This window comes from Ochotona curzoniae, unplaced genomic scaffold (genome assembly GCF_017591425.1).
Source record: "Ochotona curzoniae isolate NIBS_2020 unplaced genomic scaffold, NIBS_Ocur_1.0 contig_1071, whole genome shotgun sequence".
Taxonomy (NCBI): Eukaryota; Metazoa; Chordata; class Mammalia; order Lagomorpha; family Ochotonidae; genus Ochotona; species Ochotona curzoniae.
This window is the reverse complement of record NW_024464939.1, coordinates 6,121,812-6,624,216: the sequence shown is the minus strand read 5'-3', so window position 1 is coordinate 6,624,216 and position 502,405 is coordinate 6,121,812. Positions and strand designations below refer to the sequence as shown.

Below are 502,405 nucleotides of genomic sequence, written 5' to 3'. Positions count from 1 at the left end.
GCTTGACCCATATATATTTTTTCTATTTAGATGTCCATATCTTTTTCCAGATTGAGAAACTTTTATTATTTCGCTAATAGATTTTTTAAATCATTTTTTTTCAATACCTTCAAGATTTAACTATTTGGTCATTTGATGGTTTCTCATGGAGTCTGACCATTGTTTTTAGGCTTCCTAATATTTTGGTCTTTCTTTTTTTTTTTTTTTTGTCTGACTAAAATATTTCAAAAAATCCATCTTTTGGACTGAATGTTCTTTCTTATGTCTATTGTTGAGACTTTCTGCTGTATTTTTTGTTTGACTTACTGAATCTCTGTTGTATTTTTGTGGATTTTTTCATCCATATGTTGTACGGATTTCCTTACTTTTTCTGTGGTTTTTTGAGACAGTGAACAATCATTTTTTCAAATTTTCATGAATTTATCTACCTCCCTTTTTCCCAGGCCAATATAAACATATCACCGTGTTCTTCTTGGGGAGACGTATTTTCTTCCTTGTTCATGTGTTTTGTTTCTACGCTGATAGTGGCTTACCAAGGAGATCTCTTGTTATTGTCTCCTCTGAGTTTTGTTTTTTCTTTTTTTGATGGAAGGCTTTGTTTCTTGGAATGTGCCTTGGGCTTCATGGAGTACCAAAGGCTTACGCCAAGTTCAGAGTGTTTGCTCTGTTGGACGAGGGACTCTGGCCAACATTTGTGGGTGAGCCAAGAATGCAGAGTGATACTCACTTTGGATTTGGCGGAGTCAGTGTGATGGAGGGGATGTTGGAGCTGGCTGGTGTGTTCACAACCTCTCTAGCTAACTACTCGATGTACCCTACTCCCATTGGCATACAAACTGTGTAGAGCACTGGACCACAGCACAGGGTGCTCCCTGACCCCTCTGTCAGCTCCACGCTCACCATGCAGGGAGTAGTCAAACTGTTGGTTTCTCGGGGACCATCTGCAACCCACAACCCTTTCTCCTCTGTGTTTTAAGCATAGAGCTCCCACCAATACTCAGTCACAGCCTCCGTGTCCTCTGATAGCTGTAGTATTGCCCACTGATCCCGAAAGGACAGGGTTCAGCTGCCTTTGCATCTCAGCAGATTCAGTCTGGTGCTTTGATATGCGGAAGGGAGGGAGGCAAAATCTCTCTCTTCATGGAGCACAGTACTTACTCTGACTGCTGCTAGCTCCGGAGGCCAAACTTGGCACTAGTAAGGACTGTGGAATTTTCCCTCAATCAAAACCACAACCCACAGGGAAGAAGGAGGCCTCTTGGGCTGGAAGAACATGCTTCCCAGAGGGATGCAGACCTATGGACCAGGAGTTGCCAGCAGCTGCTTGTCTTTGCTCTCTCCTGGCTGTTTCTGTTGTGTCCAGTCTCCACTGGCAGTTTCTTTCCATCGGTCCATTGAGAGCATGTTTCTGCCTTCATCTGTACTGCCGTCTGTCTGTGGCAGAGATCCGTGTGCCTTCATTCATCTTGGCTATTGCTATTATCATTTTCATCTATTGATTTGAGAAAAAAATTTTAAAGCATCACATTGGGGAAAACCATCAGGAAAGCCTGAGAATCAGAAAGCCAACACTGAAATGGGTTAATAAAACTAATCAGTAGACCTGTGGACAACACAGGTTAAAATTCAGCCAAGGAGAGCTCACTAATTAGAGTTGAAATGTTTAAGAGCAAAAGAAGAGGCATAGGCAGAATGAATAAGGTTACTGCTGCCTACCGTGCAAAGGAACTACAATTTATGTCAAACTCAGAGTTAACTGAGGAAGACATGGAGGAACTGCTGGATAAAGGTGTTTTTGTTTTTTGTTTTTTTTTTAAGACTTTATCTGAACCAGTCCTAATACCATTCTCTCTGGAAAAGGAAATGGACCAGGAAATGGGTTTATTTATTTTTATTGGAAAGTAGATATATAGAGAGAGGAGGAGAGACAAAGCGGAAGATCTTCCTTCGATGATTCACTCCACAAGTGCAAGAAATGGCCAGAGCTGCACCAATCTGAAGCCAGAAGCCAGTTGCTCTTCAGGGTATCTCATGCGGGTGCAGGATCCCAAGGCTTTGTGCTATCTTCGACTGCTTTCCCAAGTCCCAAGTAGGGAGCTGGATGGGAAGCAGGACCACCTGGATTAGAACTGGTGCCCATATGGGATCATGGCACGTTCAAGGCTGGAACTTTAGCCGCTAGGACATTTTGCCAGGCCCTGGATAAAGATTTTTTTAAAAAATGTTTTAAAGCTTCTTAAAAACTAGAAGCACAAATGATAGAAGAATTTATCTGGAAACACAAGAGACCATGGATAGCCAAAGCTATCTTGAAGAATAAAAATCAAGCTGGAGGAATCACAATTCCAGACTTCAAGACATACCACTGAGTAGTGGTCATCAAAAAATTCATGTGCTTAGAACAACATTCTGTATGCATATATTAATTCAAATTTGTTTATCATATGATTCAAATGTTCTTTCTTTGCTGTATTTTCAAATATTGAAATTCTTCCTACTGATTACTGACTTATTCCTATGTCTGTTAACTTTTCTATATTTTAACCTAACATGGGTATTATAAAGCATAGTCGTGGTAAATCATTCTGCAAAGTAAAAACATTTTTTACATTTTATTTTTTTATCTTTTAGATATTACTTAAACTTTAAATTGTATTTTTTCCTCTTTATTGAAATTCATGTGGAATCGTCTTCCACTCACTTATGCCATTACATGTTAGATGTATGTGTTGTAAATTGTGTGTCCACTGGTTGAATATTATTTTTATGCCAGTGTTGCCATCTTTATCGTAACCATGTCACCTATTTTTGTTTAATGCAAATTAAAAATGTGTTTGATTTAATAGTACTCATGTATATTATACCTTGTGTTTATTCTGTCTGTACTTCCTATCTATCTATTTTCTATCTATCTTTTATCAGTCTATTTTTCCACAGGTAAGTAGTGATGTGGGGGTAGTGATAAGGGATTTTTTCCCTACAAATATTATTTAGAATTTCCAGTATATGCTAAAAATAATAAGAAAAACATACTTTAGTCTCCCTTATTATTGTTCTTAAATTATCTAATGACAGTGTATTTCCTATGCCTAAAAGGGCAGACCAGTCCCATCAATTCTTTGCCTCACCTTTAAAAGATTTATTGATTTGAAACTCAGAATTATAACAAGAGAGGGAGGGAAGGAGAGATAGCTTTCTGCTAATTTGTAATTAGATGGATGGCCCAATGAAAGTCTGAACCCAGGATCAGAAGCTTCTTCCAGGACTTCTATTAGGATAGCAGGATCCCATGTGTCATTTTCCACTGCTTTTCTTTGACCATTAGCAGGGAGCTGAAGCAGAAATGGATCAGTGGGGACACGACCAGTGTATCACAAACTAGTACACATATGGGAATCGGTCCTTTGAGGTGGTAGTTAAACTCACAATACCACAACATCAGGTACAGTGTCCTTGATAACAATCATGTGTCTTATCTTTGTAAGTGCTATTTTTTTGTTATTTTAATTTTCACTGACATTTGGATGTTACCCATCATATTATCCTTTGTTTTGGAATTGTTCCCTAAATTCTACATTGAGCTTCAACCTTCCAACATGAAAAGACAAAGGTCACCAAATATTTACCTCCAATCCTCTGATAACAGTTTCAATGCTGTTCCCTAAGCTATTATATTTTATAGCATGAGTCATTATTATCAGTGCTTTTGCATTATATAGTCAAAATTCTTTTTGATTTCCATGCACTGTTTATCCTATTTGGCATTTTGTTTCTTCATCTAACATCATTTTCTCTTTGCCTAAAGTACATTCGTTGATGTTTCTTTGTAAATCTGAAAGTACACTTATTTTATCTGCTTTCTGATGAATCTTCTCTTTATGCCAGATATTGCAGTAGTTTTGTTCTTTCAGTGCAGTAACAGCTGTAGTCCGTTGGCTTCCACTATTTCTGTTGCCAAGTCAGCTCTCAGTCTCATGGCTGCCTCTCTTAAGAGAGTGTTTTTCTTTGCTTTAAGTATCCTTTATGTCGTTGGCATTCTGCAGTTTCACAATGGCATATTTGCATGTTTCTTTTTTATTCATCCTGCCTAAGTTCTCCTTGCTTTCTTGAATCTGGGTTTGTGGAGTGATACACATCCTTTTAGGTGGTCGCTGGGGATCCCTGCCTCTTGTTATTCATGTGCTTAGGTAGTACTGCCACACATTTGCCAGGGCTGGTCTGTGCAGCCCATAGAATACGATAAAAATAGGGGTTGGTCCCTCGTTATATCAGATCTCTTATTAGCTCTTGTCTTGGATTATCTTTTGCAGGGCAGTCAGCTACTGCAAGGTGAATAGCCTTCTTGAGCGACTCTCATGACATGCTGAAGAACTGGAACCTCCTGCCAATAGCACAGTTGAGCATGAGTTAAGGTAACGGTAGCCCTAAGCTAACATGCTGATTGTAGCTAAAAAATATATAAAAACTAAATATTAGTAATATTGCAGAAAATATATTAAATCGTATCTTAATGTAGTATTTTTTATTTAATAGACTGCTAACAGAGATCGATAAAAATTAAGATCAGTAAGATGTTTAAAATAATTTTTGCAATTCATTCTTTTAATTGGACAGCTTAAAACACCATCTTTACACTTACTTTACAAATTTTGTTTCTTTCTCACCCAGTTTACTGTGGATCTTGCCGAAGTAATGACACTATTGATACTTGCTGAACTAATTTACTATCAGATCTGTTTACTGACCTTAGCCCTCTGGGAAAATCATCCAAGTGAAATTCAAGTTTTCTTGTGTAGATAATTGCCTCCAAGCAAAGATAGCTTCCAATCTTCTTGTTTATATTTCTGAATTCCCATTTTCTCCTCAGTGTTATTCTGATGATTTCCCATAATTTGTCAGTTATTTTTCACTATACCCAAGAAGGTTTTTTTTAATATTATAATCAGTATTTCTATGCAAATTCATTGGGTTGGATTTGCATATTCACTCTCATCCTTTTTCCTTACAAAAATCGGAAATAGTAGTTTTAGTATGTTGTAATGATTATTACACAGTGTGTAAAAAAATATTCTCAAGCTCTTGGATAACTCTTCCTAGTGTAAATATCATGCCAATACTTCAGTTGTAATCCCTGCTATTTGTTGAGTTGGCTTTGTTCGGTTGCACAAGAAGGTGTATGACCATTTTTCAGTTATTTATTTATTTAAAAGGCACAGTGATACAGAGTGTATGAGACAGTGAGAGAGAGAGAGAGAGAGATCTTTGATCATCTGCTTCACTTTGTCTATCCATAATAGCCAAGCCTGGGGCTGGGCTAAACCCTGGAGCTTCTTCTGGATCTCTCACAAGGCTTGCAGGTATCCAAGTCCCGTGACACAATCTGCTACTTCCAAGGTGCGTTAGTAGGAATGCGCAGCGAAAGCAGAAGCAGGACTTGAACCTAGGCATTCTGATATGGGATGCATCCCAAATGGGATGTTAACAAGCTGAGCCACGACTTTTGACCAGAGGTTCTATCATATTTTTCAAATGAATAAGGAGAGAAGAGATTTTGGTTATGGGAAACGTTTCCCTTATCCGTGACAAAAGGGAAAGTAAAATGCAGGGAATATGTGGCAATGTCTTCTGGTGGGTGTGCAGTGTGGAAGTGATCATCTGAGACTGTTAGGAGGATGGCATCTGTTCTACACAGGAGTTTCTCCCGGACTCTAGTCTGGCAAGACCAGGACAAGTTGTAACTGGGGCACAAGGACCAACAATCCCACATGTGATTTCTCCACCTTGTGAATCTGAGTGCTTTCTGAGCATGGACATGGACATGTCCAGCACTGCAAGGACGGACATTAGGCTTCTTTGACCTCTTTTTGTGGGCAGAACATATGGACAGGGGACACCAGGACAGAAGATAAGAGGGGTAAATGACTCCTGAAGATGGCCTTGTTGATGTGGTAGTAGGGAACAGCTGGAGTTGAAGGGAATGCACACAGAGAAGTGCTAGGATGCTGATGTGACCCACAAGGGTCTCTTGAGTGTTACACAGTTGCAATGATATTAATAGTAAACATTGGGCATTTTCTATTTGTCAAGATTGTCTTCCAACTGGATAGTGCCGATTTGAGTTCCAGCTATTAATTCAGTTCCCAAATCCAGCTCCCTGCAAATGTGCCTGGGAAAGCAGTGAAAGTATATTGGTCCCGGCTGTCCATGTGGGAGACTTGGCTGGGATTTCAAATTTCTGACCTGACTCAGCCCTAAACATTGTCAATATGTGGGGAGTCAACCAGCAGACATCACTCAAATGAATAAAATAAATTCTTTCCTTTCTTTTTAAAGCAATGAGGTTCATACATTCATGTGGGAAGCTCAGTACGTGCAAGTCATTTACTGATATTCAGCAGTGGATTAAATACAAGCATTGAACATAGCCCAACTTACATAAACTTTACCAGCTGAGTTTTATTTTTAAAATGTTACAAAACACATGGACATCACTCCTCAGAAATCCCCGATCCAAAAGGTCTGGGGGTCTATTTCCAAAAATGCGATTTTAAGAGTTCCCTAATGTGGTGAGAGTTGACAAAGGCTGTCTAGGACTCCCCTCGCCCCCGCCCCACTTTAGATGTATCTTGAGTGATGGAAAAAGTATGTCTCCTCTTCCTCCATCCCCATCAGCAGCATCCAGACATTTTTTGGCCATATGAGTCTCTGCACCCATCCCAGGTTTACTAAATTTGGAACTTTGGGATGGAATTCAGCAATATGTGTTTTATCAGCTCCTCTGGTAATCTAGATGCATGTCAGAATTTGATACATCTTGATTTTTTTTAATTGCTGCTACTCACTTACTTGCATAAATTTTAGTTTGAAGCCATTGATATTAGTTATTAGATAATCAACTGGTTACATTTTATTCCTCTGATAGCTGTGACTAAAGTGTTTTGTGTTTGTTTTTATCTCTTTGTTTCACCAATCTGCTACGTGCTTAGCCAAGTTCTCACTTTCTCCTTCGTGTGCCCACACAGAGGAGCATGGATCAGATGGCACTGCATATACTAAAGCTCTTTGCTGCATTTTTTTTTTTCTGCATGAGACTTAACTGAGAATTTTGAGTAATTTATCATCACCAATGACATGATGCTATTTTGGTTAATAAACATGGATTTATAAGACAGTGTAGCTTTTAAATAAAAAATTATAACTCTGGGGAATGAGTCAAAACTCAAAGGGTAATAGAAAGAATCCAGTCTGTTAGTTTTTGACATTTTTCTTTTTGTTATATGAATTGAAGTAATTGCAACAGTTAAGAAAGTGCACACCTGGGGAAACCAGCTGGTGCCTTAGACAATGTCAAAATCATTATGTGATAAGGTCATCATGTTACTGGGTCCACTTGTCAGCTCCATGGGCCCGAAATTAATTTTTCAAGCTTGCCCTGAGGTGACATCTGTTAGGCAATTCTTACCAAACCAAATCCCCAAGAGACTGGCATCGCATCCAGAGTTCTAACACATTAGCTCATCATTTTAAAATATCTAACTTTCAGATGGAGTTGAATATTTTATCTTGGTAGGAGTAAATTTTTTTTCCTATGAGCAAAACTACAAAATAGATAACTTATAATCGAAAAGTGACTGAGTGAACATAGAACCACCCAAAGGGAATGATTTGAATGATGGAATGTTAGCTGTCTGTCTTCGCCTGGGTGTATTTTCCAAGAAGGATTGGATGCTTTTCTGGCATCCGAACATGTCCTCCCCAGGATTGTGCATTGTTTCAGTGCTCCCTTTCTAGCTTTCCTCCCAATCAACCTGATTAATGCCTGGTTTCTTTGTTTTCTTGCCCATTTTCAAAATGAAGGATATGGAACTTATTTGATTGTTTCTGAAGCTTGTCTACTGAAGCTGTTTCTTAATTTCAGTGAACATAATGGAAGATATTTTATACTTTAATCAAATGTTTATTTTATTTGAAGTGAGAGAGAGGGAGTTCATCCATCTTCTGATTCACTCAATAAAAAGATGCTATGGCTGGGTTGGTGCAGGCCAAGCCAGATGCCAGGAGCTTCATTTAGGTCTTCTATGTGGGTTAGGAGGCCCAGGGACTTGAACTTTATTCTGTTGTTTTTCGAAGTCCATTACCAGGGAGCTGGATGTGAGGTGGAGCAGCAGTCCTAGGTGGTGGACTGGCCTAATACTTAGTGCGAGCCCCTGGAGACTCCGTAGTAATGATTATACCCCTACGCCAAGAGTGCACATACTTCATTTGAAGCTCTATATAACTACTAACCCTGGCCAATCACGATTGGAAAATGGCATATTTTAATTTTAGAGATATTAAATATTAACAAAATGTGTATGCTCTGAGTTAATGGAATATGTGACAATCATGTTGTGAAATACTAGACTTTCTCCCACTTTTTGCTGCTTCACTTACTCTGTGCTGAAAGAAAGGTTTAAGGACAAAGGCTGCTGTTTTACTGAACAGAGTCAGAAGAGGACTGAAGGTTGAAGATCAGAGGTGTACTTTCACAGCCAGTAATTCTGTTATGTGAAAATATTATTGTAGTTACTTTTTTAGTATTCATTCTTAACACAGTAGTAGCATCTTCTACTGTAGTAACAATAGTTCTCACTTGCCTAGCATCCATGTGGCTTTCTGGGGCACTTTTTCATATTGGACATAAATTCAATTGTGTTTTAGTCAGTTTCTAATTTCAAATAGTGGCTCAGGTGGAAAGGCCAGTTTAAGATCTGTTCAATTTTAACTTGACTGGTGTAAAATGATGTATGTGGGCCTGGCGCGATGGCGCAGTGGTTAAGGTTTATTTTATTTTTATTGGAAAGGCAGACATACAGAGAGGAGAGACAGAGAGGAAGATCTTCCGTCCGATGATTCACTCCCTAAGTGAGCACAACAGCCGATGCTATGCCGATCCGAAGCCAGGAGCCTCTTCTGGGTCGCCCACATGGGCGCAGTGTCCCAAGGCCTTGGTCCATCCTGTACTGCTTTCCCGGGCCACAGGCAGGGAGCTGGATGGGAAGCGGGGCTGCTGGGATTAGAAACGGCGCCCATATGAGATACTGGGCGTGCAAGGCAAGGACCTTAACCATTGCGCCATCGCGCCGGGCCCAATAAATAAATCTTTAAAAAAAAATGATGTATGCATTCAGTATCCAGAATTTCTGGATTGCTCATTATGGATTTTATTTATTTATTTGTAAATTTTCAAGTGAGTTGGGACTGAAGTATATGCAAAGTATTAAAAGGTTGAAATATTAAGCATAGGAAATCTAAGTTCATTCACATGAAAGCTTCCAGATCTTAAATGCTTCCATATTTAATTTTCATGCAGTTATTTTTTTTTCTGTGTTAGCAAATGCTTTTCTCCTTGAAATTTTGCAGTATTTCTAAGGAAGAGTTGACCTTTAGGTCAGTCATTCATGGTGGAAAATATATTCTACTGAACTTAACCATGTCTTTCAAAATATTTCAGACAATATTCATCCTGAACGAGAAATCATGGCCTATTAATTGGATTTGATTTTTTTTAAGTTGAATATAGAATGCTCAATAAATTATTTTTTTTGTTTGTATTTTTGCATTTCAAGTAATCAATTTCTGAGGCATCTGATAGGGAAAAAATTTCCATTTGCTAAATAACATCCTTAGCTAACAAGCTATTTTATATATCAAAGAAAGAAAAAGAATGTTTATTTTTTTCCCCAGTACAGAATAAAAATAAAGGGACTAGTTGCTGCATTTACCTTTGGTAAGCTGTAATTCCTTGGGATGCTGATGTGTGCCATGAGTCAGAGATGTGTTCCTTCAAGTCCTCCTGTCCTATGCACTGCTTCGACAGTTCTTTATTCTTCGTTGACTTGAGACTCCATGAATATTTAAGGCTTCCTCTATAAGAATCACATTAGCTATGTTCAAGAAGGATGTGAATATCAAATACTGAAGAGGACAGAAGTTAATAGTTAAAAATGAAAACAAATATTTTTAATCACCTGAACCATTATGAATTCTAAATATGAATGTAGAGTAAATTTATTGCGATTATCTTCATTAAGGAGTTACGTAGTTTTATGTTATTCCAAATCATTATTCTTTCATTTGAATATTGTTACTGTTTATCCTTGAGCCTATGTTGGATGTCTAATGCAAGTGTATTCACCTGGCTTTCTTTTTTTTTTGTTATTAAAGATTTTATTTTTATTGCAAAGTCATATATTTATAGAGAGAGCGAGCGAGAGAGAGAGAGAGAGACAGAAAGAGAGAGAGAGAGAGAGAGGAGGAGGAGAGACAGAGAGGAAGATCTTCCGTACAGTGATTCACTCCCCAAGTGAATGGCAGGAGCTGCGCCGATCCAAGGCCAGGAGGCAGGAACTTGCTCTAGGTCTCCCACACGGATGCAGGGACCCAAGGCTTTGGGCTGTTCTCAACTGCTTTTCCAGGTCATAGGCAGGGAGCTGGATGGGAAGCAGGGCTGTCAGGATTAGAACCGGCACACCTATGGGATCCCAGGTGCGTTCAAGGCGAAGTCTTTAGCTGTCCACACTGGGCCCCTCACCTGGTTTTCTCAAAAAATGTCTATAAAGTATGCTGGTTGTACAGTTACAAAGGGACAGGACTGTAAGTAATTCTGAGTTCTCAGAATAGAGTCTGGAATTTACTTTTACTTTGTTTTCCATGCTTGAAATAAATTAAAAGTTTTAAAATGATACTTATGTATAAAATATAAAACAATATGGTCTTTTGAATAAATTCGACATAAACTGAATTTAAACTATTGCTTGGTGCAGAAATTTATGAGATGTATTTTTATAACTAAATCAGTTTTCTACTCTTCGTAGATATATATATAGAGAGATACATATAATATCTGGGCTCACACTGCACATGGTCTACTGCATCTTTAATAATAACATGTAATGAACATTACTTCAGGTTAGTGAATATTACCCTATACCTTTATTTAAAAAGGCATAATCATCATACTGTTTAAAATCATAAATAAAGTAAATTCTTCACTGCTGCACAAGATAATGCAAAAAAAAAAAATTACTGAAATAGGTCCCGGCCACCTGAAAGTTTGTTAGGCTGTCTTTACACAAATAAGTAATGAGAAATGTGGAGAAAACAAGTGTTTAGAGGTTAATTATATGGTTACCTATGTGCAAAATATGCTAGAAGATAACTTTCATTCAAGTGTCACATGAATGATGAGAGTATTTCTATAAAATCAGATATAGTTTTCTTAATTGCATATTCCAAGTTGAGAAAAATGGTCCTATCCACTTTGCCACAGTTTCACTCGGTTCTGTGTTTGGAAAACACTCTGAAACATACCCATTAAGTATTTTCTTGCCTTTTGTGAATATGTAGTTATTAACTACATCTAAATAAGTTCAGAGTTGAGAAGATTTTCTGTAAGACTAAGGAAGAAAAATAAGATTTTTTTAAAAAAGATTTATTTATTTTTATTGGAAAGGCAGATATACAGAGAGGAGGAGAGAGAGAAGATCTTCCATCTGATGGTTCACTCCCCAAGCATCTGCAATGGCTGGAGCTGAGTCAGTCTTAAGCGAGGAGCTAGGAGCTCTTCCAGGTCTCCCATGCGGGTGCAGGGACCCAAGGCTTCGGGCTGTCCTAGACTGCTTTCCCAGGCTTCCATGCAGGAAGCTGGATGGGAAGTGGGGCTGCTGGGATTAGAACTGGCGAGCATATGGGTTCCCAGCGCATTCATGGCAAGGTCTTTAACCACTATATCGTGCCAGGCCTGAAAAATGATTTTAAAAGTTGCTCAATGTTAAAATTATGTAATTGTATGAAATTCCTAACAAATTCCTAATTCATACCATAGCAAAATGGGATGGCATAAGTCATTACCAGAGTGCCTTATGTGTTTGCTGGTATCATAATGAACTTTTTTCTTTATTGAAAGGTAATTTTTTCCTCCAGTAATTTTACTCTGTAAGCATTCTATTTGCTATTAAAAATTAAAATGGTTAATTTTAAGTAACCTATGAAATATTTTCCAACCTAAACATATGTGAATATTTCTTGCATGCCATTCATACTACATAGATTTTGTGTGTGTGTGTGTGTGTGTGTGTGTGTGTAATTATGCAAGCGTTCTCATTTAGGAAGTTATTATTATCTTCAATCCAATTAACCCTTCTCCTCTATGCAGCCCTCAGTATGCATACATTCAGAATCTTGTTAACTTTTTGCATTAATAAAAGTAAACAGAGCACTGTTGTTTTCTTGCATGGTCTTTTATTGTCTACACTTGGGTTACTATTTAGACATAACATGTCAATAAAAGAGTAACTTATGGTGGAGAAAAATAATAAAGTGCTCTGGGATTATTCATGCTTAAGATGCATTTAGTTTTGATTATGCAAAATTCTATGAGGAAAACAAAATTCTGGCTGCTTTTTGAAGGAAGGCAAAAACTTCAAAAGGCAGATAATAGGAGGAGTCATCCGAAGGGAAGTTGTGTAGCATAGGTTTCTATGGACTGTATTTTGCTGTGCTGCCTTCTCTTGTCCAGCCTGTTCCAGAGGCTTCACTGGAAGTTCTGTGCGATCAATGGAAGGAGTACAGACTGAGATCTGATTTTTGGATCACCCTGTATAAAAAAAGAAATACCACCTGAGAGTGGACAGCTGCATCTTTTCAGTCTCTCTTTAAGACTGATACTGGTGAAGAAATGAGAACCAAGGGCAACAAAACTAGTTGTACAGTTTGCTTAGGAGAAATGACTACACATGTGATTAAGACTTTTTCATGGGTTATAGCCAATGATTTGTCTGGATTGAGAAGGAATGTGATTAGAAAACTGATGACAACTTTGTTGAACAGATATGTCGATGGATGTCTTTGAACTGATAGAAAGCAAGAAGTTATTTGTGCCCCATGTTCACCCTCAACAAAGGGCAATCTTGGCAGAGGAAAACTTGAGTAACCAACACGGATAGCATGACCCGATTTACAGATAACACTCAACCTCTCTCCTCAGCCATCCCTGCCATTATCCAATGAGTTTAACAACAGTGAGTGTGGTGGTGAGGTAGATTCAGCAGCATATACTTCCACTCAGCCTGGCAACCGTGGCTGTGGCCACAGTTGAGTGCATATTCTGCCAGGAACAGCAAGATCAATGCTGAGTGTCTATGTGCAGCCATTCCCTAGGTGGTCAGCCAGTCACATGATTGTAGTTTGATTACACTGAACTACTTCTATCACAGAAGGGACAGTGTTCTGTTCTTGCTGGAATAAATGCTTAGCATACACTTCTCTTTGCTATATCCTATACGTCTGTCAATATTACTGTCCATACACATATGGATTATAGTTTTAGCCAGAGGCACAATCATCCACACAGTATTGCTTCTGATTAAAAACCCAATATCTAAGCTGATGCTAACAGAGTTTTATCCTCATCTTTAATGGGTGCCATGTGAGGCACTAAAAAAATTAGCACTCTGAACCTGGACTAGGACCCTCACCAGCACCTGACCATGCTAGCACTCAGACCTTGCACTTGGCATCTGCCAGATCTGTACTTGTGCTTCTGTTGTTTGCAATCCATCAATTCTGTGGTTTTGTTGCAGCAGCCCAAACTGACGAGGGAATTAATGTTCATACATACTTTTAATGTTCTTTTATAAAGAGTAAAATGCTGGAGAAGTAATTGATCTTGCTCCATTTTGGTCTAGAGATTTTGAAACAAATTGAGAAAAGGGATACATTTCAATGTTTAATTTGTGGAGATAGTCTCTTGCCAGTAGAAACTGTTAGGGGAAAATATCTATGTATTTATCTATGTATGTAGATCTATGTATGTATATCTACGTATTTATACCTATGTACAAATGAAGAGGCAAATACAGAGACTAAGTGGAGAGGATTCAAAAAATTAGGTAATTATAAGCTCCCCTAGATCAGAGAATTTATTTTGCTTGCTGGCATAATCCTAATTCTAGCATAGCAGTAAGCATATAATAGGCTCATAGTGAGTATTTACAATAAAGACAAATAATTAGAAGAGGATTGTAGTTGAGAAATCAAAATCAAAATCAGTTTCCTGAGATTTACATCTATAGATTGGGAGATTAAATAGGATGTTGGTGATGCTTTAGATATCTATTTTGCTCGACTTAAGGTCTAGAATAGCATGGGAAGAAGTCTAGCACAGAAAATATGTACTAAGTAGTTTACATAGCACAATTGTTTAAAAGAGATAGAGCCAATAGGTTTAGGGAATGCTGCTGTTACTGGGGCTGTGTCTTCTCAGTTACGCACCATTCTTGTATGATATTCTCTAATACCACACCTCTAATTGGGCATCTATTGTAATATGACTGTTGAACTCATTTTCCAACCTAAATCTCTTTATATGTAGATCAATATAATCAATAACATACTATTGTGTATCTCCATGCAAATATCATAAAGAAAAAGGTTCCTGAATATAAGCCTGAACTATTATTTTTTCTTCCTTATGTATTTTCCAAACAAATGACTAGCAAGTTCATCTACTTACTTTTTTTTTTAAGAATTATTATTATTTTTTTATTGGAAAGGCGGATATACAGAGAGGAGAGACAGAGAGGAAGATCTTCTGTCCAATGATTCCCTCCCCAAGTGAGCACAATGGCCGATCCGAAGCCAGGAGCCTCCTCCGGGTCTCCCACGCGGGTGCAGGGTCTCAAAGCCCTGGGCCGTCCTCCACTGCTTTCCCGGGCCACAGGCAGGGAGCTGGATGGGAAGCGGGGCTGCAGGGATTAGAACCGGTGCCCATATGAGATATTGGGCGTGCAAGGCGAGGACCTTAATCACTGCACCATCGCGCCGGGCCCCATCTACTTACTTTTGAAGTCATAAAATTGGCAATTCTCACCTCCTGTCCCAGTTGCACCTACTCAAATAACCACTTACTTTGGTTAGGAGCAATCAAATCCCATTCAAGGTGATTGTATAACAGTAGGGGGTTTATTGTAAAGACATATAATCCCTTTTCTTGAATATGACAAAAATCAGCAATGATTAAATTTTCTTACAGATAAGATGCTCTCACAAAGGTTGTTATCATAGGGAAGGACATAGGCATTGTAGGTTAATCCTAGGGTTCAGATAACTGTCTTTCATGTCCGAATACCAGTTTGAGTCCCAGCTATTTGACCTCTGATGCTAAGGCAGCTGGGAAAGCAATAGATGTTGGCTTAAGCCCTTGAGTTCCAGCCCTTCACTTGGGACACCGTGATAGATTTCCTGGTTGGGTTTAGTCTGGCCCGCCTCTGGCTTTTGTGGGTATTTGGGAGAATGAGCTGGAGAATGGGCGATCCTTGCCTTTCTCTGACTTCTCTGAAACTTTTCTTCTTCTTCTTTTTTTTTAATAAATTAATATAAAAATCTTTAAAAAACATGATATTTGATGCTCTAGATGAACTGTCAAAATTTTACATTTTGAAAACTGGGACTCTGTTTATGTTTGACATTATTTTCCCAAGGTTTAGTACAGTGGGTGGTATGCAGTACCAGGTTCAATGAACCTGATTGGGACCCAGAAGATGCCTGCCAACCATGAATAGATTAAGAAGAAAACAGATAGGCCCTGAAGCATTTTTACTGAGTCTGTAATAACAGAAAAACTATCCCTAAAGAGTGACTGACCCTGTTGTCTAAAATCTAATATCTAGAAGACAAATACTATCCTTCTGTACTGCAGCTTGCCTCTTTTCCTTCTTATTACTGTTAAACATGTTTCCTTCTCTAAGCTTATTATATTGAAAATGAAATTCTCAAATTCATATGTTAATTGTATTTGGAGGTGGAACATTAGATTCAGTTAGGCCATGAGAGTGGGCATCCCATTTTTGCATTACTGGGTTTGTAAGATAATAGGAGACTTAAACTAGCACATTTTCCCCTGGCTTAACATGTGATGTCCTCCACCATCTTATGTAAGAGAAAAGCCCTCACCAGTTACCACACAGGTCTTAGTAATATGGTGTGGAACTTCCAAGCTACCAGATTTGAAAAAATAATTTTTTCCTTCATAAATTACCTTGCCTAAGGTGTTCATAACAACAGAACAATGGGCTAGGATTTGTACTAACTAGAAAGCACAGAATCAGTCATTTCCTGCTTTCCCATTCTCTGCTTCACATCCTTCCCCCACCCTACCCCTTCTACTTTACATTACTAATATTTGGTTGTTAATGATAAGGTAGAACATTACATTACTTTTTCCCGTTAAGATACAGCAATAGTAATGCTGGAAAGGGTGTAGTTATTGTGACTTATAGCTTTAAAAATTTTATCACAAAAAGAGAAGGATTAAAAAAACAAGCCAACTAAGTGTTCAACTTTTGAAGTTGGAAATGAAGCAAAAATCAAATAAGTAACAAATCATAAAGGTCAGTGATTCATGAAATATAGTACAAAGATAAAATCAGCAAAACAGAGGACAGATTAACTATCCTTGATGAATCTGTGAAATGATTAATGGGATATGGGAGCATGAGGAAAAACTGATAAAGGATAAGAAAAAATCAAGTGATATACAGATAGGGAAACTATGAAATGGTAAATGAAAAAATTATGATCACAAGAGATGATAAAAGATCATTCAGGACATTGCTTCAATCAATGTATAACCCAACACAAAATGTATACAAATTTCAGAAAGCCACAAAACTGTAAGGGAATGAAAAGTTGGATAATGTAGTAAACATAAGTTAGTTGAATCATATTCAAAGGCTGTCATTTCTAAAACTTAAATTTGGGCCAAACTCTTAACAAATTTGAAGAATTTTTATTGCAAATTTACAAAAATCCTGGAGCTGGCAAATCCTCTGCTTTACAGTGCTGGCATGCCATATGGGAGCAGTTCATGTCCTGGCTGCTCCACTTCCAATCTAGCTCCTGCTTGTGGCCTGGGAAAGCAGTGGAGGATGGCTTCAAGCCTTGACACTGCACACCCAAGTATGAGACTCAGAGGAAGCTCCCGGCTTCTAGCTTCAGATCGTTGCAGCTCTGACTGTTGCAACCATTTGGGGAGTGAACCAGCGGCTTGAAGCTCTTTGTCTCTGTTTCCCCTTCTCTCTGTAAATCTGTCTAATAAAAAAAATACTCACCCCAAAACCCAAATTTACAATAATTCTTCCAGGAAATGAGATGTTGGCAAAATTTGCCAAGGTTATTGCAATTAATTAAGCTTGATTTTAAACTGGGTAAAGAAGATATGGGAAATATGCCTACTCACCAATGTAAGTGTGATACTTCTTAATAAGTTATTAGCCAACTGAATTTGAAAGTATATGGGCCCGGCGTGGTGGCATAGTGGCTAAAGTGCCCTCCTTGAATGCTCCGGAATCCAATATGGATGCTGTTCTAATCTCAGTAGCTCCACTTCCCATCCAGCTCCCTGATTGTGGCCTGGGAAAGCAGTCGAGGACAGCCCAAAGCTTTGGGACCCTGCACCCGCGTGGGAGACTTGAAGGAAGAGGTTCCTGGTTCCGAGTCCTAGTTCCAGGCTCCGGATCAGCGCAGCACCGACTGTTGTGGTCACTTGGGGAGTGAATCACTGGACGAAAAATCTTCCTCTCTGTCTCTCCTCCTCTCTACATATCTGACTTTGTAATAAAAATAAATAAATGTACGTAAAAAAATAGAAAGTATATGGAAAATGATACATCAGGAAAAATATTTTATGTAAGAATGCTATGATGTTTTGTGTAATGGTTTTTAGAACTTAAAAATTATGTATATTTTGGAACAAAATTTTTGATGGATATTTGAAAGTTTAGGAAAATATATATTATAAGAAAACTGCATCTATTAAAATTTTTACATCACAATAAAATTACATTTAAAATTTTTTTTTTATTGGAAAGTCAGATATACAGAAAGGAGGAGAGATAGAGAGGGAAGATTGTCTGCCTGATGATTCACTCCCCAAGTGACCGCAATGGCTGCAGCTGAACTGGTCTGAAGCCAGGAGCCTCCTGTGGGTCTCTCACAAGGGTGCAGGGTCCCAAGGCTTTGGGCTGCCCTGGAATGCTTTCCCAGGCCACAAGCAGGGAGCTGGATGGGAAGTGGACCACTGGGATATGAACTTACACCTATATCGGATGTCAGCACGTGCAAGGTGAGGGCTTTAGCGCTAGGCTCCCACGTGGGGTCCAAAATTACCTTTCGATTCTAATTTTTGTACAAAGCTTGTGAAATGCCACATAAAGGAATGCTTCTAAGGACTGAATTTGTTAAGTAAAAAGAAAATTCATAATAATCTTCCTTATTTGCAAAAATACATTTGATTAATTTCATGTTATTTTTATCTGAACACAGAAGAGAGAGATTGAATGACTGATTTAGAGAGATGAGACCTACTGTTTCATTCCCAGGGCTGGACCAGATCAGTCAATAGCTCAGAATTCATGCAGTTCTCCCATGGTGGGTCAGGGACTTAAATACTTCAAATTTCTGCCTCAGAGGATGCCTTAGCAGGAAGGAGTAGCTTGAACTTGAACCAGCAGGCCCATGTGGCTTAAAGTTCTCCAGTGCAATGCCTGATTGATTTCCTGATTTGTTCTGTTTACTATAATGCCCTTAAGAGATGAAGAGCATAGGGAAATTTATTTATTTTGAGATGTTTTATATTAAAGTTAGTGTCAGACACAATTGGTGTAAAACTAGGCATAATCTTTTCAGGATCAGAAACAAAACAAGAATTTCCACCTGTATTGTCACTGTGTTATGCAGTACTGGACGGTTTAAGGGAGAAAAGGAAATGGAACAACAAGTGGTTTAAGCATTAGTAGTAGGACAGAAATGTATTTGTCATGATTTTCAGTTGCTATCATCTACCATATTAGTTTTTTAGAGATGGCATAACAAAATTGCTGTCTTGAAGTGCAGCACGTTTCTCTCACAGTTCATGAGACCAGAGCTCCTCAATCCAGGGGTCAGCAGGACTGATTCTTTAGGACACCTTGTTCCATGCAGTTTTCCTGGCTGGCTTTTATTGGAAATCCTAGATCATATTATTTTTTAGATGCATCACTGGAAGCTGTGTTCCTCTTGCTTTATGTCCTGTGTTTTTCAATGAGTAACTTTACATGGCCTTTTTACAAGGACACAGAATGTTCGGTGTAATTCTCTATGGCTTCATTTGCACTGATTTTATCATCCAAGATTAATTCCAAAAGGATAAGATTCTGAGATTCAGATGGGGTGTGAATTTTTGGGGATACTGTTCAACTCAGTGTATATATATATATACATATATATATCCACTTTTTTTTTTACACAGAATTGGCAAAATTAGAATGCACACATATCTATATGATTTATACATATTAAAATATATATGAACACATATATTAACATATATATGAAATTTCAGTAAGAGTGCCATATACAAATTCACACTTATCAGTCACATTTCCTTATACTATAACCATCTATAAACAGTCACATTTCCTTATACTATAATTATCTAGAAAATAAGACTAGAAAGGAAATATTCATAATACATTTAAGATCTATAGCGTTTACAGGGATAAACATAAAAATGTATAAAATTTAACAGCTCTATTAGTGTTAAAGCATTTAAAGAGACCTGAGTGAAAAGAATGGAAATTAATGAAAACAACTCAGATACTTGTAAAAAAGAGGAATGGGTACAGAAACTGTGGTATATATACTTTGTGAAATACTACTCAGCCGTTAAAAAGAAACTTTACTATTGGCAAGAAGATGGTCCCAACTAGAGACCGTTATTCTCAGTAAAATAAGCCAAAGCCAAAAGGGCAAATATCCTATGTCTCACTCCTTGGTAGTCTCGGGGCCTGCTGGACGGAAGACCCCTGAGAGTAAAAGGAACAGCAGAGCCTTCAGCTTTATTTTTCTTCATTAAAACTGTTTTTATTTTTGGAGGATTGTTAGAGTTCACATGAATTTCATAATTTTTTTTCAATTTCTGTTATAATTGCAATTGGAATATTAATTTGGACTGTGTTGAATTTGTAGATGATTTAGGATTATGTGGCTATTTTAGCAATATTAAGATTTCCAATCCATGAATATGGATATGTTTCTATTTAGTTATGTCTTCTTTAATTTCTTTCAATGATGTCTTACAGTTTCTAGTTATTTTTAGTTATTTACAATTTCTAGATTATTTAACATTTTTTTGTTAAGCATAGTATTCTTTTTGATGCTATTTCAATAACATCACTTTTCTTAATTTCCTTTTCAAACTGTTCATTGCTAGTGTCCAGACATACAAATGTTTTTCATGCGTTTTTTTATCCTGAAATCTTGCTGAGTTAATGAACTTATCTTAATTATGTGTGTGTCTACCTTATGTCTCAATACACAAGATCATGTCATTTAAATGAACATATTATTTAGTTTTTGACTATGATTTAAGAAAATATTATCTCAGAAATCGTGGAAAACATTTAAAAGCCAGCTCTGTCTTCCATTGTTTGTGGACTGGCTTAATATAGGGGCAGGACTTCACCATTAAGCATGGATAAGACATTTGGGGTTTCTCAAACCATTTCTGGAGATACATCTTGTCAAGGCTTATGGATGCAATTACTCAGATTTGCCAGCTTTTTTTTTTTTTTTTCAGCATCTTGTGATCCCTTCCTCTTTCTGTCATCTGTATGTGGTATTGCAACAAGCTGTTGAGATCTTTTTTGTCATTGTTCTGATGAGGAATCTAAGCCCTGTTGGTTCATTGATCACTGCAAATTGGGCAAGACAGAAACTGGTCCTTTGAACTGTTTTCCAGGAAGCTATGGTTGGATACTTGTTCCACTTGTCTCCTTCCTTCTTCCCAAGGGAGAAGCTACTTAGTGTGTGCTTTCTTAAATTATGCCTGTGGTGTTGCACATTTTATGGTGTAGGCAGACTTCCCTTTTGTTTTCAGTAGCCCCTGGCATCCCAAGAAAATGACATTTTTGTCAGTGTTTAGAGTCAGGTGATATAGACTCTAGTGCTTGAGGCAGCTTATGAAAATTAATTCCCAGGCTCCTGTTTCCATTCCAGAGGAGAAGTTTCAACTGCAAATTTTACTTTCTATTGTAACCTCTACTTGCTTGGGGAAAGAGTTGGCATGGCTGAAATGAAATTACTTTCTTACTCATCTCAGTGCAGTTATTTTTGATGTTTAATTTGCCTGTAATCATGTGATTTCCTTGCTGATTTCTGGACTTTGAATAAAAGCGTTCTGAACTATTTGCTATTGTTAACTCAGTGTCTGTTACGGAGAAATGAGATCTGGGTCTTCCTATTCTTTTATCTTCATATTTTATCCATGTATTCTTCATACTCAAATCTTAGTGGAAATGCTTGGCTCACTTTCTCTTTTTAAAAAAGATTCTTTGATTATTGCTTTAAAAAGGATTAGTTTTAACTGTTTGAAATAGTGTGGGTCCATTGCTGTGGTGCAGTAGGCTAAACTAGTTCTAGTCCCAGATATTCCATTTTTGACTCAGCTCTCTGCTTATGGGTTTTGGAAACCAGTGGAGGATCACTCAAGTCCATGGGCCTGTGGACCTATGTGAAAGACTTGGAGGAAGCTCCTGATTCCTGTCTTCAATCTGACCTAGTCCTGGCTGTTGCAGCCACTTGTGGAGTGAGCCAGCAGATGGAAGATCTCTCTCTCTGTATTTCAAATAAAAATAAAATCTAAAAAGAAAAAGAGTGTTGAGGGGTGGTGGGGTAGGGAGACAGAGTGAGAGATAGATCTTCTAAATGTTGAGTAACTCACCGAATATCTTAGGAATGTCTTAGGGAGCTGGGAGCCTGGAACTCTATCCATTGACACTATCCATTGGGTGACTATCCGTTGGGTGGCTGGAGCCCAAGTCTGAGGGCTATTTCCTGTTTCCTCCTCTGGTGTTTTAACAGGGACCTGGATTGGAAGCAGTGTAACCAGGACTTGACTTGGCATTCCATTTGGGAATACTGGTATCACAATGACTTCACCCACTACTCTACCACACTCTAAGTTTAACACCATAAACTTAGTTCTTTTCAGACATCTCAAAGAGAAATAGAAAGAGGGTATGTGCACATGTCTGTCTGTTGTTTCAATCCTCAAATGCCTACAATGGTCATAGCTGGGTCAGGCAGAAACCCCAAGCAAGAACTCAATTCAAGAACATTTGGGTGGCAGGAAAGCAATTACATATGCCATTATCACTGCTTCCCAGGGTCTGTATTAGTAAGAAACTGGAACTGGGAGGCAGTGTCCAGTATTAAACCTACACATTCTGAATCAGGATGGGTAATCCTAACTACTGATCTAATACCTTCTCTCAATTATATTTTGTATGTAGTATGTTTCCCAATTTATATATTAAGTTATTGGTCTGAATTTCAAAGGGTGACAGTTTTCTAATCTCTGACCAAAAAGCCGAGGTTACATATTACCCAAAGCCTTTCATCATCCATCAGTTGAATAGATTAGCAAAGCATTATGGTTATGTTAAGTTACTCTCAGGTCTGGCTATAGTCAATTTTCTCTTTTTTTTTTCCCCTCTCAATACTTAAGCAGATATTTTTGTATTTGTAAGTGACAGAGAGAAGCCAGGCACTGTGAATATCATAGGGAATAAAACAGATCAGACATAATCATTTAAAAGTTAAGGTTAGGGTTTGGAGGAGAGTGAGCAATAAATTTAAAACAGGATATTGTATCAGATGGTGGTACCTATTATGGAGAAAATGGAGCAGAGAGGAGAAATAATGAATAAGATTGGGAACAGGTGGCAGTTAATTTAAAGTAGAGGGCCTAAAAGCGGCTCTGAAGGTAACATTTGAACAATGACTTGAGTGAAGTAAACTCCATATCTCTTCATGCATGAAGAATAGGGAAAGCAATTATGTAAGTGCTTGGCATGTCTAAGATCTGTAAGAAAATGCAGCCCAGGTGCTCAGAATGGGATGGGTAACACAGAATGGGAGACAATAAATTTTTAGTAATCCAGAGGCCAGAAGATGCAGTATATAATAGGCCTGATAAATGCTTTGGATCTCTCAAGCATATCAGTTTTTCCTTGCTAGTGGATGATGGCTATTACATACTACTTAACAATGGGAATACATTCTGAGAATTTTTTGTGATTTTTTTTCATTATGTGAACAACATAGAGTGTATTTATACGAATGTGGATGGTCTATGACCATCACTTGATGTGACTCCTTGTCCAATCAAGAAATGAGATTAATGTGAAGTAATGAGGCTGTTGCTATGCAAAAGGGCATACCATGTTCCATAAACCTTTTCAAAAATAAAAAAAGGAAAACACTTAAAATAATGATAAAACATCATAAATACATAAACAGGACTCATTAGCAAGTATTATGTACTATATATAATTGCATTGTTATATTTTTAAATGACTGCAGAGAAGTATAATTTCTTTTTTTTTAAAAAACTTGCTTAGGGACTTATTGAAAAATCTCCAAACTACTATTAATATGTGTAGATTTATTTTATTTATTTACTTGAAAGGTAGGGTTATAGAGAAGGAGAGAGATGGAGAGATTTTTCACTCCCCAAATGGCTTCAGTGGCTGGAGTTATGCTACACTGAATACAGGAGCTTCTTTTGAGTCTCCTACGTGGGTGCAGTAGCCCAAACATAGGCCATCTTCCATCATTTCCCAGGTGCATAAGCGGTGAGTTGGATGGGAAGTGGAGTAAACAAGTCCCAAACCTGCTTTGCAAGTGGCAGCTTAACCCCATTATGCCACAATACCCAAAGTAGGAAGTAGATTTTGCACCAGCATCACTACAAACAAATGGGAAGTGGTGTGTTCTATTACAGTGTTACCGTGGCTCTGGCTTTACAAGGTAATAGAGAGTCATCAACTGTTTCAATTTAAGGGTACTGCTGTCATATATTCAGTCAATCAGCAACTAAAACATTATGTAGTATGTGACTGTGTCTTCCATTTGCATGAACAGATATTTTCTCACCTCACATTCCCTTTTAGCCTCCTTCTAGATCTTCAGCTCTCATTCAGCAACACATTTATCTAATGCACTTTTCACCATATCCATAAAAGTACCTGGCATTAAGCCATGGCATGTCTGACCAGAGCAGCCTATTGCTATAGTCTCCATAGCTGATCTTCCTGCTTTCATTCTGGCTAACACACTGACCTGAACCACCTGCCCAGTCTTTTCTCCATAAAGCAGTCAGATGAATGGTATGAGCTCCTGTTCCTGTTGTTACCAATCACCACAAATTTAGTAGCTTATTGTCTCACAATCGACACAGGTATCTTCTCTTACAGTGTGATAGCTCAGAAATCTAACATGGATTTCACTGCCTCGCAAAAACAAACAAACAAACAAACAAACAAACCAAAACCAGAAAAATGACATTGCTGTGTTCCTCATGGTGGTGAATTTTCTTGAAGTTTCCAGCTTCTACAGTCTGGTTGAATTCCTTGGACCATAGTCTCTTTGAAAATCCTGGAAATCTTAGATGGAATCATTCTGATCTCTTCTACCCCTTCTGCTAAGTTTTAAGAATCCTGTTCTTGGTACACCTGGGTAATCAGGGTATTCTTCCTGTTTTAAATTCAACTGATTATCAACTTTCACTTCTCTCTTACTCAGAAGAGAACGCATTCACAGTTTATAGGGTGTATGATGTGGGTTACCTTTGCAGAGCATATGACACCCATCACCTTAATGGTTTAATAAGTGAATCATATTGCTTTCCTGGTCAAACTCTGCTAGATTTCTTATAAACCTGGATAGTCTTAAAATGGTTTAGATGAATATGCATAACCTGGCCTCCTTGGATGCTAAACAGAGACTAGAGTCAGGTGATAGAATAATTTAGGGCTCAAAATCCAGGAGACTCTCAGGTGTGTGCTTCTGGATACCCTATTGTCTGGCCAGTTTCCCATCTCTTGCATCTTCCATTGTGTTCATTCTGCTCCATGCTTGGAAATCAGCAGACTGCTGCTTGAGTATTCCAAGCACACTCCTCCTTCAATGCCTTCATGTTTGCTAGTTCTTTGGATCTCTTACATTCTTCACCTAGTTAATGGTGCAACTTAACTCTTCCCTTAATTCATATAATTTACCAAACACCACTGCATCTGAAAAGCTTTTTGATAATTCTATTTGAAGTAGAAGACATCATCACTTTTAGCCCTTTACCCTGTTTTATTTTTTTCTGTTGGTACCTATAGTTTCTGATATAATAGTACTTTTTAAAAATTATTTTCTGCTTTTTTTTTTTTTTTTGCTACTGTAATGGAAACTCCATGAAGGTAGTCTTTTACTTTAATATCGTCTTATATCCAGTGTGTGGGATATAGACCTGATTACCAAATATTGGTTGGACAAAGGAGAAATATAGCAGATTTACTTATATGAATGTCAGTGCAAACATTTATCAAGTGCTCTCTATTATTAGCCCAACGTTACTGCAAAATCTCTAAGTGTAGTAGCTTACTTTTCCTGTTAATATTTACAGGTGAAAAAATTCAGGCATGGAAGACCAAGTAACTTGCTAATAAGGTTAGGACTTTATTCTCAATTTAAGTAATGTGACTATTGACACCCAAGTACGTCCATGTGTAATCTCAGAATATATTTTTCTTACTCATGGTTACTGTAGGATGTTGAAAACAAATATACCTTAGTACAATATCAATCCTAAAATTTTGATGACTTGTCTAAACACGGTAGAAAACTACTTACTTGATGAACTTTTAAGATTATTGAATTTTTGGTTAGGAGTTCCTGGGAAAAATCTTGGGAGGAGGTAAACTTACTGAGTATTTATTTAATCATTTGTCTAGATATGGATGTTAAAGCAGATTGAATATTATCTTTTAATGTGCTCATTTGAAATACATTTTTACCTTGAATTTTTCTTCAATAAATCCAAAATGAGAGAAAAATACAGAGCAACTAATGCGAATTATTCACAGGATGGCACAGGATAAGGCCCAGAGCCAAGGGCTAATTATATACATCCCTAAAACATGAAATAGAATTATTCTTAATAAGTGAGAATGCTGAAGTTGAAGAGATGTGTGCCAGATGGTTTGATGGCAGCACAACACCACTTTCCTCTCCTATGATTTCTCCTCAGTTCTTGGTAATGGCATTTATTTATATTTGAGCCAGCAGGGTTCTGGATTAGATTCTACCCATGAGAGGCTCTCTTGTAAGATTTGGAAGGCAGAAAAGCAGCAGCAGCTATTATTGCTCCTGCAGGCAGGTCCATGGGCTCAAACAGATGGGCATATGTGAAACCCTGCCAGGAATTTCCAAGCATCCACTAGTGGATTAACTATTTCCTGTCTGCAGGCTGCCGAGCTCACTGATGGAGCATACTTCTGAGCCTATATACCCACATATCTTGAAAAATCACTGGATGCCTCCTTAGCTGCTCCACTTCTATTCCAGCGGCTGAGGGTGGCACAAGTGCCTGGGACCCTGCACACATGTGGAAAACCCAGAAACCTAGTCTAGGCCATTGTGGTGATTTGAGGAGTGAACCTTTGGATGGAAGATTCTCTCTGTGTCTTCCTCTCTTCATAATTCTATCTTTGGAAAAAAAATAAATCTTTAAAAATGGGAAGAAAGAGGGGGAGAGAGAGCATGAGTGAGAGCTAATAAAGAGAGAAAGAGAGAATTTCTATCTGCTTGTTACTCCTTCAGCCACTGAAACAGCCACGGTTTGGTCAGCTCAAAATGGGAGTCTATGGACTGCATGTCTCCCACCAGAGTGTCAGGGGCTCAGCTGCTGGAGGCCTCATCTGCTGCCTACAGGGGTGGGCTTTATTGGGAAGTGAGTTTCAAAAGTGAAGTTGGGACTTGAATGCAAGCTCTCTGACATGGGTGCACATCTTATCCATTAGGTAAAATACTTCTTCATAAACATGCACTGTGTGTCTCTTTTACTACTTCTCAATTTCGAACTTTTTGAGTGCAGAAATCATACTGTGCTGATCACCTGTCTGCTGATTCTCCCAGGACTACGCTCCTACCAGATATGCAGAAACAATGTATTAAATGGATGGCTGAAATATCCTGACATTGGGCTTCTCTGAGGCGTTTTAAATCTGAACCTTATGATTTGTTTATGTTGTCATTCAAAATATGTGACACAAAAGAATGGGTACAATAATTTACGAAACCAGCTAACCAACCAGCAAACCCCACAACATATTTTAAGCAAACTATTTGGCATAATCAATCAAAGGAGAGACTCTGATATCATTGTTATCATTGTCTTTAACTTGTATTAATATCATTGTAAAATTTCAAACTCATTTTTCTTAATTTCTCCACATCAATGTTCTATGCCTTCCAAAAACTGTTAATATGGAAATGATTCAAGAAAATCATGTTCTGTGCCTAGGGAACTTGAAAAACACTGCATTTAAAATGGTGTGTGTGAGAAATTCAGAGAAAAAATGAAAAATCAGTGGTGTAAAACAGTATTTTGAACCAAATTTTAGCAGTCTTTGTGTAGAATACAAAAAATTATTCATTCTTGAAAACTACTATGGGGTAAAAGAGTAGGCAAACAAGTATTTGGCTGTAGTTTCTGTTCTCAAGGAATGTATTACTTTATGTAGTTGTGAAAATTTTCATATGTACAAGGATATTCTGTAAATGTTGAATAGCAGTGTGAGTAGTAGAATTTGATGCATAAGGATCCTCTTCTTATCTGGACTGCACTGTTAAAAAAAATCTCCTTGGGCCGGGCATGATGGCCCAGTGGCTAAATCTTCACCTAGTGTGCGCCGGGATCCCATATGGGTGCTGATTTGTGTCCCAACTGCTCCACTTCCCTTCCAGCTCCCTGCTTGTGGCCTGGGAAAGCAGTCCAGGACGGCCCAAAGCCTTGGGACCCTGCACCCATGTGGGATACCCGAAAGAAGCTCCTGTCTCCTGCCTGTGGCCTGGCCCAGCTCTAGCAGTTGTGCCTATTTGGAGAGTGAACCAGAGAATGCAATATCTCTCTCTTTCACTCTCTTTTGTCTATTTAACTTTGTCTTGCAATGGAATAAACAAACAAACAAATAAATAATCTTAAAAAGTAGCTTACAGAGGTGGTATCTCAATGAGAGAGTAGAAAATGTGCTTAAAGGAAGGTGGACTTGGATGCAGGAATAGAATCTATCAAGGTTGCAAGGCTATTGCATATTTCTAGTTTAAACCTGATGCATTTATGCAGCTGGATATGCTAATATATATATTGGCTTGCATTTCTGTTGTATGGGAATCTGAAAGAACTGAACATCATTTTAATTTTGTCTAATTTAATCCACTAGATTTTTTTAAAAGCAGAGTGACTTTTTGTTTTGATAAATGTTTCTTACCAGATAAGTCACGCATTCATCAATGATTGCTGTGATTGCCTCACAGAGGAGAAAAAAACTCTTCAAAGAATTAAAAATAAGATCTATCTACTTTAATTATAAAATGGAAATGATTACTACTACCTACTGATTACTTAAATATTCATGAATGTCTCTGAATTTCGATGCCTGTGTATTTAAAGATAAAGATATGTTTATGTTTCTTACAAGGAGATAGAGTTAATTTTTGTTCTTGTGGTAGAGCTCCTGGAGCACTTTGGAAGTTGTGTTGATATCTACACATTTGAAAAGTAGTATCACGGATGGAGTTTCCATCCTGCAAAAGTGAAGCGGATCAGTATGACTTTACCTTGGATGCACAAAATGGTTTATTCTTATCCTGGCCATACATAACACTTCAAATATTTAGCATGTGAATTATAAAAATTAACTCATCTGTTTGGCCTTTAAAAAACCTTTAGTTAGAGAATAAAGAATCATTGCCAAAACTCTAGGGGAATTCTGAGATTACTTGGAAAATATTCAAAGGAAGGATCTCTGACCCCCTTTTCTCCCCACCTTCCTGCTCTGGATGGATTGAAGTTCTGTTAATTGATGGTTAGCACTAGAGTAGACAGACACTAGAAATGACCAGAACCAAGTTATAATTTTACTAATAATGTGGTGAAGCAATAAGCAAAAGGTTGTTTTTTTTTTTTTTCTCAGACATGGCATTTCCATTTCCTTATCATTACTTTATGCTGGGGGGAGGGTCTGAGCTCCTCTCCTTTTTAATTATTAATTAAATGCATAATAGATTACAGCACACCACTGTTTGTAAAGTTCTAGAACTAATCTCTTTTGTTTATTTTTGTACCCTTAGTCAATTAGTATACAGTGTTTTCATATGCTAAAATGCAACATCAAATCCCGGAAATATGTACAATCATATTTGTATATTATCAAAAGATTATGACAGTTTAAAAACTGGAAATGCTAACTGGTTTCATCATTACATGCTATATGCATGGCCTGAAGTATACATTATGCTTCATTAAAAAGTCCAATTAAAAAAGCAGCAAAAATTAGATAAAAATCTAACCTTCCAGATTCCCAACTTAATTTCCAATATATTGCAACCTTTGGCTCTTAGATTTTAGGCCTAATTTTTTGAGCATCCACATGTGATTTTTCACCCGTCAGGATTATCACTGAGGACATGTGTCTCTTATTTGCAGGAGGCCTTTCTGGGACCTCTCTCGTAAGTGACTTTCTTATTGGGTTGGCTTATTCTTTTTTCCCTTGAATAAAATCTGCTACTCCCCTCTGAAAACTTTCTGAGACATTGCTAACAAGTTTATTTTCCAGGACGACAGGATGAGACAAGATGGGATGGAATGGAAAGTGAAAAGGAAGGGTGGTGATACAAATTTTCACTCGTGTAGGGGATTCTGTCTTTTCGCTCATTTGTTTTAAATTATGCTATAGTTACTCTCCTGCTAAGATTTGTGCATATGGATGGCAAGAATGGTAAAGGCTGTGGCATTTTGTCTTCTTTTCTGTCCACTTGGCAGCAAAGAAGAACACTACGAATATAGTAAATGTCAATCTCTTTAGAATGGCGCCATGGAGCAGCAGGCAGGGGATATCACTGCGGAAAGAAGCTGCTGTGGTCCCGCTGTCTGCCAAAGTCACAAAGCAAAATATACCTCTCTGGAACTGTGCCTTCCAGCTAAATGTGTGTTTCCAACCCCGATATGTCTGAAGTACAGTACATCTTATGCAAAGGTTGATTAGGAACACAACCTCTTTAGCACCTACCAAACAGAAAACTTTTAGATACAGGTACCTAGATGGTAACAAAACCACAGGTAGGGCTGGAGGTGTGACAGAGCTTATCACAATTTCTCTCAGGTATTGCAGCTTTCAGGAAGTCTCAGAAATCACAAGAAATGACTGGTTATGTTCACAGGTACCTCAAAACTTGGCTAAGGTGATTCCCAGGGTACTAGCCAGGAGCTGACATGTCTGTGGCTTTGTCTTCCTTGAGGGGTGCAGTTTCTACTTCCCTCTCACTGTCAGATCCACAAACACCTCAGGCTGGCACATCCTTGCCCACAACGATACCGAGGAGAGTGGAGGAGAATGCTGCTTCCAGACTTCACACCCCTATAGCACTCAGAGAGAGTCCAGGGAAAGGTGTATAGAAATGATGTCAGGTTTCTGAAGAGAATTTAATGCCAAACAACTTCCTGAGCATATAATTCCTTTTTCTTCATAAAAAAAAAATTCTAGCACTAAAAAACTTGTGCTGTTTTATTTATTTATCCATCGGATTTTTTTTTCTTAGCATGTAATTCTTATAGACATAATGTAGTTCTGATTTTTCTGAGATGCCTAATTTGATGAATTATTCATTAGAATATCCTAGAGGAGGGTACATGATATTTAGGCCACTGGAATCATTCAAATAAAAAAGTAGTATGAATTTCACAAAAACTCACCTTGGGGAGATATTTTGGCCTGAGAGAGTTTTATTTTTCAGAGTGTGAGAAATGCAAGTCATTTAAAAAAAAAAAAACTATTTCTTTTGCTTTTGGGAGAGACTGTAACTTTTGGACCACAGCTTTGAAATAAGTTATTAATATAGCTTACAGGTATATGGCTTTCTTCCACTTGTACCAAAGATAGCTATCTAAATACAACATACATCTCAGAAATCTTTATGCTAACAAAGAAAGAACTGCTGGCACTTGAGGAAAAACAAAAATTCCTTTTTGTAGAAATAATAGTTTGCCTGTCACTAATGATTACTTCTCTTTCCAAACATTTACAAATGTACTTTTTTCAATACTATCAGCCTATGAATGCTAAACATGTTTTATTTCCCAGAGAAAAATATAATTTCCTAATGGATTTAGGAAGAATCACAAGAAGATGACAGAGTAACCTTTATGAAGAACAGTTATTAATAGGAGGAGTGGAAACAAAAATGATATAATTCCACCATTGTTATTATAGATAAATGAAGTTCAGTGTGCTGTAGCGATTTCAGTGTATCACCTTGGTTTGCCTGTAATTTCACCAACAAGGTTGAGAGGAAGTGCTTACAAACACTGTCTAGGGGGTTTCTGTAGAAGACAGAAGCGAAGGTGTTTATAGACGGAAATGGGACTGGAAAATGAGAGCATCAGGGAAAGTTAGGGATGGTAAAAAAGAATGGAAAGTGCTGCTAAGGGATGTGCCCCATGTGGGTTCTAGCACCTTTGAGAAAGATGGGTAAAACCTGAGAATTGGCTATACTAACTACTAATACTAAATGTTATTTGCTTATTTGGACCATTCTTCTTTAAATGTCCTATTATTCCTGAATTGAGCTACTTAAGTGATGGCTCATACAGGTCTCATGGAACACATGATTGGTAGACCAACTGTGGATAGGAGTGATCCCTGGAGCAGGAAAAGTTCTGTTCATTATCTCCTGTTCCACTAATATATCCTGACATGGGAATTTCATTTTGGAGAATAGGTCACGCAGTGAATAAATATTTTTTTGTGGCATGACACAGAGGAGTTCTTCACCTTATGTCTACATGGCGAACTTTGTAGGTAATTTTGCAAAACTCTATAGTTATTTTTAACTAATAAATCGGAATAATTAATTGCCAGTAATTTTAGTCTGATTTTCTCTATTCTAAGTAACTGACTTGCCAAGTTAAGTTAGGAGGCTAGATAGCTAAAAAAAATGTAGCTTTTCTGTTCAGTCATCCTATTCATTATGTATGTGGGATTTCTTGTGTGAGCAACTCAAGTTTGATGTCCTTAAGGGAAAGCTTTCATTGTTTTTGCCTTAAGGAATATGTACTATTAGTTACTTTTTGTAGCCTCAAAATCTGTTATTCACTTAATAAATATTTACTGAGCATTCATTTTGTATGAAGAAGGATGCTCAGTACCAGAAATTCAATATTTCCATGGAGCTTTCATTTAAGATGGAGAAAGAAACTGGCAAAGTCACCAAATAAGATAATAATAGACACTTATAAATACAGATGCTGCTTTGCTTGTGCTAATTTGCCTACCTCACCCACCATTGTAGTTTAGCGAAACAACACATTCCATAGCATTGACTGCTTTGTGATGAGGGGCCCAGCTGGGTGGCTTCAGCTGGTTAATATTTACATCTGCCATCCAGCACTTTAGGAGCATAGCATATGGTACTTTTCCAGTTCAGGGAAAAGACTACCACTCAAGATTTGAAATAGAGTTTCTGCAGAATGCACACCAGTTTGCAACACTATAAATTGCAAATCTTGTTTCTGTGAACCATCATAAATTGGGGACCATATGCAAACTGCAGGCAATGGACAAGATGATTAAAGAAAACAAAATAGCTACAAATAGATCAAGGAAGATCTTTTTCTAGAAGAAGACATTCATCAACAATGAGAAAGTCTGATTTATGGCAGAAGCTGGTAGGGAAGCACTTTAGGAAGAAAGAAGAGCCTATACAGAATTCCAGATGCCGGAGCGTCTGGGTCTGAACTTGTCAATATGGCTCCCAGATTGGGAAGATCTTTTTGGCTGACTCTGCCTTCTCATTCTCATCATAACTTTGGAAAAGTTTACTTCATCCTGATGGGCCTCAGTTTCCCATCTTCATTGGAGAATAATATACAGTTTTCAAGATTGAAAAGTTAAGTAAATGATAACAATGAAGCAGATATTTCATAAATGAGTACTTTTACTATCAACATTGTACGAATATAAACTAGAGGTGACAGACTTTCCAGAGTTTTATTTACACCCCTGTATTTTTTGACTCCACTGTTAGAATGGCTTACTGCAATGGAATTAATGTTACAGCTGTGAAGCTGGGAAAACATCTGTGCAGAAGCATGGAGTACTTCTATGAATATCTCTCTACTCAATTATGTTACTACAGTCACTGAGCCAGTTTTAAAAATGACTTCATGAGGAGATACTTTTGTTCTAAACATTCTGTTATCTAATTGTTGTGCCAGAAAAGAACAAATTGGCTCTTTACCAATGAGCTGGGAAGCCAAACTCAAGATTTATAATAAAAACAATAACAAATAATAAAACATCCTATACATTTGTTATGAATTAACCTAAGCATTTCTTTGCTGATATTTGTGCTCTGATTCTTCAGAGTCCAGTGACTAAATTTTAGCACACTTTTGTACTTGAAAAAGAACCCATCCAAATCAGCTTTTTATTCCCCTGTGTCCATTTATTTCACTTAACAGCATACGTCTAGTTGCATCCATTTTATGCAAATAGTAGAATTTTATTCTTTTCTTATAGAGAATAATATTCCATTGTGTATATGTATACCACATTCTCTATCAGATCCTCTTGTGCTGGACACCTTGGTTCTTTCTTTATTTTGGATATTGTGAACATTGTGGCTGTGAGTATGCTCTGTTTGATACATTATGTCCATGTCTTTTTGGTGTGTACCTAGGGTAGCCTTGTTGGATCACATGGTCATTCACCCTGTTTTTCACAGTGGCCGATGTGCATTTCCATCACCAGTATGTTTCCCTTGCCGGTATTTGTTCACCTCTGTATTTTGTACAAAACCTATCTGACAGATGAGGAGATACAGCATTGTGATTTTGATTTACATTCCTTTGATGGCTAGTAATGTTGAGCATTTTTTGACATATATGTTGGCTATTTTTATTTCTCCTTCTGTCTACTGAGGTCCGTTGTCCATTTCTCTATTTTCTTCTTCTTCTTCTTTTTATTTATTTATTTTTTATTTAAAAGACTGGTTCACACTCAAAATGATGGTAAATGCCAAAGCTGAGCTAAACTAAGATGAGGAACCAGGAGCCTCTTTTTTGTCTCCCATATGGGTTCAGGGGCCCAGGGATTTGAGCCATCCTCCATTTCTTTCCCAGGCTACAAGCAGAGAGCTGGATGGGAAGTAGAACAGCACTAGAACTGGTACCTCCATGGGATGCTGACTTTCCAAGGTACAGGATTAGTTTGTTGAGTCAGAGCGACACCAGCCCTCCCACCCCTGCTCTGCCTTTTGGTCCATTTTTTTTTGTTAAGATTTATTTATTTATTTTTTATTGGAAAGGCAGATCAGATTTACAGAAAGGAGTGACACAGTGGATCTTCCATCCGCTGCAAGTGGCTACAACAGCTAGAGCTGAGCCAATCCAAAGCCAGGAGCCAAGAGCTTTTCCTAGCTCTCCCACACCAATGCAAGGTCCCAGGGCTTTGCGTGATCCTCTATCACTTTCCTAGGCCACAAGCAGGGAGCTGAATGGGAAGCAAGGGGCCGGGACAGGAATCAGAGCCCATATGGGACACTGACATCTCAGGCAGTAGCTTACTTGACCTACTTCAATTCCAAGAGAAATAGAGTTATAGAATAAGAGAAAGATAGGAAATGGGGGCGGGGAGGAGAGAGAGAGAGAGAAAGAGAGAATCTTCTATCTACCGTTTCACTTTCTAGAAGACCATAAAACCTGGGATTGAGCTATGATGAAGCCAGGAGCCAGAAATTTCTTTTCTCATGTGTGCCACAGGGCCCCAGCACTTGGGCCATCTTCTGCTTTTTGCAGACCACTAGCATGGAACTGTATCCAAAATTCACTAGTCAGAACATGGAAATAGCATTTATGTGTGATTCTGATGATGCAGTGTTGCTATATCACATTGTTAGTTGTTGAAAGTTTTTCTGTTAAAATCTTTTAAGATCTTGAATATATAAAAGGATAGAAGATGGCAAAAATTCTAGGTCATTGTCAGAGTTTTCCCACAAAAAAGTTACTGTTGTTATGGAGATTTTTTAGTAGTAAACAGAATGTGGTTAATGAAAGATTTAAGCTTTTCCATGATTTCCAATCTTTCCATCATTGAAGAATTATAAATTAAAGTTTGTTATATTTAGTAATATAATTTTTAAAAATAGCATGAAAAATCTGGATATGGCCCTTCAGGTTAAAATTGATGCTACTTTAATTTTTTTTTAATATATGAACTCAAAAAGCTGAGTTTAATCAAATTTTTAAGATTTACTTAGTTTGGAAAGGCAGATATACAGAGAGGAGGTGAGAAAAAGAGGAAGATCTTTCATGCGCTGATTCACTCCTGAAGTGGCTGCAATTGTCTGAGTTGTACCGATCCAAAGCCAGGAGCCAGGAGCCTCTTCCAGGTCTCCCACATGGGTACACTGTCTCAAGGCCTTCGGCCATCCTCAACTGCTTTCCAAGGCCACAAGCAGGGAGCTGGATGGGAAGTGGAGCAGTCAGGGTTGGAACTAGTGCCTATATGGGATCCTGGTGCGTTCAAGGTGAGGACTTTAAGCACTAGGTTACTGTGCAGGGCCTTTAATTTTTTTTTTTTTTAAGGTAGTAGCGTCTCCATTTATAATGAGAAAAAGAAATAGAAATTACTTTTGTACATTGAATCTGTATTTTATAGCCAGATCCTGATTAGTAAATCTAAATATGGAAATACAAATGAAGAAATGAGCATCACAGCAGCTTAGCTTAACTATCACCTGCAGTGGGGAAAATTTTATGTTCTATATTAGATTGCTCTTCTTGGAAAAACAGATTCTAGGAGAATTTTTGCAATCAGTCAGATTTCTGTTTAGCACAGTATATAAGAGGAATGATCTACATGAAATATTTTTAGCACAAGATAAAAGATATTTTAGAATACACTTAAAATATTTTGTACATGCTGTGAGGAAATTACTTCACTTTAAGTCTAGATGTTTTGAACAGGGAAATGCGATGACAAGTTCGTTGGCAAGATATTTTACATTGAAATTTCAGTTGTTTCTCTGTACCATGTAAATGGTTTCTATCCTTTAGATGACTCTGTTAGAAACATCTACCTTAACTTATGACTTCCAAATTATGAGCCTTACTTAGTCTTTCACAAAGTTATTCAGTGACCTATGATAAATTTTGATTTCATCTTTGATTAAGGATTATCTAGAGAAGTAGAAAATACACTACCAGTAGAAGAGAGATGTTCTCTACAAAAGACATTTTGCCTTAGAGGATTTTATATTGTCAGTGTCCTACCAACAGATAAAGTTCCAATTCTATACACTTCTTGCTTTCCTTAATAATTTACAAATATTAACCATCAAATTCTTGCTGGTGGAATTTTAACTTGCACCAAATTTTGGCGGTAATAGATTCTTCAATATGACACTTAAGATTAAGTATTTTTCCCCAGAGCTTATACAGTTAGTCTTGGGGTGATGAGGGGAGAAAAGGGGAGGAGAGAGTTCGATAGAATTGGAGTGATCAGAATTTGGTGAGAAAGTTAGCCATTCTATTTATCCCACATATGGGTTTCATCATATTCTTTTTACTTTCATTGGCTCAGCTTAACGATATTCTTTTCTCAGTAGTGTCAGTTTTATAGAGTAATTTCTATCATTTACTTGGAGATTTCAATTGGTTTCTTTTTCTCCTACTTATTTGCTTCTGAGTTACGTTGTTGGGCTCTCCTACCCACGGAGCCTATGACACCTGCACTCTGCACCCTGCAGGACACCTGCTCCTCTCAACTGAATGACTATTTCCAATGGGCTAACCACCTCAATGACAAGGTACCTGGCCACCCCTCTGCCCTTAGCCAAATAGCCAGGATGAAAAGCTGCCTTTCTCCACTCCCTCAAATCTAAAAACAGAAATTCTGAAAAGCCAAACCCCCCAAATCCCACGTATATCCACTCTGCTTGTAGTCAGCCTGCGTGGACTGCCTGTTCTTACAGTACACCGGACTCCACTCAGCTTCGCCAATGAACCCAGGTCCAGCCTCTTGATGTCTCTGTCATTTCCCCTAACACACATAATGCTATAGGGTGTTAATACTTATTTTTCTGTTGTTACAGTTTTTGAAAATATAAATACTGCTTAGTTGGTTTATACTTCTGATTAGAAGATCATTTAAATGTGAAAGAGTTTCCATCATGTATCACTTGAACCTTTCTATATGTGCTTTTTTATTTTTAATATATTGAAAACTTTGGTGATATATATTTCATATTATAACCTCCCAAAAGAATGGAAAATTTCAGCTCCAAATAAATCATCTGTATAGGAAAACATTTTAATTACTTGCTTACTAGAATCCATGATGGTTTGTGGATGTACAAGTCAATTCTATTACTGAAAGGAACATATTTGAAGAATTTTTCTGAAAATTTCAGTTTAAATTTCTAGTGAGATTACTTAAATTCACTTGGGCTCGGCACTGAAGCCTAGTGGTTAAAATCTCTGCCTGGTATGCACTGGGATCCCGTGTGGGCACCAGTTCATGTCCTGGTGGCCCAGCTTCCCTTCTAACTACCTGCCTGTGGCCTGGGAAAGCGGTAGAGTATGGCCCAAAGCCTTGGGGCCCTGCACTGGGAGACTGGGAAGAAACTCTTGGCTCCTGGCTTCGGATTGTCTCATCACCAATTGTTGCAACCACTTGGGAAGTGAATCAGAAGATCTCTGTCTCTCCTTCTCTCTGTAAATCTGCCTTTCCAATAAAACAAAAAAATCTCTTGCCTGTTTTTTTTTTTCAGGTTTGTGTCTATAAATCTAAAGAGTTTTGCTTTTACATTTTCTAAGATTTTTCCATAACTTACATAAAAACATCAAATAACTTTCAACAATATTTTTCCCTGTGTGCCTAGTGATAAAAGATAGAAATAATCATGGGTCTGATTTTCAGTGCCTCTGTTGAAAAGTATTCCTTGTTATTTAGAAATAAATCAGGCTTTGCATAAAAATCTTCTGAACCTCTATTTCATTATTGGTTTTGCCTTTGGAAGCTTTTTCTTTTCAGTTTTAGCTATTAAAGCCCAGTTATCAAACAACTTCAGCATGTCTTAGCTTTATGGTTCTTACAAAGTCCACATCTTGAAGATATTGGAAAACAATTTTATAGACACTTTAAAAAATAACTAGTTTTACTACATCTGGTAATGGATGTAGTAAACCTTCAGTTTCTCAAAATATTGTTTGAGAGTAATACACAACTGCTTGAATCAATCCAGTTTACTCTAATTATGTTTTTTTTTTTTGTGAAAGGCTATTTAAATTGTTGTTTAGTTGACAATCTCTTTCTAGTCAATTGATTTTTAAACAAATCCCATAGGACTAAGTTTATTTATTTTACAACAAAATTTTCAATAAATATAATGTACATCAATTACAGAAAAGTGAGTAATAAAGGATATTAGGGAAATTAAGTGTATTTGAAAGTGATTATAGTTAAGCATTTAATTTTTTTTACCTTTACTGTGGTTTCATTTGTTTTTCACTAATATAAGGACAGCAGATTCCATGCACTCCACAGCATATTCCAAAGAAGCGTTTACTTTCCCCTCATACTCCTGCTCCCTTCCCACTTCCCCTCCCCTGCTTCTCTTCAATAGTATGTGACTGTCATGGTTTGAATCCACTCTGTTCACTAGCTTAATTTCCTACCACTAATCATAGTAATAAGGAAGTGAAAGTAAAAAGACCACAAGGGACATTTCCACTGGTGTTTAAAGATGGCCTGAATGATAATCTGATTCCAAAGTGATTATTTCATTTTTACTCTTTTTATTAGCTTTCACATATGATGTTTGCCTCTTTGAGACTGGTCTATTTTATTCAGCCTAATTATGTCCAATTGTATCCATTTTGTCACAAAAGATATGTCATTTTAATTTATGAGTAAGTATTATTTCATTGTGTTTTTATACCACATTTTCTTTATTGGGTTATCTGTTGCTGGAAATCTGAATTGATTCCATATCTTGGATATGAAACTAAGCTAAAATTTTAATTCTGCCATTATAGGCCATTACGCAATGAAAGTTTTTGCTAAGTTCTTGTAGACTATATATGGACAAATGTTAAGCAAGATTTTGTTTTGAGTATAGAAAGCTATGCATTACCAAAGTCTAAAGAAATAAGAAGGTGTTTTTTTACAAGCTTTTTTTGAGGGGGGACTGGCATGATGGCCTAGTGGCTAAAAACTTGCCTTGTATGCAACAGGATCCCATATGGGCGCTGGTTCATGACCTGCCTAGCTCTCTGCTTGTGAGCTGAGAAGGAGGTCGAGGACGGCCCAAAGCCTTGGGAACCTACACCCATGTGGGAGACCTAGCAGAAGCTCCTGGCTTTGGATCGGCTCAGCTCTGGCATTGTGACCCAGCAGATGGAAGATCTTTCTCTGTGTCTCTCCTTCTCTCTGTAGACCTGCCTTTCCAATAAAGGTAGATAAATCTTGAAAACAAACAAACAAAAACAAAGCTATATTTTGTATAAATATTTGAGGGATATATAGAGAGTTATACACACACACACACACATAGCAGGGAGGGGCTGGGAGGATGAAATCTCTTGCACTCATTCCCTAAATTTCTTCAGCACGTTAGGCTCAGGGCCAGCCTTGAGTTGAATGTTCAGTCCAGTTCTCCCATGTGGTTGAGAGGTAGTACTATTATTCCCAAGAATTTGCATCAAGAGGAAATTAGTCAGGAGCTGACTGCAAGTATTGGGCACAAGTGCTTTGATGTAGGACCTGAGTGCCTTACTACTAGGCTGAGCACCTGCCCCAAGGCATTGATAATTTGTCATTGTGCTCAAGATTATTTTTTGTTTGTTTCAAGGGATTTTATTTCCTGAATATTAAAGTGCTTAGGTTTCATACCATCTGCTACAGTACAAGTGAAGATGCAGTGGTTAAATTTTTTTCTTTGGGAGCTAGCACTGTGGTAGAACAAGGTAAGCTGTTGCTTGTAGAACCTCCTACTGGAGTGAGACCATCCAAGCCTGCTAAAGTCCTCTGCCATTTCCAGAGGACATGGCTTGTGAGGCCATTGTCCCGGGCCACTGTCTCACTAGCATATTTACATGCGCCATGAGTATTGCAAACAGGATATTGTTTAAATCCCAACAAGCTAGACACCTCAGTGAGAAGGGAATTTTGCTGTTTGCCAGGAAACTCACCATTTGTCAGTCACCTCATCATTTGTCCTTCACAAGGTGGCCAGGTGGGCAGCACAGGGCTTGCTCAGCCAGTTCCTATTTTGCTTAGAGGCCACTGATGGGGAAAGCCTTCAGCAAGTCTGCCTAGGGGGCATCCACAGAGGGACTCCTGCCCAGCTGAGTGACACAAGGAGCAACCAGGGGAGCTTAAAACCCAACACACTTCCTGACACCTTGGTGTCTCTTCCTCTGTCCTTTTTAAAATTTTATATGATACAATTTCTTATGCCCTTGGATTTCTCTTATCCCCTCTCTAACTCCCTCCCCGCTCACTGAGTTCCCCTATATCATTACTATAATATAATTCTTAATACACAGTCATATGTCCATTATTGTGGGCATGGATGATGGCAGAGAGCCCAGTATCTTATTGTCAAGATATAGTAAGAAGTTTCAATGGGAATCCAACTTTGTCTGGAAGTAGAGATACATACTGAATTGTATCCTCACATCTGGATATGATAATCTCCATTACAGGGTTATTATACATCCCCTTAAATGAAAAGCCACAAAACATAATCAACAACAGGAAGAAAATAAAAAGAAATTCACAACAGCATGAAGTTAAATAAATGGTGCTGAATGATCAATGTGTCACTGAAGAAATGTAAAAGAAAATCAAGAACCTTCTTGAAGAAAATGATGCTATTTTATGATCTATGAGTCATTGAAGAATTTAATCAGAAGAAAGTGTTTTGAAGAGATAAAACTAACAAAAAAATCAAAATCTGTGAGATAGAGTTTCCACTGATCCTTGTTGGTGAAATGTGTCTCCTGTAGGCAACAAATAGATGGGTTTTGTTTTTTAATCCAGTCTACTAATCTGATGTTTGATTAATGAGTTTAGGCCAATCACATTCAGGATTAATACAAATAGATGGTAATTTGGTTCTGTCGTTTTAGCAATGAGTTGTTCCTTGATTTAGTCTTCAGTTGTTATTTTACTGGAATGTTCTTCACATTTGCCTTTGATTTTGGTGGGCGCCATTCCTTTTCTCTGTCAAGAAAACATCTTTAAGTATCACTTGTAGGGCAGGTTTGAAAGAGGCATGTTCTTTTAAATTTTTTTTACTATGGAAGAATTTTATTTCATTTTCAAAGATGAAGGAAAGTTTTGCTGGGTATGTTATTCTTGGCTGACCATTTCTTTCTTTTAGAATCTGGTATATGTCACTCCATTCTCTTTTGGCCTGTAGGGTTTCCTGTGAGAGATCTGCTGTGACTTTAATTGGCACTCTTTTATATGTCAGTTGATTTTTTTCATGTGCACATTTCAGGATCTTTTCCTTATGTTCAACTGAAGAGAGCTTGGTTATCATGTGTCTTGGTGAAGATTGCTTTTGGTCAGGCCTGTTGGGAGTTCTGTGCCCCTCCAGGATGTTGTTTCCCAATTCTTTCTCTAGATTAGGAAAATTTTCCCTTATTTCATTGAATACACCTTTAATTCCAGCTTTTCTTTCTGCACCTTCTGCGACTCCCATAACTCTTATATTTGGCTTTTTAATAGTGTCTTTCAATTCTTGAATACTTTTTTTGGCCTGATCTAGCTCCATTTCCAGCTTTTGTGTTTCCCCCTGGTGATAGGAAATATCTTCTAATTTTGAGATTCTTTCTTCTGCCTCCTTCATTCTATTTTGGAGACTCTCCCCTGTACTTTTTGTTTGCTCCACTGTATTCTTCATTTCTGATACATCAGCTTTCATTTGATTCATTTCCAGAGTGACGTATTTCTTAAATTCATTGAATGCCTGCTTTACATGCTTCTCATTGTTTATAAGAAGCTTTATAACAAGTGGTTTGAATTCTGTATCCCCCATTTTTCGGTGTCCTCAGTGAACTCTGAGGTTGGGAAAGGCTCTTGCCCCTTTTCAGGGGAGTTTTCAGTAATATTAATTGTGCCTTTGTCTCTTCTTTTGCTCTTTTGCTCTTGGTCATTGTACTTCTGGTTATCAGATTCTCCTTAGGGCAGGTTTCTAAGCTCTGTCACCCACAGGTCTACAGTTTGATTTTGCTTATTGCAGTTGGTACATGCCTCTTTGTTTGCAGTCAGTGGCTTGTGCCACTGTCTCCAGAGAGTTTCAGGTCTGGGTTCTTATGTTAGATTTCCACCGTGGTCTCTGTAGTCCCCGCTCTTCCCATTCTCCACCTCCTGTGATACCACTTTTTCCCACTTCCAGTTGGAATAGTTCCTAGTATTAGGGAGACACCAGGTGTCCTGTTTAGCTATGTTGTTGCTGGTGCTGATCTTGCCAGAACCTGTTTGCCATTAGGTCTGGGGGCCACATAGACCTATTTTGACCTGCATGATGCTGTTGTCGTTATCATCTTCCTGTAGGATCAGTGCAGTGCACAGAACTCCGGAAGTTCTCACTGAGCTCAGTGCATGTGCAGCTCAGCACTATCTCCACAGTCTCAAAGCCCTTGCCACACTGTAAGAAATGGTGCCTGGTACAACACTACTAGAGTTCTTAATCTGCTTGCTGTCAGTTCTGAGGGCTATCTGGACCTGTCTTGGGTGGAACCTGTAGGATGCCACGTTGTTGCAGTTCAGTGAGCCAGAAATGAGTTCACTTCTACTCGGTGCATGTGCAGGCCTTCTCCCTAGCCCTTAGCTCCTTAAATAAAATGGCACCCGATTTGGTTCTAGGAGGTGGAATGGGCTGTGAAACCCACCCTGTTCCCGAATTGCCTATCTGAAACCTGCTGCTGTTTCTGCTCCTGGGCAAATAAAACAAACCAGCAGGATGAGCAGTTCTTTGTCTGAGTTCACGTCCTGAGCTCCTGGTAAATGGCCCTTCCCATCTGGTTGCTGGTGCAGTCCTGGCTGAAGGTGGAATTCAGATCACTACTCACTGAATGCTGCTGGGGTATCGGTTACTGCAACACCACACTGTTGTTTTTGCTGCTTTGTTGTGTCTGTTAGTCTCCAGGTACCCCTCTACTGTTGTTCTGTCCTCTCCTTTTTCTGAAATGTGCCCTGTCTGCTTCACACTGGCTAATGTTTCTCTGTTTAAATGTATCCTTATCCTGTTGCACCATCTTAATTCTCCCTCCTCTGTCTTTTTAAGAGACACTCCATCTCCCAAGATTATTTTTAATAAAGTTCTAAATCAGTCCTGATGAGTTGTAGAAAAATCTAATTCACAATGAAATTATCTTCTTATTTTAAAAACTTTTTTATACATGGGAACACATTTTATGTGTGTACTATATACAGTAAGAAGAACATAATAATACTCCCACACTATATTCCCTCCCTCACTGTCTTGTTCCCTCTCTCCTCCCTTGCTGCTTTCTAAGGTTCCTCTTCATCTTTGCAATGACATACTTCCCATTTGCTTTATAAGCCAAGCTTAACTCTATATGAAGTATAGATCAATGCGAAGTAAGTGCAAAAAATACTCCTCAGGAGTATGGACAAGAGCTAAAAACGATATCAAATCTTAAGACCTAAATTGCGCTCACATATATTACCTTTTGTGCTCTATATGCTAGTTACCACAAATCAATGGAATCATATGCTATTTGTCTTTTTGGGATTGGCTAATTTCACTAAGTAGGATATTCTGCAGTTGTATTCATTTTGTTGTGGAAGATGGGATTTCATTCTTTTCAATGGATGAATAGTAATCTGTCATGTATATTTATCACAATTTCTTTATCCAGTCTTCAGTTTATTTTGTATCTTAGGTATTGTGTCTACCAGAATTGTATCATGAAGAGACAGACTCATTGTTTTATCATTTGTTTGAGGAGTTTCAAATTTGTGATTTCTTCTTTTATTCCAGGTTCTTCATATGCATCATGCTTTTGCAATTTCTTGACAGTTCTCTTAACATTGTTTTTGCTATCCCATCTATTTTGATATGTTATATTGCAATCTTTATTCATTCCAGTAATGTTTTAATTTCTCTTTAGGTTTCTTTTATGACCCACAGTTAATTCAGAAGCATATTATTCAGTCTCTATGTGTTTACATATTTTCTAGAGTTTGTTAAGCTTTTGTCTTTCAGTTTTATTTCATTGAAAATATGGTTTCAATTTTTTTTTATTTTTTGAGATTTGCCTTATGGCTTAGCATATTTTCCAACCTAGAGAAATTTCCTTATACTAATGGAAAGAATGTGTAATCTGAAGCTGTGGGGTGAAATGTTCTGAAGACATCAACTGGGGATCTTTGGTGTAGAGTAGATCTGATGTTTCTTTATTGATTTTGTGTGTAGTTGACTTATTCCTATTGAAACTTGGGTGTTGAAGTTCCCCAATGCTATTATATTTGAGCTTAGAGCTTATGTCTTCCTTTGATGTTAGTTATAAACTTAGCACTGAGTGCATAAATCTTTACTACAGGTACATATTCCTATTTTTTTTTCAGATTTTTTTTTTTTTATTGGAGGAGGAGAGACAGAGAGGAAGGTCTTCTGTCTGATGATTCACTCCCCAAGTGACTGCCACAACTGGATTTGAGCCAATCCGAAGCCAGGAGCCTCTACCTGGTCTCCCATGTGGGTTCAGGGTTCGAATCTTTTGGCTGTCTTCGACTGCTTTCCCAGGCCACAAGCATGGAGCTGGATGGAAAGTGGAGCTGCTGAGATTAGAACTGGCGCCCATATGGGATTCCAGGCATTCAGGGTGAGGACTTTAGGCACTACGCTATCACCCTGGGCCCACTACAGGTACATATTCCTGATGAATAACCTTTGCATATTACATAATGCCCTTTGTATATTAGCAATTTTTGTTTTACAACTTATTTTGCTTGATTTTAGGAGTTTTTTTTTTTCTTAAGTTATTTTCACTCAAAAGACAGAAAGATTTTACATCTACTGGCTCACTTCCCAAATGGTCACAGTGTGTAGAACTCAGCCGATCTGAAGCCAGGAGCTTCTTCTGGGTACCCTATGTGGATGCAGGGTCCCAAGGACTTGAACAGTCCTGCACTGATTTCCCAGGTCACAAACAAGATCTGGGTCAGAAGTGAAGCACCTGGTGCCCATATTGGATACAGGGACTTGGAGGTGGAGGATTAGCTATTTGAAGTGGTGCCCATATTGGATACAGGGACTTGGAGGTGGAGGATTAGCTATTTGAAGTGGTCCTCAATTTTAGGATGTTTTGCTTTCTATTAGCATGAAATATCTTTTTCCATCCTTTCAATTTCAGTCTGTGTGTATCCATGTTAGTGAAGTGTGTTTCTTGTAGGCAGAAAGTACATGGACCCTATTTATTAATGAACTCAATTTGCTTCTTTTAATTGGAAAACTTACGGCTATTCACATCCAAGATTATTATTAATAAGCAATGATCTGGTCCTGGCATTTTTCCATATTCATTTCTACTATTTGCTTTGCAATTCTTTTTTACTTGTACTGGGGGATTCTTTGCCTTTATATTATTTTGTGATGATGATTATCATTTTCTCTTTCCATTTGCAGTAAATTCTTAAGTGTCGTCTATTAGGATGTGCAATGTAAGTGGTGACAAATTTAATTTCTGCTCATGTTTGGAATTGTTTTCTTTCACCTTCATTATTAAATGCAAGTTTTGATTGGTACAGAATTCTGAGTTGGCAGTTCTTTTCTTGTTTCTTAGGAGCTGATTTATGTCTCTCTGTCCTAATCTGAGGGTTCTGATACAAAGTCACCTGCCAATCTAATTGGGCAGCTTTTTGGAGGTATTCCAATATTTCTTTCACCAAGATTTTAGATTCTCTTATTTGTATTTTTAAAAAAATTCTGACAACAATAAATCATGGTGAAGATCTTTCCAGATCATGTTTGTCAGAAATTCTATATGTTTCCTCTCTTTGGTTGTCCATCTTTCCCCAAATTAGAAAATTTTCTCAAGCCCAGCAGAATAGCCTAGTGGATAAAGTCCTCAACTTGAATGCACAGGGATCCAATATGGGCACTGGTTCTAATCCCGGCAGCTCTGCTGCCCATCCAGCTCCCTGATTGTGGCCTGTGAAAGCAGCTGAGGACTGCCCAAGGCCTTGGGACCCTGCACCTACGTGGGAGACCCAGAAGAGGCTTCTAGCTGCTGGCTTTGGATTGGCTCAGCTCTGGCCATTGTGGTCACTTGGGGAATGAATCGGTGGATAGAAGATCTTCCTCTCTGTCTCTCCTCCTTTCTGTATATTTGAGTTTCTAATTAAAATAAATCTTTTTTTTTTTAAAGAAAATTTTCTCTACAATCACTATATTGAATAACTTTTCTAATACCTTCTGTCTCTCTGCATCTTCTGGAACTCTAAATCACATGTATTAGGTTGTTTGTATTCTATAAATCTCAAACAATATTTTCAGTTCTTATTTTTGTCTTCTTGTTCTTTTACTTCTTCTTTTCCTTAATTTTCTTTATTTCCATAAGACATTGCCAAATCTCTGTGTTCTAGATTCACTATTTTTCTTTTGTTTTGGTGAGCCTGTTGTTAAGGTGTTCTATCATATTTTTTATTGGACGCTTTTAATTTTCCATTTCTTATAATTTAATGTGGCTTTCCAATTGTAGATCCATTTCCTGGCTTGATGTCTCCTCTGTGCCATGTATTGAGTTGGTTAATTCTTGTATTTATTTCTCTGTGCTTTTGAGGCATCCTATGACCAATCTTTTGAATTAATTTTCAGGCATTTTCAATTGATCAGTCTCATAATCTTCACATTCTAATATTGAAGTGCTGTGTGTGCTTCTTGGAGTCATATTGTCTTCTGTCCCATGTTTCTTGCGTTTCCACATTTATTGTTATGCAGCTGTGGAAATACTTTTGATTTTTCTCTTCTAAGGTCTTTTATCTTTGAATCATGCATCCATGGTTATTATTCTACAAATAACCAGAGAGGAGTGCTAGGTGGGTCCAGACAGCTCTTGCTTGTGTGTGAGGGTGGGGCAATAACTCAAGAGTTTTTTTTTTTAAAGATTTATTTTTATTATTTTTTTATTGGAAAGGCGGATATACAGAGAGGAGAGACAGAGAGGAAGATCTTGCTTCCGGTGATTCACTCCCCAAGTGAGCACAACGGGCCGATACTATGCCGATCCAAAGCCAGGAGCCTCTTCTGGGTCTCCCACGCTGGTGCAGGTTCCCAAAGCTTTGGGCCGTCCTCGGCTACTTTCTCGGGCCACAGGCAGGGAGCTGGAAGGGAAGCGGGGCTCGCCGGGATAGAACCGGCGCCCATATGGGATCCTGGGCGTGCAAGGCGAGGACCTTAACCATTGCGCCACCTCGCCGGGCCCAGTAACTCAGAGTTTTAGGCAACTTGGGTATATCATGTTTCTTCTGCTTCGAACTGGGGTGAAGGCATGGTGCCATTGGCTGGCAAAATTGAGCCAGTTTCCCAGGGACAGCCCGTAGTGCCTGCCTACCACACCCACTCATGTACATGAGCAACACAAAGTATGTGGGTCCTTCTCAGTGTAAATGTAGGGTCTTTCTTGATGACACACTGTAGTGCTCCTGTATCTCTCAGCCCCTATATCCAGTTATTTCCCAGAGACTCAGATACACCTCCATGCTCTATCATCCACTCACAGGATTGAGCATGTCACAGGGCACAGAAATCCCACTAATCACAACAAACAGGATATCCACAGTCAGCTCAATGAGCCTCCCCATCTACTGAGGGAGGTGCACTGTATCCAGAGCCTGCTGCAGTGGCAAGTTGATTTTGTTGCTTTGTGCATTGAGGGCAGCAATGTATCTTTGCTTCTCAGAGTGCAGTGGGTGACTGAATCTCACCGACACTCCAGACTAGATTCAAAATCAGAAAGGACCACAGATTTATCACTCTTTATGAAATCCTCCAGTTATGTATAGGCCATGGTAGCCTTTACTTACTTGATGCAATGGCACCTCCTCATTGCTGGTTGTTGGACAAAATGATGGGTGTAGAGGAGAAAAGTAATGAGTATTTATTTTTCATTGAATTAGGTGGGCACCATGCCCTCTGCATGTACTTCAGGCCAGATTGAAAGTCAGTTGGGGTCATAAAGTTCTCCTTTAGGTAATTGCACCACCAGCCAGAGCTGCTGCAGGTTCCTCTCTCCTTGCTCTGAAAGTGTCCTATGCAACCACCGGCTTCAGGAGTCACAGTTGTGTCCCATTCATTGCTGCATGGTGGTGCTGTCTCTTTGGTTCCAGAGTCTCTCTTCCTTCCATAGATTTTCTACCATAAACTTCTTTGCTATTGTATGCTGGGAGTACAGTTTTCTGGCATTATCACATTATCACAACCAGAATGTTTGTCCCATTCAGTCATCTTGGATTCCCCACAACTGAGCTGAATATGGAAGATGGCTAACTAGATTTATCTATTAATATTTTTAAAGTAAACTATAAATTCTTTCTTTGAAATGTATGTATTATAAGGATGATGATTAATAACTACATTCAGGTTGTGTATGAATGTTCAAGTCAAATATGAACTCAAAAAATATTCCTTTGGTAGTAAATACAGTGAAACAAAGAATGAAATTACGGTCATGAATATATAATTTTTAATGGTCGCAGATGTCAAATATGACACTGAAGAAATAATACGAATATATTTCATTCTTAAAAGCTCAATTAATGTTATTCAGGAAAAGAACATTTCAGAGTTACAGATAGATGTTCATTCCCTTTACTAGAAGTGAAAACATATTTTCATGTGGAAAAATGAAAAATTTAAAAGAATATAAGGTCACCAATAGGTGCGACTGTTTATAATAAATGAATGATAAGTGTCTATGTAAATAAACTTAAATCTTTGATCGTTTGTGAATCAGCTTAATTGGAGCTTTGATTATATTGGGATAACATGAATGTTCAAGTCATTGTGTGAAAATTTTCAGTAATTTCCTATGGGAGCTAGGAAATCCTTTTTTTTTTTTTTTTTGTTTTGTTTTGTTTTGTTAAGTTGGAAAGTCAGATTAACAGAGAGAAAGAGAGACTGAGAGGAAGATCTTCCAGCCACTGGTTCACTCCCCAAGTGGCCACAGTGACCAGAGCCGAGCTGATCTAAAGCAAGGAGCCAAGAGCTGCTTCCAGGTCTCCCATGTTGGTGCAGGGTCCCAAGGCCTTGGGCTTTTAATTAATTTATTATTATTATTTTTAAAAAATTTTGATGATCTTTACATAGTTGATTCGGGCTCAAACGTTCAAGGGCTACAGGAAAGTGAATAAGACCATTATTTCCACATTCTCTTTTTTTCTTCTTGTATCTGGGGGAAAGGGAGAAACAAGAGGAGAAGCAACACCAATCCTCCCAACCATCCCAGGGTCCCCAGTATGGGGCATGCTCCGGGGGCACTGCTCAAGTGGTTTTAATAGTTCAACTGTTCTGAATTGCTGTTGATCTTGCCATTCCAAGCACGTTGAAATCTTTTCAGAATCCACTGGCTGACATAGTACACCTTACCATCTCCACTTGCCCAGATTTTTACTGCCAACACTTGTCTGGGGTCGTTGATCATTTTTTTCTGTCCTCTGTTGTGGTATCAGGTGTTCTATGCAGGCTCCAATGTACTACCATATTTTCCATGTGCACCTGAATTTGCTGTCCACTGCTCCATCTGAGCTCCTGAGGAGGCTCATCTTTGACACATGCTCTCCATGGTCAAATCATGAAACCTGCCATTCTTTTAGTGATTGTGGTTCTGAGCTCGGCAGTTTAACTGGGGGGATCCTCATAGAAACTCCACTGCTTTCCCAGGCCACAAGCAGGGAGATGGAAGGGAAGTGGAGCAGATGGAATATAAACCGGTGCCTACATGGGATCCTGGTGAGTGCAAGGTGAAGACTTTAGCCACTAGGTCATCGTGCCGGGCCCAAGAAATTCTTGTAATTGCTTTTACCTGACCTCTTTGAATAGTTTTGAGTTCAGGGAGGAATTCAGCATCACTGTTTTTCACATCACTTTTTGCTATAATAATATTTCTTTTAGTAGTTTTCACGTTTGCTCACTTGGTATATTTAAGGATACATTCTGATTCGATCAGTTATCAATGGCTGTTCCTTTATTACTGGCTATAAATTGTGTCAGAATGAAAAGCATAACTCAGAAATGCCTTGATTTTGGTTTGTATGTCTTTCCACCCACCCACAACATGTTCTTTGTTTTGTGATGCCTTAGATTTTTAAAATAAACTGGGTAATTTTCTTAAACAATTTTTCCTCCCTCCCTCCCTTCTTCCTTCCTTCCTTTGTTTGTTTGTTTCTTTCTTTTCTCTTTCTTTCTCTCTTTCTTTTTTTTCTTTTCTTTTTCCTTCCTTCCTTCCTTCCTTCCTTCCTTCCTTCCTTCCTTCCTTCCTTCCTTCCTTCCTTCCTTCCTTCCTTCTTATTTATTTATTTGGAAGTCACGATTATGGAGAGATTGGGGAGAGAAAAAAGGGACAATGATCTTATAACCACTGCCTCTTGCTCCAAATACACTCAAGACAGAGTTGGGCTGGACAGAAACCAGAAGGCAGGATATACCTCCAGATTTGCCATGTGCATAGCAGGGGCTCAAATGATTGGGCTATCTTTCTGTTGCTTTTTCCACATGACTAACAGGTAACTGAATTTGAAATAAAACAACTGGGAAATTGGTGCCAATAAGGGGTGCCTGTATTGCAGATGGTATCTTTACCTGCAATTGCACAATACTGATCCTAGGATATTTTTTTTATTTAACTCATTTTTCCTATGTTGTATTTTATTTTCATCAATTTCGGTTTTTGTGTTTTTATGCAGTTTATATTGTATGCACTAAGAGCTCATTTCTACATAAATACAATTTTGTTTCTAATCATTTTAAGTTGTTTCATTTTCATCCTTTTTGATTTTTCTCAGTTCTGCCTTCCATGTCCTTTACTGTGTTTGTCATAGGATTCACTTTTTGCTTTCTTCATATGTGGGCCTGCCAAATTCTCTTATGAGTTCCAATAATCTCTTGATTGAGTCTTTTGATTCTCCTATGTAGAGATTCACATCATCTGCAAACAGGGATAATTTCAATTTCTCATTTCCAATTTGAATTTCTTTAATTTATTGTTTCTTGCCTGATAGCTTTAGTAAGGGTTTCCAATATTATACAGAACAGCAATGGTGGAAGTGTATACCCTTGTCTACTTCCAGATCCTAGTGAAAGAGCATCCAGTCTTTTCCCATTTAGTATAATGCTGGCATTTTTTAAATATTGATTTGATTGTCTTACAAAATGTTCTTTCTATGCCTATCCTGCTTAAGCATAAAGTAGTGTTGATTTTTTTTACCAAATATTTTTTCTGCATCTATTGAGATGGTAATAGGGTTTTTATTTTTCAAAATGTTGTGGATATTTATTGATTTGCAAGGGATACCCTCCTTGTATGCCAGGGATAAATCTCAGCTGGTCTGAGTGAATGATCTGCCTGATGTATTATTGGATCCCATTGGCTAGTATTTTGTTGAGGATCCTTGCATCTATGTTCTTTAGGAATATTGATATGTGGTTATCTTTCTCCTTTGTGTCTCTATCTGGCTTTGGTATTAAGGCAATATTGGCTTCATAGGAAGAGATTGGAAGGATTCTCTGCCTTTCTATTGTTTGGAACAGACTGTGGAGGATTGGTGTAAGTTCTTCTTGAAACATTTGGTCCAGGGCACTCTTGATTGGGAGGGATTACCTCACCTGAAGAATAAAAATCAAAGCCTGGGCCCGGCGAGGTGGCGCAAGTGGTTAAAGGTCCTCGCCTTGCACGCCCGGGATCCCATATGGGCGCCGGTTCTAATCCCGGCAGCCCTGCTTCCCTTCCAGCTCCCTGCTTGTGGCCTGGGAAAGCAGTCGAGGACGGCCCAAAGCTTTGGGAACCTGCACCCGCGTGGGGGACCCGGAAGAGGCTCCTGGCTTCGGATCGGCATAGTATCGGCCCGTTGCGCTCACTTGGGGAGTGAATCATCGGACGGAAGATCTTCCTCTCTGTCTCTCCTCTCTGTATATCCGCCTTTCCAATGAAAAAAATAATAAAAAATAAATCTTTAAAAAAAAAAAATAAAAATCAAGGCCTACTGCAGGGTAGTGGGCTTCAAAACAGTCTGGTAGTGGTACAGAAACAGAGAAGATTAATGGAACAGAACAGAAACCCCAGAATGGAGCTCACACATGTACAGCTAAATGATCTTCAGCAGCAGTACTGAGAATAATACAGGGGGAAAACCTGGTCTGTTCAACAAGTGTGATTGGGACAGTTGGATAGCAGAAGAAAGAAGCAAAACCCCCACCTGTCACCTTGTATAAAAAACAGCTCTAAATGAATCAAGGACCTACATCTGTACCCCAAACCATCAAAGTATTAGAGGAGAACAAAGCATTCTGCAATATTTGGATGGGAAAGGCTTCTTAGAAAAGTCATAAAAAGGGAGGTAATCAAAGCAAAATAAACAATTTGGACTATACCAAGCTGCGAAACTTTTGCACAGGAGAGGAGGCAACAATGTGAAGAAAAAACGAGTGGAATGGGAAAAATCTTTGTAAACTACTCAACAGATAGGGAGCTGATATCCAGGAGTCACAAAAAGCTTCAGAAACTTAGTAGTAAAAAAACAAACAACCCTGTGGAAAAATGGGCAAAGGAAGTGAACAGACATTTTTCAGAAGAGCAAATTCATATGGCTAATAGATATATGATGAAATGCTCAGGCTCCTTAGAGAAGTACAAAAGAAAACCATGTTGAGTTTCCACCTACCTCCGGTGAGATGGGGCTACATTCAGAATTCTACTAACAACACCTGCTGGCATAGATATGAGGAGAAAGTACCATTATTCACTGTTGGTGAGAGTGTAGCCTAGCACAATCACGATAGAAGTCAGTATGGAGAGAGCTAAGAAAATGAAACTTGATTTGCTATAGGATTTAGCTATCCCACTTCTGGGAATATAGCCAAAGAAAATAGAATTTATATATGAATAAGATATGTGTAAGCCTGTATTCCAGGCTGCACAGTCTACAAGAGCAAAGACATGGAAACAAAACAGATGCCCATAAAAGGAGGAATGAGTGAAGAAACTGTGGTACAATTACTTCACGGGATACTACTCAGCCATTAAAAATAATGAAATTCTACAATTTTCAACCAAATGGTCCCAATTTGAGATTACTATGCTCAGTGAGACAAGTCAATCCCAAAAGGAAAAATGTATGTTCTCTCTGATATAAGGCAAACTTCATGCAAAATACAAGATCAATAGATATATATGTAAGTATGCATGTATAGATAGTCATCTAGAGGAACTATATAGTAGAGACAATCATATCGACATGTGAAGTTACAATGCAGTATGCATCTCTACTTCCAGATCAAAGATGGACTTGCAATGAAACTGTTTAATATACAATAGGATGCTGAACTGTTTACCATTCTCCATACTTACAGTGTCAGGATACATTTAAATAGCAGAATGATGACCTTATAATATAGCCTTTTGAAAGACTATATTATTGTAATAAAATAGGGAAAATTGGAGGAATCAAGATGGTAGTAGGGTTAGGATGCATTAAGTAGAAGGAGAATCATTAGCTTGGGTGAAGCAGTAAGGGCAGATTCCAGAAAATAGGAGAGGGCAGGATGACAGCAGAGGGTCACCTGGAGACTGACAGGCACAAGGAAGCAGCAGAGACAACTGAGTGGTACTGCTGTGACCAGATACTGTAGCAGCAGTTAGCGAGTGCTAATCTGAGCTATACCTCCAGCCACGGCTCCACCAGCAGCTGGGTTAGAAGGGGAATTCACTGGTAGCTCAGGGAATGAATTCAGGCGAAGAACAGCGCATCCTGCTTATTTCTTGATCTGACCAGGAGCAGAGTCAGAGAAGCAGACTGAAGCCCAGACCCCCCACCATTGCCACATTGAACACAGTTTCGTATAGTGAGGCAAAAGCTGTGGGACTGGAAGGACAAGTCAAGCTGCACGTGTGCTAAGCCAGGAGCAAACTCATTTCTGCCTCAATGTTTTGCACTGGTCCCACAGAGGAAACAGTACTGACATGGCTTCTTACAGATTCCACCCTGATAGATCCAGGTGGCTTCCAGACTGAATGGTTATCAGATAATGAACTCTAATGCCACATCAGGCACCATTTTGTATAGTGTGGCAAAGGCTGTAAGATGGGAGGCACAAAAGTGAATTGAACATGTGCAAAGATGAGAGTGAACCCAACTACCAGCTCAGTGGTTTGTACTAGTCCAAGTGGGAAAATAATAGCAACATTGCCATCCAAAGGTCCCAACCAAAATAGAGCTGGGTGATCCTCAGACCAAACAGCCAGCAACAACTCAGTTATTTAGGATGCCCGGTATTTCCCTATCCTGGAAACTGCTCGAACAGGAAGAGAGAGAAAGGTACAGGTAACAGGGCAGCCACAACGTGGGGTCACAGAAGGTGGATAGTGTTGAGCCGGGAGCTGGGATTATAGAGACTGTGGTGGAAGTCTACCACAATAGCCCAGGCCTGAAACTTGTTGGAGGGAGCAGCACTAGTGACTACAAAAGGAGAACTGGGTACTAAATAGAATCAGTAAAATTGAACTGTAGATCTGTGGATAACACAGCTTAGAAACCTGCCCTAGGGCTCAGCGGCCTGGCCTAGCGGCTAAAGTCCTCGCCGGGCCCAGGATCCCATATGGACACCGGTTCTAATCCCAGCAGCTCCACTTCCCATCCAACTCCCTGCTTGTGGCCTGAGAAAGCAGTTGAGGATGGGCCAAAGCTTTGGGATGCTGCACATGTGTGGGATACCCAGAAGAAGTTCCTGGATCCTGGCTTTGGATTGGCATGGCATCGACCGTTGCGCTCACTTGGGGAGTGAATCATTGGAGGGAAGATCTTCATCTCTGTCTCTCCTCCTCTCTGTATATCTGACTTTGCAATAAATAAATAAATCTTAAAAAAGGCTCCTGCCCTAATGAGAACAATCTGCTAATCCCAAGTACAATGACCAAGAACAAAAGTAGAGATAAGGGTACAGTGATTATTATTAAGACTCCTCTGCAAAGAAACAAAAGCTTTTGCCAATCTCAGAGTTAACTGAGGAATAAATTCAGGTAATGGGAAATGAATAACTTAAAAAATTTGTTATAAACTTCTTGTCAACAATGGAGGAATTTAAGGAATATGTCCACAGGAAATAGTAACACTAAAACAAAATCAAGCTGAATCTTTAGAAATGACAGACTAGAGCAAATTTAAAAATCAGTGGAAAGCGTTAGCAATAGAATGATTGAGGCAGAAGAAAGAATTTCAGAATTAGAAAATATTTCTTGCCACAACAGGGAAGCAAAAAGCTGGAATGGAGCTGGGTCATGCTAAAAATGGTATTCAAGAATTAAGAGACATTATAAAAAGGCCAAATATAAAAATTATGAGGGGTTTCAGGAAGTGCAGACAGAAGCTGGGTTTAAAGAGGTATTCAATGAAATAATAATAAAAAATAATTTAAAAAATCCCTAATATTAAAAAAGAATTGGGAAACAAAGTGCAAGAGGGACACAGAACTCTCACTAGGATTGGCCAAAAGTGATCTTCACCGCTACACACGATAATCAATATTTTCAGTTGAACATAAGGAAAATATTCTTAAATATGCACATGAATGTAATCAATTTGCATATAGAGAAAACTCAATCAGATTCACAGCTGACCTTTCACAGGAAACCCTACAGGCCAGAAGAGAATGGAATGACATATTCCAAATTCTAAAAGGTGAAAATTGTTGGTCCAGAATAACATACCCTATGGAACTGTATCATAAAATTTAAAAAAATGAAATAAAACTTAATGGAAAAATTAAAAATATAACGGCAAGGAATGAAAGAGGAAGCAAAGAGTGTATGATTATATACTGACAGTTATATTTATGAACTATATTTTTTCATGTTAATAAACATTCTTAAAATTGATGATGCAAATTATTGGCTTTCAACTGGGAAAAAAGTAGGGAAAATCAATTGCAGGAGAGGAGATGGAAATCCCAGAGCCTTTAGAGCTGTGTTATATAATAAATTAATGAATTGGGGCCCAGCGTGGTTGTGCAAGTGGTTGAGGTCCTTGCCTTGCACGCCTGGGATCCCATATGGGCGCCGGTTCTATCCTGGCAGTCCCGCCTCCCTTCCAGCTCCCTGCCTGTGGCCCAGGAAAGCGGTCGAGGACGGCCAAAGGCTTTGGGACCCTGCACCTGCGTGGGAGACCCGGAAGAGGCTCCTGGCTTCGGACCGGCATAGCATCGCCCGTTGTGCTCTCTTGGGGAGTGAATCATCGGACGGAAGATCTTCCTCTCTGTTTCTCCTCTCTGTGTATCCGCCTTTCCAATAAAAAAGTAATAAAAATAAATCTTTTAAAAAATTAATGAATTGAAAAAAATCTATTTATTCAGGCCCTGAATAAATAGTGGCTAAATTCTTGCCTTGTATGCACTGGGTTCCTATATAGGCGCACGTTCATTTCCCGGCTGCTGAACTTCCTATTGAGCTCCCTGCTTATGGTCTGGGAAAGCAGTAGAGGATGGCCCAACACCTTGGGACCCTGCACCCATGTGGGAAACCTGAAGAAGTTTCTGATTTCTAGCTTTGGACTGGCTTAGTTCTGGCATTGCAGCCACTTGCAGAGTGAACCAACAGCCAGATCTTTCTCTGTTTCTCCTCCTCTCTGTATATCTGCCTTTCCAATGAAAGTCAATAATTCTTTAAAAAAAAAGACTACTTATTCATTACATTAAAAATCATAAAGCCATTATAATTGTGCTTCTCATTTATCTTATAATATTATGGATGAGTTCTTAATTTTGTTACCTTTTCCCTCCCAAGACCCCTGCTTTTTTGATTTCTGTGTGTTTGTCAAGACCTTGCATTTATTACTCATTTTTCTTTAGAGTTGAGTCCTATTTGGATGACATGTTTTCCATGGGTTTGTGTGAGCAAGAGCCATGGGTTTTCCATGGGTTTGTGTGAGCAAGAGCAAGAGCCTTTTAGGCGGATAGAGGCTCTGATAATAACAGTGCATGTTTGTGTGTGAGGTATTTTATAGTCTTTAGTTCCTCCAACATCTCTAAGATGACAACCTCAGGACAACTAATGATTCATTTATGCTTTTGTATCAGTGCCAGTAGCAGAACAGTCTCCAAAGATTGTAGTATGATGTGATTTCTTATTAATTTCTGCCCCTAACTTCTCTTTAAAAACAAACCCTGCCACTTCTCATCCAGCTTTCTGCTTGTGGCCTGGGAAGGCAGGAGAGGATTGCTCAAAGCATCCTGTAACCACATGGAGACCTAGAAGAAGCTCCTGGCTCCTGGCTCCTGGCTTTGGATCAGTTCAGTTCCAGCCATTGCGGCCACTTAGGGAGTGGCAGACAGAAGATCTTTCTCTCAGTTGCTCGTTCTCTCTGTATATCTGACTTTCCAATAAAAAGAAATGAATCTAAAAAAAAAAAAATCTTTGCTGGAGATTCTCCCTTAGCCATCCAACATGCTCTGTTCTCGTTGACCCCCAGTTACTGCTCACCTATGTTCAGCAAGCTTTCTGGTTATCTTGCAGATTCTTTCCCTCTCTGGTTCTGAGTGCGCTCTGAGAAGCAGTCTGCACCATTTTAAAATTCTATCTGAGGCTTGCAATATTTCATGGGGACTAAGCTGTTTATAATGGTACCACCCAAAATAGGTTCTGATTTGAGTAGCAGTGACTCCACTTCTGGTTTAACTCCCTGCAAATGGTCTGAGAAAACAGCTGAATTTGCCCTAGGCTCTTGGGCCCCTCCACCAGTGTGGCAGCTTTGCATGAATCTCCTAACTCCTGGCCTCCACCTGGCCCAGCCCTTGCCCTTTCAGCCGGTTGGGAAATGAACCAGTAGACCAAAGATCTCTTTCTGTACTCTTCCTCCCTTCTCTCTCTAACACTTTCAATTCAGTAAAAGTGTTAACTACTGCTACCTGTAAAAACGAGAAACCACATGTCCTTTGTTCACTATGGATGTTGCTCCTCTGAATTTACTTTTTCACCTTAGGCAAATAATATTCTAGGATAAATTGTTCTTGTTGATTAATTTATTAATGTACAGACATTGTATAGCAGATTATTTTTAATTCAGAGTGGGAGTATTAAAGGGAGAGAGTTATATGTATATTTCTAAGGTAGCGCATTTTAGCAACAGCAAAAGAGCAAACAAATGGGTTTGGGGTTCCTGCAACAGTCAGAATTCTAAACTACACTCTTAGTATCCATGGACCCTATTTCTCAGTAATCTTTGTGCCTCCTCTGTTTAGTCATCTTTATAATAGCAAAAAAGTCCCTTCTCATTGAATTATTAGTACTAATTAAGCAATGTATGAGTGTAGCATGGCAGATATATACTATTTTAAGGTCTTATCACCACCATCATTAATATCATTTTCAGCTCTGTTATATTTTCTTGCCTAATCCAGAACAAATTTAAGCACCAACAGGATCTTGTGCACTGAAAGATTTTGATGGCAATAACTGGGGGTAATGAAATTATAAATCCATCAAACATTGACTGGTTAACACGAGTCATTTTCAAACTCTTTAGCGATGACAAATGAGAAGTAAATAATCAAGAAAGAAAACAAATTATAGAAAGCCGATTTGGCAGAACTCTTTCATCAATGCGGCAGAAGTGAGGTCTAAAGTTGTCAATGCAATCTCAAATCTAATTCTTTATAGCAACTTTCTTTAAAATAGTGTAGTAATAGGAGTGGTGCAGGATGTAACTGAGAGGTAATTAAAATCAAGTCTTAATTTAAGGTTTTGAGGAAATGATGTTGAATACTAATTTGGTATAAAACATGTTGAGCATTTAAAAGATGCTTAAGAAAACTAAATGTTTTAATTTTCCCTTTGATTTGATAATATCAAAGAAGAGTAAGTAAATCAACAAAGTATTTTCAGATAGAGCCTGGTACAACAACTTTAGAAATATGAATGTATACAGTGATGGTAATGAATTCCCAAGAATTTTTTAAAGCAAAAATAAAAATTCTTAACATTAGTTTTTTTTTTTTGAAATTTTATTTATTTATTTTGAAAGAGAGAGAGAGAGAAGGAGGGAGGGAGAGAAAGATCTAGAGAATCCACTGATTCACTTTCCAGATGGTTGAAATAACCCTCACTGGGCCAGGATGACGTTGGAAGCCGGATGCCTCATTCGGGTCTATTATGTGGGTAGCAGGCACCAAAGTATTTAAGTGATTTTCTGCTGTTTTCCTCTGACATTAACAGGGAGCCACAAAGGAAGTTAAGCAGCCTGGACACCAAATGGTACCCATATGGAAGGCTAGATTTGCAGGGGTGGTGGTTTTATCCATTATGTTACAACACTGGCCCCAACGTTTATTATTTTTAAAAGATTTTATTGTATGTGTCTTTGTGGAGGGATCAGCAATGTTAAATGTTAGTTCATGGGCTGTGCCATGGCTCAATATGGTAATCCTCCAGCTGCAAGCATCTCATGTGGGCACCTGTTCCAGTCCCAGGTAAAATCCATTTCCAATCCAGCTCCCTGCTTACGTCCTGGGTAAACAATGGAGGATGGCTCAAATCCTTGGAACCCTGCACATACTTGGAAGAGCCAGAAGAGGCTCCTGGGTTCAAATCAGCTTAGTTCTGTTGCTGCTGCCATTTAGGGAGTGAACCAGTAGATGGAAGATCATTTTTAATGTTTGTTCGGTCATGACGTTGCATATGGAAGAAAATCATTGACTAATTCTGAAAATGGCAGGTGACTTTGGAGGTCATTCAGTGAAGCAATTCTCCTTAGAATCCTCTAGGCAGACAGTAATTCAGTCATTTAGAATTTCCATTTGAAAAACAGGCCAGCCTAATTGGGGACATTTGTAATTGTCATAGAGATTCATTGAACTAAAATTTATGTCCCTATTACTTAAACCCCTGGAACCAATCTTTCCCTTCTTCCTCACATTAAATACAGACACTTTTTTTTTTTATTGCCACGAGAGACAATACTGTGTAATGAACATGAGCTTTGTGCCACCCACAGCTGAATTAATATTCTCTTTTCTGTTCACAGTGGTGTGACAGGTTATTAATGTTTCTAAGTCTCATATGAATCTCTGTATCTTTGATTAAAGTCCTCTGCCCTCTTCTGCCAGTGATGGAAACATAGTTACTATTGCTTATGATTGTACTTCTAGTGCTTAACATAACAGTTAACAAAAGTTGGGTACTCACATATGGGATCTTTGAAAACTTCATGTAAAGTGTGTTTTAGGAAAAGACCATGCATGTATTTCCAATTCATCTTGGGCTCAGCACTGTAGCCTAGTGGCTAAAGTCCTCATCTTAACACATGCCGGGATCCCATATGGCCACTGGCTCGTGTCCCGGTGAATCCTGCTTCCCATTCAGCTCGCTGCTTGTGCCCTGGGAAAGCAGTACAGGACGGCCCAACGCCTTAGGACCCCGTACCCACATGGGAGACCTGGAAGAAGCTCCTGGCTCCTGACTTCAGATCGGCACAGTTCTGGTCATTGCGGCCACTTGGGGAATGAATCATCAGACAGAAGATCCTCCTCTCTGTCTCTCCTCCTCCTTGTATCTCACTTTCCAATCAAAATAAATAAATCTTTGAAAAAATGAATTCATGTTCAATTCCATTTTCTAGAAAACTTTTTGAAGTACACTCATGTGATGTTTGCATAGTCAATGATTAGTGAATTCACTACTGTTAGGACGGCTCTTTGTAGTTGTCCATCATATAACTTGATTCTTTATTTAGACATATGTTTGCATGGTGCAAAATTCAGATTCACGTTTAGACAAGTGTATTCTTGCCTTTTTCCTAACTTGCAACCAATTTTTCTTTTTCCCTGCCTTCTGGTTGTTGCTAATCAAACTTCATTACCTTTAGCCTGTCTTGAGTCCAGGCATCCATCTAGCTCTAGAACTTTGAAGACATAATTTCTAGATTGATTACTTAGCTCCTAATCACCTCACTCCCATTTTTAATGTTCTCGTGTATGTGTTTCCATGTTCAAGGGAGAAATTTTTTATTCTGCAGCATCTTCTTTGGCGCTGCAATGAAATTACATGATTAAACGTATTTGTGGAAATTTTGATTAATGTCTGACCCAGAAGCAGGCTCAAATTCTGTCCATTTAACTCAGAAATGTTTAACAGGCATTTTTGTTTTGTTTGTACTCACGCTTCAAGGAAGTAATACCAACCATATTTCAACATAGAGACAGAGCTTGAAGGTATGGGTAGTACGTGTTTTTGAATGTGAAAATTTCAAACAGGAACCAGGGAATGGAATGAGCAACCGAAAATATTGTGGCTTATTTCTTGGTCCATTACTTAGACCTTCCTTTGGTAGTAATGCTTTTCCTTTTGGGGAATGTTTTCTAGAAGGACTATGGTTTACAGGGTTCTGTTTGGTAAACCCAATACTTACTTTCTCCTTTCAGAATCTAGTCCCTACATCTTTTTGCAATTGTTATTGCTGTTGCTGCTTAAAGATTTATTTACATTTTGAAAGTTAGAGTTCCAGAGAAAGACAAAGACATCTTCTATCCAGTTGGTTACAATGGCCAGGGTTGGGTCAAACTTAAGCCAGGAGCCAAGAGCTTCTATGTTTCCCACTTGAGTGGCAGGGGACTGAAAACTTGGGCCATTTACTGCTGTGTTTCCATGTATTTTGCAGAGGGCTCTGTACCGGCCAGCAAAGCCAGCTACATGGACACAGCGAAGGTCTGGGGATGAGGCACAGACAGGAGACCAGTGATGGTGGAAGTCTCTCCAAAGTCTCTCCTTTATTTGCCCTTTCACCTCTACTTGTTCACTCTTTCCCCCACACCCTCATTAGCGCATATTGGATACAGCTGAGTCCAATTTGACCAGATGCTTCTCGCCCCAAGCCCACTGCCTGAAGTGTTCTGCTTAAGGAGTGATAGTCAACTCCTTAGCCCACAACAGGGCTCCACTGTAAATGGGATAACTGCGACAGGCACTGATACCTATATGGGATGCTGGGACCACAGGCAGTCTGGCCTTATGTCTTCTTGCTCATTCTGTTTCCACAGTTACGTGTCACTACAGTCCTTCTATGGTTGGTTTTTTTTTTTTTTTTTTAATTTTTCTCCTAGAGGTTACTGAAGACCTATTAGGTTTTAATTACTACTAGCAAATGGAAACTAAAAATCAAAGAACAAGATCACTCAACTGTATCAGGAGGTAAGGTAAATAATTGTATCCTATTATTCAAATGTGGTAAACAGAATATCAAAATGAAAATGGGCCCAGTGCAGTAGCCCAGTGATTAAAGTCCTTGACTTGTGGGCACTGGTTCATATCCTGGTGGCCCTGCTTCCCATCCAGTTTCCTGCCTGTGGCCTAGGAAAACGGATGAGGACAGCCAGAAGCTTTGGGATCATGCACCCACATGTAGATCCAGAAGAATCTCCTGGCTCCTGGTTTCAGATTGGCTCAGCTCCGGTTGTTGCGGATCATCGGATGGAAAATCTTCCTCTGTCTCTTCTCCTCTCTGCAGATCTGACTTTGTAATAAAAAAATAAATTTTTTAAAAAGTAAAAATGATTAAAGTCCCCTGTTAAACTGAATATTAACATTCAGCATATGATTTTAATGTTATATATTAAAAAGTTAGTAGTTTTTATGCTTATCTTCTATCTACTTACCTAAATAAATTGCTATTTTTTGGTCATATGACCCAAAGAAGTCTTTGCTTGTGTTCTGTATTTTGAGCACATCTTCAACTCCTAAATATTGCCTAATGAAGATAACGCCAGTCCTGTTTGCCCTTGTTGATGTGGTCGGCTCTGAGTCAGTGATGTTCCCACCAAGAATTGCCTTTTTTCCCTCCACGTGATCTGAAGCAGTGAGGATCAGTTCCTAAGTAGATAATGATTCCAGAATCATATCTGAAGAAACAACAAATAGAGATCACCTTATGATCAAGCCACAGGTTTCAAGCTTCCTTTGATTTCAACTAAAATATATTTTCATGCAGTTCCATACATAGAAGTAAGCTCTTTATATGTATATGTGTATGTGTATATATAGTTAAATAAGGCCTTGTCAGTTTTGTAGAATTTTGATTTTATAGTTTCTTTTACTTTTTAATTTTCTTTTGTCACTCATCAGTGAATTAAAAATAATGAAGTTTTGTGATTTGATTGAAGCAAAGATCCTAAATTACATTTTAAAAAGTTCTAAATTATTAAAAAAGATTTATTTATTTTGGAAAGGCAGATTTTACAGAGAGAAGGAGATACAGAGAGTAAGATCTTTTTTTAATTTCATTTTATGGCACAGTTTCACAGGCTCTGGGATTCCACCATCCCCTCCCCATATCCTCCCTCCATGGTGGAATCCTCCACCTATGGTGGAATCCTCCACCTTGTTGCAGTGTTACAGTTCTAATCAAGTCATGATTCTTCCATTGCAAGCATGTGCCATGCATAGAGTCCAGCCTCTTATTGTCCAGATAGATTCAACATATTTTTGGGGTGACTATCTCTGATCTGAAAGGAGCTGGCAGAGTATTATCCTGTCCAATGAAAAGCCACAACATAACATTAACAACAATTTACCTCATTATGGGTTAATTGACATGGTTTTGAGTGACCAATATGTTAGAAAATGCAAGTTCTTAACCATAACCTGTGACTGCTTCATTGACTTTTCAATTTTAGTTTATACACATCTGGCTGCTATACACTTTAAAATGGTTATAGAGTACTGTTTCAGCTGTCTCTGGTCTATTTTCATTTTTATATTTAACAACTTGTAGTATTGAAGCATGATTTAACTGAACTTGGGGAGTTTGAGTATAGTCCAAACAGGCTTATAACTCTAACAAGGCATTTGTTAACAATTGAGGTGCGGAACAGTTTTAGGTGGGGTGTGCAGAGAAATGTTCAATACTTTAGTGAGGAGTAACTACTCTTGTGACCTGCCTAGTTAGGTATAGGTGAGCCCAAGCTGACCTTTTCTTGTCTGCTCTAAGCTTTCCTTGTTAGTCTCTGTCAGTCTAATCTGATTTTTTTTTTGGGCGGGGGGGCTAGAGAGGGGGCCTCCAGAGCAACCCTGATGGTCATTGCAAGAAAGGGTAGGGATCCAAAGTTGGAACTAAGGAAGGACCAGAGAAGGTTCCCCTCCTGGGATCCGAAGGTTTCTTCTGTTTCTTAGGATTGCTCAGGACTCCCAGCTGTTATTCTGATGTCACGAGATCCTGTGAGGAAGGATCTGGGCTTCTTCCATCCCTTGTGGGAGATCTGATAGGGAATGGATGACCTCAGAGTTCTCGGCCTCTGAAGGCACTCCAGTTCCCTGTGGTCTCCTTGGCAGTTGGGATGTAGTCCTTGGTGGCCGTACTGATAGTCCTTGGTGAGGATCCGGGAGTCTCCAAGGTTCAGATACAAGCTTCCTCCTGTCCCCCTGCTCCACTCTGGGGGTTCCTTCCTGCTTTGTGTGTTTGACCTCCTGTTAAGAGGTTGTCAGGATCACTCTTGATTCCCTTATATGTCTTTATAGTTTTGCTAATGTCTAGTGCTGATTTGAGTCTGTTATCTATAAGTTACCTGTTATATTCTTGATAGGTTATATGTGCTGTTTTACTCCCCAAAGTGCCTACCTTGACTGGAGCTGAGTTGATCCAAAGCCAGGAGCCAAGAGCTTCATCTGGGTCTCCCACATGGATGTAGAATTCCATGACTTTGGAATATCCTCTATTGCTTTCCCAGGTCACAAGCAGCAGCTGGCCGGGAAGTGAAGCAGCCAGGACTCAAACCTGGGCCCATATGGGATCCTGGCACTTTCAAGGAGAGGGTTTAACCGTTGAGCTGTTATGTCAGGCCCCCAAAAGTCTTGAATTTCAAACTTGAATTCCAAGCCTAGTTTTTATTTTCGCACAAAAAGTTTTCATGAGAATATTCAGCACAATATGACTAAGAAAAAGCAAATCCTGTGCTATCTTTGTGAGATTAAAGAATGATTTCCTTCTTTGCTTTTACAAAAATAGGTATAGGTGTTATTGTATTAGTTTGGTGGGTTTGGAGCACAAAACTAACAATGATCTTTTATTTGGGTAAATAATAGTAGACAATGTTATTTCTGAAGCAGCAGACACCGGGAGAGGCTTACAATGCCTTGCTTCTAAGATTCGTTCTCCTGGGATTTGTACTTGGGTGCTTTGTTGTGTGTCAATTATCAAACACTAAGTCTTAATGCCTACTGACAGGTCGATTCCCACAGTTCAAACGTATATATCCTATGTTGTGAATGACACCTTGTTTTAAAACTTGATCTCAGCCTAAAAGTGGAGAAGGGTAAAAACCTTGTTTTTATTATGCTCCAAAAACTGTGTTCATGTTGTGTTACAGCTCACAATGACTTATGTAAAGTGATTGCAAATTTTCTTGTAAAGTATATTCTCTTAAGTCTCCAATATTTGTATTCCATGTTAGCTTTTATACTTTAAAATGGTCTTAGAATATGGGCTAAACGCATTTCCCAAATACATATATTCAAGAAAAATTATAGTGATTTTTGAATTTGTATAGCTTAGAATTTGAAGATAAGACATTTTACTATTTTCTCTTATATTTTAATCTCTTAGAATTATCATTAGATAAGTCTAAACATTAAAAAAACTAAAATGTATTTAACATGTAGTCATGAAAAGACAGATACGTAACCAAAATTCGTGCCACCATTGTCTTATTAATTAACCATGGATAAATAAACCTACATGTTTAATTTCTCTAAACAGAGCGAACCCATCATTCCTCATTCTAATGTTGAATGCTTGGTTTCCTTGATTTCATTTGCATCTATGCTGTGTTCTCATGCCTTTGTACCTACAAATGTTTCCTGGCATTGTTTGCTTGGGAGGTGCTGCAGTGGTTAGCAGTGCAGTCAAAATTGTGTTCTCACATGACAAAATCTGTTCTATCATTGTTTTTCTGCATTAAAATTCCTCCCTTATATATATGGGGTAAGGAACAAAAAGGTAGCATGAGGAAACCTGAAGGAGAAGGAAAATTTTGTTTTGGAAAATAAAATGTACAAGGAAGAGAAAGAACCAGTTGTTGGTATTTGCCAAGTGTGATAATGGCCATATGCTACAAGTGATCTCTACTTGGAAAAGGGGACTTAATAGGGAAAACGTGCCCTGAAGGAATTTTTATTTATAATAAACTCAAAAGTGAGTCTGATGATAGCAGTGCTATTAAAACATTGAGCTCTCATGATATTAATTTTAAAAAAGTCTTTAAAGCAAGACATTTTAATAATCATTAACATGTCTTCAAGTTTAAAATTCTGTGTTCCTGCTATTGTTTTACTTACCTTGACAGCTTTTAATTAGGGACTTAAAGCAAATGTATTAAAAATTCCTAATATGAAAGTAATAAACAGATTTACATCTTTCTCCGTTTGTAAGAGAGAAATATAGTAATCTCATCTCCATAATGTCTTGAGTTATTTTCACAAAATGATTTCATGTACTCATTGCTGTTATTAAGTGGGGCTTTGAATTTTAAGTGACTTGAATAAGCCTGCTCCATAAAAAGCAGCTGGGCTTTTCTATCCAATGAGGCTGGTATGATAGAAACTAAATTTAAGGGACACTGTAATTTCTCCCTCGCTGTGATTGAAAGCTTCAATTTTTCTGTCTCTCTCTCTCTCTTTTTAAATGCTAAAGTTAACATATTGTGAATTTGTAGGTCCCATACTGATATCTAAAAGCACTGTTGCACTGATGTGCCTGAATTTACACATGGGATAGAAGGTTATCAAAGACTGATATAACCCTTTCTAGAAAAAGAGGAGAAATATTTATATGCTTCAGGAGATTTCTTTAAGATGGTCTATCTTCAGATAGGAAATTAGATCATTGGTGGAGACAGATTTTGGCCAGACAGTCTGTTGGGAAGATGGACGCGAACAATACTATGAAAGATTATAAGCCAGTTTTCCTCAAAGAATTTTATGTTCTAACAGATTGCTGGAGCAGATGGTGTTCACTACCATAATTTACATTAACATGCTCTATGACAGATTTGCCTAGATTTTCCCCCCAAAGTCCAGACTCCTTCAAACATTCAGAAAGAGCTTCTCATCATTTCAGTTCATTTACTCGATACTTCATTTGCTTTAATCAATTTGGGGTAAAAATCCCAATAAATTTACTGCAGGTACAAAGATAATACTGGAGTAAACTCCTTTGAAATGTTTTATCTTCAAAAGACTTAATTGCTAAAATTGATGGTCTCTTGTTTGCAATGCACCTGTTTATTTCATTATAATGTGCCCTCTTGCTAAAATAGAACAGTGAACGAAGTGTTGCATCTGCTTGAAGTGGCAGAGCAGCATTTAAACATCTGCCCAGTAATGTCACATATGTTTACACCTGTACTGAAGCTTCCTTGAATCATGTAGCCTCACGTTGATGGAGTCGAATTTTTGTTTTAGCTTTTCCTTTTCGATTTAACCCAGAATTTTAACTTAACATTGATCTTGTATTTCTTACTTTTGACAACTCAATTTAATGCAAGTTATGCTCATTGGATCACCATGGAGTTCTGTTCTAATAAATCTAGTGTGAATTCAAATCAATTTTAAGAATCTAACCTGCTGAATATTATAGCTTAACAACTCAGCACACTCATGGGAATCAGGGATCTACCTTTCACTAGTGTGCTTTACTGTGAGCTGTAGCTGCCTGCTATCGCCTATCACAATAAATGAGATCATACCACTTATCCTTAGTTTGAGAAAGGAAGAACATTCAGCATTTGAAGTATGGTTGCTACTGAATATTTGTGACTTTTGCATCATTGTGGAGTGGAAAACATAGTGTCGAAATCATTACAAGTCATAGATCGTCTATATTTCCTTTATTGAGAGTATTGTTGACATAGGCAGTTTCTAGCTTGAAACAGGTGGCGTAAAGGTGACCAGAGTGGGATAATGATTGTTCAGGTGATCAAAATTATCTGGCAGTCTGTTCAGACAATAATGATGTATTGTATGTAAGCGTTCTTTTCATAGTACATACTCAATATATATTAGTGGATGGTTTACTTATTGATTGGATATGTTACCTGTAGCTTAGTTAAATGCCATTTCTCCCTGGCTTCAATCTGAACATAGGATATTATTATCCTTCTGAATTCTAACTTAGAATGTGTGCAATGTTTGGTGACAGGGCATTTGAGGCTATTTCACAGTGCAGGTTTAATTGCTATTTCACATGGACTTTTCTTTAATTTTCACATTAATGAGATGCTGGAATATATTAAGTTGAAGCATGAAAGTCAATTTATGTTAGTTTGTTACTACCAAAAAGAAGTGTACACCAAAATCACTGGAACTACTTTCTTTTCTCTACTATATTGCATTTAAACCTATTTTTTCTATTCAGTCAGTTGAATCTGGATATGGATTATCTTTTCCAAAAATAAAGCAAGATTTTCAGACTTTAACAGAGAAAAATATGGTGTATGAAGAATCAAAACAAGATGGAGTCTAATAATTAGTAGGTACAAGTGAGTTTTACATGTGATTGGAGTTCATGAATCTGTTACTACCTTCAAAATAATGTGCAGAAGCTTATGTAAGAAAACTGTTATTTATCACCAACTACAGGAAAAATATTTTTATGAGTCAAAGAATTTATACTTTATAGAATAACAAAGCTTAAAACTCTTTAAAGAACTTGGATTGGAAATGAAGTATGCTCTGGTTTATCGTCAAGAGAGAAAGAAGTCACTTTTTTCTGCCTAAAGTCAAAGAATATTTTTGCTTAAAAAGTCATATTTTAAATAAATGAAAGGGAAAAATCCCTGCAGTATCAATTAGAGTAGGAATATTCGCCTTATAGTGCATGCTAATCACTGTTTTAAGAGCATTTTACAAAATTATAACCAAAGTTTCAAAGTTTGGAGTAAAATAATAATAATCTGTTTTTCTGAGCAGTAGAACTTAGAATATAATCAAAGAAAAATGAAAAGGACGCAATTTGAGCTTTACAAGGCAATGCGTACTGGTGTTGGTAAGACTGGAAATTGGAAGAGAGAATCACTTAAGAAAATCCTGCTTAAGAAAGCAAAGTCTAAGAGATGACAGACTTTTTTTAAGGGCTACAGAAAGAGGCAGAGTCAGTGAGGCCACCTTGTCTATGTGTCAGTGAACCCTCATTTATGGCCTCTGTTGAACACAGCATAAGTTGTAGCCATTACTATTTTTACATAGAAGGAAGACTTCATTCATGGATCATATACATAGTTGTGGATGAATGGGCAATATTCCTGCACCAAATGACCCGTTTGGCTCCAGAACTATTTGGGATGTGTTTGGGAAATAAATGGAGTAGAAGGATAAAATGATGGAGGAAATAGTAAAGAGGATGAAGGCTAGTATTTTTTCCCTCCCCTTCCCGCTGCTGTGCCATGTGGCGTGAATGAGAGCGATGGAAGATGATGTCTCATGATTTCTTTCTTCACAATGCACAACTCCTTTGCCTGTGTAGAACTGCAGCCTGGATTTGTGTTTATATTGTTGCCTCTGTATTGGCATCTGTGCAGTTTTCCCATTTTTATGTCAACTCTGATGATGGGTGTGACAAAAGTTTTTTGTGAAATGCTTGCTGTTTCTTCTTCTATAACCACTTCACTATCTGGCTAATTGTAGTTATTTTGTCCTCTCTGGAAGACAAATGGTTAATTCAAAACTGGGCATATGTCACTTAGCCAGGAACTGTTTTCAACTTCCAACTTAATTCAGATCAGTTTAGATACACTGCTTCCTTGAAATGTTAGTCTCAATACTTAGACTGTCTCAGTTGCTATTTATCTTGTCTCATTAGTAAACTTTCTGAACATTCAGTCTTTGATTTGAAATATTTAAGCAGCAGTTTAATTCTCAAAAGCAGCAAATAGCATTACATTAGTAGGCTACCAAAGTGATGAAATCTATTATCTCTATCTATCTATCTATCTATCTATCTATCTTTCTTTCTTTCTATCTATCTATTTATCTTTTATCTTATTATCTATGTTTGAGTATGAATAACTATTTAAAGATGTTACTGCAAATTACGTCTTATGCTGTAGTAGTTGATAAATTGTTTCTTTAGGAAAATCACCTACCCTTTGCAGCTTTAGCTTGAAAAAAGTGAGATAGTAAGGTCACACTAGTGAGGAAATAGAAAAAATTGGCTTTAGGGAAGAAGAAGGGCTTATTTATAGACTTGGAAGTGGAATGGTTCACGGGAGATGAACATTTCTTTGTTTGCATGTGAATGGCTATAGTGATGATTTGAGGGCTTAAAGACCTTTAGGTTTTTGAAAAACCAGTATCTGAATGAGTGATCAGACTTTTCAGCATGATCAGACAAGATAGTGAGGTTTCTCATAAGTGGAATTAGTAGAGAAATAGCTAGTTTTTGAAGCTTGTGATCAATATAAAGAAAAGATGAGAGGATTAAACTTGTGCTAGGATAGAATGGTGAAACGTAAATTGGGTAACTACTTAATTCATTAATGACATAGCTGTCAGCATGAAGTTCCATAAGGAGATCTCACCTTGACACAAACACTACTTCTTCCTAGTTAAATTTTTTTTGGACAAATTCTTTAATGACTCTAAACTTTCCTTGAACTCTGTAGTATGGTGGACAGCTTATAGTAACTACAAGAATTTTGGTGATGGCTTAAAAAGACAATAACCTTCAATTCTTAGCATAGTAAATGTCCAATATCATTTTATATTTAGGAAGGAGTGACTTAAACATTAAATGGAATGTTTGTATGTCTTAGAGACATTTTTGAGAAGTAAAATAGAAAGCAGAAGCCTGTGAAAGGCTCCCGTGTATATAAAAAACATTAATTGGTGCTCATGTTAAATAACAATAGGTATAGGTACAGAATGGGTACCTGGTGCCACGATGTAGTAGGCTGAGCCTCCACCTGCAAAACTGGCATCCCACATGGGTTCTGTTTCTGGTTCTAACTGTTCCACTTCTGATATAGCTCTCTACTTATGGCATGGGAAAGCAGAGAAGATGGCTGAAGTCTTTGTGTTATTGAACCCAAATGGAAAATCTGGGAATAAGCTTCTGGTGTCTGGCTTTGATTGGCTAAGCTCCTGCTGTTCAGGCCATTTGGGGAATTAACCAGCAGATGGATGATCTCTCTCAGCCTCCTTTCTGTAACTCTGCCTTTCAAATAAAAATAAAATAAATCTTTTTTTTAAGATTTATTTATTTATTGGAAAGTCAGATATACAGAGAGGAGAAGAGACAGAGAGGAAGATCTTCCGCCCGATGATTCACTCCCCAAGTGAGTGCAACAGCTGATGCTATGCCGATCCAAAGCCAGGGTCCAGGAACTTCTTCTGGGTATCCCACATGGGTGCAGGGTCCCAAAGCTTTGGGCCATCCTCGACCACTTTCCCAGGCCACAAGCAGGGAGCTGGATGGGAAGTGGAGCTGCTGGGATTAGAACCGGTGTCCATATGGGATCCTGGGCGCGTTCAAGGCAAGGACCTTAGCCACTAGGCCACGTCGCCGGGCCCAATAAAACAAATCTTTAAAGAAAAGATTTTGGTTTCATTAAAAAAAAAAAAGGAAAAGATACAGACAAGACAGAAAATATTTTCTCTTCCTCACTTCTTGTAACTCTGTTGCCATAGATCTGAATCTCTTGAGAAAATGTTAAGGCTTTGTATAGAAAGTTTAGAATTTTGTTTTGAATGCTTTCAGTTGCAAATAATAGAAAGCCCAGTGAAAAATGACTTAAATAGTAAAAGAGACATACCATTATGCACAACTAAAATATACAGAAACAAGATTCAAATAAAGTTTAAAACTTTAAAGCATTGTGGTCAGCAGAATGGCCCAGTTGTTAAAGCCCCAGCTCATGACACTAGTGTCCATAAGAGCTGCTCCCTATATTATCTTTATGAAATTTTAAAAAATATTTCTTAAAGATTTATTTATCTTTATTGAAAAGGCAGATTTACAGAGAGAAAGGGATACAGAGAGAAAGATCTTTCATCCACAGTTTTACTCCCCAAATGACCATAATAGCTGGAGCTGAGATGTGGAACAGCAGGGACATGAATGGTGCCCACATTAGATAATGCGGTTGGAACTTAGCCAGTTGAGTCATTGCACCAGTCCTGTGATTGCTTGCTTGCTTGCTTGCTTTTTTAAATCTTAATTCAAGGTTTTATAAAGTAAGAAATTGTCATTTGGTCTGTTTCGTATTTTCATTTATTTTGCTTCTCATTTAAGGCATTTACAATATAATATTTTCAATTTTCTATATTTAAGTGATTAATTTCATGTGCTTGTTTATGGAATATGCCTTATCCTTCAATATTTTTTCCTCATAGAATTATAAATAATTCTGCTCAAATTACTTTTCTAGATTTTTAATGTAATATTTTGCTTAAGTCTTTGATGAATCCATTGTTTCCTACTACTAATTCACTGATGAAGAAAAGATGATAAGGTAATTGACTACCTTTGGTTGCACAGCTGGTGAGTGACAGATCCAGAATAAGAAACACAGCATTTAGATGTCTGGACATATTTTTGCCAGCTTATGTCCCAAAGGATTTTCTGCTTGAAACTCATGGGCTCTCTGGATGGGTCTTCAGGAATCATGAGTGTGTGGTCATCACCATTGCACAATTACACCTGGAGGTTTCTGTTAGAGAGACACCATTGCCACTTCTCACTGAAGGAGACAGCTGGCACTGGACACTGCAGCTCTGCTATGTTCCTGAGCACCAAATTCTTTGCCACCTCCTTGCCAGATCAGTTCTTCAGAGCATAAGCTCTGATGTTACTGAATTGCAAATCCAACTACATATGGTGGATTTATCTGAAAACAAAAACAAAATGGGTCAGTTATTCCTTAATTGTATGGGGGGTTCTGACAATGCAGACTCTTGGACTTGAAATATAGGAGAATGATAAAATATTATTTTTTTTATTTTGCTAATTTTTCTTTTTTTTATTAATAAAATTTATTTTGATATTCTTTAGTTAGTTAGTTAGAGTAAGAAGGTTCAAGGGCTACAGGAAAGTGGATAATACTAGTATGTTTTCCATATTGTTACCTTCATGTTTAAAAGGGGGGTAAGGGAGAAGGCCCACCCAATTTCCCACCCTCCCCAGGTCCCGGGTGTAGGGCATGCTCTGAGGTTCTTGCTCGAGTGGTTTTGATATTGCAACAGTTATGAATCGCTGTCAATCTTGCCACTCCAAGCATTATGAGGTCTTTGAAAAATCCACTGATTGACATAGTCCATCATAGCTGAGATGGTTGGTTGACCTGTTCTGTCTTCTCTCTTTTCTTCGTTAGGGTTCTGAGTCCAGCATTTAGATTAGGAAGATCTCCAAAGAAACTTCTTGTATGTGCTAACAAGTACAGGGCCAGGCACTGTCCATTGCTCCAATCAGCTGGTGGTTGCAATTGCTGGGTTGGTTCTGTTTTCACTCCCGACTTCCACTGGAACCAATGGGTGTTGCAATCCAGCCTGGTTCTGCCCAGCACATATTTGGCCCTCACCTAAACCAGTGGGAGCTGCAGCCTAGTTGGAGCGACCCACAATAACCCCCACCAGGACCGCCCCTACCCTGGTTTGCCAGTAAGTGTAGCAGTAATCCAGTCTGTCCCACACCCCATTCCACCCCAGCCACTGTTTAGTTTTATGTCCTCCCGTGGAAGTGGTAACCCAAGAGGGATGAGCCCACTATTACCCTCCCAGGCCTCCCAGATTCCAGTTACTGCTGCCCAAACAAACCTCGCCCACTTTAATTCTGTTTGCACCAGTAGGAATAATCCGCCGAGCACGGCTTTTCCCTGATCTAGTCCACATGAGGCGCACAGGTGTGGTAGCTCTGCCTAGTCTGGTCTGCCCCCACCCCAGCCCATGCTCTCCTGCGGAAGTAGCCATCCTGCAAAGGAACCCTCCTCTTATTCCCCTGCTGGCTCTGCCTACTGCCTTTCTTTTTCTCAGGCTGGTTGGACGCTGCGGTCCCCTCCGGTACAGGCAACCTCACCTCGGCATTCCATATTGTGCACTAGTCTTTGTTGCGACCGAACCTGGGTCGACCCACACTGGTGCCTGGATTTGCCAGTGGATGACGTGGACAGATTCAGCCTGGTCTTGCCCCCATGTCAGCCCAGTGTATGCCAGTGGGTAGCTTTCCATGGCCTTTTCTGGGCTGTTTCCTATCATGTTTCTTGCGCTTACCTGCCGGGTCTGTGTCCTGCCAGAGGAGTTGCCCAGGCTCCTCCATCAGAACCTCTCCCAATGCCAGGTTACACGCTTACCAGTGGGTCCATGAGCCAACCCTACTCAGTCCAACTCCTGTCATAGCAGGAACTGTGGCTTTTCCTGACTGGCCTTCCACCCAATCTGGTTGTTGCTGTTGGATGTTCCAGCCCAGCCATGGTTTGTCCATACCTACATATGGCTCACACATGGCTCAGTAGGGGTTTGAGACCTTGCCTAGTCTATCACACATCTGCCCTGGTCCTCCAGAACACCAGGGGGAGTCGGGGTCCAGCCCGGTTTGGTGCATCCAATCCCAGTCCACACTTGTGCCAAGGGAGACTACAACTGTATCCAGATCAGAACACAGCCCCCCTTCCAGGCCACGCGCCTCTTTGTGGGAACCTCAGTCCCGCTAGGGTTGTCCCCTTTGCTCCCCAACCGGGTCTGTTCCCAGCCATAGATCACTCGCATGCTGGTGGTTGCTCTGACTCAGCTTGGCACAGCTCCTCCCCTGTCCCGACCTCTGCCTTAGACACTGTGGCTTCGTGTCCCTGGCTCCTGCAGACCAGTAGGGTACAAGAGCCTAGCTTGGCATGACCTTTACTCCCTCCTGGTTTCTAGTTTTACTTGTGGGCTAAGGTTTGCTCATTCGTACCAGACCTACTCTGTTTCCTACCAGTTGACACATTAGCCAGCCGTTGGAGCTACTTTAGCAGGACAAGCCCCAAGCCCAGGCTTCGCATGGACTGGTATTTGGTGCCCAGCATTATTAGTGATTACAAGTGTTACAAAGGAAGAGTTACTGCCTGTTTCAGGTCCAAGAATCCCAATGGGTTCAACCTGGAGCTAATTAAGCAGCAACTGAAAGAACCAAATCCCCAGAACTCCCCAGCCGGGCGGCCAGCAGGTGGAGCCTGGCACCAATGGCGCACTGGCCGCCCGGGAACGGCTCACCATGTGCCCATGGCGGCCATCTGGGATCCAGGCATGAGACGGCCCATCCTGAGACCCACCAGCTGCCAGGAGGCTGCTGGAGGTTTAAATTCCCAGGCCTAAGGTTGCGCCCCTCCCAAATCCCCTTCACTGCCCAATGAGGGCGGTGGCTGGGTGCCGGACCTGCCCGGTCCCAGAGGCCTCCCCCCTCGGTCTACTCACCCCAAAGGAAGCAGCCTCTGGAACCCAGCAGGCCCGGGAACGGCTCACTATGTGCCCATGGTGGCCATCTGGGATCCAGGCATGAGACGGCCCGTCCTGAGACCCACCAGCTGCCAGGAGGCTGCTGGAGGTTTAAATTCCCAGGCCTAAGGTCGCGCCCCTCCCAAATCCCCTTCACCGCCCAATGAGGGCGGTGGCTGGGTGCCGGACCTGCCCGGTCCCAGAGGCCTCCCCCCTCGGGTCTACTCACCCCAAAGGAAGCAGCCTCTGGAACCCAGCAGGCCCGGGAACGGCTCACCATGTGCCCATGGTGGCCATCTGGGATCCAGGCATGAGACGGCCCGTCCTGAGACCCACCAGCTGCCAGGAGGCTGCTGGAGGTTTAAATTCCCAGGCCTAAGGTTGCGCCCCTCCCAAATCCCCTTCACCGCCCAATGAGGGCGGTGGCTTGGTGCCGGACCTGCCTGGTCCCAGAGGCCTCCCCCCTCGGGTCTACTCACCCCAAAGGAAGCAGCCTCTGGAACCCAGCAGGCCCGGGAACGGCTCACCATGTGCCCATAAAATATCATTCAAAAAATATTTGGCTACCCACAAAATCCATTCAGCCTTTGCATTATTCTCTTCTGATTTGTTGTGAAAAGCACAAAACAGAGCTACTCACACAGCTGCTATGTAAGTAGACTTCTGGGAAAACCACTGAAGTCACACAGTTCTTTCTTGGCTTTTTGAATGAATAGGAAATGTTCCTGCTAGTTTTGCCTGTGGCAAGCAAATGAGACAAATGGCACATACCAGTGTTTGTTTTTAATGTTTAAAAAGTGTGTGGGAATTGTGTTTCATTTTATTTGTTTATTTGTTTTTAATGATGAACATGTCACAAAACTTTAGTGAAGAGAAATAATGAGGGTACACCTCACAGACCAGATGGGAGTCTCAGCAAAGAATAGAGCGCTGACATTGTATTTTTAGAAATTGTCATAAGTAGAGTTAATTCACATATGATTTAATATTTTCCCCAAACTACATATTGTAAAGTTTAGTTCCAATTTAGTATAATACACATGCTCTTTGCATTCACTGAAGTTGAATTCTTAATGCAGGATATAAAAGCAGTCTCATTATATGGTTTATTATTCAGTCATAGATAGAGAAAATACGGTTGTTCATAGTAAAAGCATCTGATTTGACAACTTCTTCATGGTTTTTTGAATAAAATATAGTTACGTGCTGCCATAAAATAATTGAACGCAGTAATAGAGAAATTACACATATAAAACAAAATGGAAATGTTTAATCTCAAAGTATTAAATGAAAAATACATTGATAATATACATGTCATCTTTATATTATACGTTCTTTAGAACTCTTTAGAGCTACTAAACATGAAATATTTTAGAAAATTTTGAGACTTCCTAACTCATAGTTTATGTACTTAGTTAGCATATAAAAGACTTTTAACCTTGTATTTATTACTTTGGCTACTTTCTTATAAACTAATTTAAAGAGTATTATAAGCTAGACACAAAGAATGAAAAGTCTTAGTGCAATAAAAAGTTCAAATCACCACTTGGCCTTCCTTAATTTTCATGAAAAACCATTTATAACTGAATACCTTTTGATGAAAAATTCTGATAAGCTCTATGTAATGTATGGATGTTTCAATGTGGGTGAACTATAATCAAAGGCAAATGTACTTCTTAATTTTCAGGTATTCTTATTCTGTTGTGAGGAGAATAGGAGGTGGTTCACTCATGAGCTCATAGACAGCTGTATGTAGAGGGAGGGTGAGGAGACAACAGGGAAAACTACAATGTGAACTTAAAAAGATCTCCTTCTGTTTTCACCACAGAATTGCTAATGTTCTAAAGCTTTCAGAGTGTCTTATGTAGAAGCTGACTCAGCCAAATCACAGCAGAGCTATACATCTCTCACATGAGGCATGTGACAGCTAAGGTTCTAGGGTTCCTACACATTTAGCCAAACTTGCTGCAACAATAGCCTGTCCTTAGCATGGGTGCTGAGGCTGTGTTTTTGGAAGCCTCTCTCTATGTTTTGGACACTGAAGGCACCTATTTGAAAATAACTAAGGCTGAAGAAAAGGGAGGCATCCACTTGTTCAAGTGCAATCACTCCACCAGCACGGGCTGGAACTGCACTTTTCCAATTGTGATTCCTTGCACCACAGTAGTGGTGTTGCATAGTTGCAGTTAAAACTGATGAGCACTTTCTCTTTTCAAGATGCTGTGATCCGCTCTCATGTTCATTCTCACATTCAAACCTAACAGCAAACAGAAACCCTGTGGGCATGCTGCTTTTATTTTTCCCACTCAAGAGGTGGGAAAACAAGTTGTTCAAGAGTTTGAGAAAATACCATCATAGTTTATGCCTGCTGCTATAACAAAAATGTCAAAAATGGCATCTTTGATAAATAATAGAAACTTAATTGTAGAAGCTGGAAAGCTGAAGATTGGGATTCAGTCAGGTGTGGTATCTGCTTCAAGGTAGCAGCAGCATGCATTGCAAGCACCGTGTCTTCTCTTGGCAAAGAGCCATCAGGAGTAGGTGTGCTCCTTTCAACTTCTTATGCAAGACCATTAATCTGTTTTAGAAGGGCTGTGATCTCATGGTTTAGTTATTTGCTGACATCCCTAAATTTTAACACTACACATTGGTGATTCTGCTTTAACATATATGTTTTGTGGGACACATCTAGACTACAGCACAGAGAAAGAATAAAAAAAATGACTGACCTGAAACTCAAGAGTTTTAAAATCCTACAAAATTCCAGCACGAAATTACTGAATTTTAGTGCTCTTTCAATAGGATCCTTTTATGTAATAAATGTATCACTAAAGCACATGAAGGGGACAAAAACCAACCAATTCTACTCTGAAAGCTAAAATGTTAGTTCCTATAAAGATTAGACTGTTGTAAGTAATGCAGGGTTAGCTCTGAGTATTTTTTTTTTCATTTAATTAGCATTTCCTGAACATACACAGTATGCAGACTCTCTGCATAACATTTTCTCAAAGAAGTAATAGTGTAATGCAGAGGTATAGACATGAACAAGCATGATTGAATGCTAAAGATTCTATAAAACGAACTGAATCAGAAAGCAGAACAAACATGAAAGGTGACCACATGTGTTAGAATGTAAGTGAAAATTGTTAGAGAGGAGGCTGGCATTTCATACCAAGAAAATTTTCAACTGGTTAGAAGTTTGAAATGAGTCTAGAAAGGAAAATAGGACCTTGTTAAGCCGACTGAAAGTGGAGGCTGGATGGAACGAGAGCCATCAGGTAATGCTGTCAAGGACATGGAGGGGACCAGCGAAAAGACTGTGGAAGCTGTGTCAGGAAATGTGCATTGCGAAAATGTGCATTGCTGTGGAAAGCACCAAATGGCATAGGAACTAAAACTCTGAAAACTGATTGTTTTGAAAGGGGAAAAAAAAAAGATGCTATAAGAAGACATAAGCCTGCAAGAAACATCAGTAATTTGTCTCTTAGTTATATGAGAAAAGTAAACTGATGAGACTTAACATTAAAAATAGTATCAGATCCATTGGGAAGGTCACTGGTATATGAAGGTTTAATTTGTGTTGAAGGTGGAGTCGTGTAAAAAATCAGCTTAGAAAGGAGAGGTTAGATAAAACCAGTATCTACCAAGTAGATATTTGCTTCTTGCCACTTCCTATCCCCAAAATAAAACCCAGGCGGTCATTCTTCAGCTACAGGACTGAACTGAAGATAGGACAGTGTCAGGCAAATAATATATGCTGATTTGGTTTAGAATTATAATCTGAAAATAATTTTTGTTGTAATAAATTTTAACATTTTATGGTATAGTGAAATGCTTAGTACCATCTCATGTTTAATATTTATTGCTTATTCCTGAGGCGTACACCATCAAAGCAAACAAGAACCAAATAATAAACATATATAATTGCAGTTGCTTTCCAAAAGTCACTCTAGGTCTTCAACAGGGAGGAATGGGAAAAAACAAAATAAATAACCAATTTATGACTTTTATTTGCCAAAAAAATTTATCCTTGAAAATGGCTTTTCAGCAAATTGCTTTTTATGGCTAACCATTTTGGGAAATATTGTTTTCCATCATAAAATCACTTTGGGACCTGAGAGAGTGAAAAGATTTAATATATATTTGAATCATAATCACAAATATTCAGGTGACACTAGTAATATACTGAAAACGCATTTTCCAGCAATGTCAAGTAATTTATTAGTTTTAGAATTGAAGAAATTTTCCTGGTTTACAAGGCAAATTCCATCTTCCTTGTCATTGTAAATGTCTGCATATCCGTTATTATGCTGGTGTTGTTTATCAGTGAGAATGATTGTGAGAAATTTTCACTAAATACTAGTGAGTAAGTAACAAACAATTTGCTGTTACCAAGTTTCATATTCTGCTAGCAAATAATTAGTGTTTGGAGGGAATATATAATTCCCTGTGGATTTAAATAGTAAAGATGCTCAGTCAGAATGTGGAAAAGCTCTCAATCCTGCACAAAAATAATGTCTAACAGTCAGTAAAAGCAGCAGTACTCCTGTCTTAGTCCTCCCCCTAATCATGCAAAAATTCTAAGAATTCAGAATTTTAATATGATGGCAGGTTGGTTGAGACCATAACCTTATTTTAGAATTACAAACAGATTTTTAAAAACCATTCTAAGAAACCAGACACACTTTGATAACAAAATAATGAAAGAACATAATTATCTGACTAGGGTAGAAAATAATCCTTCGCTGCTACTCAAGACCACAGGTTTGCTGTGGTTTTCCTTAGGTCCTTATGTTAAAATGCCGCCATCTTGAATCTCTTCCTCTTCCTTCTCTTTTCTTCTGAATATTGAAGTAAAGCATAATGCAAAGGAATAATGAAGAGAGCACACTGACTGGCTGGAGGGCATGACTGAGTGCTTAGGCTGCACTCTGATACAGCCCACTCCTACCTTCTCTGCCTGGGATGTCTTTTTGGGTGGATGCCTACTTCGGCATGGAATTACTAAAATTCTTCCCAAAATGTCACAATGGTCTCCTTAGTGCAATGTATGTGAGATTCCTCTAATCACCTCTAAACTGCCACCAAAGACAAGGTCAGGGACTCACTCAACCAGTTTGATAGAGTATGGTAAGACTTCATTTCTTCCCTCACTCAACCACAGAAAACACTCACTCACCAAGGTTGTTCAACAAGGGTAATATTTTTGAGCTGTCGCTGCTGATTGGTTTGTATATTTTCTCTTAATCCACTGTAAAGAAAGTCCTTTCTACATAGATGCCTTAATAGCTCATTCTCAAGAGAATGAACCCATAATCTTTTTCTTTGCGGGGGGGGGTGGAGGGTAATATGGATGAGGGTTCATCTTCTTCATCTTCTGTACGTGGGCATAGAACTGCTTAAGGCTATTCTCTTGATGTTAGTTCTATGGACCTGAGAGGTGGCTTGGGAAAAGGTGGTCTTGCATAGTCCAGAGGGCTGGCCACTTTGTCCAACAAGATAGGCTAAAAGCCCTGTCTCACAGCTCTATAGAGCTGGATGGAATTTATTCTGTTAGTGATAAAGTGAATGAGGGCACTAAAGATGCTTCTATATAGAGAAGCAACCAGAGTATCAAAGCAGGAGACAAGCCTATGGAAGAGGAGGCAACTTTAAGAATATATGTCCGATCCAAAGTTGGGCCCAAATTCCAAGCATGTTTCGCCCTGGTCCTGGGGTTGGTTGTATTGTCTCATTCAAGAAATGACAATACGGTCTTGTTTGTTTATTTTGACCCAAAAACATTCTTGGGGATGGCATAGATTTTCCAGCCCCACCCCCGGGGAAGCAGTTAGCATATTTAACTGCCTGTCTTTCTTGAGGGAATAGATTTTGAATCCCTAGCACAAGAATTCCAAACTCCTTGGATAACCTCATTCTGTTCAGAACCAAAGTTTGTTAGCTAAGTGCCCAGGACCAGAATTTTAGGTGGGAAAACAGATGAGCAAATCAGGGAAACAAATTGTTTTTATACTGCAGTATTTTCCCATCCCTCTCAAGATAAAGGTTGTTGAAGTTCCATGAGATTCTGCACTGTTGCCACATTGTCCAGGTTACTGGTTGTTTTAGGCTCTTTGCTAGTTCATTTAAAAGCAAATAGAAGCTGCTATGAGGTACTTGAAGCTTAGTAACGATTAAGTAGGCTTTAAGGCCTGGCTAGACAGATTGGCCTGTAAGGTCCAGACCTATCTGTGTGTTCATGGGGGATATCAGACATCACACGATGGAGATGTGGACTTCTTTGGGGAAGACATTCCACTGGTTCTTGTTTCCTTCTGGCCAGAATAGGACTTAGTACAGAGTAGATGACATCTCTGAAAGTCATACCTATAGTGTCACTGCCTGTAGACTGGCCCCTCGATAGAGGTGATTTGGTTGGAAGCTGGTCACAGTGAAGGGTTTCTGAGCTTGGAGCCGAGATGTTCTCTGGTTCTGACCTGTGAGTCCTTTGAGCTTAGGAGAATTCTATTTTCAGTGAGCAAGCTTTTGTCAGAGCTAACAGGGCTCTTCAGGCCATCATGAATATTCATTTTTATTATTCTCTCTACATATATATTCATGTTTTATATAGGTCAAAATTTTATTTATTTATTTTTTTAGAGTTTATTTATTTTTATTGGAAAGGTAGATCAGACTTAGGGAGAGAAGGAGAGACAGAGAGAAGAAGCTTTTATCCACTGGTTTACTCCCCAAGTGGCCATAATGACCAAAATTGAGCTGATCTGAAGCCAAGAGTCAGGAGTTTCTTCTGGGTCTCCCAAGTGGGAGAATGGATTCCTTTTAGAAATCTTCCCACTTACTCCTTTCCGGACAGAAATGCAAGATTAATTCTCTGATAGCACAGCTTTGAATATGAAGTCTCTATGTTGATAATAGCATTGAAGAAATTCAATTGCTTCTCATTTTTTGCTTCAGTTTTTAGCTTACATTCAAAGCCCCACAAATTCTGACCCCAAATTTGTCTCGTTGATATATGTCTGCTGCTTTCTATCTCCATGATTCTGTGTTCAATCTTCCTCAGTTTCCTCACTTTTCCACCAACTTGGGTGTTTCCATTTCTGTTCTGTGTTCTATTTATCAAGCATCCTGTCGCTCCAAATCTTTGCCAGCAGAACGCTTATCTGCTATTTAGGGCTCTTCCTAAACCCCTAATTCTCTATAATGCCTTCCCTGATTCCTTGATAAGTTATCTCTTTCCTATAAACTCAGTTTTAATAGTGTTTTTCTTTGGAAAGAGCAGCTATCTAGGCAAAAATGTGATTCTGATTCAGCTATTTTCTTCTAGATAAATACATTGCCACCAAAAATTTGTCAAGAAAGGATTGATTTTATTTGGCGAGACTAAGAAAAGAATTTAGTTTAAATTTTTAGACATAAGGTCCTCTCTTACTCATTTATTTCCATTCATCCACATTCCTTTTTGCACTGCCCTCTTATCTTGTAACAAATACATTTTATATTTGTCTGTGTGTCCTTAAAATGTGTATTAACTGTTTAAAAGATTTCTGTTATCTTTGGTTTTTAGGGTGCTGATTTCATTCATATTGTGGGGTTCCATTTATCCAATCAGTGCCCGATGCTCTGTATAAGGCTATTTTACCATTGACATGCATGTATATGGTACATAGAAACCATATGTGTTACTGGTGGGAATGGGATCTGGAAGTTCATTTTGCACTTCTAACAGTGTCAGTGGCCAAGAAAGTTAGACAGATCTTTTCCCCAAGACTCCCCAGAAACACATTTTTTTGTTTCACTTCAGTACTCATCTCAAACTAGGGTGATTCTGAATTTCAGCCTAATGGTTGAGGTTGAGTTTCTGAACCATCTTCATTCATACCATAAAGAGGCAATGAGGCCTGGGGAAATGAATTCCCCTGTAAGTGGTACTTAGTCTCCTCGGCACAGTTAACTGCAAGGAGGGATAGAAAATGTGATCTCTACTTATCTTACCAGTTAAAACTATTACTACATTCAAAGAGATGAGTTTTGTAAGACAATAATCTTCCTGCCAATTTTTCTATGGAGATTACTACTGATTCATTGATTTTCAGAAGTTTAGTATGTTAAGTGAATTTTCTTTTTTTTAAGAGGCAAAACAGAGAATGAGCCTTAATTGAGAAAATCATATTCTTTTAAGGAAATGAGAAATAAAGACAGACACTGTATAGAAAAGGGTTAACTTAGCAGGCAGGTCAAAATGCAAAGGAACTCTTGTGTAATGTTGTGGGAAGGCTTCTGTTGAAGACTGATTTTCAGTTAGCTTTTGGGAAATCTGAGTCTTTGAAATATTCTGCTTGGAATGAATAATTTTGTGTGCCTGAGGCCTAGATCCATAAGATACCATTTTGATTAAGTAATTTATGCAAATCATATAAATTTGCCCTTAAGGACAGTAGAGAGTGAGAGGTAATGTCAGTCCTACATGTACCACAACCACACCTTTGTATTACTGGCCCTATATAGACATCTTGAGCACCAAGACCTGCGTGAGCTTCCATGATGGGCAACATGAGCAGAAATTGTCATAATTGTTGCTGGAAGAATGAATGAATCTGTACAACTTCACTGAACGAGGATACTTGTGAGCTTCCTTGCTTTTCTGCCACAAGGCTTTCCTTCTTGGTTGTAACAAACATACAAACGAGTGTAACAACCTTTTTGAGCTTTGAGACTTTTCTATGGAATCATGAAACCTGGATGTTGTCTTTGGGACCACCAGTTATTTTTCCTTAGGATATTGGAAAGAAGAAATCTGATACTTTAAAACATTTATAAATGTATAACATTTCAAAAATGTTTGTTCTATCTCCCCTTGTTTTACAGTTTCTGAGAATGGAATGCCTGAAATAGTTGAATTAACTCTTCATGTCACAAGGATGCTCTAACTCAGTGAATTTGGCATTGGGTAGCATTAGAGTATTTGAGAACATCTGATTTGTGTGTTAAACTCAAACTCAAGCATTTCAGTCTAAGCAGTTGAAACTGGAAGGGGCATTGCTACTGTGTTTGAATGTGTCCTCCAAAAAGGTATATGATGGAAACTTACCTATGTGGCAATGTTGGAAGTTGGGATGTAATGAAAAGCAATTAGGCCATCAGAGTGGAGTAAGTGGATTAATGCTGTTGAGAGCAGAATAAGTTCCTTTTCTTTTTTTGTTAAGACTTATTTATGTTTATTGCAAAGTCAGATATACAGAGAGAAGGGCAAGACAGAGAGGAAAATCTCTCCGATGATTCACTCCCCAAGTGGTGGCAACGGCTGGACATGAGCCAATCCAAAGCCAGGAGCCAGGAGTTTCTTCCGGGTCTCCACACGGGTAAAAGGTCCCAAAACTTTGGGCTATCCTGGATTGCTTTCCCAGGCCAAAAGCAGGGAGCTGGATGGGAAGCAGGGCCACTGGGATTAGAACCGGCGCCCATGTGGGATCCTGGGTGTGCAAGGTGAGGACCTTAACCACTACACTATTGTGCTGGGCCTAGGTTCCTTTTCAAAACAGCAGATAAGGCTGCCCTCCCTTTGTCTCCCACTGTGCGATGATGTACCAGGAAGGTCTTCCATTACCAGTCCCACAATCTTGGATTTTCAACCTCTAGTACAGTGAACCTATACATTTATATTTATTATAAATTACCCAGCCTATGATATTGTTTCAGTAGCACAGAAAGAACTAAAACATTGCACTTTGCCACACTTGGTAAGAACCACAGTGAACTGTTTGAATTACCTTAAGGAGAGAATAGGAAAAATAGTGTCCCTTACTTCCTGCAGTTAGAGTTGAAATAAAAGTGTTCTTTCTTTTTTTTTTTTTATTTTTTTTAAAGATTTATTTTTATTATTTTTTTTCATTGGAAAGGCGGATATACAGAGAGGAGAGACAGAGAGGAAGGTCTTCCGTCCGATGATTCACTCCCCAAGTGAGCGCAACGGGCCGATACTATGCCGATCCGAAGCCAGGAGCCTCTTCCGGGTCTCCCACGCGGGTGCAGGGTCCCAAAGCTTTGGGCCGTCCTCGACTGTTTTCCCGGGCCACAGGCAGGGAGCTGGAAGGGAAGCAGGGCTGCCGGGATTAGAACCGGCGCCCATATGGGATCCCGGGCGTGCAAGGCGAGGACTTAACCACTTGCGCCACCGCGCCGGGCCCTAAAAGTGTTCTTTCAATAAGCTTGCATGGTAATCACATTTTCCATGTATCTTGGTTCACTTCTGGATTAAACCTTTAGAAGAGATTTAATGTTATGCTGTGTGTATATATACAAAGTATTCTTACTTTCTTTGAAAACTTTTATTTCAGAATAGCTTTAATTTTTAAAAATTTATCTATTTATTTCTAATTTTATGTTACAATTCTATAGGCTTCTGGGATTTTCTTTGTCCCCTTTCCCAAATCTCATTCCTGCATTGATTTCCCCTATATAATTGCATAGTATAGTTCTTCAAAAACATTCATAAGTCCATCATTCTGAGAATAACTTGAAATTTGCAAAACATTTTCAGGTAGTAATAGAAAGAGTTCCGCACACCTCTCACTGCATTTCCTCCATTAACATCACATATTGCTACATTTGTAGTTAGTGAACCTGCTGAATCTATTTTGTTTTATCCAGATATTGTCCTCTATGATGTGTGAGCATTATATACTTTGAAAAAAATCACTTAAGAATGCTGATCATAAAGCAAAATAAACAAGGGGAAGAAAAAATAGAACATTTACAATCATATGAAGTTAAATAACATGCTACTGAATGATCAATGTGTTGTTGAAGAAATGGAAAATAAAAAGAAAACCTTCTTAAAGTAGATGTTGATATTGTGTGACCCATGAGCCAAAAATCAATAAGAAAAAACTTTATTATTTTAATTCAAAAATTACTAACTTGTGAGACAGGTGGGAGTGCTTCATGCCCCAAATGCATATTATGGTTGAATATGAATCTGGATGAGGGAAGCCAATTTAATTCTGCCCTGTGTGTGGTAAAGACCCAGTTACTTAAGCTATTGCTTTCCTTCCAGGGTCTGCAGGATGAAGGAGTTAGGAGCTAGAGGCAGCAAGCTCAAGCACTTGGCTATGAGACACAAGCTCAAGTACGTCCTAAATGCTAGGGCAAATGTCCACCTCAGTCCACGTATTAAAAGTGATGTGTGCAGGGCCTGGCACAATGCATCAGTGACTAAAATCTTTGCTTTGTATGTGCCAGGATCTCATATGGACCCTGGTTCTTGTTATGGCTGCTGCACTTCCCATACAGCTCTCTTGTTATGGCTTGGGAAAACAGTTGAGGATGGACCGAAGTTTTGTGACCCTGCAATCCACTTGAGAGCCCTGGAAGAAGGTCCTGGAACCTCACTTCAGGTCAGCTCAGCTCTGGCTATTGTGGTCACTTGGGGATGGAGTGGACCAGCAGATAGAAGGGATCTTTCTCTCTGTCTCTCCTTCTCTCTGTAAATCTGCCCCCCCCAAATAACTAAATTTAAAAATGCAATGGGTACAAATAACACTCAGAGGTAATTAAAGCTATAATTCTCTGATGTATTTTAATGTCTTCCCACAGTAATAAAATATAGCATTATAAAGGATGAAGAATCAAAAATCATGTCACTGTACGAACATGCCTTAGTTGAGATGGTATGTAGGTGTTTAGCCTAGTTATGACTAAGTTATAATAAGTCCTGTTACTGCTGGTCCCATTGCTGCTTAATAATTCATCTTTGGTTACTTTGATTTGTTATTGTAAAGGCCTATTCTCTGATTCCTATTTTCTTGTGAACCCCATTACATGTTCCTTGGTTCCTGGTATATCTCATTCAATGAGAGGGAGTTCCAGTAAAACTTTTGCCTTTTCAAATTTTTACTTCTTCGTTTTTAATTGAGAAGCAGAGAGGTCTTCCATTTGTCAATTCACTCTCCAGATACTGTCAATAGCTGTGGCTGGGCCAGTTCAAGCTGGAAGCTGGCTGCATGAATAGATGCTAGAAATCTATCCACATGAGCCATCCAGCAGCTGACGCTCAGGTTGCACAGGCTGCCAGAATGAAGAGAGGAACTGAAACTCACCTACTGGTATTCCCATACCTAATGCGGGTGTCTCAGGTGCCACCTTCTCCACTGTGCCAAACACCCAACCACTTCACACTGAATATTCTCCTCATTTTAGGACTCCCAGGCATCAGTGCTCCCTGGATTTGGCTGAAGAATGGAAAAAAATGACTTGTTTTAGCAATTTTTCTCTCTAGACAGTTTCTGTTTGCTGTTAAGTTTTTGCTAGATATTTCTTTATTCTTAAAATATTAGAATTCTGAAGAGCATTACAATTTCTATTTAAATGAGATGGCCCATAAGTAGTAATTCTAACACCATTAAGTTTTATGAAATAATATCTTTTAACTTTAAATTGTATATTAGTTGGAATCTAAGCTGCTTCAAATATCTGTTCTGACATTTTAAACACGCTCTAAAATTTGCTGTTATTGTACTGAATGTACTTCAGGCATCTCACTAAAAGGGAAATGCTCTTAAGAAGGAAAAAAATAACATCCAATGACTTCTCTTTGATGAGAACTCAAATTCAAACGGCTAAGTTTGTTGGCAGTTTTTGTTTTTTCAAGTTTTCACAAATAGACAGATATTTGATATAAACTTAACAGCAACTCCAGGCGGGCTTGACAGTTTACCAGGAGACCACAAAATGACTTTGATGCCTTTGAAAACAGAGTAAGAAAAGACATCCCCGCACGGGTCATCATCAGTCAACTGTTCAGCCTGACGGTTTTCAATGTTTAGTCAAGGCAAGACTGCAGCTTTTTTTTTTTCTTAAGAATTTTTATATTTCTCCAATGGCACTTGCTTTTAAAACTTAAAAAAATATATGTGACTTTCCACATTTGGGTCTTAAAACATATGTTTAATTTTTTAATTTTCATGTTATTTTTTTATGTAATGTGAGCAAATGTCATATATTTCAAAATAAAGGTTTAGGGGCGTAGCAATACTTTTCATTCCACCCTCCCTGCAGCCTCCATTCCCATATTTGTTCCTCTCCCATATATATATTTTAAAGTTTTACAATTTTAACTAGGACATACTTTCCTTTCCCTTCACAATCACAGGATCAATACTCCATCAGGTAAATAATTCAACAAATAACAAGTAAAAAACTTCACAGTTCCTTAAGCATATAGACAAAGCCTATTACAAATCTCACTCACATAAAGTGTTTTTAAAAATATATATATACATTCTGTATATTACCACAGGTCAAGGAAAATATGTGATGTTTGTATTTTTGAGATTGGCTTTTTAAAAAGATTTATTTATTTTTGTTTGACAGGCAAATTTTCAGAGAGAAAGTGAGACAAAGTGATCTTTCATTTGCTGGTTACTCACCCTATGGCTGCAACAGCCAGAGAGAGCTGAGCTGTTCTGAAGCAGGGAGCCCGGAGTGTCTTCCAGGCCTCTCATGGATATAGGTGCCCTAGTGCTGTTAGCAGGCAGCTGGAAAGGAAGTGGACCAGCCTGGATAGGAGCCAGTGCCGCTACAGGATGCCAGCACCACAGGTGGAAAATACCTTTTTTTTCCCCCAATAATCTTGCTAAGTAGTTTTCCATAGTGTATACATAGCACCTTTTTTAAGCCAGTCACAATACTGTCTTTCATAATGATTGTACTAGTTTACATTCCCACAAAAATGAGTTAGGGTACCTTCCCTACCACATCTTTTCCAGGATTCCTTGTTTCCTGATCTCTCTGTGATAGACATTCTGACTAGAGTGAGATGGACCTCATGGTAGTTTTCTTTGCATTTCCCAATTGATCCTGAGCCTTTTCTCATATGTTAGTTGGCCATTTGAATTTTATCCTTTGAAAAATGCCTGTTCATGTCCTTTTCAAATTTATTAATTGGATAGTTCTGTTTTTGTTGAGTTTCTAGAATTCTTCATAGCTTCCAGATATTAACCCTTTTTCAGTTGTATATTTTGCAGATGTTTCCTCCCATTCTTCAGGGAACATTTTTGAGATATTACTTGAAGAATTTTAGAAAAATAAATGAACTATTTAGATACAATATTAATGCTTTGAAAAGACAGTTTCTATTAAATAGAATGAAATATATTAGAATTCTGTTTTTTGAGATATAGGCAATTTCAGTGATCAAAAAGTCAATCAGCATTCTGAGTAAATGATTATCATGCACACATATATGAATAAATATAAATAAATATTTATACACACATACTTACTTATACATTGTATACAACAAAATTGCTAAAATCAGAAACAATGCTACCAAATTACAGAATTCATTCATTTAATGAAATTTAACCTTATTACACAACCAATATCTTCCTAATGTATTGTTGTTGTGGTACTGTAGAAGAACTGATATTGTTAAGGATAATCCTGAATCTACATTCCCCTAAAATTCTATGAGTAACTCCAAGGGGTATTTCATTAAGGTTTCCATTTAAGATAGTGAATGGGATAAGTGTGTGGTGCAGTGCTCAAAATGCCTTTTTAGACTCTTGCATCCGCTATGGGAGTGCCACATTTTGAGTCTTGGTTCTATTTTTGGTAGAGCTATGCTAAGCCACCCTTAGGGCTGTGGAATGAGATCTCAGGCAGTTGGGTTTTTGCAGCCTTTGGAGACTAGGACTGAGGGGCCAACTCCTAGTTTTGACTTGATCCAGCTTTAGCAATTACAGGCATTTGAGGAATGAACCAGTACACTGAACATTTTTTTTGTGTGTCTCTTGTCTCAAAATTTTCAATTAAATAAAAAAATTAATACAAAAATAAAAATGAGATGATAAGAAACTAGAAAAAGTTATGATATTTCAAATTTAAGTTTAAATATTTAGAACAAAACTTGTGTTGGGGTCTTCCTGTTTCATTACAATACTGCTTTCTGCTCTATAGGTGAGGTAGGTGCGGGCCAGCAGGAAGCAGTGGTGCTCAGAATTAGTAGATAAACCCACTGTAGCAGGTTGTTAAGGGGAGGAACAAAGAGAGCTCAGGAAAGGGATAGATCAGTATTGAGCTACATATGAAAGGGTCCGAATAGAGGATGGAGTCAATTAGGAAAAACCACCACACACACACACACACACACACACACACAGGGCAAGAGCAAGAGAGAGAGAAAAGGAGAAGGGGGAAGAGATGGAGAGGGAGAGGGAGACAGACAAAGAAGGAAAAGAAAGAAGAGGAGAGGACAGGAAAAAGTAAATAGAAGGTAAGATTGGAAGGTGTTTGTCTCATACACCTAAGTCCAACCAGAGGAATTTACAAGATAACGGATGGGTAACCATTACATTTCCAGTGTAATATTAAAGTTAACCAGGCATAGGACATAGAATACATTAAAAATAACTAAAATAAGGCAATGGTATTAAGTAAGCTGCAAAGTGATGCATGAGTATGTGGTTTCTTAGGGCAGCTGTAGCAATGTAAGCAACAAAACGAAACTTTGCTTCACAAGGTTGGCTACTCCAAGTGGAATCAGTTTCAGCAGGGCGGGCTCTCTCCCAGGACCCGCCGAGGATGCCTCGTCTGTATTCTACTTTACAGGTTTACTGTAAATCCTTGGTATACATCACTTCAGTGGCATATTTCTCCCTGTTTGTCTTTACACGCTCCTCCCTCTGTTAATATCTTTGTGTTCAAATTCACCCTTCATAAGAAATTAAGTTTGATCAAGTTATGATTAGCTTCATAAAGGTTCTGTTTACAAACTCTGAAGTACTAGCAGGTGAGGACTAAACGAATCTCTCTTGGAGAACAGAGTCCAATCTGTAACAGGTTGTTTTTTTTTTATCAATATTCCATGTGCTTTAAGATATGCACAAAATTCTATCACATTTGATTATATTGCCTATCTTCTTAATTTCTGATGGCTTAATCCTTTTAAAATACTTTTTTTGCGACTCTTTTACAGAGAATATGGAACATGATAATGGGCCTTGTGTACAAATACTACTGCAAACTGTATTATTGCTAGGTTGTCTTGAATGTATCTGGGATTGCAATTTTGTAATTTCTTTTAGTATGTCTAGAGAGTTTGTTTAGAGGCAGAGTTGAAACTGGATAAGTTGGAAGGTCAGTAATGAGTTGATGAAGTAGATTTGTGCTGTGCCACTTGGGTAAGCTCAAATCCCAACAATAAATCCCTTATTCCATATATCTCTTGTGCTCTGATCAAACCCTGGCTGATGCAGTTGATAGAGGAAGTAGCAGTTTACATCTGAAAAACAGGTAGGACTTTTTTCTTTTTTTAAGAAATATACCCAATTTTGATGAACGATTTGACATTTAACAGAAAGTAGATAAAGCATCAGAATTATTGTGACCCAAAGTTGTATTTTAGCCAGATTTTTTTTTTCTGCTTGGTTGTTCCTTTCTTATATTTGACCTAAGAAAGTTAGAGCTTTGCTTTGACAAGGTCAGTTATCTGCCTCTGAATCAGTTTTGCTGCAGGTTTTACACAAGAAAATAATGATTAATAAAACTCCTCAGGTAGAAATCTCTGGCCACCAGTATGCAATCCATTGTGTGCAAATGCAGAAACACGTGCATATTTTTGCTTAAAGACTGTCTAACATGTACTATAGTTTTAAATGTAGAAGCAGAAGAACTCACCATGAAAAGTATGACTAGTAAAAGGCTCTTTCTGAACAAACAAGACTAGCAGTTTTCTGGAAAAATAAAATATGCAACAATGGGTAGTTACCTAACTAACATCTTCTACCAAAGTAGTACAGAGACTTATAATATTACTGGACATTTCAGAAGTTGCTACTCGACACCCCTGTAGCTAGTGTACACTGTGTTACAAATTAGTGATTTGTAGAATGATTGTGTGATGACTACAATAATAGAATAAATGAAGAATAATGTTTTACCTTGAACCATGTAGAAAAACAAAACAAAATAAACAGAACTAAGCACAACCTTGCCTGTACAGTGCATTGAAGTTCGGGTCTCTAAAATGTCAAATCTAAATGACAGTGGCCTTACATTGGAGGAAAAAATCAAGAAGTTAAGTGGCTCGTTTATGTCCTGAGTCGTGTCTTCATAAATGTCACTTACATTGTAAACTGACAAGAAGTGGAAGTGACTGGGTGAAAGGGGAAATACTACTGCACAGAACAAGTAAGGCGGAGCCACCAATCAGGAGACAGCCTGGCCAGAAATAGGAATTGTGATGTGAGCTATCATCACTACTCCTGACTAATTCATTGTATGACTTTCAGACAGTGAGTCCAAGTCTGGCTGCTGCACAGGTAGAAAACTGAGTTGTTATATTAAGTAAACACGGTCTCAGGAGTTTTTCCTAAACAAAAAGTAAAGGATTCTTTCTATTCCTAGACGAGGTAAATGTTTCTCCAACTGTATATTATTTCGCTGGCCACTTACTTTCACAAGGTACAAACCAAATATGTCCAAGGAATAGCTGGGACTGAGGAAGAAATCAGTTCCATGCACAACAGTGAGATCCTTCCACGATGCTTCTCCAAGCAGTTCTGATTACAGTCCAGTGAATATTTGAAGGCATGTAAGTGGAATTGAACAAAATACATGAGAGGAAGAAATGACATGAAAAGATATACAAATGTCTTTTTCCTCTTAGGTCAGGAAAACATGTCTCATGTACATCTGGGTATAAAGTAGATATTATATTTTTAAATTTAAATGTAATTTGCGCACCTGCAGAGCAAAATGTTATGAATTCAATGTTACATGTCTGGAGAAATGTTAAGAGAGAAAACAGATTGTGAATCTGAGGCATGCAAGCCTTCATGACATAAAAGAACAATCAGGTTAGCCTTTTTGCAAGAAAACTTACATGATAAACACGGACTTAGCTTATTGTAGACATTAATATTAAAATAGTCTGATAATATGATTGTTATATATGTTTTCCTTTGCATGCAACAGGTTGAAGAGTCCATTCAAGTGTGATTTTTTTTTACATTTTATTATTATTATTATCATTTTATGATACAGTTCCATACAGCTACATTTAACTGGTTGGAGAAGTTGGGAACTGTTTTTACATTATAAAGACTTTGTTTATATTATTCTTGTATCATTAAGATTTTGTTTATGAAATAGGAATAATGTCAGATTTTGCCTTACAGACTTTTATGAGGATGCAATTTGGTAAGCGATGTTTCATGGGAGTACTTTGGTTTGGCATTTGGAATACAGTACACAGATGTTAGTTGGTCATTTGTGTATTACTCGTGAGAACAGAAATTGAAACTGAAATGCTATCAATTAACTTTTTCTCATGGTGATGTTGAGGCTACTTTGGTAGACTCTAGGATCTTAGTTCTAAGTAGGTCATATGTAGGTCATATGACTTATTGCAAACATTTTTTAGCTCGTTTTTTCATGTGGAAAAGCAGCAGTCTCAATGAGGAGACACCATCTGTGCGTGCTTACAAAGGGAAAGATTTTAAAAGTCAGTAAGGGAAGATACTTTACAATTTTGTGATATGTCTAATGTATTTCACTTAATTTTATCTGAAAGCCAGCATGGGAATTGCTAATGCTGTCAATCCTGACAAGGGTTTCTGATCTCAGTAGCTTTGCAGAGTACATAGTTGTTATAATGTTTAATTATTCCCCTGAACAGTTGAGTTCATTTGAGATGTTTTTCATTTACAATCATCTACAGGTCATCTTGATCATTTTAAACAGCCGACCTCTGGTATTAATACACTCTGCCTCTCCTGTTGAATATTTATAATTGTTGTAAAAAGGGTAGCATAAAGGATTATTTTGACCTTCTTGGTTGAGAATACTAAGAACCATTTAAAAAAGAGACATTTAAGAAAAATATTTTATGAGTTTTGCTGATATTATCACTTCTGAGAAATATAATATTTTCTGTTTTCATGTTTATGGTGATTTTTATATTAAAATGACGGTCATAATTATAAATGAGAAACTGAAATTTATAAATACTTTCTAAAAAAGAGGTAAAATAGCTGTTGAGATTCAATATGATTTTTTTGATAAAAGAGAGATAAGCAGATATGATTGCTTTGCAATTTCCTAATTCACTCATTGTTTCATGGGTTCCCAGGAATCTCTTTTCAGGGCATGCCATCTTCTGGTCTTTTTGCAATAGGTAATGTAAAACTTCCTCTGACCTTTATTGTCTTCTCATGTTAGTTGTGTCTCTATGTCTCAATTTTCTCACCTATGAAATAGGGCTAATAAGTTTTACCTGCTTCATAGGGTTGTGAGCGGTTAATATGTATATAGTATTTAAATCAATATTTTGCAAAAAGGATACTCAATGTATGGTGATGCATTATCACTGCTATGATCATTGTATATTTGTGTCTATGTTGATTAGTGCAGGTGCATCTACCCTCACATGCAATGCAGAATCTGTCTAATCCTGTAACACAGTTCTCTGCAGCCTCCATCACACATTAGCCATTCCCTTTTCTCCTTCCCTGTTTCCCTGCCCTCGGACTTTCGCCATCACTACCCTAAATGATTTTTTAAGGCATGCTACTATGATTTATTGCAGGGAAAGGATACTGGCTAAAATCACCCAAGGGACTCAGGTCCAAGTCCAGGAAGGATCCACACCATTAGCTTCTGATGTCCTCTGCTCCTGGAGTAGGAATGACATCCTGCTTGGTTCCAATGGGTGACAGAGTGCAGGGAGTATTACCATTCAGAGAAATGGGTCTGAGCCTGAGCCTTTGAAGATTTTGCTGGGGCTCCAAGAAGCAGGGGTGGAGGACTGTCTTTTAGATCTCAGTTGGTAGGTGGACTAATACCTTCTAACCCCAACCCTAAATCTCATGGCTGGCCCCATCCTCAGATATTCTCAGGTTAGTTCCATGCATAAATATAGGTGCTCTTACCAGGTATGACAGATGTCAGTTCCCAGAGGCCAATGCAAAGGTCAGGTCCCTTATGGGTACCATGAACCTGTTACATATCCACGCTCTTTCTGTTCATCAGTACTGTATGATTTCACAGGACCCAAAGCTACCACCTCTTCATGGGTTCTCAGATGATCTCCTCTTATCTTACACTGCTTTTTAAAAAAATTTCATTGTACTTAAAAAAATTTTTATATCAAGGGGAAAAATTTCTCATATATTGCCATACCAATGTGGAGGCTTAGTGGTACTTCCCACTGTGCCCTCTCTCGTGCCTGCTTTCTCCAACTACCCTTCTCCTCCTTTTTTCTTTCCTTTTTTTCAGTTTTAACACGAGAATGCTTTCATTTCCCTTCACAATCACAGGTTTAACTATCCATTAGATAAAACTATCAAGAAGCAGAAAATAATTCTCCCTTCTTCAGTCCTGTTTCTATATCTGAGTTTTCCTTAACCCTGCACGTGTATCTAAATGTACTGATGTATTTTCTTAAAGTATGTGCTCAACATGTTCAGAACATCAGTTGTGCCTAGGTATGTGGTGTGATAATTAAGATATGTCTTGGGATGCTCACATCTCTTATTGAAGGACTTGGCCAACTCTCCTTTCTCCTGCTTCCTGCTCCCTAACAATTCTCTTCTGGGAGATGGCATTGATGGCTCAGTACTTGGTACCCTACCAACCACATGGGAGACCCAGGGTCCTGATTTTGGTCTGGCTCAGTCCCTGGCATGACAGACATTTGGGGAGTAAATCAACAAATCAAAGAAATACCCATTCCTGTATGTCCCTCTATCATAAATAAAAGAACAGAAATTACTTTATACTTTTCATTCACTAGTTACCTCCAAAGGAAAGCAATGTAACTATCTTCCTCCTTTATGTATTCAGGGTCATGTTGTTTTCCTTTATGATTTATTGTCTCACTAGTCCCCAATCATGGCTTCATTGGATATTAAGGCTCTAGGCAGTTGTTTCAAAATTCCTTTTGGTTTTCACTCATATTCTCTAATCTAGGTAAGGCCAGTCTTTTAGACAAATTAACTCTTAATAATTTAGTTATTTTTATTTATTTGAAAGGGAGGATCAGAAAGAGATCAATAGACAAAGCTCCTTCATGAATTGATCCACTTCCTAGACACCTACAAAATAGCCAATACTGAGACAGACCAAAATCCAGAGTCAGAACTCCATTAACGTCTCCCAAATGGGAGGCAGAGGCCAAGCCCATGAGCCATCCTCTGCTGTAGGGAGCAAATCCTAAGCAGAGCAACTGGTCCTCTAAAGCTCCCATGTGGGATGCAGGTATCCCAAGCAGTAACCCAACTCACTGCACCACAAACCGAGCCCGGTTTGATTTAAATCGAGTGCCATCTAATAATATTGGAAGTGGTAAGAAGTGACTTACTGAAAAGAATGCTGAATTAATACCTAAATGAATTGGGGGGTCCTTCTACATGTCTTGAGTCATGTTGGCTCTGAGAACACAGAGTGATAAATCCAGGTTATCTTTACATTAACTTTTCTTTTTTTTTTTCTTAAAGTAACTCTTTTTATTTTAAATTTTATGATACTTTTATGTCTGGGATCCTCTCCCCACAAAATTTCCACCCCCAGACCGATTTTCCCCATCTTATTTAAAATAGTATAGTATAGTCCTACATAACAAGTTATAATTCCATCAGTCTGTTATTTACCTTCAAACTATGGCACAGCAAGTTGAGCCCAGATAGTGAAGTAAGCTGTTACAGAGTTTAGTCAACCTAAAACACTGAAAGTGGTGGAATAGAATCACTAACGTTTAGTTTAGAAAAGTACTTTTGGGGACCTCTTTCTAATTGGAATGTGTGACTGTGCAAGTGGAAAGGACAAATGGCAGTCCCATGGACATTATTGACCTTCAAGTCAGAGAGCTGCATTCTGGGTCTTGCTCTCCAAGGAACTCAACCCACAAATCAAAAGCAACCACCAAATGCCAACTTGTGGGGAAAAAAATGTGACAACCACATAGATACATGCTGAGGCCAGGGTAGGGTGCAGCCGGCCAAGCACTGTAGAACCAGAAGAAACCAACAAGATGTAATTGTTAGTTAAATGCTTCAGTGTATAAAAAGAAAACCTTGAAATAGTCATTGCTATTGTGCATTAGAAAGAATCTGATGCAAAGCAATGGCTTTCTAACATCTTCAATTCTATATTAAATTTGTTGTTGATTACCTATGTCATAACATTAACAAATGAAGCAGATTCTTCTATTTCACAATTCATGTCAAGTTTAATAGTCTCCAAATGGAGTCTTCGTACTGCGAGTCTGCACTGTTGCCCTTGCTCTTCACACTGAAAACAGACTCCCTGTCATCTTCCAAACCCTCAGTAACCAGGAGCTCGTTTACCCTGACACCTGTGTTTTTGTCATTAGCTCTTGCTGGCAGAAGCATTTCCAGGGTGTTTTCTGAGAGCTATTTTTCCATGCATACTCTTCCATATCTACCCTAGTTATACATTTTTGTCATTATTCAGTTTTCCAGGATGCATGGTATGAAACTGTTAGTAGATCCATCACATAATCATAATTCCATCTCTTTAAAGGACACATGCCTATTCTGGTCATTAGTGTATTGGTAGTTTTACAGTATTGCTCCCTCACAAATTTAATTAATTTCTTCTTTAAATAATCACCTAAATTCACACTTGGAAGTTTAAACCTTATAGTTACTACATGTAACATGGTGTTGCTGATGTATGGTCCTGATGAAACAGACAATTGTGAAAATTTCAGTTGGAAGATGCTTTTTACATCTGTCGTCAATGTGTAGTGCATCTGGCTACTCAGTGCAGAGATCTTTAATAGCTAACAGTGCTTTGATCGCTACAGGAGTCAAATTCAGAACACTGGGGGCCTTCACAAGTTCAAAGTTTCTCTCATCTGCTAAGAACACACCCTTTTTCACTGGGCTACGCATTCGAACAGGGAGAAGATTGCAGATGGTTTAAATGGCACTGTAACATGACAAACACAGGGCCAGTTGCAGCTGACAGTCATTTTCTCTGGACACTGCATGACACATACTTTGTATCAAAACATCACATGTTTTGTATCAAAATAACCTTAAATATGTGAAATTTGATATGTCTGCCACATTAAAAAAATTAAACATAAAAACTTTCTGTTTCATATAGCCTTTTATAGAAGTCATAATTATGTTTTCTTTTTAAAATTTCATGAGCTTAGGTTATCAAGTCATTTCTCCTTGGATGGTTGTACCATGAAAATGTTTGTACCATGAAAATACTTTCTTGAAATATATGAAGGTGTAGCTTCTCTGTGTAATCTGAAAGCAACCAAGTTGTTCTTGCACTCTCCCCGAAACTTCAATATAGTTAAAATGTAACATTTTACAATGACGAATACATCTTTATGCTTCCTAAAGTTCCTAAAATGATTTCTATTCTTTCATCCAAACTCCTATCCTCATAAATCTTCACTTTTTAAAAAATATCATTCCTTTTACTTGGCTATACCAAACTCTTCATGATGACATGTCTCCTAGACTATTTCTCAGTATTGTATCATCCTGCCTACTCCCTTTTCTAAGTTCTTGACTTTCAATTCTACTAAAAGATTATACCCTTACAACAGAATTTACTTTTGAAACACTTGTAAAATCATCACCACACAAAATGTTTAGAAACTGAGACAACTATAAAAAGTAAATGTGCATATGCTGCTTTTATTATTAGTGCAAAGTTGTTAGTTGAATGAAAAGACTTGATAGGTTAGAGTCTCTATTTGTCTTAAAAATGTATTTGGATAAGTTATAACACCATTTTCATATGCTCATTCAACAGAAGCGTATCAGTTTTTCACCAATTGAAAACTCAAAAATTTATAGTGCAATGAGGGAATTGGGGACTTAAGAGGGCTTTAAATAAATTTGTTATCTAAAAATTTGGACAAAGGAATTAAAATATGGAAATAAACAGCATATACATCAGGACAACAGAATCTTTTTAAACGACTTATAATTTTAACTCTTAAAGCAGTCAGGTTCTTTTTGTGGATTACATATCAAATACTCTTTGGCTACAAGGTGTTTAGTTATGAAGCCATTAATGAATTCTGTGTCTGAGCCAGTCAATTAATTATTTGAGTTCGTGGTTCTCTGGAACTTGATAATTCTACCCATCTGTCTATTTTAGCAAAGATGGCCTTGCTAACAGATTTGAGAGAAAGCCTACTGATTCATCAATAGGCAGATCAGAAGTTGTGCCATCCTTTTCATTGTTATCAGGATAGAGTACTCAGACAGCATTCTGTACTCTGTTCCCAAAGTCATTCCACCATGTTCCCCCTTCCTCTGTGGAATAAGACATGGTGCAAGACTCTTCAGGGACACTTACCTTAATTTCATTCCACAGTCCTCAAAAACTCCATTAATTACCTCCCTCATAGTAAAACACAAACAGACAAACAGACAAAAACCTTTAGAGACCATCTTGTGCTTGGGAATTTCTTTTATCTTCTTGTTACCGGTTATTTAGTAAATCATATTTTATAATTCATTGCCAAAAGAGACCAGGATAGAAAAGAGAACATCATCTTTCAGGGCCTGTTGCCACTTTTCACTTTCTATTTGTATATTGTGTGCATGATCGGTGGCTCTTTAAGTCATACAAGTAGACAAGTATGGGCTCTTGTTTTGATCCAGATAATCATTAAGTCATATTATTTCAATTCTATTTTCTCTGTATTGATAAATTGGGTGCTAATTGTTTGATTTGTATCTGAATAGAACCCTTTACAGCTAGACAAAGGCTTAATTGCTCAAAATAAATTCTACTCACCACTTCATTTCTTTTGACCCACAAGTTTTCACCTGTAATTCCTGCGAAATGGAAGATGCATCTTTCCCATCACAATTTTTATTTTATTTGTTTTTTCTGGGTTTCAGTCAATCAAGCATATTCAGTATCAACATAAGACTTTTCTTTCTGTCATCATTTTGAGAGTATTAATTAATTGAAATTGGAGTGTGTGTGTGGAGGGGGGTCTGTTATTCCCTCAATGTGAGCACAGCACTGTTGAGCAATTTTTGCACCAATCTTTTAAACTGACTCTTCCTGTTTGACAACAGCATGGTCTTTTAATTAAGTAAATTTCATTCTTCAGCTTCGTAGTGCATCTTCACTGGTGTAATTGTGTTGCATCCATTGAACTGAAACGGTCTGTCTGTCCAGAGAAGAGTTTCAGTGACTTCTTTTGGAGTCTTCCTCGACCAGCTTCTCACACTTGGGCAGGTGCTGATCCACCCTGGCACTGTAGCCCTCCTCCATTTTACAATGTACTCATCCATCTCCTTGTACCGTCATCTACCATGGTCCCTGCCTGTCTGTCCCCAGGTGTCTCCCTGCTTCAGCCACCACTCTGTGCTCCATTTTTCAAACCCACACTTCTGTGTTGAGTACTTCGGTAAACTAAAAGCCCCAAATTTCCCATGTGTGTGTCTGCTCCTGCAGTCCCCCCTGTGGCATCAGTTTACCTTACATCATGCTTTTGATTCTGCTAGGAGATAGTTTTATAGAATTATATCACTCTAGGATTCCAAGATACCTTCTGTGACATGTTTCTTTAAAGCCTATTTTTAGTGTTTACAAGCTATTCTGTAAACAATTATTGGTGCTCTCAATTGTTCTTGCCCTCTTCTTTGTTACTGAAGAGAAATAGGAAACATTGGAAATTTGGTTAGGATGCATCCATCAACTGCTAGAATAGAGCATAGGTTGTGCTTGTGATTCTCTGAACCAGCAGGGGAATTGATCTGGTACAGCTTTTGATATTCCCAATGAAATCATGGAAATTTACTTTAATTTGACTAATAAGAAGTGTTAAAAATATATTATGCCAGAATGGAACACTCAAAATAGGGCTTAATTCACAGGTGCAGCAATTAGTGAAGCTGTGGAAGAACTGTCTTAACTCTAGAGCCATGATATACAAATGTGAGTAGGTACATTTGTTGAGAAACTTGATGCCCTCCTTCAGCTGAATAAACAACTAATTCAAATAGAAGACCATTTTGAGGGAACTAAAGTTCAGTGTAAATATTTCAAGTGTATATACATACATATTGCAAATGTGAATGTTACACATGAATATAGTTTAACACAGGTATACCTATGTTAAAAGGCTAACATAAGGACCCTGCGTGATAGCTTAGTGACTAAATCCTTGCCTTGCCACCTCCAGGATTCCATGTAGCCACTGGTTCATGTCCTAGCTGTTCTACTTCCCATACAGTTCCCTGCTTATGGTGTTGGAAGACAGTAGAGGATGTCCCAAAGCCTTGGGACCCTTCACCCATGTGGTAGACCCAGAAAAGACTCCTGACTCATGGCTAAAGATTGACTCAATTCCAGTTGTTGCGGCCACCTGGGGAATGAACCAGTGGATGGAAAGGCTCATTCTCTATCTCTCCTTCTCTCTGTAGATCTGACTTAAAAATAAAATAAATCTTAAAAGACTAACAATAAGTCAAAAATAAAGATTCTTAAACCTTAGGTAATTACCATTTATATAGGAAGATAGGTGTATATTCAAATATGTGGAAAAACAGTTGTCAACTGGGTATGGAAAATAAAGCTTATCTCTTTAAAGAACATAAAACCTATTCTTCATAGTAGTTTATAATAAGCAAAGCAAGGCATTTGTTAAAGGCAGAAGAATAATGACAGTATTGGTGCACTGTTTTCATTTTGTTTTAGCAGACTTGAAGTAACTTGAAATAAACAAACTTAATTTCATTTCCATTTATTTTCATTTGTTTATAAATAAACTAGTAAATAAGTAAATATTGTACTTGATTTATCAGTAAAAGAATATATGCAGATTATATAAGCTTTGATTAATTTAGATATTATTTTAAACTATACCTTTATAGATATGTGCACATAGAATTTATGCATTATTCTTTCAAAGGACTGATTGGCAATTGGTAAATGTAACTATACACAATAATTTTTATATCTGATAACTTTTTATTTATATAGAATTGAACTTAGGACTTTGAAGTGGGAGGCAGGGTATACTCCTGCCCTAACAATTTATGAAAAACTGTATATAATGTATTCATTTTAATTAAAACAATGTTTAATTCTAAATGCTAATATTATATAGAACATTAATATGATAAGTTTTATTATTATTACTGTTTCTTGGCACACAAAGTAAATCCCTAAATTATGTCAAGAACAGTGAACTTCTGTGAATATTATTACTGACTCTGTGGCCGGAATGGACAGAACTCATGTCAATGTTTTAAAAAGAGATCAATTTGAATTTTCCCAGGGCTGCTTCATTATTAAAAACAGCATTAATATTACTAATAAAAATGTTGATTGAATGATTATAGTACCTAGGCACTATGCAAGGATCATGATTTACATTATCTTCCTTAATTTTCAAAAGGTGTATGTGAGGCGTTGCTATTGCACCAGTTGTACACAGAAGAGTATGGACACCAAGACAGATATTATGTGACTTACCCAAGATAATTTTGTAAGTTAAGTGGCTAAGAGGTGATCACATTGTGAGGAATGTCTAGGTGTTGACTATCAACTTAATATTCCTACTTAATGGAAGACAAATCATGTAATAGTGCTAGTGTTGTTGGATTTAAAAAATGATTATGAATACGTTGTAAAAGACATTTGGAGAGAGGTGAGTGCCATGACTCTGTTTTATCTGCCTTGTGGGTTACAATATCCTTCTTTATTCCGACTATTTCCTACAATTCACACCACATCCCATCTTAAGTTACACTGGACTAGGATAAATTTTTGGTCTGTGTCTAGCTCATGGAAATGCTGCATCAACATGGTATCAGAATTCTGAGGAAGGCCATTCCGTGGGCATTGACCTATCAGAAAGAACCCTGAGGGTTCTGCTTTATGATGCTTCAAGAAGTAGAGGGATCATTTCCCGCTGAGCAGCCTCTGATCAGCCTCCTTTAAACCATCAAGATGCCGATGTCTACTCTTCCGGCATCTATTTTGTCTCACATGATAGCTATTAACAATGTACCTCCTCCACCGCTTCGCAGTATACCAAGTAAGTAGGCCCTGCTAGGATTCATTCTTCGATTGTTCTTTTCAGGGATGAGAGGTGCTTGAAGCTGGTTGGGTCATTGAGACAGGAACTTTAATGAGGATATAGTAGCGAGGGAAGACTAGACATGTAAATCCTAGGTTGCCAATTTGAAGCTATTTCAGTTCTCTAGACCTCAAAGATTTCTTTGTAAAATGAGTTTTTAGGAACTCTTAGAGATTCAAAAAGTTTGTAAACAATTATTACTATTTATTTCTTTTACTCATTTGAATGTCAGAGGAACAAAACGGGAAAGAAAGAGGGGCAGAGATCATCCATATTAAGATTCATCCTCTGGGCCAGGCCAGAGTCAGGAATCAATCATGTAATTTTAGTTTTCCATGTGGGTGACTGGGCTGTGAATACTTGAGTTCACCTATAGACTCCTGTATATGATTAGCAAGAATCTGGAATCTGAAATAGAGGTGGGACTCAAACCTGGATATTATCCTATGGGATGTGGATTTTCTGATTGAAATCTTTACCACTATGCGAAATATCCATCCCAAAGTATATTGACTTATATCCAATTTCGAGTAATTTCTTATTTTATGTAAACAGGCTTAATTAAAGCTATTTCTTTGATTATTATAGCCATAAATATACAGATCTATTCTTAATGATTAATGATATGTAATGGTCACAATGTTAGAGAAGATTTAAAAATTTAGATTTTACAGGTAATATTTATGACTATTTTAAACTTCAATGAAGCGATTCTATTATTTTATTGAGTTGATCTTGGTATAATTTGAGGGGGCTAACCTGTACATTCTTTTAGCTTATAGGGAGCATTATATTTTCAGATTGCTTTTTCAAAGTTGATGATTATAGTTTTTGAGGAAAATGATACCTTAGCAGAAGTTGACAGCCTTTGAACGGGAAAAGTTGTGCTTTGAATCACATTAGACAAAGTTACTATGTTAAAATAAATTAATTCTTATATATGTTACTTTTATGCTGTTACTATTTAAAAAGTATCTTATAAGTGATCAAAATTTTATATTTCTATTTAATGGATATATGTATTAAATGCACTTTTGCCAAAACTCAGGGTCTACTGTCAGATTTTATTTATGAAAAAGAAAAAAGTGACTCAGGATGACATTTTTCTTTAGCTGCTCAGGAAGCTCAGTAACTGGAAGCTAAAAGATCAAATTAATTTAGAATCAATGGGATGAGCTATGTGCTGCCCTCTGTAGTGTCTCCCCGGGACACTTAACTTCTGTGAAGTGATTAAAAGATAAAAAAAAATCAGCAGCAATTTAGATCTCAGAACTGAATAGAGCATAATGGAAAGCAGTAGAGCTCCCAGTTTTCTCTTTAGAGGCTCCTGCTTGATGTTCTATGTGACTTCTCTTTGGAGACGTGTGCTGCTTGCTTAATAATTATGTCTTTGTGCTAACTCCAGCAAGTTAACTATTTTTCCCAGCGCTGATGAAACAATGGCCTCCAGAAGGCCAATGGGGGTAGATCTTTCAATCTGCCAAGTCATTGAGCTTGAATTGTAAAGGAGGTATTAAAGAATGGGGGTGATTCAAATGCAAAAGTGTTTTTAAAACATTCAGCCACTATATATATTCCTGTTTGCTTTGATTTTGACTGGTTAGATTTAGTGGTTATATAGGTATTTACATATGAATGATACTCTGTGGTTATTTTCTATAGGCAGTGTGTAAATATTTTTCATGTTTTTTACTTGACACAAATAATAAAAGCTGTTCATGGGATAGAATATGAGAATTTAATACAAGTGTATAATGTAAAATGATCAAATTAGGGTATTATTTAGCATTTTCTTTTTCTTAACATTAATAATTTCTTTGTTAGGAACATTTAAATTCCTCTCTTCTAGTTGTTTCTTTGGGTTTTAGTGGGGACTTATGAGGTTGGCCCCAGTCAGAATAATGGTTCCTGGTAATGCCCACATCTTAATCCCTGGAAACCATGGGTGTGCTAAGCTCTCTGGTCAGAATTAAGGCAATTTAATCAGCTTATCTTGTTCCTGGGTTATCCCAGACCAGCTGTAATCTTGAATGTCCTTATTAGTGAAAGCAGGAAGCAGGAACATGAGAGTCAGTGAGGAAATGTGGGGAAGGCTATTCTGGCCATTTGCTAGCTTTGATGATAGAAAGGCCATGTAAAGGTCAGAGCCTTGAGCAGGCTGAAAACAACAGCAAAAAAACCCAAAAACCAAAACCAAACCAAACCAAACAAACAAACAAATTAAAAAAAAAAACCAAAACAGGCCCTTCTGAAGAAATGCAGTTCTGTTGAAAACTAGATTTTAGCCCACTTAAACACTTTTCAAAATTCTGATTTTTCAGAACTGTGAAATAATACTAGAAGACTTTAAAGTCTTCATGGAAAAAAAGTTTATTTTGATATAAAGCTAAACAAGATTTGTCAGAGATCTTCTGTCACGTTAGTCACCAGAGAGCTCCAAGAGAGAAAGACTCATTGGTCTAAGAAGAGCCTTTTTGGAAAAAAATAAATAAATAAATAAACTTAACAATCAGAGGAGAGGAATACAAATTCAAAGTGGCAAATTTCATTGAAAATTTGACCAGAATTACCTGGTCTGCTTTCTCAAAACAAAAGCTCTCAGAAGAGTATAATTATGTTGCCAAAATCCAACCAAATTGGTTGGAGCCATTGCTATAGAACCTGCCATTCAAGTTACAGAAAGTCAATCACCAGTCAGTGTCTGGGGAGAAAGTAGGTGTTTATTTCAAAGCACATAGCAAGCAGCCAGGCAGCTATTGTTCAATTCCAGGGCTCCCTGAAGAGTTAAGGGGTGAAGGTTGCTGTAGGTTGAAATTTGGGTAAGAGTTGTGTGATTAGCATATGTCTAAGTTCATGATTGGTCGATGGAGCTCATGACTTTGTTTTGATTGCCATGCTCATCAGAAAATTTATGATGGCCAGGTAGATTTCAGTTTATCTGAAGGTTACATGAAGGTCACAGTTACACGCTCCCAGCCTAGAATTACCATTTTCCTCAGACCTAGAACTGCCTGACACAAACTCCAAGACAACCTGGCCATCAAGCTTGTTATTTATTGGAGAAGCAGATTTACTTGAGTCAGGTGATCTGTGTTTTATAAGGCTTGTTGGGACACTCCCTTAAGTCAGTGAATTCCTTTTGATAAAGGCATATAAGAAAACCTTCAACTAACAAGAGGCTGGGTCCTGCTTTTATGTTATGGGGTTTTGAATTCAGTTCACCCTATTTTTTTGTTACTACCCAATCCTGAGAGAACAGAGAAGACAGATTGCTTCACACTGTTTATAGGGTGAAGTGACGATATTTTCAAGATCAGAGAACAAAACTTAGCTGTGGCGATCCTCCAGGTTATCATAGTGTTTAACCCAGCCAGTTTCTGCAAAGCTTTATCTTGTTGATGTACCATAATTCTATAGCAGCAATAAAGGCAACTTTATTCTAGCATTTCTGTACCTTGGCATTATCGTGTATAAGGTTCCATGCATAGTTTTCCTATATGAGTTTTCTGTAAGTATATAAAGACTTACCCACACATTTGAATTGCTTGAAGCTTTTGGGATTATAGTGATTTGATACAGAAGTAGTTGAAAAGGAACATAAGTTTTCTCCTTGAAAGATTTATTTATTTAGTTATTATTGGAAAGATTTTACAGAAAGAGAAAGGGAGACAGATAGGGGTTTTTGATCTCTGGTTCACTTCCCAGATAGCCACAACAGCTGGAGGTGAGCCGATCTGAGGCCAGGAACCAGGAGCTGGAAACTTCTTCCAGGTCTCCAATGTGGGTGCAAGGGCCCTAGGACATGTGTCATCCTCTGCTATTTTCCCAGGGTATTATCAGAGAGCTGGACCAGAAGTGGAATAACAGAGTCAGAAAGCTGCACGCACATGGGAGAACCAGACAAAGGTCCTGGTTCCTGGCTTCAGATCTGCCCGGCTGCAGCCTTTGTAGCCATCTGGGGAGTGATTCCAGTACTGCAGGTGGGGGATTGACCTGATATTCCACCATATTGGCCCTCTAGGGTTAATTTTATGCCTCAGAATGAAGAGACATAGAAATGATACAGTTGTAAAATAATAGAGGATCCTCATATTATTATTCATGCAAGTAAACATGCTGTACACATGGAAGCAACAACAATAAACGCATTGGCTCATCATTTTCTCCTACCTAGTCCTCTGAAACCTTTTGCCTATTTTACCAGTTTAATGATGTATAACATTAATTGTATTTTGTCATTTTGGCTACTTACACATTTTTGATGTAATGGAAATCACAGGTCACACATATTTTACATTTATTTACTTTTATTTGAGAAGTAGATTTACAGAAAGTGAGACCAACACAGGAGAGAGAGATCCTCTATCTACTGGTTCATTCCACAAATGTCCACATAGGAACAAGCTGAACTTAGGAACAAACTTCCACATAGGAACTTAGGAACACAAACTTCCACATAGGAACAAGCCAGAAGCTTCTAGGTCACCCACATGGCTGCAGGAATCCAAAGCCTTTTTTATTGCTTTTCTATTCACAAGCAGGTAGCTGGAACATAAGTGAAGCAGCTGGGACTAGAACCAGAGACCATATTGGGATGCCAGTGATGTTAGGTGGCAGATTAGTCCTTCGAGCCACTACAGAAGTCCTACATTTCAAACGTCTTAAAAGACCATTTTACTGTTATCTTTTTTTTTTAGGGCTCATCCATTTTTTTGATTCCTTTTTTTATATTATTATTATTTTATGGTGCAGTTTCTTAGGCCGTGGGATTTTCCTTATCCCATCCTCAAGTTCCCTGCCCACCACCACTGAGTTCCCCTGTATTATTGCTATAGTATAGTTATTCATAAAAAGTCATATATCCATCAATATGTGTACGGATAACGGCAAAGAGTCCAGTATCCTATTGTCAAGATATATTTAACAGTTTCATTAGAAATCCATGTTTTAACTTGAAGTAGAGATGCATACTGCATTGTATCTCACTGAAGAAAATCAAGAACCTTCTTGAAGAAAATGTTTCTGTATGATCTATGAGTCTTTGAAGAATTTAACGAGAAAGTGTTTTGAAGAGATGAGACTAAATTAAAAAAATCAAAATCCATGAGATATAGTTTCCACTGATCTTTATTGGTGAGATATGTGTTCTGTAGGCAACAAAGAGATGAGTTTAGTTTTTATTAATCCAAGCTACTTATCTATGATGTTTGATTGATGAGTTTAAGCTGTTAACATTCAAAGTTTATATCAATGGGTGGTAATTTGGTCCTGTAATTTTAACAATGAGTTGTTAATTGATTTAGCCTTTTGTTGTTTTATTGGGATGTTGTTCGTATTTGCCTTGTTTTTGGTGGGTGCTATTCCTCTTGTCTGTCAAGAGAACATCTTTAAGTATCATTTATAGGATAGGTTTGGAAGAGATGCATATTCTTTTAACTTTAGTGTGGAAGAAATTTATTTCATTTTCAAAGAAAAAGGAGAACTTTGCTGGATACATTATCCTGGGCTGATGATTTTTTGCTTCTAGACTCTGGAATATGTCACTGCATTCTCTTCTGACCTGTAGAGTTTCCTGTGAGAGGTCTCCTGTGAGTTTAATTGGCATTCCTTTATGTTAGTTGACTCTTTTCACATGCACATTTAAGGATCTTCTTATATTCGTCAGAAGGGAGTATGTTGTGTTAAAGATCACTTTTGGTCAACCTTGTTGGGGGGGTTCTGTGTCCCTCCTGGATGTTGTTTCTCAATTCTTTCTCCAGATTAAGGGAAAATTCCCTTATTATTTCATTGAATACACCTTTAATTCCAGCTTCGCTTTCAGCTCCTTTTGAGATACTGAAACACTTATATTTGGCCTTTTAATAGTGTCTTTCAATCCTTGAATACTTTTTTTAGCTTGACCCAGCTCTGCTTCCAGCTTTTTGTTTGTCTTCCCCCTGATGACAGGAAATATCTTCCAATTCTAAGATTCTTTTCTCTGCTTCATTCATTCTATTTTGGAAACTCTTTATTGTACTTTTAATTTGCTCCACTGTATTCTTTATTTCTGATATATCAGCTTTCATTAGATTCATTTCCTGTGTGACATATTCCTTAAATTCCTTGAACTGCTTTATGTGCTTTTCATTATTGGTAAGAAGCTTTATAACAAGTGTTTTGAATTATGTATCCCCCACTTTCTCAATGTCTTCCTCAGTTAACTCTCAGTCTGGGAAAAGCTTTTGCTCCTTTGCAGGGCAGTCTTCAGTAGCATTCATTGTGCCTTTGTCTTTTCTTTTGCTCTTGGTCATTGTACTTCTGGTTATCAGATTCTTCTCCTTGGGGCAGGTTTCTATGCTCTGTCACCCACAGCTCTACAATGTGATTTTGTTTATTGCAGTTGCTACATGACTCTGTTTGCAGTCTCTTGTGCCACTCGCTCAAATGAGTTCCAGGTTTGGGTTTTTATGTTAAATTTCCACCATGGTCTCTGTAGCCCCAGCTCCTGGCTCGCTGGTCTCTGCCTTCTGTGATACCATGCTGAGGCTGCATTATCATCTCTACAACCTTTCTTCCACTTCCTGTTAGACAATTCCCAGGATTAGGGAAATAACAGGTGTCCCATATAGGTAGGTTGTTGGTTGTGCTGATTTTGCTGGAACCTGTTGATCGTTAGATCTGAGGGCCAACTGGACGTATTTTGACCCATACAATGCTAAAGTTAGTATTATTTTCTTTGTGGGACCAGTGCAATACACAGAGCCTTTGCCACACTGTTCAAGTGCTGCCTGATGTGCCACTACTAGAATTTTTGATCTGCTGGTCATCAGATCTGAGGAATACCCAGACCTATCTTGGGTGGAACCTGTTGGATGCCATGTTGTTGTAGTTCATTGAGCTAGAAATGAATTCAGTCCCAATTCAGTGCATGCACAGTATTGTCCCATAGCCTTTGCCTCCCCATACAAAACGGTGCCTGATTTGGCTATAGGGGGCAACTGGGTGGTAAAATCTACCTTGTTCCCTCTACTGTCCATCTGAGACCTGCCTCTCTGCCTCTGTTTCTAGTCAAATCAAGCAGTCCAACAGGGTGGGCAGTTCTTTGTCTCGGTTCAACTCTTGAGCTCTTGGTGTATGCCCCTTCCCACCTTGTTGCTAGTAGAGTTCTGGCTGCTGGTACAGTTCGGAGTACTGTTTGCTGAATGCCGCTGGGGTATCACAGCATTGTGTCCGCTGCTTTCCTGTGTGTCACTCTCCATGTACCCTCCTGGTGTTGTTCTGTCCTCTCCTATTTCCTGGAATGCGCCCTCTCTGTTTCACACTGGCTAATGTTGCTCTGTCTGTTTAAACATGTTTTTATACTATTCTGCCATCTTGATTCCCCCTACTATTGTCTTTAAGCTTCTTGAGCCCATTGGTTATATTTTTTGTTTTAAACTTTCAAATATTATCATCTATAGTCTCTTTGGTTTGGATCTCAGATGTGTTCACAGCTTTCTATTACAGGGAAAGGAATTTATTCACAAGTGTCATTTCAGTTAGAAAAGGCACAGTGATTTCGTGACCAGAGTGAAATAACATCTAAGTACGTCAACAATTGATAGCTTGATTGATTTGAATTCTTCAAGAGACAGAAAAAATAAAAGGATCTTAAAAAATAAAAGTGTTAATGAAAGACCTGAAGCTGGAGGTGTGTATGTATGTGGGGATGTATGGTGCAACTTAAGCTCATGCACTGCACTTCTACTTTCTTCATCCTTATCAGGTTTAACCTTCTGGAAGTGGATGAATTTAAAAATGTGCTTTATATCTTGACTGCTGATGGCCTGGAAGGAGCAAAAAGTTTTTTTTTTTCCCCAGTAATAAAAGTGTTTTAAGTTCACTAGAAATTTGTAGCTACCTTTTCGTTACTCTACCATATGAGAATGTAGAAGGAATAAAAGCATTCAGCAGAAGGCTGGAGATACTTCAAGGAGTTTTGAAATAAGATAGTACTCTTAAGTGAATATTCTTCTTTGCTTCTACCCCCATTTTATGGTGTACATTTACTAAAAGCTTGAAAGATTGTTCTGTAATGCATGAGACTTCAAGGGTATTTTCTGTAATTTGAAAGCTTTTTAGTAGCTATAGATTAAAGAATATGTATTTTTAAAATATGTAGTTATTTGGAAGAGTGAATATTGCAGCATTTTGAAGTTTCAACCATCAAAACCCTAGAGGTACAGATAATAAAAAGTAGGCTAGTAGGAAAAAAAATATGGATGCAGAATGTATAACACTTAAAAAGCAAATTTATTAAAACTAAAGAAATAAAATCGAAATTTCAAGAAAGTATAGGAAAGAGGTTTGAACATTTGTATGGCTTTGTATAAATAATAATGGTTGCTATGAAAATGTCATAAATATTTAGGAAAAGAACTATATTTTGGTGAAGATAAGAAGTATTCAGTTCATTTCAATAAGTAAGTAGCATGGCATTTTAATTGTGCTGAATTTAAGGATAAATTTAGAGAAAATGAATGTATTTATGATTTAATCTCCCTAGTCAGGAACTAATATTTACAATAGCCAATGTTTCTACTTTAATACAAGAATCCTTTTCTGCCATTAAAGAATTGTCCTTGGATAATTTCTCTTTTAATTTCCATTTTTAGTGATATATATAAAGTACATTTTCTATCTACAGAATTTATTATTTGAAAACATACCAGATTTTTAAGAGTGTTTGAGGCAAATACTTTTTAACATTTATATATTTATTTATTAGTTTTTTTAATAATCTTACTTAGATGATTAGGGTACAAAGGGTCAAGGGCTACAGGATTGTAAGGGGTAATACCATTGTTTCCAGACTAATATCATCATTTTTTCCCTGTATCTGGGGTCAGTGGAGAAACAAAGTGAAAAGTCCCACCCAGCCTCCCATCCATCCCAGGTCCCCGATGTGAGGCACTCTCCAAGGGTCTTGCTCAAGCAGTTTTAATAGTTCCACAGCTCTGAATTGTGCCAATCTTGCTGTTCCAATCGCGATGAAACCTATTTAGAATCCACTGGCTGACATAGTCTCTTCATTGTTGGGGTTCTGAGGTCAGCAGTTCAGTTGGAAGGATCTCCAAAGAAACTTCATCTGAGATGATCCCAAACCTGATTCTTGTATGAGTTTGCCAGAACAGGGTCTGGCAGCGTCTGTCGCTCCAGTCAGCTTATGCACATGCTGGTCATTGCAATTGCTGGGTCAGTTCTGTTTCCAGCCAACACTAAGCACTGAAATGGACTGAAGGCCAGCAATGAGGGCTGGCCCATGGAACCACCAGTGTGCACAAGACCTGGCATAGGGAGAGGTTCTGAAGGAGGAGCTTGGGAAACTCCTCTGTCAGAACACAGTCCCTACAGGCGAGCACAAGAACCATGATAAGGAGCAACCTAGACCAGGCCAGAGGAAGATATCCACCATCATACATATGGCATAGGTTGTGGGGCAGACCAGGCTGAACCCGTTCACATCAACCGCTGACAAATCAGAGTGCCAGCAGAGTGTGTGGGTCAGGCCAGCTTAGGTCGCAACCCATACCAGTGCACATTAAGGAATGCCAAGGTGAGGTGAGCCGTACCAGATGTGGTTGCAGTGCCCAAACAGCATACGTGAGAACAGGGGGGAGAAGTCAAAGCCGGCAGGGGAATGTGGGCTCCCCAGCTGGATAACCACTCCCACTGGAGAGCATGAGTTGGGATGGGGTCAGACCAGACCAATCAGGACTACAACACCTGTGGGTCTCATGTGGGCTAGATTAGGGAAGGGCCTAATCTAGATTGGGCTGAGTGTTCCGACTGGTGCAAGCAAAAGTGAGAGTGGGTGAGGGTTGGTTTGGCTTTGCTGCAGATTCAGATGGCAGAGGCTGGCACTGTGGCTAACTCTGTTAGATTAAATGTCATAACCATCTAGAGAGTGCATAATCTAGAAATTGGAGTGGCCTAGGAGGGAGATAGTGGGCACCTCCCTCATGGGTTACCACTCCCACTGGAGAGCACAAAACCTAGGACAGGGGCAGAGGTGGCTAGACAGAAACACACCTGCCAGTATGTGTGTGGGCTGGATAGTAGGTTGGTTGGGTTGAACTAGGCTTCAATGCCCATTGACATGTATGAGAGCTAAATGGGATGTGGGACAGACTGAACAAGTCTGCGGCACATACTGGCATGCGTGAGAACCAGGGTAGGGAGTAGGCCTGGTGGGGTTATGGGGAGTCACCCCACCTAGGCTACAGCCCCCACGGTTTCCGTGAGGACCAATACGAAGTGAGTAGGATTGATTTGGACTACAACATTTATTTGTTTTTATTGGAATGTCAGATATACAGAGAGGAAGAGAGACAGGGAGGAAGATCTTCCAATGATTCACTCCTCAAGCGGCTGCAATGGCCAGAACTCTATTGACCCAAAGCCAAGAGCCTGGAGCTTCCTCTTGGTCTTTCATGTGGGTGCAGGTTCCCAAGGCTTTAGGCCATCCTCAACTGCTTTACCAGGCCACAAGCACAAAGGCTACTCTGCACTGGGCCTGCCTTTGGCAGATTTAACATCTCTTTTTTAGCCCATCTACAGCTGGCATAGATGCCTACCCTCTTTTAATACCTAATGTTATTAGGATGCAAACTATCAAATATATAGTTATTATTTTATTAATATGGATTTATTTACTTGCAAGACAGTATTATTGTCTGCTGGTTCATTTTCCAAATGGATGTCAGAACCATGGCTGGATCAGGTCTGAGTCAGGAGCTAGAAACTCTAGGTTTCCCTCATGGGTGGCAAGGATCCAAGTATTTTGACCAATATTAGCTGCTTTTCCAGATTTATTTGCAGGAAGTCAAGTGGTTGGGACTCCAACCAGTGGTTACATGGGATGCTGGGATCACAGGCAGTGGGTTAGCTTGCTGCACCACAGTGTTGGCACTTTCGTAATCACAACCACTCAATTGAATTTTGTGTGTAATTGTAAAAGTTCAGTAATAGTCTGTGATTTAATAAATTATTTGTATCTCAGGCCTAGCACAGTGGCCTAGTGGCTAAAGTTCTCGCCTTGAATGCACCGGGATCCCATGTGGGTACTGCTTCTAATCCTCGTGGTCCTGTCTCCCATTCAGCTCCCTGCTTGTGGCCTGGAAACGCAGTCCAGGATGGCCCAAAACCTTGGGACACTGCACCCATATGGGGGACCTGGAAGAGGCTCCTGGCTCCTGGCTTCAGATAGGCGCAGCTCCAGCTGTTGTGGCCACTTAGGGAATAAATTGGCGGTAGGAAGATCTTCATCTCTGTCTCTCCTCCTTTCTGTATATCTGACTTTCTAACAAAAATAAATCATAATAATTATTTACATCTTGACAATAAGATGCTGAATATTGTCTATACTTACAATGTCACCATACATTATGGATTTGTTACTCTTTCTAAAGGACTATACTGTTGCAGTAATATAGGGGGAAGCAGTGGTAGGGAGAGGGAATGGGGTAGAGTGATGGGGAAAGTATCAATGGCACTGTATCATACAAAATAAAAATTGAATATGTATATATTTTCTCTTATATATATTCTCTCTCTTTCTCTGCCTTTCAAATATATATATAAAATATATAATATATTATATATCATATTTTATAAATACAAATATAATCTATATTTTTGTAATATATGATATATATAAATATACAAATATAAATAAATAAATATATATATATGTAAAAGGCAGAGAAAGAGAGAGAGAGTTATTCCATCTGCTGGCTCACTCCTCAAATTGCCACAGTGACCAAGGGTAGATCAGGCAAAAGTCATGAGTCAGGAGCCACTGCTGGGTCTCCCATGTATGTGCAGGGGTCGTAACACGAAGGTTATCTTCTGCTGCCTTTTTAGCCACATTAACAGGTAGCTACATATGAAGTAGAGCAGTTGGGTCTCAAACTAGCACTCATATGGAATGCTGGTGTGGCAGGCAACAGCCTTACACACTGTAACACAATGCAGCACCCAATGCATATTATCTTGCATGTCTTTTATAGCTCATTGATATTTCTGTGATTGGCCAATGCTTTTTTGGTTTGTAGCTATGAAACATGTTTACTTTCAGCTTTGCTGAATATCAAGGGTTTTTCTTGCCCTCTTTTACCTTTTGTTATTTAACCAGCCTTTTTTCTTTTTCTTTTTTTTTTTTTTGTGACTAGGCTTTTAATGAAAAAATGATATTGACAATTTTAATCTTATGTAGGAATGAGATTAAATAATAAAGTTTGATAATTTTAAGAGGCAGGATATTTCAAAGTATAACATATATTTCTTTAACAATTTCATCTTTACTAGTATAATTTTTTAAATTTACAACTTGCTTTTTGATCAGTTTAATTAATCATTATTTGACAAATCAAAACATTTCCCATTTTTTATTCATTATAGTTAAGATAGCATTGGTATATATGAATATTATAGTAATTTCTAATCTTTACTAAGTAAGTAGGCCTTGTTCTCAGAGGGTTATAATAAATAAAAAAAGCCACACAGGTACAAGTGAAATAGTTATGAAGAAAGATGATTCTTGCTTTAGCGCAGTTATTTTTTATGATGCCATAAGAATGCAATGGAAAATCCAATAACCCTTTTAAAGGAAAGTGGGGTTTTAAACAGTGACCCAGACAGGTAAATTTCTAGATGAATCTAAAAGCATTGATGAATTTTTTATGATGACAAACTGGTGAAAAAAATGTAACACTGAAAATGCAAAGTGTGTTTATGTAGGAGCCAGAATATGTGTTTTTGGAACCAAAAAATATAAGGTTGGGAAAGAGATGGCGATATCCAATGAGGCTGTAGAAGTTAATATGGCTATAAACATAAAAGACATGATATTCATACTTAGGATTTACGTTTTAACTGTAAAGGATGAGAAAAAAATTAAAGTTAAAAAGGCATGTATCACACTGGAATTTTAAACCTTTTTTAGGATAGTCTCACAATGAGGATAGATTGTAGAGGAAGACATTGGAGCCCCAGAGACCAGTTAGGCTGTTGGAATAGTACAGGTGAGTCTCAGTGATGATGCCAAAGGGATATGCATGGTGATCCTTCACAGGTGCACACTGCATGGCCCTAGTCAATAAACCCTGATTATCCTGGGAATTGCCAAGCACATGTGTAGAACACGCTTAGGGTGCTTTTTCAAAGAAGTAGCATTGCTGGTTTTCGTAACACATTTGTACGCAAACACCTCAGGGCACACTAAGACTCCAAGATTGACGACAGAATTATTTCTCATCTGAAATAGAGAAATAAAAGGCTCAGGGTTTTGTGGGGAAAAATAGTGGGAGGAATTTTAAAAGATTGATTAATGTACTTCTATTTATTTTAGACAGAGAGTCAGAAATGCAGCTTTGCTGCCCAAACCTCTCCTTAAGGCTCCTGCTAATCCTGCTGGTCCATGATAATGGTAGATTTCTCCATCTGTTAATGAATTCTTCAATTTAAAATTTTTTTTTTATTTTCATCGTAAATGTCTTTCACATCTTTGGTTATGTTAATTTCAATTTATTTAAATATCCTCACTATTTTAAAAGGGATTGCACTTAACATTTTTATACTTATACCATCAAGTTGTGTTCATTAATTTTTCTTTTTTATGATTTTTAATAATGAATTCATTTTATTTTTAATTATGTTTACATAGTTGAGAGGGATGTATGCCCATGTTGACCACCAATTAGGTTGGGAAGGGTCGAGGAATGGGGGAAAGTAGATGAAACAACTACCTCCAATCTCCTTTTTTCTTCTCGTATCTGGGTAAAGTGGAGAGAGAAATGGATAGGGCCACTCCAACAGCCCAACTGCATCAGTACCCGGGAATGGGATACAACCACCCAATGTCATCTTTGGGTCCCTGATGTGGAACATGTTCTGAGGATTTTGATTAAGTGGTTTTGATAGTTTTGAGATGCAGTTTGATTTCATTGCTCCAAGGTTGAGGAAATTATTTTAAGGTCCATTGGCTGACATAGTCCACTTTAAAGTCTTGATTCACCTAGATACTTTTTCCAGGAGAGCTGCCCAATCTGTTCTGCTCTCTATGGTACTAGATGTCCTCTGCAAGCCTTCATGAACTGGTTGTGATGAGCATCTGGGAATGACATCCACTACACAATCGTCAGCAATGGTGGAGACCCTGTTCTGTCACATGCATTCCATGGTCATACCACAGAGCCTGTTATTTTCACTGTGGTTGGAGTTCCGAGTCAAGTGATCCAGTTGAGTGGGGAGATTCCTCCAAAGAAACCTTTCCAGAGGTAACCCCAATCTAACTCTTGTTTGTGTCAGACAGAGTGGAGTAGAGCTCAGTCTATCATACACATCACACATCTATCATATACACTTGTGGTTGCAATCAACTGGTTAGTTCTGTCCCCAGCCCCATCTCATACATAAACCAATGGATGCTGCAACACAGCCTAACCCTGCTCATCACCCACTCTACCCTCACATATACCAGCAGAAATAACTATCTCAGAACTGGCCCAGCCTTGGCTCCTGTGCATGCCAATGTGTGCAACAGACTGGTCCATTGCCACATCCCCTTCAGTTCTCATACGCATCTACGGGCGTTGGAGTCTAGCTTGACCCCACTATTCAGGTCATATTCATGCTGGTGACTGCCACTGCCTATCTAGTCTCGCCCTCCCACTGCCCTGGTTCTCATGCTTTTCAGTTGGAGTTGCAGCTTCTAAGACAGGTTCCCACAATTTTCCTATGGAGGCCACTCCCTGCTCTGGATCTTTAACTTTCCAGGTGGTTCTATAATTTTGCTCAGTTTTAGTATGAAGTGTTGGATTTTATCAAATACCTTCCCTATATCTATTGAAATGATCATACGGTTTTTATTCTTCAATTTGTTGATGTAGTGAATCATGTTTATTGATTTCTGTATGTTAAACCAACCTTGAATGCCTGGGCTAAATCCCACCTGGTCTGAGTGAATGATCTGCTTGATGTACTGTTGGATCCTGTCCTGGTATTTTGTTCAGGATTTTTGCATCTAGCCTCATTATGGATATCAGTTGATAGTTCTCTTTTTCTATTGCGTCTCCAGCTGGCTTTGGTATTAAGGTGATATTGGGTTCAGAATTTGGAAGAATTACCTTCCTTTTCATTGTTTTGAAAAGCTTGTGGAATATTGGTGTAAATTCTTAAAATGTTGGTAGAATTCATCAGTGAAGCCATCTGGTCCAAAATTTAGTTTTTGGGGGGAGGGATTTAATTTGGTATCCAATCTCTGTCCCTGTACGTCTGTTTAGATTATTACTTGGCTCATGATTTAATTTGGTTGGTTGTGTGTGTCCAAAAATCAATCCTTTTCTTCTAGTTCTTCTAATTTGTTGGCATATAGTTGCATGTAGTAGTTTCTGATTATACTATGTATGTCTGAGGTGTCTGTTGCTATATTGTCTTATCTTATTGATTATTTACTCTTGATCCTTCTTTTTTATTAGTTGGGCTAATGAGAAACCTATTTTGTTAATTTTCTGAAAGAACCAACTCTTTGAGTCATAGACCTAATGTATTATTATTTTGGTCTCCATTTGGTATATTTCCCCATTTATTTTGGTTATTTTTTTTTTTTTTTGATATTGTTGGGATTGCAATGCTGTTGTTTTTTCAACTACTTGAAACATGTCAGCAGTGATTCTGATTGGTTTTCCCCTGTTTGTGATCTTTTCTCTGCTTCGTACTTGTCTCAGGATTCTTTCTTTGTCTTTGTTGGAGTAGAACTTGAGCACCATGTGTCTGGGTGAAGATCTCTTTGGATTGTATCTGTTGGGAGTTCTCTGTCCGTCCTGTATGTGGGCTGGATTCATGTTCCAAGTGTTTGGGAAGTTTTCCTGTATAATTTTGTCGAGCACCATTTGCATTCCTGATTCTCTTGCTACTCCTTCGGGAAGGCCCATAATCCGAATATTTGATTTTCTAAGGTGATCTTTCATTTCTTGTATCATTTTATTAGCTGCTGAGGCTTGTCTCCAGCTGTTTAACTAGCTGCGTATCTTCATTATGTGTGTCTTCCGTTTCAGAGATCCTTTCCTCTGCCGTATTTATTCTGTTGGTCAAACTTTCAATTTTGGATTCCAGGTCAGCCATTTTGGTTTTGACTTCTTGTATTTTGGTGACTATGTGGTTCTAGAAGTCTTCCCACTTCTTCTCATCATCTCTGACAAATTTTAGCATTACTTTTTTAAATTCCTTGTCTGGTAAATCTTCCATGTCTTCATTTCACATCTCCGATATTGATAATGGCTTTTGACCCTTATTTGGTGGGGTGCTGGCTCTTTCATTTGGAGCATAACTTTTTCTGATAGTTCTTCCCATTGCATTGATGTATTTTTGGAGAGACCAAGGCCCCGTGTGTTGAGGGGTCTTCAAGCGCTTTCCTGTAGAGATTGTAGCGTGCAGTTGTGGAGTTGCGGGCCATGGTAATTTTCAAGGCACTTTTGGTGTGTCCTCGGTGCACGGGACTGTAGGGCACCACCTTGGGGGCCCTGTGGATTCCAGGCACACTCTGGGCACCTCCTCTGCAGGTGTGGCGCCCCCGGGCGTGAAGGGATGAAGGTGCTCTCTGGGTGCAACCCCTGCACACAAATCCAAAGGATGTGGAAGATTTTATGTGCTTTCTCGGTGCGTCCTCAGTGCCAGGGACGGCAGGTTTTTTCAGAGCCCACCAGGTGTGTCACCCACACACGGGACTGTGGGCGAGGGGTGATCCAGGCACTTTCTGGGCGTGGCTCCTGTGCAGTGGTTCCACCACGTGTGGCGTGGGGGTGTTCAGAGCCCTCCTGGTGTGACTCCCTGGCATAAGACTGCAGCAGAGGAGTGACCCAGGTGCACTATTAACGTGACTTCTGCGCGGCGGGTTCGCACAGTGCCAGTGCGGCGCGGGAGTTTTCAGTGCCCTCTTGGTGCGTTGCCCACGCTCAGAACTGCGGGGTGGGAGGTGAGGAGTGGGCAGGTCACTCTATGGGAGTGGTTCCTGCACGGTAGGGTCACACAGCACTGCATGGGGGTGTTCATAGCCCTCCTGGTGTGCCCCCTGTGCAACAAACTGCATGGCAAGGGGTTAGCCAGGTGCTCTTTGTAGGAGGCTTCTGCACGGCGGGACCGCACAGCCTGGTGTGGTGTTCAGAGCCTTCTCGGTGTGCCGCCCTCCCACAGGATATCAGGGTGTGTGGGGGTTTCCAAACACTTTGGTAGCTTCTGCACACTGAGATGCACTGGCCTGCACAGCGCGGGAATATTCGGGGCGCTTTCTTTGTTCCTCCTCAGCACACAGGACCACTGTGCACCTCCTCCAAGGCACAGATTCGGCAGTTACAAGGCACCTGCCCTGTGTCCTCAGAAGCTGGAACCTCTGCGGGAAGGTGTGGTGAGAGGAGCACCCAAGAGGCTCGGGCTTTGTGCCTGCCCCTGGAGGGTGGGCTCCAGAAGCTGTTAACCCTTCCCCGGCTCACCCGAACCTCAAGCTGTTGCAGTCTGCCTCTGCTGCTATTGAAGACCTTTGCCAGTGACGATCCCTCCAGGCTTCCTTGTCTCTGGGTCGGCTGCGTCTCCTGTAGGCTGCCCTTAAAGGTGACTCAGCAGGTCTGGAGTGGGACGCCGTCTCTCCTGCCTTTTGTTTTATTCTGTTCTCGTTGTTCTGAGTTGTGTGGATCTTTTTGGCTCCACACTGTCCAGAGAACTTCACGCACCTCTTCCTGCGGCTCTTTACTGTTCCTCTTTGCTGCTGCTGTAGCGTTCTATCCCTCTCTCACTGCGCTCTCCCTCACAGCCTTCCTCCTATGTCGACCATCTTCAAATCAGTCCCTATGGTTAGATTCTTAACCAATGTCACTCAAGATTATCTTCCAGTACAGTCAAAATCGTTTCATTGGATACACTGGGGATCTTGTACGGTGCCTGAATTTTCTAAGTAATATTTCCTATGTAAATGTCATTGACTATAGCCCTATGAGAAGTGCATAGAGTCATGATACTCGACAACTGTTTTGGGAGGCCCATAATGATTCCCTTCAAATTAGAATATATATCCCAGATTCTATCACCTGGTATGCAGCAGGCTGGTCTCCTCCAACTCCTGAATTTTCTCAGCATCCTAAACAAATTCTTCTGTAAAAGAATGGCACTCAAACCACTTGCAATTTGCCAAAGACAGGTTGCTATAACAAAGCAGTTTCTTTTCATTTACCATCAAGAAAAATTAGACAGTTCCTATAGAAGACTTGTGTTCATCTGCCTTTTGCTCTTCTAGTCGACACCACCGCATGGAATCTATTATCAGGTTTGGATTCCTGTGCTAAGTGTTCCTTCTATACTTGCTTAAATTCTAATATTAACATTAATTTTCCACCCTTTCTATATATGTTTTAAGAGCATATGTAGGTATTTGGCTGCCAGTCTGATTATCCAAGCCTTGGGCAGAAAACTCAAATACCATCCTCCTTTGTATGAATCTTCATGAAGTAAAGAAAGATTTAAGAGATTTATAGGACTATTACTGCTGTCCTTGGCATCACTGGCATTACTACAACTGCCACAGTTGCAGGGACTGCATTACAGTGGTTGGCACAAACAGCTCATTTCATCCAGCAGTGGCATCAACATTCAGAAACTTTTGAAAATCATGAAAAATTCATGGACAATTGTATGCAGAATTCATCAATTTGGAATCAGCTGTGGTGCTCTTAGGAGATCAACTACAATCTGTTAATCAACAACTTTCATTAACGTGCAACCAAAATTATACCTCCTTTTGTGTTTACCATATTGCTTGGAATCAATCTTTGTTCCCTTGGGGTAATGTAAAACATCATTTGTTGTGCCATGGAAATGTTTCTGTTCAATTGTTTGAATTAGAATGAGAAATTAGATCTGCATTTTCAGAAAAGTTATGTGAAGTTTCAGAGTTAAATCTTTTACCTAATTTTTACTGAACATATGTCCTCTGTTAGTTTTTATCATAGGTACTTTATGAGAAAGTAGAAATTATTATTTTGATTATACTATGATAATGCCTTTTTGCATTATGCCTCTGTTTAGTACAAAAGCGGATCCAAGAATACCAAACGATAATGCAATGCTGCCATAGTGTCAATATGCTCATGTCTCAAATTTCTCAAAAAAGGGGGGAAATCAAAGGGTTAATTGTAAAGGTGACTGTGCTTGTGGAAATCTGGAATGTCCTGCATCCTGTTACCAGTAAAAGCTCCTGCTTCCTGAAACACCAGGAGGCAGACAGGAGATGGGAAGGATCTTTAAGTTTTAGGATTCAGGGGTAAGACAACTGTTTGAGGCATGCTATTTTACTACTATCTGCATTGAAGTGATAGGATCAAAATCGCAAGTCTATGCATTGCACATTTTAAAAATGATTTATTTATTTTTATTGCAAAGTCAGATGTACAGAGAGGAGGAGAGACAGAGAGGAAGATCTTCCATCCCCTAACTCACTCCCCAAGTGGCTGCAATGGCTAAAGCTGAGCCGATCCGAAGCCAGGAGCCTGGGGCTTCTTCTGGGTCTCCTATGCAGGTGCAGCGTTCCAAGGCTTTAGGCCATCCTTGACTGCTTTCAAGAGGCCACAAGCAAGGGCTGGATGGGAAGTGGGGTTGCTGGGATATGGAGCGGTGCTCCTATGGGATCCTGGCGCAAGCAAGCAGAGGACTTTAGCTGCAGGGTCACTGTGCTAAGCCCTGCATTGTGAATTTCTGTTGGCCGCTTTCTGCTTTGCATCAAGAAAAAGCCCCCTATTCATGCATTTGCTCACTGTCACATAGCTTTTGATTTTCCAGTAGATACTTGCTATAAAGATCCTACTCTTATTTTGTCAATGTGCTTCTTGTTCATGGCAAAAGGTGGTCGCCTAGCGGGATGTAAAATGAAAATCATTTCTCTTGCCTTGGAGTCTCGTAGGATTTTCTTGAATTCTTACATTTATGCAGTCTCTTTTTTTTTTTTTGACATTGTACTTTGGTGACTTTTTCTTCTAGGCTTTTTTTTTTACTACGAAAATATTATATTTCATTTTCAAACACAAATGAAAACTTTGCTGCATATATTATTTTGGGTTGATTTTCTGTTTCCGGATGTGGAAAATGTCACTCCATTCTCTTCTTGCTTGAAGGGTCTCTTAGAAGTTGATAATCTAATTTGTTTTTCTTTATATGTTATCTGATTGTTTTTGAGTAATTGTTTCAGTATATTCTCTTTATGTTCAGTTGAGAGAAGCTTGACGATGATGTGTCTGGGTGAGATTCTTTCTGGATAGAGTCTACCTGGGGTTCTCTGCCCTTCCTGCATTTGTCCTCTCGTATGTTCCCCATGTATGTTTGTGAAATTCTCTTTTATAAATTCATTGAATATTCCTGAAATCTTGCCTCTCTTTTCATTCTGTCATCAATTCCTATAATTCTGATATTCAATTTTCTACTGGTGTCATTTAGTTCTTGGATTATTTTCTTAGCTTTTTTCAGAAGCTCTTCCACATGTCTGATTAATTGCGTGTCCTCCAACAGGTTATCTTCCAGTTCTGATATCCTTTCTTCTGCCTCATTCTATTGGTGATGTTTTCTGTCACTTTTTTTTATTTTGCTTCATTTTATTGTTTAGTTCAAGTACTTCAGGTTTGATCTGTTTGTATCTCTGTTGGGTAGTTTGTATCCCTGTTATGAAATATTCCTAAAAGTCCTTGAGTTCTTGTCTTTTTTTCTCACTATATCTGCAGATTTTTATCATGGAGCTGTGGCTCTCACATTGAGATGGTCTTTTGCTCATTTTTGAGGGAAACATTGTTTTCCTAGTTTTTATTGCTTGTTTTTCTATTTCCTTTTCCCATGGCCTTTTAGAACTGTAGGCTTTCTCTTTAAGCCAATTTTTGTTTTTACATTGTGTTTGTGGCTTCCAAATGTGTGGGTATGGAGGCTTCAGCCTCAGTCTCTGCAGCCAGTGCTGCCCTGCCCTGTCTGTTTTCACAGCTGGTTGACAATGTTCCTCTCAGTTTGTGGATTTATTTCTGTTGTCTCTGCTAAGACTTTTGTTCTGTTCTGAATGTTATCTCTTCTAGTAGTTTCCCAGCTACTGAGTTACCATGGCTGCTCAAGCTCACCACTAGGTGGTTTCTGCTGCAGGTGTGCATGTCTTCATGCTCCAAGTATTGGATCCTGTCTGCTGGGTCTTAATGCTCGCTAAGGCAAATGAGGCTGCGTTTTCTTTGTATTTGATTCTGGGATTCATGATGTTGATTCCGACCCAGTCTCTGCTCCCCTCTTCCCCCACCCTAGGGATCCAGCATCTCCCTCTCAGTTGGATGAGCATCTCTCTGGGAGGTTTGGGTCACAAGCCCTCTGCATGTGGTGTGGGTACTGTCTTGCTTCCCTAAGTCCTCCCTTGGATAGATCACCCTTCAGCAGCTCACTCCCCCGTGAGCTCCTCAGTAGTGTGTCTGCCCCAATCTGGAATGTTATCTACCGGGTAGTCCTATGAGCTTTTATCAGCCTTGCTTCCTCACACTATAGGTTTTTCCTACGGCTTTTTGCCAATACTGTCTCTTTGGAGGGGCTCCCCCTGGGTGTTCCCATTGTGGTTGCTCCAAATTCACCTCTCCGTCTTTTGTGGGTTGGGGTGCCCTCCTGTAGCTCCCCTGAGCTTACCTTCCTCTTAGGCTTCTGGTTGAAATCTCATGCATTTTCAGCAGCTGTTCTTTGTCTTCACAGCTCTTCTTTCCAGCGGCCTCAAGGGAGCTTTGGTCACCCAATCTGATGATTTTCTTTTTCCAGCTCTGTGTTCCACCTGACCTTGTCTCTTGGCTCTCTCTGCACTCTTTGCCATGGCTTCCTATCCTGATTGGCCATATTTACTCTCTCCTCCTGAATTTTGGTGACTTTTTAAAGAAGTCTGCACCAATGCCTGTTTCTTCTAGAGTGCTTCATATGTTTTCTTCTAATGTTTCAGTAATTTCTGGTAGCATACCAATTGTCACTCTATTGAATCTTTTGGTTCACCTATGAATAGAATCATGTCATCCACAAACAAGACATTTAAAATTATTTTTTCTTGCCTTATAGCTCTAGCAAGGATTTCCAATAACCCATTGAATAACCGTGGTGCAAGTGGACAGCCTTGTCTAGTTACAGATCTTAGTGAAAAAGCTTCCAGTCCATCCCCATTCAGGATGATGCTGGCATTGGGTTGTTTCATATATTACTTTGATTGTGTTGTAGAATGTTTCTTCTTTTTCTATCTTGCTCAGAGTTTAATCATGAAATGGTGTTTGATTTTATCAAATGCCTTCTCTTCATATATTGATTTGATCCTATGGCTTTATTCTTCAGTTTGTTGATGTGGTAAATCACACTTATTGATTTGCATATGCTGAACTACCCCTGCATGCCTGGGATAAATTCCACTTGGTCTGTGTGAATAATCTGTGTGATGTACTGTTGGATTCTGCTGAGTAGTATTTTTTTGAGGATTTTTGTGTCTAAGTTGAAAAGGGATATTGGTCTGTAATTTTCCTTTTTGTATCTATCTGGGCTTTGCTGTTAAGATGATGTTGGTTTCATATGATCTGGAAAAATTGCCTCCCTTTGTATTGTTAGCAATATCTTGTGGAGATTTGGCGTAAATTCTCTTTTGAATGTTTGGTAGAATTTAGTAGTGAAGGTATCTGGTGCAGGATTTATTTGTTGTGGAGGGATTTAATTATTGATTCAATTTCTGCTCTGGTTGTTTGTTTATATGATTGTTTACTTCATGGTTCAATTTTGCTATATTTTGATTGACCAGAAGTCTTTCAATTTCTTCTAGGTCTTCTTCCTTCTTTCCTTTCTTCCTTCCGTTTGTCCGTCCGTCCGTCTGTCCCCTTTCCTGTCTTGTAATAGTTGGTCTACTGGAGAATCTGTTTTGTTGATTTAGTAGAGAAGCAACTCTTTGATTTACTGACCTTACGTACTGTTCTTTCAGTCTTTCTTTCATTTATTTCCTCCCTTTTTTTAAGAATTCCTTCTTTCTGCTAATCTTGGGATTATTATACTGTTGTTTTTCTAGCTCCTTCACATGTAGAGTTAGCTCTTTCACCTGGTGCCTTTCTAGTTTCTTTGTGTAGGCACTGATTGAAATAAACATTCCTCTTAATAGTACCTTGATTGTGTCCTGCAAGTTTTGATGTTTTGTTGATGTCTTCTCTGGTTTCAAAGAATTTGAAAATTGAAACATGATGTTCAGTTTTCAGTTATTTGCTTATCTTCTTGAATATTTTGATTTGTTGTTAGTTCTACTTGATAATGTGCTGAGAAGAAATATGGAATGAATCAGATTTTTAAAAATTTGCTGAGGTTTGTTTTGTGGCCTATAAATATAATTAATCCTGGGGAATGTTCTATTTACTGATGAAAAATTTCATCCTGTTTTTGTGGGATCGAAGTTCTATAGATACCAACTACGTTTATGTGTTGTATTTTCTGATTGAGCTATTTTTTTCTGCATGATGCATGTCTTCATATGGTTCTGTCCATTGAAGTTTGAGGGCGGTGTTGAGGTACCCCACGGATATTGTATTGGTGTCTGCATCTCCCTTTATTATGTCCATCAATATTTGCTTCATGTCCTAGGTTGTATTAATTTATTATTGTGATTTTCTCTTGCTGAATGGATTCCTTAAACATTATATTTTTTCTCTTTCATCTCTTTAAAATTGAGGTGTGTGTTCTTTGATATTAGATTGGCTACATCAGTTCACTTTCTTTCCATTAGTATGGAATATTCTTTTCCACCCTTTCACTTCACCTTTGTTTCTTTTTGGTGAGATATATTTCTTTTTGGTATCAGATAGATGGTTCTTCATTTTTTTTAAAATTCAGTGTGCTAATTTTTATCTTTTAATTATTATGAATTTAAGCTATTTGCATTTAGAGTTAGAATTGTCATTTTAGCGTTGGATTTTTCAGTGTTTGGTTTGAGTTTATTTTATTCATTTATTATTATTATTATTATTATTATTGAAATGTTCTGCAGTTTTGTCTTATTTGGCTGTGGTACGTTTTCTTCCTTTTTTCTGTCTTTAATGCATATTTCAATAGCATTTGTAGGACTGGCATAATAGCGATAAAGTTTTTTTTTTTGCTTTGGGAATTATTTATTTCAATTTCAAATTGTAATAAACACCTTTTTGGGTAAGTTGTTTGGGCTGACAGTTGTGATTTTTTTTTTTCTTTTATGATCTTAATTATGTCACTCCATTCTCTTTTGCCCAATAGGTTTCAGCTGTGAGTTTGGTGTTCCTCTATAATTTATATGACCTTTCTCATGTGCCTTTTCTTTATATTCAACCAAAGAAAGCTTGATTATAATGTACTATCTTGAGGATCTCTTATGGTGGGCTCTTTTTGGGGTTCTTGGTCCTTTCTGTATTTGTTCTTTTCTTTCTTATTTTATCTTGGGGAAATTTTGGATTGTTATTTTATTGAATATATCTCTGAATCCAGTTTTGCATTCCATGCCTTTAGGAATTCCTGTGGCACTTGTATTTGGCCTTTTGATGGTTTCACTTAGTTCTGGGATGACTTCCTTAGTTTTACTCAACATCTCTTCCAATTCTCTGACTCTTTCAACATTTTGGATGTGGTGTCTTGTAGCTCTGAAATGTTTCCTCCTGCCTAACTCTTTCTATTACTGAATCTTTGCATTGATCTTTATTTTGTGAAAGTGAATTATTCATTTCCTTAAGATTTATTTGCTTTTATTGGAATGACAGATCCGATTTACAGAGAGAATGAGAATTAGAGAGAATGATCTTCATCCATTTGTTCATTTTCCAAACTGCTGTTATGGCCAGAGCTGAGCTGATCCAAAGACAGAAGCCTGTAACCTCTTCTGGGTCTCCCACGTAGGTTCAGGGTACCGGGCTACTAGCAGGGAGCTGGATGGGAAGTGAAGTAGCTGGTACGTGAACTGGCACCCATATACTTTACATGGTGAAGATTTAGACAAGGAGCCATCGCACCAGGCCCAAACTTTTCATCTAATATTTCAGTTTGACTCTGTTTCAATGTTGCTATTTTCTGTTTAATGTATTTTTTAAGTTCCTTGAACTCTGGTTTCTGCTTCTTACTGTCTTTGAAGAGATTTATAAGGATTATTATTATTATTTAAATTTCTTTCTCTGGCAGTTCCTAGTTGTCTTCATCAGCTAATTCTCAGGTGACATAGTTTTGATGCTTTGTTGGGGAGGTCTTGTTAACATCATTCATGATGCTTTGTCTTTGGCAATTGCAACTTAATTCAGATTAGTAAATTTTTCTCAGGGCTGATTTTTAATCTGTTTCATTCACTTATCTGCTCATCCTGTTCAGCACCTGATTTTCCATTCGTGTCACTTGTACCAGTCCCTCCAGCGAGTTTCTGTTCTGGGCTTCCATGCTGTACTTCAGGTGTAGCCTCTGCAGGCAGGGCACCTGGATGGCCAGTCTCCAACCCTCTGTGATCCCATCTTATGGCTACTCCATGGTCTGCTGAGACTTTTTCCCAGCTCACAATTGCTGCAGTTCCCATTGACTTTAGTTGGGATCTCAGGACTGTCAGTGGTGCCTTGCACTGTTTGTGGTGCATAGATATTTTTTCCTCTCTCACCAGAACCTGCTAACAACTAATTCTTGGACAATCTTATTCTTTTTTGGATGGAACCTTTTGGATTCCAAGTTGGTATTATTTTCCTGATGGGATCAGCAAAATGCATTTAGCTAGCATTGGGGGTCTCCCTGGGCTTAGCACATGCACAACTCACTGTTATCCCCAGGGTTTTGTTGCAGTACTGAAACTGGTGCCTGATGTGCCACCTGATGTGCCACCTGATGTGCTACCTGATACTGTTGGGAGCCTGGGCTGTGAAATCCACCTTGTTTCCACACCTTTCTGCAAGAGCTGTGCCTCCCTGCTTCTGCTCATGTTGGAGTAAAAAATTTAGCAGGACCCATAATTCTATAGCTGCCTTCCTGGTGATCTCCCCTTTCTGCTTGATCACCAGTGGAGCTCAGGTCCCTGCAAGGCTGTTCACTGCAGCATTGCTCTGCTGTGTCTGCTATTTGCCCTTGTCCATGAGTAGCCAGCTATGTTTCTGTTGTTGGCATGCCCGCACCTATTTCTCAGGGTCACACCCTCTCTGCTTTCTTCCACTCATTCTGTCCATTTTATCATGTCCTCCCTCTATTCTGCCATCTTACTGTCCTCTCATCTTCACATTCTAATACTGGATAGCTATTTCGTTTCTTTAGGGGAGTTATCATGTCCTCCAGGTTTTTGTTTTTCTGTGTTTCTACGTTTACTGTTAGGCATTTGTGGAGAGGTCCATTGGCTTTGTTTTCTGATGATTTTTATCCATAAACTATGCTTTTGTGACTTGTTGGAGTGATTCTTCCTACAGACATCCAGAGTTACATTCAGGGTGAAGCTAGGGAACTCTGGCCAGTGCTCAGTGTGGAATGAGAGTTCAGGTTGACATACACATTGAACATGGTAGGACTTGTTTGTCAGTGGGTCAGGGGTGGGGTGATCGAAACTCATATTGGAACCACCACCTGATCTTATCTGTCTCATGGTGTTCAATGCACAGGGTTAGCCTACTTATAGCTACAACCTTCAGCTGCACCATCACATGAACTATACAGAGGACCTTGTGCTATTAGCGTGAGCACAGAATCCTGCTGTACCACTCAGACAGTATGACCACTTAGTCTCTGATGTCAGAATTGTTGAAGGTCCTGAGACCCAGCTACACATCATATCCTGCTGTACAGTCCAGAATTCCCACAGGATGTGTTCTCAAGACTCCCACATTCACCAGCAACTGAAGATGCAGTGCACATTGTCTTCCTCATGGGAGCACAGAGGTGTTACTGGGACCACCTGCTTCTGAGTGCTCCATCTTCGGAATTTGCGGCTCTGTGCCTGTACAAGGGTGAGGGGTATGTTTGGCTGCTTTGCAATGGGTGTGCAGCTCCCTGTAAAATTGCTAGTACAGACTCAAAATCAGTGGGTAGTGAGTATTTGTCCCTTTGTAAATTTAAGATTTTATTTTATTTTTATTGGAAAGTCAGATATTACAGAGTGAAGGAGTTGCAGAGAGAAAGATCTGTTCGCTGATTTACTCCCTAAGCGGCCACAATGGCTGGAGTTGAGCTGATCCAAAGTTAGGAGCCAGGAACTTCTTCTGGGTCTCCCATGTGGGTTGCAGGTCACAGGCATTGGGCCATCATCTACTGCTTTCCCAGCCCACATGCAGGGAGCTGGATGGGAAGTGGAGCAGCTGGTATGTGAACTAGCACCCATATGGGATCCCAGTGCATGCAAAGCAAGGACTTTAGCCAATAGGCTACCGCACTGCCCATTTTTGTCCACTTAAAAACTTTCTAATTCACACATGCAGATGCTGACATGTAGTACAGCCAGAGCCTATTTTCACTGACTTTTGGTTGGCATTATTCCCTGGTTGGTCTGGTCCTTCCTGTGAGGGTGGTGGAGAAGGTAAGGATATTTTCCCTCTTGATGATTTGTGCACATTTCACCTCCTGCTGTGTCTCCACTCAGTCTGAACTGATCCATGAATTCTGTGTCAGGCAATGTTTCATGTGGCACTGATTTTTTCCCTTGGTGCATAAAAGGCCACTGGATCTCCCCTGACTACAAAATGTTTCTGATTTTTTCCTAACCAGGATGCTTAGGTGGGACATAGCAGAAATGCGACTTTCCCCTAGGGTGATGTGGTGCTGGGATACCCCGTCTCCCACTCTAGTATCATTTCAAGCCATAAGTCAGTGTTGGTCACAAGCTTCTATGTCATAAAATATTGTCATTGAGCCTCGCGGTGATGGTCTTCCCCTACTTCACAAGTTGTATTCTGCTCTGTCCCACCTCACTCTGCACTTTGCAGTCTCCTTTAGCACTTGGTTGAGGAGCCTTCAGTGCTACTCCTGCTCCCCACCCTGTAATTGCTGTCCGTCCTTATCCAAGGCATCTCTTCCCTATCCCCATTGCTTCCTCTGCAGGCTCTCTGAAACCAAACCCTGGGAATCCAGTTCCTCCATTCCTCCTCCACCAGCTCTGCCTGGTTAAATATGCAAGACTTTTTCTTGTCCAGCCATCTTGGTATCCCTCCTAATTAGCTTTTTAATTACATAATGGATCTCTAGTTGACTATTAAGTTTGAAACTATTCTACCATAGCAGTTTCTAATCCCCCTTCACAGTTACCCATATTAAACCCTTGATTTTACGCTCTCCGAGGATTAATCCCCTTCCTCTGTCAGAAGCCTGGCAAGGGGATAAACATGAGGGGAAAATAAGACTGGAAAACACATATAAATCTTATACTCCTTTGAAGCTCTTTTGGGTTTATCCTTGTATTAAATTTGATCACTAGGAAAGCTCAATATCCAGTCTTTATGATGTTACAATTGGCATTTTCTTTTTTAGTAAATCTACTTTGAAAGTCAAGATTCACTGTATTGTTGAACATTCTGCCTAACCAGTATTGCTCAGAACTGAGAGTGAAGAAATGTTTTGATGAACTAAACTGATGTAGTAGCCAGTGAGGGCTAGCTGGTCTCCTTTTTTGGAGGGGAGGTGGTGCTTACCTGCTTCTTCCAAGCCTTAGAGTTGTTCTTGACCTCAATACCTATAGTTTTTGTCAGGTAAGCTGATTCTTAGACAAAAAGGCAAAGTAGTATTTTAATTTTTAAGAATATGTATATATTTTTAAAAGATTTATTTATTTTTATTGGGAAGGCAGATATACAGATAGGAGGAATAAGAGAGAGGAATATCTGTCTGATGAATCACTCCCCAAGTGGCCACAATGGCCAAAGCTGTGCTGATCCAAAGTCAGGAGCCTGGATCCTCTTCTGGGTCTCCTACGCAGGTGCAGGGTCCCAAGGCTTTGGGCCATCCTCAGCTGCTTTCTCAGGCCACACGGCAGGGAGCTGGATGGGAAGCAGGGCCACTAGGATTAGAACCGGTGCCCATATGGAGTCTTGGCGCTTTCAAAGCGAGGATTTTAGCCACTAGGCCACTGCACCAGGCCCTGATTTTTTATATTTTTTTAGTAGCAATTTGCTAGTCTTTGATCTATTTTATAATTCATTTGCAAGCTTCTTTAACTGAAAGATGAAAGACATTTACTTTGTAAAAGTGCCCTTTTTATTTTTGATTAACATGTAATAATTGTTTATGTTTACGAAGTACAAATTAATAATTCAAGACCAGAATACAACATACATGGATCGAATCAGGGTAATTAGTATTCCCATCTAATTGTGTATTGATCAGAATCTTCAAGCTCCTCTACTCTTGTTGTCCTTTCAATATGTAATAGGTTCCTGTGAACTGCAGTCACTATCTGAATATTTTGTTGTACTGTAGCAATGACACTGTATGTGACCTCTACTTCCTAGTGTCTAATAATTGTTCTGTCAGTGTAAGCGAGAACTTGCTATAGCTTTCTTTGTCCGATTAATTTTAATGTCCTATCTGATGTCTTCCATTTTCATCCATTTTGCTGCGAATCATGCAATTTTGTCTTCTTAATGGCTGAATATTCTGTTGTATCCACACACCACATTTTCTTTATTCATTACCACGTAGATGTGTATGGAGGTGCCTTCAGTAAGAATTCCTACAATGTTCATTGCTTTTCAAATCTCTGTGTCCCCCCTCCCTTTTTGTATCCAAAATGTGCACCAGAGCTGCTTTTAACTCTGTTCTTGAAATACATTAGCTGAACGAAGCGTTCACAACATAGAGGACCCTTCCTGCTCTATATGTGTTTAGAAATGTGCCATCTTAATATTTCACAAGATTTTTGAGCATTATTATAGTGAACTATTTTAAGTATCCAAGCAATAATTGGGTTCATTTCAAATAAATTATTTCCTATGACTATAAAAAATTTTGTTTTTCCAGTCTTAATCCAATTATTGGTGGAAATGTCTAAGTCATGTAATCATTGGTTGTTTATTAAAGATAAAGATTATGTATACAGTAATCCATTTGCTGCTTAAATTTTCCTTATTCCTATTTAAATTCCACATTTAGAGAGTGAAGTTATTGCTGATTGTAGTTCACAAAAAATTTATGATAGGGAAAATTTTAATTGAAGAATCTGAATTTAAAGTGGATGCATTTGAACCTGTCAAATTATTCCAATACTTTATAACTAGAATATGGTCAATGAATCTGCTTTGAAAATTTGATAAGTAAAATAAGCCACTTATTTTTCTCAATAACTTTTCACTAGGGAATGGGAGAATAGGCATAAGTTAGCACTTAATGTTGCTTTTGGCTCACAACCTTTCTAATCACACTATTTTTTCTTAAATTAACTTGAGGGTCTGCGATGTGAGTGCCCATCATTGCAAAGATGGTCACATGCAGCTCTCGGCCTGACTTTCTGTCACATTTCAAGGGTATCAGCTCATTATTTCACTGACGGAGAAGCAAAATTAGTTTGCCTCTTGGCGATGATCACTGTATTTTTTTTTTTTTTTTTTGCTGTTTTGGTGCCTTTTTTGATTTTTTTAAATTTTGGGGAGAGAGGAAAAAAAACTGACTGTAGCTATTTGGAAGGGTTTTGAAAGTGGTTATGAAAGGTAGGACTATGTGGGGTTAAATCAGAGAAAGAATTTGGAGGTAGAGGAGAAAGAAAAAGTGAAAGGAGAGGGAATACAATCAAATATCAGCCATACTTTTTGAATTCTGGTGCTCATGAGACAAGTTTAACAGACAAAATGGATTGGATGTAAATTTTGTCTTACTTTCATAATCATACCACAAGACACCTGAAAACCTATGCATTTGCTGATGTAAAAGAAAAAAAAGAGCAAATTTGGAATCAGCAAAAAACATCAGATTCTTTTCTCATTTTAACCACTCTATTCAGTTATGCCTGTGTGTAAAACAAAGACTGCTGATACCTTGCCTCTGTATTCCCTGAATTCTCTATGATGAATGTTTGCAATTAAATTCTATTTACACACTTGGTTAATAAGATTACAGAAAATCACGCACATTTTTAATTGATTTTTTCCGCAGGTTTGAAAGTGTCTAAACACATTAATTATGGTCAGTTGAATGCGCTATGCCACATTAGAGGACTACACCACAGGTAGGGCGGTCCTGCATTTCTTTTTGTTTTCAGATGAATGTGAATACATTTGTTTTATAGATAAAGTTATCAAGCATTGCTGAGTCTCATAGCTACCTGATTTTCCACACGTTGAAACATTTGAAAACCTGAGGATAATTTCTCTAGAGTGAAGGGGCAGACTATATATGTCAATTTTAAGGAAACAGTTTTGCATGAAACAATATTAATTTATCTCTAGCTGGGCCTTTTCTAGTACTTAAAAAGCAGTCATCTGGTGAAAGAGGCTTAACTAGTTGAAAACACAAATACATGTCAGGGAAGTACACAGGGAACGTCTACTTGAAATATACTATAGCTAGAGAACTAGGAAATGTCACTGGTGAAAGCTCACTTTCCCCCGGATGGCTATTTTGGTAAAGAGTTCGGTGTCTACGTTCATCAGGGATATTGATCTAACACTCCCTTCTGTCCTAGTAACAGTTGCAAGCTGTGTGTGGGCTGCAGTAGGTTTTCTTCAGCTTAGGACCATAGCATTTCATCCCTGCTGGTTGCTAACTGCCTTTCTCCAAGACATTGTTGTCCCCTCCATTGACCAGTGTTTTATCCACTCAGCCCAACATTCATTCGTATCCTGGGATTTTGATCAAAGCTGAAAGAAATACATTGAAAAACAAAGCAGAAGTAATAGAACTTTGTATATCTATATCCTTGGATGTAAGGCTTTCTTTTTCTGTATTAAAATATATTTAATTATAAATGAAAAATTTTAGGTATTTCATGTGTGTAGCTTTAAAAACATATCTCGTGCCTTCCCCTCTTTCACTCCTTTTCTTGATGTTTTTCCCTAATTTTCAAAATGACATACTTTCATTTTTTTTTATAACCTGAAGCTTACTCTACACTGAATAAAAAATTCAACAAGTAGTAAGTAGAAAAAAAAAAAGTAGGTTTTTTTTAGTAGATTAAAAGTTTCATGAGGCAAATTTGGTTTAATTTTTCTGCTGCTTCCTATTCCCTAAATTCAGCACAGACTTTGGTCTTTCTAATGATATTTCATATTGCAATCTGTAGAAACAAAGAGTTCTCCTTTTTCCTCAATCATTTTCTTCCCCTACCTGTTCCTACCCCTTCTTTTCTTTTTCTTTTTTCAAAAAGAAACAATGAAATAAAAAAGCTCTCATCTGTCAATTCAGTGTAAATATTTACAGCAAGCAAGTGTAAGCTAGGTTTAAATCTGGAGCAATGAATACAGTACAGGTCTCCCAAAAGAGTGGCAGAAATTGAATTATTTAAACTATTACTGCTAGTGTCTGAAATGACAAAAACCAGAATCAGGAATGGAACTGTGATATCAGGTGTAGTTGTTTTTTTAACTGAGAGACTAGCTCCCTAAATATCTACTTTATACTTTAAAAATATGTATGAATTTTCTACCTAGAACAGTTTGAGTCTGTGCATGTGCATACATGTGATTTTTGATATGATGTATAGAGTGAATAATTTTCTAAAACTTATAGTTATAACCTATAAGTGCATGAGGTATGAAATATGATTTAATCAAACGTATTACAATGCAAAATTTTTGGCATTTTATGTGGCAAAACATTTGGAAATTTTATCGTAGCTAGTTTGAAATATACAATATGCCATTATTTGCTGTCATCCCCATTTTTTGCAATGAAAATTAAAATGATATCAGGGAAAAAGTATTCACTAGTTATAAAAGCTTGCACATCAGTTGATTTTTAAATTCCATTTTCCATGAACATTTTAAAACAGATTTATTTATTTATTTATTTGAAAATCAAAGTCTCAGAATTAGAGGGAGAGGCCCAAAAAGATAAAAGGATCCATCTTCTATCTACTGGTTTTTCTCCCCAAAATATCTGTGATTGCCAGGACTGGGCCCTACTCAATCTAGGAACCAGGAACTTCCTCTGGGTCTCCCACAAGTGTACATGGATGCAACTACTTGGGAGATCTTACACTGATTCCCAGGGTACATTGGGAAAGAGCTAGATTGGAAGTGGAACAACTAGGATTTGAACTGGAGCTCTTTTTAGATGCTAGGGCTGCAGACAATGGTTTAATTCACTGTTCCACATCATAAGGACAATTTTTGAACATATTGAAATGACATTTCATGTACCCAAACCTATTCTAACTGAATCTTTGTGCCCTTTGCTCAGTATCTCCCTGTTACTTTCTTACCATACCCCCATACCCCAATCCTTTGGTATATGCCAATTGTTGTTAATAAACTCCAAATGTTTCTTAAAAAGTACAGCAATTAAAATTTTGAAAAGATAGTAAATATTAGTGAAAGAATGGGAAAAGGGAACCTTGTATACTGTTGATGAGCATCTATATTGATAGACACTCTGAAAAACAGTACGAAGGTTTCCAAAGAAATTAAAAATAGAGTTACCAAATGATATAGAAGTTTATTTTCTGGGGATAGATTTAAATGCAAAATGAAATCAGCATCCCCTAAAGATACCTGTATTCCCACTTCAGTCATAGCATTTACAATAGTCAAGGTATGCAAATGATTAAAATATCCATCAGCAGATGCATGGATAAAGAAAACTTGATATATGTAACAAGATCCTGCTATATTTCAATACGCATAAACCTGAAAAATATTCTGCAAAGTATAATAAATACAATACAAAAATATATTAAATGATCTCACACATGAAATCTAAAAAACCTGATGATTGCACTATATTGCAGTATAGAACAAAACAGCACTTACTCGAGTTGGGGTGGGGAAAGAGGGTGTATGTTGATCAGATCATATTAACTAGTATACATACAGGGAAAGAACACAGAAGATACCACACACAAATCATTTTTAATGTTTTGGGAGTTAAGCTAAATGATTCAATTTTCAGCTGTTTGTCCCACAAAAACAAACAGAAGGTTGCTTCACTACAGTAACCTTCTAATTATAGTATCTACAGTGTCACACTGTACATTCTAAAGATGCTTAATAAAAATAACATATTCTAAAATAATAAGCCATCCTTTTAAACTTGTTTTTATAGATTTTTTTGATTATTCCTGATATCTTTTTATTAATCATCATTGTGATTCCATCCTTCACTTCCATAAAAATCACCTATATACAAATTCTGCAGTCTATTTCTAATATGGATTGATAGACTTTGAGAATGTAAATCTGGTGTGGGTTATTACTTTTTGTTGGCTTCTATTCATATTTCTTGCTTCTATAGATGATCTTTCAGTGAAAAAATTGTTAATTCTTGTCATGTTTTAGTATGTGGTCTAAATTGTGTATGATTTCCCCCCAAAAGAATTTCTGTACATCTCTTCTTTCTAGAGTCACAACACACTGGGGTTGCTATCACTTCCTCCAAGAGTTTTTCTCCAAGCCATCTTCACTCCCCACCTTATTTCCAGGTCAAAGCTCATGTTCTTTCCAGCAACAATCCTTTTCATCTGTGACTGTTCTCAGAATGCCCTCCCTTCGTCTAATGCTCATTTCTTAAGTGTCCACTCACTGATCCCTCTTTTATGCAATGTAGTGGTCCTTGGAGACTTTGTTTGCCTCTTGTAAGACTAGAAAAGAACTGGAAAGTTTTTCTGTAGTATATGTATAGTAACAGGATTTTTCAAAGAATGAAGAGTTGTTCTGTAGTGTCTTTGAAAAATTTGCTTTTTCTTTCTTCCTCCCTCCCTTCCTCCTTCCCTTCCTCCCTCCCTTCCTCCCTCCCTTCCTCCTTCCTTTCTTTCTTTCTTTCTTTCTTTCTTTCTTTCTTTCTTTCTTTCTTTCTTTCTTTCTTTCTTTCTTTCTTTCTTTCTTTCTTTCTTTCTTTCTTTCTTTCTTTCTTTCTTTCTTTCTTTCTTTTTCTTTCTGTCTTTTCCTTGTTTTCTTTCTTTCTTTTTCTGTCTTTTCATTTCTTTCTTTCTTTCTTTCTTTCTTTCTTTCTTTCTTTCTTTCTTTCTCTTTCTTTCTTTCTTTCTTTCTTTCTTTCTTTTCCTTCTTTCTTTTTCTTTCTGTCTTTTCCTTGTTTTCTTTCTGTCTTTTCTTTCTTTTCTTTCTTTTCTTTCTTTCTTTCTTTCTTTCTTTCTTTCTTTCTTTCTTTCTTTCTTTCTTTCTTTCTTTCTTTCTTTCTTTCTACAAGAGCTCTACAACTATGCTGAGTGAAACTACAGAGTTTGGATATCTCTTGAACTCATCTGTTGTGGAAATTGAAATTCAGTGTTTGAAAATTATTTGCTTCGAAGTTAAACTATAGTAAAATGGAGGAGTCCTTGCCTATAGGAGGCCCCTGGACCTAACTGTTAGCAGATTCCAGCAAGAAGAGGAATGAAAATAATAATAATGATAGTAACACTCTGTGCAATGTGTGCCACTGACAGTCCTGTAATGTAGCTTAAAGTCACACCTCATGTCTCACTAATCATGGGCCCTGCTGAAACTATGAGTGGGAGAAAGGCAGAGTAGACAATGGTGTGACCATATATAGAACCACAAAGAGCAGAGGTTGGTGACAGGCAGTCCTGGCTGTGGAGGCCAAGGCAGAAGCATTGCATGGGAGTCTACAATTCAAACTCAAACTGGAGGGAGCAGAAAGATGCAAATGTAGAGCTGGGCACTGAACAGGATCAGTAAAGTTGAACTATAGATTTTTGAATGGCACAGCTTAAAAGCTTCCGCCAAGGAGAACAATCCACTAATCAGCATGCAATGGGCAAGAGCAGAATAAGAGAGAAAGGCACAATGCTTTCCTCACAAAGGAGTAAAAATCTGTGGCAACCTTAGAGTTTTTGAAAGAAGACATTAAGCAACTGTGGGATAAACAAATTTAAAAAGTTAAAAAGTTCATATAAAATAAGTTGCACATATAGGAGTTCAAGGAATTCAAGGAAAATGAAGGAAATAATAGGAAAGGAAATAGCAACATTCAAACAAACCAAGCTTAATCAATAAAAATGGAGAATACAATACAGTAAATTTAAAATTCAACAAAAAGCAAGACTTTCACGGTGGGAAGACTCTCCACATACAAAAATGCTATAACAGTCAAAAACCTGGAATTCAGTGATATCATCAAAAGTCCAAATGTAAGGATTATGGGCGTTCCTGAAGGTGTAGAAAGAGAAGCTAGGTTAAAAGAGAATCTTGTATTAGGTGGAATAATAAATGAGAACTTCTATAACATGGAGAAAGAAAGGGAAAGCCAAATATAGTAAGGGCAAACAACCTCAAATTGCCTTAACTAGAAACAATTCTTGATGTGACAAGATAATCAAAGCTCTCTTTGGTGGAATATAAAAAATATACACTCAATGAGAAAGGTCAGTGGACATAGAAGAAACCCAGTCAGACTCACAAGTGAAATCAAATAGGAAATAAAAGAATTGTTTCAGATGAATTAAGCCATCAACACAATATGTGAAACTTGTGGGACACGATCAAGGCAGGGGCGTTAGTGCCTGTAACAAGAAACTAGAAAGATACCAAGTAAATAAGATAACTGCATATCTGAAGGAGCTAGAAAAACAAAGGAAGAATAATCCCTAAGTTAACAGAAAAAAGGAATAACCAAAATAAGGATGTAATAAACAGGAAGCCAGAAGCTCAACATATAAGACCAACAAATCAAAGAGCCTGGACTTTCAAATTCAACAAAACAGATTCTTCAGTAGGCTAACTAATAAAAAAAATAGTGTGGGGGAAAAGATATGAATCAAGAAACGAATCATGAAATCAGGGAAGAAAATAAAACATAACAACATAAACTGGATATAAATAGAATAATCAGGAAATGGAACAAGCAACTATATGCCAACAAATCAGATGTTGTAGAAGAAATGGGGAGATTTCTGGATGCATGCAATCTGGAATCATGAGGTAATTAATAATCTAAATAGAAAAATAACCAGGACAGAGATTACATCAGTAACTAAATTCCTGCCAGTCAGTCAACCAACCAAACATAAACAAAATCCTGGAACAGAAGGCCTCACTACTAAATTTTACAGTACTAAATTCTTCCAAGTTCATCTTGGAAATTCATTCTCCAATCCCCCACAGGGTATTCCAATTAGTAGAAAAGGAGGCAATCCTTCCAAATTCTATGAAGACAACATCACCTTAAAATAAAGCCGGATAGTGACACAACAGAGAAAGAGAACTACAGACTGATATCCATAATGAACATAGTTGTAAAAATTCTCAATATACAAGCCAAGAGAACAGTACATCAGACAGATCCCTCTACTAGTGTGTGTGAGATTTATCTCTGTATCTCTGCAGGGATTGTTTAACATATGCACATCAATAAATGTGATACATCACATCAATAAACTGAAGAATTAAAACCATATGATCATCTCAATAGATACAGGAAGACATTTGATGAAATCTAACACCATGTCATGCTAAAAATCTTAAACAGGATAGGAATATTCTACTACACAAAATAATATGCAAAAACCTAACCCAGGCAGCATATTAAATTAGACTGAAAGCCTTTCACTAAGATCTGGAACTAGACATAGTTGTCGACTTTCACCATTGCCACTCAACTTATCTATTGGAAGTCCACAGTAGAGTTATTAGGCAAGAAACATAAATGAAAGTAATTAAAATTGCAACTGATGAATTTAAGTTATCACTATTCACAGACAACATGATTCTCTACGTAGGAGAACCAAAAGATTCCGTCAAGAGACCATTGACCTCCTAAGGAGAGTTTGGAAGGGTAGCAGGATACAGAATCAATGAATACAAAATTGATGGTCATATTAAGAAAAAGAACTTGTAATTTCAGTTCCCTTCAAAACAGTGGAGAAGAATTTTAAACATCTTGGAATAGACTAAACCAACAATGTGGAAGACCATTATGATGAAAATGATAAGACATTAGTAAAATTATAATGATGTTTTCTATAAAAACATTAATGAACAGTGTTAAAAATGAAATAGAGGAAAATATTTCAAGACGGAGAAACTTTCAATTTTCCTGGAGCAGGATCAACATCATCATCCAATTATCCACAATACAGGAACTAACATACAGATTCAATGCAATGCCAGTCAAAATCCCAACAACATTTTTCTCAGAGATGATATAAAAGTTCACCTGGAAGCACAAGAGAAAATGAATATCCAAAGCTATCCTGAAGAATAAAAATCAAGCTGGACGAATCACAAATCCAGACCTCAAGATATGCTACATGGCAGTGGTGAGACAGTCTGGTACTGGTACAGAAACAGAGAAGAAAATCAATGGAAAAGAGTAGAAATCCCCTAACTGAGCCCACACGTGTACAGCCAATTAATCTTCAACAAAATAACTGAAAATAATCCAGGAAATGGTTGGTCTTTTAAACTAGTGTTGCTGGGATAATTGGATAGCAGCCTGCAAAAAAGTAAAAAGTGAGTCCCCCAAATATCACCTTATATAAAAATCACCTCTAAATGAATAAAGAACTTAAATCTCCACCCAAAACCATAAAGCTGTTAAAAGAAAACATAGGAAGCATTCTCCAAGGTATAGGAATTTGGAAAGACTTGTTAGAAGAGCCAGCCAAAGGATAGACAGTTAAAGCCAAAATAACAAATGAGACGACATTAAACAAAGAAACTTCAGTATAGCAAAGGCAATGGCCAACAAAGTGAAGAAGCAACCAACACAATGAGAAAAAAAATCTTTTCACACTACACAACCAACAGGAGACTGACAGGATTTACAAAGTGTTTCAGAAACTCAAGGACAGCAGAACAAATGAAGTTGTGAAGAAATGGGTGAAGAAAATGTGCAGGCATTTTCCCAAAGAACAAATTCAGATGGATAATAAGCATGAAACAATACTGAGGCTCCCAGCTGTCAAGGAAATACAAATATGAGGTTTCAACTAACTCCAATGAGATTGCCCTATATTCAGAACTGTACTATCAACACCTGCTGGCATGGATGTGTGGAGAAAGGTACCCTACTTCGCCACTCGTACCATTGGTGGGCGTGTAGGCTAGTACATCCGCTATTTGAGGTAGTATTGAGAGTGGCAAGTGAACTGAAACTTGATCTGCTGTATGACCCAGCTATCCCACTTCAGGGAATATATCCAAAAGAAATGAAATCTACATACGAGAGAATGATTTGTGCTCCTATATTTATAGCAGTGGAATCTACAATAGCAAAGGTATGGAAACAGCCCAGATGCCCATCCAAAGAGAAGTGGATAATGAAGCTGTGGTACATCTACTGTATGGAATACTATTCAGCAATTAAGAAGAATGAAATTCTGCCATTTTCAACAAAATTATTCAAGCTGGAAATCATCATGCTCAGTGAAATAAACTAATCCCCAAAGAAAAAAATATCATACACTCTCTTTGATATAAGCCAACCCTGATCAAAATACAAGATCAACTGAAAGATAGATAAACATGTGTATGTGTATATATAAATATATATGTATATATTCACCTAGATTAACTGTTTAATCAAGGCAAGTATAACAAGAAATGAAGATACATTGCAGTGTGCATCTCTACTTCTGAAGAAAAGATGCCCTCCTCCCAATGAAACTTAAATATATATTGACAGTAGGATGCTAGGATTTCTGCCATTTCTATGCCTCCAATGTCATATACAGCAATACAAATACAAATAAATACAAATACAAATAGAATGTTGGACTTGTGACTTTGCTCAAAAATTGTGCTGCTGTAATTATGTGGGAGAAAACTGTGGGGTAAAGGGGAGAGTAGAGAGGAAATCCCTGAGCCTGTGGAACTGTATAATGAAAGAGAAAAATTAAAAATATCATCTGTCGTAGTTTTAATGATCTGTGGTTACTGTACAATTAGTGAATACCAAAAAAAATTAATGATGCAGACTTCCCTCCCAAATGGTGACTAATGTTTAACAGCAAGCGGCTACATTTCCACAGGCCTTGTTTATTGGTATTTTTATTGGATAAAATATGATTGCATAGAACCCAACACAACAGCCTAGTGGCTATACCCTTGTTTAGCATTCACCAGGATCCCATAGGGGCCCTGACTTGTATCCAGGCTGTTCCACTTTCCATTCCACTTTCCATTTAGGTGCCTGCTTATAGCCTGGGAAAACAGTAGAGGATGGTCCAAAATCTTAGCAGCCTAAATCCACGTGGGAGATCTGGAAGAAGCTCCTGGCTGCTGGTTTCAGATGTTCCCAGCTCTGGCTGTTGTGGCTACATTTGGGCAGTGAACCAGAAGATGAAAAAATCTTTCTGTTTGTTCTTCTCTTTGTATTTCTGCCTTTTCAATAAAAATTAAAATCTTCAAAACCTCTGAGTACATAGAAGCATCATTTATATATATAAATATATATACATATACTTTTTTTTGCATAGTAAGATACAATCTTGTATCTGCTGATGCACTCCCCAAATGACTGCAATGGCCAGAGGTGGGCTGGTTTGAATCTGGGAGTCAGGAGCTTCTTTTAGGTATCTCCCCTCTTGGGTGAGAGGCCCAAGGACTTGAGCTATTTTCTGGTGCTTTCTCAGTTTGTAAGCAGGGAGCTGGATCAGAGTTGGAGCACTTTGGAGCACGAACCAACACTCATGGATGTTGGCACCATCAGGCGGAAGATGAAAGGATAAGATATTTAAAAAGAGAAACAAATCCAGATCCTTTTTACGGAGTTTATGAAATACCTTTACTTAAATCATCCCAGATGACTGATTTGAGAAAATGCTGATATCTTCATCTAGTACACTTTTATTCCAAGCCTAAGAAATAGTGCATGATACTTCTGTAAATCATTGCAAAGATTCCAATAAATATGCTTTCTCATAGTGCATGCATACACTATATTTAAATCATTTCAAAAGGATTTTAATTATGAAGCATACCACAAAACAGTTTTATTCAATTATAAAAATGAAAGTTTTAAGGTTCTGCTTAAAAACCTAGCTACAGAATCAGTGTTCATATATTAAGTTTAAAATGTACCCTTTGGAAGCTTAATTATTCAACAAGACATATTTTGTTTTTTCTTTTTCTTAAAGCCACAGTTCTTGCAATATTGTATCTGCTCACAACACATTTATGAAGCAATATCCTGAAATATTTCTGCACAAAAAGCCCATATTGCCTAAAATTTCAAAGCAGATCAGACAAAGGTAAAAATATTTTTTTTTTCTGAAAACAAGGTTGATTGTGTGTGTGTGTGTGTGTGTGTGTGTGTGTGTGTGTGTGTGTGTGTCTGTGTACCTGCACACAAATATTCTTGGCACAGTGGAACCCAAAACATTTAAGTTTTCATTGAATTAGGAGCACTTTCTACTAAGGAATCACCAAGGAAATTGATATTGGTCAGTAAGAATAAATTTTTATCTTACTGAACAAAAATGTCTGCACATTGCTGGAGCCTATGTATTTAAATTTTATCAAGGAATTGTTGCCTTTTACCAATGAACACATTAATGAAAAGGTTTCATGAAAGTCTTCTACAGGAGCATTATTGGCGTACTTGTCAGTGGAGGTATTTGGAGATAAGTAATGCATCAAAGAGTAAATGACAATCACAGGGCAACTGATAGGCACTTGCTAAGTTCCTTTGACTGGATGTTGCTTCTGTGAGGGTATGTACTAACTATCTCATGCATTATTGAGTTGAGGAATGAGGCTATTTCAGTGTATCGCAGAATATGTCTGTCCTTCCTGTGTGGGATGAGGATGGCTTGCTGGATTGTGTTGTGATGCAGTTTTTTTTTTGAAATTGTCCCTGGATCCAATGGAATTTTAAGGTTCTTATATCAGCACAATGTCACATACAAAAAGATACTTTCTTCCTGAACAGCATTTTTGTAATTGTTCCCTACTAGCTTATGTGAATATTCAAATTATTTACTGCATTTTACATCATGGAATTTATCTAACTTACCCTGGCCACCCTACTGCCCTAGGCCCTGGCTGTATAAATTCTACTGCCATCCACACAATTGTACTGTCTGAATCTTTATTACTCTGTACTGATTTTCTGACACTCAGCAGAAAAACCGATGCATATTTTGGATTATTAAGTGAGTATTACTTCATTGGCAAATTATTTACTATTTCTATGAGGAATTTGATAACAATTACTTTATTTCAACATTACAAAGATAAAACAATTACAAAGTTACTCCAATAAATATGTTTCTACAGATTGGAGAATATTGGCATGAGATCTATCAATCTATGTCATTATCCTAAGCTTTCCTTTTCTTTATAGTCAACGGGCAGTATTATGTGGAATGTATTATATAGTAACCGGGGAAAAATCTCTGGGAGATGGGATTGCTTTGTCCTTTCAAGAACAATTCTATTAAATTAGTAAAGAAGCTAGTGAAAAGAAGAGATTTAAGTATAACATTTTATAAGACTGATTCTACAACTAGATCAAAATACGTCAGCAGAGAGTACGGTTGCCTGGGAAGATCACACAAGGCTTATACTGTGATTTATCAAACTAACATCAATACATAGGAACATTTAGCAAAATATTTTATACTATTTGATTCCAAGTATGCTCAGTTTCTTTCCTAATCTTATGAATTAGGGTGAGACATAAAAACCTAATTCTACCTATAAGAAAATAGAGGTTCTTAAGATTAGACAGAAAGTCCACCCTACATTTATGTCTGCTCATTATTCTATCACACAGATGTAGCGATACATTGTTTTGAGAGAACTACAGGAAAGCACATTAATAACTGTTAATAACATTAGTAATGAAATTCCATTCCTATAGCTTTAAGAAACTTAGATGAGACCCAGAAACCTTTGTTAACAGGTAAATTGCAATTTAAGCATTAAAGGGGGACTATCAAATATATGAGGATTATGTCATTGAAGAGTGATTTAAGTGTCCAAATACCCAATAAACTTAATCAGGGTAAATTGTAAGATATATTTCTGAAATATTTGGGTATAGAACTAGTTTCTGGCTTATTGATTACCTCAGAACTCCATTTCCCTGCATATGTTTGCTCAGGATTACCTGGTTGATTTTTTTCTTTATGGTCATTGAGGACAAGATCTATTTACTTTCAGGTTTAAGTAAGAGGCAGTGGGAACTTGAACAACACGGGTAAAGGACTAATTGAACTCTCAAAAAATTGTTACTTCTGTTGATTGTGTGTCTGGTCTAAAAATTTTGAATCACATGATCATTTATTGAATAGGTACTACTATTGGCACTACACGAAGGCATTGGGACTAAAAATAATGGAGGAAGTGGAATCTCAGGAAAAAAATGAGGGTACAGTGACTTGGCATCCTACAGGCTCCAACAAAAATAAATCCAGGCCTAATGGCTAACAGACCCAGAACGCATCAGTGCCGCATCAGGTGCTGTTTCGTGCACTGTGGCAAAGCTGAAAGACTGGAGTGACAAGCATGCTGTGCATGTCCTAAGCCAGGAGAAAACTCAGTTCTAGGTCAGGGCATTACACTGTTTCCACAGGAAAATAGTACTAACTTTATAACCTATGGGTTCCAACCAAATTTGTTCTGGAGGTCCTCAGATCTAATGGCCAGCAGACCCACTAGTGCCATGTCAGGTTCCATTTTGTACACTGTGGCAAAGGCTGTGGCACTGCAGGGACAACAGCAAGCTGCATATTCACTAAGTTGGAAGGCAACTAAATGGAAGGCTGCCACGTGGAAACAGTGCCAACTTGGCCTCCTATAGGTTTGGGGATTTCCTGAGTGGCAGGGTCCTGCAACCATCAGAGGGTAATGCAATGGTATTCAGCAGCCGCAAGAGCCACTGGAGATAGTATGATTGGGCATGTCTGTCTGTTGTAAGGCAAGCACACTCTTATATAGCCTAAGAAAGGAGAAGGCAGATAGGCATTACCCAACAGTCTTCCCATGCAACAATGACACTGTAATTGGCTAGAAGGCACATCTATAGCTCTGGACCCTCCATTCATGTCACAGGTGATCTACAACACTCACAACTGGCAAGTAGCATGTATGTCACATATACCAGGTGGGCTGGCAGGTAATGCGAACTACATCTGACTTTTCAGAGTTACTTATCAAGGAAGTCCCAGCACAGCTCATCCAAGGACACAGAAGAGAGACTGAGGTGCATCCCACTGCTCACACATGTAAGGACAGTGATTAGACCAGATTCAGGTCTTGCTTCTCCAAAACCATTGTCATGGGGTTCCCCAGGGACATGGTGTGTTAATAGCCTAGGCTCTCCCACATAATCCAAAGTAGGCAGGAATCTGTGGGAGAGATCCATCTCCCCTTCTGCTCTTGGAACAAATTCTGCCACCAAGGCTTCCACCAAAAGGGTGACTTTTTATTTTGTCACCCTAAGATGTTGGAACAGACATTGAAGGACAAAATTTAACACATGAACACCATCTGTTCTTGCATCACACTGCAGGCAGAATGCCTGTCACAACAATGCTGACTGCCATTGACTGAAGTCCAATTTCTGTTGGAGAGCTACGGATGGTGGTCTATAAGTAAATTGGCCTAATTTGAGTTCCAAAGGCAAAGATGGTTAGCATGATTTTACTATTTATGTTTTTTGCAGTCCAGATAGTCTGAGTCAGGGACAGCATAGGCAGTGGCAGCCACCGTGGCCATGATGGAAGCAGCAGTAGTGAAAATGAGGCCAAGTGCGTGTTGGGTGCAGTGTAGTATGAAAGAGAGGATTTTGTATGCTTGCTCCCAGGGTTCCTCTCCACTCATCATTTGGCTGGACTGGAATCCACAGCACTGCTATCACTCTTCCAACTTAATGAATATGCAGCTTGCTGTTGTCCCTGCAGTGCCACAGCCTTTGCCACAGTGTACAAAATGGAACCTGACATGGCACTAGTGGGTCTGCTGGCCATTAGATCTGAGGACCTCCAGAACAAATTTGGTTGGCACCCATAGGTTATAAAGTTAGTACTATTTTCCTGTGGAAACAGTGTAAGATTTGAAAAGACATATTAAGCCATATGTAATTAAATAGCAAATACCACTAACCTTAATAAAGGCTGCATGATTCAAAATGTACAGGTGGTTTCTTTGAACCATGTATGGGGCCAAGGAAGCCACACATTGTGACTCTCTACTGTACTTTTAATTTCTCCACTGTTTTTTTAATTTCTAATACATCAGCCTTTATTCGATTCATTACTGCTATTTCCAGTGTAATGTATTCCTTAAATTCTTTGAACTCTTGTATGCACTTCTCATTGTTGATCAGAAGCTTTATAACGAGTTTTCTAAATTCTGTGTCCCCTATTTTCTCGATGTCTTCCTCAGTTAACTCTGAAGGTGGTCAAGGCTTTTGCTCCTTTGCTGGAGAGTCTTCAGTAACATTCACAGTGCCTCTGTCTTTTACCTGTTGTCATTGCCATACTGTTTGGCAGATTCTTCTTAGTGCAGATTTCTAAGGTGTATTACCTGCAGGTCTATGAGTTGATTTCTGTGTTCAATCCGTGCCCTGGATTTGGAAAACACCAGTTATCCTGAATAATTGCTTTTTCAGTGGCACTGATCTTGTTGGCAGCACTGACCTTGTTGACACCTGCTGACCAGTATGTCTGTGTGCCTGGAGTTATTTTGGGTGGAGTTGGTAGTGTGCCATGATGGGGCTGTTTTGTTATTTATTTATTTATTTATTTATATATATATGTATTTATTTATTTGTGGAGCCTGTGCAATGCTCTAAGGTGGAAGTAATTTTGTTAGCAGCTTAGCGCTTGGGCAGCTCAGTTGTTGTCCCTTCTGTCTAACAGTGCCTAGTCCTGTGACACTGACATCTGAGAGCTACTGATTTAGTGTATGCGTAGTTTACCACTGCTCCTCCTGCAGTTTATTAATACTCTGAGCCCTTGCCTGTCTGCGCAAGATGGCATTGTTAGGAGCACCAGCAGAGATCTGGGACTGTCAGCTCCAGGGACCACACAGACCCTGCACGATGCAAGGCTGGTGCTGCTTTCTCTGTGGGCTCAGCTCAATGCAGTTATCTAGAAACAAGCCCACTCTGGACCTTCACTTGAAATCCATACTCGCTGCCTTGTTACACAAGATGGCATCCAGTGGGGCATTGCTGGAGAATTGGGGTCGCTGGCTTTTAGCTCCTAGGACCACACAGACCCTGAAGGGAGCAAAGCTGGTGCTAACCTCCCTACTGGATCCGTTCCTGTGATCAGCTAGAAACGAGCCCTATCTGGGCAGTTCCGTCAACTCTGTACTCTGCTTTTCCACACAAGATGGCGCCCAAAGTCCTTTACTTTTTCTCCACTTGTGGCTGGCCCAAGCTATTCAGCAAGATTGGCAGGTCTCAGGCAGCATTCACCTTGCAAGCTCCCGAGCTCCCAGAGACCCCAAGCTCCCACCTGACTGCTACAGGAGCCAAGCGGAGGCCGCTGCTGAATCCCAGATTCAGGAGTCTGGATTGCTGCTCACTAATCACTAATGGGTTTTTCTGTCCACTGCAACACTGCTCTGCCACCACAGCCACTTCGCTGTGTCCAGGGATCCGGGTACCCCCCCACCCCCACCCCATGCCTTCTTCCTGACCGCTATTTTTTCCCTATAATCTGCTTCTTGTGCTTCACCTTGTCTAAAGACTCTCCATCACACCAAACATGTCTCTACCCTAAGCTGCCATGACATATTTCCTCGAAGCCACACATTGTGAGGAGAATAAAGTAACATTTCACAGTTCAGGTGTGGCAAGGGTACCCAGGGACAGCAAGACGAGAAAGAATTTTTACACAGTACCTAGTGTCTAGATTTGTTAAGGTGTGTTACATCCAGAAGGGAAAGCTGAATGTCTAAGAGTTTAAAAAACTATCAGTATTAGCAATAAGACACACTTGCACACAAGGGATAATTAAAGAGGAACTCTGTAAGCTTTGAAAGTAAATGGGAACTTTGGCTATTGACTCAAAAGCATTTGAGTTATTAGTAAAAGGCATGGCCTGGCTCCTAAAAATGAAGCTCCAGCCACAAGAGGGGGACCGTGAACAGAGGGCTGATATACTTGTGAATTTGCTTTTTGATTATTGGTCATTAATGCTGCACACAGCAGTGCTACCAAAAGGGGTCCAATTCGGGATTGGGCACAGTCGCTGAACCTGATCCACTAACCCCTTAAGATCTCCCCATGTCACCCACTGTTGGGTGGGGCTGGCTTCCTCCTCTTCTATTGTCTCCTTGATGGTAGATCTTTCAGGGACAGGTTTTAGAGTTGTCTTGCTAGAGGGACATTGTCTGATACGGGGTTCAGGTCTTGATATTGTGGGCCAGTACCTGCACAGGTTGTGGCTCAGTTTCTGTAAAAACACAAGCAAACCCTCTTCTCACAGTTAGTAATGGGTCAGTACCCTTCCACTTTTGAATGGCTGGGTCCCTCCATGGAACTAGAGGCACTTGTGTTGGGCTAGTAAGAGGCTTCCAGTGGCCAGAAGAAGAAATCTGAAGAAAATTGAGTGGATAAAGTAAAATTAATGCATTCATGGGAATAGTATCTACCCCCTTCTGATTTTCTTTTTTTTTTAAAGATTTATTTTTATTATTTTTTTATTGGAAAGGCGGATATACAGAGAGGAGAGACAGAGAGGAAGATCTTCCCTCCGATGATTCACTCCCCAAGTGAGCGCAACGGGCCGATACTATGCCAATCCGAAGCCAGGAGCCTCTTCCTGGTCTCCCACGTGGGTGCAGGGTCCCAAAGCTTTGGGCCGTCCTCGACTGCCTTCCCGGGCCACAGGCAGGGAGCTGGAAGGGAAGCGGGGCTGCCGGGATTAGAACCGGCGCCCATATGGGATCCTGGGCGTGCAAGGCGAGGACCTTTAACCACTTGCGCCATTGCGCCGGGGCCCCCCCTTCTGATTTTCAAACATATTTTTAAGGTCTTGCTGTGTTTTTTTTCAACTATGCCCTGGCCTTTAGGATTAAAGGGGAAGCCTCTGACATGATAAATAGCATACTTTAAGCAAAACATGACCACAGTATAGGTGGGGCTGTTGCCAGTTTTAAGAGAACGAGGCAGGCCCACTATAAGAAAACACAACAAAGGTAGGCCCCAATGTTGGGGATACTCTCACCTGTTAGATGATGGCTGAAGAGACTATTACTTAGGCCCCCAGCTATCAATGGCTGAAATGAACTTTCCATTTGATTTGATTGTCCAATGGAAGAGGCTGAGGGTCACCCCTTTGCCTGTTTAAGGGATGACCATCCTCAGTGTAGTGAGGTAGTGAGACTGGCAGTCCTTAAACCAGTGAAACTCTCTTTGGTGGCAAGGTCACACCAGTCAGGGAGCAGAGGGCAGGGGCCCAGGACCAGGCACAGCAGTGCTGGAATGAGAAGCCATGTTAGGATAGCTGTGTCTCATGTACATTTGACCTCCACAATCCCAGCACAGAGTGACTCATCTGAGTCTGTGGGACTTTGAACATGGACCACAGCTGCAAAGGCTTGGGAAAATTCCTGTCTGAGAAGAATAGGAACCAATATCTCTGCAGGCCAATATCCACTCATTTAGGGGCTTAAGCTGCACAGAAGTGACAGCACCATGGTGTTCCTTATTTAGCCTTTTCCATTCCAACTCATGAGTCAGGACCTCTTTAGCATCCTCATGTGCAAATGTATCCTGGACAGCTTAGGTCACTCTGGAAAGAAAATCAATAATAATCTTGGTAGCCTTCTGGCGCAACCCCTGAAGACTCATTTATCTACCTCCCATAGGCTGTTTACACCAAGCATTACCTGACCAAAAACCTGAGAGGGGGCCTACAGACTATATGAGTGGATTTACCCACTTACCCTCACCCTGCAGGCTTGCCAGGGAAGTGCAGGTGGTGGTGGCCACCTTATTGTGCATGGTTTGCTCTTCACACTCATCATTTTAAAAAAAAATCCTTGTAGTTTAGAAAATCTGCAAGCACCCAGGACATCCTCACCACATACTTCCAGCCTTGGGGGGAGTTGATACTAATGGTGACATTTTCAAGCAACTGCTCAGTAAAGTTTGAGTGTCTGCCATTTTTGTGAATACTCTCATGCAATTACCTCAAGGTCCAAGGGCTGTGGGGGTACCACTAGCAGGGGCCCTGAGAAGAGATAACTGTATTGATTTGGGACTGTCTCAAAATGCAATCCAGGTATCCTTGGAGACAGGGAAGAGATTGGCTTTTCTGCAGCTAGAACAGAAACTTCAGCAGAGCTCCAAGGATGTGGTTCTGACAGAGCCTCCTTGTCCAGATAGATCCACAAGGGCAAGAGCCAGGGGAACTAGAAGCAGCTTGTATTGCAGAGTGAGGGTAGGGCAGCATGGTAGATTATACTGGGGGCTCAAAGTCAATGCATGCTACAGTGATGGCGGTCAACTGCTGCCAGTGGGTTGTGCCCCTAGATTCCCCAGCCCTAGGTTGTAAGTTTAATGAAAGTGGTAGCAGAGGACAGCTATTGAAGTGGTATACATTTTGCTATGGTGTTCCCCTGCTGGGTCACATTGCTTAGAAGGCAGGGTAGAGCACTGAGGAGGAGAATTGAGATTCCCTTTCACTTTCACTCTCACTTCCCTCTGATTCAGAGGAGGAATCTATCTGTCAGATGTTTTGGTTTTTGATTTTGAAATTATTGAATCCATTTGACCCATGAGCAGAGTGAAACAACTTAATTACCAAGGGAAAATCACATAACTGTTGCCACGGGGGGATCCTGATAGAGTTCCTTGAGGGGCCCTGACAAAAGGGGAGGATTTTCTCTCTTATTAGGCAGAAAGAGGCCTCATTTATGCCTACGTGATGACTTCAGGTTCTTGTTCAGGCACCGATTCTCAGCTCTCCCACACTGTAGGTTCCACCAGATAGATCTGGGCTGCCCTCAGACCTAAAGGCCAGCAGATTCTAGTAAGACCAACACCCACCAATTTAGGACAGCTAGAGTCTCCCCAATCCCAGGATTGCTCAAGCCAGGAATTGGTGGAGGCTCTGCAGGCAATAGTGGGGCCACAATATGGGACCACATGGGATGGAGAGTGGTGAGCCAGGAGCTGGGAATATGCATACCAGGGTAGAAGATTAGGACTAGAGCCTAGGAATGAAACTTGATGGAGGGAGTGTCACAAGATGATTGCAAATGAAGAACTGGGTACCAAATTCAATCAATAAAAACTTGTAGAGTGGGTGACAAAGCTTAGAAACTGGTGCTAAGGAGAGGAACTGCTAACCAGAAGTGCAGTGACCAAAGGCAAAAGGAAAGACAGAAACACAATGAGACACCTCCATTCACAGGAGCAAAAGCCTTTGTCAACCACAGAGTTAACTGAAAAAGACATTAAGAGGATGGGGAGAAATAATTTAACAATCTTGTTATAAAGGTTCTTATAAAAAATGAAAAGTACATACAGGGGTTCAAGGATTTTAAGAATTATGTCACACAGGAAATGGAAACACTGAAACAAAATCAAGCTGCATTATTAGAAATGAAAGACACAATGCAGAAAATTAAAAATTCAGTAGAAAGCCTCAATAAGAGAATGAGGCTTAAGAAGGAATCTCAGAATTGAAAGTTATTCTTGTCACCATAGGGGAAGCAATCACAAAGCTGGAAAAAGAACAGTCAAGCTAAAAAATTTTTCAAGAATTAACACTACATATTTTTTAAACATTTATTCATTTTTATTGGAAAGTGAGGTACACAAAGAGTAGGACAGAGAGGAAAATCTTCTACTTGTGGACCCTCTTCTGGGCCTCTCATGCAGATGCAGGGTCCCAAGGCTTTGGACCATCCTATACTGCTTTCCCAGGCCACAAGCAGGGAGCTGGATGGGAAGCGTGGCCATCAGGATGCAAACATGCACTCATATGAGATCCTAGCACTTGCAAGATGATGACTTTACCTACTAGGCTACTGTGTTGGGCTCTTAAGAACACTATTAAAAGGCCAAGTATAAGATTCATGGGAATGGGCCTGGAAGTTATGTGGGACACCTGGAAGAAGCTCCTAGCTCCTGGTTCTAACAGCCCTTGGGGAGTGAAACAGTGCATGGAACATCTTTCTTTCTAGCTCTCCCTCTCTCTGTAAATCTGAATTTCCAATAAAAAGAAACAATGTTTATGAGTTATGGGAGTTGCAAAAAGAAAAACTGGGTTTAAAGTTACATTCAATGAATAAATAAGGGAAAACTTCCCTAATTTGGAGAAGGAATGAGCAAAAATCATGCAGGAAGGGCACAGATATCCCAATGGGATTGACCAAAAGTGGTCTTCAACATGACACATGATAATCAAGCTCTCTTCTATTGAACATAGGGAAAAGATCTTTAAATGTACACATGGAAGAAAAAATGGTTAACATTTAGAAGAGCACCAATTAGCTCCAGATTCCAAAAGAAAAAAAATTGTCATCCCACAGTAATGTACCCAGCAAAGCTTTCCTTTGTCTTTGAAAATGAAATAAAATTCTTCAACAGTAAAAAAAAACTCAAAGAATTTGCCTTTTTTAGACATGCCTTACAAAAGATGTTTAAAGATGTTCATTTGGGAACACAAGAGACCGTAAACAGCTCAACTCTCCTGAAGAATAAAAATAAAGCAGGAAGAATCACAATTCCAGACCGCAAGACTACTGCAGGGCAGTAGCCATTAAAGCAGTCTGGCACTGGTATAGAAAAGATCATTGGAACAGAAGAGAAATTCAAGAAGGAAGCCCAAACATGTACACCAACTAATTTTTGATAAGAGAACATAAAACAGAGGGAAAACTGGTCTTTTCAACAAATGCTGTTAGGACAACTGGGTATCAGCCTGCAAAAGTAAGAAGCAAGTTCCCCAACTATTACCTTATACAAAAATAAGCTCTAAGCGGATTAAGGACTTAACTCTGCACCCAGAAACCATCAAACTATTAGCGGGAAAACATACAAAGCACTCTCCAAGATATAGGAGTTGGGAAAGACTTATTAGAAAAAATCAGTAAACACACAGGCAGTGAAAGTCAAACAAGTGGAATTACATCAAGAAACTTCAGTACAGCAAAGCAAATGATCAAAAAAGTGAAGAAGCAACCAACAGATTGGAAGAGAATATTTGTACACTACACAACAAATAAGAGACTAATATCCAGGATTTATAAAGCGCTTCATAAACTCAGTGACAGCAAAACAACCTTGTGAAGAAATGGCAAAGGAATGAACAGACATTTTTCAAAAGAATGAATTCAAATGGTTAATAGTCATATAAAAATATTCTCAGCCTCCCTACCTATCAGGGAAATACAAATGAAAACCACACTGAAGTTTTACTTAATTCCAGTGAGACTAGCCTAAAATCAGAACTCTACTCATAACACCTGCTGGTGTGAATGTGGGAGAGCGGTATTCTCTCACTGATGGTGAGAGTATGGGCTAGTCAGTATGGAGAGTGGTAAGTGAACTGAAAATTGGTCTGCAGTATGACCCAGCTATCCCGCTTCTGGTAATATATCCAACGGAAATGAAATCTGCATATGTCAAAGGGATTTTGAGTTTAATATTCACAACAGCACAGGGAAACAACCCAGATGCTCATCCAAAGAGGAGTGGCTGATAAAGCTGGGTACATCTGCTCCATGGAATACTGTCCAGGCATTAAAAAGAAGGCAATTCTATAATTTGCAACAAAATCATACCAACTTGAAACCATAATGCTCACAGAAGTACATATGTTCTCTTGGATATAAGACAACCTTTATGCAAAATAAAAGATCAATAGCCTTTTAAAACTGCTATGCTATATCTCATGGATTTTGATATTTTTGTTTTTATTTTCATTTCTTCAAAATTTTTTTCAATTAATTTATTCTCTGACTCATAGGTCATACAGTAGCATCATTTTCTTCAAAAAGATTTTTTTTTAAAGATTTATTTTTATTATTTTTTTATTAGAAAGGCGGATATACAGAGAGGAGAGACAGAGAGGAAGATCTTCCCTCCGATGATTCACTCCCCAAGTGAGCGCAACGGGCCGATACTATGCCGATCCGAAGCCAGGAGCCTCTTCAGGGTCTCCCACGTGGGTGCAGGGTCCCAAAGCTTTGGGCTGTCTTCGACTGCTTTCCCAGGCCACAAGCAGGGAGCTGGATGGGAAGCAGGGCTGCCGGGATTAGAACCGGCGCCCATATGGGATCCCGGGTGTGCAAGGCGAGGACCTTTAACCACTTGCGCCATTGCGCCGGGCCCCAAAAAGATTTTTGATTTTCATTTCTTCAGCAACACTTTGGCCATTCAGTAGCATGTTATTTAACCTTATGGTGTTGTGAATTTCCTATTTTTCCTCCTGTTGTTAATTTGTTTTATTGTTTTTTGTTTAAGGAGATATGTAGTAACTGTGTAATGGATACTGTCATATGCAGATGTGACACAGTGCAGTATGCATCTACTCCCCATTCATAGTTGATTGCAACAAAAATTTTATTATTGTGAATAGATATTTTATGTAGATTATGCTATCAAGAGATTCTGACTTTTTTTCCAAAATATTAAATATCAATAACAACAAAAGACATATATCACAAGTTGTTTAAAATACTATTACGTTTAGAGGGGATATGACATAAATTGACTTCTGAATTCTAGTAGCAGATAAAATTAGCAATGTTAGAGTTATTGTTATGATTCTTTCTTGCTATGATTTTTATCTGTTACCAGTAAAATAATAATCATTCTTTTTAATGAGAAAATCTCCTTAACATAGCGACATTATTCTTAATTTAATAAAGAAAAATGAGCATTATCTTATAGTCACATCTATATTCTATTTTGAAAAGATATAATCATTGTAATATCATAACTTGAACCAAGAGCTACCTAGTTCTAAAAAGGTTTTCCTTCTGCTTTTAGGCAAATCTATAATGTTAGCTTCTTTGCCTAACAAATTAGGATTTTAATTCCTTGATAAATATTTTTATATTATTTTATGATATCTAAGAGCCTTAGAAATATTATAAAGTCAGATAATTTCTTGAGAACTATAAATGTATAGGATGATAAACAACAACTTGGAGTTCATAGACTGTATTTTAAAATGATTGTAACTTTCTACAATTTTTAAATTTCCAAATGAATTCCTTCAGAGTTTTCTACTAACAAAAAGTGAACTGCAATTCAATTTCTCTGTACATATTTTATAAATTTAAATCATTTTGATCCTGTCCAGTATTATGATAAAAGAATAATTTAAAATCGAGAACCACCTAAGGAAGGGAATTATAATGTTTATGATTTAAGTTTGTAGGAAAAATTACTATCAATCAATTTTATAATTTTTTATAAAATTACACAGTATAGCATAATTTATGCATTCAGAAATTAATCCAATGTATGTTTACAAATTCTTTATTAGGTAGTGTTAGCATAGGGTGAATCAAACATGGCTCAGCTCCTCTAGAATTTGAATCTGACAAGGGAGAAAGCTATCAAACCACTGCCAAACCCCAGCACTGGCCTGCCTACAGTGTCTGTCTTGCCAATTGCTACATATGATTTTGGAGGATTCAATCCATCTGGATGTCAGTTACCTAAAATGAAATGTTTGTATATATGACATTGAATGAATTTGGGGGGATCTAATAGCTTAAATTTCTATTTTCTAGTTGATGTTACAGATGCAGCAGGATATGTAAAGTAGAAAGTGTTTTGTAATGTTTTGATCTATTTTTCCCCAGCAATATGACTCTTTCTCTCCTAGAACCTGTCATCTTGGTCTCAGATGAAAGGGCAGGGCATGCATTATCTGGGGAAAGAGAAAGGTGATATTGAAGGCCTTTGGAAAAAAAAAGATCTAGGTAAGAGAAGACAAGATGAATTCAGAGATTAGTGATCATTACCCACTTTCATTGTAGGGAGGAGGGATGTAGAAATATTCAGATTGTAGTAGGGTTCAGCTGGCACCCCAAGGTAGTACTGGGTATTGAGTATGGATAAACACAGCTACCTACCTCTGTACCTGATTAGCTTAAGATGCAAGTTGATTGATTTGTAACACCTGAGTTGGCTTGCAATCCCTCATGCTGCATGTTAATGAGAAATTAAAAAACGCTGGCTTTGGCCATGTGGCGTGGTGGTTCCCAGAATGTAGCAGGAATTACTGTCGCCAAGCTTGGCAAATAAAGACTTCTCCTGAACATCCTGCACACGTGTCTGGTTTGATCTCTCTGGTTCTCTGCAACAAGGTAACTGTTGGGGAAGCTGAACCACCTAATAATGTTAATTCACTCAGACTACCTGTTGAATCACCTGGTGAGGGGATTTCTTAAAAGTGATGCTAGATCTCTTAATATCTCTCATTCCCTTAATATGTAAATGTGTGTCCCTGATGTGAAGCCAAGATCTCATTTAATTAAAAATGTTCCTAGATGATCCTTGAGAATTAATGCCATAGAGTTCGTTTCACAGGAGCCAGTCTCAAGGGAGATATCGAGAATTACACTGGGAGTTGATCCTTTTGGTTCTCCATGGCCTGTATTCAACAAACAAAAGATCCAGAAATTTCCATGAACATTGTAGAGGATAAAATAAAATATTGTAAAGCCTCAGGGAGGTATGAACAGTTTGGAGAGACGTGAGTGTAAAGTCACAGTGGAAGAAAGTAACAGTGAATGTACCAGCAGACACATGGGGACCAATCCAGGGTGGGGCAAGAGCCACAGCTCTGCACTAGGAGCATGCGGATTACCTGTCAACTCACACTAAGAGCTCTGCCCTCCAGCTTTAGTCCCATAAACAGCCAGCCCATCATCCCCCATACAGACTCAAACCAAGCCCTGAAAGGACATAGTACAGACAGGAAGTTGTCAGAATTGACCTTTTATCTGCATGATAGAGCAAAGCTCTTTGCATTAAATGGCTACCAAAAATAATGAGATTGAGGAAAAGTGGACCTGTGAGCACTTGAAGTCTTGGATTATTTTCTTTATCGTTTAAGTAAATATCCCATTCCATTTACCGATTCAGGTATTACAATTTTTAATCTACCTACATGAAGAAAAATCACATTGAAATGCTCTTCAACATGCAGAAGTCGCAGATTTCTTTCATCAATCAAGAAAAGATCAGAAATTGTGAATAGAAAATGCTTGTGGCACAGATAACTTGGAATGGGTCTTGATATGTTTAATAGAGAAAGACAATTTCAAATTAAATTAGAACCTTGTAAAAGACAAATTTCATGGGTTGATGATAGTGAAAAATAAACAAACCCTTTTAGGCCCTCACTGACTGAGAGAGGAAAAAAATGAGGAAGCAAATATTCATACAAATAGAGTATTCATTTGTATTGTAATCCAAAAGGGCATACTGTGGAACATGGTAGCCTAAACTCCACAGTGTTAAACAAACAAAAATCTTTTGACAAATTACATTTAACAGAGCTTCTTTGTACAAGGAAGGCATCCTGTATCAGATGGCATTTGAGCAAAAAGCTTCAGCCATCACTTCCGAGTGCTGTGAACCAGGGAGCTTCCATATCACAAACAAGGTGGCAGAGGTGGTGCAGATGGCAGCAGGTTCCCATCCAGGTCACCATCTTAAGCTGAAACCCAAGCATACTGAGACATAAACAAGCCAATGACTTCTTTGTTACTTAACAATAGGAATTTATTATTTAAAATAATGCTGCACAAGTAGTATTTCTAAACAGCAGCTGATGATAAACTATTGACTATGCTGCCAATATGACTTCTAATAAACTTCAGGTAATTGTTTTTGAAACTTGCTACATGGAAAAATTCCCTTGATTTGGGTGGTTATTAATATGCAGAATATGACTCAGAAGTTCTTGGGCAGGGCTTGAGATTCTGTATGTTTCTGCTGATCTCAGCTGAGGTTATTGCTGTTGCTGCACATGTGACCAGCTGAGAGATGACTGCTAAATGCTTTTCCCTTTCTTCCAGAACCTGGGAAAAATATCATAAAACTATTTTTTTTTGGCCAGGCAATTTCTACTGTGAACATTTAGCCCACAATTTTAAGTATTCATTTATTTATCTTTGACCTTGTTTCAGTTAGTCTACAAAACTGTATGTGGCCTGTAGTAATAATATAATCATTTTAAAGTTTTGATTTATTCATTTGAAAGTAAAGTTAGAGAAGGACAGACAGAGATCTTCCTTGCTCCTTCTCACTCCTCAGAGGGAGACAACATCCAGGGTAGGGCCAGACTGACGCCAGGAATCAAGAGCCTCTCCTGGGTCTCCCATGTGGGGGACAGGGACCTACGCACTTAGGCCATCTTCTGCTGCTTTTCCAGTCATGTTAGCAGGGAGCTGGATCATAAGTGGAGTAAATGACATGCAAAACTGTGCCCGTATGGAATGATGGTAATGTAGCTGATGGCTTTACCCATTACACCCCTATAATAGTTTTATTAACTTCACAACAACTGATATTATACTTAATATGAATTGTATGGTATTTTAGGATTACTAATGGCATCTATTTGCTGAAGATATTTTAATGAATTCTAGTCAGTGGCTATAATCTTTTTTTTTTTTTAAGATTTGTCTATTTATTAGAAAGTCAGATATACAGAGAGGAGGAGAGACAGAGAGGAAGATCTTCCATGCCATGATTCACTCCCCAAGTGAGCGCAATGGCCGATGCTATGCTGATCCGAAGCCAAGATCCAGGAACTTCTTCTGGGTATCCCACATGGGTGCAGGGTCCCAAGGCTTTGGGCCGTCCTTGACTGCTTTCCCAGGCCACAAGCAGGGAGCTGGATGGGAAGTGGAGCTGCTGGGATTAGAACTGGCGCCGATATGGGATCCTGGTGTGTTCAAGGCGAGGACTTCAGCTGCTAGGCCACACTGCCAGGCCCAGTGGCTATTCTCTTAAACAGTTCTATTTTAGTTGGATATAGAAATGGTTAGGGAAAAGAGACGCAGAGGTAAAATATTACATGTATGAGTTTTAAATACTTAGCCATGTAATGCTACTTTTTGTAAAGTCGTGTTCTCCCAGTTCATATAATATGTCGTACAAATGGACAATTTGGACAAGAGCAAATGCAATTTAGAAATGTGCGTATGGTATTCTTCCCTTTCTACCAGCCCCACTACTTCCTTCTCACAGAGAAAACCTGTCAAAGGCAGCAGACTCCAAAAGCCATCAAGATACCTGTGTGCAGAGGATTGATGCTGGAGTTTGGACTTCGCAGCTGCTTGAACTGAAGCTCGAAGTATTGCTTCTATGCTTAAACACAAGGTCATTTTGATTGGTTAAAATGTTGAGAGTATCTTCAGTATAGATATTTTTTGCCTAGAAACATAGTATATATACATACGTATGTATATGTGTGTGTGTGTATATATATATATATATATATATATATATATATATATTTGATTTGAGAGGTAGAGAGAGAGAGAGAGAGAAAGAGATCTCATTCATGGATTCATTTCGTAAACGACCTTTGGGTCAAGGCCAGGAGTGAAAAGTTCAGTCTAGTTTTCCCATTTTGGTGGTGGGAACAACACTTGTTGAGCTTCCAAACTGCATTCTAGGGTCTGCATTATTAGGAAGAAGGGAGTCATGACCTAGAGCTAGAAATCAAATCCAAACATTCTGATGTGGGACATGAGCTTCTTAACGGTTGTCTTAATTGCTAAGTGAAATGTCTGTCCTAAAATTCATTTTAAGATGATCATTTGATACAGCCTAGATGGGCTGTAAATTCTTCCTTAAAATGTTAGTGCAGAGGAGAGCTCCATATATTAATGGACATTCACGGACATTCAGGACTTTAGCCTGAGCTCAAGGAGCCAAGAAATTTCAGCTGGTGTCAGAGTTATCAGGAGTTACTGACCACCACACTAATAATGAAAAAGTGTGACACTATCAGTAAAGGTGAATCTGCTAAAATTGAGTTCAACTGAAAAAGTAGATACTTGGGTCCTGTCATAAATCTCATTCAATGAGGATTATACACATCTAAAGAAGAATAGTCTGTCTTGATTCAAAGGGAATACATTCTCTTTTTCACTTCTTCATTTATTTTATTTAAGGTTTAGTTTTTATTTTTATTGGAAACTCAGAGTTTATAAGAGAGAAGGAGAGACAGAGACAAACATCCTCAGTCTGATGGTTCTCTTCTCAAGTGACCACAATGCCCAGAATTGAGCTGATCTGAAGCCAGGAGCTTGGTCCGGGTCCGGCACATGGGTGCAGGGTCCCAAGGCCTTGCACCATCCTCTACTGCTTTCCCAGGCCACAAACAGGGAACTGGATGGGCAGTGGCACAGCTGGGACATGAATTGTTGTCCATGTGGGATCTCAGTTCATCCAAGGATAGGACTCTAACCACTAGGCTATTACGCAGGCCCTCTTTTTATTTTAAAAAAATGTATACCTAATTTATGTACAATGAACAAATTTCATGTATTTATATGTACAGATTTGAAAGCCTATTAATACTTCCCACCCTATTCTTCTCCTCCTATCTTGCTTCCACCATTTTTCCTTGTTTCTTATTTTTTTTCAAGTTTTTACAGTAACATGCTCTCTATTTTACAATCATGATTGTAACCCTTCACCAATTGAAGAATTCAACAATATTAAGTGAAAGACAACTTTCTAGAGTATAGTCACAGATGGATAGTAATAACCAAATTTCTAAATATCAAATTTGCTCATACACATTGCATTTTTTGTGCTCTCTGTATTAATAACCATAAATCAGCACAAAAAAAAACACATGCGAGGTTTGTCTTTTAGGGACTGGTACATTTCATTAAGCATAAAAGTTTAAAGTTGAAGATATAGTTTTAAGTTTGAAATTTTCCCTAGGTTGTTAGTTGATGACAAAAAAATTTGCCTTCCCCTTTCCCCATGTTGGCACCAAATTAGTGCCTTCCTCACCTGTTACTTACACTAACTTCTGAGGCTGAGATACACTTGAAGGGGTTACAGTGAAACAGAAATACTGAAAATTTAGACATTTCATTTGCATGTAAGTCTCTTAATTAATTATAATGCAAGCTCAGGTATTATTACAGCTAAATGCTGTGTTACTAATGCTTACAGAAGACCATTAATACTGACACCAGTTGTATATACAGCATGAAATTAGATGAAAAAGGTGCTAGAGGAAAGCCATTGAGATGAGCTTGACTAGAGGCTGACTTGGGAAGGTCGATGAAAATCAAGGATCAGTTAAAATTAGACATGGTGGATTTGTGATCACCCAGGTGTGGGACTAATTTAGCAATGTTCTGTGGGTGGAAAACAGAGAGGAGTTAAACTGAAAAGATGGAAATCATTCTCACCTGGGAGCTGAGATATGAAGACAACGAATATTGTTTTACCCTGGTTAAGAGTTCAGCAAATAGCTCTGGAATTGGACCTTGTGTAGAAGGAATTTCAATTGTCCCTGGAGAAGGAACACAGTGTTTCATTATTGTTCTAAAATTATACGGTAATAATGTTACTTTGAGGTGGTGTTAAGCTGTCTTTTTAAAAATCTGTTTGAGTCTAATTTTAATTTTTCCTTAAGAGATGAATCTGTGTATAATTGCCTCTAAAAATTTGTTTTTGCATGTTTGATGTAGTGTAAGGTATTCTTCAAAACACATTGCTGTTTTAGCCTAAAGAATACATGTCAATTCAATTATTCATTTTTTAAAGTTTTACTTCTTCTTATTATTATTATTATTATCATCATCATCATTTTGTGATGCAGTTCCATAGGCCCTAGGATTTCCCTTACACACCGCCAAATCTCCTCTTTGCTCAGTGACTTCCCTATATGATTACTATAGTATAGTTCTTCATGAACAGTCATATGTCCATCACTGCAGGCATGAACAATGGCAGAGAGTCCAGCATCCTATTGTCAAGATATAGTAAACAGTTTCATTGGGAGTCCATCTTTGGTCTGGAAGTAGAGATGCATACTGCATTGTATCCCCACATCTGTATGTGATAGTCTCCATTACACAGTTACTATACATCCCCTTAAATGAAAAGTCACAATACAAAATCAACAACAGGAATGCCATATGAAGTTGAACAAATGCTTCTAGATATGATAGTCTCCATTACACCATTATTATACATCCCCTTAAATGAAGAGCCACAAAACAAAATCAACAACAGGAAGAAGAAAGAAATTAACAATGACATAAAGTTAAATAACATGCTGCTGAACGATCAATGTGTCGCTGAGAAAATGAAAAAGAAAATCAAGAACCTTCTTGAAGAAAATGATGCTACTGTATGGCCTATGAGTCACTGAAGAATTTAGTGAGAAAGAAAATATTTTGAAGAGATGAAACTAACAAAAAAAAAATCTGTGCCCTTCCTTGATGTTGTTTCCCAATTCGTTCTCTAGATTAGGGAAATTTTCCCTTATTATTTCAGTGAATATACCTTTAATGCCAGTTTCTCTTTCTGCATCTTCTGGGACTCCCATAACTCTTATATTTGGCCTGTTAATAATGTCTTTCAATCCTTGAATCCTTTTTTTCACTTGACCCAACTCTGCTTCCAGCTTTTTGTTTGTTTCCTCATGATAGGAAATATCTTTCAATTCTGAGATTATTTTCTCTGCTTCATTCATTCTATTCTGGGGACTCTTTATTGTACTTTTAATTTGCTCCACTGTATTCTTCATTTCTGATATGTCAGCTTTCATTAGATTCATTTCCTGTATGACATATTCCTTATATTCCTTGAACTGCTTTACTTGCTTCTCGTTGTTGATAAGAAGCTTCGTAACAAGTGTTTTGAATTCTGTATCCCCCATATTCCCGATGTCATCCTCAGTTAACTCTGTGGTTGACAAATGTCTTTGCTCCTTTGCAGGGCAGTCTTCAAAAATTTCATTGTGCCTTTGTCTCTTCTTTTGCTCTTGGTCATTGTACTTCTGGTTATCAGATTCTTCTCCTTGGGGCAGGTTTCTAAGCTATGTCTCCCACAGGTCTGCAGTTTGATTTTGCTTATTGCAGTTGGTACACGGCTCTTTGTTTGCAATCACTTGTGCTATTATTGATTTTTAGCATCTTGCTTTTTTTTTTTTTTGCTCTTTGAAAAGGAAATGGGAACACTGCATGTGACAGACAATGCTAATTTAACATGAACAAAAGGATTTCTGTTTACCTCTGCTTATCTTAAATTACTCATATTTATATTGCTAGAGATGGTAGGACAACCATGTTGACTATCAAGAGTTTATCACCAAGCCTTCTCTTAATGCCTCAATGTTAACTTTGGGTATATTTTGCAATGCGACAGAGTTAGTAATCTTGTGAAGTTTAAGACCAAGCCTATTTTCAAAACGGTAGTTCCTATGTGTGTTTGTGCTTATTTTCTTCCTCTGTTTAACTTGAACTACATTTATGAATATTCTTTTTTGTTATTCAGTAACCATGGCATACACATGCAGCACAATAATACAAATATTATATATCTTGAAATAAACGTATTAAGGAATATACAGTACTTGTATAGAAAAATTTTTTAGAAGTACAACTCATTTATAATGTCAGATTTTCATATGAGAATTAGAATCAGGGATTTTGCTCAGTATCAAATTTTACTAAAAATTCAAAGGCAGAAATTATTGTGATACAGAAGTCTGTAAAGACAGCTTGCTGGCAAAGGACCTGCATCATAACCGTAGTTCTCATGAAATTCCTTGATGTCTGTGCTTGCCAAGTATAAGCCATTTATTGCACTCTAAGTTATTTTGGGTTTGTATGACTAGGTTCTTAGAACTATGCACTTAATTATAGTATGTTACCATATAAATAAATATGATACAGAGTACTTTCTACCATTTCTTGAAGAGCAGAGGCACAATGTAATGAATGAGTGGATGAATACATGATTAAATGTATATAGCCCATCTAATCTTTCGTTCCTATTACTGTTGGTTGTTTGGCATCTCCTGGTAACAGTGGGTCTCAATGGCTTAAATGTCAGTGGGAATGATGCTGAATCCTTTGCCTACATTGATATTTTCAAGAAAAAGACAAAAATCCTAGGAATTTCTTGCCCTGGGCAAATATGAGGAACTTATATCAAAATGTTGAGTCCTTGGTCCCTAACTTTCGACATTTCTTCCACAGTCTGCCACAGAGGAGGTTCACAAGCCTCCTGCAGAAAATAAGATCTGATTTCTATTTATGTAACTGGGCTAGATAGAAGAAATGTGTCCAATTTTTGTGTTCCTAAATTCTTATTGTGGCAGAATCTTACTGTATTCACTATTGTGGAGTATTAATAAGTCACTATCCTTTTAAGGTTTAGGTCTCTGGATGGATTGGGCAAGGTTCTGTGAATGTAATAAAAGGGAACTGGCTTCTGGCTTAATTTTAATTTTTATGTTTAAATTACACTATTAATTTTCTTTCTGAATGCATACTTTAGAAAAATCAGCTATGCTATTAAATTTTAATAATATATGTAAATAAAGAAGCTATTTTGAGTTACACTGGCCATTTCATTCTCAAAATGAAATTTCCTTATCAACGGGGAGTAAATTTTCTACTACACGTGGTGAATGTCGATGAGATAATTTGCATATAATGTTCAATAGGTAGCTGGCATATAGAAAGTCTCGACCAATTTTAGATATTAGTGTAGTACTTTGATATTAAAGTTTGCACATGGTCTCTTATATTTAAGTTTATTTTCAATCTGTATTTTTTTTTCAACTAAAGAATGATCTGGGTCTGATCTGTGATCATTTGGGATTTTATAGTCTCATTCATGGCTTCTTCTTCAGAGACGGACAGTGATTTTTTCATTCCTGGCTCCTTAACTTCAAGGACCTTTGAGCGGAAATGTGTAGTGCTCAAAGTGTGAATGCGGAACGGTAATCTTTTGATAGTTGTCATTAGGGCTTTGGTGTGTACTCATAACCAAGAATAGAGTATCTGAAAAAAATGGTCCTACCCTCAAGGGTAACTATTTTCAAATGTTTTGGTTTGCCTTTGGGAAACAAAAGCCAAGAAATGAAACATTTTTATAATTGGTGGTATAAAATATCAAAAAACAATTTTGAATGTGACAAGTATGTGAGCTATTGACTTGAAATATTTTCTTAAATTCTATAAACCTAATATATTATAAGTATTTGAGTGCTTTGGATAATTATGATATGTATAAATAAATTTTACATATTAAAATGTGTCATAAATGTTAATTTTTCAGATTTACTGAAAAAATGCATTCTAAGAAATCAAAAAGCCAATGCTATTAAAATGGTAAATTGTCTCAGAATAGCACATTTCTGCTCTTGAGAATAAAATGTCTCTGTTTCTGAGCAGAATGCAATATAATAAGAGATTATCTCCTTTTTCAGAAAACCTAGAGAAAAAGCAGAAGACAGTCTGTACCAGCATCCTGATGATTTTCACAATATAGCTGTGCACATTAAAAAAGCTCGTGGTGGTCAAGATTTACGTGGGTCCCAAGTAACCCCAGAGAAGATAGCGGAATTTCTAGCCATCTTAAAGAAACTGTAAGTATTTCTCACATGTTATTTTTTAGTTACATTCCTTTGAATAGCTTCTTAAAAAACTGCATTGTTTGCAGATACGTGTACTGCAGTCATGATATATATCATTGCCGATTGATTCAGGATGTTTGATGTACTAGAAACATGTCTGGATGAATGCAAGCTTGGCGAATTCATTTCTTATGGGATTTTATGGATACATGAATGTCACTAACATTGTCGCCCATCCTTTTAAATTTAAATTTCAAGCCAAATCTGTGTTATTTGCTGATGTTGTTAAATCTGAATACTTTGAGGTTTCATTATCTTCTACTTCTGGAAATTTTATTGAAGAATTTCAACTTCTTACAATTTCCTTTAATTTCCTGCAGCATTTTGTGTTGTAATTGTGATACTGGGGGAGGACAAGGAAGGGCTGGAGGAGAAAGAAGGGACCAAATCTAGTTGGAGGAGCGCTACCACAGAGTGCATAGAATGCAGTGATACATTTGAATTTGAAATGCAACTATGATGAAATGAATTAAATGAATTAAAATTGAGATGGCTGGACCCAGCCCAGTAGCCTAGCAGCTAAGGTCCTCATCTTGCCTGTGCTGGGATCCCATATGGGTGCCAGTTCTGATCCAGGGCAGCCCCACTCCCATTCAGCTCCCTTCTTGTGCTCTGGAAAAGCAGTCAGGACATCCAAGGCCTTGGGACACTGCGCCGGCATGGGAGACACTGAAGAAGCTACTATCTCCTGACTTCATATTGGCACATCTCCAGCCATTGCGGCCACTTGGGGAGTGAATCAGTGGTTGGAAGATCTTCCTCTTTGTCTCCCCTTCTCTCTCTGTATATCTGACTTTCCAATAAAAAGAAATACAGAGAGAGAAGGAGAGACAGAGAGGAAGATCTTCCGATGATTCACTCCCCAAGTGAGCACAACAGCCAATACTATGCCGGTCCGAAGCCAGGAGCCTCTTCTGGGTCTCCCACATTGGTGCAGGATCCCAAAGCTTTGGGCCATCCTCTACTGCTTTCCCGGGCCACAGGCAGGGAGCTGGAAGGGAAGCAGGGCTGCTGGGGATAGAACTGGTGCCCATATGGGATCCTGGGCATGCAAGGCGAGGACCTTAACCACTGCACCACTGCGCCTGGCCCAAGAAATAAATCTTAAAAAAAAAAAAAGAAATTGAAATGGCTAGTAGAACCAAAATAATGAAAATGTCAGGACTGTAGTTGTCCCTTGGGAGACAATTAGTAATGCAGAAATAGCAATTAGTGATCTAACATTTTTATTTTCAAGAATATCCTGAGATTGTGACATAAGCAATTTTATTCAAAGTCAGAACAGCAAATTTGAGAAGTTATAATCAGGGACCCCCAAGACATTTGACATAGTTAATATTTCTTACGTTTTTACATTTAATAAGAAAAATTACATGTGGCAGTTACTAGTCACTTCTTATGAAAATGTGAGAGTGGAAAATATAGAGAAGGAAATTATAACTGTTTGCTATACAGAGGTATAATTAAACTATTAAGCTGTGAAGAGGAAATTCAACCAGAATGTACCCAGTGACTTTACTGAAAATATATTTTAGTGCTAAGAACTCACTAAAGCAGTGAAAGTTACTGGGCTTATAGAATTTCCAGCCATTTTCCTTCCATTAAACCATTCTGTTGGTTAATATTGCATTGATTTAAACATTTCAGTGCTCACAGAAACATTAATCAATCACTACTGATTCCACTTTGTTCTGGACTGCAGAATTCTTAATGAGGTTAGGAAACCTGTTTTGCTGCAACAGAATAGCAGTTACCAAATAATGAAGATGCAGAAGGAATTTAGCCACTAAACCCCCAAGAAGCTATGGTTCTGCAAAGTGTCAAAATACAAAGAGGTAAATCTAGGATAACGGGATAAAATTTGCAGAAGAGTAAGTGGGCTCTTGCCATTTGAGACATGATTTGAAGTGGTTTTCAGGAGGCATGTTACAAGGCTATCCAGGCACAGGGTAAGACAAGCCAAGTAAGCTATGCTGCCCTCTGTGAATCCTGTTTGCTGAATAATTGGCCAATACCCTAAACTCTACATGTCAGGTAGATGTGAAGTTGTAGCACCTACTTCATCACTCATTCAGACTGTTTTTAGTGGGTCAGAATTGAATAGATTGGACTGTTCACATGGCACATCTTACTGCTGCCAACAGATGAAGCTATGGCTGGAACAAACTACACTAGCCGAGTTAAGGAGCAGGGAACTCACTTTGGTGACATGTTTAATAATCATGGAAAGCCTACATCATATATTTAAAATTTCATATTTAATTCTTATCTTAGTGTTTGCTGTAGTCAGACAAGTCAGAAAATAAACTAACAATGTGTGAGTTAAATCCACAATCTATGTTTATTCTCACACAGAGCATGCTTTCTGTCTTGCCTTCCGAGACACAGCACTGTATTTGTTTTTTTACTGTTGCTTAGCAAATTATCATAAATTCATTGTCTTAAAATAACATGCACTTCTTAAGTGTCTGGGAAAAGTTTAGCTGGTTCTCGTCCCAATGTCTGTTCAGGGTGTCCACTGGGCTTCAATCATTTCTACAGCATATGGTCCTCTTCCAAGTTCATGCTGTTGGTGATGGAATTTCATTCTTTACAGTTCTAGGACTGAGGTTCCCAGTTGCTGGCTGGCTTTTAGTCAGAACTCCTCTCGGTTTTAGTGATACAGGGATCTTTGCCATTTGAGTCTGTCAGTGCTTCTCACAGCAAGGAAACCTACATTTTCAAACCCAGCTAGTCATTCTTTGATGCTTGTAGAAAAGAGCTGCTAAGTCACCTAACTAAGGCCTGATTATCCCATCCTCTATGACACATATTGTTGGTCGGAAGTAAGTGATTAATTTTGCCTCTGCCTGGATCACTCAGGGAGAGGGAAGTGAGAAGGCTCCTCTAGACATGTTTAGTGCTGTTTTCGATGCATTTGTGAATGTGTTAGCCATATTTTCAATGAAGGTATATGTTGTAGATCTGCAAAATCGAAGTGCTTTGACTAAAATCTCTTCGTTGATGGGTAAGTTGTCAGGTCTGTAGCTCTTTGGTTATTTTAATGATGCAATCTCACAAGATCTTTCAATTGGCTACCAGGGACAGGTATTATGGCATAACAGATTAAATCATGTCTGTACACTGTGTCAGATAATTGGAATTCTGATACCATGCTTCTGCTCTAGCTTCGAGCTAATGCATCCTAGGAGGCAGAAGATGGTGGTACAAGTGCCTGTGGCCCTGTCATCCGCGTGAGAGACCCATAGGGACTTCTTCTCTCCTGGCTTCAGCCTGGCCATTTGGAGAGTGAATCAGTGAATGGGCAATGTCTTTATCTCTCTGCCCTCAATAATAAACAAATTTTTAAAATAGGCTACCTTGCACTTTCTGTAATTTTTTGTCATACTGCTTGATACTTGATATGAAAAAAATTTGGTTAAGTGTCCTCTTTTAAAGAAATGCAAATGTCTCTGACAAGATTAAGGAAGCAATGTTGATGTTTGACGTGATTTAGTTCAATCCTCCTGGATTATTTTTCTTAAATTCTACTTCAAGCGAGCAGCTCTGAGAAAATAGACATGTGGTCACAGCAAAAGATTTTGTGATTTTGTGATTTTGAAATGTTAAAATCACTAGAATGGGCAATGAAATAATTAAGGAATACTGTGCAATTCGAAGGTTGTGTAGAATCAGTAGTGTAAAGGAGAGAGGAAAGAAAATTAGGAACTGGAAACTTCCTTTTTCATTTTTATATTTCAAGGTATCTGAGAATGACAGCAAAAGAAAGAAACAGATGGCAGTTAAAATGAACAGTTTGATTGAGTCTGAGAAAGGTTCTAGATACAAAATGGTGCTCTGGTTAAAGACAGTTCAGAACACCCAGCCCTTAGAATGTGGTAGCTACTTTTATAATCAGAAAGACAGAAAGTGACATACAAAGATTCTTTGATGACATTTATCATTTGCCTAATGTTGACATAGCTTAGCACCCTTTGATCTGGAAGTGACTGAGGAGTTGGCTATGGTCACTAGCAGAGACTCAGTTTCTTAGGTACAACCATGTCCTCTGAGGAAAACGTACTTGCATATCAAACTAGGTCATGCCTCATAGTACATAGAAATTCCTTGAAGCAAACTCATTGTCTAAGTGAGGAAGTTGAATCTTGTGGGTTTATTGAATATGTGCCTTTTGCGTGCATTATTTAAGAAATTTGGGTTGTAAGCAACAGAACTGACAGATTAATTAAATGAATAATAAGATCAACCAGAGAGGCAGAAAGGAGAATCAATGTAATAACATAGGTGGTTTTCCACGTGGAAGAATAAAGAATAAAGATAAAACACCAGACTCAATCAATTATACTTAAGTGTGAGACTAATTACTTTCAATGTTAACTTTTAGAGGTTGGAAACCAGGCTACTGTAGTTAGCTTTTGTATCTATACATTGGATAAATGTTGAGGGGGGTTAGTGTACACAATGGAAAGCTTTATTATTTTGACTTGAAGCTTCAAAAGATAACTATTTCAAAGGGAGAAATGTTTAGTATTTCGGAAATAGGGGGATATGATTATGACTAAATAATATGAACAGCTATGAACTAAAATATGACTTAAAATTTTGATAAATGACTTGGACTGGCTATTATTTTCCACGCAGTAATTAATGAATCAAACATACTTTTGGATTTTGTTTCTGTTAGCATTCTTGGCTTTGGGACTGGCAAAGCAGGAACACACGCTACCTTTGCCTTCAAGCAGCCTACATTTTGATGCACAAATAGGTAATAAACACATAAATAGGTAATAAACACATAAATAGGTAATAAACATCACTAATGACCATTAGTGATACAAAATAGTAACAAAAGTAATGCAGAATAAAGGGATACAGGATGAAGAAACTCAGGAGAGAGCCAGACAATGAAATATCTTTATCAAGTGCATTGCAATTAGAGGAAACACAAATGCAGAAGTCCTTGCATGGCAAAAAGGATCTGTAAATAGAAAACAAAGGCAAAACACAATCTAATTGCTAAGGCCATTTACGTGAGAGTGTGCAAATTGGGAAAGGATTTGTGAGGAGGAGGCTTCAGAAGTGGCCAGAGGCCAAATCATCACTTAGGTTCTTGTTGACCATGGTAGGATTTTAATCTTGAGGTAGTTGACCTGTTATTATCTTCATGGCAAAGGATCTGGCTGGCTGTGGGCGCCAGAAAATTTGCCGTGTTCTTTCAGAAGGCTACGGGATTTGTTTCAGTGACAGATGACTGTGGCACTTATTCTCTGTTGGGAAGTTTAGCAAGCAGAATTTTACTTTTTTGTGACAAAGTAGGTTGAGTTAATATTTTGGAAGAAAACCCTTTTTGTTCTTTAGCTTGGCCTATCAACATCACAGAGAAAGCTGGGCAGATCATCTGGCACTTTCACATGTTGGATTTGATTGCTTTGTATCAACACTTGCTTTTAAAATACAATTATGAAATGCTTTGGTAAACTAATTGGTTTCTTTATAATAATTTCTGGGGGGACAAAGCAGTGTGTGTGTGTTTGTGACATGAATTTGCTGGAGTTGTGGAAAGGGTGGAAATGAAGAATGCATAAATGAACTGTGAAATGTAGTTTAAGATCCTCTGAGAAAACTTGGCCCAATTGTGTTTCCTTCTACTTTTTCCAATTAAAATTGTTTCTTTGAGGGAATGAGGCATCTAGGCATCTGAAGATCATTACGCTTCAGTGGAGCAGTGATGCAAAGCCACTTCTTGGGAATGACTCAGAGGAATTGCTGCCTGGAAGAACAGCAGGATTTTGCCTATTAGATTCAGGCTGTTTAAAGTCCAATGCAAAATGGGACTTATGCTATTGTCCTCTGGTGAAATGACACAGAACATGAGGAACTGCAGTCTTAAATTATGTGTAAGAACTAGATGCTAATCAGACAGACACTTGGCGTGGGACAAGTAAATCTGTAAAAATACATTTTTTTAGAGGATGGGCATTTAGTTGAGATGCCCTTATCCCTTATAGAATGCACATGAGAGCAGTCCCTGCTCCTCATCCCACATTCTTGATCATGCACATCGTGGCAGACAGCTGGTAATGACTCAGGTAATTAGGTCCCTGCCATTCATGTGGGAGATTCAGATTGAGTTTCCAGCCCCTGGCTTCAGTCAGGCTCACTTGTAGTTATCATGGGCTTTGGGGAATGAATGAGGAGCTTGGAGATCTCTGTTTTTCTTTGTTCCTACTTTTCAAAATAATAAAGTAAATACAGTAAACATTTTAAAACACACAGCATGTTGGAGGAAATCAGTACTGAAATGAAGGATGGACTGAACTGCACAAAAGGTGGCTTTGGTGCTCAAAGGGATGATAGTGAATAAAAATGATGTGACTGCTGAAAATAATCTAGACTTCTTTATGTTAAACAGATGTGTTAGTAGAGGACTGACTGAAGAGCTGCTGGATAGGAGATTGGTAGCGTACAATGGCTTATCGTCTGTCTTGCTGTGTCTTTGGCAGTGACAGTCACAGTCACATCTGAGCTGTACATACTGCAATATACTTGGACTGTGGAATACAAAGAATTGCCTAGTGAACTGGTCTATCCAACCATCAGTCGTATGACCTTCTAAAACATTCTTAATTCACTAATCTATGGCATAGGTTCATAACTTTTCGAAGCTATGAAGGTTACAATGAGAAGCCCCACATACATACGCAGTCTATCTGTCTCTAAAATCTGTTTCCCTTTTGCCTAAGGGTCTCACATATCTAAGTTGGCCTTTTATGAAATTCTTTACTCTCCAGAGGTTGCCTTAGCAGAATTATGTAGGGATTCTTAGTATCTCAGAAAGATGGTTTCTCCTTGTTTGATTCAATAAAGAGTATACAAATCAGGGCCCAGCACGGTGGCCTAGCAGCTAAAGTCCTTGCCTTGAATGCACCAGGATCCCATATGAGTGCCGATCCTAATCCCTGCAGCTCCACTTCCCATCCAGCTCCCTGTTGTGGTCTGAGAAAGCAGTCAAGGATGGCCCAAAGCCTTGGGACTCTGCATCCACGTGGGAGACCTGGAAAAAGCTCCAGGCTCCTGGCTTCAGATTGGCCGCTGAGCTCACTTGGGGAGTGAATCATCGAAGGAAGATCTTTCTCTATCTCTCCTCCTCTCTGTATGTCTGACTTTCCAATTAAAAAAAAAGTAATATAAAACAAAGGATATGCAAATTATAATTTATGAATAAAATTGATATTATGCATCATATATTTGCATTTTCTGAAGTTGTCGGTTATTGCAATTTAAGAAATTACTACTAATTAGTAATTAATGATAAATATAAATATTATATCTGTCATATTTTGCAAGCAATTATAAAATTATGCTTTTGCTCTAGATATTTCTTTTTAAAGCTTTATTTATTTTTATTGGAGAAGCAGATTTTCAGAGAGATGAAAGGCCACAAGAATATCTTCCAATGTTGGTTCACTAGGCAATTAGCTGCAAAGGCCAAGGCTGAGCCAATTCAAAGCCAGGAGCCTCTTCCAGATCTCCTATGTGGGTGCAACATCTGAAGGCTTTGGGACATTCTCCACTGTTTTCCCAGACCACTAGTAGAGAGCTGGATGGGAAGTGGAGCAGTTGGGATGTGAACTGGATTGCACATGAGATGCCAGATCCTGTATATGGAAGATTAGCCAGCTGAGCCATCACCTTCGCTTCCTCTAAATATTTCAACATACCTATGTGTGTTAGAGTTGAAGTTTGTTTATGTTGGCTATTTTACTTTTGTATTTCAAGATGAAATGTTTTTTCCTGTAGAAATATTTAAGTATCTGATTTAAGAAACATTGAATATTTAAAATGAGTTTTTATTACATTAGAGTTTTGAATTATAATAGAAAGCGCTCATCACATAGTGAGATCTTACGACTTGGGAATTTTTAATCATGCGTTATATTACATATTTAATGACACAATAAAACCTGAATTCTTTTCAAATATTTCTAGTAACAACTGTCTTAACACAAAAGAAAATTTTATTAAAACTTTTAGTAACAGACTGTATAAAAACATTACTTATGTTCCAAATACAGTTATTTATATTAGGTTATTAAATTCATCTTAAAATTAGTCCTGCGTTTATCAAGATGCCTTATTTTCTTTGTGTCATATAGACATACATACACCAATATACACACATATATGGCTTAGCTTCATTGTGTTACAGACACATACATACATACATACATATATGATCACAATGCTTATTTACTCTAAGCCTAAAAGCATTTAGAAAATATTGCTAATATTTACCTGTGTCTAGCAGGAATCAGTGGATCTAGATAGTCATACTTTTCTGTTAAGCTTGGATTAACATGAACTAAAAAAATTTTGATATTCTTGGGCCCAGCGCAGTGGCGCAAGTGGTTAAGGTCCTCGCCTTGCACGCCTGGGATCCCATATGGGCGCCGGTTCTATCCCAGCAGCCCCGCTTCTCTTCCAGCTCCCTTTGGGACCCTGCACCCGTGTGGGAGACCCAGAAGAGGCTCCTGGCTTCGGATTGGCTAAGCTCCAGCCGTTGCGGCCAACTGGGGAGTGAATCATTGGACGGAAGATCTTCCTCTCTGTCTCTCCTCTCTGTATATCCGCCTTTCCAATAAAAGAAATAATAATAAAAATGAATCTTAAAAAAAAGTTGGTATTCTTTAAAACATGGAACATAAATCTTTCCACTAGACAATTGTTATTATTTTATAAAGCAATTGATTAGTTTTTCCCTTAGCACTAAAGGGTAATGTTAAATAAATAGGCTTGTTCTACAAGCCTAGGTTTGGTGAAATAGATGAGACCGTGGTTGGTGGCCCATAAAGTGTTCACAATGCTCATTTGTAGTTTTCATCACGTTATGATTCCACCTTCTATCTCATGGTTTGCCGGGACAGGAGAACTACTGGAAGTGAAACTCAGGCACAGTTTGAGAACTTGTGACTGTGTATCTCGGAAGTTCTTAAGTCTTTGTCCTCACGGAGCCTCTGACACTTCACCCATCACGGTTTAGGTGCTCCTGCTCTGGCAGTCATCGTGTAGAGGTTTCTGTTCTGGGAAGAGTATGTTGTGATTTTTCCTATTCTCTTATCAGCCTTTTCAATGTTTGGCACAGCAGCTTTTCCCTGAGGCCATGCTTCCCCAATAGTTCTAAGAATTGTTGGTTTTTCAGTTTGCTCAACTTTATCCTTGTTAAGATGGAGTCGTGACTTCTAAGCTTTTGCATGCTGACTTTGAACAGGTATTTTTTTTTTCTTAAGGAGATGAAAAACACACAAGCAAAAGAATTTCTTTTCTTTTTCAGACACAAGTTTCGGTAACATCTGAATCCTACATAGTTGCTTTTTTTCCCCTGCATTTTCTCACTGACTTTATAATTTTATGCTTTGTTTTATAAAGTGCCAGAATTTATGGTCTTGGATTTCTTAAAATCTAGTTATAGAGCTCATTTCAAAGCAAACTTGCTACAGATAAATATGTTAAAGGCATAAGTGTTTTATTTGTAGAGAGGGGGTCTGGAGAGCTTTCTACTCTTTCCTTTCCCCAACCTTCCAATCCCTGTGAGCAATTCTTTAGAAGATTATTTGAAAACCACTGCCACAGGCAAATTCATCCATGTTTGCCTTTGTGCTTCCTTCCTATGTTTTAATGCTAAGAAATTTTTTCTTAACCAGTGAACAGATATCTGTGCTTTTATTTTTGTATCTGCTTTAGTCATTTCTACTTTCTATTTATTCAATGAAACTAATTTTTCAAACGTTGAGAGTGCCTCCATGTAAATTGTCTTCCATTCAATACTGCAGTGTTTTGGGTTTAATCCTCAGGTCTCGTTTAGCTACATATTCTTCCATGAGTTTTTTCTAGTTAATGGCTTAAATTTTGAGGGTTTTTCTTATTACTTTACAGCATCTTTTAGCATATTAAGATTTGTTAATGTTTGCTGAAAAGGTATTTATAGAGAGAAGGAAAGATAGGAAGATCTTCTGTCTACTGGTTCACTCCTCAAGGGGTCACAACCACCTGAGCTGGGCTAATCTGAAGCCGGGAGCCAGGACTTTCCTCCAGGTCTTCCACATGGCTGTAGTGAACCAAGAAATTAGGCCATCTTGCACTGCTGTGCCAGGCCATAAGCAGGGAGCTGGATCAGAAATGACTGTCGCCCTTATGAATTCCTGGTACTGTGAGTAGAAGCTTTGTCAACTGTAGCATGGTGCTGGCCTCTGGATTACTCCATATTATTTCCATCCATTTTAGTTGGTGAAACTTAAGGTCCTGTACTATTTTTTTTGGGGGGGGGTGGTTCTTTATTCACTGTCCTTTGCAATTGAACCATATCTTTGCTAATTAGAGAAAATTTTAAACTAGTCTCCTGAAATGATATCCTCATTTATACATTTTCAAATTATGTGTTCATTTGAAAGGCTGGGAAAAACAGAAAGCAAGAGGAAGAGTGAGAGCAAGAGAGCCCTCCCTCTAATGCTTGACTCTCTAAATGCCAGCGGTGGCTGGGGGATTGAGCCTCAGAGCTGAAAACTAATCTGAGATTCTTACACAGATGTTAGCAATCCAACTTAGACTATCACCACTGCTCCTAGGATCAACATTAGCAAGAAACAACATAGGAGCCAGAGCTGGTCTTGGTGTTGTAACTGCTATTTGAACTGTTAGACCAAATGTCTACTTGGGAGATTGCATTTAATCTAATCTACTTGCTTGTTTCTTTTCAAACAGTTGATACAATCACTGAACCTAGGTTTAATTTTATCATATCACTTTCTATTTATTCCACCTATTCAATCTTTTGTTTACTCATCACTTTGGCTTATTTTTAATTGATATTTCAAGGCTTCCATTTTATCCATATTATTATGGGTTCCATTTTTTATCTTCTTTTATTGTTTTAGTAATTACCCTAGAAAATATATATTTTTGAGTGCTAATATAAGTTAAGAATGTAGAATAAAGCAATCTAGTCCCTTCCTCCCCTTCCCTTTTGAAGACTAATGTTATATTTTTATTGTGCATGTAGTTTTATATGCATGCATAAGTCTTACAAAACTGTATTATAAATATTTTAAAAATCATTATTTAGATTTACCCTTAATTTTAACATTTTGATTTTTTTTCCTGCCTGATAATTTCTCTTCGTTTTTCAAAAATATTGTGCGGATATAGAATTCAAGCTTGATAATCGCTAATATGGCTTTTTTCCAAACACAAGCTCAGCTTTCGATGTTATTTAACATGACAAGTTCTTTTACCCACTTTTAATATTTGGACTTTAGCTTTTAAAGTTTGGCTATGATATGCTTTTTGATATGATATGTGGCTATTTTTTTCCTTCAAATTTTTTGTTATCTGTAGATCTCAGTAGTGACATCATTAAGTCATTGCTCGACCAGTCTCAGCTGCCATCATCCAGTACTGCTTCCGATGTGCTCTTTCTCCTGCACCTCGAACTCTGGAAATATAATGTCACATCTCACTATGTCTGTCTTATTGGCTTACCTACTAAAGAAGGGGAATATTTTATATTACAATTATAATAGTGACTTTAATATCTCATCTTTTGTTTTGATGAGTTATAAATGACAAGCAAACACATTAAAACCAACCCTAATAGTTATGAAATATAAACTAAAACTATAATGAACTATCAGTACAGTTCTACCAATTACAGAAAATATTTAAGTGGAAAATACAAAATTTTGTTAACAATGGGATACGAATGTATTTCTTGCACTATGACTTTGGGAATAGAAATCAATAAAACTCTGCTTTGTGATGCTCTAACACCCAGGATAATTGAACAGTCATATGATTCACTGAGACCTCGTGTATGTGCATGACAAGGACTTGGGCATGAATCTTCTGAGATGCAAGCTTATCCATGATGGCATTATTCGTAAATATTAAAATCCTTCTTGGTGTTTGTCCACCTTAGAATGGGTATCAGTTACAGCAAATCCACAAATAAAATGTTGTACTGTAATGAATGTGTCAGCTAACATCATAATGCATGCATCTCACCATTAATGCGTGTCATAAATATAAGCTTAAAGATGAAAAGTAAATTTTGATTATACAAATTGAATACTTTCAAACATGGCTAAAGTTTCGAAACAAGCAGTGTATTATTTAGAAATAACACCATTTATGAATATAAACAGGTATATAGAAATGTTAAAAAAAATAGTGTCTTGAAAACATTTTATTCCTAAGCTAGTGAATAATTGATGGCTCCAGGAAGCTTCAGCCTCAGGTTCCTGTGCTTTAGTCTTTGCAGTCGGTGCTGCTCTGCTGGACCCTCTCAGCCCTGGACATTCCCAGGTCTTATCCAGCCTTTTGCCTGCCTCGCCTCTCATGGTTTCTGCAGCTCCTGGAGCGCGAGGCTACTGCTGTATCTTGAGTCTCTTCCATCTTTTCTTCCCCTGCCCTAGTTGGTGGTGGGGTACCTGTTGCTCTTGGAGACAAATGGGTTATACCTGGTTTGCCTTGAATCTTTGGATGATTAGGTGGGACTTGATAACAGAAGCAAGGACATGCCCGCCTTCCACGCCGCCCCCCGCCCTCCCCGCCCGCATAAGGGAGAGCAAGGGATTTCTTGGACTTTAAAGCAAATGTCCCTTTATTTGTTGCTACCTGGTAGCAGAGTCCCTGGCTGAGCTTCTGTGACTTCCAGCAAGGCCCTGGGCATGCTGTGGGGTTGCTACTCTGCCTGTGCTGTGGATGTTAGGACAGGGGCTGAGGCAGGCAGCAGGGTGGTGGTGGGTGCCCCACTCTGTCTTGCCCACCTGCATCCCTGGAGCAACTTTGCTGTGCAGGACAGTGGTGTTGCTCCTTCCTACTTCTCCCAAAGATGCACCTAATGTCCACCTGCCACCATTTGCCATTCCCGATTCACTCCCACAGTGCCCCTGACTGTGCTAGAGTGCCTCTGTGCTATTCCTGCCACTGGTGTGCACGCTTAGCCTGCAAGGACTAATCGTCTTTACCAACGCCCGTCTTTACTCCCCCACTGCTACCTTGCTTGCACTGTGGTGTTGGTGTCTGAGAGTCAGGGTTTTTAGTTGTGGCTTACTTGCCAGGATTTGTGTAGATTTGAGCCTGTATCTTGCTAAGTTTTGAGGAAAACATTGCTTTCCTCATCTGTGTTGTCTGTGGTTGTCCTGTTATTTTGTTACACAAATCTTGCCAGGATTTGTGCAGCTGATCCTGCTCCAGTCTCTTCCTCCCTAAGTTCCAACATCCCCCTCTCAGATGGTCCTGGTATCTCTCAGGGGTGTTAAGGTGTGGAATGATCTCTGCTTTCATTTCCTGGGTTCCTCCCTCACCTGGTTCGCTCCCCATTGGCATGGCTGCCTTGATGTGGGGAAATTAGTTGCCCCTCAGTTTTGGCTGCCTTCACAGGTGTTTGGCTAAGTGCTTTGTCCTATGGCTTTTTAAAAAAAGATTTATTTATTTTTATTGGAAAGGTGGATATACAGAGGAGGAGAGCCAGAGAGAAAGATCTGTTGTCTGATGATTCACTCCCAAGCAGTCGCAACAGTTGGAGCTGTGCCAATCAAAAGACAGGAGCCAGGAGCTCTTCCAGGTCTCCCACCGGGGTGCAGGGTCCCAAGTCCTTGGGCTGTCCTCGACTACTTTTCCAGACCACAAGCAGGGAGCTGGATGGGAAAGCGGGGACCGCCGGGATTAGAACCAGTGCCCATATGGGATCCCGGCATGTGCAAGGTGAGGACCTTAACCATTACACTATTGTGCCGGGCCCTGTCCTATGGCTTTTTGCCACATGCTACTTCTTTTGGAGACTCCCACGGGAGTCTACGTGCTCTGCTTCCCTTTGTGTTGTCTTCAGATCCACTAAGCTTTTGTTCATGGTTTGGGGTGCCTTCCCGTAGCTCACTTGTGCTCACCTTCCTTTTGGGCTTCTGGCTGCAACCTCAGATATTTTCGAATATTTTTCTTCTTCCACTCTGCTGCAGCTTGTCTCCACAGTCCTCCTGCGAGCTCTGCCTATGGAGTGTGGTGATGTTATTTCTCCAGCTCTGCACAGCATCCGCTTGTCTCACTGCTCTCTCCACTCACTGTACACCTTCCTGCCCTGGTCAGCCATCTTTTCTGATTATGGATTTCTTTTTTCCTTACATCTTGGATATGATTAAATATATATGCATTGAGTCAGTTTTCTTCTGATTCAACAAAATATGTAAGACCTGGATAATTTGTGTAGAAAATGGGATTCTTTTTTAATTTTTTTAAGATTTATTTATTTTTATTGGAAAGGCGGATATACAGAGAGGAGGAGTGACAGAGCGAAAGATTTTCCCTCCGATGGTTCACTCTGTAAGTGATTGCAACGGCTGGAGCTGAGCCAATTTGAAGCCAGGAGCCATTAGCTCTTCCAGTTCTCCCACACGGGTACTGGGTCCCAAGGCTTTGGGCCGTCCAGGACTGCTTTCTCAGGCCACAGGCAGGGAGCTGGATGGGAATCAGGGCTGCCAGGATTAGTACCGGTGCCCATATGGTATCCTGGCGTGTTCAGGGCAAGGACTTTAACCATTACAGTATCGCGCCAGGCCCAAAAATGGGTTTCTTTAATTTAAAATTTTGCAAACTGAAAACCCAGGGTCAAACGGTTACATATGGTAAGGTCCTTATGGTTGACCAGAACATGACATCACATAGAGGAAACGCTTGTGAAAGTAGTGGCTATTATAGGTAAAACAGACCAATCTTCCATCTGCTGGTTTAGTCCCCAAATGGTAGCATATGTGGGCTGGGTTTGGCTGAAGCCAGGAACTTGGATTCTCAACCATATCTCCCACATGAATGACAGAGATCCCAGTACTTAAGCCGTCTTTTGATACTCTGATTTCTTCGGCATATTATCAGGAACCTGGATAAGTGGTGCAGCCAGGATGTTAAGGAATAAGAGAAATCACATGGTATAGGAAAGGAATTCCTTTGAAGCTTTAGTGGGTGATATGGTCTGTGGTGCTTTGGCATTCCAGGTGCTCACGCCCTAACTGGAAGAAGTATTCTGTGATGCTTTTAGCCGTTAGACTGGAGAGAGATATCCACCCCAAGCTCACATGTCCTCTGTGTCACCATTCAGTGATGGGGCCATAGGGTATTTTATGTGAAAAATAATCTACAAAGTTGTCTACTTTCTTCTTGTTAAAATTTTATTTTTGAAAATATTTACATAGTTGATTAAGGCAGGAAGGGTCAAGAATTAGGGGAAAGTGGGTGAGACTATTATTTCCCCATTTTCTTTATCCTATATCTGGGGGAAGGGAGAGGTTAGGGGGAGGACCTACACCCATAGATCCAAGAATCAGGAAATCCTTCCAAGGTCCATTGGCTGATAGAGTCCACCTCCTGTCCTGGCAGGAAACAGTGACCTTGTCCAACTGGCCCACACCCAATCTGGTTCTTACTGTTGAGTACTGCAGCCCAGCCACACCTGGTCCATGCCCTGACACAGTTCTTGCGTGTGTCAGTGGGATTCAAGCCCATCCCAATCCGTTCTGCATCCATCTGGCTTTCATGTGCACCAGTGGGTAATAGGGTCTAGCCCAGTCTGGCGTGCCCCAGACCTAGTCCACTCCCATGCCAAAGGACACTGCAGCCTTTTCCAGCCCAGATTGCCACCCTCATTCCAGTCCCTGGGCTCACCAGTGGGAATTGCAAGCCAGCTGGAAAATCCCATTAGCTCCCCAACCAGGCCTGTTTCTAGTCATAGATTTTGCACATGCCAATGGTTTCCATGACCCAGCTTTGCATAGCCTATTCCCTGTTTTAGCCTTTGCCATAAGATGCTGTAGTTGGCCTGGCCCTCGCTTAGTCCCAACTCTTGCTGGTAAGTGCTATCATTTAGCCCTGCCCTCATCTGACTGTTCCAAAGCAATAGGTGTGATATACTAGCCTGGCATGACCTGCACTCCAGTTTGGCTCCTGCACTTGCCAGTAAGCTAAGGCTGGCCTGGCCCTGCTTGGTCTTCCCCCATCTACAGACCCAACTCACACATTTGCCGAGTTTGACCAACACCCAGGCCTGAGTCACATGCTAAACAATGGGTCCCCCCACAGAGTTCCCCAAGTTCCTCTACTAGGCCCCACTTGCAAACAGATCTCACATGCTTTGGGTCGTGATACTGGATACTAGGCCCTTACCTGCCATAGTCTGCCCCTCTCTATTCCAGCATTAAGTGTGACCTTGTGGACGTTGTGGCCTAGTGTTGTGGCCCCAGAACATATTCATGGGTGCTATAGCCTGGACCAGCCCCTCATACATGAAACTCTGGTACCTATGAGTGTTGGAGGGTTCCATGGTCATGCCTGGCTCAGCCCATCACCACCCCCAGCTCTTAAGCAAAGCAGCAGAAACTGTAGTTCCACAGGGGTGGGCCCACATATCCCTGTACAGAATCTGCCCCGAGACCTGATTTTCTCACATACTGGTTAGTGTCATGGCCCAGCCTAACATTACCCATCCGCTGTTCCGACTATTAATTTTAAAGATTGAATTTATTTAATAGCTTTGCAAATGGCTTCATTCACAGATTACAGAATCATTAAATTTCTAAAGGATTGCTTACTTTTTTGGTTACAGTTTACTGTGTTCTGTGGTAATTCATTTTTTATGGAGGATATTAAATGATTTACAAAAATATCAGGATTCAGACTGATAATACAAATTGACATTTATTGAGCTTTCCATTTATTATTTTTAATACTCATAGTTATCCAATTAATTGAGCTATTATTTTCCCAATTTTAAGGGATGAAGAAATTGGCAACTGCTAGCATTCTCCTGGGAGTTAGACATGGAGCTCAAATTCCGAGTGGTCTAGGGGAAAAGTCTCTGCTCTCAACCACCAAAGTGTATATGTTATCAAATACCAGTGATCTGCTGAACTCCTATACCAACATGTCCACATCTTCACACCCACAAAGGAGACTTTCAGTATCTGAGTGCAAGGGAGAATTATTTACAGAAATTTGGTTGGAGAATTGGGGCAAGCAGTTGAAAATTTACATAAAATAAATAAATATTAACAATCTGTATAGAAGACTAGATCAGATTGGTTGTACCATAGATGGGAGACTGGCATAGACCTCTGTGCTGTATGCTGTTATACATCCAAGACACTTTGAAAGGCTTAGCAGTGGTGTGTAGGTGTTTGGCCTGTTAAGACTCATAGCTCACATTCGAATCACCTAAGCTTGATGCTCTCCTTTAGCTTCTTACTGTAAACTTGCTGTTAAAGCCAAACTGAGGAGGCTGTAATGGTTGCCCAAGTTGAGTTCCTGATACCAATTTAAGAGACCTGGCTTGAGTTCTGGACCCATGGCTTTGGTCTCAGCCTGTGCTAGGACAAGTTCTTATCACTGCAACATTTGGGAGTGGATGGGAGTTTGCTGTGTGAATAAATGAATAGTTTTCTAAAAATAATATGACACAGTCCTGGTCAAATAGGTATTAGCTTTCTATAGTTCACAATTTCTGTATTATCCAGGCTCTGTTTTTAACTTAAGCTTTCTTAAATGTTATAAATTATTATACAAAATGAAAGTCTCCATTTGAAGTCTGCAGTTTTCTATACTTTTTTGTCAGTTGTGCATCATTGTGCAATCATTACCATGATCAAGAGATAGAATATTTTCATTACCCTAACAAAGATCATTGATGCCTTCTTGTTGTCCATCTTTCCACTGTTGGCCTGAAGAAACCACTAATCTGCCATTAGGGTGTGGCAGGTATTAGAAATTTAATTAAATAGAAAAGCATGTTGCAATATTTTTGTGTGTTTAAGTATCAAGCTTTGAATTTCTTTCATGTGTGCTTCTAAGTTATATGCTTCATTGCTATAGAATTACATAGTATGGACATATTACAGTTTGTTCATCCATTAGTCAGCATGTAGTTATTTGAATTGTTTCTAGTTTCCTTAAAAAGTATTCATTCGGGGAGAATCAAGATGGCGGAATAGGGTAAGGACACGTTTAAACAGACGAAGAAACATTTAACCAGAATGAAGCAGAGAGGACATATTTCAGGAAATATGAAAGGACAGAATAACAGCAGAGGGGTACCTGGAGACTGACACACACAGGAAAGCAGTGGGCACAGCAGTGTGGTGTTGCAGTGAATGATATTCCAGCACGGCGATCTAAACTCCACCAGCAGCCGGAACTCCACCAGCAACCAGGTGGGAAGGGACTTTGGGAGCTTGGGAGGTGAACCCAGACAGGGAACTGTCTGTCCTGCTGGTCTGTTTGATTTCACCAGGAGCAGAGACAGAGCAGCAGGTCCCAGGCTGGCAGTGCGAGAACAGCAAGGATTTCATAGCCCAGTCAGCCCTCTAGAGCTGAATTGTTCGCCATTTTGAGTAAGGAGGAAAGGGCAAGGGAAAGGACTGAGCATGCTCTGAGAGGGAGTGAGCTCATTTCTGACTCGGTGAACTGCATTGACGTGGCATTCTACGGGTTCCATCCAGGGCAGGTCTGGGTAACCCTGGGATCTGAGAGCCAGCAGATCAAGAACTGTTGTGGTAGCGCATCGGGCGCCATTTTGCGCACTGTAGCAAAAGCTTTGGGACTGCAGGGGACAACAGTGAACTGCGCATGTGCTGTGCTCGCGAGAACTCGCTGAGGTTCCGCAGGAAAATAATACCGACTGTGGCACCGTACTGGTCAAAACAGGTCCGTGTGGCACCCAGACCTAGCGCCCAACAGGTTCCGACAAGATTAGCACCACCAACAACCTAACTAGATAGGACACCTGGTGTCTCTTCAATCCTGGAACCCACTCCAACCAGAAGAGGGAGAAAGGTTGCAGAGACAACAGTGCAGCCTCAGCACAGTATCACAGAAGGTAGAGAGTGGTGAGCCAAGAGCTGGGGCTGTGGAGACCACGGTGGATATCTGACATAAGAAGCAAGACCTGGAACTCGCTGGAGGTTGTGGCACAAGTGGCTGCAAGCAAAAAGTTGTGTACCAACTGCAATAAGTAAAATCGCATTTTAGACCTGTGGGTGACACAGCTAAGAAACCTGCCCCAGGAAGAAGACTCTGCTAACCAGAAGTACAATGATCAAGAGCAAAAGAAGAGACAAAGGCACAATGAATATTACTGAGCACTCCCCTGCAAAGGAGCAAAACCCTATGCCAACCTCAGAGTTAACTGAGGAAGACATTGAGAAAATGGGGGACACAGAATCCATAAGACTCATTTTAAAGATTCTGGTCAAAAATGAGAAGTTAATGCAAGAGTTCTAAGAATTTAAGGAAGCAGTAAAGGAAATCAAGGCTGGTATATCAGAAATTAAGAACACAGTAGAGAAAATTACAAGTACAGTGGAGAATTTCCAAAATAGAATGAAGCAAGCAGAAGAAAAAATCTCAGAATTGGCAGATATCTCCTGTCACCAGGGGGAAGCAAACAAAAAGCTGGAAGCAGAGCTGGATCAGGCCAAAAAAAGTATTCAAGAATCGAAAGACACTATTAAGAGGCCAAATAGAAGAGTTATGGGAGTCCCAGAAGGTGCAGCAAGAGAAGCTGAGTTTGCAAATGTATTTAATGAAATAATCAAGGAAAACCTTCCTAATCTGGAGAAAGAATTGGGAAACAAGATCCAGGAGGGGCACAGAACTCCCAACAGGCTTGATCAAAAGCGATCTTCACCAAGACATATGATTATCAAGCTCTCTTCAATTGAACATAAGGAAAAGATCCTTAAATGTGCACGTGAAAAACATCAATTGACATATAAAGGAATGCCAATTAAGCTCACAGGAGATCTCTCACAAGAAACTCTACAGGCAAGAAGAGAATGGAGTGACATATTCCAGATTCTAAAAGAAAAAAATTGTCGGTCTAGGATAACATACCCTGCAAAGCTTTTTTCATCTTTGAAAATGAAATAAAATTCTTCCATAGTAAAGAAAAGCTAAAAGAATTTGCCTCTTCCAAACCTGCTCTACAAATGATACTTCAAGATGTTCTCTTGACAGAGAAGAGGAATAGCACCTCACCTACCAAAACCAAAGGCAAATGAGAAAAACATCCCAGTAAAATGACAACAGAAGACTAAACCAATGAACAACCCATTGTTAAAATGACAGGACCAAAGTACCACCTATGTATATTTAACTCTAAATGTAAATTGCTTAAGCTCAATCAAACATCATAGATTAGTAGACTGGATTAAAAAACAAAACCCATCCGTTTGTTGTCTGGAGGAGACACACTCCAACAAAGATCAGCAAAAACTCTATCACATGGATTTTGTTGTCTTCTGTTGGTTTCATCTCTTCAAAACACTTTCTTCTGACTGGATCATTCAATGACTCATAGATCATACAGTGGCATCATTTTCTTCAAGAAGGTTCTTGATTTTCACTTCTTCAGCTACACGTTAGACATTTAATAGCATGTTGTTTAATTTCTTGGTGTTGTTAATTTCTTTTTTCTTCCTGAAGTTGTTTTTGTTTTGTGGCTCTTCATTTAAGGGAAGGTAAAGTAGTTGTGTAATAGAGACTGTCATATCTAGTAACATGTCATTTAACTTCATGGCATTGTAAATTTCTATTTTTCTTTCTATTGTTGATTCTGTATCATGACTTTTCATTTAAGGGAATGTACAGTAGTTATGTAATGGAGACTATTAACCAGATGTGAGGATGCAGGGTGGTCGGCATCTCTGTTTCCAGACAAAGATGGACTTACAGTGAAACTGTTTATATTATATTTTGACAATGGGATTCTGGACTCTCTGCCATTGTCCATGCCTGCAATGATGAACATATGACTGAGTATGAAGAACTATATGTGAATAATGATATAAAGGAACTGGGGGGGGGGATTGGGGAGGGGATAGGGGAATATGGAACTGTATCGTAAAATGATAGCAATAATAATAAAATGTGAAAAAAAAGTATTCATTCATTCATTTGAATGAGAGAGAGAAAGATTTTTCATCTGCTGGTTCACTCCCCACATGGCCCTATGGGCCATTCTGAGGCCTACCATAGTGAAGGCAAGAGCCAAGTGCTTCATCCAGGAATGCCAGGTGGATGGTGTGATTGGACTATCCTTCCCACATGCTTTACCACATGCATTAGCATGAAGCTGGAGTGGAAACAGAAGCACTGGCACCTCAAGTGGTGCTCTGATATGTTGTGCTGGCATTGCAAGTGGCAGCCTAACCTAATACACATCAGCTCTGGCTGGCCCGTGTATTTTTTTTTTTTTAAGATTTATTTATTTTTATTAGAAAGGCAGATATACAGAGAGAAGGAAAGACAGAGAGAAAGGTCTTCAGTCTGCTGATCCACTTACGCTGATTCATTCCCCAACTGACCCCCAATGGCCAGAGCTGAGCTGATCTGAATCCAGGAGCCAGGAGCTTCTTTCAGGTGCCCTACACTGGTGCAGGGTTCCAAGCTTTGGGACCATCCTTGACTGCTTTTCTAGGCCACAGCAGGGTTCTGGATAGGAAGTGGAGCAGCCAGGACATGAACCAGTGGCCACATGTGACCTGTCAGTTGCAAGGCAAGGATTTAGCTATTTCTCTGAGCATTTATTATTTTTGATTTGCAAATGTGTTTATGAATGTTGTATAATCTAATGGAAATGTGTTTATGTGCCCTTGGATAAACACAAAGATATGACATTTTTAGGTCATGCTGTCTTATATATTAACTTCACAAGAATAGATTTACTCTTTTTCAAAAGTGTTGTTCCAAGTTTCATTTATAGTAGCAATGAATGAGTACTCCAACTGTTCCATATACTCACTGACACTCAGGACTTTTGATATTTTAACTTTTACTATTCTGAGTTAGTGGGTATTTGTTTTTCTTTATGAATTCAGTTTATTTATTTTGAACATTTTCATAGATTTATTTTCCATATATCTTCCTCTACGCCTATTTAATTTTTTTGTTCCATTGACTTTTATGAGTCCTTTGTAAATTCCAGAAATAAACAATGAGTTAGCATTTTCTACCAATATTTTTTTTTTAGTTTGTGCCTCATCTTTTTTTTATTCTGTCTTTCAACTACCAAAATGTTTAACACATGACAAAGATTTTCTCTTATGCTTCATCCTTGAGTTTTTAGAATTTTACCTCTTCATGAAAATTTGTGATCTGTTTCAAGTTGCTACTTACTTTTCATTAATAATATGAGCCAAAGATTAAATTTCTTTATTTCTGTTCCCATCAGCAATACCATGTGTTTTAAAGACTATTTTCCCCAGCCAGTTACTTTTTAAAGTTTGTTAAAAAGAGATTTATAAAGTAACCATTAATAATTTTTTACATTTATTTACTTTTTCTGTTGTATTGACCTATTGGTATTGTATAATATAGATCTATTGATCTATTGGTATATGTGCCAGTCTGGTATCTTCCTGAATATAGAAGGTTGTAAATTTCAATTAAGTGGTATAAATTCTCCCACTTATTTTTCATTTTCCCACAATTTCTTTGACTCTTCTGGGCCTTGGATTTTTCCATGTTGGTTTTAGAATTAGTTTGATAATTCAAACATAACAATCTTGCTGAGATTTTGATTGGAATTATGTAGAATTCATCAATTTGTGGATAACTTCCTTTAAACAGAACTCCATGTTTTAACCTGTTTGTATATTGCTTTTCTTTGATTATTTGTGTCTGAATTCATTACATTTAAAATCATTATTTTGTTTGAATAGCAGAGAAAGAGGCAGAGATTAAAAATTGCTCATCTACTGGTTCAATTCTCAACTACCTGAAGTGGTTGGGACTGGGTTTAGCTGAAGCCAGACATTCAGAAATCAGTTCTGGTCTTCCACAGGGTGGCAAGGGTCCAAGTCATCAGCTGCTGCCCCTCAGATTGCACATTAGCAGGAAGCTGAATTACAAGTAATGCCAGTACTCCAACCCAGACACTAACATATGGGACATGGTTCTCTCACACTGTGTCTTAACTGCTGTGCCAAGTGCCCGCAGACCCACAGAGCTGAATGGATTCAGATGTTAGTGTTTTATAATTTTCAGTGTATAAATTTTGCGTATCATTTGTTGATTATTTTGAAAAGTATTTTTGAAAATGGAAAATTTAAGACTTTTTCAATTTTTATTCAATTTCAATTTTTATTTATTGCCAAGTTGCCCATAATTATTTTAAAATGTTGATTACTTTTTACTAATGATTTCTGTTTTGTAGATACCTTAGTTTTTTTTTAACATTCATGTTTATGTCCTAAAAGAGCAATTTTAATTTATTCCTTTCAAATATAAGTGTTGTGATACAATTTAAAATAAAAGTAGAAACATAAGCTGTAGTAGCATTGAATCATTCATCACTGAATATGGTAAGTGCACATTCTTTGTACTTGTTCCTAATTAGATTTAGGGAGTTGTATTCTATTCCTAGTTTGTTAAAAAAATATTAATGGGGTTTTAGGTTTGACAAAGATATCTACTGGAATCATCTTAGGCTTTTGTTCCCTTTATTTCATCGCTATGATTACAACATTGAATAATTTTCAGATGTTAAGACTAACTTGCATTTGAGGTAAATTCCATTGGGTTACAATATATTTTAGATTTTTTTTAGGATCTAATATTCTGATATTAATTTTATCCAGTATTTTCATGAGATATTAGTTCATAGTTTTGTGATTATATTTCTATTCTCTCCAGTTTCAGAAATAGATTAATGCTAATGTTATAAAACATATTATTACATCCTTTTTCGTGCAACATTGGTATTATTTGTTTTTTCTTTATGTTTTTCTTTTTTCTTTTTTTTAAAATTTCATTTCATTTTTTTTTATTGCATTCATTATGTGACACAGTTTTTTTGGCACTGGAATTCCCCCTACCCCTCGCCCAACCTCCTCCCCCATGGTATTATTTATTTTTAAAGTACTTGATAGCATTAACAGATTGACACATATGAGTTCTCAGTGTTCTTAAGGCATGCTTCTTAATTAGAATTTCATTTTTTGAAAGATTTTTTATTGGAAGGGTAGATTAGACTTATGGATAGAAGGAGAGTCAGAGAGAAAGATCTTGCATCTGCTAGTTCACTCCCCAAATGGCTACAATGGATGGAGCTGAGCTGATCCAAAGCAAGAAGCCAGGAGCTTCTTCCAGGTCTCACTTGGAAGTGCAGGGTGCCAAGGCTTTGGACTGTTTTTACTGCTTTCTCAGCCCATTAGCAGGATACTGGACGGGAAGTGGAGAAGCGGAAGCAAGAACTGGCACCCATATGGGATTGTGGTGCTTGGAAGGAGAGAAGTGCACCAAGCCCTGAATTTTAGTTTCTTTGACATTAAAAATAATTCACAATTTCAGTTTTTTTTTTCTTTGTCAGACTTAGTAAATTGTTATTTGCAAGGAACTTTTCTTTGAATTCAGTGTTCTCAAATTTATAGCATAGCGCTACACTTTTCACATATTTTAGTGTTTATGACATCTAATACAGTTGTCTGAAACTTTTTGTTCCTAGAGCGGTAATTTGTTTATCTTTTTTCACTGATCACTGAGGCTAGAGATTTTTCAGTTTCATAAACAGAATTTCTAATATTTGAAGTATAATGATTAGATTCTTTGAGGATATAGTGGTGAAATATAAAACATACTTTTCCAATATCCATGGAAATTATAATGTCATGCTGCAAATGACAAGCAAGGAAAACTTGCCAACACCTAATGTCTGAGTGTTGGCAGAGCATATAATGCCCTTTGAACTAAGAGGGAAGGGAGCTTAAGACTGAAGGGTGAAGCAGGCAGCTCTACATGAGAACAAAAGAGTTTATTAAAATTCCACATGAGATCTAGATTGGAGTGAACAGGCAATCTTCTCAGAAGCTTTAGAAAGCTATTTTAATGTGGGGTGATGGGGGGAAATATTTTGTGCATGTATTTGTACATCCAGATTTACTATGGAGACAGGGTAGGAGCTAGGTTTACAATATTCCATTAACTTGCAGGTACTTCAGCATCCAGTCCCACAGGTGTCCTGCTGATCTTCCTGGCAGTATCAGAATTACAATAGCAATTGAATATTAGGTCAAGAAAGAGAGAGGTAGTTAGACTGTCATGTATTCAGTGTCCTGAGATTTAAAAAAAACATGTTCAACATGGTAAGGAAAGACTCAAGATGATATTCCTGTGGTTTGATTTACACAACGTAGTTATCACTTTCTTTAAGTGCTGTTAATAGAAAAAGCTGCTTTTAAGGAGAATAATCAGTATTGGAGAGCTAGCCTTGTGGTATAGTGGGCTAAATCACTGGCTATAGCACCTGTATTCATTATCCATTGTGTCCCAGCTGTGATACTTCCAATCTAGCTCTCGCTGCCAGTGGGCTGAAAATAGCAGTGGAGAAAGGCACAAGTGTTTGTGCCCTTGCATGCGTTTGGGAAAGCAGGTCTGGCCCAGTGCTGGCCATTGCGGCCATCTGGGAACTCAACCTGCAGCTGGATGTTTTCTCTGGCACTCATTGTGCCTATAACTCTGCCTTTCACATAAATAAATAAATAAGTACATAAATTCATTAAAAAATAAGCAAAACAGGACAGGTGCAGGACAAGAGTTATGGACAACACACATGAGATGAAAAAGGAGTGGACCACAAAATACAAAATCTGAAGGGTAATGAGAGGATGAAGGTGAAAATGCTTTCAGATGGGTTCGGGGATTGAGAGAAGGAAGGCAGAAGCTGACAGAGACGTGGGATGGAGGAAATAATTTTGATAAACTAGGCTAGGCATGTTCAAATCAGGTAGAGATTTTACAACTATTACAGGGAACACCATTACTGAGTAAAGATATGGCAACTTAAGCATATACAAATGAATGTTTATGAAACAGTACGGTGAATCTACAGCCGAGGTGTAAACCATAATCAAGGGACAGTGTGCCTTTACTTTTAGTGTTAGTAAAAGTGTCCTGTAATTCCTGAAATCTCCATCATAAAACAGGAATACACACAGTACATAAATGAGTAAGGCTGTGTTCCCCTCAAAAACTAATGATGAAAGCATGCTGGGTTTGGTCCATTGGCAGTGTTTCTCTGATCTCCAGCACAAACTGATTTTTATTATTATTATGATTTTGCCTGGCATTCTGACTCGGTGCCAAATCACAGGTTTGGGAGTTCAGGAAGAGTTGTGAAGGATGGGAATTCATTTCCGCAGTAGTAAAACTAAGAGGATTACTATTCCATGCAGAAAAATAGCGTTGTTGGTAAAGCAGCAGAAAATGGGGCCCATTTGTATAGCAGTGAGTATGTGATCAAAGATAAAGTACAACAATCTCAGACTGGTGAAGCAGGAAGTCTGAAATTCAAAGTGTTTTGAATTAGGCAATTTAAGTGTTTCTTGGTGATGCTTATGTTTAGATACGAAATGACATTTCTGTGAAAGATGAATTGGAGGTAGACAAGAAGTATTTTTCTTGTGAAAATCTCCCAGTGTCTTCCTATTCTTTTTTCTTGTTGGGTTTAAGGCCCTCCCAGATCTCCACCCATATTCCCAATCTAATCTTACTTATTCTCAGTTCCCAAAGGAGGAAATGTGCCCCTCAGATTGATTTCCACTTGAGAATTTGACTGTAAGTTAAAAAATCAATTTTTTTTTAAAGAAGCATTTCTAGATGTTCCTAAGGCTATTTTATCACTGCCCTTTCTCTTGTTGGTTGTAATTCAGTCTGGGCACTAAAGTTTCATTGTTATTTATTTGTTGCCTTTTCCATGTCTCAGCAGGATTATAAACTTTTTGAGCAAACAAATCATGTTCCTTACAAAGTGCTTTGGTTAACGGTAAAACTAAAGCACGATAAACAGATTGATTAATTGATATAAATATCAATAACATTGAAAAGATTACCTAAGCACAAGGTAATGAAAAAAATGAGTTCATAAACCACATAAATGTTTTTGCTAGGATTCCTAAGCATTCTCTACCTACTATTTAACACTAGTGATACATAACTAATACTTTAAAATAGTACCCTGGTAGACTCATTATCCACACAGTTTTGTACTTTGTTTTCATTTAAAAAAAAATGATGTATTTTTCCTGTTTGGCAGAAAGAAATCTTCTATCTGAGGTATTTATTTATGAAACTGTGTTGGCGTGGGTGACTGTGTAGAATCGTAATACAAAGACGACTCAATAGAAGCACAGCGATTTTAGAGTGTAAGCAATTATATATTCTGAGTTTGTTGGGGCTACTATCACAAAATGACATATTGGACGGCTGAACAACAACGTAAGTCTATTGCAGTCCTGGGGATTGGGAAGTCCAACATTTATTAAAGACCTGGTTCTAGAGGATACCTTCTTCTGTTCCCACACAATGGAAGGAGCATTTTAGTGCATCTCTCAAAGGCTACTAATCCAGTTCATGCGGGTATCGACTTCTTAAAGGCTCTATAATCTCATGCCATCATTTTGGAGATTCAAATTCAATAGATGAGTTCTGTGGGGACACAAATATTACAAAACTTATAGCTGAAATTGTTTTCCTGTAATACATAAGTGACTTCTTACCTATAATGTGGCACACATAATGGAATTAAGAGCTGCAATTTTTTCTTCCTCTTAGGGACTAAAGTACCATATTTAGAGGGGACGGATTGCTTCAAACTTGTGTTCTTTCAAATATTGTGCCATTAGTCAACAATGGGACCAATTTTTTTGGGAAACAGTGGTGAACTTCTCACCTTCAAGGCTGTTCAGTAGATGTTGGCAGGAAACGGTGCTGGGGAGGGTGGTGGTTGTTCACTCCTGCTGGCTCTGTGGAGGCCCAGCATGATGGGATTGATACAAGTGAATGGAGACAGCACCTGCCATCTAGTGCAGCCCTCCTGCACTAGCCCTGGGGTCCTGAGTGATTTCTTCCGAGGAGAGTTAACGGTGTGTCCCAATTTATTTGAAATCCTGAGACACAAGTTTCCTTTCAGATCTAGGAAGTTCTGGCCTTTCTCAGTGGAAAGCTTGCACCCTTCCTAAAATATGGCTTCTCAAGGTTTAAGACATTGTTACTATTAGTTGCAATTCAGGGGGAAAACCATGGTAATAGAGTTTAATGTTCTTTGTTAAACATATTCCTTTTTGAAGGTGCTAAATGAGAATACAGGATGTATTCATTTATTTTCCTGCCTACCCATATTTCAACAAAATATAAACTATAAATATATTGAGTAGATGCAGTTATTTCTCATTATTTGGGGTCATTTGGAACTAGGAAGTCACTGCTTATTATGAACCTTGTCTTAAGGCAAATCCAAGTTCATACCTCTTTTGAGTCTCCCCTCACATGTTTTGGTTACCTAATCAGTAGGTAATCCTATGTGTGTTACTGTTTAGAAGCATTTTGTGTCAAACACATTGTTGATCCATGCATGTTGAGTTCAGTCCACAGCATTCATGCCTGGTCATATGCCAGACAGATTTTCCTCATTATATTCATCACCAACTTCTCGTGCTTAGATACCAGGTAGCCCTTCAGCTCTCTGCTTGGGAGTCATTTTGCACAGTTAAGACACAATGAAAAACAGAAGTTGCAAAAGGATTATGGTCCTAACTAGAGCATGACTAAAAATCTTGTTTGTTGTATAAAGGATGACAAAGAAGGTAGAATGTAGTTTTGTTCATCCTTAGCTATGATCTTGTGCATTGATTGATTCAAGTTGTTTGCAATTGTTCATGTTTGCATAGTACAAAATGTCCTTGGGTACTGATCTGGAGATTGTGAGTATTAGTGATTACATGATTTCAGAAATATGGGCTCTATAAATAATGAAGATCGACTGCAGGTTATCTGCATTGTGCTTGATTTATATTTGCAGCTTTCTCAGCCCTTTCAGCAAATTGAAAGTACATGTTTTTAAAATTGCTTAATAGTCAAATAGCTCAACCAGTATGAATCCATTCCACCCAGTGTTTATGCTATTTTACCCATAGATCGATGCAATCAGATTTATTTTTCAAAATAAGTCTTTTCTCCTCCCAGAACCTCAATGCTCTTCTCATCTTTGAGTAACTGGTGGTAAAATGGATCACAAATTGTCTACCTCATTCTTAACCTTTATGACTGCTATTTAATAGAGCTAGTCATTTTCAATCTCAGTGACTGCATTCAATAAAATATCCATGTCATTGACATAATGCAAGTCTCTGAATTTCCTTCTGAATTAGAGTCAGCCTTTTGGAACGGTGACTGGGAAACATGAAGGGTGACGTTCGTGGGTTCTTTTTGTTCCTTTTGATTCATTCTTTGCATGCCTCCCCTCAACCAACAGTTCAGATTCTTCATTTTTCTCATAGAGAAATGGAAGCAGAGAGTCTTGAGTGTATAGGATCTGGCGATCTGGATGACTTTTGCAGTTGTGAAATTTCTCTGTGCTCATTATTTCATGTGGAATATTTTGTGGATTTCTTAGATGTTTTCACATGGATACTGTTATGTTAACAGTTATCAAAATATGAGCAATGTTTCAGCTGTCTCTTGTTCCTTCCAAATCCAAGTTCTGCCTTGGCTGATTTTCTCTTTAGGAAAGAGTCACTTTTAAGGAGACAAAAATCGTGTTTTCTTTTACTGTAAAGGGCAATTAACTCCCGTAGAGGAGTTCGATCTTTTCTATCCAACCCTTCAGATTTATAGCTGAGTCTCTTCTCATTTTTGAGAAAAAAGATTGATTGATTTATTTGAAAGTCAGATATACAAAGAGTAGGCGAGACAGAGGAAGTTCTTCTATTCACTAATTCACTTCCTAAGTGGCCGCAATGACCAGAGTTGAGCCAATCTGAAGCCAGGAGCCAGAAGCTTCTTCTAGGTCTCCCACAAGGGTTCAGGGTCCCACGGCTTTGAGCGGTCCTCCACTGCTTTGCCAGGCCACAAGCAGGAAGCTGGATGGGAAGTGGGGCCACCGTAATACTAACTGGCACTCACACTGGATCCCGGCCTGTGCGAAGCAAGAACTTTAGCCGCTGGGTCACTGTGCTGGGCCCTCATTTTCTTAAAGTAGATATCAGACACCAGTTCCAAGTTTCCTAACTTCAGGGCTTTCATGTGAAACTCTACTGTTAATCTTTTGATGACTACTTCTTTTTTTTTTTTAAAGTGAATATTTTTCCCCTATCTGTGATGTGGAAAAGGCAAAAAGTCATTTCTGTGATGATTCAGAGTTTCAGTCACATCTTTGTTTAGAACACGGGGACTTTAGCCCTCAGAGAAGAATTTGAAGAACAATTGTCTGCATTTTTTTAAACTTTATGTTTATCATTGTTCTTATTGTTGATTTTTGTTTATGGCTTTTCATTTAAGGGGGAATATAATAACTGTGTGATAGAAACTATCATAACCCAGTGTAGTATGCATCTCTACTTCAGAACCAAAAAATCAACTCCCAAAGAAACTATTAAATATGTCATGACAATAGGATGCTGGACTCTCCGCCATTGTCCGTACCTATGTAAAATGTATAATGTAAGGTTACACTTAGATAGCAGACTGATGTACTTGGGATTGTTTATGAAGAACTATACTACTATGATAATATGGAGGAAATGAGTGAGGGGAAAGGATTTTGGGAGGGGAAACCCAAGAGCCCGTGGAACCACATTGTAACGTAATAATAAAAATAATAATAATACTGTAAAAAATTTAAAAAATAAAGACCTTTATGTTGCAAATGTACCCTATTATTTTGCTGGTCTTAGGCTACATTCTATAAGTCCTTTTGTTTTGTTTTGTTTCCAAAAAAAGAAAAGGTCAGTTTTATATTCTTTAAATATTCTTAAGTTTCTTATTTCCTTTTTTCATGGGGGAGATATTATAACATGGGGTTTGCAGCCAGACAGACTAGATTATAATGACGTTATACTCAGTCATCTGTGAAATAGGGTGAACGAAAGTAGTTTAGCATTATTTTTGTGATGCTGAACTAACATTTACAAAGCAGTGAAGACAGATGTAAAACATATTAGCATTTCAATATTGGGAATGTTAGACAAAATGTTCTGATATTTTGTACATTTAAATAGCACCATTGGTTATAGTAGATTATTGTAGCTCATTGGGATTCTTACAGATTTTAAAATATTGTTTCCTCCCAATGGCATTTATTATCCCTTTGCAAATATCTGATGTCACCTAGCTTATTTCTCTTATTTGTGAATAATTGTTTCCTAAGGCCTGTATTTATGAAGAATTTCATTTTTTTCTTTGAAATGTACTAACTAGGCTAGGTCTCAATTTTGATCATTTAAAAATAATACTTTACTATAACTTGCTGTGCTTTTCAAGCTTGTTTAAGAAATTTTTTATCTTTGAATACATTTCCTTCTCCACATTCTGAGTTCTATGGTTTTAGTCAAATAATCATCCTTATGTTGCACAGACCTTGGATTTGTGATCCATTATTATCTTCTTAGATTTTTATTCTCAAGACTAACTTGTCACTTATCAAAATCTTAGCTTTTTCTTTTTTAATTGCTTATTTATTTATTTGAAAGGTGGGGGGGAGGGAAGAGGAGGTATTATGCATATACTGATTCATTCCCCAAATGCCAATACCAGTAGGGATAAGACCAAGCCAAAATCAGGAGCCAGAAACTCAATCCGGGTCCCCAGCATGAGTGTCTAGGCACTGGGCCCTTGAGCAGTTATGTGCTGCTTAGCTGGGAGCATGTATTTACAGAGAGCTGACATCGGAAGTGGAGTCAGAACTTAATTTTATAGCTTATACAGATATCCAAAATGGCATCATAACCACTATGCCAAACTTCAAACCTCTTCTTTTAATGAATGTTTCATTTTATTTCTATAAAGATTTCATTTGGGTGTTTTAGATTTGATTTTTTTAATCTAATTTTCATTTTTATAGAATCCTATGTTCTAGAAAGTTTAAATTAATCATAGAGATTTATGGTCTTTGTGCTGTTTTCCTGATGTAGTTCAAATGTCCTGAGGTTTTACTTTTTCTTCATTTTTGGAAGAGAATACATGCCTGCACCTTGTATAGTTTCTTTGCTGTGTAATGTGTGTGTAAATGAGAAAAGTTGGTATTGGTTATATCTGAGACTGATTGTGTCTTCCAGTGAGTTATAATTCTGTGGTATGCAGTGCATTTTAAGTATTTTCCACTGGCATCTGTTATTGCTTGCATAATGAAAAAGTAGGAATGAGCTTAGATGTGCGAATGTCCAGGCTTTTTTTTTTTTAGGATTTATTTTCTTTTATTGGCAAGGCAGATATAGAGAGAGGAGGACAAACAGAGAGAATAATCTTCCCTCAGATGGTACATTCCCCAAGCAGCCACAATGGCTGAAGCTGAGCCAATCCAAAGCCAAGCATCCAGAGCCTCTTCTGGGTCTCCCTTGCAGGTGCAGGGTCCCAAAGCTTTGAGTTGTGTTCAACTGCTTTCTCAGGCCACAAACGGAACTGGATGGGAAGCAGTGCTGCTGGGATTAGAACCAGCACCCATATGGGATCCCTTTGCGCTCAAGGCCGGACTTTAGCTGCTATGCTATTGCACTGGGTCCCAGGCTTTGTGTCTGTCAGAATATTATGTTAATGTAATATTCTCATGTTAATAATATGTTTATCTATTTTCTGCGTGAAAATCTTTGCAGTTCAGATCACTTTAAGAGGGGTGCTGTACTTCCCAATCCCATGTGAGGCTTATCAATATTTTTTTTTTCTCCCTCCTGCTTCAATTTGGTGAATATCGAGAATGCCTTGACATCCTTAGAAATCCAATTCTACTTCATGTTTTCTCAATTTTAACTGTAATTTTTAGCAGTGATTTTTTAAGTCTTTTGTAAGGAGGGGAAAAAAAATGATACCCATCAAGTACGTTTGTTTATCTCAGTCTTTGTGTCCAGTTGTGAGAGTTATCTAGATTTTGTTGGCCAGGCTGATGGAGGACAGAGTCATAGGTAGAATCAGCTGTTGTGAACACCGTTATAGACACTTCATCCACGTTGATGGAGATTTTAGAACTTTCGTCCTGTACTCTTTATTTGAATCTTATATAAAATGCAATAAATATGCCTACTAAAGGTTAATCAACACAGTGTGTTCATCATCCAGTCCAATCACTTCTTGCCATACTTCCAATAACAAATCTCTTCAGAGCCACACACATCTATTTCATTGTTTATTTTCATAACCTCAACCTGGCCCTAGCTTCTAATCTTTATCGCCTGTGATCTATTAATATAACAGATGGAGTAGTCCTTTAAATATTTATTCGAATCAGGGAGATTGATTTTTAGTCTCGTAATTCAGTTCCCCAGATAGTCACAATAACTGGGGCACACCATGCCAAAGTTGATATCCAGGAAATTCATCCATGTCTGCTAAATGAGTGGCAGCGATTCAAGTATGTAAGCTCTCTCAGGGAACATTAGCAGAGGGTTGGATGGGAAATGAGGTAGCTAGGGCTCCACCTGGCACTCTGAAATGGGATGAAGTCAATTTCAGTGGCAGCTTAACCCACTGCTGCAGGATTCCCAAACCTAGTATTATATATATATATAATGAGAGCAAGATGGTGGTAAAAGATGAGGACAGGCTTACACTGATGAGGAATAATTAGCTAGGGTGAAGCAGAGAGGGAGGACAGATTCCAGGAAATAGGAGAGGACAGGATGATGGCAGAGGGACACCTGGAGACCCGTGGAGATGGGGAAGCAGCACAAACAGCAGAGAGGTGTTGCAGTGACCAGATACCTCTGTGGTAAATCAGCTCTTGGTGAATGGTGATTAGAGGTCTACTGAAAATTAGGTGGAAAGGGCAGTTCACCAGATCAGGTGGGGAATCCAGGCAAAGAACTTCCCATACCGCTCATTTGTTTGATCTGACCTCGAGAAGCGCTAGAGTGGCAGAACCCCAGTGGTGGTTCAGACACAATGTGGATTTCACAGCCCAGAACGCCACAGTTGCCACATCAGGCACAACTTCGGTACTGTGAGCAAAATCACTTTTGGCTAAGCACATTGACTCTGGTCTCACAGGAAAAGCAGTATAGATGTTGGCATCATATAAGTTCCAAGCAAAATAGGTATGGGTGGCCCCCAGGCCTAAGTGCTAGCGGGTTTTGGCAAAACTAGCACTCACTTGTTTAGGTTGTTCAGGATCACTGGTGCCTCCCTAATCCCAGGCTTTGCTCAAGCCAGGCGAGGGAAAAATGCTGTTCAGGCAAAGGTGGGGCTACAGCACAGGATCACAGTGGCTGGAGAGTAGTGAGCAAGTAACTGGGGCTATGTAGAACATGGTAGAAGCCTAGCACAAGAGCCCAGGATTGAAACTTGAGGGAGGGAGTGGCATGTAATGGCAAAGAAGAACCGGGTACCAAACACATTCAGTAAAATCATCTTGTGGGCTTATGGACAACACACCTTAGAAACCCGTCGTATGGAGATAAATCTGCTAACCAGAAGTGCAATATCAGGACCAAAAGAAGAGAGAGAAGCACAGTGAATATTACTGATGCCTCCCCACAGAAGAGCAAAAGCCTTTGTCAACCTCAAAGTTGACTTAGGAAGGTATTGAGGAAATGGGGGAATAAAGAATTTTAAAAACTGGGCCCAGTGCAGAGCACAGTGGCTAAAGACCTTGCCTTGAACGCATGGAGATAACACATGGGTGCTGGTTCTAATCCCAGCAGTCCTGCTTCCCTTCCAGCTTTTGGCCTGGGAAAGCAGTCAAGGACAGCCCAAAACGTTGACCCTGCACCCACATGGGAGACCTGGAAAAAGTTCCTGGCTCCTGGCTTTAGATCAGCGCATCTCCAACCATTGTGGTCTCTTGGGGACTGAATCAGTGGACAGATCTTCCTGTCTTTCTCTCTTCCTCTCTGTATATCTGACTTTGCAATAAAAATAAATAAATCATTAATAAAAGAATTTTAAAAACTCATTATAAATCTTTTTAACATTAATATGCACACACAAGAGTTCAAGGAATTTAAGGAATATGTCACATAAGAAATAGCAGCACTGAAACAAAATCATGCCAAAATATTAGAAGCAAAGGACACAATGGAGCAAATTAATAGTTCAGTGGAAAGCCTCAACAGTGGAATTAATGAGGCAGAAGAAACAATCTCGAATTAGAAGATATTTTCTTCAGCGATAGAGTATAAATAAAAAGAGCTGGAAGAGAAACTGAGTCAAGCTAAAAAAAGTATTCAAGAATTAAGGGACACTGATAGGGAACTAATATCCAGAATTTATAAAGAGTTCCAGAAACTCAATTATAGCAAAAAACAAACAACCCTGTGAGGAAATGGGCAAAGGAAATGAACAGATTATTAAAAAACAAATTCAAATGGCTGATACACACATGAAACAATGCTCAGGCTCCCTAGATATTAGGGAAATACAAATGAAAGCCACATTGAGATTCCACCTATCTCCAGTGAGATTTGCATACATTCAGAACTCTATTAACAGCACCTGCTGGTGTGAATGTAGGGAGAGAGGCACCTTTCTTCACTGTGGGTGGGAGTGAAAGCTAGTACAACCACAATGCAAGTCAATATGGAGAACTGGAAATTGATCTGCAGTATGACCAGCTATCCCGCTTCTGGAAATGTATCCAAAGGAAATTACATATGCATATGTGAAAGGGATTTGTGGTCTTATATTCACAGCAATAAAATCTACAATAGCAAAGACATGAAAACAAGCCAGAGACCCATCAAATGATGAGTGGTAAAGAAATTGTGTTATCTCGGCTATGTGCAATACTATTCAGCCATTAAAAAGAATGGCATTATACCATTTGCAATCAAGTGGTCTAAACTAGAGACCATTATCCTTAATGAAATAAGCCAATCCCAGAAAGATGAGAATCTTGTATTCTCTGTGATATAAGGCAAACTCAAGATCAGCAGCCTATCAACAGTATTTTTTTCTCTTTTAATAGGTCATGAAAAACATAAAGTCCGTTAAAATAGGTATCATAAAAATTGACATTGAAAATCTAAATCCAAGATACATATGAAATATAATAGTTTGTGGCATGATTTAATCTAATGTTAAATAGTTGTTGAAAATATTTTAAGTTATAGTTCTTTAATATCAAAAAGTCTCAAGTTACTGAAGCTACACTCTGTTACTGCCAAGAATATTGAAGTAATTAAATTAGCTTAAAGTTTCTCCTGTTTAAAACAGTGGGCACCTTGAATGATGGTATATTGTCTGCAGTAATTCATATTGAAACTGAAGTATTAATTCTATTTCTACTCATTTTTTGTTGTTCTTCTTGAGGGATATATATGAATTTCTTTAAATTAGGGGTTGAGTAGAAGACTACAGAATCAAAGAATTATACCAGGTATGTTAAGCAGATACTAACACTTTCTCCTATAAGTAATATGCAATTATATTTCAAAATGGAAACATTAAGAAAGGAAGAAAGAAGGAGAGTGAACAAGAGAGAGGGAGAAGGGAAGAGAGAGGGAGGAAAAAAATGAGTATAATTTTTTATTAAAATTAGTATTCCAAACTATACACAATCTGTTAATAGCTAATTGAAACGTATTTAAAGCAGATAAGGAAGATAATATTCAAGACGTTAGCATTAGGGGAAAGACATGGACCTTTAATTCCATTTAAGGAAAAGAAGGGAGACATTTAAGTCACTGGTTGAGACAGCGGAAAGCCAATGATGATTTTTAGAGAGTAAAATCTACATGATTAGGTGGCTATATTTGCCAGTTCTTTTAGAGGAAACTGAGAGATGTTGCTTTTTACTTTTATTGGAAAAGCAGAATAACAGAAAGGACAGAGAAAAATCTTCCTTCTACTGGCTCACTACCCAAATGGCCACAGCAACTAGAGCTGAGCTGATCTTAAGCCAGGAACCAAGGGATTCATTTGGGTCTCCCGCATCAATGCAATGTTCCAAGGCTTTGGGCCATCTTCTATTGCTTTTCCAGCCTAGAAGCTAGGAGCTGAATGGAAAGTAGAGCAGTTTGGACATGAACTGGAGCCCTTATATGGTCCTTGTATTTGCAAATGGAGGATTAGACTTGTCCCATCATACCATCTCACTTTTATTTTCTGATAATTGCAACTCAGAGATGACTCCCAGGCTCTTTATTATGTATTTTTTAAAGCTATTTTATTACTTATTTGAGTGTGTGTATGTGTGTGTGTGTGTGTGTGAGAGAGAGAGAGAGAGAGAGAGAGAGAGAGAGGCAGGCTCAAACCTCACTCCCACCATGATTCCAGCAGTGCCGACTGGGCTCAGCTGAATCCTGGTACCAGAAGTGCCCACTTGGGCTCCCATATAGATTCAGGGACTCAGAAGTTTGGCTTGCATCTGTTGATTTTCTAGATGCATTTAAAGGAACTAGATAGAAGGTATAGCAGCTCTGCATAAAACTGGTGCCAATATTGGATGCCAGCATCACAGGATGCAGCCTTACATTTTATGACAAAGTGCTGGCCTGAAATCACAGGTTCATCAGAGAGATATTATAAATTTTGAGTTAGAAAGAAACTGGAAGATATTTTACATACTTCTTGCTACTTTTGTTATTATTATTATATTATGATACAGTTCCATAGACCTTGGGATTTACTGTACCCCATCCCCAAGACCCCCCACTGAGTTCCCTATATTATTATTAGTATAGTATAGTTTTTCATCAACAGGCGTATGTCCATCATTGTGAACATGGAAAATGGTAGAGAGTCCAGCATTCTATTGTCAAGAGAGAGTAAACAGTTTCATTGGGAGACCATCTTTGGTCTGTAAATAGAGATGTATACTTTATTGTATCCTCACATCTGTATATAATAGTCTCCATTACATGGTTACTATATATCCCTTAAATAAAAGCCACAATACAAAATCACCAACAGGAAGAAAAACACAAATTTAAAACACCATGAAGTTAAGTAACATGCTATTGAATATGGTAGTCCATTACATAGTTACTGTATATTCCCTTAAATGAAAAGTTACAAAAAAAAAAAAAACAGGAAGAAAAAGAAAAGAAATGAAACACATCATGAAGTTAAATAACATGGTATTGATTACTAATATGTCACTGAAGAAGTGAAAAAAAAAAATCAAGAAATTTCTTGCAGAAATGATGCCTGGTGCAGTATCCTAGTGAATAAAGTCATTGCCTTGCTTGGACTGGGATCCCATATAGGTGCCAGTCTAATCCCAGCAGCCCCACTTCCTTTTAAGCTCCCTGATTGTGGCATGGGAAAGCAATGAAGAAAGGCCCAAAGTCTTGAATTCCTTCACCCATGTGGGAGATCCAGATGAAGCTCCAGGCTCTTGGCTTTGGATAGGCTCAGCACCCAGTCGTTGCAGTCACTTAGGGAGTGAGTCAATGGATGGAAGATCTTCCTCTCTGTCTCTCTTCCCTTCTGTACATCTGACTTTCAATAAAAATAAATATTAAAAAAAAGGAAAATGATGCTAAGGAATGACCTATGAGTCAGTGAAGAATTTAATGAGAAAGAAAGTATTCTGAAGAGATGAAACTAAAGAAAAAAAAAAATCAAAATCCTGATATATTTCCACTGATCTTTGTTAATGAGTTATGTATTCTGTAGGCAACAAATATAAATGGGTTTTGTTTTTTTTAATCTAGTCTACTAATCTATATTTGATTCATGAGTTGAAGCCATTTACATTCAGGGTTAGTATGAATGGGTGGTAATTTGTTTGCTTCCCCCTGATGACAGGAAATATCTTCCAATTCTGAGATTCTTTGTTCTACTTGCTTTATTCTGTTTTTGGAGACTCTCCACTGTACTTTTAATTTGCTCTACTGTGTTCTTAATTTCTGATATATCAACCATGATCTGCTTTATTGCTTCCTTAAATTCTTAGAACTCTTGCATAAGCTTCTCATTTTTGATCAGAATCTTTAAAATGAGTCTTATGGATTCTGTGTCCCCCATTTTCTCAATGTCTTCCTCAGTTAACTCTGAGGTTGGCATAGGGTTTTGCTCTTTTGCAGGGGAGTTTTCGGTAATATTCATTGTGCCTTTGTCTCTTCTTTTGCTCTTGATCATTGTACTTCTGGTTAGCAGAGTCTTCTTCCTGGGGCAGGTTTCTAAGCTGTGTCACCCACAGGTCTACAATGCAATTTTACCTATTGCGGTTGGTACACAACATTTTGCTTGCAGCCGCTTGTGCCACTCACTCCAGTGAGTTCCAGGTCTTGGTTCTTAAGTCAGATTTTTACCGTGTTCTCCACAGCCCCAGCTCTTGGCTCACCACTCTCCACCTCCTTTGATACCGTGCTGAGGCTGCACTGTTGCCTCTGCAGTCTTTCTCCCACTTCCAGTTGGAGCAGGTCACAGGATTAGAGAGACACCAGGTGTCCTATATAATTAGGTTGTTGGTGGCGCTGATCTTGTCGGACCTGTTGGACGTTAGGTCTAGATGCCACACAGACCTATTTTGACCGGTACGATGCCACAGTCGGTATTATTTTCCTGTGGGACCAGTGCAATCCACTGAACTCAGTGAGTTCTTGCAAGCTCAGCATATGCACAGTTCACTGTTGTCCTCTGCAGTCCCAAAGCTGTTGCCACAGTGCGCAAAATGGTGCCTGACGTACTACTACTAGAGTTCTTGATCTGCTGGGCATCAGGTCTGAGAGCTACCCAGACCTGTCTTGGGTGGAACCCATAGAATGCCACGTTGATGCAGTTCACCAAGTCAGAAATGAGTTCACTTCCAGCTCAGCGCATGCTCCGTCATTTCCCTTGCCTTTCCTCCTTACTCAAAATGGTGTCCAATTCAGGTCTAGGGTGCTGACTGGGCTGTGAAATCCACCCTGTTCTCACGCTGCCCATCTGTGATCTGCTGCTTTGTCTCTGCTCCTGGTGAAATCAAATGGGCCAGCAGGATGGACAGTTCTTTGTCTGGGTTCACCTCTCAAGCTTGAAGTGAAAGTCCCTTCCCACCTGGTTGCTGGTGGAGTTCTGGCTGCTGGTGGAATTCAGATCACTGTTAGCTGAATGCTGCTGGAGTATCAGTCACTGCAACACCACACCATTGTGTCTGCTGCTTTCCTGTGTCTGTCAGTCTCCAGGTACCCCTCTGCTGTTGTTCTGTCTTCTCCTATTTCCTGAAATATGTCCTCTCTGCATCATCCTGATTAAGTGTTTTTCCATCCATTTAAACGTGTCCTTACCCTATTCTGCCATCTTGATTCTCTTCAAATGGGTGGTAATTTGGTCCTGTCACTTTAGCAATAGATTGTTCATTGATTTAGTATTTTGTTGTCATTTTACTGGGATGTTCTTCGCATTTGCCTTTAGTTTTGGTGGGCACAATTCCTCATCTCTGTCAAGAGAACAACTTTATGTTAGATTTCCACTGTGGTCTCTGTAGCCCCAGCTCCTGGCTCACCACTCTCTATCTCCTGTTATTTCCATATTGAGGCTGCATTTTTATCTGTACAAACTTCTTCTCACTTTCTGTTAGAGCAGTTCACAGGATTAGGGAGATATCAGGTGTCCTAAATAGCTAGGTTGTTGGTACTGATGATCATGCCAGAAACTGTTGGTCATTAGGTCTGAGGGTCACAAGAACCTAATTTTACCTTTACAATGGCAAAGTTGGTGTTATTTTCCCGGTGTGGGACCAATACAGTGAACTGAGGTTAGTGAGTAGTGAGTTTGTTCCCAGCTCAGCACATGCACAGTTCACTGTTTTCTCTGCAGTCCTAAAGCCTTTTCCACATTATAAAAAATGGTGCCTAATGTGCCGCTACTTGAGTTCTTGATCTGCTGGTCTGAGAGTTAGCCAGACCTATCTTGGATGGAACCTGTAGGATGCCTTACTGTTTTAGTTTACTGAGCCAGAATTGAGTTCACTCTCAGCTCAGTTTATGTGTATGCCCTTGTCTCCCTACACAAAACTGTGCCTGATTTGGCTCTAGGGGAGGACTGGTGTGTGAAATTCCCTCTGTTTCCACATTATCTGTTTATGACCTGCCACTCTGTCTCTGTTCCTGGTCAAATCAAACAGATCAGAAGGGTGGGCAGTTCTTTGTCTGGGTTCACCTCCTGAGTTCCCAGTGAATGCCTTTCCCTTCATTGGTACTGGTAGATTTCTGGCTGCAGGTGCAGTTCGCATTGTTGCTCACTGAATGCCAATGTGGTATCATTCAGTGCAATGCCACACCGCTGTGTCTGCTGATTCCCTGTGTCTGTCAATCTCCAGGTGCCCCTCTGCTATCATTCTGTCCTTTCCAATTTCCTGGAATGTGTCCTCCCTGCTTCACACTGGCTAATGTTTCTACATCTGTTTAAATGTGTCCTTACCCTATTCTGCCATCTTGATTTTCCTGATATTCTACATCATAAAGAACAGAGGAGGGTGTCTGCTAGTGCAGCTTTTCTAGAATAGGTGTTATAAGAGAATTGCAGAGAGAGGTACATGGTATAGGTACATTTACAGTTTAGTTGAGTTAAAAGGAATTGTAAGACCATTTTGATAAACAAGCACTGTTTTGGAGTTGAGATGTGGTAAAGGTAACACTGACCCAAATGTTTCCTTAGACTTTATTGGGACTGTGACTGAAATTTTCTCTTTTTTATTCTGCATCAGGAATATCATCCTCCATTACAACTTCACTCTTATTTGCTTAGGACTCATTTAACTTTCTGGAATGTGATTCTGTTTCAAATCTCATGTTCTCCTAAATTCTGCAAGTAGCAAATGCATGCATCAAGAAAAGGAAATTTTTCAACTACTCTTCTTGCTGTCTTGAATATTTTAGCATTTCACAATAAAAGTTAATATTTGAGATGATCCATACCAAAGTTACATAGATATGATTTTCCTGCTTTTATTTAATTGAACATTAAACAATGACATTTATATATTTCCCTAAAACATATTTTCCCTTTAGTTGAAGCTGACCCTTGTCTGACTAGGCAACATATATTTTATAACTCATAAATTTGCTATTTTGTATTTTATACTAATATATTATACTATGATGTATCAAAAAGAAAGGTTTCTATTTTAATCTCTTAATAGTTGAAATTTAACTCATTGATATGCTTCAGTAAGAGATACTTATTAGGAAAAATGGATTTTAGATAACACCTACATATTTGACCTAAATTTTGCGAAATAATATTATTTTGAAATGTCTTGATGGATTAGTTTTCATTTTTTTTCTGAATATAGTATTTGCTTTTCAAATGTCTAGGTAACATATTAAGCAAATTGATTCATTAGTCATTTTTTATGGGACATTGATTATATAATCATCAAATAACACTACAAACTTTTTTAGACATTGATATTCTTAAATGCCACTTTATGTGAGGATTAAAGAGTATTAGATTATAAAGAAAAAATAATACTACATTAACCTTTTTGTCTATATGTGCATGCTGTTTATTTTGATATGGATTTTAAAGCCATCCATTATGAACTTTTCTTGCAGATGTAATGTTGCTACAATCTATATAGACTACCTTTACGAGATGAGAACAATTCAAGTATCATGAATTTCTTCTAAGATGTTGAGGCAGGGCTATAATAATGGATTGCTTTTAACTATCTTATATGTGCTCTCAGGCTCTCCCAGTATTATTCAATGCTATTTTTATGTGTATTAATTTTTCAAATCTTTCTTAATGTTTTAAATATTTAGGATGTTCTTGATATTTTAAAATATTTTAAAATGTTATATTTGCCTCCTTTTTTTTACATGCTAAATTTAGTTTTAGAAACACTGAAACTAGCATTGTGGAGATGGATGTCACTGCATTAGTGTTTCTTGAATGTTGTGCACAGTAATTCTGAAAAATAGCCTTTGATTTTTTTTAATACTTAAAAATCTCATCTGCAGAAGTTGTTCACTGATAGTTTTCCAGATATGCTTGAATTTATTTATTAATGTATATCTGAATGCTCAGTGTTGACAAGTCAAGAGCATCTCTGGGTTTCTCTAAATCCCTGCTGAGTGAAGTGCTTTGCCACAGCTGAATGTATGGGAGAGAAGAGAAAACTCATCAGGGAGTAGGCTTGATGAAAGACTCCAGGAAGCAAAATTGAATCCATGGCATCCCATAGTGGCAATTAAGAAAGCATGGGCTTGTGACAAAATGTTCTTGTAAGCTTATTTGAGCAACCTGTATTACTTAGTTTTATCAAACATTTGTTCATGTTCCTTATAAACAAAATATATCATTTATATTGGCAAAAGTGTTTCACTTGGGTGCAAAAACAAGAGCATAAGAGAGATTTTGGTCATATTTTGAAGAACCATTTTCTAACTCATTCTTATAATTACTGTTAATTGTGTCATTTAATCAGTTTAATATCATGGCTTGAGTTCAAATGTGCTGTATAACTAATGATTTTCCATTTGAACCAACAATTAGTTCTTTACTTTTTTGTTTCTCTAATTTTGCTGCTTTTATTGATCGCTTTTTCATTAGCTACACAGTCTTTCATTACCCCAAAGAGTATTACAATTTATTGTAATTATCCTTATTTATTATTATGGTGAATGGTAAATTAGTGGTTTATGCTTTTAGAAAATTGAAATATTCTTGGAAGAGTTTCATACATTTAAGTTTTTGCTTATTCTTTACTTGACATTTATCCTAGAAATATTTGTTTTTTTTTTATTTTGGTAGTCTTGTGTTATTATTTTCCATATTGTTTTATAGGTAAGAGGATTTTCCTGCCACCCCTTTGTCCCACACACTCTCCCTACACACAATAATTCCCCTAATTTTATTCAACAATAGTCACAAGTCCAACATTCTGCTGTCTTATGTGAAGCCTGGCGATGTGGCAATGGTGGAAAATCTAGTATTATATTATCAAGTTATATTTAACAGTTTCATTGGAAGTCCTCCTTTTATTCAGGGGTAGAGACATACTACAGAGCATCCTCACTTATATTTTAGTTTCCACAAAATATTATTCTGGTTATTTTAGACAGTCAATATTCACTTCAGTTCATTAATGTTTGCCCCTTTTATTACTCTCCATTCATTCATGCATTTGTATGCAAGAATTCTTCATTTTTCCTTAGAACTCAGCTGATCTTGTGACATATTCTCTTTTGTCATGTGGCATAGTTTATGTGTTTTATCTTTGCTTCGTGTGGATGTTTTTCTTACTAGTTAGAGATGTCTAATTTGTAATTTGAATACTTGGGCTTTCAAGCATAGATGTAACAGAACTGTCAAGTTTAAACTTTTGGCAGAGTGAGCGTTAGACTTGAGTACTTTAGCTTAAGATTTATAAACAATGAACTCAATAAAGGCAACAGAACATGTGCAGCTTCCCTGAGCTGCACAAAATTGTAACCTAAATCAGTTAAAAGACACAGGAACAATGAAGGGATGTGCGTTTACAGCAGGTTATAGGCCCGTCTCGTAAGACAGTTAATACAGGCTTCGCTTCAGGTTTCAGTGGAGTTGCATCTTGCCTTGCATTGAAAGTTCTGAATCAAGAAAAATCTTTGGGGAGAATATATAGAATTTTAAACAAAATCATTTAAACTTATAGGAGCTTTGAAAAGACTTAAGTAATTTTTGTATCTAGGCAGCAAATTACACTTTACCAACTGTTGTAACCCTAAGAGTCTCAGATACACTTTTAGCCGAGACCATGAAGTCCAGCAGCAGAAACATGGTTACGAGACTTATATAAATCATATTGCAAATGGCAAAGGATTTAAGTTGTGAGTTATCATAAACTAGCAGTTTATAGTATGGTAGCAAGATTTCACAGAACTCTATGCACTTTAGGACAGTGGCAAGTATTCAAACATTTCTATTGTTACCATAAGCCATATACCGATAATTAGAGAACAGAAGAGTTTTAAGTGTGTGAGCAGAGAAATCCAAATATCTGTGGTGTTCATCTGAACCAATGTGAAGCTCCTGAGAGACCCTTATGGTCATTGTAAGAGAGGAAAGGACACCAAAGCTAAAGCCAAGAACAGAGAAAGCTACTCTCTTGTGCTTAGAAAGAAGTTTAAGCTTCTCTTTTACAGTGAAAACCTCCTGAGGCTCCTGGGTCTTGATCCAGTGTGTCACCAGAGCCTGTTTAGGACCCTGGGCTACTTCAGTCTCACATGAGAGATAAAATAAGAAATGGCTGATCCAAGAATTGTCAGCTTTCGAGGGTAGTAAAATCTCCAGTTATCTCCTTGGCAGCTGGGGCATGGCCCTGGGTGTCATTTCTGATAATCATTCTGATAATCCTTGGTTTCCACTGCTTCTACAGTGAAAGTGCTTGGCCTTCAGGGGTCTTGCTGGGACTAGGAGTATATACCTCCTTTCATATCCCTACTCTGTTTTGAGATTCCCTCCTTATCTCTGGTAAAGACCATGTGACCACCTTGTAGATGTTGTTCAGGCTACTCTCAGGTCCGCTGCATGTTGCTAGAGCTTTTTCCTTATGTCCAGGACAGTTAAGGATCTTTCATCCATGAATCACTTGATAGGATCTTCAGGGAATATACTTAAAGTCTTCCTCAAACATTCTAAGAAGGTGAAGGATTTCTCTGCAGCCCTGACCTGTCAGGGATTTATTCAAGTTTTACATGAACCAAAAAGAATGTTAGTTTACCAATTTTCATTTATATGCATTCCTATCTATGTAAGTCAAGTTCTTCCATCCTTTGAGGCAGTTTCCACTGGAGATTCCATTTTCTCCAGGGGTAGGGTTGTGTTTGAGTGAGCTGCTATACTACTGAGGTGTGATGAGCTGTAAAGAAACATATAGTTTTTCAGAAGGTTCATTAGGAAATTCTGAAGATATCAAAGCATAATATTTGCCATGAATTATAAGTGTTCCAGAATGCCAATTATTCTGTTGTTTTACCAGGATAAGGATTTGTAAGACCTTATTAGAGAATGTAAGAATGTAGAAACATGTTTGTCAGCAGGAGCATTTGTGTCTCCTTGAGGCAAATTTAAAAACTAAACATTAAAAGTATTAGATAAAGTGTGTCTGGAGCAATTCTTCCTCTTCGTCCTTTCCTTCCTCCTCCTCTTCCATTGTCATCATCGTCGTCGTCATCTTCTTTTTCTCCTCCTCCTCCTCCTCCTTCTTCTGACATTTGCTAGATAAGGCAAGTATGTTCAATAAATCTGAGCTACCAGGTTGCTTACTTTCAGGAATGATATCGAGTGAAACTTTTCAATTAACAGCTTTTGTGACAAATTACACATTTGTGACAAGAAGAATGTTGTTGGGTAGGCAGCTAGTTCAGGGTCATGAGTTTGAAATTAATGCTTTCCTCACCCACACAATCCTTTCTGCCTACCTGTGATGCTCACCTATCATCACCTGGAATGTGAGAGAGGGCTGTGTTGCATTGTTGTATAACCACTGCTCTCACAAGCCCCCATGAAGGTTCATGATAGGGATGGCCTCTCTCTTTTGGTTGAGGACCTCTGTAGCTCTAACACTCTGATTCTTGGTCTCCCCAGTAGCTGCTTGCTCTCTTGTTTCCTGTAGATAGACTCTGAGGACAGGTAGCCTCTGGATATCTGTATTTCTCACCTTCTGTTCACTGCTTTGGTGAGACAGTGGAGGTGTTAATGATAAGATATTTTGTGTTTCCAATTTTGTACTTTCAAGAGTTCCAGGAGAGGTGAGGCCTAGCAGTAGTGGAATGTGGGCGATAAGGCATGGAAAAGTGAATGTCTGCTAAATGTGTCCAGATTGTTCACTGCTTGTTTCTTAGGATAACTGATATAGTTGTGGAAGCTGGATGAACTTGAACAGATGGACTTCAGGATAATAACCTTTTGTTCCTCTCAGACTAGGCAGCCATATAGAACTGCCATTTTCTAGTTTCTTGTGGGCCCTGTTATCAACAAGCTTGGTTAACAAAGACTCCTTAATACACCCCAGACTTGTCTGGTGTGAGCTCACTGCCACCCCACAATAGCACAGGTTAGCAGGTAAACTGAATTGTAAACTTGTTTGATTAGTAAACTTTAGCACAAATTTATGATTGACTTAAAAATATTTTATGAACAGCCTTTTAGAGATCAAGTTACACGCAACAAAGAAATTTGTGTAGATTTAGTGATCCCAGTTCATAGCAGAACAATAAATCAGATTTAGCAAGAGTTTAAGATCTTTAGATGCTTTACAAATTATAGCCAATTGATTAGAATTTCTTCTTATTCTTAGTAACATACATTTTATATGTTTTTTTCAGATGGTATATAAATGTATGCAGGCTAGGATACACATCTTGTGGTTTATGAAAAAGTTTTCAAACAGTCATATTTCAGACAGTCATGGCTGGAACCACAAAATGCATTAACCAACAAGATGAGGAGCCTGTCTATTTCACATGGTATTTAAAACAGACCCAAATAGTCTTTTATCTTTGCCCAATCAATACTTACTAATTGTACCAAGATGACTTAGGGAACATACAGGTAAGCACATCTATCCTTTCAAATAACTTTTCTGTTACAGAAAACTCTGAAAGTTAGTTCACAATAAGTAAAAGGTGTAACATTTTCCTGACTGTCAAATACAGTAACATATGCTAGCAATTTCAAAGTTTCCTAAAGTAGCTCTAACTGGAAAACAGTGGCATAAAACTAAAATTTATTATGGGGCCATTCCTCATTCAATATCACAGAACATTGAGGCTAAGCACTGTTACTAGAAAATAGCATCTTTTCTTTTGCAAAATACAGCCCCCTCCCAGGGAGCGGTTAATATAGAGCTCTGATTGGCAGTTGTTACGTTGGCACCACACTTGCAGAATCAGAGTGTTACCAGAAATCTGGGGCCGTGATGACATCTCTTATGGACCCTGACTCAAGAAGTTGTATTATGTCTAACATTCTTGAGTCCCAACTGAATACTCAAAATAGAAATAGATCAGATAGTGATATGCCTGCTTATGGGTAAAGGCCAGTGCAAATCCTGTGAGCCTGGAAGCTTGGATTGGTTATTGCGACTGTGTGAATCATCGTGGTTTCCCTCCTCAGACTTCTGAGTTGAGTTCTGGAGCTCAGAATGCCCACTGCCATCTAACTTGCATGTCCAAAATATTGTGGGTGTAAGAGATATCAGGTAATAGGAATCTAGGAAGTCTTAAGGAGTCTTTAATAATTAAGTTTGGTGACGGCAGTGTCTACTAGAAATTAGCAAGTAAAGATTCATCATGGTAATACAGTTCAAATCAAAACCCTGAGAGGAAAAATGGTCATTACTGTGAAATTTATCTAGTAAACTGAAGACCTATGTTTAATTTCCCCAGAAATATAAATTATCCGAGGAGATATGTAACAAACATCCTGGACACATTTACAGAACTGCAAATATTGGGCTTTTAGTGGCTTTTTTGTTTACATTGCATTATTGCTAGGCCTTGCCTGTCCTGGAACTCTTGAAAGTACACACATTAGAATTAGACTTCTGTAAATTTTGGGCAACATAACATAATTTTGCACCACTTGATGGTGATAGTGCCTCTTAAATATAATACAAATAGCCTAATCAGTTGTATCTACAAAATGAAAGAAATCATTTGACATTTCCAGACTTTGATATTGGAAATATCAAAGCCCCAGGTTTGAAACTTTTTGGATGCCTGTGAAATATGGCAAGATGGTGTAAATTAACCAACAGAAATGGAATCTCTTTACATGACACAACATAGATCAGATTTAATTATTGGCATAAAGGCATCACTCAAATACTTCTAAAGCAAGTACATAGCTTTTGCTAATCTTAAACAGTGAGAACCCAATGAGACAGAAAAAAGAAAGATTACCTTAATTTAAAAACTTGCAGATAAGAATTAGTACATTGGTTAAGAATAGCTGTTTAGGAAAAATGATATATGAAAAACATCCATTTGCCACAGTTGATCAGAATTTGGTCCTTCAGGATGAAGAGCACAGATGGGGCACTGAGACAAAAGCAGGCTTTAGTCTGTTTCTCTTCTGCAGACACAAATTGAATAGGATATTGGTGTGTTGTAAAACTCTGATTGATTGGAGCCTGGAGCTGGCTCTGTTAGGAGTTTCCTGGCCAGTAATTGTCTATTTGTGATCAAATTCAGATTTATATTCTTTTCCTCAATGCCAGCCTTGGTAATACTTAGGACATAGTCCATGGGAGTGACTGTGAGAAGCATAGGCACCATATTTTTGAGTTAATGGAGGTGCTCCACATTGTTTTTGAAGGTGTCCAGGCTTCCCACAATTAAGACATTTAGCATTTTGAATAGCAAAGGCTTCCGGGGCTGCTAGAGGTTTGAATGTCCCTGTGTTGTGGCAGGCTTTCAAATAACCCATAAAATATTCTGTCTCTTTTATTGGATAAATAGCAACTTGACAATCTTTGTTAGCATTATCAAAGGGTAATTGCTGTAATAACACTTTCCCAGCACTGTCTGCCTTAACTTGTTTTTCTAAAGTCATTCAAAAGTCGTATAAAATCAGCATAAGATTCTTGAGCCCTCTGGATGACTTTTGTATAACTCTTTGCAAATTTAGACCCAGTGTCAATTTTCTATCTTCTTCATCTGTAGTATTTCTCTTTTAGTTGCATTATGGTGGCATCTCCTGGTAGGAGGGTGTCTCCCATGCTCCCCCCTTTCATCCTCCTCATCTGTAGTATAAGCCATTTCTTTTTAAGCCACATTATAGCAGCCTCTCCTGTAAGGGGGACCACTCACAGGTTCCTTTTCTTTTTCTTCGTCATCTGTGTTATAAGGCATTTTCTTTTTACCACATTTTGGCACTGTCTCCTCTTAGAGGAGTCTCTTGTAGTCTCCCCATCTAAAATTATAACAGCATTAATTAAAGCTTATGTAATTCACATATTAACATGAGTATCTTCTATGTTTCATGCTTCTATATCACTTTTCTGGGCACAGTCCTTAAATTCAGTTTCTAATGTACCTACATCCATGGACCAAGGGTTATATTCACAGATAATTTCCAAATAAGGATGCAACTGTTGCCTGGTTATCTTTGCTCCACTTTTCCCTAAAATACACAAGAAAGATAAAAGGCTGAGCTCTACACTAATTCTGGCCTACTATTCCCTTACTTCTTTCTGTGGGGGTGTGCACTGCACTGCACTTTCTGTCTTCTTTCAAGTCCATGTTCGTGGGTACCATCTGTTTGATGTCTGGCAGTGATGCACTTGGTTCGGTGCATGGAGCTGATAATCACACATGTCAGTAGCCACAGTTTATTAACAGCATGGCTTTTCTTGGTATAAATATTATTTTTGATGATTTTTACATATTTGATTAGGATGTAAAAGGTTTCAGGCCTGGAGGAGAGTGGGTGAGACCATTGTTTTGCATTCTCTTTTTCTTTCCTGTTCCTGGGGGGAGGGGAGAGATAAGGGGAGAAGCCACACCCAGTTTCCTAACCATTCCAGGGATGTGGGGCATGTTCTGAGTGTCCTACTCAAATATTTTGATATTTCAACAGTTGCTGCCACTCTTGCCACTCCAATCTGCAATTTTCTCCAGACGGCACTAGTTCACATAGTTCACCTTAGAGTCTCTGTTTGCCCAGGTATTCATTGCCAGCTTTTGGCTGGGGTATTTGATCAATTTGTTCTGTCCTCTATCCTCTGTTGTGGTACCAGGTGTCCTCTGCAGGGTCCAGATGTACTGCCATACTCTCCATGTGCATCTGGATATGCTGTCCACTGCTCTATCTAAGCCACTGAAGAGGCCCAGCTCTGACACATACACTCCATAATTAGACTATGGAAACTGCAATTCTCTCCATGGTTGGAATTCTGAGTCCAGCGATTCAGTTGGGGGATTCCCAAAGAAACTTCATCTGAGAAAATCCCAGACCTGATACTTGTATGTGCATGCCAATACAGGGTCCGGCACAGTCTGTCTCCCAAATCAGCCTATGTGTACATTGTTAGTTGCAGTTGAAGGGTCAGTTGTCTTCAGCCCTCTCTTCTACGCAAACTAATGGGTGTTGCAGTCCAGCTCAGTCCAGCCCATCAAACACTTGGCGCCCATGCAAACCAGCAGGAGCTGAAGCCTAGTCAGAGTGACCCGTAATAACCCTACCAGGCCAGTCCCTTACCCTGTATTCTGTGCCTGCCAGTATGTACAGAGATTGGTCCAGGGTGTCCCACATCCCATTCAGCTGTCATACATGTCAATGGACATTAAGGCCTAGCTCAACCCAACCAGCCCCCCATGCAGCCTACACATGTGCCAGTGGGTACCACTTTCTGTCTAGTCAGGCCTGTCCCAGTCCTGGTTCTCATTCTCACCATTCGGAGAGGCAACCCAAGTGGGCCCTACTGGGCCCTCTCCCACTCCCGGTTCTTGTACTCTCCAGGTGGTAGTACAGTTTAGCTCGACAGAGTCACTGCAACCCCGCCCCCCCCATGTCAACATCTGCTAGTTGATGCTGTGGCAGAGTACAGTCAACCTTCACCCACTCTGGCTTATGCGTGTACCAGTAGGTACAATCCCCCAAACCTACTACACCGCTCCCCCCCCCCCCACCTGCCTGGCTTGTCCCTGATCAGTTTACATGTGTTATAGCCCTGCCTGGCTTGGTCTTCCCCCAATCCCAATTCTCATGCTCAACTGTAGGAATAATGGCCCAGCAGGGGAGCTCCCTACAGCCCTCTTATTAGGTTTTCTTGCTCTCCCCTAAGTCTCATGTGTGCTGGATGAGCTCTGTGGTCCAGTCTGGCACAGCCTGCCTCACCTTGGCATTTGCCAGTGGGTACTGTAGCCTGGCCCAGCCCAGCCTGCCCCCAGTTCCAGCTCACACTGGTGGGGACTACAGCCTAGCCATCCTAGCCATCCTAGCCATCCCCCAATCCCGGCTCCAATGTGAACTGGCTGGTATTGCAGCCCGACCTGGCATGAACCATATACCATTCTGGCTCTCAGATTTGCTAGTGGGTGATATGAGCTGGTCCAGCCTGGCTTGCCCCAGATCTGAGCCAAAGGTAAGCCCATGGGTACCAGAGCCTGGTCTGGTCTTTACTGTTCCTTTTTTTTTTTTTTTTTTTTTCTTTTTTGGTTCTTGCAATCTTGCAATCACCTGCAGGGACTGTGTCCCTACAGAGGAGTTGCCCAAGCTCCTCCAACAGAACCGCTCCCAGTGCCAGATATCGCACACATCAGTGGATCCATAGGCCAGCACTACTTAGGCTACCTCTTGTCTTAGCAGGAACAGTAGCCTTTCCTGACTGGCCCTCACAAATTCTTATTCTTACTGTTGGGTTCTACAGCCCAGCCAAGCTTAGTCTATATCCAGACACAGCTCACACATGGCTCCGCAGGGGCAGAGACCTAGAGCCCAGCCCAGCCTATACCCACTGTGGTTCTCACAATCACCAGTAGGTGCTAGAGTCTAGCACATTCTGGCACACCCCAGACTCAGCCCACATCCGTGCTGAGGGAGACTGCAGCCATGTTGAGAACAGACCGCCGTCCGCACTCTAACCCTTGTACTTATCAGTGGAAACCACAACTCAGTCAAGATGTACTGTTAGTTCCAAAACAGGTCTGATCCCAGCCATAGATCTTGAGCATGCCAGTGGTTGCTCTGACCTAGCTTGACATAGTCCCTCCCCTGTCTTCTCCTTTGCATTTGGATGCTGCTGCCTGTTCTGCTCCAGTTGGCCCCTAGTCTTAATACTTGCTGGTGGGTGCTGCAACCTAGACCTGCTCAGTTTGCTGTCATTCTTGGATCATACAAACCAATAGGTATGACAGCCCAGCCAAGAATGACCTGCACTGCATGCTTTTTTCTGTACTTGCAGCAGGCTATGGTTTGCCCTGCCTCACCCAGTCTGCCCCCTTACAAAACCAATTCACACACTTTTTGACATATGGAGCTACTCTGAACAGCCTGCCCAACACCCAGGCCTGGACCACTTGCTCATCAGTGCAAGCTATAACTCACTAGAGGAGTTTCCCAGATTCCCCCACTCAGGCCACTACCAGACCCAGATCTCATATGTGCCAGGGGATGCCTGGCATTTGCTCAGCAATTCCTGCCCCATCCATCCTGACCTTTATATGAGCTGGTGGATGTTGCCACGTGGCCTGCCCCACATTATTTTAGGGTATTCATGCGGGTGCTGCAGACTGGACCTGTCCACTTGTTCCAAGCCCTGGCACCAGTGAGCATTAGTGAGTTCCATGGCCATGCCTAGCTCAGCCCATCAACATCTCAACTCTCAGGCTACCCAGCAGGACTTGTAATTCCATAGGGTTGGGCCCACATATCCCTCACAGAATCCAGGCTCGGATCTGGTTCTCTTACGTGCTGGTTTGTGTCATGGCCCAGTCTAATGTGACCCATCCCCTGATCTAAGACTCACTGTCAGATACTGGGATCTAACCCTGCCAGAGAGGCTTTCAGTTATATAGCTTGAGTGTGTGCTGGCATGTAGTGGTCAGCCATGTTCTGTGCTAACAAGTCCAACCCAGGACTCCCATGTGGGCAGGTGCACAAGTCTAACCCAAAAATATCTTCAGGTCTCTCTGCTCTAAACCACCAGGTCTCAGTCTCCTCACTTACCTCTAAGTACAATGGCCCTTTCATTGGTATCCTTCAGGATTCATTCCTCATCTACACATACAATGGCCTTATCCATCAATATCCCTTGGTAGTAATTCAATACCCCCAAGACCCCAGAGCTCACTCCTGGGTAGCCAGATGATGAAGCCTGGCTGTGTTGTCAGTCTGGCCACCCACAAGCTCAGGATTTCCCACCTCTTGGCAGCAGTGTATGGGGAACTAGGATCCGCAACAGTAAGCCTAGCCTGGCACAGGTTCTCCCAGCCGCCATAGCCACATGGTTGGGGGATCCAAATACCCACCCATTGCTGAGATTTACCTAGATTTCAACCACCAACATGATTCCAACAGTCGGTGGAACCATAGTCCTGAGCATGCCCAGAGCTATCTGAGATCTATCCCCAGCATGGTCAGAGTAGACAGAGGAAATTCTCAGACCTTTGGCTTGGACAAGTCCAGGATCCAACCCCCAACGTAGCAGCAGTGGATGGGGAGCTAGGAACCCCAGTAGGAAGCCTGGCCCAGCACTGCTTCCCTTAGCCACAGACAATTGCCTGATGTTTATTACTTACCCAGATTCTGCCAACAGCATCACTTGTTAAGCCTGAGAGTCACACAGAACTAAGGAAAAAAAGGTTGATGAATTTACTTATCAATAGCAAATGGGACTTAACTTGAGACTATGGGAATTCCCACACCACTGCCTGCAAGTGCCACTTTTTGTTTTGTCAACTGGGTTTACAGATCCAATCAGTTGTCCTTTAACGGCGGTCATTTGGGGACTGAAGCAGCATACAGGAGTACTTTCTCTCCCTCTGTGTACCTATTCCTATCAAATAATGATAATATTAATAATAAAAAAAACTGTTTGAGTCCTCTCATTCTGTAAGTCTCTCTGATACTATAAATGTCTATGCTGAACCTGGAAAAAAGAGCCCATGTGTTTCTAACTCTATTTTCTTTTTTTTAAACCTTTCAGCTCTGTAGGAATGAATATGATATTGCTCGGCGTGTTTCCTAGTGCTCGTTTTTCGTGTCTGTTCTACTTACTTTTCTTAATGTTAGTGTATATTCACTCTAGAATGTCCATTTTACTCTCTTTTTAAAGTAAATTTCTGTTTGGTATTCTCTAATATTTTATATATTTTTTAATACATTGAAAATTATTGTTGTTATCCATATTTGAATATTTCAGCATCTGTATTTTCTGTAAATATCATTTGAATGACTTGTTTTAAAGTTAATTTTTAAAAAAGATTTGTATACTTTTTTTAAAAATTGAGACGTCAGATATACACAGAAGAGAAGTGACAGAGAGGAAGATCTTCTATCTTCACTTCCAATGTGGCCACAACATCCAGAGCTGAGCCGATCCAAATCTGGGAACCAGGAGCCTTTTCTGGGTCTCCCATGCAGGTGCAGGGTCTCAAGGCTTTGGCCCATCCTCTACTGCTTTCCCAGGCCACAAGCAGAGAGCTGGATGTTGGATGGGAAGTGGGGTGACCAGGATTTGAACTGGCAGCCGTATGGGATCCCAGTGCTTGCAAGGCGTGGACTTTAGCCAGTAGGCTACCCTTCCAGGTCCTACAGTTGATTTTTAATCATTGTGTTTGTTCTTGTTATATGCCTAGTAATGTTTGTTTATAAGGTGGGCATTGATTCTGAGACATCATAGAGATTATGAGTGATGTTCTCTTGCTGTGGAAAGGATTTGATTATTTCATGGAGAGTAAGAACAGACATATTGAAATAATCATAATTGGAGAATGTATGCCTGCCTGGTTTGTCTTTGCAAGGTTTTGTTTCACCCTTATTACTAAGTTGTAACACTTTTTTTTTTAATAAATGTTTGCTAGGATCTTCTATTTTTTGGCTGTCCAAAAATTCAAATATTTAATTTCCCTGCACTGTAAGATTATATAAGGTTTTACATAGATTTTCTCTTTTAGATTTAATTTTAATTTTTTGGCTGCCTGCTTCCCGTGATGATTGGAAATCAAAAGGACTTTTGGCCTTGCCTCTATTTGCTTCCACTCAGAGAGTTCTGACCCACTAGCCATTTTACCTCTCTTTAATACATGAAAAATTTCTGTCTTTTGTTTGCTTGTTATTAAAATCATCCAACTTCTATGCTTTTTCACTGTTTTTCTTGTTAACATTACTGGGAAGTTTTAGCTGAGAGAAGATATGTCATCATAACTAAAAACAGAAGTAGGTGTTTAAATATTCATCTGACATCTCCCATAAAATTAAATACCACTTTATTAAATGGGATACTAGTTTCGTCTTACTTGAAAAGTAATAAAATAAGCATTTTAATTTATGAAAAACTGTTTGTAGAAAAGACAGATTTTCTTTTTTCAGTTTCAGAATTTTAATACTACATGTTGTCAGTTTGTTCCAGAACACTAATTGAAAGAGTAATCACGAGGCAGAAACTAATTGAAGCTCTGGAGAAGACAAACAATATTAGAAAGTAACTCAGAGAAATGACACCAAGAATAATTGTACATGAAATAATTTTCACTTTAAGGGGAAACATTAATTGGAAGAGTTAGGAACATGTGGAAACTTTGTTTTGCGCTTATAAAAATTTTGTATGAGTCACCTAAAAATTTCTGTCAAATAAGAGAATGTAAGTGAAGCAGTCTAAGAGATGTCCACCTTGATTGCTGAACAATTCCATTGTGTTTTAAATTCATGGGATGTAAACAGCTAAATCACTAAAATCACTAAGCTGCAATTGAAAACTTGCATCCCTCAGGGGTCATACATGAGTAGGAAATTGTCCAAAGTGAGAGCGGAGGTCAATGAGGCAGAATTGTATGCAATCTTGTTGATGTTCTTGTTCTGATGAAGGTCAAGTTTGTATCCAATATTTATAAGCATCATTTTTTGTGTATGTGCTTTCAAATTCTTTCATAAATGTTCAGTAAGTTACCATTTGGAAGTATTTTAGTAGTAACTATATTATAATTTCTGTAATATTTCAATGCTTCATTCCTGTCACAGATGAAAGAATTGTGTATATGTAATTAACTGTGATTTGGAAGCTGTATTTCCCACATGTCTGAACTCATTTGTGCTACAGACTTTTTTTTTTAAGAATTCTTGAAGCTACAATTTGCTATATAAAGGTTTCAAATTTAGCTTTCTTTATTTAAAACTGGTGTTTTTATGCTGGGACTGTATTGTCCAATTGGGCTTGGTTAGTGATTCTTGGAGACATTTTGTCTTATTTTTATTTGGTTCGTTTGGTTTGGTTTGATGACACTGGAGTCCTGATGTCCTTCCTGTACAGTTTTCAGGCCAAATGCTGCTTAGTGCTCTGATGTGCACAGGGTGACTGTCTCAGCCAGTGTATTCTCCTGAAAAGATTGTTAATGTCATGATTGACACACCACACTAATAATCTGTAGGAATAACAATGTAGAGAAAATACATAAATTCAGCTACTCAAATTTGCAAGCCTATGAGTACATAATATGTATCAAACACAAACTGATTCAAAGGTAAGTACAGATCTGAGATAAAAGTTAGCAAGTATAAAATTTTAATAAAACAACATCTTTTTTAATAAAAAAATTCTTTTATCAGAAGTGACAGTAGCAAGACCATAAAATTTTGTGAATGTGAATGATGTGCCCATGTCCATGTTTTGAGTTTCAGGTTGATTGTACAGTGCAAATCGTGAACTATTCAACAGTCATATAAAATATAATTTATTGTGAAGAAATTTTAAGTGAGAAATGTACTGTTTTCTGTTGGTGGCAAGAGAAGCACAACATTGGTTCAAATAGGTCCAATGAGAAAATTACATTAAGAAGGCTTTTCTTACAAGATTTCAAAAAGAGTGACTTAATACAAGTAAATGCAAACACTAGAACCTTTGCTTTTTTTTTTTTAAGATGTATTTATGTTTATTGGAAAGGTAGATATACAGAGAGGAAGATCTGTCCATTGTTTTACTCCCGACATGTCCACAAGTAAATGCAAACACTAGAAGCTTTGCTTTTTTTTTTAAGATGTATTTATGTTTATTGGAAAGGTAGATATACAGAGAGGAAGATTTGTCCATTGTTTTACTCCCGACGTGTCCACAACGAACGGAGCTGTGCTGATCCGGAGCCAGAACCCTCTCTGGGTCTCCCATGTGGGTGCAGGCTATGGACCATCTTCTACTGCTTTCCTTGGCTACCGGCAGGGAGCTAGATGGGAAGTGGGACAACTGGGACACGAACTGGCGACCACCTGCAATCCCAGTGCAAGCAAGGAGAGGATTTTAGCTGCTAGACTACTGCACTGCACCCCAGAGCTGTGTTTTTAAAATTTTGTTCTTGAAGTTTCAGATGACCTTGTTATACTTTGTTTATTAGTAGCCCTTCACATTTGTTGAATTAGCAAATTCCCAGTTGAGCATCTATATATATACTTTGTTTTATTCTGAAGCTATTGCTATGAAAATCATTGTTCTGAAATAATGTTGCCATTTGTATTCTTTGGAATGCAGAATAAACCCTAGAAAAAGTGACACAGACCAAGATGATTCTCAATTTTAACTGATAATATTTGCTGACAACCTTTTAATAATGTATTAGATGAAGAGCATTCAAAATTTAAAGACAGCATGAAATTGCTGACTTTAAATCACAAAATTTGTATACCAAATTTGAAACAAGGAAGAGAAGAGAGGCAGTTTAGGATGGTGATAGCATGAGCAAAAGATGCTTTCACCTGATATGATACAACTAACGACAAATCTATGTGGAGATTATTTCCTTTCAATCATGGGAAAACTGCATTGGCATCAGGCTGCTAAATAGGTTCAGAGAGTTTGAATTCAGATCATTTGAAACAACAATTACTTCTATTTCCTTCTACTATACAAATTATGCATATAATTGTGATCTCATTGAATCTATTTTGTGTGATTTTTGCTGAGTATAAAAGGAAAATACATGCACGTTACTGACAAATGAATAATAATGTAAACATTATGAAGCCAGAAGTCTGAACATATTAATTTAAAGATATACTCTTTCATCAAAATATACCTTTGTCTAGGATATACTAAACAATTGTTTCCTATAATTTTGGGATTTGTAAATTTTTATTTTAATTTCCTTAGAATTGATTTAGGGATCTGAAAAATGCAGCACATGTGTAAATACTGTTTTACAGTTTCACTTTGTAAAATATTCTCTTAAGAACACTACTTAGTTTCATCAACTAAATAATCTGTTTTGTTAAATTTTAATACAAATATAAAATTAGCATATTAACCATTTCTTCCTAGTATGTTTGAATACGAACCAAGCATAAACACACTCCAAATTTCTAATCGCTTTCTTAATGACTAAACATATTTTGTTAGGATGGCTACCTATCTGGGCGTTTGCATTTTGCATGTTTGTTATGGCTTCTTAAAATACTTATTTGAGTTAATAGGCTTGTTCACTGAAACTGTTGACTCGGTTAAACCATAAAAGAGAATGAAATTGTGCCTTGTGTAACAAAATAGATGTCATTGGAAACCATTATGCTTAGTAAAATAATAGTCTCTAAATTCAAATATCATGCTTTCTATGGTATATGATTGTTAATATTGAATACAAAGAAAATGTAAGAATGAAATTTACATTATATGATTTGTTTACTCTTAGCTCTTGATTATACTCCCATGGAACTGTGTTTTCCCTTTCTACTTGTTGAAAATATTGTTAGTGATGCATTAAATGTGATATTATAAAGGCAAGTGGAAATTATATCAGTGCAAAAAGTAAAAATTGTGAAGGGCAAATTGAAGGGAAATGGAGAAGTATGATTATCTTCCTAGAACTGTATTAATTAAAATATAGAAAATCTGCTTTCTTCATATTAGAATTAACAAAAATGAAGCATAAACATGGGAAAAATTAAGGATGAGAAACAGATCCATAGCTGAGGGCTGGAATCAGAAAGCATCCAATGGAATCCCTAGGAGTGATGCATCAGTATGCTTATAGAGAAACAATAAGAGCTAACTCACAAATGGTATTCAGTTTTGCCGTGACTGTGAATGGATTGCAATCTGGGGATTGATAATGTATTTCATTGACCAGGTAGATTTTTGTTTTTAGTTCAACTCAGTGTGCAAACTTACCTAATAATTCCAGGTCAGATACTTGGCAACTCCAATAAAAGTTAAATTATGGGGTATAAACTTCACTGGATTGGACTAAAGATGATTGGATAAAGAAGAACCAGTTGAACTTTTTCTGGAGAAATTCCTGTGAAATGATGTTTGTAAATATCATGCAGTGAACAGAAACTATTGCATAAATATCATTTCTGAGCAAAATTTGGAAATAAAGATAGGTAGACACAAAATATTGATAATAATATGGGAAAACTAATAATTTTGCAGTTCATATACTATAATGTATAAATTTAGTAATATACAATGAATACTTGCACATATGTATTTTTATATTTTTAGTTCTCCATATCCTTAGAAATTAGTGTATATGCATATGCATGCACGATCCATGTATATAAATATGCCATATGAATGTACCAAATCTATATTACATATAATTTTAGAGATTATGAAAATTATCCACAATAAATTTGGTTACATCAGCTACCATTATGCTTTTTATCACATGGGTCTATTATGAACCACAAACACAAACCATTCTCAGCCTTACTTCTGTCCAACCCTTTTGACTCACATGAGTATCCTAGTAGTTTATGTTAGGAATTCCATGTTCCCCAAACCCCTCATCTCTGCTGTGTTTGAAAACTGTTTTTTTCTCTTCTTAGAAGCAATAATGGGAAACTGCATTTCATATTTTTAATAGCCCACCTCTGACCTTTGCCAGTCTTAAGTGGGAAAGAACTTAGTTTCAGGCGTTCCTGTCCTCTCTGTCATACTTTCCACTTTGGACAACCCATCTACTGTTTTGGTGTCTTTGGTAGAATGTCACAAATATGAAAAGTATCTCTGTGACCTGAGTTATCAGCTCCTTTCTTTGTATGTTAATGAAAGGCAGCCGATTTTAGAAAGAATTTGGTTTTATTTTTAAGACTGTTATCTTAAACACCCGGTGTGGTTGCTCACAGCAGCATGCTGGCTTTGAAGCAGCAAATGGAAACTGAACTTCACCATCTTTCAGCTGAAATGGCAATTTCAGGACTTGGGAGTCTCTGACAGTGTGTTCACAGGGTCATATGATTTTGAGGTTTTTCAAAAACACTGTTATTTTCATTGAAGAGAGTCTTGTTATTCTAAAAGTTTTAAGCTCCATAAAATCTGGCTCTACTCTCAGATATGATAAGCTAAATATTTTTCACTTTCCCTCCCCTCCATTGGTTCCATGAGCTTCCCTTTCTTTGTTTTCTCTGCCTTTTCTCTTTTACTCCATGTTTTCATTTTTTATTTCTTCTCTTCCTCCTCTTTCTTAAACTTTAGGAGAATAGAACAATAGTAACAGTGAGAGCCACTATATATCATATTTTGTGCGCACTCACCAAGGAGCCAATGGCTCTTAGCAAACATGCAGATTAAAAATATATATGGTAGATTATTGTTATCATTCCTACTTTACAGCTGAATTTGGCACTGAGAGTTAAACATCTGCCTCATTATAGTCCATGTTAGGTAGAGGTAAGAGAAATAAATGTTGGTAATATTCAGAGTCTTGGGACAGTTTACCAAGAAGCACTATATCCAAGGGCAAGAATTAGCAGAATACCCCTCCCCTATTGATGGGCACACACACCCATTCCCATGAGATGGAGTCTGCTAGGTTGGTAACTGAAATGGGTGTGAAACTTCCTGTGCAGTTACCCTGCTTCTGTTGGGCAGCACATGACCTACATAAGCATGCACAGTGGGTTTACATTCAAGGATAGGTAAAAAAAAAAGCAGACACAAATACTCTATGTCAAGTTTTATCTTAAAGATCCACAAGCAATTTACTGAAAAAATCTGTTAGAATAAAATATTTAAAGTGTTTCACATTTAAATGAATGTGAATGACATTATTTTCATTTGTGATCGGTAAGTCACACAATTTAGTAAGTAAACATATTCTCCTTGGTCGTTGTCATCTAGAAACATCCTTGATGGAAGCACTCTCAATTGGAATGCATGTGAACTATATAAAGATAATTGTGATACTTAAAGGGAAAGGGATAAAATGACCAACCATGTGAATATATTCATGATTATTTAATGCTTCTGGATGGAAGAGTAGTATATTTTTGAGATAATGTTTTTCTTCCAGGTTAAAGTATGTTGGTCAGTTAGGCAGATTAAATCATAACTAGAAGAGTAAATTCATAAAACAACACAAAAGCTTGAAAAATAAACCTCCAGGTTGATATTTGGTTCAGCAGACACCAGGCTGCATGGAATGCCAGCAGCCTATACTTGAGTGCCTAGATTTGAGTCCTGGCTCCTCTTTAATTCCAGAGTCCTGCTGATGCATACATTTGGAAGCAGTGGGCAATGCCTTGAACACTCAGGCCCTTGCTTGCTCATTGCAAGATCTGGGTTGAGTTCACAGACTTTGTCCTGACTATCTCAGTTGTTGCAGTCATTTGGGAATAAACTAGCGTATGTCTCTATTTCTGCCTTTCAAACAAGAAAGTCAGAGAAATAAGAAAAAACAATTGTAAGTTATTTCTAAAAAGTTTCAGAAAGCCAAAATACTTTTTTCTAGTTCTAATCCATTTTATGATTGAGGGTGATAAAAATATGTTACAGAAAAAAACTACTTTGATATTTTTGAAATATTGTAACAATTTTATAAGTAAAATACATTTTAAATTTGATGAAGTTATAAAACAGGATAATGTAAATGTAGTATAAGTGAAATTAATGCATTTTTATGTTTGTTTATTTACTTTTTGGGGACGGCAGTTCAGATTTTACCGAGAGAAGGAGAGACGGAAATATCTTTCATCTGTTGGTTCACTCCCCAGTTACTTGCAACCTGAGCTGAGCTGAGCTGATCCAAAGTCAGGAGTTTCCTCCGGGTTTCTCACGTGGGTTCAGAGTCCCAAGGCTTTTGGCCACTCTGCAGGGTTTTTCTAGGCCACAAACAGAGAGCTGCATGGGAAGTGGAGCAGCTGGGCCCATATGGGATCCCAGTGCTTACAAGGTGAGAATTTAGCCATTAATCCAATATACCAGACCTAACTAAGGCTTACAAATGATAAAACACAACTAGTTCAACGATAACAATGAAATTTTATTCATGGAGGAAGAAGGGATTCATCAATAAATGTTCATTAGTGAGAAAAGACAGTTATGACCTTTGCATTTCCCATCCTAGTCTAACACCGAAGCGCAGCAAATTCTTCTCTTAGTGCAAAATTCCTTTTCAAAAGCCAAGTGCGTGATTACCAAGCTGGCAGTAAAACTTCCTGCAGCTGCTTATGATGATAAGCATCCTTGTTTCTCTTATACCAGTGGGGAAAAATGTTCTCCACACTTACCAGTCAGTGCCTGCTTGCCGAGATTTGGTGCCTGGCACGTGACAAGCAGGACTTGGGGAGATAAGAGACTAAATAGGATTAGTGTCCTTCATCAGAGCTAATCAGTCATTTCAAGTGGAAAATTCATTTGGATGTGGCTCACAGGGACTGTATTGACAGTAAATTGCAAATCATTCTACAAACAGGTCTATTTTAAGATGTTTCATGATCCCATAACGTCTAATTTATTTTTTTTTTCCTTTTGGACTTTTCTTAATTATAGAGATTTAATCCTCCTAACCTCCCTCCCCACTGACCTCCCAGAATAGCATTTACTTTCATGTGAACCTACTAATTTTTAAAATGGAGCTTCTTTAGCCATTGAAATAATTGCTTAGCGTTAGTTCACCAGGCTTGAATATGTCATGTCAGTCTGCACTGAGATTAGTGTGAGGTAAGGTGATAATGTTTCAAATAGCTTAATTTGTATTTGTTTTATTCAAGTGCACTTCAAAGAATATGAACATTGCATTAGAAAATATGCTTTTAATGTAAAACATAAAGACACATTTCTCCCAAGTAGCTGCATGTGTGTCACAGGCAGCATGCCAGGGGGCTATACGGCCCTGCACGCAGCATCTCTGCAGATATGTTCCTAATTGTGCCACTTTCTGCTATGACCTGCCAGCACACCTGGCTTTATGGAACACACAAAATGATCAGTGCTATTTAGGATCTAGTTGCAGTCAGGCACAGATGCCGAACTGTCTGCTAGTGAGTGTTCTCATTAGTGACATTGGGGCACTGTCACTATGAAATTGAAAAGGAAGTTGTTGCTAGCAAGCGAGTCAACTCCTAACAAAATGATAGCATGCATTAAAAATTGTCAGCCAAATCTAAAGGTCTGAAATCCAAGCTAGGGTAGTTTTCTATTTTTATTTAGGTTAATATTTTGTTGCTGAAGGTGAAGTTAAACATATAACTTTTATTTTTCTCTGTTAAAAATTAATTTATTTGAAAGAGTTACGGGGGGGGGGGAGAGTTAGAGGCGGGGGGGCTGAGGGGGTAGAGAGGTTGAGAAAGAGAAGGAGAAAGAAACTTTCTGTGTACTTGTTGACTCTTAAGATGGCCACAAGGGCCAGAGTTGGGCCTGACTGAATTAAGCCAGGATAAGAGCTGGTGCCCTTATGAGCTAGCTACTACACCACAGTACAGGCTGGAGCATGAACTTTCTGACATTTGGCTTTTCTATGATATTTTCAATTATATGGCACTATCTGACACTATTGTTTTTTGTATTTCATTGACCAGGTAGATTTTGGTTTTTAGTTCAACTCAGTGTGCAAACTTACATAATAATTCCAGCTAGATACAGCACATTGTACTGTTTTCTGATGTACTGATCAATCTAAGAATTTAGAATTTTACAAATTCTGGGAACTGCTTTTATTGAATTTAGTTATTTGACAACGAATAATTATTTTAAAAACAGTGGCTTAAAACACATACATGCATTGTTCATGTTAAAATTATCATTAAATATTTTTATCTCTAACATTTATATTATAGTACAATGCCTAATGTAATTACTTTTTGTGTCTTTACACGTTTCAGTTAAAATATTTTTTATTGAGAAATTCAGATTTACAGAGTAAAGGACAGTCAGAGAGAAAGATCTATCCATTGGTTCTCTCCCCCAGTAACTGTAATGCTTGTAGATGAGCTGATTCAAAGCCAGGAGCTAGGGGCCTCTTCTGGGTTGCCCACATGGCAATGGGTTCTCAAGGTTCTGGGCTATCTTCCACTGCTTTCTCAGGCAGTAGGCAGGGAGCTGGGTGGGAACTGGGGAAGCCATAACACAAATGGGTGCCCACATGGGATGCTGGCGCTGGCCTAGAATCTTGCCTAGAGGCTTGGCTTCTCAATCTTTGATTAGATTACGTGAAACTTCTTGTGCCTATGACTCCTTGTTTATGTAGAGTGAGGAAACGGTCATCTCATTGGCTGTTTTGTCTTTAACCATTGGCACAATGCACTCACATGCTGCCATTATCGTTCAGGGATACCTACAAAGGCATTGCCTCTCCCAAGCTATAAATCACTTGAGACTTGAACTTAGTTGATTAAAAACAGAATATTAAACACCTTTGTAGGTGGTTTTCATAGATAAATGAGCTATTGAAGCACAAATAACTGTGCTTCACTGATCCCAGTGAATAAACTTAGGAAAAACGATGGAACATGGGGAAACCACAGGTCTTTGAAAGTATATATATGGCATACCTTAAAAACACATTGTCATTGTGCAGCCAGGGGTTGCTTATTGTGGTGGTGGTCTCTGAACTTCACTCTTCACATTTTAACTTTCCTGACCTACAGAAATCATTCATTACACACAGATATGACATTTTTTCTTTAGATTTTGAAGATGCTATATATTCATATTTTATGACAAACGGTGTTTCTTTCTTTTTTTTTATAAAATTTTATTTTGACATTCTTTACATAGTTAATTAGGGTAAGAAGGTTCAAGGGCTACAGGAAAGTGGATAATACTAGTATGTTTTCCATATTGTTACCTTCATGTTTAAAGCGGGGTAAGGGAGAAGGCCCACCCAATTTCCCACCCTCCCCAGGTCCCGGATGTAGGGCATGCTCTGAGGTTCTTGCTCAAGTGGTTTTGATATTGCAACAGTTATGAATTGCTGTCAATCTTGCCACTCCAAGCACTATGAGGGCTTTGAAAAATCCACTGATTGACATAGTCCATCATAGCTGAGATGGTTGGTTGACCTGTGCTGTCTTCTCTCTTTTCTTCGTTAGGGTTCTGAGTCCAGCATTTAGATTAGGAAGATCTCCAAAGAAACTTCTTGTATGTGCTAACAAGTACAGGGCCTGGCACCATCCATCGCTCCAATCAGCTGGTGGTTGCAATTGCTGGGTTGGTTCTGTTTTCACTCCCGACTTCCACTGGAACCAATGGGTGTTGCAGTCCAGCCTGGTTCTGCCCAGCACATACTTGGCCCTCACATAAACCAGTGGGAGCTGCAGCCTAGTTGAAGCGACCCACAATAATCCCCACCAGGCCTGCCCCCTACCCTGGTTTGCCAGTAAGTGTAGCAGTAATCCAGTCTGTCCCACACCCCATTCCACCCCAGTGGCTTAAACATTTAAATATTTAAACAACTTAATGAGGCAAGTAAGAAAATTTTAAAGAGAAAGAAACATGCATTTGTGTATGAATATTTCAGTCTTTTTCTAACATTCTCCAGTGTAAGTGCTGGGCATGTCATAGAAATTTCAAATTATTCTTTCAACAGTTTAGAAGTACTTAATAAAGGTCGTCTGCTCGTACTAACCTAATCTATAACCTTCTATTATATTTAATTTTCTTCTTTAAAATCTGAGTCATTTTAATTAATACATACTTTTGCTATTTCATTTTTTCTTGCTTCATAATAAGTGTTTTCACTCAGAGGTCCAAGAATATCCCTTCATTTTCATGTTCTTCTGTAACAAGGAATTAAACTCCCTCTCAAGTTTAACTAGTTTACTCTAATAGTTTACAACTGAGTTTTTTTTTTTAATAATTACCCCCCTCAAATATTGACTAACTGTCATATTCTAAAAGAGACAATTAATGTCCTCTATGGCACTAGTAAGGGAGACTTTGAAAATATGTTAAGCATTCTGAGGTGTGGACAAGTAATCATTTGTTATTTCAGCATTTAATTGCTTTTTAAATTGTGTCTATGATTTTGACCTCCACCATAATGCAAGCATGACTTATTGGGTTAATCTACCAGCAGCAAAAGCACTTGTAAGATGTATGTTATCTTCAGATTCTGACAAAGTCTTTAGTTAACTCACAAATGACTGGCACATAAGAGAATACTTACAACATACTTTCAATAATTCATTAAACATTTTTTCAAAATATGTTTTAAAGTAATGAAGAAAAATGACTTTTATGTGAGAGATGTGAACAGATTTATCAGTTGCTCTAATACAACTTAATTTTCACAATAAACCTTTAAAATGGTTTTATGTGAAGAGACAAGAAAACATGCTGCAGATGATCAATTATGAAATATGTCTATCTCACCAAAATTATATTTGTTTACAACAAGATTTAAAACTGTCCTTTTCTTATAAAATTTTGTGTTTCACTAAGCTCATTTTGAAAGTTTCCTAGCATCTAGAAAATGGATAAATCACAGGAAAATGACAGTTAGTTAGAATCTGATTAGGGTTTGATGTTTAACATACACACGTTACACACATGTTATATTTATCTGTCTATGTATCTTTAGACTAACACACAGAAGAGAATTGGTAGGGAATTGGATGCTTAATTTCTGATGAATGTAACAACTCTGGAAATGATACCGAATAAAACTGCATGTTACATTTCAATGAATGAAGAGGAGTTAAGCCTGTTAACTTGGTGATAAGATGAACCTATTTTTAACATGAATAAATGTATCTGCCTTATATAAACGAAAGTTTATATTTTCATGCTATATAGATATCAATTTTTTTCTTTTTTTATCATTTTTTTCTATTATGGTCAGAATGCTTCTGTAACTCTTACTGTTTTGAAAAATAGTCTGAATAATGACAGTGAGAAGCAAAGAAATCATTGCCAGTACTGATGACAAATAGTAAAAAATGGCGTGAACCTGGGCAACATAGAGTGAAAGAAATGAGAGCTCCACTGGTTGTCCTTCTCACTCAATCTTTCACATTTCATTTTTTTTTCAAACTTTGGCATTTTGTATATACATCTCATATGAGATGTAACATATGAAATTAACATTTGTTGATTCAGCTTTCACATGATTATTGCATATTCAAAATTTCATTGATTATTAATCCATTTATTCATAATAGTATGATGTATGCCCAGATGCCTAACTTCCGGTGAATTCCTATGTAGTTCTGATATGTTTCTTTCAGGTTGTAGGTAAGGCTTCCCTATGATAAGCCAAACCCCAAACAAATGAATAATCTGTGAAATGTCAGGAAGTCAGAGGCACATAAGCAGTAGATGTGTGGGTCTCTATGCTTCTGGACCTTTGGTAGCAGTGTCTTTTCATCTAATTATACCTTGTGAGGAGAGGTCATTTGTCAGTTACCACTCTGAGGATCCGGTTCTATTCATCCCTTCCAGTCAAGCTGAGTACCTGTTGTCTTCCATTCCCAGATCTGGTTCTTCTGAGCACATATCTGATGATTATCTCTTGAAGAGAATTAGGGCTTTTGCATTTCGTCTTCTGTACAGGATAGAAGAGAAAACGCATCTTAGAAATGAACTGAAAGGAAAGAAGATGAACAGACTAATGAAAGAGTACAGATAAATGTCAATCACACATTTGTCTAAAAAAGTACATATCCAGTATGCATCGCTTGTCAGGTGGCCAGTTAAATGCTGAAAATACCACGGTTTAAAAATAGAACAATGCTCGGCTTCCTTGAAGATATTTTGTAGGACTTAGAAGAGATTTATAAATAAAAGGTTTCTTTTGCTTTATAAATAGTTGTCTTTTTCTTTTTGAATGGTTGATTTGCATGGTTTTTAAAAGTAAGTGTTGCTCTTTAATATTATTAAAATTACTCATTTGAAATACAGAGAGTGCATGTTAGGAGAGAAAGGAGGGGAGAGACTTAGTGAGAGAGAGAAGGCTTTATTTTTGTGCTGGTTCACTTCTCAGATGAGTTCAACAACCATTTTGAAGGGCAGGATGATGGGATGAGGGAGAAAACACACTCCCATCCATGGCTTTAAGTCCCAAAGTTTACCTAAGGAAGTATTTGTGTTTGAGGCAACACCTGCTGCCCTTCTGGGTGCATGTGAAGGCAAAGTTGGAACAGAAGCAGAGCAGGAACTACCAACCAGGGGCCCAGGTTGGCATGCCATGCTGGACTTTAACTTCTATTCTGGATATCTACTGTAAGTTACATGACTTATAATTAATAGTTCATTCATTTGAGACACTAGATTTTTCTTTTATTTATTCAAAATGTAAATCTATTATTAGTTATAACTGTTTTAAATGTTTTCCTAACGCTGTTATTTGACTTTTACACCTTAATATTATATAATGGGCATTAATCTTATTTTTAAATGCATTTATTTATTTGAAAGACGTATCAATAGTGAAAGAGAAAAAGAGGCAGAGATTCCCCCTTCTGTGTGTTCAGTCTTCTCATGGTTGCAATGGAAAGGACTGGGTGATGCTGAAGCCAGGGGCCAGAAATTCCATCTGTGTCTCCCACAGGGGCAGGAACCCAAAGCTATAGTTTGTTTTCCTGGGCATATTAACAGGAAGATGGATTAGGAGTGGAGAACCAATCCAGGACTTGAATCTACTGGTCTGGGAAAGCAGCAGAGAACTACCGAGGTCCTCGGGCTCCATGTCAGAACCTGGAAGAATCTCCTGACTGCTGGCTCCTGGCTCCGCATAAGCCCAGCTCTAGTCATTGGAAATGCCTGTGCAGTGAACCAGTGGGTGGAAGACCTATTTCTCTGTCTCTGCTTCTCTCTCTGTAAAAATCTGCCATTCACATATATATTTTAAAAAGTAGAAGCTTTTACTTTCCCAGACTACAAGCAGGGAGCTGGATTGGAAGTACAGCACCCAGGACACAAACCCATATGGGATGGGATGCCAATACCACAGACAGAATCAGTCTTCTATGCCACTGTGCCAGTACCACCAGCCTCCACTTTTAGTATTTATTATAGTATAGTATATTAACCTTTTTTTTTCCCAATGAGATTTTTTTCCTATTTGAGGAATTCCTTTTCTACCATGTATTGGGAGTTACACTCAGTATATCCTTCTAATATTTATGATTTATATTTTGAATTTAGGTCTACAACCCACCTGAAAATATTTAGTTTCAGTCAGTTTCAATCACTTGATATTATGTAAAGCTAATCTTTTTTCAGACCAAGGATGAGGAATGCCTCCCAATATCCTTTGGCTGACATATTCTACTTAGAGTCTCCGTTTGTCCAGATGTTTGCTGTCATCATTTGACTGGGGTAGTTGTCCACTTTGATCTGTCCTCCTTCTGCTATAGTGCCAGATGTCCTCTGTTGGTCCTGATGGGCTGACATATCCTACTTGTGCATTTGAGCTAACCATCCACTGCTCCATCTTCACCGCTGAGGAGGCCCAGTCCTGGCACATGCACTCCATAGTCTGACCATCAATCCTGGACGTGAGACCCCAGGTCCGTGGATGTTCCTGCATATGCCATCCCCAGCTCCCTGCAAGCCAACATACCACATCCCCCAACTGTACTCTGGCACCATTGGCACCCCAGGCTGCCTGACCCAGGCTGTGGCCGACCCCCTGTCCACAGGACTGATGGACCTGTCACCCACCGTGCAGGCAGGCCCCCAAGACATGGGTCAGGTGACCTGGGCCCGCTGAACCCCAGCCCCCTGGGAGCTCATGGATCCATCACCTAAAAGATTTTTTTTTTTGAAAGGCAGATTTACAGAGAGGGAAAGTCAGAAAAACTTTCATCTGTTGATTCACTCCCCAAACAGCTGTGACAGCTGGAGCCAAGCTGATCTGAAGCTAGGAGCTAGAAGTTTCTTTCAGAACTCCCACATGGTGCAGGAACTCAAGGACTTGAGCCATCCTTCATTGCCTTCCCAGGCCACAAGCAGAGAACTGGACAGGGAGTGGAACACTCCGAACTAGCAGCAGCCAACATGGGATGCTGGTATTGCAAGGTTTAGGATTAGCCTGTTGAGCCGCCACACTGGGGCTTTGAATACTTTCTTTAAAAATCTCTTTGACCAGCCCGGTGTGGCAGCCTAGTAGCTAACATTTTCACTTCGCACCTACCACAATCCCATGGCACAGGTTCTAATCTTGGCTAGTTGCTTCCCATCCAACTCCCTGTTTGCGGTCTGGGAAAGCATTAGAGGATGGCCCAAAGCTTCGGAACCCTGCACCTGCAAGGGAGACCAGGAAGAGGTTCTTGGCTCCTGGCTTCGGATTGACTCAGCTCCAGCCACTGCTGCCGCTTGGGGTGGGAATCAACTGACAGAAGGTCTTCCCACCTCTCTCTCTTCCTCTTTGTATATCTGACTGTCCAATAAAAATAAATCTAAAAAAAAAAAAAAAAACTCTGACAGGGAAGAACAGAAGTTGAAAGACGGAGAGGAAGTCAGAAACAGAGAGAGAGAATTCTTGTATCCACTGGTTCACTCCCCAAATGCCCATAGTGGGCCACTTAGGTCAGTTTGAAGCTGGGAGCTGGAGATACAGTCCAGATCTGCCACATGGGTGGTGGGAACTCATTTACTTCAACTATCTCTGCTGCCTCCAGAGCTCCACTTCCAAACACCATTGTGTTGGTGTGTTGGGAGTTGGATTTCAATTGTAAATTTTCAGGAGACTCAAATCTTTACTCCATTGAAGGGTATAATGTTTTATGATTCATAGACCCAAAGAGATGAGGGTATTGAGACAAGAGTACTTGAGCAGTTGGATTACTAATTGATTTTAGATAAATACATTCAGACTTTTCTCTAAAACCTCAGTTGAATATGTCACAGTTTTTCTTTCTTGGGAATACAGCAATGTTAACATCTGAAGTCAGCTGTGTGAATGTAGTTAGTTTCATTTCTAATACCTGTGCATTTGTAGATAAAATAACCATTTCATGCAATATAATCAGGGACAGGAGCCTTGAGAATAAGTTAATAGACCTTGGAACCAATTCAGGGACCACACTCTGGTTTTGATGTCTCCTTTGAGTAAAGAAGCATGATTAATGTGGGGGTTACTATTGCAATGAATCTGTTACTTCAGCAGAGCATCTAACGTACTTGAATCTTTCCACTTAGAAAAGTCTGCTAGGCTTAAGAGTAGGAACATAGAAGAGACCGATAGAACTAAATTAACTTTTTATTTGTGTTTAAAAGCACACTTAGAGAGAAAAAATTGGAAAACCTAATGAAAGAACCTAACATCTAGAAAACTTAATAAGAGCTGTGGTTTTTCAAAAGCTCTTCTGGCAATAGTTTGGATCTATACTGGAATATTCAAAAAATATCTTGAAAAAAGATTTTGGAAAACAGAGTTTGTTTCTTTTGGTGCAAAAATTAGAATGCACAGTAATGTGAAATAAAAATAGTCAAATAATGTGATTTATGGACATGTATAGAGCCTGCTCTCAGATACATGCTCTCAGATTATTTTTAATACCAACTTTATTTAGGTATAGTTTATTGACAATAATTTGTAATTATGCTATAATAATTTATGATGCTACAATAATTATGACTGCATCCAATAAAAGCATAATTTGATGAACTGTGGCAATTGTCTGTGAAATTAGAAAGTAAATAGAATGTTGTCAATCCAGAAAATTTAATTATATCTGTAGATATTCTGTTCTGGATCTAAAATAGTAACACTGCTTTAATTTTGGAGTAATCTTGTTTTGATTTTTGAGATTTTTTAGAAGGAAAGTGAATTATGAATAATAGACTATATAGTATCTATATAGTGTATAGCATATATACTATATAGACTATATATACACTATATATATAATCTAGCATATAGTATAGTTTATACTGTATAAAGCTACATAGTATATATACTACGTATCACTATATATTATATACCATATAGCATATATAGTACATATCCTATATACCATTTATATACTATGTACTATATATACACATAATATAGTATCTGCTATATACCATAGTATAAATATATATGTATAACTATATATAATATATAGTTAGAATAATACAGTGTATATATAGTATATATGGTATATACTATATAGTCTATATAGCCTACATAGTATGTAGTATAGTTTTTATACTAAGCATTGTTAGATTATCTTTTTTTTTAAAGATTTATTTATTTATTGGAAAGTCAGATATACAGAGAGGAATGGAGGAGAGACTGAGAGGATCTTCTGTCCGATGATTCACTCCCCAAGTGAGTGCAACAGCCGATATAATGCCGGTCTGAAGCCACGACCAGAACTTCTTCCGGGTCTCCCACGCGGGTGCAGGGTCCCAAAGATTTGGGCCATCTTCGACTGCTTTCCCAGGCCACAAGCAGGGAGCTGGATGGGAAGTGGAGCTGCTGGGATTAGAACTGGCACCCATATGGGATTCTGGCACTTTCAAGGCGAGGACTTTAGCCACTAGGCCATGCCGCCAGGCCCTAGATTTTCTTTGTATTAACTTATTATGTATTTAGGCTGAGTTCAGGTTCTCTAATATGAATAAAGGTTCAGGTGTAAAAGTCTTTATAAAGCCTTAGGATGAAAATGGGTTACGTGTCATCAAGGGAATATTTTCATTCTAAGTATAACAAATGATCGAATAGTTTTCTATTGATGGCACAGTGGTTGTAAACTTTAAATTACAATGATCAGTGTAAGCAAGTCTCTGTTAACATCATGTCCTCACCAAAACTAACATTGTCAGACTTGGTAATTTTAGCAATGGGTTTGGTGTGTCAATCATTTTTCAGATGACTGTTTTCGTTAAGCACCTTCTCAAGGGCATATGCATAAATTGTTTTTCTGGTTTGGCCAGTTTTTCTTCTGTATATCTACTGAGAAAATGGCTCACATTTTAGAGTTTCAGTTCTATATTGGATATGAAGCACTTCCTTTATGGATAAGTATTTTGTCTCATGATTATGTTGTAAATAGTTTCCCCAATAATGGTGGCTTTCATTTTCCTGGGAAAAGCTTTCAATGAGCAGAATGTGTTATTTAAATAAAATTCTGTGTCACACTTTGTGCTATTTGTGTTCTAAAAAGCACATGACAATAGGGATGTGAACATTTCGTTTCCATTTTTCCTGATCTAAATTTTACATCAAAATTTATTCTACTTTGAGATATGTGTGCATTTTATCAAGAATGTGCCAATGTTCACTTTTCACATGAAATGTTTATCAGCATTTCTTATCACTTCTGCTGAAACTCAAACATATTTATGAGTTGCTTTATTGTTATGTGTAAATAGCCTTTTCTGAATGCCCTTCCAGTTTCATCACTGTAGTTTTGTCATAACTCTCATAATCAGGTTGGGGAAATCTTTCAATTTGTCCTTTTTCAATTTTTATTTGACCTAGGTGAGATTTTTTTTACATAATTATGAAAGACCATTTCAGTTTCCCTTCTATATCCTGCAAATCATTATGCTGAACTTATTGCGGAGTCTGCATTGTGGGAAGGTTTTGAATTACAACTTTTTTCTTAAGTGTTCTTGGTGATATATAATGGTTTGTGGTAGTTAATTTATCCATTTCACAATGCAAATTATTTTTCATAATGTATATGGTATTCACTCAATTTTTTTTTTTTACTCTGTAACAACTGTTTTGTCATTCTTTATGATAATTTTATGTTGCTTTTTTCTTTTTACATTTTCACATGTGTAAAGACTTGTCAAATTATCTTCACTGAATATGTTTTGTTTCATTTTTTGGTGCTTAATAGTTTCATTTGTGTTTATTTTTTCAAATGTGCTTATTTTTGTTCTTATCCTTTATCTTGTTCTATGCATAATTACACCTAACTTTATTTCTTAAGGTAGGAGCACAGTTTATAATTAACATGAGTACACAGCACTCTAAATTTTCTCTAAGCACTGATTTAGTTACACACTGAAATTTTTTTTATATTTTGTCATATACATTTAATTCAAAATCTTTGCCCATGAACAGTTTAGAAACCTTTATTTCCAAACATTTGCCAATGTTTCTATTATTCATTTCTAGATGAATTTCTTATGATCAGAGAAATACTTGTTATTTCAGTTTTACAAATGTTTTTAGATTTGCTTCTTTACCTAGAATTTGACTTAGCATGTGCATGTAAAAAGCATGAATATTCTTTTAGATGGATTGTTTCATGAATGTAAATTAGTCCAAAAAGGGTTATAATACAATCAAGCTCTGTAACGCATTATCTACAATGTTAATGATAGCTGGTATTTCTAAAAATACAGTTGTGCATTTGTTTCTCCTTTCTCCTCTATCTCCAGTTTGTTTTCTGTAATTTGAAACTGGTATTAGAAGGCACATACTTGTCATAGTAATACTTTCCTGGTTTAATTATTATTATAATTCATCTAAATCTTTATCCTGATGATATTATATATTTTGTTTTTTGTCCTAATGCACATAGGTGCTATAACTTAAATTTGAATAAAGTTTGTTATAGTTTCCCTCATTTTCTGTTAAAACTATCAATATCTATATTTAATGTAGTTTCTTTTTATTTCTGAAAAAACTGAAAATTGTGTTTGTGTTTTAGTAATATAATATAAAATCTCTATTTTCTTTTTTTAAATCTCTGTTTTTTTAAAGATTTATTTATTTTTATTGCCAAGCCAGATATACAGAGAGGAGGAGAGACCGAGAGAAATATCTCCCATCCAATGATTCACTCTCCAAGTGACTGTAATAGCCAGAGCTGCGCCAATCTGAAGCCAGGAGCCAGGAGCTCTTCTGGGTCTCCTATGTAGGTGCAGTGCCCCAAGGCTTTAGGCCGTCCTCTACTGCTTTTCCAGGCCACAGGCAGGGAGCATGATGGGAAGTGGGCTGCTGGGCTCATATGCGATCCTGGCACATTCAACATGAGGTCTTCAGCCACTAGGCCATGGTGCCAGGCCATAAATCTGTATATTTTAAATCAGGATTTTAGGCCATTTATATACTTTTCATGTAACCGTTGCTGTGGTTAGGAATAAATCTATCAAATTTCCAAATGTTTTCCTTCCTTCCTTTCTTCCTTCCTTCCTTCCTTCCTTCCTTCCTTCTTTTCCTTCTTTTCCTTCTTTCTTTAAAGAAAAAGGGAGAGTTAACAGAGAGGGTGGGAAAAAGCAGAAGACAGAGAGATCTTCCATCTATATTTCACTCCCCAAATGGCAACAACAGCCATGGCTAAGCTTGGCTGATGCCAGAATACAAGAGCTTAGTGCAGGATCACCCATGGGAGGCAGAGGCACAAGTATCTGAGCCATTTTCAGTTTTTTCTCAGGCGCGTTAGCAAGGAACTGAATTGGAATTAGGGCAGCTGGGATTGGATCAGTATGTTGAATGCTGGTGTCCCCAGAAGTGATTTAACTTGTTGAGCTGCCATCATAGGCCCTCTATATGTTCTATTTGCTTTTTTTGTTTGTTTGTGGGGATGTTTACAATTTTGTTTTTACAATTTTGGAAATTGTCTTGCGATTACTCTTTATTTTCCTTATTGATTTATTAATTATAGACTGAAAATAGACAGAAAAAACATAAGCTAAGGGAATTCACTATAACATGGGTCTGCCTACAGTGAATTCCCTTAGTTTATGTTTATTAGAAATGATGTTTAATCTTTGTTTCTCCTTTGTTTTCAAGATGTTCTTTTTGGTAGGGCAAGTGGATTGCATTTTGTCTCCTATGCTTAAGTTGCATAGTTTCTGGTGATGATATTTTTATATGTAATGTATTTCTTTTTTCTATTTTCAGGATTTTCACCTTTAAAAATATTTTCTTCCATTTAAGTGTAATACACTTTGGAATCTATTTGCCTTTAATACTTACCCTTCCTGATGTTCTGTAAGCCTCCAAAATTTTTATTCCATGCCTTCTACTATTTTCAAAGACTTTTTTGTCATTATTTCTTCAACCTTTCTCTCTCTTTCACCTCCTTGAAAATATTTCTTGAAATGATCAAAAGTTGAAACAAAAAGACAGAGAGGGATTTTCCAGCTACAGTTTCATTCCACTAAAACATGCAGTAACCAGGGCTGAAGCAGGCTACAGTAGGAAACTACAACCTACTGGTCAAAATGAGGGGCAGAAACCCAAGCCTGTGAGCTAGCTTCACCTTCTGCTTCGGGGTGTGCACCACCAGGAATCACAACCACATCTGGGGGCCCTGCCCAGTAGCCTGGTGACTAAAGTCCTCGCCTTGCAAATGCTGGGGTACCATAGGAATGTCAGTTCTAATCCCGGCAGCCCTACTTCCCATCCAGCTCCCTGCTTGTGGCCTGGGAAAGCAATTGAGGACAGCCCAAAGCCTTGGGACCCTGCACCCACGTGAAAGACCAAGAGGAAGCTCCAGGCACCTGGCTTTGGATCAACATAGTTCTGGTCATTACAGCTACTTGGGGAGTGAATCATTGGAAGATCTTCCTCTCTGTGTCTCCTCCTCTCTGTATATCTGACTTTCCAATAAAAATAGATAAATCTTAGTGGGGAAAAAAAAGAAGCCCATCCAGAATTTGATATGGGATACAGACAGTTTGATTAAAAAATGGAAATTTTCTGAAAAAAAATGGTGTTTGAAAAAAAGGTGTACAGAATGAGGATAAACGGTGTGTGTGTGTGTGTGTGTGTGTGTGTGTGTGTGAGAGAGAGAGAGAGAGAGAGAGAGAGAGAGAGAGAGAGAGAAAGAGACCAGTCTTACAGCAACTAGGAGCCAGAAACTTCATCCACATGTCCGACATGGTGTTTGGTTCCTAAGCACTTGGGGTCTCTTTCATTGCTTTCCCAGGTGTGCTAAATGGAGCAGCGGAGACACAAGTTGATGACATTCATATGGGGTGCTAACATCACAAGCAAGGGGCCTGACTTGCTGCCCCCACCATAGTGAGTCTTGACTGCTGTTACATCAGCTATCTGCTCTGCTCTTCTCCAGTTAAGATTTCCAGTGGCACATGTATTTGATGATTTGACAATTTTCCACCACTTCTGATCATGCTGTTCACTCATCCACAGTCTTCATGGTTGTTACCATGTTTTTTTTTTTCTGTCAACACCATATTGATGAAATGAGTCATATTTGCATATGACTCAAGATATTCCTATGATTTATCTTCAGTTTTGTGCTTTTCCCTTGATTCTTTGTGTTTTTCAAAAATTGTACATTATTGAATAATGTATTTAGAAGTATTGTATTTGGAAGTTAGTCATATTTCTTTTTTTTTTTTTTTTTTTTTTCTTTTTTTTTTTTTTTTATTGTTGCTTACACTGTATTATGTAGTACAGTTTTATAGGCGCTGGGGATTCCCCCCACCCCTCCCCATACCCCTCCCCCCATGGTGGATTCCTCCACCTTGTTGCATAACCATAGTTCAAGTTCAGTTGAGATTCATTGCTTGAAAACACATGCCTAGCATAAAGTTCAGCGTCTTATTGTCCAGATAAGTTCAGTGGCCTCTTGGGGAGACCTTCTATGGTCTGAAGATAGGTCTAACAGAGTAAAGATCCGGTCAGTTAAAAGCCCCAACAAGGCCTCAGTATCAATATACAACATTATGGAATTAATTGACATAGTAATGGGTAAACAATATGTTAAGAATAATGCGAGTTCCATTCTTCGAAACATCTGGGTTGAGACAGTATCAATGACAGGTTCAAAAAATAACAAACAACCAAACAAAAAATTACAGGTTAAATCAAGGCAAACATGTGGTATCTAATCTTTTGGGATTCACTCATTTCCCTTAGCATTATAGTTTCCAGTTGTGCCCATTTAGCCACAAAGAACTGCAATTTGTTTTTTTTAATAGCTGAGTAGTATTCCATGGAGTAGATGAACCAAAGCTTTCTTATCCAATCTTCTGCTGATGGGCATTTCGGTTGCTTCCATGTTTTTGCAATTACTGATTGTGCTGCAATGAACATAGGGATGCATGTTGGTTTGTCGTAAAACAGGTGTTTTGGATATATTCCTAGGAGTGCTATTGCTGGGTCATATGGCATGCAGATTCCGAGTTGTTTGAGTGTTCTCCAGACTGATTTCCATAAAGGCTGTACCAATTTGCAGCTCCACCAGCAGTGGAGTAGGGTTCCCTTTTCCCCGCATCCTCGCCAGCAAGCGTCGTTGGTGTTCTTGTTTATGTGGGCCAATCTTACTGGTGTTAGGTGGTACCTCATCGATGTTTTAATTTGGATTTCCCTTATTGCTAGGGAGCTGGAACATTTTTTCATATGTTTGTTTGCCATTTGGACTTGTTCCTTTGTGAAATGTTTGCCCATTTCCCTTGCCCATTTCTTGAGTGGCTTGTTTGTTTTGGTTTTTTGGTTGTTTTGAAGTTCTTTGTATATCCTGGAAATTAGCCCCCTATCGCCTATATCGTGTGCAAAGATCTTCTCCCACTCTGTGGGTTGCTTTTTTACTTTGTTGATTGTTTCCCTTGCTGTACAGAAGCTTCTTAGTTTGATGAGGTCCCATTTGTTTATTCTGTTCTCAACTGCTATTGCTTTTGGTGTCCTTCTTAGAAAGTCGGAACCTACTCCTAGGTCTTGCAGTGTATTTCCTACATTTTCTTGTAAGAGTTTGAAGGTTTCTGGATGTAGATTTAGGTCTTTTATCCATGTAGATTGGATCTTAGTGTATGGTGATAGATGTGGGTCTATCCTTTTGTTTCTACAGGCTATCAGCCAGTTGTCCCAACAACATTTACTAAAGAGGCCTTCCCACTTGCTTGAGCTATCATTGGTCTTTTTGTCAAAGATTAATTGGCTGTATTTGTGTGGGTTCCCTTTTGGTGCTTCTATTCTATTCCATTGATCTTCCTTTCTGTCTTTGTGCCAGTACCAGGCTGTTTTGATAGCCACTGCTCTATAATATGTCCAGAGGTCCGGGATTGTGATTCCCCCTGCTAACCTCTTATTTTTCAGGATGGTTCTAGCTATTCGTGGTTTTTTGTGTTTCCAGATGAACTTTTGAATCATTGTATCCAGTTCCGTGAAGAATGTTTTGGGCAATTTGATTGGAATTGCGTTGAAAATGTATATTGCTTGTGGTAGTATAGACATTTTAATGATATTGATTTTGCCTATCCAGGAGCACGGGATGTTATTCCATCTTTTGAGGTTTTGTTCAATTTCCTTTTTAAATAGTTTGTAGTTTTCTTCGAATAGGTCTCCTACGCTTTTGGTTAGATTTATTCCCAAATACTTCATACTTCTCTCTGTTGTTTTGAATGGTATCCTGTTGGTTAGATCTTCTTCCATCTTGGTGTTATTTGCGTACACTATGGCTGTTGATTTTCGTTCGTTAATTTTGTACCCTGCCACTCTGCCAAACTCTCGTATAAGTTCTAGCAGTTTCTGTATTGAGTCTCCTGGTTTTTCTATGTATAGGATTATGTCATCTGCATATAGTGAAAGCTTGACTTCTTCGTTTCCTATACGTATGCCTTTGATTTCTTTTTCTTGTCTTATGGCCTCTGCAAGTACCTCTAGGACTATGTTGAATAGCAGTGGTGATAGCGGGCACCCTTGTCTTGTTCCAGATCTCAGTGGGAAGGGTTCTAGCTTTTCTCCATTCAGTATGATACTGGCGTTGGGTTTTTCATAAATTGCTTTAATTATGTTGTGGATTTTCCCATCTATGCCTACTTTGGCTAGAGTTTTTAGCATGAAGAGGTGTTGGATTTTGTCGAAAGCTTTTTCTGCATCTATTGAAACTATTATGTGGTTCTTGTTTTGCAGTTTTTGGATATGGTTTATAACATTTATGGATTTCCGAATGTTGAACCATCCCTGCATTCCAGGGATGAATCCTACTTGATCCGGATGAATGATCTGTCTGATGATTTTTTGAATTCTATTGGCTAGGATTTTGTTGAGAATTTTAGCATCAATGTTCATCAGAGAGATAGGTCTGTAGTTTTCCTTCTCTGATGGTTCTCTGTCCGGTTTTGGGATTAAGGTGATGTTGGCTTCATAGAATGAGTTTGGGAGGGTTGCTTCCTCCTCTATTGTTTTGAAGAGCTTGTAGAGGATTGGGGTTAGTTCTGTTCGGAATGTTTTGTAGAATTCTGTAGTGAAGCCGTCTGGGCCTGGGCTTTTTTTCGTTGGGAGATCCTTGATGACTGTTTCAATCTCTACCTCGGTTATGGGTTTATTTAATTCTGCAGTTGCCTCCGGACTGAGTTTTGGTAAGTGGTGGGAGTCCAAGAACTTTTCTATTTCTTGGTGGTCCTCAAATTTGTGGGAGTACAGTTCTTTGTAGTAATTTCTAATTATTTTCTTAATGATTGCAGTGTCTGTTGTTATGTTGCCTTTTTCATCTTTAATGCTATTGATTCTCACTTTCTCTTGTTTTTTTTTGGTCAATCGGGCCAGTGGAGTGTCTATTTTGTTTATTTTCTCAAAAAACCAACTTTTTGATTTGTTGATTTTATGTATAGTTTTTTTGATTTCTATTTGGTTTATCTCCTCCCTTGTTTTGATGATTTCTTGTTTCCTATTGTGCGTGGGACTCTTCTGCTGCTGTTTTTCCAGATCCTGGAGGTGTGAGGTTAGTTCCTGTATTTGGCGTCTTTCTTGGGCCTTGACATGTGCTCCGATTGCGATGAATCTACCTCGTAGCACTGCTTTGGCGGTGTCCCACAAGTTTTGGAGTGTTGTATCAGAGTTTTCATTGGTTTCCATAAATTTTTTGATCTCATCTTTGATTTCTTCTCTGACCCAATGTTCGTTTAATAGCATATTGTTCAATTTCCAAGAGTGCCTATACTTCCTGGGGAGTTTTGAGTTGTTGATTTCCAGTTTCATCCCATGGTGGTCTGAGAGGGTACATGGTATGATACTAATGTTTTGGAAGTTGTTTAGATTCGCTTTATGTCCTATCATGTGGTCGATTCTGGAGAAGGTGCCATGTACCGCTGAGAAGAATGTATAGTCTGTGGCCTTAGGATAAAAAGTTCTATATATGTCTACTAAGTCCAGTTGTTCTATTGTTTGTGTGAGCTCTGTTGTTTCTTTGTTGAGTTTTTGTTTCGTAGACCGGTCCATTGTTGTTAGAGGTGTGTTGAGATCGCCCACAAGAATTGTCCGGGTGTCTATGTCTTCCCTTAAGTCTGTAAGTAATTGCTTTACGTAACTAGGTGCATTAAGATTCGGTGCATAAACATTAATGATGGTGATTGCTTCTTGATGGATCATTCCCTTCACCAGTATAAAATGGCCTTCCCTGTCTCTTTTGATGTTAGTTAGAATGAAATCTATCTCGTCTGAAATTAGGATAGCTACCCCAGCTTTTTTTCCTTGTCCATTAGCGTGAAATATCTTTTTCCATCCCTTCACTTTCAGTTTCTTTGCATCCTTTCTGGTTAGATGCGTTTCTTGTAGGCAACAGATGGTTGGGTCTTGTTTGATGATCCATTCTATTAATCTCTGTCTTTTGATTGGTGAATTTAGACCATTTGTGTTGAGAGTTAAAATTGAGAGTTTGCAATTTTGCCTTGCCATGTGATTGTGTTGTGTGTGTGTTGTTGCCTATGTAGTTGTCTTGTTTGTGCAGCTTTTAGTTTGGAGACCTTCTTATTTGCCATCTTTGTTTGTGATTTGCCTCCTTTTTGTCCGGGACTAGCGCATTTCTAAGGAGACTTTGCAGAGCTGGTTTTGTGTAGACATATTCTTCTAGTTTTTCTTTGCTATTGAAGTATCTGATTTCGTTCTCATATACAAATGAGATCTTTGCTGGGTAGATTATTTTTGGTTGACAGTTGTTTTGTTTCAGGACTTGGAAGATCTTTGTCCATTCTCTCCTTGCTTGTAGGGTCTCTTCGGAGAAGTCAGCAGTGATTCTGATGGGTTTTCCCCTGTATGTGATCTTTTCTCTACTTCGTACTTGTCTCAGGATTCCTTCTTTGTCTTCATTGGAGTAGAACCTGAGCACCGTGTGTCTGGGTGAAGATCTCTTTGGGTCATGTCTGTTGGGAGTTCTCTGTCCATCCTGTATGCGGGGTGGATTCGTGTTCCAAGTGTTTTGGAAGTTTTCCTGTATAATTTCATCAAGCACTGCTTGCATCCCAGATTCTCTTTCTACTCCCTCAGGGAGGCCGATGATCCGAATATTCAGTTTTCTAAGGTAATCCTTCATCTCTTGCATCATTTTATTAGTTTTGCTGAGGTTTGTCTCCAGCTGTTTAATTCGCTGGGCACTTTCATTTTGTGTGTCTTCTGTTTCAGAGATCCTTTCCTCTGCCGCATTTATTCTGTTGATGAGGCTTTCAATTTTATTCTCTTGGGCATCCAGTTTGGTTTTGATTTGTTGTATTTCGGTGATTATGCGGTTCTGGTAGTCTTCCAGCTTTGTGTCCACGTCTCTGAGAAATTTTAGCATTATTTTCATCAATTCCTTTGCTGGTAACACGTCCATGTCTTCATCTCGCATCGCCGATATTGATAATGGCTTTTGGCCCATGTTTGGTGGGGTGCTGGCTCTTTCATCTGGAGCACAGCTCTTTCTGGTGGTTTTTCCCATTGCGTTGGTGAATTCTGGTGGGGCAAATGAACCCGTGTGTTGAGGGGCTGTCAGATGCTTTCCTGTAGAGATTGGAGCCTGCAGACGTGGTGTTGTCGAGCGTGGTAATTTTCAAGGCACCGTTGGTGCGTTCTCAGGGCCCGGGGCTGTAGAGCACCACCTTGGGGGCCCAGTGGATTCCAGGCACACTCTGGGCACCTCTTCTACAGGTGTGACACCCCAGGGCGTGGAGGGATGGAGGCGCTCTCTGGGTGTGCCCCCTGCACGGGAATCCGCAGGACTTAGAAGGTTTTATGTGCTTTCTCCTTGCGTTCTCCGTGTCAGGGACTGCAAGGTTTTTCAGAGCCCACCTGGTGCGTCTCCCACACACGGGACTGTGGGTGAGGCACTTTCCAGGCGTGGCTCTTGTGCAGTGAATCCACCACTCGTGGTGTGTGGATGTTCAGAGCCCCTGTTCCTGTGTGGCTCTCTCACACCGGCCCTTAGCGGAGGAGTGGCCCAGGCGCCCTGTTATAATTTCACGGCAGGTTCGCACCGTGTCAGTGTGATGCAGGAGTTTTCAGTGCTCTCCTGGTGGGTCGCCCACGCTCAGAACTGCAGGGTGGGAGGCGAGAGGTGAGCAGTTCACCCTATGGGAGTGGTACCTGCGTGTCGGGGACACACAGCACTACACTTCCCAAAGCTGGGCAGAGCTCTTCTGACACCTGACACCTGCGCTGTGGAGGCGGCTGCTGCAGGCGGGGCCGCCTAGTCCGCTCGGCGCAGCCGCTCGGCGCGGCGACCAGGGTCTTCCTGATGTTATCTCACTTCCACCAGGCAGGATGTGGAGGACTCCAGATCCTCGCCAGCAGCCTCTGCGCACCGAGACGCACTGGCCCCCCCAGTGTAGGAACACCCGAGGCGCCCCCCCGGGGCCCCCTCAGCCACCAACACCACTGCACGCAGTTCCCAAGGCACAAACCCAACAGTTTCAGTCCGTCTGCCCCGCGTTCTCAGAGGCTAAAACCTCGGCAGGGGTCTAGGAGTGCGGAGGCTGCCACGTCAACCCCCCGGCTCACCAAACGTTCGGCCGCTGCAGTCTGCCTCCACCGCTGCCGAAGGCCTCCCGCCGGCGACGATCCGCCCGATCTCCCCGCCTCCGGGCTGTCCGCGTCTCCCGTCAGGCCGCTTTCAAAAGTGACTCAGCAGGTCTGGAGTGGGATGTCGGTTTCTCTACCTTTGCCCTGCTCCGTTCTCGCTGTTCTTCCGAGTTGTGTGGATCTTTTTGGCTCCACACTGTCCCAGGGAGCCTCACGGACCTCTCCCTGCGATTCCCTGCTGTTCCTCTTTGCTGCTTCTGTGACTTTCTATCCCTCTTTCACTGGAGACTCCCTCACAGCCTTCCTCCTACGTCGGCCATCTTCTCTTCTCCCGTTAGTCATATTTCTTTCTGTGCTCAAATTTTTGGATGGAGCATTGAGCCAATGTAATCTGAAATTCAGCTGGTTCTTTTTTTTTTTTTTTTTTTTGCAATTGCTATGGTTACTCTCAGTTCCTTAATGCACCACTGACTTCAGATTCCTCCGTGGTTGTGTCACTCGTAGGGTGGCAGCTGGGTTGTGAGTTTTTCTTTAATATTCCTGTTACACAGTCAGCTTCTATTATTCCCTTGTGAAACTGTGCCTGAGAAAGATTCTTATCCAAAACTCTGTGTTCTCCTCAATAGAAATTTCCCTTTACTTACTGCTTGTGTGCCTGATGTGGGAGAGTGAGGGGTTATTCTACGTTGTCCTTTTCAACCTCAACGTTAGGCAGTCTCTACACTGTGTCCCAAGGCACCTGAGATGGCATTTTGCTTGGGAGTTGAGCCTTAACCCCAGGGAGCTGTTTGGATCTAGGTCCTGCTGTTGCCCCAACTCATGGGTGGAGTGTTCTATTTGCTCAGCTTGGTCCCCAACTGCAAAAGGGACTGTGTGTAATGAGCCTTGCTGGCTTTTCCCCAGGGAATCAGCCTTGGTTACCATGCAGAGAAAGTGCAGAGGTGATCAGAGGGGCTTTATGCTTTTGCCCCACTGCCATTCTCCCTCATGTGCAGTCCTTTCCGTGAGGGATTCTTTCTTTGTATGTGTGTCCTGCCTCTTTCCTGAGGCCACAAGGAGGTCGGCAGTGGAGAAATGTAAATGTTGGGGAGTTCCTTTCAGTGCTGAAGCTTCAAAGAGAGTTTCAGCCTCATTTGAGACCTCAATCAGCTCTTGAAGAAATTAATAATTTTTAATCTGGATTATTCTTATCTTGTAAAAGCAGCAGATACCTCTTTTGCCTTTACTCTGTCTCAGATGATGCTTTTTTAGGACCACCTGAGGATCCTTACTTTTCGATGAGATTTTTCTTCTGTAACCTAGAAGTGACACTCAGTGAGCATTATTTAGCCTTATTTAATTGTTAGAGAACAGGAGGGACATTCGTTCCAGCTTTTAATTTGTTAAAGAGAATGCAAATAGTGTTTTTGAGAAGTAGGAAAACAAAGTCCTTGGGGAAAACTCATTTGGTTCAAGGGATAGGTTATATTGCAGTAGGCATTTGCAATTCATGGCTGAAGCAATGATAATAATATTTAGATTTTCACATGTTAGTCTTCCGAAATAATTTCCTTTGAGTACAAATATAATAAACTTGCTTTTAAAGACAAAATCATTGTTCGTGTTCAAAAGGATGGTTTATGAAAAGTGAAGAAAACTTTTAGTTTATGAGATTAAATATAATGAAAATAAAAATAATGAATGTTAAGCTACAAAGTAAGACATTATAATAATTTCTTATAACAAGTACTACAAGAGAGAAAGAGATTTATTTATATCTGACTCACTCTTTGCAAGTCATCAGTGGCCAGCAGTCGGTGAACCTGTAGCTTGCGGTCAGGAACTTCACCGGAGTGTCAGGAAACCAGTACTTGAGGCATCAGCACGACCTGTTGGGGGCTGTATCAGAAGTTTGTCAGGAGTGGGAGCTGAACACTGAATTCACAAACTCTGAAACGAGATGTGTTCATTTTAGCTATGCTTAACTTAAGGTAAACACTAGCCCGAACCTGGCACAGTATGTAGCTTTGAGTAAGCTCCAAGCCATCATTAATCATATTATTTACAAATTCATTAATTACCCGAATCTGAATGCTTCAGCTAAATGTAGCAGAAACACCAAGTTAAATGATCTTAAATAGAAACAAAGTGTATGAACTTTATTGGTTTGCACAAACACACAACAAAAAGACTTTCGTATATATGTGAAAACACAGGTTCATAATATTTGACATTATTCTTATTTCCTTCTGATCAAATCACTATGCATGGGGAATGAGAAATGTTTTGTGGGTTGACCTAAATCACAGGATTCTTTCCTGGAAGTACCAGTGAATTCAACTTTGTTAAAACAAAGCTGCAAACGACTATCAAAAATACTGGGAAAGGGGAAAAAAATAGCTAAGTAGTGTGCTATATCCCTTGTACCTATTTTTTTTTTTTGAATTCCCAATGAATTTTAAGTACCAAACTAGTCATTTTGAAAGTATGGAGTATCTACTTTGATAGATGAGCAAAATATGGCTATTTATAGCAACATAATAAGAATTAGTTTGAGGCTATTGTGAAAGAAAAGCATGGAAGATTATTCTACTAAAATATATTCCTGAGAATCTCAAAAATTCTGAGCTTGGAATTAAGAGATAAATCGAGTTCACCTTCTTCAATTTCTACATGAGACTGCAGAGCCCTAAGATGGCAAATGACTTGCTGAAGATCATGTAGTCAGAAGGAGTCCATGGGTCCTAGTACTAGCCTGCTTTTATTCTGAAAAGTAAAGAAAACTGGCCTTTCTTTTTGTAGTAGCAGTAATATCATGAATATAGATAATGAAAATGTTACTGTGTGATTTCCTAAAGAAAGGCTACCAGAAAGATTGTTAATCATTTTCCATTAAAAAAGTTAATTGGGGGATAAAGCCCTGACTGGAATGGACAGTGTGTTCATGTGCTGAAACATCAAATGGCAACCCATAAGTATATTCACAATTTTACACTTCATTTTAAGAACTCAACTTTCCTTTCCAAGCCCTGGAATATGTATGTTGAAATGTATGTCTTCTTATGAATGTCAGTTTCAGAATAAAGGGCATGTTCATTTTTTTTCTCTCTGTTTCAAAGACATTTTCAAATGTTTTACCTTTAACCACACTTAGGAATGTTAAGTAGTGTTAGAGGTTAATGCATTATTAATAGTAGGTTGTTGTGACTCAACTGGTGTTATTTGCATGAAATGACAAAATAGACTATTTTTATATTAAAATCAAGCCATCTTAGTGGTATTGTGCCTGCTTGAGAGTTTGCCATTTTTTCTTAAAGTCATGAGGCTTATGTGTTCTTCAGAATTACGTGAAAATTTTTGTAGCTTAAAAATCATTTCATCGTTTTTCTTATAACCAAAGAATCAGTTTTTGATGATATATATAGTGCTTATTTTTAATGCCCCATGATAAATGAATTATCTTATGATAACAGTTAATAACATCTAAGAAATCTTGAAATCCCACTTGACTTAATTTATGTGTCAATAATAGTGCTAGTAGTAATATTAACAAGATTATTGGGAGAATTTAATTAAGAAATTTTTTTTGGAAAGGCAGATATACAGAGGAGGAGAAACAGAGAGGAATATCTTCATTCTTTGATTCACCCCTAAGCATCTGTAATTGCCAGAGCTCAGTTGATCTGAAGCCAGGAGCCAGGAGCTTCTTCCAGGTCTCCCATGTGGGTGCAGAGTCTCAAGGCTTTGGGCTGTCCTCCATTGTTTACCCAGGCCACAAGCAGGGAGCTGGATGGGAAGCAGAGCAGCTGGGGTTAGAACTGGTGCCCATACAGGATATTGGTGCATACAAGGTGAAGATTTTAGTGACTAGGCTACTTCGCTGGGCCCAGAATATAAATTTTGACACTTGGTTTCAAGTATTACATTATAAATGCCTTGATTAACATAGGTTCTCTATTGACAATGAAATTCAACACTTAAAATCCAGATTTGGTACCACTTGCCATAGTATTTACAAATTGTTTCAATCCTCTCCCTTATAATGACTCACATGTCTCTTGGAGTGATGTTAAGACTCATCTCCAAGGTATATGGAATGACACATCTACTAGTCTTAGCATCCAAGAGCTACATGGCTAGATTTCTTCCATCTCTCTCATCTTCAGTATCTCCGCAGAAGGCGTTACTAATAATTCTTACAATCTCTTTCATCTTTCATTTCTGAAGACCTTCTACTCATTTTTTATAAATTTAGGCATCACACTAATTGTTCTTCCTTTTGTATTGTTTTGTGGTCCAGTCATCTTCTGACGTTTGAGCTCCATGTTTCAAGCCATTTGCAGAGAACTCTGCACCCTCCATGTTAATAATAAAAGAGGGGGAGTTGCTGGGGTCTGTGCAGTGGATGTGGAGCACATGAAGGTATGAAGAGTATTGTTCCATTGCAGACAGGGTCACAAGGAACTTCCCGGGGCATGGCAGGGCCCAGTGGATGTCTCTACAACCACCTGAATGCAGCTCCACCTTCGTTTGTGGGGACATCATCCTGTGGAAGAATTCTAATCCATTCAGGCATTGTTTGCTGCTGTGGAGTTGACTTTTTAGTCAATGTGAGCTTGGACAATAATGTCAATAATAACGTCTTGCAAAGGGGCCCTTTATTATTCATACTGTCTTGGCTGTCCCCATTGACCTTATGCTAATCAAGGAACCTGTATTTAGGGTATCATTCTTTCCTTGATCTTTAGGTTCTCCTTTTCTTTGTGATACAAGATTGAGTAGTAGAATAAGAATTGTAGCAGTAAGTTTTAGAGTTATTAGGTGAAACAAATGGCAGAATTATCCTTAGAAACACCGACTTGACCATGACGTAAAAAGTCTGAGCCAGAGTTTGACTGCTTCTGTATAAATAAAGCAGACAGCTTTCATGCATTGTCCATTATGATCATGAAATTGTAGTGGTCCTCTTTGTGCCTCATCCATGAACCCTTCTCAAGTTCTGAACTCAGCTAGAGCCGGACTCTGGCATCTTCCTGTTACATAATATATTGAAGAACTGAGTCCACAAGTCTGTTTCCCCATAAAGTAATTGAAATGTTCATAGAATGAAAAATGATTCAGTGCACTTTTGTTTTGAAAGGTATTTTTTTATTTCAAAGTACAGTAATGGGGGATAAGGAAAGAAGATAAGAGGGACAGAGAAGATACAGAAATAGAGAGAGAATGCTTGTTTCCCCTCTACCTGAGGCACGTTAGTAGAGAGCTGGGTAAGTGGAATGGCTGGAATTGAACCATTCTCATGTGGGATGCTGTGCTTGCTTGAGGCAACTTATTTTACTATGTTACGATTCTGGCCCCTGTGTCACTATCTCTGCATAGAGGTGTAACTGAAAGGGATCTCTCATCCTTATTTATAATAATAGTAGGAGAAATATGACATGGTCACAAATAAATACATTCTTCTTATATCTGTAGGGAAATGGTTTCTAGCATGTCACAGACATCAATAGCATTGGTATCAATAGCTCAAGATCCCCTGGTGCTTTGTATATAATATTCATAATTCTCCCGTATATATCAGTTCTTACTAGATTATTTATAAGACTTATGCAATGTAAATGCTCATTAAATGGCTTTCAGCTGTAAAGTTTATGAGTGCATAAGAATAAAATTTACCCATATTCAGTGCATATGTAATTTTACTGTTATTATTTTTAATACCATTGCTTGCTCTATGGATGTGGAACTCATCGATCATGAAGACCAACTGTTTGTACAGCCAAATGTGATATGGGTGTTGTATGTAACACTTGATAATTCTGGTTTATGGTGGTGAAAGGTGACGTGGAGGAGATAGGGACTTCATAGACAAGGAAGCCACTGATTGAGTTCTCAAAAAAAATTGTAGTAAAAAGAAAAAAAAAAGCAATAAAAGAAAGACAAGAAATCTTGAAATACTGAGGTGGATAACAGAATGTTTTGGTTGGTGCAACAGATATATGAAGTGATAGAATTAGAACTTCAAAAAAATAATAATAATAGCCACATCTGGATATGGAGAATTCTAGTACAAGACGATACTAAATAGGAATTTGTGGAAAATAAACTTCATTCTGTATCCAAATTTAGTTTTTAGGTTTAGTCTTCGGAGTTTTATAATTTATTCACATACATGTCAAAAAACTTTAAAAATGTACTGCAGTATTTGTGTAGGAGGGGCATGGAACAAGTCAAAGCAGAATGTGATTGCATATTCTACATGAGAAAAAGTAAATTCAATCCTAGCAGTAGGAATAGATGCAAGGAGTTAGACAAACTCACTTGGGGAATATCGTGACTGATGCATCTAGATGTGTTGGAGATTCTCTTGAAAACTGAGACATATACTTGATATTAAGAAAGAATATATATACTTTATTCAAGGCTAGAGGAATAGAGACTAAAGTAAATTATTCAATTTTTAAATAAAATATCATTCTTACAAAACTTTTACCAACACATACGGTGGATGCTCTATTATAAAAAGCAGATAGGGCTAATGAGAGATAAGAGAATGAATTTGGAATCCAGATTCACATTTTAAAGTATATTTTTATTACATATTTAAATTTTAAATAAACTTTGGTAATGTTGAATGGTATTTGTTCCTACAAGTGTCTTTCATTATTTAATATAAAATGGGTATATATTAAAAAGCTAATTCTGCAAGGATTTGGCATTAGATGCACAGACCTAATATATAGGTATAAATCAGTTATTCAGATTGAACATGGTTTTCTGAAATTTTCTACATTAAAATGTAAGAAAGAATTCATTTTATTGTGTTTTCATTTTTTTAACATTTTGCAGCGTGCATCTTTTCTTTCAATATATTTTATCTTTATTGCAAAGTCAGATATACAGAGAGGAGGAGAGACAGAGAGGAAGATCTTCCATCCATTGATTTACTCCCCAAGCGGCCACAATGGCTAGAACTGAGCCAATCCAAAGCCAGGAGCCCTGAGCCTCTTCCAGGTCTCCCATGCAGGTGCAGAGTCCCAGGGCTCTGCGCCATCCTGAACTGCTTTCCCAGGCCACAAGCAGGGAGCTGGATGGGAAATAGGGCTGTAGGGATTAGAACCACTGCCCATATGGGATCTTGGCGCATGCAAGGTGAGGACTGTAGCCACTAAGCTAGGCTCTGTATTTTCATTCTTAGTCATGTTTCCTCTGGTATACACTTTAGAGGGATGTAATGTTTTATTTTTTTTAAGATTTATTTATTTTTATTGGAAAGGCAGATATGCAGAGAGGAGGAAAGACAGAGAGGAAGATCTTCTGTCCGATGGTTCACTCCCCAAGTGGCTGCAATGGTCAGAGCTGAGCCAATCAGGAGCCAGGAGCTCTTCCAGGTCTCCCAAGTGGGTGCAGGGTCCCAAGGCTTTGGGCTGTCCTTGACTGCTTTCCCAGGTCACAATCCTGGAGCTGGATGGGAAGTGGGGCCACTGGGATTAGAACCGGCACCCATGTGGGATTCTGGTGTATGCAAGGGAAGGACTTTAACCACTAAGCTATCGTGCTGGGCCCAGAGTGTACTGTTTTAATTTTTGTTTAATTCCTGTGCATTTTATGAGACAGATGCATAATTAGCAACAGATAACCAACTTAAAATTACAACTTTTTTCGTGCGTTCCATTGAGAATGTGCAGAATAATGCAAGCTTTATAGAGACAAGTTCAAATGAGATTATTTTCCTGTGTCATTTTCTAATATGTCTTCTCTGGAGAAAGTAATTTGTCTTGAATACTGTCTCGTGTGGAAAAATAATCTTAAATTATGAGTATATGAAAGCTGATTTATTACTTACTGTGCTGGTCATTAATATCCTATGAAAATAAGTAAATGATTAGAAAGATATTAATCCATCTGGATATTTAAATTTCCAGTATGTTGCTGAATTAATAAAGAATACATGTTTTAAGGGAACGTGTTTAGTTTGGATGAAGTAGATATACATTATCTACAATGGAATTCCTAGCCTATTTATGTTCAAAAACATTAATTTTGATAGAAGATTTTTTGTTTCTCCTAAAGCTGTCTTCATTTGTCTATAAGTTCATACTGGATGAACTCATATAACAAGCTGACTGGTTGATGGACTTTGATTAATTTCTCTAATTTTTATCTCATGAAACTTTGTTCCAAATCAAATACTTTAAATGAATTATATTTGTTAACTATTAAAAATAGCTAAATAGAATTGTCATGATATTCTCGTAATTAGTTTGCTTTATTTTGAATGAATCTTAATGGTGCATTGAACTGTTTCTAGCATCAGTGTCTTTAATGATCTCACCAACCATTGGGGCACTTGGTTGAGTTGCAGATATCATGTATCCTTGACAAAGATGCACTTGTTATGTCACAATAAAATCCTTCTAACATAGTCCTGCAAAAACCCCTACTCATTAAATTCATCCCCTTCTTAATATATCCCAGTAACCATCCACACCATAAGGCAATGTGAAGAGGTGCATTCAGTGAAGAGACCAGTCACCTTTCCCATCAATGCAGTGAATTCTTACTCACTATTAACCTTCTGTTCAGTCTGTCTCAGGGAACTTGGCTTTTCTGGTTATATCGATTCTTCAGTTTTTCTCCATAACCAGATTCAGTAGCTCAGCAAAATAATTTTGGAAACTCCATGCATCTTAGATGTCAACCAGCACGCAAAGCAATTTTCCATAGAGATAGACAGCAAGAAGTACAGTTAAAAATGTTGTGATTTCAGATCCTGTAGTCCTATGCATAAATTATGTAGGGCAGTTTTTAAATACAAACTTTTTGAATTTAATCTTGTGACGTTTGTTGTTATAGCACATACATAAATACACGTATTTTCCCAAAGTCTGAGATATATAGTACATACATGTATGTATAGTATACATATGCATACTTGCAAGAAAATGTTATCTGAAAATAATGATTGGGGCCGGGTGGCGTGGCCTTGCTGCTAAAGTCCTCACCTTGAACGCGCCAGGATCCCATATGGGTGCCGGTTCTAAACCTGGCAGCTCCACATCCCATCCAGCTCCCTGCTTGTGGCCTGGGAAAGCAGTCGAGGATGGCCCAAAGCCTTGGGACCCTGCACCTGCGTGGGAGACCTGGACAAAGCTCCTGGCTTTGGATTGGATCAGCACAGCACCGGCCATTGCACTCACTTGGGGAGTGAATTATCAGATGGAAGATCTTCCTCTCTGTCTCTCCTCCTCTCTGTATATCTGACTTTGTGATAAAAATAAATAACTCTTAAAAAATAATAATGATTGTTTTGTTTTACAACAGAATTATAGTTCAGAAAATGGTATACTACATATTATATTGTTTTTTAAGATTTATTTATTTTTTTATTGGAATGGCAGATTACAGAAAGGAAAGACCGGAAAATCTTTGTCATCATGTGCGGTTCACTCTCCATATGTACACAAGAGCCAGACTTTAGCCAATCTGAAACCAGGAGCCAGGAGCCTACTCCAACTCTCCCATATGGGTACAGGTTCTTAAGACTTTGGGCCATGTTCTGCTGTTTCCCCAGGCCACAGAGAGCTGGATGGGATATGGAGCAGCCAGGACATGAACTGGCGCCTCATGGGAAGCTGCCTCTTGCAGATGGACGATTAGCGAGTTTGAACCATTGTGCTGGCTCCTATATTATATTTTATTTTATATTACATATATTAGGTAATGTATATTATGCAATGTGCTAATATATTACATGTTGATTATATTAATACAGGTATATTAATTGAATTTTAACTGAAGACAGAACTAGGATATGGGGTAACTAAAATAACAGGAGTCGACCCATGGATTTGCATCTAGCTGTTTCTATCTCTACTTTCCTGGGTTTACCTGTTCTTCTGTATGGAAGGGGAAGTTCATGCTTGTTCCACATCCTCAGTCTAGAGAAACTCTACCAGCTTTGGTGTCTCTGGGTTTAATTTATAGCGGAATCACAGTCAGACATAGTGTACACACTTCATTTATGCTTTGAAACCTTCAGAGTAAAGTAAGGGTAGTTGTAGTTCCTTCTCTGTTATGTTTCAGTAAATGTCAAATGCAAAGCATGATACCCTGGAAGCCAGCAGGGAGAATTTTTACTGCCTTTTATGGACTGAGATGTTGTTTAGTTTGGATTTAGATTTCTGGAAAAAAACTGTTACTTTCTTAAAATAATACACTTGACAGCCTTTATTGGACATGATAAATTGATTAGAAGATAAGCTGCACTTTTTTTTAATAGCTTTCCTTTTGAGTATTATCTTTTTCTTGTTTTTCTTCGCATTGATTAGAAGTCTCTCTGCTGTTTTAGCCACCACAAATAACTCTTATCTTTTGCTTATGACTTTGCATCATAATCACTTGATTTTGTGTCTACGTCTTCCCTTAAATTTCCTGCTGGTAAATGCTTCCTATTCATCTTCCTAAGTTGACTTACGGCATTCACTCAATTATTTCCATCTGAGTGAATGAGTGTATATTTGTCCTTGTCTTTGAAATATCCCTTGCCTGCTTGTTTAATTGTATGTAACCTCGGAGGATATTAAGCAACAGATGTTAGGAAATTGAGCTTCTCTTGGCTCTTTCATTTGAGGCAGTAAGGCTTTGTCAGGTATGTTTAAATACCTAATTTGAGGACTGTTTTGTAGGAAAAGAAATGGGAGCTCTTTTGCTTGGGCACCATAACAAATAGCATAGACTGAGTCACACAGCAGAGCTTTGCGGGAAGGCCATATGCAAGATGAGGCTTCTAACCGGGGCCTTCTTCCTGGTTTGCATTTGGTATCTCCTCACTGTGTCCACCTGGAGAGAGAAAATGACAGTAACTGGTGATTCTTCCTAAATGGACATTAATCTTATCAGATTAGGGTTCTGTCCTTATTTGTTAGTGCAACATCATTTTATTTTTCCAAGAGCAATCAGATTGAGGATTAGAATTTCAACATAAGGTTTGGGGATACACGCCAATTCGTAGTAGCGGTAAGAATGAAGTGTATGAATTGGGGATATGAAAAAAATCAGGTGTTTTAAACATTTAAATTATTTTTTATACTAAATGGCTAATCACATAAGATTGAAATTGTAAAAAAAAATAAAAAGAGACTGCAAATAAATACTACGGCAGTTTTTATTCAAGTTTTTGCTTTTCAGCTGGAAGAGTATAAGGAAAATACCATGTACCTTCCTTCCATCTCCCTAGGCCAAGTGTTGCATTCCAGAATACAAGATGGAACATGGGCCCAGGTGGGAGAACAGAGTAGACAGAGATGAGAAATGTGTTTGTCCTGATTCTGCTGCTTTTTACTTTTTCACATCTTTAATCTACATTGCTGTTCCATATAATACTAACCTGAAAAGGAAGTTTGAAAAGATACATTTTAGTATCACAAACTAGGGTCTGAGACAACATATTTTGGAAGATCATGCTATTATTAAAGAAAGTAAGATAATTCATTAAACCACATGGCTTTCTCTTTATTTCACATGTATATCTCTTTTTTTTTTAAAGATTTATTTTTATTACTTTTTTATTGGAAAGGCGGATATACAGAGAGGAGAGACAGAGAGGAAGATCCTCCATCCGATGATTCACTCCCCAAGTGAGCCGCAACGGCCGATGCTATGCCAAGCCCAAGCCAGGAGCCTCTTCTGGGTCTCCCACGCGGGTGCAGGTTCCCAAAGCTTTGGGCTGTCCTCGACTGCTTTCCTGGGCCACAGGCAGGGAGCTGGAAGGGAAGCAGGGCTGCTGGGATAGAACTGGCGTCCATATGGGATCCCGGGTATGCAAGGTGAGGACCTTAACCACTTGCGCCACCGCGCCGGACACCATATGTATATCTCTTAAGTGCATATTTGGCATAAGCTTTTTTCTTTTTTTAAATTTGGAAGGCAGATTTTGCAGAGAGATGAAAAGCAGAGTAAGAGGCCTTTTACACACAGATTCCCTCCCCGAATGGCTGTAACAGCCAGAGCTGAACTGATCTGAAGCCAGGAGCCTCTTGTGTGTCTCCCACATGGGTGCAGGGTCTCAAGAATTTGGACCACCTTCTGCTGCTTTTCCTGGCCAAAAGTGGGAGCTGGGTTGGAAGTGGAGCAGCCAGGACACAGAACCAGTGCCTATATGGGGTGCTGGTGCCCCATGGTGCAGGATTAGCCAATTGCCTCACTGTATCAGCTTCTGATTTTTGATGCTAGAGATTTATTTTTCTTGGAAGGCAGAATTACAGAGAGAAGAAGAGATAAATATTCCCTCAGCTGATTCCCTGTTTGGATGGCCAGAACTGGGCCAACCCAAACCCAGGATCCAGGAGCGTCTTCCAGTTCTCCTTTGTGGGTGCAGGGGTCCAAGGAATTCAGCGACCCTGTGCTGTTTTCCCAGGCTGTATCAGCTGGATTGAAATGAGACAGCCAGCACATGAACTGGTGCCTGTATGGAATGATGGCACAAAAGGCACAGGATTACCAAACAGTGCCAACCATGCTGGTCCTAATTTGCTTCTCTTCAAAAAAGAATAAATGGAGATTGTTTATTTGGAAAGTCGTGGTAATATAGAGATAGGAAGAGACAGATCACATTTGGGGAATATTTTGTTGCAAATGAAATAGGAGTCATATATGCTGGTTCACTCCCCAGATGGTACCAATGGCCAATATTGAACCAGGCCAAAGCCAAGAGCCAAGAACTGTATCTGGCTCTCCCACATCATGCGGCAAGGATCCACGCACTTGGACCATCTTCTGCTTTTTACCAAGCTGTTAGCCAAAAGTTGGATGGGAGGTGCAGCAGCCAGGTTAAACAGGCACCCAAATGCGATGCTGGCCTTGCAGGTGGCAGCCACATTACTGGCCCTAATCATTAGCCTTTCACAACATAGAAAAGGCATTGCTGGCATTTAAAGGTGTTGTTCACATTTGGAGTTAAAGGAAAGAGTTGGGTTGTCTGAATATGCCCTTGTGTATTGAACCTTGTGTATCTCAGCTACACTTTACTTTCCCAATTCAACTCTGGTGTTACTACTACTACGTAATTCTATTTTTTTAAATTCCATATTTATGCCATTTTAGAATAATTTTTGAATTATCAGCTGGCCTGATCTGGATATTATTTTTGTGATGTACAAATGAGGAAACTATAGGATCATAGCTTTAGTAACATATATGAGTTCCCAGACTTCCCCAGTGGTAAAATTATGATTTATAACAAGTGACTCCGAAGACTGCTGCCTTTTCATATAAAACCCTTCAGTGTATACCCAGAAAAACATTTATGCGTCTTGGCTTGACAAGTCCTAGTCATATTTTTATAAACCATTAGAGATAATTACAGTCTTCACAGTAGGGTAGAAAGTAGTTGTGGGCTTTGATGCATGTCTGGCAGTGAAAAATAATACTTTATGATTTTGTCTTTGTTCTTCATTAGTTTACATCATGTTGAGCTTTCTGTCTTACTGATTCCTTCTGAAAAATCTGAGTACAAAGACTGCCACCACAAATGTGATTAGTTCGACTACCATTGCCTTGGTGCAATCTTCTGCTCTCATTGCCCCAGGTGATGGAGTTTTAGGGTTTCCTGCAGCGATCTGTAGCAAGGGAGATCTGTATTCTTGACACACTAACAGGTAAATTAACTTCATGATCTGTCAAAGTCCACTGGAGTCATCCTAATTTTGACTGTGTTGTGACACACTGCCCTTCTGAAGTATTTTGAGCGATTTGAAGATGGATGATACATAAATATGCACGTATAAAGATGACTATAACAGTGCTGTACTTCCCTTTGCATTTTGCTATAGGAAAAAAATTCCTTTATTTTGTCAAAAAAGTATCAGGAATGATCAATAACTCATGTTAAAAATAAGGAAATAAAATGATGAATTTTTATTTAAGCATCTCTAAGAGAAAATTATGTAACTCTTGAAAATTCCATGTAAAAGAATGATATTTAAAAAGACCTGAGTTCAAATAATAGGTTTTTCACATGCAAACCTTGCTCAGTTCTAGTAATTAAAGATGACAGTAAAACTAACTTTCAGGTTTTACTTTAATTTCTAAAAGATTCATCTATTTAGTTTAAAGATTTATTTATTTTCTTTATTTTTATTGGAAAGGCAGATATACAGAGGAGGAGGAGAGACAGAGAGGAAGATCTTCTGTCCAATGGTTCACTCCCCAAGTGAGCCGCAACTGCTGGAGTTGAGCCCTTACGAAGCCAGGAGCCAGGAGCTTTTTCCAGGTCTCCCACACAAGTGCAGAGTCCCAAGGCTTTGGGCTGTCCTTGACTGCTTTCCTAGGTCACAAGCAGAGAGCTGTATGGGAAGCAGGGCCACCGGGATTAGAACCTGTGCCCACAGGGGGTCCCAGCATGTGCAAGGCAAGGACTTTAACCACTATGCTATTGTGCTGGGTCCAGATTTCCAATATATGAATAAATATAATTATATCTGGCACTTTCAGACATGTTTTCCATTACATCTGGAACAGAAGGGAACTCTGCTCTTAAATGTTATACAGTTTTATTGATAAAGTTGAATAAACGGCTGAAGCCTGTACACTGGGACCAATGATATAATCAGTGCATGGCATACAAGGTAAAATTAACCTAGACTGAGGTACAACTTTACATACGAGTATGTAATAGCCATGTGAAGGGAAAAATTATTACTAAAGTCATGAAACAATTGATGGGTAGGCTTGGGTATGATTACACAAAGAGTATAAAGCACAAAGAACATTAGGAGTTTGGACTTCATCAAAGGTTTAAGAAGAATCACACAGGATTTTATTTATTTGCGTATTTTTGGTTTATAAATTCCACCACTATATGCCACCAAATTTGTGTAAGGTTCAATTCTATGTTCTAGAAACATAGTAATAAGAAAACTCAGGGCTATTATGCTTATGCTTGTATCCTAGTGAGAAAAGTCAGCATGATAGCATAAATACCTACATTATATTTGAAGCAACAATAGTGGTAGTATTTGACAAACAACAAAAATTGAAAAGCTAAGAAAATGGAGTGAGCATTATGACGCAGCAGTCAAACCTCATTTGGACAAAAGCATCCCATGGTTGAGTGCCTGGGTTCAATTCTGGCTGCTTTTCCCATGAACTTCCTCATTATGTGCACGTTGGGAGGCAATGTGGAATGACTCAACATGCTTGGGTTACTTGTATCCATGTTGGATGCCCAGATGGAGTCCCAACTGATGACTTTCACCTTGCCAGCTCCAGCTGTTGCAGCTTGCTGTATCTGGGAGTAAACTTTCGTATGAAAGAGAGAGTCTATCTCTCTGTAATTCTACTTTCAAAGAAAAATAAATGAGTGTGTATTTATATATGCATAGGTTGTCATTTTTGGGGGAGGGGGTGTGGATCCAGAATGGCTACGTCAGAATTAGGCAGAAGTGTGTTGGGGGAAGAAGCCATAAAGGCCACCTGGGACAGGTCTTAAACTCTTTACATCGCTGTGAAGGCTTAGCAGTTTTATAATAAGTGAATTGCAAACGAGTTGAATTGTTTTTCTAGACATATAATATTACCTGGTTTATATTTCAAGGGAATGAATTGGCTGATATTTTCAGATACAATGAAATGATGTGTGTGTGTGTGCATACAGTTTTCTTCTGATAGCACTTTTCAATGGAGGCATGCATACCTGTGAGCCAAGCTGTAAAGGCTTATGTTGTCAGAGAACAGAGCTAAAAGCTGGCAAAAATGACTGAAAATTTTAATAAAAAAAAAATCTGTAGAGAGCAGGGACTTAAAAATATGTATGTGAAATCTAGCAAATCCTTGTGTTCCAGTTGCATCACCTATGGTGGGAAAATTTTACTGGAAAAATTAGCATTTGGAGAAAAGCAAATGAGCTGAGAGTCCTTGACCATTGTAGGAGATGAATTTTGCAATTTTTATCTGACTATGTGGGAAAGCAAAACTTCAATATATCATGGATATGTGGACTAACTCCATTTCACAAAGTAACTGAGAGTAATGTGACTTATAAAAGGATACAGTGACAAATTGAGAGGAACTGGTAGCAGAATAGAGTGATGTGCAAGCCAGTGAAGATCTAACAGAGATAAGGTCATCTGTGTGGAGTTAGGGAGTTACTGTGATGGGAGGATCACCGGGAAATGAGAATCACTGCAAGATAAAAATGATTAATGAGATATAACATGGGTTCTCTTAATGGAAGCAAAGATGATGCTCTTGATCCATGGATGACATTTTTTTTTAAAGATTTATTTATTTTTTATTACAAAGTCAGATATACAGAGAGGAGAGAAAGAGAGGAAGATCTTCCATCCGATGATCCACTCCCCAAGTGAGCCACAACAGCTGGTGCTGTGCCAATCTGAAGCCGGGAACCAGGAACCTCTTCCTGGTCTCCGACGCAGGTGCAGGGTCCCAAGGCTTTGGGCCGTCCTTGACTGCTTTCCCAGGCCACAAGCAGGGAGCTGGATGGGAAGTGGAGCTGCTGGGACTAGAACCGGCACCCATGTGGGATCCTGGCATGTCAAGGAGAGGTCTTTAGCTGCTAGGCCACGCCGCCGGGCCCGTGGATGACATTTTTTCAGGCATGGAATCATATGAAAAGAACACAAGAGATATGGGTTTTGATGAAGAAGTAGATAAATTACGCATAAAGGGGCAAAAGCACAATAGTGATAAAAAATGCACCCAGGACTGGCAGTTCTAACATGATCAAAATCAAGTCAAATGGCAATTATGGAGCCAGAGAACCAAGGCCTTAGGCGCTTTGTGTCTGAAGCTGTAGTGTTAGAATTTAGTATTTCAAACTGAAGCACTTCTGGCCTATTTCCAGAATGATTATGAAAATAAGTTGAGGATAAGGCAATTGACAAGAGATCAAAGACAGGAATGGAAAGATCATTGGATGACCTCTTGCAATGGCTTGAAAATATTCTGATTCTGCAAAGCTGCACAGACAAGAGAACTGGAAAGAGGAAGCAATGTTCCGACATTAAGGTGTAGACATAAAGTATTGATCGGTGAGATAAATGGTTTCTTTACATGAGAGTGGAAGGTTGATGACCTGTTAAGTGTTCATGTTTTCTGAATTTAGTTCCCAATCTGCTGACTAGTATGAATTATAAAGACCTAATGAGCCTTATCTTCTTAGAATTGTATCTCAAAAATACATGAAATCTGTTTTGTATTTTTAAACTTATTTATATAAAGTGAACACATTTCATGTATTTCATAACTTAGATTTAGTAGTATAGTGATAATTCCCCCTACTGTCTTTCCTGCCCACATTACTGACCCACCCTCCCTGTGCCTTCTTGGTTTTTAAAAATTTTCTAATGATATACTGCAGGGTCTCCCCCACAGGTTCCTCTAGTATCCCATTGCCACAGGGGTTGAGCCTGCTGCCTGCCATCCTGTCTCCTGGCACATGAGAGACTGACGTGACAGGGGTTCCGTCTAAGCAGTTCTCCTTTACTTGTGAGCTACCCACTCTTACATAGACAGCGAACAGCCTCAGGCCAGGAATTCTAGGAATTCCAGGAGGGGAGAACTGGGATCTAATTGTTATCAGCACAACTGTGGAAGCCCCTTCCTATAGGCCAGGGGCAGGTGAGCGAAATGGCCCTGGCCAATCAGTCTTTACTTGAAACATCTTGACCCTTGCACTGGTTCATTCCCATGGCTCTGTCCTTGGCTGCCATCTTGCCTGCAGCATGTAACCCAGTGACCTTGACTGTTAGTTGCCATCTTGTTGACTTAGTGACATCTTCATTCCTGAGCCCCACAACGTACTTTCATTTTACTTTGCTATTACAGGATTAACAAACTACTATTCTTGAAGAGTGTAGACTCAGGTTGCAAACAATAATCAAATCTCACAATTTGAATCTTTCTCATTATTTTGTACCTTTTTTGTTACTAAAGGTCAGGGGAAATCTATTTATACATAATATATATAATGAATATATATAATATGTAACAATGAATATATATAATATATATTCTTTCTTTGGAGATTGGCTTGTTTAGTTAAGCCTAATGGTTTCTAGTTGTATTCTTTTTGTGGCAAAAGAGGACTTCATACTTTATATAAGTAAATGGTATTTCATAGTTTATATATATAGTATATATACATATGCCATATTTTCTCAATATTAATAGAAATTTTAAAGTCTTTTTTTTAAGGAAAAAAAAACGGGATAAAACTTGGATGAGCATTTTCCTTAGTTAAAACAACATTCATGATGACTACATATAATGTCAGAGCATTGGGTTCAAGTCCTGGCTATTTGGCCAATTCCTGCTTCCTGTTTAAATGTAGCCTGAAAGACAACAGGTGTTGGCTGAAGCAGATTAATCACCACCCTTCCAGTGGGAGGGCTGACTGAGTTTCCAGCTCCCAACTTCAGGCTAGTTCATTTGGTTGTGGACATTTGAGAAATGAACTAGCAGATGAGGGATAGATGTGTCTCTTTGTCTTTCAAATAAACCTGAAATAAAGGAGATTTATTGTTCAAGTAGAGTCCTTATATATGGTTACATAGGTGTGTGGATCTTCATCTACTGGTTATAAATAAAAATACTGTCACCATCCATAACACAATTTTCTTCAGACAGAAATACTACCTACCTAAGAAATTATAAACTGGTACAGAATGTTGTTATAAAACATGTGCCTTTAGAAATGAGTGATTGTGGGTCCATTGCTATAGTTCAGTGGCTAAATCCTCACTTTGCATGTGTCAGGTTCCCATATGGGTGCTGGCTCATGCCCCAGCTGCTCCATTTCCTGTCGGCTCCTTGCTTGTGGCCTGGGAAAGCAGTGGAGGAGGACCCAAAGCCTTGGCTACACTGTATGGGAGACCCGGAGGAAACTCAGATTCCCACTTTGGATCAGTTCAACTCCTGTCATTGTAGTCACTTGTGGATTGAACCTGTGGATGAAAGATCTTTCTCTTTATATCTTCTTCCATCTCTGTTAATCTGTTTTTCCAATAAAAATAATCTTCATAAAAAGGAAATTAATAATCTCATAATTATATCACAACATAATGTATCAGATGGCTATTGCAGGCAAAGATTTGCCATTCAATAATTTTTAAATTTTCTCTGTGTATGCATTTTAAGAGTTTATTTTACTTATATAGCATTAAATATATATTTTTATTTTATGTTGAAGATTAAAACAATATTATAGAATAGAAAATCTAAGAAAACACAGTAGTCTTCAAGTACTGTTTAAAATACATCACATTGGCATTTTAAATAGGTTTGTAATTTGTCCTCATCAAAACTGACAAATAGCCCTGAATGCTATTAAGTATTTAAAGGATAACAATTTATTCAATGATTTAAATGAAAATAAAGAAGTGTCTGGCTAAATAAAAACTAACATGTATGTTTAGTAGCCCATGGTAACATTATTCTCTTTAAAATAATGAAAATCATCAAAAGCAGTTAAGGATGCATTTGTGAATAATAAATGAACATCACAAATATGCATGTGAAACTCCAAATTAATACAAACATCAGACAGTGTCCTGTGTAATCAGGCTTTTGCTTTAGTGGGCACAGTAAGGAAGGAAATTAGACTCACATATTGTCTGAGAGTGGAGTAGCTACGATGCTATCAGTGTGAAGTTATCTCACATTTTTGTTACTTTCGTATCTCTATGCCATCCTCCATGGCCTCCAGAGCTTGCCCAGCCCTGGCCTCTCCTCCTATTCAGATGCTGGTTGTGTTCTGTCGCCAGGAGAAGGATAACACCTGTTGCAGCCTGGAGGTCTTTCTCCAGGTGTAGTCAGCACCACCTCATGCCATGAACTTGGGAGCCATGCCCTCACGCAACAGGTTATATGTCAGGGTAAGCTAGTTTAAATCATTCAAAATGCAGGTGGATTTTCCAGTCACATAGTCTGGGTGTCAGAGACCCTCAGTCTGAGTTTGCCTTTTTATTTTTTCTGGTCCCCAAAGGAGATCTCTTTGTCTTCACAACTGAGCAATCGTTGTCAATGCACATTTTGTGATGTTTGCCATCTAGAACATTTCTTTACATTGTCACATGCTTATGGAATTTGGTCCACCCGATGGAATGAGGCAAAGCCTATCTTTGACAGTTCTGACACTTGGAAACTCACTGTTTTATAAAAGCACTTGGCAGGGCAACTGTCATATCTCTGATATTCCCTCATGGCACTGAGCCTCACTGCTAAGTGAGTGATTTCTATCTACTTCTGGCATTTGAGACAAATATCTCATATTACTATAGAAGATGAATTCAAGTTGTAATCAAGTAATGGTTGCTATTTCTGCTTTTTAAGAACCATCTTGAACTTTTCAGTGCTTTAATTAAGATTCCATCCCTGGGTGCTTCTCTACTGTATGTCTTTTAGTGCCCAGAATTAGGACAAAAACAACATTTAACTAATTTTTGTTGAAACTAGAGGATAGAATGTTATTATACTGTACTTGTACATTGAATATAGATGTGTTTTAATGTTTCACTGTAGATTGCTCCTGTTTCTATACGTTATTTTAACTTTTCACCAGATCAAAAAAGTAACACAAATCAAATTTCTTTTTTGTAAGTAGTAGTATGCTCTTAAATCTGTGTATATGAAATACATGAAATTTGTTCATCTTACATGAACAGAAACTCTAAATGAAATAACTTGTTATAGAGGTCATTTCTTTTAGGTTATCTGTGAATATCATGCGTATTCTTTACTACATTGTTTTTAAAGCTGATCAGTTGAGAAAGCCCCCAAATTTAGTAGGAAACAGGGATTTCCAATGTGCAAAGGAACCTCCCCAAAGGAGTTGGTGTTTGAATTCCTTTACTAACATTCTTATTAATTCAATTCATGATTATGTGTCTGTATCTCCAGGTAGCACATTTTCTTATTTGTATGTGTTTCATTTACAAATAAAAGAATGCCATAGTGATTTTGTAATTATACAGTCATAATCTATTTCTTAATGGACAGAGCAAATTTCTTCTCTTCATGATGATGTGTTAATCTTGAGTCTAGATAATTTCCAGTGGTTGTATACCAAGATTTTTGTGGGTAGAATGTCATTTCAATCATTCTTTACTAGAAGTTATGCTGATAGATGATTGTTAGGCTCCCTGGTAGTCCAGGAGTTAGTGCTTTTAGATTTACTGAATACAGTTAACATAAAAACCTATGATATTATTTCAAACAAAATTTTGTTGTGTTCTCTGTTCTATGAAAAACAGAGCTCTGTGTTCAACACTGGATGCACGATCTTTACTTTTGTTCAAGCACTCAGTAATTTTCTTACTAATGTATGTAACAGAACCGTTCACATCTCTGATACACAATTGGGTGTGAGTCCCACTTTTAGATCCTGATTCTAGTATTCTGCTAAAGCATATGTAGCAGGCAGGGGATGATTTGGTGGTTGGATTCCTGATGTATACATGGGAGGCCTCAGTTGAACTTCTGTCTTCAGGTTTGTCCTGCCCGACCCTGTATATTGCAGACATTTGAGCAGGAAATCACCAGATGAGAGATCCATCGATGCATTATCTCTGTGGCTCTTTCTGTATTCCAGCTTCTCAAATGGAAAGGGGAAAAAAAGTGTAATTAGTTCTAATCCAGAAATGATGGATTAGTGAATCTTGATTGTGGCATTCAATGTTTATGGCGGTGATTCTGATACACTTCTGTTAAGAACCATTGTTCTTGGGATAGCATTGTGACACTGCATGTTAAGTTGCTGCACTGACATCCTATGTGAGTACCTGTTACAGTCCTGGTTGCTACATTTCTGATCCAGTTACCTGCTAATATCTGTGAGATCAACAGAGAACAATAGAACATTGTCCAGTGTCTGTGCTCTTGAGACCCACATGGGAAACCTGGATACAAATTTATGGGTTCATTGCTTCAGTCTGACCCGGGCTCAGCCTTTCATAACATTTGGAGAATGAACCAATGAGTGAAAGATAATTCTCTTGTATTTATTTATTCTCTCTTATATCTCTCTCCCTTTATCTATCCCTTTCTCTTTCTCTTTCTTTCACTTGCCCTTTGAATAAGTAAATCTTGATAAAGTAAGCCAATACTCTTAACTATTTGTTATCCAACCGTGTGCAAATCTGTACATTGCATTGGAAGGTATATGAGAGGAAGGGGCTAAAGGTTTTCAATGGGAGAATATAGACAGTCCAATTTTGAAGAATGAGATTATTTCTATTGTTGTAACCAACTTCATGTATCTTAAATTGTGGTACTCTTTGTCTGTGTTTGTATGCCATGTTACTTATGCCTCTACTCCTAATAATAATGAATTTCTTCTTTGTGTGAGGATGTTTTATGGCTTATTTTGTTTATACTGAAATGTTCTTTTTGCAGTTCAGATTCTTTAATCCCTTGGGCTGCAGTATAGCCCATCAATTCCTACAAGCTCTGATGAGATAAAAATGCAGCCCTATATAAAGAACAGAGGAAGATTTGCTGATAAATCTAATTTTCTGTAACATTTACTCTACTTACAATTTTTTTTAAAGATTTATTTACTTTTTAATTGCAAAGCCAGATATACAGAGAGGAGGAGAAACAGAGAGGAAGATCTTCCATTTGATGATTCACTCCACAAGCAACTGCAATAAGCCGGTGCTGTGCCGATCTGAAGCCAAGAGCCAGGAACCTTCTCCAGGTCTCCCACATGGAAGCAGGGTCCCAAGGCTCTGGGCCATTCTCAACTGCTTTCCCAGGCCACAGGCAGTAAGCTGGATGGGAAGTGGAGCTGCTGGGATTAGAACCGGCACCCATATGGGATCCTGCCACGTTCAAGGTGAGGATTTTAGCCACTAGCCCACTGCGCTGGACACTACTTACTATTATTAACTGATGAAGAAAGTTAGTGTTATCAGTTTATCATGTACAATCAGAACTAGTTTCAATTATGGAAAGATTTGGAATCTATAAAGAAGTCAAAGAGGTTAATATGAAATTTATTTCATCTCCCCTCACAGGTCATTTTATATTGTTTTTTGTTGATGGTAAAAAAATAAAAGCTGAAGTTAAATGCTTAGGATGTTGAGAAATAGGGGTGGCTCATTGAATTCCCGGGCCCATTTTGTCTTCAAATTGTGCTTCCAGTAACAGAGTCTTAGCTGACCTTTGATATCAAATTTTATGCACAAGAGATTGATGAATAATATTTTTGTGTGAAGTATATTTGGAACATTGTGTCCAATACTAGTGATTTTTACAGTAATATCTGAAGGAATGAAAACATTAATCATAACTCACATAAGTACCATTTATCATAAAATATCATAAAATAGCATTGCATTAATGACCTTTACCTGGTTTATAATAGAAGACTTAGATTTCTTTTCTGCCGAATCATAGCTAGATAGACTCAATAGTGATTGGCAGTAGAAAGAACAAAAATATTAGCATCCTTCGATTTATTTAGGATAGTTTTCTTTCCCAAGCCTCCTTGCCCTTGATTTTCCCGTATTACTTCTTTCAGGCATCTGACTACTCAAGCCATTTGTCACTCACAATGAATCTGTGCATGCTCTTGTCCACTTTTCTTTTTTAGTGTACAGATTCAGTGACCTGATATTTGGCAGTGTTCTTTCTAGAGGAAATCTAATGCCTTAAGGGGCCCCTTCAGTGAGCTCAGGGCATAGTCATAGTGCTTTCACAATGGTATGGTTCTTTACTGCAAACGGACATGCACTTGTTCTATAATGTTAGGGTGCCACTCTGTGAGGGCCCTGTTGAGGTTTGTGAAGCATTGCATATGGATTTTTTTCTATGACTGAATTTTATATACTGAATCTTCTGGAATATGCCTTTAGTCTATGGGTAGCCTATTTGCTGTTGTAACCTTTTATGATGATCACATAAAAGTGAGGCCTTCTCTGTCACCTTGTAGATGGATGAGAGCAATAATTGTGCTTTCTTAAAATCGATAGAGACCTACTCAATGTTTTGCCTAGTTTGTAGTAGATGGTGCAAGACATAATAACTTGTACTTCACAATGTAACGTACACTTGCAAAGGTCCAGTTGTTTGAGACAGCGCTGCTGCCTCCATTGGTTTAAATTTGCAGAAAGTTGGCATTAAGAGACAGAGACAGGTGTGGAACGCAAGCACTCCAATGTGGAACAGTTGTTTCTTTTTTTTTTTTTAAGATTTATTATTTTTATTGGAAAGTCAGATATACAGAGAGAAGAAATAGATCTTCTGTCCGGTGATTCACTCCCCAAGCACTGGGATGGCCAGTGCTGAGCTGATCTGAAGCCAGGAGCCAGGAGTTTCTTCCAGTTCTCCCACGTGGGTGCAGGGTCCCAAGGCTTTGGGCTGTCCTTGACTGCTTTCCCAGGCCATAAGCAGGGAGCTGGATGGGAAGTGGAGCTGCTGGGATTAGAACCGGTGCCCATATGAGATCCTGGTGCTTTCAAAATGAGGACTTTAGCTGCTAGGCCACTGCTCCGGGTCCTCATTAAGGCTTTTTATGCCCACTGTGGGCTCTGTGGCCCCGACCCTAGCAGTGCCCCAGTGGAGCAGGCACCGGGCATGGAGGAGCAGAGGGATAGGGCTGAGCCAAAGTGGCCGACATCCTTCACGATGAAAGATTTTGGAGGCATTCCTCTCTCCTCTGTTTAGTTGATAGTTCGGGTGGTAGAGATGGCTGATAGTGTCACAATCTTCTGCAGGACCTTGCCAAGGGTATGAAAGATTCCATCTGGGTTATCTGCACCATCTCAAAGCTAGATGCTCAAATCCTGCAAAAGAGAGAGCAACAGTGACGAAGAAGGGCAAGGATTGTCCCGGCACAGAGGAGAGCCCAGAGTGTAGAACGGAAGCAGGAGAGTGAGCCATGGATCATTAGCAGAATATCCCACTGCTGTGCTTGGAAAGCAGGAGTGTTTTGGTTCAGTCTCCTCTTGTTTTATCAGGTATTTATTCCAGTGCTTCAGTCAGTAACAGCTCTCATCATTGGTGATCCATCATTTCATGGAGATAATTGGTCATGGCTGGAATTCTTCCTCACGTCAATTTTCAGTGCTCTTTGGGTGTTCCTCCTGTTCATGCTCGGTAAAGTTGTGAATGCCATTTGGTTTCAGGATATAGCTGATTTGGCATTTGAGGTATCAGGGAGGAAACCTCACCCCTTCCCTAATGTGAGCAAAATCATTGCTGAGATGCTCTTCAACCTTTGCTGCAGGCTCTTTTCCTCATCCAGGGGATGTTTGTGAGTCTCTTTCCCATCCATCTTGTTGGCCAACTGGTTAGTCTCCTGCATATGTCCCTTCTCTAACTCCCTGTACTGCTTGGAATAGCTTTGGTTCAATAAAGGAATTAAAATGCACCAACGGCTGTCAGACATAGAAAGGAACTGGCCTTACTACTTTGGGTTTGGCTTACCCTTGACTTTTCTCACGGCAATGCAGTCCTCATGCATCATCAGTGGATGCCTCTTTTCCATCCTATTCCCTTTATTTATTTTCAGCGTTTATGAATCAAAGACCCAGTTGTGCCTCTTTTCCAGTTGCGCCTCTTCTCCCTGGTGGTCTTCTTAAGCAACAGACTCTTCCGCAAGACAGTCGACCTGCAGTCTGCATTGAGCAGCTCCACTTCTGCAGAAAAGTTCCCTTCATCACATGCGTCTCCTGCCAAACTGAAGGCTGCTGCAGGCCACTGAGTCGCCTGCCATCAGAGGGGCTGGCTGGGATTGGAAGGTGGCTGTGGCAGCTTTTCTTTAATCTCTGACACCACCATGCCTCACCCTGCCATACAGCCCCCAACTGGGGAAGGCAGGGCCCGCTCTGACAAGGGCCCTCTGCATGTTCCCTTTCCTCTGAGGAACTGTTGACCTTTGGTGTCTTTGGTGCACATAAAGCAGCATCTTCTTGACTCCAGTATGGATTTTTAACACCTGCGTGAGTCTGAAAGGACCACAGGTTTTCTGCAGCTATTTTCCAGCATTTTGCCAGCCGCTGTTCAGGGACTGGATTGACTCCTTTGTTTTCTCCCTGTGCCCTGGGCCCTCCCACCTCTCCTTCCTAACTCTTGCCAGCCTTGGATGAATGGGTTTTGTAACTGTAGCTGCTGTGTTTTGTGGATTTGTTGTTTTTGTTGTTTTTCTGTGAAGCACAGTCATCGGATGCAGGGGGATGGAGAGTCTCGGCTGCTCCCAGACACGCCCCATACAGCCATCACTGTCTGGTTTCTTGTAACTCAGGTTAGGCTTTCAGGTTAGGTTTTGCTCTCTCTTGCTCCACTGCAAAACACACCACACACACACACACACACACACACACACCCCACACACACACACAAACACTCCAAGCCTGAAGAGATGGGACAGGAGGAGGAAAGACCCTACAGACAGCTTGTTGGGTTTTGAGGAGGGGTTGTCTTTCTTCCCCTTGAAGGGGATGTAATTCTTTTCACTGGTACCTTTAAGGTTCCCCAGCCGTGGGGAGGTGCCAGCACAGGACAAGTGGCACTACAGAGAATGCTCAGAGAACCTGAACTTTTCAACTGTGGAGGGTGGACATTTACTGTTAGCACTGCCGGTTTGCCTGCTATTTCAGAGAAATATTGGGTGCTGAGAGTGGGAACTGAAGGCATAAACTTTTAAAACCCATGAAACCTGTGATTGGTTGATGTTTTCTTGTCATTTTAAGAGAAATATGTGTTGGGGGGTGGGATAGATGTCAAAATACTTGTACAATTTGAAAACAAGTCACAATTAAATGTGAGCTGGTCTCCTACTTTAAAAAAAATCATTAAGATTTTTTTTTTACTATGTTTTCACTACTCTAAAATATGGGCAATAGTTCCTAAAACTCAAAAGGATAAAGTGAAAGTCAATTTGTAAAAGATCCAGTAGAGTGTTTGGCTTATGTTGATAATGGATGTGGCATGTATTTATTTTATCAGGAGAAAAAGTTTATCTAATTCTATTTAACAAAGAATGATAATATGCTTGTCACAGAAGAAAATGTGACACTGTGTCTCTTTTCACAAAAATGAAGTAATGCATCCCAAGACTAACACTTTGTGTATGGATAAGGCAGCTGTTAAAATACTTTAGTCAATATTGTTACTTTTCAGAGAAAAAAAGTTACTACTGAAATTCCCTTTCAGCTTACTACCTAGTTGTTTTTTAAGTCTATTGGTAGTAATTTGCACATGAAGTGAAATTCTTCATACATATTTCAAAAAAAGTTAAGATGGATATTGGTATAACATTCTCGGTATGTAAATGATTCATTAAATCGCAAAGCAATAGAATATATAAATTTTGTCATTTACTTATTCTTCCCATTTCCTTTTGTTATTTCAATTTCATTTCCTCTTTTCCATATGGCTTTTTAACTATTAGTTCTTTTTCCTTTTCCTGCGATATGTTGATTCCTAATTATCTGTTGTTCCTATGTGGGAAGGACCTTACCAGTGTTACTCTATTGGACTTTATCTTCTGAAACTAAGGCGTTTACATATAGTTGATGACACCAATGCCAGTGTCAGCAGACTTACCCTCAATGCTGCTGAATACTGTTTTTTGAAACTCTTTGTTACTACTAGTTTGTAAACTTCATAAAAAATACATATATTCATGCTCATTATACACATACTTCGTAGTGTTAGCCATTTTCCTTGGAGAAGTTTCCTTTTAGATAATCATATTTTTTTCTATTTGTTAAATATTAAGTAAGTGTGAAGTTTTAGCAAAATTTTACATCGAAAAACAGGAAAATTAAATTGCAGTGGGAAATGATTTTTGGTTAATATTGGTGATTAATTATAACTTGATAGGCTCGGCATGTACTACAAATGATATGTCACAGTTAGTGTATCTATTCCATAAACAAACAGCAACATTTGGCTTCCAAAAATATAATCTTAAAAAGATTTACTTATTTTTATTGGAAAGTCAGATTTACAGAAATAGAGAGACAAAGATCTTCTTTTCTGCTGGTTCCCTCCCCAAGTGGCTGCAATGGCTGGAGCTGAGCTGATCCAAAGTGAGGAGCTTCTTCTCCATCTGCTACATGAGTGCAGGATCCCATGGCTTTGGGTAGTCCCCCACTGCTTCCCCGGGCCGGATGCAGGGAGCTGGATGGGAAGTAGAGTAACCACAACATGAGCCATTGGTCATATGAGATCCTGGCAATCGCAACGCGAGGTTTTAGCCACTGTGCCATTGTGTCAGATCTCCAAATGTATATTTTTAAGGCATGTAACTATTTTTAACATTTGTAAGACTGCTTTACATAGTAACATCAATTAAAAGAAATAAATATGAGGTATATGTAGCAGCTATAAAAACAAAATCAATGTGCCATTTTTCATGTAAGTTTCTGAAGTCATTTAGAATTGTAAGTCACATTCATTAACATAGGCATATTAGCTTGTTTGCTGGGAAGTCTATAAAACCTATTATGTTTAGGTTAATATAAATCATAAATAATTCTTTCCAAGTTTGGTTGATATTGTTTTTTGACCTCTATACAAATATGAAAATAAGTGGGCATATGTCAAAATTGTTCATTAGTTCCTAAACTTTTCCTTCCAGAGAGAAATGAGGAGTTCAAGGCGAGGTACAAAATGGAAAGGGAAAAATAACTGCTATTTGCGCGTGGGAGGTAGTTCTTAAGTAGAAGTTAATGCTAAAAAACTTATGGTACCAGATCCAAGAATTTAGGGTCCAATAAAGAGGGCAGAGCTGGCTTTACCTACCAAACACCATACCTACGTGTATCTTTCATGTTCCAAAGGGCCGATGACATTGCAGGAGTGCTAGGGAGGCTGTGTTCCCAGAAGTCTCCATATGCCATCAATGACCTGATCTTTCAACCTCTCATTCACCATCAGGATCTCATCTCATTGATTCTTTTCTATCTTGTTTTTCATTCATTTTAAATTCCTTCAATGCCATTACCGTAACTATATATAGTTATATACACACGATTATACATTAACGTATTTTGTATACATATTCATGTATTTTAATTGCATATTATAAGTACATATTTATATTTGTTATATATTTATATTTATTTATACATAAATCATCTTGTCAGTCAAATTTTGGATATATCTTCTACCACTCAGCATGTTCTCACCTCTTTGTTCTGTAACATTTTCCTAATTCACTGGCCATACTTTTTCAGTTTCTCCTGTTGGCCATTTTTTAATTTACTGTAATGAATAAATTTTGTGTTGTGTTTCTTTTTTCTATTTTTTTATCTTCATATCTTTTTTAAAAACATTCCAGTTCTATATATTGGCTTCTATGTTATGTTGACTTGGATGACTCATGGATCTCAGAATTGCTGGGTTAATTCTATCTCCTGCCAAATACGTCGGTGTTTCTTGCATCTCCCTATTCACATCATCTCTCTGCACCAGGTAGTCCTACAGTTTCAGTGAATGACATGAAGTTGAAGTTTTGAAATAGAAAACAATACATATTTGACATTCACTTTTCTTTAGTGAAACTGGTTAGTCATGAGTTCAACCACACATCCTGCTTCTCATTAACACTACTGAAAATAAAACCTTTCAAACAACTTTCTCTAAACAACTCAAGCACTCACATAAGATTTCAACTCTTTAAATACCCAATTTCCTTTAAAGGTTCTATCTTGGTTTATTATAATGTGCTTTTACTATTGTTTCCACTTTCCTTGCCAGGCTTCTAGAGGGCAGGGAATTCATTTCTGGCTATTTTATCTTCATTAACTTTCACAGTGTATGGCACTTAGAACTTAATAGGGAAAGAATATTTGTGTAAATGGGTGATTGAAGTACCTTACATATTCTGAGATGCCATTAATGGAAACCATTTTAAAAACTGAGACCACAGTCAATACCAGAAATTCACCAAGGAATGCTGGTCCTGATGAGAAATGTTTAATAACATCTTTGGCCTCCAATGAGCAGATGGTAAAACAGAATAGCGTTAGCCTAGAGACATCTTATCTGTAGTAACCCAACATGATGTATCAGTGTTCTTTTTTAATTTTTTAAAATTTTGCATATTGACTGAGTAGATATTGTTCTTCTTTCATATTTGACCCACTAAGTACAGATAAGAATAATGTCTCACTGGCAGGATTAGAAAAAAAGAGAGTTGAAGCTAATATAAATTATAAACACACAATTCTAAGTTAGTTTTTGAATGGCTAATTCAAATGTTATAGCCTAGGGAATTATGTGGGCAAAAAATGATGATAGATGCTGACTAATATTGATTTATAGATATCATGATTTATTCAAATATATTTATTGAACACTTACTATGCAGTGGAATTTGGTATGCTTTGATGAATAAAATAATGTCCCTGAACTTGTTGCTATTTATATTATATGAGATAAGATTAACGGTAAACCTTGAATATAATGCGCAAATAAAATTTATGAATTTAAACATCATAGAGAGGAAATAAAATACTTAGTGCAAGGAAGTTTGAGCCATTGGTGTTGGGGGTAAGAGTATATGGTATAAAATAAAATATTAGAAAACAAATATTTCTGACAGAAAAATCTAAAAAAGGGGAAAGAGTGAAACTGGCTGATATCAGAAAATCAGTCCGCGGCAGAAGGGTGTATTGGTAACGTGGAATTCTCGTTAAACACACAATCCAAGTAAATCAAAAGTTATCATTTCCAGGAAGAGCAAAGAGGGCAATTACAGCTGGTGTGGAGTGAGTAGGACATGAAATCAAAGCAGTAAAATTTAAATGCCTTATTTAATGAGACTCCATTTTAGAGCCCCTCCGCAGCGCCACTGTCTCTTTTCCAGGTCTGTGGTTTTACACACCTGGCCGGGACATGATTGTGGGCCTCATTAATTTCCTGACCACATCTCCTGTTTGAGACATCCATAAATCTCAAATTTTCCATTTTCACACAAAAATGTCTTTAAAAGTTTATTTTGTGACACAGATTAACATTTCTATGTTTTTTCCTATTTTACATTATACTCAGTTTTCCACAAGCTGTGTCATTTATGCATCCTTCTTTCAACAATGCGCATCCAGCCTATCCCTTGAGCCAAATCTTGTTAAGGGAATGCCTGGAGATAGACAACAGCTTCAAAGCAGAAATTGTCATGCTTGGTTGAGGCTAGACCAGTGGTTGGCAGTGGTGTTTACTAGGAGAAATACTAGGAGTATACATACTAGGAGAATTACACTACAGTATTTAGAAAAATTATACAATTTCCAGCATAGTAATCTAAGATCATGGAACATCTAAGAAATTTTAAAGAGTGAAAAAGTGGCATACCCTTTTTTTAAAAAAAAATAAAAAATAACCTTCTCTATTCTTTCTCCAAAATTTTTCAGAAGAAAAGCCTCTTTGCTTTGATGTACTTATTTAAGCCACACGTGGCTCTGATTTGTTCTGCCGCTGCTTGTAGGTTATGAGATTTTCTAATGCTGTCAAAATATTTTCCACATCACACACTTGCATTAATGGAGAGCGTCCAGTGGCTTCTGACGGCTCTATAATGGTTACTAGGATAGATATGGATTATGCTAAAGGTTTAAACCATTATTCAAATTCACAGAACTAATCTTATTTCTCTAATTCAGTTCTGCTTTTCATCAGAAGACAGAGTGTGGATTTATCTGTTTATTGTAAGGAAATTTTGTTATGGACAGAGGCACACCACTTTGTGCATGTTTAAAGAAAACCTGTTTGACGTTAACACAATTTTACTCTTACCTCTGCTATCAGTACTCTGAGTAGGTAAGACTTGTGTATCTGTTGTTTAATGAAAATAAAAACAGGCAGCAAAGAAGAAAGGTAACATTAGTATAACACACACAAAAACGTGTCTTTAATTTTTCACATTAAAAATTAAGGTAGTTGTTTTGGTGTAACTATATAAAACATTTTTTTTAACTGAAGAGATAAATGTATGCCATAGATCCTGTTGTATGTCAGCAATACAGCACTGTGGTTTATAGCACGGACCTGGAGCCAGACCTGGCCTGCCTCTAAACTGTATGACTTTGGGCAAAGTACTCTCTCTGTGTTCATCAGTTCCATCCTCTATAATAGGGAATACAATACTATCCATTTCATGGAGTTGTTATAAAGACTAATAGGTCTGTTAATAAAAAATCCCTGAAATAATGCAATGAGAGTTCCACTGCTGGCTCTTACACACATAATGGAGTTCCAACATGATTCTAGGCACTGGGATTGGGAAGCTGACTGCAATTCATTTAATTTCTTACCTCAAGCTGTTTGTTAACTTAACTTCTGTTCCTAAGTTTATGGTTATCTTAACAATCTTATGTTCTTGCTTCAACTCTTATTTTGAAGTGAATGAAATTGGATGATGATTGTGTTAAAGAGTTTTTGTGTATACATATATTAGTTATGTTACTCTATATGTTTTTATTTCATTTCCGATACATATTTTAACAGATTTTGGCATCTGAACTGTGCTGGTTCCAGAAGTGAATTGAGAAATGTTTAGCAACCTTTTTTAGGCAGTCTTGAATGAGATGTATTCATCTTTTTTCTTCCATGTCTGATAATACTGTCTGGCCAGGTAATTTCATTGTGGGAAAATTTTAATAGAAAATTTAATATAGTTCGTAGGCAAAATGTGAAGTTACTCTATTTTCAACTTTCATTAGTTTTATTAATTACATTTTCAAACTATTTTCCATTTCAATTGTCAAATTCATTGGCAAAATCTCACAGACCCACAAAACCTGAAATCTCTTTTATTCCTGAGAGTCATCTGTGGTACTTTTTTAGCTCTAAGATTTATTTTAGTTTTATTTGAAAGGCAGTGTTATAGATATATAGACAAAGAGAAATCTTCTACCTGCAGATTCTTTTTCCAATTAGTCCAACAGCCTGAGATGAGCTAATATGAAATCAAAAGCCAGAAGCCAAGAGCTCTTCTGGGTTCACTCCAGGTGTCCAAGGATGTGAGCCACCCTCTGCAATTTTCTCAAGACATAAGCAAGGAACTGGACCAAGCTTGGAGCAGCCAGGACAGGACCTGGAACCCATGTAGGATTCTGGTACCACAGTCAGGCCTCATTCTTTCTGAATGTGCTTCTGATGATAACTATTTACTAATTGCGCCAGGGGAAGGCAATATTGATGGCTCAACCACTGGTATTGCTGTTAGGCAACCATTTCCAGCTTCTGTGAGCATTTGGGGAATGAACCAACCAGTTGCACATCTATCTCTGTCACTCTCTCTTCTCCCTGCCTTTCAAATAAAAATAAATAAAATTAGAAGCATATAATGTAATCTGCTAATTTCATTCCCATCACTGCTTGGTTACTTCATGCTCCTGTTTCATCCCTCTCTCTTGACTATCCTCATGCCAGATAATTTAATTCCATGTCGATTCCTACAATTATTTCCATTTTTAGAATGCAAATAATAAATAAATATTTGAGATTATATGCAAAAATTCATATGTATATACTTTCTGACTTATTTAGTTAATAAAATTATGAGAAGATTTATGTATAGTGCCCAAAATAAGAATTATTTGTTACCTTTTATTGATCATTAATGTTCTCTACAAATATATGACAATTTGTCTATTACATTATGGATAGATATCTGGATTGTTTATCATTTCTTGCCATTACACATAAAGCAGTTCTGAAAATTCATGGATAAGTCTATATACAAACACACTTTCATGTCTCTGAAATAAACAAATATCAATACAATTTCTCTCTCATGGCAAATGCATGTGTAATTATTTAGGAATTTGGCAACCTGCCTTTCAAAGTGATTGTACTATTTTATATTCAGAGGGCAAAGGAGTTTGCATTTATTCATAAATGTTCTAGTAAAATCATAGTGAGGTTATGAGCTGTGGTTTTTTTGTATTATGTGAAGTATGATTCAACATATTCATTTTATATCTGTTTTGCTTACTAAATATCGTCTGATCATACAGTTGAACTTACAGGATTCATTATCTGACTGTACTTATTGACAGCAACTGAAAATCTTTCCTCCATTTCCTAAAATTGCATGTTCAGAGAATAAACAGAACCCCTTGGAACAGCCAAGAGTGGAACCTGGCCTAGGAACTGTTGGCAACGCCTGCATTGCCACGTACCTCAAGCCCCGAGTCAAGCGGAGGGACTAGGGTTATGAGACAGACAAGACACACAAGACACACAACACACTGAGACTCATTCTTGTGAAGTGAGGCCTTTATTCAAAATCGAACTCTCTTATATAGTCTGCTTGGCCCCTCCCAGGATCTTCCCAATGGTTAAGCAACACTTAAGCTCCCCCAAGGACGTGCAAAAAGGGGAAGCAGGAAGGAGGGAAATTGCAGTCAGGACTTGCAAGAATGGGAGGCAGGAAGGAGGGAAATTGCAGTCAGGACGTGCAAGAATGGGAGGCAGGAAGGAGGGAAATTGCAGTCAAGCCATGGGCTAAATGTATCAGGCCATGATTGCCCCTCCCGTTACACCTTTGAGAAACAAGCTGTGCTGTGGAGTTAACCTTTGGGAGACCCGGCCGTGCAAGGAACAAAACCATGCCAAGAGCAATGTAACACAAGAACTTACCAAAGAGAGAGATCGTTGAACAATTTGCATGCTCCAATTTTTTTATAAGGCAGGACTCATCACACAGAAGGAAAAGCAACTTAATAGAGCTAAAGCATGAGACCAGTTTCTCTACAGCTGAACTCCATCTCTAGCAGCTAACGTGTACCATGAAAATAAAACTTCCCTAATTCCAGCTACACAACATTTAAAAATTGAGGCTTATATTTACCTAGGAGTTTTTCTACAATCTGGATATAAAACTTTTCCAAGCTACTGTGTGTGATTTAAGTCACTTTTACAATTTAAATTTACACACACATTTAAGGATACACCTTGCATTGTTTCTCCGTGCATCTGAATATAACTATCTGAATTTAACCATCAATGATGTTTTGTAAGTCTCTATTTAATGAATTGATACAGATTCCTAAGAAGGCCCATGCAGAAAAAAATTTAGTCTGCATTAACTATAACTAGCCAGTAGAATTGCAGTATCTCCTGAACTAAGTAGGGCCTTACGCATTGAGGATTTAAAATACATGTTGCACAGCTTTGTAGTGTGCTTATGGAAACTGACCACCAGAGACTGCATAGCCACTTGTGGAGAAGAAGTAGCCTTTTATTTACTCTAGAGAGCACCAGCCTGGATCTCTCCATTATTGCTGGGCAACAGTCATCTCCGTGCCTCCATGTTTTATAGGGTAGTTACATGAGCTGTTTTAGCACTGGCAGGGGAAAGCAAGCAGGGATATGAAAGTAGTTAGCTTTAAGCTAATATAATCGTGGAGATTTCTTGAGTTACAGCCAGCATTTCCTCCTCTCTTTTGTTATCCCTGGGATTCTTGCTTTTACCAGTCTTTGCTGTGCCTGAGAAACTTGATTTCTTGCGCCTGTGACCATCACTGCCTGCATGTGAGCTTGGTTTTCTGTGCCATTACCTGACACAGAAAAACACATAAGGAATTATTTGAGATTTAACATGAAATTATACTCAGAAGATTTGTATAAACACAAACCCATGTTGAGTCATAGCATGAATAGCAAAGGAGAAAATAAAAACAAAGAAAATGAGGTGGTGGCTATAAATAGCTGGACACATTGATGCCCTTCACACTAGAAAGTCTCACAAAATAATCATCTTAGATTAACAGAAGAATCATCTTCAATATCTTATTGCAGGATGGATTTTTTTTAGCATCTCTGGTTTCTTCAAAGTTCTTTCTGCTGATTGCCACTCTTTTGAGATGCCTTACCCTAAATGTTAGATTGACTTCAGCCATCACCCCTACTTAGTTCCACCACTTCCTGCTCTTCTTTGCTGCTGTTGTGGTCTGCACGTGTTTCTGGATTTTGAAAATTTGACTTCACATTTTGAGAACAAATTTAATTCAGTTTTTAAAAAGATTTATTTATTTTTATTGGAAAGTCAAATTTGCAGAGAAGGAGTGACAGAGAGAAAGATCTTCCATCCACTGGTTCACTCCGTAAATGCCCGAAATGGTCCGAGTTAAGCTAATCCAAAGCCAGGAGCCAGGAGCCAGGAGTTTCTTCCAGGTCGCACACACGTGTGCAGGGTTCCAAGGTTTTGATCCCTTCTTTGCTGGTTTCTCGGGCCATGAACAGGGTGCTGGATGGGAAGTGGAGCAGTTGGGACATGAACTGGCACCCATATGGGAGTTTGTTTATACAAGGTGAGGATTTAGTCACTAGACTATAGTACTGGGCCCATCCAACAACGTCTTTACTGACTCTTCATCTCATACATATGAAAATACACTAGCTTCCACTTGCCTTGGTATCCACATGAAATTTAATATTTTCAAACTCCCCAAAAGCTCTGAAATCATTCTTTAGTTTGCTCTTCCGCTGTATCTGTGCTCAGCCCCCACACACACAAACTTTTTTAGGGGGATCTTTTAAAGCTTTGGTCCTAGAGCTAACACTATGGAGGTATAGTATTCTAAAGTCTTCCAGTGTGGTGCTAGCATCCCCTACGGGCACCACATTTATGTCCAGGCCATTGCACTTCCCATCTAGCTCCAGGCCCATGACCTGTGAAATCAGGAAAGGATAGCCTGCATTCTTGGGTCCCTGTGTTCATGTGGGAGTCCTGCAGTAGACTCCTGACTCCTGGCTTCTATTTCAGTTAAAATTTATGTAATTTTGTATCTCCCTTTTGTGCTGGCACACTCTATAGCTCCTGTAGCTAGAGTAGAACAGAAAATACAAAAATCAGATAAACATGATGGTTAATATGGCTCAGCAGCTAAAGCCATGGCTCAATACAAGGACATACATATTGGCTCAATACAAGGACATACATATTGGCAAGTCTAGATTGCTTTGCTGGTGAAAAGATTTCCTGCTAATGCTGCTGGGGATGCTTTGTATGACAACCTCAGTAGCTGAGTGCATGCTACCCATGTGGAAACCTGATGGAGCTACTGGACTCCTGTGTTTAGTGAGAACCAACCCTGGCTATCATAGTTATTTAGGGGATTGACTCCATAAATCAAAGTGCTCTCTTTGTTTCTATCTCCTCCTTTTTACTTCTCCCTTTCTCTCTTCCATCTTTCTCCTTCACATCCTTTCTTCTTGCCTCACTCTTCCTTTTTGTTACTATTCCTGCCAAATAAATAAATACATCTTAAAGAGCTAAGGAAAATGACCATAGAACATTGTTCAGCGTAGATCTTTTCGGGTTTTTTTTTTTTTTTTTGGTTTCAGTTTTAAAATCGGAATTTTGAAAGGAAGAGAACAAATCAAAGGTGTGTGTTGGTAACGCTTGGCAGACCTAGCCAGACTTCTATCTATTAACTTGATGTTGTGTGATGGCTTGGAGAGAACAAAATGGTTGAAAATGTAGTAATTATTGCTCATACGTTGTATGTGAACACACAACTTGAAGGCAATTGGAATATAATGGTGCACTTGGTTGTTAATGAATTATGCATTCTCTGCTTTATATGACTGAGCTAATGTATAGTTTCACAGCTGGGGTAGATCACAATGACTTAAGATGTTTAAAATAAAGTATAATAATATACTTCTAAGATTTAAACTCTAATGTGAAATAAGGTATAGCAAATCTCTGATATTATAAATAATTGATTTTGGCTATATAGCTATTATTTGAAATAAATATGTAATCCTTGTAAACACAAACATGCAATTTGTGAGTTAGATAACTATAATCCGCTGCAAAATATATTTATAGCAACAATTTTATTATTTATGTTTTTACTTCTTCATTTTATAGTATTGAAACACTGAAGTGAGCTAGATTGGGGAAACAAGGATGGACAGAGTTGAATGCAGAATGATAATGATATGATAGAAATACATCTTCATTCTGGTGAGGCAATTTCTTAACAGGAGGGGAATGTTATGTTACAGGCTGTTGGGTGTCTTCTGTCAAATAGTGAATTTAGAACTTTTCCGCATTTGTGCCATAATGGCTGTTGTGTAATAAGCTGATAATTTTTTTTTTCTTGAAGCCCTTGTGGAAAAGAAGCAATGTGCTACCTAATGAATCTCAAATTTTCTCATTAAAAAATGACAAAACCATTAATCGGAATTATTTCTTGAAAAACCCTTTACGTTTTGTCCTTCTGCCAACAGATAAGTTGGTCAACATAGAAAATAGAAAATGCACCCAATGTGCTACTGTTAATGGTTTCACTATTCAATTGCTACCAGCAAATACTCTACGTGAAGGGCCTGCTGTACAATCTGTAAGAATCATCCTCTTCTGTGTTGACAGCATCAGTGCCCCTACAGTATAAACAGTTTTGAAAAAACTGTCCAATTTCAGCTTGTATCTAGCCAGGTTGTGATTAGCCAAAATTTATCATGTCATCCATCTTTGTTGGGAAGGAAGCTTGAATTAGAGGATTATCTTTAGCGAAATCAAGAGTTATATTTGCTCTTCTAAGAGTTTGTGTCTTACTACACTGATGTGGCCAGAAAAGGCCAAAATAATACATTTGTAATTATGGATGAGGATCTGTTATACACTGAGTGGTCACTGATATCGACACACATATTTGCTTCATTTATTGCCAGGAACAAAGTTGCTTTTCTCAGAACTTCATATCTATTTTCTGCAATATATTTCTCTTTCTGTCGTCTTCATTCTGCCTTGTCTGCATTTTTTTTGTTTCTCTCTCTCTCTCACTCTCTCTTGTCCCATCCCTCCCCGCTCCTTCACACACACACACACCCCTCCCACACAATACAGTTCATTCTAGTTATTAAAGAAACTGAGGATATTATGTAACTTGATCAATATCAGAGAATAAATGGTTGAGATAGGGTGTAAATTCCAGTATACTTTTATAGATTTTTCTCTTCTAATTTATTATTAGTGCCTGAAAAGAATGCATATTTACCTGAACATACCTCCTCATTTATTCCTTCACTAATTCATAGAAAATGATTATAAAATTACAGCTTGTAGCTAAGTCTCCTATGAAAAATTAAAGTTTTAAAAAAACTTATGATTTAGATAATCTCTTAGCATTAAGCAGAGTAATTTAGTACTACAAATGAAAAGTAGCATATGTACTATTAGTATTATATATAAAATTAAGGCCATGTTAAATAATAAAGTGGCTGTAGGTACAGTCATAAAAGATTTAATGTGTTCTTATGTATAATTATACTTTATGTTTCAAAGCATAGAAATTTTTTTCTTTTGAAATTTTACAATATTTAATGCTCACTACATTTTGATATCAGTTATATGTATCTGCTTTATGCTAATGTATATCAGTCATATACATATAGTGCATTTATAGTATAATTATTTCTTTAAATTTGACTAGAATCACCCAGTGCTACAGTTTTGAGAAAACATGTTACCATTGAAAGTTATTTCGCTGTCTAAATTTTAATCCAAATTTTCACATTTTGTATGTCAATGCTAGTTTTTCACTAGACTGTGCTTGTTTGTGATTATTTATTTAAAAAATTATTGAAGTCTAATTATTTGATGAGAGAGAAAAAGGGGAACAAAAAAGGGTAATGACTGAGTAAAATAATCCTATCTCCAACAAAATAGTGGTGTTGTGGTTGGTTGTATTTGGGGGAGGCATCAAAAGTTAGAGTTATCATAGAAAATAGAAAAGACTAGCAGTAAGGAGATGAGTAGAGTTTTGCGAATAGAGGTGAGGTTGGGACACAGCAATGGGGTCCTTCAGTACAACTGTTTGATACTTTCATAGGTGAGATTCTTACATCAAGTGTGGAACTTCAGGAACAAAGTGTTTCTTGGTCAACAAATTCTCAGGAATTCATATAGTGTAAACCAACCCTATGGGAATAATGATCCTTAATTTAGGTTAAGTCAATGATACAAAATTTAAGGGTAGATTACAATCAGCATTACTCAGGATGCAAGGGAGCAAGTAGCATGTAAAGATACAGGGAAACAACACATTACTTCCTTCGTGACTTCAAATAGTTGAGTGGTCAAATTCAGTTATAAAAGGTTATAAAAATGACATAAAATGACATAATCTAGGAAACAATATTATCTTTGTGTATTTGGAAAATAACACAATAACCATTGAAGTTATTAAAAAGTGTAATTGCAAAAAATTAAAAAGAGCAAACTTTATAGGTAAATGAATATCCAGTAGCCAAAATTCAAAGAGAATTAGTAAGTTGGATGATAGAGTTTCGAGAGCTAAGGATATAGAATGTAAGAATGATCAATGCATACAGATAGCATAAAAAATGTAAATAGATATCTAAGGTTCCAGATGCAAGAATAAATATAAGATTGATAACTTTGAGAAATTAATCCAAATTTTGAGACTTGTATCCATTAAAGTATATTTGTTGTGTGAGGAAAAAGTAAAGACATTCTTAAACTCAGAATAGTTCTTTTTCTGCAAATGTACTATTAAGTTTTGAACGTACTTAAAGTTTCAAAAGTTCTTACGCTGTTATGCACAGCTAATTCCCACAGCCAAGTCTTTTTCTTAAGCCGAAAACATCAGATGCTAAGTGATATTAGGATGTTCTTTTATTCCAAAAGAGTAGGAACCGGAACAAGGGTGGAGGGGGTGGGGAACTAGAAGGGACTCATCTGCCTTGGTGGCAGGATGGGGGCTACCAGGGAAAGGGAAGGGGCAGGTAAGAAGGGAAGGGAAGAGAGAGGGGGAAGGAGAAGGGAGGGGCTGTGTGGCCCCAGGGACTAGTGACTGAAATGATCTGAGCCACAGGTAGGTGGGTGGAGACTGGGTAGGGACCAGAGAGATTGGGGTGGGGGAATTCTCAGGTAAAGAACCAAGTTACATTTGATTGGTGGATACTTGGAACAGCACGAATTTTGCGAGCTTTGAGGAAGGGGAAGCAGGAAATGGTGCAGGGTCCAAGATGGGATGCTTGAATCACTCCTTGCAGGTGTATATATATATATACACACACATCATATATTATATATATACATTTCATATATATTTATATGAAAGGCAGATTTGCAGAGAGAAGAAGAGACAGAGATATCTTTGGTGTCCACTGATTCATGCACCGAGTGGCCACAATAGCTGGAACTGAACTGATCTGAAGCCAGGAGGCTGGTGCACAATCCCGGGACCTTGGTCCGTCCTTGGATGCCCCAACACACAAGGCACAGAAGGCAGCTGGGTGGGAATTAGGGCAGGAGGGACATGAACAGGTGCCTGTTAACTGTCTAGCAATGATGGACTTGGTGCATGGAACCTGACAAAGAATAACCTGTGGACTACCGACTGATTTCAGAGAGCCAAAGTTTTTTTTTACCAGTATCAGACTTTACTTTTTTAATTTTACTTCTTTTATTACTATTATTATTATCATTTTATGATACAGTTACATAGACCCTGGAAATTCCTATCCACTCCCCAGTTCCCTTCCCCCTCACTGGGTTCCCCTGTATCATTACTATAGTATAGTTCTTCATAAACAGTCACATGTCCATCATTGCAGGCATGGACAATGACAGAGTCCAGCATCCTGTTACGAAGATTCAGTAAACAATTTCACTGGGAATCCATCTTTGATCTGAAAGTAGAGATGCATACTATATTATATCCTCACATCTGGATATGAGAGTCTCCATTACACAGTTACTGTACATCCCCTTAGATGAAAAGCCACAAAACAAAATCAACAACAGGAAGAAAAAAGGTTGTCACCTACGCTTTGGGGGGGGGGTGGTTGGAAGAATTTTGCATTTCAACAGCAAGAGGCAGTCCCATAATACACAATTTGTTCCTCTACATGGTTCCTTTCCTCAGTCTGTTAATGCCAGTTCCCCTGCCTGGTGGAGGAAGCACCTCTCTTTGATCTATTATGTAAACCTGTGTGCTAGGGCATTTCCATATTAACTGCTCCTGGGGCCCTCCTGGCACCATTGCTAGTAGCTTTGGCTCCACACTGCAAAGATTCAAAGCTGCCATATGAGATCCCAGTGCATGCAAGGCAAAGACTTAACACACTAGGCCACCACACCGGGTCTGAGAGATATGACTTTTTGTTGTTGTTGTTCTTCAGATTTTTTTTTAAATTTTTATCGGAAAAGCAAATTTACAGAGAGAAGGAAAGACAGAAAGATCTTCCATCCGCTGGTTACTCCCAAGTTGCCACAAGGCCGGAGTCAAAGCTGAGCCAACCCAAAGCCAGAAGCCAGGAGCTTCTTACAGGTCTCCCATGTGGGTGCAGTTCTCAAGGCTTTGGGCCGTCCTCTACTGCTTTCCCAGGCCACAGGAAGGGAGTTGGATGGAAAGTGAAGCAGCATTGACACGAACCCACACCCATATGGGATCCTCACATATGCAAGGCGAGGACTTTAGCTACTAGGTTATTGTGCCTTGCCTTGGAATATAATTTATTTTAAAAAGTGAAATGGTCTCAGATCTCAGGTGTACCATGCAACAGGAAATTATAGGCGTATAGTGTGAATAAGTTAATTTACTATCTGCCTAACTTAAATTTTAAGATACTGCTCAGAACAGTTTTGCCTAAATGGAATCTTGAGAATTAAAAAATTTCCTGAATAGTGATTTACTTCTATCTGGTCCAACAGAATCTCAATACGACACAATGTATTCATTTAGAATATAGCATTGTAAATGACCTACGGAATAATAAAGTTTAATTTTGCACACTACTTTCCCCATATAAACGTCAATTCTCATGTATTTGTAAGCAAAGCCTACTTTATTGAAGCATTGACTGAGTTCTGCTTTTAAAATTTCCATCATTAGCTTCACTATTTTTTGATATTTGTAGAATATTTCTTATGGAAATTTAAAAAATAGTTGTGAATTTTTTATTCATTCAGAATGCTTTACAAAAAATGTGTTAGGTTGTTCTAGACTTTTTTGTTTTATTAAGCTCATTTGCATATTAGAGGGAAATTTATGTATTGAAAGAAATCCACTGATAACTAGGAAATTATTATAAATGTACTTATATTACTCTGGGATATTCCTCCATGTCCTTCTACCACCTGAACACCTGTGCTAAAATTTCTCTTCTTGGCCTTTCTTTCTATATTGGATGCGACATTATTTTTACTGCTATGATATATAATGTATATCAGTGACTCCATTTAACATGGACTCATTGAGTCACATCATATTCAGAAAGGAGGAAAATATAACCTGTGGGGCACTATTTATTGTGCCAAAGGAGAGATGGATTTCCAGTGGATTGAGGGCAATAAGACTATTGGCAAGAATCATTTGAGGTGGCCATGTGACTTTTTAAAAATTAAATGTTTATTTATTTTCATTGGAAAGTCAGATACACAGAGAGGAGGAGAGACAGAGAGGAAGATCTACCATCTGATGATTCACTCCCCAAGTGGCCACAATAGCCAGAGCTGAGCCAATCCTAATCTAGGAGCAAGGAGCCTCTTCCAGTTCTCCCAAGTGGGTGCAGGGTCTCAAAGATTTGGGTTGTCCTCCATTGCTTTCCCAGGCCACAAACAGGGAGCTGGATGGGAAGCAGGCTTACTGGGACATGAATTGGCACCCATATGGGATCCTGGTGCGTACATGGTGTGGACTTAAGCCACTAGGCTATAGCACCAGGCCCAGTCATATGATATTTCAGCTAGATGCAAGCTTGATTGGGAATAATGAAGATGTGTTCAGTTTTAACAAGACAATAAATTTAAATTTAAATAAATTTAAATTTATTTAAATTCTTTTTAATTCTCAAGCAAGAGAATTAAATCTGAATAACCTAAAGTTCACAATTTATTTTGAAACCTTATCAAATAAAAAGTGACTGGGAGTTACTGAAACAAAAAAAAAGTCTGAGTTATGTGCTGGGATAAGCTAGTAAAGATACTAGAGAGCTTCTGAAGGAATATTAGGAAAAGGAATAGGCCACGTAGGTTTGTTAATTGTTGCCTTCTGAAGTTAGACTTCTGCTTCCCCACCGACAGGATTATATTCCAATGATAGTTTCCAAATCCTATAAACAATTGGGTTGTAAAACTGGAAAGAATCCTGGAGAAAAACTTAAATCTCAAGAGGCAGAAAAAAAATCATAATTGCAAGCACTTAAAAGTCAGTGCTGTCAGCAAGGGAAGAGCTGCAGAGCAGAAGAGACCTTTCCAAAGTTTAACTATGAAGTTGAGGGCTAGGTCGATGTTGTGGCTGTTGGTCAACTAGCAAGGGAATTCCTAGAACTAAAGGCGCTGAACAACCTAGCTTCAGGAAAGTGAGTGCAGACTGAAGAGATGTGGGCAGCAAGAAGTGCACTATTTCTCCCAGATACCTTCATTAAGGCTTCCTAGATTGTTAAGATCATCTTTTGAATTAGTTGATAGGGAATGCACATATTCATTTATTTGACAAGTGTTTATTCATTATCTTCATTGTACCAGATGCTGTTAGAAGCACTAAGGATTTATACATTCACAAAACCCCTATTCAAATGGGAAGGCAAATGATATCATTGAAAATAAGTAAATAGAATGTTTAATATAGAGATATATATTTTAAAAGCCCATCAAAATTTTAAAAATGGAAAACATTATTTCTAATTAGGGCAGTTACAAATGCCCAGTATATGGGATCCTAGCCAGCCTAGATCTATCTCTTACATATTCTAAGAATTGTATCCAGGTCTGAGGTAACCATAATCAGAAATGGAAACAACGAAACTGATAACTTTGAAACATACTACTGTGTCATTCATTTATCACCATTAACATATTTAGAATATTTAAGCAACATTAATGCTAGCTAATTTAATACAAAATTATAGGCTACATTTTGGATTTTCTAAGTTTTGTCATAATTTTCATCATTAGACTATCATTGATTTTAATTAAATGTAAATATTGTAACTATATTTTCATCAACATACTAATAATTGTCAATATTAAGTGCTTTCATTTTCATTCTCATTTTTAGTATAAAGATTGATCCTTTTTCCCAGATTTACATGCATAGGTTGTCATGCCCCATCTTTCCAAGCCCCCAGGAACTGGGCTAAAAAAGTCAAGCCTGGAATATGTGTATTATCTGATATGTACTTTATAAATGAGGATTTATTGTATTTAATTTGCAAAATGTCTCATCATATTTTAAATTTACATATAGAGTAGAAAAATATGAAATGAATTTGTTGTTTGTCATGGCATTGGTGAGTGAAGAAATGACTATAATTATAGTTACAATGAAATATGGGGGCATACAAAAGAGGAAAATTAATGAGACATTTTGAAAAGAATAACTAGAGGTCTGGCACAATGGCTCAGTGACTAAGTCCTTGCCTTGCACCCACTGGGATCCCACATGGGTGCTGGTTCACGTCCCTAATGCTCCATTTCCCATCAAGCCCCCTTCTTGTGGCTTGGGAAAGCAGTAGATGATGGCCCAAACCTTGTGACCCTGCACCCACGTGGGAGACCTGGAAGGAGCCCCTTGTTGGCAACGCCTGAGTCGCCACGGTACCCCGAGCCCCGAGCTGAGCGGAGGGACTAGGGTTATGAGACAGACAAGACAGACAACACACAACACACAGTGGATCATTCTTGTGAAGAGAATGCCAGTTTATTCAAAGTTGAACTGCTCTTATATAGTCTGCCTGGCCCCTCCCAGGATTTTCCCAATGCTTAAGCAACACCTAAGCTCCCCCGAGGACGTGCAAAAAGGGGAAGCAGAAAGGAGGGAAATTGCAGTCAAGCCAGGGGCTAAATGTATCAGGCCATGATTGCCCTTCCTGTTACACCTTGAGAACCAAGCTAAGCTGTGGAGTTAACCCTTGGGAGACCGGGGCCTACAGCCCCTGGCCTCAGATTGCTCAGCTTTAGCTGTTGTGGCCACTCGGGGACGGAACCAGCAGATGAAAGATGTTTCTGTATCTCCTTCCCTGCATAACTCTGCCTTCACAATAAAAATAAACAAATCTTTAAAAAAATAACTGAAATGTTACTTAATTAAAATTTTGTGTTTGAGCAACTTTATATTCCTTGGAGAGAAGGCTGATAATTACCATCCGCCCTTAATCCCTAGCTGATGGTCATCTAATCACCAGTGCCTGTATCAATCCCCATCCACAAATGCTTATTACATTTTCATAGTGGAATTCCAGGTTATTTTTAATTTTATGTACTTACTTTTTAAAAATTTTCCATAATACAAATGTATGTTTTGACAAAAGAAAAAAAAAAACAGTTTACAAACCAAGCTCTCAAAATTGATTTAAACAGTATGTTCTTGGTTTGAGGCAACACTATAGTTTCAAAAAGATGTGTCCCATCGGTTTCACCTCCTTCAAAGAGTTTAACTTGATAGCATGCCTCTTTTAGAATAATGTCAAACAGTTCCCAGCAAGTAAACACAGGTTGCAAGAGAAATAATTATATTCCTATAATTTTCTTCACATTTGTTGATAAAGGATATCTAAGCATTTCTGTAGATGTTCAATTTTGAAAAGAAAAAAACCATGATATTCAGTTGTAGGCTGGTGTTTTTTTTTTTTTATTTGACTGGACAGCTATTTATTCTTCCAGTTGTTGATGGCTTTTCTAATTGGATAGAAAAGGTGTAGTTATTTGCTGCAATATAAAGGATTGGAAGGTGACACAAAGAAAACACTTCACTAGTCTCTTGAGAAAGAAAATTGCTTATCTGTGTTTTCCCTCTCTGAAGAAATATGTCACACTACCATTTCCACATGAATTTTCTGAATGTAGTGTGACCTACTATTTTAATGTCAACAGAAATAAGCCCTGGTAGAATTTCTCTGCCTTTTGTATGCTCTAGTTAACCTGAGGGACCTGTAAGCTATAATTTGTGGAAAAGGACAGCGGCATGACACAAAGGAGATAGAGACTGATTTCTAAGTTGTGCTGCAGCATGCAGAGTGACAACGTTTTGATAAAAGCATGGGGATAGGGAAAGTAAAAATGAAATACGGAGCTATTACCCAACATAAGAGTTGACATTCTGTGGGGCATTGATGAAACGAGTGGTAAACAATTCCAAATAGATGAGTAGCAAGAGCCTAAGTGAGAAGCATAACTAATTGTTCATTCATTATATCACTATTTATTGCTCACTAATGTTGTGTCAGGCACTGTGACAGATAAAAAAGACATATTAGTGTACAGAGTAAACATGGTCCCTGCCTTGATGTAAAAATGTTATTGGATAAGAAATTTTGATAGTGCATGCTGGCTTGACTAGGAAAGTGGCGCTTGAGTATCACATTGTATTTCTGGAACGACTCAAAAATCTGATATGAGTGAAAAATAAGCAAGTAAGTTTGAAGGTTTTTTTTGTTTTGTTGTCTAATTATCTACTTGATACACACACAAGCACACAGAGCTCTTATCAGTAGATTGATTGCACAAATGCCTAGAATAGCTGGGGCTGGAGTTGAAGCTGAGAGACAGGAATGCAAGCCAAGTGTCCCATATGGGTTTGAATCTTTTTTAACAATTCATGAGAAACACTGTAGAAACCCAGACTGATTCGTGATTGGTGTCAGAGGATGAGACTACAGACATTCAGAGTCAATCCCTGAAGACCTGGGTTGGCCAGGATGGCCAAGAAGGGCAAACTTGTCTGAAGCTTCATTCTAGGCAAAAGAAGCTTCAGTGGTGTAACATACCTAGGTTTGTCTGATTGGGGGTGGGGGGTGGGAAACTTAACAGCAAGGAAAGTAAGGAAGAGTTGAGTGAGTTTATCCCAAAAGTTGTGCTGATCTTCCTGTTGGATAGTGCTGTTTAGAACACATTCTCCAGGCAGGAAGATTTCTTCGAGTTCATAATCCCCGGGAGATTAAAAGAATAATTAATTGAAGCTAATAGGATGACTCAGTTGACTAATTCTCCCTTAGCAAATACTGGGATCCCTCTTAGGTGCTGGTTCTTATCCCTACTGTTCCACTTCCCATCCAACTGCCTGCTTGTGGCCTGAGAAAACAATGGAGGACAGCCCACAGCCTTGGGACCCTGCACCCCATGTGAGATCCAGAAAAAGCTCCTGGCTTTGGATAAGCTCAACTTTGATCATCATGGCTGTTTGGGGGAATGAACCATTGGATTGATGTTTCTCTCTGTCTCTCCTTTCTGTAAATTTGAGTTTCCAATAAAAATAAATCTTATTTGTTCATTGATTCAGTATAGGAATCAAACTTTACTGGGAGAATGAACTGCATCTCCAAGATAGCCTCATCAGTAGTAAGGCGGATTTCTTAATTACCTGTTTTTTTTCCCTTGTTTCCTTTCTTCATAAAGTCAATATTTATACAGGTAAAGATGTGATAATTGTTGCTCTCAGGAGAGCCAGATATTAATGAAATTGGCCTTTATCTGTAAGTAATTTGGAGCCAAAGCACTATTTGAACATGAGAGTGACATGGCCGGACTTGCAGAGAAAGCAATCCAGGCACACTTGATGGTATCTGGAACCGCATTAACATTTGGTTCCCTCTAGAAGAGATTAGAAATAATGTGTATGGAGTTTAAATTAGAATTATAAAGCTTTTAACTAGTATTTACGTTAAAATACTATTTAAAAACTTAACAATGAAGATGGAGAGGGATATCATTATATCTAGAATCATAGCTATGAACTGTACTGAATGTTTTCTTTGTATTAATATCACATTAACATGAGAATTGTGTTGTACTCATGCTGAAATTATGAATTTTCTGTGACCCTGAGAATCTGCTATATTAATACATGTCTATTTTTTACATGACTTTAAAAATAGGAAGTAGGAGCTTGAATGAACATATGATGATAGATGAGAGGGCCTGGACAGTTCTACGTTTCTGAATGCAACTGGATATTATATAGTTTGGTGCAACTAGAAACTGTTTTTAGTATTCTGAGATTGCCATGCCTTAAGAACCCAAGTTGAGGAGTCTTCCTTCTTTTTAGTTTTCTGAAGTTCAGACACATTTGTAACTGAGAAATTCAGGCATCACAGCTGGTTCTTGAGGTCATTGTGTAAGTAGCGTTCTTTAGGAGGGTGTAAGGGGTAAATGCTCATTCACTGTCATGCCTGTACACTAACAGTTTGCCCATCATGGACCAGTACTTCCTCAAACACTGTATATACAGAATTTCATGTAATGGGTAGGAGGGCTCTTCAAGGGAACATTTCCATTTGTCACAGAGAAAATGGCATCTTAGAAAATCTAGCATATAAGAAGTAGTTGAAAGAAAAAAGATCAATAATGAAGAGAAGGAGAAATGGAGGGAAAACACATCAAAGGGGGAGTGCGTTGCTAAAAGGAAAGGACGTCAATGATTGCAGGTGCTTTCCAGAAATCAAGTAAAATGGCAGGTGGAGAGTTTTCACTCAATTTGGCTACAGGAATTTATTTTATTCATAATCTCATGCTATTTTTACTATATTTGATTAAAATATGCCCCAATTCAGAATTATACATAGCTGTTACTTTCTATCTCAATCATTTCTAGTGGGGCATATGTTAAGAATACTTCTTCTGTAAATAAGTGATTTTGGACAAACTTAATTTTAATCCGAACATGGGAATGAAAAATGAACTTCGCACAGCGTTCTCATATATTTGTTGTTTATATCAAAGGCAAAATTGGGATGACAGTGTGTTGAAGCAAGTATGAGTAAGAAACTAAGTTCTGTGTTAAAACTCTACTCAGTTCCAATAAAAAAATAATAAAAATAAATCTTTTTAAAAAAAAACTCTACTCAGTAGGTGGGGATGAGAAGTGGGGGAAGCTTATTTTCCACATAAGTTTAGAGGAGAAGTAGACATAATGCACAATCCAGGAAAGTCACTTGCTTCACGTGAAGCCAGCTAGATGGTGAGAGAAACTGAAACCCACCAAACCTGAAGTACAGCGCTTGCAGACCTGCGGCCCTTGGCAGAGAGAATTATCTGGATATTAATCCTTACAGCAAACTTCTGCACGCATGAACCTCAATAAAGCAGATGAACATTATCTGAAAAAAAAAAAACCTTCAACAAAACAAAATATTATAGACTGGTTTTGCGCAATTTGATTTCTAAGCTTTAAAGTTGAGTAATAATGCCATTTCTTTAACAATCTAGCTTTAATCAGGATTTTGGTAGCTTTGAATAATTTTTAATGTGTGATTGTGTGCTCTTTAATCTGAGAACAACATATAATGATATGATAAATAAAGGTCTTATACAATGGAAAACAACAAGGGAAAAATTTTAACATCAATAGCAAAGTGGGTGCCGAGTTGCAAGTTGCAGGGCACGAGTGATAAAGATGAGCTCCCTGGTGAGGTTAACAAATTAGGACTCTCCAGTTTCTCAGGAAGCAAGGACAGTTACGTGTATATATTGATACATTAAATTCCTCTACACTCAACACAATGCAGCAGGATGAGCTTTAGATGACATAAAAGAATTAGTTACGTTCCTACCTCTGCCCTACCCCACCCTATACTCCAGCAGAAGAAGAGAACTGGTTGCAGGCATGCACTTGCAACTTGTCTGCTCTTCCTACCAAATGGTGGGCAGAGAGGTCTCAAGATCCCCAGGACTTGTGTGTGAATTTGGAGCTGGAACAGTTAATTTTCTTAATGGGGTTATTTTACTATTTAGTGATATGCTTCCTTAGGCTCTGGGATATGCCTTTTTTCCCCTCCCCAACCCACTGATTTGCCCTATGTTGTTACAAAAGCATAGTTCTTCATAAACAGTTATAAGACCATCATTCTGCCATTTAAGTGCATCCTGACATTTTAGGTATGGTTAATGGTAGGAAGCCCAGCATCCTGTTGTCAGCATATATTTAATAGTTTCATTGGGAGTCCATCTTTGATTTAGAAATGGAGATGCATTCTGCAGTGTATCTTCATATCTGGTTATGATAGTCTGAATTACACAGTTACTATATATTGTCTTAAATGAAAGGCCATAAGGCAAAATCAACAACAGGAAGAAAAATTGAAAATTTACAACAATATGAAAAAGTTAAATAACATGCTACTGAATGACCAGTGTGTCACTGAAGAAATGAAAGTGAAAATCAAAAGCCTCTTGAAGCAAATGATGCTACCGTTTGACCTGTGAACAGTGAAGAATTCAAAATAAGAAAAAAAAACCTTTTATGAAGGAATGAAGATAAAAACAGAAATATCAAACCCCATAAAACAATAATGAAAGGGACATTTATGACATCAGAGGCTTACAAAAAAAGAAATATTTCAAATAAATGATGTAATAATACATCTCAAGGACTTATTGAAAAACAAAAATGAGCAGAAAGCAAAAAAATAAAAATTGTGGCAAAAATTAATGGACTTGCAAGAAAAAAACTGCAAATTGCAAAAACAAAAGAGTTACTTTTTTTTTTAAAGATTTATTTTTATTATTTTATTTTTATTGGAAAGGTGGATATACAGAGAGGAGAGACAGAGAGGAAGATCTTCTGTCCCATGATTCACTCCCCAAGTGAGTGCAACGGCCGATGCTATGCCAGTCTGAAGCCAGGAGCCTCTTCCAGGTCTCCCACGCGTGTGCAGGGTCCCAAAGCTTTGGACTGTCCTCGACTGCTTTCCCAGGCCACAGGCAGGGAGCTGGAAGGAAAGCGGGGCTGCTGGGATAGAACTGGCACCCATATGGGATCCCAGGCATGCAAGGCGAGGACCTTAACCACTGCGCCACCACGCCGGGCCCCAAAGAGTTACTTTTTAAAGAAGATGAGCAAAACAAATTTTAGCCAGACTAGCAACAAAAATTGAGAGAACCTGATGCGGAAGCCTAGTGGCTAAAGTCCTCTTCTTGCTTGCACAGGGATCTCATATGGGCGTTGGTTTGTGTTCCAGCGGCACCACTTCCTATTTGTTTCCCCTTTCATGACCTGTTCCGGAAGTCAGGATGGCCCAAAGCCTTGGGACTCTGCACTCACATGGGAGACCCAGAAGAGGCTCCTGGCTCCTGGCTTTGGATTGGCTCAGCTCCAGCCGTTGCGGCCACTTGGGGAGTGAATCATCAGATGGAAGGTCTTCTTCACTGTCTCTCCTCCTTTCTGTATGTCTGACTTTCTAATAAAATAAATAAATAAATAGCTTTTTGAAAAAGTAAAAGAAAAACCAATTAAAACTAGAAATGAAAAAGGAAGCAACCTAAGAAACGAGTGTAAATTGATATCTTCTTACTGAATGGATATTTGGATCACTGTATGCTGTCCTTCTTTATCTCTTCTAACGTTTTTCATGTCAAATAATCTGATAAAGCTCATTTTTACTTTCCATTAATCTGGAATATCTTTTTCCATCCTTTTAGTTTTAGTTTCTGCATATCTTTGTTGATGAGATGTGTCTCTTGTAGGCCACAGATAGATGGGTTTTGTTTTTCTGATCCAGTCTGCTATTCTATGAGGCTTGATTAATCTGTTTACACTCAGGTTTGCTATTGATAGGTAATAATTTGGTCCTGTCATTTTAGCAATGGATCATTCGTCTCCTATGTGACGTATTCCTTAAATTCCTTGAACTCCTGTATGTGCTTCTCATTGTTCATTCCTAGCACTTGTGCTTATTTTTTTCCGTTTGTGTTCAAAACAGCCTATTTGATATTTGAAATGAAAAAGAATCTTTGCAATGTGTAAAAGCTGTGATTTCTCTATTTGATGTATCTGATAAAGTTGGAATATATTGAAGAAAGTGGTCATATATTTTTCTTATGTTATCAAGGACTTTAGAGATAGGCAAACTTATTCTGGATTCACAACTTACTGCTTTTGTGAGAATAAGTTGCTATCTCTTATTCACTTTATAATTATGTTAATGATGCTTATTTGATTGGACTTCATAAATATAATAACTTATTACACACATAGTGCATGGGCGGCTGTATGATTCTTACATACCAATAGACAGGGACTTCCTAGAATACTAACATGGTCAAGTAGATGTTCTCTACCAAGTCAAACTAACCAGGGTAAATTCCAGGCTGTATTCATTACCCGCTATGACTTTCTCTAAGTTATTCAACAGCTCTGCACCTACATTTCCTTGCGTATAAATAGGTATTATGAATGGTCTGCTCTGTAAGCTTTTGAGAAAAATGGGTTAATTCATAATGCTCCTTGAACAGTGTTATGCACACTGTGAACCCTCACTAAAGGGTTTGGGTGAAAAGGGATATATAAGCATTTCTGTCCATATGTGGTCTGCCAAAAATATAATGAAAAGCTTCCAAGGAAATTTATGCTAAATAGTATGTTGTGTTCATTAATAAAAAGTGCACTTTTTCTGTTGCCACTTTACTTTTGAGCTGTTTCTACCTTTGAATAGTGCTTTGAGATTTGAAGATCAACATAATTTTAATGATGCCATCAACTCTATGCAATAGATATCCCTCATGAGGCTGCCGGTGGTAGAGGTTTGAAATCCAGACACACGTTTGTCTGTAGGCTCTTGTAAAGTAATGCATGTTCTGGTGCTGTGTTTAGGGTCTTTTCCTCTAAGTCTAATGAGTTCATAGTGCTTCATAAAGAATGCGAACATGCCATCAATCCAAGATTTATGTAAAGCAGGAAGAGAATGAGCAACAACTACAAGAGCCATTCCTTAGTGAGCACTTTTCATTGTTATGCAAGCTACATTATGCAGAAAATAACATCTCATTTTCCAAGCAATTTAATAGCCTGCCAGTAATCCTTTGGCAAGATAAAGCTATAAATCTGTGTTTACACAATTTGAGGAGCACTTACGACATTCATTACATATTTCAGAGTATATATACACACACACACACAGAGACACACACACATACACATATTAATTTCTAGCATGTTTTTCTTTTGCCATTAATGAGCTGACAAACCTTGAGTCTTTATGGTGAATATGAGTTTTATCATTTTAGGTGTTGTGTTTTGATGGATTCTTATTTGCATTAGATTATAGAAAGTTGGTATTGAATTTCAAATTAGTATAAAATCAGGTTCTATTAGTGCAGGTCATAGTCAATCATTGTATATCATAGGGATGCCAGAGTTTTTTCTTGATTTAAAAGAAGAATACAAATATTTTAATTCAATCCTGAAACTGTGTGTATACATATATATATACATATGTATATGTATATATAGGGTCTGTGTGTATATGTATATATGTATACATATATATGTATATGTATATACACACAGACCCTAGAATATCTAGGAATTTTCTTGCCTTTAAAAATAAAGCTGGTTCTGCATTCTTTTTCTGGATTTCATGGGAAGTAGAAATGCAATTATAATGTCATAATGGAACAAAGCTTGGTACAGTGAGGAACAGAACTCTTGACTCTTGGTTCTTCCTCTTAGGGATTTTGAAAGCCTGGGGGTGAGATGACAGATGCATGTGCTCTGCCTCCTTGCCTCTTTACTACCCACCCCCACGATGGATACATTTTTCTCAGTTCAGTAATTTTCAGTAATTGAGTTGGAACACTAGTATGAAAATTACTTTGTGGGACTCCGTATAAGTGTAAAATCTGAGTAGTAGCTCTCACTTTCTCTTTACACACACACACACACACACACACACACACACACACACACACACACAGCTGAATAGTACTTCTATAACCAGCCCTAGATATCTTTTGTAAACATTAAAATTGTGATGGTGTGACCTGCTCTTAGACCTGCATTTTACTTTTCAGCTTACTTAGAAACTTTCCTGGCTCTTGAGCCCACATTTGATCAAACAGCTGCACTAGCCATTCTTGGTATAACTAATACTATATTAGTGCTTGTTATTTAATGGCATATTTATACTTCAATCTATCAGTTACTTTTTATAAACCAGCCATAAACACAGGCATGTCACGAAAAACATCACAGTCTCTTGCACTGATTTCTTCATTCTGATTTTGAAAGGCTAGAGTGGTGTGGCTCACCCTTTAATGAGATGTGCATCTAATGTGTAAGCCCAGAAAAAAAAATGTTTTACATAGATATGTACAAAGATTTTTTTGATTTGTTTAAATTGTTGAGCAAATGATAAGTTAATAAATCTTTATAAGAGTATTAACATAATTTTAGAGGGTTTTGGTGCTCTTAATTTACTGTTATGCAAAGGATATGCAAAGCATTTGCCTTCCAAATGCAGTTCTTAGGAATAAATTCTTATGTGTTTCTAGTTTTAAAAAGCAAATGGTTTGATCCACTTATTTGAAAGGTGGTATATTAGAAAAATAAAGAGGATGAAAGAAAGAAGGAGGAATGGTATATCACCCACAAATGACCTCAACAACTTGATCTTGGCCAAGACAAATCCTGCAACAAGGGGCTCCATCTAGGTCTTCCACTTGGGAAGAAGGAACACTAATGTTTGGGGCTTCTTAAGTTGCTTTCCCAGAACCGTTATCAGGGAGCTGGAGAGAAAGCAAAGTAGTATGAAACCAAATCAGTATTCCAATATGGGATACCAGAGTTGTAAGCAGTCGCTAACTTAATCTACTTGTACCAAAACACTGGCCTTATGTTTAATTTTATACAAAGCTAAATGTATTTATCTGAACTATATTGTGCAAATATAAGAATATGCTTCTATATTAAAGTAATAATTCTCATGAGTACTGGAGAATATTGAAGAGCTCTTATCTACATCTTATAACTGTTTTTCTAGTTTTTAAAGCATATATGTATTCAGAAGGTGGAGGCAGCAAGACAGGGATGAGACAGAGGAAATCGGATCCTGGCAGATGCAAGGAGAGGTTTTAGCCACTAGGTCATCACACTGGGCTCCCAGAATATGGTTTTACATAGAAACTAAGGACAAAGATTCATCCTTGTGGTGAGAGATCATGACAACCATGATTTTGAACCTTTTTTTTTTTCTTGAAAAAATGTAATTGAATCCCTTAGTAATCACTTTTAAAAAAATGAATAGAAAATTGGAGTTAAAATATGTAAGTGGTATCAGATTATTTTGTTACATTTGCAATTATTTGGAGGGGTTAGACATTTATTACATGAATATCTTCTTAGTAAACTGCAGTTTTAAAGCTTTTGATCAGATTATGACTTTGAGGAAAATGATCTTTTTAATTTTTGCATTTAGATCCAGTTTGAGTTTTTAACAAATTAAATGTAGCTTATAAATACAACTCAAAGGTTACAATAGTATGACCTTCCTCCTTCCTTCAGTCCCTCCTCGCTCCCACTAACCTAATTTCCTCCTTCCTTCCTTCCTTCCTTCCTTCCTTCCTTCCTTCCTTCCTTCCTTCCTTCCTTCCTAGCTCTCTTTCTCTCTCTTTAGTTTTTGAGATAATATGTTTTCATTTACATTACAGTAAATAAAATTTTAAAATATGTTATAAGTTAAAAAGTAAAGACCCTGGTTTTATGGGAATTATCAACAAGGGATATAAACAGTGATAAAATAGAAAGATGACCATTTTACCCATACATAATAAATTTTAAAGTAATCAAGAATTATTGAGATCATAGTAACATAATATTATTAAGTATAGATTTGATGAAAGCCTAAAACAAAAATTGACAAAATGTTACTGTAGCAATATGCAGCAAAGCTGATCCACACAGACCTACTTCCTTCCCTTGTTCCTTTCCTTTCTTCTTCTTCTTCTTCTTCTTTTTGCTTTCTTATGTTTTTTATCACCCACAGTTGAGAACATATGCTGTTTGTATTTTGATGTCTTTAATTCCACTCAGTCTGATAACTTCCCTTTTTATCCCCTTTTAACCTTATTATTCCATTGTGTATTATATCACATTTTCTATATGCATTCATCTGATGATGGATATCTTGGTTGACTTAGTATTTTTGCTGTTGTGAACAGTGCAACACTAAACACGATTGTATGGGTATCTCTTTCACATGGTATGTTCCATCATTTGGGTGTGCGATTGGTGGATCATATAGCAAGTCTAAATCCAGTTTCCAAAGAAAACTGCCATGATTTCTTACAGGGGCTTCACCGATTTACCATATTACCAGCAGTGTGTCTGTGTTTCCACTGCTATGTATCTTTGCCAGCAGTCATTATTCCTGTCTTGAGGATATAGGAAATCTGACAAGGGTGAAAAGATGCTGAGCAATTTTTTATGTTTGTTGAATATTTTTATTTCTTGTTTTTAGAGCTATCAAAGTTCTTTGCCAACTTAATAACTGGCTTGATTTTTCTCTTGCTGAGTTTTTAAATTTGCTGATATATTCTGGTTATTAATCCATTATCAGATAGGGATCTTTCCAATATATATATATTTATTCTTTTAGATGTCTCTACTCTTTTGATAGTTTTCTTTGCTATGTAGATGTGTCTGAGTCTAACATAATTACATTTGTTTAGTTTGCTTTTATTGTCTCTGTTTTGAAGTTTTTGTCTAAGAAGTTCTCTTTCTTTCCTTTTTTAATGGTTTATTTTCTTTTTATTGCAAAGTCAGATATACAGAGAGCAAGAGAGACAGAGAGGAAGATATTCTGTCCGATGTTTCACTCCCTAAGTCAGCACAGTGGCTGAAACTGTGTTAATCCAAAGCCAGGATCCTGGGGCTCCTCCAGGTCTCCCACACTGGTGCAGGGTCCCAAGGCTTTGGGCCATCCTCAACTGCTTTCCCAGGCCACAAGCAGGGAGGTGGATGGGAACTGGAGCTGCCTGGATTAGAACCGGCACCCATATGGGATTCTGGCATGTTCAAGGTGAGGACTTTAGCCATTAGGCCACCGCGTAGAGCCCAAGAAGTCCTCTTTCTATGCCAACTTCCCTTGAGTGACTTCACACTGTCAGGTCTTAAACTTAGGTATTATTCTGAAAAGTGATAAATACTTGTTCTTTAAAGTAAGGTTTACATGTTTTACTTAGTATTTAGAAGGGGGAATATAAAAAAATCCAAAATGAAGTAATTTAGAGTTAATGTGAAGATCTTTTTGATTTTGGCATGCTTGACATTGTTTTTTAGTAAGACATTTAAGCAAAACTTGGAACAGTCCAAAAGAGAGGAGGAACTGTGAGGTTATGTCTCACACACATTTGCCTGCAGAGTGAAATCAAGATAAACATGATACTGCCTAGGAGAAGTGTATATAAAACATCCAAAACCAACCAGAGGTTCCACTGTTTCTTTTGCTACAGTTGCCTCCCTTAAGACTGCTCTGCTGTTTGCTGTTTCCTAGTCACATTTATCTGTCTCCCCATTTTCTTCCTGAATAAATTGAATCCACCCACTTATCAACTGTTCAATCTTACCCTGCTTTTAAGTGGCATATCATGGTGGGATGATTAAAACAGCCACATCTATGTGTCGCAGCAAAGGCTATGACTTCTATCTTTAAAACTTTTTATTTAGTGGTGATTAACACACGATGAACTGAATCTAAAGCGTAGATCTTGGTTTACTTGAGACATGTTTACACTGAGAAATCATCATTATAATTATGATAATGATAATAAGTGAATAAAATATCTCTCACCTCTTGATATGGTTAGGATATGGCCTAATTGTGTGTCCCCTGTATTTCACTTTGAGCCACAAAATGCCCCCAGGAGCTCTCCCAGATTCACATCTCTGAGGTACATATAATCTCCCAACATTTTGAATTATGCCCCCACCGTTGTCATCCAAGTTCTGTCATCTGCCATATTATTTTTAGTATAACTGAGTTGACATAACTGACATACCCTTGAACTGTGAGATGAATATAAATTTTTCATCTTTATAAGTAGCTTGTATCATGCATTTCATTTTAGAGATGGAAAACTGCCTTAAGGAGGATACTTAAAGATGTTCTCTTGACAGAGAGAAGGAATAGCACTTACCAAAACCAAAAGCAAATGTTAAGAACATCCCAGCAAAATAACAACAGAAGACTAAATCAACGAAAAACTCATTGCTAAATGACAGGACAAAATCACTACCCATTCATATTAACCCTGAATATAAATGGCTTAAACTCAGTCAAACATCATAGATTAGTAGACTGGGTTAAAAAACAAAACCCATGTATTTGTTGCCTACATGAGACACATTTCACCAGTAAAGATCAGCTGAAATTATATCTCATGAAGTTTGATTTTTTTGTTAGTTTCATCTCTTCCAAACACTTTCTTCTGATTAAATTATTCAGTGACTCAGGTCACACAGTAACATCATTTTCTTCAAGAAGTTTCTTGATTTTCTATTTCATTTCTTCAGCGACACATTAATCATTCAGTAGCATGTTATTTAACTTTATAGTGTTGTTAATTTCTTTTTTCTCCCTGATGTTGATTTTGTTTTGTGGCTCTTCATTTAAGGGACTGTATAGTAGCTGTGTAATGGAGACTGTGATATCTAGCAGCATATTATTTAACTTCATGGCATAGTAAATTTCTATTTTTCTTCCTGTTGTTGATTTTGCATTGTGGCTTTTCGTTTAAGGGGATGTACCGTAACTGTGTCTCATATCCAGATGTGTGGGTACATCTCTACTTCCAGGCTAAAAATGAACTCCCAATGAAACTGTTTACTCTATCTTGACAACAGGATGCTGGACTCTTCCATTGTCCATGCCTGCAATAATGGACATATGACTGTGTAACAAGAACTATACTATAGTGCTGATATAGGGGAATTCAGTGAGGGGGAGAGAATTAGGGAGGGAATAAGGGAACTCCTAGGGCATAGGGAAATGTATCATAAAATGATATTAAAAATAATAATAATGATGAAGTTAAATAAAAAGCAAAAAAAAAAAAAAAGAAAGAAAGAGAGAGAGAGAAATAAAACAAAGGCCAGGTGTGGTAGCCTAGTATCTGAAGTCCTCACCTTGCATGCCCTGGTATCCTATATGTGCACTGAGATCTACATGGCTGTTCCACTTCCCTTCCAGCTCCATCCTTGTGGCCTGGGAAAGCATTAGAGAATGGCCCAAATCCTTGGGACCCTACACTCACTTGGGAGATCCAGCAGAAGCTCCTGGGTTCTGTCTGGAATGGGCTCAGCTCTGGCTATTGTGGCTACTTTGGGAGAAAGCAAGAGGATGGAAAAGCTTCCTCTCTGTCTCCCCTTCTCTCTGTAAATCTGGCATTCCAATAAAAATAAAAAAAGAAAGAAGCACAACATAGTGTTGGGGCTTGCATTTCTTTAAAACTGAAGGGAAAGGAATTCTTTCTTTTTAAAAGCTGTGTTTATTATTTGAAGATCAGCTTTATATAGAGAAGGAGGGAGATTCAGAGTTTGCATCCACTGACTCTCTCCATTTGGCTGTAGTAGGATGGCAGGGCCTCAAGCACTTGGGCCATCTTCTAATGATTTTCCCACATTAGTAGGGAGCTGGTTCAGATGTGAAACAGCCAACACAGAAACCAGTGCCTGTAATGGGATACCAGGGCCACACATGACATCTTTATCCAAGTACTCCTCAGCACTAGTCCCAATAAAATTTATCTTATAAAGATTTACTTTACCTTTTAGGAACAAAAGCTTCTCATGGAGCTGGTTGAGTGCCATGTACAATCTCACCCTCTAAGTGTTTACATGATTCATTTCTCAATCCACATTAGTTTCTTCTCAAGCAATCAATGATGAGTACTCACTGAAGAATCAACAAATGCTTGCTGATCATTGCTGGAACTCCTGTTGTCCTTTTATTTATTTATTTTTTTTCTACCATTATTTTGCCCATGAGCTTGGGTCACTGTAACTTTCCATGATTTTCAGCTCTTTCCTTAATTCAGCTGGTTGTCTGGATATTTTCAAAACCTTACCTTTGGAAAGACATTTTCATTTCTCTATTATAGCATTCACTAGAGACATCATAAGACTTTTATCTTTACTGGTTCCTCTTTTTTTTCCTAAAATGAAAACCTTTTTTGTTTCTGATATTACATGTCTGTAAACCATTGCTTCATTCATGCTACTTAATTATTCAGCTGTTACTTTGGATAGGGAGTTATATCAAATTCCTTTTTTATTTAAGATTGAATGTTTTGAATCTATTTTTACATAGAAAAAGGGAGAGACAGAGAAAGACATCTTCCGTGCATTGGTTCACTTCCCACTTGGTCACAATTGCCGAGGTTGGGCCAGGCTGAAACAAGATTCCAGGAGCTCCATCTAGATCTCCTACTCAGTGGCAGGGGCCCAAGCTTCTCTGTATTTTTTGTAGCTTCAGCCAAGAGTTCGATGGGAAATGGAGCATCCAGGACTCAAACCAGCATTGATGTGAGATCTGCAGGCAGGGCTTTGCTGCTTAGAGCACAGTGTAAACCTTCATTGCATCCTTAATCCAGCCAGCCCAGAATCAGGTGCTTGATGTACTTGTTTTTCATAACTGACCTTTTTTCATTTCCTGTATTTAAAACTAAGCTTTGTTTCATTCCACTAAATTGTTTTTCTTTCACAGCTTCCTTATATCTTTGAATTAAATCATTATAGGCTTATGTCAAAGACATAGTAGTCCTTCACTTTTATGTATTTTTTTTTCAGGTTTCTAGCCACAAATTTACTCAGGTGCTATAAATATTCCCTTACTATATGCTAAGTTTGTAATTCATTGTACCAGATACACTCTCTACCCTGATTTTAGATACTAATTTCCCTTCATATTTACCATACATTTTCAGAAGGTAAAAAAAAAAAGAAGTATTCTTTTAATTTTTTAAATAAGTTGTTAGGAACATTTTTGCAGAAGCAGTTCTTTGATTTCTAGTTTATTTGATAAATCACAAAACAATATTCATCTTTTAAATTTATCATAAGTTGTCACTATCTTAGTTATCTTTGAATTCCTCTTCCTCTTTTTGTTTTTTTCTGTAAATTGAAGCATTACATTTAACTTTATTATTGAAATACATAGTGTGAATGGTTTGCAAACAGCTTTGAGTGGCTTCTATCAGACTTATACAAGTATCTCACAAAGTAGCTAATATGGAAATTAAAAACCAGTTATGGACCAGATTATTGAAGTTACTATTTCCATGCTGATTTTCTTATATAAGAGTGAACATATGGTATTTGTTCTTTTGTGATTGACGCGTTTCACTGAGCATAACGGTCTCTAGTTGGGACCACCTAGTTGTAGATAGTATAATTTCATTTTTCTTAATAGCTGAATAATATTCCGTGGAGTAGATGTACCAGTTTTTTCACCACTCTTGTTTGGATGCACATCTGGATCATGTCCATGTCTTTGCTATTATAGATTTATTGTGCTGCAAATATAGGATTACAGATCCCCTTCTCATATGCAGATTTCATTCCAATTGGGTTTATTCCTAGGAGTGGGATATCTGGGTCATATGGCAGATTTATTTGCAATTCTCCAAGCGCTCTCCATACTGATTTCCACAGTGGTTGTACTAGCCTATATTCCCTCCAGCAGTGAAGGAGGGTACCTTGCTCCCCACATCCACACCAGCAGGTAGTGTTAATTGAGTTCTGAATGTAGCTTAGTCTCACCTCACTGGAGTTGGGTGTTTTTTTTTTTTTTTTTTAGCTGCATCCCGTGTGTTTTGATTTTTTTTTTAATCTCAGTTTTATTTATTCCAAAGACTTTCTTTTCTCTTCTCCAATCAATTGCTGGCTCATGGATTACATGGTGGCATAATTTTTCCCAAGAGACTTTTGTGTTTCTTTTTGTCACTCACGTGTTGATTACTTAGTGGCGTGCTTTTTCATGGTGCTGTAATTTGTTTTTGTCATTGTTGTTGCTGTTGTTGTTGTTGCGATTGTTCTAACTCATACCAGTTGTTGAACTTATTTCATGACCTCTCAATTATGGAAATGTATATAGTAATGAAGTACTGGGTCCACCATATCCAGATGTCGGGGTATAATGCAACATTCCTTCCTTCATTCCAGATGAAAAACGGATTCCCAATAAAACTGTTGGAAATGTGTAGACAATGGGATGCTGGACTGTCTGACATTGTCTGTACCAGCAACGTCAGAGTAGACTTAAATAAGAGACTGATTGAATTGTGATTTCTTATGAAGGACTACAAAATTATAGTAAAATAGGGAAAATCTGTCAGGGTTGGAAGTTTGGGGAAGAATCCCAATCTATACAAAATTGTAACATATAATTCAAAAATTCAAGATAAAAAATATAAAATAAGAAAACAGTTATGTATAATTAGAAGAAAAAGTACTAACCATATTATTAAACTTTGTTGAATTTTTCTTCCTAAAAGAAAATTCTAATGCATAATTGGCAAAAATATGTAATATTTTAGTTTATTTTTAATCAATGTCTAAGAGCTTTTTCATTGATATTATTTTCCAGTCAATATTTAAAAAAACAACATTTATCTTATATAATGTTGCCATAACAATTTTAACACTAAAATACTTATAAAGTTATATTTTACTTGAACAATGTTTATATAAATTATATGAATATTTAAATATGCATATAATTTTCCAGTTTCATCTACTTATCTTTCTGAAACACATATTTTTGTGTCTTTTCAATATATATATTTCTCCACAAAAGATGGAAAAACTGAAATTTACGCATTTTCAAAAGTTCTATTAAATATATTAACAGTGTTTTCTGAAAAAAAATTATTAGGACTGAATAACAGCTATTATTTATTTCAGATTTATTTGTTTTTATTGGAAAGGGAGATTTAAAGACAGAAGGAGAGACAAAGATGTTTCATGTGCTGGTTTATTAAAAAATGGCTGTAATGGCTGGAGCTGAGCTGATGCAATGCAAAGAGCTCAGAGATTCTTCCAGATCTCCAACGTGGGTGCAAGGTCCCAGGGCTTTGGGCATGCTCTATTGCTTTTTCAGTATATAAGTAGGGAACTGATGGGAAGCAGTGCAGCCGGGACATGAACCAACATCCAAATGGGATCCTGGTGCTTGGAGGTACAGTATTAGCCAATTGAGCAATCATGCCAGGCCAGGAAAAACAGATATGTCATTATTCACCTGGATAGGAATGTGACAGTTACTGAAATACAGTCAGCAATTCAAAACATAGATGATTGTGGTGCAATAAAAACATTTTAAAGCAGCAGTACTAGTCTAGCAGTACTAGCCTTCCTGACTGAGAAAGTCCTTGTAAGGCTGTTGGTCGTACCAGTGTTATCAGTGTTAATCTGATGGAAGAGTAACTAGTCTGGTCATATTCAACTTCAGTGCCTTTCTCTTGACCAATTCATTAAATATATTTCAAACTATTTTGCAGATTTAACCCACTAGGTAGAACTGATCATTATATAGTTACTTGTAATATGTTTCGTGTAATCTCTGGACAACAGCTCTGCAGTTCCTAGATCTGTGCTTCTCTTTGTAGCCAGTGTGAACTCCCAAAATTGTACAAGTCCTCATTTGCTCCTCTTCTTCATGAAGTCTTTGCATGGCTTGACGTTTACCATGAGAAAACAGGAAATTCTTCACAGTGTGCACAGTTCCCGCTGACATTCCTCCTGGAGTACAATTTTAGTTTCAATTCATGCCCACTTTTCCTTATTGACCTCTTTTTCCAGTTGCACTGAGCTGCTTTCCTGCAGTGTTTTTTTTTTTTTTTTTCCTGCAGTGTGTTTTAACACCTGATTCTAAACCTTTCCAGTCTCCAGAAACCAATGCACATGCCACCATCTCTGGGTTATGCTTCTGGGTCCTCCCCACTCTAAGCACTATCTCTTTTATCACTGCACTTAACCTTCTCTAGTATTTTCACATGTGCAAATTGTGTTTATTGTCTGATTCTTTTTGAATTTTGGAATGTCTAAATCAAGGGTCATATGTGCCTTTCTTTGGTCATATATGGTGATATTTACAATATTATCTGAACATTAACCATTGCATAAATCAGTTTGGTGAATGAATGAGTATTAAGCAGTAGAAGATCAAAAAGAGCAAAAACAGCTGTTAAGAAAAAGTAAACTCAGGGTAAGCTTCATTGCATTTTTTTTAAAGCACAAAAACAAGAAATGGTGTGATTAAATTAAGATTAATAAAGGTTCTCAGCGATATTGCCAGTCAGTTTCACTTACAGAGAAATCTGTCTCATCAGTTTTTTTGTTCTATTGAAGCAGTTCATTCTACTGTTGAGTTATATGAAGAAGAAAATATTCAATAAAACTTACCTATGAATTTGTGTGCATTTCATTAATCTATATTGCCTTGTTTACTACAGTCAAAAGTCATCAGGATCTGACATTACAGGTGCTATCTTTTTGAGTGTTTTCAAAATCCATTTATGCCTTTTCATTTTGTGGCTGTTGTTAACCATTCTGATTTTACCGATTGAATTTGTGACTGGTCATAAAATGCTCTTTGATTAGTCACCTTTCCAAATGAGTCTAAAATTCACGTGTTTTTACATAGCTACATGCAGCTTGTTTTATGACTTCTTTTTTAAAAACAAGTCCAACTAGCAAGCTAGTTTAGTACTTTCTTCAACCCTCTCCACAAAATGAAAGCAAATAAACATGCTATTACAATGTTCAAGTGGCATATGAAGCCTTTTCATTTCTCTGTCCCTAAGAGGAAAGGCTCAGGCAATTTTGCTAAACAACAAAGGGAGACATGTAAAAAACAGCAGTGCTTGTGTGTGTGTGTGTGTGTGTGTGTGTGTGTGTGTGTGTTTGAAGTGTCTCAAGAATGTTTTTATGAAATCATCTTTTAAGCTTGAAAAAAACAGTTGCAGTTGCTTTCACATTTCTTTCCACTTTCAACTCGCATGGGATTAACAAAGAGAGCTGAAACCATGTTGTGCTGCTGATGTCTGTATTTTATATATGACCAAACCAAAGTTCTGGAAAAACTGATGTTCAGCGTTAGTCATATGAATTTCGATGGTCAAATAGAAGCAATTGTTACTCTGTTCATTCCACTCTGATTGACTAGCCAATTCAATGAAAAGTCAGACGGCAGGTGGTGTGCATCTTAATGATTGATGATTAAAGAAATATTTCAAGTACACACTAATTTCCAGGAAAATAATTTTACAAAGGATTGGTTAAAAATGCAAGACAAAAAGATATGCAAAAACAACTTTTGCATAGTTTATATTTTATCAGTCTTAATATTGTAACTGTTATCAATGCTGCTTATAAAATGGCTAAGGGGATCATCTAATTAAGTTTATTTTTCCCCTGTGGCTCATAACATTTGTGCAGATGTTACATTAACCTCAGAAGGCCCAGAGGTTTTAGCTATGCAATTTCTGAAAATGTACATCTCCAGCACTAATATAAAATAAAAGCAAGTGTTTGGTGCCTTGAGGAAGTCTTGTGGCATAGTGTACAGGATGTGTATTCATAGGGTAGTTTTTATCAAACGTGATTGACAGCCCCCTGTGCCACCCCCAGGTAGTCTGTTCCTGGGTGATAATCCAGGCCTTCCTTTCTGCATCATTTTCCCATCCGTAACCTGAGTCAACTCCTCCATGCCATCAAATGCAAATTTATGAATTTACTTTGTGTGTTCATTCCTTTGTGCCCATGCCCCATCCCGCACAACCTCTGTGGTCCTTTACATTCAGATTCCTGAAGTTTGTGTTTTTATTCCAGCCTGGTACCATTTCCTTCTTACTTGCTTTGCTTAATAATAAAACCTGAGTCAGAGGCAGATTTACCTGGCATATAGTGAAGTGCAAGCCTTCATGCTGTCATTTAATTTGTACGGACCTCTTTGAAGGACCTAGGAGAGGGCCTGAGGATGTATTCACAAATTCCTGTGAAATGTGCACAAGTCAGGTGCTTTGACTTCAATACTTGAGTCATATGTTATTGTTTTGCTTGGCAACATGCTTTTCTTGGATTTGGTTTTCATGGCACCACTCATTGAAATGGTCTTTGGCAATTTGGAACTTCTTTTTAGGGAAGTTTAAATTAGTGATACATTTTGTGTAGGTCTAACAGGATATATTTTTGGTTCTGCATCATTGGTGGATATATGTAATTGTTCTTGACGAGGCTATTGTAGAAATGGCTATTGGCAATACCATTATGCCTGTGTTTCACATACACCTGAAAGCACAGGGAAGGAGCTCAATGGCTGATCATTACATGAAGATTTGGAACCTTTTTAGTCTATGCATAGAGAATGAAAGCTGTGGAGAAGCTTTGCAAATCTTGATGACAGAAAGAAATGTGAATAAAATTAAAGAAATGTGGATAAGATTTTCCTAAATTTGATGAGTAGATTAACAATTTATGGCATTATCTAAAACTTATCTAAAATTTATGACATAAAGCTAAAATAAATATTTCTAAAATAATTAAATAATTTGAAGGCACTATCAAGCTAAGTGGGAGAATCTATTCATTTTTCATCTAAAGTATATAAAATAGATATACAGGGAGGTGAAATCAAACTTCAGGAAATAAAAAATTAAATATGGCGATACATCAGTAACTAACAAAAGCCCTGTATTTTTTTTTTTCTGAATTTACTTACATTTTAAAATTACCTGCTTTAGGACTTCGTTGTTTATGGGCTGTACCAGTAACAGTTACATGTGGACACTGACAATCTTAGGTGGTTATAAACAATCCACCTCTTGTGGATGGTTAATTAATGAATTACATCACAAGTCCTTGTTACATCATAAGTTCTTGTTACGTTAGGTGCAAGTAAGTATGGGAAGGGGAGGGAACTTATGAGATGGAGAGGGAAGAGCTCACCGGCAACTGAATTGTATATAAAAAAATTACTTGCTTTAATTTGTTATGCTTTCTTCTCTTTAAGAATATTTGTATTTTTCCATTTTTATAGATTTTTCAAAAATTATTGTATTGTCAGACCTAATAAAAAAATAAAACATTCCCAGTATAACCTGATTATTAGCTCAATTATCTCAGAATAAGTGTAAGTCAATAGAATAAAAACCTGATTTAATATAGTGGTTGATGTATGGAAATCTAGGCTCTTGAATGAGACTGCTTGAGATAAAATCTTGCTCTGCAATTTAAAATTCATGTGCTTTTGGGGTAAGTTATTTTATGTACTTAAACCTAAATATCATGACCATTTTAAAAGGAAGCAAGTGAATTGAAATTTTTAATTGCTTCTCGTTTTTTATAATTGGATGACAGTTTAAGTGTAATAAACAATCAACTGATTGTCCTGAAGTAATACTGGATTTTCTATAATTTTACATCATCTGTATAAGTTCCCTATCAATCCTTTAGGTGTGTGCAGACGGGGAGAATTCTAATGTGGGAATGGACTTCTCTCCTATCTTTTTATCTTAGTGCATTTCTGTTTTAATTAACTTCAGATGCATTCTGGGCAAGTTTTAGTTTGTACAAAGTTTTCTCTGTGTATCTGTGTTTGTATGTTTTGACAACAATGCGTTTGTTCAATCTTCATATCACAATAATTGCCAGATAGCATTAGTGAAAACGTGAAAACCTAAAAATGACTGGCAAGCTCTTCTTTCTAGGATGAATGTGATGCAATTTAAGAGAATATCACCACAACCAATTCTGTCTTCTAGATCAGTGATAAGTATTCATTGAAATTAGCAAATCAACAAGCAGTTGCTAAGAAAAATAAAAATTCCGTACAAATTTCAGTGATAGAGAATTACAGATTTTCCGCAGCATGTGGTTAGGTGTGGTTTGGTGGTTTGCTCCGACTAATACTAGATGCAGGTATGCGCTCAAGCCGCAGCAGCACTTGTATAGGAAGCCTCACTTGTTTCATATTCAACTCCCCCAAAACATTGTTTAATTGCTTTATGTGTTCCTGATAGCATTTTAATTTAATTAGAATAAATTGACCTCATCATAATATCTACACCTCATGATCATACAGAATGACTTTACTCGTTCTTTTACTTGACAGCTTTTCAGACAAGAATTAACTTTGTTTTCAAATATCTTCCCTTGCAAATAAGATTTATTAGATGACAAGGCTTGGACATGTTTTTTTCCTACTGTCTAGAAGACATAGAGATGCAAAATTATTCCGCATCTCTGATGCTTAATTTCATTTCTGGAGATGTTCATTGGACTTTTGGCAGCTCTTTCTGAATGAAGTCATTCTTTCAAATCAGAATTACTCCCATTGTGTTTAATTTTTCCGTTTGTTGTTGAACCGAGAAATTTTATCTTAAGAAAATTCTTAGTAAGTAATAAGATGGTACTTCAAATTAACAGTCTATGTGTTTGTAATTAAGTTTAAACAAATAGTTAAGCTCTCTGCTTGCCCAATAACTTTCAGAGTTTCATGGAGGAGAAAATGATGACCATTGTCACATGTTTATCTCAGTTTTCTTGTTCTAAAGAGAAAAACTAGGTAATGGACATAGCTCAAATGACACACTTTAAAAGCAGTGAAAGGAAGTTATAGTGGTCTCTCCTAGCTGTAGTCAATTACCTAGATTGCTTTGTATCTAGGCAAGTGTTACACTGCTGGGGGAAAAGCAGTTAACAGTTTGTAGGGATTATTGGCCAGGTTATTGCCAGTTTTGTTTTAAATATACTAGTGTCCCAGCATAGTTGCCTGTTATTTTTATTGTATTATTTTTTAAAGATATGTGGGGAAGACAGGGAAATATGGGCCAACACGCAAGACTCCCAGAAGAGAGATTCAGATTGCCCAAAGAAGGGGGCTAGGGACTTACTGAGGAGGGAATACTGAGGGCATGTTAGACAGATGAGAACTTCTGGGAGCTTCCACAGACAGACCAGGCCACTGCAGTTCTATATAGACAGGGGGCTGAGAAGGAGTGGTTTAGAAGGGGAAACGGAGGGGTGTCTGGGTCACACCAAGACACTCACCCATGTAGGCTAGATAGCATCACCTGCTACATACTGGCATATGCAAATGCTGGGTTACATATTTGGCTGGGCCAGACCTTGAGTAGACCATGCCAAAAAGGGTTGCAGAAATTACCAGCACACGAGAGCCAGGACTGCGAGCAGCCATAGTGGGAAAACCGGGGGATCTCCCCTACTAGACTATACAGCTCCTGCTAGTGAGCTGTAGCTGGGGTTGGGGACAGGTCAATCCTGGCATATATGTGGCCAGGTCTGGGGCAGGCTGGACTTGTCCAGAATAAAACACACACTGGTATACATGAGAACCAGGGAAGGGTGTGAGCCACCAATGATTAGCCTAGGCTATAATATCCACCAGTGAGAGCTGAGACTGTTGGTGAGCTATAACAGCTGAGTAGAAGCATCCAGAAGCACACACAAGATCCAGGGTTGAGAATGGGGATGGTAGGGGAATTCTGGCAACTCCACTGCTGAGTTTCAACTCCCACTGGTAAATGCAAGAGCTAGGGCTGGGGTGGACCAGATTGGGAAAGGCTTCAGCACCCATCAACATGTGAGTGGTTTGGGCTTGGGGCAAGGTAGATCAGACTAGGCTCTAACACTCATTGGTGCTTTCAAGATCCAGAATGGATATGAGACAGCCTGGGCTAGGCCACAACACTGAATAGTTAACATGAGAGCTGGGTCTGGTGGTGGCCCAGATTCTTTAGGTTGTAGCAGCTACTAGTGAGAACCAAATGGGTACCTGACAATTGGGCTAGTCCACAGTACCTGCTGGAGAGTGCCAGGACTGGGGGTGGGCCATGTCAGGCTGAGTTACAGCCACTGTAGGTACACATGAGATTCAGGGCTGGGAGTGGGCCTAGTAGAAGAACTTCAGCAACTCTTCTACTAGGCTGTTGCTCCTGATGGTGAGTCTTAGAGCTAGGGCTGGGATCAGACCAGACCAAGCTAAGCTGTAACACCTGGCAACATATGTGTAAACTGGGTTTGGGAACATGCCAGGTTAGGCACACACTAGCCTTAGTGAGAGTCAGGACTGGGTGCAGGCCAGGTGGGGTTGGACCACAATACTCACCAGTGCATATGAGGGCTGGGGATGGGTAAGACTGTGCTAGACTCTTGGCCACACCAGTGAGAGCAGGGGCTGGGGCTGGCTTGGTTGAGTCAGGATGTAGCACCTGCTGGCAAATGCCGAGACTCAGGGACATGTCCTCTTAGACTGGGTCATAGCACCTGCTGGCACATGCAAAATCTGTGGCTGGGAGAGTGCTTGGTGGGGGAAATTTGGGGACTCCCTTGCTGGGTCAGTGCTTCCAATGGTGAGTGATAGAGTTGGCAGTGGGGGAAGGCCACTATGGGGGCAGGCCAGGTTGGCATAAATAAGAGCCAACATGGGTGTGGGCTGGCTAGGATAGGCTGATTCACCCACTGGCATGTGCAAAAACCAGAATGGGTGAAGTCCAGCTGGGCCTCTGGCTGGCAAATATCCCTGGCAGGAAGCATGCCTCATAGGGGAGCTGTGAACACTTCTCTGCTGGGTTGCAGCTCCCATTGGTGAGCAAAGTCAGGGCTAGGGGTGGGTCAAAGCACAGGTCCCATTGATATATGTATGGGCAGTCTGGAGCGTAGTTGGGCTAAGCTAAACCGCATCACCCCTGGGTGTGCAGGGGAACGAGGTGGAATCTGGGGCACACCAGGTTATCTTGTAGCACATGCTGGTACACATAAAAGACAGGGCAGGAGTGGTCCTAATGGAGGTTATTGGTCATCTCCAGTAGGCTGCAGCATCCACTGATATGCATGAAACCTGGGCATGTGGTAGGCTGTGCTAGGCTGTAGCACTCATCAGTTTTCATGAGCTATTGTGCTGGGGATAGAACTGACAGGCACTTGCATCCACTGGTATGTATGTTGGCTGGTATAGGTGATGGACTGAACCTGACCCTGCACTGGTTGACACACACAAGGATTAAGTCTGAGGTCCCTGCAAGGAGGTTTCTTGGGGGATTCTTCAAGTAGACCATTGGACTCAAACCCAGGCCACAGGGAAAATTATAAGATGTATGGTATGACCTTGAAATACATGTGTCAGAACTGTGCCTCCTCAGTTGCTGATGCCTGTGCAGTTGACTGCATGACAAGGTGTACATGGGGGACATGATGGCCAGCTCATCTAGGCCAGCAGTAGAACTCGACTGATTTGTCGAGGATGGAAAGCAGAACAGGATGGACAATTCCCCTGGCCAGGCAAGGCTTTGCAGCATCTTCATGGGTCTCTGCATGTATTAAGGTGGACTTTGTCAGCCAATGGACCTTGGAAGGAGTTTTTTCAACACTAGCTCAATTAAACTGATGATGTCAGAATTATCTTGAAGTGACAATAACATCGGAACACTGTTCCACATTTGGATTTTAAAGGTGTTATGAAATCAGTGTCCCCCATTCCTGGGAGCTGATGCAGTTTGACAGCCAGAAGCAGTTCCCTCGCCGCACCCTCTTGTAGACTTAGGAAAAAAAGTGAAACATTTGCCCCACCCACCTATCTCAGCCCTCCCCATTCTGATTGGAGGTTCACATGGATGTGCATCACTCTCAAATATGTTAACAGTATTAAAAATAAAATCATTTAAGAAAAATATTCCTGATTATTTATATATCAAACCCAGTACTATATGCCTGGCTTTCTAAATAATAAAGAGCATACCCTCTCTAAAATGTAATCCTTTTACCATTCCTTTACTGCTGAATATTTATTTCCACTCTTTTAGTATTTTGCCAGTGTTATAATTAGTACATTCCCACATACGTATTTTGATTCTGTTGTAAATGTGATGATCAGATTGTTTCTTTCCTATTTTAGCATATTTTTGATCATTACTTATGTGTCTTTGGGGAAACTACCCTCTTTGATCACAGTTTGATTATTGCTTTCTTGGAAAACATTCTACTAAAGTCTGATGGCCATGTCTTTGTCTAATGTGTTTTGTAATGTAAGTTTGTTAGTTTTTTTTTGTTAAATGTTCAGCACGTGCAAATTCATTGTTGTTCTACCCCCTGCATGAAGGACATAACCAGTCTCATTATTTATTTTTACTGCCATTAAGGAAAAAAAAATGAGTGGACTAATTTAGCAGTCAATATTTTCATTAAGAAGCCTGGGTCTCCTCAGAAAGGTCACTGAAATAAGCCAGAATAGGCAGATAGTAAAATATAATAAACAAAATCAAATGAACTCTTCATGTCCTCAAAATTATAAGTCTAGAAATTAATATAAGACAAAGACTTGAAACTATGTGCAAGACTTGAAAACGAATCTATAAAGCATTTGAAAGTAAAAACCTGAGTAAATGGAAATGTTCACAGATTGAAAAATTTATATTGGTAAAATATCCAACTCTTTTTGGCCTCAGAGAAGTCTAGTACATTTAATATGGAAAACATACCATTTTGAAATTGAAATTAGGACAAATTGAAATGGGAAGTATGACATAAGCAAAGCTGGAATAAGTGGCTATAATTGTTGACAAAATAAAATTCAGGTAAAAGCATTCCAGAGGGAATAAGGTTATGCCTTATTTTTTTGAAAAATAGCTGTTCTTTCATGATTTACAATAGATTCAGGCATATAAAATAATGCCTTTTAACTTCTGGGCTCTAGTAGATATTCATAATTATGGTATTATTAACCCAGAGCATTTATATTTGTATAGGGATCAAATAGAAGAATAAGACAGATGTAGATGATCAGAACAATTAATAGTAATAAGTTATAGAATAGCATAATGAGATAACATTATCAGGAGCACAGGGAAATTAGGAGGAGACAATGCTGAGAAGCAGATACCAGTGCAGCAAACTAAAGCTACAGGCCCAAGTTGAAGCAATTTAAAAAAAAAAAAGAAGCCTTTAATCGTTGGCTTTGATGCTATAAGCAAGTGTCCAAACCCAAGAAAGCACACATTTTTCCCTGTGGTAGGGGTACAACAGTCCAGGGTCAGGTGAGTCAACATAAACAGGACTCTTACTGTTGAAGGAGCCCAGAACAGAAGGACCCTTAATTGGGTCATGCACCTGGAAACTGGAAGGAGAATAAGAAGAACTGAGAGGGAGTATTAATTGAGTACTGATAATAATGGCATGATCTTTAAGATTCTCCAACAAAGAGACTATCAGATGAAATGAGAATGTAGATACTTGAAAGAGCATGGCTGGGCATGTTGAACCCTGGGCCCAGGAGATCTAATGATAGACTGAAGGGTATGGCTATGATCTCTTTTTCCTCAGAGACTTTCCAGGTCAGGTCCTTCCTTGTCCTTGAAAGTACAAACATTTAAATAAGTAGGGAATCGTTTTTCTCAAGTACATATATCTAAGGATTATCTGCTAAAATATTTTTTTGCTGCTTTTTTAAAAAAACTATAATCTACAACAAAAGCCACAATTTGCATTAACTGGTAAATTGTTTACACTAGATTTTAAAATTTGTTTAAACAATTCTAATACTATTAAGTAATAATGTATTTGACATCTGATATAGTCCTTTAAGAACTTGGGTCAGCATAAACTTTTTATCATCTCACAGCAATGTGTATTTGGTTGTGACTCTTCTGGTTAAAGGATACTAAACTTTCATCTTTTGATAACTATACATATGCATATATGTATGTATATATATTTAAAGATTTGTTTATCTTTATTGGAAAGTCAGATATACAGAGAGAAGGAGAGACAGAGGGAAGATCTCCCATCTGATGATTCACTCCCCAAGTGACCACAATGGCCAGTGCTGTGCTGATCCAAAGCCAGGAGACTGGAACTTCCTCCAGGTCTCCCATGCAGGTGCAGCATCCCAAGGCTTTGGGCCGTCCTTGACTGCTTTCCCAGGCCACAAATGGAGCTGGATGGGAAGCTGGGCTGCCAGGATTAGAACTGGCACCCATATGGGATCCCAGCGTGTTCAAGGCGAGGACTTTAGCCGCTAGGCCACCTCACCGGGCTTGATAATTATATTTTATTTGAAATTATATATGCACTTTTCAGTTAGAATTTATATTCTTAACTGTTAAATTGTAAGTTTAACTGATCAAACATAAACAATGGAAATATTAGTCTTTTCTATTTGGTTTCCAGAAGAGATCCTTATAATCGCTACTGAGAAAAGATATAATCTTACATAGCGCAAAGTTTTCTGTTCAAAGCAATGACAAAGGCAGTGTGTCATTATTTTAAAGTATAAAGTTCAATGGAAGAACATCTAAATGAAAGAAGGGGAACTTTGCAAAAGTTTATCAAGACAAATTAGGATATCATTTCAATTTTTCTTAAACAATCCTTCAGAAATTCAAAACCAAAGAATTAATTTCAATAAGTATTTGTTTCTTTTCATTTATTCCATGGTCTCTGATTTTGTAATTTCTTTCGATTTTTTTTAAGGCCTGTTCACAGAACAGCACAGGAACACAATATAGTGTGGAAGATGCTGAGGACAATTCCGGAGTTAAACTCTAACCTAAGTAAAGAGCATCTGAAGATTGTTAGCAGGAATCTTGTTTCTCAAACATGGATAAAGGGCAGCACAGGTAATAGTCTAATGTGGAGAGGTATTTGGCAAGATAAAATACATGACACTCCTTTGACTTCCCGTTATAATGTTCTTAATGTTTAATTGATAAATTCACATGTACAATTTGATGTGCTGCATTTGTTTGGTTATATTTTGATACTTACGATTCATGTCATAGACTAGTACTTCACTTTGAGCGCTCGTCTGAATCACACAGTGTATTCATTGAAATACATGTTGTTAATCATAGTCCCTGTATCACTAGGTTTTTGAAGATGGATAATTGCATTCCAAATAGTATGTCAGTGAGGTGACTAGTCCTGGCTTCACACTCTGGGTTCCTATGCGCTCACTGCCCTATGCATTTGATCTCACTGTAGTAATGTCTTTCCTAGATAAGCAGCACTGCTGAAAGTGATTATTCGTTAATTATTTGACTGTTTCAGATGCTGATTCAAATATTGGGAAACGAAAGCTAGACCCAACAGATTTTAGTTCCTAGTTCTTTTATAAAGGATATAGTAGCTACACAAACAACAGTTTTGATAGTTTAATTTTTAAGGGAGGCATATAATTTAGCTCATTTTTTGGTCAAAGGCTTTTCTTTCTTATCCCTCACAGAAATAAATGCAGACATTATTATTTTCTACGTGAAGACCCTCAAGGCACAAACATATTACATAAAGCATTCCTAGTTGGAACACAATTTCAAGTATTTCACACTATTGCTAAATTCATTATCTGTACATCACATTAGTGTTTGTTAAAGTGGTTCATTAGGATTTTGCATTTAAAACCTGACTGCATGTGTCTAGTGAGGAGATTTACATATTTTGAGTATTTTCCCCAATGGTCCTCTCATAATTAGTTCCAGTTAATCAGAGTCATGCAGTGAGAAATAAAAGAGCTTTGCAGAGGTTAAAATGATTTTTAAATGGAAAAAAAGAACAAACATTCAACATTACTTTGCCATTAGCTTGAGGATAGTAATTAAAAATTAATTTGGCTTATAAATCCCTGAAATTGTATTTATAAAGGCAAAAAATGGAAGCAAACTAAGTGTTCTTCAACGAACAATTGACTGCACACATTGCAATTTTGACAGGTATGAAAAGAATGAGTGTGTATATATGTGTATATAAGCAAAATAATTACAGCATTATCTAAACATTTGTTTTCTCAATTTATACATGTAGTAGATTATAAACAAGAATGAGTTTAAATGTCACTGCAAGTATGCATATTTTAAAATTATTATTTTAATGTGGGGGTATAACTGAGGAGTAGTAAGAAGGAACAATGGACTTTCACATATATACATTTGAGTGTGTGTGTATATATAAATGATTATAACTTATATCTTGATTGAACTTTCCTATAATGAATACCTGCTCATTTGTTGGCATTTATAATCAGATGTTTGTGGCTTCGTTGGAAAAGATTATGAAATTACAATTAGAAGCAGAGATTTTTGTTCTTATCACATCTTTATAGCCACGGTGGCCAACTATTAAAATATGAAACTTCAATATTTGACAAATATCAACCTTAAGATCATTATCTGCATTAAATAAACTATTCTAATTTACATTTCAGGAGAGCAAACTTTACATTTTTTTTGAAAATTGAAATCTCTGCATTGATAGCAACCTGTGTAAAATTGTCTTGAGTATTTAGGACAATTAGTTCTGACACATGTATTTTCTTATTAAAACAGTCAATTTTTAAATATCTGAGCTTCATAGGTCTCTTTATTCACCTAACTTAAAATGAAAGAGTATAATAAAAAAAGTGACTTTTTCACTCTTTCTTTGCGTGTTTTTCTTGCCTGCCATTACTGAAGTATTCCCTCCTATCACCCCTCATCATCAGGCTGCTGGTTTTCAGTCTTTTGCCAGGACTTGTCTCTCCAATGCTTTTCTCCCAGCTGTTTGCCCCTTCTGCTCTAGTGCACTTTGTCCACTCATTCTTTAGAACTGTGTTAGTTAAGAAATTTTCCTAAACTTATTTAGCCAAACTCTTAGCAATTCATTTTGTGTAAGCAATGAATTATTGCCTAGAAAACACCATGATGGCTGTGATAAGAATACTAAACACAGTTGCTATTTTATTTCTTTGTTACTACTATATAGTACCACTTATGCTAGCATATTAATACCACAGATAATCCTTATTACTTTTAATTACCTCTGTATGTATGTGTTGATAGTTATGAGTATAGAAAATATTTGCTGGAGTCCATTTATTTCAATCATTTTCAGCAAATTTCCTATTTTACAGCTGGGGCAAAGAGAATTTTGTTAATAGTTCTTCATTTTACTTGAAAGTCAGAGTTACAAAGAGAGAGGGAAAGAGAGAGAGAGAGAGAGATCTTCCATTCATTGATTCATTTTTCAAATAGCCACGATGGCTGGAGCTGAGCAAATCCTAAGCCAGGATCCAGGAGCTGGTTCTGGTCCAGGCTGCTCCACTCTGCTTTTAAATAAAAGCAAAATTTGTGGCTGGTGCTCTTATGACACAGCAGGGAAAGATGCCCTGCAACCCACAGGGGAGCATTGCTTCAGGCCCTGGTTGTTCTTTTTCCAGCTAATGTGCTGAGAAAGCAATAGAGAGTGCTTTGAATGTTTCATTCTCTACCACCCACATCGGAAACTTGGATAGCATTCCATGTTTCTGCCTTACATCTGGCCTAGTTATAGCTTTTGCAGCCATTTAGGGAGTGAATCAGTGAATCAGCAAGTGGAAAATCTCTCTGGCTCTCTGTTGCACTCTATCTTTCTAACAAATATTTTTTTGCAAAAAGCAAAATACAGCTTCCTATGGTCACTGTACATGGATGGTGACAAAAAAATAGCTAGGTTAGAAAATAGAAAATAGCCTCAGGTTACCAAAAATAAGAAAAAACAAAAATAAAAACATAGAGAGCATGCATTTGGCAACTTTTATTATGTAACAAGAAGTGTTTATTGGGCCCAGCGCGGTGGCGCAAGTAGTTAAGGTCCTCGCCTTGAACACCGGGGATCCCATATGGGCGCCAGTTCTATCCCAGCAGCCCCGCTTCCCTTCCAGCTCCCTGCCTGTGGCCCGGGAAAGCAGTCGAGGACGGCCCAGAGCTTTGGGACCCTGCACCCGCGTGGGAGACCCGGAAGAGGCTCCTGGCTTCGGATCGGCATAGCATCTGCTGTTGCACTCACTTGGGGAGTGAATCATGGGACGGAAGATCTTCCTCTCTGTCTCTCCTCTCTGTATATCCGCCTTTCCAATAAAAAAAATAATAATAAAAATAAATCTTTTTTTTTTTTAAAAAACTGTTTATCCCTGAAAATGAACTTGTAAAATTTTTATTTTTTATATCAGTAAACTAATAAGAAATTGATAAGATGCTATTGCAAATCACTTAAATATTGGCTCATAATTTATGAAGTGATGAGAAGAAATATTTTTTAAAAAGCATGCACAAGATATATCATCTAGTTTTCATGCCCTGCATTTTCCAAATGATGACTTTAGAATGACTGAGTCTTATCTGAATTCATTCAAGTGCTTACATGAATATCCACTTGCTGGACCTGTAGACACCAAATGGAACTTGGATTTGATGATGGCAAATCGTGGAGACTTATATATGTGGAATAGGAAAACCATGGGGATTTTTTTTTCTAGGAACTCTCCTTGATTAAGAAGATTAAGGAGATTTCCTTTTTAAGTTCTTTAAGTGACTATCATAATTTCTAGAGAAAAGACAAGTGAATATAAATGATAAATATGATCTTTTTGCTTATAGAAAATAGGCAGAATGATATTTTTCGAGCAATCTAAAAAATTCAAAGGCTCTGTACTATATTTTAAATTCATCAAAATGATATTTTATCATTCTTAAAAATAGAATCCATCAGTACCATTAGGTGATGAATCACCATAAATAGTTGTCTGAAAAGAATACACCTGCATATGTACACATGTACAAGTGTCACATTGAATTCATGGGCATAGTTATACTAAAATGGATCTTCAAAAAGCACAGCAAGTATTAGTATATGTTATTCATATCTGTGTCTATATTGATACCTACATGCATGTGTATGTATAACACGTATATAATATGTTGTGGCTTTGTTTCAGTGACTGCAAGTGATGGATTTTACATAATATTGAAAGGCGTAGCCCGATATCAACCAAAAGTCTGGAACGGTCTGAATGAGAAAATGGACTCAGCAGTCAGCTACAATCCTCTGACTTCCAGTAGCCTTGCTATGTTGGAAAACTTCAGAAGTTCTGACGTTTCTGATGTGTATGCGCGTTCACCTGACTCAAAGGTTAGAGATACTGTTTGCTTTTTCCATAAGCAGCAAACAACATGATTGTAATTTTTCTCTTTTACATTTTAATAACTATGTATCTAAGCATTTAGAGGATCTTAAAATAATGAACATTTTCATTTTAAAAGTGGTTTTATTATTTTCCGTGATAGAGCCTTTAAGGTACAAGGATCCCCCCCTTTTCCTCCACTTTTGTCCTCCCCATTTCCCCAGCCCATCATTTCTCCCATGCACACCATATTCCTCCATATTATTATACTAGTATATGCCTTTAGTAATAGTCGCAAGATTAACATTCTGCTATTTAAGAGCATCATGGCATTGTAGGTATAGACAAAGGGAAAAAGTTGACAGGATATATTTAATTGCTTTACTGGTAGTCCTCCTTATAAATGGGAATAGATATGCCTACTGTAACATATCTCTACTTCCCAGTATGCTAATCTCCAGCATGCAGTTCATCTATGAGAATGAATATATATGCTTTGTTTAACTATATATATTTGTTTTGTATTTTGCATGAATGTTGCCTTTTATGATAGAGAACACATCTTTTCTTAGTTTTGTGGTAAATATAAAACTGTAGCAATTTTAATGATACCTATCAAAATAAAATCTTACATACTCATTGAAATTTGATTAAAAGTTTTAATAAGGGATGACGTCAACAGCATCCTGCCCAGTGATAGAAGTGTGTGGCATATTTGGTAACTGAGAGATTAACATGACTAAATCACTGAAAAAGGAAAATATGATAGGTTGAGATAATGGAGGAGTAAGTCGTTTAAGGAGGGAGAGAGATGGGAGACTGATCATGAAGGGCCTTTAAAGGTAAGGAAAGCATTTGTCTCAAGAAAAATGCTAAGCCAATTGATGAGATGTCTGTGTCCCAATCACATTATTTGCTTCTTGTTATATGTTTTCTTTTGTTTGTATTTATGCAGCATTGCAAGATTATCGAGTCAATGAAAACACAGGTATCCTAGAATTCTGAATATTTACCATGTAGCTAATATCAAATTTGATTAAAACTGAAACTTGGAATTCCATCCTGGATTTATGTGACCAAAATGTTAACAGAACCCAATTTCAAAAGAATCAATTAAAAATATTTTTAAACATTTTACGTTGAAGTCCAAGAAAACCTACCAAAACTCCGAGGTTCTAGAAAAATGAAAAGTAGGGAGAATGAGAAATTTTATAGGCTTATTTGCTTTACTATAATTATTCTCACTACAAAGGCCACGCATTCATGGTAGAACTTCTGCCAACCTCAACATAGCTATTGAAATAATACATTTAGAGACCACAGGAAATGCCATGGTATTGCCCTGTGAAGCCAGTGGAGCTTCTGTGAACCAAGCAAGGACTGAAATTTCAATTTGTATTGTATGTTCTGTGTGTTTGATACCATGAGGTTATTTAATATATTAACATTATGTCATTCTCTCAATTTCAGGGATGCATTTTTCCCAACCAGAAAATTTGAAAAATTAATTTTCATTAAGCAATGTAGTAATTGAATTTAATAAAATTCAAATCTTTGACCTGAGAACTTTTTGTGCTATTCTGTAGCAAGTTAGCTCATTAATTTTGAATATAAAAGAGTAGACTTCATTAATTGCATATTATATTTTAGCCATGAGGATTTTTTTTTCTTGGTAACACTTATAAAATTAATATCTCAGTAATAATGTTACTTAATGTCAACCTCCAAACTCTTGTAAATACTGTGGTGATAGTGTATTATTCAGATAACTTAAGGATCTGGCATTTGAACCTATTTGTAAATAAAAATGCAACCAGATCAACAAATATGCTTATGTGCATATATCTATGTATACCCATAGATTCATTCGCCCTGTTTTATGACAATAGTGTGAAAATAACTTTGAATCCCTCAGTTTAGACATTAAAAATGCTGCTTTTCCTTGACAGAAAAATATGTATTTATAAGGAATTCTTGCTATATGAACAAAGGGTTAGTTCAGAATTGATCCTGACAATGAGGATCATGGCACTGAGACAAAAAGCAATTTCACTGTGTCTTACAGTGGACAGGAAAATGCGATAAAATGAAGGAACTGATATTATGTCTCAAACACAATTCATTTGTGGAAAGTGTAAATGAGAGGTAGTTTTGCTCCTAAGATGAGACCTTTGTGCTTGTGAATTAGAAAGCAAAATACCAAATCCATGGTCTTTTGCCAAAAGGATGCTTATTATGTAGAAAGAAGCCACGCGCAGAATCGGAAAATTGTCAAATCTGAGCAGTTACTCGTCTGTTAGAAAAAGTGAAAGACTAAAATTTTTTACTTAGTGAACCATTGTTGGTTTTAAATGAGATTTTATAGGTGAGGGGAATAAAGCCTGAAACAGCGTGAAAGCTCCGCTTTTACCTATAGCTGATGTTAATGTTTCTGTTTTCAGTTCTTTCCTCTGTTGAAATTTTTGTTTTCACATTTCCACTATATCTTCCCAGCATATTGTGACAACCTCCTGTTCTGCATACACCTTATAAACTATTTGTGCGTCTTTGGCATTGTTACTAGAGTGACTTTTGTAAAAGCCAAATATGTATTCTATAGCACCTTTACCTAAAATGCTGCAGTCATTCTCAGTCACAAGTTAGAACTCAAACTCCTTTGCCAGGGCTTTGGGGGCCTTTTGTAGGCGTGTTTAGCTCCCAGTGTATCAGTTTTGCTAGATAGGAAAAGATACTTACAATTCATTGTAAGTTTACATTTTCGGCATGTCTTTTTATGTCTTGTTCACTGTTCATGAAATGGCATGTCTGGTAGGGGTATATTAGCTGTCTCTTGTACATTCTTTTTTTTTTTAAGATTTATTTTATTTTTATGGAAAGGCGGATATACACAGGAGAGACAGAGAGGAAGATCTTCCCTCCGATGATTCACTCCCCAAGTAAGCACAACGGTCGATGCTATGCCGATCTGAAGCCAGGAGCCTCTTCCGGGTCTCCCACGCAGGTGCAGGGTCCCAAAGCTTTGGGCTGTCCTCGACTGCTTTCCTGGGCCACAGGCAGGGAGCTGGAAGGGAAGCGGGGCTGCCGGGTTTAGAACCGGCGCCCATATGTGATCCCGGGCGTGCAAGGCGAGGAGCTTAACCACTTCGCCATCGTGCTGGGCCCTCTTGTACAGTCTTAACAAATCAATATTCACTTACTCTGTGAAGACCTGCTCTCACATTTCCATGATACATCAAATCAATGCCTCTGGATTGTGCAGCTTTCCTGAAGTGGCTTACCATTTTTCCTAGTTCTCAGCTTTAGTTTTCATTCGACAGTAAATTTGCTGAAGCCAGCCTATGCATTATTCCTTACACTCTGTCCATAAGTGGTGACTGCCATACTTACACAAGTCATTTAACTGAATTAGTTATTTGGAAAAAAAGCACTAGCTTCATCTGTTAGCAAAAATAATTCAGTCCTTTATATCAGACACCAGAGTCTTATAACTACTGTTGTTATTATGAAATTTGGTAAATTTTGGACAGAAAAGCAGCCTTCATAATAAATTTGAGATAATTCATTATCTTCATATTACATCTTCTACCCTTCCATTCACATTTGTTTTTCTATGTCTCAGTGGATGCAGTTTTTATTCTTTTTTTCCAGATACCAAGGAATTCCTTGTTAACATTTGCATTGTACATATCATAACCAGCAGATACATGATACTCCAAAATCTAGGAAAATTAGAATTTCTAGATAAAGTTATTGTTTTGCTACTATTCTCCTACTTTTGCTGAGAATCAGATATTAAAGAAATAACCATATCATGTGTAAAAAAAAAAAGGAAAAAAGAAAAAAAATGAGAGGAAAAAAAAGGAAAGGCCACATTTAAAATATTTACCAGAAATTTAAAAAGCAGTGGCAGGAATAAATGAAAAATCCCCTTTGGTTACTATGGGTAGAGTGGGGAGAATTTGGGTACGTGGCAAGGGGAAGGAAAATGGTGATGCTCTAGAACTCATCCACAAGGAAAATATTTGCTGTTTAAAGCAGTGTTGTGTCCATGAAAAGTACATAGGCTGTGGGTTCGGGTTATATACTTGGATGTGAAGTGGATAGGACTTGTTCTTTATAGATTGGATTTGAGGGAGAAATTGGCCATTTCTGTAATTTTGGACAGAGTACATTGGTGAATGCTAAAATGACTTATACGGACTAAGACAGCAGGAAATGTGGAAGGAAAATTTACAATTCTAATTTATCCATAATAGATTTGAGATCTTAGAACACCAATTCTGAGACCAAGTGAGCAAGCTGGCTGTTTGAAATCTGAGTTTATAGCTTAGAAGTGTCATGGTAGTTATTTGTGTCATGGGTGTATTTAAGCCTTTTTTTTTTTTAATATTGGACCTTTTTTTAAACAGCAATGATCGTTGAAAAGTAAGCCAATGAAAGGTATCCTATCTTCTTCACATCTGGAGATTAACTCAGCTGCCTTTTTTGTTTGTTTGTTTTTTGCAGGATAAAGTTTGTTGTGAGCTCCTGATTCCAGATTCAGCCTGGCTCATGTATGGCTGCTTGGGGCAGTTGTGTCAATCTTCTTTTGGCTCCTCTACACTCTGCTCCTCTCATTTTCTACCCTCCCTTCTTCTCCTCTTTAAAATTTAACTTTTGTTGATGTGAATTATGATCCTTGACCCAACCACCTGGCTTAGTCATCTCCAAAGTCCCCATTTCTGATATCATTTCAGGGTTATTATCTCAGTGCATGAATTATTGAAAGATGTATACATTCAATCAGCTACTGCTTCCAGAAGTTTCAGTCAACTTCATATTTCTAGTTTTCTGATTCTAGTTTCATCTAGATGGAGACTTGCTTGCATATGTGATTTTTTATGTTTGACATATTATACTGGATTTGGTATTTGTAAAGTACTAGTACATTCCTGGCATTGAATATATCAGTAGTTGTCACAATTAATTACTGAGAAGCAGCTAACCATATGAAAATACTACAACTAAATCATCCATTAAATTGCTTGCAGACATCTGGGTGGTCTCTAAAGTAGAAAACTTTGATGTAAGTCTTTCTGCAACAGATGTTTTTATTTTCCTTGAAGAAAATACCAGGAATTGTTGAATCATTGAGAAAATGTCTATTTAACAATTTGTGAAGCTGCCAAACTATTGTTCAAATATGTTGTAATATTAAATTTAAGTTATAAAATAGTATTATTAAATTAGAATCTAACAATCTAGCATTGGTAAATTATTTGTAATAATAACATGAAAAATGTTGAATGTACCAGGCTCTTTAAAAGTTCCTGGGAATGTGTAAAAATACATAGATTAAAAAAAAAATCGTATCCAAATAAGCATCTTTTAATTCAACTTTTCCATAAAATTTTGATTTTTCCTTCTAGTGTGGTTGAGACTATTAAGTAAATAAAGATAATGCTCAAGTCATAAGCCTGATTGTAATATTGATAGTAAGGAAGGTAATGAGTAATAATAATAGTTAATACGTACTTACATAAAGCTAAGAGAAATGAATGATTTTTAAATATTTTTTAAAATTCTTAGTTTTAATTAGAAAGATTTGAGAGAGAAGGAGAGACAAAGATCTTCCATCTTTTGATTCACTTTCCAAAAGCCAGATTTGAACATATTTGAAACCAGGAACCAGGAGCTTCCTCCTGATCTTCCATGCAGGTGTAGGGTCCCAAGGCATTAGGCCATCCTCCACTGGTTTTCCAGGGCACAAGCAGGGAGCTTGATGGGAAGTGGAGCCGCCGAGATTAGAACCGGCGCCCATATGGCGCGTTCAAGGCTAGGACTTCAGCCGCTAGGCCATGGAGCCTGCCCCAGCAGCTTACTTTTTGCCAGATTTCTTAATTCCACCTGTTGCCAGGGGGCCCTTCACCGTGGCCTTCACTTTCAGATCCTTGAGTTTCTTCTGCTTTTCCTTCTGTTTCTGGTTGAAAACCTTATCCTCGTCATCGGTTTCCTTGGCCTGCGTCTTAGGTTGTTTCAGGGGCTTCTTTTTGCCACCCTCCCAGCCGAACATGTCGCCTGCCACCCCTCCCCCAGACCCTGCATTTTTGTATTTCTTACCACTCATTCAGTGACTCACCCAGAACGACTTCTAGATCTATAAGCCATTGTCGGCGTGTCACCATTTTATATCTATACCATGTATTCAGTATACATTTCTCTGTAGTACTCCCACACATATTGATATACTACAGTCGCTACAGTACAGATTTCAGTACAATAACAGACTCTACAAGGCTGTAATCTGGGAACAGCTGGCTATCTTGTTTAACCTGGTGACTGTAACAGGATTTATCATCAGGTAATTCTGTACATTCCATAATGTTTACACAAGAATGAAATCACTTCGTGAGCTGCTTCTCCTTGAATATCCCCATCATGAAGTGCTACATGACTAAGGGAAACATCGTGTCGAAAGCGTTTCCTGAGTTCTCAGAGCACAGAGCAATCTCACATGAAGAGTGACCTGATGGCTCATTCTTGGCAAAGTTTCCCACTGAGTAAATATGCGGAGAAAAAGAAAGCAGTTCAAGAAAGGAAGGATTTTCACAGAGAGCTGGAAGAGGACCTGCAGGCTAATAAGAAGTAAAGTCTATTTCAATGGTGTCTGGCTTAAGAATGGTACAATAAAAACTAATTCTCTTATGGAAGCAGATTTTGTGAAAAATGCATAGTTTTCTTCATATGACATCTTTCCTGTGAGCCTTTTAAAACTCCTCTGTAAAAGTATGGTGTTGATAATTTCATTTTTGCAAAGGTATAGTTATCTTGCAACCCTTATTTTTTGTCATTTTGAAGATTCATATGGGAAAAATAAATCTGATCTGTTTCAGAGATTATCTATTGGAGTAGTAAATAAATTACAGTAGCCCCTGCACTCTTAGCTGACACTTGACCTTTTAAAACTATTTTCCCTCACTGCATTTATTTACCAATTAATGAATTTCTGGTTACCTTCTCTGCGTTGAGGATAGTGTAATAGACAGGGCTTTGGGAGTCGGAAGAGTTTCATTTGATCTTTTCAGCATTCCATGTCTTAGGAGAAGTTGCAATAAAATGATCTTATTTCTAGTTACATTTCAGAGATCCATTTTTAGAGTCTGTTTTGTTGACTAAGAAAACTGTTGCCTATCTAATCCTGAATGCATTTAGTATGACCTATGCATCTACGCTTGGACGCGGGAAGGATGATTTAGTGATATTCAGCAGAGCACAGTCTCTACGTAGGCTTACCTTTCTTCATCCAACAAATGATTGATAGTCCTAAAGAGAATATGTATTTGAAGATTTTCTATAGAAACAAGAATAACATGTTGGAGTGGAAAGACTTAGTGCTATGATATCTGAGATCAAAGCTTAGTTTTTTATTTGTAAACTACAGGACTCCAGGAGGAGTCACTTCATAACCTTTTGAACTGAAGTTAGGCTATGTCTTGTATTCCAAACACTTGCAAAAAAAGTAAACACAGACAACTTATAGAGACCACTGTTGCAAGGGGAAGTCTCTGGTCAGGGAAGGGAGTATGTGATGGAGAATGGCCCACAGGCAATGGGATATAGGTGGAACAGAAAGAAACCCCCCTGAGTGTTAACAATTTACTAACTAATAACTTTTACTATGGCCAATGCCAAAGCAAATGATACCTGTGCCTGAAAAATGTAAAGGAATGATCACAGTTAGCTTAGGGAAGTATCAGAGAAATAAATATACAGGCTTTTAAAATAACTTATTTCTGTCATGTAATTTTGCAGAATTGAGAGTTCTTTTATTATAATTATTTATTCTTTATTGCAACGTCAGATATACAGCGAGGAAGAGACGAGAGACAGAGAGGAAGATCCTATGTCTGCTGATTCACTTCCTCTAAGCCAGGGGTCTGGAGTTTCTTCCGGATCTCCCACACGGGTGCAGGGCGCCAAGGCTTTGGGCCGAAATTGACTCCTTTCCCAGGCCACAGGCAGGGAGCTGGATGGGAAGCAGGGCCACCAAGACATGAGTTGATGCCCATATGGGATCCCTGCGCGTGCAAGAAGACGACTTTAGCCACTTGGCTACCACATTGAGAATTTTTTTTTTAAATCTGTGAATACCATTAGCTTTTAAAAATAAGGAATAGTGAAATGAGCATGTTAGACCTCCCCTTAGTGGAAAGTTAATTTTTGTTTTGTGCACAATGTAGAGCAAACACAGCTGAAAGTGGAGTAGCAAGCCACTGTAGCTCTGAAGCCTGCCTACCTTCCAGATGGCTCTAGCATTAGCAGCTGCATGATCTTAGCTTCATGCTTAGTCTTTTTGCCACTGTTAAGGTAGTACTAGCACCAAATCTGCATAGAGTTATTTTAATGAGATAACATTTAAGTTCTGAGCAGGATGACTGATAACTAAGGATCATTTTATGCCCTTTTTGTCCGAGGGGGTAGCCAAAATTTATTCAAAAATCATAACACATCTTAACATTTTGTTGTACAATTTTAAAGGTGAAAATAATTTGTTCCCAGATTCTGTTACATTTTGCCTCAGAGATAGTCACTATTCTGCATTTGTTCTCTTACAAATTTGGTGTATTTGTTTTCACTTTTCAGGTAATAACTTATTTTTAATATTTATTTTTCATGATAAATAATGTAAGATTTATGTATATACGTAAATGCCTATGGTATTATGATATGGTCAGTCATTACAAAGACAATTTAAAATTAGCCAAATTGTATCCACGTACATGTGAGGAAATAAGTAATTATTTGAACAACTACAGGCTTTGGTTGAAATGCATAGTAGAATATTTAACATGGAATTAGAAGAAGTTTATTTGTGGGACAAAGCTGGTGAAATGGTTGTAGTTTTTTAATGACATGAGTTTTCCATGAATTTTTGTAACTTCTTGCCTGGACTTGTGGGTTCCAGACAGATCTAATGACCAGTATGGGAACTTGAGCATTAAATGAGCCTCAGCCAGTCCAGGCTGATGTGTGCATTGATCCAAACAAAAATCTGGTGCATAATTGCCAAGAGCATATTTCTTCTTCATTAAAGCTATCATGCCTTCTTTGAGTTATTAATTTTAAGTGCCAGCCTTATATCTTACTCATCTAAAGACCAGTAAACTTGAAAACAAGGAAAATCTTTGTATTTGCTTCTATACAGCATTTTTTTTTTAATTCCTAGCACTACAAATCTTCAAAGATTTCTTCTGCTGCTCTTGATGGCGTCTGAAAACACATAGTGATAAACTCTTTGAAGTAGGTGTTATGCTTCACTAGAAAATCCTCTAGCAGACTCCCTCCGTTAAGATGCTGTTTTTCTCCCGAGTTATTTAATTCCTCCGAATTGTCAGGACACAAACAACCCGGATGTTTTATTCAAATACACAGTGACATCTCAATTCACTCGACAGTGCTTTTGTAGAAGTGTTTTCTGTCATTCCTTACTTTTGGAATAATTCAGAATTAAATGACTAATTATTCAAGATATGCTCAGTTATGTGTATTTCACTGAGTTCTAGAGTTGGTTCCACTCCCATTGGGAGGATGTCTTTTCCTGAGTTGTTTTCAAACATTACAAAAATTAATTTAAAATAGACTGGCTTGATAGATCTTTGATGTAACCGTTAGGATGACAATTGATATACCCATGTTCCGTATTGCATACCAAGCTTTGAGTTCTGGTTCCATTCTGAATTACAGCTGCTTGCTATAGTAAGCAAATGATGAGAAACAGCAGATAATGCTCAGGTACTGGGTCACTGTTACCAATGTAAGAATTCTAAGCTTCTGGGCCTGGCGCCATGGCCTAGCGGCTAAAGTCCTCAATTTGAATGCACATGGATCCCATATGGGCGCCGGTTCTAATCCCAGCAGCTCCACTTCCCATCCAGCTCTCTGCTTGTGGCCTGGAAAGCAGTTGAGGACAGCCCAAAACCCTGGGACCCTGCACCTGCGTGGGAGACCCTGGAGAAATTCCTGGCTCCTGGCTTCGGATCAGCATAGCATCGACCATTGTGCTCACTTGGGGAGTGAATCATCAGATGGGAGATCTTCCTCTCTGTCTCTCCTCCTCTCTGTATATCTGCCTTTGTAATGAAAATAAATAAATCTTAAAAAAAAAAAAGAATTCTAAGCTTCTGGCTTAAGCCTAGCACAAACTTGTCAGTCTCTTTTCCTTTTAACTAAAACTGGTAGCTAATTTTGTTTTTAAATAAAACATATGGTACTCAAGCCTGATGCTTCTTCCAATGAAAAACACTCATTATTATTACTATCTATGTCAACAATGATGTTTATAATATATAAGCTTTTCATGAAAATCTTTTTTTTTAAAGATTTATTTTTATTATTTTTTTATTGGAAAGGCGGATATACAGAGAGGAGAGACAGAGAGGAAGATCTTCCGTCCGATGATTCACTCCCCAAGTGAGCGCAACGGCCGATACTATGCCGATCCGAAGCCAGGAGCCTCTTCTGGGTCTCCCAGGCGGGTGCAGGGTCCCAAAGCTTTGGGCTGTCCTCCACTGCTTTCCTGGGCCACAGGCAGGGAGCTGGAAGGGAAGCGGGGCTGCCGGGATAGAACCGGCGCCCATATGGGATCTTGGGGCGTGCAAGGTGAGGACCTTAACCACTGCGCCACTGCGCTGGGCCCGAAAATCTTATGTATGTGATATAGTGCTGTCAGAATATTTTCTCTAGTGTTAACATTTTACCAATAATATCATTTTACCAATAATACATTAAAGAAACTTCTTAGCTTAGAAGCTGATATCCATAGATTGAGCCTGACAAAATGTTGAGGTAATTGATGAGATTATTTGGTCATTACAATGTTCATTGGTACTTTTGTGATAGACAGTATTATCATGATAGGTGATGCCTCCTCAAAGAGGAAACAAAAACTTTCTTAAACATATAATAAGGTACATAATGGAGTTCAACTACACCAATGGTTGTAAATTGTTTTGCTGTATATTTGCTTACAGTTATATCTCACCTAGAAACCATAACGGGATTGTCAGTTTCTCTTATTATTACTGGAGTGATACACCCAAATGCATCTTGGTAGGGCAGTTAAATTTTATTGAGGTTTTCTGTGCTCCCTGAATTCATCCGGTTGCTCTCCTTGTGAATAGATTAGGACATGTGGCAAGGCACCAAGATTGCGTGTGCACAGAGGAAAGACATGGGGCAGTCAAGGAAAAAGGTCAGCTGCCACAAGCCCAGGAAAGGGTCCAGAAGGAGAAGCCGTGTTGAATCTTCCATCTTGAACCTGCAGTGTACAGGCTAATGAATGTGAATCATTTGTGGATAAGCTACCCAGTCCTGTGGCATTTTGTCATGGCACCTAGAGCCTTCTAGATTATTTCAGGATGTATATTATAGAGAGAAATCCCAAACATGAAGCCTTTCTTTCCAGAGGCAAAGGGGTGAGATGAGCAAGTCTTCCTTGGCGAATGCCATAAATTCTACTGCAGGTCGTGATTGTTTGTTTTCTGTCTCTCTTTTTAGATCTATCTATCTATCTATCTATCTATCTATCTATCTATCTATCTATCTATCTATCTATCTATCTAGAAAGTCAGATATGAGGAGAGGAATATCACCTATCTGCTGTTTCACTCTCGAAGTGGCTACAACTGCTGGAGCTGAGGTGATCCAAAGCCAGGACCCTAGAGCCTCTTAAGGATCTCCCTTCATAGCTGCAGGATTTTCAAGGTTTTGGGCCATAGTCTATTGCTTTCCCAGGCCACAGGCAGGGATCTGGATGGGAAGTGGAGCGACCAAGATTAGAACTGGTGCCGTTATGGGATCTCGGGCTCATGCAGGGCAAGTACTTTAGCTATTAGGCTACTGGGCTGGGCCCATAAATGATATTTCTTACCAAAAAATTAGCAAGCATGAAAGCTTGGAAATACATAAATTTGGAGAAATATACAGAAATATGTGTCATCTGGGTGTAATGCTGGTATAAGTTAGAAGTTGCATTTTAGAAACTAGCTTACTGGGCCTGGCAGCATGGCCTAGCGGCTAAAGTCCTCACCTTGAATGCACATGGATCCCATATGGGCTCCGGTTCTAATCCCAGCAGCTCCACTTCCCATCCAACTCTCTGCTTGTGGCCTGGGAAAGCAGTCGAGGACGGCCCAAAGTCTTGGAACCCTGCACCTGCGTGGGAGACCCTGAAGAAATTCCTGGCTCCTGGCTTCGGATAGGCATAGCATCGACCATTGTGCTCACTTGGGGAGTGAATCATCGGACGGAAGATCTTCCTCTCTGTCTCTCCTCCTCTCGGTATATCTGCCTTTCCAATACATAAATAAATCTTCAAAAAAAAAAAAAGAAAATAGCTTACTTAACATTGTCCCAAAACATAAAAATTGTATTATTACATTTCTATCCTACAAAAATTTTAATACTCATACATGGTTTGAGGAAACATGGATGTTTCCATTGTTTTGTAGATAACTGCTGGAAAATCTGAAAAGTTTGCCCCCCAAGGAAAGAATGAATAAATCATTGGAGCACTCAGAATGAAAATGGACGATGTTATATGCTCGTTCCAAAAATGTAGTGTTTCCTTAAAAATTGCTTTCATAATTTGCCTAAGTGGTTACCACCATACTATACTGTTGACATGAAAGTATGCTAGAATAAGTTAAAAATAATATCCCTACAAGAAGGTTTATTCTAAATTTAGCTGAAAACACCACTGTTTATTTAGCTATAGAACAGCCCATGAGAATCCATTGGTTCTTTAGTTATAGGCATTTCTTGTATATTGAGAACTTGAAGAAGGATTATATAATTATAAATCTCTTTAAGCATATATCAAAGGAGCTTATTGTTCTTTAATGGTAAGAATAGAAAAGGCCAAATGTAAAACAAAGCACATATTGTGAGTCAAAATGTAAATATCAAATCATTTCGCTTTGAAATTGGGCATAGTGGTTTCATTTTATATCTGAGCTTTAACAACTGAAATTTCTTTTTATGTCCACATTACACTCAAACTAAATTAATAGATGTAGGCAGAGACTGTGCTAGTTTGATTATAAAATCAAAAATAGTGTTTCTAGTTTTTTCAGAAAAAAAATTGGTTCAAGCTACCAAAATGTATCAGCTTTTACAATTTAAACCACATCGAGCCTTTAATTCATAAATGAATAAGCCATATAATGAATGTATTAATTTATATGCATTTTTGCTTTTGTAACTGGAACTACTGGTTAAAAAGTGTTAAATACCTGTGTGAAAAGCATACAACGCATTCATTTCAACATCTACCCTCTGATTTTTTATGACCTTTACCTGGCAATTTTAATTGGCTTTGATTATGTAAATTATACACTGACAACCCAAATTTGACACTAAATTTCAAACTATATTACAGAAAAAGTTTTTCATCCTTAATTCTTGATTTCCCTTTCATTGTTGTGCCTATGCTGCTTGCATTGGGGTGTGTGTGTGTGTAGTGTAAATTGTAGGTATGGAAGTACAGTTTTACAAGATAGCAGATGGAATGATTATATCCATTTGCTGAATGGTTCATGTCCACATATTAGAAAAGACTTCTCTCCCTCTCAAAATAAGAAAATTTAGACATCTCAAAAATTTTAAATTAAAAAAAAATTAAAAATCTTGAGTGAGACTAAAAGTAACTTTTCTTGTACATTAATAGTCATTATTAAATGCAACAATAGTTATAAAATTATGTATTTTGCTCAAAATGTTATTTCTTGCATCAATTGGTTTAACTTTTGGAAGCATATAACTAGTTGAATAAGCATTCCGTTTTTCCAAACAAAACACATGAATATGTTAAACTGTGCAAAGGTTATTCTTTTGAATTCAGTTTAATCAAGACTATTTGAGGATGTAATCACAACACACACTTTCTTCTGTTCACTTGAATTTGCTGATTATCACTCTATTGATGGAAAATATATATAGATATATTCAGTGGGAGCCACTAAAATGTTACTTGTAAACATATCCTTAAAGTGAATTTCTTTCTATCTGATTGATTCTTTGGAACTGCAATTGTGGATGTATCACATGGCAGTTTGCAAATGTATTTTAGTAGATATGTCCAGATAATTTCCCATTTATAGAACTTATTTGTCTGCAGCGTTATGCATTAAAGTGTCTTCCAGTCTCACAAATCTCAATGTTTGCAATCTGTTGTATTAAAAAGTATGGCTTTAATACAGTAGTTATAATTTTCTGTGCCTGAGAGGTCGAACATGTTTCCTTTAAGTGTAGTTATTTTGATTTCCTCTCCTGTAAATTGTTGATTAATTCTGTAATTTCTTTTTCTAGAATGTTTGTGTTTATGTGTCCTTAATTAAATCAAAACATAGGTGTTTATTGGACATTTAGAAGTTTATTTTAATTAGAGTAGATGTTTCTTAACTTATAACTATTATTTCTTATTACGATTCCACTTTTTATCTAAAAATATTTAAATTCTACTTTTTTTTTAAAGATTTATTTATTTTTATTGGAAAGGCAGATATACAGAGAGGAGGATGGACAGAGAGGAAGATCTTCCGTCCGATGATTCACTCCCCAAGGGAGCACAATGGTCGATGCTATGAGCACAATGGTCAATCCAAAGCCAGGAGCCAGGAATTTCTTCCAGGCATCCCACGCAGGTGCAGGGTCCCAAGACTTTGGGCCGTCCTCGACTGCTTTCCCAGGCCACAAGCAGGGAGTTGGATGGGAAGTGGAGCTGCTGGGATTAGAACCGGAGCCCATATGGGATCCCGGTGCGTTCAACGCGAGGACTTTAGCTGCTAGGCCATGCTGCTGGGCCCTACTTTGTTGTTTTTGTGATTGAATTAATAAAACTTGTACAAGTCATTTTCTTTTTAAATTCAAGAATATTCATACGCTTAAATATTTTAAGCCTAAGCACTACTTTTCGAGTTAGAATTCTTACTATTATAAACGTATTTCTGATGTCTACTTTGAAGAAATTCTACTTATAATACTAAAATTATTATAGACTGCAGAACAGTGGCCTTTTTATTATCTACATGTTGAATTCTTTATTTAGTGAAAAATTATGTCTGTGACTATGATGTAATTAGAAAGAAAGTTACTGTGAAACTTAAATGAGAAAAATAAAGAAGGAGGGAGGAAGCAAGGAGAGAAATTCACACAAGTTCTATATATATGTATGTATATATATATGTTATCACTGTTCTCTGTATGAATGGAATTGAAAAGTTACTAGATAATAATAATGCGATATGCAGTGGCTTTTCAAATCTTATTATTTTTTATTAAGTTTACCAACATTTTTCACTTGTTTTACTATACGGTATTATTCTTTTAAAATCCAACTTATGTCAATTTGTTTGCTGTCATATCCACAAATTGTTTTTACCCAATCAATCGTTGTTTTAAGTAAATATAGAAGTCTAAACTTAAAGTTGTTTTTCTTCAGCATTCTTTTTTTTTTTTTAAGATTTTTTTTTTTGGGGGGGAAGGCAGATACACAGAGAGGAGGACAGACAGAGAGGAAGATCTTTCATCCAATGGTTCACTCCCCAGGTGGCTGGAGCTGAGCCAATCCAACGCAAGGAGCCAGGATCTCTTCCAGGTCTCCCACGTGGGTTCACAATCCCAAAGCATTGGGTCGTCCTGGACTACTTTCCCAGGCCAAAAGCAGGGAGTTAGATGGGAAGCAGAGCTGCCGGGATTAGAACCGGCGCCCATATGGTATCCCGGCACGTTCAAGGTGAAGGCTTTATTCACTATGCTATTGTGCCAGGCCCTTCAGCATTCATTTTTAAGATGGTTGTTTACGTTTTTATGAGTCATACAGATGGACAGCCCCCATTGAGCAGTTCACTTCTGAACTGTGTGCAACAGCAGGGACTCTGATGGCGAACCTTAGGAGCTAGGAACTCAGACCAGATTGCCAATGTTGGTGCTAGATTCCCAACAACTTGAGCCCTCACCCTAGTTTTCCAAGGTTTATATTAGTAGGAAGATATAAGAGGCAACGGAGCTACACTGAGACACCAGGAACTTAGCAACTGCACATGGCAATCTCAATTTGGTGGCCTAGTTCTTCTCCCCTGAACTTATATAGAGAATCTTAAATTTACATCTTTCTGGATGCTATAATTTTGCAGATTGAATACTTGGCTTTATCTTAGTTTTCCCGATTTGATTCTTACAGTATATGTCATCTTGTACTCTGCATGTGTACTAAAGGTAAGCCTAGATTTCTGGTTTTGTGACTATTCTGCCTAGTTCTATAGCTAGAAGAAAGGCTTACATGTGGCTTTTACAGGTTAGTAGGTAGTTTTTTTAATTGTTTCTATTCCACCTGTGAGACAATCTCCTAATTTCATTGGTCTTAGGCAAGAGAGAAAAATATGCAGTTTTTCATTTCATATGGTCATGAGTGATATCCTGATCCTATAGATATGAAAAATCTGATTGCATAGCACTGAATCATTTTAGCTTCTCTTCTGATTAATATTTTAGATTTCCTCTTTCTGGACACAGAAATTGAAATCCAGTTACATAATTAGTAAAGAAAATTAATCATAGTTTCTATAGAATTAAAGTAGAAAAATGAAAGTCCTCCCAAATCACCTTGGTTAGCCATACAGGTCTGATGTTTCCCCATTTCAGCTCAAGCTTTTCCGAGACAAACATAAATGTAAATTCTCTATGTGGCTATAAATAGTCCTCTTATGACTTCATTATTTAGCGTATGTATTCTAATGTAATATTTTTTCACAGTTAATACTTGCCATTCACATATTAATTTAGGGGCTTTATATGAATATGTGCATACTTAACGATACAAGCACTAACATTATTCTCACGTTTCTTACTGCTGCCAATACATGAGAAAAATAAGAGTTCCTGTGTCTTGTATACTACTTTTTATTCTGTCCACTAATATTTAACGAATGCTGACTATATTGTGAGCATTATCTTAGATCCCATGCTATTAGAGAATAAAACCGAACTTTGCTCAAGTTTTCTTCATGCTTACGATGAAGGAGATGCTTTCCTTCCTTGGGGAAGTGATATGTCAGAAAAGGTACAATCCATCCATGCAGACTATTTCGAATCTTTCTTTCTGAGAGTTTGGGTTTGCCTTTCAATATCTTTTGCAGACCGCACTGTTACTAACACTCTCACAGGGCTTTTTTTTATGTTGATGAGTGATAATGAAGTTTATCTTGTCTCCACTTTTTGACAGCTCGGTCAGTGGAGCACCTTTGGATCCCTGGATCTCGAATTAGAAACACAACCTTTCTCAGTGGTGACAGAAGAGGAATGTGAAATCCTTAAAATCTCTGCTAAGGAATATGAAAAATTAAAAATGGTAAGACCACATATAACCTATATACTCATACAACATAAATGGAAATTCAGTCTTAGTTCTTCCTGTTTAGAGAACAATGTCCACATTGGTTTTAGGATTTAAATTTAATTTTATCTTTAAATTATAAGAATGTGACTTTTATAATATAAGTATCTACTGGCAGTGGGTATCTGAAATAGAAACAAATATCTTATGGTTGTATTGTATGTATATTTTTGACTGTCCTTTGGTTCCTTGTAAATTTCCAACTTCCTAGTTAATGAACTTATTCAGAAGATATATGTGTTGGATTTGAACAGTATTTCATTTACCAGGAAAATTTGATAATCCATAGACAGGAGCATTATTGCTTTGAAAAATCCACAATTTCCTTTGCTTTAAAATGATTAACATGTGCATCATCAAAATTCAGAGCTACATTTATAGGTAATCACAACTGAATTCTGACTTCCTGTTTGTTCTCCTTTACTATGGTTAATTAAGCTAAATTTGAACAGTTTGTTTTCTCACTCAAATCCGGTCAACCCTCTCTTTTAGTTCTCCTTCCCTGACAGAGGACGTCTGTACCAATGAGGGGACTGGGAAGCTCTGTGGTCCTGTTACTCTGGCATTTTTTTCTTTTTATGAAGGATTTACTTACTTGTTCAATCATTTATGTTCTCATTGAAAGGGCAGAGGAACAGAGAAAGAGGGAGATATGGATGAAGAATAGAAGGAAAGAAGGAAGAAAAACAGAAATGAAGGAAGGAAGGAAGGGAGGGAGGGAGGAAAGAAGGGAGGGATAGATGGACAGCGGGAGAGAAAGAGAAAGAAAGAAAGAGAAAGAAAAAAGAGAGAAAGAAATAAATAAATAAATAAATAAATAAATAAATAAATAAATAAATAGCTATTTTCTGGTTGACTCCAAATGTTCAAAACAGTCAGGGATCAGGGATAAGCCTGACTCAAGGAAGGATATATTTGAATTTCTATGCAAGTTACTTAGTTTCAGAAATTTGATAATTAATTTATTTTCAGGAAAAGATAAAACAGGACAACATACAGAAGTTTAAGTTAATCCATAATTGTCCATATTATGAAGAGTGGCCTACTTTATCCATAAATGAACTAGTTATGCTCATTAAATGGAAAAAGTTTCCTCCAGGTCATGGTGAGTTTACTGCAACTTTAGATCATTTTATTTGTATAATCCAATATTAATGGAATTTGTAATTGTTCAGTTTTTGTATTTTCAATATTTATTCATACGTGTGTTATATAACATATTTAAAATAATTTAATTTTATTTGTTTTTACTTAAAAATTATACTATAATTACTGAAACAGTGATTCCAGAACCCTCCTTTGTTTTACATATTTGCACGGACCCTGTACTTCTCCTATCCTACCCTGACAGTTGCAATAAGGACCAATTTGGGAAAGGAGAAATATGCCCAGAGCTTATAACCATTCTCTTCCATTCTCCTGCTTGTGCAATTACTCAAACAACACATTTGCTCATGCAATTGAACTACAGATTTTTCAGTAGATAAAATAAAACTATAGACTAAGCATTTTTTATCCAAAATTCTTGGATCTAGAAGTATTTTAGATTCATACTTTTGGTAAATATTAGCATACAATGGGATAACCAGAGCATTAGTACTGAAGTCTAAACACGAATTCATTTTGGTTTCATATGAGTATAGCACATAAGACTTGGGGGAATTTTACACAGTATTTTAGTGTACTAGTTAGACTGTGACTTCTCAGGTTAGATGCTGAGTTTTCTACTTGTGGCTGTCATGTTAAGCATTTTCATAGCATTTAAGGTTTTTTTTTTAGATTTTATCTTTGGATTTAGGGATGCTCAATTAGTGTAGATAAATAGAGGCTTGATAACAGGAAGCAGCTGTGACACATCAAATTTTCAACATTCATCCTGGCAAAGATGTCTAAATTTCTTGGGTTTCGTGTACACAAAAATATCGCTGGCATTGAATCACATGGAATGATTTGTCTATTCGTGAGAACCAACTTAGCAAGTGATGCCAACACAGGAGAAAGCAGGTGAGGATTAGTGAAAGCTGCAGATTTTCTTTAGTAAGAAACCACTATTGTCTCACAAAAGATAGCCTCAAGCACCAAGGAGGATTAAAACTTACCTTTTTCTCTTCAGGTAGATCAGTAAAAGGGCTACTAACTAAGTTACAAAGGAAGAGAAAATAGGAGACAGAAATTCTTTCACTTTAAGACTATGAAGAGCTCATTGTAGCATATATGGTCTAAATTAGTTGTGATATTATAGTTCTGAAAAGAATGGATCTCTGTTAGCTTTACAGAAGGAGACTATTATAATAAAAATATGGTGAAGTTATGGAATATAATTTGAATATTCTTTCAGCAAATCACTGTATAATGGGAATAGTGAGGCTCAGCCTTGCACAGTGTACAGAATTTGTAATTAGAAGCAAATACCTTTAGAAGAAAGTTTGTATTTCAAGAAACCAGGATAGCTAAATATTTGAGAATTGCAAACATTTATGCCACATGTTTCTAATCCTCCTGTTTTAAAATTTTTATCATTTCTAAATTTGCTGCCAGTTATCATATGTCTATTTAATTTATTTTTTGAATATAAAGCAGGTAAGCCATATTTGTTCAGTAGATTCTATTGCTTATAAAATTAAATACTGATAACATTTTTATTCATATATTTTTCCTAATGAGATGTAAATGTGATTATTTTAGATCAAAACTCCATGTAGAGGACTAGTAGGATTTTGACTTTCTAAAATTGGAAATTTAGCATTTCAAAGTTCACAATACTGATTTATGAACCATTTAAAAATGTAGATTTTTTAGGTTTGTCATTGATTCCTCTTTGTATCATAGATATCAAATACCGATACTTTACTTAATCAGGGGCTATATTGTGTACCATTTTGGAAATGATGAAAAAGAAGGAAGGAAAGCATTTCAAATTAACCAGAAGTGGAAGAATATGAAATTTGAGATTGTGCGTGTTTGTTTCAGCATGTTTTGTTTACTCATAACAGATTTGCCAACTAAAATATCAGTTAAACTACTTAAATTTTACTTCAAATAACTAAAAGTACTTGCATGCTTTCTCAGAATTCAAGTTCTTTTATTTCATGCATTTCATACATGTGGATTTAAGAGCATCCCACCCCTTACCTGCCTGGGCTTCCAGCATCTGTCCTTTCCTTCTTATTTTTCTTCTAATTTAAAAATAATACAGGTTCAGTTTCTTTTATCATTGCAGTTTTACCCTCCCATAATAAGAAATTCAACATGGAGATGGTGGTTCTGCAAAGCTAGCTATGGCCTTGAAAATATGTGATTCTATTGTACAATCTGGACATTTGCATTTTCCCTTTCCTTCCCAAACATATGATTTTGTTGTTATATATTTACATAGTTCTAGAAAAAACCTTTATCCTTCTTGAAAATCAAAATCAGCTTGTGGACATCAAAGCACATTTCAGCATTGAAATACTATTATTCTTACAAATAAACATATATCCGTACAGAGTATGTCCAGACAGATTAACTTGAATTTCTTTTATTTTAGTGACAAATTTTATGTATCAAAAAGAAGAACTGTATAAAATACTTTCCTTCTTAAGTTTCATTTGAAGTTTGGTCAGAAAATACAGTGAATATTGCTGAAATGAAACTTTGATCAGCTAGGTTTAAAATTAGCAATAGTATAATTTCTAAAGCATAATTATAAATGCTTTGATCTTACTTTAGAAATAGATATTGGAAGATGTCTCAAAGAGATTGTTAATTATTTGAAAGCTTAATAGACTTTATGGTTAATCCTTGGCAACCTATGATGTAAGAAAAGCTTGTTTCTGGGTCTACTTTCCTTTTTAACATCTGAAGTCCTTCTATTCTTGCTTCATATGCCAGAGGAGTCAAACTATAATGGTTGCATGCCAAGTGCTTTGGTCTGTCTGATTTGTATCACAGCATCTAAAGTTTTCCCAGGTGTTAGTCCTTTAAGGTAAAACTGGAAAATCATAGCCAGCTTATCTTAGTACCATATGTATCTGGAAAAACTGGCAAATTGGTAAGCAATTCAACATTTAATGCATATTTTGTTGTTATCTTAATTTTGTTAGTAAACTCCATGTCATGAAAATTAAAGAAATAGAAAAAGTTGTAGCAGTCATTTTAGACCTGATGCATAAATTTCTGAAATATTAATGATGACATTAAGAATCATAGTAGAAAATATCTCTCATCATCTCATACAAAAATTGAGTGCTACTGATACTGATTATATATTTTAATGTGCTTACTAAAGGAAGTTAGATGTTCTGAGGTCTAAATAGCAGCATCTTTTGGATAAAAGTCTCCTATCATTGAACTCTACAGGGGATCAAAACTGTCCCAAGATATTGAGCATTTCAGATCCTCAAACGTGATAGTGATGTCTTTTTTTATTTCTATCTCTTTCAATTGTATATTCTTAATACTATCTATATAGCATGTTAATGTCTTTAATTTTTATTATATTTTTCCTTAATGATTGCTATACAGCTTACCACATAAGTCTCTTAGTAGCATGGGTTTCAAATTTCTATGATTTTAATTCCAGTAGGATGTACAAATATTTCTCTTTTATAGTTCTGTCTTCTTTACATTTCTTATGTGCCATTATTATTATGTATATTTTATTATATATATATTGAATCTGTATATGTCTCAACCCTAAAACACTTTATTAGTATTTTATAAAATTTTTATTTTAAAAAAGTGTAAGTGGGAGTTTATTTCAAAAGGTTGGTGAAAATTCATGTTATGAAAAAGCAATATATAGATTACAAAATACTGCATAAAGATAAAATCTTTCAAAAACGCTTCTGCAGCTATTTTGTGTCCCTGAATGGCACACACAGGAGGGGTGGGGCAGTGGAAGGAGTAGAGAGTGAGGAGGGAAGTATTCAGAGAGACTTTCCATCCTCTGATTCATTTCTGCATGCTTGCACATAACAAGCTTAAAGCAAAGCAAAGGCCGGACTCTAGAATTACACATGGACCTCTCAGGGGGTGGCAGAGACACAAGGGTGCAGCCTTCGTCTTCCCAGGCATCATGATTACCCCCCTGCCAAAAGCTCATCTCAAGGTTATTTTTAAATTAACTTTTTTTTCTAATAAACTATTTGAAGTGCCCTTGCATGGTTTTCAGGTCTCAGTTGAATTCTCTTGTATAGATTTCAAGACAGTTGATCAAACAGTCCTTCAAGGTCAGAAGTCTGCTTGTGAGTATTGAGCAATAACACAAAAGTGTGTACTCTGAAGTATCTTACACATTCATACGCTTGGATATGCATATGTATACACAATGTATACACCAATGCATGTAATACTCCCACACATATGTACATATATACATGTATATAGATGTAGATCCTGTGTATGTACACTGTGGAACACTACTTAGCCATAAAAAAGACATTCTATCTTCTGCCATGAAGTGAATGCAAGTGGAAATATTTCCTTAATGAAACATACCAAAGGACAAAAACTGTACATTTTTTTCAGAGGGACATCTTGTGATATGATTTTCATTTTTAATCATTACTTTACTCCTTAGATATGCGGTAGTCTTGCATTTTACTTGTTTAATTATGTGGTTAGTGTTGCATTAAGTCTCTGGCTATAGAGGGGATTAGAATTATGTCTGCAAAAATTAAAAAAATAAGAGAAAGGAAAAGAGGGTGTTTAAGAGACAAGGATGGAAATATGTGTATCACCTTAGAACTATGAAATACATGAAATCAGTTTTCTTTTTATTAATAAGCATTTAAACATTTTTTGGACAATGTAAGAGATCTGAAAAGGTAAAAATTCTATGCAAACAAATCTGGTAGAGCAATATGAATGATGATTGAAAGCACAAAGTCATTTAACAAGCATAACAGTTAGAAATGCAGTTTTGGTAGTGTGGATGTAGAGATACAAGACAATGGTTACTCTAATTTGAGAAGCACTTTAATTATTCAGAACTGTTATGCAGAATAGGGATGTCTATTCTCTATTTCTTTTACTATTTTGATAGGCCAAAAAAATGCTTGCCAAAAATCAATTCACTTTTTAATCCTATGAAACAAGGTTATTCATTCACATGTCAACAGAGATAACATTGTATAAAGCAAAAGAAGTGGTAATGTGATATTTTAAGTCTTACATTAATCACACATAATTTAATTTAAATTGGTTTAATTTAATTTTGAAGGCAGGGAGGCAGAGAGTGATATCTACCTGCTGATTTCCTCTCCACGTGTTTGGAGTTGAGGCTAGGCTAAGCTGAAGCCAAGAAATTGGTACTCAGACTGGTTCTCGTATGTGGGTGGAGAGACTGTTGTACTAGAGCCATCACCTGTTGCCTCCAGGGTTCATGTTAGCAGGAAACCCAATGACCAGTGAATCCAGGACTTAGACACAGACACTCTGATAGGGGATTTGAGAGGTCCAAATGTGATTGTAACCTTTGTCTTTAACACTAAATGTTCAAGAAACTTGTGGGGAGGTTCTTATCCTAAGTTATTCAGATGAGTCTTGCCTGTCACCATAAGCATCCTTATAAGAAGACAAATCTGTATGTGTATGCATACATGTTCAGCTCTGGGATCCAGCCAATTGTGAAAGATGACTACTTGAAATCTCCAGTTGCATAATTCAGGATTCTTTGTGTTGTCAATTTACGAGAGCTAAGACAGACAAATGTTTGCCTCAGCTAAATTAACTTCTCCCTGGTGTTAATTGGGGGATGGACCCTCTTAAGAGGAGAAAGACCATTTTATATTTTTAAATAGGGAAGTTATGTTAGTAAAAAAAAAATTAGAGGAAAAAGGAAAAAAGAAATTTGCTGTAACAAAGTTATGGCAACATTTGAGAGGGGCATGGATAGACAATACAGTTGTGTGAAGAAACAGAGAATGGAATTACGTGGTCCAAGAGAAGTAGTGCCACGGCATGCAAACAGCCACGGAATGCTAGAAAAGGAAAGGAAGAGGTTCTCTATGTTAGAATGGAGCCACTGTGGGGAATGTGACCTTGCCGGAGCTTCATCTGGCTTCCGAACTGTGGCTTCAGTACTGTGTAGATAAAATGATTGAGATGTGGAAATGTTTAATAGCATATTCAGAGAAACAAATACATGTTTACAATATGAAACCACTGATGTAATTTACACTTGATCTTGCAAATGGACAAAGCTATGTTCCATCCGTAGAATATCTACAAATGTGCTTTCTAGAAAGCAGAGTTTGAGTTCTAAGAAGTTATTTCCTAATTTTGTTAATAGTAAGATAAAAGTGAATAATAAACAGTGAAGTAATAGGTACAGAAATAGCTAAATTAAGTAATTTCTGGCAGATAGAAAGGAATTAAAATAAAGAAAGAAGACATATTTAAAATTAATTAAAATCCCTTGAAATCAGATGGGGGCACAATTAGACACAATTTTTTTTTAATAGAAAACTTACATTTTCTAATTTTCCATGATCAAATAAAATTCTTCTGCAGAAACCCAGGAAACTTCCAAGGTTCTTTGTAAAGCACATTCCCTTACTTCTGTCTAGCTCCATAGATGATTGTCTCTCTGTTGTGATGAAAATAAATTCATGTAATTAACCTTTGGCATTGTCTTGATATTTGTGAGGGAATTTGCACTTGTAGCTACATATAATAGGACAAGTCCTTTATTAAATGACTCACACACATAAAAAATATTTTCTCTAAGTAAACCAAATGCTTAAGAACATGAACTTGTAAATATTTCAAACTAAAAATTACTTTAAAAATTATTTATCTGAGTGGCAGACACAGAGACTGACAAAGTACTAGCATGACCCCAAAAGTTTGCAATACCTGGTACAGGAGCAAAGAGCTCAGTCTGGGTCTTCCACACTGGTGGCATAGAAACTTGCCTCCTACGGCATCTATATTACCAGGAAACTTGAATCAAGAGGAACCAGGAAAAAAAGAATTTAACATAGGCTGCAGGCATCCCAAGTGAAATTATATGCATATGTTCAAAAACCTCCCTTCAGCAGAATTTTAAATGCTAACTCTTTCATTCCATTGATACTGTCATTATAACAGATCTGTTAGTGATTATTGTTGCTTGCGGATTCGATTGTTTTCCCCAGCTTTCCTGTATCCATTGGCATCCTCTAGCTATATTGTGATGCTTATAATTTAAAAATAAATGCTACTATTCTATTCTTACAATACCTGAAAGTGACAATGCGTTAGAGAAACAGTTTGAATTGGACGCTGTGGTGCAGGACCCAGTTCCCTCCTCCAGGAGTACCTTGACTGAAGTTTTGACATAATGGGGTTGACTGTTGTCATAAACTTTGAATGTTTTTGTGAATGCTTTCTGCTTTCCTTCAAATTTGTAAACCACAAGATGAACAAAGATAAACCATGGAAAAATAGAAGTAGCTGGGTATGTATATAGAGTTTGTTATGTTTCCAATTTTAAGGAAGAGGGACAAGAAGTAAATATATATATATTCACTATATATATATATATATTCACTATATATATGTATGTAGACAAATTCTAGAACTCGAACTTCTGGCTGTGTAACAGCAAAGGTCAGTGAAGAACTCCTTTAGGGAAAGGACATCATGAGTATGTCTAACAAACTATTACGTTAAAATAGTAGTGGCAGTGCCTGTGTAGTTCGGTTAAAAAAAAATCATGACCAATAATGACTAAATTTTTTGCATTATATTCCTGTTATATAACGATATATAGTGGCAGGTGCTGTAGTGTTGGCTGATAAGCCTTAGCTTGTAGCATGGGTGTCCCATAGAGGCACTGATTGGTGTCCTGTTTCACTTCCGTTCTAGCTCCTAGTTAATGGCCTGGCAAAGGAAAAGTGAAAGGAAAGAATGGTCCAAGTGCTGAGCCTCTGCACCCATGTGGGAGACACAGAAAAATCTCCTGGATCCTGGTTTCAGATCAGTTTAGCTCCAGCCGTGGAGACCATTTGGGGAGTGAACCAACAGGTGGGAGATCTCTATCTCTTTCTCTCCTTCCCTCTGTAACTGCCTTTCAAGTAAACATAAAATAAATCTTTAAAAAATGAGAAATAAAATTTTAAGGCAAAAACCTTAAGCATTGTTGAAGTATGATAATGCAGTGGAATATTATTTAGAGAAGATTTAAATATTAAAAAATAATGTCCAACAGAAACACAATACCAGTAAAATAAGTAATATCAAATTTTATTTTTTTACTTAAAATTTTTTTTAATGGAAAAGTAAATGTACAGAGAGATGGGGATACAGAGAGAAAGATCTTTCATCCCCTTTTCCACATCCTGAGTGTCAACAGTGGCTGGAGCTGAGCTGATCCAAAGGCAGGAACCAGGAGGCAGGAGCTTCCTCTGCGTCCCCACTTGGGTCCAGGATCCCAAGGCTTTGGGCCATTGTCCACTGCTTCCACAGGCCACAGGCCAGGAACTAGATGGGAAGCAGGGCTGCTAGGATTAGAACCCACACCCATATGGGATCCCAGTATGTGCAAGATAAGGACTTTAGCCAAGGGCTACCACCCTGGGTCCTATTTTTGCATTTTAAAAATTGTATTTTCTTATGATACAGTTCCACAGGCTCTAGGAGTCCTGTATTCTATTGTCAAGATATATTTAACAGTTTCCTTGGGAATCATCTTTGATTTGGCAATAGATGCATACTGCATTTTACCTTCACATCTGGATATGATAGTCTACATTACAGTTACCGTGCATCCCTTCAAGAAAGTCCAGAAAACAAAATCAACAGAAAATTAACAACAATACGAAGTTAAACAACATGCTACTGAATGACCAATGTGCTTCGTAAGAAATGAAAAAGAAACTCAAATATCTTCTTGAATCAAATGATACTTTGTGACCTATGAGTCAATGAGGGAATTAATAAGAAAAAAAAAACTTTTTGAGTGAATGAAAATGAAAACAGAAGTAGCATTACTCCTGAGATGTGGCAAATATTATTGAAAGGACTATTGATTTTGCATTTTGCATGAAGTGCCTTATATTGAAGAGAACATATGATATTTGTACTTTTGGGATTGACTTATTTCAGAAGTTTAATGGCCTCTAGTTGGAACCATTTGGTTGCAAATGGTAGAATTTCATTCTTTTTAATAACTGAGTAGTATTTCAGTTCCTTCATTCACTCCTCTTTTGACAGACATCTAAGTTGTTTCCATGTCTTTTCTTTTGTGGATTGCCTTGCTGTGAATATAGGATTACAGATCCTTTCTCATATGCGGATTTCATTTCCTTTAGATAAATTCCAAGAAATGGGAGAGCTGGGTCACATGGTAATTCAATCTTTCAGTTCTCTTAGCACTCCCCAAATAGTGCTTGTAGGAACCTACACTGCCACCAGCCATGAAGGAGGGTGCCTTTCTCCCCAGATCCACACCAGCACTTGTTGTTAGTAGTGTTCTGAATGTAAGCCACTCTCACTGAAGTTACTTGAAACCTCAATGTGGTTTTCATTTACATTTCCCTGACAGCCAGGGAGCCTGAGCATTTTTGCATGTGTCGATTAACCGTTTGAATTATTGTTTTGAAAATGTTCATTTTCTTTGCCCGTTTCTTCACAAGGTTGTTTGCTTTGCTGCAGTAATTTTCTGAAGTTCATTGTAAATCCAGGAAAATAATTCCCTATCTGTTGATTAGATTGCAAAGATTTTAGCTATTCTGTGTTTACCTCCTCACATCATTTATCCTCTCCTTTACTTTATGCTTGATGTAGTCCCATTTGTTTATTTTGGCTTTGACTGCCTGTGCTTTTGGTGACTTGCTATATCTTGTTGTGTGCTCTCTATGTTTTCCTCAGTTTGTCAGTTTCTTGCTGCAGAGTTATGTCCTTGATGCATTTAGAGCTGATTTTTGTATTAGGTGACAGGTGGGACTTAGGCTTCTTACTTCTGCAGGCTGCTATCCAACTGACCCAAAAGCATCGGTTGAAGAGACCAGGCCTTTTCCCTAGATTTTCAATTTCTTGTTACAGATTAGGTGGTGGCTGTACATGTATGGACTCCCTTCTATGCTTTCTGTTCTGTTCCAGTGATCTGCTTCTGTTTCTATACCAGTACCAGACTGTTTTGATGACTGCTGCCCTATAGTATGTCTTGAACTCTGGAACTGTGATTCTTCCAGCTTGAATTCATTATTCTGAGGAATTATCCTCAAGATAGCTTTGGATGTATGTGGTCTCTTGTGTTTTCAGATGAACTTTGTACCATTCTTTTTTCTATTTCTGGAAAAAAAAAGTGTATTTGGGATATTGATTGGAGTTGTGTTTAATTACTATAATTATTTTTGGTGATATGGATATTTTGATTATGTTGATCCTGCTAATCTAGGAACATTGTAACTTTCTCCATCTTTTAATGTCTTCTTCTATTTCTTTTTAAAATATTTTGTGATTTTCATTATAGACCTCCTCCACATCTTTGGTTATTTCCAAGGTAATTCAGATTTCTCTATACTATTTTAAAGGATACTGTACAAAAAAGTTCTTTCTCACACATGTGTTTACTTTTGTACAGTAGTGCCATCATTTTATGTTCATTGATTTTGTATCCTGCTATCCTGCCAAAGTCTTTTATGAGTTTCACTAGTCTCTTAACTGAATCTTTGGTTCTCCTATGTGGAGAATCACATCATCTGCAAACAGGGATAATTTTAATCCCTAGGTTGCAATTTGAATTCCTTTAATTTCTTTTTCTTGCCTAATATCTCTACCTACAACTTCCAATACTATATTTTATAGCAGTGATGAAAGTGAACATCTTTTTCTAGCTCCAGTTCTCAGTGGAAAAGCTTCCAATCCTTCCTCATTTAATATGATGCTGGCATTGGGTTTTTCACATATTGATCTGATTGTGTTATAGAATGTTCCCTCTGTGCTTATTTTGCTTAAGGTTTTTAGCATGGAGTTATGTTAGATTTTATCAAATACCTTCTCTGCATCTAGCCAGATGACTGTACAGAGTTTATTTTCAATTTGTTGATGTAGTGCATCACATTTATTAATTTGGAAATGTTCATCCATCCATGCATGCTATGGATAAATCCCACCTTATCAGGGTGAATGATCTGCCTGACGCACTGTTGGATTCTGTAGGCTACTAATTTGTTGAGGATTTTGATGTCTATGTTCATCAGGGTATCAGTTTGTAATTCTCTTTTTCTGTTGTGTCTCAATCCAGCTTTGGTACTAAGCTGATATTGGCTTCATAGAAAAAGTTTGCAATGGTTGCCTCCCTTCCTATTGTTTGAAACATCTTATGAATGATTGGGGTAAACTTTTTCTTCTTGAAATAGTCTGTAGAATTCTGCTATGAAACCATCAAGTCTATTAACTAAGAGTATCCAGAAATATAGAGAAAAATATCAAGCATGCAGTATAATGAAAGTGACAAAAGGAGAGCTTTCCATTCTGTTAGCAACCTAACTAGATTAACATTAAATATGTTGAGAACATATGTAAATTTGTCATCCTTTAGCACTATTTAACAGTTCTAAAATACACATATAAAATATTAGTATTATAACTGTTGTGATGAATCATAAAATATTTAAAATATTTATAGCTAGCTTTTAGAAATATGGTATGAGGAGCAAATTATTTGAGCAGTCATTTTGTATACTGTATGAGAACAGATTGGACATAGGCAATCTTTTATAATAGATGAATGACATCTCAATGAATTAACATTTTTAATATATAAAATTTGGAACTCTACAGAGTCCCAACATAGTACCTGTTGTGATCAATTTTAAAATTCATTTTGTAGAATTGGAAAAAATCTCACTGCTGATTAACTTCTGAAAGACTAAAAATTCAAACGTGTGCCAGTACACAGGGACTACTTTGTGATCATGCAATTGAAAAAAAAAAACTGAGGGCCATAAAACCTGACATATTTGCAGCTTAAGCTGTTTATCTGATTTTAAATGCTGAATATTTTACATCCTATTTCTAATATTTTGGTGTGGGACATAGTATCTTCATAGGAAACTGATCTACTAATTGAAGATCTGCAATTTTATATACTCTAATGAATTCTAATAACAAATATTTAAAGAGGGATAAGAAATAAAAGATTTTGTGAGGAGTATTATCTTGTTTTGTTTCTGCCTGTAAAATATCTAACAAGAGTATTTTATTTTACAACTTTATTGTTAGCAATTTTTGATGCATTGCTAGATTTCATAATAACATGAGTAGTCTAACATATAAAACAATTATTATCTCAATATTTGCTTAAAATATTTGCAATAGCAGTGTAAGTGACATGAATAGCTTTTATTGAATAGGCTGACTATCGACAAAAGTTCAGGCCTAAATGGCAGTAACTGAAGCACGTGAAGATGTGTAACTGTAACTCGCTTGATGCAAATATTCAATGCAACATGGCAAAATTTCATATCTTACAAGAATCCTGTTTGTGATATTTGAAAGTGGAGCCTGGGTAAAAGAGTTTGTGCTCAAAACTTAATTGGAGAGACTAGCAAAATGTTTGAGGAAAGCTTCACGGACTCTGATTCCAATGTGCTTTATTAGATATCATAACTTAAATGACCGAAATCACATGCAATAAAATGAGATGAAAATTGACAACACAAAGAATCTCGAATTATGCAACTGGAGATTTCAAGTAGTCATCTTTCACAATTGGCTGGATCCCAGAGCTGAACTAACTCAGTTAGGATTGTAATTCCCACTTCCTGGTTCTATTTTGTTTTATGTTACCCTCCTCCATTGGTGAGTCTTTTCATATCATTGCGATCATACCTACATGTTTTCACAGTCTTGAGAAGTCTTTTCCTAATTTTAACAGGAAAAATCTCGTAGGGCTCACTGGTGGGCCTGAGTGCCATGTGTCATGGCTCCATTTCACATTCACAGGGGTGAAATTAGCCATCAGCACTTTCTGTATCACGATGCTATTCCTAGACAGTTGTAAAGTCCTCTCCTTGAATTCCAAGATTTCCCAGGACACTGATGGTGTGTCTACAAATGGTCTGAGACAACGGAAGCGCATGCAAGTATGGGGTTTGGCATGACATCCTTTAAAATATTCCTATCACTCTTGGGCAGAAATAATGATGGAAATTTCTCCTTTTGCCCGCCGCCCCCCACTCCGCATCTTGCCTTCATTGTTTCTAGTTCTTGATTCCAAATCATCTCTGCTTTGGTACCTCAGAATATCTCCCATCAAACCTGCCATTACATGCCATCAAAAAATAGGAATTCTCTGCTATCAAATTTATCTTTTAAGTTATAGATTTTTGTTAAAATTTCTCAGCAGCTAGGAAGGCTTTGCTTGTAGAAGTAACTGCCTTTATATCAAAGCTGAATATACAACCTCTTAGGTAAATATTCTGCAATATGACTTTTCCTCAAGATTAATACAATGAGAAGAATTTGTTGTACTCATGCATAGTACAAACAAGGAAAAAAAAATCTCCACATGCATGCCCAACTCTTTCTGCATTGGTATCATTTCCATTGTTACTTGAATTTCTATTTCCATCTCTTTCTCCAGCCTCCTTTTCTGCATATCTGCCTCTATCTCCAACCATGTCTCTGCATCAGTCATCTTCTTGACTGATATCTATTAGATCCCTGCTTTTCAAAAGGCAGTTACTCACTGGCTCTTTTCTAAAAGCAGTTTGTCAGTGTTTTGAGATAAAAAATATTAGTGCTTTCATTTGAACTATTTTTCCTTATCATGTGAGTGACACACATTTATACAATCCTCCCTGTTTTTGTGGGTTTTGTGAGACAGTAGTGCCACTTTTGAGTTTGTTAGTGACATCCTTCGTGTTTTGACTTCCAAACAAATGTTAACTGCAGGCTTTTAGTTATGACAGTGGTGACAGAAATAAGCATACCACCAATACTATGAAATATAATGAATATCGTCACTTTATATAAAATGATAAAAATGAGAACTATTGGGATAATCAGTAAAATTTTGTTTTCTGTTTTCCATTTTTAAATGCAAATGAGATACACATGTTAACTCATTTCCCATAATTTCATGTCCTTAGTTTCAAACTTTAATAAGTATCATCAATTATTATGATTAAATCTAGCATTTTGGACAATTCAAAAGCTAATAATACTTCCGTAAAGTCTTTTGTTGAAGCCGACAAAGATTGGGTCAGTAGAGAAAGCAGCGATGTTTAGACTTGCTTTAGGATCTTTGATCTCTGGATATTCGCATCTCAGGGAGAGTCTTTAGAGTGATAGTTGAAGCTATGAGCTTAGCATTTTCTTCCAGAAAGTTTAATCTTTCATGTGATTTTAGAATTAGCTGCTGTATTTGTTCTGCCTAACCATCTCAAACCGGCGTGCATTTTTATCGTTTTAATTACATGTGTTATTTATTTTTTGTCCATTTTGGGAGGGTAATGCTATCTTCTGGTATTTATTTTAGTAGTAAACCAATTTTCCTCCACAGAACTTGGGAATGCATTTCATTGAAATGTTGTATACCTAATTGTTGTTTTAGAAAGGAAAGGACAAAGTCATAGAACTTGAAAAAGTTTGCAGTTTTCTCCCCATATTGTATGAATATTAATCCACTTATGTTTGTTTGACAAATGTTATTTTACAAAATATTGATGGAACTTATTTGGAGACAATATTTGTCATAGAAAGCAAAATATAATTCAATTTTTGATTGCTATCCCAGAACAAATAGCATTTTTCTGAATAATGTAATGATGGTTATTCGGGCATTTTATGCAGAACAATTTTGTTTATGTATTTAAGCCGTTATTCTCAAGAACTAGCTTGGTTCTTTGTTTGCATTATTTCTTAAATATTTAAGACATAGCAGTAAACAAGAGAAATGTAATGAACATTTTCCAGCAAGTTCTTTAATAGCATGGAAATGAATATTTTTAATGCATATGAACTCCCAGATTACACAAAGATAGGATACTTCAGCCATACATCCAGTATGATGCATAAATCAGGATATCTGAGAACACAGTAATATTTTTGTGCATATCAGAGAGAACTGATGTATTATAGATTGTTTTCTATTTTTATTTTTGTTCATGTAATGAGGATATATTTTAATGTACTCCATATGTACAGTTTAAGAAGACAAGCACAGTCCTCTCACTCTCCTGCTTCTCTTCGCAATACTCTCTCCTCCCTACATTCTCCTCAACAGTAGGGTCAGTGTATTTTATTAAACATGCAGTATGCAGCAGGATGAAATCACTGGTCCTTGAAGCAGGTGTTTGACACAGCAGCCACGTGCTACATGGCACACCAATAGCCCACTTTTGATTGATTGAGTTTGAGTGCTGAATATAATCCATTTTCTATCACCCTGCTAATATGCACTTCAGAAGTAGTGTGTAATTATCAGGTGCATGAGTTCCTGTCATCCATGTGGAAAATATGTATTCAATTCTAAGTACTCTCTTTTCCCCGACCCCTCTCCTTTAAACAAGCAAAAATTGGTGAGTTAAGCTTTTAAAGACTTATTTTTATTGAAAAGGCAGATATCCAAAGAGAAAGAGAGGAGAGACATAGAGAAAGATCTTCCACCTGTTGGTTCACTCCCCAGGTAGCCTCAACAGCCAGAGCAGAGCTGATGGAAAACAAGAGCCAGGTGCTTCTTCCCGGTCTCCCATGCAAGTGCCGGGTCCTCTATTGTCCTCCTAGGTCACAAGCAGAGAGCTGGATGGGAAATGGAACAGCTGGGACATGAACCAGCACCCATATGGAATCTCAGGAAATGCAGGATGAGAATTTTAGACACTAGGCTTTTGAACTGGGCCTGATGAATTAAATTCTTAAAATAAAATTACTAGTTTTTGATTAAATATAAAGTTATATACATACAAATTTTATCATAGATGTCAAATATTTTATTAATCTTGCGGCCTCTTCTTCCTACTTGGCTGTAAAGAAACTATGTCAACACCACAAATTATTTGAGTATCAGCTTCTGAAGAGATGTTTTACTATATGTGCGCAGCACCGTAGCGTAGCGGGTAAAATCCTCGCCTTGCACGCGCTAGGATCCCATATGGGCACCAGTTTTAATCCCAGCAGCCCCGCTTCCCATCCAGCTTCCTGTTTGTGGCCTGGGAAAGCAATAGAGGACAGCCCAAAGCCTTAAGACTCTATAGCTGTGTCAGGAACCGGAAAAGCTCCTGGCTCCTGGCTTCAGATTGGCCCAGCTAGAGCCGCTGCTGTCACTTGGGGAGTGAATCATCGGACGGAAGATCTTCCTCTCTGTCTCTCCTCCTCTCTGTATATCCACGTTTCCAATAAAAATAAATAAATCTTAAAAAAAGAGAAATGTTTTACTATTTTTAATTAGAATATGCCAAAAATAAGAAAACAACCATGACCTCACCTTCATGACAACTAAAAAAAAAAAAGCAGAGAAATCTTCATTTTTTTCCTAACACAGTTGAAACATTCCATGGCGTAATGGTTTAAATCTCAAAAGAATTCAACTACATTTTAATTTTGAATTTTGAATGTTTTATTTTTATTTTCTTTAAAAGGAAGATAGAATGGGCGTGGGGAAGGGAAGGAGAAAGAGTGAGAACAAAAGAGACATAAATCTCAAAAGGTCTACCATAGCTAGAGATAAGCCAGACTGAGAGCAGAAGCTTGGAACTAATTCTGGTTCTGCCACATCACTAAGTAGCAGGAAGTATTTGAGTCCTCGTTTGTTACCTCTAGGATATCAATGAACATGAAGGTGATAAAGAAATAGCTGCAGCTCCAACCCAGACACACATGCTGGTGATATATCTTCACCAAGCAATATTCTAGCTCTTGTATCCAAAGCCCTCTCCAGCTGCATTCATAAGAGTAAATTCCAGCACTGTGACCATTCGGTGGGAAACCCTGTAATATTTGTAAGCAAAGAATCAGGATAGGCATTTTAGAGTGAGGCAACAGAAGAAGTTGGTCATGTACTAATATATAATGGAACACGCTTGCAATGTCAGTAAAAGTAATACGGAGTTAGGTGACATGTAAGTTGGAAGGTTAATATTTTAAAATTTATTTCAGCTATTGTAAAAATGAAAGAAGAATAGCAAAAATGCTATGTACCTGGCAATGAACTTAACCAAAATGAAAACAAGCAATGCAAATCAGTTGGATTACATAAAATAAGGCAGTGATTCAAACATAATATACTATTGTACAGGAAAACACATTACTTACAAATACCTTTTTTTACTGAATTTATTAAATCAATATAAATACAAAAAGATAATATGAATTTTAAATGTATGTTAATACTAATAACTGTAAAATTAAGAGAGAATGTAACATGGAATGAGTATTTTGGTTGATAGGTAGATTAATGGAAAGACTGGAGACTTGTAGATATGGGGAAGAAACAGATTCAGCAGAGCAGTGTTGCAGTGACCAGGCACCCCAGCATCAATCAGAGCTCCAGTTGTTGCCAGTGGGAAGGGAAGTTCACCGGGAATACAGGGGATGAATGCAGCTGTAGAACTGAGAGTGAGAAACTTGGGAGGGAAATAGTGGGTTCCCCCCTCTTGGGTTACCACTGCCATGGGAAGGCACGAGAACTAGGACAGGGGCTGGGGTAGCTAGACAGAGAGGCACTCAACCACACCTGTGAAGGCTTGACTGTTGAGCTGGGTAGATGGATCCAAGCTTGAATGCCATTTGCCATGTACGAGAACCAGGGGGATGTGGGTCAGATTGGACTGGTCTGCCACACATATTGGCAAACCAGGGTAGGGGGTTGGCCTGGTGGGGGTTATTGTGGGCCGCTCTCATCAGGATGCAGCTCCCACTGGTTTCGGTGAAGACCAAGTATGTGCTGTACAGAACCAGGCTGGACTGCAACACCCATTGGTTCCAGTAGAAGGCGGGGCTGAAAACAGAAGCAACCTAGCACTTGCAACTACCAGCTGACCGGGTGATGGACTGTGCTGGGCCCTGTGCTTGCTGGTGCATACGAGTATCTGGCCTGGGAACACATCAGACGAAGTTTCTTTGGTGATCTGCCCAACTGAAATGCCAGACTCAGAACACAAACCATGAAGGGACAGCAGATGGAACAAGTTAATCAACCACCTCAGCAACAAAATACCGGGCAAATAGAGATGCTATGATGGACAATGTCAATTAATGGATTTTTCAACAACCTCATCGTGTTTGGAGAGGCAAGATTGGCAGCAATTTCAAAACTGGTGACCTATTGAAACCACTTCAATGAGTATCTCGGAGCATGCCCCACATGCGGGACTTGGAGTGGGTGGGAAATCAGGTGGGGCTTCTCCCTCAATATCCCCCTCTACCTCAGATATATGAAGGAAATAATATGGAAATAATAGTCTTACCCACTTTCCTGTAGCCCTTGACCCTTTATGCACAAATTAACCATGTAAAGATTGTTAAAATAAAAAAAAAGATTAATAAAAAAAAGAATTATTGTTATTTACAGATGACACGATTCTCTACATAAGAGAAGCAAAAGACTCAATCAAGAAACTATTGGCACTGTACTACATAATACAATGTAAGCAACAATAAAAAAAAAAAGAAACTATTGGCATTCACATGAAAGTTTGGCAGCATAGCAGGATACAAAATTAATGAACATAAATTGATGGACTTAGTATACACAAATTCATAGCTGAGAAAGAATTTGTTAGTATATTCCCAGTTAATATAGTGGGGAAGAATCCTTAGTACCTTAGAATAAACCTAGCCATCAATGGAACATAATGGTAACTCCAGAAGAAGGCCCACATATGTATAGTCAACTATTCTTTGACAAAGAAACTGAAAATTATCCATGGAAAAATCGTAGTCTCATCAACAGATGCTTTTGGGATAATTGGATAGACTGCAGAGGTAAGAAGCAAGACCTCCACCTGTCACCTTATACAAAAATTCAGCTTTCAGTGGATCAAGGACATAAATCTACAGCCAGAAATCATCAAACTAGTAAAGGAAAACATAAATGTACTCTCCAAGATATAGCAATTGGGAAAGAGTTCTTAGAAAGGTCACCCGCTGCTTCCCATCCAGCTTCCTGCCTGTGGCCTGGGAGAGCACTGGACGACGGCCCAGGGCCTTTGGACCCTGCACCTGTGTGGGGACCAAGGGGAAGGCTCCTGGCTCCCGGCTTCAGATCAGGTCAGCTCTGGCAATTGTGACCATTTGGGAAGCATGTCAGTAGACAGGGGATCCTTCTCTCTCTTTTCTGTATATATGTTATAATAGTATATTTTGTGCTTCCAGGCATGACTAAATGAGTAAAAGCAGAAAGGTTTGATGTCGTACTGTATTATATCCTCTTCTGGGTGCTTGAGCAAAGCAAGTGGCTTCTCTGTGCCTCATTGTCTTCTCCTTTGTAAAATGGTTATAATAATTATTCATCTCAGAGTGTTGCTCCAGGAATGATTTATGTTTAATCTGTCATGCTAGAGTTACATTAATTTTATAGATACTTCCAAGGAACCATCTCAAGTTTTCACCTATTTTCCATAGTTTTCTATTTTAAATTAATTGTTATTTTTTTATTCACCAGTTTCTGGAACATATGGGAACTAAGATTGTTGTTTCTTATTAGTGTTTTCTTTTGTTTAAAATTAGTTCAAATGCAGAATTACAGAGAGATGGGAAGTTAGATAAATGGACAAGGAGAGATCCTTCCTTTGGTAGTTCACTCTTCCCTGGTTGCAATGGCCAGATGCGGGCAAAAGGAAAGCCAGAAAATCCATCCTGGTTTTCTACATGGGTACAGGGACCCGGGTACTTAGTATGCTATTAGGGAGCTGGAATGAAAGAATAGCTAATACTTGAATTGATGGTAACATTTCAGGTGACAGGTTAACTTCACGTTCAACAATGCTAACCTCATTATGTCTTCTTATAATCTATGCCACTTCTTAGTTTGTTTATTTCTATATGGATCCTGTATTAATGTTTCTTAGGATATGTTGTGATATTACATTAGATTTCAGGTGTTCTAAATATTATTTTAACTTTTTCTAAAAATTTAAAATTTCCAGACATTTCTCGAGCTTTGTTCTGGGTCTTGATAATGTGATCAAAATAGCTTGATGTTTTTGTGTCTTGCTTTTATTCTCTCTACAGCAGAATAAAATTAGTGCAAGTTTAGTTTTCCCTACCATTGAAATTAAACCTCTGTGGATACTGTTGTCTACCATACATTTTATAGCTGATGAGGAGGCAAATTGTGTCTGTCCTTGTGTGTAATCAGAGATTATTCTCTGTACTCATTTCAGTTGATTGTTCCCAGTCATTGGTGGTTTCCTTACTGACAGGATGTTTGGTACAGTTTTCATGAAAAGCTGGAGGCAGACAATAAGAGAATGAGATTGAAATACCTGGAAAATAACCTGGCAAATAAAATAGCTGTGGATAGGAGGAAAAGAGAGCATGGGGAGTTGCAATCAACATAATATGGGTAAAATCCCAGGTATATCAGTTGTACAAAGTTGATAGCAGCATTTCAGCCAGGTTTCAAAATAAGAAATGCAGTGTCTTCAGTCATACTTTAGGATCTTTCTCCTTGAGGAGTCTCATGCTTACTTCATGGAAAACTAGCATCTAATCTGATGAGCATTCCAAGAGGTAAAGGCTTCTAACGTGACAAGAGCATAGAAATAACACATGGAACTTGGCACAAGGAACTTTTAGCAATATAAAGGAGAGTAAATAAAATCATGATGTCATGCAGTTAAGACTAAAGAGTTTATGAGAGTGTGTATACACTGCAGTGCCACATGTATAAATCAAGGGACCGAAGGATGCCAAGATCGTCATCTATTAATGCACAGAGAATATGAAGGTTATTGGTTGAGAAAAGTAGCATTTTATTTCACATCCTGATAATACCAGTTACTATCAAGAGAGTAATTTCAGGAGTACGGAGGCAAAGGAGGCCTCAAGGTTGTGGTAATAAATGAATGATTGGTATTGAAGTAGAGAGACCAACACGGACAACAAACTGTGGCCCAATAAAAGGCAATGAGCCTGTTGTCCCCAGGAGGTGTTTCTCACAATGTGCTAAATGCCTTGCCTACAGCAGTAATAAAATCAACAGATAATGAATACAATTCTCTTCTCCAGTGATAATACTTGCAGAATTTTTACCGCGCCTAATTGGAACTCAGAAGGGTACTCATAAAATTAACTGTATGAGCTCTATGAAATAATAAATGAAGCAGCGTAAAATGCTTTTACCTTGTTAGAAAAATGTTATTGGACAAAAGGAATATACTTGTAAGAATAAAACTATAACCAGAATTTTGTAACCACAGGAAAAATAGATTTTTGTGCAGGAGCCTAAATGCTAAATGAATTAAGTTATGGAAAGTTAGTACACTCTTCAACTTCATTATTTATGCGTTATTAAACAAATATGACTTGATTGAAAAAATGATTGGCAAGAATGAAACAAAATTAAAAGGGTTTGGACTAATAAATCAGGAAATAAAAATTCTATGTAGCCTGTAAGTGTTCACCTTATGAACAGACTGGTAACAAAAGTAATGTGTATGAGCATCCATATTATATTTTATGTTCTTATATGTCAAAAATTCTTGCTGTTTTAAAACAAAATTGTCTCTCTTTTATCGTTTGAGTAATTGCATTATTTTAAAGGCATATGAGTAAAATAAATACAATTTATAACTTCTACTTTGAAAGCTTCTTAGTATTCTAAGATTATTGACATATTCCAAATAAAGTCCTGATCTCAAGCCACATGTCCCCCCAAATTAGTGTCTGATATTTGTCATGCTTGACCCTCCTATAGATATTATTTTAATTTCAAATGCAAAAATAATTTAAAATTATTTTTAGTTAACATCACTTAATTCTCTTATGCTTCACTAACTTTTCACTATTTCCCCAAGGTAACAATATTTCAAGGTTTTTAAGGAGCACGGTCGTATTTTGTGGATGATAAAAGTATATGATAATTGCCTAAATCATTTAGATTTTATTTATGCATCTTTTAAAGCCTGAGAGAGAGAGAGAGAGTCAGAGTCTCTTTAAATCTTCCACTTTTTCATTCAGTGGTATACTTATGGACTTAGAGTTTACCCAAGCACACGCCAGAGGCCTGGAGCTCCATTAGATTCTCTCATACTGATAACGGAGGGGATTCACGTATTTGAGCCACCTCCTGTTGTGTCTGAAGTGCACATTACAGGAAGCTGGACTGGACACAGAATGGGAAGTTGAACCAGGAAATTCAGATACAGAATGTGGAGATCACATTGGTATATCGACCCTGCACCCACCCTTGCTTCCACTTCACTAGTAAAGGCAAAAAAATTCAATCTTCATACTTTGAAAAATAACATTGGTAACAGCTCCATTAGAAATTTTACTGAAAATATTTCTAAGACTACTTTCAGTGGTTTCTGTAAAACCAAATTTGTTTTATATGTCTTGGAGGATAAACTTTCAATACTTAACATGAATATAGTATCTGTGTGAGAATCATATACAAGTATTTTTTTTATTGAAGTAATTTCCTTTTTGATTTGAATTTTATTTACTACTAGTATTTGCTTTTGTGATAACAGTTTAATTTAAATCTTTGTTCTGTTAGTGTGGCATATCACATAGATTGACTTTGTCATATGGAGTAATTCTCAGATGGGTGTATGTTCCTTTCACTGTTCTCTTGAATCCGGTGTTCTGGGAGCTTGCTAATGGTTTTTGAGTATATATTTATCAGGGAGAGTGATCTACATTTTGCTTGTTTTAGCTTGCTTGCTTTTTTTATTTGATTTTTTTTTCTTTTGTACTATTTCCTTGGTTTTGCTATGTATTTGAGTTTCCAATAATCTAGTTTTGTTTATTACTGATTTTTACTTTTCCTTCTTTATGGTTGATGTCATCAGCAAAATTCAGTTTAATTTCGAAATGTGAAACTTAGCATAGAAATAAATGTCAGGAACCAATTGCAGCCTGAGAAGTTGTGTTTGGGAAGTGAAGAAGTGAATGTGAAAGGAAAAGAGTAAGGAAAAGCTCCTGGGGAAAATCTGGGAGATGGATGGGGTTTCTTGTAAAATGATAGAGTGTGTGTGTGTGTGTGTGTGTGTGTGTGTGTGTGTGTGTGTTGGGACAGGTGTTTGTGTGTGTGTTGGGGCGGGTGTGTGTGTGTTGGGGCAGGTGTGGTTGGGTGGACAGGTGGGCGTGCATGATTCAAGTTCTATGCTTATTTATTGACATTGTCTAGATTTTCTATATATATTATTGAAAATGAGGTACTGAGATATCTACTGTGTGGCTGTCTAATACTACCTGAGTTCTGAGAAAGTTTGCTAAGTATATTAAGATGCCCAGATATTGAGCAGATATGCACTTAATAATTTTTATTTCACTCTGGTAATCTGATGGCTTGACGATTATATAGGACTTAGTGTTTTGTGGCAAGTTTTATTTTTTTTGGGGGGGGGGCTTCTTTTTCTGATGTACATCTGGCTACCTCTGCTCCACTTTGTTTACAATTCACATAAAATGTTTTTCCATGCTTTCAAATTCAGCCTTACATGTGCTTTTAAATCTAAAACAAAAAAATTTATAGAGCACATGCCAATGAATGCCTCAAAGTTAACAGGTAATTTAAAAAATTTGAGCATTCCATGTGTTTGAATTGTGAAATTCAGTCAATTTACAGTGTAAGTCTATCCAGAATGATTTTTGTTGGCATTTTTTAAATTGTTATATGTGTTTTGTGTAGTTTTCAATTCTTTCCCTTTCTCTTCTGTGTCATTTTTTTGCATTTAATGTATTTTTCCTGGATCGATTATTAGAACTGTGTTAAGTTAGGTTTAAAGCAAAGCCACTTCATGCTCCTCCCTGCCATAAAACGCACAAACATGGTCAGTCCTAGATTAAAATCCATGTACTGATGGAAAGAATGTGCAGTCTACAACGGTCAGATAAAAGGCTTTGTGCATATCTGTTAGGTCAATTTAGTTCCATTGTTTCTTTTTTGATTTTCTGTCACTTTGGTCTGCCCATTGGAGAAAGTACACTGTTTAATTCTCCCATTGCTATTGTTTTGGATGTCTATATCCTCAGATCCATTAACATTTGTTATAACCAGGTGCCCTAGTACTGGATGCATATTCATGTACTGCAGTCATATAATCATATGTTCCTGTTGAATTGATCCTTTAAACATTACCTAGATTCTTTCTTTGTCTATTTTAACATTTTTTGTGTTAAAGTTTATGTGATATTAAGAAATATCATGCAATTAAGCATTCTGTAAACATTTTGAAGTGTTCTTACACAATAAATGATCAATAAACCAAATTGGAAAATCATTTCTTTGAAATAGTTATTATAAATGTATAATTTTAGAAAATTATTGACACTGTCTTTGACACATATTCTACTGTTAAATAGTTGATTTACATTTCACTCTTTGCTCTATCAATAAACATTAAATTTATATGTGATGATTTTTTAAATTGCATATTCATTTTATTAGAGAGATGTTCATTTTTTTTTTATTCAGTGACAAGTACTTATATAAGAATATTATACCTTGGGACCAGTGCCATGGCCTAGTGGCTAGAGTCCTCACCTTGAACGCACTGGGATCCCATATGGGCTCCGATTCTAATCCCGACAGCTCCACTTCCCATCCAGCTCCCGGCTTGTGTCCTGGGAAAGCAGTTGAGGATGGCCCAAAGCTTTGGGACCCTGCACCTGCGTGGGAGACCTGCAAGAAGTTCCTGGTTCCCGGCTTCAGATTGGCACAGTACTGGCCGTTGCGCTCACTTGGGGAGTGAATCATCGGATGGAAGATCTTCCTTCTGTCTCTCCTCCTCTCTGTATATCTGACTTTGTAATAAGTAAATAAATCTTTAAAAAAATAGTATAACTTTAAAAACTATAGGACAGAAAACTATTTTTTTTTTTAACTTCTATTTCTTCAAGAGGCAGAAAAAAAGAGATCCCAACAGAGTATGCTTTCATTCCTTACTTCACGTCCCATATTATCACGATGACTGGGGTGGTACTTGGCTGCAGATAGGGATCTCCTGCATGGGTGACAGAAACCCTGTTTCTTGAAGCAAACTACTGACTCCCACTGTCTGCAGAATCAGTCTGCATCATAGCCGGAAGCTGAGGTCAGGATCTGGACCTGAATATTGAACTTAGGAACCTCAACGTGGGATATATCTGTCTTAGCCATAAGGTATTTTTATGTGCCAAAAAAATTTATACATACACATACACTCACACATTGTGCAGGTGGAAATGGTTAATCAATGCTTCATTTTATCATTTTTTTCTATTTCAGAAGTTTTTCTAACTGTAAATGGCATCTATACTTATCTTCATATAAGTATATGTTCTTTTTTTTATCTATTTTATTTTTCTCTTGTTTTTTTTTTTAAAGATTTATTTTTATTATTTTTTTATTGGAAAGGCGGATATACAGAGAGGAGAGACAGAGAGGAAGATCTTCCGTCCGATGATTCACTCCCCAAGTGAGCGCAACGGGCCGATACTATGCCGATCCAAAGCCAGGAGCCTCTTCTGGGTCCCCCACGCGGGTGCAGGTTCCCAAAGCCCTGGGCCGTCCTCAACTGCTTTCTCGGGCCACAGGCAGGGAGCTGGAAGGGAAGCGGGGCTGCCGGGATTAGAACTGACGCCCATATGGGATCCCGGGCGTGCTAGGCGAGGACCTTTAACCACTTGCGCCACCGCGCCGGGCCCTAAGTATATGTTCTTAATAATGTATTTTTTATTAATTATATTGCATTATGTGACACAGTTTCATACCCTCCCACCATACTGGATTCCTCCACCTTGTTGCAGTATTGTAGTTCAAATTCAGTCAAGATTCTTTCATTGCAAGCATACACGAAGCATAGAGTCCAGCATCTCATTGTCCAGATAAATTCATCGGTTTATTAGGGAGACCATCTCTGGTCTGAAGGTAGAGCTGGCAGAATATCATCCTGATCAACTAAAAGTCCCAAGAAAAATTTACAACATTATGGAATTAATTGACATGGTATTGAGTAATTAATATGTTAAAAAATGCAAGTTCTTAACTACATGCGGTGACTACTTCATTGACATTTCAATTTTAGTTTATATACAGCCAGCTTCTATATACCTTTAAATGGCAATAGGTTATTATTCAGCTGTCTTGTGTCTATTTTCATTATAGTATTTAATAATGTATTTAGTATTGGTAAAAGTAATGTTACTACTTCCTATTGTTACCTGAATCAACCCTTAACAGAGATATTCCAGGAAATGTAAACCTTTTCTAACCAAGTTCTTGCTTGACAATATTTTAGAAGCACTCTAAATATATGCATAAGGAACATATATCCAGAACAATTTCTCCAAAGAGAAAATAGTTCTAACACATCACTAATTCATACTATTGTTTAAGCTATTTTCTCTGTAGTACTGTAGCTTTATAAGAACTAATGCCCATCCAGCTATAGTGCATGTCTCTGCTTGAAGTTATCTAAGCATTATCCATTATCAGATACAGACTTGTTCCAAAACTGTGTGTTGTTGTATTACTCTAATGGACTGGGGCTTATCTTAATTAAGGGTAGGTCTGTAAACGATTTTTATAATCACTAATTTCCATTTAAACAGAGAGTCTAACTGCATGAATGCTGATGTTAATAGACAGTAGAAGAAAATACCTTTCTTATCAAGATTCCTTGTAACTGACCTAAAAAAAAGAGAATAGATTTTATTAGATTTGTAGGTATTCCTTAGCACATAATAGATGAGAAAAATTAACAGAACAGTATTTTCTGTTGTTTCTGTGTTTTTGCTTCATTTTTATTTGCATTTAAATTATTAATACTTAAACACGCTATTATGCTTTTTATTATTTGACATTAATATTTTTATCATTTGTTATATATTTACATGAGAAATATTTGAAAAAGCTTTTGAAAGATTTTTAGTTTTCTACTTTCTGAAATTATATGAGATGTGTTTCAAAAATTGATATAAACTGAAAGGAACAAAGTAGAAAATTAATTTTTTAAAAAAATTGTTTATTTATTTATTGTTAATAGCATTGTATTATGTGATACAGTTTTATAGGTGCTTGGATTTCCCCCACTCCTCCCACAACCCTCCCCCCATGGGGCAAAACCACAGTTCAAGTTCAGTTGAGATTCCTTCATTGCAAGCACACACCCAGCATTGAGTCCAGCATCTATTTGTCTTTTACTTCCCATGTTTAAGTTAAATTTTGTTGATAATCTAAATATTTTGTTGATTGATAGTTTCTTTTTTGATTTTTTAGTGAATAAGGGGTAATAACAGAAATTAATTTTTAGTATGCTTTAGTCTGAAGGTATACTTGCAGGTTTGGAATAATAACAACATAGTTTTTCATCAACATGTGATGGGATGGAGCAGGCATCATACTAAGTGCTTTGTTGGGCTTAGGCAGCACATTAGGGTTGAGAAACAGACTTCTGTTTTTGCCATTTTAAGCATAAAACTGTTTTAACACCATAGAGGTTATGTAATTTAGTTATGGTTGGCTAGTAAGTGGCAGAAAGAATTTTTTCAAATTATCTTTTTATTATTGTTTTATGAAACAGTTCCATAGGCTCTGGGATTTCCCATCCCCCTCCCCAAATTCCCTTCTTCCCCCAATGGCCCACTCCTCTAGTACTGCAATGGGTGGTCCTTCACCAACATATGTAGCATACGTAGCATATGTCCTTCACAAACAGTCATATGTCCATCATGCTACTATTGAAGTATTTCCCAACATTGTAGGCATGGACAGCTTTGGAGAGTCCAGCATCCACTATAAGGCTATTTTCAACTTTTTCACTGGGAGTTTGCCTTTGGTTTGGACGCATACTGACATACTGTACTTTGTCTCCACATCTGAATACTACACTTGTGTAATACATCCCCTTAAATACAGAGCCTCGCAGAATGTTTTTATTATTTTGTTTAGATATATCCACTTTGAAAGTCTGAATCTTAGAGAGAAGAGAGATAGAGAGGGTGAGATGGTGTCAGAAAGAGAGATAGCGAAAAGGAGAGAGTCTATCGGTTTTACTCCCCCAATGATCACAAGGGCCAGCACTGAACCAAGCAGAAGCCAGGATCTGAAGCATCTTCTGGATCTCCATTGTGAATGTTAGTAGCCCAAATGCTTGGCTGTCATCGTCTACTGGATCATAGTGAAGCAACCAGGACATAACTGGTGCTGACATGGGATGCTGGCATCACTCGCACCAGCTGTGCCAGCAAGGCCTCAAGGCTGGCCCCAGTGTTTTTATCTTATACCAATTTATTATCATCTATGCAACAAAATTCCTTAAGAAATAGTTATGAATAGAAAATAAAATATGTCAGCCTTTATAGATGTAATATCAAAACTAATTTCCTACTGAAGAAGATGTATGACATAATGAATTCTTGTTTTCAGTAATAGTGGAAAGCGGTGATGTAATTTCTTTCGTGGCTTTCATTAATTCCGGATATTGCAACATCTATAGAAGCATTATAGGACTTGTGAAACTACAAACAAACAAAGTGGTAAGCATAAATTTCTTAAGAACAATTGACGTTTCAGAGTGCTTAACATTCTGATTCAACACAGAAATGCAAGATAAAATCATAAGGTACTTCTTAAAGCATATCAGGTTGACTAAGATGAAAGTTACCATATGATCCAGCAGTTGCAGTCAAGATACTCAAAAGTAATGAAACATATATCTACACAAAATCAAAAAGCAGAAAAAAGAAGGCCTGTATGTTTCAGTATTACTAAGCATATATTTTTATCTGAACTTTGTTTTGTATCTGTCAAATTAATGGTTAAGAATATTACACTACCAAGGTTTGATGTTCTGTGAATATTTTACAATTTACAATTTACTGTTTCTGAGTGAAACAGAAATTTTCCATTTGATTCCTGCCCATGCCTGTATTTCCACTGAAGTAAAGTCTTTTTACTTTTCACCTGTTATTTGCTTTAATTACTAGAACATTAATGAAATATATGTAATCTCAAAAACTGAAAAAATATAAAGAAAGAATGAAAGACTAGAAGAGCAGAGGAGGGAAGGTAAGAGAGAAGGAGCAGCAGAGAAAAGGAAGGGGATAATTCTGTATTAGAATTATATCTCTGAACCCTATTGTGTTCATTATCTTTGCATTAATTTAGTACCATAAAAATAAATTATTAGAAAGGCATTTTAGATATTTATAAATGATGATGTAATAACACATGCAGGAAAATAGACGCATCTTAAATTTATCACATTGGATAAAATTGTTAAACTCATAATGTAACAATTTACTTTATATAATTCCATTTTTATAAAATCATGAAAACTTTATATAGTGATAGGAATATATATATATAGGAACATATATATATACATAGATATATATAACTAATATATAGTGATAGGAAAGTTAGAACTAATAGAATGAAAGTCACTGTGTTAAGTATCTCTATCTGCTACAGAAAAAAAGTCCAAAACTTGTTTATATGGGCAGACTGAAGGAGAAGGAGTCCTTTGGCGAGATTAGTGTTCTTCTTCAAGAGCCTTTCCCATGCACCATCATTACGGGAAAAGAGGTTGAGATGGCAATTATTGAAGATAAGGACATATTTGGTAAGTAGATATGTGACTTAACTATTCATCATCCTACTGGTTTAAATTTTTGAAAAGTTTGGAGTTATATTATAAGCAGTCACCTGTCACCATTAGTCGAATTTAACCGTGCTGTTTGAAAAACACAAAGCAATATTTTGAATGACTTTGATTTGATAACACTAAGATATCTCTGCTCATTCCCAAATCATTATTAATAGTAACACTCCCTGGCTATCTGGGACATCTTCTTACTTTTATCTCTAATGTTAGTATTACCTTTATGTTTTTGGTTCGGGTCAAATGCTAGCCTGAATGTACAGTCCCAAGTAAGTATATATGAAATTCTATGTCTTGGCAGTATTTAAGCATTTGTCTGAAATTTTATACTTGCAGCAATAATGTAATAATTGCTAGTCATATGTATGCATTTCTCACTTGAAAACGTCCAAGTTTTTACAAATTATACAAACTGATAAGAGGAAAATTGCACTGTGGATCCTTCTATGTAAATTTCACACTTTATGATTCAGAGTTCTCCAGAGAAATAGAACCAACAGAATATATGCAAATAAATAAATAATAAATTCATAATGGGAATTGACTCAAGTGATTCATACAGTCCCAGAACACACTTTTAACAAACTAGAGGACCAGCACAGCTGGTTCCATGAATCACTTCAATTGGAAGATCTGATCAAAGGGAAACTAATGGTGTGCTTGCCCAGTTTGGGGCTGACAATTTGCAAACATAGATTGAGGTTGGGAAGGGTGTTTATGTACATTCCAGAGTCTGAAGACCCATGGACTAGCAGTACAGATACAAAAGGTTAAGAGTATATGGCTGTTCCAGCTCAGTGACTGATTGATTTTTATTGCTGCTTTTGACATTCCTCAGCCTTGTCATTTTATGATTAGAAGTGGTTTGTTTACCTTACCATTGATGGGTTATGACTGAGTGACTTTGTCTGTTTGAACTCTGGCGAGGTCCAGATGGTTAGGCAATGTCACAACAAATGTGCTACTAGTGGTATCATAAATGAGAAGAAGTGATGACTTGATCAAAACTGAAAGAGGGGCAGGTGTTGTAACCTAATGGTTCTAAGGTGTGGATTTTGACTTGGAATGCTCAAATCCTATGTGACAGTGACTAGTCTGTCTTAATACCCTGTGACTTAAAAAATTTAACCTGAAGACAAAAATGATAAACCAGAAAAATAAACATGAATGACACTCAAACTATTGGATCTTGCTACCCAGGACTAATATTGACTGTATATTATATTAGCCTTAGGAACAACTGTTCAACTTTGATTCAATCTATTATGCCATAAATTCAAATAAATGAAGTCATCATTTTACAACAGACTCATCAACCATAGTGTTTAAATGACTTCATTGCTTTAATTTATCAAGTGAACTTAAAAAGTAAGTTTGTCAGATCTGTCATGGTAGCCTAGTGGCTAAAGTCCTTGCCTTACATGAGCTAGAATGACATATGAGCGCCAGCTGTGTCCCAGCTGCTCCACTTTCCATCCAGCTCCCTGCCTGGGAAAGCAGTGGACAGGAATCCAAAGTCTTGGAACCCTACACCTTCACAGGAGACCGGAGTAATCTCCTGGTTCCTGGCTTGCGATCGATCCATTCAACTCTGGCCATTGCAGCCACCTGAGGAGTGAACCAGTGTGTGGAAGATCTTTCTCCCTGTATCTCCTTCTCTCTGTATATCTTCTTTCTGAATAATAAAAATAAAAATCTTTAAAAAAAAATAAGTTCATCTTGGTGTGAAAACATATTGATACCCATATATCATTTTCATACCATTGATCTCCATAAAGTTTTGAGGATTGTTTGTATGAATTTCAAAATTGTTTTGCACCAAAATTTATCCTTAAATTCCATTTCAGTACATTTTCTGGATTATCCTCACATCCAACAGTTACTTTTGCAAACAGTTTTGTGGCACATACCGGTATTTTAGTCAACAACAGACCTCACAGAGATAGATCTTCATGTTCCTCAATAATGTTGCAGTGGTTTTATTCTATCAGGTTTGCCCTTGGCTGAATTGCATAAGTATATATTTCCAAAATGGCTGTTCAGAGCCAGGAACAAGGCACTTCCTCCTGGTCTGCTCCCTTGTGGGAAGCAAAGACCCAGGTATCTGGGCAATCATCCATGGTTTCCCATTCCAGCAGGGATCAGGAATGAAAGTGAGCAGCTGGAACCCAATGTACCACTTCTGGGGAAGACTTCCGAGTGGCTTCACTTTCTCCACTGCATCATTATGCTGGTCCCCAACTACAACTCTTATTCGTGAAATTTCATTCAGTCATCCATGACTGAAAAATATGAATTAATTGATAGATAATAACTTGTCTTTCCTCAAAGTAAAATTCCTGTTCCACACAGACATTGGTACAAATAAACTGAATTCTGTGCTTATTAGAAGTTAATAATAGATATAGTAGGTATTTCAGGCATATATATTCTTTTGTTTACTTCTTAAAACTTTATGTGAAGGAAGAATTTATTTATTATGTATGGATTTTAAAAGCATAGTCAATCATTTCACCTTACAAATTTTCCCTCCCCCATTCCTCTCCTCTTCTCTCTGATTACCTTTTCATTTTTACGGTGGCATATTTTGCAATTTACTTTATAGTCCCAGGCCTAAACTTCCATTATATAAAGAATTTAACAAGTAGTAAATAGAAAAACAACTGTTCCTCAGGGACATGGACAGGGACTACCAACAGTAATCAAACCTCAAAATATTACATATTTTTGTACTCTGCGTAATAGTTACCATCAATAAGCAAACCATATGATGATTATTCCTTAGGAGTTGGCTTATTTCATTTAGCATAATGTTGTCCGGTTTCATCTATTTTGTTGCAAGACAGGATTTCATTGTTTTTTAATGGATGAGTGGTATTCTACCTGGTATGTACACCACATTTCTTCATCCATTCATTAGCTGATTGACATCTGCGTTCATCCCATAACTTAGCTATTGTGAGTTGAACTGCTATAAACATGAGTGTGCGATGTGTTATTATCCAAAAGACCTTTTCGACACATTTTACTTAAGGGTGAGGATTTTTTATTATTATTTTTTTTTTCTTGCCAAATTTCTACTTAGCAGTGCTAACCAAAAGAATTTAAGCTTTTTAGTAATTTGCCAGAGGAAACATGCTCCCTTTGCATTTTTATTTCAGATTTTTCTTTGGCCTTACTGTAGAAATATTGATGTAAACATGTATTTGCAAGATAAAAATTAGAATGACACAAATTTTGAAATGACTAAAAGATTTTCTTTTCCCTATAGCTTCTCTTATTGATTATTAAGACATGCTAGGATAAAAAATCCAAGTTAACTTGAATGGTATTTTGTTTTCTTAGTAAAGCTTTGAATGAGTAGAAAAAAAAACTTGTAGCATATAACTGTTTCTCAGGTATTAGGTTCCATTGGGTATCTCATAAACATATGAAAAATTGTTTTGTGAATGAGAAACAGCTAAGCATGCTGAACATCTAAGTACCATTATAATGAAATTCTTACTTCAGGAACTTAACTGTATCTTATAAAATATCTTACATTACAATTTTATAAGTATGATTTTTTAATATATCAAGAAAATAGAAAATTAATCATAAATGTGTGGACTGAGACTATTTGATGACATACATATTTTGCAGTTTTTCCTTTGTAAGATGAAGTGTTTTTTTTTTTTTAGATAAATTGTTTGTCCCCCCAAATATTAGAATGTCAGGTTGTGGATTTTGGAATGTTAGAGCTGATTTTAACATTTTGTCAGGGGAAAAAAAGAGTTAATTTCTTCAACTTCATCAGTTTGTTCACTTACAAAAGTTCTTTCTATGCCCTTTGCAAACTCGATATGACGATTCTAAGATCACTAGTAAATCACAAATTTGCTATAAACTGCTATATATTTTCAATTGCAACCTTAATACATCTAGCCTGATAATAAGAAAATATCTAAATTAATATTTGACTATAAGTTTTTTGGGACTGATACATGCCTATGTTAGTCTTCTGTTGTTACGTAACAAATTGTCATAAATGTAGTGTCTTAAAACAGTACTTACCACACAGTTTGTGTGACAAATCATTGAGTGGACAATTTTCCATTGGGTTCTATTCTGAGGACTCAGCGGAAATGAAAACTGTTCTCCCGGTTTGGGAGAAGACTTCACTTTCAAATTCACTCAAGTTGTAAGCAGTTTCTTGCAGTGTGTCGAACTGATGTCCTGTTTTCTTAGTACTTGTCATGTAGGGGTCACTCTTGGACAACAAATGCTACTCCACCAACAAAATCTTCTTAGCCATGAAGAACCTCTTCCATTGGATCTGTTTCATATTTTAAATTTTTGACGACTTTCTTCTATAGTTGTTAAAATAAAAGTTGGCTTTTAAAGGACCTTTGTGATTAGTACAGCCTATGTAGAGCACCCCCTACTTTTATGTTAACTGCTTAGTATCCTTAATTAGCTCTACAAAATCACTCTGCTGTGTAATGTAACAATTACTAGAGCAATACCAAGGACCTAGTGGCTCCTTGGGAACCCTGATTCCTTACGGTTCCAATGCCACAGGCCAGTTGGTGAGGGCGTGTGGAATACACTTTATGATCTTGTCCTCCATTTTTCAGCTTTCCATGTGAGGTTTCCTTTCTTTTGCTAAGGAGTTTACAAGGATGTTAGAGAGAACTGATTGTCCATGCAGTAACAAAGGGAGTGAAAAATGCTCTCTTGACTATTACATTATAAATTGCCTTCTCATTTTATGCATTTAAGAATTGACTCAAGCTAAACCCTTCCAAGTGAAACACCTTCAAAGTGTTTTCAATATCTTTCATTATCATGTGGGGTCATTTTAACGATAATTCATTAATAGGTTAGTATGTTTTCCTTCCTATGCTTCTCAGAATAATTTTGTATTTTCTTCACTTAGGTAGTTCATTGTCACCTTATTGCTTGCCTAGTCTTACCCTGCTCATTCATACTTCTCAAAAGTTGAGATAATAACTACTACAATGATAATTTTTGAGAATGCATATGAAGCTCTCAAGGTAGAAGAAAGAAAAGCCCTTTCTTCCAATTCAGATAATAAAGAGAGGTTTATTATCAAGCTTGCCACTGCATCCCCCAGGGACAGTATAGGGAGACACAGAGAAGAGCTCCTTAGAGAAATTCTCTTCATACACTCTCTATTAATTTTTATCTTCAACTTTGTGTGAGAGGTATACTTCCATGTGTGAGTGGTAGACTTGAAGATTTATTTTCTGTATGTGCTAAATTTGAAAAATTCATGCCACGTGGGAAATGTATTGCCTGAGTTCTAAGCAGAGTCTCTCACTGCATCATTTTGGAATAGTCAGTACATGCCAAGCACTATTCTATGTACTTGCGAGTTTCATTGCAGAACAGTGCTCAGAACAAGTCTGTGCGACATTGAAGATCTTTGTTTTATGTATCAAGAGATTAGATTATAGAGAAGTTAAGTGAAAACGATACTTTCCAGCCAACCACCACGTAAAGGCTCATCTCCATTTGACTCAGTGCAGTAAGAATATACATCCTGGAGAACCATCAGTTGTCTCAGTAGCAGGTAATTGCAAGACTCTGTTGGAGGGTTTAGAGTTTGTTTATATGACTTTCGTGATGGTCTAAGGAGATGGGAGATTTGTGATATACTAAATCATGTCAATGCTATATATATATCTATGTATGTATCAATGTCAATGTTACATATATATATCATGTATGAGTACTGACAGGAGGGAATATATGTCTTATATAATTGATTATGATCTGCTGTGTGCTTTTTTGTCAAGAAACTTTTTTTAAGGATTTTATAGCTGATCTTTGTGTGTTTTTAGACAAAAGTATGAAATGGCTTTGCTTGCCTCATTGCAAAGCAATCATGAAGTTTCTTTGAAGTTTAAATTCTTTGCAAATTCTCCAGTAAATGAATTGTGTGTCTAAGCTGTGCCATCCAGTCCAATTTACAAATGTCAGATATTACTCGGTTTCTCTTTTGTTTTATCTAGTGATTTGGTTAACATGATTGAGTTATTAAGGGGTAGAACTGTGGATCAAACTCAGTCTGGCTCCAAGTTCTCTACTATATTGACTATGGTTTACTAAAAACTGATAACTGTAATTAAATTTTATCTCTTGTGCCTGTGTAGTTATTCAGTCTCATATTTTCTCTGTAATCATATAAACTGGATTACATTTAGACTAAGTAATATCAAGCAATGATCTTCAGTGTTCATGTGCATTTAATATGGAGCCATCCTTTTTTTCAGTTGAGGTATTAATGCACTTATATAGTTAACAAGTACTAAGACTTTTTTTTAAAAAGTTAAGAATTGGCTTTTTAGGTCAATTCTGCTATGTCCTGTTTTCTTTCCTGTGTTTGAAAAGAGTCAAAATATATATTTATACTGTCTTTTATAAAAAGTTACCTATATAATTACCCTTGTTGAAACTCTATTTTTTCATATGGAACCAAATTACTAAATACTGTCCTTTCTAGTCTGAAGGTCTTTCTGTTTCTCCGTAGAGCCACTTGCCTGGTGAAAATTTGTCTCAGTGATTATATATTTGGTTATGTCTTTGTTTCTCCTGCACTGTTGAAGAAAAGTTTTTACTTTTATAAGACACTGGATTATCATCTTCTTATTAAAATTTGCTTTACTTTAGCACTCTGAACACATCACCCATTGCCATTCATAATTTCCATGAGACTTTATTGACATATATTATTGAATTCCACTTGTGGATTATGAATGCTTTGAGAATTTATTTTTGTCTTTTGGCAGTTTAACGTGTTAAGTCATGGATGCATTTCATTTATTCCTAGAATTCACTGAGGATCTTGAATGTTTAGACTGATTCTTCCAAAGGATTTCAAGTTTTCAGCTGTCATTTCTTATCATTTGATAAACAGTAAATACTGTATAAGTACATAAATCCATTGATTATCAAGTACATTCCATAATTCTGAGTTTTTCTATTTTAGGTTGCCATTTGCAGTGTTTCTAATATGGAGTTCTTAGAAAAGTGAAAGAACCTATGATTTTAAGAAAATTTCTGCCATTTAAAATTAATCAAAAGATGGTAGTTCGTTGTTACATGATACTTTCAGAAATCAATAGCTTCTTTCATTCTCTGATGTTGTCAAATACCAATAATTATTAACATTTCTAAACTTGTGTGCAGTAAGTTGTTGATGGCATAAATGCAATCAGTTAACAGATCTTTTACTGTGAAATGGTAAGTTCGAAAAACCAGTATATTTTCTAATTTTTCCAGGCTTTTGACAACACAGTCAATTTTTATTTTAACCGTGTAAACTCCCTTTAAGTAAGTAAACATACATGATCATTTCTTTCTTTTTCTCCCTCCCTAATAATTCTGTTATTTTAATCTATTCTTAATTATGATTGCATATTTATCTTTTATCAGATTCTTTATTGTGATCAGTAGATCAGAAAGTTAAAACAGAACTGTAGGGCCTACTGTAGTAGTGTAGCAGCTAAAGTCCTCACCTTACACGCACTAGGATCTTTTATGGGCACCAGTTCTAATCCCTGCAACCCTGTTTACCATCCAGCTCCTTGCTTGTAGTCTAGGAAAGCAGATGGGGATGACCCAAGACCTTGGGACCTTGTAGTTTAAATCTACATGTAGACTTAGGTTGATCTATATTTATTTAAAAAAAGCATTTCACTACAATTAAACTTTCCTGAATGTGCTGATTAATGACTGCTGATATTTCTACTGACCTGGAATGATAAATGTACCACTGCCACCAGCCACACAGAAGATACTGAAATAGTTTACCTGACCAGGGATAATTTTATTTGAAATGTCACCAAGCAGAATCCATCCTGGTTTTGAGGCTTTTCCAAACAAAATGAAACAGAACAAAACAAACAAACAAACAAAACCACTTATTTTTGTTGAGAAAGCAGATCAAATTTACATAGAGAAGAAGAGACAGAAAAAAATTATCTGTCTTGTCTGCTGGTTCACTCCCCAAGTAGCCACAAAGGCCAGAGCTGAGGTGATCTAAAGGCAGAAGCCAAAAGCTTCTTCCAGGTCTCCCACATGGGGGCAGGGTTCCTAGGCTTGGGACCATTCTCTACTGTTTGCCCAGGCCACAAGCAGGAAGCTGGATGACAAGCAATGGAGACAGGAATTGGTGCCCACGTGGAATCCTGGCACAGGTAAGATGAGGATTTAGTTATTGAGCCGTCATGCTGAGCCAGTTTTGAAATTTTATCTCAAGAAAAGTTCATGAACCATGTCTTGTTTATCTGAACCTGAAACATTATGATAACAATGATTTGTGAAGTTTTATTATTTAATCAAAAGGCAGAGTGACAGACAATTTGGAATAGAGAGATATTTTATATCCATAAATTTGTTCCTCAAGTGTTACAGCAACCAGGGGGAGGCCAGCTTGAATACTAGAGGAAGTGAGTTCATGTTGGTTGTCCATAAAGGAAAAAAGCAAACAAGTATGTGAGCCATCATCTGCTGCTTCCCAACTGTATTAACAGGAAGCTGGATCAGAAGCCTGGAGTAGCCAGGCTTCAAACCAGCACTCTTAAAGGGGTCCCAGGTGTCCCAGGCAGGGGCCTTTTCTTTCAGGTACCTACCCCAGTTGGCTAAGTTTTAATCCTAAATATGTGCAAGTTTGATTCTTGAATCTTGTGTCTCAGATGCCTAAATCATAAATTTATTTTCAGCAAGGAATTTAGTGTATGGTTATTTACAGTTTCACTTAAGAAATGTTTTAAGCAAAAAATTCAGATGTTTCTACAAAAAATTCAGATATTATAGTAAATGTTAACAGAAATACTACAAACTGTGAGAGAGATCTTTGCTGTTTTGACGATAAAATCTTAATCAGATGTCAAGTTCAAACCCCAAACTTAGGGTTGATTTTTTTAATTGCATTTTTGGAACTTCTTTACATTTTTTTCCTTTGAAATGGAGAGAAAAGAAGAGAGACAAAAAGAGAGGGGGAGAAAGAAAGTGAAAGAAAGAAAAAGAGAGAGGGAGAGAGAAGAAAATCTTCCATCTTCTGGCTTACTCCCTTACTGACTTTAACAGCCACGGCTGGAAGAGGTCCAGGTCAGGAGCCAAGTAAGGTAGCAAGGACCCAAGGCCTTGAGCCACCACTTGCATCTTTGGGAGGTGCACATGAACAGAGCTGGATTCAGAAGCAAAGCCAGGGCTTTGCATACTTCAGTAAGTGGTGAGCGTATCCTGAGCAGCATGTTATCCCATAATACCATAATGTTCATTCTACAATTTTAGGTGCAGGCACTCTTTCACTGTATGGTAGTCTCCTTTCAAATGTGCACCTAAGGGTGGTCCTTGGCTCCCTGCTGCCCGTGTGGGAGACCCCAGTTGATTGCAGTTCTTGTAGTTTTATCCTGACTCTATCCTGACACATGGTAAGCGATTGAGGAGAGACCTAGTGGTTAGAAGGTCTTTCTTCTTCTATCTCTAGGCTTTTCTATATTTTGATTAGAATAAAAATAAGTAAATAAGTACCCAGGTGAAGTGAACTTTACCCAGTGTGTGAACTTTAGTCCTCAAACTTTTAGAGAGACCAGATTGTATACATATATGAATATATTATTTTTAGTTTGTCAACCCATATTTGCTGCTGTGTTTTAGCATTTTTATTGTAAAAATTTGCTTGTTACATAATGCTGCTCTTTTTTAGATGACTGACTCATGCTATGATTTCAGGTAATTCTAATCAAGATTTTGCAATATAGTATTTTTCCCTTTGATTTTTATATCATTTGACAAAACCACTCCCCTGATACAACTCACAATATAGTTTTGAAAAAGAAAATCAGAGTGTAGGCAATACTGCTCCCTATTAATATCTACATAATAATTATAGCCATTGTATAATATAATCACTGAAATAATTATTTGGCATATTATTATTGTGGTGAACATTTGCTTTGAACTTCATCTTGTACTGTGCCATGATTTCCTGGAATATTTCTAAAAATCACATCATGCTTTATTACTAAACATTGACTCATTCAATTTTTAGAATTTGGATTTACTTGAATAAAATGTATCTTCTAAGAATTATGATCAAAATCATTGCTTTTTATCACAGTTGTACATAAACAATAGAAGTATTACATTTATGATGTAGTTACTGAAGCCAAAATTTTAATACAAACATATTTAATAAGGCAACTATTACTGAAAATTTCATTTTTTATTGCCAAGTTTTGCTTCCTCAAAAGGACACTAGACTGATGGGTGTTGCATAACAAAGAAGGGATTGAGGCTGACCAGTCTTTCTTTTCTTTTTCTAAGCATGAATTAGGTTAACTTCTCTAACCTCCCTTCTAATTTGTTTGAAGCCAACTTGCTCTTAATGGAATAAAGGGAATTTATTATTGCCAAACCATAAAAGATACAATCTTCCATGATCTCATTCACAGTCTGGGAGTGAATTGCTTCCAACAGCCAAATCTCATGATGGTGGGATCCTGAGTTCTGGGATTCTTCATTTGGATAGAAGTTACTAGAATAACAGCTTAGCCAGGAACATCTGTATCAGAATTTGTGTAAATGAAAAATAAGCGTGTGTTGAATTAGGCAACCAAGATTTGATTTGTTTGTTATAGCAACTAGCAAGTAGTTCCTTGAGTCATAAAACTGGCAAAACTGCAAGACTTTCTGAGGTGTTCTTAAAAAGTAATGATTTCCTATTTAGGACATAAAGTGAGTATACTTTTCATAATTATTCTTTTCCTTCTTAACATTTATTACTCTCCTCTCAAAATGAAATCCAAGATGCATTTAGATATGAAAAGAGGAACATTTTAGAAATATATTAAATATACTTAAGAATATATTTAGTAAACTTATTCAAAATGGCCATCTTTTACGAACACATAGAATCCATTATAAGTAAGCCCTTGTATTTAGTGAAAACAGTAGAGATATCAGTCTTTTTTTTGAATGCTCTATAATAAAGACTTAATCACATAAAATCTGAAAGAAAAAAACTAAATGCTTTACAAACTTCAACATCAAAATTTCCCTCTTACTTTTAAAACGCTTTCATATATTAAACCTCACAGTAGTGCTTATACTTGCCTTATACTTGAAGTTAAATTTGACTTACTATTACTGAGTTCTACTGTATAGAGACTTTGAATTCTCCTGTTACTTTCCTCATCTACAGGTAAAAGATACTTTTCTAAAAAAAATTCATTTTATGACACAGTTCCATAGGTTCTGGGATTCCTCCAAGCCTTCCTCACATATTGATTTCCTCCATATTATTGCAGCAGTACAGCAAATAAACAGTCACAATTCCATCATTGTGGGCATGGGCCATGCAGAGTCTAACATATTATTGTCCAGATAAATTCAGTAGTTTCATTTGGAGACCATCCTTGATCTGAAAGTAAATCTGGCAGAATATCATCCCCTCCAATGAAAAGCCACAACACAAATTCAACAACAGGAAGAAACATGGAAATTTACAACATCATGAAGTCAACTGACATGGCACTGAGTGACCAGTGTGTTAGAAAATGCAAGTGCTTAACCACATCCTGTGCCTACTTCATTGACCTCTTAATTTTAGTTTATACATAACTGACTGCTATAAACCTTAAAATGGTTATAGGGTACTATTCAGCTGTCTCATATCTTTTTTTCTTCATATCTATATATTCAGCTGCTTATAGTATTCAAGTATGACTTTTACTGAAATTTGTGAGTTTTAGGATAGTTCAAGCAGGCTTATAACTCTAACAAGCCATATGTTAATAATTGAGGAGCAGCGTAGTTTTAGGAGGGGTGTGCAGAGAAAGCTTCAACATCTAAGTGAGGAATAACTGATCTTTGTGTCCTACCTAGTTAGGGATATGGGCGTCCAAGCTGACTTTTTCTTGTCTGTTCTAAGCTTTTCTTATTGGTCTCTCTCTGTCTATCTGATCCAATTTTGGGGGGCTCTGGAGTGACCCTGATGGTCATTGCAAGAGAGGGTGGGGAGCCAAAATTGGAGCTAAGTAAGGACCAGAGAAGGATCCCTTGTGAATCTTTTCTTAGATCTAGAATGTAATAAAATGCTGATAAGAAACAGTCATTTCCAAGAGAACTGTAGTTTGTGCTGTAAACTTGTAGTTACCATTTAAGTTTGTGTTGGTTAAAATGCTAGGAAATTATGAAACACTAAGTTTCATAATATCAAATGAGAGCAATTGTGACATCATTGCGGCTACTTAAAGTCTACTAGATTATATTTTGTGCTACTCTTTCTGCCAGATATCTTTGATAGCATATAATTTGTGTTTTGCTTTGTTTTGCCAGTAGCTTTCTTCAGAAAAGAAGGAAAATATGTGTTAGCTTATTTCAAGGTCATCTTATTGGTATACATTAATAAAACAAATAATTTTGCTAGGAGTTTTTAATTTTATAAATATTCGTTTCAAATACTGAAGAATGAAATACAATATTATAATTTCATGTGAATAATTGCATTATTTACAGTTTTTTATTATTTGAAGTTTATTACTCTATGGAAATATTTGCTCTTGGGCATATTAAATTACTTGTCTTTAGTTTGATTTTTTTATAAGTTTTTTATTTGATTTCATTAGGCATTGAACTGTTATAAAAAATCATGCCATCTAGCAAAGAGTTCCATTTTGAATTGTATTTGAAACTTTGTGATTTGTGATACTCATTTGCCCAACCTAAAGGATGAGATTGTGAATGGCCGAATTCTTTTGGATGAAGTTTCTATTGTGACATAATAGGCTGGGGACACATGTTAATTTATGCTATAGAAGCAGAAAGCTGGAAACCCATAATCATACAGTAATATTGATGAAGGAGATATGTACCAGACTTTCCACATGAGCACATTGTTGCAACAGTATAAATATTATCAGACAGAGGGAATTACGCCAGATTCTGAAAGAGTAAAATATCTAAAGATAAGTTAACAAATATTCATGCAAAGAATCCAAGAGATTTAGAGCTCAGTTATATAGAGAATGCAAACTTTGTTTTGGAGCTTTAAAGTGAATGATGATCAAGTGAAGTTAATAGAATATGCGTATTCAGATGGCAAAACAGAGACAATAGATAAAGGAATTAACTGGGGATTATAATTAGGAAGCAGCTGTGGTAAATGATTTGAACGAAAAGGAAACTAGGAAAATTGTTATATGGAAAATCAGTAGAGTCATGCCCAGAATTTTCAGACACAATACCGACCTAGAAAAACAAAATAGAAAATGGTAGTTGCTAAATACTGGTGATATAGGTGCCAACTACATTCCTTACTGATAGCCAACATCCAAAATAAAAGATAAGTGTAGGAGGTCATCCCTGGATCTTTGTGTGCATAGTCTGTGTGGGAAGTCATAGGCACTAGGCACACCGCTTTCCTGGGGGAGCCGTTGACAAATGGTTTTGGCTAACCAAGACCTCAGCCTAACCTATTCACTGATATGCAGGCAAAAGCAGTGCGGTGCACCACAGGCTCTGTTCTCTCTCCTTTGATGAGCTATGCTGGGACTTCCTTGATATGCAACTGTACGTAGTCAAATGTGACCCACAGCCTATCTACCATCCACACATAGTGAACATGACCTAAGGCATCCCTTTAAGGCTATGTATTGTACGTGATTCATAGCTTACCTGCCTGTGACCTGAAAGCATAGCTGCCAGCCATGTGCGTTGCATGTGTACTGTGACTTGACTGAAGGATTCAGAGATAGACATTTCCTTACGGCCAATTACAGTGATGCTGTTGGGTAAGAGGACTGTTGGGAAACACCCTTCTGCCATCCCCTTTCCTAGTCTAATAAGTTTGTGCTTGCTTTACAATAAATGGAAATGCTCAATAAAACTGTCTCTGGTGGTTGTTGAGAATGAACAACGCCATTGCTTCGCTCCCTTCATGGTTTTGGGGACCTACCGGCAAGAAAACCCCTAAGAGGAGGGGTCCTGATCTTTCCAGATGGAAAGGGTTATTGTCATCTATTTAGAATAGACAACTAAAGGAAAAAGTATTTATCCTAAATACTTGCAATTGCGAACTGAATAAGAGTGGCCAAATTCATTTGTTCCTCAGTCACTCAACAGATATTTTTGAGTAGTTATGTTATCCAGGTATTCTTCCTAAGGAAATGACACTTAAAAATAATCTTGGCTTCCCTAGTTCATGATCTAATGAGACATGGAACCAATAGAACACAATAAAACAAGGACACGAAACTTAGTGAATATTTTTAATTAGTGGGAAACAAAAACCTTGAAGTGAATGCTCAACTATTGGCTGCCTAGATCATGTCTTCAGCTGAGAGTCCCTTTTTCTCCCTGACAAAGAGACATTTGAGATGGCTTGCATGTTGAGAAAAAACCAGCCTGTGAAGGTCTAGAAATAAGTGTTACAAGCTGAAGAAAGTGCAGACAAATATTTTGAGGAAGGAAAGGATATTCCATGATCATTAGAAATAGATCAGAAAGGTGTAGAAAAGGCAGATCATGGTCCATTTCCCTAGCTATTGTAGGTGCATCGTTATGTTCAGTGTTTAAGAGATCAGTATTGGGAGGATCAAGGTGGCAGAATAGGGTAAGAACATATTTAAACAGACAGAAAGATGTTAGCCAGTGTGAAGCAGAGAGGGCACACTCCAGGAAACAGGAGAGGACAGAACAGCAGCAGAGGGGTACTGGATACCAAGAGATACAGGAAGAAAGCAGACACAATGGTATGGTGTTGCAGTCACCAATATCCCAGCAATGTTCAGCAAGTGGTGATCTGAATTGCACGGGCAGCCGGAACTCCACCACCAACAAGGTGCAAAGGAACATTCACCTTGAGCGCAAGAGGTGAACCCAAAGAACTGCCCATCTTACTGGTCTGTTTGATTTGAGCAGGAACAGAGACAAAGCAACAGTTCCCAGATGGACAGTATGGGAATAGGGTGGATTTCATGGACCAGTCAGACTCCTAGAACAGAATTGGGCATCATTTTAAGGAGGAAAACGCTATGGGACAGGACTGTGCATGCACAGAACTGAGAGTGAACTGATTTCTGGCTCAGTGAACTGCATCAATGTAGCATCCTACAGGTTCCACCCTGTGGCCAGCAGATCAGGAACTATATTAGTGCCACATCAATCGCCATTTTTCACAGCGTGAAAAAGGCTTTAAGACAGTGAAGATAACAGTGAAATGTGCATGCACTGAGCTGGAAGTGAACTCACTGAGCTCAGTGCTTTGCAAGGGTCCCACAGGGAAAATAATACTGACTTTGGCATCGTACAGATCAAAATAGGTCTGTGCAACCCTCAGGACTACAATCCAACAGGTTCTGGCAAGATCAGCACCACCAAAAACCTAGCTGTATTGGACACCTAATTGGACTTCTAATCCTGGGAGAAAGATGGTTCAGACAACAATACAGCCTCAGCACAGTATCAAAGTATGTAAAGAGTTGTGAGCCAGAAGCTGGGGCTATAGAGACCATAGTGGATATCTAACATGGTAACCTAGACCTGGAACTTGCTGGAGATAGTGGCACAACTGACTGCAAACCATGTACAAACTGCAATAAGTAAAATTGAAGTGTAGGTCTGGGAGTGACAGAGCTTAGAAATCTCCCCTGAGAAGAATCTGATAACCAGAACTACAATGATGAAGAGCAGCAACAAGAAGAGACAAAGGCACAGTGAATATTAGTGAAGACTTCCCTGAAATGGAGCAAAATCCTTTGCCAACCTAAGAATTAACTGAGAAAGACATCAAGAAATTGAGGGATGCAGAGTTCAAAACACTTGTTGTAAAGCATCTTATCAACAAGGGGAAGCATGTAATGCAATCGTTCAAGGAATTTAAGTAATATGTTATACAGGAAAAAGCAATGAATTAAAGGAAAGCTGATATAACAGAACTTAAAAATAAAGTTGAACAAATTAAAAGTACAGTGGAGAGTCTCCAAAATATAATGAAGGAGGCAGATAACAGAATCTCAAAATTAGAAGGAGGAAACAAACAAAAAAGCTGGAAGCAGAGCTGGATCAGTGTAAGGATATTCAAGAATTGAAAGACACTCTTAAAATCCCGAATATGAGAGTTATGGGAGTCCCAGAAGTTATAGAAAGAAGAACTGGGATTAAAGATGTATCCAATGAAATAATAACGGAACGTTTCCCTACTCTAGAGAAAGAATTGGGAAACAACTTCCAGGAGGGGCACAGAACTTCCAACAGGCTTAACCAAAAGCGATCTTCACCAAGACACATGATCATCAGGCTCTCTTTGATTGAAAATAAGAAAAAGATCCTTAAATGTGCCTGTGAAAAAAATCAACTGACAAATAGAGGAATGCCAATTAAACTCACAGGAGACGTTTTACAGGAAGCTACAGGCAAGAAGAGAATGTAGCGACATATTCCAGATTCTAAAAGCAAAAAATTGTTGGCCTAGGATAACGTACCCAACAAAATTATCCTTTCTCTTTGAAAATGAAATAAAATTCTTCTACAGTAAAGAAAAGTCAAAAGAACATGTCTTTTCCAAACCTGCCCTACAAATGATAATTAAGAATGTTCTCTCGACAGAGAAAAGGAATAGTGCCCAGCAAAACCAAAGGTAGATATGAAGAACAAGGAAAATAACAACAGAAGACTAAATCAATGAACAATCCATTGCTAAAATGACAATGGATTACCCAAATCCATATTAACTCTGAATGTAAATGGCTTGAACTGATGTATCAAATATCATAGATTAGTAGACTGGATTAAAAAAAATCTCACCAACAGGTTCAGTAAAAACTATATCTCACTAATTTTTATTTTAATTTTTTAGTTTCATCTATTCAAATCTCTCATTAAATTCTTCAGTGACTCGTAAATCACACAGTAGCATCATTTTCTTCAGGGAGGTACCTGAGTTTCTTTTATATTTCATTAGTCATTCAGTAGCATGTTATTTAACTTTATGGTATCGTTAATTTCTTTTTTCTTCCTGTGGTTGGTCTTGTCTTGCGGCTTTTCATTTAAGGGGTGTATAGTAACTGTGTCATGGTAGCTATCATATCCAGATGTGAGGATATAATACAGTGTGCATCTCTACTTTCAAATCAAAGATGAATTCCTAATGAACCTGTTAAATATATCTTGACAATATAGGATGCTGTGCTCTCTGCCATTGTCCATGCCCACAATGATGGATATATGACTATTTATGAATAACTATACTATAGTAATAATATAGGAGAAATCACTAATGGGAGTGTGTTGGGGAGGGAGTAAATCTCAGGGCTATGGAACTGTATCATAAAATGATGATGATGATGATGTTAATAATTATAGAAGTAATATTTAAAAAGTGATTATTACTGTTGTACATTGAATATGCATATTGAATAATCATATTGAGTATAGATAGTAAGTGGTCACTCTGTAAACCATAATTATGTATGACTATTATAAGTAAAATATCATTTTACAAACAAGGGATTTTAAAGGTCATCTTCCACCTGATCTGCATTATGCTCTCCCTCCTTCAAGATGCATATCATTGGATCCATTAGGTAGCAGACATCCTCTTTCATTATCAAACTCCTTTTCTCCTGCTCTTAACTTCTCATCAAGTTTATATATATATTCTTTGTGGGCATATGTCATACTGACTTTTCATTGAAAATTAAGCATGAATTCTTTGTGGAAAATATTAACTTTTTGAACAATTCAACATTATGCTCTATTACTTTACATTGTGACTATGAAATGTAGACATAATTTAGATATGAAGTTAATTTGCTTTAACAGATTACTTGCTGTGGACTGGGTGAACTGAACAATGTTTATTTTCTCATGATCTGAAGGATGGGAAGTAGAAGATCAAAGCATTCACAGATCTGGTGCCTGGGTGAGGGCATTCTTCCTAGGGCACACATCTGTTTTCTCGTATTTCTCACACAGCTGAGAGTAAAGAGAACGCGCTCTTAAAATTCCTTATGCAGAAACTAATCCTATTCTTCACTACTCCACTCTCATCATCTACCTAGTTTTCAAGGACTTACCTCCTAATACTAACACATATTTCAAAAATATATCAACTGGGGCCTAGCGGCTGAGGTCCTCGCCAGAATCCAATATGGGCGCCAGTTCTAATCCCGGAAGCTCCACTTCCTAAAAACAAACAAACAAACAATATAGATATATATCAACTGTGCTTCACGTAGTTGCTGGTTGACATATTTAATGGTCAGAGTTTGCATAAAGTAATTACTTTCTAACAATATCCTAATTGATGCAATGACGTATATTGACATGCTTGACACATATTTGGACATATGAGTATGTAGTTATTAAAGCTTACGTTAGATTAACAATGAAAATAAGCATATTGAAATTAATAATATAAGATGATGGCAATTGCTTTATGCCCATTAAATTTATTTTTGGCATTCTTAATCTTAGTCTCATGACAAATCCTAAGTTATGAATCCCATTATGTAGACAAGGAAGTCAGTTTTCATATGTCAGGTATAACTTGCATGTACACAGTGGCTGTGAATGATAGAACCAGAATTCAGGTCTTTTGCTTTCCTTCTAATCTTGTGATGTTTAGCTCATTTTTACTTTTGTAGTTGATAAATTAGAATGTGAGACTAAATAAGAATTTATATGAGAAAATGTGTCTACTGGTAGAGTATACCTTGGAACTCAGCTCCTCTGGTTCATTTATTTATTTACTTTTTAAAGAATTATTTATTTGGTTGGCAGAGTAATAAAATGGGAAAGAGACAGAGGAGGCAGAGAGAAAGAGGGAGAGAGCTCTTCCACTCCCTGGTTCACCCCAAAATGGGCTGCAACAGTGAGGTCTGGGCCATGCCAGGACCTGTGCATTCATCACAGTTTCCCATGTCAGCAGTAGAAATTGAAATACCTAATTACATCAGTAAGGAGCTGGATGAAAACAAAAAAAACTGACATTTAAACTGTGGCTATTTGGGAATCTGGCACTCCAAGTAATTGCTTATTCAGTAGCATCACAATGGTGACCTGTGATTCATTTGTACAATTCGAATATTGGTATTTGGTTTTTTTTGTTGTTGTTATGTAGGAGTCCTAAAAATTGGCCTTCTTGACTGCTTGATTAAATAATTTCTGATGATAGCTTAAGAGGAGAAACGATTTCTAAAGAATATGAAAGTCTCAAAATATACAAATTAAATTAATAATCAAATATTAATTCGCTCTGAAAACTGATAAATGTGCAATATGTAAATTTATGATAATTTTGAAATTACATCAATTTGCAGCTGCTAAGTAAAGACGGGAAACAATCTTTTTTTTTTTTTTTAAAGATTTATTTTTATTATTTTTTTATTGGAAAGGCGGATATACAGAGAGGAGAGACAGAGAGGAAGATCTTCCGTCCGATGATTCACTCCCCAAGTGAGTGCAATGGGCCGATACTATGCCGATCCGAAGCCAGGAGCCTCTTCTGGGTCTCCCATGCGGGTGCAGGTTCTCAAAGCTTTGGGCCGTCCTCGACTGCTTTCCCGGGCCACAGGCAGGGAGCTGGAAGGGAAGCGGGGCTGCCGGGATTAGAACCGGCGCCCATATGGGATCCCGGGCATGCAAGGCGAGGACCTTTAACCACTTGTGCCACCGCGCCAGGCCCCGGGAAACAATCTTTTTAAGAAAGCAACTGAGGACACTGAAATATAATTGTATAAGCATACCTTTATGTATTATTTAGCAACAATTTCTAGAAAAAATTGTGAATAAAAGAGAATATAAGAAAAATATTTTAACTGTGATAAAATTAATTACTAGAACCAATTGAAATATCTGTCATGTGGTAGAAAATTGAAGTCACTGTTGTTAGGGACAAAATTAAGATGTACAAAGGGTATATTCATTTAAGAGAAAGAACAAAATTTCATCATATCTGCTTATTGCATAAATAAATAATATATGTATATATTTAGCAACTAAAATGTAGCAAAACAATTAATAGTATTATGTTTCTATGTTCTATATTTTGCATCTACATTTTCATATATTTTTCTATTTCTGCATCCTAACATAGATTATAAAAAATAAATAATATATCAGGATATAAAAACTCAAGAAAAACATGAACAATTAATAACCACTTTAATTATGTTGTATTTGTTTAGAAATATAAATGACTTTAAAATAAGACTGTTGTTGAAAATAAGTTAATTATTTAGTTTAGATATCCAATTGGCATTGATTCTTGGCCTTTTGCTGAGGTCCACTGTTCTTATAAATTTGGTTGTCCCCTAAATATGCATGTGTTAAGGACATGGTCACCAAGTGTTACGTTAATGGCACTGAGAGGGTAGGCACTTCAATCAACTGTGATATTTAGAGTTGAGACCTTTAGAAAGTGATTAAATTGTTTTGTATGGTTGGAATTGATGACCCAGGGCTGAACCATGATACTATTTTAAGAAGAGAAAAAGATGGGAATTTTCTGCTTTCATGTATTGCCCTGCACCAGATCAGAGTTCTTGCAGTAAGATGCCAGGCAAAAGGGGTAATTCTGATCTCAGAATAACAACTTCAAATCCATTAACTCAAAGTAATCATGTTCCTTAGCCTCGTGGGTGGTTTCTTGCGCTAACACATAGCTGCTTAGATATGAATTTTGTGGAGAATCCATTCTGTTTTATGGGACTGCATTACTGTCTTTATATGTAAATCATGATTTGAACAGTATACCTTTGTGTACTAGGTGTATGTTTTGAAATGTTTTGAAATTGAGAAACTTTGATTCTCCTGGCTTTGATCTTTTTCAAGACTGAATTAACTGTAATTTTCTGTGTCCTCATTTGAAATGTAAAATGATTTTCTGTTTCCATAAAAATATACTACCTGAATTTTGATAGAGATGGCATTGCTTGGATAGTAGAGGTATTTCAATGCACTAATTATTCTGTGAATTATATGAAATGGGGACAGGGATGGAGATCTATCTACTGCTTCATTTTCCTAATGCTCAAAACCAAAAATAGCAAGGTTTGGGCTAAGCTGCTGCCACAAGCTTCAGGCTTGGGTTAGGCTGAAGCATGGGAGGGATTCAACTGCTTCAGCCAACACTAGGTGAACCCAAATGTATATTAGCAAAAGGCTGGAATTGATGCCAATTATACGACCCAAATCCAAGTGCTCAGATATGGGATGTCAGCAATCAGCAGAGCATCTTAACTGCTTTGCCAAATGTCTGATCCATGTACCTACTATCCTGATGCATGAACATGGAATGTCTTGCCTTTATTTATTTATTTTTTCAATTACATCACATGAATCTTTTATTACCTTATTTCATTTTAAAAAGAGCAAATCTTTTGGAGTTGTTTTGAGATTGTTTTGCCAATTTTGTGCCTTCAGCAGTGGCGCTGGGAATTCTGGCTATCCACATATCAAGGAATCAAACTGGACTCAATATCTTACACCATACATGAAGATCAACTTAGAATGAATTAAGGATCTGAAACAATCGCTTGCTATTGTTAAACTTCTGAGAAGAATATTACCAAGAGAAACGATAGGGAAAAATCAACAGTGCTTGGTATTATAAACAATTTCATGTATATGAAACCAAAGGACAGACAAGAAGACACCAAAGGATTATACCAAACTAAAAAATGACTACATAGCAATTAAAGTGATATGCATTGAAATGACATGAAATTAATAATTCATTTGCAAAATATTTTCAAAAGAGTATTAACCTCTAAAATATATATCAATTCTCAAAAAACGAAAAGTGCACTGAGGTTTCCCCCTTACTCCAGTGAGATGGGCCTGCCTTCAGAACTCAGCAACAATTGCGGGCATCAATGTGGGAAGACATGTACTGTCCTTCATTAATGGTGGGAGTTTAAGCTAGTACAACCACTATGGATGTCAGTATGGAGAGTGCTAAGAGAATACAAAATTATATGGTAGTTCATCAGTGTACTTTTTGTTTTTTGAGAATTGTTCAATGTTGCTAACGCATCAGAAAAATAGTGAAATGAGAATGGACATTATTAACATAGAATTGACCCATTCCTAGATATTTTCTTGCAAAATTGGAACTAAAATTTCTAAAACATATGAGTAGTACATTTTTTATAGCAGCACAATTCACAGCTTCCAAGATGGGCAAAAACCCAAGTAAATATTTATTAAAACAAATGTAGTAAAAATTAGATAATGAAAATGAGAAATATACATAAAATAGAATAAAATCAATCTTAAAAGCCTTCAGTATATGACAACATATATGTGCCGTAATGACGTAATTCTACATTGAATAAGGCATTGAATGACAGAAACTTTGTGGTTCCATTTATTTTAGGTGGGCAAAAATAGTCAAATTAATAGACTCGAAGATTATAATGATTACTTTCAGGGTATGAGGGAAAGGAAATGAAAAAATTACTTCTCAATTACCATAAAATTTCAGTTAATGGAATGAGGTTTAGAGGCCTGCTCTTCAACATGCTGTGTCTAGTAACAATACTGTACTCTACATTGAAAAATCTGTTAAGAAAGCTGGCTGTGTTGTGCTCTTACCACAATAGCGTTTCTGAAAAGAAATGATTCAAAATGAGTAATGTAGGATGTATATAAAATAATTTATAAATGAAATAACTTATAAATATTTTATTTAAAAAGTAAATGACAAATGAGGAAGCACCATGTGTCATTTGATTCTTAAAATGTCATTTTTTTCCAAAATGTGCATATATGATTCAGATTGATTTAGGTTGGTATATCAGGATTTCTGTTTGTAAATACTAGAGTTGTTTGTATATACTAGAGCTATGGATATTTTCATTCTATACCCTGCCACTTAACCAAACTCTCTTATAAGTTCTAGCCATCTCTTTAATGTGTCTTTTAGGCCTCTTATGTATAGAATCATGTTTTCTCCAGAGATAGTTTGACTTCCTCTTTTCCTATTTTATTTCTTTTAATTTTTTTCTTACCTAATAGCTCTAATAGGATTTCCAGTACTATGTTACTTCCCGTACTATGGTGATAATGGAATCCTTACCTAGTTTCAGTTCTTAGTGCAAAAGCTTCCAAACTTTCCCGCCCAGTATGATGCTCATGTTGGTTTTTCATAAATTGTTTTGATTATGTTGTAGAATATTCCTTCTGTGCCTAATTTTCTTAGAGGTTTTAGTATGAAGTGGTGATAGATTTTCTGAAAAGTTTTCTCTGTATCTATTAAGACTATTATATGATTATTGTTCTTCCATTTCTTATAGTTCTGCATAGGTTTAATGATCCCTGCATGACAGGGATAAATCCCACCTAGTCCAAGTAAATGATCTCTATGATGTATTATTGTTTCCTGTTGGCTAGTATATTGCTGAAAATTTTAGGATCTATGTTCATCAGGAATATTGGTCTATAGTTTTTGTTCTCTGTTGTGTATCTGTCTGGTTTTGGTATTAAGCTGATGCTGACCTCATAGAAAGAGTCTGAAGGAATTCCTCCCTTTCTATTATTTTGGACAGTCGTGAATAATTGTGGTCAGTTCTACTTTGAATGCTTTTTAAATTCAGTACTGACGCCACCTGGGTTGGGTCTTTCTTTGTCGAGAGTGATTTAATTACTGATTCAAATGAAGAAACTTCTGTGCAATAAAGGAAACAATCAACAAAGTAAAAAAATCAACCAAAGAGTTGGAGAAAATCTTTGCACACTACGGAACAGGTGGGGGACTAGTATCCAGAATAAGCCAGAGTTCCAGAAACACTAACAACAAAACAAATCGGTTAAGAAATCAGTGAAGGAAATGAACATTTTTCTGAGCGACAAATCTAAATGACTAGCAGATATAAAAAAAAAAAATGGTCAAACTCCCTAGCAGTAAGAAGAATTAAAATAAAAACAACACTGAGCCTCCACTTAACTGCAGTAAGAATGGCTTACATGCAGAAAGCTACAGAAAACACCTGCTGCCAGGATGAGTGGAAATGGATACCTTATTCCACTACAGGTGAGACTACAGATTGTTACAGCCACTATCGAAGTTGGTACGGAGAATATTCAGGAAACTGAAAACTTATCTACTATATTATCTAGCAGTTCTGCTCTTATGAATATATCCAAAAGATCTGATACATACACATGAGAAAGCAACTTGCACACCTGTAGTCATTGAAACACAATCAATAATTGCAAAGCATGAGAATAACCTAGATGCCCATTGAAGAAGGAATAGACAAAGAAACCATGATATACCTAGGCTATGGAATTCTAATAAGCCATTAAAAAGAATGATATTTTACCATTTGCATCAAATGGTCTCAACTGGAGACAGTTATGATAAGTGAAATGAGCCAATTCAAAAAGGAAAAAAAAAACTTATTGTACATTCACTCTAAATCTAAGGAGTGGTCAACAAAAAAATGTTTTAAAATGGGTAAATAGAAACACACATGTAATCTCACAAAGGATATAATGGGATACCAGGGATCAAAGAAAACTGAGAGAATGAATCTCTACTATGGAATAAAAGTAGATTCCAAGTAAAACTCCTAAATATACCTACATGAGAAAACATTAAACTTTGTACCATTGCCTATACCAATCATGTCATGATCCACATAAAGATCAGAATGCTGGAATAGCTTCATTTTCCTCTTTACTTGGTTTTCCCTCATGCTGTTCTCTGCTAATATTGCTAAAAGTTTGTTTCACTCACCTTCTTAAATAATAGCTCTTTCTTATGGTAATTTGTAGTTTTAGTTTCAATTCCATTTATTTTTGCTGTAAATTATCATTTCTTGCTTTTTTTTCTTTTTAAATGTGTCTTTGCGATGCATTGTTAAATTATTTATTTGAGATATTTTAGTTGTTTTTAAGAACTTGATTTTATGAATATCCCTTTCAACACTGTTTTTGCTACATATCATGGGTTTTGATATTTGTTTTTATTGTCATTTCTTTAAAAAAGTTTTTTTTTCTCTTTTATTCAGTGACACAGGTTAGACACTGACATTTTTCTTCAAGGTTCTTATTTTCTTTTTCATTTCTTTAGACACCTAAGTCAGGCTATAGCATGTTATTTTAACTTAATGTTTCTATACATGCTCTTTTTTTCTTCCTGTTGTCAATTTTGTTGTATGGCTTTTCATTTAAGGGGATATGTAGTAACCGTGTAATAGATTATCATATCCAGATGTGAAGATGCAATGCAGTATGCATCTGTACTTTCAAATCAAAGATGGAATTCCTGACTTCTGACATAGATCATACCTGTAATATCAGGATACATTTAATAGCAGAATGATGAACTTATGACTGTTCATGAAGGACTATACATTGTAATATTAAAGAGAATATAATGGGGGGACATATGACTTAAGAAGGGGGAAAGAGGAATCCCAGAGCCTAAGTAACTGTATCCTAAAATTTTAAACATTTTTGAAAAACCATAAAGAATAATTAAGAGACATAAAGATGAATCTTATATATATATCCCTTAATTTCAAAATCATTTGGGAAATTGTTTCAAAAATTTGAATTTTTCATCATTTTCCAATAATAAGCAGTTACTATAAAGTATTCACTAGCAATGCAAGCCTATTCTGTAGAATAACAACTGGAAAAATATTTAATGGAAATGTAAATAGTCTACAGTTATCTTTTTATGATACATGATCATATTTCTAATCCATGCCAATTTGGTAGTAGTAGCAGGGAAAAAGAAAAAAAACAGACTTCCAATATCTAGTTATGTTAGTTGCTCTGAAAGTCTTTGCTATTTTTTAAAGATTGAAAAATTAGAGTTCCAAGAAGTTTAATATTTCAACCATTCTTACATGTAGAGAGTGTTGTATCAACACTCAGCTGACATCTGTCTGACCTTGGATTCTTTCTTCCTTTACCATGTTTCTCCCTATGCATTTGCAACTTTGATTTTTAAATGCATGCAACTTTAATGTGTTCTATACTCACCCTGGAACCATTGTATCACATAAATTATTTTTTAATGAGTGACAAATTCAAATACAAAATTTATCAATGTTTAAAACTATGTCACCATGGCGAGTGTGGGCAGGAAAACTTATGTCACCATTCTCAACACTGCCATATATATGAAAATATGTAAGTGGATGCAAGTTGTATTAACTTTGGTTTAGGGAAATCCAATCTAAGGTTAGGAGAGATAAATGACTTGTCGTGTAATACATTTCTGAATCATATATTATTATAAATAGAATATGACTAACCATAATTTTCTTTGGCTTTGTAGTATAGAGTACTATTTCTAAGATGCCAATGTTTCAGTGATTTTAGAACATGGCTATATAAATGTTAACGCTTATCAGAACTAAAGTAAGACCTTGCTATTCACATGCTGAAAATAAGCTTTTAAGCAAGTCTCATTCATTTAAGGCTCTGTTAATCAGTCTTCAAAATAATGTGGCCTTTAAAACTAGCATACTACTTGTGCATTATTGAAAAATGAGAAAATATAATTTTTTTTTACACTTGCATATTTCACTTGAAACTGGTAAATAGCTTATAAATGTGGTCTTCCTCTTGCAAAAGATAATCATCAGATGTTTTCTATAAGCAGAATCTCTTCCAAGAATTAAACACAAAGCAATGAAACAAAAGAATATTCCCATGAAATCAAAGTTAGAGCAGAAGAAAAATAAATGTAGGAATATAATATCTGGGTGAAGATCTGAGAGTTTATTTTCAGTAAGACACAAGGTATTACAGGTTTGTAAGAAGTGGAGATATAATTTGCTGTTTCAGAGAATCTTGTATTCCATATTCAGAATATATCTGAGGAATCAGACCTACAGTGAGATCAGTTAGTAGAGCATTAGCAAGTCCATGACACAGGGAAAAAAGACACATTATCTAAATTGATACACAAATCAAGGCAATTTATATAAAAATGTAGGCTTCCCCTTTTTAAAGTTTCCTCAAAAAGTGACAAGCTAATCCTAAAATTCATTAGGAAACACAAGAGGTAATAGTTTTCAGAACAGTCTTGAAAGGGAATAAATATGTTAGACATACACTGTGTAATTTTCAAACTCGCGTCTAGGCTCCATGGTATTAGCATGTGGTTAGTAAATACTTCAGTATAATAGAAGTGAGAATCTAGAAGTTAACCTTTAAATTTGTAAGCAGTTCATTTTTGACTGTCATTGTAAAAATGAAAAGTAAGGGAGGCAAGAGTAAGAGTGAAAGTAAAAAGGGTTGGAAAAGTGAAGTGGAAATCAACATTCTGTTAAAATGTAAATATGAAGTACATGAAATTTATTTTGTTAATAAAACAAGAATGTTACAAAAGGAAAGCAAGTAAAAACTTATCTTTAAAAAGTAGGTTCGTGTGTGTGTGTGTGTGTGGGTGCACAAATTCTTAGGTCAGACAAGTCCTTCTTAAAGATTAAAAGCTCTGTGGATGGTTTTATTGCATAGTATGCTAACTCTGTCTCCATGGTGTTGGCATCCCATATGGATGTTGATTTGTGTCCTGGATGCTTCACTTCCAATTCATCTCACTGCTTATGGCCTGGGAAAGCAGTGGATCATGGCTCATGTTCTCCTGACACTACGCTCACACGGGAGACCTGGAAGAAGCTTCTGGCTTCTGGTTTCTAATTTTCTCAGCTCTGACCATGGCAGTCAAATGGGGACTGAACCAGCAGATGGAAAACCCTTCTCCATGCCTTTTCTTCTCTCTGTGTAACTCTGTATTTCAAATAAAATTTAAATAAATCTTTAAGGAAGATTAAAATCCCAGCATGTGTGTTTGTTTGTGAGAGAGATTTACTTTTGCTATCAAGAATTATATCAATGATGCTATCAAGAAAATGTTGCTAAACTATAGAATTAGAAAACAGTTGAAAATACTAACCTCAATGACAAAGAATGTATATGAAGAAAAAAAATAACATTTTCATTGGAATCTGGTGAAGGGCTCAAATAGACATTTCTTCAAAGAATATATACGAATAGTTTATAAGCATCCCCAAAAATGCTTCTCATCCTTCATGTATAAGAAGTTGAACAATAAAGCTACAATGTGTAACTTTTTCACATTCCCGTAGTATAAAGCAAAGAGTGTATTTTAATGGCAGTGTTTTCAAAGATGTAAAAATTGAAGTTGTCAAAACAGCTGGGTGAAATACACTTGTAATGTGGCATAATCACTTTCAAAAACAGTCTGGGAGTTCTCAGAATGCTAGCATTACCACATTATTTATCAAGCAGTTGTAATCCTGGTACATATTCAAGAAAATTGAAAGCATATGTCCATTTAAAAACTTACACATGAATGTTTGCAGCAGCTAAAAGGCAGAAATCATTCAAAATTTCATCAAGTGATGAGCTCATAAGTGAAAATGATATATGTACGCAGTGGAACATTTGACAATGAAAAGGAATGAAGTCCTCATACCATGCTCTAACCTGGATAAATCTTGGGAACAATTGGTGAGTGAAAAAACGTCAGTTGTAGCAGATCATAACAGATCACATACTGTATGAGCTCAATTTTGTCTAATGTGGAGAACAGGTACACCTTTAGCACACAGATTAAGAGACACTAGGGCTGGAGAAGAGAATTGAGAAGAATGAAGTGTGACACCTCAAGGACATGTAATTGCTTATCTCCCTCTCTCCCTCTCTTTCTCTCTTCATTTATTTCATTTAGTGGAAAGTCCCAATTACCAATTGATGGCTGTAGTAAAATAGATCTTCCATCTGCTGGCTCAATCCCTTAATGGCTGCAATGGCCAGGGCTGCGTCAGATCAAGTCTGGGTGCCAGGATACTGCTCAGGGTATCTCACAGGATGCAGCAGCCAAGCACCTGGACCATTTTCTGATGTGTTACCCAGGAGCATTGGCTGTGAGTTGGAATGGAAGTGGAGCAATCAGAACACAAAGCAGCACCCATAAGGAATGCTGTCATCTCAGTTGGCAGCTTAACTCCTTATACTACAACACTGTCCCCACAATTTTTCTTGAGGGGAGAGAGTGACACAAAAATTATAATTTAAATAGCGGTTGTACAACTCTATGAATGTAGCAACAGACACAGCATTTTTCACTTCCAAATAAGTTGTAAAGTGTATGAATTATATCTTATTAAAACTATTATTTTTCCACAAACATATGATGATGGCTTAGATTAGCAAGGTGACATGGATGATTATGGGAAGTGTGATCCTAAATGCTTGAGAATATGACAGCGCTCAATTTGGTAATTTTTTGTATCCACAAGAAATGATCATTTTAAATGATTCTACTTAAAAATTTGATGGTTTATCCTTAGGTGCTTTTTATACTGGGACTGTAAGATGCCTATAAGGTTTGGGAGAAAAATGGATATCAGTTACTGCAATCTAGAATGTTAGAAGCTGAGCAACCTGCGGCATATAATCAAGAGTTTATTTTTAGACACATTTATCCTACAGACACTAGAATACCACCAAGTATATATCAATAAGCCAGTAAGTAAGATTTTGCTGCTTAGAAGAAAGTGGGAGAAATGATTCCCACAGTCAGTACTCAAGTTTATGTTGTGACTGGAGAGCTTTTCTTTGCTCTTCTGGCAATACTGTACCCCCAGGACCAGTTCATCTACATTGTCAGTTTGACAGCGTGTGGCCAGGACATCTTAATTCTTCCCCAAACTAACAAAGATTACTATTTCAAACCAGCAATAAGCATTCTGTCATTATTATTCATTGCATTTAATTCAAATGAGTTTAAATTTTCAGAAGGCATTATACTCTATAATTAATATTAGGCTTTAATAATTTCACTTAAAAAAAAAAGGAAAGAAAAACTCCACATCCCTGTCTCCAACCTCTCACAAGGAGATCACGGGGAAAAAAAGAGAGAAATGAATAGGCTTGTGAGGAAAAAGTCAGTGACAAAAAAGTTACAGAAGAATCAATAAATGATATGTCAGAGTAAAGAAAGTGCAAAATAAGTGCTAGACCTCGTTAAACCTTTAGAAGTGGGAGAGAAAAACATCTTGTGGTTGGGCACAATCAGAGAAGTGTTTAATTAAATGTCAATTTTTCTATGATACAAAGACAACAGATTCTGGATGTATTGATGGGAAAGCAGCAGACAACCAAAGGAGGCTGAAATCATTGTAAACAAAAATTAAAGATTAGATCACAAACAAGCTATTCAGAAAATCATGGAAGATAATATTCTGAGACAAGTATACCTACATACTTATAAAATAAATTCAGTTGAAAAAATAACCAACCTTGATGGAGAAGAGACCAATAAATTATTTTTTTAATAATGAAGTAGGACAATAGTAGTAATTTACAAGGTACATCTTTAGTCTTGCGGACATCATCAAAGGGTGTGTTGTCATGGGTGTGCTTTATGAACATACTACTGTACTAGGTGACATTTGAAATGATTGTCTTCAAACATTGTGAGTTAGGTTAGTGAAATGAGAAGATTCTTCACACAAAACTTTGCCGAATGCCAGGTAAATGGTCCCACTTCCTGTAACAGCTGCTCAGATTAGGAAGGGAAGGGAATTGAGGCATAAGAAGTAGGATAGTTTATCTTTGCGAATATTGAGATTTTACATGTGATTTAAACTCAGACATGTTAATCCCAAGAATAAACCTTCTTCTCTTTCCACTTTTTTACTCTATGTCTTTCTTGCAGGAACCACCGGTATGCTCCTCTTGTTCAGTCCTTATATCTGTCTTATGTCTGGAAACATGCACACACACATACAGACACACACAGCACACACACGGAGAAAGGTTAGCACGAATATTCCTATTATTAAATCACGTTGTCCTGTATGTTCAAGACCATAATGATAAATTAATACTTCTTCATTAATGATGTGTCTATTCTGTTTTCAGAATAGTTAAGGTTACACAAAATTTTTTTCCAACACCAATATATGCAGTGATGGACATGCTAATAATCCTGTTCCATTTGTTGGTTGACACTCCAAATACCCTTAGTAGTTGGGGCCAGTGCTAGGCTTAGGGAGGAGATCCTGGTTTCCCACTTGGCTTGCAGACACAGAATTGCTTGAAACATCATTTGCTGCCTCCAACACAGACAGGTGCCAGATTTCGGAATTTAACTTGGGAGATCTGATGTGGAATGCTGATGTCTTAACCATTTTAAACACTATACCAAAAACCCATTCCTACAAAAGTACAAAATTTATACATTTACTTTATGTCTGCATTTCTCTGTTTTATAAAGTTGGCTTATTCTTTGACTAGTTTACTAGACTACTTGTCATTTGTTTTCAACTCATATCAACTTTGGTTGTTGCTAACATTGGATTTTTGACATACAGCTATATACAAACATTCCCCAGGCCCTTACATGACATTTTTGCAGTATCTTTATATATCCCTCTAACTTTCCCACCTGTTTTTAAATTAATGAGGGCTGTCCACTCCAAATCCTTTGTAGTTCCTAGATTTTTGTCTACTGTGTTCCATGTTGTTTTAATTCAGTGTAGTTCTTTAAATAATCTAAAATTAATTTCACATAATACACATAACATTTTACCTCCAATAATCATGCATTGGTAACTTTCCAAATTCTGTATATGTTAAAATTCATCAACTCTCCATTTGTTTTGGACTTTATGTATATTTTGATGTGCTTGACTATTATTTCATTTATGGCTTTTTGCACAGATTTATATTTCTCAGAGCCAGTCATGCCTTATATATATTTTTATTTTTCATATATCATGAGTTTTTTTTCTATATATTATTTCTTCTGGATGCAGATTCTAGAATTTGGCAAGTGATGTTAATGATTATACAACTTAGACAAGTAAGTTGTATCTCATAAGTAAAAATGTTTCTATAACTTGTTCATTATATTAACTTTCCTGGTGGTGTGTGTACTTTGTCATCTTGATCTAATTGCCTTGTAAGGCGGTAGGCAGTAATGATGAAGCCAAATTATCATGTCTTTTTGTAAGGATGAAGCAGGAACCAAATATGATGTCCAATCTTTGCTGAAGTTCTGAAAAATTGAGATGAAATACAATTTCACTAAGAAAAAAATATTTCTCTCTTGTCAGACAATTCATGACAACATGTGGAGTTTATTATTTTCATGGATATTCCAAGAAATACAGTAAAATCTATTCTTAAATATATAATCTTAGTAATTCTTGTAATTATCTCTTCATAACAACATAAAATAACCACATTGTTTTAGTAATACTTCTGAGATCAGTTCTGCTGCCATTACAGTTGATCGTTAAGTAATTACCATATTAATTTTTCAGATATTAGTCTGTATGCATGGTATTTATTTTATCGATGCTTTCATAAAACACATTTTTTCATGTATTTTCATGGAATAATCATGGATATAGTGTTTATCTTATTACGGGCTCACAACTACTTCCTTAAGATATCTAAATATCTATGTAAACATTTTCTGGGTGAGCTTAAAACTTAATTTTTTCCCCATTTTTTCCTTCTCTGTATGTGATAATATGTATTTGTCCTTATTTCAGGGAAAACAGTTCTAGGGAGACAAAAATAAATAAAATCTATAATTCTGCATGAACCTACTTGTGGACTAGGTTTTGATCTGTACCTGATCAGGCAAGAAACGTTTTCTGTGTTTACCTGTTCCATTGCTATGCAATTAACCTTCATTAAAATAGTTAACCTTCATTAAAATTGTTTTATTTTGCTCACATTTTGTGCAGTGTTCTTCAGCATAACTTTCCTCTCGTGTGCATGCATTTCCATGGAACCAAACCATAGACCATTTTATGCAACACATCATGCCTTTTGTGTAAAAACCTAAAAATTATTTTGTTCTATTCCAAGCATGTCTTTCATCGCCCAGACTTCTAAGTGAGTCTTAGAAGTTCAAACTCACCATGGCCTCCATGCTCCACATATTAGGCAGCAAGCATGTTTTGGAGTTGCTAATGTCTGTTCCATGACTTATTGGGCGTTAATTCTATTGTTAATACTGCTTTCAGACCCAGAAAGTCAGTAATTCAAAAACAAACTTAAATCTTACTGCTACAATTTTCATACTCACCTATTCTTCCATACAGAGAAAATCATAATTTTTCCTGCTTGTCAGAGAAATTTTTCTTCTTCAACACATACTTCTTTACTTGAATCAGGGTTATCACAATCTCTCAGACAGAGTTAAGAAAGAAAAAGTAAAATTGTTTCCATTGTTTAATTTCCGTGCAGAACACAAGGATTTTTTTTTTTAAAGATTTATTTTTATTATTTTTTCATTGGAAAGGCGGATATACAGAGAGGAGAGACAGAGAGGAAGATCTTCCGTCCGATGATTCACTCCCCAAGTGAGTGCAATGGGCCGATACTATGCCGATCCGAAGCCAGGAGCCTCTTCGGGGTCTCCCACGCGGGTGCAGGGTCCCAAAGCTTTGGGCCGTCCTCGACTGCTTTCCCAGGCCACAGGCAGGGAGCTGGAAGGGAAGCGGGGCTGCCGGGATTAGAACCGGCGCCCATATGGGATCCCGGGCGTGCAAGGCGAGGACCTTTAACCACATGCGCCACCGCGCCGGGCCCCACAAGGATTTTTAAATTTCCTTTTTGTCTTAGCTTTAAGTACTCCACTAGTTTAACTAAACATAATTCAAAAGAAATGATATTTTTTTCCTGTTACTTATGTTGTTTGTAAATATGACATATTGAAAACAGTATTTTAAGGCAGCTTAGCAATATGTTCTGGTCCAAAAGGCATGGATAGGCCAGGATGCTTGACCTGTTCAGAATGGGATTTGGAGAGCTCTTTGGATATCATGACAATTCTTTCGTCTGTTCTTTGGGTCTTCCATCCTTCATTTCTTACAGACAAAACTTACCATAAGTTTAGTGTGTGTTTGCTGTGTTTAGGATCTTGGGCTCTGGAGCCAGAGGAGACTGCTAGGTTTCAAACGCAGCACCTGCATTTGCCTTTCAGATTACCTCAGATAGTTTATGAAACTATTCTAAAACTGACATCACAAATGTTTCCTTAAGTGAGAACTTGAGTGATCTTCAAAATATTTAGTGCTTGGAAGATTCTCCAGCACGATACATTCAGAACACTGCTGCAGAGAACCTGGACTTGAAAGAAGCCAGACCCTTGACAAGCCCACATTCTGTGATTATGCAGCAGGAAGTCATGGGATAGAGCAACTGTTGTGCTTGTAAGGATCTTTAGAAACTATGACAGTGATTATTGGACTCAACCCATTGCATAGTATTTAAATGTTTTAACTGGTTCTGCTGAACTGGAATAACCCAAAACTGTCAGTGCAATTAAAGTATTTGTGCAGATCTTTTCCAGATACGCTTTTTCAAAAAGAACAATGATGTCAGAAATAATTAAAGGAAAAAAATAACCACATCCAAAACAAAGGAAAGAATTGGAGGTCCCAAAACGCATTTTGCACACTTTGCAGATTACATTCTGTGGTTTCAGAGTTAGCAACATTATTTTACAGGTTGATAATGAATGGTGTCAAGCTTTAGCTACCCTATGAACCAGTGTAAATGTGACTCCCATGATTCTTCCAGATTTTGTGAGCTGCCAATTACCAACCCAATAAAATCCCTGTTGGTTTTTCTAGATTTAGTTCTTCTGATTTACAACTGAAAACATTATTAAGGAATCTGGAAGCAAGATTATATCGGTAGAATTTATACATCCTAGCATGTAGAATTGAATTGTAAGGGGACTGTTTCATTTCTTGATAAAGTGCATTGTGTGGTTATTATACAGCCTGTGTAAAAGTGATATGTTAAGAAACTTGTTTCCAGTATACCAGGATATTGTGTGTTAAGTTTCATGTCCATTATTAAGAATTTTCAAGACATAAGTAACAAAGTTTATAAAACTCAGGAGGTAAAAGGTAAAGATGAAAGACAATTACAATAATAAATGTTTTTTCTTCCTGCTGCCAGTATCTAAACTGACTAAAAGGGCAATAATGTGATTCCTTGTATTGTAAAAAAATATATTGAAATCCAAAGTTAAAAGCTGTCATATACTTTAGCAGATAAAGAATCACAGTTGATAAGATGACAGATAAATCTGAGCTGTCAAACATTTTGTAAACATTTCAGGTAAAACCTGTGGTTCCTTGTTGGTCTGCATGTTGCTTTTTAAGACATAATGATGTTTTGTTTTCAGCCTGTTAAATTCTTTGCTAAATTAATTTGTCTCAGATAGTAGTTTGAGCTTTTAGTTTTTCTTAATCCCTGGATGATTCGTGAAGAATGGTTTTTTTCATTGAACAAGTTGCTGGAATTGTAGCCTAGAGGAAAAAGTAATATTCCAAATTGTGATTTATCTCTGCATGAGGTCATTATTTCGTGAACTGGAAAATGTTTAGTGCATATAGATTTGCTGTGAGGCAACAGAATTTCCCCCACTCAAAAACTATGTATAAATAGTGTTTGGAGATGTGTTTCTAGTCAACCAAGTCCAAAATAAATGTATTTGAAACCTGTGGAGATGTGAGGGTAAATACACAGGATTAAGTAAATCTAAATATCACAAAGATCTGGGATTATAATTTGCAAGGCAATCTCCAATTCTCTAAATTTACATCAAAATGGAAGGGATTTCTAAAACCTTGCTCATTTATAGTGGGAAAGTGTCATGATGCCCATCTCATATAGGGCCACAAGGGAGAATCAGAGTTGCAGGTTCCCTCCTGATGTAGAAGGCTGAGCTGTTCTACTGAGTCGTCAAGGGAACTGCTTCTGCATCAAGCGGTAGATGTTTCACTGTGTGTTTGAACCCAGTATGAGGTGTACAATGTGCCATTATGCAATTACTCATTTTGCCTTTTTAAAATTGTGTTTATTTGTTGTCATTGACCTAAACCTTTACCAACGGTGTACGCTTCAACCAGAATTTACTAATCCATGTGAACTGTCCCAGAGATATTAAATGAATAATTAATTCATCCTTCTTTCATCTGAATGCAGGAATTCTACTTGGTCCTTTTTTAAAAAAAACATTATTTATTTTTTAAATTTTAAATGATGCTAGCAATAGTTGGTGAGGGTGGGAATGACCAAGGGTTAGGGAACAGTGGATGTGATCATTGTTTTCAAATTTTCTATTACTTCTTTCTGTTTTGGGGGTTAGGGAGGGGAAGAGGATAAGAAAAGAAGCCATACCTCTCCTCCCAGTGGCCTCAGTACACAGGGATGGGAAATGGCCATCATATGTCCACCCAGGGTCCCAATTTGGCACATGATCTGAGGGTTGTGCCCAGGTGATTTTGATAGTTCTGAAATGTTGTTGATCTCACTGATCAAAGGATAAGGGAACCGTTTCAATAATTTGGCACAAAGATAGTTATTCTTCACTGATAAATGGACAGTTTTGAAATTCACACGTTGGAAAGAAGTCATACATAAATATTGCTAGTATGAATTATGCTTTAACAGATTTAGAAATACATTGCCGTATATTTAAACTCAGATCGGCCTAAATCACCTAATGTTCCTATTTTCCCTGTAAACTTGAGAATTTTGTTTATGAAAGTACATGTGACCTATTTTGGACTTACTATTGATTCAAAGGCAGGTTTGCTGGAATTTTTGGGAAAATTGTATTTTCATCCTTAAAAAGGAATACAAATCAACTAATACTAAAACTACCCAATCTTTTGCATTAATATTCCCCACTACTACTAATGAAGGGCTTTTAGTTAGTTTTTTTTTAAGTTGATCTGATAGCAACCATTTGAAGATAAATACCTAATATAAACAAAACATCTAGGAGCACTAGAATATAAAATTAATTATTTTTCCTGATTTATAGTCTCAGGTCAAAATTTCAACATGCTGCATACTACTGGAAAATTTGGGAAGGAATGCAAATTGTCCATTTAGCAATTCACTGCTAGGAAAGGGTGTTAAGAAAGTGAAGCTGAGATGATAGCATTCAGATTCTTCTGACATAGAAGTATGGACAAAAGTCTGAGATTAAGCACATGATAGCAGGGCCATCTGCTGAAGCTCGGTTCCTTCAAAGGAGTTCAGAAACTATTAACAATGGAGCTATCACATTGTATGTACTATACATGCAATTTACATGTTAACATCATTTTGAATGACTTATTTACTTTAATTTTACTGAGAGGAGAGACAGAAATCTTCCATCCACGGGGTTACCCCACAATGGGTGGAATGGCAAAGCTGAGTCAATATGAAGTCAATAACCAGGAATTTTTTTTCAGTCTTTCACATGGCTGCAAAGGCCCAATGATTTGAGCCATTTTCCATTGCTTTACCAAGCCACAAGCAGGATGCTACATCAGGAAGTGGAGCATCCAGGATACACAATTTGACACTCATATGGGATGTTGGCACTGGCAGGCAGAAGATTAGCCTGCCTAGCCACTGAGTAGTTCTCAACATAATATATATGTAATGTGATTGTATTGTCTCCAAAAGGAAAATAAGTATTTAGGTATGTGCTTTACCAAATTCACTTAAGGAAAATTTCAAATCAGCCAACCAAAATTGAAATCAATGACTTTTCTGATTTCATTATATTTATACTAAAAATTACTAAGAATGATATGAAAATTCACAAAATAATCTTGAACATGTGAAACCACATAATTATAAGAAATTTATTATTTTGAATGTTGGTGTTTTGTCAGTGTAGCTTTCACAAACACATTTAAAACATTAAAAATTATGGACTTGAGATGGAGCTACTGCCCTCTGCACTGTAAATTAATTTTATCTTCTTTGGAATACTACATTAAACACTGCAGGTAATGACATAAACATTGCCCTGAAAGACATATCACTTGCTACAGATGCTCGCTACTAAATACACTATTTGTCCATTAATATAACACAATAAATTAAAAAAGAGAGATATTTGGGTTTTCTTAGACTATAGTTATGCCATGTACAAAATTGGCAGAATGTTTTGTATTTTCATTCTTCCACAAATGAGGCACTCACTAAGGAAACTATTGTTTTTGTTTTTCAAAACTATCACCACAATGTTGACCACAATTATTGCTATTAACTAGAGCTAGAGTGAAGGTATCTTGTAACTAATTCCAATGAGTGTCCTGATCACAATTTCAGCAGTATTTCTTATGTTCTATCACAAAAATATTTTGTACAGTTGTAGATTTTTTTAAATCTCTGGATGCATTTTGCCTAAAATAAAATTTGTTGTCTATAGTTTTTAGCATATCTTTCCCATCATTTAAGGTTCACAAAGTGGTCTACTTAGAGCACAAGTGGTACTATTTCAATGGCAAGAGGCTGTGACTTATTGACAAGATGTTTCTTTCAGTTTGTACTTCAATGTCCAGGTCAGCAAAGGGTCTTATTTGAGAGTAGACAGCCACCGGCAATGTGGTAAGGAATCCAGCAGAGAACTGTCTGAGAAATGGTCAACATTAGAAAGAGTTTAAGATCAAGAAGGGAAGAATACAGCAGGGAGGCAACTGATGGAAGAAGATTTTATGTGGGGAAGTTAAGAGGATTTCATCTAGTCTGGGAAGAGTGGTAAAAGCAAGAATGAGTTCAAAAGTTTGCTTATGACTGATACAATGTGTGTTTGTAGTTTGGTATTATGTCAAGCTACAACAATTTTGATGTGGATTGTCCATCACTTTCTATCATTGCTCTTTCATCTCAATTGGTACTTAAACACATAAATGAGAAATTGTTTTTTAATAACAAATTTATTATTATTATTACTATTATCATTTTATGACACAATTCCACAGGCTCCTGGTATTTCCCTTATCCCAGCCCCAATTGTCCCCCTCCCCACCTAGTTCCTCTATATCATTACTAAAGTATAGTTCTTCATACACAGTCATATGTCCTTCATTGCGGGCATGGACAATGGCAGAGAGTCCAAAATCCTATTGTCAAGATATAGTAAACAGTTTCATTGTAAGTCCATCTTTGTCTGGAAGCAGAAATGCATACTACACTGCATCCTCACATCTGGATGTTAGTCTCCATTTCACAGCTACTGTACATCCCCTTAAATGAGAAGTCATAACACAAAATCAACAACAGAAAGAAAAATAGAAATTTACAATGCCCATGAAATTAAATGACATGTTACTAGATATGACAGTCTCCATTATACAGCTACTATACATCTGCTTAAATAAAAAACCACAAAAAAATCAACATCAGTAAGAATAAAGAAATTAACAACATCATGAAGTTAAGCAACATGCTACTAATTTACTAACTTGTAGCTGAAGAAATGAAAATCAAGAACCTTCTTGCAGAAAATGATGCCACTGTATGATCTATGAGTCACTGAAGAATTTAATCAGAAGAAAGTGTTTTGAAGAGATGAAACCAACAGAAAACATCAAAACCCATGCAATATAGTTTCCGTTGATTTTTGTTGGTGAAATGTGTCTCTCCTAGACAACAAATAGATGGGTTCTGTTTTTTAATCCAGTCTACTAATCTATGATGTTTGACTGAGTTTAAGTCTGTTATAGTCAGGGTTCATATGTATGGGTGGTACTTTGGTCCTGTCATTTTAAGAATGGGTTGTTCATTGGTTTAGTCTTCTGTTGTCATTTTACTGGGATGTCCTTCCTGTTTGCCTTTGGTTTTGGTGGGTGCTATTCCTCTTCTCTGTCAAGAGAACATCTTGACAAATATTATTTGTAGTGCAGGTTTGGAAGAGGCATATTCTTTTACTTTTCTTTACTGTGGAAGCATTGTATTTCATTTTCAAAGATGAAAGAAAGCTTTTCCAGATATGTTATCCTAGATTGACAATTTTTTTCTTTTAGAATCTGGAATATATCACTCCATTCTCTTCTTACCTTAGAGTTTCCTGTGAGAGGTCTCTTGTGAGTTTAATTGGCATTTCCTTATATATCAATTGATTTTTTTCATGTGCACATTTAAGGATCTTTTCCTTATGTTCAATTGAAGAGAGCTTGATGATCATGTGTCTTGGTGAAGATTGCTTTTGATCAGGCCTGTTGGGAGTTCTGTGCCCTGCCAGGATGTTGCTTCCCAATTCTTTCTCTAGATTAGGGAAATTTTCCTTTATTATTTCACTAAATATATTTGTAAACCCAGCTTTCTTTCTGCACCTTCTGTGAAACCCATAACTCCTATATTTGTCCTTCTAATAGTGTCTTTCAATTCTTGAATATCTGTTTTTACCCTGATCCATCTCTGCTTTCAGCTTTTTGTTTGCTTTCACCTGGTGACACGAAATATTTTCAAATCCTGAGATTCTTTCTTCTGCTTGCCTCATTCTATTTTGGAGACTCTCCACCATACTTTTAATTTGCTCTATTGTTTTCTTAATTTCTGATATATCAGGCTTGATTTGCTTTATTGCTGCTATTGCTTGTGTAAAATATTCCTTAAATTTTTTGAACTCTTGTATGTGCTTCTCATTGTTCATCAGAAGCTTTAAAATGAGTTTTCTGAATTCTGTCTCTTCCATTTTCTCGATGTCTTCCTGAGTTAACTCTGAGGTTGGCATAGGGTTTTGCTCCCTTGCAGTGGAGTTTTCAGTGATATTCGTTGTGCCTTTGTCTCTTTTTTTGCTCTTGGTCATTGTACTTCTGGTTAGCAGAGTCTTCTCCTTTGGGGAGGTTTCTAAGCTCTGTCACCCACATATATACAGCTCGATTTTACTTATTGAAGTTGGTACACAACTTTTTGCTTGCAGCCACTTGTGCTACAACCTCCAGAAAGTTCCAGGTTTGGGTTCTTATGTCAGATTTCCACAAAGAACTCCGTAGCCCCAACTCCTGGCTCACCAGTCTCCACCTCCTGTGATACCAGGCTGTGGCTGCAACATTGTCTGTGCAACCTTTCTCCCACTTCTGGTTGGAGCAGGTCCCAGTATTAGGGAGACACCAGGTGTCCTATATAGCTAGCTTGTTGGTGGCGCTGATCTTGCTGGAACCTGTTGGATGTTACATCTGGGTGCCACACGGACATATTTTGACCTGTATGATGCCACAGTTGGTATTATTTTCCTGTGCGACCAGTGCAATCCATGGAACTCAGTGAGTTCTCATGAGCTCAGCACCTGCGAAGTTCACTGTTGTCCCCTGTAGTCCTAAAGGTTTTGCCACAGTGTACAAAATGGTGCCTGACATACCACTACTAGAGTTCTTGATCTGCTGGGCATCAGGTTTGAGGGCTACCCAGACCTATCTTGGGTGGAACCTGTAGAATGCCACGTTGATGCAGTTCACTGAGTCAGAAATGAGTTCACTTCCAGCTCAGCATATGCTCAGTCCTTTCCCTTGCCTTTGCCTCCTTACTCAAAATGATGCCCAGTTCGGCTCTAGGTGGCTGACTGGGCTGTTAAATCTACTGTGTTCTCACACTGCCCATCTGTGATCTGCTGCTCTGTCTCTGCTCCTGATGAAATCAAATGGACCAACAGGATAGACAGTTCTTTGTCTGGGTTCACCTCCCAAGCTTGAAGTGAAAGTCCCTTCCCACCTGGTTGCTGGTGGAGTTCTGGCTGCTGGTGGAATTCAGATCACCGTTAGCTGAATGCTGCTGGAGTATCAGTCACTGCAACACCATATTGTTGTGTCTACTGCTTTCCTTTGTCTGTCAGTCTCCAGGTACCCCTCTGCTGTTGTTCTGTCCTTTCTTATTTCCAAGAATGTGTCCTCTCTGCTTCATCCTGATTAAATGTTTTTCTATCCATTTAAACGTGTCCTTACCCTATTCCACCATCTTTATTCTGTATAAATGAGAAATTGTTACTCTCTTAACTGCCAATGTTCGGGATTCCTTCCCTGTTCTTGACAAAATATAACACTGAGTCTAAACACCTGCACTATTCATTCAGTATACATCGATCCAAGATTTATGATGCTGAAATTATTTCAAAGACCTAGTTTTCATTTCTTGTAAAAAATTCTTTGAAAAGGAATAAATAACATTATTCTGACCTTGAAATAGCCACAGCTATAGGTGTACTTCTTTTTGTGTAATTATGCCTTGTCTGGAAAAATGAGTACATAGTATCATGATGAAGATACCTGTGTTTAATTGTTTACATGCCTGTGTATTTGGTTGAACATTAGAAATTTTTCTAAATCTATATACTTATTTGAAAGGCAAAGTTGCAGATAGATACAGACTGAAAAACAAGAGATCTTGAACGTTCTGGTGCACTCCTCAAAAGGCAGGCTCTTACGTGGATCAGCCAGAACTTAAACTGCCACTCATGTGGAATGCTGCTGATTCAAAGGCAGGCATAATTAACTGTTAATACTTGGCCATGAAACATGGAAATTCTAATGCTGTCATTCTGATATTTAGGAAAATTAGCAAATATGTCTTGTTTCATTTACATGTTATAGTAGGTCATCCCTCTTCCTGGAAATTTTCTTATAGGCATCAATATTTTTCCAAAACTTACTTAAATATAATGGATTCTCATTTCAGAATGATGTCTTTGCTCCATTTCTGTCTGTGTACTTGTCGAAGGATTGTCCTACTCATTTTTAATGATTTTGTAAGATCATATTCTGAATGAGAAGGCAAAATAAGAGAATTTGAGTCATCAAGCTGCCATTACATATACCAGTTCTAAGTTGTAGGAAGATAATCATGTTAGTTCACATAAGGATAAATAGGATCATGCCTAACATTGTATTTTCAGAACTTAGTATATTCAAGCACTGGTGTATAGCACAGACTGACTGCATTAACACAAAGGTGGACTTTGGGCTGAGAGAAACTAGGAGCTAAATGATATTTCAGCAAATATTCAACCTCTGTAAGTCCCAGTATCTTTATCAATGACACAACAATCGCATCTATTCTAACATATTACTTTGTGGATTAGAAATAGCATATGGAAAGTTTCTGGAAAATAGTTGTATTATTTTAGTTAGTCATAATTAGGAAGAGATATTTACCTAATAATTTAATGCTCTTTTAATTGTTATTTGAGACAAAAATATTGTAATATTCTGAGCGACAATGATTCCCTTTGATTCTATCACAACATCGCAAATGCATGTGACATATGCTTAGTCATGTTTCATAGTGATTCTTATTTTCTATGATTCTCCGGCAACTGTTCTTAGTCTTTGTGAGTCACCAAAGATTAATGAATGATTGTGGAGACCATATTCTTAAAGCTAACACATAGAATGAATAAAACAAAAGGGATGTCCTAAGCCTCACTTTGTTTTGCATCCCCTTGACAACTTAATTCATAGGATACAAGCATGGGTTTGGCTTGAAGTGTGACTAACAGTGTCAACAGCAGAAAGACTATATTCAATATTTGTGACTGACATGATACACTCATGTCACTATTTTAAAGATGTTTGAAACCATCTCAGATTCCAATGTGATTTGCATTAGAAATAATCAAATGATTGGTATTGCCAGGGAAAAAAACTAGGCTTCAGTGGTAACTCTCAGATGTCTGTTATCAGATAACTTAATGAGTTTTGGGGAAGCTGATTATCCAATCATAAGTTGAAATTTCCTGAACCTCAGCATCTTAGTCTCAGTACATTTCTCTGTGGATTTTGATGTGAAGCTCTTCTTTTCGGATTCATCAGTCAGTAAACATTATCTAAATTATATGTATCACTTAAAGGATAGCTCTTTTTAATCAGGTAGTCATCCAATCATGAGACAATTTAAAAGACCATTCATTTAATAATCCATGTCCAAAATCAATCTAAGATATTCATTTCTTTGCTTATGAGTATGATAATTTTTAGTGTGAGAACTATTCATATACACATAGAAAATAATATCATTATTATTATTATTTTATAACCAATGGTTGGGAAAATACCAAATAAGAAAAAAACTATAAATTTAATAACATTTTAAGTGATTTTGGATTAGTTCCAACAAGTTATTGATACATTTCAAATATGATACATGTTTATTTGGTAAATACATTTTCTCACATTACTTTATAGGTGGATTCACTCATTATTAGCAAAATCTCCATGGCTGTCATGGCAGATCACACCACAATGGGAATGAGATTACAACCAGACTTTTAAACCATGAATATTAATATAATTCAATAATAGTATCACAAAATATTCTATAATAGACTCTTGATGGGATACTTTATATTATTCATTATATTTTAATAGTAAAAGAGCTAATAATAAATGTTCTAAATTTGAAAAATATCACAAATTAAAATACAGAAAGCATAAATTTCCCCCAGAGCAACTGATATTCAATCATCCTAATCATGCTGGTAACAAAACCATAAGCACGTTCCTAGAAAGCATTTTCTGTCCTCTCCCTGCCATATTCTAGAATTTTCAGCAAATTCCAAGTTAATCACCATTATCATTTGTAATTTCATAGGCCTATGGGCTTCTTTTTAAATTTTCCCTTTTCTTTTCTTTCTTCCTTATTTATTTTTTAAAATAATGGTTACATGGTCAATCAGGATGGGAAGGATCGAGGTGTTGGGAAGACTGGATGAATTCATTGCTTCTAAATTTGCTATTTCTTCTTGTTGTTTCTGAGGAAAGGGAAGAGACAAAGGGGGAAAACACCCATGATTTTCCACATGTCCCAGTGGATGAGGAACAGCCACCTCGTAACAACCCAGAGTCTCAATGTGTACATATGCTGAGGGTTCTTTCCAAGCTGTTTGGATTTCAGTGCTTCGAGGATGGTGTCACCCTCCCAATGTTCATTGGCTTCATTCACCCAGACCTTTTTGCTGTTCATCATTTGTTTCAGGTAGTTGTCCGGTTAGTTCTGCACCAAATGTGCTGCCATATTCTCCTTTTATAACAGGGCCTGTGTCCATTGCTCTACTTTTTTCATTAAGTAGGGCATGTTCTCACAGGCAAGTCCAAGTACCTGGGCCAGGTGTCCACAGAATAGCTGAATCCCCCACTCCTAGTGTTCATGAACCCAACATCCATCTCGTACGTGGGCTCCAGGGCCGGGACAGGAGAATCAAACCCTGCCGAATCTCCCACTCCTGGGGCTGACGAACCCAACACCCACCTAGAAGATGGGGCCCAGGATCTGGGCCAAGCGACCCACACCCCACCGATTTTCCTGTCCCTGGGGGCCAAGCTCCCCGAACTCTGTCAGATCTCCTGTACCTGGGACTCATGTATCTGGCCCCCACTGGGCCCAGGCTAACAAGTTGCCTCACCTCAGTGTCTAGAGAAAGCCAGCAGAGATTGCAGTTCCATAGGGGTGAGCCCACATTGCCAACAGAGATTTTGCTATCGGAACCGCTTCTATCACTCTTATTCTTCCCTCCAAACCACTTTAGCGTTGATCCCCTACATACGTACAAATATCTTGGACTTATCAATGGAAGTCCTTCAGCTGTAATTCCTAAATTAGGCATAAAAACCATAGAGCACATCCCACTGTCACCTGTGTGATCCCATCATCCTCCTGTAAATTAAGACCCTCTAACTGTGAGGGTGCATCCCCAAGACTGCCAAGGAGCTTCACCCAGCAACTTTGGGCCCGGGCTGCCTGAATACAGGCACTTGTTTGGGTCAAAAACCTAACCTCTAGGATGGTGTTGTCCTGGAGGCCCACTGAGTTTTCCTCCCCCTAGGGAACTAGTGTGCTTAGCAGGACATACCTGTGACTTGTTTGGAAAGCCTCCGTGCAGAGGGTTTTGAAGGCCTGCTGCTGGTGCCCCCTCCCCAAGGACAATCAGGAGGCCCACTACAGGCATAGCTTCTTTTTAAATTTTATAAAAGAAGTGCTTTGTATGGTTTAGCAAGTGGTATCCATTACTCAATATTGCATTTGTGAGCATCATACATGTTGGCTATGTCAGTTTGTCAATATTTTATCTTTATGGTTGTACGATATCCTCTCATCTGCATATATCCCTTTTATCAAGTTTACAGCTCATGACTATTAGTTTTGTTTTCATCTTGTTTCTGTTATAGAAAAATACCTTGAACATTCTTCCATTCTAGCACATGCCTTTTGCTGTACATATTCCAAGCAGACTTAAATCTCAGAATGGAATTTCTAGTACATGGTTTATGCACAGGTTCAGCTTAGTAAATACAGTGAAGCCGTTGTTTATATTGCTTTGTGCATGCTTTCCCTCCCTCTGTCAGGCTGTAAGAATTGCTACTGCTATTGCTTCTGATACTTGCCAACTCTGGGATTTTCTTTTTCATTTGAGAAATTTACATAGAAAAACAATGTCATCCCCTTGTGATTTCAACTTGGGTTATCTTGCAGAATAATGTGATTAAACAATATAATAACACATTGTGATTGGAGTATACTGTTTGAAATTGGATGTGTTTAAATAATTTGCTCATTTGGAAATTTACCTGTGTTGATTTGAAAGTTTTTAAATCATATACATGAATGAAATTCTGATGTTTTGAATTTTCTTCCCTCTGAGTTTACCTTTTAAATGTCTTCATGTTATTGGTAGATATTCTTATCTAAAATAGTCACGAACATTTTGGTCATACCAATACTGTCTTTGGGTTCTTCTAAGGAAATACACATCCATGTCGTGTTCTTAAAGATAGTCACCTATCTTGAATTATAGACAGTGCTTTTCTTTATATACAAGTGGAAGCTTTTCTTCATTTTTTCTCTCCATTTTTTAAAATCTATATTACATATATATAGGGCAACAGGTTTCATGCATTTTGCAGCATAGGTCCAGGAGCATAAGGACACCACATGACACATTCCAACTCCTTCTGTCTCACAGATTTTCTTTTGTTTGTTTGTCTCTTTGTTTACCAATAGCATGTTTTAATTTGCCTTTACATTCTCAAGCTTAACACATCGTTGGGTAAGGAATTCAACAACATCAAGTAAGAAAAAAAAACTGTTCTTCAGGAGTATAATCAAATCTCAAAATGTTAATTTTAAATGTACTTTGTCCTTTAGGTGTCACAGATGAGGGACCAACATTTGTCTCTTTGGGCTGGCTTATTTCACTAAGCCTAATGGGTTTGAGTTGTGTCTGTTTTGTTTATTCAGTTTGTGAATGTGTAGTATCTGTTAGTGTATATGCGCATCATTTATTTATTCAGTCATCAGCTGGTGGACACCTGCGATTATTTCATTTCCTTGCTAATTATTTCATAGTTTATTTCATGCTTCACTTAAGTCAGCTGCATTTTATCTAAGGGCAAAGCACATCTATCAATTTTTTCTTTTATTTTGTTCATAAATATGAAATCCCTTATTTATTTTATTATTTTTTGTATTTTCAATAAGGGAAGTTTACTAAAAATTACAGAAAGGTATATTATGAATAAACTTATTTATTTTTGACATATGTTAGTGATTTCCTAAAATTCTACATCTTGAACTGCCTTGGCATAAATGCATGAATCATGGCTCTTTCATTATTTAAAACATGTATTTTTGTTTGTTTGAAAGACATACACATGCACAGATCTCTCATACATTATTATTATTATTATTTTGCACTACTTATATGCCCCAATAGCTTGGTCTTGGCCAGATTCAAGCTAGGACAGAGGACCTCAATTCATATCTTCTATAAGGCAAAGACCCAAGCACATGGGCCACTCATCTAGTGTCTGTTAAAAGGCATTTTAGTAAAAAGCTGGAATCAGAAGTCGAGCTGGGATTTCCATCTAGATGCTCCAATATTGGATATGTGCATTCTAAACAGGACGTTAATTCTACAACAAATAGCCATACCCTATATTTATTTAAAGTTTAGCTATAATTATTTTTAAAGTTTTTATGTAATTTTAGCATCTGATTATAGGAGAGTTTTCCCCATGTCTCCTCTTATTTTGTAAATTGGTCTTACATTTTTGATTTACTATCATTTGATGACTGAATCCCAACTGTTTTATACAAATGTTTTCCACATGTCAAGATTAACTTGTCTAGTGGTGACTAACATTTACTATGCACAGGTTTTAATATTGTAAACTTCTTTCTTACACCACACAGTTTGATTTCTGTGTCCCACTCAAAGACCACAGAAGGAAATACTCGTTACTTGAACTGAAACACGTGGATTTATATGTATGGACAAACCAATCTTGTCCCAATAAACAATATTAATTCACTCATGCAAACACTAGGGCCAACTGGTAGTTTTTTCAATTAAATGTGTTCTATTTATTATAGTCAAGTTCATATGGGTTATAAAAGTTTTCCCACTGTTCTTTAACTTTTGTTACTTAGGGCAGTAAACAGGTTTTAAAATATTAAGTTACATTATGATTTTGTGTGAATATTGATTTTTTTTTAAAGATTTATTTTTATTATTTTTTCGTTGGAAAGGCAGATATACAGAGAGGAGAGACAGAGAGGAAGATCTTCCATCGGATGATTCACTCCCCAAGTGAGCACAACGGCTGATGCTATGCCGATCCAAAGCCAGGAGCCTCTTCCGGGTCTCCCACGCGGGTGCAGGGTCCCAAGGCTTTGGGCCGTCCTCTACTCCTTTCCCGGACCACAGGCAGGGAGCTGGAAGGGAAGCGGGGCTGCCGGGAATTAGAACCGGCGCCCATATGGGATCCCAGGCGTGCAAGGTGAGGACCTTAACCACTTGCGCCATCGCGCTGGGCCCGTGAATATTGATTTTTAAATAGGCTTAAAATCAGTTGACATGCTTACTGGTATTTTTACTTCAAATATATTAATAGATTCTTGGGCCTGGCGCTGTGGCCTAGTGGCTAAAATCCTTACCTTGAATGCGCCGGGATCCCACATGGGCGCAGGTTCCATTCCCTGCAGCTCCACTTCCCATCCAGCTCCCTGCTTGTGACCTGGGAAAACAGTCAAGGACGGTCCAATGCTTTGGGATCCTTCACCTGTGTGGGAGACCTGGAGGAAGTTCCTGGCTCCTGCCTCTGGATTGGCACAAAACCAGCCGTTGTGCTCACTTGGGGAGTGAATCATTGGATGAAAGATCTTCCTCTCTGCTCTCCTGCTTCCTATATATCTGACTTTGTAATAAAAATAAATAAATAAATAAACAAATATATTCATAGATTCTCCACTTATTGAATATTGAAGTAAAGGGAGATTGAGGATTACATAAGTTTAGGGATGAAAAATGATCAAACAGTTTGTTCACTAATTGGATGGTTTGTACATTAAGTATCATTTTCTAGATTTTATTTTGGCTTACTACATATGATTGAGAATAATTTAGGCACAAATTAAAATATCTAATTAAGGATAAGGTCATTTGTAATCCATGTAAGAATAAGCAGATTGTTCAGTTATATAAGCAAAGATTTGTTTTGTTTTGTTTTGTTTTTCACTTGGTCAACTATCATGTGTTGGCTGTATTCCTTAGTGTTGTCTTTTTTGAACTCAACACGCTGCTGGCAGACTTTATAATCCAACATAAGCTTGTCCCAAACTTAATGGGCAGTTGATCATTCTGGACTGATTGTATGTTCTGAAGTCTAGTCTGTATTAATCTGTTTTTCATTAGTGTAACTAAAATACCTCTGAGGAACCTCTTAGGAAGGAATAAAGTTTATTTCAAATTAGAGTTGTACAGTCAAAACTTTACAAGTCATGGACATCTGCATAAATTTGGCATTTGGTGGAGGTTGGCAATGACAGAGTGGAAGTCAGGGAATGATAGAATGAGACAGGGATCAGAGACTTCCACTTTCCTGTATGTAGTCTCCTTTTAAAAAGCCATCATGATTCAAGCATCTGTGCTCATTCTAGCTACCCCAATCCAACACAACAAACTTCCAAAGGCTGTATCTTCAAGATGCCATAATTGAATCAAGCTTGTTCTCTGATTCATCAACTGTTAGCATTCTTCCATGAAGCATTATCATAAATTTCAGAATTTAAACATCTACATGAGTTTGTCTAATCCGTAACAGTATTCCAGAAACCTCTCCCATCACATGCATGTCCCCTTAAATTCCATTGGTTAGCTTTAAGTAGATTCACCTGCTGTTTTCCACTATGCAAGAAAAATCATAAATACTTTCTTGTTTATTCTAAATCTGGCTTTGGCCATATGGCCATATAAAGAGTGAACCAGCAACATAAAAGCTCCCTCTCTCTTTATCTTTTCCTCTTTTAAATATGACTTTCCAAGTAAAATAAATAAATCTTTAAAAACTTCTACATTTTTACCCTAAACCATCTCTTTCAATTTGCATGTCATATCTGTATTTTAGGAGCATGGTGTCCTTCAACGATCAAGTATTTCAGAGTTTTGCCCTCAGTCATGGAACGTGATTCCACTAAGGGACAGAGGCATGGTTTTAGAATAGCCAGTTGATAATGTTTGCTAAAAAATTATCCAATAATTAGTTATTAAGATCATGGATGTAATACAGAAAGAACCCACATTAAAATGCTCTTGATAATCTAATCATATTTGGATATAAATTTAAGAAGGTATATTAATGAACTTGTATTTGGGGAAAAAGAAAATTTCTCTCCCATTTTGATATATACATAATCTATACTGATTGATATAATTGGTAATGTCCTTAGTTTTTTGCTTATTATAAAATTATTTTTGATCATATTCCATTTTTTCTCTCTAGAATTAGATGAAGTGACCAAACAACTTATGCTTTATACTGCTAAACCAACTTTTGGCCATCTGACAGAGGTAAGTAAAAGGTTCAAGTTATAGTGAATGTCTCAGTGGATTGTCATAAAATCTCAGTCCTTATTGTGCTTTAACATGTTGTAGCTGTCCTGCTAAAAGAACTATAATGTCCCCTATTCTCCAGAAATTAGTGAAATAAAACACTTATGTGATTTAATTTTACTTATGGTAATATTTTTCCTAGCTTGGATATTTATAACAGATTATAGAACTTTAAAAGCTTGTCTCAACAAAAGTATTCCTGTAATAAGTCATGCTTAAGAGAGTTCCACACTTTTCAAGAAGAATTTAAACATTTAAGGAGGCATTTCCAAGGCCATGGGTCAGGCTATTGTTTTGTTTTAGTTTAATTACGACTTTTATTTTCTTCAAGTTGCATTGATCTCCTTTTTGTTCACCTCTACAAAATTTACTTTGAAAGTATGCTGATAGAATACACTGAGGACCAGTATGCATCAATCCATGTAAAAAACGCAATTAAAATCTAAACGGCTTCAAGATATAAGGAAGAAAACAGAAAGCTTATAAGCCAGAAGCATTCCAGAGGTGTCTGTAGAAGGCCAGATACCCTCAGAATATTACTGTTCATGAAAAAAAACGCCGCCACAAATGGCTTAAACATTTCCAAAGCCACATTCGTGGAGTGGATAGAGGTCAGAGGTGGCCGACTGTGATGTAGGTTTTCACAAAGTGGTAGAGAATTCAAAAAGGGGAAAGAAACAAATTGGCAATATAACCAAACAGGGACTTTAGTACCAGCATTTCTCAAAGAGAATTTTTAGAAACTAACTTGCTTATAGTGTGGTGCTAAAGGCCAATTTTTCCCTTGTCTTCCCACAAATTCTTTAGTAAAATCCATACAACTCATGGTATTCTTTTCAGTATTCACTTAACACATGCTGAATTTTCCTGTTAGACTGAAGTGTAGTGATAACGGAAGTTCCCTCCAAAGGAGATAGCGTTTGGGTTATATTTTGAAACCTCTTCTGCGATTTATAAATTAAGAAGCTGCATTCAGCTATATTTTGGAGTAATTCCCCATGATAAATTGGGAAGAATGTTACCTCACTGTGGTTACCATTGACATAAATCATGATGATATTGGACGCATGACCTTGCAGAAGAGGGACACTCCCTATCATACCAGAGCTGGCATACCTCTTGAATTTAATCTCTCCTTGCTGACCTTTGCTGACACAGTGGGGCTTTCTTAGACAGGGGCGAGTGCTGTGTTGAGAGAAGATACTTGCTTCTCAGTTACTCTGTTAGGCTGAGAGAAGCACTATTCAAGCCGAGAAAATAGTCTCTTGAGGGCTCTAGCTGGGACTATAATCTAAACCCAGAGCCAATGAGCTTCCTACCTAAACATTTCAGATAGTTCTGGGAGCTTCTTGCACATGGATCACTCTCATTTGTTTTCTTGTTTGTATTTATTTGATGTTGGGAGAAAAAAGCAGATGATTTTCTGTAGGAAAAAAAAATCAAGAACAAGGCAGATGTGACTTATCAGGTTTGGTGCGCATAGAAAGTGTGATGGAAGGGCTGGTTGGCTGTGATTGCAGCCACCTCAACAGGAAATCCAGTTTATCACTTCTGTGTTCCAGAGACTGGGGAGTTGATGGGTCAGGAAGCAGACCTTTGAAAAGCAACAGAAGAAATGTAAACATAACAAGGAGAAAAATCTTAGGTTGAAATGCCTGTCTGAAATAAAACTTAGAAGACAATTAAAATTCTAAATTGAATTCTCTTAAGCAGTTTCCAGTGCAAGATATGAAATAAATCCTCAGTTGCCTTGAAACCTTCAACATCTCACCAACAGTTTTGTTGTGATTTTTTTTCCCCCGAGTGGAAAATGTGCTGCCTACAGCTTGCACTTTGGTGGAGGCAAGAACACATACCCCATCCTAAGCTAGCTGTCTCTGGGTTGAACAAAGGACAAAGCAAGGAAACCTACTTTTTTTTTCTAGGAATATGCTACTGTTCATGCAAGTGTTCATTTCTAATTTCTGTGTTTGTCAGCGTGTTTTCTTATGATAACCTTAAGCTTGTTCAAATTTTGCGTCCTTCAGAGGCATCTATTCTGGGACTTTTCACAAACTGTTATTGGTTTGTTCATTTTGAGAGAGACAATTCAAATGAGCCCATAGCTTATCTAAATGCTCACCTGTATCTGTGCTGATTACTGTTTTCAGACATGTAAATATATTGACAAGTATATAAGAAAGAGGAGTTTTGAGTGTAGCTCAGTTTTTCTCCATGGAGTTTGGACATTTAGATAAAGCTAATTATAGATGAACAGCATCCCAAAGAGACAGCTGATTTAAAGAGTTTGTCCACCACCTACTCAAACTTTCATCCTCCTCTGCATGTTTCTAAAACTCAATCTGTTCCTAAAATCAATCTGACTATATCAACGCTGTGAAGGTAAGTTTCAGCTTTTTTTTCTGTGTGAATATCCAATTTTCTGTCATGTATTGGAGAAAAAAAAAATCCTCTATTCACTAAGTTGTAGCGCCATCCTTGTTATACTCCCAAATGCATGTATAATGGTTGTATTTGGAGATATGACATGATTTTTATTTTGTTGGTGAGTAAATGCTTTTACTGTCATTATTTCCCTGGTTTTTATTATCCGTTTTTTGTTTTTTGACTTTACCTTTAAACTTTAGAGCGAAATTAACTCTCACTTTTTAAATAATTCTACTTTCTTTTCCTCTGTTCTCCAGGGTCCATTTAAATATATGTGAAAATTTTCACTGTTATATCCTTTCTTTGTGTTTTTTTCTGTGTTTCTTATCTTTATCATATTTAATTGCTTTTCCTCCCAGGTTTCTAATCCTGTCTTTTGCTATTATAATTTGTTACTAATTCTACCAGGTGGTTAATTTACCAACTATTCCTTTCCATCACTTTAGTCTATTTTTATACTATTACCTTAAATATTTATTGAAGTTATTATACAGTTTCTTTTTACCATTGTAATATCTGAATATATGAGAGCATAAGGCAAAGTGAGATTTTTTTTTAAAAAAATGCTAATCTATCAGTGAATATGCTACTTGCTTTATTATTATTTTAATTATTCTTCATTAGCTGATACAAATGAGCAAGTGTGTTACTACCTGAAATGTTCTGGAAGATCTGAAAAGACACACTTGCACAAAATAAAAGTGATTAAAAGTTCCCTGATTGTATCCTGGCTGCTGCACTTTCCATTAAAAAGAAAGAAAGAAAATTCCCTGAAAGGGTCTGCAAGTAACGGTTATTTCAATGTCTCCCAACTTTAACTGATTCAACCTGTTTCCTGACTGTGTAATGCTGTATGTTGCTCAGCAGTTGAATAGGAACACATACAAGCATGAGGACACCTGAGTTTCCAGGCTGTTCCCAGGCCGTGCTCTGCACAGTCTTCACTACAAAGGCAGTTGACATTAAAGGACAGAAGGGCGGAGGGGTAGACAGTGAAGTGAAATACACTTGCAGCTGCAAGATTTCTCCAGATCGTAACACATATACATGTGTATCTCTGGCTCGTTGCAGTCATTTAACTGAGCACCAGCTGTGGAATGAAATTTAAAAGGAGTATATTATTTTTAGTTTTCTAGCATTTTTTTCTTCTTCATTTGTTGAGAATCAAAAATTCTCCATTGGAATAGCTAAAAGGACTACCTATGCAGCTTTTTGAAAGCTGTGTTTGTTATTCCCTTTCTGCTTGCTCTTTTGAATGTGAGGTTTTTGCAATGAATGTGATACACTTACATATTTAAAAAATATTTCTTAGGATACTGTCCTGAAACTCATTTTAAACTTGACATATATTCCTGGCATCAGTCTCAAACATTTTTTTGGAAGACTCTGTTGTTTTGTCTTGAAATAAAATCCAAATTCAGGTGTTTTGGTAAAATATATATACTTTCCTCTTGGGAACTTATTTTCAAAAATGATAACAGTCCTATTTTAGTTTTGCTGCCTTTTGAAACAAATGGCTTTGTACTGGAAAAGAAAAACCAAGACAGGCATATTACAAAAAAAAAAAAAAAAACTGTCAAGAATGATAATCTAGAAAAAAGCTTTCACTGATTTTTGTTCAATTTAGAATGAGAGAATTTATTTTAAAAATGCTTAATCTATATTTCATATTCAGAACACTCCTTAGAAAAACTAAACAAAACAAAATAAAATCCTATATATTGGGTCCAGGCTTGCAGCATACAACACTAGCAGCCTACATGAGTGCAAGTTTGTGCTTTACTTCTGATCCAGCACCGTATTAATGCCCTGGAAAAAGCAGTGGGACGTGACTCACATCCTTAGAACCCTGCCTGCCATGGTGAAGACCTGATAATAGACCTCCATAGCCAGCCTTCTGTGGCTATCTGGAGACTGACATGAAGGATGGAAGATTCTCTCTCTCTCTGTTTCTCTCTCTGTGTGTCTGTTTTTCTCTCTCACTCTCTCTCTCCTTCCACCTCTCCCTCTAACTCTGCTTTTCCAATAAATAAGTAAATGTTTCAAAAACGATGCTAGCTGTCCTGTGGTCGACACAGCCGTGCTCATGAGGATACTTACAATCATGGAAATGTGTTTGCCACAGCCAGTAAGTTGATGGCTGTGAAGTCTTCATCACACATCTGTGTGATTGAGATCAACTGCATTCTCTCCTCCCAGTTTCAGTTTCCTGCTGGCACACAGCCTGGGTGTAGCAGCTGATGGCTGGACCAGGGAAGCCTCTGCCACTCTCCTGCAGGACCTAGGTAGATTCTGGTTTTGTCTTGGCCCAGCCCTGGTTGTTGTGACCTCCTCTGGAGCGCACTACAGATGGAATATCTCTGCTTGCCTGTGTTCATTTCCAATGGCATGTTTCAAGTTACGGAACTAAAATATGCTTATTTCGCAGCTAGATTTCAACATTTGTTAAGTTTATGCATAGTTTTACTCCTAATTTGCTTTTTCATGAGCCTTTAGTGATCTCTCATCTACATGGGTTTAAAAATTATTTTGATCAAAATAAATATTATATTTTTTCCTGTCAACTTTTTACCATGCATTTGAGCACACACACATGCACATAAGATAGTTTCTAAAGCAAATGAAAAACATGAAACTCACTTCTTCAAACACGTTACAATCTGTTTGATAGGTTAAGACATGGTACATGGTACATGGTACTGTAGACTTTCAAATTAGATCATTTTTGCTGAATTATTTTAGGTGATATAGTGCAACCTGACTGGGGGATGTTATTATCAGAAACCTTGGAGCTCTTCTGTGTGATACTGTAAGTGTACAGAATGGGAGATGTTCTAATATCTCTTGTATTAAAACAAGAAGGATTTATTTTTCTCTGATTGTGCCAGGAATAGTTCTCCTCCTAAACCCTGAATGACTAATCTGTTTTTATCTTGAAGATGCTATGACCCATTAAATGAATCATTGATTCTTTTTTATGTTGACTACTAGAAAGCTTCAGGCTAAATTTGCAACCAATCTCTAGGAAGTGCACAGAACACTTGGCATGTTTTCAGTGTGCTCATCCAACTTCTGACATCATCTCCTGTTCCTATCCTCAATTTCCCTCAGCTGTGATATTTTCACTCAGTTATTATTTGTTTTAGTTGTACTCTTATATATAGTTTTAAAGTAAGAACTTTTTAAAGGCATATCTCTTAACATTGAATGAAAATAAGTTGAGTTTTCCAGCAATATGATGGTACAGAGTGAGGACATGACATGTTTAAATCGATGGAAAATTGTTAGCCAGAGTGGAGCACAGAGGGCAGATTCCAGGAGATTTGAGAAGATGGGCAGACAGCAGATGCGCAGCTGGAGACGCACAGACATGGGGAAGGGCGGACATAATATATCAGTATTGCAGGGATCAGGTACCCTAGCAACAGTCAATGAGCACCAGTCAGGAATCCTCAATGGAACAGAGCTCCACCATAGGCCAAGTGGGAAGAGGGAGTTCATTGGAAGCTCAGGAGGTGGGTTGAGGTACAGATGTGCCCATCTGGTTCATTGGTTTGATCCAATCCTGAGCAGACACAGAGCAGCAGACCCCAGGTGGGTTCTACAGGAGCAGGATGGTTTTCACAGCACAGATTCTCACTAGTGCTACATGGGGCACCATTTTGTATACACAGGCAAAGGCTGTGGGATGGAGGGACAACAGCGAGCTATACAAGTGCTAAGCCTGGAGTGAACTCATGCTCAGTGCATTGAAATGCTCACACAGGGATAACAGTGCCAACTTGGCATCCTACAGGTTCCACCAAATATAGGTCCACATAGATTTTGGACCTAGTGACTGGCAGACCCAGGGCTCCACCAGTGACATGTATGATGCTGTGTTGTTTACTGAAGCAAAAGCTATGGAACTAGAAGAACAACAATGAACTGTGTAAGCACTACGTTGGAAGTGACCTCATTTCAGGCTCAGCATATTGCATTGTTCACACAAGGAAAGCAATACTGGCTTGACATCCAATGGATTCCAAGTGAAGTAGGTCCAGATGTCACTCAGACCTAGTGGTCAACAGATTCTGACAAGACCAGTACTACCAAACCCCAGTGATTTAGGAGAGCTAGCATCTCCTTAATCCTGGAGACTGCTGAAAACAGAGTGGGAAAAAGTGTGTGCAAGCAATGGTGCAGCCATAGCAGGGCTTCATTGTAAGTGGAGAGCGGTGAGCCAGGAGCTGGGGCTATGGTGACAGTAGTGGAAACCTAGCTCAAGAACCAAGATCTGGGGCCCGGAGCGGTGGCGCAAGTGGTTAAAGGTCCTCGCCTAGCACGCCCCAGGATCCCATATGGGCGCCGGTTCTAATCCCGGCAGCCCCGCTTCCCTTCCAGCTCCCTGCCTGTGGCCTGGGAAAGCAGTTGAGGACGGCCCAAAGCTTTGGGAACCTGCACCCTGTGGGAGACCCAGAAGAGGCTCCTGGCTTCGGATTGGCATGGTATCGGCCCGTTGCGCTCACTTGGGGAGTGAATCATTGGACGGAAGATCTTCCTCTCTGTCTCTCCTCTCTGTATATCCGCCTTTCCAATAAAAAATAATAAAAATAAATCTTAAAAAAAAAAGAACCAAGATCTGAAAATCACAGGATGAAGAGGCACAAGTCAGAGAAAACAAAGAACTGGATACCCAATGCAATAAGTCAAATTGACCTGTAGACCTATGGGTGACACAGCTTTGAAAGCTGCTCTAAGGAGAAGAATCTATTAATAAAATGTGCAATGACCAAGAATAAAATAAGAGACAGAGAATCAATGAAAATTACCCATGCCTCCCCTGCAAAGGAGCAAAAGCCCCTGCCAACCTCAGAGTTAACAGAGAAATACATTGAGAAAATAGGGGATACAGAATTTAAAAAAAAATTCTTATAAAGCTTCTTATAAATTTTTATAAACTTCCTAAAAAGCACATACAGGAGTTCAAGGAATTTAAGGAATATGTCACACAGGAAATAACAACACTGAAACAAAATCAAGCTGCATTAGAATTGAAAGACATAATGGAGCAAATTAAAATTTTAGGGGAAGGCCTCAATAACAGAATGAAAGAGGCATAAGAAAGAATCTCAAAAGTAGAAATTTTTTGCTACAGTGGCAAAACAATCAAAAAGCTGGAAGTAGAGCTGAGTCAAGCTGAAAAAGTATTCTGGAATTAAGAGACACTATTAAAAGGCCAAACATAAGAGTCATTGGTGTTCCAGAAGGTGCAGAAAGAGAAGGTGGGTTTAAAGATATATTCACTGAAATAATAAGAGAAAGCTTCCCTAATATGAACAAAAGCAACCTTTGCCATGATACATGATAATGAAGCTCTCTTAAGTTGAACATAATGAAACAATCCTTAGATGTGCATGTGAAAAAATCAATTAGCATACAGAGGGACCCCAGTCAGATTTACAGCTAACATCTCAGAGGAAATTCTATAAGCCAGAAGAGAATGGAGTGACATATTCCAGATTTTAAAAGTAAAAAAATTGTCCACCCAGAATAATTTACCCAGCAAAGTTTTCCTTTGTCTTTGAAAACGAAATAAACTTCTTCTACAGCAAGGAAATCTCAAAGAGTATGCCTCTTTCAGATATGCCCTAGAGATGATAATTGCAGATGTTCTATTGACAGAGAATAGGAATTGCACTCACCAAAAACATAGGCAAATGTACAGAACCCCCCCCCCAGTAAAAGGACAAGAGAAGACTGAATCAAATGACAAACAGTATTTTTGTAAAAAGACAGCATTTGATATCTACCTGTCATTATTATCCCTGAATATAAATGGTTTAAACTCAGCAATCAAATATCATATATTAGTATACTGAATCAAAAAAAAAAAAAAGATCTATTGCCCACAAGAGACACATCTCACCAACAAAGATATGTGGAAACTAGAAGTGAAAGGATAGAAAAAAAAAGTATTCCAGGATAATAGAAAGGAAAATGAGCTAGTGTAGCCATTCTTGTATCAGAAAATATAGACTTTGATGTGAAAAACAAAAGAGGCGGAGGATACCATGTAATGGTCAAAGGATCCATTCAGGAAAGAGAGAGCACCATAATAAATATATACACATCAAATGCCAGTGCTCCTAGCTACATGAAACAAAAGCTAATCAATTTAAATGGAGAATTAGACTGCAACATAATAATAGTGGAGGACTTTAATACCCCATTAGCATCAATGGACAGATCAACAGACAGAAACTCAGATAGTAAACAACCGAGGTCAGACACACACTAGAGCAAATGGAGTTACCTGATATCTACGGAACCTTCCATCCTATGGTCAGATAATATATTCTTTTATCAGTACGTGGAACTTTCTCCAGGATTGTGTAGGCCACAAAAAAGCCTTAGCAAGTAAAAAAAAAAAAAAAAAATCAGAATTACACCATGCATCTTCTCAGACCATCATGGATTGAAACTAGAGACCAGTAAGTTAGAAGAGCCAGAAAGACATGCAAATACATGGAGACTGAATAATACACTATTAAATGAGCAGTGGGTCGGAAAGGAAATCAAAGGGGAAAAATAAAATAAAAATAAAACAACTTGAAATAAATGAAGGCATCAACGCAACATATCAAAATGGGATGCAATCAAAGCAGTGTTAGGAAGAAAGTTCATCTCAATCCTTGCTTATGTCAAAAAATTAGAAAAATCCAAGTAAATCATCTAAACATGTATTTGAAGGTATGAAAACAGCAAAGGGGTCTCAAGATTAGTAGCAAAAAAAGAAAAAAAAGAGATCCAAAATAAGGAAGGAAGTAAATCATAGAGAGACCAAAAGAACAATACATAAAATCAATGAATCTGACAGCTGGCTCCTTGAGAAAATCAGCAAAATAGATTCCCCATTAACACAACTAATGAAATAAGGAAGGAGAAGACATGAATCAATAGGATCAGAAATGAAAAAAAGGAAATATAACAACAGGTACTTATGGAATTATTAGGAACTATTTCTAGCAACCACATGCCAACAAAACAGAAGACATATACAATCTATCAAAATTGAGTCATGGGGCAAGTAATAATCCAAAGAAAATGATCACAATGCCTGAGATTGAATCAGTAGTTAAATTCCCCTAAAACAAGAAAATCCCAGGAAAAGATGATTGTACTGCAGAATTTTACCAAATGTTGCAAGAACAACTTACCCCAAACCTCCACAAGCTATGCCTAACAATAGAAAGAAGGCAATCCGTAAACCTAATATCATCTTAATAGCAAAGCCAGGTGTAGGCACAATAAAAAAAAGAGAAGTACAGACTGATATCCCTGATGAACAGAGACACAAAGGTTCTCAACAAAATACCAGCCAACAGGATCCAGTAGTACATCAGGCAGGTCATACACCTGGACCAGGTCATTCATCCATAACATTCAGGGATGGTTCAATATTCAGAAATCAGTAAATGTGATTCACCAGATGAACAAATTGAAAAAATTTTGAAAACACAATAATTTTAAGAAATGCATAGAAGGCATTTCATAAACTCTAACACCACTTCATGCTAAGAAACCAAAACAATATAGGCATAGCAAGAACATTCTACATCACAATGAAAACAATTTGCAAAAACACATATCATCAGTATCATACTGAACTAGAAAGACTGAAAGCTTTTCTACTAGGCACTAGAACTAGAAGAGGATGTTCAATTTCACCACTGCTATTCAATATATTTTTGGAAGTCTTTTCCAGGGCTCTTATGCAAAAAAAAAAAAAAAAGAAAGAAGAAAAAAGGAAAAAGAAAAAATTTAAAACAGTCGAATCAGTCCTGAGGAATTTACATTATACCTGCTTACAGATGATGTAATTCTCTACACAGGTGAATCAAAAAACTCATAAGAAAATTTGACAGGATAGCAAGATACAAAATTACTGGACATAAACCAATGGCACTAGTATACACAAATAATTCCATTGCTGAGAAAGAAATTGTAAATATAGTCCTCTTTAAAATTGCACAGAAGATTCATTAGTGTCTTCGAATTACCATAACCAAGCATGTGGAGGACCTCAATCATGAAAATTATAAACAATAAAAAATAAATGGAAGACATTAAAAGATTAGAAACTTACCATGATCATGGAACAGCAGGATCAAAATAATTAAAATGTCCATATTATCAAAGATAATATACAGATTCAATACCATTCCAATCAAAATCCCAACAACATTCATCTCAGAAATAGAAAGAAGATACAACAGTTTATCTGCAAACACAACAGACATCAAATAGCCAAAAAGCAATCCTAAAAGTAAAAAACAAGCTGGAGGAATCACAATTTCAGACCTCAAGACATGCTACTTGGCAGTAATCATCAAAACAGTCTTGCTCTGGTACACAAACAGAGAAGAACAACAATGGAACAGGACAGAAACCCCAGAAGGGAGTCCACACATGTACAGCCAGCTAATCTTTGACAAGAGAACTGAAAATAATCAATGGAAAAAACCTGGTCTCTCCAACAAATGCTATTGGGACAATTGGATAGTAGCCTGCAGAGGTAAGAGGCAACAACTTCTTATCTTATACAAAAATAATCTCTAAATAGATAAAAGGCATAAATATGCAACTAGAAACCTTCAAGCTATTAGAGGAAACTATAGGAGACACTTTCTACGATAAAGGAATTGGGAAAGTCTTAGAAAAGTCACCAAAAGCAAAAGCAACCAAAGCCAAAAGAAACAACTGGGATGGTATCAAACTAAAAAGCTTCAGCACTGCAAAGGAGCTGATTAAAAAGTGAAGAAACACCCAGCAGAATGGGACAATATTTTTGGATGCTATAGAACCAATAGGGAGCTTAGTTACCTTCAGTAACTCAATGACAACAAATCAAATAACATTGTAGACATGGGTAAAGGAAATTAACACAAATTTTACAAAAGAACATTCAAATCTAGTAAACATATGACAAAGTGCTCAGGATCCCTATGAGGTAAATACAGTTGAAAATCATATGTATACAGATATGATGAGCACAGCAGGAAAGAGGGAGATGGAAAGATGTGGAAGGAGGATTTTCCTGAGTTCATGATTACATTGATGCATATTAAATAATACTAATAATCTGAAGTTTTATAAAATTTAAATAATAAGCAATGTATTATTTGTGTCAATTCATTTAAGATTTTTTTCTTGTAAAGCTATTAGAACTATAATATAGATATTTATTACAACATAGTTCTTTGTATACAAGTATAATAATAAAGATGTTTATTACAATATAGTTCTTTTTCTAAAGGTAATTTTTATTGAGACGACAGAAGTATAATATATTTATTACAAGATAGAAATAGAATATATTTATAATATTTATGTCTATAATGTATTTTGGTATATTTATAATTATAATATTTATTGCATATAAGTATTTACAATATTTATAGTGGAAGTACTTATAATATTTATAATATAAACATTTATTACAACAGTTTTTTAAGGATAATTTTTATTGAGAAGATGCAAAAGACAGAAGTATAATATAAATATTTATTACAATATAGTTCTTTATATATAGGTATCATATAGATCTTTATTACAACATAGTTCTTTCTTTTAAAGATGATTTTTTATTGAGAAGACAGATTTATGGAGAGAATTAGAGACAAAAATCTTTCATCTGCTGTTTCTGTCCCTAAATGGCCGACCTGAAGCTGTGACCCAGGAGCCTCATCGGGGTCTCACAGGTGTGCAAGTTTGCCAGGCTTTTGGCCATCCTCTGCCGCTTTTCCAAACCACAAGTTGGGAATTGGAGCACCCAGGACATGAAAACTGGAGCTCATATGTAATCTGTTACTTGGAGTTTGAGAATTAGCCAATTGAGCCATCATGCTGGTCCTAAAATTGCATGGTTTTGAAGCACTCATCTCAATGAATTTGGCATGATGGCAATGCCAACAGAGTTCATGATCTATGTCATAACCAGCACTGCCCCAATATCCTTTACTTGTACTCCCCATCAGTTATCTCCCCAATGGTAATAGTTAATCTAGTTTTCTCTGTATAGATTAGTATTATTTCTACACACACACTATGCAAATGGAATCATGTGCATGAATTATTTTGCCCCTGGCTTCCTCCTGCTGCTGTAATTCTATGGGCTTTACCAATTCTATGATGTATAACAGCCATTGGTTTTGTCCAAGGATGAATATGAAGCCCAATGTAAATAAGCTACTGTAATGTTGTGTGGATATATGCACTTGGTTCTAGCACTTATGAAGTCTTTTTTTTTTTTCTAAGTTTTTAGTTACTGTGATCCTAGTTCCAGAAAAGACAAAATAAATGCAGTCTTCAGTCTCTCTGTCACTGAAAGTGTCTTTAGAATCTAGCCAAAATGTTTACAGCATCTATGTTGCATTCCAGAAAGCAAACAATAGCAAGTTTAGTGGGGAAGAACACTAGAGTAACAAAAAATTGACAGGATTTGCAATTTACATCTTGTTATGTGTATGGCTTTGCCCCAGGCAGGTACAGTCTCACAAGTATAATTGGAATGGTGTAACTACAGCTCCCACTTTACTGTCCAGACATCCAAGATACTTCTTTCATCTCTGAAGAAACGGAAAAGTACTGGAGGATCAATAAAGTGAATGGGCTGTTGAAAGTGACTTGATACTGGTTTAAGAAATTCTAATCACATATACAAGATTCATATGCATGGATCAGTTCCTGATCAGCATGACAAAAACAAAAATACTAGAATTAGCCCAGCAAACCTGCTCTGGCTGGTCACTGTATGGCATAAATAAAACACTGCTATTGAGAACACCTCGAATCCTGAAGACTGAATTGACAGTGACACACATTGGTGAAAAGTGTGTTAGATCTTATAACTAGATCCTAATCAGGCAGTGGAGAATGGCGCAAAACCTTGGGAATTTTGCACCCATGTGTTTATGAAATATGTCAGAGGATCTAACATTGTGGAGTATAGGGTTAAGTTGCCAGCTGCAATGTTAGTGTCTATTATGGGTACCAACTAGTTCTGGCTGCTGCACTTCTCAGCCAGCTTCCTATTTAAGGGCCCGGAAAAGCAGTGGATGGTGGGTTGGGTGCATGTGTTAATACACTAGTCTGGTAACTGGAAGAAGCTCATGGCTTCAGCCTTGCCTAGTTGTGGCCATTTGAGGAGTGAACTAGTGGATGGAATATTTTTCTCCATAAATTTCCCCTTCTGTGAGTCTATCTTTTGGTTAAAATATTTTAAAGAAACAATTTTGTCAACCCTGGCACCATGGTATAGTCCATAAAGCAGCCACCTGGGATGCCACATCCTATGTGGTCACCAGTTCAAGTTCACCAGTGTTTTATTTGCATCAAACCTGCCTGCTGATGCATCTGGGATGGACTCCTGCCACTCACTTGATTTTTGACTCTTGGATTTGACCTGGTCCAGCCATGGGAAATGAAGCACAGAATGAAATCTCTCTGTGTCTCTACCTCCTGTCCCATTCCTCCCTCCCTCCATCTCACACTCTCACTAGTATGTTTCATTCTACTATTGCTTAGAACTGTAAATAACCTTTAAGACTAATTGTTTTGGGGTGATAATGATTATTCTGTGATTTGTTTTAAGGATTTTTCCTTTGTCTTGATTTTCCAACCTATACTCTATGTACGCATTATCTTTTTAGAGGCCTATAGATCACACATGGTTTGTTATATTTGTTTATAGACATATATGTATATTGATGTATCTTTGTTGCAGTAAACAGGATCTTCAAATCATGACTTAATGCTTTCCTTATAGTTGAAAAATTCTCAGCCAGTAATTCATCAAATACTGCTTCAGTTTCAGTATTTTTCTTCTTACTTCCTTGGAATTTGATGATAATATATTAGGTCTATTTAACATGTTTTATACTATTTATCCTCTTTTCTAAATTATTTACCCCTGATATTTATTTATATTATCATTTCTCTTATGTATTCTTCAGATTACCCAAAAGGTAGCAATGTGATAATGGAAAGAAGCAATGAGAAAAAAGGCAATATAGTATGGAGGCACAAATAAAGTACTAGAAGAAGTTACAGAATCTGGAAACAGCAAATAGTTGCTTTCCTAGTGCCAAAGGGGGAATGTCAGCTATGCTGACATTTCTGTTTTAATCCAATGATTTTGAACTTCTGCCTTCTAGAAATGTTACAGAATAATTAACCAACAAGCTTGCAATGATGTTTTGGCCACAGTGCTAGGAAACCAGTGCAGTACTTTTAACTGAATGGTGAACTTTGTGTATAGAGGATTTAGTTTTTTGCATCTACCATATTGCCACAATAGCTATGGCAAATTACCTTTATTGAGTCAAAATACTCTGTTTTTGGGTCATCTTCCTCTAGTGTACAAACCTGGAGTGTGTCATTTCAAAGCTTTAAAAAAAGCACTTTTTCTTCCTGGGAGGTAGTCATTCAGTAAATACAGTCTGAAATTGTTTTCAAAGTGCAGGATTAAGGTTAGAATTATTTTCTTCATGGGACTCAAAAATCAGAGACTGACTTGGACATAACTAGCAATACCTAAAGTACCATAGCGAAATTGGTCCTTTCAGTGTCAGCTGGGGTGATGTTATTAAGTCATTCATAATACCATATTTTCAGTCTTTCTTGCGTCTAAAATATCCAAATGCTTGCTTTTTGAAGACTTTGTTACAAATGTAATTATCAAGTCCCTCAGTTTAGGCAATGGAATAACAGAGGTTTATCTTAGAGGATTTGCCTTCTAAAGATACAAATGTCATATTAGTAGCACAAAATTTTTGGTCCTTTCTGTTGTTTGAATCTAAAATACGAGTTAGTGAAATGTTGTGACCATGACACATGCAAAAAAATTGTAGCAGGACAGGAAAGGAAGAGTCTGTTTCTTTGACTAAAACAATGGATCGAGGAGCTTACCCACAGATGTCATGTGTCATGAATCCAATCAACCTCATGCTTGCCTAAATCACTGAGTGAAAACTGGTATGCTATTCTGTCAGAATAAGAAGAAGGACTCATTCATTTTACAGGTAGAACCTATAGAGAGAATTAATCTATTTGAAGAACACTGCATGATCTAAGCCCAGAAAAACATAATAGGCTTTTTGATAATAATGTTAGGAATTGGAATCACCTCATGAAACATGAACACACAGTAAGGAAAACACAAACTGAATTGGAGGTTGTTTGATATATATTTATGTTAGAGGAATCTGGAAACAGTTTGTTTTTACCTTTTGTAAGGATTTAGATATGTATGTGGTTGAATATTGGACTCATTAGGAGTCCAATAATATTTTAAAGTAGGTAGGTTTATAATCTGGATTTCAGAGAACCAGCATATGAGGAAAGTAAATTATGGGCATGACTATAGCAAGGATTTACTCTACCTGTTTCAGGCATACATGCTTTATTGGCTTCAAAGAAGGAATACTTAATGATGTGATCTATGTCTTCAGTGATGGAATTAAAACATCAATTACAAATCTCTATTGACAATGGCTTTTAATGTATATACACAGGTTCCTTATCTACATTTAGCCCAAAACATGAAATCAATGAGAGCCTTGAGTATCAAGACCTTTAGTCTTTGTACTATTTTATTTCTTTTCTGTTGACTTGTTTGAGTTTCAGTTTATTCAAGTTATTGAAGCTTAAAGCAAAAGACATATGTTCAGTTGAGCTTTCCCTAGTTGATACATTACATAAAAAATGACTTGATTTCAATATTTGGTTTATTTTTGTTTCTTTTGTTATTTTATGACCTGTGGCATTTCACAGTGGATGTTGTCGTACAGTATCAGATATAAGTAAACAAAGTAAGTAATTTGTTTTTGCTTCCTCAAGTAAATTGGTACTTGATGCAACTCTAAATGCTTTCTTTCACCTTTGTTTGGCCAGATTGTTCTGGGATTGCCTCCAGGATAAAGATGAGCACACTGGGAGTCATGCCTCTATCACATCTGGACTAGCTCAGTGGAGCCTCTTCATTGTGCAGAGGCCATGCAAAGGTTACCGGGTTCATGAAGCATGGCAGCCTGCTCATACTTTGTAGCCAAAAACACAGGCCTCATGCCCAGTTCTCTGCTTTCCAGGGCAGGAGTCCGGTACATTATTTGTATTACTTCAGCATCAATTTCCAAATAATCAGGACAAATTTACATGGAGTTTAAAATCATTCAACAACCGTGAGGAGTGTAGGGAAATGCAGACTCATGGCCTTCCCTTTAAAATTCTGGCTTTTTTTTTTTTTAAGATTTATTTTTATTATTTTTTTATTGGAAAGGCGGATATACAGAGAGGAGAGACAGAGAGGAAGATCTTCCGCCCAATGATTCACTCCCCAAGTGAGTGCAACGGCCGATGCTATGCCAATCCGAAGCCAGGAGCCTCTTCCGGGTCTCCCACGCGGGTGCAGGGTCCCAAAGCTTTGGGCAGTCCTCAACTGCTTTCACAGGCCACAGGCAGGGAGCTGGAAGAGAAGCGGGGCTGGTGGGATAGAACCAGCGCCCATATGGGATCCCGGGCGTGCAAGGTGAGGACCTTAACCACTTGTGCCACCGTGGTGGGCCCTAGAATTCTGGCTTTTAAACAAAGATGGTATGTGGCTTGTATGAAGAGGTAGATAGCTGTAATTGAAGTCGGAAGTACAGAATAGTACTAACATTGCACTGAATGGGCCTGATTGTGTACCTAAGGTACTGAGAACCTGATTTTCTTGTCCTCTTTATACTTCAGAAGAGGCGCTGTTTGGTTCTTCAGGGATGAAGATGGGGCAGGGGGAAGGGAGAAACACTTAATTTGCTATATATTAGCCAAAAAGACATTTAAAAGATAATTGATTATTATTTTATAAATAAAAACTACATATAAACATATAAATCAATATAAATATTTTTTAAAGATTTATTTATTTTTATGACAAAGTCAGATAAACAGAGAGGAGGACAGACAGAGAGAAAGAACTTCCATCCGGTGATTCACTCCCTAAGTGACCACAATGGCTGGTGCTGTGCCGATCTGTAGCTGGGAGCCAGGAACTTCCTCCAGGTCTCCCACGTGGGTGCAGGGTCCCAAGGCTTTGGACTGTCCTCGACTGCTTTCCGAGGACACAAGCAGGGAGCTGGATGGGAAGTGGAGCTGCAGGGATTAGAACCAACGCCCATATGAGATCCTGGCATGTTCATCGCGAAGACTTTAGCAGCTAGGTCATGCCTCCGGGCCCAAGTCAATATAAATATTTGGTTTTTTTGACACCCAGGCATTTCACAATTCAAAATTAAATATATACTTTGCATATCAATATAAATAAATATATAATAATGCCAATAAGATAACATATTTGTGAAAATTAGTAAGTACCAATTCTTTCTAAGAAATAGTATAAACCTGTATTGCAGTATAACTGTAATTTGTTATCTTTATATGAATATAAATATATATTATACATATAAATAAATTTAAACTGACACATAAGTGTGTTATTTGATGATTCCTTTAGTTCTCATTATAATAGCAAAATTCTTACATTGACTGACCAGGTTGTAAACATAAAGCAATACTTATGAGATTAAATTAGACCAAATTTAAGGAAACATGATGCAAGGATAGTTTAAATAGTTAAAGGACTCATCCTGCTGTTTCTTCATGAATGTCATATGAAAATTCCAAAAACAGCTGAATATTTCTTACAGATAGACTTCTACAGAAAACCTTTGTGTTAGGTTGTAAAATCTTGGAAATTAAAAATAAATAAGACTATATTACTCCTCGGTAAGTTAGCATAGTATAGAATGATACTTTAATTGGAAGAGTCGTGGTAACATTTGGGCTACCCTTATATGTGATAATTATTTGTTGCCTCTGGCAGTAATAATCTTAACCAACAACAATATCACTAATTCACTGTACAAATTGTTTTTATATATTTATAACTCATGATATTGCTATGACATTGGGAGAATTATTATTCTTTTCTCTTTAAGATTTACTTATTTTTTATTGCAAAGTCAGATATACGGAGAGGAGGAGAGACAGAGTGGAAGATCTTCCATCTGATAATTCACTCCCCAAGTGAGCACAATGGCCAGTACTGTGCTGATCTGGTGCCAGGAGCCAGGAACTTCTTTCCAGGTCTCCCATGTGGGTGCAGTGTCCCAAGGCTTTGGGCTGTCCTCGACTGCTTTCCACTCCCCCACATGTCCACAACTGTCAGGTTTGGGTCTAGATGTCAGGAGATAAAAACTCAAGGGTGATCTTGTCCACATCTGTGTCAAGAACCCAGGTGCGGACCTGGAGCCATGGCCTAGCGGTTAAGGTCCTTGCCTTGCACGCGCCAGGATCTCATATAGGCGCCGGTTCTAATCCCTGCAGCTCCACTTCCAGTCCAGCTCCCTGCCTGTGGCCTGAAAAAGCAGTCCTGGACAGCCCAAAGCCTTGGGATACTGCACCCATGTGGGAGACCTGGAGGAAATTCCTGGCTCCCAGCTCCGGATCGGCACAGCACCAGCCGTTGTGGTCACTTGGGGAGTGAGTCATAGGACAGAAGATCTTCCTCTCTCTATGCTATGCTGTTTTTTGTTACTTGCATACAACTTAATTTTACTTAACAATACATTTTTGTTCTCAATTATGTTTTTTTAGAATTTTTTTTCATCTTCCATGATACAGTTTTGTAGGTATAAAAATCCTCCGCTCCCCATTTTATCCCCATGCTACTTTTTCCCATATTATTACAGTAATTTAGTCCTGCAGCAACAGTCACAGATCTAAATTGCTGTTAGTGTACCATAGCATTGCAGGTATTCTTAATGGCAGAACAGCTAATATCACATTGTCTAAGTATATTTAACAGTTTTGTTGGGAGTTTTCCTTTTATTTGGAAGTAGAGATGCATGCTGCAACATATCTTCACTTTCCAATGTGTCACTCTCAAGTACACAGTTCATCTATTAGAATACATGCACTATGCATTTACCTATACATCAGTTTGGTATTTTGCATAATTCTTGCCATGTATCGGAGAGAAAATATGATATTTGTACTTTGTGAATTTGCCTGTTTCACTGAGCATGATAGTTTCTGGTAGGGACCCTTTGGTTACTTGTGAAGGATGTCATTCTTCTAAATGACTGAATAGTGTTCCTTGGAGCAGTTACACCATAGTTTAAATTTCCATTCCTCTTTTGATGGACAGGTGGGTTTTTTTCCATGCCTTTGCTATTGTGGATTGTGTTGCTATAAATATAGGTTTGCAGATCACTCTCTCATATGCAGATTTCACTTCTTTTGGATATTCCAAGGAGTAGAGTAGTTGGTTCATGCAGTAGATCATTTTCAGTTCTCTTAGCACTTTCCAAACTGATTTTCATAGTGGCTGTAAAAGTCTAAACTCACCAACAGTGCAGTAGGTATTTTTTTTTCTGACATTCATGCCAGCAAGTGTTGTTTGTAGATATCTGAATAGAGACCTTTCTCATTGGAATTACACAGAACTTCAACATGTTTTTTTTTATTGATATGTCCCTGATACTTAGGGAGCTCAGAAATTATCAAACTATTATAAAAATATTTGAGGCACTTCACAAGGTCTATATAGTTATTGGTAAAGACTTCTTAGAAAAGACATCAAAGGCAATCAAAGCCAAAATAAAACAATGGGACTAGTTTAAGAAGTTTCTGTACAGAAAAAGAAATGATCAATAAAACAAAGAATCAGCCAATAGGATGGGGGAAAATCTCTCCTTAGTACACGACAGATAGGGGCAAATATCTGGTATTTATGAAGTGCTTCAGAAACTCAGAGACAACGAAATACTTCACCCTGTGAAGAAATGAGTGAAGAAAATGGGTAGGCATTTGTCTAAGAAAGAATCTAAATGGGTAAGATGTATGAAAAATATTTATCTTATTTTTTACTTTTTAATTTTATATATAATTGTACACATTCATAGAGCACCGTATGATGCTTCAATAAAATGTATCTCTTACTTTTCAGATGAGACTTATACTTAATATTATGAATTAGCTTGTGTAAGTTAAATGGCATTCTTGATTTCTTTTTCTTATGTTGATATTAATTTTATGTTTTGCTTTTGCTTACTAACTTTATAAATTCTACTGATTCTTATTAACTGTACATAATCGCAATTTGTTTCTTTTTAAAATGTAATCTATTTTAGTGAAGAAGGAGTATCTGCTAATAAACTGCTATGAGGAGGTTAAGGTTGGATTTCACATGTATTTTCATGCTGTATAGAGACTACTCTCCATTTATAAATATTTTTGTTAACATTTAGGTATGATTGGCTTAGAAAACACAATAGAAAAAAAAACAAAACATAGTAAGTGAGTGTTCTACTTCAAGTTAGATGTGCCTATGTCAATTCCATATAACTATTTAAAATATGCATAATCTGGAAAAGCATGTTTTCTGGTGAATTAGTTTTGAATCAGTTTAATTTCCTGTCTTGAAACAGTAAAATCACCTTCTTCTATTCAAATCCTTTTACTATATTAATCACTACTTGAACAGGTATCTTTAGAAATTGGTGCTGTGGGGTCTGCTAGCTAAATCCTCACCTTTCACACAGTGATTTCCCACGTGGGTGGCCAGTTCATGTCCTGGCTGCTCTGCTTCCCATCCAGCTCCATTTTTGTGGCTTGCGAAATCAGCGGAGAATGTCCCAGAGCCTTGGGATCCTGCACTCACATGGGAGATCTGGAAGAACTCCTGGAACCTGGCTTTGGCTTGGCTCAGCTCTGGCCAATCAAGCCATTTAGAAGGTGAACCAGTCAATGGAGGATCTTTCTCTCTGTATCTGCCTTTTCAATAAAAATAAATAAATCTTAAAAAAAAAAAGAAACCTATGGTATCATTATCAAACTTTCAAATTGCATGTTCCTAGAATTTGCCAATAACTGAGGGTATTTATCTGTAACATAGGAAATGTGGCTGGAGGAGATTATACTATTGCAACAATGTAGGGGAAATCAGTTGGGGGAGGGGATAAAGGGTGAGAAGAGGAAATCCTTGGGGAGAACAGACTGCATATAAAACTATAGTTATTTAAAACTTACATTGACATACAAAGAGTCAAAGAGATGATGGGCCACATAATAGTGCTCAGCTGTAAACGAATTGCCAATTGGTCATTTTGTTTAGGAATTCAGTAATTTGATAAAGGGTTACCTTTATACACATTTTTATAAAAGGACAGTGAGCATTAGGCCTTATATGCAAAAGCGAAATTTAAAGACAAGTATTGATTGCTTACCCATCAAAATTTGATGAAGAAAAGGAAAGAAAATGAATGGGAGTGGGAGAGTGGACATCAGAAAATTACTTGATTTACATCCTTTCTCATTTAGTTTAAAACTACTTACAAGTCATCCACTGAAAAATAATGCTGAAAAATAATGCTACACAAATCAGGTGACTAATTTCCTTAAGCTTCTAGTTGGGAAAATATTGGACAAAATCAGACATTCTACTTAAAAAGCACAGAAAAACTCCATGCTGAGATGGCATTTGCATGGTTCAAATGAATAATAGATTATGTCATTTTAGAGTGTCATTTTAGAAATTTTAGAGTGAAGAGAGAAATTTAAGAAGCTGTTTTCATAGTATAGATACATCATCGTGAATATTACAGCACTGAATAGTTTTCTTTTGTGTCTAATATGAGGATAATAAAAATGATAGTTTTAAAATTTTAGTGGTTCATTGTGCTTACTTGGAAGTTAATTTTCACATGATGCAAAGATTTAAATATGGGAAAATAAAAATATCTAATACATGAAAGAAACTCTACCCCTGCAAAACCAAATGATGCTACTTGGAAATCCTACGCATAGTGATCAGCATTTCTCAAACATGTAAGAGGATCTAGGATTTCCATTCCCTGCATATGTTTAATGTGTCACCTTGGACATCTGCTAATGTCGAACATCTGTTTTATGTTTTCATTGGACTGCCAAAAAGAGAATGGGATCATTAGTTATTCTGCAACACGAAGCCAGCTAGCAGATTATCCTTGTATGAGGAATAATAATGTCAGGAAAGCCAAATCCACTACCATCAATCCAAAAGTCGGCTTTAAACTCAAAGTCATCATAGGCAAGGTTTCCAAGGTGATTGCCAAACTATCACAGCCTCCAAATAAAAACAAAAGTAGATTTAAAGAGCATGTGTCATTTGGAAATTATTGTAAACTGGCGTTATCTGAGCTTTAAAGTGAAAACACAGATGATATAGAAGGTAGGACAATAAGTCTCTGGTAAATTAATGCTAAATTTATGTTTAGTATAGTTTGAGTTCATTTATTTTTGCTAAAATGAATTTGTTACAAGTCCTCTATTGTTTGATTTTCATTAACTATGACAAGTTACTGTACAATCATGTTGAAAAGCTTAAAGTTCATATGAATTACCATATTGTAGAAGGGAAATGTGCTGTTTTGAATTGTATGTATTTTATATTATTGCATATTATCATGTCTGAAGTTGAATTACTGTAATTTGGATTTTTGGATCATTCATGGTCCATAAAGTACTGTTACAGGCTGTTAAGTGAGTTGCTGGAATGTTAAGTGGCCCACTTTTCATTCTGCTTCGTAAATCTATTTTTATTTCATTTATTTAATAAGTACTTTCTGAAATGTATACATGGTAAAAGACATAACCTGTTCTTCTAAATGTAAAATTTCCCTTATGTATTTTGTAATACAGTCTCTGTGAGGAATTTTAATAGGACAGTGGCTTTATTTTTTTAATATTGTATAAACATTTTTAAGTATATATGTAGATTTGCATCCATTCATTTTGTTTATAATTTGAATTTAAAACTAATATAAACAGAAAGGTGGTCATTTTCCACAAGGTATGCTTGGAGAACTTTCCTCTGTATGAATTTCAATGTTTGCATAAAAATTCAAGTCTTAATTCCATTTTACTATGCACTTTATGAAGTACATTCATACACACACACAAAACACAAACACTTTAATAATCATCTTAGTGTCACAAACTACTGTTGATATGTTATTGGTCAAATATGTAAGTATAAAATAGATAACAAGACTAACCCCATGCCTTTACTTTATACTTGCTTCCTATTTATACAGTGATGATGTTTTCATCATTCCAGCATGTCTGGAAAGACAGTGTGTGTCAGGGGGAAGTGTGAAAATGCCTGGCTTCATAAAAATATCAGTAAATCATTTGCATCTGAACTGATCTATTGTATGACTAAAATTGTAAATTCAGACGCTGCTTGGTTCTGAACATTTAACTCCACCCTTCACATTCAATAGTTAAATCAGTGTTTCTATTGATGTGCCTGTTCTACCCACCTGCTATTGTTTCCCAGCTACTTGCGGTTCCACAGGTTCAAGGCTTGCTTTCACTGTCAATTTACTGATTAAAAATGAAGCATTCAACATTACATTCGTTGTGAAATACTGGTTTATTTACTCATGTTCTGTTGTTTGTAGGAAGATGTCAAACTTAAATATATGGAGCGAGAGCTACGCAAAGAATGGAAACAATTCAAGGTACAATATAGATAGCCACAAAAATACAAGGTACAACTGAGCATGCATACCTTAGACAAGAACAAGTCTTTAAAACTTCAGAGCATGAATATTAAGAGATATGAAAGAATGATAATGAACATATGTTAAAGAAAATATATGTGCTAGTATTTCTCTAATAGAGTCTTGTAAGAGATATATAAAATAACTACTTGGGAACTATTTTTCTGCCTCCTAATTTAAAGGGGGGATATAGAATAGTCGTTTTCTATGTGCTAAGTTATTTCACATTTTCACTTATCTCTTCCAACTAAAATTACTGCTTTTTAAAAACCCATTTTATGGGAATGTCACTAATATCTGGAGAATATAAGGAATAAGTAACAAAGCTAATTAACTTACCTACCAGGTGTATTGGGCTACTGGATGTCCATAATTCCAGATAATAAAGAATTCTTTGCAGTTTTGTGGTGCACAGGAATGGAAAATTGGTAGTATGTAGCTGGTAAATTGGGATTAAAATATATTTTGTAATCTTACATGTTAGCTTAAAGGAAAATGAGTGACTCCTATGACTTATACGACATGATAAATTTAATACAAGCTTTTGATGCCTCAAAAAACTGTCTTTCAAAATCATCATCATTGTTATCAACCTTACCATTATCTTTACCATTATTTGTCAATGTTTTCTACAAATACAGAGAACAGGTGAAACCCTTTAAGAATATCATTTGTGTATATCCTTAAGTGTATTGGAAGACACAATAAGTATAAAGTGGAAATTGTGGTATAGTTAAATTCTTGAATATATGTAGAAAGTGATGCAGCATCGATATGTAAGAAAAAAAATCAGCATTTTTGTGTAGATTTATTTGTTTATATGAAAGGCGGAACAAGAGATTGGGATCGATCTGTAGATTTTCCCTCTGCTGGTCACTTTCCACATGATTGCAACAGCCAGGATCTGGTCTCCCATATGGGCAGTAGGGACCCAAGTACTTTGGTCATCGTTGCCTTCCCAGGTGCATTGACAGGGATGAGAATAGGAAACCTTGCTGCACCACAAGTGGTATCAGCTGCTCTACCGCAACACTGGCTCCAGAGAAAATAGAGAGCACTTATATTCATGTGTCATGAAACGCCACAGCAGTGATTGTAAAAATGACCGGCAGAGGGGATATCATTGTGATACAGTGAGTAAAGTTGCCATCTGTGACACTAGCATACCCACAAGGATATATCCAGCTGTTCTATTTCAAATTCCAACTCTCCTAATGGCCTAAGAATAGCAGGTGACTTGAGTTTGGCCCCAGCCACCCATGCACACACACTTTCTCTCTCTGAGTGTTATCTCTTTTAAATAGAATAAATAAATCTTAAAGCGAGTGCTGATTTTAAACAGAGCATTTTATTTTTTCATAAAGCAAAAATGCTCCAGCTGACTTCCAATATAAATTAGAAAACTGGCTAATGATTATTCACGTGGCTCAATTTAAGACACAGGTCTGGGAGACTATGTGCAAGTGACTATGGGCCGCCCTATGTATTTTATTAGTTTGTGTTTTAGGTGTTTGGAATGGGATGGGGACAACACATTTAATTTAAAAAATTCATCAGAAAATCTTTGTAAATGTTTACTTTTGTTAAGAGGAAGGAGAGTGAAAAAAGTGTGGGATGAATTACTAGGTTAAAGACTACCTCCCATAAACATCTGTGATGATGCAATTTTTGGCAGAGAGCAGTTGGCTGTTACCTTGAAAACTCCCTGATACTGTGTTCTTGGTGAGCTAATGCTTATGTATTTGTTTATACCCTTGTCAGTCAAAGAGCCTTGAGCTGTTTGCATCTGAGGTTGGCAGTTTTCCAAATATTGCAATTTATTGAACTATTAAGACTCAGATCATTATTGCTCCGCGGAAGTGTGCATTGTTCTCTTAAATTGCATTTTTTAGAAAAAAAAATGGATCATTTCATTGTTCATATGTATCAAATTAAATAGTACAATGCATAAAACATTCTAATCCTTTACCATTTTCCTTAAAAAGTCCAAATCTCATTTTTATTTAACTGCTTGAAGTTTTGTAGTAATTTGTCCCTTACCAACCTCTCCTGTCCAGCTTGACTTCTAGTTTCTTAAAAGGCCATTTCTCTCTCTCTCTCTCTCTCTCTCTCTTTTTTTTTTTTTTTTTTTTTGTCTGTAAAACTCCTTTACCTGCTTGACTGGATTTGAAACTTATTGTCAGTCTCCCTACAAGACTACACTTTCAGTAGTGGAGAGGTATTGGCAGGACCGCCTCATATCAAATGGTGAAAACTCAGTAATTACATTGAGTGTGTTAATGTTTAAATGATGCATGTTGCTCAAGTGGCCCAGAATAAATCTCTCATCACTTTGTTGATGTCACATGAATTTAAATGAATGTTTGGGAACTGAAGTGCCTCCCTTCATCCCTGCTATAATCTTTAATGACACCTGCTGTCACACTCAGCATTGATATGCCTTTAGAAGATGAATCAGGGAACGTCAAACTGGACACATAAGATTCTCTTTTTTATTAAAGTTATTGTGAGAGCACTTTATGACTAAGGATCCATAGTGTTGCATTGGGACATTATTATTCTCTCTTTTTAAAAAAATATTTATTTATTTATTTTTATTGAAAAATGATATGCAGAGAGGAGGAGAGACAGAGAGGAAGATCTTCCAACCGAAGATTCACTCCCCAAGTTGCTGCAATGGACTGAGCCGATCCGATCCGGAGCCAGGACCCAAGACCTTCTTTGCTGGTCTCCCACGAGGATGCGGAGTTTTAAGGCTTTGGGCTGCCCTCAGCTGCTTTCCCAGACCACAAGCAGGGAGCTAGATGGGAAACGGGGCTGCTGTCATTAGAACTGGTGTCTAAATAGGATCCTGGTGCGTGTAAGGCGAGGACTTTAACCTCTAGGCTACCGCTCCCAGCCTGAATATTGTATTCATATCCCAGGTCCTGTAATTTGCGAACTTTGCATGATCATCTTCCAAGCAAATTCTTTAGGAAGATGTCCTCTTATATCTTTACTAAGAATGATGGTCGATTCTGGTGGGATGTCTAGTCTGTCGTCAAGGGGTATCTCATCACACTTGTCACCTTGATTTATTTCTTTCAGTAGTGCACCCAGGAAGGAACATTTCAACATCTAGATCTAAAATAAACAAACAGACAAATAGATTCTTTGCAAACTTTAATGCGGGCTTTAAGCACTTTTAAACAAAGTTAGATGAGACATTATACTGATGAAAAATTTATACAAGCTGGTATTTCTTCTTTTGTATTCTTTGGCTCCCAAATGTAAGGAAGAATATACAGTATTTGTCTTTCAGCTGTTTTTGGCTTATTTCACTCAACATAGTATCTCCATATCTAACCATTTTAAAGCAAATGACAGAATTTTGTTATTTTTTTATAACTAAGTAATACTTGAAGGTGTGTGCGTGCGTGTGTGTGTGTGTGTGCGTGCGCATGTGTGTGTGCACACATCCAAGCCATTGCACATGTTTTCAAGTTCCTTTATCCATTCATTTGATGATGGGTGACTGAGTTTGAATTTTGATACTGGGAGCAATGTAGTGAATTGTTGGATCACATAGAAAGTCCACTTGCTGTTTTTTAAGGAAGCTCACTAATTAATGACTGTATCAATTTTCATTTCTTCTCCTTTCACCAAGTTCCCTTTTCTCCACATCCTCCACAAAGAGCATTTGTTGTTCTTTGTCTTTTGTCTAATATTTATTCTGATAAAGGTGAAATAAGAGACCATCCCGGTTTTGATTTCCATTTTCCTGATGGATACAGATACTAATTTTCATATAGTTGCTGATCATTTGCATTTCTTCTCTTGGCAATCCTCTCTTGGGTTCTTTCCCTATTTTAAACTGATGGATTATTTTGTTGTTATGCTTTTTGAATAACTGATACATCTTGATATGAAGCTTTTATCAGAAAAGTAGTTTGTACCTATGTTCTCCAATTCTGCTGTATATCTCAACTATCAATGGTTTCCTTTGCTAAGCAAAAGCTTCTGGATTTAGTATAATTCAATTTGTCTAGTTTTGCTTTTGTGTGTGTGTGTGTGTGTGTGTGTTACAGGAACTTTTCCAACAAGTCCTTACCTATTCCAATGTCTTGAAGCACTTCGCCTACATAGTCTTTCACTAATTACATAGCCTTAACTTAAATTTGGATCTTTGGACCACTTGATCTGATTTCCTGAATGTGATGAGTGGTATGAATGTAATTTTTCTTCTACATATTTATATCCAGTTTTTGCTTGCACCATGTACTGGAGAGATTATCCAATATATGGTCTGGGAACTTTCATAAAAAAATCATTTTGTTGTACATATATGGATTAAATTCTGTGTGCTATGTTGAACTTCTGTTCATTAAGCTTTGTGTTTGTTTTTAGTATACTGCTGTAGTGTGCTCTGAAGTCAGATATTGTGATATCTCCCGTCTGATCATTTTTGCTCTGTTTATTCTGTCTTCTGTGATAACATACGAATTGTAGTATGATTTTCCTAATTCATTAGATAATGTGCTTAGTATTTTGATGTGGATTTCATTGAATCTGTAGATTGCTTTGGATATTACTGACATTTTAATAATGTTGTTCCAATCAATAAGCAGAAAGTATCCTTTTTTCTTTTTTAACGTTCAATATTTGATTTTTTGTACTAACATGGCAATAATAGAATATGTTTTATACTTTCCATTTTAGAGACAAATTCTTTGGTTACATTTATTCTTGAATATGTTTCTTTGTGGGTATTGTGAATGGCATATCTTTTTTTAAAATTTTGGTGACTTCAACGTTGGCATATAAACAGCTTTTTTTGCATATTGATTGTGACATGGAACTTTGCTGAATTCATTTATCAGTTGTAACAGTGTTTTTTGTGCATGTAGGTTTGTACAAGTTACACTAAATTATAGGTACAGTTGGGCATATAAAATCTGCTTGTAGAAAAAGAATTCTAGGTTCTAAGATACACCTAGTTTTTAGTAAGATTAAATGTATTTCAATTAAATACTTTTTAAAGATTTATTTATTGGAAAATCAGTTGGAGAGAGAGAGAACAGGGAAAGGTGAGGAGGGAAGGATCCTTTGCTTCTGGTCCTTCCCCCAAGTGACAGCCATGACAGGGCTAAGTTAGGCTAAGGAGGCGCTAGGATCTGGGAGCTGCTTCTGGGTCTCCAAGATGGGTGGCAAGTGTTCAAGCACTTGGGCTACCTTCTGCTATTTTCCTTAAGACATTAGCAGGGAGCTGAATTGGAAATGTAGCAGCTATGTCATGAAGTGACACCCATATGGACTATGCGTTCTACCTTCTTTGCCATAACAGCACCTTTCAAATTTTAAGATCTGCTCACTGAAAGCTAATGTGTGTAAATTAACTTTTTAGTGCGGTTCTTTTTAGTACTGCAGTATTTATCAAAAGTGGAAATTTTTAGCTATGTTATATAGGTTTTGTTTTCAGAGCTTAAAATATTTTTAAAAAATCTTTAATTAATTATTTAGAGGGCACCGTTGCAGCGAAACAGAGAGATAGTACAGATATTACAGCTATTTCATCTGCTGATTCTGTCTGCAAATGGTTGCCATGGCTGAGAGTGAGTCAGGCTGAAGTCAGGAGTTTGAAAACCCCATCTGGAGCTCCAACAGGGCTGACAGGGACCAAGACACTTGGGCTAACTTTACTGTCTTCTATTACAATAAAACTAAGTTAAAATTAAGAATTAACAAAATCTGTATCATCTGTTTAAATAGTATGCAGACCAACTATACTCATTAAATGCAAGGGATGTTGTCCGTTTATCAGTTTTGGAAGGTTGAACAACTGAGGGATGAAAGTTAGGGCAGAAGGAAAAACAGCTTGCCATTCACGGCAAAATTAATCGCACTACGTTTAAAATGGACAATGCGTCATTATCACAAGTTTCAAAACAGAAAAGAAATATACCAAGTTTGGATGGAAGAAAATGCTTATATTCTATGTAGGTGGTCAATGTTCTCAGACTTCCTGCTTGTCCACTTGGTTATTCTGAATTTAGAAATCCAAGCCACATGTAAATTATGAAGGGAAGATTGAAAAATCACTATATAGATCAGGATTCAGCACGAAGAAGGCTAATTCACATCAAATACTAGAAGCTTTAACTAGCTAGATTTTCAACCTTAATTTCAATTTGTGTGATCATAAGCAAAGAGTATCTCAAGAGCCTGGTCTTTACGTCTTTTAGTAATTTATCAGGCACAAGAACTGGCAACTGTGTTCACAGAAAGAGTGCCAACAGAAAAAGTCAATAATAAAAAGTATTTCTGGGGACCAGTGTTACGGTTCAATGAGCTAATCTTCCCCTTGTAAGCACTGGAATCCGATAGAGACATAGGTTCATGTCCCGGATGCTCCACTTCCCATCCAGCTCTCTGCTTGTGACTTGCAATGCCAAGTGGCTGCAATGGTTGGAGCTGTGCCAATCTGGAGCCAGGAGCCAGGAGACTCTTAAGGGTTTCCCATGTGGGTGCAGGATCCCAAGGCTTTGAACTCTCCTTGACTGCTTTCCTGGGTCACAGGCAGGGAGCTGAATCGGAAGGGGGGGTTGACGGGATTAGAATTGGTGCCTAAATGGATCCCGGTGTGTTCAAGGTGAGCACTTTAACTGCTAGGTTACCACACAGGGCTCTGCCTCAAGTTGTTCAAGAAAAGTATCCATTAATTTAGTAAATTACCTAATTTCTTAAATAATAAAAGTAATTTTCTCCTTGTGTTTTACTGGGTTTCCCATCGTTACTCACGTGACATGTTCTTGGGAATCCACTGGCATATTGGCATACTTTTTTGGCTCTTTTCCTTACTTTTGCAGAGTGAAACCATTGCATCCATGTAGACTATTTTTCTTGTGCTGATCTTGCCTGTTCTTCAACTGTTCCTTTTCATAAAAGATATAATTGTCTGGGAAAAATTGAAGCAACTGTTGTAGACAGCTGAGATCTTCTGAGAATGAACTCACTGGTGGGCCAAATTCTATCATCTAAAACTCAGGAAATTCACACTGGAATAAGTGTTTAAGGGTATGGGAATATGCAGACAGATCTTGCCTTTTGTGTTTAACTTGGCAATCTTTATCCTCACTTCATTGTTTTATAACAGTGACATCTTACATGAATCACATGAATAGTTTTTTAATAGAAAAACCTGCTGTTTTTCATAAGATTTGGGAAATAGATACAGTGTGTTTGTATACAGTCAAATAAGGTAATAAATCTAACAGTCTGTATGTCCTGTGTTAATCACAAATGAGGAAGTGCTGAAAAGTGTTCAAATTAGTTTTCCAGTGCAAAGGAAAAAATGCAAGTGCTTCTACAGCCCCGTTTCAGCTCTCAAGACTCTCTCTCACAGTCTCTTCCCCCGCCTCCCCCTATCTTCTTTCAGGACAATAAAATGATTTAATTTGCTTTTCATTACTTCATTTATTCTGATTCTTTGTTGCCAAATAATCATATTTTCCAGCTAAAGAAATATGGTAAGAAAGAATGCTTCTGATCCATGTTGTAATATAGATGAATGTTAAAAAGCATTATGCTAAGTGAAATTTCAGACACTGCAGAACAAATATGGTATTGATTCTACAAGTGTGAAGTATTTGGATTAGTCAAACCCTGTCTCAAATTGACAGACAAAAGGTGTAATCATAGCTACCGTGGATTAGAAGAGCAGAAAGGGAATCATTATTTAAAGGGTAGATTTTCAGTTTGGGATGATGAAAAGTTCTGAAAATCGAAGGTAGTGATGTTTTAGAATCGTGGCTGTGTACTTAATGTCACTACACAGTATACTTATAAAGCATGAGAATGGAATGTTGTTAAGCTATATTTTAATAGCAGATATTGGAGTAAGAAGAAGGGGAAAAAAAAAAGGAATGGTTTCATATCATCAGCCAAAGATGCGAGGGTTAAGCAGTATTCAAGAATTTCTGGAAACAAGTATAAAGGAATTGGAGTTTTCCGCATTTCTCCAGGCGGGGAACCTGTGCCAGTGTCCTTATGGGAACACTTCAGGTCAGGTCGCACATTTTGGATAAAATAATAGCAGTGCTCATACAGAAGGTAGAATGTAGCCAGTGGTGCCTTGCAAAAGGTGACCAAGAGTTCTGAGATCAATGTGCTCAAAGCAGAGCGCGGCTTCAGTTACCTCACAGAGCCAGATGTTCCTCCTCAACGGTTTAATTGCATTAGATCATGACATTGACATTAGCCTGAGCAGAAGGCAAGTGATATCCAAAGTGACTAACTCCAATATTCTGTAAATCTAGAAAACAAATTTTTTGGTGAAAATTAATTTATAAAAATAGAGTAGGGCCCAGCGTGATAGCGTAGCAAAGTCCTCGCCTTGAACACCCCAGGATCCGAAATAGGCACCAGTTCTAATACCAGCGGCCCCCGCTTCCCATCCAGCTCCTTGCTTGTGGCCTGGGAAAGCAGTCAAGGACAACCCAAAGTCTTGGGATCCTGTACCCGTGTGGGAGACCTGGAACAGCTCATGGCTCTGGATTGGCACAGCTCCAGCCGTTGCGACCGCTTAGGGAGTGAAAAATCTTCATCAGACAAAAGATCTTCCTCTCTGTGTATCTGGGTTTGCAATAAAAATAAATAAATCATTAGAAAAAATGAATTCTATTTCCTATACTCTATGGTAGAATATGTCTTAGTACTGTGGAATGAGCTTGCTTTTTCCTGCAAAAGTGTTGGTCAGTTTATATTCTTTGTTGCCAGAATCATGTCTAGTTATAGTAAATTTGTCCTCTACAGGAAATGGGAAACTTGAGATTTTTAAAATATCATTTTTTTATTTACCTGCCTATGAAGTCATAATTACATTTAATCTGAAAGTTCAGTCAATTCTATTAAATGGAAATTATATTTTATTACTACTTTTGTTCTATCCCATGAATTATTCTTTGACCTGTTTCATTTTACATATTTTTTCTCTCTTTCACTCTGGGTGGTCTCTAGCTGTTATTGTAAAGATAGAAATACAAATAAAATATAAACAGTTGATTTAATTTTAATTCCAAAAAGATCCTGTAGTTTCATTTGATATGTTTTTCTGTATCCATAACTTGTATTCTCCATATTGGTATATTGCTGATATTCTAATATCTTGTGGATCTATAGTCTGTTCTAATAAGTTTTTAATCATTATAAAATTTAAGATTTGTGAATATTTTGATGATATTTATGTAATAGTAATGCTTCTTATAGTAAAAGAGGAATGAATTTAAATCAAGTCTAGCCTTCACCACTTCAGCTGTAGGGTTTATACAGTTACGTAGTTTCTATAAGCTTAATTCAGAATTTCTCAGCTTCTGGACCACAGCTTCACATGTTCAGATCTCCGATTGAAAACATGTATCTATAAGATAACATTCATCTATTTATTATTAATCTTTAAATTACTACTAGCATTATTTATGGAAAAATTAGCATATTTTAGCTTATCATATTTAAGTGTGTTTACTATAAGATTCACTGTTTTTAACTGGAACTTTTTTAATTTTCCAAATTTTATGGGAAACAAGTATAACATGGTCCACTTGGATAGAAAATAAAACACAGTGGCATGTTATGTGAGGGCAAGATAGTATGTCAATCCTTCAAATGAAGAAATGTGATATAAAGACTAAATGAACATAATACATTACCCTGACAACTAAAAAGCAAAAACACTAGAAATTGTGTTGCAATGGATGCTATACTAATTTGCGCAAGCCTTAATTGTGCTATATTTTTGTCATACTTTTCTTTTTTTTACTATTAAATTTATTTGTTTTACTATTTTATGATACAGTTCCATAGGCTATGGAATTTACCTCACCTGCTACCCAAAACCCTTCTCTTCACTAATTTCCCCTATATCATCACAATATTATAGCCCTTCATAAATAGTCATAAGTCCATCATTATACTATTTAAGTGTATCCTTAGATTGTAGGTATAGACAATGGAAGACAGTCCAGCACCCTATTGTCAAGATATATTTAACAGTTTCATGGGAGTCCAACTTTGTTCTGGAAGTAGAGATGAATACTGCATTGCATCTTCACTTCTGGATATGAGTCTTCATTGCACAGTTACTATGCATCACCTTAAATGAAAACCCATAAAACAAAGCAACATTAGGAAGAAAAAATAGAATATTAACAACATGAGGTTAAATAACATGCTACTGAATGACCAATGTGTGGCTGAATAAATGAAAAAGAAAATGAAAATTGCTAATTTGAATATTACTGATTTTCTAATTGTTTTGAGGATATTTGTTCTAATACTGCAAAATGTTCTTGGATTAACAATTAAAATTGACTTTATTATTTTATGCATCCAGAGAACATTGTAAGATCATCATTCACAAGAGTCCTTGAAGTCTGAATTTCATTAAAAACTGCATTGGTGTCCTAATCCAAAAATCAATCAAATATTGTTTTTTGTGAAATCTGAACCAAATGTATTCCTTCTGCTTATTTATAAATCCACTTATTGCCTGCCACTCTTATTTCATTCTCTGTAAAGATTTTATTGCAAAGTCAGATATACAAGAGGAGAGATGGAGAGGAAGATCTTCCATCCGTTGATTCACTCCCCAAGTGACCACAACGGCCAGTGCTGCGCCAAGGCAAAGCCAGGAGCCAGGAAATTCTTCCAAATGGCCCCCACGGGTGCAGGGTCCAAAGGTGTTGGGCTCTCCTCAACTGCTTTCCCAGACTACAAGCATGTAGCTGGGTGGGAAGCGAGGCTGCTGGGATTAGAACTGGCTCCCATATGGGATCCTGGTGCATTCAAGGCGAGGACTTTAGCAGTTAGGCCACTTTAAATGAAGGAACAGAAAGAGGTACATTTTAAAATATTAGTATCTTGTGTAAATTAGGCTCCTTTGGCCTGCAAACCTTCAGGGACTGTGAAAAAGGATTATGCATTTCCCAACTGTCCAACATAGATTTTCTGTGTGTGTATATCATGCCAGGGCTCAGTGGAGGAAGTGTCATGGGGAAGCAATGGGTTGCACAGGAAACACTTAATGGCTCCTGAGGGCTCTGCTCAGAAATGACCCACGCCATCTGCCCTCTGATGGCACCGATCAAGACAATGTACATAGCGACCTGTGGAATGAGTGAAGCAAAGAAATTTAAACAACCCTCATCCAAGGAGAGGCAGCAAAGAGAGAGAGACCCCTAAAGATGGTCCACAAGAGAAGCCCTGCACATATAAATGATAATATAAACAACTCCAATAGTAAGAGCCTATCATTTTGAGGAGTTATGAAAATGGGACAAATGATTCCTTGCTTTTTAGTTCACATTAGTAGCAGGATAGTTCCTTGTTAAATGTTTAATATCAATAAACTACCAAATTAAAAAAAGTTTAGAAATCTCCAAAAAAGTTCTATAGCCATGTTGTTGTTGAAAAGTTCAAAAAACTTAAAACTGAGAAATAATGTGTAGATATGTTTGCTGAAACAGTTTATTCAGTAGAAATTTGTGATTTTCTGTTTTCTTTAAATTTTATCTAAGTAAAAATACTGTACTTAGATGTTTTACAATCCGTATTTTGCTTTTCAATGTGTTTTCATGTGGAATTTATAAGTGAAATATTAAGATTAATTTTTTAACACTTCTTTCTTTCTAGGATAAGACATTGAGCAACACCTTGTTTTACAATGGAATTTTACCAGGTTTTGGAAAATGGATGCATGACTGGAAAAGCATTCCCAGGAATCTAAAGGATACTCTTTTCAGTTATTAAAATTAATCAATCTGGCAAGAAGCTGGAGTTTCAGCATGGATTACTGATGTTTTATTTTAGAAAACTATAGCAATACATGTTTTGCATTATTCTTTTTTCCCTGACAATTCTCATCATCCATATGTATAGTATTATTGTATTTCTTTGGACAACTAAATATTTCCATTCATGTATTTCTGGCTTACTTTTCAAGCATCAAAATCAAACAAAGAGGGGCCCGGCGCGGTGGCGCAAGTGGTTAAAGGTCCTCGCCTAGCACGCCCGGGATCCCATATGGGCACCGGTTCTAATCCCGGCAGCCCCGCTTCCCTTCCAGCTCCCTGCCTGTGGCCCGGGAAAGCAGTCGAGGACAGCCCAAAGCTTTGGGAACCTGCACCCGCGTGGGAGACCCTGAAGAGGCTCCTGTCTTCGGATCGGCATAGTATCGGCCCGTTGCGCTCACTTGGGGAGTGAATCATCGGACGGAAGATCTTCCTCTCTGTCTCTCCTCTCTGTATATCCGCCTTTCCAATGAAAAAATAATAAAAATAAATCTTTAAAAAAAAAAAATCAAACAAAGAGATAAAATCAATGTTCATAATAACAGTATTTAGATGGCTAAACATTTCAAATAAAAGGATTTTGACATGCATATTATAGATATATTTAAATAAAATACTGTATTCTATCTCATTTGAGTAAAAAAAAAAGTGAAACCAAAAGAGATATTTTTGTATCCAAAAGCTTTTGAACATAACAATTACTCTCTTAGACCTTTTCACAAAACATAGGTTATTTCTATGCACTGGATAGCTATATAATCAAAAGCTTTCCTTTTTAAAGTTTTATTTATTCTATTTGAAAGGAGATTTTTGCAGAGAGAAAAGGAGAGATTGAGACAGATGTCTTACATTCATTGGTTCACTTCCCAAATGGCTGTAATGGCCAGAGCTGAGCTCATTTGAAGCTGGGGTCCAGGAGATTCCTCTTGGATCCCTCATGTGGATCAAAGACTCAATTTCTCCTCTGCTGGTTTTCCAGGCTACAAGAAGAGAGCTATACTGCAAGTTGAACAGCCTGACTAGAATCAGTACCCTTGAGGGGAGGCAACAGTTGCAGGTGGAGGATTAATATCCTGATTTCTTCACCCACATCATCTTTTGACATTGTCTGATGCCCAAGTTGTTTTAGATCCAGAATACATTAGCTTGCCCTCAAAGTTTCTGTAATACCATTCATCCTTTCTTATGGGAATGTCTTTGTTTAGATGTACTTGGAAAAAATGTCGAGTTACTTTAGGATTTAACTATTACCTCTAATGTTTTGAAAAGGGATGTATTAGAAGTCATAGTTACAGAAAGAGAGAGAGAGAGAGAAACAGAGAGAGAAGGGAGGCAGGCAAAAACACAGAGATCTTGCATCATCTGTTTCAGTCCTTCATTGATGGCTGCAATGGTTATGGCTGGGCCAGGCTGAAACCAGGAACCAGCTGCTTCAGCAGGTCTGTCACGCAGATGGAAAGAACGGGTCCCAAATATTTGGACCATCTTCTGCTGTTTTTCCGAGACCACATCCAGAAAAGTGGATTGGAAGTCGAAAAGTCGGGGCTTGGGCTTTTACCCATATGCAATGCTCACATCAAAAGCACAGGCCTTCCTTACTCTGCCCAACGATTATCTTTTATAACAACAACAAAAAAATGTTCTCAGCAAAATTGAACAACTTCAATTGCTTTCTGGATGGCATTCCTGTATGTAGTGTATACTTACTGTATTTACCGCATAATTTATAGGTTTTACCTAGGTTTTCTCATTCTGGTTCAGCCCCAAGAGAAGGGTCCATATTTTAATTATAATAGACCTCATTTGGAGGAAAACCCAATGCTAAGTTTAATACTACTACTGTACTACTGAATGACTAACGTGTCACTGAAGAAATGTAAAAGAAAATCAAGAACCCTCCTGAAGAAAATGATGCTACTGTATGATCTATGAGTCCATGTAGAATTAGAAGAAACTGTTTTGAAAAGATGAAACTAACAAAAAATAATCAAAATCAGTGAGATATAGCTTCTACTGATCTTTGTTGGTGAGATATGTCTCCTGTAGGCAACAAATAGATGAGTTTTTGTTTTTTAATCCAGTCTACTGATATATGCTATTTGATTGATCAGTTTAAGCCATTTACATTCAAGGTTAATACAAATGGTAATTTGGTTCTGTCATTTTAGCAACGAGTTGTTCCTTGATTTAGTCTTGTTGTTATTTTATTTGGATGTTCTTCACATTTGCCTTTGGTTTGGTGGGTGCTATTCCTTTTCTTTGTCAAGAGAACATCTTTAAATATCATTTGTAGGCCAGATTTGGAAGAGGCAAATTCTTTTAACTCTTCTTTACTCTGGAAGAATTTTATTTAATTTTTAAAGACAACAAAAAGTTTTGCTGGGCATGTTCCTGGGCTGACCATTTTTTACTTATAGAATCTGGAATATGTCACTCCATTCTCTTCATGCCTTAGAGTTTCCTGTGAGAGAGGTCTCCTGTGAGTTTAAATGGCATTCCTTTACATGTCAATTGATTTTTTTCATGTGCACATGTAAGGATGTTTTCCTTATGTTCAATTGAAGAGAGCTTGATGATCATGTGTCGTGGTGAAGATTGTTTTTGGTTAAGCCTGTTAAATGTTCTGTGCCCTTCCTGGATGTTATTTCCCAATTCTTTCTTTAGATTAGAGAAAGTTTCCTATATTGTTTCATTAAATATATTTGTAAACCCAGCTTTCTTTCTGCACCTTCTGTGAAACCCATAACTCCTATATTTGTCCTTCTAATAGTGTCTTTCAATTCTTGAATACCTGTTTTTGCCCTGATCCATCTCTGCTTCCAGCTTTTTGTTTGTTTCCCCTGGTGACAGGAAATATCTTCTAATTTTGAGATTCTTTCTTCTGCCTCTTTCAATCTATTTTGAAGACTTTCCACTGTACTTTTAATTTGCTCCACTGCATTCTTCATTTCTGATATATCAGCTTTCATTTGATTCGTTTCCAGTGTGGCAAATTCCTTAAATTCCTTGAATTCCTGCTTAGAGGTTTCTCCTTGTTGATACAAAGTTTTATGCCAAATGTTTTGAATTCTGTATCCCCCATTTTCTTGATGTCTTCCTCAATTAACTCTGAGATTGGCAAAGGTGTTTGCTTCTTTGCAGGGGAATCTTCAGTAATATATTCATTGTGCCTCTTCCTCTTATTTTGCTCTTGGTCATTGTATTTCTGGTTAGCAGATTCTTCTCCTTGGGACAGGTTTTTAAATTATGTCACTCACGCACAGGTCTACACCTCGATTTTACTTTTTGTATTTGGTACATGGCTCTTTGTTTACCATCACTTGTGCCACAACCTCCAGTGAGTTCCAGGTCTGGGTTCTTATGTACGATTTCTACAATGGTCTTCATAACCCCAGCTCCTGGCTCACCAGTCTCCACCTCCTGTGATACCATGCTGTGGCTGCATCATTGTCTGTACACCTTTCTCCCACTTTCAGTTGGAGCAGGTCCTAGGATTAGGGAGACACCAGATGTCCTATATAGCTAGGTTGTTGGTGCTGCAGATCTTGCCAGAACCTGTTGGCCATTAGGTCTATGGGCCACGCTGACCTATTTTGATCGATACAATGCCATAGTTGATATTGTTTTCCTGTGGGACCAGTGCAATGCACTGAGCTCAATGAGGTCGCGTGCAGCTCAGTGCATGTGCATCTCACTGTTGTCCCCTGCAGCCATAAATTCTTTGCCACACTGTAAGAAATGGTGCCTGATGTGCCACTACTAGATTTTTTGATCTTCTGGCCATCTGGTCTGAGGACCACCTGGATCTATCTTGGGTGGAGCCTGTAGGATACCATGTTGTTGCAGTTCACTGAGTCAGAAATGAGTTCACTCCCAGTCTGTGCATGTGCAATCCTGCCCCATAGCCCTTGCCTCCTTAAACAAAATGGCACCCGGAATGGCTCTAGGAGGCGAACTGGGGTATGAAATCCACACTATTCCTGCACTGCCCATCTTGGACCTGCTGCTCTATCTCTCCTCCTGGTCAAATCAAACAGACCAGCAGGACGAGTAGTTCTTTGTCTGGGTTCACCTCTGGAGCACCCAGTAAACGTCCCTTCCACCTGCTGGTGGAGTTCTGGCTGCAGGCAGAGTTCAGATTGCAGGTTGCTGAATGCCATTGGGGTGTCAGTCACTACAACACCACACCATTGTTTTTGCTGCTTCCCTGTGTCTGTCAGTCTCCAGGTACCCCTCTGCTGTTGTTCTGTCCTCTTGTATTTCCTGGAATGTACCCTCTATGCTTTACACTGGCTAATATTTTTCCATCTGTTTAAACATGTCCTTACCATATTCCACCATCTTGATTCATCCAGGTTAGTGTTTTTCTAAATGTAAAGATAATTTTTTCCCATTTTGTTTTTGATCATAACCACAACAGACGTTCTAAGTCAAATGAAAGCAATTAATATATGTTTATTTTGCCAAGATTGCAGGATGTACCTAAATGAAAATAAAGCAAAGTGTTTGACTACATTATATATCACAGTAAAGAGATTTTTTTTAGTAATTGCTTTAGTGATTGCTGCAGAGGTCCATGATCATCTGCCCCAATCCTCCAAGTTCAGACTCATGTTTTATCTGAAAACACTAATAATGCAGGCCCGGACTAGCATTTTAGTGTTTCTGCTTTAGTCTCTTATATGATATGCTATTTCATACCTAACTTTATAAATAATACAGTCCTGGGTACAGTTCTTTTAAATCTTTCATGCTTAACAAACTGAAATTGTATGAGACCATTTACAAATTGCTATCTGAAGGTGCTTTTCAGGTTCTTATGTTACAAATGAAATAAGATACATGAGTTGATTCCAACTCATATAAATGGAGACTATTGACAGTATAAAATGGTTTGAATTGCCATGGAATTATGAAATTATAAGATAGTCTGTATGGGCCATGTAAGATCTTTGGTTCATGCTGCCTGCCTTTAGGCAGGTAAACCTCTGAAGTTTTTTTGTTCAAACATTTTCCTAGTGTCTTTCTTGATATCACAAGGCAAAGACATTCAAGAGACTCCCAAATACCTAATGCGTATGGGGATTTAAAAAAGAAGTAAAACTCTTACTTAAATTCGTAGTTGTTCCTAATTTCTACTAAGTTAACTATTGTTTATTTTCTATACAGAAAGTTTAAAATGGATTTATCCTATTTCTTTTTAGGATCTCATTATATTTTTGATAATTTCTTAATTGTCTATGTTTTTAAGTAATTTTCAAAATTGATTAAAAATATAAATTTTTGATGACCCATTAATAAAGTCATACAATATTATTATTATTTAATCATTGTGCATCATGATGATTTTGAATCCTTTTGGCATAACAATAGTATTCCCAATGAATGATGTAGACCATTATAATCTGTTATTCAGAGGTTTAGAAGTGTAATTTTTCTCCATGTGTTGTCTTACTAGTTTCTTTCACAAGGAAAAAATAATGTACAGATTTGCGTCAATTTTCTCCATATCCTTCCGTTAAATATCATCCTTTGTTTAAAAATCTTAGCACCTGAGTCTCTCTGTCCTCATAAGAATGCATACAATTTAAGAAGGAGTTCTTTTCTGTTGGTTCCTACTTTCCATTTTAGGGTATTTACTCTGAGAAAGCTTGGTATTGTTTTGTGAATGATTCTATAATAAGGTCAGTTTGTAAGGGACCAGTCATCTGGGAAATTAGTGAACAAGGAACTAACACTGGCCACCAATCGTATGTGCATTCTGAGTAGAGATTCTGCAAGACACTTTGAGTTTTGGGTTGCAGCAACTGTATCAAAACCAATGGGGGCAGTCCCTGGAGAGATTCTGCGCTTGGCCACCCAACTCACGCCCAATATCTCATCCTGAAAATGTCTGGAATAATATGTACTGTTTTAAGCCATTAATTTTCAGCGTCATTTCTTATCAAATACAGAGATACACAGTACCAAATACAGAGATGTTTCATGACATTTTACTTATGTGTCACTTATTTTTATTTATTGATTGTAGATATTTCATAAAACATACCATAAAGTATTCATAATTGTCATTAGAAGTACTTTATGATACACTTATATGATCAGAATGCATTATTTTTTTTGTGGCTTTTGTGTATTATATAGTATTTCATCCATTCAATTTCTGTACTTATTTTTGGAGCAACTCAAGTGGGTGCCTAAAAATATCTTGGGGAAAATGAGATTCCTTTGATATAAAGGTTTAAAATTCATGCATAACTGTTTCATAATAAACACTTTCTATTAATGTTTGAGTAATCACATGTGTAGAAGTTTCAGAAACTCCTTGTCTCACAGCTGAATAAGGGCAATGTCTTTCATAGAGTTGATCATAGTATTTAGTTCTTCTAATACTACTGGATTAAATTTATTTGTAGTTTGTTAAGATTTGGTATGGTTAATTGATTTATATTTTTTATATTCTGTAAGAGAAAATGTAAGAAATAAGAATTAAGGCAAGATATTCAGTAAGCAGCAATGGCATTAGTCATGGTGAAATGATGCTTACTCAGATGAAGTTGGCTTTATGGGAGCTAGTGAGAATTAATACAACTAATGATGTTTTGAATGCAGAGATCATAGAACTTGATAAGTTTGTAGCTTAAATAAAGAAAAATGACCAGACCAGAATGACTCACAAGCCACGTTTTCTCAGTATTTGGCAAGGCTGGAAGATGAAATAGTCCAGCGGCCCTCTCAACTGTAAAATAGATTAGAAATGAAAAGCAGAACCATGTGCATCAGTTAGTATGAGGATGTGGAAGATGTTCATTGGCTCCATGTAAAGTTTTTACTTTCATATTTTAATGTCAATAAGATTAAGTAATGGTATGCTTTTTTTACACATTGGAAGCTGAGAGAATGAGGAAATATGGGCAAGGAATCAAAAGGTGAGGTTTGGATGTCTTGTGTAAGAGATAGTGATAATCGTACTTTGGAAGATGACTGTTTTGCAGATGATCCTGAAAGCCATGGCTCGTAAAGCACTCTGCCAAAGACGAGGTGGGTAGAGAGCAGGATGGACTGTGCATTCTGTTCTGTGGAAAACAGAAACAGGAAAGCTGAGGAGGTGCTAACACAGGGCACTAGGAAAGAGCATTCACTGAAGCAAGGGGGAAATAAAGACAGTGCCCTCTCTGCTCTGGTAGCCAAATGAACAGAAGTGAAGCAAAGAGGAGTTTTTCACTTCTTCCTAATGATAACACCAGAAACCAACACTAAAGCATTAAAACAACATTGCTTTTTGCATTCTTTCTGCAGTTCTTTTCCTTCTTGGCGGAATGGGTCTTTGTGGTGGAACGCATAACACATTGTCTGTTCTTATGATTTCACAGGTTCTTATGTTTGATCCTGCTACTCCTCCCTTACCTTGTTGTTTCTTCTGATTATTTTCATTTCAGTAGTTTTAATGTTTGTTCTTCGTTAGATCCAAGATCCAATTTGGAAGAGTCTTTAAATGTCCCTTTATCCCTCTTTGGTAACTTTTCAACATCCTTGTTTACAGAGCTTCTCATGATGCCATGCTTGTTCTCTCATCCATCCGTTCCCTACAAGTCTTTCTTGCTACTTTTCTTGTATCCATGGAAAGGATCATTTGTGAAAATATTCCCAAATAGATTATCTCTGTGTATTCTAAGTGAAGGAAGATAGTCTGTTCATTGAGATAAGAAAATCTGTGTAGACTTCGTGATGAAGTATGGATAATTTTAGCTTTTAGCTTTTTTTTTTTTTTTTTTACAAAAATGTGATTCTAGGAAAAAATAATGCCTTGATTTCTTCCTATTTGGAATGTTCATTATTTTTTTCAGTCTTGTACTTATTTGCTAACTATTTGTGGTAAGTGGATTTTCTGATTATGAAATTTTTATACAGAGGAAGGGCAGTAGTCTTCTGAACTTAAAAGAGAGTGAAATGACTTTAAAGAAAACCTTTGAAGTACATTATCGAATTTTTAACCTAGGAAGAAAGTAAATTGATACTCAATTTTCAGCAACATATTGAAGTAGGCAATCACGATTTGGCAGCCTTAAAGTTGTACTTTGAAGTTTAAGTAGATTACAGGAAGCCAATAAAGATCAGAGGATCTCTGTCCATCTTAGAGTGACATGAAATAGACTGAATTTAAGAAGTCTAAATATTTGCCCCTTAGAGTCTCTTTCAATTCTTACATACTCCTACTAATTGGTATTTTACAAATGTGTATTTACTTGCAACATGGACTTTTCCTTTAAAAGTTCTTAGCCTGGTAGTGTGAGCGTGTTTCTATCTCTTTGCTCACTTCTTAGCTCCAACACACTGACATTTTCAAGGAGTCACATATCTGAGAACCTCTTAAAGCTATTTCTAGCTAAGATCTGGAGGTACAAATACTACTGTGAGATGTATGACATGGAAAACAGCGTATGCAGGTAATGCTATCAAAGAATAAACAAAAGCAGCACCACGTCCAACTAACAATGGCTTCCCATTTGAAAGAAATGAAGTACTGTCAAGAAGTTAGGCCTGGGCCTTGTGCGGTAGCCTAGCTGCTAAAGACCTCATCTTGCATGCTCTGGGATCCTATATGGGTGTTAGTTCTAATCCCAGCAGCACCAATTCACATCCAGCTTCCTGCTTGTGGCCTGGGAAAGCAGTCAGTGACGGCCTAAAGCCTTGGGACTTTGCACCCAGGTGGGAGACCCCAAAGAAACTCCTGGCTTCAGACTGGCACAGATTCAGCTATGGTGGCCACTTTGGGAATGAATTATCAGATGAAAGATCTTCCTCTCTGTCTCTCTTTCTCTCTGTATATCTGACTTTTCAATAAAAATCAAGAAAACATTTTAAAAACAATGGACCTACCGCTAACCCTAACCCTGTCTAGGGCTGTTATATTTTCTAGGACAGAAAATTTTAGTGCCAAAACCAAGACCATTCTGAACTATTTGGGATGATTTCTCACTGTTTTGACAGTTGAAACAGATACGCATCCCAGCAGATCTACAAAATATGAAGACCAACAGAATCATTGCTTTTCTATATTTCTTTTCTATTCATTTTTAAATTAATAGCTTCTATACTTTTCAACTTTTTACTTGAGAATTCCTCATGCCAGGAGTCAATTTATCATAGTTTATCAATAAATGCTCAAAAACTCATCATTAAGTAATAGGGTTTTGTTGTGGTAGCTGTTAAGAGTCCACATGGGGCTTTAAGCATTCCATGTTAGGGTGCCTTGGTCTGAGTCCTAGCTCAGTTTCACACGATAGTTTCCTGTTAATGCAGACCTTAGGAGGTACTGGGTGTTAGCTTAAGTGTTTAACACCCACACGTGTGATCTACTCCTGAAATCCTGAGTTTGTTCTGGCCCAGTGCCTCGTGCCTAGGGGACTGAAACAGCAGGCAGGATTTTTCTCTCTCTCTCCCACTTTTTTAAATAAGTAATAAATTAAAATTTTTTAAAAATTAAGTAGTTTGATTTGAGGAGAAACTTTTAAAGAAACTGATCAACAGTGATAAATGCTAGAAGGAAATCAAGATGATATGTAGTTAATCAAATTGTTTCAATAATGCACTTTAAAATGTAGTTTTATATGACTGTAGGTCCATACTTTGGCTTAGTAGTCATGAAAACAATTTTGAACAGTTAAGAATAAGAATGAATGAGTCTGCAACCTCTTGCTTAATACCCCTTGGTTATTAATTACTTGAAATCTTGCATCCCCTGGCTCCCGGATTTTGATTGCTGATTTAAATTTTACATATGAGAAATCGTTGCTTGATGTATTTCCCAAATTAAGACCAATCATTACCCAAAGTCAAATTCTGCTTTTCACCACCACAAAACTGGGCTATAAGACCTATCTTTTTAAAAAAATGTCTTTCAACAAGAAAAAACTGAAATGTTACAGTTTTAGTGCAATTGTCTGAAGGAAGTAAGAAACCAAGCAAATTATACTTTAAAGAAATGACTTAAAAGTGCATTCCTTTGACTTTGGATCATGAGGGACCAGTTTATGTTCAGTACTATGATTTGCTTGTTGTGTGAAGAATACGGATGCTTAGGCAAGTTTCTTAGATTAAAGGCAATATAATGATATTGGACAAGAAAGGAAAGAATGAAGGGTTTGCGAAGTGGTAGTGACTAACCGTCTCTGTGTAAAGGTCACTGGTTTAAGCACAGTAGTTTTGGGATAAGTGCAAAGAAGGAAATTTGATTGATTCAGGATAAAGAATTTATAGAGATTCTTCAGAGCATTTATGAGGAGAATAAAACTTGAAAACAAAAGGAGTAAGAGATAAAGGAGCTATAATAGGTTGAAAACAAAAAAGCAAGGTTAAGTGAAAGACTAACAAATTGAAATAAAATAACCATGATATATAAAATCTCAATGAAATTTTACAAATCTGAATTATGAGGATTAGAAAAAAAAAACAAAGCTGAGAGAGAACGAAAAAAACAAAGCTGAGAGAGAACAAGAATGAACTTCTGAACTTAAAACTTGGATGTTTCATTAAGATGTCCAGGACCGATGATTAAATATTCTTTACATGTTACATCTTATTACATATTAAATGGATGTCTTAAAAACATGAACATGGGGTTATAGAGTAATAATTTGGGACATGGATTTTGGAAACTTTTAAATCAATAAATTTCAAAATTATATTCATCACACTTGAATCAAACATTTCCCAGAAGATGACAGTTCATTCATTGAAAAATCAAATAAGCGATAATTACATAAGATAAAAGAAGTTCGTTGACATAAACATAATTAATTTGGATATGATCACTATGGAGTAAGAATCCCCATCTCAACTGACATAGCTGAAGATACAATTTGTAAGCAATTAATCTCGACAGCTTATACAGTTTATTTCCATGAATTAATTCTGTTCTAAATTAATCTTAATAACTATGAGCTGCAAGTAACAGCAAAAAATGCAAATCAGTGTTTAACAACAACAATACTTGCTTTTCACACAGCAATAAATGCATGAATAGGAAGACTCCACGGTTTCCAGGTTATATGGGCCTGGACCATTCTATCTGTGCTTTGAAGTTCTCCAAATGCCTGCAGTGGCTGGATGTGTTGCAGATGGAGGACAAGCCTATTTTGCAATCATGTCAGACTCAGCTGTATCAACTCCCTGAAAATGTGATGTGTCTTTTATGAAGTGCAAGCTCGTACGGATGAAGGTGTTTTTCTAGTGAAATATGAGTATCTGTTAGATAAAAAGAGGGCATTGATGGGGGATGGGGAGGCAGTATTTCTTTAGCCCCCCATGTGTAGCATTCGAGTAGTAGCTGCATCTAGAAATAAGCATTTGAATCAGAAAAGCAAAGAAGGACTAAGAACGCAATTTATCTAACTAGTAGCAAGAAGTATTTTGGGCTTATACCTTGAGAGAGTTTATAAGTATTTAGTAAAAGGAATGCGATTGCACAAATTAATGTAGTGTCTCAAAATAGTTTGAAAAGGGTAGTTTGCAGGTTGCAAACCATCAACAGGAGGGAATGAATCAACTAGAATCTGGAATAATGTATGTTGGAATGTTGATGGATTAAACATACAAATACAGTGATAGCAGACGACAAATAGTAATGATGTACAAGAAGTTGGAAAGTGGACAAAGGAAATGAAGTGAAACAAAAGACCTAAGAAATAAAATCCAGATTAACAGTGATGACAACCAGCAATCTGTTCAGAAAAGGAATTCCAGCAGCTTTAAGCATGATAAGGTCTTGATTATTTTTTATTTTTAAAAATTCTCTAAAGATTTATTTTTATTTCAAAGACAGGATGAGAGGAGAAGAGAGAGAGAGAGAGAGAGAGAGAGAATTTCCATCTACTGAGTCACCAAATGGCTGCAAGAGCTGAAACAAAAAATCAAAAACCAAGAGACAGGAGCTTCCTCTGAGTCTTCTATGCAGGGATACAGGCCCAGGCACTTATGCCATATTTTGCTATTTTCCTGGACACATTAGTAGGGAGCTGGATCATAAATGGAGTAGCTAGAATTCAAACCAGCATCTCTATAGGATGCCAAGACACAGGCAGGGGCTTAGCCAGCTGATGGCCCAGTTCCAGCTTATTTCTGAACTAGGAGTGAAGAGGTGCAGGGAGAACCTGAAAAAAAAAAAAAGTGTGATTTCAAACCATTTAAGCTCCTAAATCCCAAGCTTCTTTCAGTTTACTAGTTTGTGTTCCCTGCAATACAATGGAAAAAGATTGGAAATCTGTTGCCTAGAGAAAACGCAAAAGAAAACCTCTGTTCTGTGTGACACAAAGCGTATTGATGGGCATTAAGTTATTTAGGAAAAAAATAACCCTCAAAAGTAAAGGACATATATTTTAGGAATTCTAAGAAGCCAGGAAGTTCTCCCACCCACGGTTACAAAACAACTCTAAGTTCAGGAAAGCTGTGTTTGTATACTATATTAGAGGGCTGTCAATGGAGCCCATGCTTTACTGGCGGTGCATAGATTTTCTTACTGGAATGTACTAGCAGCTAGTTCTAACAGTAATCCAGATCTATTCTGGATGGGACTCATGGGATGCCCAATTAGTATTATTTTTCTGGTGAGGCCAGCAAAGTGCATCAAGCTGGAAGTGGCTTCTTCCTCGACCAGGCATGTGCCAGCTCACTGTTATCCATGGCCCCTGCTCCCACCATGGGATCTTCACTGCTCTGTTTTGGCTCTTGTCAAATTAAGATAAGTGGGATCCATGATTCTTTATTCATCTTCTGAATTCCTGGTGTTCCCCTTTCCCACTTGTCCACCAGTAGAACTCGATTTGTCCATCTGTTCAGTGTTGCTAATTCCCCATTTCCACCAATGTCTCTCCCACATTGCCTGCCCACTTTTAGTACCCTGGATCAAACCCTCTTCACTTCTCTGCTAATCCTTCCCTATGCATTTGAACGCATCCTTACCCTGTTCTACCAACTTTTCCTCTGTGTGATATGAACTTTTTTCTTGATTCTTTTAAAAAATATTGTTATTGAAAGGCAGATTTACAGAGAGAATGAGAAAAAGATCTTCCATGCACTGGTTCACTTTCCAAATGTCTGCAGTGGTTGGAGCTGAGCTGACCTAAAGCCAGGAGCCAGGAACTTTTCCCAGGTCTCCCATATATGTGCAGGATCCCCAGGCCTTGGGCCATCCTCGACTGCTTTCAGAGGGCACAAGCAGGGAGCTGGATGGGAAATGCAGCAGCCAGGACACAAAGCAGCATCCGTGAGATGCTGGCATTGGAAGGTGGCAGATTAGCCAGATGAGCTATTGCACAGGTCCCTGCACATTTTTGTTTGTTTATTGTTTTCTAATTTTTTGTCACTCCAAATTGAAACAGTATAAATAGGAAAAAAAAATGGTCACAAGATCTGAAATTTTCACTTGCTCGGGTGTTTGTTTATATTACATCAGAAATAAAAGGTGTTTTTAGCCCCACTAAACCAATTTATTAGAAAATTGTAAGTTTTTAAACTTACATAACTAGTTTATAATAGTTACCATACAAAGAAATAACAAATTGGAACAATCTTTGGTATTAAACTTAAAACACATGCTCAAAACACGCATGGTTTGCTTTCTAGTGCTCTCTCAAAACAAATCTGTTTTCTTTTGGATCTGTAAGCCAAGAATTAAATGCTTTTCTTGGTCAAAAGCCTTGTGTCATATTTCAAACTTTTCCTGTGGTGTGTACGCAGCCATTTTACAGCATAACTGCCCTCTTTGTTCAAAGTCAAGATCCAGGAGTTCTTCCTGCAGGACTCACCTTGAAGTAACATCTGACAGCTCAAAGGGGTTTAACTGCAAGTGGATTTCAGCTGTTTGATATTTAAAGGCTGAAGTTGTTGTTGTGTTCCATAAAAGCTTTGATTCCCAGATTACTCTCTCTAAGCCTCCTGTCTCTATTAATTATGTACAAGATGGTGTAATGGAACATGTATCCCTGCTTCCAGATGAAAGATGGACTCCCAATGAAACTCTTGGACAGGTGTAGACAATGGGATGCTGAATTGTCTGACATTGTACCAACAATGTTGGGGTACACTTAAATAAGAGACTGATAGAAGTATGATTCCTTATGAAAGACTACACCATTGTGTAAAATGGGGAAAATCTGTCAAGGGGTGGTAGTTTGGGGGGAAAATCTCAGACTATACGAGATTTTACCACATAATTGAAAATTCAAGATAAAAATATATTTAAAAAATTAAAAACACAAGTACAAGATGAAACAGCTAATCAAACTCTCTTATGATTATTAATCATAATTGTACTGACCTGGGGATATGTGTGTGTCTGTGTGCAAAAACCTTGCCTCAAATCTAGGCTGCCTCTCTGTCTTTCATTATAAATAAGAAGGTTTGTAGTCATTTTTCTGGCAATGAGAAATATTCAGATAGTACATGTCTACTACTTCACAATTTTAACAAGAATGAAATGTTGTGGTTATTTTAAAGTGTTATTTATTTAGTTAATTAATATTTTAAATGATCTTACTTAGTTGATTAGGGTACAAAGGGTCAAGGGCTACAGGAAAGTGGGTAAGACCATTGTTTCCACACTAATATCATTTTTTCCCTGTATCTGGGTCAGGGGAGAAACAAAGGGAAAAGCCCCACCCAGACTGTCGCCCATCCCAGGTCCCCAATGTGAGGCACGCTCCAAAGGTCCTACTGAAGCAGTTTTGATAGTTCAGCAGGTCTGAATTGCTGCTAATTTTGCCATTCCAATTGTGATGAAACCTATTCAGAACCCACTGGCTGACATAGTCTCTTCATGGTTGGGGTTCTGAGATCAGCAGTTTAGTTGGAGGAATCTCCAAAGAACTTCATCTGAAGTCTGAAGTCTGGCACAGTCCATCGCCCCAATCAGCTTATGCACATGCTGTACGTTGCAATTGCTGAGTCAGTTCTGTTTCCAGCCCTGTCATTCACCTGAACCAATGGGTGTTGTAGTCCAGCTTGATCCTACCCACTTGATACTTGGTTCTCAAGCAAACTAATGTGATCTGCAGCCTAGTTGGGGCAACTCCCCATAACCCCCACCAGGCCTGCTCCCTACCCTGGTTCCCAAGCATGCCAATATATACCGCAGATTTGATCAGTCTGTCCCACATCCCATTTAGCTCTGGTACTTGTCAATGGGCATTAAAGCATAGTTCAACCCAACCAACCTACTATTCAGCCCACACACATACTGGCAGGTGCCTTTCTGTCTAGCCACTGCTGCCCCTCCCCTGCTTTTTGTGCTCTCTAGTGGAAGTGGTTATCCATGAGGGAGGTGCCCACTATCTCCCTACTAGGCCACTCGAAATTCCAGACTGTGCACTCTCCAGGTGGTTCTGGCATTTGACTTAACAGAACTGGCCCCCCAGTGCCAGCCTCTGCCATTTGATGACATGGCAAAGCCCAACCAACACTCACCCACTCTAATTTTTGCTTGCACCAGTCAGAACAGTCAACCCAATCTGTCCCGTCCCCAATCTAACTCACATGAGGCTTACAGGTGTTGTAGCCCTGCCTGGTCTGGTCTGCCCCCATCCTAACTCATGCTCTCCAGTGGGAGTAGTTGTCCAGCAGGGGAGCCCACATTCCCCTGCCAGTTTTGCCTCCTCCCCTTTGGTTCTCATGTGTGCTGCTTGGGTGCTGCAACCACATCTGGTATGGCTCACTTCACCTTGGCATTCCTTAATATGCACTGGTATGTGTTGCAACCGAAACTGACCTGAACCACACTCTATGCTGGCGCTTGGATTTGCCAGCAGGTGATGTGAACTGGTTCAGCCTGGTCTGCCCCCCTCCTATGCCATATATATGATGGTGGGTATCTTCCTCCAGCCTGGTCTGGGTATCTCCATATCGTGTTTCTTGTGCTCACCTGTAGAGACTGTGTGCCGACAGAGGTGTTTCCCAAGCTCCTCCTTCAGAACCTATCCCTATGCCAGTTCTTGCGTGTACTGATGGTTCCTTGGGCCAGCTCTCATTGCTGGCCTTCAATCCATTCCAGTTCTTGGTGTTGGCTGTTTCATCCCAGCCAAGGCTTGTCCATACCCAGACACTGCTCACACATGGTTCAGTAGGGGCAGAGACCCTGCCTAGTCCGCCCTACATCTACTCTGGTTCTCCAGAGTGCCAGATGGTGAAGGCATCTAGCTCAGCTTGGTGCACCCAGCCCCAGCCCACAATTGTGCCTAGGGAGATTGCAGCCATATCCAGACCAGAACGCAACCCTCACTCCAGCCCCAGCACCCTCCCATGGGAATTCCAACCTAGCAAGGGTGTACTCTCACAGCTCCCCAACCAAATCTATTCCCAGCCCTAGATTGTGCACGTGCCAGTGGTTGCTCTAATCCAGCTGGCTTAGCCCGCCACCTGTCTCAGCCTTTGCCTTTAATGCGTGTGGCACAGTATCCCTGCCTTATGCAGACCAGTTGGTGTAAGAGCCTAGATCAGAATGACATTTGTTCCATCTTGATTTCTATTCTTTTTGGTGAGTTGAAATTTGCTTGCAGTTCCCCTTCCAGTTGCAGCTTGGTCCAACCCACATCTTATTTTAGGATGTACCTTCGGGTGGTGCTGCCTTGACCTGCCCAGATTGCCATCGGTTCCTATAGCCATAAGTGATGGCAGGTACTATGGTCACTCCTAGCTTAGCCCATCACCACACCAGCTCATGAGATAACTTGTGGGGCTTGTATTTCCACAAGGTTTGGCCCATACTTCCTACATAGAGTTTACCCCAGGACCAAGTTCTCTAGCGTGTTGGTTAGTGTCTTGACCCTGCCAAATGTGAGCAGTCCACTATTCCACCACTCAGTCAAGTAATGGTACCTAGCTCTGCCAGACAGGCCCCCATCCATAACTTTGGTGTGGACTGGTGTGTGGCAGTCAGTGATGCTCTATGCTAACAGCCCATCTTAAGATTCCTAATTTGGTTGGTGAATCAGTCAGCCCAAATAGATCTTATAGACATTCCCCTCCAAATGATCAGGTCTCATTTCCCATGCTTGCCCAAGAGTTTCATGACCCTGCTACTGGGAATCTCCCAGAATTCATCTTTCACCTATGCTAAAGCTGGCCTTATTCATGGGTGTCCTTAAGCAGCTATTTCATATCTTAAAAACTCCAGAGCTCACCACTGGATGGCCAGCAGGCAGAGTCTGCACCATTTGATGCACTGGCTGCCCAAGGCCAAGGACTCAGTCACTGCCTTTGGGCAGTGGCTTTGGCATGAGTCCCCAGCCTTGGATCTGACCCAGGAGGGGTATCTCCCACAACTACCACACTGTGGGGAGCTGCAAGCTGTCCCCATCACCAAGGCCCAGACCCCTTCCCAGACTTGTCCTGTTGCAAGGTTTTGGTGGCAGGGTGGAGCTAGGTCTTTAATCCAGTTCCCAAGGTTCCCTCATGGTGTACTCAGCCTGAGGGAAGATTTCTCTTGGGCCTAGAGAAAGCCAAGGACTCAGTCACTCTCTTTCGCAGTGGCTTTGGCCTGAGTCCCCAGCATTGGATCCAGCCCGGTAGAGGAACCACCCCCCCCCCCAGCCGCCACACTGTAGGAAGCTGCAAGCTACCCTCAACCCCAAGGCCCAGACCACTCTCTATTTTTTGTTTTACAGCTTTAATGGTCAGCATAATATAAGACTTAATGCTTAAAAATTGCATTTCTTTTTGTTGATTTTAAAGAAGCAAATTTTTTAAAGGTTTATTGGAATGGTGGATATACAGAGAGAGAGAAAGAGAGGAAGATCTTCCATCCGATGGTTCACTCCTCAAGTGGCTGCAATGACTGTAGCTGAGCAAATCCAAAGCCAGGAGCCAGGAGCTTTTCCTGGGTCTCCCACGTGGGTGCAGGGTCCCAAGGCTTTGGGCCGTCATTGATTGCTTTCCCAGGCCACAGGCAGGGAGCTGGATGGGAAGCAGAGCTGCTGGGCTCAAGAACCTAAATTGTAAAGTAATTACATACAGAAATTGAACAAAATACAGTTTTTAAAGAAAACAATTATTATACTCTAGTACAATTTAGATTTCTGAATTTCATTTCTTATATCTAGAACATATATTTGAATTATTAATTGAGAATTTTCTTTTGAGAAAAAAGTGATTAAAATTAGCGTATTTGTATTCATTTGGAAAGAGCCTACAGAGTTAGAACAACTTGGAAAAAATGAACATTTCCATAAAAAATTTTGATAACTCAAGAACATTAAACTGTGTTATTGTTTTAAATATTTTAGAATAAGTAAGTAACTTTTACTATGTGTTTGACAACATAATAGTATATACAGGCTTAATATAATTTGAACAAAGGTTTTTAACTACAATCTATTTAGAGCTACAGAAAGCTAAATTTTATCCCTAGGAATTTACTTGCTTGTTGCCACACAAAATAGATACTTGAATACTCTGTCAATTTTTTTTTTTCAAAACAACTTATTTGGTTCCAAAACACATTAGTGCCTCCTCTCCCTTAACCACATAATTTTTTATTGATATTACATTTTTCACGTGTCTCCAAAGGTCATTTTTATAATCACATATCAGTGATTTGTTTCACACAATTTCATCTGCTAAAGATTTCTGTTGGATAGTAGCTATTCCATAGCTCTTTTTCCCATTTCATCTACTCTTTCAACCAGGCGGAAAATTAATGATAAATGCATGCATTTCTAATGACCACAAGTTACAGGGTGGTGAAAAAAACCTGACTTGTGGTCAGCATTTCCACTATTTTCTTTAATTATTCTCCATATAGATTTTACTGACAATGGATCTTTACCTAATTATTAAGGAACTTCATTTGAATGACACATGAAATGATAAGACTAGGTAATCAAAGATTAGGGCATTGTCTATAATGAAGGAAAAATTTGCTCAGATTTCCCCATTGCTAGAAAGTTCAGTGCTTAACTCATCCAGATGTTTAAAAAGCCAAAACAAACAAAATATGGCTGTGTTTAACTCATCCAGATGTTAAAAATGCCAAAACAAACAAAAGCAAACATCCAGATTCTTGAATCTTAAAATATGAATGAACGCTATTACTGTAAGAGAGTAGTTCTCAGCCACTGTTACTATAATCACATGTATCATAAATTTACAAAAACTGAAAACCCGTAGGTGAGTACAATACGCAGTTAATAATGAGAAAAAATTACTGTGTCAATTTTTTTCAAGAAAATTTATTTTCCTAATATCTTTTACAATTTTTCTATAAAAGATATTGCAGAGAGAAACAGCATCATACATTTAAGTAACAGGTAGATTAGTTATTGAAAATGCTCTTTGTGATGACTCAGTGGCTAAATCCTCACCTTATATGTGCTGGGATCTCATTTGGGTGCCTGTTCATGTATGGCTGTAAAGCTTCCCATGCAGCTCCCTGCTTGTGGCCTTGGAGTGCAGCAGAGGTTGGCCCAAAGCCTTGGGATTTGAACTGTAATACTGCAATAATGTGGAGGAATCCACCATGGGGAGAGAGCATTGGAAGAGATTGGGGGAATGAAACTGTGTCATAAAATGAAATGAAATTAAAGATAAATAAAGTCCAAAAAGTTCCATATGCCTCATCTTTTTCATGCACATTATCTACACAACATATATGCACATATACACATATAGATGTGTGTGTGTGTTTATCAAATGAGTTTATTACTCTGACATCATCTGTAAGCTTTTGGTGGAAATAAACTATTATTAAAAAGCAATTTTAATATATTTAGGTAATCACATGCTTATCATTAATGTTATTATGAAATAACTCCCATATTACACTGAACATGACTGAAGCCATTGTATTTAACTGACACCAGATATATGAAATTATTTATGTAAATCTGCATGATTAAAACTGACATTATAGGGTAGTATTACCTTTTCTAAAAAGTCTTAAAGATGCTATTTTATTAGTGTTTCAGGAATTAAAATCAATATTTTAAAGCTCATTCCTTGAATCACACAGTGAATCATTTTTCAAAATTTTTATGATTCACAAAATAAGAATACATATAAATATTGACTCTAAAGTGAACAGAATCATGATGAATTATACACCAATTAAAACATACCTTGAATGGGTTGCATAACTCTGACAACAGCCTCGGGTTATGCAAATACAGAAAATAATATGACATAATATGGTAAACAAGTCAATATATACAATGTATTTTAAATGGGTGAAGAAAGTATAAAAACTCTAAATAGAGATTTCTCTAGAGAACTAGAGTAGAACAGTAAATTTGGAAAGGAATACATGAAAATAAAGCTAGGCAATAAAATGGTAAATGGATATAGTGTGAATAACTGATATGATTAATCAATATTAATTCTCATTTGCAGATGGACTTTAAAATGGTTGAGTGACGTTATGCCTAACAAGATGTGAGATTTGTTGATACCTTGCCTCAATGGAAAAGTAAAACATTAAAAAAGACAACTTGAATGTTTATTATTGGAAGATGAAAGACTGTCCCAGCTCTCATCCATTTGTGAGGTCTCTGTATTTAGCTTTTTTCTCTTCTGTTCTTAGAGTCACTGGTTTGATGTATTTCCTGCTTTTGATTTTCTTTCTTTCAAAAGCTTATATTAATAATGTTTAAAGTTCTTAAGATAAATGTGTGTATGTGTGTAAAAACAACCAGTCTTCAAAACAAGACTCATTTGAGAGGCCAGATATAATTATCATTAAATTATTCATGCAATATATTAGACTGATTAAACTGTTTAAATTTTTACAAGTATCTATTTTTGATATTATTGAATAATCACCAAGGTCAATATTTTTCTCTGTATCCTTGTGTTGGGCAAAAACTATGATTGAGAAATAAGTCTGTTGGCCAAAGAACAATTGGATCTCAGTTTTGTTAATGGATGATTGAAAAACTTTCTTACAGATTGTTTCACTAGCACTTGTTCAGGCAGCACTGGATGTACTGTTCAAATGGAGGTTAAATGCACAAGTCATATGAATGCTGTTCTGCTTGCAATCAAGATACTGTGGCTGATACTTACGTGTTTACTTTGATTGGATTTCAATGTCTAGGTAAATATTTCCATGTATTTGTGAGGATGTTTACAAAAAGAATTTACACTTGAATTGATGGGCTCAGTTAAAATGACAGCCCTTCTCAAATTAGGTAGGCATCATCCAATTTGTAAAAAGCCTAAATAACATGGAATAATAATGCAAATACATCAGTTAAGTTAATAATAGAGTTAACCATAATTTTTAATTCATTTCCTGAGGAAAATGATGGTACTGTATGAACAATCTGTCATTGAAAAATTTAATATGGGAAAGAAAAACTGTTGTAAAGAAAAGAAAAAAAAATCAAAGTATGTGAGATACAGTTTCCACTGATCTTTCTTGGTGAGATGTATCTCCTGTAGGCAACATTAGATGGTTTTTGTTCTTTGAACCATTTCGACAATCTATGGCATTTGATGAGTTTAAACCATTTTAATTCAAGGTTAACATGACTAGGCTGTAATTTGGTCCTGTCAGCTTGTTTAGCTTATTCAGGTTATCCATTCTTTGATTTGGTCTTCTGTTGTTATTTTACTTGGATGTTCTTCACTTTTGCCTTTGGTTTTGTGGGTGCTATTCCTTTTCTCTGTCAAGAGGACATCTTTAAGTATCATTTAGAAAGCATGTCTGCAAGAGGTAAATTCTTTGAGGGTTTTTTATTTTTCTGTGGAAAGCTTTATTTTATTTTCAAAGACAAAGGAAAGCTTTGCTGGATATGTTATTCTGGGATCACATATTTTTTGCTTTTAGAATCTGGAATATGTCAATGCATTCACTTCGGGCATGTAGAGTGTGCTGTAAGAGGTCATCCGTGTGTCTGCTTGCCATTTCTCTATATGCCAGTTGATACTTTTCTTGTTCACAATTAAGGATCTTTCCTTGTGTTCAATTGAAAAGAGTTTAATTATTATATGTCATGGAGAGAATCACTTTTGGTCAATCCTAATGGGAGTTCAGTGTCCCTCCTGTTTTCTGTTTCCAGTTCATTTTCCAGGTTAAGGGAAGTCTTTTCTTTATTGATTCATCTAATATATCTTTAAACACAGTTTCACTTTCTGTGCTTTCTGGAGCTCCCATAACTGTTACACTTGGCATTTCAATAGTGTCCCTTAATTTTTGAATAATTTTGAAGGCTTGACCCAGCTCTGCTTGAGCCTTTTGTTTGTTTCACCATTGTGACAAGCACTATCTTCCAATTCTAAGATTCTTTCTTCTGCCTCATCCATTCCATTATGTAGACTTTTCATTGACTTTTTAACTTGCTGTAATGTATCCTTCATTTACAACTATTTGGCTTGGTTTTGTTTCAGTGTTGCTATTTTCTGTGTAACATAGTCCTTAAATTGCTTGAGCTCCTGTATGTGCTTCTTGTTGTTGATAAGAAGCTTCATAATGAGTTTTCTGAATTCTGTATGTGCCCTTTCCTTGATGTATTTGTCAGTTAAGTTAGAGTTGGCAGGGCTTTTGCTACTTTGCAGCAGAGTCTTCGGTAATATTCGTTGTGTCTGTCTCTTCTTTTGCTCTTGGTCATTGTGCTTCTGTTTATGAAATTCTTCTCCTTGGGACAGGTTTCTAAGCTGTGTCACACATTGTTCTACAGTTTACTTTTACTTGATGTTTCTGGTATTCAATCTTATAGTCACATGTGACACTCCCTCAAGCAAGTTTAAAATCTGAGCTCTTGTGTTAGACTTCCACCTCAGTCTCTGTGGCTCCAGGTTCAATACTCTCCACCTTCTGTGATATAATGCTGTGGCTTTACCATTATTTGTACAACCTTTCTCCCACTTTCATTTCAAAACTTTCCTAGGATTAAGGAGACATCAAGTGTCCTAAGTACATGGGCTGTAGGTAGTGCTGAGCTTGCTGAAACCTTCAGTGCACTAGTTCTGAGATCCACCAAGAGTTACTTTGACTTGTAGGAAGGGAAAGTCAGTATTATTTCCATGTGGGACCAGTGTAATACACTGAGCTGGATGTGTGTTGGCTCCATAATTATCTTTACCCATAATTATTTTTAATTCACTCAAATATTTGTATTAAATAACATTAAATGTTGTATTCTAAAAATGTACCAAAAACTATTTATCTTAGGATTTTTTTAAAGATTTATTTATTTTTATTACAAAGTCAGATATACAGAGAGGAGGAGAGACAGAGAGGAAGATCTCCCATCCGATGATTCACTCCCACAGTGACCACAACGGCCGGTGCTGTGCCAATCCGAAGCTAGGAGTCAGGTGTCTCCTCCAGGTATCCCACATGGGTGCAGGGTCCCAAGACTTTGGGCCATCATTAACTGCTTTCTCAGGTCACAAACAGGGATCTGGATGGGAAGTGGAGCTGCTGAGATTAGAACCAGTGCCCATATGGGATCCTGGCGCATTCAAGGCAAGGAGTTTACCCGCTAGGCCATGCTGCCAGGCCTGTGATGTTATTTTACAATCAAAATGTGTTATCCATATGTAAATGGATTACATAAATTTGATATTTCCTTCTTTTCATATTAAGACTAGGTTTTTCTAGATTTTTTTTAATGTGAGCATATTTACAGAGGAAAGGAGAGACAGTGGATCCCCTACCTGCTGGTTCATTTCTCAAGTTGTGGCAATAACCAGAGATGAGCCAATTCACAGCCGTGAGCCAGGAGCGTCCTCTGAGTTCCCTATGTGGATGCAGGGGTATAAGGACTTGGGTCATCCATTGCTGCTTTCCAAGTTCACTGCTGGTTGTATATACTCGCTGGGGCTAAAAAAATGGACAATGGATTGTGTTCACCTCAATAATATAATAGAGAGAATTTCATAACCCTTAAAAGTCCTCTGACCTGTGCATGTTACTGCTTTTCTTCCCAGGCCCTGGAAAACATTGAAATTTTACTTTCTCTGTAGTAATCCTCAATGTCATGTAGTTGAATCAAGAAAGAACATACCTTTCCAGATTTACTCCTCTCATTCATTAATATGCATTTTAGTGTTTTCCACTTCTTGCTATTTGGTAATTTATTTTTAGGCAAAATGATATCCATGGTCTGAATATGTTGTATTTTTACCTATGTGTCTATTAAAAATAGGTGAAACTTGCATGCAACTAAGTATGGTCATTATTAATAAAACTACTAAAAACTTGCATCTCCAGGCTTTTGTGAGGACATATTATTGATTTCTTTTAGGTATATATTATGGAAGGAAAAGTACAGGACATGTGGTGAAAAATTATTTTACTTTGTAAAAAAACCTGACTCTCTTCCAAAGTAGCTGTATCATTTTATATCCCCACATCAATGCTTGCAATTTCCTGTTATCTACACTGTTGCCATCACTTGTTATAAGTGACTAGATTTTGAACATTCTAATAGCTATATAGTGCTGCCTTATTGCATTTTTACTTCATTCGCAATAATCTGCTGTAAATAATACGAAGCATATTTTATATGCTTATTTGTCACCTGTAAATTATATTTTGTGAAATGTCTATTTTGGTCTTTGCCCTGATTTTTTCTTGTCAGGCTATGTGTATTTCAGATACTAGTACTGTATCATTTCAACTTTTTAAAATTTATTTCAAAGTTAGAAAACCAGTCTCCCTTCTGCTCTTTCATTCTGTAATATCCACAATAGTCAGGGCACGGCTAGACCAAGAGCTGGACCTCAAAACTCAACACAGTAACATGTTATAGGTAGTAGAAATTCAAGTGAGCTGGGCCTTTGTAATACAGGAATTCCAATATGGACTACAGTATTCTAATCAGCACTTTACCTGATGTTCTAGATCCCAACTCTCTATCAAATTTGTCCTTTGCAATTATCACCCCTTAGTCTCTGGTTCACCGTTTTATCTTTTTGATAACTTGCAGGCATTTCTTAATAGTTTATTTTTCATGACACATTTCCTTAGATACAGGGATATCCTCTCCCCCAATACACTCACATTGTTTTCCCCTGTATTATAGCAATAGTATAGTCCTTCAACAACAGGTGTAAGTCCATTATTCTGTATAAGTGCATCCTGACACTATAGGTATAGACAATGCCACAAAGCTCAGGGTTCTATTTACAATATATATTTGACAGTTTCATTGGAAGTTCATCTTTTAATTTCAGTAAGGGCAGTATAATACTGTTTCTTTCATAAATTCTTTGTTGTCCTCTTCAAAAGTCATCACCATATCTCCTTTACCTAGATATTCTCTGATACTAACACACAGGAATTTCATGGTTTTTAACTTTGCTTTTTTAAAATCTATGTTCAACTTTACTTCATGATTGTAAATAGCAGTGTAACACTATTTTTTCTCTTACTTTTTTTTTTTTTTTGAGAACTGTGGATGAGATGCTCCAGCATCACTTATTGAAAAAAAATTGTCTCCATCATTGGGCCTCTCCTGTCAAGCCTAGTGTATGTATTTGTATGAATTTGTTTCTGCTCTGCTTTCTGCCATCGGTCCATTTGTCTATTGCTTGGTGATACCACTCACTATCTTGATTAGTGCGAATTTATAGAAAAAAAAAAACTGAGTGGGATTTGGTTCATGTTCTTGTGTAGTAAAACTCAATTTCATTATCTTAGTTCTTACATCTCAACAAAAAATCTGAACCATTCGTGTTACAAACAAAACAAGTGCAAATATTATACATAGAGTCCCAAAAAGAACAAGAATAACCAAGTCAATTACTGAATCAGAAGAAAAAAGTTGGAGGGCTGAGTGTATTCAACATCACGACTTTCTTGTATGTTTTTCTCAATGTTTCTTTAGATCATAGTTTTGTCCATTAACATTGTGAAACTGAAAATTCAGGCGTACATCTTCAATTTTTTTCCTCAAAAGAGACACTGATAATGCCATCGATCTTCTAGAGACTGAAGACATTCAATTAATGTGGTCTTGTTCAGAGGTTAGTGCGCATTAGCCATTATGCTAACAAGTCATATACATTACAGATATTACTAACTTTTCCTGTAGTTTTATTGTATAGGCATAGTGTAATTTTAATTGGCATTTGTGCACACATTAGGAAATTTCTGAAGAGTTCTCAGAATTGTGCCTGATGTGCAGTAGCCTAGCAGCTAAAGTCCTAGCCTTGCATGTACCAGAATCCACATGGGTGCAGACCCGTGGTCTAGCCACCTCACTTTCCATCAAGATCCCTGCTTATGGCCTGGGAAAGCAGTGGAGAATGGCCCAAAGTGACCCTGCACACATATAGGAGACAAAAACAAACACCTGGCTCCTGGCTTCAGATCAGTGGAGCTCCAGCCATTGCAGCCACTTGAGGAGTGAATTAGCAGATGTAATATCTTCCTCTCTGTCTCTCCCGCTCTCTTACTCTATGTATATCTGACTTCCCAGTAAAAAAATAAATCTTTAAAAAAACAGAATTATTATATTGAAATGGGCAATATAATAAGAGAGCTTGTATGATCAGCAGCATTAAGTAGATGCCAGCATAAACAACTCATTATTACAATGATGATTATCCAGACAGGAAGCTTGTCTGAAGAGCAAGGAAAGACTGAGAACAGTTTTTATAAGAAATTGATACAAATCATTAAGTCCAGCTGAAGAAACAGGAAATGAAATAAACTATATTTTAGGTGCCAGGTGAAACATAATGAGAAAGCATAGGACAGTCATGGGAAACACAGTGGTTACACATTTCCAGTCCATTTTATTTCTTTAATCTGCAGGCTTTTGGAATACAATGTATCAGTTTCTTTGCTATGCCAGTTTGTGAGTTGAAATTGCAATTGGTTCAGAAAAAGAAGGGGGTCGTTTCTATATATACATTTTAGTATGTAGGGATGATTTCTCAGAAACAATGCATTCCCAGGGAAGGCTCAGTGCCAAGAAAGAAAAGACTAAGTGGTTTGGGGCCAGCTGGTTATATTTATCAAGCTTGAAGTTCCTCTTCTGTGGTGGATTTGCCTTACTTTTCAGTTGTATGGTTAGCTAATGATATGAAAGAATATAATTAGAGAGCCAAAAATTTGTTCAATCCCAAAGCCAGAAAATGTTACATTTGTGCCAAAAGATATGGTGATTTTATATCATACATTATAAAAGTATGATATCATTTAAAATAAATAGTGTAGAGAAATGAGAATGGTTTAATGTAACTTGCTGACACATACAAGAAATAATTTTTATTAAAAACAGCTTGTGCCCAAAATGCAAACCATCAATTACTTTTAATCATTGAAAATCAATCATACAATCACACAAATTGCTTTTTTCCCAGCATATACATTTCTCATTACAATCATGGAATATATTTTTTCACTAGTAGTTTGATTGGATTCAAGAATTGAAGAATGCTATAGAGTAATTTTACTTTTGTTTAAGAATAAGTTTAAATGTGTTTGAAAGTAGATACTGATGACAAATATTCATCCTAGATTGTATGAGCAAGAGAGACAAAATGAGCCAAACCTGATCTATATTTGAAACAACATAAAATCCCATAAATTTAATTTCATAAAATATACCATCTTGAAAAACACATCTTATGCAGAAGTCATGATTCAAGCCCACTTTTTGTCTTACTGCATTGCAAATTCTGTGTAGGATGGTCAGGTGTGTTCTTCTCTTCTGGTGTTTAAGCATTTACAATTTGTTTACCATTTCTTCAGTCACAGAGCCTGAATGTGTGTTACATTTTAAAAAAATTTTATCTCCTGAAATGTACAAAAGTTACAATGCCCCAAGTAGATGCCTGTATAGCAAATCTAAAAGCTTAAAAGAATATGTTCATTTTGCAAATATCTAGTTCGTTGCACTATATTCCCTAATGTGTGAAAATCACAGACAGTTTTAAATTAAAAACTGAACACTAAGTAATACTATACTGTATAATGTTATGATGGTAAAGAGTTCTTACTGAAGTGTAAATAACAACTCCATAGGTTTTCAGTGTTGTTTTCATTTGTGAATAAAAGTCCAATTGAGAGTTAAAAACCACAATATCACCCAGCATGATAGCATAGGTCTTCTGTGTGTGCAGGGTCAAAGGCTTTGGTCTGTCCTCTACTGTTTTCCCTGGCCACAAGCAGGAAGCTGGATGGGAAGAGGGGATACCGGGACTAGAATCAGTGGCTATATGGGATGTTAGCACATGCAAGGTTAGGACTTTGCTGGTCTCTTCAACAAATGTGATCAAGAATGAAATCTACATCCAGAAATCATCAAACTTTCATAGGCAAACATTGGGAGCACTCTACAAGATATAGGAATTAGGAAAGACTGCTTAGAAATGTCCCCAAAGCAGTGCAGTTAAAGCCAAAATAAATCATTGGAATTACATGAAACTAAAAAGCCTTTGTACAGTAAAGGAAACAGTGAACAAAGTAAAGAAGCAACAAAAGAAATTGTTAAGATTTCATTCTTGATCCATTTAGAGCTGATGCTTGTATACAAGCTGAGTTGGGGGTCTTGTTTCGTACCTCTGCATGCTGCTATCCAATGATCCCAATCACATTTGTTGAAGAGACCAGTTTCTTTCATGAATTATTTTCAGTTCTTCTCAAAGATTAGTTTACTGTACACGTGTGGGCTCCCTGCTGTGGTTTGCATTCTGTTCCATTGCTCTTCTTTTGTTTCTGTGCCAGTACCAGCCTGCTTTGATGACCACTGCCCTGTAATTTGTCTTGAGATCTGGAATTTTGATTCCAGATCTTGATTTTTATTTTCCAGGATAGATTAGGCTATTCATTGTCTGTTCTTTGCAAATTAACTTTGGTATCTTCTTTTCAGTTTCTAAGAAGAATTTTGTTGGAATTTTGATTGGGATTTGTTTGAACCTATGTATTATTTTATGTAATACGGACATTTTATGATGTTGATCCCCCCCTATCCAGAGGAATTGTAAGTTTCTCCATGTTTTTAAATTTTCTTTTCCTTTTAAAAAGAGACTTGATTGGGTTTTGTTTGTTTGTTTTTAAGATTCACTTGCTATTTTTACTGGAAAGTTAGACACACAGGCGAGACAGAGTGATCTTCCTTCTATTGATTCATTCCCCAAGTGGCCACAACAATCAGAGTCCAGCTCATCTAAATCCAGGGGCCTCCTGCCATGTTTTCTGAATTGCCCAAGTCTTTGGGTCATTCTCTACTGCTTTTCCAAGCCACAGGTAGCAATCTGGTTGGGAACTGGGTTTTTTGGGACATGAACCCATGCCAATAAAGTATCCCAGTGCATGCAATGTGAGCAATGTGAGAACTTTAACCACCAGGCTCCTGTGCCAGTTCCTCTTCTATTTCTTACATTAGAACTTAAGTCAGAGTTTAAGAACACAGTAAAAAAAAAGTTCATGCCACATGTTAATTTATATGGCTAATATATGCATGACATGCTTTCTGGGTTGGATATAATATGTTCATTAGAATGCATTTTGTCTGTTTTTGTGTTTTATAAAAAGATCCACACTGCACCAAGGAAAGTGTTCAATATAGTACAGAAAGGGTGATTTCATGTGTAAGTAAAGTCTATCTATTAAGAATTAGTTTCAAGTAGTATCATCCAAAAATATTTAAGTGTCTATTTTATAATCCCCATAATGTAGCTCAGAGATGTTTCAGAGAAGGTAAAGAAAAATTTTTTCCTTGTTACAATTATCAATCCCTATCATTTCTCACATAATAAGCGGAAGTTGTTCTTCTGCCGTCATGTTTTTATCAGATCTCTAAGCATTGAAAACAAATGTATAAGGAAAGAGGACCATCATTAGTGAACAAACACCTGGAGAGACATCACATCAATGTTTGCATTTTGGCAGAGAAAAGCAAAGTAAAAAGGAAACAAAGACATTTTGGCCCACTTCTTTTCTGTTGCGTAAAATTAATGTAAAGTGATATTTTAACTATGTTCAAATCTGTTTTAGTGTGTTTTTGCAACTTTTCAAATGGAGCCCAATAGAATTTTGCTTAGATGCATGTATTTGGAAATCCAAATGTAGAGATTTTGTATTTGTTTGAAACTGACATTTTGTTGGAGGAGTTATTGTCTTACTCTCATTTTGGAAAATTTTCCTAAAGGTTTTGTCATGAAATTCTTATGTGGCCTGCCATACTTGATTAGCTTCAGTTGTTCATTTTGTTAATAGATTGCCTAGTTCCAATCTTCCTTGGATAACTGCAGCAGGTGTTTCTCCTTTGTCACTATTGATCATCATAACATTCAGATAAATGCAATTAGGCATATATATTTGAGATATGTTGGTTATACAGGATTTCGTGTGTTTTGGTATCAAGAGACTACTAATATGAAAATTCATATGATTATTTACAGATTTCATTTGGAATCTGCAGTTCATCTTGTGCATTTTTAGTTTCTTAAAGTGCTTGTTTTCATTCTTTAAAGTTTACTATCTCAACTTGATACAATAATCTTATTTTTTCACAACAATTAAGAAAGAACTACTGGTAATTGAAATAATCTAAAATTAACCATAGTTTCTATGTTCACTTATTTTTATATTAGCATTTTAAGTGTAATAGATGTATTAAATGATTATGAATGGGGTGAGATTTTATCATGTCTATATCTAACAAGTTAATGAGCTATAATCTCATGGAAATTGAAAGAAAATAGGAGAGTTCTAAGATTAGAAGTATAGTACATATAATACATATACATATATATATACACAGATATACATATATACACATCAGTCTAATGTCGCAGTTGAGGAATTTGAAGCTTCTGAAATACCAATGTAAGACCTGCTAGCAAACCTGTCACATTCTTGCATCACAAGGAGACATTATATTTAATACTCTAGAAAATGAACAGATTTGCCTTCCGCCTCAGAGGGAGACAAGTTTTATTTTTTCTTTTATAAGAGTCATAATTAACAAAATCAGTCCTGTGACAGGCAGCCTACAAGATATTCCCAGGAAATGGACAGAAATTCTCAGGGATAATTGCCTTTCAACAATTATGCCATCTATTTTTTTTGTCCAAAATGAACCTTATATTTTATATGTAACACAGAAAGCATCTTCAGAAATTCCATAGAAAATGCAGGTCATTAAAAAAAACTATTCATGAATTTATAAATTGCACAGGAATAAACATGTTTTAATGGTATATTCAATATATAATATATATTATATATATATTCATGCATAATTGCTCGCAATAGCTCAGCTGGGTCAGCTCTGAAGCCAAAATCTAGGACCACAATGTACTTTCTTCCATGCAAATGGAAAGAACTAAACTATGTAAGCTATTATAGCTATTTCTGAGTCTCAGTTGGAGTGAAGCTGGTGTCAACAGCTGAGAACATGATTTGAATTCACATTCTCTCATGGAATATGAGTGTCCTGATAACTATTTTTGGTTTCATAACTTATATCTTAAATCCATTTTTACACAACTTTCGAAATACCATACAATGCACCATTTTCTGATATTATGTCCACTGTTAGCATTTAAAACTTTTGCCCTGCCATTTTCAATATTCCGTATTAAACGAAATGTAATTTTATTAATCTGCACAAACAACACAATTCAAGATAAACATGTTCTTCATGCTTTGGGGTGCCTTGCTTGTCTCTATTACACAGGTACTATAACTCCCCTTAAATGAAAAGTCACAGAACAAAAGAAATAAAGAATAGAAAAAACATAGAAAATTTACAAGAAGTTAAAAAGCATGCTATTGAATGACTAATGTGTCACTGAAGAAATGAAAAAGAAAGCCAAAACCTTCTTGTGACAAATAATGTTACTGTGTGACATTTATATCTCTGAAGAAATTAATAAAAGTATTATTTGAAGAAATGAAACATTTTGGGTAGACTAGCAAAGAAAATCAGGAGAAAAAGAAAGCAAGTAAATTAGAGATTAAAACAAAACATCATAAAAGTTTAGTAAGGTATTCGCTTCTTGCTGAATAGATTCTTTGATCATTATGTGGCGTCATTAATCTCTTATAATAGTATATATAATATTATATATATCATATATGTATGTAAATATATATAATATCTGATATAGGAATGGCTATCAAGTTCATTTTTCTTTCCCATTCCAGTTCCACATATCTTTGCTGGTGAGATGTGTTTCCTGCAGGCAACAAATAGATGGATTTTGTTTTTTATCCACTATGCTAATCTATGCTGTTTAATTGCTGAATTTAAGATATTTACATTCAGGGTTAGTATTAACAGATAGTAATTTGGTCCTGAAAATTTAATGATGGGTTGGTTGTTCTTTGGTTTAATCTCCTTTTTTCATTTTATTGGAGTATTCTCCCTATTTGCCTTTGGTTTTGGTGGGTGTTATTCATTTTCTCTGTCAGTAGAACGTCTTGATCATTTGTAGGGCAGGTCTGGAAAAGGTGACTTTTTCATTTTTTCTTTTATGTGGAATAATTTTCTCTCATTTTCAAAGTCAAAGGAAAGCTTTGCTAGGTACATTATTCTGGGCTGACAATTTTTCCTTAAAAATCTGGATTTTATTTTTCCCATTCTCTGCTGAAATATAGAGTTCCCTCTGAGTTCAGCTGTGAGTCTGATCTGGGTCCCTCTATATGTTAATAGATTTTTTTCATGTGCATATTTAAAGATTTTTTCCCCTGTGTTCAGCTGAAGAGAGCTTAACTATCATGCGTCATGGTGAAGACTACTTTTAATCAACAATATGTGTGAGTTCTGTGCTCATCCTGTTTTTTTTTTTTTTTTTTTTTGCCCCATTTGTCCCAAATCAGGGACATTTCCACTTATTTCATTTATTACATCCTTAAGACCAGCTTCTCTTCCTGAGCCTTCTGGAATGCCAATAACTCTTACATTGGGTCTTTTAATATTCTGTCTTAATTCTTAAATACTTTTCTGAGCTTGACTCAGTTCCTCTTCTAGCTTTTTTCTGTTTCTCCATTGTTGAACTAAATGGCTTCCAAATCAGATATTCTTTCTTCTGTCTTGTTCATTCTATTATTGTTTCTCACTGATTTTTAAAATTTGCGCCATTGTGGTCTTCATTTCTAATAATTCTGGTTGATTTTGTTTTGGTGCTATTTCCTGTGTAACATATTCCTTAAATTCCTTGCACTTATGCATGTGCTGCTCCTTATTGTTCAGCAGCTTCATAATGAGGGGTTTTTTTTTTTGTTTTTGTTTTGTGTGTGTGTGTGTGTGTGTGTCTTTATCCCCCAGTTTCTTTTTTTTTAAGATTTATTTATTTTTATTACAAAGTCAGATATACAGAGAGGAGGGGGAGAGACAGAGAAGAAGATCTTCCATCCGATGATTCACTCCCCAAGTGAGCGCAACGGCGGATGCTATGCCAATCCGAAGCCAGGATCCAGGAACTTCTTCCGGGTATCCCACACGGGTGCAGGGTCCCAAAGCTTTGGGCCATCCTTGACTGCTTTCCCAGGATACAAGCAGGGAGCTGGATGGGAAGTGGAGCTGCCGGGATTAGAACTGGCGCCCATATGGGATCCTGGCATTCAAGGCGAGGACTTTAGTAGCTAGGCCATGGTGCCGGGCCCAATCCTCCAGTTTCTTAATGTCTTCCTCAGTGAACTCTGATTTTGGCAAAGGCATTTGCTACTTTGTGGGGGAGGCATTAGTAACATTCATTGTGCCTCTGTATCTTTTGTTCTTGGTTACCATGATTCTGGTCTGCAGATTCCTCTCCTTTGGGTTGGTTTCTAAGCTGTGTTTAGAGGCTAATTTTGGTGATTATGTTTGATACCTGGTTCTTCATTTGAATGCACTTGTTCCACTCCTTCTAAAGAGTTGCAGTCCTGGGCTCTTGTGTTACACTTCTAACACAGTCTTCAAAGACCCAAGTCCTGGCTCAACACTTTCCAACCTCTATGATCCTGTGTTATGACTGCACAGCTTTACTTCCCCTCTAGGTTCAAGCACTGCCTGGGATTAGGGAAATGGCAGGTGTCCTAAATCATTGCGTGCTCATCTTGCTGAGTCCTGCTGACTGTTTGGCCTTAAAGACCATCCAACCCTATTTTGTATGTATCCTTTAGGATGCCTACTCAGTACTATTTTCCCTGTCATAGGTAATGTGTTAAGCTGGAAGTGAGTTCTATCCCAGCTCAATGCCTGTGTTATTCCCTATTATTCCTTCAGCCATAGATTTTCCGTCAGTACACAAAATAGTGCCCAGTGTGGCACTGGTAGAAGTCTCACCTTTCTGGTCATTAGGTCTGGGGCCTGACTGTACCTGTCTTGGGTGGAATTGTAGGATGCCAAGTTAGTACTGCTTTTTTCTGTCATAACATTTTGTTGAGTTCATCATTAATTTCATGATATTATAGACTAATACAAATCTTGAAGCTGGTTCTGTGGCCCATTCACAGAAACATAATACCTTTGTATATTGTGATTATTTTGCTTAATACATGCGGACTTTCATTGCAGCCATAACCTCTGATGTCTTTTTCTTTTCTCCCCAACATGTTGTAACATTAGTATATCAATAGCAGTGACATCTTAATGTATTCTATTGAGACAGAGTAGTTAGTACACAAGGCAGTGTGATTAAAAAACAAATAGAAAACAAAAGAAACAAAACAAAAACTGGGCAGTTGTGTTACAGCCCATTAAAATAATGTGAAATCTTCATAGAAACCTTTACAGATGGATTTTCATAGAATTTTATAAAATTGGTTACTTTGTCCGTTTCTTTGTTTCTTTGTTAATTTGTCAGTTTCTCATTGGCCTGTAGACTCCATAATGCTATTACCTGTACTGTCCACTAATAATACCTCTACCCGCACTTTGCCAGGTTATCATTATTTTACCCTATAGTTCATAACAAAATTAACAGCTTCACCTTCAAAAAATTTAAGCTTTAGTT

At 37.6% G+C, this 502,405-nt stretch overlaps 2 protein-coding genes and 1 pseudogene across 2 annotated transcripts; 2 read left to right on the top strand and 1 right to left on the bottom strand.

Annotated features, from left to right (window-relative positions):
• The first annotated feature begins 103,766 nt into the window (after nucleotides 1–103,766).
• CNBD1 (cyclic nucleotide binding domain containing 1) lies at nucleotides 103,767–467,474 on the top strand. The gene is made up of 13 exons (XM_040992868.1): nucleotides 103,767–103,931; nucleotides 135,099–135,171; nucleotides 145,195–145,308; nucleotides 168,484–168,642; nucleotides 328,319–328,464; nucleotides 332,571–332,764; nucleotides 350,017–350,142; nucleotides 351,160–351,292; nucleotides 379,685–379,794; nucleotides 380,732–380,882; nucleotides 431,528–431,595; nucleotides 455,592–455,651; nucleotides 467,358–467,474. The coding sequence occupies exons 1-13, from the start codon at nucleotides 103,844–103,846 to the stop codon at nucleotides 467,472–467,474; spliced, it is 1,539 nt and encodes a 512-aa protein (XP_040848802.1). The 5' UTR covers nucleotides 103,767–103,843.
• On the top strand, nucleotides 277,812–278,829 carry LOC121166181 (annotated as a pseudogene).
• LOC121166197 (translation machinery-associated protein 7-like) lies at nucleotides 338,614–338,808 on the bottom strand. The gene has a single exon (XM_040995328.1). It carries the CDS (start codon nucleotides 338,806–338,808, stop codon nucleotides 338,614–338,616), a length of 195 nt encoding a protein of 64 aa, XP_040851262.1.
• Nucleotides 467,475–502,405: the final 34,931 nt, after the last annotated feature.

Excerpts from the sequence above, each read along its gene's own strand:
- CNBD1 (XM_040992868.1), top strand. The coding sequence starts at position 103,844 with ATGCCGATGTCTACTCTTCCGGCATCTATTTTGTCTCACATGATAGCT. Across the intron at positions 145,309-168,483 it reads TCAAAGCAGATCAGACAAAG|AAAACCTAGAGAAAAAGCAG; the intron begins GTAAAAATATTT and ends CTCCTTTTTCAG. Across the intron at positions 455,652-467,357 it reads AAGAATGGAAACAATTCAAG|GATAAGACATTGAGCAACAC; the intron begins GTACAATATAGA and ends CTTTCTTTCTAG.
- LOC121166197 (XM_040995328.1), bottom strand. The coding sequence starts at position 338,808 with ATGTTCGGCTGGGAGGGTGGCAAAAAGAAGCCCCTGAAACAACCTAAG.